Source organism: Delphinapterus leucas, chromosome 2 (assembly GCF_059928025.1).
Source record: "Delphinapterus leucas isolate spDelLeu-1000000601 "Yukka" chromosome 2, BTC_Dleu_Yukka2, whole genome shotgun sequence".
Classification (NCBI taxonomy): domain Eukaryota; kingdom Metazoa; phylum Chordata; class Mammalia; order Artiodactyla; family Monodontidae; genus Delphinapterus; species Delphinapterus leucas.
This window is the reverse complement of record NC_143130.1, coordinates 14,007,226-14,583,941: the sequence shown is the minus strand read 5'-3', so window position 1 is coordinate 14,583,941 and position 576,716 is coordinate 14,007,226. Positions and strand designations below refer to the sequence as shown.

Below are 576,716 nucleotides of genomic sequence, written 5' to 3'. Positions count from 1 at the left end.
TGCAGCTAAGGAATAATGTACCATGCCACGATGGCTCTCCTTTTCAAAAATCATTTCCTAATTTTTTTCCCTACAGTTTTCAATATGCAGCTTCTCTTTTCACCTATAGTGAATGGCATTAATGCCTCAAGTCTTCCAACTCCTCACATCCCCCTGTATCCATACATTTTACAGTTCCCTCTGGAAATCCCTCCTCGATTCTGGGTTGGGCTTGTGCCTTGCTTTGGTAAATAGGATGAGGAAGAAGGGACAGTGTGCCAGTTCCCAGACTAGAACTCAGGAGTCCTGGCATACTTCTGCTTACAGCATTGTGAGGAAGATAAGCCTGAGCTAGTCAGCCGGCCCCAGGAGAAGGATGAGAGACATGTGTGGCAGAGCTGCCTTAAATGAGCAGCTTGCCAACCTGGTCCAGAGCAGAGCTGTCAGCCAAACCACAGACCGGAAGGAGCTCAGCCACGATTAGCCACGCCCAGCTGAGAAGAGTCAAGCACCACTAGGTCAGCTGATCCCCAGTCAACCCCAAAATGGGTAAGTTCTACTAAAAAATGGTTATTTAAGCCATTGAGTTTTAGCTGATTTGTTTTGCAGTAATACTTAATACACGATCCCTAGACACTAAACACTCTGTTTTTCACCACTGGGCTGTAAGTGAACTGATCATATGATAAAAACGAGATTTCATTTTATCCTATCTTTGCTACCAGAATCTGCGGGAGAAAACGTTTCAATAATTTAATGTCATGCTTATTTTATCTCAGGTAACAGTAAATTTGTGATTGTGTAAAATGTTAGGAAATAAATTATTTGTGCAATTATTATTCCAAGATCTGAAATTCAGTCACATTGGCTTCTAGAATATGGAAATCCTCCAAATCATAGGCTTTGATAAGAATGGAAATAAATCCGTTAATACTTAGACATATTTTATAGCTTTGCTATTCTCTTTTAAACATTAAAGAGTTTCTTATTTTCGATAAAATAGCTACATTGTTCAGGATCCTGTAAGTTGAATACAGAAAGCTTAAAAAAAAATAAAACAGCTGAATGGCATACTTTTGATGGATGAGAGGATTATACTATTAATTTTGATAATGAAAATTTTAAGTAATGATTTCTCATGAGGCTACACAGCTAGTATTATCAATATTTTTCCTTCAACTATCTAATACACAGAAGCTCATTGTAGAATGACTTTTCATCAATAACTCACTGTAAATTTTTTAAAAATCAATTTTCTTTCCTCAAGACAAAAAATTTGTATGGTAAAAGAATTGAGGTAACCCATTTTCTCTCAATGTAATAAAGAGCTCAAAAGAAGCACATAAGAAATCAGAGAAAATCTCTTTGAAAAGTACCAGAGGGAAAATTTCTCTATATGTTGAGACTATTGATACCAATTGAAAACAACAGCTCTTTGTAAGAGACTAAAAATACCTACAATTTTAACGTACAATAAGATGTAAACCAGTCAAGTGATTTCTTTAAAATTCATTTCTGAAGAGTTGAATCAAACTAGTCTGCTTCATTCATTCTTCATTTACATTTGACTTTATAAAGCTTTCAATTCTCGGTTCTCAGCATCTAGGTATTGCTACTTCATAGAGGCCAAAATAACTGGTTGCTTATGCTATTTCTTAAGTTCTCCTGATAGGTTTTCAATGGACCTCTATTTTTCAGCAGCAAAAACAGATCACCGTAACCACTCCTCGTTTTTCCTGTTCCCTATCATATCCACCATGGTGAAGGCAACAGCATTTTCCTCGTATAATCTTGGCCAAGTCCTTTGAGGGGTAAGGGTCTGCCTTCACAAGGACATCGTGCAGATGGTGGTGTTTGCAATCAACATGCTTCATAGTTAATTTCATTTCTTTATCCACCCATTCATTTGGCAAATATTTAACTGAGGGCAATTACGTGTCAGATACTGTTTTAGGCTTTGAGATACAGTAGTGACTAAAACAAACTCCTTGCTCTCTCAGACAGACAAAAGTATGTATATAATATATCAGGAAGTGCTACAATAAAAAGGCAAATGAGGAAAATGGACAGTTACTTATTCCCTCTGAAGAACTCAAAAGGATTTCAGATATGTTTGCTAATTCTCTCAGTCATCATTTAAAATAGAATGCTGAAAACTTAGGATATACAAACAGAGCAGATTTTGTTAAATGAGTAAATGCCAAAAAGAAAAACTGTTCCCAGGAAACAAAAAATATACAAAACCCCTTCCACTGACATCTAGTTTTCTAGTGCCCCTGATTGTATCAACTGAAGTCAGAAGTGGATGTAGGCATTTTGGAAATGCAGTAAGAGTCACAATGTATGACCTCTCTTCAGGCACACATGTGAGACGATAGCATGAGAGTTTTTGAAAAAGAGAATTGTTTGGCTGTGTTTCATTATTCTTATCTTTTCCTTTGACATCTTTTTATATTAAAGTCTTCTGAACAAAAAGAAATAAAAGGAAAGAAAAAGAAAACGATTTTTCCAGTGACTCTTGCACTAAAGCAAAGATTCACTTTGTTATAAAGCAGAAACTAACACACCATTGTAAAGCAATTATACTCCAATACAGATGTTTTAAAAATAATAATAATAAAATTAAATTAAATTTAAAAAAAGGAGTTAAGATGAAATCAAGCCTTGTGGTGCCGGTCCTTGATTTAAAATAAAGCTTAAACACTTCAAAGTGAAGAACAAGATTAACACAGATTCCTCCCAGGAAGGAGTAGCCGTTCCTGCCTCAATATTCTTCAAAAAGCAACTCCAAAGTTCATTGATCTCAAGGAGGCCTGGACACCGGGCTGCAGTGCATGACTGCATCCCATGAAGCGGACACCAAAGAGTGGGAAGGTATAAGGAGCCTGCCCTCAGGCAGGCTGGCAACCTGTTCCGGGTTTCTACGTGATCCCCACGTGCAGGAGCTGCAACTGGTGTTCTGCCTCAACGTGAACACTCAAGCTCCAAGTTACAAGATCTCAAATCAATGAACTTGAGAAACCACTTTAAATTGTCAATATATTATTAGGATAGTAATAGTATTTACTTCATAGGGTTATTAAAAGCATATAAAATGAGCCAATATTTTTGTAACATGCTTAAAGTCTAAGTGCCTGGTACATAGTCAGTGCTAACATGCTTGCTAAATAATGTCAGTAAATACATGAAGTAAATCTGTAGTGATGTTCAGAGAGTGGGGTCTGGCTACTCACTGCTCAAAAGTCAATAAAGAGGTAAAGTTGGTGGAAAGGAAAGTTTGGATGCCAGCAGTGGCGGTGTGGGGAGACACTCCTGTCCAAAGGCCGACTCCCCCCAACACTGACAACCAGTGGATGGAGGGAGGGTGCTACACGCAGAAACAGCACAGTCAGCTCTGAGAGTCATCTTTTTTTTTTAACATCTTTATTGGAGTATAATGGTTTTACAATGTTGTGTTAGTTTCTGCTCTATAACATAGTGAATCAGCTATACGCATACACATGTCCCCATATCCCCTCCCTCTTGCGTCTCCCTCCCACCCTCCCTATCCCACCCCTCTAGGTGGTCACAAAGCACCGAGCTGATCTCCCTGTGCTATGCGGCTGCTTCCCACTAGCTATCTATTGTACATGTGGTAGTGTCTATATGTCAACGCTACTCTCTCATTTTGTCCCAGCTTACCCTTCCCCCTCCCTGTGTCCTCAAGTCCATTCTCTACATCTGCGTCTTTATTCCTGTCCAGTCCCTAGGTTCATCAGAACCATTTTTTTTTTTTTAGATTCTATATATATGTGTCCGCATACGGTATTTGTTTTTCTCTTTCTGACTTACTTCACTCTGTATGACAGACTCTAGGTCCATCCACCTCACTACATATAACCCAGCTTCATTCCTTTTTATGACTGAGTAATATTCCATTGTCTGTATGTGCCACATCTTCTTTATCCATTCATCTGTCGATGGACACTTAGGTTGCTTCCATGTCCTGGCTATTGTAAATAGAGCTGCAATGAACATTGTGGTACATGTGACAGTCATCTTGAAATTGGTCATCGGAGATCTGATCAGCATCTTCTTGATTGTTTTAAGTACAGTTAATATTCAGTTCCAGGATCGGTTTGTTCACATTTCCTTGAGGCCAGTTCTTGGAATTGTGGCAGCTTATGTCACGGCTACAGCCTGGTCATCATATAGTTAACTTCTCCCACCTGGTGGGGCTTTCAGTATCTACAAGACAGCTCACAGGATATGGCTCAGAATATTATCTGTAGCCCTTGAGAAGGAACTAAAGGTCCTTGACTTTGCTTAGTGACTAAACTATTATTGTTTTGTCCTGTTTGACTGCTTTTGTTTCTGCATTTCCTCACTTCTCTGATTAAACTTATTGTTTGGCTAAAGTTTTTCCACAGATAAAAGGCAGCCTGAGGACATTGAGGCAGGGAGGACAGGACCATAGGGTCCTGCTCCGTTTCAGTAACAGTCCACTTTCTCTGGAAAATAAATGAAACATTACCTATGATACTTTCACCCAGTTTCTCCTGGTGGACACTATAGGTACTTTGTTGGATATCCTCACATCACTACAGCTCTGTTTTATTAATGTACCTACATCTACTGGGCTCCCATTTTGACGTAACACTGTGGTCACCAAAATGGAATCCATGCACTTTAGGGGGAGCAGATGACAATCTACTAATCTCCGTGAAGAAAATATTAGAACTTCTCTTGATATTTGTTTTTATCTTAAAGTAAGATAGAAATTATGCTTTCCTAATATTTATTACACAAACTGACAGGGGTAGGAAATGAATTTTAAATAAATATGTATTTATTGGGGACTCTTGCACAAAAATGTTTTACTGATGAAACCTTCTGAGAGTACAGATCATCTGTATGTTCTTCCCCATTTCAGGTGCAACGACAGAATATATATGTACATTTTTACTTAAAAAGCACAAAATATAGTGCAGGCTTTCTTAATGTGGAGTTCATGGATCCTTGGAGGATCCACAAATGGAATTCAGGAGATGTATGAGCCCATTGGAATTGCATAAAACATTTTATATGGCTGCCTATTTATGCATTTCACTGGGCTTTAATACAATTTTCAAAAAGCCAATGACTTCCCCAAAATTAGAGAGAAGAGGGAAACTTTTCAAAGTCCCGAAAGTCTATTTTAAGGCACATATGTAAATACCACCTCTCAATAAACACAATTTAACTACAGAATTGTTTCTAAAGAACTAAATCACTCCAGAGAAGTGATGTCACCATCATGGTGGCATAAGACGTCTTTTTTTTTTTTTTGGCCGCACTGCACGGCATGCAGGACCTTAGTTCCCGGATCAGGGATCAAACCTATGTCCCCTACAGTGGAAACTCAGAGTCCTAACCACTGGATCACCAGATAATTCCCAAGACATCCTCTTTTTTTGTCTCCTTTTTGTAGCAACTAATTAGGCATCCACAAACAAACATGCCTCTGTGGGAGTTGTGGGATCCAGCACCATAGGCTAAAAAACCCAGGACAAGTCTCACCCACCTGAGCATCCAGTAATAGGCAGACGCAACTTGGCGTAGGATGCAGAACCAGTGGAGCCAGAGAACCAGCCCCAAACCCTCACAACCATGGTCAGGGGAAACCTGAAGAGAGCTGATTTGAGCAGATACTTATGGATGAGAGAGAATTTGTAGAAGTCCAGCCTCCCTTAGGGGAGATTCCAGCATGTCACTGGAGCAAATATAAATATATATATTTATTTATTTATATAAAACTCATATATATATGAGTTTTTATGTAGTGGAGAGGGGAAGAGGAACTTGGTCCCTGCCACCCCTCCCCCAACATGACTCAGAGGAGGGCTGAACATTGGGAGGTGACGCCTCTCCTGGGGAAAAAGGAGAGTGATGTGTGAGCATCTACCCCAATTCTCTCCAATAGTACCCAGAGTACTGAGGTGGGACCTCCATGATTAGGGGGAAGGAGGAGATCAGGAAAGAGCCAGATAAGAACATAAAAGGCATTAAAAGAGAAGTGGTTCATGCTGACTGTGATCAGGAAGTCAGCAGTAACTTCACCCATGAGCCTTTGGAGGAACCTCATCCAAGGACCTCCCCACCAGGTCCACAGCTACCCATAAAGCCCCAAGTGCTAAACACAGACCTCCCCCCAGTCTGCAGCCAGCTCCTTATGAACACTTGGGAGTACAGCAGTGAATGTCAGTCAGGTAAATGAAGTGCTATCAGAAATATTTGCGGACAAGGGAAAAACCACAAACTTGAGCTACAGAGCCACCTTCTGGAAAACAAAAGAGAGGTCTCCAGCAGCCAGCCTGCTGAGCTGTAAGAACCAAAGAAGACATAAAAGCTTAAGAATTCTTCCAAGAAATGTAGAGCAGGTGTATTATACATACAAGGTTGGAGAAAACCCCAGATATAGCAGAACCAACAAACAGTATACCCCAGCTGCAGGTAACTAGTGAAGATTTGAGAAGGTGTCTGCTATTCCAGTGTGAAAGCAGCAATGTAAAACTACAAGGAAAAGGAAGACTCAAGGAAACAAATCAACACCAAAAGATAACAATAATCCTCCAATAAATGAGTGCAAAGGCACAGAATTTTGTTATCTAGCTGATAAAAAATTCAAAATAGCTGTTTTGAAGAAATTCAATGAGCTACAGGAAAACTCAGAAAGATAATTTAATAAAATAGGGAAAAAAATTCATGAACCAAATGAGAAATTTAATAAAGAAGTAGAAGTCATAGAAAAGAACCAAACAGAAATGCTGGAGCTGAAAAATTCAATGAATGAAATAAAAATGCAGTAGAGAGCATCTACAGCAGAGTAAATCAAGTGGAAGACAGAATAAGTAATCTAGAGGACAGGACTTTGAAATAACCCAATCAGGGGAACACAAAGAAAAAGAATGGAAGAAAGCTGAGAAAGCCTACATGACCTATAGGATTTCAGCAAACTTACAAATATTAAAATAATCGGGATTCCAGAAGAAGAAGAGAAAAATGGGGGGGGGGGGCGGGGGAAGAAAGTTTATTTGAAGAAATAATAGTGGAGAACTTCCTAAACCTGGGGAGAGACTTGGACATCCAAGTTCAGGAAGTTAACAGATCATCTTATTATCTCAATGTAAAAAGACCTTCTCCAAGACACATTACAATGAAACTGTCAAAAATCACAGACAAAGAGAGAATCCTAAAAGCAGCCAGAGGAAAAAAGGTGGTAATTTACAATGGAATCCCTATTAAGCTATCAGTGGATTTCTCAGCAGAAACCCTACAGGTCAGGAGAGAAGGAAATGACATATTCAAAGTGTCGAAAGAAAAAAAATTGGTACCCAAGAATGCTCTATCTGGCAAAGTTATCCTTCTCATATGAAGGAGAAATAAAGATTTTCCTAGACAAAAATAAAAATAAAAAAATAAAGTTGTTGGAGTTCATCATCACTAGACCTTCCTGCAAGAAATGCTGAAAAAAGTTCTTCAAGCTAGAATGAAATGATGCTAATCAGTGACATGAAAACACGCAAAAGTATATAACACACTGGTACCGGTAAATATAGGGAGATTTAGAAAACGCTAATCCCATAATGGGATTCTGTGTTAACCACTTAACTATAGTATAAAGGTTAAAGGAAAAGAGTACTTAAAATAACTATAGCTACTATGATTTGTTAATTGAAAACACAATATGAAAAGAGGTAAATTGTGACATCACAAATATAAAAAGGAAGGAGAAAAACCATGGAGTTCTTGTGTGGGATAGAAGTTAAGCTGCTGTCAGCTTGAAATGGATTGTTTCACCTGCGAGATGTTTCATGTAAACCCCATGGTAACCACAAAGCAAAAACCTAGAGCAGATTCACAAAAGATACAGAAAGGGGAAAGGGAGCATACCACATGGAAAATCACCAATTTGCAAGGTAGGTAAAAACAGAGGGAAAAAGAAACAACGGAAATACAAAACCACCAGGAGGCAAACAGTAAGATGGCATTAGTAAGTCTTTACATATCAGTAGTCATTCTAACTGTAAATGGATTGAATTCACCAATGAAAAGGCACAGAGTGGCCGATGGATGAAAAAAACAAGACCCAACTATAAGCTGCCTACAAGAGCCTCACTTCAGTTTTAAGGACACACAAAATCTCAGAGTGAAGGGATAAAAGAGGATATCCTTGCCAACATTTAGGCTTCAGCAATTTGTCAAAATTAGCATTGAAACGTTCTTACCAGTTTATAGCTCTAGCAGCTTCTGTTGCAGTTAAACTAATCTCAGCTGTGATTCTCTATATTCTCACATTTCTTCAGATTTGGGGGTGGTAATTTGCCCTACAATCTCAGTTGTTTGATGGATTCAAGAAAAGTCATTTATTTTCAGATTTGTCCAGCTTACTTCTTGTTGTGAGGACGGGATTGAAGACTTCTAAGCTCTTTACTTGTCAAGCTGGAAGTGGAACAGATGCTTTGCAAACCCCTGCTGGCCTGGAATCCTGAGAACCGGCTCCACTCAGCCCAGGCTGCGGCGTGCTGGTTACTCTGACTGCCGTCTCCTCAGCCTTCCCAGTCACAGCTCGGTCCTGGAATCATGCTACTGCAGAATGGCAAATGGAGGTGCTCGGAAAGGCTGTGCATTCTGCTCACTCACCCTCACCCCCAATTAGCCCAAAGAGAATTCCTCTCTACGGGGTTAGAGTCTCCAGCCCCTAGTCAGTGGGCAGAGCTTGTCTTAGGTACAATAACGAGGACAAATGTGCATTTCTGCCCTTCAACTTTCTTTTCAGTGACAGCGCCCAAGATGCTCACTGCTGTCATACTATTCGGGGTTCCCTCACGTTAAACACCTACATGGGCCAGCAGGTCAAATAATATTTGGGGCTCAGACTTCTATTAACAGAGTTTTAAAAAACCTCTGAGATAGAACTCTCCCAGTAGAAAAAAGAGGAAATAACATCAAAGATGTTTAAACTGGGCTTCCCTGGTGGCGCAGTGGTTGAGAGTCCGCCTGCCGATGCAGGGGACACGGGTTCGTGCCCCGGTCAGGGAAGATCCCACATGCCGCGGAGTGGCTGGGCCTGTGAGCCATGGCTGCTGAGCCTGCGCGTCCGGAGCCTGTGCTCCGCAACGGGAGAGGCCACAACAGTGAGAGGCCCCCGTACCGAAAAAAAAAAAAAAAAAAAAAAAAGATGTTTAAATTCAAGGTCACAAGCAAGGGGCATTTTAGCAAGTGTAAGACTGAGATCTTGGGTGTCAAGCTAACAGCAATTTTGTCAGTCCCATGAAGTATAAACATAAAGAATCTTAAGTGGGCTTCCCTGGTGGCACAGTGGTTGAGAGTCCGCCTGCCAATGCAGGGGATGCGGGTTCATGCCCCGGTTTGGGAAGATCCCACATGCCGCAGAGCGGCTGGGCCCGTAAGCCATGGCCGCTGAGCCTGCGCGTCCGGAGCCTGTGCTCCGCAACTGGAGAGGCCACAACAGTGAGAGGCCCGCGTACCGTCACCCCCGCCCCCCCAAAAAAAGAATCTTAAGTAATAGAACCTAACTAAGAGTTAAAACAACTGAAAAAAAATATTGAAATGTACACATGATTGTGTTAACTAAATGAATCACCCAGTGAGTAATAGCTATAAGAATTTGGAGGAAAGGGTAATTCCTTCAATCTGGGGGTGGTCGGTACCACTAGATAATCTTCCAACATCTTGCCAAGTCTCACTGCTAGCTCCTAGAAGAATACCAAGAATGCAAGAGAATTCCAGTGGGTGAAGGTAAGTTTGTAGCCCAGTTTTTATTATTCTTAATGTTCTCAAACAATTTCAGACAAACTGGATATGTCAGCTCCATAACTGAGTCCAGGTCTATATACACTAGAAGCGTCAGATGTGTGATGGAAACATCCATTCCATTCAGGTCTAGGTGGCAAGTGACAGGAGCAGTATATTTTGTTTCTGACAGCTGACCAGCCACATAACGCATTACGGAATTCAGAAGTCTCATGGTTTTATCTATAAAGCTGTGCTTGTGTTGGAGGTGTTCACAGTTCTTATATACTCATTTTCATTTGTGAGCTAGGTAGATTGATTCAGGGAACTATTTGGCAGAATCTGTTATAGAAATCTTAGACTATTTTGCCACTGAAGAAATGTCACCACACTGAAGTCTTTGAAAGACCCAGAGCTTTTGTTTATTACTTATTTTTTTAATTATATGACTATAAATTTTTATTTCTATCATTACAAGGTTGTGTTTGGTCCTTTACAGATATATGAATGATTCTCGTTCTGACTTTGGGGGAGGATCTCATTATCTTTATTCCTATGTTAAAATTGAGATTTGAACTTCTGATAGACCAGGGGAAATTTTATAGCTTTGATCTCTCAAGATCTGGTCCAAATGTTGCTTCATCTATGAAATGTTCTGTCTTTTGACTCTGGTAGCATTTTGCAGAAGCACTCCGTCAACGGTGAATGGATACTCTTGAACGTGTCACTTCTGATAATTTGATTAAATAGGACACAAGTATTTAGTCCTCCCGCACCTTAACCACACCCGACTGCAGTTAGCACAGAAGTGGGAGAAGCAGGGCTTCCCTGGTGGCGCAGTGGTTGGGAGTCCGCCTGCCGATGCAGGGGACACGAGTTCGTGCCCCGGTCTGGGAGGATCCCACGTGCCATGGAGCGGCTGGGCCCGTGGGCCATGGCCGCTGAGCCTGCGCGTCTGGGAGCCTGTGCTCCGCAACGGGAGAGGCCACAACAGTGAGAGGCCCGCGTACCGCAAAAAAAAAAAAAAAAAAAAAAGAAGTGGGAGAAGCAGAACTGGGGATGGGCTGCTGAGGCCGGCCAGTCAGGGGAGGGGGGTAGTGTGGATGGCATCGACACCCACTCCATGAATTCACGCTGGGGTCAGTGTGATGCTTTCGAAGCAGTGCATCCACACTTGATTTTACAGTTCCCTTTCTAATCTTCAGATTTTCCAAATTTCCCTGAGGGACCATCCTTCACTTTTATAATTGAACAAGGACCAGAAACACACATACTTTCACATAAAACAAAATCAAATTGTTAAGGAACAAACCTTTTAATATGGCGACCACTGTAAAGTCCTACCTGCCTCTATCATATCTTTTCCACTCTCTTAAACTTTTGTAGGTGCCATAACCAAATTAAGGATGAATTTTGAATGGGCAACACTTATTTGTTATATGTTTCTATTAGAATAATTGTTATAATATTTTGTAATCATAGTCTTGAAAACTATGTTGGGAAACCACCAAACTAGTACAATTAGTACAATTGAAACAGTGGAAGAGCAGAGTCATGCAAAGCAATATTTAATAAAAGTGTTAAGTTGATGGGTGACGGCAGTTAAGATTTTAAGACAAATCGTAGAAAGATTTATGATTTCCTCCCCTGGGGTTTCTTGGCATTTCTGCAGGTGTCTGAATGGGAATCGGAGCCTCTAGAACAAGCTTCCTAGGGTTTGGAGCTGAGCAGAGAGGCATGCCAAAGGGTGTTCACATGCATTGTTTTTATCAGCATGTAGCTTTTAAACCTGTGATATTAAACAAGGGGGGTGGGGAGGAACTTACTTGTTACCCAAGAAGACCAACATTTTAGTTCCTTGCCAAAATCAGGGGTGACTCCCTTATCTGAGCTAGGTATGGTTTTAAGATGAACATTTCAGCTACAAGATACAGAAAGCCAAAGTGATCCACCACCCTTCCCTTTATTCTTTGCCCAGTCCATCCTATACAACACACAGGCCACAGCCAAAGGTGTCTTCATGCTAAAAGTCGTAGTGCTGGAACTTTTGAGCTGGCCCGGCTCACTTGTCTTGGGGAACAAACCCATTGGGGGTTTGCCAAAAGGAGGGGGAGCAACCAGGTAATTACCATACCAAAATAGAAGCCTCTTTTATTACTTCCCTGGGACAGAAATATTGGGTAAGGGTAATATTCAATCATAATTACATTATTTCAATGGCAGAACCCCTGTATTCACCAATAGCAACATAAACAATCCTGGACAGAAGGATTTTTCTGCCAGACTTTTCTGAGTATTACATGTTTCACTATTTGCAATACATATGTAACTGTATTCTAGGAACACTGCATCTTGGTGTAAGTGATAGGCAAGAGCCACAATTTGCTAATCCTATTTCCACTAAGAAGGGGAAAGAAATCATCTGAAGTGTTGGAGAGATTCAAACTTATTGAAGGCAATTTTACTAAGGGTTCTCTGAGCTCCTACTACATCCCCATGGAGACAGATTTCAAATGCATATAAGTAGCAATTTACATCAGGTTGTCATTATTTGTTCCTGCATTCTTAGCCTTTCTCAGAGTTCTGTGATTTTTGTGCTGTCCTCATCAACTTGGATGCATAAAGTTAGCTATTCCCACAAATACAGTATCATTTCCTTCAGGAAATAGAAGTTCACTAACCCACCGACTATTGTGTCATTCTTATCTACTTTAAGATCTTCACTTCCTGAAAATTGAGGAATAGTTCCCTTACATCTCTTTTTCAATGTTATGCCCTTAATAGGTGAAAACACATACCGATTCATAACAATCTAAACCTTATCATGAGGGCAAAGTATACTTTCAAAACTTTATCCCAAAGCGCCAATAGAATAAAGAAAGGGGTGGGGGGAGGAGAGAATACTGTGGACTGAGAAGGTGGAGAAAGATTTCATGAAAGCAGTCAATCCTGAGATAAGCCACTTATGAAGAATAAGTGGTTAAGAACAAAGTTATCGTTCAAATGTTTTTTTATAACAGGTTGAATTTCTATGCCAGAAACCAGCTACCCTATTATGAATTAGATCCAAATATATGTTTGCCATTCTACACTGGCCTTTGAAAAATAGCAATGAACCTAAATAATACTGACTTTCTGGGAGAAGGAAAGAGATGCTACACTTGTTAAATCTGCAATCTAAAGTTTATACACACACGACTACCAAAGGATTTTCATATCCCATACTAATCCGGTAAATATTAAATTACTATATACTTGCCATAGTATGACTTTATGATGTTATGAGCTGCTGATTCATTCAGTTGCTTAGAAACAACAGACTTGTTCTAGTTTACAATTTTAGCTTTAGCCATTTTGAGCATATTAATTTTAGAGCTGTGCGTACTCACCTATGAAAGAGTTATTGTCTACCGCCCAGTATATTTATAGAAAATTCTCTTACTGTAACTTCCCAGTTGCTGACCAGGGTCAGACTCTAAACATTATTCAGCTTTTGTACTTAACTTCTCAAGTCCCCAGGAACACAGTATTCCAGTAACTGGGCTCTCTCACAGGGCAATTTAATTCCATCTTCTATTTAAAATACTTTCTCTCTTGACGTTTGAGTCTGGTGGTGCTGATGCATTTAAATAAAGTCTTCCAAAGGTTAAAAAAAAAATCTATCATTTTATAATGACTGTCTGTGTTCTAATTCTTTTACAAAGAATGCTAAAAGTATTTAGATACTACCACCAATTTAAAAACAGACTTTTAAACTCATTGAACTATCCATGGAATATAAGTTGCAAGGACAGATTCACCAAAGCTCTATCAGCACAAACAAACTAAAGATAAAAAGTGATCAATTATCCACTGAAATCAATCAGTGTGGCTTGACTAAGAAAAATCTCCTTGGTATGTAATTTGTTATGGACTATTACACGCTGTCTTCAATTGTCACATGTGAACAAATCTTACCTCCCAACAAGTTCACATTTCATGAGTATCAGGGCTATGTCCCATACCTCTTATAAAGCCCTGTTTCTACTTAACACACTCCTAATGACAGGACAGGTACTTAATAAATATTTATTGAATTAAATGGAATTGATTAAACTCAATTTACTGATTGAGTTAATTTACTGTTATTTTATACTGATAAATAACAGCAGATTTCGGAAACTGTAATATTAGCTTAGAAGAAAATCCCACTGATTTCTCCTATCACTCCCCACCCTACCCCACAACCCACTCTCAGTGCCATGGTAGCAATTCTACTTCTAGAATTCATTGACTGAGAAAATTCTATGTGTATATTCAGAAATCTCTTGCTGAGACACCAAGGCCGCCACGTACCCCTCTTCTTCCTGCCCATGGTCTGGTGAGAAGCACACATACTGGGAACTGCTGGGTTAATCTTAGGAGCGTATTTTAAGGGCAGATCAATAGAAGACAATAAATGAAGATTTCCAAGGTATCTTTCAACTATGTTGGGGAAATGTTTGGAAACTTGTAGAAGCAGGTGAACAGATGAGGGGATAAATTATTACAGAAATAGAAAATTATAAAAGCGATAGAAGACATCAGCCTGGGCTTTGCCAACTGCTGATAACTCTTCACAACTACCGGGAGAACTTCCCTGACTTACCTGCTGTAAGGTCTGCCCGCATACTTTGTTGTGATTTTCTGTGTCTCCCGTGTACCCTTTCATATTTTTATCTCCTCAAAATATTTTTTCTTGCTCACAATAAAAATCGCTGTCTTTTTCTGTGACTATTTAAATATTGCACATTCATGCAAAACTTGAACCTTATGGATAAGTATTTGGAGAAAAACAAACTTGCCTGAATTTCTATCACCTTGATATAAATCGATACCATGGTGGCCATGTGTTCATTGACCATTTGGATTTTCTCTTCCGTGGATTATTTATTCACGATCTTTGACTATTTTTACTGTCTTTTTCTTATCAGGTTGTAAACACTATTTGTGCGGTATTAACACTAATCGTTTCCGTCAGCTGTTCTGCAAATATTTGAAGTCATTTTGCAATATTAAAGTTTTTATGGTTGGAGTATTTGTATTTATACATTTTGTGTTTGGTATTTTTGACCTATAAAAGCTTTTATACACAGAGAGTTTAATGCATCCGTTCTTTCTTTTGTAGCTTCTGGGTCTCCCGTCACAGAAAGACAGGTTTTCTGCCACACTGTTGAGCTGAAGGCACCTGAGCGCCATTACGTTTGCACAGGAAACAGGAGAACTCAAAATCCGTCATGTTTCCCGGATGTGTTAATGCCTGATGTTCCCAAATGGTGATGTAAACCTGTGTCTAAAGTGGCAGGAAAGCCACAAAACCGGAGCTATGTCTCTACTGGCAGGATCCCACCTCCACGGAACATGTCACCAGCAACTGCACAATCCAGACACTCCAGGGACCAGGGAAAAACAGCACAAAGACATGCGCGGCTGCGTTTGTTCCGTAATCTCACCTCACTTCCGCTTCTTTTTGTGTTTCTAACTAGACCAGAACCCACCTGTCTCTTCATCCCCCACCACCTGGACATCTCCTAGGCAACTCCAACTTAAAAGGCTCCCAAAGCAAACTCTTGATTTCCCCCTCATCCCCCTAAACTTGCTCCACCCTCCAGTCTTCTTTATCTTAATAACTAGCAATTTTATTCATGCCGTTCCTCAGATCAAAAACCTTGAAGCCATCCTTTATCTCAGACCTCACAGCCAAACCATTGGCAAACCTTGCTGGCCCTTCCATCAAAACCGATTTTTAAATTTCAACTCTTCCCACCTCACTGCTGCTACCAGTCTAGTGGTGGAATTGGTTATACTTCTTAGAGAACTATATCTCTTTGCTTTTAACCATCACAATATACCACCTTCACACACACACACACACACACACACACACACTATAATCACAGAGAGGGTCTTCTCAAAATTATATTCTTTTTCACAGCTATTAAATATTACTAAAAAAGTAGAGGATGAAATGCATACCCAAAAAGGAAATATCTTTTCACTTTCAACTGCTTTTAATTTCGGGGGTGTCCATGTAGAAACTATGTAAATAATAGTTTTCTATTTTGAAAAGCCTTTTCCCTAGAAATAATAAGAATATGCCACTCAATGTAAATGTATAGATCATTAATTTAGGTTTGTACCTCCTTTATTGATCCTTAGACTCATTTTGAGATGTTTAAGGTGGCACACTTAGAGGGCATTTCTCTTCTTCTATATATGTGATATATAATATGTGTGAAAATATATTATTCTTGCCTATCATTTTGGTTACATCTACTAGCTTTATCAATGACCATAAACAATATAACCATCTGAAATAACTGGATCTTATGAAGTATCTTTTACTTGTACCGTTTAACACAGTTATTGTTTCTATATATTACATTTTTTATATATTTTTTGTCAGCTGCTTTGCTGCCAAAACTAGTTTTCCTTTTTTATTTCTCTATGATGAAGTAGTATATCAAGAAAAGATATATTTGACTGATAACCAAGAAGTTACCTAACTTAAGAAAAACTATACCAGAGGCTCACTACAATGCTGTCACCAAGGTCTAATAATGAGGGCCCTGGCCCAGAAAACAATGACTCTGATGAGGAACCACTGAGAATGACTCTGAACTTCAGGGAGCATTCATTGTATGAAGGCGGCTCCAGTGATTTTGATTGACTAGGGAAATATCTTACAATAATGCACTCTGGGGCTTCCCTGGTGGCGCAGTGGTTGAGAGTCCGCCTGCCGATGCAGGAGACATGGGTTCGTGCCCCGGTCTGGGAAGATCCCACATGCCTTGGAGCGGCTGGGCCCGTGAGCCATGGCCGCTGAGCCTGGCGTCCGGAGCCTGTGCTCCGCAACGGGAGAGGCCACCACAGTGAGAGGCCCGCGTACCGCAAAAAAAAAAAAAAAAAAAAAAAAGCCGCAAATAATGCACTCTGTATCCAAGCACACAGCTTTCATTATTTTATGAAGTAAAAAAACGCTTTTCTAAATACTCCGAATGGAATATAATTCTTCTCTTTCATTTATTTGAGTGGTAAATGACCGTACCTAAAAATCATAAGATTAAAATAGCAGCCCCTTCCTTTTATGTGCATTTCTATCTGAATGAAATCTGCCATACCTCAGGGCCTGTGTTCAGTGTGATATTTTCGTTCGGCCTCAGGCTGTAGCTAACACTCTGTGCTTCAAGAGTAAGATTCTGAAAGCATTTATTTTATTGTTTTTCAATTTCAATTCTATTTTGTATTCTTAGAAATATTTTCTAGAAGGAAAGAGGAAGAACGTCAAAGATTTTTTTTACTTGTGCTTCTCACTTACTATTTGATTTTCATAAGTAAGCCTCAAATGAGTTTATTTTCCTATTGAAAATCTCCCACTTCTGTAAGTCTTCCCTGTAAACAGTAAACAGGGGTAGAATGTACCAAGTAACCTAGCAACCATCCAAATTCCATCCACATCCCTGGCCTGTGCTCTGGTTCTACAGGAAAGAACCATTCAATCCAGCAATAGACAAGAAAGAGAGCCGAAATCTTCGTAACAAAGCTGGAGAATTAGTAGTGAGCAAAGCATTATGCAACAAAATGGTCTGGCTTTCTACAAGCATGCTGGGTTTTTTAATTCAGTATAGAGGACCAAGATTTTGGTTCAAGTAACTAGAAAAAGAAAGTTGCCATGTACTGAAGACAGAGCAAGTTTAAGGAATAGAGGGAATTAAAAGTTCAGTTTCTGACATGTTGAGTTCAAAACACATTAATATGGGTTTCCTGCACAAGGAGGACTGCAGTGGGCAGATGGTCAGAAGAGGGGAGAGACAAGTGGGGAGGAGGTAAAGGGACTGAGCCTTAAGGAGCGAGCACCAGCCCGGAGAGAGCTAACAGGGATGGACCGGCTAAGAAGAGGTCATCAGTAGGCAGCGGCAAGATAAAAGCCAAGTGAATTGAGTGTAAAAAGGAGAGAGTGGTTAACTGGGACTTCCCTGGTGGTCCAGTGGCTAAGACTTCACCTTCCGATGCAGGAGGTGCGGGTTCGATCCCTGGTCAGGGAGCTAAGATCCCACGTGCCTCGTGGCCAAAAAACTAAAACATAAAACAGAAGCAATATTGTAAACAAATTCAATAAAGACTTTAAAGAAATCGTCCACATCCAAAAAAATAGAAATGTTTAAAATTTTAAAAATAAAATAGAAAAGGAGAAAGTGATTATCTATGCCAAGCTCTGCTAATAGGCAGGCATGATGACCACAAAACGATGATTGGCAGCAGGGGAATCCCTGGGGACACGGACAAGAGTTCCTTCAGAGCAGTGATGGGGACAAAAGCCTGAAGGGAGTGCCTTCAAGGGAGACCGGAAGGGGGAAGAGAGCCCTTGCCTGGTTTCCCGGAAACCAGGTGATAACAGAATGGGGAGTGTCAATCTTGCACTGCCTTTAACTTTGTCATTTGGGCAAAATATTTAAAATTAAAATGCTAAACTGTATGATACTTGCCTTCCATTAGAACATTTTTCTACTCTATAATCCCTCAGCTTAAATATGCTTTTCCAAATTTGACGTTACCTTATATTTAAATTTTCCTGTTTCATTCTCTTGCGCTCTCTCTCTCTCTCTTTCCCTCCCTCCTCCTTTCTCTCTTTTTCGTGTCTCTTTTTCAGTAGCCAAGTAGAAGAAAACTATCAGCAGTATTAGTAAGTCTATCAGGAAATACGAGCTAATATTATGAACCAAAAAGACACAGGCAAAATGGAAAATTTTTAACTTCTGAAATGGAAACAATCATGGAATTTCTATTCAGGCTATTTTCTATAATGTTGTGAAAATAAATAGCCCTCTTTGCATTCAACATTATTTAACATTGTTATCTTTATTGATTTACTTTTTATTTGGCAGGTATGGAGGCAGGTAATATTTTTAAAATCAAAGACATGCCTATTTTATAGGATGACTTGAATGTCATTCACTGAATAATTTTATATTCATGAAGTGCTTTGAGTTCTTCAGGAAATCTGTTAAAACATGAATAAACAAAGAACTAGCTATTTCTTTCATTTGTTCCAAAATTGAGTAATGAAACTTCTTATTATGACTGAGGAATAAGTATTAAACATATCTCAGATTAAGACATGCCATGGGGCTTCCCTGGTGGCGCAGTGGTTGAGAGTCCGCCTGCCGATGCAGGGGACACGGGTTCGTGCCCCGGTGCGGAAGGATCCCACATGCCGCGGAGCGGCTGGGCCCGTGAGCCATGGCCGCTGAGCCTGCGCGTCCGGAGCCTCTGCTCCGCAACGGGAGAGGCCTGCGTACCGAAAAAAAAAAAAAAAAAGACATGCCACGATGCTAGCTTTTATGTCCCCCTTTCAGTGAAAAAATCCATGGAAACCCTCTGTAGGACCTTCAAATTCTTAAAAGCCATGCAAAATATAGATCCAGGCTGGAATCTAAGTTGGGTTCCCAACGCGTCGCTTGCGAACAAGCCAGGAGGTTGAGGAGTCTGCCCCTGGCCTCTGTGACTCCTTCCTTATCATGGAGCAGCTGCCATCTGAGCCCGAAATGATGGGATCCCATCAGGCTCCAGCGAGAGGCGCCCTTCGGGAAGCCGAGCCAAGAGCAGGGATGATGGGGCAGAACTCGCTTCCCATCAGCCTCAGGGCTTAGGAAGCAGAGAGACCAATCACCTGATCACAGCATTCGGTGCCCCTTCGAACCAGTGCTCTTTAGGATGTATTCATCTTTCCTTCAGACAAGATACAGAACATCCTGTCTTCTTCACTACCCTAAACAATTAGCTCTGACCACAGACAACACCTCACCCTGCAAAATAGAAGCCCTGAAATTATGGTCCCACCCTCCTTGAGAAGGTACTTTAGGAATGCCTCCATAACTAAAGCATGCCCCTCCCACATCCTTTTTTTGTTTTGTTTTGTTAGTAGATTTTAGATTTTTTAGATCTTAGGTTTACCAGAAAATTGAGCAAAGGTACAGAGTTTCCATATATCCCCTCTCTGTCTCCCTCCTCCCACAGTTCCTCCTATTATTAACATATTGCATTGATGTGGCCTATCTGTTATGACTGATGGACCAATATTGATTGATACATGATTATTAACTAAGGTCCATAGGTTACATTAGGGTTTACTTTTTGTGGTGCACCGTTCAATGGGTTTTCACAAATGCATAATGTCATGTATCCATCACTACAGTATCATACAGGTTGATTTAACTATCCTAGAAAATGGCCCTTCCTGTTCCTTTTGAAGTAGTTTATCCAAGTATCCCTTACAAAAGCCATTCATCTCATCACATCTTCAGTGATGTTTCATCACCCGGGAGGTGTTTTAACATCCCTTATAGTGAGTCAACTGTCTGGCTGGTCCACAGTAATCAGACACTGGCATGTGGGTGGTAAAATTGTCAGTTTCCACTTCAATCTTACCGAGATAGAATTTCAAAAATTACAGCTAGCAAATGAGAAGGTGACTATATATATATCCAGGCTTCATGCCTAAGATCAAACAGGGGCAAGAATGATGAAGTACAATAGCCATGAAGAGTTCCCAGCACACTAAATTCACAGGAACACTGAACACAAGACAAGAAAAGAGGCAACGCCATCATTAAGGCAGGGTTACGTTACAAATCAAATTCTGATTCCTTTTTACTAAGTTCTCTAGAAGGAGAGTGGGTCTCTTCCTGAAGCAAGTTCACATTTCCTTTCTTTGGAGGGAGGCTTAAGTTCCAATCGTTTGCTACAATTGTATTCAGGACATGAGTTTTCTAGCTGTAAGATGTGTGGCTCTAAATATAATGGAAAGGCAGATAGATCAGTAGTTCAAAGGGCACGAAGAGTTCTCCCAAATTATCTGAGCCTGGGGTACTCTGTCTTGCATTTTGAGCACCATGCTTATAGGAAAACTTAAGAAGAAAGACTGAGTTGAAACATTTGGGTCGGGAAAGATCAATAAAACTTTTCAGATCGATGCAAAATTATCACCACGGAGGAGAGACAGGGCAGTGACGTGGAAAAAGATGCCATTTAGAATCAGAGCTACATTCAAATCCAACCCCAGCTACTTAGTATCTGTGTGACCTTGCCTAGCTTACTAAATCTTAGGACCTCCAAATTTCATCTGTAAAATGAAGAAAATAATTATTTTGGTAATTAAGTTAGATCGACATTATAGAGTCCTGGTGGGTTAGAACAAAACTTTGAACTACTCTGTCTTTTTGTGGCATGTAGCCTATTAAGTAAGTTTATATTTTTTAATTGAAGTCCTTTTCTTTCTATTGAAAAAACTTCATCACGGTATTATATGTTTCATAGCACTCTATGATTTGTGTTGGCTGATTGTTCACTGTGGCTTGATGAAAAATGTCTTCACATTTTTAATTTGATTGAATTATTCTATTACTATGTATAGACAGTCTGCAGAGAAATAACAATTTGTCTCCCATCAGCAGTAATGAGTTTCACATCACAAACTTAAATTATCTGTTGAACTTCAAGAATGGTCTTTAAAACAAATGAGGATTGCATGAGTACAGTAACTTTTTCTTAGCCAACAAGATGGACGATTTAGAATAGATGATTATCCTTTTAGAGAAAAAGCAAGCAGCAAATTCCCATTTTAGCCAGGTTGACTTTCTTTAGGAAAGCAGGCTAGGAGCTTAACCTCACACTGACGCAGCCCTGAAGAGAAATGTGCCACCTGGCAAAGAAGTCTCCCCAAGGTACAGGTTAAGAATGGACAGGATCTTCTTGGAGCCAGCTTTTAAAATTAGTTTTTAGCCCCTTTGTCCTCATGGGAATTGTGGCTGAACCTGAATTTCCCGCCTCTACAATGAAGTTTGGGAAAAGATTAGGAGAACAACCAAGAGAACCTTCAGAGAAGACAAAACTTTTTCCTCAAGTAGTAATGAATGTTTCACATAAAACAAAGATAGTTAAGAGGAACATATTTATTACGAGTCATTGAGATCAAAACCTGTAAAATTCACTTTTAACAATTTATTTGGCTTCAATCAAAACACGTTTCGATTATTATTTCAAACTCTCTGGTGTTCATTTAGCTATCGCAGTACCGTTTGCCATTGATGACCCTCTGTGTAGGAAAACCCTAGTCCTTTCTCCTTTATTCACACACCTGTTACCACACTCGCAGCACATCTGACAATTTAACTCAATTCTGACGCTACCTACCTGGAGAGCGCATCACATCCCACCAGTTAAGGGCTCAGTCCCATGAGACACCCTCAACTTCAGATGCCAATCACGAGTACTAGGACCCCAGGTTACCGCAACTTCTGTCTGACTTGACTACAGGTCAGAAGTTCCTATGACCTCCTCCACTTTGGATCTGATTATTTGCTACAAGAGTTCAGAGAACTCACAGAGAAGAAACATAAGAAAACGTACGTTTACCAGTTTATTAAAGGAGACGATAAAGGATAAACTGCCAGGTGAAGAGATCCACAGGGTGAGGTCTGAGAGGGTCCTGAGCACGAGTTGGTGTCCCCATGGAGTTGGGGTGCATCATCCTCCCTGTTAATAGAACCTGAAAGCTCTCTGAACCCCCTACTACTGAGATTTTGATGGAAGTCATCACATAAGCATGATCATCATCGATTATTAACTCCATTCCCAGCTCCTCTCCCCTCCATGGGGAATGGAGAGTGAGGGGGAAAATTCCAAGCTTCGAATCATGGTTTGGTCTTTCCAGTGACCAGCCCCCGTCCAGGAGCCCAGCCAGGGTCACCTCATTAGAACAAACGACACTCCTATCACCCAGGAAGTTCCAAGGGCTTTAGGCTCCCCGTGTCAGGAACCTGAGTCAAAGACCAAATACTAGAATGACAGATGTCCTCATCACTCAGGAGTTGACAAGGGCTTCGGGAGCTCTGTGCAGGACCCGGGAGCAGAGACGGATGTATGTATCTCCTATCACCTCACAACCCCAAATCAAACATTTTTCGGCACAGAGACAAATGCTATCTGCAAACTAGGACATCACCAGAGTCTGCCCACAGGTACAGCTAATCAATTAGTTATGATTTTTAAATGGTATTCTTGTTTTTCCTAATCAAAAATTGTTTAATCAAAAACAATAGTTTTATTCTCATATTTCTCTCATTATTCTCTATTACTAATAAGTAATAGAAATATGAGAACTTGAACCAAATGGCTTTCATACTCAGGATATACAGATTAGACACCTGGTTTGAATGAACCCAGGTGTGAATACTGCTCTTCAGGACTCTCAGAAACCAGGGAATGGATGTGCAGATAACAATTCCCCATAATGCATATTTTACATTAATTCATAAAATATAATATGGAGCAGGTGTCAATGTGATATATTCATATGCAAGTATAAATATTATTATATGGTTGTTAACTGAAGCAGAGATTAACCTCAACATGCATTATCTCTAATTTTACCTTTATTCTGAGAGACTGAGAATAATTTCTGTACCTGCTTATGCTCAGGGGAAATCAAATCTATGCATTGAGATGTAAACAATCCAAACTCAGTAAGAGGAGGTTGGGGAGGGATTACACAAAGTCTAGTTTAAATACTGAAAACTGAAATAAATTTTTAGAAACCATCATTTATGATCCTTAATTTTTCCTTTCTTGTTGAATTTCGCAAGAGTTTGACGCTAAATGAATGTAAATTGACTCTTTTTATGCATTTATTTTATTACAGTTTTAGAGTATCTGTCCTAGATGGTGCTCTTCATTTTACATTTCCGATCCCTGGAGGCCAGGAGTTATGTCTGTTTAATTTGAATCTGTAGTACCTGAAATAATGTCACTTGATTGCAATTATAAAGCTGTGACGATGATGAGGCTCTGATGATGCTTTTCAGGAAAGGCTCAAGAAAATCCATCCCTCAAGTTTAAAACACAGTTTTGCTCAGACAATATATTATTAGCTCATAGAAACTGCAGCCACTTTTCAGAAAGGCCTGAAATCACTGTAAAAGTACAGACAACAGGAAGAGATACTAATGTATTCACTCCAGGTGGCTTTTAGGCAACACATTAATTCTTGAACATGAATATAAATAAATAATAAATAAAATGGAATTCATCCCAATCTATCATAGAACTTTTCTGACAACATAAAAGTCAACCAAATAAATCAGAATAATAGGATTTTGACAAAACAAGAAATTTATCTATTACCAGAGAAACATATTGGTCGCACAACTTATAAATTGCCAATGGGGGTTTTCCATCCATCACCAAGATTCCCATCTAATGACAGGGAAGTAATTACCATACCTCTACCATGTCATGCAGTCTTTTGATGTGTTAGGAAGTGAAACAATGAGGAGATGCAGCTCTTGGTGTGTGGACAACACCTGTGGGGTGGGTAGATTTTTTTTTCACTAATGGCATCTAAATTCTCTCATGAATAAGCATGGGATGTTTGTCTGTACTTATTCTATGGCCTCAAAAAAGACAGCAGAGAGGCTTTCCTGGAAGAGGCAGAATGTTTAATCTTGGACCTTCCTACAGTCTATCACAGCCCCTTCTCCACTAATAATTCCAAAAAAATATGTTATTTTAAAATAACAATGAATTGGAAACTCCAGATTCACTTCCAACTCACTGGGTCCCTTCAACTTAAAAACAGAATTTTCTCTAACCTGAAACCTGTAGGCATCTATTAGCTTTGAATTTGAATATTTGAATACATGAATTGGCAGCCTGTTCCCAAATTTTACATATTTATTATATATATATACATACACACATATGTATACATATGTGTATATACAGATACATAGAATATGTATATACCTACATATTATACATATGTATACAAGATAAACCCTGCCCAGAGCTGAAAGAGTAAAAATCAATTCAGAATGAAAAAGAAACAAGGGACTTTGCTGTTAGTCAGTCAGGGAGGACAGACATCTAAAGGCAGCTGTGTAATCAACAGGAAACATTTTTCCCAAGGTCATGCAGCAGCTGCAAAATGCCATAACAACCCTCCTCTTGAGCTATTACTGCTTTGTCCCCAGTGATGCCCTCAGTCCCCCTTTGCTGTAACTCATCTACTACAGGGGATACCCAATCGCTAAGCTTCTCTTGCCTCATGACAACATGTCATAATACCTAGTTCACCTTCATTTAACCACAAAATCCAGAACTGATCCCCACTGGATTCCACCGGACCCTTCTCAGAACCCTTCAGTGAGAACCCAAACTTTGTAAAACACTTGTCCTCTTGTCAAGCAGCATGCCTGGCTCTTCTGAAGGGCCCTCCCTTGCTGCAAGTCAATAAATCTGATTTTGTCCCTAGAGACTCATAACTCATCAGGCTACTGCAAGTGGGAGGTTTTACTGAGAATTGGCTGGGTCTCTCAATGCCGTAGACCACGATCCTAACTCCATAATAATGTGCATGTTCAAGATGCCTTGAATCTCATTTACTCCAGGCTTCTCTGTCCCCAGCTGTACGAGCTTTGGCATTGAAACAGGGGTCTGATGACCTTTGGCTTTTTCATGTCAGGCTTATTGTTTATCTGCCAAGATTTGGGGGTTATGAACCTGACTTTATCAGACTACAAGTTTGTTCCTGGTGGTCTAGGAAAAGAGACAGATAGATAGATGGATACATATACACATACATAAATGATAGGATTGTTTCTTCAATTCAAGGACAAATTCTTTTTGAGATTAAGGCATATTTTTCAATCACAGATTTAGATATTTAACCTTCTACTTTAATTTTAAATATTCAATTGTTTTTATTAACTTTTAATATAATAGATATATTTATTATGATGATTTTTTACAGTGAACACTCAATAATCACAAATGAATTAGAAAGGAGAATACATGTGTATGTCAGAAGGGCTATAAACAGAAAGAAGAAATAAAGAATTCAGGTAGTGGGTGTGTGAATCCCTCTTGGAAAAAATGTTTTGGATACTGTATCTTCTTCTGAGAATTCTTGATCACCTCCATAAAAATAATTTCACTGCCCTTGTATGATCATTTGAGTGAGTGGTACATCTTGGCCTCTCTATTCTCTAGATAACTGGTAACTTCCTTTTTTAATAATCAGACAAGATCTTTTTTTTTAATGAAACAGAGAAGACTTGGGTTGATTAACAGATTTTTTTTTCCCTCTCAAACCACAATTACCTAAGATCAGAACCCTCTGATAATTTGCGCTGCAATTTTAGGATTCAGTTTCATTCTACAACTGACTAAAACATGAAATGAGCGAAAATAAACGGAACTGAATGGAACTGAACTGACCTGAAATGAGATGCTGTGATTTCCAGTACACTTTATGCCTTAAGGACAGAACAGGTGCCTCACCCATCTTCCTCCCAGAGGTGCCAGCACCGTGACCAACCCACACAAGGCTCTCAGCTGCGTGACTGCTGGATTTCACTAACAGCAATCCATTCCTCTCCACATAATCCACTCTGCTTTTACCAGGGCTGAAAATATGCCGAGTTACACGTAGAGAGATCTATAAGCTAATTGCCAAAGCATACAACTTCATTCAAATATATTTGTTATTGCACTCAGATGTGAGAAAACAGTTTAGAAGACAAGCCAGAAAGGAAATGAACTTGAATTCTCAACACCAATTTTCTCCTGATTTACCTGGTTCTCCTTCTCTTCATCCCATCAACCATTTTTTCTCTTTCCATCCCCATCATTTTTCTAGTATTTGTTGAACGTTTACTACATGCCAGTCAACGTGCTAAGCACTTTTCCTGCATTATCATGCTTGATCTCCACCACGTGCATTATTACTAACATCATTTTACAGAGGAAGAAACAGACTTGCCCAAGCCCGTTCCTGATCAGTTTGTTTTTGTTTTTGTTTTTTGCTGTACGCGGGCCTCTCACTGCTGCGGCCTCTCCCATTGCAGAGCACAGGCTCCGGATGCGCAGGCTCAGCGGCCATGGCTCACGGGCCCAGCCGCTCCGCGGCATGTGGGATCTTCCCGGACCGGGGCACGAACCCGTGTCCCCTGCATCGGCAGACGGACTCTCAACCACTGCGCCACCAGGGAAGCCCTCCTGATCAGTTTTGAACCACATCCTAGTAATCTTTGATTCTCTGAGTCCACCTCCTCACACACTGCCGTGATGAGATATGGAGTAGAGGTGATGCTGCTAGCCCACAAACTAACCACTCATTTACAGGCAACTAAGCAGGAACTCTCAAGGAATCCAACCCACCAGGTAGCATGATTTCTCCCCGCTCCTCCGTTTTTCCTCCGTTCTCTAGTTCACCGCCTAAAAGCTCCCCCAGCACCTGATGCCAACCCCTGCCTCACCCCACTCCAACCCACCCTCTCTTTTATCTTGCTCCACCTAGCTCAGGACTGATTTAAAATTATATGAGAAAATTTACTTCATAATTCCAAAGACAAGAGTTAGTGCACTTGATAGTCTATAACAAGATCTAAAATTTAGTAATATCCCAAATCAGAATTGGATAAGGGAGAGTTTCAGTGTGACTTGCAAAAGCATTTCTTCAAATATTTGCAAAGACAGGACAGATTTTTATCAGTAACTTCCCTCCAGGTGTCTTGACAAACTTAAGCATGATCTATACAAATAAGCTAATAAATGTATTAAGGGTTTTTTCTTAGCTGTATAAACAACCTACATATAAAGTTACATGTGAGTGTTATGACATTTAAGGTTTTTTTTTTTTCCTATCTTTGTTGCTATTAACTGAGCACATTTCTACTTGTAAATCATCAGATAATGAATTTATATTTAGGAACAGAAAGTCATTTCCCTTGATAAGTATGCAGGTGTCAGTGTTCCAGAGCACCAAGTACCAGATGTAGACGCTGAACTGAACTTTCAGCTTCATGGAAGGATTCACATTTGGAGATGCTCTGGGATCACAAGGCTTTCCAAAGACTCAGTTTTCAAGATAACCGTTACCATTTTCACGCAGCAGAGCAGCAAATCATTCTTTCATTATAAATCTTTTTTGTTGGAAAACAATTTATTCGCTTGAATTCTAGGTAGGATGTTCACTTTAATGTTCTTCCTTTCCACTGAAATCCATTAAAAATAAATCCACAATTTTGGCAGATTAGCTAAAAGATTAATGTCAGACTTCTTAAGAAAATGACTTGGGCAAAATTCTGACTTTTTTTTTTTTTTTTGCGGTACGCTGGCCTCTCACTGTTGTGGCCTCTCCCGTTGCGGAGCACAGGCTCCGGACGCGCAGGCCCAGCGGCCATGGCTCACGGGCCCAGCCGCTCCGCGGCACGTGGGATCTTCCCAGACCGGGGCACGAAACCGTGTCCCCTGCATCGGCAGGCGGACTCTCAACCACTGCGCCACCAGGGAAGCCCCTGGGTTTTTGTTTTCATCAAAGTTATAAATGCACGTATTTGAAAGAGTCAAATAGTTCTTTTAAACATGTTAGGAAGAACGACAGAGTCCTGAAACCAGTCCCACACATATGTGTGCTTCCCAGTCCCTAATGGCAACCATTTTCAATTTATAGCTTTTGTATTATTGCTGTTTATAGTTACTTCCATCACTCTAAATAGCATATATTGCTCCTTTTTGGCATTTCTGTTTTTAAAATAATTTATAGGTTTCCCTCCATGGAAGATGAAGATTCAGGTCTCTTTCACTTTCCCTCAACCCAAGTGACCTCCAGAATCATCTCATACTAAGTTTGATTAGATTACTATCCAATACTTACCTATTATATTTATGTGAATGCTGGGCCATACATTAAGAAATTTTCCTTACTTGTTGCATGATATTTTTGTTTTGCCTGGAGTTATTGCCATATCTTTGTTTGCTTAGTTTTGTACATACTTTGGCCAATTTACCTGCAAATTTTAACTCCAGTGTCTAAACCTCCTCTCAGAAATCTTTTTTAAAAAATAAATTTATTTATTTTATTTATTTTTGGCTGTGTTGGGTCTTCATTGCTGCATGAGGGCTTTCTCTAGCTGCGGCAGGGGCGCGGGTTTCTCATTGTGGTGGCTTCTCTTGTTGCAGAGCACAGGCTCTAGGCGCGCAGTCTTCAGTAGTTGTGGCACACGGGTTCAGGAGTTGTCGCTCGCAGGCTCTAGAGTGCAGGCTCAGTAGTTGTGGCTCATAGGCTTAGCTGCTCTGCGGCATGTGGGATCTTCCCAGACCAGGCTCGAACCCATGTCCCCTGCATTGGCAGGTGGATTCTTAAGCACTGCGCCACCAGGGAAGCCCTCCTCTCAGAAATTTCAAGCATCTGAGGTACTTTTATCAAGTTCATCCCCTGGAAGACATCTTCTGACCTCTTCTGGTCTGGACAGGGCCATCTCCCCAGTTGGCTCTTTCTTAACCACCAGCATAAGGTTGGAATCCTGTGCCTGGATCCTGTGTCACCCTCATTGTTAGTTTAGTTCACTTTTTGATGGAGCATATTCTCAATAGCATCTTATAAAATCATGTGCGTGGGAAGCAAATTTTACAAAGCCTTCGTCTGAAAATATCTTTATTCTAGTTTGAAATTCTTTTCCCTTAGGGTATTTAAGGTATTACCCCTGACTCCTTGCTTCCAATATTGTTTTTGAGAAGTCTAAAGCCATTCTGATTCCTGATCCTTTGTATGAAACCCCATCTGGAAGATTTGGGGTACTTCTCTTTGCCCCAGCATCTGAAATTCACAGTTAAGTTTTTGGTGTGTTTCTATTTTCATAGATTATGTTGTACTCTCAATGGGCCCTTTTCATCTGCAAACTCGTATTCCACAATCCTGGGTAATTTCTCGAAATTCTTGCTGTGGTAATTTCTTCTCCCCTTTCTTTTTCTCTCCATTATTTGGATGTTAGAATTTATAGACTAAGTGTGTTTTCTCTTTCTCTCTTTTTCTCCTGTATCTCCTGTTGAATATTTCATTCCTATCATAGTCTTATTTCCTGGAGCTTTCTCTTTTGTTGTTGTTGGCTGATTGTTCTGTTTATACAGAATCTGTTTTTATTGCATGATATCTGCTCTTATCTTTCAGTTGTGTTTTTTTTTCTCCCTGTAAAATCTTGGTTTCTCTCAAATTGCTTTTCTCTGTGTGTTTGTTTTGTTCACTTTCTTTCTTATTAGAAGTTTTTCTCAGATGACTAGTGATCTTGAAGAGTTTACATTTAAAAAACAAAAACTGATTGGAAAATCCATGCACGCTGATGAGGTTTATCAACTGTGAACTGTGACCCTCATTGCTTGGGGATCTGCTGGACTTTTTTATTTGGAAACCCTGATAACAGTACTTTTTTTTTCATTGGTCTAGTCAGATTGCCAAGAGAAGACTCTTCCAATATCCTGCCTTGAGGCTAAAACCTTGACCCTCTGTTTGGGGAACCAAGGTGTCTCAAAACTCAGTATGTAAACTTTCACTTAATCCTTTTGTTTATAGAATGGTATCTCCACCCTCAGTTCTTCTTAAAGGCTTCCAACCCCAAACCATCTGTTTCATCCAGGGTCCTAGCATAAAACTGGTAGTAATTCAAATTAGGATAACTTTAAAATGGTTTAATAGAGGGACCCTTTACAAAGGCATGGGCAGTGTGGAAGTTGTAAAGAAACTGCCTGGAGAGTGCTGAACCTCTTGTAACCACATGTTACCCAAGGGACAAGGGAAGGGGAAGTTTCTAGAACCCAGAAGGAGAAAGTCCTGTAAAGAAACCAACTTCTGAGGAACGTGACCTTCAGTGGAGAGAGGAAGTCATCCAAAGGTGACCTCACAGGGAGAGAAGTTGGAGGATAAATGCTGTTACTTTCTGACAACCTCTGATTTCCTGTCAGGGTTCCCCATTGACCAAACCCAATAGGAAGCCAAAGGACAAGGATGTCCATTATTTAACCCATATGGGTCAGACTCCTAGAGCAGAAGAAGGGTGGAAAGGGTGGAGAGTGCATCCAGAGGGGCACGTGAGAGATATCCAGCACATCTCTAGAGAAGGACCTCAATATCAGGCTGGGGTGAGGAATACCAGCCCTCAAGCTCACGGAGGAGGGGAGAAATTCTGAGGGTCTAATTGCTTCTTAAACTGACTTCCCACCAATCCTCCTATTTTGGGTCATATTTTTTCAGCTTTATTGAGGTACAATTGGTAAATAAAGATTGTATATATTTAAAGTATATGATCTAATGTTTTGATATATGTAGACATTGTGAAATGATTACCACAATCAAGTTAATCAATGCCTCCATTGCCTCATATAGTTAGTTTTTTTGCATGTAGTGAGAATTTCAAGTATACAGTACAGTACTAATAACTATAATCACTATGCTTTACATTACATCCTGAGAACTTATTCCTCTTATAACTGAAAATTGTACATTTTGACCAACATATACCCATTTCCCCCTACACCAAAGGCCCTAGCAACCACATTCTGCTCTCTGCTCCTGTGAATTTGATGCTTTTAGATTCCACACATGAATTAAATCATACAGTATTTGTCTTTCTCTGGCTTATTTCACTTAGCATATTGTCCTCCAGATTCATTCATGTTGCCACAAATGGCAGGAGTCCCTTAATTTTACGGTTGAATAATATTCCATTGTACATATGCACCACATTTTCTTTATTCTTCCGCTGATGGACATTAGTTTGCTTTAATATCTTGGTTATTGTGAAAAATGCTATCTCATAAGATGAAGGAGGCAAGAGTATGAAATCTAAAGCCATATGGCTGGGCTTAAGAAAGTGTGCTGTGTAAATGACAGGCCCTAAAATATTAGGCCCAGAGAGCCCTTTATTACTTTACCTTTGTAGTAAGGAATTTACAGCCTCAAGTTACCACCAAACATTTTCAAAAATTAAGTTCTTGCTTGTACAGATTTGTGTCTCAAATCTTCACCAGATCCTTAAAAACCAAGGAGATTTTTAGCTGCTTTGCAAGGATTTAAGAAATATGGGGCAGCTTCTAAGCTGGAAGAGAAAGCAAACTGGTGGAGCCAAGGAGATTTTCTGGAAGGAATGTTCTGTGATGTTCTTCATCTGAAGCACTAAATAAAAAGTATGCATTCGGAGGTTTCTTTCAAGAAACACCTACTTAGTCTGGTAACTAAGCTGCCGAATTCCCTATAGATCATAATATTTACTCAATCTCCTCTATTTGTTTTTGTGCGAAGTATTATCCCATTGAATAGAAAGATGATCAGAGTCTGTACATTTTTTAAATGAAAATAAGTTAGATTTTAAAACAGCAAATGGCCAATTTTCATATTATAATGCCTATATGAAATAATAAGACCACCTAATATGATGTCATACATTGGGAGAAGTTCATCAATAGAGATTCTGGAAAGATCAAAATCTATTGAAAAATTATTTCAAAGAAATTTGCAATGAAATCAGTAAAGTGGGAATCAAACTACATGCCAGTTATCATTTATCAATTGGAGACTCATGAGGGCCATTAAATGCCCTCATTTATTTATAAAAGAAATGATTAAATAAAACCATTTGCACTAAACTATAGATTCTAATTAGGATAAAAGAGATACACAAGGTACCATTTCCTGAAGGGTCACTTTGCTGGGATCAAAAGGCTTAATGGAGAGTAGAAAGTGCAAACAGGATGAAAGAGCCCCTAAAAATATTGATCTAGCTTCAGAAAGGACTAGCACCATGGAAGACTAAGCCACAAATTGGAAGACATTCTAGTTCTGTCCTGCCAGAAAGGCAGGTATCCTGTCCAGCTTTTAAGCAAGAGAGCATTAATTCAAGCATTCAACAGAAAGGACAGGTCTGTCTCCGTCCTGTGAGGAATATCCCTGGCTTATAGTCTCTGCCTTCCAAAAATTTACAATCTAAAAATTAAAAAAAAAAAAAGATCAATGCTACAAGAGTTGAATATAAAACAACAGTTCAAGAGATATCACAAAGCAATGTGTGGCCACGTACAAAGCGTTTGCATAATTGTAATCTTCGCCTTTCTTTTGGGAAGGTATACATAAAATCCAGTTCTTCTTACAGTTAACTCAATGCCAACCTTTGCATTATTGTGCTTGCACTGCAACAAATATTAACTTATTAAGATATGAGATTCAGAATAGAACCAGACTCGGTAACACATATAATTCAATAAAAAGAAAGAAATCCCTTTGTCTCTGAGTCATAAAAGCCCTACAAAGGATTCATATTTCTTTTGGCAAGATGAATTTTCAGAAGGTTTAACAGGGAAGTACGAAACTGATTTTGATTAAAAACAACAAACATTTTAATGAAGTGATTAAGTGCTAATCACTGAGGAAATCGATGATGCGGCATTCCTGCAGGTTTGCCTAAGCACTTGGCTGCCTGGAGCCAGCAAGGAAAATCAGTCTCAACAGAGCCAAGCATCTGGGTTGATCCCTTCACCCTCAGCCCCCATCCGCTTCACCCCCAGGATTCCTCACTTTAGTGAGTAGCCTTTCCTCCTTACAACACCCTCATTCTCTTCCACACTTTCTCTCCACACCTCCTCCAAAGCTTCTCTCAGAACGAAGATCTCCCTGTGGCTGCATCCAATGAGCAATTCTCCGTCATCACACTTGACCTCCCAGCAGCCTTTATCACAGTGGACCACTTCCTCCTCTTTAATATACTCCCTTCAACTGACAACACCTCCACTTGGTTCATCCCCTACTTCACTGGTTCCTTTGCTAGTTCCTCCTCTTTTCCCTACTTCTGAATGTTGGATTGGCTCAGCCGTTGACCTCCTTCCTATTTCCATTCACGCTCTACATGACCTCATCCAGTGCCCGTGGTTCTAAACACCGTGCTTATGCCTCTTTCTAAGACTGTGTATCTCCAGCTCAAAATTTTTTCCGGAGCTCTAGACTTGAATATCCAACTGTCAACTTGAATATTCAAAGTGATTCCCTCACTTTGAAACTGAACTCCTGGTCTTCCCCATCTCACACTCAAATCAGTCTTCATCATCTCAGTCAGTGTAACTCCATCTTTCTAGCTTTTCAGGTCGAAAACCACTGTTCCCTAATCTATCGGGAAATCAAGAGGACTGTACTTTTAAATGAATCCAGAATCTCGCCACTCATTTCCACTTTCACTGCTACCTCTCTCAACCAAGCCACCATCGGCTCTCATCCAGATTATTGCAATAACCCCCAAACAGGCCTCCCTGCTTTACCTTTGCTGCCCTGTAATATATTCTCAGAGGAGCAGTCAGTCAGACTTTTAAACATGAGTCAGATCATGTCACTTCTCTGCCCAAACGACCCTGAAATGACTCCACATTTCATGCAGAATAACAGCCCTCCGCAAGGTCTTCAAGGCCCAACACAATCAGGTCTCCTAGTTACCTGTCTCGTTTCATCACCCAGCATTCTCTCTCCACCTCACTGGGCTGCAGCCTCGTGGCTTCCTTGCCCTTGATCTGTTTTCACCGTCAATGAGACCGATGCTAGTACCTCATTTAATAAAGGAAACTTTTCTGCCACCCACCCCTTAACTTTCCCTGTGGTTTTCCTTTTTCCACATTTCTCATCTTCTAACATACTTTAAAATGTACTTATTTATGTTCATTTTTACTTTTCTTCCAGGGAATCTCTGTCTGTTTTGCTCAGTGGTGTACCTCAGCACCTAAGACAGTGCTTGAAACAAGTCTGCACTTAATTAATACTTGAAAAAGAAATGAATAATGGGCTCAACCACTTCCCAGTGTCTCAGACCAAGTACTTTGGAATCATCCTCAATTCTTCACTTTCCCTAACACCTATCCAATCCATCAGAAAAAGCTTGTCATTCGTGGCGTTGACATATATCTAGGATTAAACCACTTCTCAACTTTCCCGCCATTGCTGGGATACCAGCCACCATCGCCTGTGGTCTGTACTGACCCAGTGACCTTCCATTTGGCTCCCTCACTTCCATCCTTGTTCCCCATTACAGTCCATCTTCCACATCACAGCCAGAGAGACTGGTAAAAACCTTCATCATCTGACGTCACTTGTCTCAAAATCTTTGGGTGATTCCCAGCACACTTAGAACCCAAATCCTAACCTGACTTTACGAGGCTCCTCTTGATTTGCACCCTATGTTCTAAATTTCTTTCTTTCCTCTCTCCACATCCTCACTCCACTCCAGCAACACTGACTTTCTAGAGGATCCTCAAATATGGCAAATTTAGTCCCACCTTAAGAGCCTTTGTACTTGTCCTTCCTCTGACTCTTCTTCCAGATTCCAGATTTCTCGTGTTTCACTCCCTCCTTTCACTGAAGTCTCCCCTTAAATGTTAGAGCCTCATCCAAAGAGGACATACAGATGGCCAGCAGGCACGTGAGTAGATGCTCAACATCACTAATTATTACAGAAATGCAAATCAAAACTACAATGAGGAACCACCTCACTCCTCACAGAATGGCCATCGTTAAAAAGTCTACAAATAACAAATGCTGGAGAGGGTGTGGAGAAAAGGGAACCCTCCTACACTGTTGGTGGGAATGTAAGTTGGTGCAGCCACTGTGAAAAACAGTATGGAGGTTCCTCAGAAAACTAAAAATAGAATTACCACATGATCCAGCAATCCCACTCCTTGGCATATATTCAGACAAAACTATAATTCAAAAAGATACATGTACCCCTACATTCACAGCAGCACTGTTCACAATAGCCAAGACATGGAAACAACCTAAATGTCCATCGACAGATGAATGGATAAAGAAGATGTGGTACGGATATACAATGGAATACTACTCAGCCATCAAAAAGAATGAAATAATGCCATTTGCAGCAACATGGATGCAACCAGAGATTATCATACTAAGTGAAGTAAGTCAGAAGGAGAAAGACAAATACCATATGATATCACTTATATGTGGAATCTAAAATATGGCACAAATGAACCTATCTACAAAAAAGAAACAGAGTCAGAGACATAGAGAACAGACTTGTGGTTGCCAAGGGGGAGGGGGGAGGGAGAGGGATGGACTGGGAGTTTGGGATTGGTAGATGCAAACTATTACATTTATAATGGATAAACAAGGTCCTAATGTATAGCACAGAGAACTATATTCAATATCCTGTGGTAAACCATAATGGAAAAAATATTAAAAAATAACGTATGTATGTGTATAACTGAGTCACTTTGCTGTACAGCAGAGATTAGCACAACACTGTAAATCAACTATACTTCAATAAAAAAAAATGTTAGAGCCTCAGAGTGTGCCCTGACCATCCTACATAAAAGAGTCCCTCCACCTACTTTCAATATTTCCCTTCTACCTGCTTTATTTTCCTTCATAATGTGCATTATATCTGGTAACATTATAATTTATATATATACTATACATTTATTTATTGACTTCTTCCTCCAAAATGTAATCCCCGTAAAACCAGGGACTTCATTCTACCCACTGCTCCATCTCTGGTGTGTAGAACAGTCCTGAGACATGGCAGCCACTCAACAAATATTTACTGAGTGAATGAGTGAATGAATTATCCAGAGACTTACTCTAATCCTTGAGCTGGATAAAATAACAAATGGAAATATATTCCAACCCATTCGTTTTTAATGTTAGTAAGTAACAAAACTAAATTCCATTCAATAGATTGGGCTTTGGTGACCAGAACAAAACATGAGGTCACTCGAAGCAACCCAAACCATTACATGGCTCCAAATTGCAGACAGGCATAATTTAAGTTTTAGGCATAAAAATTGCTACATCTTTTTGTGAAGATCTGTGACTTCTTTCTAAATGGAATAACTCTGCTCTGCAAAATTGAAATGGGTTTTATTCTCTCCTATTCAGCTATTATTTCATGTAGAAATTCAACTATGTAAGTGAATTGCTGAAACAAGAATGAATAATCCCAGAGCACGGCTTTGCTTGAGATTAGAGTCACAAATCATAATCGCCTGGATACAGTCCCATCATCCAGATGCTCGAACCAAAAGAATTCTCTCTGAGGTTTCTCCCACTACAAATTTTTGCATCACAGGCAATGCTTTGCTGAATATTTATGGCTAAAGTAGACAGACCCACTCCTAAACACTTAGTGAAATTTTATCTATAAAACTTCAATGTGTTATTTCCTGTAACTTTATCATCCATTGACTTAGGTCATAACCAGAAAAAACAGCGAGAAGAAGAAAAAAGTACAAGAAAAAACGGATAGTGACATATCAGATGATTGCTACTGTTGGTTTTATCCTATTTTGGATTTGAGTTTTGACTGTGCCGTCATAAATGTTGATTTCTGATAAAGATTCATCAAATGTTGACTTTCTTCCCTCAGGTTCTGTCTAAGTGCTAACCATGTGGAAATAATTACAAAGTGCCATTATCCATACATGAATTGTTTTATTAGCAGAACATAGAAACATCTTTGAGAATTGGCTAAAACCTCAAGGATGGTGTATGCAGTAATCCCTGAGCTATTTGCTAAATATTTGAGCAAACAGAGCATTGTTTATTTAGTTCTTGTCAGCTCCCATGGGCATTCTTGGAATGAGGTTGTAGGTTTTCTGTTTGGTTTTAAGGGAGGCCGCAACCAGAAAAGCATTAGCCTGAACCGGAGAAGCTACACAATCATTCTGTGCACAAAACCTTTCTCTAATTCCTCACCTGTGTCTAATGACTTCCCCAGTTCCACTGCTGTCTCATCATGATCTTTGCTTTTGCCAGTTCACCCTTTATGTGTGGGCACTGAATGATTAATTCTACCATCATTTTTTTTAACTGCTGGAGGCATGGCCTGTGCTGGCCTGGGGATTTGAAAGACTCTAAGGTCATGTGTTCCAGAGTAAAACGATCTTCGCACAGCTGGGCCCAAGAGGTCTCAGGCTTGTTTCTGATTTCTCCCTCCTACGTTTTCATCTGTAAACACCCACCTCCCAGTTCAAAATGTCAGAGGGAAATTTTTTTCTCCTATAGTTTCTCTTTCGGTCTTCCTTAACTCTACCCAAGACAATCAGAGCTTTCAGTGGCATGAACATTAAGGGTGGATGAACCTAAGAGGTTTTTTAATCCATCTCGCTTTCTAAAGCAGGATCACACCTTAATGATCTCTAGAGAATGACAGTTGGGTACCAAAAGCAATAGCAATAGCAATTTAAGACAGTCTCATCCTGAGCTATCCAACCTAATTTTTTTACAGTCTGGACCCGGCCTCTCTCAAGTCATGCTCATCAGGAAAAAAAGGCACAATGTTTTTTGTGAAAAAAATCCTTGAACAATATATTAAACAGCAATATTCCGTTGTATTGTCTTAACTCGTTATCATTTAAAATTTAAAGTATTCACTAAAAAAGAGTGGATATATGTACATATATATATAACTGATTCACTTTGCTATACACCTGAAACTAACACAACATTGTAAATCAACTATACTCCAATAAAAATTTTTAAAAAGACCTAAAAAAATTTTACTTTATTAAGAAAATTATTAAATAAAAAGTATTCACAAAAACACTAATTCAAAAAGATATATGCACCCCATGTTCATTGCAGCATTATTTACAATAGCCAAGATACGGAAACAACATAAGTACCCATCAATGGAAGAATGGATAAAGAAGATGTGATAGGGGCTTCCGGAAAGATGGTGGAAGGTGGACGAGTAAGACGCGGAGATCACCTTCCTCCCCACAGATACACCAGAAATACATCTACACGTGGAACAACTCCTACAGAACACCTACTGAACGCTGGCAGAAGACCTCAGACCTCCCAAAAGGCAAGAAACCCCCCACGTACCTGGGTAGGGCAAAAGAAAAAACAGAGACAAAAGAATAGAGACAGGACCTGCACCAGTGGGAGGGAGCTGTGAAGGACGAAAGGTTTCCACACAATAGGAAGCCCCTTCGCGGGCGGAGACTGCGGGTGGCGGAGGGGGGGAGCTACGGGGCCGCGGAGTAGAGCGCAGCAACAGGGGTGCGGAGGGCAAGGCGGGGAGATTCCCGCACAGAGGATCAGGGCCGACCGGCACTCACCAGCCCGAGAGGCTTGTCTGCTCCCCCGCCGGGGCGGGCGGGGCTGCGAGCTGAGGCTCGGGCTTCGGTCGGAGCGCAGGGAGAGGACTAGCGTTGGCGGCGTGAACACAGCCTGAAGGGGCTAGTGCGCCACGGCTGGCCGGGAGGGAGTCCGGGGAAAAGTCTGGAGCTGCCGAAGAGGCAAGAGACTTTTTCTTCCCTCTTTGTTTCCTGGTGCGTGAGGAGAGGGGATTCAGAGCGCTGCTTAAAGGAGCTCCAGAGACGGGCGCGAGCCGCGGCTAAAAGCGCGAACCCCACAGACGGGCATGAGATGCTAAGGCTGCTGCTGCCGCCCCCAAGAAGCCTGTGTACGAGCACAGGTCACTATCCACACCCCCCTTCCAGGAAGCCTGTGCAGCCTGCCACTGCCAGGGTCCCGGGATCCAGGGACAACTCACCCAGAAGAACGCAAGGCTTGCCTCAGGCTGGTGCCGGCCTCTGCTGCCACAGGCCCGCCCCGCCTCCGTGCCCCTCCCTCCCCCCCCGCTCCGCCTCCGTGCCCCTCCCTCCCCCCACCCCGCCTCCGTGCCCCTCCCTCCCCCCCACCCCGCCTCCGTGCCCCTCCCTCCCCCCCACCCTGAGTGAGCCAGAGCCCCCGAATCAGCTGCTCCTTTAACCCCGTCCTGTCTGAGCGAAGAACAGACGCCGTCTGGCAACCTACACGCAGAGGCGGGGCCAAATCCAAAGCTGAGACCCGGGAGCTGTGAGAACAAAGAAGAGAAAGGGAAATCTCTCCCAGTAGCCTCAGAAACAGCGCATTAAAACTCCACAATCAACTTGATGTACCTGCATCTGTGGAATACATGAATAGACAAGGAATGATCCCAAATTGAGGAGGTGGACTTTGAGAGCAAGATTTATGATTTTTTCCCCTTTTCCTCTTTTTGTGAGTGTGTATGTGTATGCTTCTGTGTGAGATTTTGTCTGTATAGCTTTGCTTCCACCATTTGTCCTAGGGTTCTATCTGTCCGTTTTGTTTGTTTGTTTTAAATTTTTTTTCTTTTTTTTCCTCTTAATAATTATTTTTTATTTTAATAACTTTATTATATTTTATCTTACTCTTTTTATTTTATCTTCTTTCTTTTTTTCCTTCCTTCCCTCCTTCCTTCCTTCCTTCCTCCCTCCCTCCCTCCTTTCTTTCTTTCTACTTCTACTAATTCTTAATTTCTACTTTTTCTCCCTTTTATTCTGAGCCGTGTGGATGAAAGGATCTTGGTGCTCCAGGCAGGAGTCAGTGCTGTGCCTCTGAGGTGGGAGAGCCAACTTCAAGACACTGGTCCACAAGAGACCTCCCAGCTCCACATAATATCAAATGGCAAAAATCTCCCAGAGATCACCATCTCAACACCAGCACCCAGCTTCACTCACTGACCAGCAAGGTACATTGCCGGACATCCTAGGCCAAACAACTAGCAAGATAGGAACACAACCCCACCCATTAGCAGAGAGGCTGCCTAAAATCATAATAAGTCCACAGACACCCGAAAACACACCACCAGGCATGGACCTGCCCACCAGAAAGACAAGATCCAGCCTCATCCACCAGAACACAGGCACTAGTCCCCTCCACCAGGAAGCCTACACAACCCACTGAACCAACCTTAGCCACTGGGGACAGACACCAAAAACAATGGGAACTACGAACCTGCAGCCTGCAAAAAGGAGACCCCAAACACAGTAAGATAAGCAAAATGAGAAGACAGAAAAACACACAGCAGATGAAGGAGCAAGATAAAAACCCACCAGACTTAACAAATGAAGAGGAAATAGGCAGTCTACATGAAAAAGAATTCAGAATAATGATAGTAAAGATGATCCAAAATCTTGGAAATACAACAGACAAAATGCAAGAAACATTTAACAAGGACCTATAAGAACCAAAGATGAAACAAACAACAATGAACAGCACAATAAATGAAATTAAAAATACTCTAGATGGGATCAATAGCAGAATAACTGAGGCAGAAGAACGAATAAGTGACCTGGAAGACAAAATAGTGGAATGAACTACTGCAGAGCAGAATAAAGAAAAAAGAATGAAAAGAACTGAGGACAGTCTCAGAGACCTCTGGGACAACATTAAATGCACCAACATTCGAATTATAGGGGTTCCAGAAGAAGGAGAGAAAAAGAAAGGGACTGAGAAAATATTTGAAGAGATTATAGTTGAAAACTTCCCTAATATGGGAAAGGAAATAGTTAATCAAGTCCAGGAAGCACAGAGAGTCCCATACAGGATAAATCCAAGGAGAAATACGCCAAGACACATATTAATCAAACTGTCAAAAATTAAATACAAAGAAAACATATTAAAGGCAGCAAGGGAAAAACAACAAATAACACACAAGGGAATCCCCATAAGGTTAACAGCTGATCTTTCAGCAGAAACTCTGCAAGCCAGAAGGGACTGGCAGGACATATTGAAAGTGATGAAGGAGAAAAACCTGCAACCAAGATTACTCTACCCAGCAAGGATCTCATTCAGATTTGATGGAGAAATTAAAACCTTTACAGACAAGCAAAAGCTGAGAGAGTTCAGCACCACCAAACCAGCTTTACAACAACTGCTAAAGGAACTTCTCTAGGCAAGAAACACAAGAGCAGGAAAAGACCTACAATAACAAATCCAAAACAATTAAGAAAATGGTAATAGGAACATACATATCGATAATTACCTTAAATGTAAATGGACTAAATGCTCCCACCAAAAGACACAGATTGGCTGAATGAATACAAAAACAAGACCCATATATTTGCTGTCTACAAGAGACCCACTTCAGACCTAGAGACACATACAGACTGCAAGTAAGGGGATGGAAAAAGATATTTCATGCAAATGGAAACCAAAAGAAAGCTGGAGTAGCAATTCTCATATCAGACAAAATAGACTTTAAAACAAAGACTATTAGAAGAGACAAAGAAGGACACTACATAATGATCAAGGGATCGATCCAAGAAGAAGATATAACAATTGTAAATATTTATGCACCCAACACAGGAGCACCTCAATACATAAGGCAAATACTAACAGCCATAAAAGGGAAATCGACAGTAACACATTAATAGTAGGGGACTTTAACACCCCACTTTCACCAATGGACAGAACATCTAAAATGAAAATAAATAAGGAAATACAAGCTTTAAATGATACATTAAACAAGATGGACTTAATTGATATTTATAGGACATCCCATCCAAAAACAACAGAATATACATTTTTCTCAACTGCTCATGGAACATTCTCCAGGATAGATCATATCTTGGGTCACAAATCAAGCCTTGGTAAATTTAAGAAAATTGAAATTGTATCAAGCATCTTTTCCGACAACAATGCTATGAGACTAGATATCAGTCACAGGAAAAGATCTGTAAAAAATACAAAAACATGGAGGCTAAACAATACACTACTTAATAACGAAGTGATCACTGAAGAAATCAAAGAGGAAATTAAAAAATACCTAGAAACAAATGACAATGGAGACACGACGACCCAAAACCTATGGGATGCAGCAAAAGCAGTTCTAAAAGGGAAGTTTATAGCAATACAATCCTACCTTAAAAAACAGGAAACATCTCGAATAAACAACCTAACCTTGCACCTAAAGCAATTAGAGAAAGAAGAACAAAAAACCCCCAAGTTAGCAGAAGGAAAGAAATCATAAAAATCAGATCAGAAATAAATGAAAAACAAATGAAGGAAACGATAGCAAAGATCAATAAAACTAAAAGCTGGTTCTTTGAGAAGATAAACAAAATTGATAAACCATTAGCCAGACTCATCAAGAAAAAAAGGGAGAAGACTCAAGTCAATAGAATTAGAAATGAAAAAGGAGAAGTAACAACTGACACTGCAGAAATACAAAAGATCATGAGAGATTACTACAAGCAACTCTACGCCAATAAAATGGACAACCTGGAAGAAATGGACAAATTCTTAGAAATGCACAACCTGCCAAGACTGAAGCAGGAAGAAATAGAAAATATGAACAGACCAATCACAAGCACTGAAATTGAAACTGTGATTAAAAATCTTCCAACGAACAAAAGCCCAGGACCAGATGGCTTCACAGGCAAATTCTATCAAACATTTAGAGAAGAGCTAACACCTATCCTTCTCCAACTCTTCCAAAATATAGCAGAGGGAGGAACACTCCCAAACTCATTCTACGAGGCCACCATCACCCTGATACCAAAACCAGACAAGGATGTCACAAAGAAAGAAAACTACAGGCCAATATCACTGATGAACATAGATGCAAAAATCCTCAACTAAATACTAGCAAACAGAATCCAACAGCACATTAAACGGATCACACACCATGATCAAGTGGGGTTTATTCCAGGAATGCAAGGATTCTTTAACATACGCAAATCAATCAACGTGATACACCATATTAACAAATTGAAGGAGAAAAACCATATGATCATCTGAGTAGATCAGAGAAAGCTTTTGACAAAATTCAACACCCATTTATGATAAAATCCCTGCAGAAAGTAGGCATAGAGGGAACTTTCATCAATGTAATAAAGGCCATATATGACAAACCCACAGCCAACATCATCCTCAATGGTGAAAAACTGAAAGCATTTCCACTAAGATCAGGAACAAGACAAGCTTGCTGACTCTCACCACTCTTATTCAATATAGTTTTGGAAGTTTTAGCCACAGCAATCAGAGAAGAAAAGGAAATAAAAGGAATCCAAATCGGAAAAAGGAAGTAAAGCTGTCACTGTTTGCAGATGACATGATACTATACATAGAGAATCCTAAAGATGCTACCAGAAAACTAGTAAGCTAATCAATGAATTTGATAAAGTAGCAGGATACAAAATTAATGCACAGAAGTCTCTGGCATTCCTATACACTAATGATGAAATATCTGAAAGTGAAATCAAGAAAACACTCCCATTTACCATTGCAACAAAAAGAATAAAATATCTAGGAATAAACCTACCTAAGGAGACAAAAGACCTGTATGCAGAAAACTATAAGACACTGATGAAAGAAATTAAAGATGATACAAATAGATGGAGAGATATACCATGTTCTTGGATTGGAAGAATCAACATTGTGAAAATGACTGTACTACCCAAAGCAATCTACAGATTCAATGCAATCCCTATCAAACTACCACTGGCATTTTTCACAGAACTAGAACAAAAAATTTCACAATTTGTATGGAAACACAAAAGATCCCGAATAGCCAAAGCAATCTTGAGAACGAAAAATGGAGCTGGAGGCATCAGGCTCCCTGACTTCAGACTATACTACAAAGCTACAGTAATCAAGACAGTATGGTACTGGCACAAAAACAGAAAGATAGATCAATGGAACAGGATAGAAAGCCCAGAGATAAACCCATGCACATATGGTCACCTTATCTTTAATAAGGGAGGCAGGAATGTACAGTGGAGAAAGGACAGCCTCTTCAACAAGTGGTACTGGGAAAACTGGACAGGTACATGTAAAAGTATGAGATTAGATCACTCCCTAACACCATACACAAAAATAAGCTCAAAATCGATTAAAGACCTAAATGTAAGGCCAGAAACTATCAAACTCTTAGAGGAAAACATAGGCAGAACACTCTATGACATAAATCACAGCAAGATCCTTTCTGACCCACCTCCTAGAGAAATGGAAATAAAAACAAAAATAAACAAATGGGGCCTAATGAGACTTCAAAGCTTTTGCACAGCAAAGGAAACCATAAACAAGACCAAAAGACAACCCTCAGAATGGGAGAAAATATTTGCAAATGAAGCAACTGACAAAGGATTAATCTCCAAAATTTACAAGCAGCTCATGCAGCTCAATAACAAAAAAACAAACAACCCAATCCAAAAATGGGCAGAAGACCTAAATAGACATTTCTCCAAAGAAGATATACAGACTTCCAACAAACACATGAAAGAATGCTCAACATCATTAATCATTAGAGAAATGCAAATCAAAACTACAATGAGATATCATCTCACACTAGTCAGAATGGCCATCATCAAAAAATCTAGAAACAATAAATGCTGGAGAGGGTGTGGAGAAAAGGGAACCCTCTTGCACTGTTGGTGGGAATGTAAATTGATACAGCCACTGTGGAGAACAGTATGGAGGTTCCTTAAAAAAGTACATATAGAACTACCATATGACCCAGCAATCCCACTACTGGGCATATACCCTGAGAAAACCATAATTCAAAAAGAGTCCTGTACCAAAATGTTCATTGCAGCTCTATTTACAATAGCCCGGAGATGGAAACAACCTAAGTGTCCATCATCAGATGAATGGATAAAGAGGATGTGGCACATATATACAACAGAATATTACTCAGCCATAAAAAGAAACGAAATTGAGCTATTTGTAATGAGGTGGATAGACCTAGAGTCTGTCATACAGAGTGAAGTAAGTCAGAAAGAGAAAGACAAATACCGTATGTTAACACATATATATGGAATTTAAGAAAAAAAAATGTAATGAAGAACCTAGGGGTAAGACAGGAATAAAGACACAGACCTACTGGAGAATGGGCCTGAGGATATGGGGAGGGGGAAGGGTAAGCTGTGACAAAGCGAGAGAGAGGCATGGACATATATACACTACCAAACGTAAGGTAGATAGCTAGTGGGAAGCAGCCTCATAGCACAGGGAGATCAGCTCGGTGCTTTGTGACCGCCTGGAGGGGTGGGATAGGGAGGGCGGGAGGGAGGGAGACGCAAGAGGGAAGAGATATGGGAACATATGTATATGTATAACTGATTCACTTTGTTATAAAGCAGAAACTAACACACCATTGTAAAGCAATTATACTCCAATAAAGATGTTAAAAAAAAAGGTGTGATATATATATATATAACCGAATACTCCTCAGCCATTAAAAAATAATAATAAATGAAGTCTTGCCATTTACAACAACATGGATAGACCTTGATAGTATTACACTAAGTGAAATAAGTCAGAGAAAAACAAATACCATATTATTTCACTCAACTGTGGAAGATAAAAAACAAACAAAACAAACACATAAATACAGAGAACAGAGTAGTGGGGGAGGGTGAAATGGGTAAAGAGGATCAACTGTGTGGTGATGGGTAGAAACTAAATTTTGGGTGGTGAGCAAGTGTAGTGTATAAAGAAGTAGAAATATAATGTTATACACATGAGACTTACGTAATGTTATAAACCAATGTTACCTGAATAAAGCATATTTTAAAATTAAATTAAGAGTATTCAGCATGAAAACTGTGTTTGTAAAACAGACTCATGTTTTCAGTGTTTGGAGCAAGGATCTTTTATTACGTAGTGACAACTCAAAACTTTTGTAATCCAGTGTCCTTGAGCAGTTTTTAGTGAAACTGCAAATAAAAGAGGTCTTTGGAGGAGAAGCATCAAGGAGATTACGGGATGGTTTATGGATCAGGACCTCTGCTACTGTGATTCCTAATTTCTCAAAAAACAGAAAGAAAGAATGAAATTTATATCACTATTTCTAACACTAGTGGGTTATTTTCAGCTATTTTATTTTTAATAATTTAATGCTTTATAAGTAAATATAGACATACATTAATAAATGGAAAAAATTCTTTTAAATACCAAATAACTTTTTAATTTTAGAGCTGTCATTTGAATGGGGACCAGTTAACATGTGGAAAATGAAATATGGGGACAAAAAGCTAATTAAGTTATTTGATTAAAACCAAAGGATACTTCAAATGATAATATATGATAAATGCCTTCCAGGGTTTTAGAAATCACAATACATTTGATTTTAATTTATTTAAATTTCACTTTTCCTTCTTTCTCTGACTCTAATATTCAGAACTATATTAACTTACCAAGATTTATTCTTTTCCTTCTAGTTTCACTTCTATATAAAAAAATTAGCTACTTCTGTTAATAAAACTCTGGAAGGGTTAAAATTAAGAAAAAGAGCTTTGTAACCCTCTTGTTAATTGGGAACACCATACGACTTAAATCCTAAATAAAATGTGCTTAAAGTGGATTTTCTTCCACTTCTGAAAGACTTGGTCCTTTTGCCTGGCTACTCTATAAGCCCATTGGGTTTAATGTCTAATAATTTTATTAGATATATTACAGTGTTGGTTCCACTGGATCAGTTTTTTCTGAAAAAAAATGGTATACCTTTTAAAATATGAAGATTCAAGTTTTCTTTAATTTACAGAAAGTTTTCTTAAATTACAGTTTAAAATATGTAATTCAAAAGCCCTCTTTTCATGCTATTCTGCTATACTGTATTTTACACTTACATTATAACTCATTGGCAGAATTTAATATTTGGGAATGTCTGTTTTGTATGAGGCTTTGTCTGAGCTGTTTTACATGTTATTATATGAACATACACGTTACCTATTTACAAGCCCAGTAGATAGGCATTAATATTCTCATTTTTATAGCTGATGACTAAGGTTCAGAGCTAGTAAGTACGAGAACTGGGACTTGAACCATGCCTTTTCCCTCTGCAAACCATATATTTTCCAGTACATCATCATCATGAAGAAAACTTGGACGTACACAAATTATATAATCACATCGAAGGGAATACATATATATCCATTTTTAGATGTTCAATTATCTGAATTCGAAGCAATGTGAAAAAATTTAAAATGGCCAGTCTAAACAGTTTTTTTTTCTTAATAGTAATGTACAAAGTCCTCCTAGGTGACCTATTTGCTGACCTTTAGTAATAACTTAATTTAAAAAAGAAAGATGCAACAAGATGAAGTTCTAGATATATCTGAGTCAGAAAAAAACATTTACACTTAGCTAGTTCTGTCTCCTGATTCCATAGATGAGAAAACCCAAAACCCAGAGAATTGAAGGCAAGTGTCCAAGATGATGTAACAGTCTTTTAAATTCAGAGCTGGAGCTTCTTCGTGCATTTGAAACAGTCTTTAATAGGAGGAGAGAGAGGTACTGAGAGGAGTTCAGTATAATTTAGAACTATCTGTACAAGAGGATTTGCCTTCTTCAATTAATTTTGACCTTCAAGAACTGGATAGAATAGAGGAACAATGACTCAGTGTAGCACCTGCCAAACTTTACATGTTTATTGTTTTAATGACAAATTTTTAGTGCTTGAAAGGCTCTTACTTTGACCTTTTATAGAGAGGCAAGCAACGGATATCTGGCGAAGCCACCCTGCGTAGTTCACTAATGGGTGTCTTGGTGGTTTGTTCCGACCGTTACACTATCCCTTGATTAGTGGGAGGGGCAACTGTAACATAATACACATCCAGACAGAACAAACCATATTATGGAAGCAGGCACTGCGGCATTGGAAAACCTGAACACTCATTATAGAATGAGATGCAGTTTACAGATCTAATATTAACAAACAAATGTTATACCGTGTGCTTCTCTTAGGACGTCTCATGTCTTCTCATAGGGGATGGTTCTTCTTCAGTCTGATACATATCTTATCCTTTCTGCTTTTGAAGCGCTGGTTTGCTAGCCCTCTTCCTTATAGTATATAGTCTTCTCAATCCAGTCTAATATGAAACGAAATTGCTGCTTCCATGTTTGGGGCATATAATATAGGCCACAGACATTTTTCAGTCTCTCTGTATATGACTCAGACTGTTAGTACTTACCTGTACTTATCTGTTTTGGACTCGGGTAATGGTAAAGTAGAGAAATGAAAAATCACCAATTTTTTTAAATGAGGTTACTGTAGAACTCATCGATGCAATGGTGAAGCAGAGAAAATAAAGGATAATACCTAGCCTTCCAGCTTGAGCAGTTAGATGGTAGGTGGTAATGCATTTTACTATTGACTGATAGGACTAGAATAAAAGTAGGTTTGGTACAAGGGAAGAATCAAAGATTTCATTTTGGGCTCATTAAGTTTAAAAACCCTATTAGACACCTACATGAAGATATCAGGGAGGCAGTGGCAACAGAAGAGAAGTTTCAATCGGGAGTGAATTGGGGAGTTTTCAGCATATAAATGATATCTGAAGCCAAGGAGAATGGCTGTAATGAACAAGAGAAATATAATGAACTTGGTCTAAATTTTACATGCCACCTGGTGCCAAGGTCCTTGTCCTTTATAATGTTGATGTATTTTCAAATGTCTTCCTTGGTGGCAACTAACGGGATTTACCATTTTTTCATTTCACTTCTGCTATATACATTAGGCAACAAATCTTCTAATAAATGGGTTATTCTTCATTTTTCTAAAGCCAGTGGCTTGTTGTTTTCTTTTCTCTTTAGTGAAGAATATGTGGTTTATTTTATATTGTATTAAATAACAATCTTAATATTAATTAAGTCCCTATTGCAGCATTGTCCAAAGAGCTTTACATATATTTATTCTTTACATTATTAAATTCTCACAGCAATACTAAAAGGTAGGAACAATTATCATTCCCATTTTATAGATGAAGAAACTGAGGTTTAAAAGGGTCGCATAACCTGCCCACGATCAAATTGTTTATAAGTGGTAAAGCCAGAACGCACTTGTAGAGCCAGTAGCTTTTACACATTTTTTTAAACAGGGGCATTATTTTTAATACTGTATCAGGTAGCACCCCACAGTGACAAAAGAAGGAAGAAGGGGCTGAGGACAGAGACTCCCTGACTCAGCACCTTCCTTCTCCTACATACTTCCCCTCTCTCTCCCTCCCTCCCTCCTCCGAGGCAGCCTCTGATGAGCTTCCATGGAAACCTAGAGTCCATTGACCTCACATCTGAATTTCACTCCCCTCGCTCTGTTCATGTAATCACATTTAATATTTTGATTTCTGTTTCACAATCATATCATATCCAATTTAGCACGAATTCTTTCTAATTCAAATGTCTTCTATTTGTATTTGTAATTGTCTTTGGCCATCTCTGTACAAAGTTAGAAACTTTTCTAAATGTCTGCATTCTGATTTTTTTGGAGATGAAATGAATTTGAAAGTAAATGGCTCAGAATTAGTTATTTGCTTTTCTAGTAAGCAGTATTTACCAAAGCTTGTAGATTTCTCTTCCAAGCTAGGCATATTCACCTCTCTCTCTCTCTCATTTTATAATTATCATATTGTCATCATAATATATAATAGCAAAACCTATTTCAGAATTACAATATTCTTTATAAAGATTTTATTAATTATATTTTGCTGTTGTTAGTAAGGGGAGTGTTGAAAACTTTTACTGGGAAATTATTTTTCAATAAAATGAATTATTGATACTATCACTGTAAGAAGAGAAAAGCATATTAATTCAAACATGTAGCAATTCAACAGAGGAGAATAATACTGTTTAAAACTAGAGGATATGTTAAAATATCTATATCCTTAATTTCCTATCCTCGTAGATAACCAGTAAATGGATGGAGTCATCTACTTAACTCTTACTCTTACTGCTTCTCAGACCAGCAGCATGGACAGTGAACTTAGACATTAGAAATTTACTGGGCATAAGTTCACACAAACAGATTGAAGTGGGGAAGAGAATCAGTCAGCCAAATAATTGCAAAAATTGCACCACTGCCTTAAATATCTTGACTGATTCAACAAATGTTGAACTTTCGACAAAAGGATTCCAATAATAATTACAAGCCTCCCTTTTATTTGAATATTACATACAAGGTTGTATGTACTATAACTAGCTATAAAAGAACCTCTCTGAATTTTGTTTTTCCCCTCCTGGGTAAGTAAGTCCAAAGATGCATTTTAGATATTTAAAGAAAGAATTTTCCATTCAACTTGTGTCTCAGTAAAAAGGTATGTCTCTAACACAATGCTACAAATCAACTATACTTAAATTTTAAAAAAAGAAGAAAAGAGGTTGTGTCTCTATTGTCAAAGTGCTTTTAAGTGTATTTATGAGCCTGTGAGCTGGGAGATGTCCCATGGGACAATATGTACCAGTGCCTCTTTCTCTTCCACCACAAGAAAAATACCCAGAAGGACCCCTTCATGGCTTCTGGCCAGCACACGAGATCCACGGCTGCCCATTAGAGAACTCAAAGACATTAGAAACAGGTATCATCCTTCTAAAATGAGGGTATATGAACTGCCCCAAAGGGAGAGCCAAGTGCTCTGTTGGTAGCGCTGCAGGGTAGGTTGTGGGAGTGATACTGTCAACCCTGAAAAGGTAAGGAATGTCCCCCAAATAACACCATCGTGCATTTAACTAGATATCTTTAGCTAAGTAGGAACTCAACTTAGACTGTGATTTTGGAACTGACTGAAATATCCTCCTACTCTTTCTCATGTTATCGTATGTAATTGCAATATACAATTTTCCAATAATGAAATGATTTTTCTGTGACTTTGATGTTCATGTATCATCATGAATTTTATATTCCACTTCAAAAAGTTCCTTTAAGTCACCTATATAGGAGGTCGGCAAATTCAGAAAAGGTCTTAAAAAATAAGTCCCAGGGCTTCCCTGGTGGCGCAGCGGTTGAGAGTCCGTCTGCCGATGCAGGGGATACGGGTTCGTGCCCCGGTCTGGGAAGATCCCACATGCCGCGGAGCGGCTGGGCCCATGAGCCATGGCCGCTGAGCCTGCGCGTCCGGAGCCTGTGCTCCGCAACGGGAGAGGCCGCAACAGTGAGAGGCCCACGTACCGCAAAAAAATAAATAAATCATAAACAAGTCCTAGATGATGTGTGAAAGTTTCTCCCCGACCCCCTTAAGACTTCTCTGGATTCACGTCTGTCCCTTCGACTTCTCTCCTGTGACTGTGGAATCCTTATGCCACTTTCATGTTCCTGCTTAAGGGATTTCTGAAGAAACGTCTCTAACTATGAAAATCAACCGCTGCTTCTTGAAAATGTTCTCCAGATGCATCACTCCAGGGCAGCTAGTGAGACTCCTTACTCCTGTTCCAAGTCACCTTGGGGCCAAAAGAAACCTTGATTTGAGGACAAACACCAGAGTCGGCTAGATCTCACCCACAGATTCAAGGCAAGCAGCCTCGCTCAGCCTCTTTCATCTTCCTTCTCCTGCCCAAGGGAGTGTTTGCTTTCCCCAGAGAGCGAAGTTTGCTCCGATCAGGAAATGTGAATGCAGACGTTAGCACTTGAATTTTCCTTTAGCCATCATAACAAATAACCAGGAATTAGTAAAATGCACCATTTAAATGGAAAAAGTAGGTTTTGCAAGCAAAACCAAAAATATGATTCTCTTTGCTGGTGTCTTATTTTGGTTATTGAAATTCTGCCCCTCACTTCCGCAAACCCTCTCCAGTGTAAGGCGCCTGCCGCGCAAGGATAAATGTTAGACTAACACATCTGACTGCAAATTCTTCCAGAAGATAACGGGTATGTGTGTCATCAGAACAAAGTAAGAAGGGAAAAGAAAGTTAGAGTCACCCTGAACACCAGCAAACAAGTCGTCGTAGCCTGTGGCTCTTACTCTTTCCCCGTGCCTCCGCAAGGGTGTTGGTGGGACCAGGCAGTGGAGTTACTAGGTGTCTGGTATTGGGAATGAAAACAAATTAAGAGGAAGGCACATGCTCACATTTTCAAAGCTCCTGGCAAAAGTATAATTTTTTAAATTATTAGGAGATATGAAAGTATATAGGCCAATACATCATTAATCTTGAGCATTGAATTGTCACAGTATAACAGCACATAATATGTCTGTCATTCTAGCGACATGTTAAAAAGAAACTTTCAAAATGCCATTTGAATTCGCACAATTGACAAAAAGAGTGACTTCTGCAAGCAAACTCTGCTCCCCCATTTAATAAATATTTGACTTTGAACCAGTTAAATAACATTCTAAGTCTCAATGTCCTCATTTGTGAAAAGGAAATAATAGTGCCCATATCAGAGCACTGATTTGTGTGTTATACGTACTAATCTGAAAAAAAGATCCTTAGCAGAATGCCTAACAAAATAAGTCCTCAAAAATATTAGCACTACCTGAGAAAAGCATTAGTGACCAAACAAAATAGCCTGGAGGAGGGAAGAATTAGAAAAGAGGTCCTGCTTTATAAAGATGAACATCAAATATTTAAAATCTGGATCAAAATAAGCTAAGAAGGGACATAATACAATTCTTAAAAGCACACCCCAAAGTATAGACTGAAAATATGTTGGCAAAATGTGTTCAAAATGACAAATATATGCACTAGAAATATATAAGAGGCTATTAAAGAAAAACTGGGATGCTTTGAGGCGTTTTCATATTTATTTTGAGAGACTGTTAATGGAAAAAAAAAATGACCCCCTCTCGAACTCTTTTCTAGCATTACTGTTGGGAGTTGAGAGCTCACTGAATGCACAAGAACAACACTATTTTGTCCACTGATGAGAATATACATGAGGCAGAGTTTCAACAGAGAAAAGTTACTATTTCAAGACAGTGCTGAGCCCAGTCATCTAATCATTAGGTCAACAACTATTTACTGACTGCGATCTGTGCTTGGACACAGTGAAACGCAGAGGACTGAAAAACAAACAGACAAAACCCAGAAAGCCGTGAACATAAGCAAACGTGGCCCAGTTATTTCCACATGTTGCCTCTTATCAATAACGATTCAATGAACATGGGTGTGCAGATATCACTTCTGTAACTTATGGTCACCAAAGGGGAAAAGTGGGGGGAGGGAGGGATAAATTAGGAGGTTGGGATTAACATAGACACGCTACTATGTATAAAATAGATAACCAACAAGGACCTACTGTAGAGCACAGGGAACTCTACTCAATACTCTGTAATAACCTATATGGGAAAAGAATCTGAAAAAGGATAGATACATGTATATGTATAACTAAATAACTTTGCTGTACACCTGAAACCAACACAACATTGTAAATCAACTCTACTCCAATATAAAATTTTAAACAAGAAAGAAAGACGTTAAGAAAGAAAAAGAGAAAAACAAAAACCAAAAAACAGTGAACATAAGCAAATGTGGCCCAGTTGTTTACATATGTTGGCTTTCATCAATAATGATTCAATGAACCTGGGAGTGTAGATAGCACTTCAAGATCCTGATTTCAATTCTTTTGGATATATACCCAGGAGTGGGATTACTGGATCATACGGTAGTGCTATTTTTAATTTTATTAATTGTGGCTTGCAGGTTTCTCTCTAGTTGCAGCATGCAGGCTTAGTTGCACTGTGGCATGTGGGATCTTAGTTCCCCGACTGGGGATCAAACCCATGTCCCCGGCATTGGAAGGCGGATTCTTAACCACAGGACCGCCAGGGAAGTCCCTATTTTTAATTTTTTGAGGAACCTCCGTACTGTTCTCCATTGGGCGGCACCAGTTTACATTCCCAACAACAGTGTGAAAGAGTTCCAGTTTCTCCACATCCTGGCCAACACGAATTTTCTTTTCTTTTTTGATAACAGCCATCCTAACAGGTGTGAAGTGATATCTCATTGTGGTTTGATTTGCATTTCCCTGATGATCAGTGATGGAGAGTATCTTTGTGTATACCTGTTGGCCATTTGCCTGTCTTCACTGAAAAAAATGTCTATTCAACATAGAGAAACAGAGAATAGAATGGTGGTTGCCAAGCAACTGGGGGAGGGGGAAATGGGCAGTTGCTGTTCAATAGGAATAAAATTCCAGTTACGCAAGATGAGTGAGCTCCAGAGATCTCCCTCACAACCTTGTGCCTGTAGTTAATGATACTGTATCGTGCACTTAAAAGTTTGTTAAGGGGGGCTTCCCTGGTGGCGCAGTGGTTGAGAGTCCGCCTGCCGATGCAGGGGACACGGGTTCGTGCCCCGGTCCGGGAAGATCCCACACGCCGCAGAGCGGCTGGGCCCGTGAGCCATGGCCGCTGAGCCTGCGCGTCCGGAGCCTGTGCTCCGCAACGGGAGAGGCCACAACAGTGAGGGGCCGCGTACCGCAAAAAAAAAAAAAAAAGTTTGTTAAGGAGATAAATCTCAAGTTAAGTGAAAAAATAAATAAAAATAAATAAAATTGATTGTGGTGACAGTTAAATTTTAAAAAAAGCAAACATGGCCCACACTTTCATGGTACCCACACTCCACTGTCTGGGGAGAGGCTGGACATTAACCAAATAGCTATCCCAATGGTTGTTTATTATAAACTGGGCAAAGAGCAAAGTAAAGGAAAGAAATGTGGCCCTAAGAGATCAAAGAAAATAGGAATTACTGAGAGTGGGGTGTGTGTAGTATCTGGAGAAGAAAGCTTTGTGCTGAAATCTGAAGAATGAATAGTAATTAACTAGGTATGGCAGTTGAGTAGAGGATTAGAAGTGGTGTTTCTGGTCTTAGGGAATAGACCAGAGTCCTGTGGTGGGAAAGAGTAGGTTAAGCTGAAAGACACATGGGATTAAAACAAGCTGGAGAGCAGGAAGCCGGGGGCGGGGGGGGGAGAAAAAATGCATAATCAGTGACAGCCACTATTGCCTTAAATCCACATGAAGTGAACAGCATTTCCAGCTGAAAACTCAATTATGACTCTTTGTCTCAGCATCTGATAAAATTATGGAAACCTCCTTTTGTGGGGCAAGCCAGTACTTAGATTCCTTTGATAATCATGGAACAGAAATATTGGTAAAATAAGAGGCAGAAAATTGTCAGAGTTTCACTGCATTCTCCCTTTATTCCTCACCAATGTCAGTGCTGAGGAATGCCCCAGGAACATGCTCGCGGCTCCTGCACTCTGTCTAAAGATGGGATTCGTCAGTTTTCCAAAGGGCCTCAGGGCCCCAGAGCAGGTGCAGTTCACTCAGAGGGCAACCTCTGCAAGCAGGTTTAGGGCGGAGCGAATGTCCTCATTTTCACTTTGGGCAGAAATCAAGGGTAAGTGATGTTGACATGCAACCACAGTCTTCTTTTATTTTACTTGAGACACTGTTAGACCAGCCGCCTCCTATTCTTTTGTAAAAACATAAAAGTAAGCAGCATAATTTCTAGAAGAGGGACATTTAAAAGGGATCTTTTAGACCTTATGTTTCTCCTTATGCATTATGAATGGCAGAGTCCAGCAAGTGTCTTAAGGACAATACAGACGAGACTCACACCATTAATCTTAACCACGTCCAACGAGAAATCATTATATGGTGCACTGGGATGACTCGAGGTCCTCTAAGGGGACTTTCCTGAGGGAACCTGTCAAACAGCCTGTTAGAACAATCCAGGTGAGAAATGATAAGGAAAAGCAATAGTAAGAGGGATGAAGGAGATTCACTGGGGTGACTTAGGGATTAGTTGGAGAAATAAAATGAGACTATTCGGGGATATTTTGAATTTGAGTACCTCAAGAACATATCGTCCGGTTGTCCAAAAGCAACTGGATTTTAAAGCCTGAGACTCAGAAAATTCTGGTCTGCAGATTTCAGATCTCTCAGATTAAAAATAGTGGATTTTAGCATCTGAGGTGACAGAGGCATCCACAAAAAGTGTGCAGAGTGAGAAGGAGAGAAGGGGCGCCAGACATGGTAAGACAGAGGAAAGTGAGCTCTCTCGGGGACCACGGAGTTGGGTGAAGATGGAAATAACCAATGATGTTAAAGGCTCTGAAGAATTTCAGTGAGATGAGACCTGAATGGTTCTCCATTGTGTTTGACAATTAGTAAGTCTTGGTGGCCTTCGCAAGAGTGATTTCAGGGACTTCCCTGGTGGTCCAGTGGTAAAGAATCCGCCTTAGAATGCAGGGGACGTGGGTTCCATCCCTGGTTAGGGAACTAAGATCCCACATGTCTCGGGGCAACTAAGCCCGTGCGCCACAGCTACTGAGCCCACGCACCCTGGAGCCTGTGCGCCAAAACTAGAGAGAGAAAATGCGCACACCACCGCTAGAGAGAAAACCACGCACCACAACGAAAGATCCCGAATGTCGCAACTAAGACTCAACACGGTCAAAAAAAAAAAAATTAAATAAATTAAAATAAATAAATAAAAGGAGTGATTTCAGTAGAGGCAGGGAGCAGAAATTAGATTTCAAGGGGCTGAGGGATGAATGGCAGGTAAGAAGGTGGAGTGGGGGGGTGCAGCCTAAGGTTCTGAGAGGCTTTGATGAAAAGAGAGAATAGGTATCAGAGGATGGGGGGTTGGGGAGAAGTGGTTACAGATCAAGGAGTTGGCGGTGGTTGTTACTTTCAGGTGTTTCAAGTAAAAGGTTAAAATGGAGAAAGTGAACAGGAGTCAGGATTCAAGTTCAATTCAGTTACTCTATAAACTGGGTAAATTCATTCAATTCCTTAAGAACGGATTCACTTTTTAAATTTCTGTAATTAAATCTATGTCTTTATAGTCTTCTCTTAGAAAGGGTCGTTGTTCATTTCAGGGGAAACTGGGCTAGCCATTTGGTACCTTGACAAGGAAAACCCTTTTTCGATGCTGTAAAAATAAATATTTCCATCCAGGCCCAGCAAGGAGAGTGAACACAGCTCAGGGTTAACTCTGTGAGGCCGAGCTAAGTAAAGCTTTTGCCTAAGTCTCCAAAAGACCCATTTCTGGAGGATAATAATGTCCAAATAACTGTTTCTCGGGGGGGGGAGAAAAACCCCGCAATTTCTACTCTTGGGAGTAGGCAGTTTTGCCTATTCGTTCTTTTTTCTAATTATGGGTTTCATTACATTTCATCAATTCGTAGGCTTATCTCTGGTTGAAATAGGTCTGTTTGTCAAGGCTCCAATTTACTGCGTCTGGGATTTATCCTGGGTTTGCTGACCTCTGGCAAAGCTCTGCCAGGACTGGGTGCCCTCCTTTTCACTAAGACTGTCTTGACAGATTGCCTTAACTAAGGGATCTCATAGGCATGGAGGACGTCCTTGCTCTGGGAGGTTTCTATTTACTTTTGGTCTTAGCGGCATTTGTCTAAGGCTGGGCCGCATTCTCTCAGAATCCCTGCCCCTTCGTCTCTTTATGCTCTCAGGGCTACACCTTGGTTACGAGCCGACCCTTTGTCCCAGCTGCTGTTTACTTGGAGAGCTTAAGGATTTATCAAATGACCTAGATAAAGGCACTCGAAGCATGTCCTCTGTGTGTTGTCCAAAGAAAAGTACGACTTGTTTCAGACCTAACATGACTACAGATCACAGTTATGAATGTATCATCTTGGAAGTGTTTGAAGATGACTTTAAAAAGAAAGAAATTTAGAGGTCAGTAAAGAACAGACTATTGTTGACAGAGAAGCTAGGTAATTGGTATGTTATGGAAGGTTCAAATCACCAAAAATGAGCTTTGACTTCAAAAAGACAAAATAAAGATGAGTATGCTCTCAGCCACGTGTTCTGTATTTAACCCTGCACCACTGCTAATGGAGATAAAGGACAACCGTGGTCACATCATTTTCAAATAATTAGCAACTTTTGGTTAAAAGGCCATAGACATTATATTTGTTTTTCTGTTTGTTTTTATAATTTTTTTAAATTTATTTTATTTATTTATTTTTGACTGCATTGGGTCTTCGTTGCTGCACTCGGGCTTTCTCTAGTTGTGGCGAGAGGGGGCTTCTCCTCGTCGTGGTGCGCGGGCTTCTCATTGCGGTGGCTTCTCTTGTTGCGGAGCACGGGCTCTAGGCGCACAGGCGTCAGTAGTTGTGGCTCGCGGGCTTCTGAGCGCAGGCTCAGTAGTTGCTCCGCGGCATGTGGGATCCTCGTGGACCAGGGCTCAAACCCGTATCCCCTGCAATGGTAGGCGGATTCTTAACCACTGAGCCACCAGGGAAGCCCCACATTTATTTGTTATTCAACAAGTGTTTATTGAATTACTTACCAGGCATTGTTCTAGGTTCTAGAGCCAACGTAGTAAAGAAAAGAGACAAAGTTCCAGGCTCATGAAGCTTACATTCTAGTAGGGAAAGACTGGCAGCAAAATAAGCAAGGGAATGTGTACTGTGTCAAGCGGTGATGCAAATAAAAGTCGCGGGAGGGCTTCCCTGGTGGCGCAGTGGTTGAGAGTCCGCCTGCCGATGCAGGGGACATGGCTTCGTGCCCCGGTCCGGGAAGATCCCACATGCCGCGGAGCGGCTGGGCCCGTGAGCCATGGCCGCTGGGCCTGCGCGTCCGGAGCCTGTGCTCCGCAACGGGAGAGGCCACAACAGTGAGAGGCCCGCATACCGAAAAAAAAAAAAAAAAAAAAAAAGTCGAGGGAGGGAGGTTGGTAGAAAGGGAAGTTTGGTAGGGGAACGCCTCAATGAGAGAACCTTCTGGCAGAGGTGTGAGAGAGGTAAGGGAGCAGCCATGCTCGTATCTGGGGTGAGGACATTCTGGCGGAAGGACCAGCACAGGCAATGAGTGCCTGGTGTGTTTGAGGGACAGAATGAGCGATAGGAGGTAGGAAATGGGTTGACAAGTAAGAGATTGTCAGGTCATGCAGGGCCTTCCAGCACATGGCAAGGATTTGGGCTTTTATTCTGAGTGAGATAGGAAGGCATTGGAGGGTCTCAGCAGACGGTGTCATAGTCTGAATTAGGTAGATTTGGAGCCCATTCTGTTTACTCTGTTGAAAATGTAACCATAGGGGCACATGGGTGGAAGCTGAAAGAACAATTCAGGAGCTATTGAAATAATCCAGAGACGGCAGAAGACTGTACCAGGGCAGTGACAGCAGAGGTGACGGGACACAGTCGGATCTCTTTTAATGGTAGAGAAAACGTGTTAGTTAATTGGATGTAAGATGTGAGAAAAAAAGAGACGAGTCCAGGATAAATCTAAATTTGTGACCAGAGCAACTAAAAGGATGGTAAGAAGATATTAGGAGCAATAGTTTCGGGGGTAAAGGGAGTATCAAGAGTTTGATTTTGAATATGTTCATTTGAAGATCTTTATTAGACTTCTATATAGAGGCAGTTCCATATACAAGTCTGGAGCCCAGGGTAGACATCCAGGCTGGAGCTAATGAATCTGAGATCTTACAAGATGAAACTGGGGTGAGACAGATGAGATGAGATAGGAGGTGAGACAAAGAGACAAGGTCCATGGACTACGTCCCGGGACTCTTAGACTGAGAAGGGCAAGGAGAAGCAACCAGTAAAGGAGCAGCCAGTGTGGGAGCAGGAAAATCAGGAGTGTGTGGAGTCCACGCCAGGAAAGGAAAACTCTCAGGATGGTGGTGGTGGGTCTTTGGGTTAGTCTGTGTTATTAGCAGACTAAGAAAAATTCTAAGGACGAAGAACAGACCTTCAGGGTTAGCCCTATGGAGGTCATTGGAGACCTCGTCAAGAGCAGTTTTGCTGCAGTGATGAGGGTCAAAAGTGACCGAAGTAGTGACATTGGGAGGGGAAAATACAGAAATAATGAGTATGGACAGCATATGAGTTGTTCTCCAGTGAAACAGAACCAATAAGATGTATATATACAGAGAGAGAGAGAGATTTATTTTAAGAAATTGGTTCACGTGATATGGAGACTGGCAAGCCAGGAGGCTGGAGACCCAGGGGAGAGCTGCTATTGTAGTGCAAGGCTGAAGGTGGTCTGCTGGAAGAATCCCCTCTTCTTCCTGTCTTTTTCTATTAAGATCTTCGGCTGATAAATGAGAAATGAGGCCCACCCACATTACGGCAGGTCTCAAAGTCTACTGATGTAAATGTTAATCTCATCTTTTAAAAAATACCTTGCAGAAACATCTAGAATGATGTCTGATCAAGTATCTAGGTACCATGGCCCAGCCAAGTTAATTCATAAAATGAACATTGAGACAACTCCAGGAGTACTGTTGTGAAGAGAAGGAGAAACATAGGCAGTAGGTGGAGGGGGATATAGAGTCTAGAGGGTTTTTTTTTTAGGATAAGAGGAAAAATAGCATGATTTTGAGACTGATGGAAATGAAAGTGTGGAGAGGGGAAAATGGACAATGCAGGAGAGAGAGGGGAGAACTGCAGGAACACTGTCCTTGAGTGCGTGAGACGAAAGGTTCCCGTGCACGAATGGAAGGGTTAGCCTTTGATGGGAACCAGGAAAGTCACCCCTGTTCCAGGAAAAGTTCTGAGGATAAGACCCAGGTGTGGGGAGGAGAGTCAATGAGGAGATAGGAGCTTATCCAAGTTGTCTTCTGAATTCTTCCATTTTCTTTGTGAAGTAAGAAGCAAGGCCACCAGTGAAAGGTGAGAACAGAGGAGGTATCAGAGGCCTGAAGATCCAAGGAAAGGGATAAAACACTGGGCAAGAAGAATATGAGCTTGAACCGCTAAGGAAACTGAATAGGATTTTCAGATCACATACAGGGCTCATTTAAAGTTGTCATGAACTGAAGGCGTGATCAGTCTGCACAGTTGTGTTTTTCTGCAACCATGCTCAGCAGAACCGCTGCAGGCGCTGGGCAGGCTAAGAGTTTGGATCCATCAGACCGCGGGCATTTGCCAGGCAAATGCAACGCAAGGAGAAAGGGGCAAGGGAGTGGAGAGTTCATGTGAGGGAGTGATTATGACGATAAACCATGAAGTCGAAGCTGCATAAGAAAGGAAGTACGAATGTGAGCGTGATGAAGGACAGAAAAAAGCTGGTAGGATCAATGGATGTCTTCTTGGGGGTCAAGGAATTGCTGAAATTGGGATCCTAGAGGGAGTGAGCTGGAAAATAGGCGGAGGGGGTTGGGAGAATAAAATACTGAAATTATGGAGATTACAGAGGGCTGTCAGCCCTTGATAATGGCAACTGCTATGGTATGTGTGGCTGAGGACAGTACCATCAGAGTAGAGGAGACAAAAAAATTCAAAGGCCAAGGCAGTTCAGAGCTGCTCTCTATGGATATTGAAATCACCACCACAGAGAGCTGCTCTCTATGGATATTGAAATCACCACCACAGAGAGCTGCTCTCTATGGATATTGAAATCACCACCACAGAGAGCTGCTCTCTATGGATATTGAAATCACCACCACAGAGAGCTGCTCTCTATGGATATTGAAATCACCACCACAGAGAGCTGCTCTCTATGGATATTGAAATCACCACCACAGAGAGCTGCTCTCTATGGATATTGAAATCACCACCACAGAGAGCTGCTCTCTATGGATATTGAAATCACCACCACAGAGAGCTGCTCTCTATGGATATTGAAATCACCACCACAGAGAGCTGCTCTCTATGGATATTGAAATCACCACCACAGAGAGCTGCTCTCTATGGATATTGAAATCACCACCACAGAGAGCTGCTCTCTATGGATATTGAAATCACCACCACAGAGAGCTGCTCTCTATGGATATTGAAATCACCACCACAGAGAGCTGCTCTCTATGGATATTGAAATCACCACCACAGAGAGCTGCTCTCTATGGATATTGAAATCACCACCACAGAGAGCTGCTCTCTATGGATATTGAAATCACCACCACAGAGAGCTGCTCTCTATGGATATTGAAATCACCACCACAGAGAGCTGCTCTCTATGGATATTGAAATCACCACCACAGAGAGCTGCTCTCTATGGATATTGAAATCACCACCACAGAGAGCTGCTCTCTATGGATATTGAAATCACCACCACAGAGAGCTGCTCTCTATGGATATTGAAATCACCACCACAGAGAGCTGCTCTCTATGGATATTGAAATCACCACCACAGAGAGCTGCTCTCTATGGATATTGAAATCACCACCACAGAGAGCTGCTCTCTATGGATATTGAAATCACCACCACAGAGAGCTGCTCTCTATGGATATTGAAATCACCACCACAGAGAGCTGCTCTCTATGGATATTGAAATCACCACCACAGAGAGCTGCTCTCTATGGATATTGAAATCACCACCACAGAGAGCTGCTCTCTATGGATATTGAAATCACCACCACAGAGAGCTGCTCTCTATGGATATTGAAATCACCACCACAGAGAGCTGCTCTCTATGGATATTGAAATCACCACCACAGAGAGCTGCTCTCTATGGATATTGAAATCACCACCACAGAGAGCTGCTCTCTATGGATATTGAAATCACCACCACAGAGAGCTGCTCTCTATGGATATTGAAATCACCACCACAGAGAGCTGCTCTCTATGGATATTGAAATCACCACCACAGAGAGCTGCTCTCTATGGATATTGAAATCACCACCACAGAGAGCTGCTCTCTATGGATATTGAAATCACCACCACAGAGAGCTGCTCTCTATGGATATTGAAATCACCACCACAGAGAGCTGCTCTCTATGGATATTGAAATCACCACCACAGAGAGCTGCTCTCTATGGATATTGAAATCACCACCACAGAGAGCTGCTCTCTATGGATATTGAAATCACCACCACAGAGAGCTGCTCTCTATGGATATTGAAATCACCACCACAGAGAGCTGCTCTCTATGGATATTGAAATCACCACCACAGAGAGCTGCTCTCTATGGATATTGAAATCACCACCACAGAGAGCTGCTCTCTATGGATATTGAAATCACCACCACAGAGAGCTGCTCTCTATGGATATTGAAATCACCACCACAGAGAGCTGCTCTCTATGGATATTGAAATCACCACCACAGAGAGCTGCTCTCTATGGATATTGAAATCACCACCACAGAGAGCTGCTCTCTATGGATATTGAAATCACCACCACAGAGAGCTGCTCTCTATGGATATTGAAATCACCACCACAGAGAGCTGCTCTCTATGGATATTGAAATCACCACCACAGAGAGCTGCTCTCTATGGATATTGAAATCACCACCACAGAGAGCTGCTCTCTATGGATATTGAAATCACCACCACAGAGAGTGACAGTGAGGCAGGAGCTGAAATCGAGGAAGGAGGGAGGTGGCTTGGGGGTCTGTGAGGACTGGTATGGAGGGACAGTGGGCTGAACAGTGTGACGACGTGGAGGCCACGCTGGGTGAGGTGCCCCCCCCCACCTCCCCGTCACCGTCACCGCAGGCAGGAGCGGAGATGGGCCTGAGAGCTCTGCTGAGGGGTTTTAGGAGGAGAGATAATCGGCAAGTGACAAAGAAGCAAGGAGTAAAGTTCTCCCATTTCCAGACACCCTGGGGCGAGGGTCGTGGGAAAGGAAATGGCCATGACCTGAGGGGGGCTGCAGGGGAGGACACGGTGGTCTCGGGGCTGGGCCCAGTTTCAAGTAGAGTGAGCAGGTACTGGTGGATGTCAGCAAAAAGGCTGAGGATGGAGGGGAGGCCGCACATCACCCACTGGGAGATGCAGGCGATGTCAGGAGGGGGAGGGGCGGGCAGGTGAAGTGAAGAGGAAGAAAGACGGGTGATGATTAGAGTCTGGGGGTGAGAATTCCTTGCTTCCTGTGGGGACTGATAGGAGTAAAGATAAACAGCGCAAAGAGAAGAGTCTTGATGTTCTCAAGGCAGACAGTTCATATTGCTCATTTACATTGTTAGGAAAGAGTGGCTACTACCGTTAGTTGGCGTGACTTATATTGTGGGGTGGGGAAGAAGAATCTCGGGCACTGTTTCCACTCCCTTCTCTGGAGATACGATGGCAGGAGCGTGTCTCATCTAACCTGAGCATCGTGAATTCCTGGTCCCTCCTGGCTCACACTCGACTCCAGGAGCATCTAGAGCTCTCGGGGCCACGTTTGCCTTGCAGATTAGGTTTTCTTTCTCAGCCCAGGGGCTGGATCTCTTAACCCAGTTTGACTTGGACTCAGTGCCAAAGACTTCCATGAACAGTCCAGCTAACAGTCAAGGTCCTTAACTTTGTCAGAACAAATCTGTCTCTCTCAGCAGAGCTTTTTTCCAAGGCTCAGCTCCTGCTGTGTCTTCATTCGTGCTGAGTTAAAATGCCAGAGTGGGCTGGTGGCGCAGTGGTTGAGAGTCCGCCTGCCGATGCAGGGGACACGGGTTCGTGCCCCGGTCCGGGAAGATCTCACATGCCGCGGAGCGGCTAGGCCCGTGAGCCATGGCCGCTGAGCCTGCGCGTCCGGAGCCTGTGCTCCACAACGGGAGAGGACACATCAGTGAGAGGCCCGTGTACCGCAAAAAAAAAATGCCAGAGTCAGGACAGCCTGGAGCCATAGCGCTGGCCTGGGTGGGAGGAAACTTGGGTTCCAATCCTGCCTTTGCCTCTAGGGGGAGCCCCACACCTCTCTCAGCTTGATTCCTCGGCTGTTGAAGGAAAGTGTGGAGCTGTGAGAATAGATTCAGCTCAAATTCTCCAACGGTCCCTGTGCTCAATGTGGTGGGCACACCAAATGATTCTCAAAATCACTATTCAAGAATGAAGGAAGCTAGAGGAGTGAAGGTAATTTTTTTCAGTGATGTGCTCTACATCAAAAGAAGAATGTCAGATACGTTTGAGATCACCCCCATGGACAGGGCAAGTCAGAGGGACAGAATGCAAATCTCCTGCAGCCCAGGATCATTAGGAATGATCTGGAGACAGACAGAAACACTTGTGGACCCAATAACTGAGAAACAGGTCACAAATTTGAATGCCTACAGAGGCCTAGAAGGAAGTAGAAGGAAGTAACATGGGCCAGCTGTAATATAATAGGGCATAGTGGGGACTGTGGCGCACTAGAACGGGTCCTAGTTTTACGAGCAGCCATTAATTTGCTCCAGCTGATTGTTTTCTTCCAGGAGCACAGGACTTGTGTTGCCAGATCTTCTCTTTTGAAAAGCAGCCAGAATCTTGATTTTATGTGAAATCCACTTACTTTCAAAATTTGCAACTAAATCAAAATATTAAAACGACTTCATGGGTGTTTAAAACAAACAAACAAAAAACACTTACAGGCAGATTTGACCTTCAGGCTTCCAACATACAAAGAGTAGTCTAAGGTTACACATGGGAGAAATGCAAGTTTAATCAAGGCATGCAGAAGACTGTGAAGTCTCCAGTCACAGGTTAGCGAATCATACGATCCTTGGCCCAGAGAAGGTTCTCCTTCAATATTTCTTGAATGAATGAACATTACAGAATCAAAGAACTACAGCAACTATATAGTCCAGTCGTTTTCACATGTCATTTGGCTTCTTTTCTCTGGTCAGGTTTCCTGGGAAACAGACTCTCAGCTGGAGACTTGGGTACAGCTGCTTTACTAGGAAGATGCTCTCGAGAGCAACACCTTCTTGGGACTAAGAGAAGCGGGGCTGGTCAGGGAAGGAGGTGAGCTGGGATGCAGTTGTGACACAGACCCAGCCAGTCCCTGGGGAGCTCTGAAGCTGGGCTGGTGCTTCAGGGAGCCCCGGAATGAGGCTGGGGGCTGGGTCTTTGTCATCAGACATGCCCTGCCCCTATGTATGGGAAGGAGAGGGGCTCAGCTCTGAGCTGTCATCAGACAACACCCTGGCGGCTGGAGCAATGACTGCCCGGCCCTAAAGGGGGCATGTGGGCAGTGCACCATGGCATCCACTCTACTTCTCAACCCTTTGGTATGTGAAACTGCACAGAGAAATTTAATGGAAAGCAGAGGCAACCAGAGTTGTTCTGGTTATAAATGGGATGCAGAATCCTACCTCACCCTTGCCTTTCCTCTCCTTACTTGCTTCCTCCAGGGTGGCTCTAAGAACGCATCTTCACCTTTGACTGTGAAAACAGCCCTCAGAAGTTACTCGCTTATTACTCAAGAATCCCCTCATCTGAGACCCTAGAAAGCCCCTTCAGGGAGACCTCACCCCACCTCCCAACTAGAGAGCAGTCCTGCCCCTCTTTCATGTCCCACCTGGGCTCTCAGCACCTCAGTGCCACAGCTCACCTCCTTGGCAGGGGGCTTGGGGGAGCTACACCACCTCAGGGGAGCCACTTAAATGGCACACATCGCCTTTTTAGGGAATATTCTCTGATAGGAGTGAGATGATCTGAAAATCAGGATCAAGGGTTCTTTCACTGTAAGTGATTCATCTCTGCAGAGATTGCTGAGGTTTTCTTTCTCAGAGAAATCTCCCCAGCATACTTGGCTTCCTCTTTGAAGAACAATATAATTATGGAAAAGAACAGAGAACGCCATGCAGATTAAAATGAAAGCTTCTTCGTCCTTACAGGCACCCCAGTGCTAAACAGAACAGCACTCAGATGTCCCTGAGCTCACCTTCCAGTGCGCACTTTTTCAGAACTGGAAACTTTTTCAAATGAGGCATGCTCGCTGACTGAACTCTCTTTTCTTTCACGTAACCACTTACCCTCCTTGCCTCATGTTAAGGAGCTCATTAAATTGCCTCAGACCTGTTTATTTTCCCCAGAAATTGCCTCTCTCTTAGTCTCTCCACTGAGTTTCTTTGATATCTTTGTTCGAATGATACATCTGAGTTGCTGCTGTGACATTAAAAAAAGTGCTCCTGGCTGCTCAAAATGGCCTATCCACTGCATCCATCATTTTTACAAGCTCTTTCCACAAAGCGAGGTCTAGTTTGTATTCATGATGCTTCTCTTTTCTCCTTCCCTGGTCGTCCTTTCACCTCTCCTCACCCTTCTCCCTCACCCACTCAACCCCACACACTCAGCTCACTAAGGGCGATCTCGGAGCAGAATGCACGCCTCCTTGTCCCAGCAATGGTCCATCTTTTTGCTCATTATCTGTAGCAGGGCATTTGGCTGGATGCCTATTTACTTCCTCTGCTTACTCAGCTAAAGCATGTCATCTGGGAAGATTTCAACCATCAAATTCAAGAAAGCGATCTGAGGACAGTGTTTGAAAATGGAGACATGTTATTGACACATGCTACAAATCCACGGTTTATGTCATGTCCATGAATCTTGTGCCAGCTTCTCTTTCATCAGACACCAAAATAAGAAAAGATGACACACAACAGCACAAGGGCAGCCCATCAAACAACCAAGAAGCTGACATGCTCTGCAGGACTATAGGAAAGTTGCCATCTCGCCTGTCAGATATAACCTTTTCTTCCAGTTCTGTGCTCTCCCAAAAAGGTAGGGAATGATTGCTTACATTTCTGAGGTTGGCACATTAAAAATTCCAGGAAATAGCACGCAAAGCATTTGATTGTTTAAGTGGGACATTTTTTTATCTCAATAACACAGGCTCCCTTTCCCCTACAGAATACGGCTCCCTACCGGGACTATCTTCAGTTTCTGCAGAAGCCCCAAACTCCACCACCTCTTCAAATGGTCACTGGAGGGGGAGCTTCTACACCTGCTCTTTAAGATAAACTCAGCAGACTCTATAGCTGACAGCCTTTCCCTCCACCTGCCTGGGCTGAAACTTGTGAAGTTATTGTGCTAAGAATCATCCAATGAAAAACCCAAGTGGCAGGCTTCCCTGGTGGCGCAGTGGTTGAGAGTCCGCCTGCCGATGCAGGGGACACAGGTTCGTGCCCCGGTCCGGGAAGATCCCACATGCCGCGGAGCGGCTGGGCCCGTGAGCCATGGCCGCTGAGCCTGCGCGTCCGGAGCCTGTGCTCCGCAACGGGAGAGGCCACAACAGTGAGAGGCCCGCGTACTGCAAAAAAAAAAACCAAACAAACAAAACACCCAAGTGGCAACACCACGCCACACCAGAAGTAAACATTTTTCCGGGTACACAGAGTAGATCCCTTTCCCACAAAGGCCAACACTTTTGATTTCATCAATAAATCATTTGTAATCAAGATATTCAAGCTCAGGTTCAAATAGACTGGAAGCTGAACTCCTGGAATTGACAGGGATAAATATGTCAGATGTAGACTTACATGGATAAACAGTAGAAAAGAAGGATCTATTACCTCAGGAATTTTTTTAAAACCGGAAATTTGACTCAGACTTGAAATTAAAATTGAGAGCTTATTAAGGATTTGCTCTTCTCTTTCTCAGCTCCCATATTTTCGATTGCTATTTCTACCATAATCTGAAATATACATTCTTGAAGGCGATAGCTCTGTCTAGTCCAATTTGTGTAGCTTAACTGGAAGAAGAGAAACCTCTCTTTATATTCCATCAATCACATAATCAAATTAACTTTAGAAATTTCATGTAGAAAAGAGTGGTTATTTACATCTGAGTTCGTAGACACATGTCACCTAGAAGCACTTGCAGAGATACAGGCACTCTGACAGTCACCAGGTTCAACTAAAGGAAACACAGAGAGGTGCTTTTTTGTGTTTTCAAAAACAACAGCTGATGCTTTTACCTACACTGAAAATCACGAAATAAGATGGCCTCTCTCTAAAGTGCATTATGCATAAGCTCAGATTGAGTGGTGTTTATAAACCAACCCATTTTGGAAAGACCAAAAATGAAAGACTTTTGGAACTAGAAGGGATTATATAGCTGCATCCCTTTTATTTTATGAATGAAGCTACTGAGGGAACATCTACCCCTACTTCCTAGGATAAAAGTCACAGACCCCACAGTCAACAGTCCCTCCCTCTACCTACTTCATCTGAAATTTGTGAAGCAGTTATGACCAGAATCATCCAGTGAAAAACCAGAGGAGCAGTGCCACACCAGGATGAAAAATTTCCTCTGCTCTCTTCACTCAACATCCAGTGAGTTTCTGTAGCATGCTGCTCCCTTAAGAAGAAAAAGCATTTGTTTTTCATAAAATAATATGAAGTATTCTGCTTTGTAAGTGAGCAATAACATGACAGATAGACATTATTAAATTACCAACGAGAGGTTGCTTACTTGGAGACCTGAGCTAGTCAGAGAATTCTCATATCCTGTGGTCTGATGGTAATCACTTCTCTTAACAGCAGGGATTGGATGTCAGTTTGCAAGGAAGAATCAGAAAGCCAGATCCACGCTGGTTTTTTTTAAAAAACAGAAACAATGGTAAAGTGCGCTCTTATTTTTAAGACACATCAACTGAATCTATAGCTTATATTTATTATATAGTTAAATAGCCACTACAATTTTCATGTCTTCTGGCAATTTTCTGTGGCTTTATAGGTTAGGTTTAACAAGGCCACCTAAGTGAGTATCTTGTGATTTTCCCATTTAAGGGTTTGCAAGATCTAAGTTATTTAGAAATATGAGGTTTCCTAATAAGGGAGAGAGACTGAAATCAGTTCTTCAATCCAGTAAGTTCGCTTTAACGTGAATGGAATCTTGAAATCAGTACTCTAGGTGGGGAAATACTTTCTTGCTGGCATGACCCCCTAGTCACAATTATTGAAGGATGCATGCTTCTGATTTTCATTTAAATGACTTTTCTAGGTTATAGAAAAGTAAAAAGTGAATTTCAGCTTGTCTCATGCAAAAAGTGAATATAAAAATACAATATGCATTCAGGGATCCAATGACCACTGGCATCTGAAATTATGTCAGTGAAATGAAGAAAATGTTGTGAGTCTCTCAAATTGTCAAGACCAAGCTGGAAATGCAATTGTTCAAAAACCAAGAGTAGGATGGAAGGTGCCAGGTCGATTACATTTCTGACAGGCAGGGTTAGGAGTTGATGGCCACTTCTGGCTGCTATCTCTTTTGGTTTTTACCACATTATTTTGCAAAGTTTAAGACAAGGCTATTGATACAAGGGCAAAGGGAAACTATAAGAGAAACCATAAAAACTGAAATTTATAAAAACTGAATTTATAGCCTATAAAAGACAGTTCAGGAGAACTTTAATTTTTGTATATAAAGTCTTAACCAGCCTAGTTAATGCCAAACTCAGTTACTATTTCTTCAAAAGACAGATAAGAAAGCTCCAAGCGTAACTGCAAACAAAGAAAAATAAATTTGAAACAGATGTCATAAAATCACCCCCAACTCTTACTTTTCTAAATTATTGAAAAATCATGAGCTTGTGTATACAAAAGCTTACTGGAAAAAAATAGCAAAACATAAACACTGGGAGATCTTTCAAGAAATAATTACTGTAACTAGAGTCCTGAGGGAATTGGAATACTAAGAGAAGATAAATCTTAACAGAATGAATAGGCTTCAATTATTCCCTTAGATTTTTTATTTTCTTAAACCTTAAAGGAAGTACAGTAGAAAAGGATAAATTAGAAGCGCCCAGGCAAATTTTTCCCCCCTATAAACTTGATTCCTGCTGAAGAACCAATGTTCAAATCTATATATTTTTTAAATGTTTGAAAGGATCAGACTTTCTTTTCTTCAGGAAAATCCAATGGCCCCAGCCCTTGCCTAAATTTCGTTCAGCTGCTCCTAATAGCTTTTTTTTTTTTTTTAATTTATTTTTAGCTGTGTTGGGTCTTCGTTTCTGTGCAAGGACCTTCTCTAGTTGTGGCAAGCAGGGGCCACTCTTCATTGCAGTGCGCGGGCCTCTCACTATCGCGGCCTCTCTTTTTGCGGAGCACAGGCCCCAGACGCGCAGGCTCAGTAGTTGTGGCTCACAGGCCCAGTTGCTCCGCGGCATGTGGGATCTTCCCAGACCAGGGCTCGAACCCGTGTTCCCTGAATTGGCAGGCAGATTCTCAACCACTGAGCCACCAGGGAAGCCCCATAGCTTTTTAATATTGGTTCCATAGCTTAAGATATCTGGAAAGTTTCCAGGAAAAAAACCAGTAAATGTGCAAATCCTCTCTATGAACCAAGAAAAGAAAGTGTTTATGACAAAATGTACCATCTTTGCACTAAATTTCCAAATAGTGGGTTTTGACATCAATATTTTGCTTCTGAAGGTTTAAGTGATTTAGGCAAAAACTTACTAAGTTAAATTTTATTTCCCATGTGGAAACCCTTTAATTAATAAGATTTTCCTGTTCATTTTGGTAGAGTTGTTTGGTGAAGTTTAAATCAAAAATTACATTTAATGACTGAATAGAGGGTTGGATAGATGGATAGATGAGCAACAAATCAAACAGGATAATGGTAGAATCCAGGCTATAGAAAAATGGGTGTTCACTATACACTTTATTTCAAGTTTACTATGTATTTGAAAAATGTTATCATTAAATGCTGGGAGAAAAAAGAAATCACAGTTAAGAAGGAATGACCTGGGCTTCCCTGGTGGCGCAGTGGTTGGAAGTCCGCCTGCCGATACAGGGGACACGGGTTCGTGCCCCAGTCCGGGAAGATCCCACATGCCGCGGAGCAGCTGGGCCCGTGAGACATAGCCACTGAGCCTGCACATCCAGAGCCTGTGTTCCGCAACGGGAGAGGCTGCAACAGTGAGAGGCCCACGTACCACAAAAAAAAAAAAAAAAAAGAATGACCTTTCTGAACTCCGCCAACAGCAAAAAAAAAAAAAAAGGCTTATTTCAGCAGCTGCAAGTCAAACCAAACAGCAATGAACTTTCAAGTGAGTCCGCGACGGGTGACTAGCTCATATCGTGTAGCGGTATTAGACCCAGAGGGTTGAGTCCAAATTGAAGAAGCATTTGGCAGATATTCCAGGCATTCTAGATATTTCTAGCCTATCTGCAAAGCCCATACCCTAGAGATTAGGCACTCAGAGGACCTCACGGTGCCTAAGGCAGACAGAGAACAGACAGGTCTAGACAAAGTAGGACCACAGGAGTCCAGAACTTCCCTCATTTCCCCAAGTATCTCTGTCCCCAAACCTGGTTCTCTTCTCTCTTTACCCATGATTAGCAAAGTCTCTATCAGTTGAGAGTGCCCAGCAAGCACCACAGGCTTCAGCAGCCACAGGGAAAGGCCTAAGGCTGCTGGGAGCCCAGGTTGGGGGACAGACACATCTGCAGGTTGGGAGCAGTGGGTTCAGATACACAGACAACCTGCAGCCCGGGTGGCCAGGAGAAGTCCATGCAAACAGCCTTGTGCCTTCCGATTCTAGGGCTGGCTTTTGGTCTCAGATTTTGTCATTTAGTCATCTGGGGGAGACAAGAGCTTTTAGGTATGTTTTTTTTCAGGTAGAGAAAGGCCAAGTCCCATAGTTGTCAATGATTCTAGGTTGCCATGGAGCAGCAGTTCTCAATGTTTTTGACCTCAGGAACCCTTTAAACTTTTAAAAATTATGAGAGCCTCCAAAGTGCTTTTGTTTATGAGGGTCATCTATCAATATTTATAACACTCAAAATTAAAAGGGAGAATTTTTTTTAATATTCATTTATTTTTAAAATGGCAATAATGAATTGATTACATATTAATGTAAATAATCTTTTTAATGTGACATGTAGCCTGTGGATAACTTTACTGCTATTCACTCTTGAAAGAAAGAAAGAGAGTGAAAAAAAGGGGGAACGTCTTAGTACAGTTATGAGAATAGTTTTGACCTCATGGTTCCCCTGAGAGGGTCTTGGCACTCCCGCCTCCAAGTAGTCCTGGAACACACTGTGAGAACCACAGACACAGAGGCAATGGCTAAAACTTTGAGGGTTCTTGACCATATCTGCCATTGTAAAAGTAGCCTCCAGGTTGGTAATTGTAGTACACACACACACACACACACACACACACACCCCTACCTTTGTAGTAGTAATGAGCTTCAAGGAGAGGTGAGTGACCTACTTACTTTTTATAGACTACCAGATTGGCTCAGATAACTTTGACAATGTAGGCAGTTTATCCTCCAGATTTGAATTCTTCAAGGGGTTTTGCTTTCTTCCCCTTCTGAGCCTTTAAAGCTGATTTTTAATAATTTAGCTGCTTGGAAACACAGTTACAAATGATTTCCTCATATTCACATTCTTATGATGTAGATAAATAAATTGATTAAACCCAACACAGGTCATCAGCGGCCAGAAGACTGGTCTTTAGCCTCTGATGGGCACCTAGGTATGTCCTGCCTCTTCACACAGGTCTCACTGAGCCCACACGAGCTCCCCGGGTGCATCAGGGACCAGGCTACTGTCCCTTTGCTCATGCCCTTTGTACAGCAAACTCCAACTTGTTCTGAAGGCCAACCAAAATTGTATTTGGCAATCTATGAGTCCTTCTCCTCTAATGACTCAGAAATTCTAAGCCCTGTTTTTAAGAAAGAACAAACGGAGCCACAGGGAGGAAGTAAATCTCCCCAGATCCCGTACAATTAATTGGCCTAGACAAGAGTAACACAAAGATCATCTCTGATCACCATCATCCACAATCCAATTAACTGTCTCCTCCGCCTCTTTGCAAAGCAGACTACGCTCCCGACTCAGTAAGTCACATGTGTTTGTCTTTCGTGTTAAAACTGGAAGGGCATTTATTTATGTTACACCTCTTTTTTGTACTGCACTAAAACAATGCCGAGCTCTGCAACGATGAACGCGATTTGTGTTGAAATCTGAACTGCCAAGTTGTTCAAGAGCAAAGGCTGCCCTACATTCCTTCAGCGTCTCCTCTGGGGGTTCACACAGCACTCTCTCTCCTCAGTGGCTCCTCAAGAGGTAAAGGGTCACTCTGTGCTTCTTCTCCTCTCCAGAATTCACTAATTTCAGCACTATTTGTCTCATCCATTCATCAGCCAACAAATATCTATTAGGCATCAATCCCATGTGTGAGATGCTGGAGATACATGGCCTCCATGTGTCTTTCTTACAAGGTTATTCACATCTGCGGAGAGTTCCCGAAACCCGTGTGATCTTGGTAACACTGCTGTACCTCCTAAACCCAAATCCTAAGAGCCTTGCCACCGCATCTCCCAAAAGACCAACAGGAAGAGCCCCACTTGGTTGACTTCACTCACACAGATGCTGGCTTCCTTCTGTACAGCTATCCTCCACTAGCTGCCACCTCTTCCACCTTCCGAAACCTTTCCAAATCCAAATCCAAAATCCAAATCCAGCAACGCCAGTACAAAGTCTCCTTGTTTTTTCCTGATCTGAGTAAAGGCTGTCCTTTCCCAGCAGGTTCTCTGCTCTGAGCAACCTTATCCAAACTCAGAAACCGGTTGCATATGTGAAAGTGTCTTCTGTCTCTTGCTCACCTAAGAAGGTCTCATCTTTTGGGAACTGAATTCTTTTAGATGTTTTTGAGTCTATCGCTACTCCATGACTTTAAAGAAAAGTATGACTGGGGGTGGGGGGTTTCACTTAAAAATTTCTTGTTGTTTCAGCAAAAATAAAAGTACTCCTACATTTTAACCAGAAGTGAAAACGAATACTTCTTAATGATTTAAAATGCAGTGTAAGGAAGACAATGTACAATTTACTCCTGGTAGCCTCATAAAATGACCAAGTGTGCTTCAGTAACATCAGCCATTTCCCCAAAGGGAGAAAAATGACATATGGTACTCTTTGAAGAAAAATGAAAAGGAATAAATGTTGCCTTGCATTCTAGTAATTGAAAAATAGCTTCATTGCTGCTGCTAACACTGGAAATCTCACACCATCTGTCTAAAGTAGAGACCTCTATTGTTAGGTATTAAAATAGCATTTACTGTAAATGGAGTTCGTTATAGGCAGTAACTGTTTGTAATCAAACTTCCGTAAAGATTTTTGGTCAGTGAATGGAAAATAACCACAGATATACAATGAATGGGACAGGATCTAAAGCTTTATGATCCATCTTGGTCAAAGCTCTCCTTCCTCAACTGGCATTAGCATCATGGATCCTAATATAAATTCAATATTGTTATCAGTCTATCAATATGTTTTACAAAGAGTTCTGAGTACTTTATGGTTTAGAAATAATCTTCCAAGAAAGTATCATCTGTAGTAATTTACCGCTGCTACAACAAATACTCCTTCCCCTAAGCTGGATAGAGCTACGCAGAACTGGCTTTCTCCGTGAATCAGAACATAGATTAAAACATATAAACATTTTAAAGCACTGTGAGTCTGAGAGTCTGCTTTCTTGCACTGGAGTGTCCAGAGCCAATCAATCATGTAGTCTTACTCAGCAAGGAAAAATGGAATTTTTTAATCATTGTTATAGATGAAGACTTCTTTCTATGACACCTGTGTATATTTTAAGAATTATTCTTATAATTATTTTCATGAATTTGTTCAAGGAAAGTTCTAATTTTACAAGGGTATTGATCTAGGAATAAGTGGCAGGCAGAGCTATCCCTCCCAAGAGGTCATCATTTTTTTTTAACATCTTTATTAGAGTATAATTGCTTTACAATGGTGTGTTAGTTTCTGCTGCATAACAAAATGAATCAGTTATACATACACATATGTCCCCGTATCTCTTCCCTCTTGCATCTCCCTCAGTCCCACCCTCCCTATCCCTCCCCTCTACATGGTCACAAAGCACTGAGCTGATCTCCCTGTGCTATGCGGCTGCTTCCCACTAGCTATCTATTTTACCTTTGGTAGTGTATATATGTCCATGCCACTCTCTCACTTCGTCCCAGCTTACCCTTCCCCCTCCCCGTATCCTCAAGTCCATTCCCTGGTAGGTCTGCATCTTTATTCCCATCTTGCCCCTAGGTTCTTCTGACCATATTTTTTTTCTTTTTTTAGATTCCATATATATGTGTTAGCATACGGTATTTGTTTTTCTCTTTCTGACTACTTCACTCTGAATGACAGTCTCTAGGTCCATCCACCTCACTACAAATAACTCAGTTTCGTTCCTTTTTATGTCTGAGTAATATTACATTGTATATATGTGCCACATCTTCTTTATCCATTCATCTGTTGATGGACACTTAAGTTGCTTCCATGACCTGGCAATTGTAAACAGAGCTGCAATGAACATTTTGGTACATGACTCTTATTGAATTATGGTTTTCTCAGGGTATATGCCCAGTAGTGGGATTGCTGGGTCATTCTATTTGTAGTTTTTAAGGAACCTCCATACTGTTCTCCATAGTGGCTGTATCAATTTACATTCCCACCAACAGTGCAAGAGGGTTCCCTTTTCTCCACACCCTCTCCAGCATTTATTGTTTCTAGATTTTTTGATGATGGCCATTCTGACTAGTGTGAGATGATACCTCATTGTAGTTTTGATTTGCATTTCTCTAATGATTAATGATGTTGAGCATTCTTTCATGTGTCTGTTGGCAATGTGTATATCTTCTTTGGAGAAATGTCTATTTAGGTCTTCTGCCCATTTTTGGACTGGGTTGTTGTTTTTTTGATATTGAGCTCCATGAGCTGGTTGTAAATTTTGGAGATTAATCCTTTGTCCGTTGCTTCATTTGCAAATATTTTCTCCCATTCTGAGAGTTGTCTTTTGGTCTTGTTTATGGTTTCCTTTGCTGTGCAAAAGCTTTGAAGTTTCATTAGGTCCCATTTGTTTACTTTTGTTTTTATTTCCATTTCTCTAGGAGGTGGGTCAAAAAGGATCTTGATGTGATTTATGTCATAGAGTGTTCTGCCTATGTTTTCCTCTAAGAGTTTGATGGTGTCTGGCCTTACATTTAGGTCTTTAATCCACTTTTAGTTTATTTTTGTGTATGGTGTTAGAGAGTGTTCTAATTTCATTCTTTTACATGTACCTGTCCAGTTTTCCCAGCACCACTTATTGAAGAGACTGTCTTTTCTCCATTGTATATTTTTGCCTCCTTTATCAAAGATAAGGTGACCATATGTGCATGGGTTTATCTCCGGGCTTTATATCCTGTTCCACTGATCTATATTTCTGTTTCTGTGCCAGTACCATACTGTCTTGATTACTGTAACTTTGTAGTATAGTCTGAAGTTAGGGAGCCTGATTCCTCCAGCTCCATTTTTTGTTCTCAAGATTGCTTTGGCTATTTGGGGTCTTTTGTGTTTCCATACAAATTGTGAAATTTTTCGTTCTAGTTCTGTGAGAAATGCCAGTGGTAGTTTGATAGGGATTGCATTGAATCTGTAGATTGCTTTGGGTAGTACAGTCATTTTCACAGTGTTGATTCTTCCAATCCAAGAACATGGTATAACTCCCCAACTATTTATATCATCTTTAATTTCTTTCATCAGTGTCATAATTTTCTGCATACAGGTCTTTTGTCTCCTTAGGTAGGTTTATTCCTAGATATTTTATTCTTTTTGTTGCAATGGTAAATGGGAGTGTTTTCTTAATTTCACTTTCAGATTTTTCATCCTTAGTGTATAGGAATGCCAGAGACTTCTGTGCATTAATTTTGTATCCTGCTACTTTACCAAATTCATTGATTAGCTCTACTGGTTTTCTGGTAGCATGTTTAGGATTCTCTACGTATAGTATCATGTTATCTGCAGTGACAGCTTTACTTCTTTTCCAGTTTGGATTCCTTTTATTTATTTTTCTTCTCTGATTGCTGTGGCTAAGACTTCCAAAACTATGTTGAATAATAGTGGTGAGAGTGGGCAACCTTGTCTTGTTCATGATCTTAGTGGAAATGGTTTCAGTTTTTCACCATTGAGGACAATGTTGGCTGTGGGTTTGTCATATATGGCCTTTATTATGTTGAGGAAAGTTCCCTCTATGTCTACTTTCTGCAGGAATTTTATCATAAATGGGTGTTGAATTTTGTTGAAAGCTTTCTCTGCATCAATTGAGATGATCATATGGTTTTTCTCCTTCAATTTGTTAATATGGTGTATCACATTGATTGATTGGCGTATATTGAAGAATCCTTGCATTCCTGGAATAAACCCCATTTGATCATGGTGTATGATCCTTTTAATGTGCTGTTGGATTCTGTTTGCTAGTATTTTGTTGAGGATTTTTGCATCTATGTTCATCAGTGATATTGGCCTGTAGTTTTCTTTCTTTGTGACATCTTTGTCATGTTTTGTTATCAGGGTGATGGTGGCCTCATAGAATGAGTTTGAGAGTGTTCCTCCCTCTGCTATATTTTGGGAGAGTTTGAGAAAGATAGGTGTTAGCTCTTCTCTAAATGTTTGATAGAATTTGCCTGTGAAGCCATCTGGTCCTGGGCTTTTGTTTGTTGTAAGATTTTGTTTTTTTTTTTTTTTTTTGCGGCCTCTCACTGTTGTGGCCTCTCCCATTGCAGAGCACAGGCTCCAGACACGCAGGCTCAGCGGCCATGGCTCATGGGCCCAGCCGCTCCGCAGCATGTGGGATCTTCCCGGACCGGGGCACAAACCCACATCCCCCGCATCGGCAGGCGGACTCCCAACCACTGCGCCACCAGGGAAGCCCTTGTTGGAAGATTTTTAATCACAGTTTCAATTTCAGTGCTTGTGATCGGTCTGTTCATATTTTCTATTTCTTCCTGGTTCAGTCTCGGAAGGTCGTGCATTTCTAAGAATTTGTCCATTTCTTCCAGGTTGTCCATTTTATTGGCATATAGTTGCTTGTAGTAATCTCTCATGATCCTTTGTATTTCTGCAGTGTCAGTTGTTACTTCTAATTCTATTGATTTGAGTCTTCTCCCTTTTCTTCTTGATAAGTCTGGCTAATGGTTTATCAATTTTATTTATCTTCTCAAAGAACCAGGTTTTAGTTTTATTAAGAGGTCATCATTTTAAATGGAAATTCTTGCTCTATGATCCAAAAAGAAAAAAAAAACAAAAATTTTTAAAAATTCTCTTATTTCTTAACTTCGGTTGCTTATCAAACTGGAGTCCTTTACCCTAATTACTCATCAACCACTTTGCTGCCCCAATGTCAGCATACACACACTTGACCTCAGCACCCTGTCCTGGCAGGTCCCGGTAGGGCAATACTGACACCAATACCCTAAATGAGGAACCCCTCAACTTGGAAAGTCAGATCGTTCCCCTGTTTCCTTGATCACATTCTTCACTCCCTCTTTACAGTATTTCGTAACAGAGAAGTAGCATGAGTATTGATGAATCAGCTTGGATTTTTTCCTAAATAAAGGTCGACATACATCTAAATAAAGGTTGTTGCCCAGAAAGGTGTCATCACAGGAGGCTTTGCTCCTGCTATGCAAAGATTTTTTGAAACTTCTCATTGGGAACAGCTTTTAAAGCCCGTGGTGCCACAGCAGCAATGGTGGAGCACAGATTTCCATGAATAGTAGATTTGATTTTTGAAAACCTATATAACAGGACAATGTCATCTGTTTAGGAAAATACCACGCTAGAACACTTGTGGGTGGAAAGAAGTTTCATACTGCATGGCCTACAGCAGTGGCATAAAACACGCTTCACAACAGGATGGAATCTACTGAAAAATTCCACTTTACCATGAGCAATGCACTTGGGTATTTTCTAGTTGATTCTATTTTCTTAAAATGCTAGTTTCAACTTATGGAATAAATTTCTCAGCCCACTACTTGATCACAACCTGCAACTGTACGAGCACTAGTCTAAAAGGAATCATTAAAACATAGAGAAAGCTAATCTACTTTGAATGAAAACTTAACAGGAATTTGGAGGTGAAAGGGAGGAGTGGGGAAAATGAGGAAAAGGGAAGTAAAGACTGTGGGACACGGCAAGAGGTTGGAAGCCAGAGAAACTGACCAGGGAGAAACCCTCAGTGACAAAATGCATGAAGACTTCTAAGTTGAAGATTAATAATCTGTCTTAAAGTGTCTAGGGACAGCAAGGTAATTAACGACCCCTATTGCTACAAAACAACATTAAAATTGTGCTGCATTTTACAGTTTTGTCTTTGTTGCATTTCAGAGAGACAAATAATAATGATGGGGCTTCCCTGGTGGCGCAGTGGTTGAGAGTCCGCCTGCCGATGCAGGGGACGCGGGTTCGTGCCCCAGTCTGGGAGGATCCCAAGTGCCGCGGAGCGGCTGGGCCCGTGAGCCATGGCCGCTGGGCCTGTGCGTCCGGAGCCTGTGCTCCGCAACGGGAGAGGCCACAACAGTCAGAGGCCCGCGTACAGCAAAAAAATAAAAATAAGAATGATGTGTGCATAAGGCAGAACAAAAAGAGCTTGGAAAACACGGCAAGATCATTCAGAGACTGACATAGTTCAATGAAGTTAAGCTCAGAGCCAGTCGAGACCACATAAAGTAACTCCCTCCCTCCCCTAACCCTCCCTTGCAAAAATAAAATAAAATCTTTTAATTCTATACATTATAGTAAAAAATAATAAATAAATAAAATAAAATCAACAACAATCAAACACTCAGAGATATTTCAAGGACACTGGATGTCTTAGGACTTGTAGAGTGGAGACAAGTCTATTTTATTTGAGTCTCAAAGGCTAGGATGATTGCAGATGGGATCAAGGTTGCACACCCACAATTTTATTCATAGTCAAGTCAGGTGAGTAAGGAAAGTTGCCTAGCTGGGTATTTCTGTTTGAAGGAAAGAGTTTCACAGGAAGCAGGCTATCTGTTGAGCTCTGTTCCAGTGAAAACATCAAATGTGGGGACTTCGGTCACTCTCTGCTTTGCATAGATCTTCTTAAATACTTCAGAACCCGATGCCTGGTCTGCCCTTGTGAAGACAAACGCTGCAGAGCAAATTCTTTGAGCTCGAAGAAACAAACCAACTCTGTCTTCCCTTGTTTCAACATATGGACTTTCTGAGATGTCAGATGTTTGGCTTTGATATTTGCTTTCTTGATCAGAGCGAAAAGAATCTGTTTTATTCAATATTTATTCTTGCCTTCCCTGGCCCCTGTGCTAGTTTAACCCATCCAGACGGCAAGTTCCTAAATCAATCTTGACCGAAGTGGGCCAGAGATCAGTAAGCTTTCATCGACCAGCGGTGCCACCTGAACCTGCTTTCATTGCTAATAAATCAATACCCAGGGAGGCTGGGGAGAGCCCAGGTCAGCTGCCTGCTCACTGCACGTGGGCCATCAGGTGACCTTCGCTGTTAGTCCAAGTCCATCCAACAAGGCTTCTGCCTAAATTCTTAGGGGACCTTATCCCAAACTCCAGTCAGCTTGACTTTGACCCTATGCCCCCCTCTAACCACTGAATCGTCTCACTTGTACTCCCTGTGCTGTAGGCAGGAACCCTAATAAATTGTGTGGATATATACACACCCAACTGACATTGACTGACTCTCTTCCCAAGACCCTGGAGCTCCAGCTGCCACGTCCCATGTCAGGAGCAGAGCTTCTTAAAGACCAGCATTGATCCAGATCGGATCTAGATGTAATTCTTCTGCCCACTCCCCCCCATTCCTAACTGCCCCTGGGCTGGCTCAGGACCCCTCAGTGTGTCTCACTTCACCCCACCTTCCTCCTCTCACTCTCCTGAGCAAGGGCATCATGACACGCATCCTGTGTCTGCACTCACCCAGCAGAGACGGTCAACGTCAGGCCATGTCAACCTACTTTTCGAAAAGAACAAATATCTTTAGACCCTTTCTGTTTCTCTCCCAAGATACGGCAGTATCTTCATAGAAATGTTTGTCATATTCATAATTTTCTGTCGGACCAAGTCTATCTGCTTACCTGAATCTTCAACAGTTTGAAGACCGTCTATTCGAGAAATCCAAATCTCTGAATTCTGGAAAACCACCTCATGCCTCACCATAGACGCCTGCCCTTCCCCTGTGAAACCCCTTCACTCATCAGAAGCTCTCGCTCTTGGCTTAACAGATGTTCCCTCTACCTGGTCACGGTACTACTCAGAAACATTTTGTGCACTTTAGTGTATACTCTTTGCTCTAAAGAATGGTGATTTATTTTTATTTTTATGCTGACATGAAATAACATATATAAACAAACACAGCATAAGATGGCCAGCACTGCAAATCAAAGCCTGCATTGCCCACCTCTGATATGATTTATATACTCCTCTGGGGGTAGGAGTTACATCTTTCTCTAATCACACCCTGTATATCTTTTTAAATTCCAGTGTACTTACATTAATTTTGATCTAAGAAATTTAGTATCCTCTAATACCCTTGGAGATTACTGGTAATGCCTTAGAGCAATACTATACAGTAGGACACGACAACTGTCTCTCAAACATGTTAGCAACTCACAGAGACCCAAGTCCGCATGTAAACAGATCAAATGCTTCAGAATCACAGATCTTTCTGTATTTCAGATGCCACAGACAAGACGACATTCAAGGTACCCTTTTTCTTCACAGAAGTTCCTCACCAATTATTTAAAGAGGCAACAATTCTATTTTTGTTTGAAGGCAGGGTGGCGAATTCTAATATTTTTAAATTCCTTAAGGAAAAGAATGATCACTGATATTTTAAAAATTTCTTCTCTAAGTGGAGAAGAAAGTTAAATAGCATATGTGATGGTAAAACAGACGTTTCTCTCAAAATTTCCTTACAAAATTCAAGAGGCACTTTACTGTCTACCTCATTTTAGTTTTCTTCCACGACAGCAAAAAAGTTCTCAAATATGTTTTTGTAGGAGCCCCTGCTGTTTGCTGAGCCTCCTCACTGCACCGGGTTCATCTGGGTGATGGCAACAGAATTAAGCTCAAAGAATCACTGGAAAAACAAGCAGCAGAATCTGTTTTACTCATGTTGACTGCAACTCATCTATCAAACTCACTGTACTTTCCTGATCTGTGTGCTACTGACTTTGTCATAGGAAAATTAGTCTAAGAAACTTTAAAAATTATTTCTGGATTTCAAGAACAGGTAACAGAATTTTATATGAATGTAAGATGACTTTGGGGAATTCTACAGAATTCCAAGTGCATCACGAGTTGAGAGTTCATCTCCCCTCATTTCCCTCTTGAAGGAAATTCTACAGCTCAGGAAATCCTCACCTAAAAGCAATAGAGCAGGAAACAGTAGCACAAGTAGGAGAACATGCCTCGCACCCCGCCCTCTCTCCCCCTGTAAAGGAGTCTGGTTGAGAATTTCTTCCTAACTGCTGCAGGGAAGCGTAGGTGGTGCAAAGGAGTGAATGTTCCTCCCTTCTGTTCCAATAAACTACAGCAAGATGCAGGTTGAAATTACTATCCAGAGAGGTTTTAACAAGTTTCAAATGTTATCGCTGGCTGCTCAGAGACTTCCCACACGGTTACATTTACCTTGATAAATTCACTACAGCCCAAGGTCTGGTCTCAGGCTAGCAGGTTAAGAAACCTGATTTTACTGAGCCCTTTGGAAGTAGCTCTGCCACCCTTCAGAGGCAAACTTGCCTTCGTCAATTCATGGAGCCCAAATGCCTGTTTACGGTCATCTAATGAGAAGCAGGCATATGGGAGACCAAGTTATTAGAGGGTTTCATGGCGAGCACAGAGGCAGAACTCAGGAGCAAGGTGATCTTAAAATGAATCTCCCAGCAAACGGTGCATCAGACAGTCACGAGCCACAGGAATAGCTCCGCCAGTGAATCCATAATGTCGATGGACCAAACTCTCCTCCTCCCTGGATGGTGTGTGGACATAACAGCATTGATTTGGGGGGAAATTTCTTTTGTCTCAGCTATCAGACTGACCAACTCTTTTGGCTCAAATGTGTATAGATAATACCTTGGCATCCACTCATTCACAACCACAGCAAGTAAGCCCACCCACTGTGCTCAACTCTCAAGCCCTCGAGAGGGTGGGATAGATGCCCTCAGTGTGCATAAGGCTTACCTTACCTGCTGTGGTTCCCATGTGCTCACAGCAGCGATTAGGTCAATTAACAAATCCACTGATAATTAATGAGCACCTACTCTGCTCCTGGAATTCTACTAGGCAGGATGATATACACAAGACAAGTAAATGTCTCCAGTGCCCAAATGCTTTTGTCTGTCTCTGGAGGGCAAACTACTGCATGTAAAAATAATTTAAACCACAAATGGCTGGAAAAGACCATAAATGCAACAAGAGTTTTAAACATGGAAGAATTATCATTGAGTTAAAATAGGAGTGGCTTCCTAGAGAAAGCAGGACAGAGCTAGAATCTGAAAGGTGAGTAGAAAAAATAATAAAAAGTGATTTTCCTGTCTGGAAAAGCAGCATTAACAAAGGAAATAATATGGAAATTAGTACAAAAGTCTGGAAAGTGTTGGAACATAGTAGGCACTCAAAAATATATACTGAATAAGTGAATGTAGTTAAGGGTGCAGAGTTGAAACGTCATAAGAAATAAGATTCATTTAGTAATATGAGAAAAAGTAGACTAAGTTTGGAAATCCAGGAAGAGTAATATACATAGACTTGATATCTTATTATATACCAAGAAAATACTGGAGATTCACCTACAATAATTACTTTCCAAGTTCTTTTTCTTCTTTCCCAATTAAGAGGCCAGCATTTTTATCATGGTATAATTCCATCCGCAGAAGTGCTACTCAAAATACACTGTGCTTAGTATGAAATTTCCGGGCAAATTACGGCTAATGACCCAAGTAGATAGTTTATATAATAACCGTTCACCTATAGCATTCTCTACAATTCTTTTTAAATTCAAAAGCTATTTCCAACTTTAAAATTATGAGGGTGGGGAAGACCCATTTATCCTCATTTATTTTTCCCTTTTCCCTTCCCCTCTCTTTCTACATTTCTCATTCATTTATCCATTCAACAAATATGTAGTGCTTATTACTTTTCAGGCCCGTGCTAAGAACACAGTATGTGCTGAAAAAGAAAACTGACAAGACGCTCACCTAGTGGAGAAAATGGACAAGGAGAGGAAAGGAAATAAGGAATGCTCCACAGCAAAACTGTGACAGATCACTACTATATATAAAATAGGTAACTAATGAGAACTAACTGTGCAGCACAGGGAACTCTACTCAGGGCTCTGTGGTGACCCAAATGGAAAGGAAATCCAAAAAAGAGGGGATATACATGTAGCTGATTCACTTTGCTGTACAGCAGAAATTGACACAACATTGTAAAGCAACTATACTCCAATCAAAATTAATCAAAAAAAAACACCTGCGACACATGCAAAACCCAGAATTAAGAGGAAGTGGCAGAGAATGAGAGGAGGGAAAACACTCAGACACAGGGCATCAGGAGGCTTCTTTGAAGGGGAGACTTGGAGTCAAGACCTGCCTGGGAGGAGCCTGCTGTGTGCATGCGTGCGTGCGTGTGTGTGTGTGTGTGTGAACGTCTGTGCACAGGGCGTGGTGGTGAGAGCCTAGTGTTCCCGGCAGAAGGGCCTGAGACAGAAGACCTCGGTCTGCTTGAAGACCCAGTGAAGAGAGCAGTTTGCCTGGCGTGTGCTGGGTTGGAGGACGGGGATGGGTGGGACCCCAGGCACAGCCCAGGAAGCACCTCACAGACTGAGTTTGGAGTTTATTCGAAGGGTGAGTAGGACCAGGACAGACTTCTGCTTTCACGGATGACCCTGGTATCTCGGTGGAGAGTAGGTCTGAAGGACAGAGAACAGCGGCAGGTGGGGCTGAGGCAGGAGCCCTGGTGAGGGTAGGGGTGGCGCAGTTAGAGAGGAGTGGATGCATTTCAGACATAGTTGGAGGTGAAAAGATGAGACTTGGTGATGGACTGGAGTTCAGGAGGGAGGAAAAGGCAAAGCAAGAATGTGTGCTTCTCTCTCCCCACCTCCTTCTGGTATAAATCCCACAGTCTGGTCACGAATGTTTTTATAGTATATATTTCATGGTGCCACCCTCCTTCTTAGGTCAAAGGAGGGTTCAACAGCAGTGAACCCCAAACAAATAAGCATTCTTATTTTAGACAGCGCTAGAAATAAGTAGAAATACCTGAAATATAACTCTCAAATGACACTTCTAATTGTATAAGAAAGAAAAGCAGGAGATAATGGCATGCCATGCATTTGTCATCAAACGAGAAACCATTATCGTTCATTGGGAATCAGCTAGAGAGACCACAGTTAAAGTTACCACCTCTTCTGCGGATTTAACTAACGTGAGAGGGATTTAATCATACATCGAGGAAAGTCCGCACACACACCTCCTAGGAAGTGGAGGCTTAGCCCCTATAACCCATGATGGCAGACGCTTAACAAATGAAGCCAAGGAAATAGGGGGAAAGAGGGTGCGTGTCACTGAGCACAGCCCCCGAATCACGGCACGGGAGGTCCTGGCCCAGCCTCTCTCCCGCACCAAGTGAAGCCTCCTCCATCTCCCAGCTGCAGGGGACGGTACAAAGTGATTATAAGGAAGTCCCACCTTTGAATACACACACTGGTTTATGAGTAGAAATAGAACAGGATTTTTTAAGTGTTTTCTCAAAACCACCTTTAGAAGTGGGCTTTCCCCCACCCCCATCAATTGCAGCAAGTTGAAAACTTAAAGTCTGCAAGTTCCTTCGTCACCTGAGTCCTTTTGCCTTAACACAGTCAGTCCCAGACAGGCTTGTTCAATTTCAAGTCTGATCATTAAGTTAGCAGTGACTTAAAACAAATAATTGTGCGTGGGATGTTTGTTCCTTTCATGCAGTAGAACACAGAGCTCCCTAACATCCTGTTAGGATTCTAACTCATAACTGTGGCCAAAATAGGTGCTGATCCAAGCACAAAAATCCTTCTCATATCTGCAGTTCTGAATTAGAAGTGTCTGAGTGCTATTTGGTTCACGAATGTTCGTAATGCAAGTAAAAGTTCCTTTTTTAAAAAATTGTTCCTGGGTTATTTTTCTCTCATTTTTAGCTACCACTATGAGGTTACCTTCAGACGGCTCCTTAGTTGCACAACAAATATATCTTAAAGATTTATTTTTTGTTCAGGAACCAGATTTGTCTGGGGGAAAAATGTCAGAAAGTCAGAATATCTGAAGAGCACATCTAGGTCGTGTCTACATAAAGCAGAGATGATGGTACTTTGGTCCCAGCAATGGTAGGAGCCGTATCTCAGTCTGACTTCCAGTTTAAAATGGCTCCACATCCAGGCATAGAGAAGAAAGAAGACTTGAATTATGTCCCCACCAAATGCTTATGTTGAAGTCCTAACCTCCAATACTTTAGATGTGACCTTATTTGGAAATAGAGTCACTACAGATGTAATTGGTTAAGATGAGGTCATAATAGAGTAGGATGGGGCCCTAATCCAATGTAACTTGTGTCCTTATAAAAGTCATGTGCACAGGGTGAACACTGTGTGAAGGTGAGAGGTATGCTGATGTAAGCCAAGGAACTCCCAGAAGCTGGGGGTGGGGGGTGCCTAGAACAGAACCTTCCTTAGCATCTTCAGAGGGACCATGTGGTACTTTGCTACAGCAGCCCTAGAAATCTAATACAAGGACCTCACAAGTATCCCACAGCACTTACCTTCCTTATGAAGGAAGGGCTTCTTTCTCCTGAGCACATATTAGAAACTCCCAGGTGATTCCCAGGTTCAGCCTGGGTAGAAATCACTGTATATCTTCCCATAAGCCTGAAGAGCCAACTGTGTGACCAGGCAGGCAGGGTTCAGGTAGGAGACCACTTGGGCAAAGCCACTGATACGAGGTGGACCTCAGGCTTCCAGGAGAGAAAGAGGAGTGGAACTCATGGGGTAATTTGGGTGGAGCTTCCCTAGAAGGATTTCTAGATTAACCTAAGTTATGTTCACTTTAGGATTCGGGAATGACCAGAGAATGGGTGGGATGGAATCTTCAGAAGATTGTTTATAAGATGAACCCAAAAATTTCCTGAGGTTAGTGGGGAGAAGGGAGAATCATATAGGAGAGAGTTGTTATATACATGTTCTGTATCAGAAGAGTAGTGTCACCTTGAAAAGGACCATCCCAAGTACCGTAGAAGTTCCGCTATGTAGTGAGCCTTCTAGCCCCTCACCTATGGTTTCATGGGTGAAAGTATAAAAGACGGGAATAAAAATCAAAGTGTCTGTGGCGCTGAGGGTTCAAATCCCAACAGAATCAGTACCAGCATTCAGGAATGAGAGCCCTCACTCCCTGGAGAAGACAGCAACCTGACAGGGGACACGGTGAGCCTCCCCAAAGGCTTCTGGGAGCTGTGTCTGCCGCATCCAGTCAGCTACACCCCCAGGAATAACCGGCAAACCCCACAATGGGGGGCAGACCACTATGCCACATGGCACAAAGAATCGTGTTCAGAACACATATGAAGCATCTTCTAGGAACTAACTCAACTTCTCTGGAGGATTGTAAGGAGGGGCTATGGGCAGGGCAGGGCTATAGGGGAGGAACCAGAAAAATATATGCATTTGTGATTCTTCCTGTCCTCCAATCACTCCCAGGAAAGGGATACAGATTTCTTCTTCACCATAGCTGACATGAATGGAGAGGCAGATCTGAGCACGTCAGTCATGATAAACCCAAATCGAATTGGGAGGACTCGTGAGGGCTCTGATTATCTGGGACACTTTACCTAGTAAGTTCACACCATTATTATTTAAAAATCAATTTCATGAATGAGTGCCTATTTGTTAACACTCTCCCCTTATCAAGGGAAGAAAAGATATGAATATATGATTGATATGCTTCAACGGTCCTTAAAACTTGGTTCAAATTACTGCAGAAAAGACTGACACAGAAGAGGAGAGATGTAAATGGAAAGAAAGATACGGGCAGCTCTGAGAGGAAAGGTGGTATGATGCCATCAAGACCAATAGACCCAACCAGTAAAACCAGTTAAAAAAAAAAAAAAAAAAGACCTTTAAAAATGTCTAAAAGCCACATGATATACTTCCGACTTCTCTAACAAAGAAAGCAATTTGCCTTTTTATTAAGCGATGCCCCAGTTATGATTCTGGGAAAACTGAATCGCACAGGAAGTTGCTCAAGATCAAATAAGTTATTTTAAAAACTATGAAAAGACACAGAAACTCTGGAATTCCATCCGGTCCCTTGCTCTTGTCAGAACGCTAACCTTGTGACTCTGTTTGCAACACCCCCCAACCATAAAAAGAGCTCTAAAAGCATGACAAGGGCAGCAAACAGCTCTCCCTCCTGTGTAAAGGAATCTCCTTTCCTGAGCCCCAAGGACTCTGAATTTTCCCTCATATTACCCATCGTAAATTCTGTCGCCATCTGTCACAGACGCCCTACTTACGAAGCTAAACGCTGAACTATTGGCTTAAGGTCTTCTGACTAAAAAATGGGTGTTTCTCATTTCTGATCCACTGTGTTTGGACACTGCTTCCCTCTGAGGAAACGCCGGCCTCCAGGTCTGACCGGGCTTTCTCAGCTGCCTAAGGGTGTGGAACCCAGGCTGGCCACGGGGAGAAGGGGTCAGGAGAGGGAATGCCTCTCCATTGCGCGTCCAGAGCAAGTATTGGGATGCTCCCAGCTGCATTTGTGGTGTGGGTGAAGGGGAAAATACTGATCAGGAACGCATAGGCACACTTGATGTACCGCCACATAGAGGGTGAGCGGAACACTGAGGGTTACGTTAGGGTCAAAACTATACCAACCAATCAGAATATTGGTCCACGAGATTGAGATGGGATACAGAGAAGGAATGTGTGACAAACTAACCATTCAGTCTTCCTTAAACAAGAAAGAAAGAGAGAGAGAGAGAGAAAGGAAGGAAGGAAGGAAGGAAGGAAGGAAGGAAGGAAGGGAGGGAGGGAAAGAGAGGGAGGGAGGGAGGGAGAGAGAGGGAGGGAGGGAGGGATGGAGGGAGGGAGGGAGGGAGGAAGGAAGGAAGGAAGGAAGGAAGGAAGGAAGGAAGGAAAGAGGGAGGGAGGGAGGAAGAAGAAAGGAAAGAAAAGAAAAGATAAAGAAAAAAGCCCTTACTATATATCTTCTTTTCTCTACCAGCCTAGAAGCTTTGTGTCACATTTTACTTTCTGTAGTTGGTATTATTAAAACATAGGTATAAAAAAATCATCTACCAACACCACCTTCTCCTCCATGCCAGCATATTCTTCTCTGTTGGGATTCTCACTCAGGTATTTATACAAGAAAACAGTAGCCATTTCTGGGGTGTGATGTTGCTTACTTAGGTATGAAATGAGGGAAAGGAGGATGTGTCCTCACCTAGCGAGGATGGTGTCATGTTACATTGCGGGGGGGGGGGGGGGCGGGGGGGTGGGGAGGGGGCAGGGGTTGTCATAAAATGACTTCCCGCACCACAGGGACTGTTTTCAGCCTGGTCCCAAAGTTCAAGTTACTCTTCCCAACAAAAGAAAAAAACTTAAGGACACAGTTCCCATCTCTGCTAAGTGAGTTGGTCAAAGATGCCATTGAGCAAGAGACCCAGATACCAGCACATCAGGGACCACACCATTGCTGGGGTGATAAATAACAGCAGTGGGTATTTTTACAGAATGCTGAATGGAGAATAAACCACTTGGAAAGCAATTGACAAAAACTCTCTGTTTAGGGTAAACTTCGAGATTTTTAGCATAAGGTCCGACTAAAACTTCTGAATTTTCTAAAGCTTAAATATAGTTCTTTATATGTCTCTGCATATGTACATTCGTCAGTGTCAATACAGAATGACATAAGGTGAGTCTGGTGCAGGACTTACCAAACAGAATCAGTAGAAAATGAATCATATAAGATGAAATAAGAGAAGTCCCCAGCCCTACTTGGCTAAGGATGCAAGCAATTTCTATTGAGGAAGAATTGAAAGTTTAGAAGTTTATATCAGAACTTCATTGTGTATTACATCTGGTTCACAGCATAACTGGACTTCAGTTAACTGAAGTGAACTATTCACTTCATTCACTTCATAACTGGTGAACTATTATTCTCATTCCATAAGTTGAGTCTGTTTCAAGTAAGCTTATTGGAAACCTTCTATGGACAATTAAGTGTGCTAGGTAGGCCCTGGAGATACGAAAAGTCTGAGTTCAATCATTTTCAAAATCCTTTTGTCTTTTTGCAATTTCTAGTTAAATCCTCCTCGAAATATTGCCGTAACAAGCCAGGTAGAGCCCAAAGGGCCAGTCATAACCCCAGTGGTCGGAGAGGGTGTACAAAACAGGTCATCATCCCAACTGAAGTCTTCTGCCTTAAAGATTTATCCAACTGGGGCTGCTACCTGTCAAAAATGCATTTGCTTTTTTCCTGACTGAATATTTCCATGAACTACTTTTCTGGCTGTTTTTGGCAACCATACAATCCACTAAAATGGAATTTTAAAAGTTCAAGGAACTTTTGAAATCAGATACCTAAAGTGCAGTTTGGACCTTCTGAAATTCTAAGGTGGATACTTTTGAATTGTACTCATTAATGCATGCTCCTCTACTAAAAGTGGAGCAGCCGTGGTTGAACTAATGTTTAAGTGATCTAACGACCCAGAAATCTGGGATTTCTAACACCTTGCTTTCATCTCTGGGCAAAACGATGAGCATTCATTAAAATAAAAATCAAACTTAAATAGCTTGGACTATTCCAAGCTGTGAACGTCAACCATATGTGCAAACCCTGGGCAAGTTCTGCCTCTGTGGAATTTTGCGAGTGGGGGGAGGAAATAGATGCTGAGATGACTGGACAGATGTTCAAAAAGATCCTGGTGTGGCAAGACAACCTGCATCCATTTCAGCTTCCTTAGAGGCAAACGGAAAGAACGAACAAAAGCCTGGAGGTAAGGCAAAGAAAGCAAATTGCAGCTGGATGATAAAGCAACTTAAAGAGAAGATTCTATTAATAGTAAAACACATTTTTTTCTTAGGAACAAAAACACTCACTAAAATTATGGTGTTGGTACCTAGTAAATGTGTAACCACCACAAAGGGTTTGAACCCAGGACAGTTTCTCAAATCAATGCACTGCGATTGACATAAAAACAAAAGGCTAAGACTCAATCTACATGGATCAGAAGTAACTTTTCCTCCATCTTTGGCCTCCAAGGAAATGTTCTGGATATGTTTCCTTCTGCTTTCAAGTTGACTCACAAGTGCCTACATAGGAATTGATCTATGAAAAGAAGCTGAGGAAGGCTGCATGGAAACCTGAGAAGAAAGTGACAGAAAGTCTTAGAGTCTCTGTTATATGTTACTCTGTAGGGGATCTTGTTCACTGGGTTTTCTTACTCTGGGCATCAGAATCATGACTGTCCAAAACCAGTAGGGTTCACAGTGGGTTCAATACGTTAGAAAAGTGGCTGCCATGACATTTTTTGTAACATCATTAAACAACTCATCTGGGTACCAACTGGATAGAACCATTTCCACTTGTCTTCTTAGAGTCCACACTTCTAGCTCTTCAAAACCAATCAGTGTCTAACTTTTCTGAGTTACATAGTGATAGATATTGACAGATGAGAAGCTGAAGCTGATTTGACTAATCTTCATCACTGCCTGATGAGAACCAGTTAAAAAAAAAAAAAGATGTATTTTACCAAACCTTGTGGTTGTCTCCTTTACACAAGATATTGTGTTCTAGGACCTCCTTTCACTTGACCAAATACCTCTCTTTGCTTTGACTTGATTCTACTTCCAAATATATGTTTTGCCAAAATAAATGCTTGTATTTAGTTATCAACTAAGAAATACAGGCTGGGGCTTCCCTGGTGGCACAGTGGTTGAGAGTCCGCCTGCCGATGCAGGGGACACGGCTTCGTGCTCCGGTCCGGGAAGATCCCACATGCCGCGAAGCGGCTGGGCCCGTGAGCCATGGCCGCTGGGCCTGCGCGTCCGGAGCCTGTGCTCCGGAACAGGAGAGGCCACAACAGTGAGAGGCCCGCGTACCGCAAAAAAAAAAAAAAAAAAGAAATTCAGGCTGAATTCATGAGGTTTTCCTGTTTTCCTGCTTCCCCAGATGGGTGCTTATCTGTTTCTCAATTTCCTAAAGAAGCCATTATAGATTCTTCAATAAGTTAGAGATTCTCTGCTGCTTTTAATTGACCTAAGTGCATTTCACATTAAAAATAAGTAAATAACATGAATACTTATGTTCACACAAAAATCTGCACATGAATATTTATAGACGTTTCATTCATAATTGCCAAAAAACTAGGACTATCCCAAAGGTCCTTCACTTGCTGAGTGGATAAATACTTATATACAATGGGATACTACTCAGCAGGAACTTTTTATCACTAATGAAACTTGTGAAAACATGAATAAGCCTACAATGTACCATGCTTAGTGAAACAAGTCAGACTCAAAAGGCTATGTGCTCCATGATTCAATTTCCATGATATCTGGCAAAATGATCATAGGGACAGAAAACAAATCAATACAAAAGAACACAGGAGAATCTGAAGGATAATAGAACTGTTCTTTGATTGTGCTGATTATACAATTGCATGCAATTGTCAAAGGGTGAGATTTTACCGTATGTAAATTATATGCCTCCCTCAATGTTTGCTGCCCATCAGTGCCTGCTCATAACTTGTCCTCTTAAGATAGAACTTGTATAAGGGCAGGTAGATCTAAACTTAAGAATTGCTCCAGAGACCCCTTCCAAAAGCTGGGGTAAATGGAAGGTATGGTGCCATAAAAAATGTTACAACTGGCGGGGGGGGGGGGTTCTAGGCAGGCCTTCAAACTCTGCCTGCCTACAAAGCACGTCAATAATGGAACTCTTTGCTTCTAGCCAGAGTATGGAAATAAGTGGCCAAGAGGCATATGCACAAGGAAGACGGTCGGTCTGCATCAACTCACTCCTTTCTTGTTGCAGGGCCAGTCCTAGACCAACTTTAGAAATAGATGACATGAGCCTTTGGCCTTCTGCTTTTTCCATAATTCTTTTCCCAATCTCCTTGCTCCTTGTCTTAGGTGACTATTGTCTTCAACAGATAGAAGGACCATGCTCAGTTCTGCCCCTCCCGACCAGCTCCACCCGCTGGGCTTTAGGAGAGAAAACAGTCAAATAAAACTGCTTCACATTAAAGTATAAAGAACCAAAAGAATCTTTTGCTTCTTCCATGGGATTTATAATTAAAAAGAAATGCAGCACTGAGTCAGAAGGCAAACTGGTAAGTTATCTAGTTTAACACAACTTATTTTACATAAATAAATTTTGGCCTAAGATAAAGTTTCTCACCCAAGACAAGAAGCTTTTTAGCCCAAATAAATCACAAATCTATAACACAGTAAAAAAAGAGAAAGCTAGTAAAAGGAGCAAGGTTTTTATGTTCTACGTATGGGAACAAAGTTAATGATTTGAACTTACTTAATTCCTGACGTCGCAAGTTGAATCACCTGTAATTTTTCTATTCTTGTTCTCCATCTTACAATCCCTACATTAACCAGTGGAAAGGTTTACATATGTAAATTCTCAGCACTTACAAATGCATCCATGAGACAAAAATCCAGCTTCTTTCTCTATCTCAAATCAGTAGGAACTTGTAGTAATCTTGTTGCACAATTTTCCCAAACTTCAATCATTAAGGCACTACCTTCACAATTTTTGCCATACCTGAGATCACAGTACTCACATGCCCTTAATATTCTTCTTTAGCTGAAACTGCATTAAAAAGGAAGACTTATATTACTAGTTAAAATGGGGGCTTAGTAATTAATTAAAATAAATATATCATTCTTAAGAAAAATCTCAGAAAGTGAAAAATCAGCCCTGCTTGTAATCAGACAGGGATGTTCCTAATAGCGCAGCGACAATGTTTCTAACAGAACCTATGCAAAGCCACATGGCTGCTGCAAAATGAACAGTTCTTTCTTTTAAATGATCAGGACTTTCTTACAATTAATATTCCCAGTGCCCTCTCATTCCTTCTATCCTCTGGGCAAGTATCACTGAGAATACCGTTTGCCAAACTGAGGGAAGCAGCAATCCAGAGCAAAGTTAACTCCCTCAACCCCTGTATCAGTTTCCTAGAGCTGCTGTAACAAAGTACCACAAACTGGGTAGCTTCAAACAACAGAAATGTATCCTCTCACAGTTCTGGAGGCCACATGGTATCCCTGAGGCCATGCTCTTCCTTGCCTCTTCTAGGTCGGGGTGTCTGCCTGCAATCCTTGGCACTCCTTGCCTTACAGATGCTTCACGCCATTTATATGGCCATCCTCCCCTGAGTGTTTTCACATCATCTTCCCTCTGTGCATGTCTGTCTCTGCACCCAAATTTCTCCTTTTTACAAGGACACCAGTCATACTGGATTGGGATTCACCCTACTGACCTAATTTTAACTTGATTATTTCTGTAAAGACCCTATTTCCAAATAAGGTGACATTCTGAGATACTAGTGGTTAGGATTTCAACATATCTTTTTGGGGGGAAACAATTCAACTCGTAACAACCCCTTCTTAGAACCTTCAGCACGAGCCCAAACTCTATACTAGGTGGGCCCCAACTCTATTACTGGGACAGTCCACGGTTCCTCTGTATCCTCTCCCTTCTGCAGTGAGTTGAATAATTTTTTCCCCCAGAAACAAAGGACTTTATTATTCAGGGTACAGCAAGTAGCATGAGCATCATGTTGGTTCGTGTCATTTCCCCATGTCACCAAAGTCTCTTGGGGGTGACAGAAGAGGGGCTAGTGGATGCCACATACACAGTAGGTTGCAGCGTCTGAGCCTGGGGTACCACAGCTGTAACCTGTAATTCAGCCTGCTTTTCTTACTGGGCGGGGGGGTGGGGTGGGCAGCTCTATATCATCTGTCAAGGCTGCTCGCTGCCAACACAACCTTGAGAAACAGCCCAGGGAAGGATGGATCAGGACCCTCAGTTCTTGGCATACTCAGCAAGACATCACAGGAGCTTAAAGAGACCCTTGAAAATCTGTCTCTGAATAATCTTAACATTGACTTCAGATGTCTTCCTGGTGGTCTTTGACAGCTGGACTTCAAAAGTTCTAATATCACTTTAGATTGTTTTACACACCACCAGGGTATACACACCATGCTTTACTAAGCTCTGCTTTAACAAGCCCAGTCTAAGCGCAGAACTAACCAAATGCCTATGCTAGTGGCATAACACAATGGTTAGAGTGTACAACCAAACCAGAAAGCCACATAACCAGCATTCAGCTGGGAGCACCTCCATCTATTAGCTGTAAGTTACAGATTCTTTCTAAACCCCAGTCATCTTATCTATAAATAAGGGTATTATAATTGCACTTGCCTCATTTGTAATAAAGATTATATGAAGTCATAATGCATACAGGGTGCTCACTCTGCCCAGCCTGGGCACATTCTAATTATTCAATTAACGTTGGCAATAACCATGATGATTGATAGTGGTGTCAGTTACCACACTAAAACTGTCTGGAGAGTAACAGAAATACTAATTTCTGGAACTCCCCAGGATCCATACAATTTCAGAATGATGGTGCTAGATCGGCGCTGAGACACCCTGGTCCAACTTCCTCGTCGGCTGGAGGAAGAAGCTGAGCACTTGATGGACTGGGTATCATAGGAAACCACCTTGAAGTGTCTGCGGTTCTCACTGTCATTAGCACACAAAATCGAAAAGCTTTGCTGAACTCTTAGACACAACCTTATAGAAGTCCCCTTTCCCGAAAACAAAGCACAGGCTATTGAATTCTTTCCTATCTGATTCTAGGTTTCCATCAATCCCTTCAAATGTCAATGTTAAATCCTCAGTAGGAGGATTTAATCACACTGAGGGTGGAAACAAAATGTGGCGACAATCCTAATAAAGTCATTTTTAGAAGTGAATTATATTGAAATGCCACTTATTTTCAATCCCCCACCTGGCCAAGTAAATAAACAAAACTGAGTTTTATAACTAACTTTCTGAATCCTAGAACACAGAATTTTTTCCGGTTGTCTAAATTTAAACACATTCCAAAAATCCAAAGGAAATGGTAGGAATGAACAGCCTTAAAGAAAAGGAGAAAATTAAAAATTATAAAATGCATCTATCTCTTTAAATTGTATTAACTCTATTCTTAAAATAATCTTTTATAAAGCGTAAGGTAATTCTTAGTGTTTTCCTTTATTCCCCTGGCCTCAGGAAGTCAGAATGGAGCCCAGTACTAATTGCAACATGAAGGTTTAGCAACATGATAACCCTGGGTTTCTGGTCTGATTGGTTACACATACCTTTCTTCTCTTCTTTTTACCCTCCTTCTTTCTGATCGCCTTCTTCTCTATGACCTTTGATCTTACACTCTTTCACTTATTCTCACATTAATTGAGAGTCTGCTTAAGGACCAGGTGTTGGCAAAGCGAAATGGAAAGCTGTTATCGCCTGAATTGTGTCTCCCCAGAAATCACACATGGAAGTCCTAAGCCCCAGTGTCTCAGAATGTGACCCGATTTGGAGACAGAGACTCTAAAGTGGCCGTTAAGGTAAAGTAGGGTCATTCAGCTGGGCCTGATCCAATATGACTGGCGTCCTTATAAGAAGAGATTAGGACACAGAGAAGATGGCTACCGACAAGCCAAGGAGAGAGACCTCAGAAGAAACCAAACCTGCCAACACCTTGATCTCAAACTCCTAGCCACCAGGACTGTGAGGAAAATAAATTTCTGTGTTTCAGCCACCCAGTCTGTGGTATTTCGTTATGGCAGTTGTAACAGACTAATACAAAGGCACAATTCCTACATCAGAGAGCTTGCAATTTACAGGCAGGGGTAGGTAAGAAACAGAAAACTACAGTGTGGTAATTGCTGTGACACAAGGAAGCATGAGAAAAAGAACTGATGCCCATATTGAAGGTGGAAGACATCAGAGAAGCCTTCCTGGAGGAGGAGGAAAGGAGCTACCAGGCATTCTAGAACAAAAGAACAGCATGGGCTAAGACAAGGACAGAGTTATAACACACAGAGAGTTTGAGAAAGTGAACACTTCATTATAGCTAATATGTGGGTAGAAGGTGGGAGGGGAAAGTAATGGAAGAGATTGGAGAAGTAGGAAAGGGTCAGATCAGAAGAGGCCTGATTTGCCTTGCTGAGGCCGTTAGCCTGGCTCGAGAGGGCAAAGGAGAACAATGGAGGAATTGAAGCAGGTGAGAGAGTGACAGTCAAAGATCACTACAGAAGGATTGTAGAGAACGGACTGAGGTGATCTGGAAGACAAAACAACCTGCTAAGGGGCTGTTAAACCAATCTAGGGTTTAACATTTACTTCTCATAGTTCTGGGAAGTCCAAGATCAAGGCGCCGGCAGATTCAGTGTGTGGCAAGACACTTCCTAGACGGCAGTCTTCTGGTTGTACACTCACGTGGCAGCAGGAATGTGCTCGTTCTGTGGGATTTCTGAGGACCCCACTCTCATGACCTAATCACCTCCCAAAGGCTCCACCTCCAAATAACATCACTTTGAGGATTAGAATTTCAACATACGAATTCTGAGGGCACACAAACATTCAGACCATAGCAGCCACGTTGTATGATTACAGTTTTATGAACTTTCCAAAACAGGCAGAGACAGAAAGTAGATTAGTGGTTGACAAGGATCTGGAGAGAAGGGGTTGAGGAATGATTGTTAATGGGTCTAGGGTTTATTTTGGGGGTGATGAAAATGTTCTGAAATTAGTGGTAATGGTTATACAATCTTGTAAATCTACTAAAAACCACTGAATTATATACTTTTAAAGTGTACCATTTGTGTTTGTGAATTTATATACAATTTATAATGTGTGAATTACACTTCAATTAAAAAATAAAAACTTTGGACACAGAAAAAAAATTATCCATCATAACATATAAGTGATTGTTGAAGTCGTAGGCGTGAATGAGTTTTCCCAGGAGGAGCAGGGGAAGAAAAAGTCATAAATCGTGCTGTTACTGTAAAACCTGTAAGTCCTTTTTGAAAATGGCCCAACAAACAAATAAATAAGCATGAGGCTTTCCTTATCTTTTGGAGAAGCTGAAAAATATCTGTGAATCCTTCATAATTTATTATAACAACTTAGGATAAAATGTGACAGCAGCACACAAAGCCAAGGCTTGTGGTGTCCACCCCCTGCCTGGCCATGAGCTTTGCCCCGATACTCACTGATATATGCTGTCCAAGTCATGGCAAATGTCCATCGCTCAATGACCAATTTGAAATGAGGCTATATTCTAACTTTAATATAATAGTTTATTCATTTAGCTATTGGTCAGTATCCCCACTAGGGGCTGTTAGCCCTTCAAAACAGTGCTTGTTGAGTATTCTTTGTTGCTTCGAGTTAGCTTCTAGATAAATGTTAGCTGTGTAAGGAAAGATGGTGGATGAAGGTTAATTGCACAAATGTGTAACCTGTGGAGGTAAATTTCTTAATGTCTTTAAGGCTGTAATCCTATTTAGTGAATGCTTGTTAAGTGCAATATGTTTTAAAGCCATGGATTTTGCTTACCTTCCACCCATGATATTTGGCAGTGTCTGGAGACACTTTGGATTGTCAAGTCTTGGAGAGAGGTGAAGGTGGGAGTTCCTATTCCATTTAGTGCTACAGGCTAGAGATGCTGCTGACTATCCCATAATGCACAGGACAGCCCTGACAACAAAAATTATCCAGCCCAATATGTCAGTAATGCCCAGGTTCAGACACTCTGCCTTAAAGTAACGTTGATATATAACGGCCATGATGTTAACAGCAGACCACCCATGTTCCAGGATCATATATATGAGTCAATCTGGCGTAATGATTTGTTGCAACGAGGTCAGATTGGGGCAGGACTTACACAAACTCTTACCAATTTTTTTGCAACTTCTGCATTAAAAAGCCATGGCATTCGTTTTAAATAGCCCACCTGGCATTCCGTAACACATGCAGTACATCGTTTGTGTTTTTTTCTCTTTGCTCTTGTCCTCACATTATCTCCACCCATATCACAGACGGCAAACCAGTGGGGAACTATAACAAACAAGACAGCATTACCTTCTCACAGATCTACAGAGATCCTCAAGTTGGGCAGACCAATTTGCACTGAGCAAACAGAAAGAAGGTTGATTTTTTTTCTCTATTCATCTAAACTAGCGAATGAAGAAGCTGGTAAAACAGATTTATGGCCTGGTCAAAGTCTGGCACCTCAAAGTTTCACCTCATTATGTGGGCTTAATATAAACATGAAATCAATTTAATTAATCTTGACCATGAGAGCTATAAAATTTCTTCCCAGCAGGATTTCCCATAAACCCTGGGGGATATGCAAGACTAATTTAACCACTTACCTACCTTCCTCCTGGACGAGAACCCTGTGACTTTCTAGCCATTTCCTCCTTTCTAATAACTAAGAGGAGAATGAGAACTGCAGGTAATGAGTGAGTATAAAGGGACAGACAACAGAAGGGTGCCCTGTTTTATGTCTGACAAAGATAATATCATTCAAAGTTTCAGCTCCTTGGGAATGGAGAGGTCTGTCTGCTTTCCAGCCTCGGGGCCCAGGAGGACTCGAAAATATCTCTCCTCCAATTTTCTGTCAACTGAAATAAGCCCAAGTGTGAATGTTGACAGTTTGGAGAATGAAGACAGCCTTTTTCCGTGAAGGAACCCCTTTCCTGAGCCTCCCTTCCCCTCTGGAAGCCATTTGGCTGGAGTCTGCTAGCCTTCAGGAGAGAGAGATAGGATTATCTGGGTTTCAGATTATTTCCAAAGAAGAAAGAAGGGTTTAATGGGTTTTAGGCCCAAATTTTTAATCAGTTTTTTATTTCTGATTTATCATTGCCCAGGTGACCACTGACAACTGGACGCATTGTTTTATGAATATGAACATGAATAATAGAACAAAGAATTGATGACTCAACTCACAAGTGACCATCACAACTGCCCAAAACTGGAAGCCAACTGTTCACACACAGAGAAAAAAGTTACTTGATAAGTGAGCTTAAAGGTAAATCCAAAATGCCCACATCAGTCTATTAAAATGAAACAAATGGATAAGCATTCTTTAGGTGAGAAAAAATTATAAAATTTCATTCATTAATCTTTAATTAATCAAAAACAATCCTAGAAAATCTGCTGTCTGCAAAATATTCTGGTAAACTTTCTGGTGAACACAAAGATGAAACAAAGGTAGGCTCTGTCCATGAGGAAGATATGGTCTAGTTTGGAAACTATACTTATAAATATGTAATTATAATGTAAGGTAGAGAAAGGTAATAAGTGAAATAAAATCCTTCAACTACTCTCATAACTTGCAGAACGAAGAACAAACGCCACAGCTCATCAAACAAAACCCTTTATGATTTCACTTCTGGCTACACTTCCTGCTTCGTTTCCTGACATTTCTCTATATGCTCTGGTTACTTCCACCAAAATGAACTGCTAGCACCAGGCCTTCGCACATGCCTTTTCCCTTTAGCTGGAATATACTTCCCACCTCCCTTTTCATCTAATCAACACTTTGCCTTCAAAATTCAACTCAAGCATCAGTCTTGTAGAAAATCTTTCATGAAGACTCTTCTACGCTACCCTTAAGGTCTAGGCTTCCCTCACTGTACTGGTCCCTGCTACTGTACCTGTCATGCCACACAGTAAACACTATTTTATTTCTCTTTCCAGCTAAGTCCTGAAGAGCCTAATACAGACCCTGAGCAGTAAAAGAACTTAGAAGATAAGGAGGTTAAGAGAGATTTCATATATCACATAAGTTGTACCTAAAAGAAAGTAGGGTTCGGATAGTCACAGGTCAGAAAAGGGTATTACACCCAGAATGATGGAATGTGGATAACAGCAAACTTGTGTACGAGACACATGCAAGTGTAGAGGCCATCCTGCCTTTACAGGACCTTTATTAGGTGCAAAGAGTATACAAGTTGCTTTATTAATTTATCTTGCTTAATCTTTACAGTAGCAAATAGCATACACTATGTCTAGGGCATAACACTCACCCATTGGAATAATGGGAATATAGGTGGGAAAGGTAAATCAGGGCCATACTCTGAAAGAGGGGCTCGGACTAGGGACATTACCAACTCCTGGGGAGCAGGTGGACCTGTCTGTTTGTCAGAGTAACAGGAAGACCATGCATGCTGGACATCCTGCGATATATAGGGCAACCCCTCACAACGAAGGATTGTCTTGTTGAAATGTCATTATGGACCAACGGAACATGCTCAGAGATCTTAAAAGCCAGGCTAAGGAGTTGGAACATTATTTAGTAGCAAATGGGGAGTGGTTGAAGGCCTTATAGTGTCACAGGAATTGTGAGAATAAGACTTTTACCACTTGTATTTCCCCATGAAGCTCTGGTCACATCCCAGGGGGAATCCAAGGAGGAATGGCCGTGAAACCAGAACTACACACTTCTTCTTCTCAAGTGTAGGTGGAGATCAAAGCATCCTAGCCAAGAATTCATTTGGAAATTTGCACCATGCTATTCATCCTGCCCCAGACGTGCTGTATGAACAAACTGAAGCCCCACAGGAATAGTTCTTGAGCCTCCTCTAGCCTTTTCAGAAAGGTTAAGCTTGGTGTTGAAAAAAAAGTTTTTCTTTCACTCTGAGTTGAGATTGAACTGGAAAGATTTTTACTGCTTTTGGAAAAGACTTCAAATGAGCAACTTTTCAAAAACAATGCATCATTAAACAGATGTTAGAAGTCAAACCCTGATCCAGAGGTGTCACAACAATGATGGTTTAATTTTATCATTGGTCTCGAGTGGCCCTGCTGGGAGGTATAGTCATTAGCCTTTAAGTACAAAACAAAAGAACATCCCAGGCCTCTCATATAAGAAAAGCACGGCCTGAGTGGTGTTTCTGAAGTAATTATAGACTGCATTTTGGTAGGAGGTGTAGTCCTGAATGCTTCAGGTCTGGACACTTAAGAGTGGAAACTTCAAAAGTAATGGCTGCGCTCTTCTAACTTATGACTCAGAAAATGCGGCAGAACGTGGGGATCAGGAGGATAATTTAGTAATTTGACCATTTTGGTGGACAAATTCATACCTCTGTGTGGCCCTGATGGCCCATTTACAAAGATGCTGTCAGCTAGTATAAACCTCACACATCTGCACTCTAAAGATACAAAATATCCCACCTGGGGGAAAGCAAATTGATGCACTACATTCCAGAACTTCACACCACAGACTAGATTTTGCATTTTACGTTTGCCTAAATGATGAGGTTCTGTCTGTTTTCATCTCTTTTCCTTGGTTCTTTGCATCACCTGCTGCTACATATTTATTTATCTGGGTTTACAGAAGCACTCTGATATAAAAATTGTAAATGTCCTTCTATCCCCACCTGAATCCGGGTAACAACAGCTGGCTCAACCAGCTGCAAAATATCATGTGCTAATGACTGGAGTGAGGGTGCGCAGGGAAAGGATTACAGATGTGAATTGCTGTAGTTAAGAAGTCAGAGCTCCTGTTTTATGCATTTTTTTAAAGGCCTCTATCTCTTATGTGCAGATGCTAATGAGGCCGAATTTGTGGGATTCTCAGCATGATGCTCTAAGGAGTCCTTTCTTCATTCAGAAGTCCAGAATCAGAGAGTGGCGAGGAGAAGAGAGAAGGGAGATTGAGTTTGATTGGATTACTTAGTTACTGATACATTAAGGTTGCCAGAAAAATACATTCACATTTGAATTTCAGATACACAAAGAATACTGTTTTAGTATAAAGTATAATCCATGCAATATTTGTCCAAGTATTGCATGGAACGTACTTACACTCAAAAACTACCCTTGGGGCTTCCCTGGTGGCACAGTGGTTGAGAATCTGCCTGCTAATGCAGCGGACACAGGTTCGAGCCCTGGTCTGGGAGGATCCCACATGCCGCGGAGCAACTAGGCCCGTGAGCCACAACTACTGAGCCTGCGCATCTGGAGCCTGTGCTCCGCAACAAGAGAGGCCGTGATGGTGAGAGGCCCGCGCACCGCAATGAAGAGTGGCCCCTGCTTGCCACAACTACAGAAAGTCCTCGCATAGAAACGAAGACCCAACACAGCAAAAATAAATAAATTAATTAATAAACTCCTACCCCCAACATCTTCTTAAAAAAACAAAAAACTACCGTTGTATATCTGAAATTCAAGTTTAACTGGGTGCCCTGTGTCTTGGTGAAATCTGGCAACCCTAATTAAGATGGAAAATTGATGAGCAGAGACGTCCATTCACTTCCCAAATTTCAATGTGTTGAAAGGTAGCAGTGATGCCATTCTTAACGACCACAAAGGCATAATGTTTTAAAATTTGTGTTTAGCTTTGAGGTAAGCTGGAGTGTTATATGTAAATATGGGTCCACTCTGATGTTCTAAACGTTACCAGTACTTCTGCAGCCTCTGTTCCCTCCCCCGGCCAAATCATCCCAGCAACACATACAGGCTTCTTCTCAAACTAACGGAAAGCAGAAATCAAAGCAGGAAGGTACATGTTTGCCAGTCTTGCCAGAATTTACAACTGAGTTAAGTTTTTATGTTTCAAATAGGAGTTTTTCCTTATTAAAGTCTGTACTCAAGGTCTTAGAAAAGTAGATAGTCGATAGTTTGCCTTCAACCAGGACACAGTGCAAAAATCATTGGTATAAATTTGGAAGAAAAAAATAAAAAATGATATGCTATGGGTACATCAAAATGTCAATATATTGTGAAAATGAAGTGTTAGCTTTGGTCTCCAGTGGTAAACCAAGTAGCTGTGTGCTGCTCAAAAGTTTATAGGTAAAAATTCCATCACCTACCAGAAACCCGATGTGTCTCCTATCTCATCATGTACTAGCTGGGTCACGAAGAGAAGCACAAGACGGTATGTGGGAAAATCAGGAAGTGTAGGGAAGCAAGATTTGCCACCCCAAAATGTCTCTTTGGCATGTGGGTTATTTCAAGCTGAAAATAATCAAGGCCCAAAAGACTCAGGAAGAAACTCTGACCTTCCTCATAACTGCCTAAAAGAATTTAGATAGACAGCCTGTACCAAGAATGGAGCTATCACCAGATATATCTGCAAAGAATATGGTACTTGGTGAGGTAGGGGAAACTTGGCAGGGCCTAGAGGTCAGGGTCCTCTCTGTGTCCCCTTGTCACTACAGGACCCAGCAAACATTTGTTTACCAAACATTTGCTTTTCCATCTCCATTTCCTTCCTCTCCCTTGAAGTCTCAAACCATACCCCCGACATTCTCTTTTGTCTTTAATTGAAGATGTTATTTAAGGTGAGGGCTTCAGCCATTTTGGCGAGTTACTCAGTCTTCCTGGATCTCTCCCATGTGTACATGTCATTCTGCTTTTGTTTGATTTTCTCCTTTTCATCTGTCTCATGTCAATTTAATTCTTAGACCACTCAGAAGAACCTAGAAGGGTAGAGGAACATTTCTTCCTCCCCAACACAAGCACTGTTGTTAAAGCTCCCCTGAAAATCCTAAAGATGGACCGGAAATATCGAGACAACACTATCTTCCCGAAACAAAGGTCAGTGACACAAAGGGAAACTGTACTGTAACAAATTCTGCCTCTCAAGGTGGAGAAAACTTAAGCATGTGAAATGCAAAATGACATAAATTGTTGACATTTCTGTGGTGCTGCCTGACGTACAGCCCAGCCAAGTAAACACAAGGCAGTGTAAACAGTGTTTACCAACCATGTCTCCTCAAGATGCTGTGGAAACAAGTTACAGCTGTGGCTTTGGAGGGACCCAGACTGCAGCCTGGAGATTTCAAAGCCAAGTTATTTGATGTACAAATCTGGATTCAAAGAGCTTTTGCGAAGTGGGAGAAGGTGCCAGGGAAGCACCTTCTGGAAACAACTGAAGACCAGACATGAACTTATAGATTGAGAGATATGACCTGAGGAGACTAATAAACTAAAAAGATTTAGGAACAAGAACATGATCCCAGAACCTTGACTGTCACATTATTTGGCAGAGATGTGACTGCAAAAACACTATCATTTCAAAACGCACAAAAACAGAGTGGGTGTGAAAGTCATATTATAATTTCGCAAATACAGACCTTAGTTCAATCCAATTTAATCTAGCAAGCATTAGTAAGGCCCAGATGAGTGAGTTAGTATAGCAATTACCACAGATTCTTAGCTGAGCTGTAGCACAAAATACGAGGGATTCCTCCCCTTTTTACCTCTTTCCTTCTGAAAAAAAAGGATTGCCATCTTTGGGCTTTAAACATAAATTTGAAATGGATTGAAGAAGAATCCAGTCAGAAAGGGTCAACTTATGAATTAGATTTAGAAAAGTTTGCTAATCTTAGCTTTGATCTGGGAAAGTAAGGATAAATCCACCCTCAAGATTAAACCTCAGGATTTATCAGCAGGAGAATTTTGCTGACCTTCAATGCCCTCCTGGTATAGGAGGCTAAATGAAAAGTCTAAGTGATCTAAAACTGTGACTCTCGTAATTTAAAAAAAAAATTCTTTAAGTAGAATCCACAAATATATAAGAAATTATTGCAACTTATAAATATTGGTATATTGAGACTGTGATAAGGTTCTGCTACCAAGAATAGCTCCCAAGTAGTCTAACGTAAGACAGCATATAGAATATATAGGCTCCTTTGTATCCAAACAGTAAGATTTCCTGGTTAAAGGTAAGACTTTTATCTGGGAGAATCATTCATTAATTTATGTGCACGAACACCGCAGTGCCTGATTGACAAGTAATGAAATAAGGTTTTCAGAGGGAAATAAACACCAAGCAGGGTGGATGGACCAGATGAGGCATTGAGGCAGCAAGAAAAGCAAGAAGAGAGAGCTTGGAGGTAAGAGGAAAGATGTTTAACAGCAGAATGGAAAAGCCTCAAAGAGCTAACTTTCTGCCAAATGGATCCTAGGCACATCAGAGACCAGAGGCATGCTTCTCAAAGCTCAGCTAGCGTACGATGATATATCCCCACCTGCGAGTCTAGGAAACAAAACTGAGCGACTCCACACGCAACGAAAGTAAGAGGCGGCAACCAAACGAGAATAGAGCGGGTAGTAAAATATAATGGTGATTTGGGGGAGAAAAGCTACAATTCGGTATGGCTGTGCCATTTGTGAGTAATGTGATTCTCTGACACATGAGGCAATAAGACCTTCACAATTTCCAGCATTTTCCTTCTCCCAGGATGTTGCTGCATTGGATATAGAGACCCTTCAAGCCATCCTTATTTACCACTTTAATAAATATTCATGAAGCCCTTTACTGTAATCCTTTCAGGCTCCCACACTGCAGGGGTGCTACCATTAAGCTATCCCACAAACCCCCTTCCAAATAAAATGCTGTAATGTACATCCGTTTATACCCCGTATGTTTTGCAGTTGAATTTTCATACCTGGAATGTTTACAGCTTGGCTCTAAAAGGAAATGCCACCTGCACTTGAGATCAGGATTCAGTACTGAATGCTAAATCAGAAAACTTATCTGAGGCACTAAGCCTCAGAGAATCTACTACTGTTCATTCTTCCTTCTGTAGCCTGTTGTCTAGAACAGAGAACTGCCTTACCGATTTTTCTCCTGGTAGCTACAAAAATGAACTTTTAATCAAACACAGGTTTTCATAGTCATTTAAATTAAATTTACCAAGCCACGGAATGATAGACTTATGTCTGTAAGGGGTAACATGTTTGCAGGAACTTGATACCCTAAGGAATTTTGCCTCCGTCAACAAGATTTTCGACAGCAAGTTGTGTGCGACTGCCAAGTGCTCTAAATCGACAGTTCAGCTGCTTGCCTTTCTCTTTTTGCTGCTTTCTGAATCACTGTTCCCAGCCCTGGGTACTTTTTCTGATGTCTAGTTTTTCATTCACATTAGAATGGTTTTGTTTTGTTGATTTGTTTGTGGTAGGGAGCCTCTCTCCCTCTCTTTCTTTTTAGAATTGCTCTCAGGCACTACATTGACTCTTCTCCGAGTTTATTGATTTGGGTGTGTATTCACGATTTCCCGTTGTATCTGGCACCTTAGGACATAAATAGAATTTTCTCTCTCTTGCAGTTTACATTTTGCCTGCCCTTGCTTCAGCTAACACCAGGTCAGCTTCAGGACTACAGAGAGTGAAGGACAAGTAAATGATTTCCACTCAAACTGCGTGACTTTAATGTGGGACCCTTTACTTCATTTTTATTCCATTTTTCTGCTTCAGTTGTCAAAGCTTTCTGGGTAGTTCAGCAAAGATGCACTAGTTGCCATTGTTACTTAACTTAATTCTTACCTTGTGAAGACTTCCCCCACCCCCCCCAAAAGCAAAATCAGCCAATCAAAATAAAATTCTTACTTCTCAGCAAGGACATGAGTGAAATCAGACAAGGATGGCTTCCCTTCCTGTTGCTTCCTTTTGATTTTTTTTTGCAGCATCTTTTCACTTTCCACCATGTAGTGGCTTCTTGTTCTCCCTATTCTCTCTCCAATTCCAGCCACCTCAACCTCCAGCTGTCCACTTGGAAAGGTTCAGATAGATGACTATCTCATTACTCTGAGGATTTAATAGAAAATAACTCATAATCCAAAAGAATGAGTCTCTAATGGAAGAATTTCATTCCTGACAAATAGAAAGAAAAGAGATTTGAGGACAGAGGGAAGTTTTCTGATGGTTTTCAAATTGTGCCAGATTTAATACTTCCTTGATCTGTACTCTCTTTTGAAAAATGGATTTGAGGTAACTTATAGGAATACACCAAAAATTAACATGATAAAATTAGGGGTGAGTGTACAAAAAATAAAAGAGGGTAAGATAAGTCGGGGTTAATGTTACCACACAAAATACACATGCAACAACAACATGAACGATTGCTAGAACTGGCCTATTGCTAGAAAGCTTATCAATGGTTACATGAGAACAGGGGTTGGGGGTGTGGGAAGGACTCTGAAGGAGCATGAGAAAACTTGGGGGGATTATGGGTATGTTCCTTATCTTGATTGTGGTGATGGCTTCACGGGTATATGCCAAAATGTGCCAAATCATCCACTTTAAATATATGTATCTCACTGTATGTCAGTTATACTTCAATAAAGCTGTTTAAAAATAAACACAGAACAAAACCTGTCAAATGCCTCTCTTCTGTGCACATTTCTCTCTCTGGCTCCACCACTGGCCCTAAGCTCTAGCAGGGAAGGAGGACGTGGGTTTAGCTCTGCCCCTCGCAGGGCATGGTCTGGTCCACTGATGCCGCTCGGTAAGTGTCTGGTGAATCGTATTGTGATGTCTGATAGTAACGGCTACCATTTCTGGTGTCTATTATCTGCCAGCAGTTTTCACTGGTTAACTCTTTAATCCTCCCCCAAAGTTCTCTAAGTTGAGTCCTGTTATTACTCCACTTTGCTCTTGAAGAAACCCAGACACCCACTCCAGGGGCCTTGCTCTCTTTAATATGAACCAGAGACTGCCTTTATGCATTACACTCAAAATAAATGAGAATCTTCAGAAAACTTAAGCCAAGACCTTAGCGCCTGTGGTGTGGGGATGCCAGAGAGTTTAGGAACTAAGATAACGAACCCAAAAGACCAAAGGAATAGGACTAAACTTGGCATCAGAAAATTTGGTGTTGAGCCCCAACAGGGCCACCTCAGAGTTACTGCAAGGATCACATGAGAAAATGACTAGAGAATTATCATGTCAATTGAACAGCATCATGATCAAACTCCAGGATACATCCATTTGGATGATAAGAATTCTAATTAGGTGAGAAGGTTCATGTAATACCTAGTTCTCCCTGCAGTGCACTTCCCCTCCATTACAAAGATAAATTTAGATCTCACATGCCAAGCAGCTGGCAGAGCAAAACAAGAGCCGCCTTTTGTCACTGTCACAGTCATACTGTTGCCACATGTAGCATATGGTTCTTTCAGGATCCTCATGGTTTGCTCATTCTATAGTCCTGAGGATCTCATGGAATGAATATTTTGCTTTCATCGATCTCTTTGGTCTCTACTATTCTGTTTGGTTCTTTTATTAAATGCTTAATTACAAAGACATTGCGTATCATGTTTGTACATTTCGTGAGCTTTGTCCTAAGCAGCCTAATTGCTACATACCATTTATTACATAAGTCACCTACACAAGAGCTAGCCCAGAAGATGCCATAGTACAGAATTATCACAGGAAGTTCATTGCCTGCTATGCCACAATTGCTAATGTTAACTGTTCATATTATCGGGTCTGTTTAATAGAATTCAGTGTTGTGTTAGCATAAATGGGTATTAAGTTGGAGGTCCAAGAATGCTTTAGAAGTTTTTCCATTGAAATTAATCATAATTATATACTTGACTTAGAGAATTTACTTTTAGAGGGGTTTTGGGGGGAACAAATTAACCCTTGAATAGTGAGGGAAAGGCTATAAATAATATAAGGAATTAATATAATGGCCTTTATATTTTAAGCCCACAACATCCCATTTTTGGGCACTGTTTCCCAAATTGAATTCAAAGAAACAATATGGGGCCATTGTTCGGATGGAAAACACTGGTTGAAATTAAGTCAAGTAAGGCTATTTTGTAGGATTGCTCAAAAGATATAATACCCAAGAAGAGAACATAGAACAGAGTATTTCCCCAAAATATATATATCTTACACTAATGTTTCCTGGTTAGAAATGAATGTTCAAGTAATTTGAAATTTAGTTGGTTGAAAGCGGGAGACATTTAAGGATATAATCAGTATGCAGTGAAAAAAATATTCTTTTGAATCAGAAGACCTGAGTTCAAATGCTGACTCAAAAGCTTTTTAGGCAAGTGATCTAACATCTCTAATTCTTAGTCTCTTCATCGGTAAATCAACGCAATAAAAATATCTATTCCACTGGTGTGTGTAATTGAAAGCAAAATGCTATGCAAATGAGAGTTAGTTTGGGGAAGCATTCAGATTTTTCTAGTTCTCCTTCAACTACTCAATTCAGGGTGAGTAAACGATTCACTAAATTCCGCAATGTATTTTAGACTTCTAAGTCCTTGGACTAATTTAAAAGGTATTTGCCATAGGTAAAATAAAAAGGAAGAAGGGGAAATATCCTCACCTTGGGAGGTCTCTACTCAAAGATAGGGTTGACTTAGGCAAAAGTTCCAGGAACCTCAGGCATCACTCCATAAATTGCCCTTCGCTTTAACTTTCATTCTCTTAGAAATCTTCTCTTTCTTTAAAGAGTTTTATACTCCCGTATAATTCATACTACAGTGTTAGTGACAGATATAGGCATATTTGATTTTTAAATGGTTTAAGGAAAGACACATAGGGAATGCTGGAAATATTTTTTATTCCAATATTTCTTCTTCTTTAAGGCTGAATAGTATTCTGTTGTAGGTATATACCACGTATTAATATCTATTCATCTGGCAGTGGACATTTAGACTGTTTCCACATCTCAGCTACTGTAAAAATTGAGATTTCAATTCTTTGGGATATATACCAAGAAGGTGGGATCATATGGTGTTCTATTTGCTGGACATGGTATCCATTTCTTCTAGGTTATTTAGTTTGTTGGCATATAATCGTTCATAGTAGTCTATTTTAATCCTTTCCTTTTCTGTGTTATTAGTTGTAATTTCTCCTCTTTCATTTGATTTTATTTATTTGAGTCTTCTTTTTCTCTTAGTCTAGCTAAGGGTTTGTCAATTTTTTTATTTCAAAAAAACAAGTCTTAGTTTTGTTAATTTTTTTCTATTTTCTATCTCCTTTATTGTTGCTTTAATCTTTGCAATTTCCTTTCTTCTGCTAACTTTGGCCTTGGTTTATTCCTCTTTTTCTAGCTCCTTAAGGTGTAATATTAGATTATTTATTTGAGATCTTTCTTCTTCTTTTATGTATGTGTTTATTGCTAGGAACTTCCCTCTTACAACTGCTTTTGCTGCACCTCATAGTTTTGGTATGTTGTATTTTTGGTTTTGTTTGTCTTGTGGTGTTTTTCTAACTTCCTTTTTCACTTCTTCTTTGACCCAATGGAAGCTAAAGAGTATGCTGCTTAATTTCCACATTTTTGTGAAATTTCCAGTTTTTCTTTTGCTCTTGATCTTTAGTTTCATCTCACCGTGGTCAGAAAAGATACTTGGAATAATTTCAGTCTTCTTAAATTTGCTGAGACTTGATTTATGACCTAATATGTGATTTATCCTTGAGAAAGATCTATGTGGCTTGAGAAGAATTTGCATTTTCCTGTCCTTGGGTTCAATGTTTTGTATATGTCTGTTAGGTCCATTTGATGACAGTGTTTTTCGAGTCTTATGTTTCCTTATTGATCATCTGTGTGAATGTTCTCTGTTGTTGAAAGTGGAGTGCTGAAATCTCCTACAATTATCTACTTCTCCCTTCAGTTCTGTCAATGCTTTTTTATTCAGGTGCTCTGATGTTGTGTGCATATATATTTGTAATTGTCACATCTTCCTGGTAGATTGACCCTATTTATCATTATGTAATATCCTTTTCTGTCTCTTGTGATAGTTTTGGAAAGTCTATGTTGTGTAAATATAGCCATCCTGCTCTCTTTGGTTGCCGTTTGCGTGGGATATCTTTTTCTATCCCTTCACTTTTAATCTATGTATGTTCTTAAATCTGAAGTGAGTTTCTTATAGGCAGTATATAGATGGATCTTTTTTTAAAATCCATTCAGCCACTCGTGTCTTTTGATTGGGGAATTTAATCCACTTATATTTAAACTAATTATTTGTAGAGAAGGATTTACTGTTGCCATTTTCTTGTTTTCTGTTAGTTTCTGTTTGTCTGTCTTTCCTGCTCTTACTATCTACCTTTGTATTTTATTGATTTTTTTGGTATTGGTATGATTTGATTCCTTTCTGCTTTTCTCTTGCGTGCATTCTATAGGTGTTTTGATCTAATCTGCTATTGAATCCCTCTAGTGAATTTTTCAGTACAGTCATTGCATTCTTCAGCTTCCTAATTTGTCTGATATATTTTAAAAATATTTTCTATCTTTGTTGAAATTCTTTTTTCACGAGTTGTTCTCTTGACTTCACTAAGCATCTTTATGACAGCTATTTTGAATTCTTTTTCAAGTAAATCATATAACTATGCTTCATTTGGGTCAGCCTGGAAACTCATCTTGTTCCTTTGGAACATCTTCCCCTAATGCTACATTGTTGTTGACTCTTTGTGTTTGTGTTTTCACACATTAGATAAAGCAGGCACCTCTGCTTGTCCTCACTGACTGGCCTCACACAGGAGATGCCCCCACCAACGTGGGGACCTCTACCAACTCTTTCCGTCCCCAGGGAGAAGCCAGCAGCTGTGGTCTCTGTCAGATGGCTTTGTGGTAAAACTAAAGGTGAAGCTGAAGAATGCAATAACTGTACTGAAAAATTCACTAGAGGGATTCAGTAGCAGATTAGATCAAAATACCTGTATAGGATGGGGAACTATACCATCTGCTATTCCAAGCTGCCATCTCCAGTCTCCCCCAGGCTGCTAGACTACAGGGGACCCAACCTAGTTCCTACTCTGTAAGGACAGAATTCAGTCCTATAGGGAGCCCTCTCAGAAAAGTTGCGTGCTGGATGTGTGAACCAACCCATTCCCGCCACTAGGAGAAGCTGAGAGCTAGGGAGGCTCTTTCTGATCCTATGGTGCTGCAGTAGGGGAGGGGACTCTGGTATGCTAATTACAATATCTAGGTCATCTCAGAATCTATTCAATTTGCTACTTTTCTTCGGATTACAAGTCATATGTTCCTGCTTTCGGATTACTTCACGATGTGCGAATATGCTAGACCTTGTGGAGGATACATGGTAGAGAGTGGATTACGTTGCCTTTCTTTAAGTGATATTGCCTTTTATTCTGGCGGGCAGTTAATTACTGGCTGATCTTTTCAATCCTGTCAAGTTTCATTTTCTTCCTTATTAGGACAGGTCTATTTCCGTCTTGTCCTTCATCCTAAGGAATGGCCCCTAGTCCAGACGGTGATCCTTACTCCAAAGGCATGAGCAAAACAGCCACTTGATTTAAATGAAAAGTTGTGCTTCTCCAAGAGACATATAAACAGATCTTCTGCAGTGCCTGTGATAACTTGTTAGTTTAAAATTACTAATTTTTAAAAAGGTGGTGATGTGTCCTTAGAAGACTTGTGTCTCCTGGTCTTCATATGGTCACTGATACCACCACCATCTGCTTCATAGATCAGAAATGTAAGTTACACATCCATCATCAACCTGTCTGAGAAAATTAAATATCAGTATTTAATTTTTCAGTAAACATTTCTTTCTCTCTTTTTTTTTTTTGCGGTACGCGGGCCTCTCACTGTTGCGGCCTCTCCCGTTGCGGAGCACAGGCTCTGGACGCGCAGACCCAGAGGCCATGGCTCACGAGCCCAGCCGCTCCGCGGCATGTGGGATCTTCCCGGACCGGGGCACGAACCCGCGTCCCCTGCATCGGCAGGCGGACTCCCAACCACTGCGCCACCAGGGAAGCCCTATTTCTCTTTTTTAAGTCATTGCTCTGGATAGTTTGTTATAAAAAAACTTTTTAACTGCCAAAAAATAAAAGAAATAAATAGTTGTAGATTAATACTATAAAATGAATGAGTTAATGGAGCAAGAGCATTCAGACCACTCTCTAAATCCTCCGTGGTAGGAATGTTTAGCCTCTAGCTCTCACACAAATTTCATATATATATATATATATATATATATATATATATATATATATATAATTTCCCATTTTCCACTGACTTCACTGACCAGCAGCCTGATGATCTTGTGCATCTTGAAGGTTATGGCAAAGCTATAGGACAACTAGCTGATATACCAAGTGGCAACAGGTAACAGGCATCAGATACTTCCCCTAGCATAATCTGAAACAGGAAGGAGTTGAGTTAGTTACCCTTTGCTATTTGTGTCCAGGAGCACTTGGTTGTATCACTGGATGCCCTAAAAAAATAATGTCCTTTAAAGGATATCATTAGTTATCTTGAGTCTGGAAAGATTCATATTAAAAGAGAGATAGGTCATTGTTAGTGGTCTTTCATATTTAACCATGCTTTAAGGTTTTTAAAGGGAGAACCCTTTACCCATGCCTTTAATATAATGTGGGATGAGACCATAGCAGAAGATAAAAGGATAAAATGAAGGTCTATCAACCTCCACCGTTACTGTAAATGCAACGATTCACAGTAAGATTAATCATAATTAAAAACCATATCAATGCAACTAAATAATTTTTTAAACTGTATTTAAAAGAATTTGGACAAAACTTGGATGGATCCCGGGGCAACTGCTATAATTCAGGATTGATTGTGCCTGGCAAACTAGAATGTGTGATCACCCTGCTAGATAAGCTACTTAAAGAATAGTGAAATTCTTAAAAATGAAGAGGAAGGAGGAGGAGGGTGCAGAGGAGGGGAGACTATGACTATATGAGAAAGAAATTATATATCCAAGGCAACTTGGAAAAATAAGACTGTTTTTTGACACTAAAAGATGCTGTTTCTGTTCTAGTTTAGCCTGAAACCATGTGTTGTTGTTTCTTCCTACCGCTTTCCAAAAATGATTTGTGCTTACTTAACTGCCAAAAGGGATGAACTAAATATTGTATAAAATCCCTCTAGCTTTCACATATTGTGGTCTCTTTCCAGCCTTTTTAAGCCTAACACATTAAAAAATCAGAAACTTGGGCTTTCCTGGTGGCGCAGTGGTTGAGAGTCCGCCTGCCGATGCAGGGGACACGGGTTCGTGCCTCGGTCCGGGAAGATCCCACTCGTGAGCCATGGCCGCTGAGCCTGCGCGTCTGGAGCCTGTGCTCCGCGACGGGAGAGGCCACAACAGTAAGAGGCCCGCGTACCGCAAAAAAAAAAAAAAAAAAATCATAAACTTTTCTGTGTTTTACAACAGGTTCAAAGCTAACTTAATTTTTTCATCATCACTCTATTTTTATGTTAATGGTGCATCTATACAGAAATATTGTATAATTCCAGTGTCATGTAACAATCTTCATTAAGTGACTTAGGTTTTATTTTCAACTGTGAATTTTAAACATCATTACTCCATGTGTGAAGAGAAGTAATATTCCTTTTTTCTTTGCATAATACTTGTCATTCCCAAAGCTATTTCTAATGAAAGCAACTCTCCTGATCCTGAAAAGAAAAACACAGTAGTCACCCTCTTCACCTCTTCCTCTTTTACTTTCAGCTTACTCAGCGTTTACAACTTACACTAATTAATTTGTGTGTCCCTCATTAAACGTGCACTGATTGGAGGCGGCAGTTATGGGCTGAAAAGCTCATCAAGCAATTTCATCTTCTTTCAGTATAGTGAATCCACCAGGAGCATCAGCCATTTCCTGATCTGTGGACTTCCAAGTTGACAACTACCACCCTTGGTTCTACATTGGGGACTGGTCATTGAACTTGATCAGGTGGGAACTCTGACCCTCGGGCTGGCTCCTAACCCAAGGGCAGTGCTTACACCCTTGGAACTGGAAATGTGGGAATGATCCTCATGAGAAGAGGGGATGTGTCAGTTCTTAAACTGTGGGTTTCCATGACTATAACTAGCACCCTTGAGGACAAGTTCAAAAGTATGAGCTCTCATTCTGTTTCCGGGAAGCCTCTGCTTGACCTGACCCAGCCCTTGGTATTCATACGCTTTCATATGGACCCATGCTCAGAAAGGTTTTTAAGATACCAGTAAAATATAAAATATACAAACAGCTCATACAACTTGACAACGAAAAAACAAACAACCCAATCAAAAAAATGGGCAGAAGAGCTAAAGAGACATTTCTCCAAAGAAAAAATACAGATGGCCAATAGGCGTATGGAAAGATGCTCAACATCACTAATTATTACAGAAATGCAAATCAAAACTACAATGAGGAACCACCTCATGCAGGTCAGAAAGGTCATCATTAAAAAGTCTATAAATAACAAATGCTGGAGAGGGTGCGGAGAAAAGGGAACCCTCCTACACTGTTGGTGGGAATGTAAGTTGGTGCAGCCACTATGGAAAACAGTATGGAGGTTCCTCAGAAAACTAAAAATAGAATTAACATATGATCCAGCAATCCCGCTCCTGGGCATATATCCAGACAAAACTATAATTCAAAAAGACACATGCACCCCTATGTTCATAGCAGCACTATTCACAGTAGCCAAGACATGGAAACAACCTAAACGTCCATCAACAGATGAATGGATAAAGAAGATGTGGTACATATATACAATGGAATACTACTCAGCCATAAAAAAGAATGAAACCATGCCATTTGCAGCAACATGGTTGTAACTAGAGATTATCATACTAAGTGAAGCAAGTTAGAAGGAGAAAGACAAATACCTGATGATATCACTTATATGTGGAATCTAAAACATGACACAAATGAACCTATCTATGAAACAGAAACAAAATCAGGGACATAGAGAACAGACTGATGGTTGCCAAGGGGGAGGGATGGAGTGGGAGTTTGGGATTAGCAGATGCAAACTTGTATATATGGAATGGATAAACAACAAGGTCCTACTGTATAGCACAGGGAACTGTATTCAATATCCTGTGATAAAACATAATGGAAAAGAATATGAAAAATAATGTATATATATACATACAACTGAGTCACTTTGCTGTACAGCAATAATTAACACAACATTGTAATTCAACTATACTTCAATAAAAAATAAATGAAAAAAAGATACCAGTAAGATATAAATAAACTGATCTCCCTTCTGCAAATTTAAAAGCACACTGGAAATGGGTCACAGATTTCACCTTCAAGGTTCGAAAGTCTTAGGGTTTCATCTCCAGGTTCTGGCTACAGTTGTGTCCCAGCCATGAGAATAAAACAGGATCCCCGAGAGCAGCGCCTCTCTAACTGAGCACTGTGACTTATTGCTGGGTCCCAAGTAATCCAATGGATCTTTTTTTTTTTTTTTTTGGCGGTACTTGGGCCTCTCACTGTCGTGGTCTCTCCCGTTGCGGAGCACAGGCTCCGGACGTGCAGGCTCAGCGGCCACGGCTCACGGGCCCAGCCGCTCCACGGCATGTGGGATCCTCCTGGACCGGGGCACGAACCCACGTCCCCTGCATCGGCAGGTGGACCCTCAACCACTGTGCCACCAGGGAAGCCCAATCCAATGGATCTTGATCAGCAATTTTTTTTAATGAAACAGAAGAGAACTGAAAACACCAGAAGAATGTGCCTGTACTAAGCATGAGAATTGTTTTCTGAAACATTCATTTAAGCTTTGTGTGTGTACGATGGGTTGTGATGTAAAATATAATTTTTTTTCCTCAGTATGAATCAAAACAAGTTGGAGGAACACCACTGCCTTAAGTAACTCAGTATATTTACTAAGAAAGTACTTATTTGAAGGCACAGGTGGGAAAAAGAATGAGGACTTACACTATAGTGAGGATTAGAACTAAGGGCAGAAAGTATACATTGTAAGGGACAAATTTCAACTTAGCCAATGGAAGCACAATTCCTTTCCGGTAATGAAACATCCAACCTCTCCAACCTCCTGGGGAAATGGATTGCTATTTAAGAATAGCTAGTTGGTCACCTGCATGAGCTATGGAAACAGTGTTTCCTGCATTTAGTGAGTAGTAGCTCTGGATGATTTTTATCCACTCCTTTGGATGTCTTTATTTTTCTACAATGATCACAAATTCCCAAGGTGCTGATTTCTGCTATTGAACTCTAAGTTTTTAAGCTATTAAGGATGTTTTTAAAAAACTTTTTTCTGTAACTTGGCCCTTTTTCTGCCTTTTAATATATGCCCTAATTTTAAAATAGCACTTTTAGGGTTTGGGACTGAGAAATTTCAAAATGGTAAAAAGCAAATGCTGTAGTTGAGAAAATAGTCCAAGTTATGTTCCATTTTATTTCTTTTTCCTTTATGTTAACAAAAAGAACAATGTATTTACAAAATAGGCAAAAGAACAAATAAAATAACACCAGTTGCAGTGGGGACACTTTGAAATTAGTAGTTATAAAAATAGCCTTATTTTCCACTGAAGGCTACACATACCTTAAAATGAGGAACTCTATAAAATGGTATTAGTATGCTTGTGTTTCTCAATGAGGAAGGCATATAAATTCAAGACAGGATGTTATGTTGGACAAAGATGCCATAAAATAAAATAAAATGAGTACTTGTGTGGGTTTTGATTTCTAATTTCAAAATTCAGCATGCTGAATTTATGGCTTCTCAGATACAGGGCTGGACCCTAGTATCTGGTCATAAAAGGTTTAAGCATTTTGGGTAGGGATAATCTCCAATAAATAGGATGAAATGCCAGCCTGGGTTTTACAAAGATCATTTTGGTAAAGAAAATTTACGAGTTCACTTAAACTACATGTGGTTCCACAGTGGAGGAGGGTTCCCGGGGAGTGGTGTGACTTGCTTGCCAGAGAGAATGTAGACTTGGAACACCAGTCTTCTGCTCTATCTTCCATTCTCTTTCTTCCATTCTATTATATTGAAGCTCATGGTTCCTAACTGTCAAAAGGAATCAACTAATTCAAAATCCACAAAGCGCTATACCCTACATTGGCCTTCAGGGTCCCCCATGGGTGAATGTAAAGCCGGTGGAAACAAGAAGTGACTTCCTGAGACAAACTGGCAATTCACCCCAACATAACGAGCTTTGGAAGACATGTAGGGTCACAAGCTTTAAAAGGTCAAAATTCATTTTACATTCAATCCACTCAGAAATTCAAGTGCACTTAAGTAAGCTGTGCTGACTAATTCAATTTCTTTAAGCATGCAAAACCGACGTTCTTCTATATGGTTAATCACAGGGGTTGCAGTATCTACTAAATTACTTCACAAACTTAGAAATCATATATATTCCTAGTATGGAAGCCCAACTTGTTCACCCAGTCCAGCTTTCCATCAGCAATAAAATTTCCACTATAGCTTAAAAAAATTAGTTGGCATAATGAATAATACACAGGAGACCTAGAACATTCTCAATTTCTTTTTACTTCTTCAGTAATGTAGCTGCCTGTACTCCTGTTACGTAGAAGAACGAGACAGAGTTGGTACAGTGGCCAGTGGTCTAGGATGACGATTTTAAAAGCCCTAGGAATTAATTTAGGCTATTTATACCCTGGGAATGTGGTGTCAACCACTTGTCATTGGCCAACAAGTTCAAGAGCTCTCACCCTCACAGACGACTGGTCCTTCTTGTCATAATATAATTAGTAATCTCATTATACTAATGATTTTATAAAACATATCCCCATCTACGACCTTAGCCTTTGCCATTGGTAGGAAAGATATCATGTTAGTTAAACAGGATTTTCTTTTCATATGTTCCACATTTTTCTCACTCATTAAAATCCATGCTAATATAGCAGCATATATTTTTCTCTCATGTCTGTCTCTCTGCAGTCATCGTTCCTTTGACAGCACTTCTCATTTGCAGCTTCTTTATCATATTCCTTAAACTTTCTAGTATCATTTCATAAAATTCCTTTTTATTTCCTTTCAATCTCACTGTCTGCTTTTCAGTTCATGGGCACTTTTTATTCCCTTTGCTCCCTAACTAATGAATCTTTTCAGTCCTTCTACTATCTAATCTCTTAGGCCTCAACAAGATTTTCAGAAGTTCAGACTTCAACGTTGTAGGCCATTCCAACTTACTTTTCTGTGTAGAGCAAGGAAGTCTGCTGTGTTTAATTATGCTGTCTCTTAGGATGCTCCCAAGTGCACTCGTGAGTTTTAACTCTTCTTTCTAGTGCACCAAAATGACTCAGTTTCTAAATTCACTTCCAAAAGAACCTACTAAGTGTAACATCCCTATTCTGCTGCCATCTATAAAAATATGTCTATGGAGCAGCTTATGGACTCTTGGGTTGTGGGGTTTTCTTTTCTATTTCTCAGCCTTAATTAAGCTTTTTTGATTTTATATCTCAAATCTACCCTTTTATTAAATTGAATTGTAGTTGATATACAATATTATATTAGTTTCAGGTGTACAGCATAGTGATTCAGTATTTTTAATAGATTGTACTTCATTTAAAGTTATCATAAAATATTGGCTATATTTCCTCTGCTGTACAATGCTTATTTATTTTGTACATAGTAGTTTGTGCTTCTTAATCCCACACCCTTATCTTTGCCCTTCCCCCCTTTCCTCTCCCCACTGGTAACCACTAGTTTGTTCTCTATAACTGTAAGCCTGTTTCTGTTTTGTCATATTCACTAGTTTGTTTTATTTTTAAGGTTCCACATACAAGTGATAACATACAGCATTTCTCTTTCTCTGTCTGACTTATTTCACTAAGCATGATACCCTCTTGGTCCATCCATGTTGTTGCAAATGGCAGAATTTCATTCTTTTGTATGGCTAAGTAATATTCCATTGTGGAGATATCTATCCTCACAGTGGCATATATATACATATATCTCACATCTTCTTTGTTCTTTATTCATTCATTATTCTTTATTCATTCATCTCTTGATGGACCCTTAGGTTGCTTCCATATCTTGGCTATTATAAAAATTCTGCTACAAACACTGAGGTGCATGTATTTTTTCAAATTAGTGTTCTGTTTTCTTCGGATATATGCCCAGCAGTGGAATTGCTGGATCATATGGTAGTTCTATTTTTAGTTTTTTGAGGAACCTCCATAATGGTTTCCATAGTGCTACACCAATTTATAATCCCACCAACAATGTACTAGGGTTCCCTTTTCTCCACACCCTCACCAACATTTGTTATTTGCAGACTTTTTGGTGATGACCATTCTGACAGGTGTCAGGCGATGTCTCACTGTGGTTTTGACTTGCTTTTCTCTGATGATTAGTGATGCTGAGCATCTTTTCATGTGCTTGTTGGCCATCTGTTTATCTTCTTTGGAAAGATGTCTATTCAGGTCTTCTGACCATTTTTTAATTGTTTTTTTTAAAATATTGAGTTGTATGAGCTATTTTTATATTTTGGATATTAACCCCCTTCGATCATATCCTTCAAATCTATTCTTGACCTGAGATGACAAGTTGCCATTCTGTAACTGACCCAATTAATCCTAACCAGTTCCTTTCCACTTAGAACAGGATGCATTCTATATCAGCAGGAGAGGAATGGGGCCAAATCTTAGTTCACCTGTGCCTCTGACCTCCTGCTGGAAAGAACCAGCCACACGCAGTAGTCCTCTGTCCGATGAGATTTCTGAGGACTGGCTCCAATTCCAGGATTTTCCAGACAGTACATGTAGTAGGTAGACCGCAGATTCTGGCTTTGGGTGTTTGTAGATTTGCATCCCAGCTCTACCTCTTACTAACTGTGGGACCTTAGGCAAATTATTTAACCTCTCAGATCCTTGACTGCCTCCCAGGGCTGCAGTGAGGAAGAAAAGACATGCATATAACACAGTAAGGGTTAGCTATTATTATCTTTATCAATAGGACTTCAACAAAGTGTTAATTGCTTCTCTTTCATTTATTTAAAGATGTTGGCGTTTCCCAGCATGTTGGGGTTAGAATAACTTCCATGAGTTTTCCTACTTTTGTTTTTCTTTGGCTACACTGCGCGGCATGTGGGATCTCAGTTCCCTGACCAGGGATTGAACCCGCACCCCCTGCATTGGAAGCACAGAGTCTTAACCACTGGACCGCCAGGGAAGTCCATGAGTTTTCCTACAGCTCAATCTCTATAGAACCTTTATATTTTAGATACTATTATGAAAAGGACCACGTGGAAGAAAGGAAAACAATTCAAGACTAACAGGTGAAAAAATAATCCTTGCTACCCAGACAGTATGTTTCTACAGGATGGAGATTTTCTTTCATTTTTCTTTTCCATCAATTCAATCACTAGTTATTGTGGGCAGTACCATGCTACACTCTTTGGAAAAATCTAGAGAAGCGATAACCCGTCTCTGACTTACAGATGTCACAAGGTGATTCAGGAAACCAGACTCATACACATGAGTGGTTGTCTATACAGGATGGAATATAATTAAATACCAGCAGATATGAGCTGGAAATTACGAGGGGCTAGTTTGGTGCTCTAAACACAGCTGATCTTCAGGCGAAGCTCCTTAACTAATACCAGTAATAGTTTATAACCAATCCCATCAGAAAGTATATGCCTGGCATTCCCAGATAATAATTTTCAGAACATAAAAATGTGTTGTCCTTGCCACTAATACCAGTAGGGTCTGTAAAAGTTGGCTTCCTGTTTTTATCTTAATTAACAAATAAAACAAAATAAAGGGACAAAAACTTGACACACCGCATCACAGGAGAACTGCGTAGAGAGCTAGAGCAAGATGAGTGGAGTGAGGGTCATTTTACCCCCAGGCCCTCGCAATTGCTATAATTCATACATATTTGAGATTCTGTGATACTCTGACTTTATGTTCCCGTGAAACAATCTTATCAGCGAGCTTCCCTCCAGTGTTCACCTCTACAAAGGCACTTTCTTTCTCTAGATTCTTGTCATTGTTCCCGTCAACTGCTGATGAGAGATCAACGGCCCAAACATACCCTGCAGCCTATCTACCTGGAGCACAGGACCCACTGGAAGCTAAGAGAACACAATTTTTTCTTCTCGGATAAGTGTCTCTCCTTTATTACTTTATCCTCAGGTCTATGAACCCCTCTGGCTTGAAAAAGAAACACTCCTAAGAATCTTAATATGAAAAGAGGCCAAGAAAATATTACCATTCCTGAAGCAATATCCAGTTATTATAGTAAAAAGACAGAGAAAATCTGTGTTGGGTAGAAATTTCATTATCCTGCAGGATATTAAAATCTTGATATCAAGGTTGTCAACAATGTGATAATAAATGCAGCCCTAAGAGTGATTGCTTCTTGAAATATATCTCTAAAGATCATTTATAATTCAATAATATCTCTACTACCCTGACTGCTAATATTAATTAGCAGTCAACTGCATTTATCAACTGCATACAATGAGAAACTCGGGGAGTAAGAAAAACAAAAATGAAGAGAAACCAGAAGGAACTTCTGCAGGACAGTTTTTATAAAGGGAAAAATCACCTTGCTTTTCTTTGAATTCTGGCTTCTCTGTAATAATAATAACCAAAAGGAAGCTACAATTTCAATAGAGAAGTAGAAAAGATACAAAGAATACACTAGAAACTTACTATAATACTGAACTTGACTTCTATATTCTAAGTTTAAAAATAAAATAAAACCAAAGGTTATAAGGAGATCTTCTGGCACCTTTAGTAAGATAGCCCTTAGGGTAAGATTCAAAGTTGTTAGGCAGAGCTTTCTTAGAAGATTCCTGTAGACATTTGCCATGCTCTAAGAGCTGAAAGCCAGTATTATCGAAGCCTGTAGGACAAGATTCACAATGGTATGTAAGGCTCCCAAAGTTCCCCAAGTCTGGGAGATGGACCAGTGTATGCAACATTCAAGCAAATAACTCAAGAGAAAGACCTAAAAATGCTCTATACTATTTATTCAAAAGCACAAGGTATGTCCCCCAGAATGTCTGTTTCTAGAATGGTTTCTACTCCATCTTACTTTGGACACACTGGTTGCCAAATAGTACTTTAGCAAATCCCAGGATATGGATATGTGGAATATTTAGGAGATTATATTGACAAGGTCACCCAATCAACAAGAGCCCCAGCTTGGGACCCCATGGCAGCTCCATACCAAGAATGGGTCCTTTCAAGTTACTATAGCAATAACAATTGACTCACCTAAACTTAAGGATGGTTAGTGTTTGAGCATCCCTTGCCTAAGTATTCCTATCACCAGGCCCCGTCTTTTATATTCCTGTCCAGAAACAATTCTTGGGGTTTCCAGATGACCCTTTGTGTCTACCTGGGTCATGGGAATGCTACTTAGAAATGAACACTTGACAAAGAGGACAGCTGTATCACTATAGCCAATTTGGGCTCCTTGTGCCTCTGAGTCCATAAGCAAAGAAAAGAGTTACTACACTCATTGGGGTGACTGATCCTGACTACCCAGGGGAAACTGGAGTACTCCTCCACAACAGAGGCAAGGGAGACTATGTCTGTAATACAGGAGATTCCTTAGAGTGTCTCTTAATATTACTGTGACCTGTGTTTAAAGGCAATGGAAAACTACAAGACCCAATCCAGGCAGGACTAATAATGGCCCAGACCCTTCAGGAATGAAGATTTGGGTCACCCCACCAGGTAAATAACCACGACCAGCTGAGGTGCTTGCTGAAGGCAAAAATAATGTGGAATGAATAGTAGAAGAAGGTTGCTGTAAGGAACAGCTACGACTATGTGAAAAAAAAAAAAAGAGCAATCGAGTAGGAGGGCCTAATTGAGAAGACCTTACGGAACGCTCTAAGAAGGCATATCATTAACCTTTAGTTTAAGGGTAGCCACATGTGCCCATACAATCGTTCCAGCCTGCCATGGTGTGGGAGCAAAAGAGTAGAATATTGGCCATTTCTCCTCTTGCTTGTTCATAATCTTTACTCTCAGGGATTCCTCTCATCTTTTCTGACCTCCAGGTCCCAGTGACTATTTGGAGATTTTCTAATCCTTTAGTCCAATTATCTCTCAAGACCCTAAGCTCAGCAATTTGGACAGGCTGTTTCTCCTTTCTCTGTGTTTTGAAAGTGAAGTTAATAGCTTCTGTGAAAAAGGTTTAAAGGAAGATTCTTCCCTTGGCAATAACATATTACTTGTTTACATTCATTTCCTTTTTTTAAAATAACACTTCCACACCCCCCCACACATACATGCCACAAATGATGCAAGGGAAAGATGAACATTTATAAACTAAAAAAAGGAAGACTCGAGCAAGGTGTTAAGTGAGAAGCTTTGTCTTGTCATCACAGAATTTTGGCTGAAGCCTAAGAACTGAGAATACAAAAAATATTTGGTGTTTACATATTCTAAGGAAAGGGGATGATCAATATAAAACATGCTAAGAGGTGATTTATTAAAAAACCCAGACAGGTGACTTCAGCTCCCTCACCCCCACCTCACGCCAAGTAAGGAAGGCTTCCAGAGAACCACTCGCAGATGGTGGGAATGCTTTCTAGGACAGAAACATCCTCTGATTGGATGCTTACCAAGCTATATAAAGACATGGGTCCTTCTCTACTAAGGGTCCTAGAAGAGTGTGGAAACAGATATCTTGAAAAACCTGATATGTGTCCCCTTGAGTTTAAGCAACACAGAGACTGCAGCCTGACACTTACTTGGAGAAATTCCGAAGATAAGAGACTAGCTGGAGTTGTCCTTCTAGCAGAGTAAGTAGAGAGCCTGTAGGGAAAGCAAAATGCCTTTCCAGTGATGCATTTACCTGTGGAAAAGAGCAGACCTCACAGAAGTTAGCTGGGCTTGCTTGATCTTGAAAGATACACTATCCAAGATGTGTGCCAAGGAGTTGGGTGATGCCAGCAGAAACAGGGTGTGAGAGATGAGCCTCAGAAGGCTAAGTAATAAGACATTAGTCAGAGTATGACAGGAAATTTCAAGGGCGAGGATTTCTGAAGAAATCTGTATTAGTTATTAGTTACCTATCACTGTGAAAAAATAGAAATATAAACTGTGGAAACAATTCACAGTTTCCGTGGATCACAAGTCCAGGCATGGCTGAACTGTGTGCTCTGCAAGGCTGCAATTGAGGAGCTGGTTGGGACTGTGGTCTCATCTGGGGCTCGACTGGGCAAGGATCCACTTCCAACCTCACATGGTGGCGGGCAGCTTCAAGTTCCTCATGAGTGTCATGTTGAGGGCTTCAGTTTCTTCTGTTAGCCGGGGGCTGCTTTCAGCCCTTTGCCACATGGCCCTTTCCACAGGCAGCTCACAACATAGCAACCAGTTTCAAAGCCAGTAGGGGAGATAGAGTCCTCTCACAAGAAAAAGAAATGCTTGTTACGAGAGGAAGAGCCAGCCTTGGATGTTTACCATGACCAAGGGCATCTGGGAACCAAGGGAGAGATGCAGACAACACCAGCCATCTGAGATTTAGCTCTCCCATCTTTCTTCCCTTTCATCCAGTCCTGGAGGAGGCAGGACCAGCAGCACAAAGGACAGGAAATGAAAGAACCAGGAGTAGGAGCTGAAATGTCAAGCCATAGTCCCTTCCCTACCGTAGGCTTCTATTTCTATGTCAGACTGGGAGCTGAGAGGGTAGGGAAAAGCTTCAAGATAAATGAGGTTACATTTTTTTCTATTATAGCTAAATAAACTTTAAAAATCTGGACCCAAGACTCTACATGAACACATGGAAGTGACTGAAAAATCTATAAGATCATCAAAGATACCATCTTAGGAATATCATTGAGGAAAAAGTCAACGTGTTCTATGGTTTCACTTCTATTAAGTCCAGGTTGATCATTAAACTATTTTTCATGAGCTTATACAGGAGTTTTCAAGAATCAATGAGAAATACTAATGTGCACAGGACTCATTTAACAAAGAAAAGGGAAAAGGAAGAGAAGAGGTAGTAGTAGAAGAATGAGGAGGGAAAATAGGAAGAGGAAGAGGTTGAGGAGGAGAGAAGAAAGGAAAGAAGGGAGGGAGGATGGGAAAGAAAGAAAAGGGAAGAGATTGACTCAGCGGAAACTTGTTTGTAGGAGACATCTAGCTCAGACATCACAGGGGAAGGGCAAAGACCAGTGAAAGATAGGTCGTTTACTGATTTGTACCCAAACAAGTCTAGTTTGTTCATAAAACAGATCGCCACCACCTTCAAAGAGTTGATATTTCAGTAAAAAGTGAAACTAATTACTATTAAATCACTGAATTATTCCCTGCTCTCTCTTTTGGATTATATTTACACCTAATTTAAATTGCTCTTCAAAAGCCAATCAGATAATGCCTCTAAGTAGAGTTGTTCATCTGAAAGATAGACTATCATTCTTTTTCAGTTTACATAAATAAATTTATTTTAAATTTACATAATTTGGTTTCTTTAATCAAAGGGGAAAAAAATCAAAAGTATCAGAAGTCTCAGAATGACTTCTGTGTGTCTCTCATCACCTCTAGGCCTGGTTTCCAGTCATGATTTTTTTTACTCCCTAGGGCTCTGTCTTCTATTGGTCTCTTCTAATTTTCTAAATATCATGCTTTATTTTTGCATCTTAATTTTTTAAATGTTAGACATTATTAATTTGCCATTGTGATAAATGTTTATCTTTCTTATACTACTAACACACCATCTCTCACTCACCTTTCCATTGTACCACTATTTTAAGTTAAATAAATCATTATTTGCTATTGACTTATGTGGGAAAAATGCGTATGTAATATTTTTTCCTGCAACACTAAGTTTAAATCCATGATTACAATTTTTTTCTTTTTCCTAGTTTATAGTTGCCTTAAAAAAAAAAAACAGGCTTGGTCTAATTGCTCTTCATGTTTTTTTATAACACAGTGGACCCTTGAACAACACAAGTCTGAACTGCACGAGTCCATTTACATGTGGGTTTTTTTTTTCACTAAATACGACAGTACCACACGATCATGGTTGGTTGAATGTACAGATGCAGAACCACAGATACAGAGGGCCAGCTGTAAAGTTACATGGGGATTTTCAACTACACGGAGGTTTGATGTCCCTAACCCCCTCGTTGTTCGAGGGTCAACTCTCATAAACAACACACCTTTCCTCAACATCTGCCTTCCCTTTGGAGAGCCACTCTCTGGAGTTGTTCATTCTCCGGCTCCAAATCACACCGGTTCTTTCGTGGGCTTTCTTCTCCCTATCATTTTGGGACTTCTTGCTGATTCCCTGGGTTGGATCTCCTGTTTTCATAAGCCCATGTCTTCTATTTTGGTTTACTCTCCTGTTTTCCTGAAGTACATCTTCAGCTTCCTTTAAAAGGTGCATGGCAAAAAGAAATTTCTAACTTCCTCCTCTATCATTTGCAGATGGAAATTAACTTTACAAAACAGGGTAACAAAGACTGTTAAATATGTTTAAAGTACTAAAGAGATAGATAAAGTTTCTTGATGATGACTGACTTATTGAACAAACCTTAGGAACCCTATGAATTTTTTTATGTGATAATAAATGTCCTCATTTATTGAGTCAGTTTTTTTTTTACTTATAACTGAAAAGCTTCCTAACTTCTACACAACTCACAAAGTGTCAAGATGATCCAGGTAAACAAGGCTAGAGAGAAACCAACTTGTAGCCCAGTAGTTATAAACTTTGCTCTAAGTAATAAATTATACCATAGAGACTACACTGTCATAAAATAAAATTAATTTAGAAATAAAAGCAAAAGATATCTATAATCAAAACAAAAAGTAGGCATTCAAAAGTACATTTATAAAAGAGTTATTCTTGGGCTTCCCTGGTGGCGCAGTGGTTGGGAGTCTTCCTACCGATGCGGGAGACGTGGGTTCATGCCCCGGTCCGGGAGGATCCCACATGCCGTGGAGCAGCTGGGCCCGTGGGTCATGGCTGCTGGGCCTGCGCATCTGGAGCCTGTGCTCCACGGCTGGAGGGGCCACGGCAGTGAGAGGCCCGCATGCCGCAAAAAAAAAAAAAAAATCCAAAAAAAAAAAAAAAAAGAGTTATTCTTAAAGATGAACTCATGGTAGAAACTGCCAAGTACTTAGGAGTGAGTGACAATTAAATTCCACACAGTGAAACTGGGGGTGATTCAGCTAAAATGGTACATACTGATGTTTATAGTACTAAGTTCTAAGCTATTAAAAAAATAAGAGACTCTTGACTTCAGGAAGCTAGAAAACTAACAAACAAGGGAGTAGAAGGAAACAAATATTAAAGACAGGAATATATGTTAATGAAATGAAAAACAAAGATAGAGCATCAAAATAATTAAAATCTAATTCTTAAAAAAACTAATAAAAAATACCTCCTGCAAGACAGAGGAAAAAAAGAGAAAGGGAAGAAATAAACATTATTAGCAACAAAAATGGGCATCACATTAAGAGCTAAAAATCAAAAGAGGACACAGAAAATATGCAAATTAATTCTAAAACTTTAATGAGAATAATAACTTTTTAGAATTCTATATACCTTCCAATTCTCAAGAAGAAATAAAAAACCTCAATACAGTGACAATAACCACTAAAGAAATTTAATTGTTAAAAAGCACAACTGAAAAAAAAAATCATAACCAGTAAAACAGTTAAACTCCTCTGTATGTGTCAGAAACAGATCATTCCTATCTTACACAAGCTATGTCAGAAAATAAACAGAAGCTCTTGCCTGGCATTAATCTTTACTAATAGTTTCAAAGATATAAGAAATCAAGAGGCACTGGAAAAGCAAAGAGACGTCCTGTACCTCCCACATCTCACCCCAGAGCCGTACTCCTCAGAACCACAAAAATAAATTCAAAATGGATTAAAGACCTAAATTAAGACCAGACACTATAAAACTCTTAGAGGAAAACAGAGGAAGAACACTCTGACATAAATCACAGCAAGATTTTTTTGACTCACCTCCTAGAGGATGGAAATAAAAACAAAAATAAACAAATGGACCTAATGAAACTTAAAAGCTTTTGCACAGCAAAGGAAACCATAAACAAGATGAAAAGACAACCCTCAGAATGGGAGAAAATATTTGCAAAGGAATCAACGGACAAAGGATTAATCTCCAAAATATATAAACAGCTCATGCAGCTCAATACTAAAAAAACAAACAACCCAATCAAAAAATGGGCAGAAGACCTAAATAGACACTTCTCCAAAAAAGATATACAGATTGCCAACAAACACATGAAAGAATGCTCAACATCACTAATTATTAGGGAAATGCAAGTCAAAACTACAATGAGGTATCATTTCATACCGGTCAGAATGGCAATCATCAAAAAATCTACAAACAGTAAATGTTGGAAAGGGTGTGGAGAAGAGAGAACCCTTCTGCACTGTTGGTGGGAATGTAAATTGATACAGTCACTGTGGAGAACAGCATGGAGGTTCCTTACAAAACTAAATAGAATTACCATATGATCCAGCAATCCCACTCCTGGGCATATACCCACAGAAAACCATAATTCACAACGACACATGCACCCCAATGTTCATTGCAGCACTATTTACAATAGCCAGGTCATGGAAGCAACCTAAATGCCCATCAACAGATGAATGGATAAAGAAGATGTGGTACTGGACTTCCCTGGTGGCGCAGTGGTTGAGAGTCCGCCTGCCGATGCAGGGGACATGGGTTAGTGCCCCGGTTCGGGAAGATCCCACATGCCGTGAAGTGGCTAGGCCCGTGAGCCATGGCCACTGAGCCTGTGCGTCCGGAGCCTGTGCTCCACAATGGGAGAGGCCACAACAGTGAGAGGCCCGCATACCACAAAAAAAAAAAAAAAAGAAGATGTGGTACATATATACAATGGAATATTACTCAGCCATAAAAAGGAATGAAATTTGGTCATTTGTAGAGACGTGGATGGACCTAGAGACTGTCATACAGAATGAAGTAAGTCAGAAGGAGAAAAACAAATATATATAAACGCATATATGTGGAATCTAGAAAAATGTTACAGATGAACCAGTTTGCAAGGCAGAAATAGAGACACAGATGTAGAGAACAAATGTATGGACACCAAGGTGGGAAAGCAGGGGTGGGAGGTGGTTTGGGATGAACTGGGAGATTGGGATTGACATGTATCCACTAATATGTATAAAATAGATAACTAATAAGAACCTGCTGTAGGACTTCCCTGGTGGCACAGTGGTTAAGAATCCGTGTGCCAATGCAGGGGACACAGGTTTGAGCCCTGGTCCGGGAAGATCCCACATGCCACGGAGCAACTAAGCTGGTGCGCCACAACTACTGAGCCTGCACTCTAGAGCCCGTGAGCCACAACTACTGAAGCCCATGTGCCACAACTACTGAAGCCCGCAGTGCCCAGGGCCCGTGCTCTACAACCAGAGAAGCCACTGCAATGAGAAGCCAGCGCACTGCAATGAATAGCCCCTGCTCGCCGCAACTAGAGAAAGCCCTCATGCAGCAATGAAGATCCAACACAGCCAAAAATAAATAAATAAAATAAATAAATTTTTTAAAAATTGTTTAAAAAAAGAACCTCCTGTATAAAAAATAAAATTAAATTAAATAAAACAAAAAAAACATGAAAATGAGCACTGAAAAATAAATAAATAAAATTTAAAGGGGAAAACATGTTCTCTCAGATTCAGAAATAGTATTTAATAAAAGTCAGTACATAAGCATGTAACCAATAAACAATTAGTGACAAAATATATTTTTAGAATTCCTATACATGTTCCTTACATGTTATAAATATTTTAAATTACTCAATATTTATTAAAATAATTTTTAAAACTCCTAAATCCTATAAGCAAGGAAAAACAAATTGATAAGTTTGCAAAAGACATGAAGTCAATTTACAGAAGAAATCTGAATACAAAAAGAAATTAAAATGCTCAATCTCACTAATAATAAGGGAAATGCAAATTAAAACAACAATGAAATACTTATGATTGTCAAATATAAAAAAGCAATCCAATCAGCTGGGCCATATTCAGTAGCATTGAAGAGGTGCATACCTTTGAACCAGCAATTCTCCCTTCTAAATGCTACTTTAAGCAAATGTTTTTACATCTTCACAGAGACCTGTACAAGAATATTCACTGCAGCACTGGTGGTAATATTTAAAAACTGGGAAAAGTAGGAGAAAATAAATAGTTTTTGGCATATCCAAAATGAACCAATTACATCTACTTTGTCTCAATGGATTAAAAAATATATACTGAATGAAAAAAGTAAGTAGCAGAAAGATAGTGGTCCTATAATACTGTTTATACAAAATGTGAAATTGTGCAAAACAATATTTTTATTGTTTATGGATAGATGCATATTTATTAATGGCATAAAAAGATGTATAGTAATGATCAACACAAAATTAAGGAGAGCAGTTACTTCCAGGAGAGAGAAAGGAATAAAAATGAGATCAGAGGTGGCTTCTATGCTCCTCTTGTATACTCCCTAAAAATCCTAAACAAATATGACAAAGGTTTATAGTTGATAAAGCTCATTTGTGTTATGCTGGTGGTCATTTTCTTACTCACTATTCTTTCTATTGATTTTAAGGAAATATTAAAAGACTGATTGGCAGCTCTGTGTCTGAATACGGGGTCTGCTGATGGCTGGGATTCATTGAAGGGCAAGGGAACCAGGAGTTCCCAGTACTCTGGGATCCCCAGATACCAAAATGTCGAGGGCTTTTCTCTGGCAACTTTCAGTCTCTCCTCCAACCTAGGAGTAAATGCCTGCTTGCTGAGAAGCTACCGGTGAACGGGGAAGGGAATGGGGATTCTACTCTCCCAGCACCATGTCTGGTCTCTCTGATGCTCTGAGGTGCTGTGGGACACGCTGGAATCTAGTCTTCCTCATAGCACCCATGCCCTGGGGCAGTGGCTTTGAATTCTGCTCTACCAGTCACCCTCCCCCCACCTGCTTTCCATCGAAATCACTCAGATTCAGACTCTCCACTTCACTTTGTCCCTGTAGGCTTATCCCCCTTTTGTCCCTTTACTATTATTTTAAGGGGGTCTTTGCAGACCGAAAAGATAATGTGTGTGATAATCCGACATCCTGAGACCAAATGGATAATGAATCTGTATGAAGAGAAAAGTGAAAAACAGAGGGTCTTGCTGTGGACTGAATGTTTTTGCCCACACCACACCCCATTTACATGTCAATGTGATGGGAAATGGACCCAGGGCCTTTGGGAGATAACTAGGGCATAAGGGTGCCCTTATCAGAAGAGATTAGAAAGAACTTGCTTCCCCTCTCTGCTCTCCACCACGTGAGGATATGAGGAGAAGGTGGCCACGGACAAACCAGGAAGCTGTTCTTCACCAGACACCAGATCTGCCGGCACCTTGATCCTGGACTTCCCAGCCTCTAGTACTGTGAGAAGTCAATGTTTGTTGTTTAAGCCAGCCGGGCTATGGTATTTTGTATCAGCAGCCCAAGTAAACTAAGATGGGGTAGTAGAAATGTCCTGGGTGACTTGGGTATATTTTCATGTTTCTGCATGCAAAAACTAGCAGATATGACCCAATAACACAAAACCAATATGGAAAAGAGGAATGAGAAATTTCCTTGGAACTGTGTGCAAGTAATTTCCTGGACAATTCCTGCCCCTAGTCCAATAAGCCCCAGTGCTTTTGATCTCATGTTCCATAGACAAATACCCTGCTTAGGAGCAAAATAACCCATGTCACATCTGCCTTAGTTAGTTAACTTTCCAATCAATGAAGAGCTCTTCATGAACCATACCACGTACCACAGATGGAGACCTAATGATTGGTGTATATTGTATACCTAAAATGTTTTTAATGCCAAAGGAGTATTTTGGCAGCAAAAGTAATACCAAAGAGAGAGTTTCTAATTACAAAATTCACTCTAGAAATTATTCAAATAAATTAATAATCCAATAAGACTTTTGAAAATAAATTCATTTATCCTTGAGTTTCTAATCTAATGTATAAAAGTGCCTGCTAGAAGTGAAACATTTAAGAAAAATATCAAAGGATAAAAGGATGACCCTAAGCAGTAGCTTAGGCATGATAAATAACCTGAGAATATTTTCTGAATTTTGTGAAATATTGATAGCTTGGGGAAGAATTTTCAATGCACTGCTCTAAGGATAGAAAGTCAAGTTCTCTTGGCCCCATGCGACCTTCAGAGAGCTTCTTCACACTGTTTGGACCCCTGGACTGGAAAACTGAGTTCATCCAGAATCAGCTGTTTCATTGCTCACTGAGAAAACAGCGTGGTTTTCAGCAGATTTGGCATTCAAAATATGAAGTGGTTTGTTTTCAGTGATGTCGTTCTCCCTGCCTACCTCTCCCATACACACAAATAAACAGGTATTCATCATAGAAAGAGCTCGTGTGTGTGTGTGTTTTCAGCACACGAGGCAGAGTGAACCAAACCTTTCAAATGCTGCACTTGTTCAATCATCTGGAAAAAACAAAAGAAGTAATTTACATTTTCAGCTTAAATAATGCAAACCCTCTCATCAGAAGATGACAAATGGTTTACGAACACTGTCTCTGACGAACACTACAAAATCACTCTGGTTCTGAGAATAAAAATACATGCTGCACACAGGTCAACAGTCTTTCCAGCATCACCAAGGAATGAGCTGAGCTAATTTCAACACCACAGTTTGTGTCTCTCCCAACAGAAACTGGGTAACAGCCACGTGCTGACTGTGTGTATTTTGCTGCTAGTTGTACCCCACAAATGGCAAAGCATCCCACTGCCAGAGACAGATTTGATTTCACATAATTTATGCTCAGCCTGATTTCCCTTTCATTCTTTGTTTAGATGCCTTCATTTTAATCTTATGGATTCTTTATGATCTTTCAGCATACACCTGTCCATCACTACAGCCTCTCAAATATCACAGGACCTCTGCTGAAGGGGATGCTTTTGAAGAATTAACTCATTCAATCTTTCAACATTTTCCAAGCCAGTTATCGTGCATCCTAATGCCAATGAACATATGGCACATCCAGACTGATGTGAGGTGTGCTTTCATTATCAGGTACATTCACGTCCCCCAATACCCCTTATACCACTACTTCTCCTGTCACTCATCATCACAGCGACAGGTTGAGCTGACAATCTCTCGTTGCCTGTTATCCTCACCCTCAGCAGCCCACATTCTTCCACATCATTCTCCACACTCAGGATCAAGGCAGAAAACTGAGAGGCTAGGAGAATAACTCCTCATTACTTTGGAGGACCTGAAATCCATCCTGGGTGGTAGCTTAGTGTTGGAGCTGGCAAGAACCTAGACCCTAAATCCTTGTGTATGAGTCAGGGTTCTCCATAGAACCAACAGGATGCATAGATAGATACATACATACATAGATACATAGATAATAAGGAATTTACTCATGCAATTATGGAGGCTGAGAAATTCCAAGATCAGGGGTTAGGAAGCTGAAGACCCAGGAGAACCAATGGTGTAAATTCCAGTTCGATAGCCAGCAGCCTCAAGACTCAAGAAGAGCTGAAGTTTCCACTCAAATCTGAAGGCAGCAAAAATACTGATGTCCCAGCTAAAGCATTCAAGCAAGAGTTCCCTTTTTTTTTTGAGGGAAGGTGTCAGGCTTTTTGTTCTATTCAGGCCTTCAAATGAATGGATGAGGGCCACCCACAATAGGGAGAGCAATCTGCTTTACTCAGTCTACCCCATTCAAACATTAATCTCATCTGAAAACCACTCACAGACAAACCCAGAATAACGTCTGGCCAAATATCTGGATACCCCACGGTCCAGTCAAGCTGACACACAAAATTAACCATCACACCTTGGTTTACAATCTTAGCTGTAAACTAGAATCAATTGAGAGCTTTTAAAAACCTTGATGTCAAATCTGTACCCCAGATCAATTAATTCAGAATCTCTCGAATGTGAACTCATTTTTAATGAGTATCCAGGCAATTGCAATATAAGTCCAAAGTTGAGAACTACTGCCCAAGAGCTCACCCTAAATAGAATTATCCTTTTTGCTATGTAATATATCATTTGCACCTGAGCAGGAAAAAGCAATTCGTTGACTATGCACACCACGTGTTGGGCAGGGTGTAGAGGAAGTGAAACTCTTGTACAGTGCTGATGGGAATGTAAATTGGTACAACCAATTTCGAAAACAATCAGGCAGTTTCTTAAAAGTTAAACATACACCTACCACATGCTACAGTCATTCCACTGTTATTGATGCAAAAGAAATGAATACCTTTGTCCATACAAAGATGTGCACACCAATGTTCACAGAAGCTTTGTTTGTCATAGCCCCAAACTGGAAACCCCTCTAATAACCATCAAGAGGCAAATGAACACATCAAAACACACTGCATGGGGGCTTCCGGGAAGATGGCGGAGAGTAAGACACGGAGATCACCTTCCTCCCCACAGATACACCAGAAATACATCTACACGTGGAAAAACTCCTACAGAACACCTACTGAACGCTGGCAGAAGACCTCAGACCTCCCAAAAGGCCAGAAACTCCCCACGTACCTGGGTAGGGCAAAAGAAAAAAGAATAAACAGAGACAAACGGATAGGGACGGTACCTGCACCGGTGAGAGGGAGATGTGAAGGAGGAAAGCTTTCCTTTCCACACACTAGGAGCCCCTTCGCGGGCGGAGACTGCAGGGCAGAGGCGGGAAGCTTCGGAGCCGCGGAGGAGAGCGCAGCAACAGGGGTGCGGAGGGCAAAGCGGAGAGAATCCTGCACAGAGGATCAGGGCCGACCGGCACTCACCAGCCCGAGAGGCTTGTCTGCTCCCCCGCCGGGGCGGGCGGGGCTGCGAGCTGAGGCTCGGGCTTCGGTCGGAGCGCAGGGAGAGGACTGGCGTTGACGGCGTGAACAGCCTGCAGGGAGTTAGTGCGCCACGGCTGGCCGGGAGGGAGTCAGGGGAAAAGTCTGGAGCTGCCGAAGAGGCAAGAGACTTTTTTTTCCCTCTTTGTTTCCTGGTGTGCGAGGAGAGGGGATTAAGAGCGCTGCTTAAAGGAGCTCCAGAGACTGGCGCGAGCCGCGGCTAAAAGCACGGACCCCACAGACGGGCATGAGACGCTAAGGCTGCTGCTGCTGCCACCAAGAAGCCAGTGTGCGAGCACAGGTCACTCACCACACCTCCCTTCCGGGAAGGCTGTGCAGCCCGCCACGGCCAGGGTCCCGGGATCCAGGGACAACTTCCCAGGAGAACGCTCAGCGCGCCTCAGGCTGGTGCAACGTCATGCCGGCCGCTGCCGCTGCAGGCCCGCCCCGCCTCCGTGCTCCTCCCAACCCCCCGGCCTGAGTGAGCCAGAGCCCCCAAAGCAGCAGCTCCTTTAACCCCGTCCTGTCTGAGTGAAGAACAGACACCCTCCAGCGACCTACACACATAGGCGGGGCCAAATCCAAAGCTGAGCCCCTGGGAGCTGTGAGAACAAAGAGAAAGGGAAATCTCTCCCAGCAGCCTCAGAAGCAGCGGATTAAAGCTCCACAATCAACTTGATGTACCGGGCATCTGTGGAATACATGACTAGACAACGAATCATCCCGAATTAAGGAGGTGGACTTTGAGAGCAAGGTTTATGATGTTTTTTCCCCTTTTCCTCTTTTTGTGAGTGTGTATTGTATGCTTCTGTGTGATATTTTGTCTGTATAGCTTTTCTTCCACCATTTGTCCTAGGGTTCTATCCGTCCTTTTTTTAAAAATTTTTTTCTTTTTTTCTCTTAATAATTATTTTTTATTTTAATAACTTTATTATATTTTATCTTACTTTATTTTATTTTACTTTATCTTCTTTCTTTTTTCCCTTCCTTCCCTCCTTCCTCCCTCCCTCCTTTCTTTCTTTCTTCTTCTACTAATCCTTTCTTTCTACTTTTTCTCCCTTTTATTCTGAGCCGTGTGGATGAAAGGCTCTTGGTGTTGCAGCCAGGAGTCAGTGCTGTGCCTCTCAGGTGGGAGAGCCAACTTCAGGAGAGTGGTCCACAAGAGACCTCCCAGTTCCACATAATATCAAACAGCGAAAATCTCCCAGAGATCTCCATCTTAACACCAGCACCCAGCTTCACTCAACGACCAGCAAGCTACAGTGTGGGACACCCTATGCCAAACAACTAGCAAGACAGGAACACAACCCCACCTATTAGCAGAGAGGCTGCCTAAAATCATAATAAGTCCAGACACCCGAAAACACACCACCAGACGTAGACCTGCCCACCAGAAAGACAAGATCCAGCCTCATCCACCAGAACACAGGCACTACTCCCTCCACCAGGAAGCCTACACAACCCACTGAACAAACAGCCACTAGGGACAGACACCAAAAACAACGGGAACTACGAACCTGCTGCCTGCAAAAAGGAGACCCCAAACACAGTAAGATAAGCAAAATGAGAAGACAGAAAAACACACAGCAGATGAAGGAGCAAGATAAAAACCCACTAGACCTAACAAATGAAGAGGAAATAGGCAGTCTACATGAAAAAGAATTCAGAATAATGATAGTAAAGATGATCCAAAATCTTGGAAATACAACAGACAAAATACAAGAAACATTTAACAAGGACCAAGAAGAACCAAAGTTGAAACAAACAATGATGAACAACACAATAAATGAAATGAAAAATACTCTAGATGGGATCAATAGCAGACTAACTGAGGCAGAAGAACGGATAAGTGACCTGGAAGATAAAATAGTGGAAATAACTACTGCAGAGCAGAATAAAGAAAAAAGAATGAAAAGAACTGAGGACAGTCTCAGAGACCTCTGGGACAACATTAAACACACCAACATTTGAATTATAGGGGTTCCAGAAGAAGAAGAGAAAAAGAAAGGGACTGAGAAAATATTTGAAGAGATTATAGTTGAAAACTTCCCTAATATGGGAAAGGAAATAGTTAATCAAGTCCAGGAAGCACAGAGAGTCCCATACAGGATAAATCCAAGGAGAAATATGCCAAGGCACATATTAATCAAACTATCAAAAATTAAATACAAAGAAAACATATTAAAAGCAGCAAGGGATAAACAACAAATAACACACAAGGGAATCCCCATAAGGTTAACAGCTGATCTTTCAGCAGAAACTCTGCAAGCCAGAAGGGACTGGCAGGACATATTGAAAGTGATGAAGGAGAAAAACCTGCAACCAAGATTACTCTACCCAGCAAGGATCTCATTCAGATTTGATGGAGAAATTAAAACCTTTACAGACAAGCAAAAGCTGAGAGAGTTCAGCACCACCAAACCAGCTTTACAACAACTGCTAAAGGAACTTCTCTAGGCAAGAAACACAAGAGGAGGAAAAGACTTACAATAACGAACCCAAAACAATTAAGAAAATGGTAATAGGAACATACATATCGATAATTACCTTAAATGTAAATGGACTAAATGCTCCCACCAAAAGACACAGATTGACTGAGTGGATACAAAAACAAGACCCATATATATGCTGTCCACTTCAGACCTAGAGACACATACAAACTGAAAGAAAGGGGATGGAAAAAGATATTCCATGCAAATGGAAACCAAAAGAAAGCTGGAGTAGCAATTCTCATATCAGACAAAATAGACTTTAAAATAAAGACTATTAGAAGAGACAAAGAAGGACACTACATAATGATCAAGGGATCGATCCAAGAAGAAGATATAACAATTGTAAATACTTATGCACCCAACATAGGAGCACCTCAATACATAAGGCAAAAAATAAATAAGGAAACACAAGCTTTAAATGATACATTAAACAAGATGGATTTAATTGATATTTATAGGACATTCCATCCAAAAACAACAGAATACACATTTTTCTCAAGTGCTCATGGAACATTCTCCAGGATAGATCATATCTTGGGTCAAAAATCAAGCCTTGGTAAATTTAAGAAAATTGAAATTGTATCAAGTATCTTTTCCGACCACAATGCTATGAGACTAGATATCAATGACAGGAAAAGATCTGTAAAAAATACAAACACATGGAGGTTAAACAATACACTACTTAATAACAAAGTGATCACTGAAGAAATCAAAGAGGAAATTAAAAAATACCTAGAAACAAATGACAATGGAGACACGACGACCCAAAATCTATGGGATGCAGCAAAAGCAGTTCTAAGAGGGAAGTTTATAGCAATACAATCCTACCTTAAAAAACAGGAAACATCTCGAATAAACAACCTAACCTTGCACCTAAAGCAATTAGAGAAAGAAGAACAAAAAACCCCCAAAGTTAGCAGAAGGAAAGAAATCATAAAAATCAGATCAGAAATAAATGAAAAACAAATGAAGGAAACGATAGCAAAGATCAATAAAACTAAAACCTGGTTCTTTGAGAAGATAAACAAAATTGATAAACCATTAGCCAGACTCATCAAGAAAAAAAGGGAGAAGACTCAAGTCAATAGAATTAGAAATGAAGAAGGAGAAGTAACAACTGACACTGCAGAAATACAAAAGATCATGAGAGATTACTACAAGCAACCCTATGCCAATAAAATGGACAACCTGGAAGAAATGGACAAATTCTTAGAAATGCACAACTGCCAAGACTGAAGCAGGAAGAAATAGAAAATATGAACAGACCAATCACAAGCACTGAAATTGAAACTGTGATTAAAAATCTTCCAACGAACAAAAGCCCAGGACCAGATGGCTTCACAGGCAAATTCTATCAAACATTTAGAGAAGAGCTAACACCTATCCTTCTCAAACTCTTCCAAAATATAGCAGAGGGAGGAACACCCCCAAACTCATTCTACGAGGCCACCATCACCCTGATACCAAAACCAGACAAACATGTCACAAAGAAAGAAAACTACAGGCCAATATCACTGATGAACATACATGCAAAAATCTTCAACAAAATACTAACAAACAGAATCCAACAGCACATTAAACGGATCATATACCACGATCAAGTGGGGTTGATTCCAAGAATGCAAGGATTCTTTAATATACGCAAATCAGTCAACGTGATACACCATATTAACAAATTGAAGGAGAAAAACCATATGATCGTCTCAATTGATGCAGAGAAAGCTTTCAACAAAATTCAACACCCATTTATGATAAAAACCCTGCAGAAAGTAGGCATAGAGGGAACTTTCCTCAACATGATAAAGGCCATATATGACAAACCCACAGCCAACATCATTCTCAATGGTGAAAAACTGAAACCATTTCCACTAAGATCAGGAACAAGACAAGGTTGCCCACTCTCACCACTCTTATTCAACATAGTTTTGGAAGTTTTAGCCACAGCAATCAGAGAAGAAAAGGAAATAAAAGGAATCCAAATCGGAAAAGAAGAAGTAAAGCTGTCAGTGTTTGCAGATGACATGATACTATATAGAGAGAATCCTAAAGATGCTACCAGAAAACTGCTAGAGCTAATCAATGAATTTGGTAAAGTAGCAGGATACAAAATTAATGCACAGAAATCTCTGGCATTCCTATACACTAATGATGCAAAATCTGAAAGTGAAATCAGGAAAACACTCCCATTTACCATTGCAACAAAAAGAATAAAATATCTAGGAGTAAACCTACCTAAGCAGACAAAAGATCTGTATGCAGAAAACTATAAGACACTGATGAAAGAAATTAAAGATCATACAAATAGATGGAAAGATATACCATGTTCTTGGATTGGAGGAATCAACACTGTGAAAATGACTCTACTACCCAAAGCAATCTGCAGATTCAATGCAATCCCTAACAAACTACCACTGGCATTTTTCACAGAACTGGAACAAAAAATTTCACAATTTGTATGGAAACAAAAAAGACCCCGAATAGCCAAAGCAATCTTGAGAATGAAAAACGGAGCTGGAGGAATCAGGCTCCCTGACTTCAGACTATACTACAAAGCTACAGTAATCAAGATAGTATGGTACTGGCACAAAAACAGAAAGATAGGTCAATGGAACAAAATAGAAAGCCCAGAGATAAACCCATGCACATATGGTCACCTTATCTTTGATAAAGGAAGCAGGAATGTACAGTGGAGAAAGGACAGCTTCTTCAATAAGTGGTGCTGGGAAAACTGGACAGGTACATGTAAAAGTATGAGATTAGATCACTCCCTAACACCATACACAAAAATAAGCTCAAAATGGATTAAAGACCTAAATGTAAGGCCAGAAACTATCAAACTCTTAGAGGAAAACATAGGCAGAACACTCTATGACATAAATCACATCAAGATCCTTTTTGACCCACCTCCTAGAGAAATGGAAATAAAAACAAAAATAAACAAATGGGGCCTAATGAGACTTCAAAGCTTTTGCACAGCAAAGGAAACCATAAACAAGACCAAAAGACAACCCTCAGAATGGGAGAAAATATTTGCAAATGAAGCAACGGACAAAGGATTAATCTCCAAAATTTATAAGCAGCTCATGCAGCTCAATAACAAAAAAACAAATAACCCAATCCAAAAATGGGCAGAAGACCTAAATAGACATTTCTCCAAAGAAGATATACAGACTTCCAACAAACACATGAAAGAATGCTCAACATCATTAATCATTAGAGAAATGCAAATCAAAACTACAATGAGATATCATCTCACACCAGTCAGAATTGCCATCATCAAAAAATCTAGAAACAATAAATGCTGGAGAGGGTGTGGAGAAAAGGGAACCCTCTTGCACTGTTGGTGGGAATGTAAATTGATAGAGCCACTGTGGAGAACAGTATGGAGGTTCCTTAAAAAACTACAAATAGAACTACCATATGACCCAGCAATCCCACTACTGGGCATATACCCTGAGAAAACCATAATTCAAAAAGAGTCCTGTACCAAAATGTTCATTGCAGCTCTATTTACAATAGCCCGGAGATGGAAACAACCTAAGTGTCCATCATCGGATGAATGGATAAAGAAGATGTGGCACATATATACAATGGGATATTACTCAGCTATAAAAAGAAATGAAATTGAGCTATTTGTAATGAGGTGGATAGACCTAGAGTCTGTCATACAGAGTGAAGTAAGTCAGAAAGAGTAAGACAGATACCGTATACTACCACATATATATGGAATTTAAGGGGAAAAAAATGTCATGAAGAACCTAGGGGTAAGACAGGAATAAAGACACAGACCTTCTAGAGAATGGACTTGAGAATATGGGGAGGGGGAAGGGTGAGCTGTGACAGGGCGAGAGAGTGGCATGGACATATATACACTACCAAACGTAAGGTAGATAGCTAGTGGGAAGCAGCCGCATAGCACAGGGAGATCAGCTCGGTGCTTTGTGACCGCCTGGAGGGTTGGGATAGGGAGGGTGGGAGGGAGGGAGACGCAAGAGGGAAGAGATATGGGAACATATGTATATGTATAACTGATTCACTTTATTATGAAGCAGAAACTAACACACCATTGTAAAGCAATTATACTCCAATAAAGATGTAAAAAAAAAAAAACCAACACACTGCATGATTCCACTGACATAAGTTTCTAGAAAATGCAAATTAATCCACAAATACAAACAGCGTATCAGTTGTTTCTTAGGGGACAAGGAGTGGAGGAAGGAAGGACGTGTGGAAATCTTGGGGGGTGATGAATATTCTCATTATCTTGACTGAGGTGCTGGTTTCACATGTTTATATATTTGCTAAAAGAACAAATTATACACTTTAAATATGGGCAATTCATTGTATTTCAATTACTTCAATAAACCCTCAAAAATATTTAGGCCCTGACATGTGGCTGTTTACTAATCTTGAGTCTATAATCATTTTCCTCATGGATTAATTCTCAGAATCCCTCTGTCCCATTTGTCCCTCCTTCCGAGAACCATTCTTATTTTCTTTCATCCCAGAAATGCATGTCTAATAGTTCCTTACTTTGTCTTCAAGGCAAAGTAGATATCCACAAGGCATATAAAATTTCTCATGCAATCCTCAGGGAAGGGATTAGAGAAAAGAAAAATCAGAGGTGTGGGGTCCCTAGCTAATCATACACTCTGTAAAATACAGGGAAGCAGCCAAACCACAGCACGAGGCCATGGGAAAAGCATGGAACACAGGGTCATGGCATGCATCCCTCCTTCCCATGGAGTAGAGACGTAGCAGTTTGCGTTTTCCAAAGATGCCCACATTATCTCCCACACATGTGGCCCTCTGTCAATGGATTTGACACCTTTTCCATTGAGAGGTGGGTCTATATTGTCTCCACTTGAATATGTGCAGGCTGGTGACAAGGGCTGAATTGACCCAATGTGACCTCTGAGGCCAATCATAAAAGGTGATACAGCTTCTGCCTGGTTCCCGTGGGGCACTCGCTGTTAGAATCCAGTCTCTATGCTGTGAGGAATCTCAGACAGCCATGGGGAGAATTAATGTCTAGGCGTTCTGGCCACTGGCTCCATCTGAGATCCCAGCTGAAAGCAATGTCAGCTGTCAGTCACGTTAGCAAATGAGCTTTCAGATAATTGCAGTTCGGCAGCCATGGAATCTTCCCAACTGAAGTCCCAGATATTGTACAACAGAGACAAACTTTCCCCATAGGCTCTTTCCAAATACCAAACCAACAATATATTAGCTTAATAAAAGGGTTGCCTCTGTCTTTAAGTTTCAGGTAATTTGTCACAGTACTGTAGTAACTAGAACAGGAGGCCAGGCCATCGTTTTTTTCATTAATTTCTATCTGTAGGAATCTGTCATTATTGCTGTTATTCTCAAAATTACTGTGAAGATACTTTAATTGGGAGGAAAACTCAAAACAACATTCTCTACAGCATGTTTCTGAAGAGGTCATGACCATGAAATACATTGACAAGAGTGTGACTTCAATATATTGATGCTATGGCAACGAATAACAAAAAAACAAACAGGATGCTTTCCGTTACAAATTCGAAACCACATACGCTTTTAATGAGGGATCCTTAAAATGAAGTAATTAATTAATTTAAATGAAGCTAATGTCTATTGACCCACAGGAACATTTTTTATCAGAGCCCTTATTTTATTAATTACCATAGAATGTGAAACGGAGAAAACAGGCAAAAAAAGAAAAAAAAGCAACATCCTTAGTTTTGGTGAAGTATAACATTTTATAACATTTTATAGTAAAGTTATTTTGCTGGAAAATATTTTCTCTTTTATATTTCATTCCACCTTCAAACTAATAATACCTTCACCAGCAGAGGCACAGCTTGGTTGAAAGTACATGGATGTCGCTTTGGTTTTCCAGCTCAGTGAGAAAAATCACATATTCAGAAAGTGAAGCCACAATTCTCCAGCTTAGTTCAAAATAAATTTATTAAGCACCTACTAGAAGACATCAGTGGGATGGCTCCATTTCCTCTGGCCAAGTTCACTTGTCCACAGACATCTTAATACAGTCAATTTTCTGATGGAAATAGGATATGAAAGGGAGGTCCGCTGAAATGAATGGAATGACAGTTATTGGCAAATCCCAAGGCACATTCTCTGAGCTGGATGCCATCCACTCAGGACAAATGATGCAGTGTTTCAGAATAAACTGGCTCTCTTAGTTAAATAAACTTTGGGACTAACGGCTTCTCTTAGACTCCTAATTGTTTCCCTGCACTGAGGGATCTGACCGGCTCTTTTGGAATTACACAGATCCATTACTCCCCATACCTATCATGCCATAAGATGGATACTTTCATTTTCATTTATACAGCTTTCCTGAGCTAACAAAAAGAAGGGCATCACAGTTCCTAAAACTGTCTATGCCAAGAAGCATAAATGAATTTTTCAATATCATTTTTTCCTGCCAAAAAAATAACCATGTGCTAAAAAGAGCTCTTATTTGAGAGGTGACATCTGGTTGAGTCATGTCATTGTCACCAACTAGCTCTACGACCTAAGCGAGGTCCTTCTCTTCCTCATTTTTGTTGTGAATCCATGATTCTAATATAGTTAACAGTGCCACTCTGGCTCAATAAATGCGCTATTGCCTAAGGTTGAACAAATATTAGAAATATCAAGTTACAGTTGAGATTTTTGTTGTGAGAATCCAAGTCACAGGACTTTTAATTCCTGATCCAAGTAATAGAATGGGCCAAACAAATGTCCTTTTAGACTTTCCGGCTCCCAGAGAAGCTGCTTACCTTTGGCAAATCACAGGATGCTACATTAGAGAGAGAATTCAAAACCCAGAGCTAGTTTCGGCTTTACTGCTATGACTACTGACACCCTGGCTTTTTAGTTTCTGCGGTTCTTCATCGCTTGATCACATTTCTTGGCCTTTATGATTTGGTTTGAAAGAATAGAAGAAGAAATAAGCTAACATTTACCAAATGAATAACCTCTGTTGAGTACCTAATCTGTTTCTGGAGAGAAAAGAAGTTATGGTAAGTTTTCAAAATAATTCTATGGGACAGAGATCACTTTCCCAATGTCATCCCAGTCATAACTGGTAGAACTGGGACCTGAACATAGGTCTCTCTGGCCACAGAATTCATTTTCCACCTTCAGTGCAAAATGACATTGGCAAAATACTGGAACAAATATTGACTTCAATGTCATTTCCTCTCTTCAAAATATCTCACCAACAAACTTATTTCTGGAGCCCTAAATTCCACGATGCATTGATCATATCAACTCACTGATATGATACACGGATGTCCATTAAAATAATAATTGCTATAGGATAATATAGTAAGCATCTAATTATTCCCATTTTGCTTTATTTTTGTGTGCATTTTATCAAGGCTTTACCAATGTACCTTTCAATAAATATATATATTGGAAAAAAATGTATACTGGGAAAAGTCTGATAAAGGCTCCTTACCAAATGATAGGGCACATAGATGTTCCTGGACTGGAAGAACTCATGGTCTAGGGAGTGTTAACAGACATATAAACCTCTGCTCTGCAGCTGTTCACAATCAAAGATCTCTAATAGAAGAATACAGAAAGTGATATAGGGAAACAGAAGAGTCAAAGAAGGTTTCGACTAAATGATGACAGGTCACTGGAAGCTTGGAATGGATGCTGTCAGTTTCCTCCGGAAGAGAAGAAATGTCAAAAGGAGAATGTATTAGTCAAGGTCCCAGTAGAAAAAGAAATGGCTCTCTCAAACTGTGTATTTTGAAGAGGATATAACCAAGAGATGACTTACAAAGTATTGAGACAGGCTGGGACCTGGGACCCTGAGCTGCCGTGCTGCAGTGCTTGCACCTGCACACACCTCTCCTCAAACAACAAAATACAAGGAAACTATAAGGGACTAAAATTAACTGTGTGCGTGGCCAGTTGAGGCAAATTCTGGACGAAAGATACAAAAAGACCAAAAAACACCTGCTGCCACTTTTGAAGAACCCGCAGCAAAAACAGGGTGTTGGGAACAAAAGCAGGGTACCTAGCATGCCCCCTGCACTCAACACCACCAGAGGGGTGGGCAAACCAACTAAGCTACCCTTCCGGCCCGACCCCTGGACCCACCCCTACCCTCACCCCATATAAGGAACAAGCTCGCCCCGCTCAGGAAACGAGCGAGCAAGGGAACCTTTTGCTTGTTCTCACTCCCCGCTGCTGCAGCAGGGGCCCCAGTAAAGCCCTGCCTGAATTTCTCGTCTGGCCTCTAGTCAATTTCCATTGATTGCGGAAGGCCAAGAACCCTGGTTGGTATCAGTATGGGCAGGTGTAGGGACTCACGGGGACAACGTAGTGTCCCAGGACTAGTTACCACCCAAGGTGTGAAAGAGCGAAAGGAGAGAGTGACATTGAACACACAGACAGGGCCACCTGACAAGGGGTACGACCTTGGTCTAGAGACAGAGCCCACTGTTGGTGACTGCACTTAGAGGGAGACATGAAAATAAGTACCTCAGCCTCACTCTCCTCCTGCCCTCCGATCTCCTGTGGGTGCTCTCCATGGGCCAGACCCAACCAGAAGTCAGAGGTCAAAGGAACAGTTTATGTAGTTTGAACAATCTCACCTCCTAGGATAGAAAGGAGAGTAGAAAATGAATCTGGGTAGACAAAAAGAAAGTATTCAGGCAGGGAAACAGGAACATAATTTGTCAACATCCTGCATAGGGAGGAAATAGGACAGAGCCTTAGGTAACAAAGCTTGACCCTAAACCCTGGTTGGACAACTGTTTAGAGCCACGTGTTGATTTAAAACACAGTGAGCAAAGATATGGCACTTTTGAATGTATGCTTGAAGTTGATAGTCTTATCTCATGGAAAAGACTTCATCTTTTTGAGGAAACAATGTAGTGGAAATAATGAGCCACTTGCATTTGGAGACAGAACAATAATATATTTTAAAGCCCTTTATCAAATGGAAGAAAGAACAATTCATCAGAAAGCTATGTTCCCACAATCTACATACACATAGATAGAATGAGTGCCAACCAAATTACCAGGGCTGAAAAGAATTTGTGCAATCATTACGTTTTTTGAAAGCTAAAAATACACTTTTCCCAGAAACAAAAATAATAATTGAGTAAAAACTTGAAAGCAAAGGATCAGACTTAGGAGATTGTACCAGTTTCAGATGATGTCAGATTTAAAGGTTTTATGGTTTCAGGGAATTCACTAGAATCAATCAGTTTTATACACAGTCTGAACCTCTTACATAATGTTTCACTTCTTGAAGGGTCTTCTCGTTTGTTATTTTAAAATCTTTTCCATATTATGCCCTTGTAGAAACTTTGATGATTTAAGAAACTACTAGAATTCTGAGTTTACAGAATTTGAGAAGTGTAATTCCAAGACAACGGACAGGCAGCGTCTCTCCGTATTTAGGGCCACACCTCCTAATCAATGACCAATACTATTCTGGGAGCTCAATTGCCTAGGAAGCTCGACTTAACATATTTCAGAAGATAGAGTCAGAAATTCGTTTTCTTTCATAGAAGCCTGATTGGTCAAGTTGCAACAAGCGTAGCCCCATGTCATCTCCAAGAAGATACATTAGACTATCCCCCCAACCCCAAACTCACCTGAATCAAGAGGTCCCCCTCCCAGTCAAGTGTGAGTCAGATAAGACTGTATAGATGCTTCAAAAGCATGAAAATACCCAGAAGAGTTTAACCAGTGTCTTGGACTAGCTGGGCTCACTTTACTCACAAACAGGAAACAGCTTGATTTCTCTCCCTCGCTCTCTTTAAGATGCTCTGGTGGCTCTCCCTTCCCCACCCTGAAATGGGAAGAAACTATCATTTTTTCTAGGTACCCTGGGTACTAATAAATAAATAAATATTAATAAATAGTCCATAACCAGGTAGTAAAATTTTCCATTTGTCATCCCACCTATAGCTTCTCCCCTTCCCCATAGCTCAGAGCTTAACCACATTCAAAGACCTCGAGTAGGAATTTTTTTTCTCCTGTCTCAGGGTTCCCCCCACCCCCCCCACCCCCACGCAGAAGCTGCTAGTGGTTCCTCAAGGGTTGGGGCCGGAGGAGTCAAAAACAGTTAAAGGGACAAAAGGTCTTTGTGGGCTGGTGCTCGGGTGGCAGGTGTTGGTACCCTCCATGCGGAAGATGCTCAAGTGGTAGCTCTTCAGCCACATGGCTGCAGGTGGCTGTGGGGCTGTGACTACCTCTTAGGTACCTATGAGCAAACCCTGCCCATGGAGGAGCCAGCACTGGTCTTTAGAATGTGTTCTTCTCAGCTAAAAATCCAAGACCGGAAAACTCACGTTTAACATTCTTTTATATCTTTAAAACTGCCTGTACGCTGCGGGAAAAAAATCGAAGTCGTAAGGTGACAGGATCTAATGATAGCAGCCTTGCCCTCAGCATCAGAACAGCTGGATGCCTTCTATGGAATAATTACTGGCTGCATTAGCCTGACCAATTCAACTAACTTTTCTTGGCCTTCGTTGCTTCATCTATATTCTGTACTTGGTTAGATAAGGATATCTCAAAGTCTTTTTCCATATCTAGTATACTATTTTCCTATGAAACTGCTACTGCAAATATTATATAGTCCCAAAGTATTAGAAATGTTCCAACACATACAAGAGATTTCCACAAAGTATCTCTGTGGCATGTCAGAACCCATGTCCAGGGGAATGTAGGACATGAACCCATCAAGCCCCGGAATCTGGAATTCTTGTTGTTTTCTAAAACCTGTCTGCCTACCCCATTCTGCCCTGCCTTCACAAACATCACACACATCTTTGTATTTTCTTTGCATATGCTCTGCCATATTTACATGGATTTCGACCTGAAAACGTTTTTAAAAGTATTTTCAAAAACTATCCAAACCAAATTCAGAAAATAAAAATCTCTGAATTTTCAGGCTGTCAGAAAACATAAAACTTTGCAATGCTCAGACACAGGGTTTTCTGACCTGAAACTGTCAGTTCTTTTCCATCTGCCTTTATCCACCTCTACCTTTAACCAATTGTAATTAATTATCAAAACAGGAGAAACTGACAAACATTCTTTTTAATTGCTAATTTGAGGAGCTTCATATAAGAAGCAAAGAACTCAAAAAGAGAAAAGGAAAACAGACACTCATTAATGGCATTAAGATAGTGCTGGGTAAAGAAAACTCTTGAGAGAAGATTCCCAGTGTTAGGACTTTTGATTAAATCAGACTATAGGTCACGTGGCCAGCTAGGTGTGCACCATTCTGTTAAATCTCAGTACTCTTTTGTAATGAAATAGATACCCGAAAACATACTGGAGACATTACCTAGCCACATAAATTCAGGCTACATTATATATAAACAAATGTACCAAACTATTAATATTTTCAAAGGATCTATTGTGGACAATAGAAACCACTCCAAGCCACCAAATTAGGAGTCATGACTCAGATCTGTGTCACTTTGAGTAATTTATTTGAGTTCTCTAGGCTACAATTGCCACCTTTTTTCAATTTTCTCATCAATTTATCCAGTTGGTCCAGCACCAGTCCTTGTTGAAGTGTTTTGGCATGTTTGTCAAAATCAATTGGCCACATAAGTGCAGGGCTCTTTCTAGCCTATATTCTATTCCATTATCTGCATGATGCCATTATTATGTGTTTGTTGACATAATTTTAAAGTCTTGAAATCAAGTAGTGTAGGTCCTTCAACTTTATTATTTTGCAAGACTGTTTTGACTATTCTAGATCCTTTGCATTTCCATATAAATTTAAAATCGGCTTGTATATTTTGCCTCCCAAATGCTGCATTTTTAATGTGTGTCGTCTATAGATGAAACTGGGGAGAATTGATGCTCAACAAATGATGAGTTTTCCGATCCATGAACAGCAATATTTCATAGTTTTCAGTAAAGCAATCTTGTACATCTTTTGTTAAATTTATCCCTAAGAATTTTAAGATTCATGCTATTGCAAATGATTTTTTAACTTTTGTTTTCCATGATTTGTTACTATTTATAGAAATATATTTGATTTTTGTACATTGACCTTGTATCCTGAGAATTTGTTCATTCTAGTTGTTATTTTGCATCTTCCAGAGGGTTTTTGACATATGTAAATGTCATCTGCAAATAAAGGTAGTTTCATTTCTTCCTTTCTAATATTTATGCCTTTTATTTCTTTTTCTTACTTTATTGGACTATAATCTTCAATACAACATAGAATAGAAGTGGGGACAGCAGGCATCCCTGTCCTATTCCAGGTTTTAGAAGAAAGTATTCAAGTTTCCCTTTTAAGTTCTTGGTAGGTGCCCTTTTCCAGATTGAGAACATTTCCTTCTATTTCTACTTTGCTGAAAGTTTTTAAATTATATATCGGTTTTGAATTTTTCAAATGCCTTTTCTAGATCTGTTTGAAACCATCATATGATTTTTTTCTTTATCCTGTTCATTTTCGGTTATTATGCATATTGGTTTTCTAGGGCTGCCATAACAAAGTGCCATAGACTGGGTGGCTTAAGCAACAGAAATTTATCTCCTCACAGTTCTGGAGACTCGAAGGCCCAGATCAAGGTGTCAGTAGGTGTGGTTTCCTCTGAGGGCCATGAGGGAAGGATCTGCTCCAGGCCTCTCTCCTTGGTTTGTAGAATGTCACCTTCTCCCTGTGTCATGACAAGGTCTTCCCTCTGTGCCTGTCTGTGTCTGAATTTTATCTTCTTACCAGGACCCCAGTCATACTGGATTAGGGCCTCCCTTAATGACCTCAGTGTAACTTAATCATCTCTTCAAAGACCCGACCTCCAAATAGAGTCACATTCTGAGGTGTTAGGACTACAACATATGAATTTGGAAGGGAGACACAACTCAGCTCCTAGACATGATGCATTTTCCTTCTGTATGTTGCTGAGTTCCATTTGCTAACATTTTGTTAAGGATTTTTGTATTTGTATTCATAAGAAATAGTGATCTAGAATTTTAATTTCTTGAGGTCCTCATTAGATGATCAGTCTCCTTTCAACTCTAACAGTCAATGATAGTGCAGTCCTGAGAAGAACAGTGCTATGGAAGGCTTGCTTTCTATAAGCTAAGTGCCAAGAGATGTTTCATACGCAAAATGGCGTGACTGGGTCAGCTGCACTACTGCACATGGAACTGTCATGTTTTGCTCAGTAAACTGTCATTAATAACGACTGTGTGGCAGATCTGAGGTTCAAAAGCAAATAAGACAGATCCTTCGTCCTCAACGTGTTCACAACCAAACACAGAGAAAACTGCAGACTCAAGACAGCATCCAATCAAAATCGTGAAGTAGAACACACAATGGAGAACCAGTTCAGGCTCCAGAAATGTGAGGATAAAGATACTAATATGATTCTCACTAAGAAAAGAGAAACGGAGGAGAAATCCCTAGACTCCAAAAGTAAAACCCAAATGAATGGGGCAGACACAATGATAACACACACATAGAAACTTTGCAGCCTTGCATGTCTATGATTACACACCTCACGTCCAAGCATTTCCCCATCTCAATGTCTCCCCACCTCCACATCCAAATTCATCCATTCTCCAGGCTATCCCTCCTTCTTTACAAAGACTCCCCCTACATTCCCCAAGAAGAAGTAATTCTCACACTTCTCACTCCCTACCTTTTATCATGTGCATGTGGTCTCACTGTGACTAGAAATACTAAATTCTCTGAAGGGAAAAATAATGTCTGTCCAGTTTATCTGTGTGTGTCTCTCAGAATCTAGGACACAGTGGAAGCATAACAAATTTTAGTAAAGGTAAATTTCTCACCTCCTTACCTGCAGTGCATATACACATCTGTCCTGCACCTGGGCACGATTCACCCACTCCTGTGTTCTGTCAAGTCACTACAAGTGACAGTTTTCATGTCACTACAAGCCCCATAGTCTCAGTATGAGACAACCTAAACTTGACAGCAAAAATACATGAATCACTTCTCTTCAAATTTCAAAATCTCCTTTTGACTAGACTACAGAGCCTACTTCAAAGACATTTAACTAAATTGCCAGTTGTGGCAAAAACACATCTGCAAAACTACATTTTTCATAATTTTTAATCTACCCTAATGTTTGCTTGTGATATCTATCTATCTATCTATCTATCTATCTATATGCCCATATTTTATTACGGTCATAAGCACCTACTTTTTTTTTTTTTTTTTTTTTTTGCGGTCCTTGGGCCCTTCACTGCTGTGTTCTCTCCCGTTGCGGAGCACAGGCTCCGGACGCGCAGGCTCAGCGGCCATGGCTCACGGGCCCAGCCGCTCCGCGGCATGTGGGATCTTCCTAGACCGGGGCACGAACCCGTGTGCCCTGCATCGGCAGGCGGACTCTCAACCACTGCGCCACCAGGGAAGCCCAGCACCTACTTTTTGATTTATGATCTTCCTGTACTAGAAAATCAAATTGGCGGGCGTTAACAGTGCTTCCAAGTCCTGTACAGTCCTGAAACTCGGTAAGGCAGCAGGACGACGGGTAACGCAAACCATCCTCCAGGAAATAGCTGCTTAATGCATGGCATCTGCCTGCCAAGTGTGAAATGGCGGGAATGGGTTACGGGGAATAGAAATAGATTCTCAAATCTCAACGTGCCATCCTATGGGATGAGCGCCTGGCTTATTTTGTCTTCTTTTAAATGTGATTACTTGGAGAACACAGCTGAAGGAAACTCAAAGTAATTCCGTTTTGAGATGCAGTCTTAGCCAGGGAACTTGATTTGGTATCAAGAGCCATTATCCAGAGACTGGGCTCCCAAATGATCTTTCTCTGTTCACTAGATTATGATGTTTTAAGTAACTGGCTTAGTATGCCACAGTGTCTGTCTTGCCTGCCCTAGACTCCTGTGGTCTGGAAGGGTGACCGCATCTTCCAAATGTCTGTCATCTCTAGCCAGGAAGATTTGGGGCTACGGTGCCCTGATCTGTATAAACAGCTGTAGTAATAGTTACAGAACATCTGGTTCTCTTATCGGCCTCCCCACTAACGAGCTATCTCATCTTGGGACAAACAGTTAAACTCCCTATTAAACTGGTTTCCAATCTAGAGGAATTCTTGTATTATAAACACCTTCTACAGAGGTATAGAGGTATGTACCGTGTACCATTCTTGCTGGATATGTTTGAACAGAGATGTTTTTTCATGAAATTTTGCTTGAGATGATAACAATTCCTTAGGATACTGGTTTGGGAAACACTAACCTAGCCAGATGCCACAAACAATAGGCCTGACTCATCGGTTACATGTATAAGACATACTATTAGCATTTGCTAAGCAAGATTGGGTCATGAAGGGCCCAGGCATCACAACTTCAAGGGCCAGGCTACTGATTCTTTGGTTTGTAGAGTAAATGGGGGAGTCCGTGAATGTCAACAGAAACAGGGGTTACCATGAGTAAGAGTAAACAGATGAAAGAATAGGATTGTTTTAAATCCCATTTTCATGGCCATTGATGTAGACGGCAATAAAAGAGAAGAAAGTCCCTGCCAGGATTGAGAGAAGCAAAATTTTTCTGTCCTCCTTGGGCAATCTCCATAGAGGACAAAGCCCAAGGCTTGACTTTTTTGGAGAGGCGGAAAGACACGGTGGATGAAACAAGGGCTCCAGGTTCAGACAGAGCTGGGTGGAGGTGGGCTTTGCCACATGGTCCAGCTGCATGGCAGCAGGATGCTTGTGTGTAGGGCAAGCCTCGAGGGGAAAGTGTCACCTAAAAAGCAAGGCCTATAGGATTTGTACACGCACGGCAGGAGGAGAGAGCTGAAGGAGGAGAGGTCGTCAGATCATGAGAGGGCCCATGAAGACGGCTTCATCCAAAAGGCAGTAGGTTTCCTCAGAGAGAAATGACATAAGTAGGACGTGATTAGGGAAAGAAAGAACTAGCTTCTCCATGTGAACTATTAGATGCGGGGATAAAGGAGCCACAAGTCCAGAACAGTGTCCAGTTTTCTGGATTAGGCAATTGGGTGAATGAAGCAAAGATCAGAAGAAAAAAAAAAAATTAGTCCAAGAGGCAAAGTTGTGATCAAAGTCCAACATGGCTCTCAGATTCCAAAGTGACAGCTGCTCATGGCAGTGGCAGCGGAAAGGGTGACAAAGAAGCAAACCCGGCTTTTGCATCCTCATGAACATATCAGCAGCTTATCAATGACTTTAAAAAAGAAGAAAAATGCTCGCCACAGCGCTGTATTGAGCGTCATTCAAATTAAATAATTTGGATAATGGGGTGAGGTTGGAATCCTTCTAAAGGACTCCAGGCCAGGGCCGGCACCTAGAAAATATTTGAGACGTTATGGGATATTTTAGAAGCCAGCTGTCTGCTTTGCCTTCTTCACACAAGAAATTCAGTGAGCCTGGAAAAGTTCAGCTTCACCAGCCAGAGTGTTTCAAGGCCCACAAGGTAGAAGTCACTGAAGGTAAAAGAAAATTTCAGGCACTGATGGTTAGGTTTCGTAATAAATTGTCCAGCAAAGGACACTGAGACCTTCAAAATAGCACATGGTAGAGGAAATGGCAATGACTACAATTTCTGCAGGGTGTTGTTGCTTCTAATAATAGAGTTTCTTTAATAAAAAATAGAGTTTGTTTAATTTTTTTAAAGTGGCTATTTAAACAGTGTTGAGCTTAAGAGCTTAGAAGGCCCTTGCCCCTCCTATGCAGAAATCCTGGGTTGTGTGTTTCAGGGAGGGAGCCCCACCCATGGAAAGTTAGAAAGAAGTAAAGCTGACTCACTTCCTACCACTTTGCCTGACTGTTTGGGGACAAAATGGAATCAGGCTAGATACACGTGTTGTAGCCTTATTCAAACTCCCTAAACAGTTTCTCAAATGTATATTCTTTCTTTTCCTTTGCCCATAATTCTACTGTATGCTTTGGCTTGCAATGTCCTTGAGCTTCTGTTATGTTTCTTATTTCTCTCACTCGGGGACCTAAGATGCCACCAGGATTTTTTAAACATGGGCTCCTTATATCACCGTCCCTTTTATCATCATCAAGCCGCCTGGGGCACCACCCTGAGCGGGTTCTGTGCGCTTTCCTCCTCTCTACAGCCGCCAATCAAATGGCCTCCAGCTACAGTCACATCAAATCACCCAAGTTAACAGAATGAAGACAAGTCAGTCCGAGGTCAGAACATCTTCAGTGGAGACGCATGGCTGTATTTACTAGGTATTTACTAGGCATCACGTCGCATTGAAGGAAACATTCCTTCTGTATCATGTTTAGCAAAGTTATGGGAAAATGTACTTATATATTACATTGCTTTCTGGAAGACTAAGTGTGACAGTCTAATTGAAATGCAGTATTTAATAGCAATAATATTTAGAGCTTCGTACGGGAACTTTTATCCAATGATCTTAGAGATTTCTCTCCCTCATCACCCACCGCCATGGGAGTTATCTCTAAGGCATCTGATAATCAGACTCACACACACACACAATTCTAACTGCAGGACATGAGGACATAGAGTTATTTCTAATACCTCAGCAGTAAACCTCAATGAAACAATCAACCCTTTAATAATTCTTGTTCGGGTTTCCCTGGTGGCGCAGTGGATGAGAGTCCTCCTGCCAATGCAGGGGACACGGGTTCGTGCCCCGGTCTGGGAGGATCCCACATGCCGTGGAGCGGCTGGGCCCGTGAGCCATGGCCGCTGAGCCTGCGCGTCCGGAGCCTGTGCTCCGCAACAGGAGAGGCCACAGCAGTAAGAGGCCCGTACCGCAAAAAAATAAAAAATAAAAATAAAAAAAATAATTCTTGTTCCCTGAAAAACATGAAGCTGGCAATAAATCTATAAGGCCAGATCTACATTAGCAAAATGAAGCAGAGAAAGCAATTATCTAAATAATTTATCATGAGCCTGGGGTAGGTAGTTGGATTACCTAAATGAATATTTCAGGGGGAAAATGCATTTTGGGTTAAAAAAAAATATTTTTGAAGACTCTCTCTTGGCTCATTGCACATAGAACAGGAAAATCATTATAATGATGAAGTCTATGTGTACATGGAAGGTATCCCTGCTGGAGCTTTGCTTTGAAAATGTTCAAAAATGTTACTGTGGTTTAGAATTTTTGGCATTTGGCTAAAAAAATAAATAAATAAATAAAAACCTAGGAAGACCAAACAATGATTCACTCACTTGGGATTCGGTTCTCTCCTCCATTCTTTCCTGGGTCCCACAATGTAAAGGCTCCAAGAACCTTCCAGGTGTAATTTCCTTCCCTGCACTTATCTCTAGGTGAGTCCAAGGTCAACACCTACCTCAACTGCAGAAGACAAAGGCAAATTTGAAAGTTTCTCATGATGAGATATTTCTTCACTTCCTTCAGTGCTCAGCCCGTCTCAGGAGGAAGGTTTCTGTTGCTCTGACTTGGTCTCACTCTGTTCCTATATTCCTGCCACACAAGAGCCTTGGGTCACACCCTCTGAACTGGCCAGGAGGATGCAGGGCAGGGTACCAGGCTCTCCTTCCAAGCAGGGGGATTTTAGATCCTTGCAACTAAAAGTGTAGCTCATAGACCACCAGCAGCGGCAGCAACACCTGGGAGCTTGTTAGGAATGCAGAGTCTCAGGCCCCGCCCAGACCTGCTTATTCAGAATCTGAACCAGCTCCCCAGGAAATCACCATTTGTGAAGCACTGATCACGAGGGCACTGTGGGACTAAGAGAGGAAGGGGGAAATGTTGAGCAAACTGGCCAAGGTGGAAGAAAAAGGAGAGAAGGATCACAGAGGGCTGCAAGAGTCCAGAGATCTGAGAAAAAGCAAAAGGACGGTGAACAAAGTGTGTTGTTGAATCACGAGCCCAGGGCCTGTTGTCTGTTGCTCCCAGCTGAGTGTCAGTGCCTCAGGGTCACAGGGGTTAATTATGGCCACAAAGCGCTCAGAGGCCCGGCTGTGAATCATCCCTGTAAACGGTGTCCTTCCCTGGAGGCAGGTGATGTATATAGAAGACGTCCAGTCCCTCAGTCGTCACTACGAGCTGGGGGAGGTGGGCTGAGAGCAAACCGGGTATAGATGAGAATGCCCATTTTAACATCTTTCCTCACCTGAGTTGAGCGCTGTTTCCACAGTACACACTGTGTTAGCTTCTATTTGAACATATTATTGCTGCCATTAATTTGATTATTTTATTGACTGATTTTGCAGAGCTTGCATCCTGAGGCCTTTTTTTTTTTTCTAAGGAGAAAGCTCATTTCAGGATGAATGTACAGATTCCACATGTGGCTGAAACCAATTTCCTCTTGATTTGTTCTCAGAAAAGATGGAAAGCAGCTGGCTGGCTTCTTCCACGTGTCCTTAAAGAGCACAACTGAGTCCTAAGAATGCCCTAATTTCTGAAACCCAGCAGGACCCTGTGGGGCTCCTGGGCACGGAAGCCTTTCTGTGTCCCCCGTTTCTTGTTTGTAGGGAATAGGCTTCAGCCTCCATGACCTTCCCTGAGTTCCAAAGGACAGGTTCAAACAGCTGCTAATCAGGGAAGGGAGGGGATGCAGAGACAAGGGAGGAGCCGCCAAGAAACAGTAGCGCAGCCTTGGGACAGGATCCTGGTTCTGCCTCAAGGGGGATACATGACAATATCTTTGAGCTCTTCTACAGAACTAAAACCCCCAACAAATGGAAGACGTTGACTACCTGATGAAGCATTCTTCATTCCAGAGAGAAGGTCACAGTTTGATAACCTGGAGAACCACAGAAGCTCCTCCAGAGACCACCAGATGAAAGGCCAGATTGAAGGAGTGCAGGCCCTGCACACACCCTGATACTTCTCAGCAACCCCACCCTTGAACCACTGTTACAAAACTCCTCACCAAATCCCTCCGGATTGGGACACACAGTTTTGAGGGCGTTAGGTCCCTGTGTCCCCCTTTGCCTGGCAAAGCAATAAAGCTCTTCTTTTCTACTTCACTCAAAACTCGGTCTCCAGGACTCCATTTGGCACTGGTGCACAGGGGCCGAGTTTCAGCATCATTTCCAGGCTGAAGAACCCCAGGCCCAATCCCCTCTGTCACCAGTATCAATAAGACCATTACTGTTGCCAGCTATGTGTGCAGTACGATGCTGTTGTCTCTTAATTTCATAATAGACCCAAGTTCCCACTGGGTTCTAATCTCAGCTTCAAAAACTCCACCATTTAACTTCTCTTTTCCTGACCAGACTACCTGCCCTGGCTGCACACCAGGGTTGTTTTAAACATCACATGAGAACAGCCGGTGGGAGGGAGCAGTTCACCATGTAAAGGCTCACTGCTCCCCTGGAGCTTGTGTTTTCACCTGGAACATCTTCCGCAGAGATTCCCAAGTGGGACACGGAGGAAGCCTGTTACCTGCGCTGACTGCCACAGGCCCCGCTGAGCTGCCACGGTCAGTAGTCACCTCTCTGTGCAAATAAGCCAGCCCTCCTACATCAGACAATGGGGCTCTGGCTTTCCCTCCCAAAACAAGTTACACTTTATTGCTCGTTATTAAACTCGTCCAACTTTATATTTAATTCCAACGCTGTCCTTCACACTATTAGCCCCATTTGCAGCCATCAGTGGGTCCTCCCCAGAGCCCCACTGGGTCACAATCACCCAAACACTATCAGTTACTCCTTCACCCAGCAACGGCGAGGGAGTTTAACTCATTTCAACGTCGAATGTCTTGGCGAAGTCTGACTGCACTTTAACATATGCAATCAATACTTCAAATGCTCTAGGATGACATGCGGGATTCCAGATAACCAATCTAGTGACGTAAGACTCAGATTCAACATAATGTTCATTCAATAGCGTCTCCCTCTCCATTGAGCCCTGGCCAGGTATTTCAGATTCTCAGTCCTTACGATCGCCTTATGAGATAAACAGTATGATCCCAATTCTACAGTTAAGGAGACGGAGGCTCAGAGATCCTAAATGCCTTCTCCAGAGTCATGCTGCTACTCGGAAAAACTGAAGTTCAAGTCCAGGACTCCCAGTTCCCAGTCCAGATGGCTGCTCACTATGCCACAGTTACCATCAAGAGCCATGTGGAAGAAACATTTACGGCACTCTTCATGGAAAGCCTTCCCTTTATTACATCTGGGAGCTTTGTAAAAGTGTCTTGAGGTGCTTAAAGAGGAATGTCACTTGCTTGATTTAGCTGAATATCTATTTTCCTGTCACTACTTACTTCATAAGGGTGCAAAACACATGAAGTACTGACTGCGATGCTTTATAGTGCTCATCGAAAATGACTCAGTGTTATTTCATATTTGGCAGGGACGAGTACGTTTTGTCAGCCTGAAAGAATTTTTGGCCAACAGGTTTTCTTTGGCTCCACAGTTGTTAACTATTAGAGATGTCTGCAAAAACATTCGCGTTGGGCTGATTGAAATAGTTAACTAACAGCCAGAGTCAACTGAAACTGAGAATCTCTGGTTCTATAAGGAATTAAACCTTAAATTCTATAAGGAATTAAACCTTTCTGTTCTAAGACGAGCTATGTGGACGATACGGTTCTGCAGGTTTAGACTCTCCATCCTGTTGAACTGAGTTGTCATTTATGAGAGGAAGCCCAATGAGTTGTATTCGTTAGAAATTTCATTCAATTACTGGCAACAAAGACCAGAAAGACAGTGACTTCTTTGTTCATTTTCGTAAAGAAATCTAGAGGTAGGCACTTTAGGGCTTGTGTGACAGTTCTATCGTGTCATCAACAGCCCAGGATCCTTCCATCTTTCTACCGACCATTGCATTGGCTTCCACTGTGAATACGGTTTCTTGGTCCTTGCTGGCTGCTGGGGTTCCAGCTAGTATTTCCACATTCCAAGGAAGCAGGAGGAAGGAAGGAAGATGGGCAAAAGAAGACCTAAGAGCTGTCTGTTGCCTCCTTAAGAAGCCTTCTCAGACCTTCTACACAAAGTTTCCTAGCTTCAAGAGAAGGCAAGCTTCTATCTTTTCATTCCCAGCCAATAAAAACTGGGCTTTCTTACTAAAGAAAAAAGAGTGAATGGACACTGAATAGTTGACTAAGAGTCTCTGTCAGTTACGAAGAGATAAAAGACTCCCTGTCCATTTGGAACATTCTTTGGGTGGATTCCAACCATGGATTCATAAGCTTTTAGAAAGACCTAGTCCAACACCTGCATTTTAAAGTTGAAAAATGGAGGGCCAGAAAAGCCACTGGACCTGGCAAGGACAGCAAAGGCAGTGAGCATTAGAGCTTGGACTAGAAACAGGGGCCTGAGGTCAGGGTCTGAGAACAGGGTGTCAGCAGGTCAGGTACTCGGTGAGGGCTCTCTTCCCAGTTTCCTCCTTTATGGTCATTCCTTGGTGTGTGTGCATGCAGACAGAGAAATCTTCCTCTTTTTATAAAGGCATGAATCCCATCTTAGGGCCTCCACCCTCATGACCTAATTTAACCCTAATCACCTCCCAAAGGTCCCACCTCCAAATTCCATCACATTGGGGATTAGGGTTTCAACATATGAATTGGGGGGAGGGGGAGTGGACACAAATATTCAGTCCTTAGCACCCACCTAACCGCTAACTGCCCCAAGCCCCTACCTCAGGGGGCCGGCAGACTGGTGTGGAGGGACACACCAGAAGCCACACCCCCTGCAGGAACCCTGGCTCAGAAGAGAAGGGGCGGGGCTGAGCATGCTCTGCACCTTCTCCCAGGAAGAGGAATCTTTCCAACGCCCCGGCAGGGCACAAGAGGAAAGCAAGGAAAGACCAGACGTGGTTCTCTAACGGGTTCCTCCAAATGGAACTTCCTCCACATGAGACCAGAGAAGAAGAGTGCCCCTCCACACCTATGTTTATTTGTACCCTTCATGCTTCCTTCATAATATTCTACATAGCTAGACTGCTGTACGCCCTCCCTGACTTATTATGAGACTTACTATGCGGTTGGCTATGAAAGGGTCTGGAAAGTAAGGCACCAAAAGGTTAGGAGACTTGCTCCAAGTCACACAGCAAGTTGGGGACCAGCTGAAAGTGCCCCACTTCCTGGGAGTTTTCTACACTTGGCTGCCTGTCTGACAAACCAACTGTATACTAAGCAGCTGGGGGGCAGCTGGAGCACTGCAGTAGCTCCCGAGGCTTTTGCTGGATTTATATGGCTGCCCCTCGCAGTGAGCAGAAGCCTCTGAGGGTACAGGATACTCAGGCTTCATGACAATGGCTGATGGGCGGAGAATTAACTCAGCTTGTCAAGAAACATTTTTACGCACCTTCTGGGTGCCAGGCTATTAGTGGGATAAAGTGGTTAAATTAAAAAAAAAAAAAAAAGTAGCTGAAAGCTGTCTGAGCCTAGTGGGGAAGACAGAGAAGAAGACAGACTTTACAGTGACAAGTACGATAACAGACGAGTGCTAAGTGGGGGGGGGGGGGGCAGGGGCGGGGTGGACAGGATTTGAGAGCAGAAAGCAAGCAGGGGTGGGAGACCATGTCTCCCTCTGATCGTTGCACGTCACTTCGAACGGCTGAATCACACGATGTAAGGGAAGAACGGAAGGGAAAGAAATTTCCTAGGGACACACGCAGGTTGATGTTCCAGCTACTCAGGCAAACTGTGAAGGGCCCATCAAAGTGCGAGGTCATCACAGGGGCATCTGTCACTTGAATAAGAATAAACCTAGAAGACACTCACTTGCAAATTATTCATTTGAACCTCCTTTCAACTGTTCCAGCCCCTGTGGTGAAGTATTACCGCTGACATCAACACAGAGCCATAGCTATGCTTGATTCCCTACCAGTTTCCTTTTATGCGGACCCAGATGTGCACTTAGCAACGTAGCTTATGTGTTTCCTTAGATGGACTCTTCTATTTATGCTCAGCATTTTCACTTAAACTTTGTTTGTAGCTCTGGCTCCTTTCTGAAGGAGGCCGGCTGTACGTTGGAAGTGACTTCAGATCGACTTGGCACGTTGGAGAACAGATGACAGAACAGGTTGAATGGGAATCACTGAGGCTTCATTCTTAGTCTCCACTTCAGGTTTCAAGTCCTCAGAATGACTTTCTACATGTAGATTTCCAAAACCTCTAAGCCACTAATCCTGCCTCACCTCCGTGGCAGCCCCTGAGATACATTCACAGACCCCTGTCCCCCTGGGAGACACGGAGAAAACCGCCGGTCTGATCAGGGTAGGGATTGGCGGGCAGGGGCCCTCTACATAACGATCCTCCCGGGGCCTCACCCTTCACCCGGGCTGTGGGTATGCAGACGATTGCAGACCACCTCAGCACCCTTCCAAACCTCCCCGCCCCCCACCCCGTTCCCTCATAAGAGCTCCAGCTCTGACCTCCAGCCATGTCGTGGACAAGCCAGTTCCAGTCCCGTGGGAACAGATGAAACTACAGGATCCCACTCACCTGAGATTCCCAAGCTCCAGTCAAAGGCACACTTCCTTTAAAAATAGCAAATGCAAAACAAGTCCTGTAATTAACTGTTCCCTGTGTCATGTGGTTTCCAGGCCTGCTCACTACCTTGAGAAGTTTCTCCTGGATAGATTCCAGTTTGCCAGAGTCTAAGGAAAAAAAAAATTTAAGAATACAATTAAATTCTCCAGAACGGAAGGGCAGAATTATAAAGGATTTTTTTTTTTTTTTTTTTTTTTTTTTTGGTGGGAGACAAAAATATTAGTGATGGCTTACAATGTCTGGGCATTTCACATATGTTACATCTTCTAATCTTTAGGTAACAGGTATGACAAAGCTAGATCACCAGTAAGACAGAAAGTCTTTCTCTGGTAGCAAAACCAACAAACAGCAACAAAACAGGAAAACAAGATTCAGGCCTGTGGGTCTTCTTGGATTCTTCAGGGATCAAGCGTCTTCTTGCTCACAATTCCATGATCCTTAAGGGGTTGCCCTTGCCCTCATGGTCCAAGGACGTATTTCCTTCCAGATGGAAGGAGAGAAGGAAAGAAGAGAGAAGGGCAAAGAGCAGGTGCCACGTCTCTCTTCAGGAAGGTTTGTGGACACCAGCACCCAGCTCTCCTCTTGGGTCCTGTTGGTCAGAACTTTGTCACACGGCCATATCTAAGTGCAAAGAGCCCAGGAAATTTATTCTTTTTTTGATGGCCATTGGCTCAGCCAAAATCTATTTTACTCTGAAGGAAGAGGAAATAGATATTTGGGGACGATCAGCAGTGCCTACTACACCTTCCAACAGCTCCGTGAACAGGTATTAGTAAACTCATGGAACACATGGGGAAACTGGGGTTCACAATGTTTAAATAACTTGCCTGCGGTCATACATCTAGAATGTGCTATAGCCACTACCTAAATTAGACATTTTTATACCAAGACTGTTTTATTTCCCCTGTATGCTGCCATAATAAGTGTGGAATGACATTTATATAGAAAATTGTCCAATTTTCCTGCAGTGGTATCACAGCATTGGTTTCCGGGACGCTCTGGTGAACTAAAGCAAGTTGCCTTTCTCTTCTGTTTCATTTGCCACTGCTACCAGCCTAGTGCAAGCACATTGCCTGACTATTGCCACTGCCTACTAATCAGATTCTCTTCCCTTCTCTCCTCTTCTCCCCCTGATTTATTCTCCACACGGCAGAAAGGTGGGCTTTTAAAATCTCAACTTTAATCATTGTATTTCGCTGCTTAAAAACCTTTAACTTCTCATTGCTCTTTGGATAAAGACCAACACTGTCGGTGAGGTTCCCAGGCCTTGTGTGCTCTCTCCCTGCCTACCTCCCCAGCTGCCTCACTCGTGACTCTCCTCCTTCCCTCTCCGGGCTACTCTGGACTTCTGTGGACACTCCATCGATCCTCCTACCTTGGGGCCTTATCCATGCCATTCCCTCCGTCCTCAGTCTCTTCCCCCTATATCTTTGTCAAGTCCAAAAAAAGAAATTCTTCATGATTTTGTTAGGATCTATTAAACTTGTAATTAATTATGGGAGAATTAACGTATTTATGATGTTTAATCTTCTCATTGAGGAATGGGCCTCTCCATTTATTCATACTTTTATATCACTTGGCAGAGTTCTATCATTTTCTTCTTACAGGTCCATTCATTTCTTATAGAATTATTCTTCGGTTTTGTTCTGCCTTGTGACTGGAGTCTTTCTTCCCATGCAGAAGGGGGAGATGTCCAGTTTCCTAATTTTATGGAATCTATGTTTCTAATGCAGAGACTAAGCAGAGGAGGAGAAAAGAGCAGGTCTTTCTACCTACATATAGGCAGTTATTTATAGATTACTGATTGTCATCTTCTTCAGCCTTGAATTTAGTAAAATTAGTGCTTGATCCTGGCACTAATGTGGTAGGCAGTCCTGATTTCAGTTTTCTTCTTTCCTGGGTGTTCACAGGTTCTCTAGTAAGAATTTGCAAGTCAACGGGGGAACTCACCGAATGTCACTGGGTAGAAAATTTTCTGTTCATTCTGAGCACAGAGTTTTCAAACAGGTCTCAGCCGTCTGAGAGTACTTTCATTACTATGTGTATTTTGCCATATTATCCACAGTGATATCTTGACTGATTTTGCCAAACGTTTTCCTAAAACTAAGAAACATTAGATCTATGTTACTCCCCCAATCTCCCACGTCAGTAAAAAATGCTTTCATAAAAGATGAGGTCAGTTTGGCGTGACTTGTTCCTGGTGATTCCATGTCTTCTAGCAGTCAACACATTCCTTTCAAAGTGTTCATAAGACATCTGCTTTAAATTCATTCTATAATTTGACCAAACGTTGACCAAAGTTAATAGTCTGTAGTTTCTGGGGTCCACCCCTTTTCATAACTTGTGACACTTACTTGTCATTAACTTTCTGATTCTTCACTTGTTGTACATGATTTTTTAAAGATTACCAGTGGTGACTCCCTGATTACATATTTGAATTCTTCCAGCACTCTGGGAGGAAACTTGGCTATACCTGAAAACATGAGCTTATGACATGAATTAAGGCTCGCTCTCCATTTCCAGTCATTTGGGGCTGCGATTCCTTTATTATATAGATTGTTCCACTCGGCTAGAATTCTCTGGGACTCTCCAGAGAACCAGCAGCTGTGGGGATGTTCTTGTCCTTACCAGGAAAAGTGTCTTAAACCAACAGAGAAAGCAAAGTGTTTCCTGACCTGCGATCAGTGACATCCAGATTTGTGGTGGCGTTGTTTACTCTCTGATCTGGTTGCTCTTCCTGGCTTCTCAATTTCTGACCTTTGCTCTGTTTCCTCTCATTGAAAACCTGCATGCACCACGCCCATTTTGAATATCCAGCTCAAACCTCTGGATTTATATTTTGTCCCTAATTGTTGAATTGGGCCTGGCGTGAGGACCTTTCCACACACAGCCTTGCCCCTGTTGTTTCTGGATGAACAGTCCCATAGCCAGTTCCTGGGTCTCTATGCCACTCCCCCTCTGGCCTGCCCTGCCCTCGCGGCCAGTATTGGTTCCACTGTGCGTTCTCCCCGGGAAGTCACACACACTGTGCACCAGGGTCATGGGTGTGTTCCCTCAGGCTCCAGTAATATCATTATGAATTTGTCAAACCAGCATGGACTGCACAAACTATTGTCCCCATGGCCCTACTGCGTCCCATCACCCCTCCCCCCCACCTCCTCCCTGATCAGTTCAGGTCAGAAGACCCTGTGTTGCTTCTCTGCACCCATATGAACTGGATCTGGCCACATGTAGAAAATTAATAAATGCTTATTGGAGTGATTTAAGTAACAATGATCTACCTACGTTCACTTTGGGAAAAACTCTGTTATAAGTTTTGCAACTGCCCATTTTCACAAACCAGATTTGTCCTTCCAGAACGACATCTGAAGCACAGAAGGATCCATTACAGCTCTATCTCTGATCTATGCTGAGACACAGCCCTCTCTCCGGCTGTCCTCATGTAACTGCCCAAGCCCCTGAAACTGGATGTAATTCAGACCTGGAACGTTCTAGGCATCCTCAGGATCCTTCGGCTCGGGTTCATTATCCTAGCACCCAGGACCTCTCTGACCCCCAGGATGGGACAAACTGACAGAGTCACACCACAGCTCTGGCAAGGAGGCTCTAGGTATCATGCGGTATATTTACCCACTGTGGGTTCAAAGGATGACAACCAAAGGTATCAGAAGTAAGCCAACCTCCAAGATCTGTGTGAAAACACAGAGGCTGAGACATTCTTGTCCAGCCCCACAGGACTGCTAAACTCTGCTGCACCGGACACACATTTCATTCCAACATAGAGGCTTCCCGTGGGGACCAGGCTGTGCCTTAATTTATGAGTCCCTCTACGCCTTCTCCCACCGTACCCTCAGATCAGTCAAATGATCTTTAAGCACCACCAGGAAGTTCTACGTCAACGTAGTAACTATGGATAATCAGTAGGATATTAATTGTATCATTACTTGCCAGCCTTTATTTGCCAATACGGATGTGAGTGGTATACAGAATTAAGTTATTTCTAAATAAAATAATTTTATTTCATCTATGTAATAACAAGTTTATGAAAGATAATTTCCTATCATACTGATTATTCACATATTCAATTTTAGCCTAATCTACTGTAGCAAAAGGTATTCAGAAACAGTACACAGCTGCCCTCTTGTGTCACTTTCATATAATTAAATCTATTAGTGTTTAAATACCAGGATTCAATCAGCTATGCATTTTTAAAGGTCACCACATAGCACTACTTTTCTACTTTTGAAATTAATATCCTAAATGGTAATTTACAAACCACAATATATAAAAATATGCCAGATATCTCTATCAATTAAACAGAACTTATTGGCATAAACATCTAAATATTTAAAAAGTAATGTAGTTACTCTGTCGAGGTCCTCTCAACCCAATACCCAGAAGTCTTTACATGCATTTGCATTATCTCATTATACTTAATTAGTGCTCAATTAATATATCATCTGCTCTTATTAAGTGCATGGATTTGCACTAATCTTTCGCTGCTGGCCACTCAGTGGCCCTGGAGAAGGTGAAATGGAAGCGAGTTCTCTTTTGTAACAGTTGACAAGGGCATGCCCCAGAGACGGCCACTATGGTCTCTGATGCCATTTACTAAGCGCCTAGTATGAGCTAAATCCTGTGCTAGGTTCTTTACAAGCAGAATATGCAGAACATACGTGAAAGAGAAACCTCATCTCCGTTGGACAGATAAAGAAATTCAGGCGCAGGAGTTAGGTAGCGCCTTCCAAGAAGCTAAAGGTGGTGTCATTCTTCAGACTATAGCCCTGCCAACCCAGACGACTGCTCTTTTCTTTGGCATCCCTCCACCATGATAAGCCATCTCCATGAGCGCACGGTCTGCCAGCCATTCAGCATCCTGAAAACAATCTGATTAAAGTGAGAGGAAGCTTAGACAATGAAGATAGGTTTATCATCAGTGTTGACACAAATGGATGTTCTGTTTGTTTATTAAGTTGTTGTGTTTCCTTACTAAGTACTATATGCTTCTAGCTCTGTATAATGTTTTCCATATTAGGAAAGAGTGGATATAAAAACTGAAAACAAGCCATATTGTTTCAGGGAAATTAGGAACTGTGCTTTTGCACAGGTCAACACTGATTTGGTGGCTACATACAATAACCAGGTAGACAGAGGATCCAGCAGTGGTACAAGAGGACAAACCGGCTGTGCAGTCTCAGTCGCTCACCTCCTGGGAGATGGAGCTTCTATAAGAACTTACAACAAAGAGACAGAAATAAGATGTAGTGAAGAAAGTATAAACTGAGGTCCAACATTCTGTGACCAGGTATGCAAGGAGGTGGAAAGGGTAGGTTCTGGGGAGGCCTGGGAGGTGGAGAAAGGGGGAGGGATGTGGGATACAGGGCAAGGAGGAGACTGCCCCCCATGTTGTATCAATATAGAAACCAGCTCCTCCAGCAGAGCCCGAGGCGGGCTCCCTCCAGACAGGGCATCAAGTGAAATTGATCCCGCTACACTGACTCCAACCTGAGGGAGAGAGGAGAGGCGGGAAATCATCCTTCCACAGAGCGTAATGTAGCAACAGTGATTTGGGGCCTGTAGCAGTGACTTGCTTAGCTCAAGATCACTGCCAGGAGTTGGAGTCAGAGCAGGAGAGACACAGGGCACAGCCTCACTGAAGAGCTGAGCTTCCTGAGGCAGTGCAATGCAACAGGAAAACCAGGAGAGTTGAAACGCTGAGTCCTGGGCTCCTGTCCTAGCTCTATAACTAACTTGCTGTGACTTTGGGCCACCTGGCTCACCTTTCTGGCTCCTAGTTCCTTCATCTTTCAAATGCCTTCCCCGGGCACTCAGACTGTCCCTCTAAAATTCTCTAAATTCAATCCTTTCCAAGCTACACCTGTTTGTGCCTGGCTGCCCACAAGTACTGATTTTTTTCATTCCTCTTATGGGCTGAACTTTGTTCCCCCCAAATTTATATGTTGAAGCCCTAACACCCAGTACCTCAAAATGTGACTATATTTAGATAGAAGGTCTTTAAAGAGGTAATTAAGTTAAAATGAGGTAATGAGGATGGGCTCTGATCCAGTATTGACTGGTGTCCTTATAAGAGGAAATTTGGACACAGACAGGTACAGAGGGGAGCACCTGAAGACACAGGGGGAAGACGGCCATGTGCAGGCCAAGGAGAGAAGCCTCTGAAGAGACCAATTCCGCTCAGGTCTGGACCTTGGACTTCCAGTCTCCAGAACAGTGAGAAAATACCAATAAACTCCTGTTTAAGCGACCCCGTCTGCAGTACTTTGTTATGGCAGTCCTAGCAGACTAATTCGACTCCATACTCTTTTTCCTAGTCAGCCCTTCTCCTTCACACCTGACTCCTTCTCTGCATTGTCTATTTATACTTCCTCTCCTGCAAAATTCTGTCCGTCTGTCTGTCTCTCTCTCTGTACTGTCTCTGAGGTTTTAACACACAGCAATTGCATATGTAAAAATGATGGCATTAACAGTTTCTGTAACTAAAAGGGGTACTCACAAAAATTAAAACAAACAGTAGCATTCAGTGTCAGAAAGGGCTTGACGGAACAAACAAACTGTTGATGGCAGTATAAATTAGAGGAAACTTTCTGGAGGGTAATTCGGCCATACATACCAAATTGAAAACAAACAAACAAACATTCAGACACCAGTGCTGAATATCCCAAGCAACAGAATGGAAGACCAGGAAGTTGGGGGCAGGGAGAATGAACTGCAAACAGCCAATAGCATGTGAAGAAAACGTTCAACCTCAGTAGCAATCACAGAAATAAACGATGTAAAAGAGGAACGAGCTACCGACAGTAGGTACCTACATTGTAAATTTTGCTGAGTGACAAGTTAATAACAGTATTTATTAAAAGCCTTGAAATTATATGATCCTTTTATCCCAGCAATTCCCTTTTGATGGAATTTACCCTAAGGAAATAATAATGGAAATAATAATATGAAAATATTCACTGCATTATTTTAAAAGGAAAACAATCTAAGTGTCCGGTAAGGTTAAATAATTCATACATATGATGGAATATTTTCCAAAAATTACTTAATGATAAAAGAAATTTTCATTATGCAACGTCAAATGGGAGAAAGGTCCATAAAATTGTCTATAAGACAATTATTGTTAAAAATTTACACATATGTATCAATAAATACTCTGCAAGAATACACAGCAACACCCATAGTTTCTGATAGTGGGCTTAGAAGTCATTTTTTCCTTCTCTTTACTCTTTTGAATGTTTTACAGTGAGGATGGATTACTTTTTTAAGTAGAGAACCAATACATTCTTTTAAAAACAGGAAACAGAAGGGATGGAATAAAAGGAAAGAAAAGGAAGGGGAAAACAGGATGGCACACAATTGGGAGGGGGTGATTTGTCACGAGCCCCAAATCTATCTTAGGCGTCCAAATCCAAACCCTGCTGGCATCACAAGTGGGACAAATGTTTAAGTGTTTAAAAAGCGCTTGTGGAAATGACATTTAAAAACCAAGCTGGTTAGAAGTCCTGAGGCATTCTAACTACCCGAACGACAAGAGGTTTGAGTTTGGACCAGATGGTAGCTTCACTCATCCTATTAAAGTCCCCCCGGGAGAAGAAAGGGCTGGACATGGAACAGAACGCTTTCTGACTTCAAATCAGTGCTCTAAAGACCCTGTTCTCCTTTTATCTTAATTTGCAGTTGCAGAGTCTTAAAGGAAATGAGATACTGCCTTCCCGACCTGTGATATGAGAGTCTGGACACCATCACTTCTTCTGCTACTCCAAAGTGTCCTTGCCATGGTTTGGGTGATCAAAGCAGGGCACCGCCTGGGATCACTTTCCTCAGTGCTCACAGCTGTGCAGCAGAGCCAGTATTGGGACATTAAAGGAACAAGAAGGGCAGCTCCAGATAAGCGCTCACTCTTCTCCTCGCCATCTGAACCAGATAGAGCAGACGTCAAGAGCAACACTGTGTGAGGGGAGAGGCACCGTGACCGAAGACAGAGGAGCTAGGTTTTTATCCACCCTTCAAAGTCCAGCCATTAGATTATGATAGAGTCACCAACTTTCTCAGGCCCTGGTCTTCCAATCAATACAACGAGACAATCATGCCATGTCTTCCTGACGGTAGGGGTTTGACTGAAGGTCTCTGCTCCCCTGAAAATCTGTGAGTCCAAAGGCAACAAGTGTGGAAGGGCACGCATGTTGCTGGTTGAAACTTGTCCCTCTCAGAGATGTGAGACACCCAAATTCTACCTAACGCGGGACCTACTCAGCTCCGCTCCGCTCCGATTAACATGGCTTTCTCAGGCTTTAAAGGAAAAAAAGTCCATGTAAAGGCTGGGGCATCACACAATACTAAATTCAAAGACTACATCCCAACTTGTACTCACACAAAGTGAACTTTCAGCATTTTCCAGATGCTTTCTAAATCCATCGTTCCCCCAGAAAAGCTCAGCAACACAACTGAGTGCGGCATTATTTTGTGGACATGACAAAACTGCAAAGACATGGGAAGATAACCAAGGCCAACACAAAGAAACTCTACCTCCTGAGACTGGAATAATTTTGAAAGACCCAATTCCAGTTGAAGCAAAAACTTTGACCTTTCATCCAAGTGAGGCCTTGGGCTCTTCAGATCTGCCCTTGCCCCAGCTACGTCTTTCCTTCTCTTTCCTGCAATGCTACCGTTCCACAGGTATTCACTCACTCACCTGACGTGGTCATCTTTGGTACAGGACTTCTTTTGGCTGATAACTCCCCTCCACCCCAATCAATCATAATGTAGATCTTGGATCTCTGCTGAAATATAACTAAATTAACTCTGTCAAATTCTTAAGGATTCTACATTATGAAACTACCATTTTAGGGTCTCCGTCATGATCAAGTAGCATATCATTTGAAGTTCTGAAAATGTTTCAATACCCTTCAGGCATGAAATCTTTCGATAATACTAAAAGCTGACATACTATAATAATGTTCTCATACCATAAACATTTTTATTTGCCTGCTTCAAAAAATAAATCATCATAGGAGCCATCCTCTCCCCCACTCTCACACCTTTCTAGGACTTAAATCATGGAAGATAGAAAAATCTCCCCGTGCCGGTCCCTTGTTTTTCTGGGTGGAGGATGGCTGCAGGCAGATGCCTTCCACATTCACCTGGACCACTGGGTGGGTCACACAAAACAAGTTTGTCCCCCGGGTTTTCAGGCACCTCTTCTCCCGACCCCACTAAAATGAATGTAAAACAGTGGGCATATGGTTGTAAACAAAAGAAACTGTGTTACAATACAAATATGATGGCTGTAGTTGGATCATCAGAGCTACGCTTTTTGGAAGAAAAGCAACATAACAAAAAGATGTAGAAGTTCAGAAATCGCTTTATGCGGCACCATTTTGAAAGTCAAAACACTCCTTTCTAAAAGAAAGATGTACATGCAGCCAGGAAGTATTTATAAATATCAAGAAGTGTTCCCACACAAGCATTATGAGAGCCAAATACATCCAAAATATTATCGATCATGAATTTAACTGGGGCAAGGGTACCGCAGATAAAATGTGCAAACATACTGTCAGATTTTTAAAGGAGACGGATGTTCAACAATCTTGCCAGAATTCTATAAACAAAGCTATGATTTACCTCCAAGCAAGGACTTATTGTAAATAATTACCAACAACTATCTTGCTTTGTGAGTGATTTTTCCCTGTGTTGTCCAGTTAATGTTGAAAATCTAACTCATATCACATATTAGATGGAAGGACAATTCCCAAACCTGTGGAATCTAAAACAGGAGAGAACAGCATTTTTAATCAGTGGTTCTGCTGCAGACTGTATGACCGTAAACTCCAGTAAGCACATGCTTTCCAAAAATACTCAAGGAGGAAGTAAGGACACAGGAAAGTCTGCATAATAACCAATTATCCAAAAAAGGAAGTGAAGTATTCCACATCTGTCCAACTTTGTGTGTATAATTAACTCTTTGCAACCTGCTGACTTTCTAAGTGGAATAAGTCATAATTAGAATAACCAAAGGGTAGGGCATGCACACATATTCATGCACGTGCATACCCCAACTTTTGTTCATGAAAATTTAATTGTATGAAAATTACGAAAACCTGCCATTGCTATTTAAATTAAAATCTGGCACAAGGCTAGAGTACTTCTATCATTAGCTGCCAGTGACTAAATTTTCCCACGCATCTAAGGCTTAGATGGACTGAGCTCTCAGTGCAGCTTTCAGCTCAGTTCAAATAGCAGATCCTCAGAGAAGTCTTCCACACCTTCCCCTGCGCCGAGTCCACAGGTCACCCCGGCCCAGCTCTAAGAACTCAGGGAGCACTAGGCTTTCCTTTCACAACATCTCTCAAACTGCAATGAAACAATTAACTGTATTAAGTACACACAACTGTATACAAGTGGATAAATGCATATCATTGGTTGTTTAATGTAAGTCTCCCCTCTACGAATATAATACGAAAGTTCCTGTGTTCTGTTCCTTGAATCACGTAAGCATTGAATAAATCCATGCTGAGTGAGTAAGTTACAGTTACTGCTTCATCCACCTTAATCAAGAACTGTCACCGAGGAAACCCGGAAGAATTAGATATTTCTGAAAGCTCTGCAAAAACACTTCAGTTTTTGTCACTGGGACACCAGTGCCTGAGTCACTCTCTAAGGTGGCCCAGTCGTTCCCATGTTCTTTTCCAAACACTTAGAAGTTGATGAGAACATTCCTCTCCCTATCCTTTCTTTGTACAAACCCACTGGTTGAAGTTAAATTCATCTGTTATTAATCATTGATACCCTTCATAGAGCCTAGGGAAACAACTTCTAACTAAAGTGGTTTTCAGTAGCACGTATACGGTGTAATATGTCGCATCATAAAAGAAAACAAGAGAAAATTATTTAAGACAACCTTGGAACATTTCAACTGCAAAAATGTAATTGGCATTTCAATCACGTTGGCCACTTGGTGTTTCGTTTGGGGGACACCCTGCAAGTGTTTCCAACATTCATGAAATTTGTTCCTTATCGAGACAGGGGGAGGTGGCCTCACATTGGCAGCAGGACCAGGATGGAACCTTGAGCATCTGACATGGAGTGTGGCCGCTTCCTCAGCAGCAGGGGCTGGGGCTCCCTACTCTCAAGGGCTGCTGTTAGCAAGAATCAGTGTCTTCCCATCTCCAGGGCTCGTGCCACCACCAACCATCCACTTTATTTTTTGCTCCATCTGTCCTAAATATCTTTTCCCCATCTCATGATCTTTCCCCATCTCATGCTTTCTGCTTACTCACAGCTCTGCTTACTCTCGACTTCCTCCTCCTTTCTCTATGTCTTTTAGCTTTTAATAATCAGACCAGTTAACCAACCTGCTCTATACTGTGAACTTGGGCTCCTCAGGGAGACGTGGACAGGTTCAGTGACCATCATTCCTGTTGGGCAAAGTTCTTGTGAGGCTCCTATCAAGGGCTCCTGGGCATGCTATAGATGGGTCACCTCCATCCAGCCGCCTGTCATGAGTGGCGAGATAACAGAAGTTAATAAGGGCCACATGGCCTTGGGAAGAAACCCTCTGGAAAAAGTGGGCTGGCTCAAGAACCAGAAACGAGTCCATTTTAAAAGCAATCGAGTAACTAAATTTGGAATGCAGAAAAGTTCCTTATTTTCTCCAGTGAAATAACAGCCATTCAGATTTTGCTAATTTCTCTATTTTAGTCTATTATTCTCTTTCATGTTTGCTACTTTTTTTAAAAAGTGAAAGCAAAGATCAAAATGCCACAGTATAAATACAAAATCAGTAACCGGGTCCTTTGTTCTAATACTGACTTTTCACCCTTTAAACCCATTTTCTCATTCTATTTTTCATCAGAACTCTGCTGCTCCCAAGTACAAATATAAATGGACAAAGGCCTGAGAATTTTGCTTAGACTGCAGAAAGGAGTTGAAGTTCGCACTTGGACCATATCCAGTTCTCTGCCATCACAAAACTCTATTCAATCCCCCTGCTTAGGAGAAGCAAATTACATAAAGAAAGGAACAAAACTTTCCTTTTATCTACTTTTCAATTTATTATGTGTAAGTATTTTTGTAAAAAGTTACTTTGGTAGACTTCTAGTGTCACGTATGTCTCAACTACCTGTACAACTAACTTCACAAATTTTTAAGTTAATAAAAATATAAGCACAGTTTATCCTAAACCTAAATTATTTTAATTCAGAAAAAAAAAAATCACTAAGTTACTCATTTCTCTGTGGGTTGGGTTCCAAAGAGTAAAATCTGTGAGCATGGTGGGGGAAAAAAAACTTTGAGAGAGAGAAAAAAAAGTAAATTCTTCAAATAAATAAATGAGCAAGCTGTTTTGTCATTTGAAATATTATCAGTATGTTTGCTGATTAATATCATACAAATATTCATTTCATACTTTTGGAATATGAGAAACACAAAATTCAAGATTATGAAGCGTGTTTACTCTATAAGCAAGAGCACTAAATGCGTCATCAGCAGAGTCTATCAGTTTACAATTAGGAGGGTTTAGGCACCATCAAAGAGGAACTTCTACAAGGTAACACAATAAAGCTAAGATCCTAGTCTCAGCAGATTTATATGAGGGCAAAAAAAGGAAGTAACTCACTTTTTCCAACTATGGGAAACAGGAAGAAAGCAATTCTCCTCTATGATAAATGAGCCATTCTGAGCTGGGAAATCAGAGCATCTCCCTGTTTCATGCACTCCGTTTGTGCATTTCCTATTCTTTGCTGCAAGCTGCTTCTTTCATCTTACAAATACAAGAAAATTAAAACTGTACTATTGAGGACATATGAGGAATTTAGTCTTGAAAGAGGTGAACTACGATGATGTATTACTATAGTACTTTGATATAAAATCAGAAGGAGACTGAGTTTGCTAAAGCATAATATTGTTATCATTTAAAGCTAAGTTTATCTGGGGGAAGAAGACGCATTCTGAATGACTCACCAAGGTTAGTGCACTGAGGCCACCACAGACCTTCGAGGCCATTTGACGTGAGCTGTCTCGATAAACCCATACCCAGGGTGTTATCAATGACCCCTGCTCCAAGAAACCAAGGTGAGAACCAACAAGTGGAACCATTTTGTTATATCCTGCATTTATTTAAGCAAACCGAATGTGTAGAGATAGGAAATTAAAGCGTTATAATGTTTTACAAATACAGAAAGAAGACACAGAATAATAATACCCTGGAGAGAGCGCATCTGAGAACGCGGTTCTATCACAGGAGGACACTTGCAGGGACCACTTGGAAGCCAAGGCCGATGCATCCATCTGTCATTCTTGTTCTGACATCGTTGACGTCGTTTTAACAGATAAATCAGCGATCTGCTCTTAAACGAATGGTAATACTAACGATTATGGCAGCCGTGAAGGGTTTGTAAGTAACTATCTATACATACATGATGCTAGGCTTAATGTGTTATTTCAATGCCGCTGTACATTACGCAGGGGGAAATAACGTCTTGTTACACAATTCCTGTGACATCCACTAAAATGTGAACTAGTTTGCATAGGTTAGTCCTTTGGGCAGCACGATGTTGCTCTAGTCCACCAAGGCTTAAAGATTCACAGTGTAGAGGAAAAAAACATGAATTAAAGCATTTCTACTAAAATATATTTTAATAGCTGGTGTTAACAATTTGCATAACAAAAGCCAGATTATATTAATAACATTGTATTGTTCTGTAAGCCCCCTCATTTTAAAAACATGAAGCGTTTCCTGTAAAACTGTATGCTCTCGAAGTTAGTACAATCTTGCAAATTAATCACCAACCACAATCCTACATATTTTTGAGGCAAAGAGAAGCCAATCTGCACAATGATTCAATTTTGGGTTTTACAACGGTTCCACACCCCTCCTGTAACACACTCGGTGCTGCTTCTAAATGCTCAGCAGTTCATTGTCTGAACACCGAACTATGATGCAGCTTTCTCTTTTCCTTTAAAATAAATCATTCTTAACAGCAACTGGATTACAAAGAAGTATATACTATGCAAATTGAATACCACATATCAAACACAAAAAGCCTATGGAATTCCCATGAAGATACTGAAGTAACATGGACAACTGGGGAGGAGGTCCGCCTTAGGGATCCTTCCAGGCTTGCGGATCAGGGAATGATGGCCACAGAAGCATCGTACAGCGTCTTGATTTTTTTGGATCAGCACTGGTTGGCAGTGCCTGGAAAGAACCCTAATGGGCACGGAATACTTCAGAAAGAGACCTTCGTTTTAGCATTCTTAACTTGGTTTACGCAGCTTCTTATTAACTAAAGCTTTCTCACCTCCATGTCGAGTTACCCCAAACAACTGTACTCTAGCCACTTTCAGATTATCAGAAGCAAATAGCTAAGGTATAATGAATTTATGAAGTGAATTTCATCTTATGTAATGAATTCAGCCTCATAACATAACTCTTCTATCTTACAATAGGTATTTTAAATCTCAAACCTAAAGTTAATGTTTATGCATCTCAACTATATATAAATCCGCAAAGAACCTTTCAGAAACAGATGGAAGAAGTCAGTATTTTCTAAACCTCTAGAGGTAAAATACAATCATCTATCACCTTTCGTATCTGTCAGGAGCATCTCACTTCCCCACCATAAAAAATACCAATCATATAATAAAATATTACTATAGAATAGGCAGAAGCTTGCTTGCTTGGTTTTCTTTCCAAGACCATAGTGAATAAACAAGTGTAATCATAAAGGCACCTATATATTTTTTATATCTCTGTATTATAATTTTGATATAAACTATTAATATATCCACTTTATATAGGGAGGTGTTATTAAAGGATCACACACATTTTCTTTATCTTTTCATTAAAAACATTCTACTGGAGATGGACAAACCTGAAAAAGAGATGCACCTTGAGCTTCCACTGTGTGTTTAGAAAAGTCTGCTTCCCAAATCCCAGAGTGTTGTCTAGCTCAACATGGAGGATAAGGAAAGAAAAGGCTGTGGCGAGACTGGCAAAAATGTATCTTCGTCATCCTCATGCAATGAACCTGGTGGCAAGAGAGGGGCTGGTCTAATCGCATCCATATTCGTACAAGGTGCTCCTGGGAATTGTGCTTGCAAATTCCTGTGTGGTGTCTGAGGTGGGGGAGGCCTGAGAAGATGCAGGGACAGCGCGGAGATCTGACAACCAGATAAATATTTCAAAGTGGGCTACACTGCGGATGTGTAAACAATAACAAGAAGACATGAAGACTTTGTCTTGCCACAGGTTAGAAATAGAAAGCTCTCCCAGAGAACGAGAATTAGTAAAAACGCCTACTACAAAAACTTACACCAAAAGCAATATATTCTGTTGCCATGCTCTTCTCAAGAGAGAGATGATCCACGTACAGTTCTGTTTTCGGAACTTTGAAAAGCGTATCAAACTGCCCGTGTGCTTTTATCAGGTTTAAGAACACATTTAGAAAATCAGGTGCATGCTCTCTGTGCTCGGGCATATACACAGTCTTCTTTAACTTGATTTTTAAAAGGATTGTTTTTGAAACCATTCTTGAGCTGTCAGCGTTATATGTAGCATCTGCCCGCTGCCAAATCGAAGGTGAGAGGGGGAGTGTGGAAAGGGGACAAGTTGTCCGAGAATACAGTTTTGAAAATGATGCTGTAAAAATAGCGCTTTGGTTTTATACATCTATTGTTTCCTATATTTCTGCTGAGATGCTTAATATCCTGACAGGCTTTAGTAATGGTGACAACACTATCAAATCATAGCATCAGGAACATGTGCAACTGGTTCTCCCTCAGTCTTTATTGTAAAATAACTGCCCTCTAGTTAAATTCTGATCCGATCTTAATTCCTGAAGGCTGGAAAGCAGAAACATTTTACCATGCAAACATTATGTGAAGCTTAAAATTTTAGGAGAATTATTCCCCAAATAAGTATTGACGTTTACATTCAGTGAATCTGATTTTGAAATCAGTGGATGAGAAAAACAATGAAACATCAAGCTGTTACTTTATGGTTACTTCCCCGATTATAATCATCATTTCAAATCGGTTTCCTTTGAGCTTCCTATAAATGTGCTATTTATCAAAAATTGTACCCGTCTTACATTTCCTCTGCAAATTTAATCAACAACTACTCTTTTATAATCACAAAAAAGTAGTCTGTCTGGGTGAATCTTAAATATTTACTTAATGGTATAATAAAACTAATAAACAAGCTTATTGCCCTCAGTTTTAATGCACAGAATTTTTGCAAGAATATTGCAAGTTCCGCTTGTCTTTGCAGGCTTTTGTATAAGACACCAAGATCTATATGGGGTTTAATCAGATGAATCACAACTGGTCATTTCAATGACAGAAAATCAGCTAAGCTGGCTACGTGGTAATATGTAAAACCCCCTCAAAAAATCTCTAGTTATTTGCCTGAATTTTTCTCTTTTCAATTTTACATCAGTGTCATGTAGATGCAGCTTGAATGTAATACAGCTTATTTAATTACTCTTTTAGCCCGATAAAAATCAGACTAAAGATTTTCAAAATGATGTGCTTACTTTTCAAAGGTGTAAATGAATTAACATTTGCCTTTGAACCAATAAACATTTCAGTGAAAGATGTTTTACAGCATATTTTGTTAATTTCTTTGAATATATTATTAAGGCAGAAAGCCCCAAGGCCCATACATTTGATGACATTTTTGTAACTTTACTTTTTCAGTTTCATTACAGCTATAGAGTCAGGCCCTACATGGCTGCTACCCTGTTGCAAGTCTCACTAAGGGCATATGGTCAGAAAAACACAGAGCTGCTGATGGACCTCAGTCTCTCCAGTGACCTTGACTGTGGACTCCAGGTTAAACTTCACGACATGACGGTCACGGCTGTGAACCCAGCAAGAGCCTGCAGAGTCACTCATTTGGAAATGAAAATGTGACAACGACCTCTTTTTAAATGAACAACCTGTTGGGCCTGTACCTCAAATCTCTGGTGACATCCCAATCTCACCCCTGAATGTGATTTACAAAATAAAAACCAGAAAGTGGAAAGGAAGTCTTTTCATTAAGCGGTTTTAGTGGCTAGATTCCCATTCCAGAATCTGAATACCATTTTCCCAAATAAGAAACCAGATCACCTGTCTCTGTGTGCGGAGCTGGTAATCTTTTGTTCGCTGGCTTCCCCCAGCACACTTCGTATTCCGACTTTGTAACTGGCTTTTATGAAGTTTTCTTTGCTTTTAAATCAATAGCGGCATTAAGTTAATGAAAGCTGTTCAATAAACACCTAAATCACTTATTTGCTAGAGTATACATCTATTTCCTAAGGTGTAAATCCTTCAAAACTAGAGTGCAATGCGGCAAGAGAATCTCAAGCAACTTTTCAAGTTATGTTTTTCTGATGAGCTGGCAACTAGAGCAAAGGGCTTTTAGATATCGGCCACACTTTTTGTTTTAACAACAGGAACAGGCAGTGCAGCTGCCTATGTTACAGAAGCTTGAACCTACATGACATGCAACAGGGTAAAGGCTATTAGTATCAGGGAAATAATATAGATGACCTTAAAATTTGCCCTTTGTAGAGTAGCTGTGAAGTAATTTGGTCCTGACATTCTAGGCAGTCAAGCATATACTTAGGTCCATAGAATGTAAATGGAGAGTAGGATACACCTCGGTACAAATGAGAAATAAATAGACCCAAGTTGGCCCAGGGAACAAGGAAATTTCTTTGTTCGGTAGAAGTTTCTAGATCCCTAAGGCCACCAGTCAATATAATTTTAACCAAACTGTCATTCTGCCACTGCTTACATTTAATATATTTAGGCAATTTTCACTTGAATTGGAAATTGCCTCGTGACTCAAAAGCTAAATGGTTTTTAAATTATCGGCTGTGTTACTGAATTAAGAGGACTGGCTTCTGGTGACTCCAAAGGGACAGCTAAGAAATTTCATATACTTGTGACATTTAAGGGACAATCAACGTCTCTATTAAAGTCTACAAAAATACATTTCCCCAGAAGGGTTCACGATAGCCGATCAAAGGAAAACATTAACACAATTAGCAGCACCAGGTCTCCAGACCTAATTATTTTGTTTATACGAATTACCGAAAATGCTGCTGTTTTCAGCCCAGAAGTCATTCCTTCTTCCTGGTACCTGCGTGTCTAATTGTCAAAGGAAGGATAGATTACCGTAAAATAACTGCCAAGTTGTCTTAAAAGTATCTTCTACCTTTTAAAAAGATTACGTTTAGTGTACATTAGAACAAAGCTCAAAGGGCAAGGAAAAATGATTAATTAACAAACTCAATGTAATTCGCCGGAAGCATCCCGGTTTTCCCAGTTCTCTGCACCGTGCCGTACATCCAGCCGTCGTCGATGGGCTGCACGTTGACGATGTAGTCGCCATCCCTGAAGGAGACTTCATCTTCATCCTGGGCACTGTAATCGTACATGGCTCGGTAGGTCCTCTGAGGAGGGAAAGACGGGGTCACACGGTGGACACCAAGATAGTCACAGCCGCAAGTGCGGATCGCAACAACCAACCCACGCGTAAAGTAACTATCAGGAATCTTCCCAAGCACATCTATTTCTGGAGTCCTGCAAACCAGAGCGTACTGTCTGTCCTGACTGTGTTCATCTCAAGGTTACTAGTCTGGCAAAAGACGTAATACTGGGGGTCAGAGCAAGCCGCTAAATACAATAGCTAGCCCGTCAAAAAGTAAGCTCTGAAGCAGTAAAGCCACTCCCCCAGCTTCAGATAAACCCAGAGACCTTAGATTATGTAGATTCTCCCCCAGTCCACATTCTTCAGAGAACAAAACCCACCATAGTGGCAGACAGGTCCAAGTCACTGCCAAATCACTACCGTCAGGTCCCCTGGCAGAGGTAATGAACTTGACTAAAAATTTTTGTTTCCTCTTAAAAAGATTTAAAACAAATAAAAGAAAAAATCCATAATATACTCAACAGGTTTTTGTATCACAGTGATAGAAATCTAGCATATAAATGTCCTGAATATTTAAGTACATATAATTAAATCCTTGTTATAATGAGGAAATTTTTTAAATGAGTTTTACTATATTTGTTTTCATTTGAGGCCAAGAGTTTAGCTAATAATATCAGACAATCTCAAAATCAAGTGTATTCACAGACTGAGGAAACTGGCTGAGATGCAAAGAACTTTAGAGTGAATAAAGATACCTTACTACCAGTTATAAAAAATAAGTAGGTCACAGACGTGTGACGTGTAGCCCAGAAAAACAGTCAGTAATATTATAATAACTTTAATGGTGCATAATCCATAAAAACACCAAATCACTATGCTGTACACCTGAAACTAATATAATATTGTAAGTCAACTATACTTCAACAAAAATACATTTTAAAAAAGGTATTTTACGAGCTTAGAAGGGCCACCTCTTTCTAAGTGCACAGGCAAAGGCCAAGGGACTGTGTCGGGAGCCTGGAGAAGCAATTTCAGCATAAGATGCCACATTTGACTAAATGACCCGGAACACTGCTTCCAAGCCTTACATTCAGTGAATGAATCAGCACCCCAAGATTTCCAGAGGAGGACTCAAAGACATGCTGGCTGTGTCATTTAGCTCTCAGTGGCCATTTTGATTCACTAGTTAACGTGACCAGATATTTGTGCTTTTTTTACTGAATGAAGACCACAGTTGACGACTTCCAATCATGAGATAACAATGAGGTTATAGTACTGGTACAGTCTTTGTATGTTTTACTGTTTGCATGTTTTCTCATCGTGCCTCCCCTTCTCAACGGTTTACCCCTATATGTCTTCCACTTCCTTAGGGAAGCTTGTAAAAATGCAACACGTCATCATTTACCCTTTATATTAAAAATGTACCCTATTCAATTCAACTGTACTCTATGTGCATTTACATTCTGGAGATAAACTATGAAGACCAGGGAAGGAGGAACGCTTCAAATGGGCACTTACTAGATTTGGTGAATGCTGCATTGACCTCATGGATGACAAGCTGGTCTGATGCATGTACCCATACCCTTGAGAATGGCTTTGCTGGTAGGCTCCAGGAAGAACAGGTGCTGGACGTTAAACAGACACACACACACAAAGAATCCTTAAACCGAGTCTCGAAGTACCCCTCCCAAGCCCTCAGGTGACCCCATGCTCTGCTAGACATTTCTGAAACCAAATGCCATTTTCAGTGTCATGTGAAATTTGAAGAGTGATATTGTAAGTGATCTCTAGAGCAGTATAAATGTCAGTAATTAAGGACGTATATAGGTAACCAGTTTAACATGCAGTTAAATATGTTAGAAATGTTTGTATTACTCTATTGCCGATGCTATGTTAAAACAACACAAATACAAAACAGAAATTTCCCGCAATCCCTTAACAAAATCCTGTTTTCATTTGGCCATGGGATCCTTGTAGGTGTTTTCCAAAATAAAAATAAGAAATTTAAAGGAATTTACAACAAGGACCTATTGTATAGCACAGGGAATTATACTCAATATTTTATAATAACCTATAAGGGAAACTAATCTGAAAAAGAACAGATTTACATATATATGCATAACTGAATCACTGTGCTGTACACCTGAAACTAACACAGCATTGTAAATCAACTATACTTCAATTAAAAGAAAAGAAATTTAAAGGAATTTAATTGGATTGTCAATGACAGGGTATAAGTGTTTTCACAGGATATTTAATAATGGGTGCTTTCAATATTTTGAGACATACTGTTGAATATTACCTTTACAAAGATGGTAAACATAGCATAGGTTTAGCAACAAATGTTTGTTAAGCCTTAAAAGAAAATTTTACTTAGAATATTATGAATTATCCATTTTATTTTTGGCTATAAGTTAGCTGGATAGTGTTATGAAAGCCTGAGGAACGAAACCACTTAAAGAATTTCGTAAACATTATCCTTCTATAATACATAAAAAAAGATAGTATTCACTTAGCTTGTGTTGTTCTCACCACTAATTAATGACATTCAAAAGACATAGTTCCTGTTTTGAAGAAAACTGAATTCTAGAGAAACCAATACAGAAGCTAGATAAAACCCTACAAAATCAGTAGTGTGTGTTTAAGTATTTGTAACCAGAATCATGGGCTATAAATGAAGGTATTTTAGTAGGCATGCCCTTCGTTGTGGTTTGAATAATTATATGATGCACTAGTAAAACTTTTATGATATACGTGCTATAAAAACCCACAATAGGTTGCCATCTTTGTTCAATCAGGTTGAGTATATAAAGTAATTATCATGGGTTGATTTATTCAGGACAGTTATAATAAAAGAATAAAGCAGATGTAATTCTTGGGTATTATGAATAATTAATATTTTATAAGTGGCACACTCATTCTAATGATATATGAGAACATCAAACTTTAAAGAAGTTTAATCATCAGAAAATTACAAATCATTAATCTGTTCTCCAGATAATAATGATATTAGGTTAAATGGGGATTTTTTAAATAGTTCTTGAATTAATTCACATTACAATGTTGTTACAACTGTGTTTATTTAATGTCTTTTTCGAGAAAGATCTTTACTTGGATTGTAGTATATTATAAAGTGATTAAACATCAAATATGTCAGAAAACAGCACTTTTTAACATTATCAACTCGATTTGAATATTAACATCAATAGATGTCAAGGATGTTGTCATAATTCAGTCATGAAGAAAAAATACTGGAATTCCCATAAATACCTAGACCTACTTAACTAGCTGAGTAAAAGAGCTTTTTCTTGTGTTGGAAGCTGGAAGCAATGACCATTCATTTATTTACTCCCTTGACTATCAGCAAGCATTTAAGAGACTTCATGCATGCACAGGGCTTACTACCTTTCCTGTCACTTAGTAAGCTTGCATGGATGTTAACAATAATCACTGCCCACTACGCTCAAAGCATGCAGGTGTAAGAGGAGTGACAAAACTAACTGCCCTCCTAGAGCAGTGATGGCCTTGGACATCTGTCCTTTGCCCAATTAAGGAAATGGCTCGGGATACTTAGGGCATTTCCTTAAATACATTATTAGTCAATGACTCCAACTGCATCCCCAGGCTAGCAGTCTTGAGCTGGGTTTTATCCATTTAAAGAAGACATTTCTTCATTATTATTTTGATCTATTTGTAAATACTTAAGATTAAATAAGTAACCCTTGACAATTAATAAAAATAAAGAATTAAACACTTAATCCTTTGTTACACTACTTAACTATGACCTTTAAATTTTGATGTATAGAATCATGCACAACCATCTTAAAATGTTTTGGGAAAAAAATGATCAGGAAAGGATAATGATGAAAAAACTCTTAAATATGCTATCTCATCAGCTGTAATGCGTTTATGTTTACACAGGTTGTGCATGATAATCCCAGTTTAGCACCCATCAGTACTGACAACTCAAGAATGTCGTTTAACAGTGTTCTCTAGATACAGAACCATAATTCAAAAAGACACATGCACCCCAATGTTCATTGCAGCACTATTTACAATAGCCAAGAAATGGAAGCAGCCTAAATGCTCATCAACCAATGAATGGATAAAGAAGATGTGGTACATATATACAATGGAATATTACTCAGCCATAAACAAAGAAATAATGCCATTTGCAGCAACATGGGTGGACCTAGAGATTACCATACTAAGTCAAGTAAGTCAGACAGAGAAAGACAAATATCATATGATATCACTGATATGTGGAATCTAAAAAAATGGTACAAATGAACTTATTTACAAAACAGAAATAGGATCACAGATGTAGAAAACAAACTTATGGTACCAAAGGGGAAATGGGGGGGGCGATAAATTGGGAGATTGGGATTGACATATACACACTACTATATATAAATAGATAACTAATGAGGACCTACTGTATAGCAGAGGGAACTCTAGTCAATATTCTGTAATAACCTATATGGGAAGAGAATCTAAAAAAGAATGGATATATGTATATGTATAACTGATTCACTTTGTTGTGTACCTGAAACTAACACAACATTGTAAATCAACTATACTCCAATAAAAATTTTTTAAAAAAGAAGAAAAGTGTTCTCTAACTTTGGCTTTTAAAAATGAAAATTCATGCCTACTCAATTGTTCAAATCTGACCTTCAAAAGGAATCTGTAGCTACTGTCAAATACAGAAGGAGAAGAAGGTATTTATCCTAAACACGTGTGAGCTGGAGACAGCAGGAGAGTTTAGAATGAGAAACCTTGTCCTTACGGTCTCTCCTCATGCCTTGATTATTTCCATCTCCCTCTCTGTTTACATTATTTAATGCAAGTCTCTTTGCGGTTATCAAACTTGTTATCTACAATAGATAGATATTTTAGGAAGCTCCTATTAGGACTATGAAAAATATAACTGAGAGCTCAGAGGAATCAACTTACTAAAAGCAAATCCCTATTTAAAAAGAGGCACAGACATTGCTTTTTTATTGTTGTGCTACATGAATGTTTTTTATGAAACATAGGTGAAACAAGCAAAAGAAAATTTCAGGTAATGGCTTTGGAAATTGGGTTTATTATGGATTTGGGTAAAAGATAGCTATTCCACGTGAGTATGAGACATTGTCCACAAAAATATGGAATTCAATGGGTTTTGCAAAAGCAAGATGTTAGGCTAATTTTGCAACAAACAAGTACTTCTTATGAAAGAGAAAAACACACAGTGCCCTCCTTATTAAACTAGTGGTCAGACAGCATGAGCATTTTTTTTTTCTTTTGGCCGCACAGAGCGGCATACGGTATCTTAGTTCCCCCTGACCAGGGAATTGAACCCGCATCCCTTGCTGTGGAAGCACGGAGTCTTAACCCATGGGCATTAGTACAGATGGTGGTAGAGGTATGATGGTCTTCCAGCTCAAGAGTCTTGAGGTTGAGCAGTTTCTATTTCAATAGCATAAAAGCCACAAAACAGTAGCTTTCATTATACTAAGGCAACAACAAAACACAAAAGTGTGACTCAACTTTCATTTCACATTGGTAAGATTTATTGACCAGAGGTCTGGAAGATGACTAAAGCTCTGAGGGTTTCAGGCTCTATTTGAAATGTCCTATAGTATTTATAAAACTGAAATCTCTCTTCTAGTACACAAAAAATTCTTACATAAACAGCCAACACTAATATTTTCTAATTAAGGCCTATTCTTATGATTGAAGGAGGTAAAATCAAGATAAAGAAAGAAGTAAGTAGACAGGAAGATCATAAAACAGAAGGTAAAAATGGAGGAAGAAAAATTTTTAGGAGCCTTCAGAAATCTGAAACTGGAAAAATAAGGAAATACATGTAAACATACAAAGACTGGAGTAAATGAACCACAGAAATTCACCCAAATTAAAAGTAGAAAAAGCACCCCCAAAAATGTCCACTCTGGGGAAGGTACCCAGAGTAGATGGGAGAAGAGAAAGAGAATTATGGAAGTGTCCTCCGTGTGCCTGGTGCTTTATGTATTGCCCCTTAATTAACAGACTAACTCTCTAATACAAGTGTCATTCCCACTTTATAGAATACAAATACAGAGGCTGGGAGATTAAGCAGGAAGGCATCAGAACGATCATCTCTGCACAGTGACACCACAATAAAAGTCTCAGGTCATTACAGAAGGAGTGGAAGTTTTGACAGCCTCACAATGACCATAGAGTAATAGTATATGGCCAAACTCCAAATGCAGAACATAAAAATAAAAATGGTGCTTTACTGATGTCTTAGGTAATCCGGGGTGGGCATAAAAAAATACCACAGACTGCGGGGCTTAAACAACTAACATTTATTTCTCACAGTTCTGGAGACTGGGAAGTCCAAGAGTAAAGCTTCAGCAGATTCGGTGTCTGGTGAGAATCTGCTTCCTGATTCACAGAAGGCCATCTTTTTGCTGCGTCCTTACATGGCAGAAGGTGAGGGAGCTCTGTGGGGTCTCTTTCATAATGGCACTAAATCCCATTCATGAGGACTCCACCCTCATGACCTAATCACCTGCCAAATGCTACATCTCCTAGTACTATCATATTGGGGGTTAGGATTTCAACAAATGAATTTGGGCGGGGGAACACAAGCATTAAGTCTATAGCAATTAGCTAACTATAGACAAGCATTAGTGAAAATAATTTTGGGGTTTTTCTCATAGGCTTACTTTTTTAAAAATCTAGAATAAGGAGAAAATCAGCCCTCGGGAATTTTCCAATGAAGAACACAAGATGCAATGAAATCAGAAATATTTTAGATATTTAGAAATTCTAAAATATTTAGAAATATTTTCTAACACTTGACTATGGTTTTATCAGCTAATGCATGTCAAAGAACTTAATAAGGTTTTTTTTTTTCTAGGACAGAAAAATCTCTATTTAGGCAATCACAGGAAAATTGCTAAACTGAACGAAGACATAAACATAAAAAAGAAAGTATGAAGATGCTGTTAGTTTTGAAGTAAATATTAAATAATGAGCTAGATCCTAACTAGATCTCATGTAGGCCACGAACAAGGTGGTTGAGCTAACTGGTAATAAAATAGGCCCATGATGTGAACCTTTTTGCTCAAATGGCTTTTGCACATGCCATCAAGAGTTCCATGCCAGGGCCTCAAGTCCTCGTGGCCTCTGATTCTCTCCACAAGCTACAGTGGGTACTAAATCCACAACAATTATGCCTAATCCAGCAGCAACAAGATGCTATTTTTCAATCTGAGAGAATTCCTAGCACTATAGAAAATGCTTTTCCGTCCCTGCAGTAAACAGAAACAAGCCAGACTGCCTCTAGGTTTTAGTTGTTGGTTTTAACGATAAGCTGTGAATAGACAACTGCCTGAGAAACAGCCTTGCTACATAATAAACTATGAATAAACAGACTTTAACATAAAAGTGAAACCATCTACCACTGAGTTAAAACCACCAAGTTTTAGAGACAGGCATAGTCAACACTGTGATATACAACATTGCTCAAACTTTGGAAGCCATATGTAAAAATAAAAGCAATCATTACTATATCATATTTTACATTTTCAGCTCCAGTGTGGGCCATGAACTGTGGGAAGGAAAGGAGGAGAGAGGAGGATTCAGGTACTTGCAGTGAGTTTCAACCCTGGCTGCATATTAAATTCACCTGGGATGTTTTAAAACCATGCTATGTCCAGGTCCCCCAGATTAAATCAGAGTCTCTGGGGTGGGAGTGGGAGGGAGTGGACACTGGTGTTTTATTTTTTAAATCTTCCAAGTGATTCAAATGGGCAGCCACGATGAGGAACAACTAAGCTACTGTTGGTGTCCTTCTTCTCCACCTGACACAAATTTAGAGGCACATGTGACCCTATTTATGCTACTCCCAAACTCCCTCTCTCCCCCTGCAATGGACTAAATGTCTGTATCCTCACAAATTCATATGTTGAAATCCTAACCGCCCCCCCCTACAATGTGATGGTCTTTGGAGGTGGGGCCTTTGGGTGATTAGGTCATGAGGGTGGAGCCCTCATGAATGGGATAAGTGTCCTTATGAGAAGAGGCCAGAGAGTTAGCTAGCTCTCCTTCCATCATGTGAGGACACAAGGAGAAGATAGCAGTCTGCAACCAAGAAGAGGGCCCTCAGCCCTCAGCAGACCTGACCATGCTACCACCCTCATCTCTGCCTTCCAGCCTCCAGGACTGTGCGAAATAAATATGCGTTGTTTCTAATCCACCCAGTCTATGGTATTCTGTTATAGCAGCTGAACAGGCTAAAGCACACACACACACCATGACTTTTTTCTACTTGTGGAGGAAAATATTTAACCCAGGGCTCAAGAAGTAACCGGGGATTGTGGGAAGAAAGCTGACCCACGAGGAAGCTCACCACAGGATAACTGGGCAGGGTGGGGGGGGGGGGCTAACATTTGACACTCCTGGTGAGGCAAGAGCCACGTGGCACCAGCAACGGGGCGGGGGGGGGGGGACTAATAAAGTCCCCACTTCCAGGTCACCATCTGAGAGGAAAGGGAGACTGGGCAGCCAAGAACCATCTTTGCAATAATAAAGTCTCCCTTTCCTCCCCAGAGAAGACTTGCTTCCTAACCAGGTTGATACAGATAATGTCTCCCTGTTGGGCAGGTTTGCTAGTGGTCCCCTCACGCGATTGCGGGTTTCCTAAGCTTAGCACTTCTCAGCTGTGACAAAGATCCACTGTGTGCTCAGCATCCACCTGCACTTGCTCCCATGACCCTCCGGCCACGCTCTCCCTTGGAACCCGGGGTGGAGGGGCAAGGGGAGCTGTGGCCACATGAAGCCCATGCTGCCTGCTGTGTCGTGGGTATAAAGCTTTCTTTGTTTTCTTACCAGCTGGGTTTCTGAAGTGTGGTGAGACAGCCCTGCAGCTACACCGCACTTAGGGATTGCTTGATCACTTGATTTAACAGTAGCAATCTGTGATTGTATTTTCTTTTGTGTGTCATGTTTTCCTGGAGGTAATCGTTAACCTCTTTTATTATTTGCAGTGTTCTAGGCATTTGGGATACATTTTAAAAAATATCTTTGCAAAATCAAAAATTATCTCTCAAGCCAATACTATATTCCTAACGATTTCTCCTTCTAGACTCCCATGTCATCTTTGTTTTAATTTTCCAGTCTTTTATGAATTTTATTACTATAAAGTACGGCAAACCTCCTTTAAGAAAATGCAGTACACATGAAGATGTTTAAGCACCTAGGTATGCGCTTCTGTGAACCTTAATGGGGGAAAGATGTAACATAGGATTCCCAAGGAATACAAAATATGAACACGATAACACTTGAATAATATAAATGAAATGCTTACAACTAGGAGGACTAACTCAGTTTGCTTGGAACTTTCTCGGGTTTCACACTGAAGGTTCTGCTTCCCAGGAACCTCCTTAGTCTCGGGCAAATTGGCACGGTCGGTCCCTCTCCTTATGCCGTGCAGGGCCCTGTGCCTAGAGTGTCACATGTGTGAGCTGGTGGAATTGTCACCCTTTGACAGATGGTAAATGCCCATTACACAGACAGAGAGTCTGAAGGTTAGCAAGATTCATAACTTGGTCAAAAATATCAGAGCTATGAGGAGCTAGTATTTAAATGCCAACAGTCTGACTCCAGAAACCAAACTCTGGGCTGTAGCACACCAAAATGATCATGGAAGAAATGACAAGATAGCATGAGGTTAATTTACAAACAAGCATTGTGAATTCAGAAATGTGGAAGAGCGCTGTGGTCTGGAGAGGAGCTTCTAGGAGTGGGGAGGACCCGACCTGAAGTCGGAAGAGTCAGCATCAACCATGCACTCCTGCCAGTGGGGCAGAAAGGAGTTAGAGGGAGGGAAAGAAGAAAGAAAGAGGTTTAATGGGGAGATATGCAAAGCAGGCTTCTTATGCTCACAGGGGCAACTCTAGTTGTCACTGACTTTTCCGTGGTAAGCTCTGGGGTACAAACCCCACAAAAAGTTTCTGTGTCTTTGGTTGATGAGGTGTGCCAGGACATCCCGGGAAGGAATTATAGCGAGAACAATTCATTCACTTTTGGAAAAGCAAGCTCAAATCACAGACAGTAGCATCACTTCTGAAGCAACGGCTTTTAGATTTCTTCCAAGGGTCATTTTGGCATCTGATAAGTCTCTGGAGTGTGTGTGTGTGTGTCCGCACACGTGTTTAACCTTTGCTTCTTCTTCCCATTGCCAATACTATCCTACGTTACCTAGGGCGCTTGTCATTCAGTCACCTCATCCTGTATGAATAATTTCAGGTCTGTGTTCAAATCACGTCTCCTAGTATGAATCAACCACTTTCCCCCTGAGCAGCAAAGACCCCCATCATGACGCCACCGAACAATTTTCAAGGTCATTCTGTAGAAACTGCCTGAAAAATGTCACTCTCTTGAGTCATCACCAGCATAGTGACAAGCTCTACTCCCACAGACAGTCCAAGAATCTAGCTGAAAATACAATTAAGTCCAGGAGACTATTTAACTATTTTCTTCCCTAAACTTAAATGACAGACTTATAATGTTGCTTCAATCAAATATAAGTTGGCTATTTAAAGATTCCTAATTACCTGTTAACCGCAAAAGGAAACATATATAGGTTATGTACTTTTTAGAACCATGCATACATACATTACATTTCACCATTTCATTTATATATTTGGCTTAGTTGTCTCAAGCAAGAACTTCTAAAATATTGTTTTGGGACTCTGCAATTCCTAAATGTTGAAAAAGACACAAAGTTAGTTATATTTTAAATTATCTTCCAGTTACACTTAATTACTCTTGAAAGCCCGGAAAAGCAGTACGTTTTGATTTCAAAGCTGTTTTTTCTCTAGAAAACGTAAGTCTGTGGATGTTCTCTGATAGAACCGAGCTAAGACGTAATGTGGTTTGAATAGAAATAGAGCACTTTGGATTGAAGAATGCCTGCTACTTTGCTTCAGAATAATCTAGCCAATTTACTCCTACATTTAGATTTGAATTTCAACTTGTGTAGTTTTTTTCTCAGATTTATTTCTAATTTTTAGCTATCAAAGCCAGAATAAACTCCCCAACTTGTAACCGTAACCCAACCGTAAATACGAGCAGGTCTGTCACTGATGGAGAAGGAAATAATTTCTGCCCCAGATTAGAGAGTCTTTAATAATATTCTCATGGCACAAAATCCATATGGCATGTATCTGTGTCTACAGGCATACGTACACGATCCCTCAGAACAAGTCAGAAGGGCTTCCCTGGTGGCGCAGTGGTTGAGAGTCCGCCTGCCGATGCAGGGGACACGGGTTCGTGCCCCGGCCCGGGAAGATCCCACATGCCGCGGAGCGGCTGGGCCCGTGAGCCATGGCCGCTGAGCCTGCGCTCCGCAACGGGAGATGCCACAGCAGTGAGAGGCCCGCGTACCGCAAAAAAAAAAAAAAAAAACAAGTCAAAAAAGAAAATAATGTACAGTGTGGATATGTATGTGGTTTCCTGACAAGAACTATATAATTTGGGGCAGTTCTTTGATAAGATGAAAGCAATAGGATAGCAGGTAGATGGGGACGCTGTTTCCATTTAGGTAAGCCATACCACCGAGACTAGCTTTTACACACAAATTATGCCATGACTGAAAAGTCAGCTCATAGCAAATCCCAATTTTCCCCAGTGACCACTACTGCTGGTATTGTGTAAATCAATCTTATACAGCAAGATTCATCATCATTCAAGTACAGTGAGAGAAAATCTCATTACACTCTTGAAGAGGCAACTCTGTAACTACTTGTTGGATCGATATACATAATATATTCTCAAAGACTTAAAACTGGACTATGCATTTAGTTTATTCTCGCACTAATCAATTCAGATACTGACCCTTAAGGAATACCATCAATCCACAAGGAGTTCTTGAATAGTTTTACATTAGACTCCCCTGGCGATAACCCACACCAAATATCACATCTAGGCATGTCTCAGTATTGATTACGTTTGTGAATGAGCAGGTATGTTTTCTTCAACCAATGAACATTTATGAAACTGACTCAATGTGTTCCTGACATGATTTGAAGATAGGGAAATGTGGGGAAATGAGTGTTAAAGGATTGTCTGGCTTTCCCAGAGCCCAAGCTCTAAGTTCAAGGTGAGTGGCAGGGACTGGTGAAATAGGCAGGTATGAAGAGTCACAGTCTGGTAGGGAGGTGAGCAACGGGGTCATTGTGATCAAAGGCACACAAGTGTAAGGACGTTGAAACAGGGTCTAGGAAAGAGCTTGACAGAGAGACTAGTAAACAATAAGTTCGGTACACATGGGCCAGGTATATGGCATAAGATAAAGATCAAGAACCAGAATGTCTGAGAAATGCAGCATGGACAGATCAGGAAGATTTGGGGGGAGGGAGATCAGACAATAAGAAATAGGAAGTCTGGTCACAAGAGAAACAGCACATGACAACGAGCCCAGGCAACAGGAGCTAATGAGCAAAGGAAAGGCAGAAACTCGATACATCGCCCAGCTGTATCAGCCTGTGGACATCTTAAGTAGTTCCTGTAAAGTCAGGATCCAACCCTCATGACCTGCTAGCCTGGGGCTTGGGGCGGGAGGATGTGGGCACCTAGATGAAATAGGAAGTTGGGGGAGAACAGGGAAATTCGTGACTACAAAGATAACATTAAGACTTGACTGTTTTATGTGTAAGACAGAAATGTAAATATACGTACACTCAGTCTAGTATCCAACTTGGACATCAATTTTGATCCATAAAAAACAAAAACTACCATTTCCATTTTCATTGCCAATGTTTAACAGTACCTAATAATAAATAATAAACAAAATAAGAAATAAAAATCCAAGAATACCTATTCGCTCCTTTACATGTACGCCACTTAACGATTTATAAAGCTCTTCCAAAGTTTACTCATTTGACACATATGCTATAGCCACATTTATATCCTTCCCTTCTCTTTTTCCCAATCAGCTCAGCTTCACAGGAAATATATTTTTAAAGTTTTATTGTTTGCTACTTTAAGTGTCAGATGGTTCTCCTTCAGACACATATGGAACCCTTTGATTTAATTTTGGCAAATCAATGAAAGACACATGTGCATCTTGGAACAAGTGCTATTCATTAGTATTTGATCCTTTCCCCAACTTCACACTCAGAAAAGGAAACTTATGATGTTTCTTTCATTCCAAGTCTATTGATACTAGGAATATGAGCTTCTCTAAGGACTTCAAATTCAGTCAGTCCTGAAGCTTTTTCTTGGGGGAGTAACAGAACTAACTAAAAGTTTCTAACAATTTACACTGTGTGCTTTTTTTCTAGGCTAGATGTACTGCCTAGATGGCTAAATATAATTGTCATATTCTACTAATTGGATTTCATATTATAAAGGAATCATTTGTTTTCCTATAGATTAGTTTTAATCACAGCAATTTTGTATTTCAATCATCAACTCCTTAAATCTTCCTAAACTTAAATGAAGATACTAAACCATCACTTTTTTGACAGATGCTAGCAAACGTCTCAAACTTCGATCGGAAATAACAGTCAAATATAGAAGGGAAATAATACAACTGGGATTCTCGTACTGAATGTATTTTATTTACAGAAGTCAGGCTGGGAAGGAGTTGGATTTTTTTCAAGGGATTGGGGGTGGTCAATCAGTAATCAGAAAATGGAATTAGTGGCGAATATAGAATTACTGGATAGTTTATTTCAAATGATGGCAAAGAGTTTAAAATTTGGAGTGTATTTTCTTGTAGGTTGTTCTGGTTATCTAATTTTAAAATTGAAAATCACTGAAAGCCAATAACATGAACTTGGGACAGAATGGCGTCTATAAATCATAAGACATAGATTTTCAATGGCAAAAGAGAATCAACAGAAAAATTAATGTGAATACTGGGCAAAGGATTATGACTTTATGGACACTTGTCATATTAAAAGAGATTTGGAAACAGTGCTGGTTGGATACAATCCATCCCTTTCAAAATATATTAGTAGTTTATTATTGTGCCTGCGTTTAACATTTCTGTTCCCAGTTTCATTGCAAATTCAGCTTTTAATGACAGCTATTGCCCTTAGGAGCTTAAGGCAGATCCTAGCGGTCTTCGCTGAGCCTAGGAAAGCGATGGCTTGCTTTTGCTCTTCACTGAGCACCCGCAGTCCTGTGCCAGGCTCTGGAAGGAAAGCCACATGGCACATTCTATTCTCTATCTCCATGGAGTTCATGATTGAACAATAAACTAGAGTACACTGAGACAGAAGCCATGAAAGGTATGAATTTCAGAATTCTGATGGGCACTTCTACTCTATTGAGTCCCTACTGAGGACAGATGTCCTCAATAAACAAACAAAACACTCAGATAGAAGTATTTATATGAGAACGGAAGTGTTAACGTAGGAATAATTTACTGATTTCTTGGTTATGAAAGGTAATTAGCTGACTCAGGTTTTGTAATAAACACAGGTCACAATGTTACATTCTGGCGATAGTCCACCATGACTGCTTTTTAAAAAGTTATAATAAGGATTATTATTGCACTGTTACTCTCAGGTCAAAGTAACTTTAATTAGACACTAATAAATTAAAGACTAATGCCAAGTTTTAGTGAGTTAACACATGCAACAAAGCTGTTTCTTTATATTTCAGATCAGATTTAATTTGAATATATTTATATATTTAACAATATTTACTGAGTGTCTAATACAAGTACTGTTCTAGGTGCTAGATATAGAATAGAGAACCAAGCATGCGGAAGGAGTCTGTTCTAACAGAGTTGATATTCTGGGGGAAACATAGACACTACACAAACTAATTAATACATAATGAAATGTCAGGTAGTAAAAAAGAGTTATGAATCCTACTCAGAAGTAGGATTGCTGGAACATATCTGGAACATTTTGGAGAACCTCCATACTGTTTTCCATAGTGGCTGCACCATTCTACATCCCCACCAACAGTGCGTGAGAGTTCCAATTTCTCCACTTCGTCACCAACTCTTATCTTTTTTTGGTTTTGGTTTTGTTTTGGTAATAGCCATCCTAACAGATGAGGTGATATCTCATTTGATCTTGAAGAGATCTGCATTTCGCTGATCTCTAAGAGACATCTGTAGTCCCTTGTTCACTGCTGCCAGACGTGCATGCAACCCAAATGACTACTGGCAGGTGAATGGAAAAAGAAAATGTGGTATACACACACAATGGATTATTATCCAGCCTTAAAAAAGAAGGAAATCGTGCCATTTGCAACAACATGCATGAACCTACAGGACATTATACTAAGCAAATAGAAGGGCAAATACTGCATGATTCTACTTATATGAGGTACCTAAAACAGTCAAACTCATAGAGCAAAGAATAGAATGGCAGTTGCTAAGGGCTGGGGGTTTAAAATGCTCTTTCCTTATTTTTACTGTTAGGTATTTTCTATTTTCTTTCCACTCTTGAAGAGGCAACTTTCTTTCTCTTTCACCAAACCTGTACCTCACCTACTTTCCAACACCTCTTTCAATACTTACTTCCCAGGCTTCCCTGGTGGTGCAGGGGCTCAAGATATGCCAAAACACACCAGGTTTCCAATGTGCTGTGTTCTCTCTCATATGCTACCTCTCTTCCTAAAACACTTCTTTCCCATTTCTCTGCCTGGCTAATTCTAACTCTTTATATTACTCTATCATAATGCCTTCCTGAGCACAATGGATTTATGTATCTGGTTCACCCACTAGAATGCAAGTTCTCTGAAAACAATAAGTATATTTTTTGTTGTCGTTGTTTCCAGCATCTCACACATATGGGAAATACTGGATAAATGTTTGGTGAATAAGCAGATGGAGTTATGGGTGTTTACCAGGGCTACTGGCTACCTAATTGGTGCACTGCCCTCTTGTCATGCCTACGGACAACAACTGAGAGTTCCAGGATGTACTGAAGCATCTCTTGCAATCTAACCTCTTTTGAGGACATATTACATGGGATGGGGTGCTATAAGCACAGCACAGCTGGGGCTGTCCTAGAACTCAGAAACTTGTTTTCCACCAGTTAAGGCAGGACTAGGTCATACCAATAAGATTCTTTCACAGCAAAATGGAAAAGTTCACAAGGTTGGAACACTGACAATGTCTGCTTTGAAAAGTGCATCTGGTTTTCCTCCCCATCACACCCCCAGCCACTTTACGCTCCAGAGGAAAACAGAAACACATCAAATACCTGAAGCAAAACTGAACCCAAGTTCAAACTGAGAAGGGTAAATATTGGGTGAGATGGCAAACACATGAGAATACCAGCGATACAAAACACTGTGAATTAAGGAGAACCAAAGGAATACAAAGCAGTACCAGAAGGCAAATACATGTTGCTGGTAAGTGACCTAAAGACAAACACAGAGATCAAAGAAAACCTCACAGTGAAATAAGCAGAAACCATCAGGATTGTTTCCACTCAAGGAACTGTGTGTCAAGTGAAAATAAGTTAACCTAATCTAATACCAAAAGTCAATAAAGGTAATTTCAAATAATACTATGCAAGAATCAAAACAAAATTAGATGAAATTGAAATAAAAGCCTCCTTTATTGAATCGAAGTAACACAGTAGATATGGAAAATGCAAACCCTTTGGTAATGTAATACCTCAGATAGTAGACCCAAAACTAAAGAAAGCCCAAAATAATCACGTAAGACAATGAAAATATTCAGCAATCAAAGCAAGATGGGAAAACATCATGAGAAATGCATAACTAAAACAATGATAAAAATGTAAAGGAGAAGGCTTTTATGTTAATGCTCATGAAAACCAAATGTGAATGATGAAAACTTTGTACTTCTGCCTCAAGGAAATGAGCTGATTGTTTAACCCTTCATCCTAACAAGCTAAATTTCCTGTAACTCAGAAAAAAGGACCCTGAAACTATGACTCTCATAACTGCCCAGCCATTTAATTCAAAAAGTAAAACAGGTCACCTTCAGGACATAAACACATTCTCATACATAGAAAGAAGAGAAAGAAAAAGGAGTTTATTTAATTTATGGCACTTAGCTTAGGAAATGTAAAGTATCTTAGAATAGAAAAGCTACTTGTTCTACATCCTTCTTGTTACAGATGTGGAATCCGAGCTTGATAAGGTTAGGTGACCGCCTGAGAACCCAGACCAAGCAGTGGGAGAGCAGGATGGTCTCTTGCCCCCACACAGTGTTCTGTCCACCACGGGACCGCGCTGCCACACACGTCACCTCAAAGGCAGGAAGACAGCCCAACATTAAAGGACACCTTTCTAGGACATAACACATTTTATCATATAAAATTCCAATCTAAATTTAAAGAAATCAATAAAATCTGGAAAAAAGGGCTTCCCTGGTGGCACAGTGGTTAAGAATCCGCCTGCCAATGCAGGCGACAGGGGTTCAAGCCCTGGTCCAGGAAGATCCCACATGCCGCGAAGCAATGAAGCCCGTGCGCCACAACTGCTGAGCCTGTGCTCTAGAGTCTGCGAGCCACAACTACTGAACCCACGCACCTAGAGCCCGTGCTCCGCAACAAGAGAAGCCACCGCAATGAGAAGCCCATGCACCGCAACAAAGAGTGGCCCCTGCTCGCCGCAACTAGAGAAAGCCTGCGCGCAGCAAAGAAGACCCAATGCAGCCAAAAATAAATAAATAAAGTAAATAAATTTTTAAAAATCATATTGAAAAGCTATTAATGAGATTTTAAAAAATTGTAAGAAAAAAACATGGCATCTCTCAATACGAACATTACCTGTTTTTCTTCATCTTACCACTAACAAGTATTGTTCTAAAATTCTTTCCAATTTCTAGAATAGTATTTAAATAAATGCATATGATTAACTAAGGACAGTAAAGGTTTTCATCAAACAGCTGTCATCACCATAAAAGTTTCCTCCTTCTATGGAGTCACTCAGCACCTCATTACCAGGGCCCAGTGTAATACACATTTCAAAGGGGACCCCAAATTTCAAAGCAACCAAGACATCATGGATACTACTTCTTTGCCTCTCGACCAGAAAAGAAAATACACTGGGAATGTTTCCACTTTAGGGGTTTTTTGTTCAGCTATGCTTTAATGTCATTGAAACATATCAAAACATCATCAAAACAAAAATGGAAGAATTTTCTTGAAAGGCTTCCACAATAGAATTTTAATTTTTAAAAAAACTCACATGTATTTGTATATTAAGTTCTAATTTTTAAGATATTAATTTTTGTACACCTACAATTATTACAATGTATTACAATAATACAGTGTTGTATGTCAATTATATTTCAATTTGTTTAAAAAGTGAAGTGGCACGAGTGGAAAAAAATATTACTTTGACCATTTCATTCATTCACCAAATATTTGCTGAGTGCTTATTCTAAGAGCTGGAGATAGAGTAGTATACAAAATAGTCAATATCCCAGCCATTGTGGGGCGTCTATCCCAGTGAGGCAGAGGCAGACAAGCAGATAAACAAATAAATACATATTTCAGGTGTCAAGTGCTATGAAGAAAGAGTAAAGGGCCAGACAGAATGGGAAGGGGTGCTGTCTTATCTCTGGTAGTTAGAGAGGGTCTCTCTGATAAAGTGACATCTGAGCAGAAACATGAAGCAAAACGGATCCAGGCAAGCACATGCCTTGGGTGTGGCAGGAGGGCGAGTGTTCCAAGCAGGGGGAACAGCAGATGTGAAGGCCCGGGGTGGGTGCTTTCTTGGAAGACGCGAGTAAAGCAGGGAGACCAGGATGGCGGGAGTGGACGAGTCTACCGAAAAAGGAAGCAAATGGTTCAGCGCGGCAGTCAGGGCTTATATCAGGTGCAGGCCCTGTAGGGCAACGGTAAGGATTTGGGATATACTCCGAATGAAATGGTAGCAAAAGAATGACATGATCTAACTTGTGTTTCAAAGAGATGCTCTGGTTGCCACGTGGAGAACAGACCAGGGCAGAGGGTTGGTGGCTCAGGGTGGCAAGAGCAGAAGCAGAAAACTAGTCTGGAAGCTTCTGTGATGACCCGAGGGAGAGAGGGCAGTAGCTGAAAACAAGCGGCGAGGGCAGAGGTGGGCACAAGGGGTCAGATTCTGGATATATTTTTCCCGGGAGAGCTGACAAGATTTGCTAATGGTTTGGATGTGGATGGGAGTAAAAGACAAGTGTGGAGGATGATTCCTAAGAGTCTGAAGTCCGTATCTGGAAAGCCGCAGGTGCTACTTAGCAAGCTGGGAAGCCTGGAAAAGCAGCACATGTTGCGGGGAAGGTGGGAAGGTGGTTTGGGACTTACTAGGTTAGATGCGTCACTGATCATTTGAATACAGACAGACATAAAGTACTGATCAGTAGAATGTGATGTGCTTTACTTAAGATAAATAGAATTTGGAGCATATTCCCAGGTATTCTAAAATCTTTTTGAATTAACTCAGATACCCTGTGGGTATGCCACCACTTGTGTTAATGTTATAAAACTTATTGGTGCATCTTTACTTTTGCTTCATACCTCAATATCTAGTTTGCAAAATTGGAAATGTCACCGAACACAGGCCTTTTAACAGGTAACTGAGAAACGACAGGTTATAAATGCCTCCGAGGAGTCAGCTTTTCTTACAAGGCATTATTTAAGCTACTGAGACACTCCTTCCTGTCAAAAAATCTCCCCCTACCACCTTCATGGAGTCTGAAATTCCTCCACTTCAAAAAATGTAATCATTCCCTCTTAACCATGCGTTACTCTTCCCCAAATTCTTGTATAAGTGCAAGAATATTTATGTGTACTTTCTTTTAATGGAGACTTTTCTTATGCAGTTTGGCATAGCGTAGGGTCCTCTTGCTAGAAATACTTAGGAAGAAAAGGAGTGGTGGCTTGAGAGGAGAAAGGGGAGATAAACCAACAGCAGTAGGTTTTTAGAATGCAGCCTTAGAGGAGCCAGTGGAATTGGAGATGCGCGAACCTGGCGTGAAAGGAGCTGGGGAACCTGCCAGAGGGGTCTCAAATTCTCCTTCTCTGCATAGATTCATCCAAGACCTGATCACGGACACAGGTGATGACTTCTGCATTTATCTGCAGTGCAGCCTCCTCCTGTGGACTCTGACCGCCTGCTCGATGCCTCCATTTGAATGTCTCTTTGATGCACCACTTCTGTGCTCTGTTCTCTCAAGGAGAAACATTATTTTCCCGAAGCCCCCTTGGCCTAGTTAACTTCCATTTAGCATTCACATCTCAGCTCAAATCTTCCTTTGCTGGGGAAGGCTTCCTTGACATTGAAGCCAGATGGAGTCCCCCCCCCCTTTGTGGCCCCCATGGCCTCCCCTCAGAGCACTTACTCAGTCCATAATTATATATTACTTGGGTAAGTATCTGCTCAATGTCAGGGTCCCCCGCCCCAGACTCCAAGCGCCTTAGAGCAGATGCATATCTCTGCTGCTCAATGCTGTATGCATTGCCAGATCTGAGCTCTTGGCTGGTGTACAGAGAGCACTCAAACATTTGGTGAATAAATGAATGAATGCCTTGTTCGTGTGTACAGACGTGAAGTAAAAGGGTCCCTGACGAAGCAAACACTAAGGTGCGTCGCATTTGCCAGAGACATCAGCTCCAGTACACTGAACTGAGTAAAGTTAAATAAGGTTGATCGAAATTTGTTCTCGTATTTGCTTTGCGTTTTATTTATCTCATCAGGCATCAACATTATTCTGTACCTCTAGAGCCACTGAAGGGAGAAATCAACAACCCTAAGTCCAAAAAAAAAAAAGTTACTGAATCCTTTGTTAGATAAGCGGACACATGTCTGTAGTAGTTGCCAGAGGTTGGGGGGTGCGGGAGGTAGGGAGAGATTGGTAAAAGGGTACAAATTTTCGGCTATACAGTGAATAAGGTCCAAGGATCTAAAGAATAACACAGTGACTATAGTTGATAACACTGTATTGTATAGATGAAATTTGCTGACAGAGTAGAACTTAAGTGTTCTTGCCAAAAAAAAAAGAAAAAAAAGAAGAAAAAAGATAAATCCGTGAGGTAATGGATGTGTTAATTAACTAGGTGGGGGGACATCTTTTCACAACATACACATATATCAGACCACCACGATGTACACTTTAAATATCTTACAATTTTATATGTCAATTATACCTCAACAAATCTGAAATTTAAGAAAAGAAAGACTTTTCTACCAAGGTAGGGCCAGTCTGAATGTATAATTTAAGACGTTTTGACTATAACTGATTTTATTCTCATAGGTGCTTTCCTATGAATGCAAAAACCAATTACTCAATTACAAGAGATTTCATAGTTTCATCAGGTCCTCAGTCCCATTACATTTTCCCCCAAGATGTTAAACTGCTCAACTTCAAAATCTCCTGCCTCAGGGATTTCAGCCCTATGGACTTTGGCTGAAAAGGAAATTCCATTTTCCTTTTGTTCTTCTGTGCTCGCTACTCTCTCCCTCCCCACGTCACTAAACTGTAGCTATACCTCAGTCTCAACCTTTAACAACAGCTTTATCAGAAGGAGTAGTTAACATCCAAAACAATTCCAACTACCAATTTCTAGACCTAACCCACCAGCTTGGATGCAGAAAACAGGAGAAGGTAGAGGAAAAGTATGGTTATATAAAATACAGAGAAGATTATTAACAATCAACAGTATTTTCCATTGAAAAAAATCTCATATCCCAAGTACATACCCCATTTCTTTTTGGCAAGATCTAACTCTGTCTGCAGCTATATATCAATATTTAAACACACAAATTCATAGCAACCTCTTAGCCACTCAAATATAACCGTAAGATTGATTTTCCTTAATGGAAATCAGATACAAACTCCGTAGAACTCAAGTTTCCACTCTGGCTGTGTATATCCATCACATACAACTCCTGTGAAACAAACTCATGTAGCAGATCCCAAGACGCTGTTGTCATTAAAGATCCATTTGTAGCAAAAACAGTGAAGTAAGACAGGAAAAACAAGCATGCAAAAATGCAAATTAGTAGTTAAAAAAAAAAAAAGACTCAACTTTCTAAACATAATTTAAAATGTTCAGATACACCCAGGCCAAACGCTTGCGCAAAAGTGACAAATTTGTTAGAGACACGCTTGTGGCACATTAAAAAAAATTTCTGAGAGTGGTTAACGTCTGATACCTCCTTCATCAGACGGTCTTGTTACCTCACTGCAGCACGAAAAGCTAGGGTAGATCTCGGATATTTCTGATTTGTCATCTCCCAGACCTGTACCAAAAGTACTGCTCGAATGAGATCGAGACCGTTGTCTCCTATAATGATTCGCCTTTTCTATATTGGAGGGAAAATATTCATACTTGTGATTAAGTGACTTGAAGAACAGAGGAAACAAAAAAATTACTTAAAACTTTAACAAGGAAGAAAAATAATCCCTTATTAAATTACAATCCAAAAGCTCAGGTATTAGAAATTCTAGTCACCTATTCCCAAACTTCAGCACACATTGCATCAACTATATAAATGACTTAATGATCATTTATACTCATTTTTTGTCTAAATTTTAAAGGAGAGATGAGGGATGGGAAATTGACAAGAACTAAGAAAACACTGGCAAACTAGTAAACTTCTATCAAACAAAAGGTTTGGTTATAAATAATTCTTTTCAAATATCACCAAGGATACAGCATTTGTTGCCTTTATTTTTAGAAAATTAAATACAATTTGGCTGATTATGTGGATCAAATTAACTACACAAATATTAGAATCGCTACTTTGCCTTGGGCTTTCAATTTTGTTAATATCAGCAATTAAACGTGGAGTTAGAAATCAGGGGGCAGAGCAAGACCTAAATGATATATCTATTTATATTTTTAAAATACTTGCATAACTGTCAAATCTTCGGTTTGCTAAATGTGGTCTGAAAGTCTGAAAAGTCAACCCATGCTATCACTATACCCAAACATCCAAACCATGTGGGTTTTGCTTTTAATTGTAAACATGCAGTCTAAGTTAAAAGTCAAATAAACTTCCTAGGTAAACTACAGATTTTGCATTTTCTAAAAACCCAGAGATAAATTTTAAGGATACTTGAAAATCTATTTTAAGACATTTATGATACTATATAGAAAATCTCCTCACTGTTTTATATAGAATTCTTTAAATTAAAGAAGTCTTTAAATTAAAGAACTATACCTTTAAAATGTTGTGTTTTTCATGAAACAAATCTCCTGTATGTCTTAGCAGTTTAGTGCAGTCCAAATGGCTGCATTTGAAAGCCCAGAAAACCTCTAAAATCATATTCACTAATAAAAAGGAGATGTAAGTAAGCTCTAGACACCTTTCAAATAAATCTACAACAAACTAATCTAGGATATATTAAAAAGCCCTTTGGCAAGTTCTGTTTTCATAAATGATTAATGGTATATTAAATAGCACAGCAACTTGTTCAGTTTTTCAAATCCCAAACTTAAAAATTTACACTACACAAACGGCACAATGAACCTCCACAGCTCACAGTAGCTTCACTTTGAAGACAAAACCACGTAAATGGGGAGGAACTCGAAATGTAAGCAGTACCAGAGAGCATATGTAGACTTCTAGACTGAATATTGTCTTCCAGGGGATCAATGTCGAAGATGGAGCCAGGATCTGTGCGCCAAACTTTGAGGTCTTTTACCAAAGGAAGAAATCAACAAATCAAGAATGAATAAAAAAAAAGTCAGCACCCAAGAGAGTCAAGCAAAAGTCTGAAAAGGGGCATATGCAAAAAGCAAGCATGTAATAGGCAAACCCACTGTACAGCCTACTTCAGAGAACAAAGGGATATTCACACTCACTGGATTTGCTAAGAAAACTTTGTGATCAAATTTAAGTTGCCTGGTTCATTGACCTTCCATGGGGAGCCTGTGAATCATCACCCAACACACGTGCACGCCAGACAACTCCCTGCATCCCTGAACCCTCACCACTCGTGCTCTCCACACACTGAAACAGGTAAAATGTTGGGTTAAAACTCCTGATTAAGGACATGTGAGTAACTCATAAGAAGTAACTAAAAAGTTTTTGTCTAAGAAAACAAAATAAAAATCAAAAACTTCTCCCCCTACAACAGAAACAAATGTTGAACAAATTGAAAAATTAGTAACTTTCCTTTCTAGCCCTGCCTTAGATTTTAGTATAAGCCTTGCTCTGTCACCATTCAACACTACGTTCCTAAGATTTTCCCAGGCTGACAAGAAGGAACAGCAGGACGAGAGGTTCCTTCCTCTCTGATTTGTGAGACTTTCAGACAGCTCTCGATTCTCCCAGTTCAGAGATAATATTAAAAAATATATAAGCTATTCATATCGCGGAAATCATCAGAATCTCTCTGGCATGTCTATTTGCGGTAAAAGGACGTAAATGGGATTACTTCTGTTATGTCACTCATGCAGACAATGTCTGCAGTACAATTATACAGTACATAAGCTAAAGGGAAACAAAAAAATTGCTCATCCTTCATTATCACCCATGTCTGATATCTGGGCTTCTTTGCATAACAAGTAGGAACACTCTTAAGACCAGAAGGTTATTAAAGACAGAGGACGTCCAACAACAGAATGGATTTGCAATGATACCTGGCAAAGGCCATGAATCCCATCCAACATGGTACAAACAATATTACCTGTGGTCCACTTTCACCTGGGCACCACCTCAAGTATTTGAGGAGGAGTCCGATGAATAAGGAAGCGAATTTTAAAGCCAGGGCAAGCACGATCTTTTTGACTGTGCAGACTTGCCAAGCAGGCCCGTCAGCTTACCAACGATGATTCCAGGTCTCCTGTCCATCTCCACGATGTGAGGATGGACACCTTTATAGGCGGCATCGCTGACGACCTGGGTGTTCTTCCTCACTCGCTCTGTCACGGGGTCATCCACAACAGGAGTAAAGCCCCTTCCCTTTGTCTTCTCAAAATCTTCATGATATTTCACCTGAAAAAGGGAAAAACCATATTAACTCAAACTGAAATTTCCTGATTGTTACACAACTCACAAAATTTTGATATAACGACAGTTGTCACTGTACCAGCTGCATCTAGATTATTTTCTACATAGATGTATCTTTTCCAATTATTCCAAAAATAATGTCTGAAACTTCAGTTTCCTAGCATCAGAAATCAATTTTCACAATGTTTTTCATCATTACGGTTAGCAGCTCTTTTAATATACAAACCTGTATATCAGTAAGAAGTGTTAAAAAGATATATTTTTAAAATCCTGGTTACTTCCTAAAACAAACTCACTTAGGTATAAGTTAATATCCTATCTCTTAAACTTTAGTATGCAATAAAATGATAAGGTATTTCTACACAATTATTCAAGAAAACCATATTATTTAAAATTAGATTGAGAGTTACAATTATATATACATCTTTTTGTATATAATTACAAAAACATATATATATTTCAAAACATGTTTTTTATGTTCTGAAATTGGATTAGGGTGACGGTTGTTCAACTCTGTAAATTATACTAGAAACCATTGAATTGTATACTTTAAATGGGTGAACTTTATGGTATATAAAATACATCTCATGAAACTGTTGTTAAAAAATACATATTTTTATATTCTTTAAACATGTAAACACACCAAACTCAACCTTAAAATGAATTGAAGAGAAGTCCAGCCAAATATCTTTCATAAAGTACATTTACAGTAGTCACGTTAGAAATAAAAAACACACCCAAAAAGTCACTGAGAAAAATTATTTTATTAGACTAAATATTTTCATTACATTTCAGTGTGATTAGAAAGCTCCCCCCAAAGGATGGGCCCATCGGCCTTTCCATGCTTTGTTAGTTATCCAGATTAATGGTGAACAACGCCATCAGTGCATTGGGTGGTGCCATTCCTTAGTATGTTTTAGTCACAGATGGAGGACCTGGTTGGACCCTACCATTGAAATATGATTTTGAGCTTCTTTGACATGTCTGAGACCAGGTGTATCTAAAATCAGACTTGGTCTACCTTTCATCTGTCTCTGGTCCTGGGTATATTTTACCTGCAAAGTAAATAGTAGAACATACTTAAAAATATGACAATTATAATTGAAAAAAATTACATAACTTTTTCAAGCTTCCCAAGTGAGTGAAACATATACAACGTATCGTGAATTACTTCCCAGGTAACTTGTTTGGTGAATTACATTTCGTTCTAGAATAACAATCTAAAATTTTACTCTCGATGGTCTCCTTTAAAGGCTGCAGCCAAGATGACCTAAATCTCTCTACCAACTGAAAACAAACGTGTGAGTGACCAACATCCACTAACAATGTGTCAGTAAAAGTGGTTATCACACTTAAACAGGGAAAATCCAAAGCTAAATGGAACCTAAATTTATTTTTCCATTTCTCTATTTCCCCATTTCCCACCATAACACTGAAAGAATGCATACGGAACATCCCTCTATTTCCTTTTATTTGCCCACTGCAGACGACAAGAATCAATAAGTAACAAATTTAGGTTCCCTCTAAGCAGCCACCACTTAAAGGTAGTTTATGTTGAATACAATCAGCATCTCTGGACAGAAATACCACTAGAGAGCTGTGCATTGTAAAACCTAAATGCTGATTCCTAGGCATAAAGCTCTTTTTGACATCTGACCATCAGCACACTGCTATTTGTGAAGCTGATTATGTATAAGATTAGGATACCAATTATTGCAGACCCGAGGGCATATGTGCATTCAGAACGGAAGCCCTGGTATTTCCTAAGAGAAAGCACACTCCCCGAATAAGACACCGATGTGCATCAAGGGAGTTTAATGAGTAACTGAATTCTGTGTTAAATATATTTAAAGATTTTTTTCCCCTCTAAATCCTTACTTTGGAGTAATGAGTCATTTCTTATTTTGTTTTGCAGAGAGGATTTAACAATCCACATTCAATGGAATACATCTGTAAAATAACAATTGTTTAACTTATACACCAAAGACTTTACTACTTTCAAAGACACTGGCTAAAATAACATGAATCATTGTTTAAATGAACATAATACAGTTTAAAACAAGACTTTAAATGTAAGTGTTGGTCACATCTGGAAATATCAACAAAGAGTTGCAGGATAATATAAAGTTAGACAGTGGCAGCTTTTGGAAGTCATCTGAAATAATACATGGACTTATTGCATATATTACAAAGGTTTCTTGGAAATCAATTTTATTTTCACAAGGAGGAAACAGGTTTGCAAGTAAATAATATAAAGGACATGTCCTTTGCGATAGCCCCAAGTGAATAAAACAACTTGCCGAACTAATATTTTCTTGATTCTTCTTTACTCTTTCCATTTCAGGAGTTATACTTAAAGCCGTAGCTCTTCCCGGCTGACCTTTATAATAAACCTGTCATTTCAGAAAACAAAAAGCAGAGCACTGTGAATCAATTCACCTAAATCAGAGTCTCATTGTACTTATTTTAAAGAGCTAGCCAAGGAAAGGAAGCTATGAAAAAAAAAAGGATGCTATCAGAGGTTTAGTCATATTTAAAATGCTTGCATCTTAAATCATTCTATATTAATTCATCCCATAGCACTGAATGACTGTCAATGAAATCACTATTAATGTACTCATTATATGGGCATACCGTCGGTAAAGCTGTAATAAGCACTTTATCACAAAGGAGTATGATATGAAATGTCTTCATGGATATTACTTTAAGGTACTCTTACCTATATAGAATGCTGCTATACTGTTATGGCTTTAGTAATTAACTGTGGCAGAACTTCTGCCTGGATGCCTAAGTAGTAACCAGAGTCATCCATGAGGCCAGCATTCTTCCCACTGCTCCATCCCTCCTTCTCCAGAATCATGTTCCCTTTTGAGAGTAACAGAGTTACATCAACTGTGACTCTGAATGTATTGGGAAAAAGTGAGCATCTGCTTCTCCAAAATATAGTTGTCAGGGAAAGTGCTAAACAGGAAACTGCCTTGCCTTTGTAATCTGGTCAAAAGGACTTTAAAGGCTTGAAGAATAAAAGATTTCTTTGAATCTAATAGATCTCCAAATTTCCTCTTCCAAAGAACCCAATTTATATGTTAATGACTGCGAAAAAGGACTGTCTCAGTGAACTGCATCCACGGATTACGTAACAGAAAGGAGTCAGAGCAGGACAGGAGTTGGTGTCTGAGTAAACACTGACAGCCCCTCAACAAGTGCCCCCCGAATGGACCTGTCCCATGTGACCTATTCAGCCAGGCACACTTTATAATTTTCCCCCAGCATCATCCAAAAATAAAGTGACAACAGCTGGGAGTGGGAGTCAGGGCCGGAAAGGCTACAGAACGAGAATATGTATATATATATGTAGGAAAGGGACTGGGAAAGCGTATTTGTAGGGCCAAGATGCCCGAAGCTGCCACTGTAAGCCTTTGGGGCACCACAGAAACCACAAGCATGAAGGAAGACCAGAAAGGAGGGATGCACAGTAACCTGCAAACAAAAATCACACTGTAGTCCCTGGGAACTCTAGCAGGGAATGCCTGGCTGGACCCACAATACCTAAGACCTTGAAACCTTTCCAATAAATTGGCAGTCAATTGAGAGCAGAGTATCAACTCCAGGTCATGAAAACTTTGTAAACACGACCCCTTCACTGACATGTTGACAATATGTTTGCTCTTGTAAGAAAAAAGTTACTAAGATCACACATTGCTGAGGTTCTTCTGGTTTTCTTTAACCCTCTTCAGCTCTGGTGGATCAGAAATTGCCGTTGCCTGTTTAATCTCTCCTCTGTATTTTACCTATGGAGGAGAAATAAGACTTTTAACAAACAGTAGAATGGTCTCCACCCAAATAGCAACAGAGGATGAGCCTCAAGATTAACCCTAATTTTTAAACATTTTTTTCCACAGTAGACGCGTGTCAACCTTTCAGTTCAAGTGCACCTGGATTCTGATTCTTCTAACTTAGCAAGCACGAAGTGTTGTTGTGCTTCTTAAAAATGATTTTTTTAAATAAATATATTGCTGTTCAATACCAAAACTAATTGCAAATGCCACAACTAAATGTAATGGAAATATAAGGGGAAAACATTGTAATGAAATCATTACAGGAGAACTATAGTGAAGTAGCCATGGCAGCCTGGGAAGCTGGCTTTACTCCCATTCTGACCCTGGAGCCTCCACCTTCAAAAGGAGCTGCAGATTCCTCACTCCTACCATCATCAGGGATCTTGTAAGGATGAAGCAGTCATCAGCCTGAACTCACTCTTAAATTTTAAAGTCTCTCAAAATTACCCATTTTAGAAGAAGGTTACTGTTTATAATGGTAAAAGTTCCATAAAAGGGTGAAAGAATGGGAAAAATAACTATTGGGGGACACATCTGAAAGAGATTTCTGAATTCAGGGAGGCCTGGGTTCAAATCCCAGCCCTGCTATCACAAACCGTGGGTTCCCAGCATGTTCTCTAACTCTTCAAGCCTTAGTTTCCCACACCTACAAACCAGAAGAGTAAATCATGCCAACCTCATGGATTTATATAAAGCATTTAGCACAGGGTCCACATTAGAGGAACCTCATGATTGTTAACTACCATTCTTTTATTAGCAATAGATTGCTGACTGATTGGATAATGTTTTCTGTTTTATTTATAAGGTTCCCTGCCCTGACATTATGTCTTAGAACCCCAGTCAAGCCAGGTCTTCTTTTGCCTTATGCCAATAGACAATCTGTTTTCTCAGACTGACAACAGACCCACGATACTATTGTTTAAATCTGCATGTAGTTTTAGAGATTTACCAACTATGAGGTCTTATCCATCTTTGTGTACCAGTGACCAGGATAATGCCTGGCACGTTGCCTAATGAAGATTTCTTGAATAAACAAGCAGGACTGAAGGACAGCAAGACAGTCCCCGATTTTCTGGACTCACACGAGAGGTCTACTGTCCCAGCCCCTCAATACGTGACTGTGGAGAAGAAGCGGCCAAGATGTAGAGGGTCTAATGCTTTTCAGAAGGCGTTGTAAAGAATAAAAATATATACTGTTCGGTAAAATATAAGAAGAAACAGAAACAACTTGCCGTGCTCAGCTGCTCCTGGTTTTTCCTCACTCTCTCTATCTCTGGCGTCGTGCTCACTGGAGTTGCTGTGTAACATTGCTCTTTGTACTGGAGCTGAGAGACAAGCGCAAAACAGTGTGGGATTATGGGAAGCAAGTGTGAGCTAGCACACTGCAACTGACTAAAAGAAACGTTACACAGTGACAGAGCATTCATTAGCTAAAATCTTCATTAGGATTTTAGAGTGAAATATGCTTTGCTAAAAGACTTCGTCATCACAGTGATCCCAGATCTAAGCTTTTTCTTGCCCAAATGTTTTGAATTCTACCTTGGGTTGTTATTCTGCAAACCGCATAATTTAGTGGTGGCCTCTCTGAGTTCAATCTTATCAGCAATGATAAATGATCCCTTCTGTGAGCTCACAGCACTAAAGCACCATTACCAAATGACCGTTTTATATTTAAAAATTAAAATTCTGCACTCTTATCATTAGAAACGAGGGTTATGCCAGTCCTATGCCTGCACCTCACTGAGTGGCTGTCACTATGTAAAGAAACCCTGAACCTCAAAGTTTCCTCCTCTACCAAGTTCCAACATTAGAAGCCCATGCTCTGGCTAGCATTACGGAGATATTTCTGACTGACTGCATAGAGGTGCTCTTTCTTAGCTGAGGGATCAGACCCAACGTTTGTGGTCAGCTTTCTTGGCAATTCCACAACACCCCAGGAAATAAATGAGGATCCAACACAGACAGATAGAATGACATGTCCATCAAATGAATTTTTGACAGGTAAAAGGAAAACTAGAGGTTAAAAAATCCCATTATAAGGAACTCCACGGGGACAGTCTTAATGATTTTTTGGAGTTTAAATTTAACGTTAGAGAATTTTTTTTTTTTTGGTAAGACATCACAAGGCCTACAGGGCCTGCAGATAAAATAGACTTGAGATGTACACCCTCAGCAGTGCATGTGCAAGTGACCAGATATTTGATAAGCCTGGAAAATAAAAGAAAAAGCGTCAGGTCCCTGCCAGTGTGATCTCTTTCTCTGTGCCGTGGTATGCAGTTTGAGAGTTTAGGCAGATTCTGTGTCGGATAACTGCCTGAAGTGAGGAAAGGTCCAGTGTAATCTCTATCGATGGCAGGATACAAAGAAAGATTACTCTGGGCTGAGGTCAGAGGAGAAAAAATTGTTGAACAGCATTACTGATGTTGAGAAACTGTTGTAGCCAATTTCTAGTGGATATAAGTTTGGAGACATAAATTTGATGTGGAGACTCTTTATGTATTGCATTCATCCACTCACAAACATGCTGAGTGCTTTACAGGCAATATCTCACTTAATATTCTAGTCTCTGTTTTACAGATGAGGAAACTGAGGCTTGGAGAGGGGTTGGTAGCTTATGAAGGTTATACAGCAGGTAGGGTCTGAAGCTGGGATCAAACCAACAGTCCAGGGCCCACATTCTTCTCCACTACTCCAGTGTTATCCAAACTTCCACCATGTACACAGCACTTCCCATATGACATGCCAGATATCACCTGTGCTGTGATTTATAGTATTTTCTTATTAAATTAACTCATTATTATTTTCAAATAGTTATTTTAAGGGAGTGTTATGTTTCTATGATAAATTGAAAACTAGTAACCCTTCTTTTAGAAAAAGGGACACATTATGACAATCTCTAGGCCATACTGAGTGAAGTAAGTCAGACAGAGAAAGACAAATATCATATGATATCGCTTATATGTGGAATCTAAAAAAATGGTACAAATGAACCTATTTACAAAACAGAAATAGAGTCACAGATGTAGAAAACAAACTCATGGTTACCAAAGGGGAAATGGGGGGAGGGATAAATCGGGAGATTGGGATTGACATATACACACTACTATATATAGAATAGATACCTAATAAGAACCTACTGTATAGCACAGGGAACTCTACTCAGTACTCTGTAATGACCTATATGGGAACAGAATCTAAAAAAGAATCTTTTTAGATATGCATATCTATACATATGCATGCATATCTATACATGCATATATAGATATGCATATATGTATATGTATATACATATCTATACATAGATATGCATATATGCATATGCATATATGCATATGTATAACTGATTCACTTTGCTGTACAGCAGAAACTAACACAACATTGTAAATCAACTATACTTCAATATAAAATAATTTTTTAAAAAAGGACACATTAAAACAATTTAATCCCTAAGTCAAGGCCAGAGCGGCAGCAGCCACCATGTGCATCTGAATCACCATGTCGGGGCACTGGCACTGCCAACAGCCTCCTCATGGCCTGAATTATGATTTCTCTCTCCACCACCTTTCTCCTGCCATCTTCCACCCCAAGTACCCATCACAAACCTTCCCCTCTTTGAACAGATCTTGGATCCTGAACACATTCAGTTTGCACTGCCAGGAGGGCCCTTTCTCACGAAATCCACCCCAAACTTTTATCAATTCCTCAAGATCTAACTCAAATGTTACTCTTTCTCCAAGGGTTCTCCTCTCTCTCACTGACATAGCCTTCCTCCTCTGCATTTCCCCAGCACTTTGAAAACAGTATTATTACTTAATATTAAATGAGATATTGCATGTAAAGAACTCAAAAAGCGTAGTAAACACTCAGTAAATATTAATTATTGTTATAGCACTTAATGCACAATCTTTATTTATTGCCACAGCTGTTTCTCCTAGAGACCCTGAGAATACACACAGCCCCTAAGACCTCATCTCTGAATGCGCCCAAGAACAAGAACAGAGTAGGCATTCAATACCACGTTCTTTAATAAGCAAATACACATGCTTGGTGTAATGCTACCCCAACATAAATATGTGTGAAATCTTATCTCCACCTTTCAGGAACTGGCCCTCCTACAATGGTATTCATCGTAGTGGGACTTCACCCGGACAAGTGTCATGCGCACAGAAAACAATACTTAAAGGAATATGATCACACATTGCTGATGTTCTTCTGGTTTTCTTTAACTCTCTTGAGCTCTGGTGGATCAGAAATGGCTGTTCCATGGTTCATCTCTTCCTTGTATTTTACCTGCATGATTTATTTTTTAAAATGTAAGTTTTATTCAACACAAGGCTTAAAAAATAGTTAAGAATTCTTCATTTGTAACTACTGCATAGTTGAATTTTTAATTCCAATATTAATTTTCCTTCAGTGGGAACACAAATTTTTATTTCATCTTGTGCTTTCAGGATTCCTTTATCCTGAAGTACAAAGAAACCCATATCCATTCACCTATCCATCACTGAAGAGGTTTTTTTTGGTTTGTTTTTTTTGTTTTGTTTTGTTTTGCAGTACGCGGGCCTCTCACTGTTGTGGCCTCTCCCGTTCCGGAGCACAGGCTCCGGACGTGCAGGCCCAGCGGCCATGGCTCACGGGTCCAGCCACTCCGCGGCATGTGGGATCTTCCCAGACTGGGGCACGAACCCGTGTCCCCCGCATCGGCAGGCGGACTCTCAACCACTGCGCCACCAGGGAAGCCCTGAAGAGGTTTTTTAATTAAAATAAGCATACATTGCTTGTGAAAATAAATTTTATCATCAGGCAGATGCACCAAAAACCTTGGAAATTATCTTAATATAATAACTTATTATTTTCTATTTGAAAAGCAGTTTCTATCTATTAACATGTTAATTGAAATTCACCATGTATTTAAAGGCAAAAGTCAAACTGAGTTAGATACAAAGTCTTGGAAACACTGTGTATCTGACCGAGAGTACCCAAGTGATCCAGAATAAGAAAAAAATAAAAGAGAAAGGGGAAGGTGGAGGGAAATGTACTACAAGCAGAGGCCACTGAGTGCTGATCGCTATAGATGGGCCAGTGGCAGAAAGTCAGGAAGTGTCTTATACCCACACAATCATGTTATGTAAAGCCCGCCTATATCCCGGCATTTGCCTCAATCAAAAGCTCCTCGTTCAAGTCTATTTAGAGGAAGATCAACCAGACAAATGATAATGCCAACACACAGTTATGCCTGGGACAAGCTCTTTAAATTTACGAAATGATTAGTGATGCTATCATATCAGGTGGTATTTTAATATGTGTAAAATTCATGGAAGATTGGATTCGAGAGAAAGGACACACACATATATGTACGGAAACATGGGCTAGACTTAAGAGGCATATGTTGACATTTAGCCAAGACTTAAATCTACATAAAACATCTTTTAGAAATCATTTGGTAATGTTTAAAATGATTAAAGCTGAAATCCACACTGACAGTCATAAAGAAACGATACCTAAATATTTTTGCGATCATCTATATCTTAGCATCTGTACATTTAATATGAGATATGAGTAACAACGTCAATATTAGGCCAGATCCAGAACAGTTAAATGGAGAGTACATTGAGACAGACTAGCTCTAACTAAGATTCAAAAGTAGTTCTTAACAGAGAAAGCTAATAGCCCAAAGACTTTTACTCTGGAGGTGGAAAATGTCGAGATCTTTAAATGTTAAAGAGTCCTACCTTGGTCTGACAGATCTAGCTAATCTTGAAAGGGCAACTTTCCATTTGAATACTAAGCAGGAGTTTAGGGCCCAACCTCATAGAGATACAGAACTACTATTGTTTGCTAGAAGGGGCAGCGGGATGCTGGGAGACGAAATGATAGACTGTACTACTTTCTGTGATTTTCCTCGGGTGAGAAGCTAAACATGATTAAAGATGAACATTTTTGTTTTTCATACGGCTCCAGCCAGTCATTTCACTGGAGGCAACAGAACTGCACATTACAGAACGTTTATAACATTATATACACCAGTACACTGATGGGTACATTTCAAATATTATCATTTGGAAGTGAAGGAAACAACCGTTTTACATTCCTCAGCCGAACGAATTTCTCCACCAGACTCTAGCGTTGCCTGACACAGGCTCTCGCCGTGGCGGATCGGAATCCTCACCGTCAGGTCCTCCTCCTTATGCTTTCCTCAGGAGATAGCTTCATTCATGCTACAGGGATTTTAGTGCACAGCTTCATTCATGCTACAGGGATTTTCGTGCACAGCTTCATTCATGCTACAGGGATTTTCGTGCACAGCTTCATCCATGCTACAGGGATTTTCGTGCACAGCTTCATCCATGCTACAGGGATTTTAGCACATAGCTTCATCCATGCTACAGGGATTTTAGTGCACAGCTTCATCCATGCTACAGGGATTTTAGTGCACAGCTTCATTCATGCTACAGGGATTTTAGTGCACAGCTTCATTCATGCTACAGGGATTTTCGTGCACAGCTTCATTCATGCTACAGGGATTTTCGTGCACAGCTTCATTCATGCTACAGGTATTTTTGTGCACAGCTTCATTCATGCTACAGGGATTTTCGTGCACAGCTTCATTCATGCTACAGGGATTTTAGTGCACAGTTTCATCCATGCTACAGGGATTTTAGTGCACTAGGATTCTGCAGATTTTTTGTAAGTTCATTTTGAAGTCTGTTTACCACAGCATTACCTTGCCTCTCCTACTCTGTCTCCACAAATGCCAGTGCACACATATTCTAAGATGCCAGGTAACCGTCAGAGTTCCTGACAGAGGAGTTTAATCAAGGCAGTTCTACTTGGATGACTTCAAGGAAACTCTGCCTCTAAGGGTGAAGGTGAAGAGAAAGGTCAGGCAAGGGCAAGCGAGGAAATAACCCTACTGAGTTCCTCAGCAAGAAGCTAAATACAGTAGGCCCTTCGCTTGCTCAGTGTGAAACCGTGGATATGGAGGGCCAACAGTAAGGCAGTTGAGCATCTGCAGATTTTGGTATGAATGTGTATGAGTGTGTGTGAGTGTGGGTTGGTGGGGCTCCTGGAACCAACGCCCATGGATACCAAGGAATGACTGTATAACAACTATTACCAAATATGCCTATTGGTAAGGATAGCAATTATCCATTGTAAATGTCAAGCACTGAATGAAGAAGTTTTTAATCCATAACATTAAACACCTCCTCTACCCTTCCCCCAAGCTCAAAGGGAACTGGGGGTGGGGAAGCAGGTAATTTATTTTACAAAATTATAGTGAAGGTGTGTGCTTTCCTTTACTAGAAATTGGAAGAAGCAGAAGGCGAATCGGGCCTCTTTAAAACCTTCTCTTAAGCCACCAAATGAATGTTCTAGGGCCTTTAATCATTCTGTCAGGGTAAAATTTCTTTCCTCCAAGTTGTGGAAAGGTATTGAAATTTATCCTTTCTCTGAAAAATTTAATACACTTAAAATTCTGTTCAAAAGGGTGAAATCTAATCCTAGATTTCATTGCTGTACTATTAAAGTGATCTATCTCTTATGCCCTATGATATATCAAGATGAAATACTGCTTTAGGTTCAAGGGGAACAAGGCTACAGTTTCCTTCTGAAAGTTAGACCTTTGATATTTGATGAAACAGTGCTTCAACAAAGTGAAGAAAAAAAGGCAGCCAGTTTAGTAAAGAACCAAAAACATTTATCTAGCTTATGTTTGCTTTTGGAAAGGATGATTAATGCTATAGAGAACTGGGGGCTTCCATGGTGGCACAGTGGTTAAGAATCTGCCTGCCAATGCAAGGGACACGGGTTCGAGCCCTGGTCCGGGAAGCCCACATGCCGCGGAGCAACTAAGCCCGTGCGCCACAACTACTGAAGCCTGCACTCAAGAGCCCGCAAGCACAACTACTGAGCTCACATGCCACAACTACTGAAGCCTGCGCACCTAGAGCCCATGCTCCGCAACAAGAGAAGCCACCACAACGAGAAACCCGTGCACCGCACTGAAGAGTAGCCCCTGCTCACCGCAACGTAGAAAAAGCCAGCGCACAGCAACAATAACCCAATACAGCCAAAAGTAAAAACAAATAAATAAATTTATATTTTACAAAATGCTATAGAGAACTTACTGAACTAATATTCTGCTGATTTTTCTTCACTCGTTCAATCTCTGGAGTATCTTTTACTGCTGTGCCAGCTCCTACTTCTTTCTTATAAATTACCTTTATTATAAGAGAAGGAAAAGAATAACTATAAGGTTATTAGAATTCAAGTCCTAGAGATCTGATTCTTGAAAAAGAAAATTTCTCAGATTTTAAAGTAACGTGGATACAGCTTCTATTTATGAGAACCAATGTCACGTTAATCAATTAAATAATCCATTATGAGAATAAATGCAAAACTTTGGTTTTGTATTCCACAATATTACAGTAAACCTCTACTACCTGTTCTAGGGTATGCTTGGTAACTTACAAGGCTTGCTCTAAGAATATAAGTCAGCAAACTAGAGTTTCCTTCTCAAATACAAATACATATCACATGTGTATTTGAGAAAAATCAAAGGACATATTAAAAAAGCTCACTAAGCAGTTATCATTTAATTCAAAACCAGCATGAAGTTTTAAGCAACTGCTATTCTCCAAACGAGAGCAAAGATGCTCTCGTTCTCTTCAAAGAAAACATTAGCTCTATCTTCAACATCAATACTAAGTCAGCCTATTTTCCTTATCTTTCCACTTATTCCTTAGACCTTCCCATGTCTCTCCATCCCTACCAATACCCACCCCTTTCAAACACAAAGCAAAAGAAAAAACAAAGTGTCCTACAGAAAAATAGAATAATTATAAGGAAGTCATACGAGGACAGAACTACTCCCTCTCTTGATATTTGTTAACCCGCAGGTCCCGTGAGTGTGTGTGAGTCGGGGTGGGGAGAGGGGGGCCCTGGAACCACCAGGACCAGTGGGGGTCAGGGGAGCAGGACATGAGAGATGTTCCCCTGCAAAAGCTAGAAATCTGGGAGACCGTGGAATCACAGGAGATAAGAGCCACACTGCCCTTCTCCCTCATCGACTCCTCCAGCAAGATTTCTCCATTTCTCAGCACCGCCTGCATGTGAAGACCCTAAAGGTACCTGAGCAGCATACCTGGAGGGTTAGAGCTTGCCAATTTACTAGAAGTAGAAAATAGTCCAGAAATCTTCAAAAATAATAGAATTTATATTTTTAATAACACATTTGCCTAACTACTAAATGAGTTCATTCTACATTAAAATATTAGCTGTACCATCAATTTTTATTTTAGAATTCAAGTTTATATATCCCTTAAACATAAGCCCAATATCTTAATGAATGGTGCTGACAAAATTCCTATGCCTCAGAACAAAAATATGAAAGTTTAGGAACTGGTTACAAACTGGTAAACCTCTAAGTATATTATCAATGTAAATAATCCATGACCAGGAAGGAAATCCCTTCATATGACTATTTTCATCTTCAAAGTAAAATCTGTGTGGAAGATTAAGATCTCTTTCTTGAGTGAAATTTTAAAATTCAGTTAAAAATAGCAGTTGCTTGTACCAAAGAAGGAGATGTGAATTTGTAATTCTACAACAATCACGATAAATTATAAGTTATAAGAACATTTGGTATTCTTATTATTTTAAAGAAGGAAAGATATACATTTGACAGAAAATTCTAGCAATGCAGCCAAAAATCAGACAATGAGGGAAAAAGGCCCTCCTTACAAAACATAATTTCAAGGTGGCAACTGAAAAGAAGTAATGACTACTCACCGCACTAATGTTCTGTTGAGTTGTCTTAATTCTCTGGATTTCAGGAGTATCTGCCACAGTAGAATAGCTAGAAAGCATCTTCTCTGCCTCATCTTTATACTTTTTCTAAAATTATAAAGAGTGAATGCGAATCTGAAACTCTGTGTGCGCATGTACAAGGGAGACAGAGACAAAGGAAATGGTACTACTTTTTCCAACTCTATTATATACCACCTGGCTCTAAATTATATCTTAGGATTCCAAGCAGTTGTTGATGTGCTTATGCAATAGTAAAAATAAAAGCATATGCAAACAGAGTAGGCAAACAGTCTAGGAAAGCACATTCACCTCCACTCAGGCAATGGCTCCCAACCCAGACTATTCAAACGCCCTGGGAGGGCTTGACCTTAATAGCATTCCTAAGCCTAGAACCTACTCTCTCAGGAGCAGTCCCAGTTCCTGTTCAAAGTAGCCCTTATAACTCCTACCAGTAACCTGACTCTCTTTGCTTACTTGTTTTCATGCTTCTGGATTTATGCTTTGCTTCCTACCTCAGATAAAGACCTTTGATTAAGGGAAAGGTACTAGTATTTTGTAGTGGAGACTGAAATCTCAATTTTCTTTCTACTAAATGTACTCTGAGGGCTTCCCTGGTGGCGCAGTGGTGGAGAATCTGCCTGCTGATGCAGGGGACATGGGTTCATGCCCTGGTCTGGGAGGATCCCACATGCCACGGAGCAACTAGGCCCGTGAGCCACAACTACTGAGCCTGCGCGTCTGGAGCCTGTGCTCTGCAGCAAGAGAGGCCGCGATAGTGAGAGGCCCGTGCACTGCGATGAAGAGTGGACCCTGCTTGCCACAACTAGAGAAGGTCCTCGCACAGAAACGAAGACCCAACACAGCAACAATAATTTAATTAATTAATAAACTCCTACCCCCAACATCTTAAAAAAAAAAAAAAAATGTACTCTGAGCTCTGATACATCCTGGGCAATACCTTCTACTAGTGCCAGCATTTACATAGTATTAGGTATCGTCCTAAATACTTAACACACATTAACTCATTTAATTAACCCCACAAGCAGATACTATTATTATCCACTCTTACAGATGGGGAAATTTAGGGATTAGCTAAGAAGTGTCAGAACCAGGATTTAAACCCAGGCACTCTAGCTCCAAAGTCAGGGAAGGTAACTGCATGGCATACGGATGCTTGCTAGGAGAGGTAATTCCTGTTCATGTTGAAATGCACCACAGCATCATTACACCGTTTTAAGTATTCCATTGTATCCCAAATAACTAAAATTCCTTAAATCAGATGTACCCTCATCATACTCAAAAAATCAACATTGTTAAGTTAAAGCAGGAATTCCAACAGCTCAGGCATCACTTCCTATGGGAAGCTTTTACTCTTTTTTTTTTTTTTTTTTTTTTTGCGGTACGCGGGCCTCTCACTGTTGTGGCCCCTCCCGCTGTGGAGCACAGGCTCCGGACGCGCAGGCTCAGCGGCCATGGCTCACGGGCCCAGCCGCTCCGCGGCATGTGGGATCTTCCCGGACCGGGGCACGAACCCGCGTCCCCTGCATCGGCAGGCGGACTCTCAACCACTGCGCCACCAGGGAAGCCCAGTACTGGATTCTTGAGTGACAAGCCGCCGAAGCTGAGTTCTGTAACACTCTCATTTTGAACCAGTGAATGTTTAGACTCTTTGCTCATGTCAACCAGAATTTTGACAAATTTGGTCAAATTCGGTTAAAAATTATTTCAACACAAACCCCATTAACCAAATCCAATTCCTTCATCATTTTTCTTTAACCGTTTTATTTTTTTCATTCCCTTTACTATTTTTCCATTAGGATTCATTCTTTTTGTAACAAATTTTATAACAAAGAAATTATTCACTAATGAATATTTTTGCCCAAATCAGATTTTATCTGACTAACTTTCTTCTTCCAATAAACTTTCTTTTGTGGTCATTATTTCTCTCACATCCAGTTTTCTAGAGGATATGTTACGTGTATACCTGGCAAATTAAATTTTATCAAGAAAACTTAGTTCTTCCATTAAATTTTACTTAATATTCAATTTCACCTAGTACAGTTTTATTCACTCAGTTTCAGTTGAAGTTGATTATTTTAATTAAAACATTCATGATGAAATGGATAAAAGACAAATTGTTTGTAATTTTTTTCTGTAGTATAAGCATTAGAGCCAAGTTCACAATAGAGTCAAAAAATGGACATTAAAAAGGTCAAAATGCCCTTGGACCCAAAACAGAGGGCCCCAACACGGGCGCTCTGACACTCAATAATGTCTGTTGAACTGAATCTACAGCAGTTGTCCCTTTCATTAATGAGGTAATCAGGTTTGGTCAATGGTTCCTTTATAATAGAGTGCATTGACTTTGAATAGAAAGCCCTCAAAAAGACACCAATCACAGAGACACACACAGCACAAGGTGACTGGATATTAGAATACATCTTCATTCTCTACCAACCTGGCTATAGATTTCAGATGCCCTCTTGGCTCGAAGCATATCCGGGATATCCATGCTCACTTGCATTCCTTTCCCTTTAATTTCATTTTCTAAGTCTTTCTTATATTCTTTCTAAAAGAACAGAAAACAATCTTCAGAGGTTTGCATGGCCTTCCATAGCAATGTAGATATTTATGTGTTTGAATCTCAATGCCACACATCTGGAAACACCACTTATACTTTCCCTGTATACAATTCGATATGTTTGTTTTAAACTTCGTGTGCCATTAGTTTCTTACCTGGCTGGCCATTTCAGATGCTTTCTTAGCTCTCTGGATATCGAGGGTACCTGTGCTCACCTGCATGCCTTTCCCTCTAATTTCAGTCTCCAGATCTCTTTTATAATCTTTCTGCAGAAAATAAAACCTGCAATTAGGGCTTTACAATAATTTGAAAATCTGTGTTGAAAAACTCGATGTCATTTTTGACATCAAGATCATGGCTTTTAGAAATAAGTCGGACCTTTATGTCTTTTATTTCTAGGAAACAACAAAGATTTTTAATTTGTGGCAAGAACACAACTTGGAGTGATGTATTCACAAGGAATCAGGAGGTTTTCTCTACTAACCTGACTTGAAAAAGAAAACAGAGTGAGCTGAAGGAAAATGTTTTATATTTTAATATGGTAAAAGTGATAAATTATTGGTTAATATATAATTCAGTTGATGAATATCAATAAAATGTGAGTATAAAATTGTCAGGTCTTGTTCTGTAGTGAATAATTGCTGGTTGCTTCCCTGGAATCCCACTCCTCTTTTTCCTTCGTTAGCTCCTTGATTTGCCACTGGGCAACTCACTGCTTCCTGTTCTAAACCCCCAGCTTGGCTGAGACTGGCCGCCCTCCAAGGGCCCCATTGGGCTTAAGTAAATCGTTATAGCCCAGCCCTGGCCCTTCATGATCAGTTCAAGGATAGGTACATTTCTTTTTCCACACAAGGTATCAAGAGACTTTCTCTTTCCTTCTGGACATGAATGGAGAAGTCTGTAGCCCTAGGATCTGCCAGATGTCTCTTTGCAAACAGGAGAAAAAAGCCTGCCTGAGAACAGAAAGATAGAAAATGAAACGGAATCACACTGTTTGAGTCCTAGATCAAGCCACTCCCAAGAACTTCTCTACTGTTTGGTTACAAGAACAATAAGTTATCTGCTTTTTAGAGCCAGCTTGAGTTGGATTACCTGTTACTTATAATAAAATGTCATAATTACACAGACACAGAGACTCTTGTCACATTCTAAAACTGATTATAAAATTCAGCAAGCTGTACTCTTATAATTGTACATTTTTCTGTATGTATGTTTTTCGTCAATGAAAATTATATTAAAAGAAAAAAAACTATTGATTATCTCCTATTAAATTCTTTCAAAAACAGTTATTTTCTATTATGTTGACATACTCTAGATTTGTGATTCCCTGCTCTAAAGTAAATTTTGCTTTGCTTATTTGTGGTGTTCTAAAATTAGAGAAGTCGTAAACAAAAATCTCAATCTCAGAGAAATACTACATTTTTCCCCATCTACTACCGATAAATCTGCCTATTTTCACTGACTTACAGTCTCAGTTTCACTTTTCGAATGAAAGTTCAAGTACTAATGTTTAACTTTCAAACTAATAATATTCAATTATTACTATGTCTGTAAAAAGCTCTGTTTTTAGCAAGCCTCTTTAGGCCCAAAAGCAAAACACCTCATTTGAAGGGCAATATATGTAGAAACTAAGGTACTGATCATAGATTTTGCCACCAAAGTCTCATGGTAGAAGTATGTCATCTAATTTTCCGATATGAACTTTCAAATCTAAAAGCATTCAAAAGCACATAAATAGACTACATAGGACGCTAATCACATCAGTTAATATTGATGCATAATAAAATACCCGAAAACTTAGAAAACTTAAAAGAAAAACATGATGACATCTAGGTTCCAAGCAAGTCCCAATGCACACATGCTTTTAGAGCCTGAGTCAAATGTGTTAATGACCCAGTGGCTAAAGAAAGTCACATGGTCAAGCCCACAGGTACAGGAAGGTTTGAATATTAGACATCATTTGTGTAATAATATAGCACATTGACTTTACCTGAAAAAACAAACATTGAGCTATAGCAAAGTCCCTAAGTCTGGTTGAAAAGGATCTGAGAGTCTGTCATTTGGGCAAACTGGGACATGGTTATAATTACATGCAAATGAGACCTCCGGATTACAAAGATAATAGCCTCACCAAAACTGGTTTAAGCTGCCTGTAACCACAGTACAGCTGACTCCCCTAGGCCTGTTTTCCCATAGGCTCTCAATAACAAAAATGCACCATTTTCCTAGTAAGTCTGAGCCTTGAACAACATGGGTTTGAACTGCACGGGTTCACTTATACGTGGAGAGTTTTCAATAGTAAATACCACAGTACTACCTGGTCTGTGGTTGGATCAATCAGTGGGTGCAGAGGAACCACAGATACATAGGGGAGACCATAAATTACATGTGGGTTAACCCCCCGTGTGGTTAAAGTGTCAACTGTGTACAGTCCCAAGATACTCAGAGAAATCTAAACCAGCATATGGCTGAATAAAGTAATGTATCACCGTATACTAAGGAAAGATGCAACATTCCAACTTCTCATAAAAGGAATACGTCACAGAAGGTTCTTAGGTAAAAGTGTGAAATGCAAAATTTCTATTCTTCCCACATTCTTTTCTCCAGAGGAAGCATGCTTTATTTTGGCTTCAAGTCTCAGCCCCATGAGGGTGATTTGGAAAAACTCTTCTACAGCTCCAAATTCCCCACCCCACTCCCACACTCCAATCCAGGACCTTAACTAATACTGGATGTCACACTCTCCTCATAATAACAAAAATAGCAGAAAATTGTTAAGTAGTGATTTGATAGTTACTGGGTAGTTAGCTACTCAGAAGCTCAAGGAGGCCACCACAAGAAAGTACTAATAAATCCAAGAAATGAATGACAAGAGAGAGCACGAGAAAGAACCAACCATGCAAAAACCAGGGGAAGGAGTATGGCGCCCATGCTGCCCATGACTGGAAGCCACTGGAGAGTTTTCAGTGGGAGGAATCACATAACTTAATTCTTCCAGGATTGTTCTGGCTACTGGGTAGAGAATGGGTACTGAGAGGTCAGTGATGGAAGCAAAATTCTGGTTAGGAAGCTACTGTAATGATCCAGGTGATAGAGATGGTAGCTTGGATGAGGGTGGGGGAGAGTAGATGGGTCTAGGAAGTCATTATGGGGCTGGAGTCAATGAAACTTGCTGACAAGAGAAATCAAAGTGACTTCTGGGATTTCACTGACACCATTTGCTAAGAAGAGGGTGGAAGAGGGAAGCAGACCCAGGGAAAAATTAAGGGTTTTCGGCGTGTAATGTTGAGTCCCTGTTACAATGTATTTAAACGTCATTTACATGTGGTAATGCCTATGGGACATTAGATGTAAATGGTTGCATATTCACATCCACGTTATAGAACACAATTTTTCTATAAGAATGAAGTAGAACTATGTGAAGTAACATGGAAAAGGGTCCATAATATTTAGTGAGAAAAGCAAGCACAAAGTACATGGTATTTATTTAAGGTTTTTTTAAGTCTCTGTGTGCACAAGTGTATAGTTACCTATATACAAATAAAAATGGACCTGGAAGGCTCTACAGCAAATTTGTAACAACGGCTGTCTCTCAGGGGGATGACAGAATTAAGGGCAGAGTCAAAGAAGGTTTTCAAGTGCCTGTTCAGCATGCATCCTCCCACCCACCCCCACCATTTCTAAATGGAATCCCTATTGGTCAAGAATTCTCTGGCATCCCTAGTTTCTTTGACTAAGTCAGTTATGGCTATTCCATTCCCCTGGCCAGTACCTAACCCTGGGGATGGAAGCAGATCCCAACACGGCAGTAACTCCCCCAGCAGTTAATCAGCTACCTCTCAACCTCCAGATTTCCTGGGTGGGACTCAGTCCTAAGCCAGCTCTTCCTAACTGCACTTGTCACATCGTAGCTCTCCCAGTAACCCCACTGAAGCCTCACCCTAGCCAGCCTTGAGGTAAGTGAGCTGCACCCCTTAACCTGTACCCCAACTTTCTCTTTATGTATTCTTCTTCTAAGTCATCTCTTCCCAAATACTCTCTGCTCCAGTGGCCCTGTTACATTTTCCAAATTTCTGGGGGAATTCAAGAGATGTGGAACTGATTCTGGGGTGTTTCCTTCGAAAAATACACATTTCCTTCTGACTGCTACAACTTTCTTATCTTGTATCTATCATGTCATAGCATCTAAGACAAAACTTCTAAATTAATATCCTGTTGTTCATGTGTTACATGAAGAAGAAAACGGCATTAGATGAATGAACCTCAACCCAAAATTGCTGACCCTACAGAAATTTCAGATGTGTTGATGAGGTCAACGGAGGATATTTTGAGAACATGCAACCAAATCACACAGAAATGGCATGATTGCCATGTTATAGTCTCGATGTGTGATTTTCAAGTTCTGCTCACCAAGTTGGAAACGCAGATATGCCAAGTAGCACACGATCCATCCTTCAAGAAAAAACGGTATGAAAATATTTATCATAGTTTAAAATTAACATGAAATTTGTATTACGGAATAAAGTGAGCAGGTGTGTGTGTGTCTGTGTGGTGTGTGTCTGTGTGCGTGTTCTATTAAAATGCCTTTCCCCAAGTTTTCTTTGATATACTTGAAGTTAATGAGCAAAGCAGAAACTGTACATTTTCCCAGTAAGCATGATGACTGCAGATGGTTTCCATTCCAAACTGTTAAACGAGTCACAGAAAGCTTTGGAAAACGTCATGTACTAATCAGTTTGTTATCATGATCTGTACGAGTCTCAAGGGCTGCACCGCTCACTGTACTAACCTCGCTAGCTAGCTCAGAAGCTCTTCTGGCATGCTGAATTCCAAGGGTGTCAGTGCCAACTTGCATTCCCTTCCCTTTAATTTTTGATTCCAGATCTTTCTTGTATTCTTTCTGTAAAAAAGCAACATTTTACAACACTCAGGCACTCAGGGGACAAACATACATCTGTATTCAATGATACCAAAAATGGCTAAACGTATGTTTTTAAAAAAGAAAACATAGTTTACTTTGAACTATGAATGACCGCCTAGAACTAAATTTTCTGAACTGCTTAGAACTATATTCACTATTCTCACTGAAGAAGAGTATATATACACTCTGAAGATTTGTATTATAAAAAGGCTATTGCCAGGTGAGAATCTTCACTGACAATTGTCTTGAGCCCTGAAGGACAGAGGCGAGTTTAAATGAGTTGATATTTTAGAAAGAAGACTGATTTTGAGGTCAGAGCACTCTTGGCTGTGTGTGTGATGTTGGAAATCTTTCTTCACATTTCTTGTTTACTCACCTGCAGTTGGGGATAATAATTCCTCCATGCAGGATCACTGGGAGGGTCAGTGAGACAGCATGTAGCCTAGTGCCCAGCACAGAGCGGGCGCTCAGTAACCGACAGCTTCTTCTGGTCTTTTACTCCTATACCCACATGCGAAGACCTGGGTTTTTGCTGCTCCTGCTACCGTGTTGCCATTCAACTTTCACTGGCTGAACTCTGCCATTGAGAGTTTAAAACAACTTTTCCAAGTATTACTGACAAGTGATTTACAAGATCTGACTCTGAATGTCACTGGATATGTCACCACCACAGAAGAATTTGTAGAAAATTACTAACGCGGGTAAGTGTAATGACAATATTAGCCAAAGACATCGTGACAGACAGCTGCTGTTTCTGCCCGAACAGCATCTATTCCTCCCTCTTCTGGCAAAAAGTTCTACAATTTTCTCTTGAGGAATTACCTCTAACCCCTCTCAATCGATAAACTTTGGGTGAGCTGATTTCCTACTACCCACATATACTTTTAATTCCAGTAAAATGCTTTTAATGTTTCTTTTAATTTATGTAAAGAACACTAGCCAAAGACAAACATAAATCTTTAAAAACACATACCAATTTAGAATATTTTATATTTAAAACATCATTAAACTACCTAGAAAGTTAACTGACTCCAGACTTGATTGCGTCAAGTGTGGGCACAGGACAGAAGGTGACCCAATGAGATTCAATCCTTAGACCTTAATCCTATTTTAAAGAAACAGATGCTCACTTCCTACTGGGATTAGTGGCCACAGACATGAGTTATCCTGTCGTGAAGGGGGGCCATCACATAGAAGCAGCCTCTCACAAATGAAGCAACTGTGAAGATAACAGAACTGAGGGATGAAGGAAGAGAGACATCATTCGAATTCCAACCTGAAGGAAACCTGATCTTCGGATTTCTCTGTTCTTCAACCAAAACAAAGTTTCTTTGTTGCTTAACCCAGTTTGAGTTGGGTTTCTATCATTTGCAACCTAATAGGGTCATCACCATCATCACCACCACCATCATCGCCACTGTTTATTAACATACGGGGATAAAGCTTTAAATTTTTTCACTGCTAAAGTCAGCCAGATTCTCCTCAAAGCCCAGTGCCATTATTTACTATTAAAGTAATGACATAATACAAGGATTAAAGGATTTAAAGCACTTCAGAGGCACTTCATTCTTATAAATTTCATGTAAAGTAAGTAATGGCCACTATCATTTTATACAGAGGTTTAAGTGGACTCACTTAGTAGCTAGGCAAGGACTAGGACAGTCATTTTGTTTATGGGCAGGACAGCATGGGAACTTTTTTTTTTTTTTTTTTTTTGCGGTACGTGGGCCTCTCACTGTTGCGGCCTCTCCCGTTGCGGAGCACAGGCTCCGGACGCGTAGGCCCAGCGGCCATGGCTCACGGGCCCAGCCGCTCCGCGGCATGTGGGATCTTCCCAGACCGGGGCACGAACCCGTGTCCCCTGCATCGGCAGGCGGACTCCCAACCACTGCGCCACCAGTGAAGCCCCAGCATGGGAACTTTTAAACTACAGTTATTGACAGACCATGATAACACACCTTCCTAATATGCCTTTCACTTGTTTAAAAGATGAAGTTAAACCTTATTAAATTATTTTGGTTAATTATATAGAACTTTCTCTAAAATGAGGAAATGGTCATTTGTCTCACACCACATAGGAGATGGTGAGCATCATTTTTTTTAATTCATTGATTGGGAAAGGACTATTAGGTCACAGCTGCTTATAATCATCTTACACATAAAAGCTGTGGAACATTATACTGTATACAGTTAACCCTTAAACAACAAGAGGATTAATCCACCTATTACTTATCACCGGCTCTCCACATCCAAGGTTCCTCAGCATCCACAGATGCAACCAACCACGGACCGTGGAGTACTGTAGAATTTACAATTGAAAACTACATATAAGGGGACCTGCACCGTTCAAACCCATGTTGTTCAAGGGTCAACTGTAAAATCTCTGAGAAAGATTTACAGACAACGAGATCAGCTGAAAATTCATACATTCTCAATTGTTAAATAAATGTACTCACCTCACTAGCCATTTCAGATGCACGTTTTGCTCTCTGAATATCAAGTACTTCTGAATTAAGTTCCATTCCTTTCCCTTTTATTTCATTTTCCAAATCTTTTTTATATTCCTTCTATGAGACAAGAATATTACTGCTTGAAATTTACTAGGAAACTCTAATTTATATATTGGTTTTTTTTTAACATCTTTATTGGGGTATAATTGCTTTACAATGGTGTGTTAGTTTCTGCTTTAACAACAAAGTGAATCAGTTATACATATACATATGTTCCTATATCTCTTCCCTCTTGCGTCTCCCTCCCTCCCACCCCTCCAGGCGGTCACAAAGCACCGAGCCGATATCCCTGTGCCATGCGGCTGCTTCCCACTAGCTATCTGCCTTACTATATATTGTTTTACATGTTTTCCAGAGACCACAGAAAGAAAATATTTCTAGAAAGGAATGAACCAGATTTCGGAGCATTCATGCTCTATATTTCCTACAGATACTTCATTTTCTTTTTTAATCATGCTTGAGTGGCTTCCAATATTATCAGTCTTTTTTCTTTCATCCTTTCCTCTCATATATTTTGGTACCATATTGGTGCCATATTTTAAAAAGACATCTTCCCTTTAAATGGTGAGGAAGATCTTAGGAATGCATGTTTCTTACTAATTATTTGAAGTATTTCTTTGAAAGCTGTCTATAAAATATGAATCATCAGAAGAACATAATTGGAAAAGAATGAAAAACTACAAAATCAAAAGGACTGATATGGCCAAAATTTTTTTTAAGTTTCCGTTTTATTCAAAGATTTGTAAAACCAAATAATTTCCTACAGATTGATAATATATAGTCTGAATTTTGCCCATTTAAATATATGTTAAGTAGATCCAAATGCCTTTACTAATCCTTACATATAACATGGGTTTTTTTGTGTGTGCTAATGAATTTCTTGTCTTCTTACTAATTGAATTATGAAAACAATATATATCTTAATCCAATTCAACTAAGCTGCCTTTATGACTAACTTGTCAGATGAAAGATGAGACTTCCTTTAATGATAAGAAATCATGTTCTAGTTAATTCTAGGATTCATTTGATGTTATTTTCTCTTTGTCCAGTTTAATTAAATTAGCCAGTACTCTGCTTAACTAATAGCCTACAAGACATTGTAATGACCTGCATGTAATTTTGGAAAGAGCTCTGGAGTCAAATGGCCTGGATGAAAGTCAGAGTTCTTTCGCTTATTAGGTCATGTGAACTTCAAGAGAACTTTAAGTAACTGAACCTTGATTTCCACAGAACAAAATGAAAATAAAAGTACTTGTCCTACCAGTGTCAAGGACAATTGAGGAAATCAAATGAAATGAAGTATAAAATGATACTTTGAATACTTTAAATGGCAACAGAAATGCAAAGACCATAAAGTAAAGAATGAGAAGACAATTTAAAGCTAAATGCACACACTTTCAAAGGGAAGTCACAATTTCATTAAGTTACTGAGTCTCTTTCTAAAATTAGACATCACTATAACTTAATCAAAAGATTTTTAATCATTGTCTCTAGGCTTTTTTCCTACACGGATGCATACATTCTAGATCAGTAAGTCTAAAATAAGATTCACTCAAAAAGATAAATAAAAGAGACTGGCGATGGCGTGTATATTAAAGTCATTTTTTTTGTTTGGCCACACCATGAGGGATCTTAGCTCCCTGACTAGGGATAGAACCCAGGCCGCCTGCAATGGAAGCACGGAGTCCTAACCATTGGACCACCAGGGAATTCTTAAGTTATTTATGATTCTCAAAATAGATCTCACATTGTCATTTGTATGTAAATAAGAAAAAGATTCCCCTTTAAAAACTTCATATAAATAGTGCATATTTTTTAACTGGAAGACAATAATAGCAGGGAGCTGCCACATGATCACCCTTCAACTTCAAAAGCTTTTATAGGATCTAGAAGTGAGAAGAGGTAGGGTAGCAAGGACTCTCTTCCATAAATTATATGCCTATTTCAGCCCGGCATATATACAACAGTGAATCACATTAAATTTCTAAAAGCAGTTAAATGGTAAAGGCCAGTTGGCATTTGCTTATTAAAAAAGTTCATGATGATTCATGTCTGTGTAGGTAATTATACTCCAATTTATTTCACTGGTTTAAGACATTTCTTTCAGGAATAGTTTCTTCAGTTCAAACTTCCAGATGACATGGAGTTCTCTAACGCTTTCTCTTAATGTAAAGAGAATCTGTTTAAACAGGGAATTGAAAGAGCTCCAGGTTACTTAGCAACCATTTAAAAAAAAAAAACAAAGCAAAACTTTTAAACTGTGAACATGATATTTTTAATTGTTAGATTTGAGGGCCTTAATATTCAACAAATTTAATACACTGTGAGCCAAAATGTACCACTAAGTTTGGGGTTTGGGAGGAAGTCCTGCTGAGTATAAAATGAAAAATGGACAAGAATTCCTATGTTCTATGTGCTAAACATATTATTTCTCCCTACTTAGAACAAAAACCACTTATAAATGTACCATTTATCCAGACTGTCACAATAAGCACCTCATTTCTGATATCAAATGTCATGAGAATGCTGCAGTGCTGGGAAGTCACAGGAAAAAATGGTTCTAATACATGTTTTTGCAATAACTAAATTTGAGAGAATCAAGCTAGCCTCATCCATATTGAAAATATTTTTTTGAAAAACTAACTGCTATAAAGCTGTGAAACTACTTATAGAGCTTCTAAGCTACAACCCAAACACAAAATCAAACTATTTTTCAAGTTTTTCCAGGAAATCTGGGTAATTTCTTCCCTCATCTTTAAATGGAAATGTTAACACCTGTTTTTAATGAAAATGGAAAACTCTATTAGTAAAGCTCAAAGTGAGGGAAAGAGTAATGGATGAATAACTCAAACACTGAATTAGAGAATTAGTAGAGAATTGTTTAGTACCTATTTCCTGGGTTATTTCTTTAAATGTCTTTTGTAGAATTGTATAGCAATAGTAGGATCATACCTCCTTCAGAAGGCTGGTGATGTACTTTACATGTAAAAACTCTGGAGTCTTGTCTAAATCCATCGATGACCTTCCTTTAATCTCCTTCTCAAACTCCTCTCTGTAAACTTTCTGTTAGATAAGACCATACAATTTTAAATTTAGAAAATATTAGTGACTGTTGAAAAGATAATAGAACAAGGGTTCCCGGAACAAAACTGATGTTTTTCATATATAATTCTACCACCTCTGAGTATTTTATTTACAGGAAAATAACTCCAACTTTATCATAAATTTTAGAATTCTACCAAACAAAAGCAGGCCCTTCAAGTACACCGTCTCCCTCTAGGAAAGCATTCTGAGAGGGGCTACTTAACATCTCAGACTCTGTTACTGTTTGACATCAGCCCGTTTCAGGAGGAGAACCAATACCACTGGCTATTTGACTGGATCACCTGACTGGTTCACCCAAAAGACAGTGGATCCACCCACTGGAAGAAAATCTAGAGGCATGGAAATCCACTCAAACCAAGGGAGAATGAACATTTATGTCCTCATCGTCCCTCTTAAATGTTAGTCTTATGTGAATTCAAGGAAGACCATTTCTGGAAATTCCCTGGCGGTTCAATGGTTAACACTTGGCACTTTCATTGCCGAGGGCTGGGGCGGGGGAGGGGGACGGTTGGTGGCGGGGGGGTCAATCCTTGATCCGGGAACTAAGACCCAGCAAGCAAGCCACGTGGCGCAGCCAAGGAAAAAAAAAGACCATTTCTAAAATGTAATGGAGGCTGGAGGGGATTTTCCTTTAATAATTTTGGCATTGAGAATATTTCTCTACCATCTATGGAGTTGATATGAATCAAGTTACACTGTGAGAAGAATCTTATCTGGAACCTGATAAACTGTTCTTTGGGTAACAGTTCACGACAAGAAATGAAAGGAGATTGCAGAGGGCCTAAATCCATATCCCCATCTGCCTTTTTGACATTGCCACCCTTTGGTTATTAGGCTCTAAATTCTACATTTGAGCTAGGCGTTTGAAAATCAATGGAAACCCAGGATTCATGACTATAAAAACAGTCTCCCTAAATAACAAAAATATCCATCCATGTGAAATATTTATCAGACAAACAAGGGTCCAGATTTTACCAGCTCAATATTTTATTCAAATTGCAACACAAAGATCATACAAATAAATAAATTCTGCATGAATTTATTCCTATTGATACAAAATGAAAAGCTATTTCCAGGATCATTATGTACTTATTACAGGGATAGGTAACTGTGCACAGAAATTCTCCAAACTGTGAGGGAGGATAAGAGAATACACTGTCCCCTCCCCTACATTTGAGTTACACATGGCCATTTACCATTTAACAAACAATTCAGGAATAGCCATGAGAAATAGATGTTCTATAAAAACTAACAGAGCTAATTAAGAAGAAAACACACTGAATTAAAGGAACTACAGACACACCAAAGAACAATGATGAGAAGTGGTCCTCTTTATGTGGAACTAACTGAGATCATAATTATAAAGCTGAATCTAGGGCATTTTGAGGCCAAAAATGACTCTAAAAAATGAAATACAAATATATGTACATTTATCTATTTCTTATTTTTCACTTCAAAAGGCCCTTCTCTCAAAAAAAAATTATTTGACAGAAGTAACTCACTAAGGAAGATTGACGATGACTTGAACTCGCCAGTATATGACTAGAAAATAGAAAAAAACACTGAAGTATGCTTTTTGTAGGAGAGCTCTATTTGTGGAACAGAAGACAAAGAACTTTTCAAAGCCAGATTTAGAGATTTCTTCTAGAAAACACACTGGCTAAACGTACATCTGGCATTAGAAGAAAGTGAGAGAAGCTTAGTTATAGGCTATAACAAAAACATTAGTGGCTTTTCCTGAGTTCATACTTAGCTTTACCTGTAGGAGGCTCTTAAAGAAGCACATGGTCAAGCTTATCCTTTAGGAATAAGAACCATCTCTTGTATCTACTTCACTGGTCCTGCATTTAAAGACATCTTTCACATCAAACTTTGTCTAAGATTTTTAGGTATATTATTTTTCTAGTATAAAATATATCTGCCAATTTATACAGAATAAATTATAGAGTATAAATCTTTATAGTATAAATGTGGTTCAAAGATATTTTCCATTGGAAGATTTCTTTCTCCTCAAGCCCTGATGAGCAGAAACATAATTGCTGAGCCTAAAACTCTAATAGCCAATGGCTATAATTTAAGGGAAAACATGTCTCAGCCTCTGCAAAGGATAATTCTCCCCTAGTGACAATACCAGAAATCAGAATAGCAAAAATTGAAAGCCAATATTAATGAAAGACCCACACAGTCCATAACGTAAGTTAATTCCACAGCATATAATAAATGTATAACTACAGTTAAACATTAAAGCTGATTTACACCTAATGTCAGAAACAGCCAACCACTGCAGTGTACTTTCTTCTGGACCCACTAAACATTCTGAACCACTCTACTGGTTCCTTTCAATGATAAAACATCAAATTTGCATTAAACAGTTGATGACAAAACAAAGGGACCCACCTCACTCTGCATCTTCTGAGCCTCCTTTGAAGCTTGATATGATGGTGTCTCAACAAATTCAAGCATCGATTTCCCCTTATTTTTCTCATACTCTTCTTTGTACTTAACCTTCATTGAAAAACAGTATAAAAGGCACATAAAGCTCACAAGCCCTTACACAAATAGAGCAAAGTCAAATAAATATATGTGCAAAACCAATCACCCTATCTTCTAAAATCACACTCTTCTGGCCACTTAGGTTGATGACTGGGTTCTCTGTGGTTAATGATATACAATGAAAGTAAACAGGTAATATATTAAAAACCTTAAGGGGTAAAAATGATTTAGAACTAAATAATGTAGTTCTAGGACTTGTATAAGTATTTAGACAGCTGGGATATATAGATATGTATCATATACATGGGGTTACATATGTATACACACATGTTATACACACAGGTATAGGTACATATATAGAAAGAAAGACAAAGAGACAGAGAGGCTGAGACAGAGAAAAAAGGAGAGAGAAAAAAGAGAGAGAGAGAGAGAGAGCGAGAGATCCCTGTGATAACTTTGAATGCCTAGCAGTAAATCATGAACAAGAAGAAAAACATAGCTGTGATTCTCTCTTTCTGACAAAGGAAAGACAGTGTTCTTTGGGACTGTTGAATTTTTCCGTAGACACTGAGTGAAACACAGACACAGAGCTTTTATGTGACTTCTTTCAGTTTCACTAAGCATAATACTATCATAACATGAATTATTTATTTCAGTTACAACCAATTTCAGTTACAAACCAATAAATTTCGGTTTATAAAACGATCGATATTTTCTATCTCCTGAAAACAAAAACTAGAATTATATTCTGTAAGCTGTCAGAGTGGTCGGCTTTTTTAGCAATATAAATTAAATTCACAGAATTAAATTAAGTTAAATTAAATTCACAGAATTTAAATTTTTTTAATTCTTTTTTAATTAAATTAAAATTAAATTCACAGAAATTTTTTAAATTAAATTCACAGAAAAGTTTTGATCATGATTCATTTCATTCAGAAATGTATTTTCATTAAATCCCTTAGGTATAATAATTACTTATGAAATTGGTTCTTAAGTTGTATTATAATAATAATTTTAATGGTAATTAAATCCAAAAGAACCTTTTCAAAACTTAGAACTTTGTGGTGGCAGGAAATATAACAAATTTTTAAATTCCTATTTTTAGGAATACTTTTGTTTTAGAGAAAATATAATAGAATGATCGATGAGAGTGTGTGAAGTATAATAACACATTATGTTAGGATAAAATTTTGTGGGGAAAACGAAATAAAAGTAAGAACACAAGAGAAAAACACATACATTTCCAAACCTTAAAGGAGAGCTGGTTTGTATATTTTTTAAATAAATGAAGGTGGATATCACATCATTATGGAATTTATGTTCCATGGGATACATTTAAAAGCGTGATGTAAAATTTTATCTTAATAGACGCTGGAAATAACATCTTTTGCAACCATTGAAATTCAGAACCAAAGAAAAGCTATCAACTTTAAAGTGTTCAAGAAAAAAGATATTTTTAAAGATTTCTTTCAGAGAGTACATAGAATTTCATAGTCGAAAGAAACATTAATGTAGAATACACTGGTAAGATAGTTTTTCCTTTTTAATACACTTATAATTGAACTGAGAAATTATAATGAACTTTGTGCCTGGAAAATTACTTCTGCAGCTCAAAATGACAAATCAGTACACTATAAAATTGAAATTATGAGATATAATCATTTAATTAATTAACTCATAAATTGTAAGTTTTAGCTTGTGTATAGTAACTATAATATTATGAAATGCCTGCATATGAAACGTGGTTCAAGCTTCCCCAGCCCAATAAATATAGAGAGCGTACTGTCTGAGATTTTTTTCACGACGCACATTCCTTCCAGCAGCTGCACATTCTCGGTCCAGGTGCCCGGCAGTGAGTGTTACAGGGTCTGGGTTGGGGAGGTCTCATACCTGACTCTGGAGCATGGCATTGCCTTTATGGTGCAGATGTTCCACAGCGTCCGTGTCAAAATGATACATGCCTTTGTTTTCCTCAAAAAGCTTTCTATACTCTCGCTAAAATAGAGAACATGAAAATAAAGTCAGAATAAAAGAGGCTGATGAGAGCAACTAATACTTAGGAATGCAAACTGAAAAACGCAAGCCAACAAGAACTGCAAAGCTACCACCAGGCTCCCATGGCTGGTTGTACAGATTTCTGACCCTGTGCTAAACCGACAACACAAGATAGACCAGCTCTAGGTGGTCAATGTGAACAGCATCTAAAACACTGAAGAGAAGTAGAGAACAACTGGCTGTAAACACAATGTAAAAGAGATTTGCGACACTGAGGAGTGACAACAGAAAACCCGTGACATGTGTGAACAGGCAAAGTGGGCAAAATAAAGGCAACTTGTCCTGCCCTTATTCTAGAACAGAAATGTATTTAATTTCATCTACAAGAAGAGAAGGAAAGGAAAGAAGAAAGAACATAGGAACGGAAAGCTGGAGTCAGGAAAGAAAAATAAGTTGTATACAACGGTTCAGCCCTGAGAAAGATTGGGGTTCATAAGGAAAATTAGAGGGTGAGAAATAATTCAACTAATTTTCCTAAAAGGTGAGGGTAGGAAGTGCCTGGAAGAGAAACTGAGGAATCTGGGTATGGTTGGTTGCATTTTTAAGGTGAAGAAGCTGGATTAAGACATTATTCAGACATACAGACAAAAAGGTAAATTTGGGGCTTCCCTGGTGGCGCAGTGGTTAAGAATCCGCCTGCCAATGCAGGGAACACGGGTTTGAGCCCTGGTCTGGGAAGATAACACATGCGGCGGAGCAACTAAGCCCATGCACCACAACTACTGAGCCTGCACTCTGGAGCCCATGAGCCACAACTACTGAAACCGGCGCACCTAGAGCCCGTGCTCCGCAACGGGAGAAGCCACCGCAATGAGAAGCCTGTGCATCGCAGTGAAGAGTGACCCCCGCTCGCCGCAACTAGAGAAAGCCTGTGCACAACAACGAAGACCCAACGCAGCCAAAAATAAATAAATAAAATAAATATATTTATTTTTTAAAAAAAGGTGAATTTGGAAGAGACCAGAATGGATAAGGATGCCACATTTGTCAAGTGTAGGACTCTAAATACAACAGGCAGCAATAAGACAAAAATTGCTTCCTGATTTTTATCACTGGAGATTGGACACTTAGTTATTTTGCCTATTTGGAAGAGACTTTTAGAGGTAAATAGTAACTCTCAAAGACTTTTAGAGGTAAATGGCAACTCTCAAAGACTCACGTCTACAGAGACTTAAGCTAAAGTTTGTTGCTCCTAATGAGGATTTCAGTGAAAGTGGCAGAGTGGAGGGCGAGGTAAGCAGCATTTGAAAGGGAGCAGGAAAGAGCTAGGACATTTGGGTCTTAGGAGATGCTCCGTGATCTGAGAGTGAAGCAGGAAGAAGGCCCAGTGCCAGGGATGGGAAGGATGGAAGGTCCAAGTGGCCTACACATGAAAACTGCTTTCCCTGGGGACGCAGCAATGGTCCCCAGAGGCATTTTCAGCCAATTAGGGAACTAAGACACGTGTCTCCCAAAACTCTAACCAGAATACATTAGGGAGGATAGCACCCCCAGGAAGCTCATGAAAATGTTCACATAGTACATCTTGACACAAGAGAACAATTTCTAAATAAATTTTGGCTTCTCTACTAATTTTTTTAAAAAAGATAATTTCAAAGAATAACAGTATACTTAGAGATGTTATAATTTGATTACAAGTTATTTTATAATATATATTTATAAAATAGTTATGAACTGAATGTAACAAGCTAGGATACATTCCATTACTAAGTTAAAATCCAGAACTAATAAAGTCTGGGATAACGGGTATATACTGAGAAAAGGTCAAAAACTACTGTCCCTAACTCAATGATCTATTGTAGTTACAGAGAATTTCAGAAACTCCTATTTTAAAACCAAAACAAAACCACCCTATTTGAACTAAGATCTGTAAAAGATTACCAATACTTGCTTTTTCTTATATAATAGTCTCTGTTGCCTCCTAGTGGGAATTATACAGAGTAACACAATATATATTTTTTTAATTTATGCAGTTATAAAAGAAACTGAAAGCTAATAGAGCTCTATTTTCCAAAGGAAAATGTTCTCTCAAAAATTTAATCAGTTATGGATGTAAAAACTCATAAGGCACTAATTTTACTCTACACACTACAATTTTTAAAATTATGATTTATATCAAAGACATTCAGAGGTCTTTAAAAAAACAGCCATTTATAACAAACTGACAACTAATTCTGGCAGAATGTCTGTTTAAGCATGCCCTTACTCAATCTTTTATTAAAATTAAGTTGCCTTTATAAATCAACAAAATCCCAATTCTCTTTACATTAAAATTTAAAAGAAGGCAATTCTGATGTACAATAAATTCGAGCCAGAGTAACATCGTGCAACTTTAATAAGTAGAAACTTCAGAGTAACACTTTTTTTGGCTCAAACTTTCTCTTCCATGAAGTAACTGTTCAGTCACAATTCTATGACTGAACGGGAAAAAAATCTATAATCCAGGCAAAAGCAACCTGAATGAAGGTTTAAACTTTATAAGTGGTATATAAAACAAGTGGAATATACAAATTTGGTGGGTTTTCTCTGTTGAAGAGAAAATAGAAACAATTACTATTATTGCTTTTCACCACTATTATAAAATAAAGGTCAATTTTTTTTTTTTTTTGCGGTACACGGGCCTCTCACTGTTGTGGCCTCTCCCGTTGCGGAGCACAGTCTCCAGACGCGCAGGCTCAGCGGCCATGGCTCACGGGCCCAGCTGCTCCGTGGCATGTGGGATCTTCCCGGACTGGGGCACGAACCCGTGTCCCCTGCATCGGCAGGTGGACTCTCAACCACTGCACCACCATGGAAGCCCAAGGTCAATATTTTTAAAAAGAAATATTGCCTATGAGTGGCATGCCTTTTTTCTAGCTACCAAATTTTTGAATTACCACCATGATATTTTTGTTGGCTTATTTACACATGAAACCTTGTGTCCTAAGGAAATTTAACCCAAATAGGGATGAGAAAGAGTCCCAGGTCAAATGCTACTGCAATGATCAAACTGGATGAGCAAAGACTAAACATGAAGAAAGCAGAGGCTCAGAGCACAAAAACATATTGATTTTTAGAAGCATACCTATGAGGCGTGGCAGAAAATGTATAACTGAAACAGAGCCACTCAAGGAACAGAGGCATGTGTGCAGAGGAGCAAGGGATAAGCATTGAAATGGCAGGACAGCATGAATTAAGCATCCAGGGACTGAGTCTAATTCTGTGCCTGACAGTCTCCCAACCTTCATCCCTGTTCAACAGACAGGAAAGAATAATGGACTGCTTTTCCTCCAGAGGCCAGTGATAATTAATTAATTAATTAATCTCCGTGAATACAAATTATTTACACGGAGATTACATTTCAAGCAGAAAAGAGGATTACAAAGTAATGAACAGAGGTTTCAATATATCAAAGCCAAGTGTAGACATTTTTAACCTGAACTGAAGCTTTTCTCTCATTATTTAATGGTTTGGGAACCAGGTTTTGACTACAGATTTTTCTCATGCATGACTGTGGGTACATCTCTTGAAGATGACTGTTTTCGCTTTTTCACATTCTTTGCCAACATATCAATACTTTGCCATCAAATCTGTGCCTGATCCGAAGCAGATATATGATAAATTTGGATAACTTTTGAGTAATTATTAAAATAGGCATAGAAATAACTTGAGGTCAAATTAGAGTTCATCATCACCGTGGGCCATTCTGAGATGTAGGAAATACAGGCACAGGTGAGCCAGGGTCATCAGGAATGAGAGCCAGTGAAGTCAGGGTTCAGATGCACTGCGTGCTGGAAACAGCATGTAAGAGCTGAGCTCTGAGGGAGTGGACCACTTGGCAGTGGACACAGATATTTTCATCAGGACATGAGGAAATCACCCTCTCCTCCTACTTGCGCTGAAGAAAACATCGAAACCTTCATAAGAGTAAAAGTATAGCATCAACACGAACACCCTTGAAATTTATTTTTAGAGAAGATATAATTTAGACTAAGATAACTTTTATGCTACCTACTGAATACCAGACACTCTGCTCTGGCCTGTACAAAATAAAAGATCCCTGACTTCCAAGTGGCTTCAATCTACTACAGAGAAAGAAAGGGGAAGGAGAAAGACAGAAAGGACGCTCATACAAACACTTGGAAGGGTAGCTGTTCAACAAGAAAGTTTGTATTCAAGAAATATTAAAGAGCTAGCTTTGTAAAGCGACAGCCTGGGTGGGAATTTAAGCAAGACACTACTTTTCATTAAGTGAGTTACTGAGGGAGGAGTGAAGGCCGGGCTCGCCTAAGGAAGCAGGTGTGCTCATGAGCACTGCAGACACATCGGCTCCAGAGACACACACCTACAGTTGTCAACAAACGACCACTTACTCCGCTGAGCATTTTGCTGGTTTTCAAAGCGTGGTTTAAAAACAAGTTTGGGAGATCTGAAACTGGATCATGCATATTTTGAATGTCTTTCTTGTACTTCACCTATGAAAATAACATGGAACAAAATACCATCTAGGAGAAGAAAATATTACGCTTTTGCATTATGGCCGTTATTATTTTAAACACAACAAAGTATTATTTAACGGGAAATTGACAAATGAATTTACAAGGAGCCACTAGATGGTGCTCATTTACTACGGAATGAATAAAAGAAAACTACAGGGGCTTGAAAATATTTTGGTAACTCCTTTTGTTTACTTGGTCAGCAAGGGTGATGTTAACAGAATCAAGTAACTTTAACAGAAATTCTGCTTGCAAAAAATGAAGAAAATAGAAACTTTACTCTTTAGAAATTACCACCATCGTTCTATTATATTTTGTGTCTATTTTAGAGCTTCTGGTGGTTTTCATCCTATTACTATATAGAATGCTTCTTTTCTCTTTAATCAGTTGCTTTGGAAACATAGTAGTATTAGTAATAATAATAATAAAATGTTAATAATAGAAAACATCAAGCACTTACTGTGTAAGTAAGTAAACAAGTAAAAACTTTTCTGTTTAAACACTTTATATGTATTAAGTAATCTCCACAATCCTAGTAGGTAAATACTTTAAATATCCCCATTTTACAGATGAGGAAACTGAGGCAAAAAGATGAAAGCATAATATTAAGTGGTGGAGCAAGATTCAAATCCAGGCAATTGATTCTAAACCTTGAGCTTTCAGTACTGTGCTCTAGGTTCCTTTAAGTATATCCCAACTCTATTTGCTTTACGTTTGTACACACACAAAAATAATCAAATAAGAAAAATAAATCATTATGATATTCCCAAAGGTCCTAAAAGACAGAAACACCTAATTCAATTGCTGGTAACAAAAGCTGGGTAATGAACACAAATTATAATACCTTCTAAACATTAATGAAAATAAAATATACCAAGTCCCAAGGATATGACAGGAGTTGAAAGGTTTAAATGCTCTAACAAAGCAACAGTTCAACAATAGTCAAACTTAACATTTAAAAAGGTACTCTATACATCATTCAATTATAGCAAAGTAATTGATTTTTTTCCATGTTTCTTTTTTTATATTCTTCCTAATTCTCATAAAAAATTAAGACATCTTTTCTTATAAATTGAGACTTTATTTTTAAAGACATGAAATGAAAACAAAACTTACGAAGAGGTATTTCACAGAATTTACATAAGGGATAAGAAAGATATTGTAAGCCATCTCAAGTACAATTTCTGGAAATTGCCTTACGATAAACTACTATGCACCAGGTATACTTTACAATATGCACAATTTCATGGATAATTACATGAGTGAACTATTGTCATAATCACCAATTTATGATACTACACACTACTTTTCTGTAAAACTATATAATCTATTTCTATTCTTGATCGGCTATAATAGTTTTATTAGCAATATTGTTCCTACTTATTAATTAATTAGTAATCAGTAACCATTAATAGTAAATTACAATATGAAATTTTTCTCAGAAAAGCTTCAAGAAAATATGCTTCAGCTTTTTCTAAAATTATTTGGAAATGACATGATCCTGATTAAGTGTCACAAGTACCACACAGCCAAGTCCGACAAAACAAGAATCAAAATATACTGAAAATAATCTTCTGTGAATTACGAGTCAGGAAGCAGAAAGTAACTTACATTACTCGCCAGGGCAGTGGCCAGCTGACTTTGCCTAAAAGAAGCACTTTCAAGAGGATTGTAATGATGTTTCTTATCCTTCATTTCATTATCAAATTTTTCTTTGTATTTAACCTTCCATAAAAGAAACAAAAAGGATAAATTAAATAGCACATTTACCTTTAAGCTTTCAAAGTAACATGTTTGATTCTTAATTACATCAGATAAAAGCTACCTTAAAAATGTATGATAGCAAAAGTTTAAATTCCTGGTATTTCCCCCCACACTCCCCCACCCCCGTATAAAGCTTAATTAGGCATAAAGGGTTTTTTTTTTAATTAAAAAACACCTCTACTTGAACATGGATCATAAATGCAATTAGGCATGAACTCAAATCCTATTAACAAGAATTATACACTAAAATCTGGGGATTTTTAAATGTCAGTTTCCACTTCTGCATTCCTAACATTTATGATCAGTTAGAAATCAAGACCACAAATGTCTTAACATCTACCACGTTTAGAAAATGGGTCCTAAATCTCAGAATTTGAATATTAATTTTCCTAAGAGAATTATTCCAAATGCAGGACATAGCTCATACCATGGTTTTTCTCATCATTTCCCATTTGTTCAAAACCTCATTGTTAGGGATTACATTTTCTGAAACATCCTGGGTCTATTTAATGTCATTTTTCATTTCTCTGTTTTAACTCCACAATTGTATTCAGTGGCAGAACCATCTCCAATCTTCACTGTGGATTTTTTTTTTTTAAGTAGTCTTAAGGCAACCAAAAGAAGGATTATCAACTTATCGTGTAGAACTATATTCTTCTCCATGAATAGAGAAATATGTGAATGTATGTTATGATAATTAATTAGAATATATATACAAATTCTTTACAAAAATAAAACAAAAATAGCTAGTCTCATTTCACATCCGCTTTTATTCCTGTAGGCAGGAAAGGATGCACAAATCTTAAAAGCAAAAGTAAGCTCTTTTGTCTTCTTGTAATATTTTTTATTATATAATGATTCTTACACTATTTTGTTTTCTTACAACATTCAGAATGCACCTTTATTCTACATCCTAAGCTCTGCCTTGCAGAAACCTTTACAAAAAAGCAGTTTGGAAATGGCTCATGTTACCTCTTTTAATCTAGTGTGTATTGGGGGACGGTCTCCCTCAGGGACACATGCCGCGTACCTACGAGTGGGAGCTTGTGAAAACCCTGGTGGGAACACATTTGGAAAATATGTCAAGATGGTTCACAGGGAACATTTTCTGTTGCAGTTCCATTTGCTAATAATAACTTTTGATACTCAGTTTACCTTATAAATTCAAGCAAAATCTCGTTCATTCTAATTAACAGGCAAGGTCTCCCTAAAACAAGAAAAACTTTGATTTTTGAAAATTATTTTATCTTGAAATCAGGGCCAACATCACCAATGGAATAAATTTAGACCTCCTTTACTACTTTCCACAGTAGCTGGCACCAAAGCCAAGATTCTCCCTACCTGGTCCTCCCCTAAACACACAATGCCACTCCTCTGCTGTGGCATTTTTCACAGTATTCTTATCTGTGTTTTTGTCTCTTCTAGGTTTTAGTGCCTGAAAGGTATTCACTTAATGATGATAGTAGATTCTCTGAACTGACTTCCCCTAGAATGGCACTCCCGATTCAGCCAGATTCACCAACACTTTCGACCTACTGAGGAAAACATGCTGCCTGATGCCACAGTGCCGTAAACACTGTCAGCCCGTAGCTGTTCCCATCTAATCAACTGATCCTGCTATGTAACACGGGCTTGCATCATTTCCTGTCAGTTATTCACAGTTCCCAACCTCAGGCACCATGAGTATCTTAGTTATGTATTAGCTAAAAGGCAAAACTTGAGCACAGAGAGCCCACCATACTGTCTTTGTACCCACCCCTGGGGTTCCCAGCACAATTACACTAAGCCCAGAGGCAACATGGAAGGAAGTGTTACTTGGAAATTAACCTGACACATTCTCATCTGTTAGATAACCTGGCAGCATTTACTCTTTCCAAGTAAATGCCTAATTTCTGAAAAACAATAATCAATCTACACTGTAATGATTCCTTCCTTCCTCTATTCATTAAACATTGAGCCTGCACTGGGTTCCTACTATGAGTTAGGATGAGTTCCTACCTGAGGTTGGGAATGCTGATATGACCCTGACACACTCCATCAGGCTTGGAGCCAGTAATCTCTTCCAAAAGCAAACCTGATCAAGTCACATACATGCTTAAACTCACTTCTTATTGGGCTTAGCATGAAGACCAGGATCCCAGACATGGTTACAAGGTTCAGTGGGACCTGGCATTCCCAGCTCTCCAATCTCCCCTTTAATTTCTGTCCTCTGGCCATCCTCGTGTTCTGAAGTTCCTTGAACATGCAGCATGTGCCCCTCTCTGGCCTTCCGTATGCTGTCCCCTCTGCGTCAGATTAATTTCCAAGTAACACCCCCCCTCCGTGTTGTGTCTGCTCCTAGTGTAACTGTGCTGAGAACTACAGGGGGTTCAAAGGCAGTCTGATGGGCTCTCCGTGCTCAAGGATGATATGACCTATTTTTGCCATTTAGCTAATACATAACTAAGACACTCACGATGTCTGAGGTTGAAGAATATGAATAATTGAAAGAAAACTTGATGGAAGCCAGCACTGCTCAGGTGGATTAACTGATTAGATTTAAATACTTCAATACAAACAGAACCCTGCATTTTTTCACCTGACGTTTTACAAGACACACTTTTAGTAATACTAACCTATTATTAAAGGTGAGTTTTCCCTGGAAATATAAGGTTAGACTATTTTCTAAGTTTTGGACATATTTGAATTATCTGTGTATGTCTGCTCTCCCATTAGACAGTGAGCAAGAAATAGATTTTTATTTATTTTTGTATCCCTAGTGCCTGACACACTAGTGCTTTGAATGGATTTGGCGCTTAATATATGTTTATTAAAGAAACATATAAATTAAAGAGAAAATGATAAGCAATCAACTCTCTATTAGGACTCAGAATGAGTCATACCCTGAGGGAGGTGTTGGAACTATATATAATACTTCTCTAATTTCCCAAGTCTGTTCCCCCAACACACAACCTCCACAGTCATTGATAAATTGGTTTGAACAACATCCTATTAGGAAGAAAAAAATGCAAAAGGAAATGAAAAACAATAGATATAAAAATAACATATTACATCTGTATCATACTTTATAGTTCCTGCCAGACTTTTACTCATTCATTCAAGAATTATTTATCTAACGCATACTCTACACCACTTATTATGCTGAAGAGTTCTATACTGAAGGGATTTGGGAATCGGGCGGTAACTGTCTTCAAACATTTGCAAAAACAGAAAAATAGCATTTGTTCTAGTACAAAAGGTAAAGCTAGTATTGATAGGTAGGAGTTGTAGCCAACGAGATTTCTGCTGGTTATAAGGAAAATGTTCCATCAGCTGAGCTGTCCACCAGTGGAACAGCTTTCCAGTTCTGTTTTCCCCTTCTGCTTTCCTGCTTCAAATCACTGCTTCCTACCTCCTCCCAATGTTCACCTGAAAAATTTCTACACATCTTGCATCTGCCCAAATGTAACTTCTTTCTGAAAGCCCTCTCTGACCCTCTAAACTATAATATTTACTGCTGATATATTTTTGAAGCACCCCAAATTTACCTGGTCACTCAACACACATTGCTGCAATTACCTGCAAAACTGTCTCTGGTGTTGGTCTTCCCCATTAGACTCTGAGCTTGGTGAAGGCATGGGCTATATCTGTTCTGTTCACCCTTGAAAATCTAACCCCAAGCATAGTGTCTGGCATGTAATATCTGGTTCAGTAACTGTTTTGTTTGAATGAATAAGTGGATGGATTACACTGAGAAGGGATTCTTTCATTGAAAAGCAGGACCAGGTAACTTTCATGGTGTCTCCAAATTTTGCAATAGCCTTGTAATAGATCTTTATGAGAATTTTATTCTTAAAGATTTCTACCACCGTTATGCATTGGGTTACACACCCTAAAATCTGAATTTTAAAATGCTGTCTAACCTTTCCAGGTTATTTCTGTAGCATGAGATTAATTATTTAAAGTATATCTGTCATTCATGTACTTCTAATGAGTTTAATAATAAGCGAAGTGTTGTGAAATGTATCTTATTTTAACCTTCAGAACTCCGTGTGATCTGACTTAAAAGATACCTAAAGAACAAAAATGCAAGCATTTCCCTCATTAATTAACCAGAAAGTAAAATAACTGAATTACATAAAAAATATATTTACCAGACACTGATACCAACTGTTTCTTATCTTGCTGTAAGGTTTGCACATAAATGAACTAAGAAAATAGCCAAATAGTTTGGTTCACTCACTGGTTCACTCACTAACTTCACATACACACCGAACATTCTATCCTACTTTCAACCCACAGTTCACACATCTGCGTGTCCACCTGCTCACGCACACTCGCTTCTGCTAAGGGATCAGGGTAATGCTTTCCTTTCATTATAATGGGTGACTCAACCATGGAACAAAGTATCTTCCTTCCAGTTTTAAGACCATTTGAGACAAGAGGAAATAGGTGTTGGGTGACTTTGCTATGGTTTTAAGGCACAATGTTACCCCTTATACCTAAATCAATCACTGGAAACAAATGAAAAGTTATACCTATGACTGATTTTATTCACATTATGAATATCATATCTAAAAGTTAATGACTACCAACTTTTTTAAAAATATAGGTTAGGTATATGGGCTGAAACTCCTAAAAGTTTTATAAAGAATTTTAACAGACTTAGCAGAACTTTCAGAGGTACACACTACAGAAAAACACTAGAACTGTTCAACCGCAATGATAGAACTTAACCTAGTTCCTCATAACCGCCTCTGAACAGGGCTGTGTTTCAACAGTCAAAGCCTGACTTCCGATCTCGGTAGTTCAAGCTTTCAGCACAAGGAGTGCTGGGCTTGGTGACACCACCTGTGGCTCGGTTTCACAAAGTGCCAGAAAAGCAGGCAAAAAGCAGACCCTGAACGAAAGCTTTTCATCATAGTCACAGAAACACATGCCAGGAAAGAAGTGGAAACGTGGATAAGTGCACTTGATTATCAGGGAAAGTGAAAAGTAAACAACAACACAATGCCGCACATCCATGGGCATCAATGCCTCCAATTTTGGATGAAACTGAACTAAAAGCTGTTGAGGAAGAGAGTAAGAACGGATTTTTATGTAGAATTCATCATAAAATCCATGTGTTTAAGTCTGAATTTTACCCAAAATATACTCTGCCCTTATTTTCATAATAAAATAATACCTTACTGACTTTGAACCAAATGTGAATGATCTAGAGAAATTTGTTTAATCAGTCTCTATGTCATTCTTGAAAGCCTAATCTGTGCCATGAACGCCATTAAACCCTGTCCCCACAGAGCCTGCTGAGTGGTAGTGAATAGATGTTCAAAACACACACATATACATTTACATGACTAATATACATTGTGTTAAGGACTATAAAGAAAAACAGAATAAAGGGGAACAGAGCAATATGATTTAAATCAGCAAGTCAAAGACGTGACATTTAAGCCAAAAGGTGGGTGGAAGGAGGTTGGAAGGGAGAGTGCTTGCCCAGAAGGGAGAATGGGAGATTCTCCAAACCAGTTAATACCCCTTTACAAGTTAAGGACAATACTTACTATTAAATTTTAACATCAATCTGATTAGTAATTTTAGGTTTAAAACCCTCTCTTACCAATACATCAAATGCAATTTTAGAAGAAACACTAATTACTATAAATACAAAATTTTCTTTGATATTATAAAACTAAAGGAATTCCATTCATCACATAGACAAATTCCAATTCATAAATTAAGATGATCTGTGAATATGAAAACAAAATAACCACTCTTAGAAGAACTTTTTTAAGATGATGACTTCGATAATTACTGCCCTAATATCTGAGATACTTATAAATACACCCATCTCTTTATCTTAGCACATGAGATTTCACTTCCACTTTTCACTGATTTTCTTTTAATTACTTGACCATAATTTTATGTGCCTCCTAGACTTTACAACTATGGGAGCAAAGCTATTGTACAAGTTAACATAGGAAGAGTTTTGTTTCCATAGCTTTTTCCAGGTTCAATCCCACAGAGCTCAATTTCCAGGTAAAATGGGAGAATTGTGCCCTCTCGCTTTCTCTTTCTGTCTATTCATCAGGGGTGTCTTATCTCTCCACACCACGGGCACTGCCCCGTCATCGCCTTCCCTCTCACAATCCGGGTGCTCTCTTACTCTTTCTGTTCCGCATCTTGCATCCTGCCCCTAGCTTCCCAGCTTACTGCATTCCTAAATTATTTCCCTTCTACGTATCTACTTGCCTTCGTGGGCTCCTATATTCACAATCTCATTAGCTTAGGAGCAAGAGAATACATGATCTCCAAAGTCGTCAATAAAAATAAGAAACTACACTTTCTGCCTTTATTTCTAGTCAATGCACCTGAAAATACAAATGAACATACCAAGTTCATTCCAGAAGTCCTATATATTCATCTGCCCAGTTTTTCCCTTTTCTAATGGGTTTGTACACTGTGAGATCAGCAAAAATGTCAGAAAAAAACAAAGATGACAGAAATAATGTAACTTGCAAATTACAATCTGCTTAGGCATCTGATAATTCAGTTATTAAATGATTTGAGATTTTTTTTTTTTTAAGTCTGCCTAAGAACCCAGGTAGGATCAAATGGTAGGATTTTTGGTGACTGCATTTGAAATGTGAAACTAAAAACTCAAGTACTAAAACTTTCTTCTAAGGACTCTCAAATAAGATTGTGAAGGAATGAATTTAAGACCAGAATCTAAGGGCCAGTCAACTATTTCTGCTTCATTTTGTGCATGAATTCATGTAAAAAATGCAGAGTAGAAAACTATTCTGAATAGCTACAGTAAAGTTATTCCTGGGAAATGATGCAGTGTTTCTACGGGCCAGGCAGCGTTTTAAGCTGCTCCCGGTAATTCATTTAATGCCCACAACAACCCTAAGAAGGAGTATTGCTGCCATGCCATTTTACGGGCCAGGAAACTGCAGATGGAGAAATTAAGCCATCTGTCCAAAGTCACTCAGTGAGCCAGCGGCAGGACCAGGAGCTCAGGGTCCAGGTCCACAGCCCATTTTCTTAATTACTCAGCCAAACTGTACTGCTTTTCTAGAACCTGCCGCTTCTCCTACACAGCCGATAGGAACTCTTTGCCCCCAGAAAAGGCTGAAATTGTAAGAAGTCAGAAAATCTAAAACGATACCGGAAGAGTTGCCAGGTCTGTGCCAATATTCCCTGCTCTTCAATGAGTGTTATTTGGGCTGAGAAGAGCTTGGAGTCACGGCCCTTCTCAGGCCCTCCAAAGCTAAGAACATAGTAGGTCTTCTCATTTTTTCAGATAGTATTTTATGTTCTTCAGTTAGATTTTACAGTTTTCCTCTTTTACATCTCTCTATTTTGAAGTATAATCGAATTAAGACTTTTGCAACTTGAGGAATGGACATTTTCAAAGTTGAAAACACTACACATGCATAAAAATTACTGTTTGTCATCACTGACTTTGCACATGTTACCTTTTTCCATTACAAGAGTTGTTAATTTTTATATAGTCAAGCATGTCTAACTATTATTTTATAGCTTCTGGTTCTCCAGTTTTAAGAACTCTGTTATCCCTATGTGGTATATATAGTCTCTTGGATTTTCTTTTAAGGTTTAAAATATTTTTTTGGTTTACATTCACATCTTTAATCCATCTGGAATTCATTTTGTAGATGGTTTAAGATTCAGGTCCAATTTTATTTTTACCCAGATGGATGGCCAGTTATGTCAGCACCGTTTATTAACTAATACAACTTTTTCCCACTGACTTGAACCAACACTTTTATCATATATTAAATTCTTATACCTATTTCAGGATTCCCTAGTCTATCCTACTGATTATTTTATCTCTTACTATATCAATCCCATATTGATTTAATTTCAGTGGTTTTATACTATGTTATGGTAACTCACAACTTAAGTTCTCCTTCACTGGTCTTCACTTTCATACTTATAAAGGCTATTCTCAGGCATTTCCTTTCCATTCAAACTCTAAGATCATTTACCCATACTTCAAAAAAACTGTTGGATTCTAATTGAAATTGCATGACATTTATATATTAATTTTGGGAAAACTGAAATTTTTATCTATTGAGATGTTCAGCCAAAGATATGGCATGTCTTTACACTTTTTCAGATCCTTTTTATGATTTCAATGTTCTCTTCATTTACATTACCTCTTTTTTACTTTGTGATTAAAACATTTAAAAATTGAGAAAATTGCTATTTTTCTTACTAAGTTAAAAGTTCTGTGTATGCGTGTAGAGATAGAAATTTAATTATTCTTCTAATCTAATTGATATGACTATTGCTAAATTCTAGAAATCCTAGGAAATGTGACAACATGGCTGAACTCATAGAAAAAGGTTAGAATTTGAGCCAGGAGAAAAGAAAACTTAGTTTTATGCTTAAAATTGGACTTATTTTATCCCTTACTGAAATTTACAATTATTGTAATCCTATCTGACATGGTTACAGAAACATTATCTTTACGTATTCTTGCAATTAAAGACATTACCTAAAGTAAAATATCTTCCAGTGCTGCTAGAAACAAAATCTCTGAATAAAATCATTGTGGAATCATCACTAGACTCTTACTTGACTAGAAAGTTTAGAAGCTTCCACAGCATGTTCAAAATCTGGTCTTCCAATTACAGCGGGCTCTTTATTCATTACGCCTTGCCCTTTCTTGTATTCAGCCTAAAATGAATAAATAAGAGAATGTTGAATATTTCTACTTTCCAATGAAAAATTACATTGATAATAGCCAAAATAAAATTGACCCTCAGTCCATAAAAAAATGATCCTTACAACTCACCAAATACTAAAATGCTGACTGCTAAGAAGAAACTGATTTTATAAAAACAACTTTTTTGTAGTAAAATAATTACTAAGTTTGAGTCCATGAATCCAGTCATCACCATCATTGTGTTTATTTTATCCAGGAGAAATTTCTAGATAATTGAGACCCTGCATTCTGCATACAGATGTCTTCCGGCTCTGTTTAGTCTTAGGAACTGACCTAACCCTGTTTGGTAAACATGCAGTTGAATTTAGTAAATAAGTATTGATTTTTTAAGGTGAGTATAGCCTATGTTACTCAAATATTTGGTTCAAGTTAAGTAATCATTTTTAATCAGGATGTAAGGTATGTTTAAGTAAAATGGTATTAACCAAGAAGGATGTCTTAGGGAAGATAAAAACAGCCATGATGGGCTTCCCTGATGGCGCAGTGGTTGAGAGTCCGCCTGCCGATGCGGGGGACACGGGTTCGTGCCCTGGTCCGGGAAGATCCCACATGCCGCAGAGCAGCTGAGCCCATGAGCCATGGCCGCTGAGCCTGTGCATCCGGAGCCTGTGCTCCGCAGCGGGAGAGGCCACAACAGTGAGAGGCCCAAGTACAGCAAAAAAAAAAAAAGAAAAGAAAAATGAAAAAAACAGCCATGATGTATAGGAAATGTGCATTGGTAAATGCTGACCAAAGAGAACCTGCACAATTAACAGCAACAAGATGGAAACAAGGCCAAGTGAAGTTCTTTGGGACAAGGTGAGAGATAATATGGGACCAGACGAATGACAAACTTGATTCTCAGGCTCAGACGTTTGAATGTTATCTTATGCCTGAATAGTACTTATTTTTTTAAAAGCATAACAACAGAGCCATGGTCAAGTCAAGTCTGATCAGTTTCTGCACATATCCAAATAATTTACATAGTGAAATGGATAATTCAGATGAAAAAATTGAGATGTCATTAATTCAGATTGATTAATTTCACTAACTAAATTAACCATCCAACAACCAAAGCCACTTTGTCTCCTGCAAAAATGAGAAATCAATTCTGCTCAAGATAAGAAAGAGAGATTACATTGCTTATGATCTTGGAGATCTGTGTCGCCATCTTGATGTCTGGTCTGTCAAGCTCCGCATTATACATGTGGGTGTCCTGCACATCTTTTCTATAAAAAAGCTGATCAAAGAGACAGTTTTGATTGACAAAGGGAAAACAGAAATGAGTAGTTTCATATAGCTGCTAGCCTTAATGTCCATAACATAATTTATCCTTGCCATAATCTTCTAAGAAAGCCACTGACCCTAAGTTTTTTTTTTTTAATTTTTATGTGCAACATTTATTTGGATAACTATATTCTCTTTTTACTATGCCAATGCCTCACTAACATTATTGCATATGAACTGAACTTATACGACATAAAAAATATAATCCCAAGACCTTGGCACAGAATCAATCTTATAAGATTTTACATATACCATCCTTATAAGCATGTCATTCTGTGTAAGTGTATATGTGCATATTCACATACAGAATATCCTCACCAAGGGCGTTAACTTGTCTACCACACAGTCTTGACCCCCAGGGGATACAGGATAAGCTCCAGCACACGAATATGGAAAATCATTTCCTGGGGTGAGGGTATGTGAAACTCTGGAACTCTCCAGCTTTTTCACCCTCCCAACCACACCTTTATCTTCCTTTTCTGATTGGACTCTTCAAATGCCCCTTATCTGGGAGGCCTAGTGATGGGTACTGATAGTTTTATTCTAGTAAATATCACTGCAATGACTTGATCCTCCAACAATAAAAGGATCCACATTAAGGAATATTCATCCTCTGAATACACATTAGATACAATCAAACCAAAGTGTGGAAAATAGAGATTTAAAGAGAAAAATATATATAAGTTTTGCCAAACATACTTTAGATGACAGTGGTCATTTACATTAACTTGACTGACAAATGAGAGGAGAGACCAGAAGCCAACTCATATAATCCCTGATGGGCAAACATCTCACTGTCTATCTGCTTCTGTATTTCCTGAGATCGGTCATGAGCTGAAGAAATATTTATCTATTTGCCAGATGGAGTTCTATGTGGCAAATTCACCAGTGGATGGCTAGTCAACTTGTCCATTACATTAGATTCTATTAAATGTATAATGCAAAGCGTGTAGTAACAGTCACTTTTAAAACCCATCTTCACTTTTTCAAGATGTAAAAGGTAGAACACAGAAATGTACAACTGAACATCTATACAAAATGCACAATTAATTGCATTTGTACAAAACGAGTATTTCTAACGTTGCCTGCAAGCTTTCTGCAATAGCATCACCTGGGGTACTTATTAAAATTTTTAGATTCCTGAGATCCATCCTCAAACCTCTGTAACAGAATTTTGGTAAATGGGGCCCAAGAATCTGGATTTTAATGAATTCCCCAGTTGACCACTATCAATCAGTGCTCTGGATAATATCAGTGTATCTTGTTATTCTCCTTTCAACCTTGCAGCGTTCAAAAAAATTGGTACATTTTTATTTCTTTCAAAAATAATATCAGTTGTAAGAAACGATAATGCATTAAAATTTTCATAGGATCCCTAATGCACTGTATGATTTTATTCCAATGAAGCATATGTATATATACTTCTATTTAAGAGCTTGCACTGGGACTTCCCTGGTGGTCCAGTGGCTAAGGCTCCGCGCTCCCAATGCAGAGGGCCTGGGTTCAATCCCTGGTTAGGGAACCTAGGTCCCGCGTGCCACAACTAAGACCTGACGCAGCCAAATAAATAAATTAATTTTTTTTTAAAAAAAGAGCTTGCATTGGCCTCACCACCCACTACTTTTTAAACTATGTTTATAATCATGAACCTGTCTGACAAGTGAACACAGCTTAAATATAAGTAGTGTAATTTTGGCAAGAACATGTTTCCTTCGCTACTTGCATTTTCACAGGCTTTACGTTAAGCAATTTTAAGTAGGTTTTGTGCACACCGGTAGCAAAAGAAACAAAAAAAATCTGAAAACTGCGTTATTTTGTTGGGTGAGTTTAAAATCTTCAAGGATTTAAAATAAGCCAATTTTGGCTGGTTTCAAAAAGCAACACACTCATCTACAAATCATGGCCAATCAACCTCAGCCTGCACCAAGTTAAACGCAAACTGTGTAAACAAAAACAGACTCTCAGGTGAAAACAAACCAAAATTATTACCCACCTACAAGACTAACTGTTTCTAAGTTACTACATTCAGATGAAAGCCGTAGGGGGGGATGTCTTTTTGTTTAGAAAAGAATGAGGGTAAAAATGTAAACCCTTACTTTTTGAAAAGAGCTGCAACCTTTCAGAAATCTATGCTTTACATGGGTTACCTAATTATATGCTGTTCAGCCTAATGGCTGCGTGAAGAGAGGTGAACAGCACAAAGGCGGCGGGAGCGGAACAATGAATAGGGCCCCATCACCCATGTAAATTGCAAATTAGAGGCCAGCATATGTGACTCAAAACAAATATTAAGATTGACATGAGCTGCACATTCAAACAAGCGGACACCACAGAGCCACACAGGAGAAAAGCCCAGGAGCCTGTCTCTACCGATCTCCCAGAATATCAAGGCTTGAGGTCATCCCACAGGAACGGGGGCTTACGCTGAGGGACATGGAGAGCGGCAAGCTCCTGATTTTCGCTAGCTGCAAGGATGTCCGAACATCGGAAACAAGGTTACCCGAGCAGATTAGGCATCTTCCTCCACCTAACCTGTTACTTAGGGCCAAGGGAAGCTCATCTGACATTTCTCAAATGTCTGCAACATGTGTTTTGCTCCCTTCCTCAGGCCGTCACAACTGAGGAAGAATAAAAGTGTTACAGTGGAAGAGAGGTTTGTCAGAGGAAGGGCAAACACACATACACTCTTTTTTTTCTGAATAATCCAAACCCTAAATGCTCGCTGTGTTGAGACAACGACGACAGATGGGACCCCATTCTCCAGGCAGTCTTCTCAAGATGAGATGGTGTTCTATAAAAAACTGTTTTGAATAAGAAGAAAGACAGAGATTCCTGAAAATCTCTGAAAATTCCTGAAAATCAACCCAGGAAAGGTGCAGGCCTGAGGGTCAATGACTGATTTTGCCTCGTTTTATTTAATGTTTTCTTCCCTATCGTGTCCTCAGAGTAAGAGAATGAAAAAGAAGGCGGAGGGAGGAGAAGTGAAAGGGGGAGGGAAGAAAGAGGAGAAATAATAGTAATAACAGTAATAATAATTGTCATTTTAGGCCATTTATTATGTACCAGCTACCATATTAAGGACTTAACATTCACTGTCTCACTCACACATTTCTTAAATGTATGACTATAACGATTTATATCCATTAAACCAAGTTCCCTTTATGACTCTTCTATTTCAAACTTTTTCTTAATTTTAAACTAGTTATTCTCACTCATGAACATTAGAATAATCCTAGTAAGTTCCACATAGGAAACAAATGGAATTTTAATGGGCATTGCACTAAACCTACCAAACAACGTAGGGAAAAATGATATCTCAACAAGATTTCAGTCTGTTCACAGGAGAAGGTATATTTCTACATTTATTTAAATCTCTTATTTTAGCTTTCAGTGAAGTTTCATCCTTATCTACTATAGGTCCTATACAGGAAAATACAATCATTATCATTTTTATACATTTATTTTGCACTCAAGATAAACTGCTTTATCTTTTTAGTAGTATATAATATTTTCACAAAGACTAGTTATGGTTTCTTCCTCAGGAGCACCTAGAATTATTACTGTACATGCTTGATCTCTTCCTTCCGCCTTTTTTTTCCCCACTGAATTTATTTCCTTGCCCTTTTCCACATATCTGGATCATTTTCCTAAATTATTCCTTTGTAGTGGACATGTGTTAATTTTTTAAAAATCTGCCTAGCAGCATTATTTATTTGGAAACTGCCTCTCCCTCACTCCACGTGATCTAGCGGGGCCATCAAAAGCAGCCTTCCTGCCTAGTGACAGGAGTGGCCATGTGACAGGTTGTCCAATCAGATACCCCAACCCTTGGGAAACCATGATTAAATCGAGGGCAGACACATAACCAAGCAAGGCCAGAGTCATTGATGGATCTGAGGCTGGGGGAAAAAAGAACTGCTGTCCTTTCCTCTGGGATCAGTTGCTGTGAGGATGATTTAATTTTGGAAACACCAGCCTTGAGACCACCTAGACAGAGTTTGTCTGCAAGTGAAGTCATACAGAAGCAAGCAGAGCCAATAGATGGGAAGAGAAGGAGAGTCCTCGTGACACTGGGGAGCCTTTGGAGCCAGTTATGCCTGAAGGTAGCTTGAATTTCCCAGTTAGCCAAACCAATAAATTCTCGTTTTTCACTTGAGCTAACATGAGATGGATTTGTTACCGAACCTAGAAACTCCAAATGCAGCCTCCATTTCATATGTTTTTCTGCAGTATCAACTCTGTTCTTTTTTGCCTCCAATAAAGATTTTAATTTTATCACCTGAAACTAACACAATATTGCAAATCAACTATAGTTAAACTTTTTTTTAAAGACTTTAATTCTATCGTGGGAGGGAGGGAGACGCAAGAGGGAAGAGGTATGGGAACATATGTATATGTATAACTGATTCACTTTGTTATGAAGCAGAAACTAACACACCATTGTAAAGCAATTATACTCCAATAAAGATGTAAAAAAAAAGATTTTAATTCTATCAAAATCTGTCATTGAATTTCTTCCTTATCTCACCATGTTCACTTTCTCCCTCAGGTTGTATTTTCACCTCATTTCATTGTCTTTTAATCTCAGCTTATTCTCCCTTTATAATCTTTCTACTCCTGTTTCATAAGGCCACATCTTTTGCATGTATCCTACAGTCACGCCGAGTGTCCCACGTGCCAGGCATTGTTCTAAACACTTTAAACACATTAATTTCTTAAATCCTTACCCCTCCCTTGCTGTGCTCGATTGTCTGTACTCAACTGGGCTCCATCAACACTCCCTCCCAAGGCTAGAACTAGTTATCCAGAATCCCCTTCCTTGTATCGTTCTCGGTTGGACTTGGCCAATAAGAGGAACTTCCAATTAGATATTGAAAATGGAAGTGAAATGGCTGCGTTTATTCTTCACGTACAGCCAGACACATTGAGCAAAGGATTCCCAGTGACACTGCAGCAAAGCTCTTCGTGTTTAGACAACAGTGATTTGAGATTCTTCAATAGGTGAGTTAATAAACTAGAGAAAAGCAAAACCTCCACCATGATGGTCCATACAGTGAAATTCAAGCACTTGGAGATGCAAAGATTGAGAGCTGAGGGATGGCAGGCAGGATGGAAGCCACAGACAGACACACCTGTGAGGCTAGGGGCAATGTGAGCAGACAGACTAAAAGAAATCAAATCCAACTGGCCCCGAACTCATTCATTCCCTTTGCTACTCTGGTGAAGGTTAAAATGATTCTTGGTGAGAAGAAACTAGACAGGATAGGTATGTAGGACAGAAGTAAGTAGTGTAAACTATATTCAGTCATAATCTCAAAACATCAGTTCAGTCAGCCTCAAGAAATTCTTTTGTCATAAACTCTTACATTAGAGAAGCCCTCCAAGTGTCATCAAGTAGTCACATCGACTGGAAATTCTATCTTAATAAGACTTATTTCTGTTTGGGTTTGCTGCATGTAAGAAACAACTAAATCATAAATACTATTTTTAAAGGAAAATATAAACCTTTGAAATAAAAGTAAATGCAGGACCTGATATTCATCAGAAAACAAAACTGTTTTTCAATTTTCTGAACAGTGGAGTAAAATATAGAGCTGTATCTAACAGTTTATCATTATTAGCAGTATTATCATTGTTTATAAAAGCATTTTAGAGTTGACAGAAGTTTTCTTATACATGATTTAATTTTATCACCACCACAGTCTTGTGAAGAAAGCAGGATAGGTATTACTAACTATTCTGCCTTAGAGATGAACAAAATACTAATATACCCATTTTAATACTAAATTCTAAAAGCGCTGTTATTTTAAGTCACATCACGGAATCACAGAGTCACAAATGTTTTTCCAGTATCATTTAACTGATGTATCCTTAAGATTTCTCTCTGTCTGATGGAATAGAAATTGTCTGCTTATTAGGTTTTTTTTTTTAATATTTACTGGAGTATAATTGCTTTACAATGTTGTGTTAGTTTCTGTTGCACAACAAAGTGAATCAGCTGTAAGTATATATATGTCCCCACATCTCCTCCCTCTTGAGCCTCCCTCCCACCCTCCCTAACCCACCCCTCTAGGTGGTCACAAAGCACTGAGCTGAGCTCCCTGTGCTATGCGGCTGCTTCCCACTAGCTATCTATTTTACATTTGGTAGTGTATATATGTCAGTGCTACTCTCTCACTTCGTCCCAGCTTACCCTTTACCCCGTGTCCTCAAGGCCATTCCCTACATCTGTGTCTTTATTCCTGCCCTGCCACTAGGCTCATCGGTACCATTTTTCTAGATTCCATATATATGTGTGTCAGCATACGGTATTTGTTTTTCTCTTTCTGAGTTACTTCACTCTGTATGACAGACTATAGGTCCATCCACCTCACTACAAATAACTCAGTTTCGTTCCTTTTTAAGGCTGAGTAATATTCCATTGTATCTATGTGCCACGTCTTCTTTATCCATTCGTCTGTCGATGGGCATTTAGGTTGCTTCCATGTCCTGGCTATTGTAAATAGTGCTGCAAGAATATTGGGGTGCATGTGTCTTTTTGAATTGTGGTTTTCTCAGGGTATATGCCCAGTAGTGGGATTGCTGGGTCGTATGGTACTTCTATTTGTAGTTTTTTAAGGAACCTGCATACTGTTCTCCATAGTGGCTGTATCAATTTACATTCCCACCAACAGTGCAGGAGGTTTCCCTTTTCTCCACACCCTCTCCAGCTTTTATTGTTTGTAGATTTTTTGATGATGGCCATTCTGACCGAGGTGAGGTGATACCTCTTTGTGGTTTTGATTTGCATTTCTCTAATGATTAGTGATGTTGAGCATCTTTTCATGTGTTTGTTGGCAATCTGTATGTCTTCTTTGGAGAAATGTCTATTTAGGTCTTCTGCCCATTTCTGGATTGGGCTGTTTGTTTTTTCTGATATTGAGCTGCATGAGCTGCTTGTATATTTTGGAGATTAATCCTTCGTCAGCTGCTTCGTTTGCAAATATTTTCTCCCATTTGAAGGTTGTCTTTTCGTCGTTTATGGTTTCCTTTGCTATGCAAAAGCTTTTAAGTTTCATTAGGTCCCATTTGTTTATTTTTTATTTTATTTCCATTACTCTAGGAGGTGGGTCAAAAAAGATCTTGCTGTGATTTATGTCAAAGAGTGTTCTGCCTATGTTTTCCTCTAAGAGAAAACTTTTTATTAATGTTAAGAAAGTACATATATCATTCTTGAAAAGAACATTATGTCTCTGGTTTCCCCTGCTGGATACTTCTTTCTAATACACATTGAACTGATTACCAATATGGCATTTTGGGAAAGTTTACCACTCTAATTTCATCACAAGTCTATACAGACCACATTATTTATAAAACTTAAAATGGCAGTTTAAAATTTGTTTGACTTACTTTAGGAGTACTGGACTTCATGTCTCTGATAAGATTCATGAAAACTATTAATGTTACTGGGGTTTTCAATTTCAAGCCCATCTTTAGGGGAAAGTAAAAGGATAGAATATCTCCAGTTCCTCTAATTACATTAGAAAAAATTTGGCAGGGGTACATCCCTGAAGATACAAAAAAATTTAGATTGGCTCTTTTAAATCATTTTTTGACTGCAGTATCAACAAGATAGGTAGTTAACTGGGTTCAGGAACCTTCTGAATATGCCCTTCTAACCTAAATGCTTCTTAATATAAATTTCATATTGATTTGGCCTTTTTAGAAATCTCACCTAGTTTCATTGTTTTGAATTAACTATGATATCACCCTAAACTTTTTTTTTTAGTATCTTTATTGGAGTATAATTGCTTTACAATGTTGTGTTAGTTTCTGCTGTACAACAAAGTGAATCATCTATATGTATCACCCTAAACTCTTAAATCACCCTTTAAAACTGAAGGAGGACCAAACAGAACTAATATTTTATGGACTGGCTCTTCTACAGAGCCCTTTACATATCATATCTCATTTATCACTTGCAAGAGCCCTGTGAGATGGGTATCATTGCCCCAACTTTACAGATGAAAAAAAAAAAAACAAAAACAGATTTGGAGACATTTGTAACGTGTCCAAGGTCATCCAGGCAACATGTGGCAAAGGAAGCATTTTAACCCTGGCCCGACTCCCAACTCCTTTTCTATCATATGTGACAGTGGAGGATATTAGGAGAAATAATTTTTTCCTGTTCCATGATCATTGAATTTGGGATGAAAGAAGAGACTACTGCCCCCAGAATACTCTTCCCCTTGGAACGCTCAGTTATTCAGAGGTGGAAATTCAGTTGGCCAGTCAGAAAGAATCCTCTCCCCCACCCTGCTTATTCACATCTCCAAAGGCATAAGGGACAGTAAGGTTCTGAAAGAAAAATGATTCCATTTGGCCCATTGATGATTGACTCCATTTGGCCCATTGAAAAGTCTGACCAAAAAGGAGGTAGAAATTAAAAGCTATTAACTGTAATCATCCCAGTTTCTTGGTTCTCTAACAGATACCAGAAAGCTGACTCGATTTTGGTGGAAACATAAAAAGATACGCAAAGATGCTGACATGCACTGTTTCTAGGTAAATCAGATGCACATGTGACAACGTATTTTATTTTAAATTAAATTAAGTCATTAATAGGCACAGTGCAAAGTGACATTCCGCATCATGAAAAGGTAACCCTATTAGTTAAATTCTCTGCAAATGAATTTCATTTTACTGAAGTCTTCTGGGAGACACGGTTTTGTCTTTCACGGAGATGCTGCAGCCTCACCTACTGAACCAAGAGACGTACTTGCTTTCCTGTGGTTTTCAAGACCCACGTTTAAATTTCATATCTTTGGGAAAACAGATGTATTATTCTAAGTGACTTGACTCTAGGGGAATATCAACTACTTCACAGGTAGAATACAAATATCATTCTCCCCTTAAATCTGAGTAAATAGTCTTAAACACTTTCTAAATCCTATTATATGTACAAACTTTGCATGTAAAGGTTGAGCCAAGTAGGCACAGGACTGTAAGTAAATACATCCTTCTCCCATAAGTACACAGTATTGAATGGAGGAGAAAAGGGCTTTATACTCTATTCGTTCAATCCCTCAATCAAAGACTTTTTAAAAGAAAAGGCAGAGTTAAAATAATAACCTCAGGTCTATGATAAGGAACTTCCGTATTTGAATTTCATTGAATTTTAGAGTTAGAAAGGGTCTCCCCAGGAGCTGTGTAATGCCAGCCATCTCCCCAGACCACCTTCGAAGCCACGCCATCTATGGGAGTTCAAAGTTTCTTCCGCTCCAAACAGTGGAAGCTCAGGGTCCAGTTTTTCTTTCTTGCAGATGCACTGGATCCATTGATCTGAATTCTAATGATAACCTATTTTGCCCTACATTTTAAAATTTTCATTTAAAATCTTGACCAATAACCAGCGACCTTCAAGAGGGAGGCAGCAGGGTGTAACGGAAAGAGTGGACTAGAGAGTTTGATTCTTTAGTCTCATTTTCTTCATCTGCAAAATGGGAATCAGTACACGGATTTTGCAAGAACTGGAAATGATCAAAGTCTCGGCACAGTCTCTTGTGCGCGGCAGTGCTCGCTAAGTGGTAGTTACTATGATAGTCAAGTTCTCATAAAGCCTCCTGGTGAAATGGCCTTGCTGGTAATTACAGCCATGTAGCTTCTTCATCTCTTATCAATCTTAACCCATTTTAGAAAAGCACTTTTGGTATCGGCATGTGTTTATACATTTGGATTAAAATGTAAAAGCTCACTCAGCTTTTACTCAAGCATTGACCTATTGCAATTTAATATCAGATAACTGTTGCCATCCTACAAAGAGACACTGCACAGCTGGGGCTCTGGAGGCCCTGAGGCAGCAAAGCACCATTCAGTAAGAGAACTAAGTGGTGGGGCAGAGCCTGTGTGAGATGACAGAGATGTTTCAGGTACTTTTCAAAGAAAGGGAGCTTTTTAACCCAACAAAGGCAAACACTTTATCTTAACTGATTCTAACCCATAAAGAACCTGACAAACAGTTCCTACATTCCTTCTAGAAAGCAAAGAATTCATGATAAGGAGACAAATAATCTTCCACTGAAATTTCAGGAAGAAATATTCTTCTAGGCCCCCAAGATAGTAGTGGTAATTGAGCAAACACATGAAGGTTTTGATGTACTTGTTACCTTATAGCCAAAGAATAAATGTGTTTTCTATGGGCTTGTTTCCTCTCTCTTGGCTTCTGCTTCTAAGCCGGCCGTTACACATCTATTGCTTTCCTACTCCTCTTGGGTCTTAAGTGTGACAATCTGCCCCTCACATGAATTCCAAAAGAAACCCCAGTGGGGTACAATCTCACTAGCATCCCAGTTCTTCTGCAATTCTGCACTGTAAACCATGGGAGTAACGCCATCAAGTCACAGAAGTTCTAGGAATTGCTGTTAAAAACCCAATTTCCCAGGTCTGCAAGTGCCTGACATTTTGAAGGCACTCTACAAGGTTCTAATAACAATTGACAGAATAATTCAGATGTGCTTCTGACTGAACACTGGGACATAAAAATAAAAGAAACTTTGAAGTTCTTTTTGAACAGGAATGTTGTAACATTTAAACTTCAACAACATACCCATCAGCCCTGATGTCAGTTAACTACAATTTTCCAGAAAATCATGAGGAATGGCTTGCTTACGTGACTCTGGTGCTTATTCACCTCCATGGCATGTTTGATCTCAGGCGGTTCCTTCATGTGGGCATAATCTGAGAATCCTTTGGCAGCATCGTGCTTCTGCTTGTAAGCAATCTTAAGAAAAACACAAATAATTGTTACTTTCATTTACAGGTGTATGAAATTTCTTACCTTTTAAATTTCAGTGTTCCGTTAGGATTTCATATAGTTGAATACCACCATTAATGGTCAAATTTGCCTAAGCTTCTATAACAAAATAATATACATAATACTTCAATCTTTGTGCTTCTGTTTAGACTCATTCTAACTCTTTGTCATTTATTTCAAACGTCTTTGTCCACACGCTGAAATCCCCACTCGCATTCATCTAGCTTCAATCTCAGCTACGGTTTTGGGAAATCTTCCACATCCAAGAGGTTTTAGGGTCATAAATGTTCAAGGTTTGAAGCTTGGGAAAGCAAATGACAAAACTGGGGAAGTGACTGGATATTTAAAAGTGACTTGTTCATTTTTTAATTGATTGTTATGATTTTATGGAGGCACAGCTATAATAGAATAGAAACCTTATTAAAAGCCCTACACTTTGGGAGAAGATATAACAAAATTCTCACATATGTCAAGCCTTGTTCTCTGTTAGGGAAATAAGTATCATAGCAATGCCACCCATCACCACCATATTAAATCTGTCCCACACAGGGTTGGAGAGAAGACATGAGAATAATCAGAAGTACTTCAGAAGTAGAACTAACCAACCTCAACAGAGTTAGAAATTGAAGAAGATCCATAAGACAGCAAATTATCCCCTTACTCTCAGTCTAATGCCATATTATCCTATTTATTCCCTTCACAAGTGTAAATTACTCAGTTTAATTTTTGTAAAATTACTTATTTTCTGTCTTCTCGTACTAGAATATAACTGTCTAGTTCAACACCTGCTCAGAACCCAGAATAGTGCCTGACATAAACTGCAATAAATATTTGCTCACTGAGTGAAGAAATAGGACCCCAGAAAATATCTGAAGAGATTATGGTCGAAAACTTCCCTAACATGGGAAAGGAAATAGCCACCCAAGTCCAGGAAGCGCAGCAAGTCCCATACAGGATAAACCCAAGGAGAAACACGCCGAGACACATAGTAATCAAATTGGAAAAAATTAAAGACAAAGAAAAATTATTGAAAGGGAAAAATGACAAATAACATACAAGGGAACTCCCATCAGGTTAACAGCTGATTTCTCAGCAGAAACTCTACAAGCCAGAAGGGAGTGGCATGATATACTTAGAGTGATGAAGGGGAAGAAACTACAACCAAGATCACTCTACCTGGCAAGGATCTCATTCAGATTCGATGGATAAATCAAAAGCTTTACAGACAAGCAAAAGCTAAGACAATTCAGCACCACCAAACCAGCTCTACAACGAATGCTAAAGGAACTTCTCTAAGTGGGAAACACAAGGGAAGAACAGGACCTACAAAAACAAACCCAAAACAATTAAGAAAATGGTCATAGGAACATATATATCCATAATTACCTTAAACGTGAATGGACTAAATGCTCCAACCAAAAGACACAAGTTTGTTGAATGGATACAAAAACAAGACCCATATATATGCTGTCTACGAGAGACCCACTTCAGACCTAGGGACACATACAGACTGAAAGTGAGGCGATGGAAAAAGATATTCCATGCAAATGGAAATCAAAAGAAAGCTGGAGTAGCTATACTCATATCAGATAAAATGGACTTTAAAATAAAGAATGTTACAAGAGACAAGGAAGGACACAACATAATGATCAAGGGATCAAACCAAGAATAAGATATAACAATTATAAATGTATATGCACCAAACATAGGATCACCTCAATACATAAGGCAACTGCTAACAGCTATAAAAGAGGAAATCAACAGTAATACAATAAGAGTGGGGGACTTTAACACCTCACTTACACCAATGGACAGATCATCCAAAATGAAAATAAATAAGGAAACAGAAGCTTTAAATGATACAATAGACCAGATAGATTTAATTGATATTTATAGGACATTCCATCCAAAAACTGCAGATTACACTTTCTTCTCAAGTGCGCATGGAACATTCTCCAGGATAGATCACATCTTGGGTCACAAATCAAGCCTCAGTAAATTTAAGAAAATTGAAATCATATCAAGCATCTTTTCTGACCACAATGCTATGAGATTAGAAATGAATTACAGGGAAAAAAACATAAAAAACACAAACACATGGAGGCTAAACAATACATTACTAAATAACCAAGAGATCACTGAAGAAATCAAAGAGGAAATCAAAAAATACCTAGAGACAAATGACAACGAAAACACGATGATCCAAAACCTATGGGATGCAGCAAAAGCAGTTCTAAGAGGGAAGTTTATAGCTATAAAGGCTACCTCAAGAAACAAGAAAAATATCAAATAAACAATCTAACCTTATACCTAAAGGAACGAGAGAAAGAAGAACAAACAAAACCCAAAGTTACCAGGAGGAAAGAAATCATAAAGATCAGAGCAGAAATAAATGAAATAGAAACAAAGAAAACAATAGCAAAGATCAATAAAACCAAAAGCTGGTTCTTTGAGAAGATAACCAAAATTGATAAACCATTAGCCAGACTCATCAAGAAAAAGAGGGAGAGGACTCAAATCAATAAAATTAGAAATGAAAAAGGAGAAGTTACAACAGACACCGCAGAAATACAAAGCATCCTAAGAGACTACTACAAGCAACTCTATGGCAATAAAATGGACAACCTGGAAGAAATGGACAAATTCTTAGAAAGGTACAACCTTCCAAGACTGATCCAGGAAGAAACAGAAAATATGAACAGACCAATCATAAGTAATGAAATTGAAACTGTGATTAAAAATCTTCCAACAAACAAAAGTCCAGGACCAGATGGCTTCACAGGTGAATTCTATCAAACATTTAGAAAAGAGCTAATACCCATCCTTCTCAAACTCTTCCAAAAAACTGCAGAGGAAGGAATACTCCCAAACTCATTCTATGAGGCCACCATCACCCTGATACCAAAACCAGACAAAGATACTACAAAAAAAGAAAATTATAGACTAATATCACTGATGAATATAGATGCAAAAATCCTCAACAAAATACTGGCAAACAGAATCCAACAACACATTAAAAGGATCATACACATGATCACGTGGGACTTACCCCAGGGATGCAAGGATTCTTCAATATACGCAAATCAATCAATGTCATACACCATACTGACAAACTGAAGAATAAAAACCATACGATCATCTCAATAGACCCAGAAAAAGCTTTTGACAAAATTCAACACCAATTTATGATAAAAACTCTCCAGAAAGTGGGCATAGAGGGAACCTACCTCAACATAATAAAGGCCACATACGACAAACCCACAGCAAACATCATTCTCAATGGTGAAAAACTGAAAGCATTTCCTCTAAGATCAGGAACAAGACAAGGATGTCCACTCTCACCACTATTATTCAACATAGTTTTGGAAGTCCTAGCCAGGGCAATCAGAGAAGAAAAAGAAATGAAAAGAATCCAAACTGGAAAAGACGAAGTAAAACTGTCACTGTTTGCAGATGACATGATACTATACATAGAGAATCCTAAAAATGCCACCAGAAAACTACTAGAGCTAATCAATGAATTTGGTAAAGTTGCAGGATACAAAATTAATTCACAGAAATCTCTTGCATTCCTATACACTAATGATGAAAAATCTGAAAGAGAAATTAAGGAAACACTCCCATTTACCATTGCAACAAAAAGAATAAAACACCTAGGAATAAACCTACCTAGGGAGACAAAAGACCTGTATGCAGAAAACTGTAAGACACTGATGAAAGAAATTAAAGATGATACCAACAGATGGAGAGATATACCATGTTCTTGGATTGGAAGAATCAATACTGTGAAAATGACTATACTACCCAAAGCAATCTACAGATTCAATGCAATCCCTATCAAATTACCAATGGCATTTTTTACAGAACTAGAACAAATCATCTTAAAATTTGTATGGAGACACAAAAGGCCCCGAATAGCCAAAGCAGTCTTGAGGGAAAAAAAAACGGAGCTGGAGGAATCAGACTCCCTGACTTCAGACTACACTACAAAGCTACAGTAATCAAGACAATATGGTACTGGCATAAAGACAGAAACATAGATCAATGGAACAAGATAGAAAGCCCAGAGATAAACCCACGCACCTATGGTCAACTAATCTATGACAAAGGAGGCGAGGATATACAATGGAGAAAAGACAGTCTCTTCAATAAGTGGTGCTGGGAAAACTGGACAGCTACATGTAAAAGAATGAAATTAGGACACTCCCTAACACCAAACACAAAAATAAATTCGAAATGGATTAGAGACCTAAATGTAAGACTGGACACTATAAAACTCTTAGAGGAAAACAGAGGAAGAACACTCTTTGACATAAATCACAGCAAGATCTTTTTTGATCCACCTCCTAGAGTCATGGAAATAAAAACAAAAATAAACAAATGGGACCTAATGAAACTTCAAAGCTTTTGCACAGCAAAGGAAACCACAGACAAGATGAAAAGACAACCCTCAGAATGGGAGAAAACATTTGCAAACAAATCAACGGACAAAGGATTAATCTCCAAAATATATAAACAGCTCATGCAGCTCAATATTAAAGAAACAAACAACCCAATCCAAAAATGGGCAGAAGACCTAAATAGACATTTTTCCAAAGAAGACATACAGATGGCCAAGAATCACATGAAAAGCTGCTCAACATCACTAATTATTAGAGAAATGCAAATCAAAACCTCAATGAGGTACCACCTCACACCAGTTAGAATGGGCATCATCAGAAAATCTACAAACAACAAATGCTGGAGAGGGTGTGGAGAAAAGGGAACCCTCTTGCACTGTTGGTGGGAATGTAAATTGATACAGCCACTATGGAGAACAGTATGGAGGTTCCTTAAAAAACTAAAAATAGAATTACCGTATGACCCAGCAGTCCCACTACTGGGCATATACCCAGAGAAAACCGTAATTCAAAAAGACACATGCACCCCAATGTTCATTGCAGCACTATTTACAATAGCCAGGTCATGGAAGCAACTAAATGCCCATCAACAGATGAATGGATGAAGAAGAAGTGGTACATATATACAATGGAATATTACTCAGCCATAAAAAGGAACGATATTGGGTCATTTGTTGAGACGTGGATGGATCTAGAGACTGTCATACAGAGTGAAGTAAGTCAGAAAGAGAAAAACAAATATCGTATATTAACGCATGTATGTGGAACCTAGAAAAATAGTACAGATAAACCTCTTTGCAGGGTAGAAGTTGAGGCACAGATGTAGAGAACAAACGTATGGACATCAAGGGGGGAAAGCCGCGGGGGGGCAGGGGGGAAGGTGGTGTGACGAATTGGGCGATTGGGATTGACATGTATACACTGATGTGTATAAAATCGATGACTAATAAGAACATACTGTATAAAAAAGTAAATAAAAAAACAAGAATAACTAAACGGATGAGAATAAAACAAGAGTAAATTAATGAATTATTTTAAAATTAATTTAAAATATATATATTAAAAGTTTAATAATAAGATATTAAATGGAATTGGAATTACTTGGCACAGAATAAAGGTAACTTAAAAAAGAAAAACTAGAACAGTGGTCACCAAGAACAAAACAAGATCTAATTTTTATTGAAAGAATACAGTTGCACTTAAGGGAAAACTTTTTACCAACATGAGCTCCTTGAGAGCTGTGTCCGTATCTTACATATCTTTTAATATCCTGTGCCAGTCGTACTGAATGACACAGAGCAGAAATGCAATAAATGTTTAGTGAATGAATGAATAAATGAGTTTATTAAACGTTCTCACGAGCTTAAACTCCTCGTAGGCTTTAATAAGTTGAATTAACCACCTACTTAACTTAGATAATATACTTGTCTAAAGGATTAAAGTGATAATTACAAAAATAATTTTTTTAAGTAAAAGCATCCAATCCTACCAAGAAAAAGGGAACGTCATCTAGCACAAATATCAATGCTCAAATCCCTTCTCTGGCTTCCCCCACCGAGCTTTTCTTGAAAACTTCCAGTGAAAGAGAACTCAACCTGGGTATCACAGTCTCTAAATTTTGAAGATGCTGACACAAAGTTCCTCCTTTAATGAAACTCAAGTCTATCTCCCAGGAGCTGCATCCATTTGGCCATAAGGGAAGAATCTGGTTCACAGGACAGAACTCCAAACGTGGGAACACAGCTGTCAGTGGCTTCCCTTCCCCGGACCTGTCTGCATAGATTAAGGTACTGAACCCCTGTACACTCTAAATGCTCTCTGAAGTACAATTCCAACTTTTCCACCTCTTTCTTAAGGTGTCCACAATATCCCAGATATGGCCTGACCTATCCTAATTAGAATTGTTCAGTTTAATCTAGGTTATCATCTCAAATGTGCTATATGCTATTAACACATCCATGGATCACACCATTTTCCTTTTGATTACTGTGTTGAGATTTCTGTCAGCTAATGCCCCTAAGTCTTGTTCACTCCTGCTCAGCCCTGTTCCCACATCTGGCTGATTATTAGGCCTCGCATACAGCACCTCACATTATTCCAGGGATAATTCATCTTGCTAGAGTCTGTCCGTTGATTTAATCCATCAGGATATCTAATTCTGATGAACATATCGTTTACATTTTCACCAATTAATTATGTTAAACAGGATACCCATTAAGAAGCTCCATTCAGACTGAGAAAGTCCATTATCTCAGTTTCATTACATTATATATTATAACTCGTGGGAAGGAAGGAGGAGTTTAGTGAGTGGCCAAGTCTCTTAAGCCAAGAAGCAACTTCTATGAGATCTGTTATAAGGAAAAAAAAAACTAGCATATGCCTGTCTCCTTTTTGCTGGATGCCTGGTTGATTTTGCGTTTTTGACTATGGTACTTGTGAACTTATAACCAATGCAGCTGATCATTTCGTGGGTTATCATAGAAGTGGTGAGTCATCAAGCACAATTTTAAAAAGCACTCTTTCTTAAAAAGGCTATGTAATTTTCTACTTGCAGCATTAAAATAGTCATTTCATTTATAGCTGCTGCTAAGCACCACTTTAGAATTAAGATTACATCAAATTGGAGGCAGCTGAACTTTATCATATTAATTTTCATCCTTAAAATAGCTAATGGAAAATTATGTCACACTAATAAATTTTCTGATAAATTTGATTTCTTAGGATTTGTCATTCATGTGTGGCATTTCCCTAGATTAATACTGTTTTCTTCCAGCCTTGTGAATTAAGGTTGCTATGGCACTAGATGCTTGCAGTAGTCTTATGGAAGATAAGTCTTATGGAAGATAAGATAAGTCTTATGGAAGATACTTGCAGTAGTCTTATATAAATTATACGTAAATATGTTTACGCAAATAATATACACATTTATGTTATATATTTCATCTTATATGTTTATATCTCATATATACATATATTTCTGATTTACAGTATATTTCATAACTACTATATAGGTAAATGTACTTTTAATCCCATAACACAGGCAACCCTGAAGCTCCTGAAACAGGACCTTGTGGCCACTGTAGATAAAAACATAAGCTCTCATAAATCTCCTCAGTTCGGATGCCTGAGTAGCCTATATCACCTCTGTGATAAGGGATTATTTAGTCTCTGATTGAGACAGCTCTGGTGAGAAGGGTCACAGCACTTCATGGCACAGCCCATCCATTTCCAGAAGATTTCTTTGTGATCTTTGCCTGTAAAATTTTTAATGAGAGTTATCTAACAAAATGGCTTCCTAAAATCTCCACATCTGTCTCTCTCTCTTTTTTGTAAGGCGTTTCTTCCTATCAGCCATTTTCTACAAGGAGTATTAACCTAGCTAACTTCACCTCATCACTCTAGTTTGGATGTAAGCATCTGAGAATGTTTGCAAATTGATTTTAAGATAATATTTTGTTCCAATGTCAAAAGTTTAGGATACTTTTCAATAGAAGTTGGAACACAGTTAAATTTTAGTATTTGCCTAATACTAATACTCTAATTCAGGTTGGCACAAATCTGATACTATTTGGACACAGTAAAAGGTTAGTTCTATAATTATCACAGACACTATCAAATAGTTCTACTTTCTTGCCTGCCTTATTAGGCAATTGAGAATTGAAATTTTAACAATAATAAAATAGATTTATGTAAATCTTAAGAAATGTTATTACAATTACATAAATCTTTGAAATAGATACCTTCTTTGGAACCCAGGTTTTTCCTTTCTAACAAGTTCAGTGACTATAACACTGGGCAGTGATGTCCCTTGAGAGCACACATAAGGGTGCATATTCTAATGTAAGTGATAACCTATTCTGGAAAAAAAGAGATAGATTCCAAAATGTACAGTATGGATTATTTTGTATGTTAAGTTCTACGTGCACATATTTGTGTACTATAGATGCGTTTATGCCATAAAAATTTGAGAAAAGTCGTGCCCTTCCAAAGCAATTAGGATGTAAATATCTGAAAATCTTACCTTCCCAAGTATAAAAATAAGAAAAGATTGTTTCTTTTCTTTATCGTGTAACTGTTGCTTATTATTATTATTATTGCATAAATGTCAAATATCAAGTGTTGTAATTTCTTGCTTTATAAAGTAGTCCGTGTGATCAGCAAGTGGCTGGGTTACCAGGTGTTGGCAGGAAAAAAAGGGTGCATATTAGTCATGGTCAGCCATGCAGAACCCTGGCATATATTTTTAGCTTCATGTGAAGAGCTGAGATTAGCTTACTGCCAAGCTGGGTACATAGTGGACATTTAAGTTTGTGATAATGAAGTACTTAAAGATATTCTGCAAAGGATAACAATACTTGGTATTGTTCAAGAGTAATCTATTTTCAGACTATTTTAAAATTATCTAGGTATCCTCTGCTTAAAAGTAAAAAGATTCTGAAAAAAGAAGTAACTTGTTTAATAAGAAAAAGAGGGATAGAAATAGTAAAAAGCGGTGGTAAGGGGTATAGTTAAGAACCCAGATTCTGGAGCCAATCTATCCATGTTCATGTGCTGGCTCTGCCATGTATTAGCTGTGCAACCTTGGGCAAGTTACCTAACCTCTCTGTGCTTCAGTTTCTACATCTCCAAAATGAGGATATCTCATGCAGTTGTGAGGATTAAATGATATAAATATACGTGAAATGCATAGAACACTACCTGACACATAGTAAGCATTTCTTTGTATTTATTATTATTAACCAAAAATGTAGCATGAAAAACATAAACTATGGAAAAGGAAACATCCCCTTAGAAAGGAAATCAATAAATTGAACAAAAATCCATTTTACAAGTGTTTACTGAATCCTCCCTGTGTTCCAGGGACTGTTCTAAGCACAGAGGTGGAGCAAGGAACAAGACAGATAAGGTCCCTGCTCTCTTAGGGATTAATAAAGTAACCAAAAAAAAAAAAACAAAAAATCAGCTCGTGCTATGAAGAAAACAAAGCAATAATAGGAGTGAGAAAGAGGCGAAATATTCTGCTTTGAAATTCTGTTTTAAGAAACACAATAGCTTAAATGCATTAAGGATTCCTTCTGTGTTGATGTACTATAAAAAGAAAATTATGTGGATTCAAAATGGGTTTACATGATGACAGTTCTTAAGTTCATCTGCAACTTGCAATCACTAAAATGGCCATTTCCGCCTGGTGGAGGCTCTTTGTTGGTAGCCTGAGATATGCTACCAAGTGAAAAACACCAACCACGGTAAAGAAATTCAGGAACCACTTGTCTAATCGATGGAGCACAGATCTGTGGATCCTGAATTTAACCATTAATTCTTTATGCAACTTTTAATAAGCTACTGGGATGTTCTCCCCTTAAAGATCATAGTTAAATTAAAGACTAGTTTAATATTTGCTATAAGATTGTAATCTAAGTAAACTGTCTAAATAAGATTCGAATTTGCTCTATTAGTAGTGGTGAATGGAACTAGGAAAAACAGCGTCATGTAACTGACATACTGGCAGGTCCTTGTCATTATCTGATTCCACCGGCGACAGCTGACAGCACATGGGTCAGTCGCTTCCAACTTTTCAATCCGTATTTAATATCTAAGACAAACAACTCTTTTTAAAATGCTAAACAATTTGTACTAGGTATATGTTTGGTCTACACAATTATATAATAATTCAGGAGAACCACACCTCACTCTGTAGCTGTGTAACTTCTCTTGCAAAGACACTGTCAATTGTGGCTGGCATCTGCTTATAAAGAGAATTGGAAAGGTCCGCCTTAATGGTGCCTTTGTATTTTGCCTGGGCGGGGAGAAAGAAAAGGGAAAAAATATTTCTTAGCTTTTTTTATTGTGAATATTGAAAAAGAATAAAAAAGTACTTTCTTCAGAAACAGAATCAGTTAAAAAATATAAAGTCCATTTTAATCGTAGATACTGAACCTGATGAACATATGTGAAGAAAGAAAAGGAAATCCAGTTTATCATGGTAAAACCTTTAAATGAAACATGCAAGAAAATAACGACTGGGAGAGGTAGGTTGAGCGATGGGGGAAATGGGTGAAAGGAGTTAAGAGATACAAAGTTCCAGTCATAAAATAAATACATGGGGACATAAGGTCCAGCATGGTGACTATAGTTAATAACACTGTACTTGCACATTTGAAAGTTGCTAGGAGAGTAGATCTTAAAAGTTCTCATCACAAGGGAAAAAAAAGAAATAAGATGTGTGACTCTGTGTGGTGACAGGTGGTAACCAGACAATCGTGGTTATCCTTTCAGAAGGCATACAAGTATCAAATCATGTACACTGTGCACCTGAAACTAATAAAATGTTAAATGTCAATTATACCTCAAATTAAAAACCTTAAATCAATTTGGTAAAAAGTAATAATGACTATTTTTCTGTTTAAACCCATGCACATTTCTCAAAGTAAATCTATTTGTGTGTATTGACAATTTCATGTTTGATCAGCAAAGAAACATGAGAACAATGAGACATTTAAATTGTTCCAGAAAACACAAGTCATTAGAATTTACAGTCTAGAACCTGAATGCAAAGGACAACATTCCTTTATTCAAGTCCTCTTAACTCCTTCCACCACAATGGCGGGGTGCAGGGGGTGCTTTTTTGCTGTTTGTGCACCTTCCCACATGCAATCTGCACTGTCTCTAAGTGATCTCAATCGTTACTCATAAAGAGAGACACTCATTCACTATTTACTCTTGGGAACATTAAGTTCAAAGGAACATAACAGATTGCCCTCTTCCTTTTCTCTGTGCAGGGGAACTAATAGCTGACACAAATAAACAAAACCGTGGTTTTCCCCGCTCTGTCCACAGGTCCCTGCTGTTACCCCCACTTGGAGCTAGATTTGAGTGCTGATTTATTGAGCATATAGCCTGCGTAAGCCTTGCGTTCCCATAACTCTTTGGATTTGGGTACTTAAAATTTACCAATTTTCTTCAAAATGTTTTCACGTTGACAGAAATCGTCCCGAGAATATCATATTGATCTTTTTCCAACATAACTTACGAAACACTAGAGGTCAGTCATTTACAACACTATCTAATCATCTTCCTTTCAAGTTTATCTCTTTGAAATGATATATTCACAGAAACCAGCAGTGCCTCATCACAGAAATTACTGTTGACATTGTGCTTTATAAGACAACGTAAGCTGCAGTTCTAAATGCTCTCAGGAAAAGACTATGATGTTTCAGCTGGAAAATGAATGTAGCGTATTTCTCACTCTATGGTTTCATAACAGGTATCTCTGTTGAACTGATCCTACTCAAAAATAGTTCAAACGGATTTAAAGTTACTTACCAAAGATACCACATTTTATGGAATCTGCTGGTTTCACTTATTTTCAAAATTATATTGAATCATTTATATCTTATAAGTCTGTTAAGAAATGAAATAATGGAACTTGCCAATACTTTCTATTGAATAAAAATATCCCTTTTTAAGAGTAATTTTATATAAATAAGAAAGGGTTAGAGTCAAAATAGACATATAATAAAATACATCAACCATAAATAATAAAACTTATCAGTTTACATGAGTTAACTGACATAGTGCACAGAATTATGTAATATACAGATATTACCAACATTCAGTGGTGTTATCAAAAATATTATTGTCTAACTTTCATGCACAGACTTTTACTTACATAAATAGAAAAAGAAAATGAAAGCCATTTTGCACGTTTTGATACCTTACCTCAGAAATAAAAGCGCCAATATGTTTTACATGTTTTAGCATAGGCGTGTCAGTCACAAATGTACACTTGTCTTTAGACTTTTTATACTCTTCTTTATAATGGATCTAAAAGAATATTTTACATAAGAAGAGAAAGAAAAACAATTTTAATGCTCCTTTTTTGAACAGAAGAATTAACTTAAGAAAAGCTGTTTTCTGAAGTAAATACTCCAATGTGGAAGGATGTTCAAAACAAGCCAAATCAAATAAACTGATATCCAGCCCAGAAGAGCAAAGGTGATGAGGCAAAGGCGGGAAAAGGCTGCTCTTTACATAAGCCAGGGTCTAGTTATCATCAAGGATCATTTGTGTTGGCTAATGAGAACCTACTGTATAGCACAGGGAACTCTACTCAATGCTGTGGTGACCTAAATGGGAAGGAAATCCAAGAAAGAGGGGATATATGTATATGTACAACTGAGTCACTTTGCTGTACAGCAGAAACTAACACAACATTGTAAAGCAGCTATACTCCAATAAAAATTAATAAAAAAATAAAGTTAAAAAGTAACAACCAGGGGCTTCCCTGGTGGCGCAGTGGTTGGGAGTCCGCCTGCCGATGCAGGGGACGCGGGTTCGTGCCCCGGTCCGGGAAGATCCCACATGCCGCGGAGCGGCTGGGCCCGTGAGCCATGGCCGCTGAGCCTGCGCGTCCGGAGTCTGTGCTCCGCAGAAGGAGAGGCCACAGCAGTGAGAGGCCCGCGTACCGCAAAAAACAAACAAAAAACAAACAAACAAACCAAAACAAGGATCATGTGTGTTGGACCCACAGTAACTGTGGGTCCTGTTTGCCCAGCTTGTTCAGCATGATTATTAAACGTTCTCCATTTCACTCATACAACTGTCCTAGTTTATTGTTACTTTTAAGCCACAGACCCTAACAGGTAAGCCTACGGTCAAACAGAAACATAGCTGCCTACCTCTAGGTTTAAAACAAGGCGTCACCAGGACAGATGTAACCAATTGAGAAGAGGCAGAAATTAAACAAATGGAGAATACTTCTAGCATCATTAGCTAGACATGCTGGCTTAGAGGAAGAGGCCTAAATTGTGGCCACAATGGGCTTCCTGTTACTAATTACTTATGCTCAAATCAAACTTACCCAATTTATGAGCACCCACAGGCCTCCCCACCCCCAAGCATAGAACCCACCCAGAAAGCCTGCCACCTGGTGGAGATCACTGCAGAATGCCCCCTGTGGCAGGCAGAGGAGCAGGACAAAGCCCAGAGAGGCTTAGCTGGGCAACGCTCATTTCTTCTCTCCAACTCGCTAGTGAAAGGAGTCACTCCTTTGCCCCCGGGGAGAGGCCAGAATTAATCTGGGGGAAGATCCCACACGGACACATGAACCAAAAAGAGGGACCTAAGATAATCCCACTGTCACACTAACAGCCATCCAATCTAAAAACTGAGCAGGCAAAACTTACGACTAGTTGAGAGGATGAAGGTAAGTTGCTAAAACTTGTATCACCCTGTAATAAAGTCATGTTTGTCTACCCAAGACTATAAATACTTAGGCCAAAAAAAATGTCTTAGTTCAGATGATAAATTACATGGTCTCCCGGGACTTCCCTGGTGGTCCAGTGGTTAAGAACCTGCCTTCTAATGCAGGGGACGTGGGTTCGATCACTGGTAGGGAAACTAAGATCCCACATGCCTCAGGACAACTAAGCCCACAGGCTGCAACTACTGAGCCCGCAACGAAGAGTCCGTGTGCTGCGGTGAAGGCCCAGCGCAGCCAAAAAAATAAATAAATAAAAATAAATAAAATAAAAATTAAATTAAAAAATAAAATATAAAAATTTTTAAAAAAAATTACATGGTCTCCCTAATTACAGTCTAAAAGTGAAGTTTAATTGTATACACTACCTGGTTCTTAAAGATCATGACTAATATTGATGTTACACTTTAATATGACATAGAGATTTTACCATATTCAAACCTGATTTGAGGGGCATTATTTGACCTGAGGTATAACCAGACACGAACATACTAAGTAACATTCTTTTAAAATGCAGTATCTCATGGCTATGACTCAGATATTAGATGCTGACCACATTAAACATTTGCTTTATTCATGAAATCAACATTAGAACATATTTATCTTATCTGAGCACTAAATTGCTTTTTTTTTCTTCTCAGAGATTAGCCATAATTTTAGGTCTCTGCAAATCACCCTCCTCAGTCACTAGTAATTAAACCGTTAATGGCAGTATGATAAATAGTAGGCTATTTTGATCATAAGGAGAAAAAAAAAGGTATCTCCGTTATATAATTAAGTGTGAGAGAACATAAGCTGTCATTAGGCTTAAGTCTGGCTCATTATTTTTATCTTTCGCCACCATCTCTTCCCTCTCCCATGCACATGCTTCACCGCAGCGCAGAGGTATGTGCTATGCCTACAGGCCCCCTGATAAGCTCTGACCTGAGCAGAATGTTCAGGACAGGCGCTCGGGATAAGGGTGAAGTATTTACTTCCTTTACTATGCAGGCAAATAGTTCAGTCTTAAGTGTGCTCTCCATTCCTTTCTCTGGTCTTTATTTAAAAGATACACACACACACGTATTATATGCTTATTATCACTCGTATTTCTAATGAATTTTACAATATGAGTGACAACAAGCAAATGATCTTAAATTTTTATATAAAGAATACTACATATTAGTAGCCTTCCTATACCAGGAGAATAGGAAAAAATGGATGAAAGGGTACTGCATCGATGACTGATACTAAATCTTAGGGAAAATAAAAATCACTGAGTAGACAGTCAATTCCTAATACAACCATGGTCCCACCTATTGGATAGATTGCATATCCAATCCCTTTCTCTGCTAACAATAGAACTCAAATGTATTTATGAAAGTAGACATGCCCCTACCCCAGCCCCAGAGGACAAACTGCTCTGAACTAGGTATGGTTTTCTCATTCCCCTTGGCCAGCGATTGGCCGGGGAGGACAAGTGCCTAGCTCTGGCCATGAGACATTCTTGGCAGTCTTCCCAGCATCATTACTGGTGTAGCTGGTATGAAGGGAGAGACTTGCTGACATGGCCCTTTGACCCCTGGCTCTTCCGCCTTTTGTCTTCCCCAACCACAGGGAAACAGCCACAATGATGCCATCATAAGACAATAAGCCATCATACCAATGATGGCAGAGCAGAAGGAAAGGCACCTGAGAGACTGATAACATCCACTGCACCAAGACTGAAGCCCCTACCTCCAGGATTCATATGTGAAAAAAACAGACATCGGTTAAGCCTCTGTGCTAGGATTTTCCTGTTACATGCAGCCATCTGCACTCACAACCAACACACGATCCAGAGTTGATGACTTAATGATCAATAAGATGCCCTAAATATTTACTTTCTGCTTTAACCTCACCCATTAATCCCACCACGTCTCAACTACAGTTAGAGTTAAATTAGTTGAGTGAGCTTCCTCCTCCTGGCCTAGTTTCTTTTACTTACTATGAGATCAGCTAATGGCTGACAGTAGATGACAGATGTAGAAATGTTAGAGGACGTTTCCTTTTAGAAGCATTCTTAACCAAAAGGAGCTAGGAAGGCTTTTCGCAAACGGAGCCACGTTGGCTAAATGCAGTGAACCCCAGAAGACAGAACTGTGGCTACTGCCCTGTGTGTTAACTGGGGCACTCGGAGGCAAGGCTGCTCTCTCAGGTTTCCTAACACCGTCGGAGCTTTCTCTGGAGGGGTAACCACGGAATTCCATGTTTTCAGCACTGGAAGGGTTTACCCACAACAAACAATGTTCACTTGCCTGGAAAATGTTCTTTCTGCTGCCATGCAAACGAACACCCTAAAAAATGTCTGAATCAAAACACTGAATCAGAGACTTCATGCAGATGTGGACTGATTTTTTCTGCAGAGACTCTTTATCCTAATTTACAAGAAACATATAAAGGGTCCCTTTTAACCCGCTGTTTTTTATGACCACCCTACAAAAGGCTCCCAGATCCGTGATTCTGACTGTTTAATGTAGTCAGTAGGTTTGATGTATTCAAAGAATTGATTAGATAGCTGAGTAACAGGACAAAATAACAGAGAAAGGATATCTGGGGAAATAAAAAGCATTACACGGTTAACAGGAAAATAAAAAAGGCTGCCTCGGAGGACCAGGGGTCTTTCAAGACTGGGAAGTGAGTTATGCAGAGGGAACCCCACAACATGGGCAGAGCATGTGCAAAGCGGAAACTAGGTAAGGCCAAAAAAATTTGTTTTGAAAAATTCCTCATACTGATCCCCAAAATGAAGCCACCTGATCTGAAAAACAGACATTTCTTTCTATGGAGAATTCTAAACAGTGCAGCCCTCCCAGGACTTACCGCCAGGCCATTCTTATTTAACATTTTAATAAATTATCTGGCAGGGGCATGATACAGTGGAGTCTGCAGGTCTGCTGATGACCCCACGCTCTCATGGAGAGGGAAATGGTAAACTGAAAGAGATGAACTGCAGAAGCTCTCAAAGGGCCCTGCGAGAGGGCGGAAAACTACAGATTACATCACTAGCAAGGGACAAATCATTCAAACTATTAAAAGAGGATGGGCCCTACGTGATCAGCTACAAGTCAAAAGCTAGGACTGAAAATGGCTGAGGGTGATGCCCTTACTGAGGTTGATCTGACAGCTTCCTGCAGCCCTAAGTCCAAGAAACAGTAAATATCATCACACAGGGGGCAGAAACATCATCCTTCCCCACTCATAATCACAGCCACCCACATCTGGACTTCTGTGCCCAGTTCTGGTTATTATATCCCGATAAAGACACATGAAAGCTAAAAGAGGTCCAAAGAGGGATGATTAGGATGATAATGAAGGGGATGTAGAGAGACTGCTCCATGAAGAGAAACCCATAAAACTACCCTCCTCATTTGAAAAATGGAGCAGAGTAGCGGGTGGCTACCAGCCAGGCCAGACCTAAACCTGAATCTTGTCCCCACCCGAGTAGGCAGGTGGCCGCAGACAAGCTACTCAATGCTGGGTTTCACCACCTCTGAACTGAGGCTCATAGGACCTATGGCACTAGCTTGCTGTGGCCTGAAATACAATATTGCATGTGGAGTGCCTGGCACACAGCAGCAGAGAAAGGACATCGTGGTGGCCAAGGCTTGGGAATCAGACAGACCTTGTTCCAAATTCCAGGTCAGTGGCTCACTAGCTGTGTGATTTGATCAAGAAAATGTGAGTCTGCTTCTTAAAGCGTCAAGATGTAGGACTCTACAAAGCAGGCCAACAAAACACCAAATTCACTCGGTGACAGGCTGGGAACAGATTGCCTACAAACAAACAAACAGGCCCAGGTAAACACATGGATTCCCCCCTGGGATATAAAGGATTATAAAACAAAACTAAAGTCCTCGAAGCTTTGTCTTTAAGATTGAGACCTGGGCAAAGACTGGTGGACTAAATTAAATGTGAGCACGAACAGATGGGCACTATCAGAGACGTAATAAAGTCTTGACTGGAACTCCAATCTAACTCAATTCGTCCTTTTTTATATTTGTTTTCAGCTCCGTATTGATGCAATTTCAAACATACATTTTAGACAACCATCTAGACATGCAGACAACACAACAGAGAAAAGAACTTCAAATTTAAGTTCATCGGCTCCGTATAAAAACACTGATGACACCAAGAGTGAATGAGCGAGTTATTACTTGATAATATTATTTAACCACACTTCTAAAAAACCAGAAATTTGATTTAGTCCAATACCTGAAGCCCTTCCAGAAAGGGTAAATTAAAATCTAATTTTCAAATGACTGTACAAACTCTTCATTTTTTTAGAAACAAAGTCATTGTTCAGACTGTTCATTGGGAGATATAAAAATTCCAAAAATTAAACCAGTATCTTAATAAGTATGGAATTCTCTTTGGATATAAAATGTAAACATGTACACAGGTATAAACGAGACCACAGCAATATGATCTAAATATTTAAGTAGTACAGGCATTCTGCCTTGCAATATAAACCTATACTAAACAGAAATTACTCCCACGCATTTGATGTCACCTGCATGAGAGTGGAATAACGTGGCTTTCCCTTTGGCAAAACGGTAAAGGCCATCGCCCCTCCCCACAAGACTGAAGTCACTGAGAGATGCTCTTATCCAAAACAACTCCAACAAAATCACCTACTAACTAAAGTTGCCACTTTAGTTTAATGGTTCATATAATATAATTTAGCTCAGCCACAAATACACTTCAAACAAAACATAACAACACCAGAAGAGGTACTATCTCCAGAGTTATGGAACTTAAGGTTTTAAATGGTCGCATTACTATCACTAATATTTGTGTAATACATAATGATAAAGCTAAGGTAAACTGCATGAAAGCTACAGTGAGAGATAACATGGCAAGCTGGCTAAGAGAGAGGGCTTTGTGTTCAGGTCCTACTCCCCACTGCTTAACTGTGTGACCCAAGGAGGTTACTTAACCTCTCTGAGCCTTCTCTTCTTCACCTCTAAAATGGGAAAACAAGAGAACCTATCTCACAAGTTGCAATGCCTGGCACATAGTACTCAATAAATCTTAACTGTTGCTAATATTATTATCGTTGTTGTCATTATCATGTCATTATTATTAGAGTTTACAAAGAACTTTTACATACATTAGCTTGTGACTATTATTAAGCAATGGCACAAAGAAATACTCAATTTAAAATTTGGTTACATTGCATGTCAAGTGTACAGGAAGGGGTCTGATTCCCACCATCCTCTAGCTCTTTCTGACTAACCAGAAGGGAATACAGAATCATATATAAAATGTGATTGGACAGACACAAAATTAATTTACAGAGGCAGTAGTTAATAACAGCTAGCATCTCTTGAGTACTCACAATGTTCCAGACAATTTACTAAACACTTCAGATGTGTTACGATTTCTTAATTTTACTATTAGAAACGCTGCCCTTGAGGAACTGAGGCCAGCCAGCCTGCCCAGGGTTACTGTGAAACTGACTCAGGCAGGTAGACTTCAGAGAACAGACCGGCACATGACCGTAAGGCCCAGGATTGACTTCCTCCACAAACAAACGTTTGTAAAATATTCTGATCACTTTGCTTAACAACAACAGAAACAACCAGTTCTCCGCTCCCCTCTCTAAATAAGACAGGCACCCGTTCACGCTTCACGAGCCATCTTTCCTGTGTACCAGCGACTTTCCTACAACTGTTCCAATGAGGATCATCTAAGCTCTCATCCCGAGTGAAGAACACATTTCCCTGTGCTTCTGTAATTCTAGTTTACATATTTACTATAGATAGACAGGTAGACAGATAAATATAGAGATATATACATATGAATTAATTCCATAATTCTAGGATTCCCTTGAAATATAACAAAAACCGATCCCAGTTAACGAAAAAAGTCACAACAAAAATGCTCCTTTCACTAATATCCATCATCATCATATAGTTCAGGGCTCTCAACACACAGTTCAGTAATCCGTGAATCCTAAATTGTCAGTAAGTGTTATATGCAGGTATATGCATGATTCTGGTTTGGAAAACTACTGAATTCATCAGATTCCAAAAAAGTTCCCCCAAATGCTAAAAATCATTCAGATAGAGATCCTCTCAAAACAAATTACATCATTATACAAATTGTAAAAAAGCTTTGGGTTCTCAATGGAGTATGTTCTGAAATTCGATGCTTTATGATTTCATGACAGAGTGACACTGAAATTCAAGAAGGGACAAGATTCTGGCTTAACAACACAGAGACCTGTCCCCACAGAAATTCTCTGTCTGGGAGACCTTGGGAAAATCACCTAAAATATCTGGACTTATTTCCATGATCTGGAAAATCACAGTGTTTTAAATAAATAATTTCAAGGTTTTCCCCTCAGCTCTCTGATTCTATGACATAATAGTGCCACACGTGCAATGCAAAATCAGACAAAAATTACTTAAGCCACTTACATCACTAATGAGTTCGGTGCATTTTCTGGCCAATTCCATGCTCAGGTCTTCAATAACAGGCTTAAAGAACACCTGTCCGGGAAAAAAAAAGGAAAAGAAAAGGAAACATTTTTCTAATCATCGACCTCGAGGAACAAATACCGTTCTTCAGCAATGCCTTCTCACCCACCTTGTCTTCTTCATTTTCTTCTTCCCCTGTTTTTTCTTCTTCAGTTTCATCTTTTACATCCTCAAATACAGGGACCCTCATTTCTACTCTTTATGTGTGTGTGTGTGTGTGTGTGTGTGTGTGTGTGTATATAATATATATATATATATTTATACTTATATTTTTTTTAATTCACTAGTGCAGCACCTTTTTCTATACTACAGCATCTTGAGGTCTTGGCGTCTCTGTGTTCTGGCAAAAATGACCGTGCCCAGGCCTCCTCCCTATTTAGCTCACACTTCATCCTCCTTATCACAGCGGGGTGTGAGTGGATGGAACAGCATCACTGAGGTCGGCCAGAGCTAGCCTCATAAGCGGAAATAATATTTTAACAGACAAAATTCAATTTTGAGAACGTTTAAAGTCAACATTCTCTAAAGTGGTTAAGAAATCCAAAAGAGACAACTTATTAATATTTCATGAATTCAATTCATTCATAAAATCGTTTGAAAAAGACTTAAAGGTTCTGGGTGAACCACTCAGCTGTAACACTCAAGATAGCAGAGCGCAAAGCCTATTATCTCAAAGATTCCTCAACTCCATCTAAATAAAGCTTTCACTGGAATGTCAGACATATCCCGGATTTGGTATGGTGAATCTGGATCATTCAAACTCATTTCATTAACCTAAATTAAATTTTTTATGAGACATACATGTACTTCTCCAGTCTAAAAAAAAATACTTTATATTAACTGATTAAAGGCTAGTAATTTATTATGAAAAACCCTTTGAACCACTTCAAAGAATCTAATCTGAGTTAATTATGACTGTTAATCTTATATTGCTATTGTATTATTTTAATTGTAAACATCATTAAACATGAGAAGCTGCAGTTAACATAAGCTGATATATCATTTAAGAATTCTAGATACATTGTTTCAAAAAATAATAATTACCCTTTTTCAATTCTGCCCACTATGTCAATTTTTACAAATCCACTAGTTACTTGTATATTTCACAATGTGTAATACATGCTTGGAAATGTTTGGAAAAATAAACTATAACAATATTTATAATGTGGTATATGTTATATAATTTAAAATATATTTCTCAAAACTAATCCTTTAATGTCAATTGAGGTAATTCTAAGACTATACAACTCAATTTATCAAATTTGGTTATTTAAATCCTAGGATAAATTAATATTTATAAAGCTATAGCATATCAATGTGGGACATAATAAAAAAATACCCTAAGGTGAATAATGAAACTAATGATATAAAATATAACTTTAATCAAAAAATACATCATTCTAGGTAGACAATGAAACTAATGATATAAAATATAACTTTAATCAAAAAATACATCATTCTATAGTGAGAGGCCCACACACCACAATGAAGGGTGGCCCCCGCTTGCCGCAACTAGAGAAAGCCCTCGCACAGAAACGAAGACCCAACACAGCCAAAACTTAATTAATTAAAAAGCAAGTTTTTTTTAAAATAAAAACATCATTCTAGGTAGACAAGTAATACTGTTTTCTCTTAATATCATATTTAGTTTTAAATTTTTAAAATTACCTTGGCCTTGCCTAAAAATTCCAAAAAGAAAAAAATTCTATACAGTCATCATGTATAGATTATTTCTCAAATTGTGTTGTATGAAGCTAAAGTTCCGCAGAATACTCGGAGGGGAAAAGGCGGTTTCTTCAACAAACATGTTTGGGGAAACCCATATACTAATCTCTCCCCCTGCCACTTAGAGATCCACATGGCACAATGACACATTAGAAGCTCTAAGAAGACCCACAACCAAGAAAACTATTAAGTTTGCTTAACCCAGCATTTCCCAAATATGAAACCTATTCATCTCATCTAATCTAACCTATCTACCTACCTACTTACCTATTTTTTTATTGACATCTGATACTCTAGAAAACTAACATTCTTCTGTGAAATATTACTTGGGCAAACATTGTTTTATTCTGAAACAACGTTGTATTCTATAAGAGTAGTTGATTATTTCATGAAATGACTTTTTTTTTTTGCGGTACGCGGGCCTCTCACTGTTGCGGCCTCTCCCCGTTGCGGAGCACAGGCTCCGGACGCACAGGCTCAGCGGCCATGGCTCACGGGTCCAGCCACTCCGCGGCATGTGGGATCCTCCCGGACCGGGGCATGAACCCGCGTTCTCTGCATCGGCAGGCGGACTCTCAACCTCTGCGCCACCAGGGAAGCCCGAAATGACTTTTAATACAGGCTCACTTAATGGCATCACATATCCTGCTTACCGGCAAAATGCCAAAAAGAAATGCCCCGAGGGTGCTGAAATTGGAAACCTTAACTTTAAAATCATAGTCCTGTCATGCCTATGTAGAGAATTCTACAAGGAAATTCTCTGTACATGATATTCGTTCCATAAAGGAGCAGAATGTGTAGACTCTGCTTGTTTCCCTCAAGTCCTCTGCCAAAAGACTCTTTTAATATTCCATAGAAGCTCTATTACATTATCTTTATTGGGAAATGGGGAAAAGAGCACTTTCTATAAGCTTTTCTTGCAAACTTCTAAAAGCGTAGGGAGAAAATCTTGGCAGAGCTGCCTAAGATGCACTGCCTGGCTAGTGTCTGAGGTGACAATACCTGCGATGCCCATGGTGACATCTATTCCCCACGGTGAAGTATACCTGCGTCAGACTTCAGTGGCTGCTATTTTTCTCATTTCCCATCATACAATAAATTCTTATTGTCTCTCCACTGTGCTGGAAGAAAGTGATCTGTTGAGATTATGCACACAAGTTTGGAAAGCAAAAACAAACACCATATACAATATGAACACGCATTTTCCATTTGAGATTTTAGAATCAGAATTTTAAAGCTACAAGGGTCCTTAAGAAATCAATCCTACTAAAGCCCTCTCTTTCACAGAGGACAAAATTGAGGTCAAGAGAAATTAATTATTTGTCTTATTCACAAAGTTACTCAGGAGAGCACTAGGACCAGAATTTAACTAGAGCTCTACGTTCATTCATTCAAAGAAACGTGGGTAGTTATGCCAGGCACTGTGCTGGGTGTTAGAGATGCAATGGTGAGTAAAATATACTTTGCGCTAAAATGAGATAGGAATTGTTTTAAAAAACCATCACTCAAGATTTGCTGGAGGAACTCCTTAATGGAGTGTTTGGCAAGCTAGATACATTATTACTTTTGATTGAATACATCTTTTTTCTTTTCACCTGTAGGTATAATATAAAATTCACGTAAAGTTTTCTCTAAAATATTTTAAGCCCTGAACTTAATTACAGCAACACTCTCTTGTCAATAGCTCCAAAATGTAACTTGGGGAATATGAAGAAAGTGTTCATGGATAGCTATCATGTTTCAAAATTCCCCCATTATCCTCTTTTTTTTTTTAACCATGTTAAATGTTGTACTTTAAAACATATTTGCATCTTGGGGCGCCCCAAAAGGGAATATCTGTGTAGTTGCTAATCCCTTTCACTTACTGAGCATTTCATTTATGTTGTCTATTTTTTACTTTTGCAGTCTACCCATGCCCTGGTTGAGAATGAGACCAAGGTGGGAATCACATTATCTACAGCTAGACCCCCTACTTCCAGGTCTGGCTCACCCACATTCTCTAGGGGAAATTATTTAATTCCTCTATGCCTCTAATTCTCCATCGTTAAGCAGAAAAACTGAATTGCCAGAAGTTAATACAAGGAAAGCACCTAAAAAATAGGAAAGCCCCTTACAAACAAGAGTTTTCAACTATCAAATAAAGGTACACAGTTCCAGGGAAAGTACTTGGTATGAAAGGATCTTCTCATTTGAAAGGGTAAATTCTATACCATCAATATGTTTTTAAAGGCCAGTAGGGGGACTTCCCTTCCTGCCCAGTGATTAAGACTTCGCCTTCCAATGCAGGGGGTGGGGGTTTGATCCCTGGTGGGGGAGCTAAGATCCCACATGCCTCGGGGCCAAAAAACCAAAACATAAAACGAAGCAATATTGTAACAAATTCAATAAAGGCTTTAAAAATGGTCCACATCAGGGCTTCCCTGGTGGCGCAGTGGTTGAGAGTCCGCCTGCCGATGCAGGGGACTACGGGTTCATGCCCCGGTCCGGGAAGATTCCATATGCCGTGGAGCAGCTGGGCCCGTGAGCCATGGCCGCTGAGCCTGCGCGTCCGGAGCCTGTGCTCTGCAACGGGAGAGGCCACAACAATGAGAGGCCCGAGTACCGCAAAAAAAAAAAAAAAAAAAATATATATATATATATAGCCCAGGAGGGCCTCATGCAGCATAGAAGCCCAAAGATAAGAGCTAACTTGTGTATTTGTAATAGAGAAGCCTTCCATCTTTTTATAGTTTGATGTTTATGTGTAACCAAATATATTTCTGTAACAACTGCCAGGTCCTAGGGGTAATTCAGGTCTCTGGGGACACAGCCCCTGGCCAAAGAAACAAGTCTATACCACCATCACAAGCCATGCAGTGCTCGACTGTCTTCATGTTCTTAAGGTCACATACAAGAAGAATCTCTTGGATTTTGAGAAATGTTTCATACTTATTTCACTTCTTTCTCCTTTCTTTTCTCTACAGTGATAGAAAATGTGTTCTTCCCCAACATGGTGATGAAGTGACTTGCAAATGAAAATCCATATTAAACAGCTGAAATAGATTGAGATACAGCTCTGTGTGAAGGAACATTTACAGAGATAAACTGAATATTTCCACTTTGAAAATTAATTCAACATTTCCTATTAAAAAATATTCCCCCTAGGGCTTCCCTGGTGGCACAGTGGTTAAGAATCTGCCTGCCAATGCAGGGGACACAAGTTCGAGCCCTGGTCTGGGAAGATCCCACATGCCGCGAAGCAACTAAGCCCATGAGCCACAACTACTGAGCCTGCACGTCTGGAGCTTGTGCCCCACAACGGGAGAGGCCGTGACAGCGAGAGGCCCGCACACCTCGATGAAGAGTGGCCCCCGCTTGCCTCAACTGGAGAAAGCCCTCGCACAGAAACGGAAGACCCAACACAGCCAAAAATAAATAAATAAATTTATAAATATATATATATACGTATATATATATATTCCTCCTAAATGGTAGATGAGAGAGAAATTAGTTCATCTGACTTGTCTGCCTGCCTTGGCAGTCTTTTCATGTACTCATTTTTGGTTGCCTGGGTTTCTTTTATGACTATCCCCAAAAGGTTCCTGCTTCTCAGTTAAATCCCTGGTTATTTTACTTTTGCCTCATGTATTTCTTCATCGTTTGGCATCTATCCAAAAGAGAACTTTACTCATAGATGAGGGAGAGAAAATTTTTTTAAAACAAGACATGTAAGCTCTCTAGGGCATTTTGTCTTCTTTATAAAAGAGAAGAGTTCTGCTTATTATTAGCCCAATCTATTTTTATAATTAACATTCATTTAGCCTATCTTCTCCTTCCTAATGGCTATTCCATTACTGTTTGTTAATTAGAAATCAAAAGAATACAAAACAACCTGAATAACTGTCACCATAATCAATTTTGCCATTAAAATAAGATTTATTAGTGTTTTTCTATATTCATACTCCTATTTTCACAAATACAGATCCTACTGGCAAATGAAAGCCACACATCTAGGCTGGTGTTGGAGAAGAACAAGAAACCAAAAATAATTTTTGGCTCAACAATTTTCAGGTTGGGATGCCAAAATGTAAAATACCTATTCTTCTAAGCATATTGACAGGAAAAAATAAGGCCTCTTATTCAGAGTCTACATTAACATAACCACCAAGTGAACTGAAAGACTTTGATTTAATTTGCTGCTTACTTGAGATATTTGTTCCAATTTAATAACCACAAAACTAAAACCATAAACACTTCCGCAATCCTTCCCACTGAGAGAAGCCCAAGGTTTGAATGGCCTCTGAATGGCTTGCAATCAGAACCAAAGGGTCAAGCATGAAAAAACAGCTTGGCTATCCCAAAAAGTATCCCTTTCCTGAAGTTTTGTGTGAGATGTGTCAGGAAAAATTGTGAAAGACTTTGAAACTGACACACACAAAAAATTACACCATGTCTTAACTAGTGTTACCCTCTGGCTAATTTGGCCTTTCACTGTCTTTGAACTACTTTACCACACCTCAAATTGTTGAAAACTGATAAGAATGCTAATGATGCTTTAGCCATACAAATGCAAATTAATTGTGTCCTGGGGAAAAGCAATTGATTATTGGCTTGTTGATAGACCCTTTTGTATCTATCTGTAAATTCAATTCCAAATTCCTTATTACTCATTTATGTTTGGTCCTTCAAATTCACCTTTGAACCAACTGTAACATCTTATTGGTGGCCTCTTTAATTAATGAGTTAAAATCTTTGAAATGTGCTCCTTTTATGCTTTACTAGTATCATGATTTCACCTTAAGAAAATCCTTTAACAGATGCAAATGATTTCATTTCTTCTCTTTAACATTCAGCAAAAGCAGAAATTGAGAAGGTATTACTGGATAAAGCCCTAGTCTCTAAATTGTGAGATATAGCTGTAAAAATTTTTGGTATTTATGAAAATTAGCTTTTTGTTTTGTTTTGTTGTTTTTTAAAGGTCTGATCTCATTTGACTATTGGCAAATGCCACGTGTGCTTGTATATATGTACATTCACACGCAAAACACACACACAACACACACATGCACTCAGGCAGAGTTAATTCATCACAGCTGCCAGTTCCCTCTTGAAAAGCGTACAAGGCTTCAATAAATGCAAAGACTTAATTACTTCTCACATCTGGAAAAACTTGAATATGAGAGTGGATTTATTGAAGAAGCTCATTGCTTGGCTGTCAACACCATATCAACAGCCAGAGAGAGCAGGCTTGATCAGTGTTGGCAATTCTTTAACCCTTCAGAGATAGATGTTCTACCAATTAATTCATAACATGTCCTGCTTACATGATTTATGAATTTTATGAAAACGCAGTAGATAATTTCCTAGTCATTTATGGAGAAAAGCTGTTTCTCTCATGTTTCCAGACGGGAAGAATCATATATTAAAATGTGGAAATAATGAGGAAGTTCTTATAGTCAAGGAAAAAGGGAAAGGCTTTGGAGTTGAAGAGCATATTGAAAACAGCCATTAGAACAATAACTTATGTAAACATATGTGAAACTCAACAAATTCAGCCCTTTTTGGAGAAAGTTTAACAATGTCTCTAAAATGCAAGTAGGGAGTTACATGAGCTCATAACAAGAAGATTTAGCAGAAACCAAGGAATGGGCAGATCTCCCTCTAGAGAGAATATTTAAGCTGGAATTAGGCAAAGAAACGGGGTGTAGGGAAGACATCCAAAGAACATTTGCAAAGACCCAGAGACAAGATTTGGAGGAACCAAGAGTTCAGTGTCACTGGAGCATACAGTGGGGAGAGATGAGGGCGGCAGGGAGAGCTCCCTGAAGTAAATGTATGGAAATCACTTTTCCTAACACAGTAAGCCTAAGCGGGTTTGAACCATGAACCTTTACGAACAACACAGTTCCTGGTCAATTAACTGCAAAAACATCTTTACACCTACTCTGTTCCCTTCATTTGCCTTGAATTTAATTTTTACCCCTTCATTTTATCATTAGCCAATTGAAATACCCCTCTTACCTGGACTTTATGAAAACTCACAGTGAAGAAATTATTCCCAATTTTATCAGTCTCATGAAGAAAAATATTCAAGGGAAATATATTTGTATTATATACCCCCCCAAATAAATGGAAATTATGTTAAATGTGTTTATGATATAAACTTCACACTTCTACGATGTTACAATTACAGTTTACTTATTAAAACGCCACCTATTGGGCTTCTCTGGTGGCGCAGTGGTTGAGAGTCCGCCTGCCGATGCAGGGGACTACGGGTTCGGGCCCCGGTCCGGGAAGATTCCACATGCCGTGGAGCGGCTGGGCCCATGAGCCATGGCCGCTGAGCCTGCGCGTCCGGAGCCTGTGCTCTGCAACGGGAGAGGCCACAACAGTGAGAGGCCCGCGTACCGCAAAACAAAAACAAAAACGCACCTATTTTTTTCTACTTTTTACTCAATAAGCATTATCGATATTTCTACTTGAACCTTAAGCATCCAATTACTAAATTCGCTAAGTATTTCTATCTTGAAGTCATGATTTCAATATCAGTTAAGCCAAGGAAAACAACACAACTGACCTTCGCAAGTTTGGAACTTTTGAAGCACTAATTCCTGAGTTTTGTTCCAATTGTTTCCATGGAGTTTCTTCATGTGTAACTCAAAATATAAGATACTATCAAAATAAGACCATTATTAAAGTAAATGTATCGTTAAAACAGCTAAAAATTTAGTGATGTTTTAAAATAATTGGTACCCTTTGAAGAGTGAGAACTAGTTTAACATATATTGGTGGTAATTTCTCTCTGAGGACTTTATCTTCTTTATGATTTAATGTGTGTGTGTGTCTAACTTCATTCATTCATTTCACAAATATTTCTTGTGTGCATTCTATGGGCTAGGCACTATTTTAATTTTAATCTCTTCAGATAATCAATGAATAACACCAACAAAAATCTCTACCCTCTCCTATTTCAATCACATATTCATTCATTAAATATTTATTGAGCATCTACTTTATATCATGTATTGTACTAGGCTTTGCATCTCCGGTATATTTCAGATACTAAATATACATGTGATAGTCAATGTTCACTAGTATAGTCAGTTAAAAATACATATTTTTTATACTATGATAAATTTGTTGGACTTATAAAACCTGCATTTTCTAACAACATTGTAAATCAGCTATACTTCAATTTTAAAAATTGAAAATAAATAAAAAACCAAAGCTGCAATTTTCAAAAATGTAGCAGCATGTTTTTAAAAGTTTTTATCACTGTTCAAATAATTTTGTAGATATCAATTTTCTGTTCTTTTGTACACTAGTTATATCTACAGGTGGTTTTCTCCATCCATCTTTTTTTCTTAAGTTGTATGTGCAAAGTTTTTCTTCATAACCCCAATATGCTTGGCCTATTTTTGATTTTCTCATAAAGTGACATCTCCCAGGCAAAGTCTATCTATGTTGTTTTAACTATTTCCAAAATCATTCTCTGGAGCAGCTCTGTCCAATAGAATTGTAATGTGAGCCACATATGTAATTTTAAATATTTGAGTTGCCACATTAAAAAAAGAAACAGATTAAATTGATTTTAATGATATGTTTTATATAACTCAATATATCCAGAATATTATCTTTCAACATATGTGATATTTTATCCTTTTTTTATACTAGGCCTTTGAAATCCCGTGTGTTTTAATTTTACACTTACAGCACATCTCAATTCAGGTGAGCCATATTGGATTGCGGCTCCATAGTGGACAGTGCAGCTCTATGGTAATGCTGTGAGACTGGAAATCATTAGCTATTTCTTCATTTTTGATCACATATAATTTAAATATGAAAAAATACATTTAAAATTAAATTTCTTGAGATGAGAATTTCAGAATCCTAATAATCAAGCAATAAAAACTGTAATCTATTTTAGTTTCCAAAACTATCTAAATCAGAGTCCTTTGTATGGGGATGTATTTTATTAAAGGGTTTAAATTGTTATTATAAATAATGAATTAACTCTTTAAATTATGTTTTAATTAACTTCACCAAAGGTGTATTTTCAAAATGCTATCTTGTTTCATTAATGAGAATGACATATTTAAAGTCCCAGCAGTTTTCAGGATAAATATTCACTCATTAATTATCTATCTAACAAATAGATAATTATATGAGTGAATAATAAATATTCACTCTTTTTCTCTCTAAATAACAAAAGCCCAAATAGTGAAATATCCTCCATCAATACTCCCATTTTTTTGAAACTCACACTTTTGACTCACATTGTGCAATTTAAAACACACCAGCAATTTCTTCATCAATATGGCCAGGTTAAGTCCTTTTTAAACCATGTTGAAAAGCAATGTCACAATGAAGTATGAGATTTTAATAAAGAAACTGATGGACCACTTAAAGAACCTAAGTGTTTTACTGAAATGAGACTTTTCTATTAAAAACTTGAAATCTTCAAATACTCAACAGAAAAGATCTTGAGGAATTAAGGGAAATGCAGCATGTCTTATTTTCGGTTCCACAGAGGACCCAGCTTCTTTCCTTGATGGAGCCAGCAAAATGGCTATTTTTAAACTGCTGGGATCTTTAATAATATCCAATTGCCATGAAGTGTTTGAATAAAAAATACTGTTACATAAAATGATATCCAAAGCCTTCAATTTCATTTGTGTTATCCCTCATACAAACTCTGCTGAAAATTTTGGAGAAAGATAACTCCATATAAAAATGGAGGGCAAGGCTTCCCTGGTGGCGCAGTGGTTGAGAGTCTGCCTGCCGATGCAGGGGACACGGGTTCGTGTCCCCGTCTGGGAAGATCCCACATGCCGCGGAGCGGCTGGGCCCGTGAGCCATGGCCGCTGAGCCTGCGCGTCCGGAGCCTGTGCTCCGCAACGGGAGAGGCCACAACAGCGAGAGGCCCGCGTACCGCAAAAAAAAAAAAAAAAAAAAATGGAGGGCGTCAGTCAAGAACTCTTAGAAGCCCCCTCTTCTGGCCCCTACCAGGTACTCTGAGAGGGCATGAAAGGGTAATTGCCACATGCCAAGCACTTGCCTTGGGCTTTACATACAAAATCCTACTTAATCCTCCCAACACCCATTTCACAGATGAGACGCAGAGTGAACTCGCCCAAGTTCTCACAGTAGGAGATTCAAACCCAGGTCCGTATTACTTCAGTGCGTGTAAAACCCACTAGACCATAGAGCAATAACTGAACGCTGACTCACTGACTGACTTCTGGTAGCAATATTATTATTTTCTATTATCTTTTTTGATTTCCAACTTCAAAGGAATTGTCGTTACTGATGGTTCTTGAAAGGAAGAGTACTTGAGGTATAGACACAATTTGGTTCCTGGGATGGGCAAAAGCAAGACTCCCCCAGAGTTAGAATCAAAGGCAAAAGCAGGTGACAGTGAAAGCATGATGAGCATCCTTGACCTGACACAACCTAATCTGAGAAGCTTTCCTGCTGTTCATTCATTGATGGTACATTTATAAGCAGTAGTGAGCCAGCAAATATTTAACAACCATCTTTCCCAGGGAAAGAAAGGAAGAAAGGAAGGAAGGGTGGGAGGGAGAGAGGGAGGGTGGAGGGTGGAGCACAATTGGCTGGGATGAGCTGTTAGGAGCTGGCACCTCGCATGAAGCACTGTGAGTAACAACAACAAAAGCCTATATCTCCTAGTAAATGGACCAAGTGTCACCAGGCAACCTAAGAAACTAATCTTCCAAAATTTTAAATACTCATTTCAAGATATACCATTATGCCATAGTGCTATTCTGTTCCTTACTTGCATGTTGAAATCATTCTAAATAATAAGATTTCAAATTTATTTAAGCAGTGCTTTTTCTCTTCTGATCATCATATACTGAGGTCATAAAGTCTGTGTTTGTGGTCCTCTTAATGATAATTCAGATGCATATAAGACATTGCACACGCAAATGAAGGAAGTGGAATGGAAAATAATTTAAGAGGCAGATTTCATTGTAACTAAATAGAGCCTGCTCTTTCTACATAGCTGCCTTGACACCCAAAAAGATCTGGTGTGTTTTCTTTTGTTGTTGCTGTTTTTTTTTTGTGGTACGCCGGCCTCTCACTGTTGTGGCCTCTCTCGTTGCGGAGCACAGGCTCCGAACCCTCAGGCTCAGCGGCCATGGCTCACGGGCCCAGCCGCTCCGCGGCATGTGGGATCTTCCCGGACCGGGGCACGAACCCGTGTCCCCGCATCGGCAGGCGGACTCTCAACCACTGCGCCACCAGGGAAGCCCTGGTGTGTTTTCTTTTAATGGGATTCAATACATAACAGTTCAGAATATGGTTAAGCATTCATTGAAAATGGTGTGATAGCAATGACTTTTATGGTAAGGTTTCTCTGATTGACACAAAACTGATGAAGATAACTTACCAAAAAAAACTGAAGAATTCTCTAGATTTAGACTAGAATACTAGGAAAAATTCACCGCCAAATTTAAGAGCAATTATAATTGTATAAAAGAAATACTGGCCTCATATGCGTTCCTGAGATGAAAATGAGAATTTCATTTAACAAAATGGATAATTTTTTAAATGAATGTTCTCTAGCCATTTCTTGTAAATCTACATTTTTAAAGCATCAAGTAGCTACTATTAAGGTTTTCTATTATAAACTGTCCAAAAAAGTGAAGTTTCCCAGTCTGAGGGTCTTTTTTTCCCCACTCTGAGGGTCTTTTTTATGTCAAAATTTTACTTAGGTATAAAGTTTGCTGATTTTTTCAAGATTTTTAATTAAGCTTTGATACTACACCACTATCATCATAGTCCTATGAAATATTTTTTTCTTACAGAAATATCACTATGTGTGCATTTGATCAAGGCTGTACTTGGTTTCTTATTTTAGGATTTAAAATCATTAGATATGTTATTTCCTTTGACAGTTCTTTGTGGTATTTACATTACTCTCTCGTACAAAACAGCCATGAGTAAGGAAATCTCAGATTTTCATTTAATCAGATTAAATAGCTAAATTGTATAATCCTATTTTAAAATATTCATCTGTATGGGTTTTTAAAAACTTATCATAATAGCTTTAGATTTTCTAAATAAACCTTACAAGATTCCTTTTAGAGACCACCTGTGGCCAACTCAAAATACAAACATTTCTATAAGGGGTAAATTATCTTTATTATAAAATCTAATCTTCTGGGATTGAGTTGCAGAAGACTTTGTTGTAAAGAAGACTGTGCTTTAACTAGTTCTTTATTTGTCTTTTTATTATATCTTAAGTTCACAGTATTTTATTAATTCTTTTTTTTTTTACTTTGCCAAACACAGCACTATCTTTGTTTAAATATTCAAAGGTTCGAATGTTTATAAGGACTAAATAGTTTTCAAAATATCATCAAGAATGTATCTTTTAAAGTATATTACAGGCTTTTATGTTTGTATCTCAGAAACAGGACTAGTGGTTGTATTTGGGCCATGATTTGACGAAGATCATAACTGACTCATGAAATATGTTATAATGGAGCTTCTGCTCAAGTTCTTTATGTTATACTAAAAAAACAGAACACATGCACGAGATCATATTCCACACCGAATTGATAGCAGAACTTTGCTTTTTAGCCTGGCAAAAACACTACGACTGACCAGGCAAGAATGACTACGGACGGAAGAGATACGAAGCCCCCTAGCTCCTCACTGAATGAACTGTAGTCACAGAACCATCACTTGGAAAGGGTGAGCTCTGGAAGCACCACTCTGGTGTGCAGAGAGGAGAAAGTGCCTCAGGAGGAGGAGTCCCAAGATCTGGGTTCAAAACCCCACTCTGCTACTGACCTGCTGTGTGGTGGCTGGTGGGTCACCTGAGGTCTTTGGTCCTTTATTTTCTCGAATGTAAAAAATTAGGCCAGCCTTTCCAGTTCTTAGATTGTATGATTACCTGATTACCAAGTTTATCTTATCTACTAATCACCATGGTACAAAGCATTCAAAGATGAAAACATTATCATCAACAAATTCTTTGATCAAATCACTTTTTTTTTTTTTTTGGTCAAAGAGTAATAGAAGTCAACTATGTTGAATAGTAGACACTGGGGTAAGTCCTTTACATATCTTATCTCCTGGCATCCTCATCAACCCTCTAGAAAGTAAATACTATCTGGACCCCCAAACTGAAGATCAAAAGGGTACAGCACTTGCTCAAAACTAACAGCAACAGGACTAGAACCAAGATCTTCTATATATTTTATGTATTGCCTCGCCATTTATAACCACCCTGTGCATTCAACACTGTGATGTCATACAGCTGGAATCTACTTCTAAAAACACCCTTTGTATTTTGACTACAGGTCAGAACCTAACCAGGTATGATTGAGTGGTTGATAAAGTACAGGATGTTTATAAAGCCCATTTCCATACACATCAAAATGTTTTTAACTACTAAAAAGACTTAGCCTTTAAACAACTACAAGAACATTTTCATAGTCTAGTCTAAAAACAGAGTATTTAATTCAAGGTACTTACATATAAGAAAATATAAGTGGATTCCATATGCACATAAAACGGTGATGTAGTCCCAAGGCATGGGAAATCATCAGTGATGTAGCTACGCTGAGTATATACATGGCCATGTGTTCCAAAATCGATATAACCATAATCAGTGGGAAATTAAATTCTGATAGAGCCAAGAGTATGGCTTTGAAAAGCTTTTAAGCATTTATCTCTCCAATGATCTCTTGAGGAGCTCAAGCTTGCTTTTCAAGCAATGACACTGTCCAAAGCTCTAAAAAGCAGATACTTATCATAGCACTCAGTCTGTTGCAAGAATTTCTTGGCAGTTTGACTCAATATAAGAAAATAAAGTTTTCATGTCATCACAAATGTGGAAAGAAGTTATCTTAAGCACTATCTTTCCTTAACCCTCAATTTAATTAACATACTCTCTCAAGGTTATAATAATAACTTTTATTATTCTTCACACTAATAATATTTTAGTTGTCCTGCAAATATGAACGTAAATGTGAAAAAAATAAAAATAACTTTTTTAAAATGACACTAGATGACCAACACAAAATAGAGGACCAACTTTATTTATATTAGTTCTGTTTTATATTTTCAGTTGTATTACCATCTCCCAAAGGAATACTTTGGAGACAATGGCACTGATATGTTTGAAATACAAATGTATATTGTTCATATTCATACATTACTTTCAAATAATTCAGTATTTGATTCAAAATATCAATGTTTGAACTATTATGTATAAATCACTATGTTAGGCATTATAAGAAATATAAAACAATAAAATCTAGCCCTTTATACTCAAGAAGCTTTTAATCCATGAGTAGAGATGAAACAATCAGAAAATACACTGAAGTCATCAGGGAATTACAGAGTGCTGTGACAGCTCGGAGAACGAAGGAAATCACAAATATCAGGGAGACTCTAAAGTTTCATGAACATTGCCTTGGATCTGCACATTATGAAGGTAAGTCAGTTTTTCGTAAGTGAGAAAAGGAAGGCTGGAAGACAAAGCATGAGAAAAGATAACAGAATGACCACACTATGGCCCCCATGAGAAATGAGTTCAGTGTGCATGGGGAAGGTCTAGGAGTAAGGAATACATGAAGGGCAAAATGAAGACAGCTTCAAATGCCAAGCCAACAATTTTAAATATAATTCAATCAGAAATGCTGCCTCACAAAGTTTTAAGCAGAGGAGTGACATATAAGTCAAATATAGAAAGATTACTCTAGTTGCAGTGCAGGTGAAATATGCTGAAATGGAAGGAAGAAGGATATCAGAAGACTTCTGCAAAATAGTCCAGGTAAGAAATAAAAACCTATACCCAGGATTATGAAAGCTGATAAAGGTAAAGTGTTGGGAGACACTAAAAATGTAGGCTGGGCAGCAGACAAGAAACAAAAATGAGAGGAGAGAGATCATTCTAGGGTATTTTGAGTTGTCGGGATAGAGAGGGAAATAGGCTCAGGCACAAGCATGTTGAATCTAAGATGGAATTGTTCAAGTGGAGTAACAGCTATCAGTTAGATATGCATAGCTGTCAGATTAGGGCACTGATTCAGCTCAGGAAAAGAGGTAAGAGTTCAGAGAAGCAAATCGCGGAGAAAAAGAGAACAATTTTCAAAGGTATCTTCTAAAAGAAAAGCAATTCACCCTCATGAACACTGATGATTGTTCATGTTGTACATAGGAAAAGGTACACTCCTGAAACAAGGTGTTCCAAGAGAAAAAGAAAAATTCTCTCTATGCTGTTTTCTTAACAGTTCTCAAAACCTACTTTGTTTTAATGGAATGCTTCATTTGAAATATTTATTGAGACACAATTACATGAATAAGGAACTTGGAATACAAAAAAAAAAATTAACTGCCCTGAGGGGCTTTTAAAATCTTTTACATATTTTTGTCTGATTATAAAAATGATAAATGTTCATAGTGTACTGGAAGTAGCAAAAAGCATGAAAGCCAAGTGTTTGAAATATTGTATCAGGAATTGTTGAATTGTATCAAATACTTTTCCAGCATCAGATCACTTTTCTTATTTGATATTTTGATCGGTATGGACAGCATATTGGTTTTATTACATTATTAATAGGTGCCCTAATATTGAACCATCCTTGCATTCTCAGATTAAATACTACTTTTTATAGATTATTCTTTGAATAAATACAATTTTATAGCATTTGTTTATATAATAGTATGTAGATGAAAATGCACAAATATGTTCATGACTAGAGCCATTTATGTTGATGAACTGGAGTTTTCTTCTGAGGCTGTCACCTTTTTGTGTGCTCTCTGCCAATTTATGTACTTTTGAAATGGTTGTTCCCTAAACAATAGGACAGACTCATCAATAAGCTGTAGCAGACACATCGATAAATTTGCCTGTGTGAACCATTCTCAGGTCCCAGGCTCTTATGAGACTATGACTCACACGACCTGACTATTCAGCGATAGCTCATTAGACCCAGAGCAAACACCTCACTCGAGGAGAAGTACATTGGCCATTCAGTGAGCAATAAGAAAGTGTTTATGTGTTTGAACCAAGAGACATTTAGCTGTAGATAATCAGACAGTGGTGAGTGCTAGAGCTATAAGACCAGGTGGGTGGCTATTTTTCAACCATATGCCAATAAGCAGGCTAAGAAATCCTGTATTCAGAGAAAAACAGAGACAAAGAACCGTATGTATGCTAAAACACATGATGAAAGAGGTTTGTTTTCTAAGAACTTCACAGTTCCCATGAAATTCAGCCTTACTTGTTAGAACTGCTTTCTATGAGATTACACTAGATCCTTCCTATAAATCCTTTTTTTCTTTAGCCATTTCTTAGAATTAAACATCCCTAAGACAAGAACAGGGACAGGAGCTTTTCATAATTAGTTCACAATATTTTTCAATGTTTTCTTTAGTTATTGCTTTGCTCAGCTATTCTAATTCCCTTAACATCAATTTCAGTAATCTACATAATTCTTTTAAAAATCTATTTTATTTGTATGTTCCAGACTTATTAATATAATGGCCTATTATGAGTAGTTAATTTATTGACAAGCTAATCAGACTCTGAACTAGAGGCAACAACACATCTAAACAGATGTTCAAAACTTAAAAGAAATGTATGAGAGTAAAAATAATGGAAATGATCTTAAATTATCAGGACAACTTTAATAACCAATTAGATATACATTGACTATACTATACTAGCTCTCAAGATTTATTTTTTATATATTAGTAAAAGTTCTTTATAATACAGAGCTGGGATCTATGAATGAAATATGAATGAAAATAAACAAACCTATCATTATAATAATATTTCACCAACAAATACCTTTTAGACATTTAGCTATATAAGACACTAGGCTTTGAAAATTTTAAGGTTGATGTTTTAAATTAGACCTGCAAGCTAACAGGACATATTTAGAACTAGAGAGTAAATGAACATTCTATTAAAAACATAATTGTTAAAACTCATTTCCAAATGTTATCGTAACCTTATCACTTAGTTATACAGCATAATAAGACATAAAAGATTATTTTTAAATTATAATCCTTATTAACTAGGTCATCCCTAATTTCAGAAATAACTAGCTTTTTATTTCCTAGGAAAGAAGTGAAACACAATGAATCATAAGATGATTAACCAGTCATCTAGTTTGACTAGATGTTTGATGAGTACAGATTGCTAAATGTCAGAATTCGAGAACTACAGGCCAGAATTGTTCTTTATGGAGTTCCCAACTTTTTTTGGAACAAATACAAAAGAAGGGAGGGTGGAAATAGCAGCAAATTATCAAATTTAAAATATTTAATGTAGGAATATCTATGGTCTTATTATGAAATCTTTCTTAGGCAACTCCGAAGAAAACAATTTAATTTTCAAATACTCCCCTGATTAAAAGCCTCTAACTTTATTTAGGGATAAAATGTGTCCCCAGCTGAAGCTCTTCAAGGCAAATAGACTGTTTTATACTCTACCACTAGAGTGACAGACCAGTGATATTTGAAACAGGATATACACATCCTGCACTGCATTGACATGTAGGGAAAATCACTGGAATGTCTATCCACAAATTTTTTTTACTCTGAAAATTTAAGATAGAAAACTTTAATAACTGATGGATCTACAGTAGCACATGTATGTAATTTATTAAGTAAATATAAAATATACTAGGAAATGAGCTCAGACTTTTATTTACTGATAGGGACTACACGGTAAAAAAGAAGAGTTCAGTGCAATAAATCATAAACCTCTTGATGACAGAAACTACCCTGGGTTAGCCTGATAGTCCATGTGTACCTAGAACAGAGTTTATGAGAGTATTAACTTTTTACAAAGTTAAAAAGCAGGCTGTGAATCCAGAATCTACCATTTTGTTCTCTCCTAGCACACAGACATACAAAATTGCACTTAAAATGCTGCCAGCAAATCACTGTCTTCTGTAATAGTCACTAATACTGTATTTTCACACTGGCCTGATACACTGAATTCATTTCTCTCTTCAAAACGTCTTTGCCATTTTTCATCTTTCTTGATGTGTCTATTGATGTCACAACTGAATGTACACTGCTGAGCTAGGATGCAATTTGAGGCAGGTTTAGAAAACGTCTATTTTATTTACTTTTGACTGCACATTATTCACTCTTCAGCCACGCATCACTATGTACCTCATCTTTTTTTTTTTTTTTTTTTTTTTTGCGGTACGCGGGCCTCTCACTGTTGCGTCCTCTCCCGTTGCGGAGAATAGGCTCCGGACGCGCAGGCCCAGTGGCCATGCCTCACAGGCCCAGCTGCTCCGCGGCACGTGGGATCTTCCCGGACCGGGGCACGAACCTTTGTCCCCTGCATCGTCAGGCGGACTCTCAACCACTGCGCCACCAGGGAAGCCCTGTACCTCATCTTTAACTCGAAATTTGGGACAATTTGGATCTGGAAAAAAATAAAGGTAGTTACGCAAATCTTAAATAAACAAACTTGCAGGGAGGCTGTTCAGTCAACATAGGAAAGTAAACTCCCTCTGAACATCATGTAAATCGTTGAGCAGCAACCATGTCTATAAAATCAATGTGCTTTTCTGTGTCACACTGGCCTCCACCAAAATCATTCTACTTAATTTTCAAGATACATCTTTGTGTACCTGCCAAGATCTTATGAATAACATCCGAAGGAAAAAAAATGAGAAAAAATATTTTTAACTCCCTCTTCTTACAATCTGATATAAGCAATTTAATTGTGTTAGAAGAAAGGTGATATTATAATCAAAATTTAATATGACCATTGAGGAAACAAGAATGAACATTTCCATTAAAATATTACTAAAATAGGGCTTCCCTGGTGGCGTAGTGGTTGAGAGTCTGCCTGCCAATGCAGGGGATACGGGTTCAAGCCCTGGTCTGGGAAGATCCCACATGCCGCGGAGCAACTGAGCCCGTGAGCCACAACTACTGAGCCTGCGCATCTGGAGCCTGTGCTCCGCAACAAGAGAAGGCAGCGACAGTGAGAGGCCCGTGCACCACGATGAAGAGTGGCCCCGGCTTGCCACAACTAGAGAAAGCCCTCGTGCAGAAACGAAGACCCAACACAGCCAAAAATAAATAAATTTATAAAGGAAAGAAAACCAGACCTATTCCAGAAGCTCACAAATGTTCAGCTTTAAAAAAAAAAAAAAAATTACTAAAATAATAGGGTCCAAAATGGTATACATGGGATTCAGTGGGCATAGCGGTTAAAACATAGGAGCTGGAGGAAACACATGAGTTAGGATACAAGCTCCATTATTTACCAGCTCCATTAGATTGGGCAAGTTATTTAACCTCTCAGAGCCAAGCATTACTCATAAGAAATATTGAAATAATAAAGGCTGCATCCCTAGATAGGTTTTGTGATAATTAAGTAAGAGAATGTACTTAGAGCACTTTAATCAGTGCACTTAGGTACGTGCTTAATAAATGCTTAATGTTACTGTCATCCTCTCAAAATTGTTTCCACTTAACATGATCATAATAAACAAAAGATTCTGGCATTTAAAAAATTCCAGAAATTGACCAAAATATTAATATATTTCCGGGAATCAGTAGCAGGGTTCTTTTGTAAATGTTCTAAAATGAATATACTATAATTAAAATAAACTAAATCATGAATTATTTTAAATATTCCAAGCTAAGAAAATATTTTGTGATAAGAGAAGGCATCCGAACTGGTTCTAGGTCCTTGCTAGGAGACTAGTCACCCATATTTACTGAGAAAATCATACCTTTATGAGAAAATCATGCAATGTAGTAGTTGAAAACATGGGTTCCAGTCCCACTGCTGACTATCTGGTAATCATCTTGGTGATTCTGGATGAGTTTGTACAAACTCTGGAAGCCCTACTTCCCGTCTTTGCAAAATGGAATAGTAAAAGTAGCTCATTTGCGTGGTATCTCTAAAAATGCTTCTGTTTCAAACTTCACGTTTTTATAAACACAGGAATCATGTCATCATTACTTTTGTTTAAAAACTATTTTTCACACATATTATAAAGCTCCTGTTATTAAAACTGTATGCTCCTGGAGCATTAATACATAGAATGAGATAAGTCAGGCAGAGACAGACCCAAGTACATATGATAAAGGGCATTCCAACCAACGGGAAAAAGGAAGATGCCTTAGTAAATAATGTTAGAACAACATGGGAAAATATTTAATTGGATCCACTCCTCATACCTCACACCAAGATAAATTCCAAATGAAATCTAATTGTACAAAATGAAACCATGGAAGAAAATAGCTGGGGCTTACTTTAGAACCTGGAAGTGGGAAACCACGCCCATCTCAAAATCCAGATCCAATGGGGAAATGAATGACCACATAAAGGTAAATATAACTACAAAAAAATAAGTAATAACTCAAATTTACATGTAAAAGTAAAACACTGTAAGCAAAATAAAGATAGTAAGGAAAAGAACTGCAATATATCATGAAGGAATAATAGCCCTAGTTTATAAGGAACTTCTGAAAACTGAGAAGGGAAAGATCAACAGCCCAATGTAGGCAAAAGATGTACATATAGTTCATAGAAAAAGAAATGCAAATGGTCCTCAGCATAAGAAAAGATGCTTAACTTCACTAATGATATGAGAAATACAAATTAAAACAACGTGAGATCCCATTTTTCACCTTTCCGATTAGCCAAAACTCCAAAAATTTACAAAAGTCCTCAGCATAAGAAAAGATGCTTAACTTCACTAATGATATGAGAAATAACAAATTAAAACAACATAAGATCCCATTTTTCACCTTTCAGATTAGCCAAAACTCCAAAAGCTTACAACATACTCTGTTGGTGAGACTGGGAAAATTGGCTCTCTTGTATATTACTGTTGGGAACACAAAACCTTTCAAACCCAATGGAGATGGATTTGGCAATTTCTACAAAAATACATATGACTCTTTGACCCATCAATTCCTCTTATAAAAATCAACCCCCAAAAGTACTAGTAAAAAATATGAGATAATGTATGTACAAGACTATTCATTACAAGACCAATAATAGCAAAGGACTGGAAATAACCCAAATGTCCATCAACAAGGGACTGGTTAAATAAACTACAGTACAGCACACAAGGGAGTGTCAGATACATAAGGCAGATCCCCATATACTGCTATGGACTGCTCTCCAGGATACATGAATAAAGAAAAAAGCAAAGTATAGAAGACTGTGTACTGAATGTTACAGTTTGGGTGAGAAAGGGAAGAACATATGCTATATAATAAACACAGCTACTTACATATCTGAGAAGAAATAAGGGAAAGATGAACCAAAATTAATCAGAAGAAAAACCAAAACAATTTTTATCAAGAAAGGGACAGACCAAAAAGGAAGAAATGGAGATAAAAGTGAGATCTCTCCCCACATACTTCATTTCATAGTTTTGATTTTGGAAAATCATGTAAACATGTTATATAACTGAAAAATATAAACAAAAAAAGACAAAAATAAAGCAACCTCCAAAATTTAAAATCAAACTGAAATAAGTGGACCTAAGTATATATCAAATTAACTAGCATAACCACACAGAAAACAATTCTTCCTAGTATTTTGACATGCTGCATTCAGTGTATTTGGTACCACTAAGGTTGTTATTTTGTCAATACTATATTTTCCTTTCTTAAAAACACGTGTTTATTAGCCCTGTCCACTGAAACTATTTAGAAGTAATGACAACCCAGTAAAAATGGGTAGTCAAAATATCAGAAAGACTATTTTCAATCTGTGTCACCAACAGTCTGAGATAGTCACCAAGAGAGTGAATTTATGCCTTTTTCTAATTAGGAAACAAACGTTGAGATTTTACCTAAACTGTTAAGAGAATCCAGAGTAGTGCTGGTACATGGCAAATTTTTCAGGTTTTCTTATTTCACATTAGAAAAATAAGAACAAATTCTTTCTCTCTCTCTCTCTCACACACACAGCTATACCTATATATCCACATCTAAACATACATACACATACTCTCCTATATTCCTATATATACACACAACCACATATATACATACATATATATGAACATATGTGTCTGTGTGTGAAGCTGGCAATAACCCTTACCACAATTTTATGTGAAAATGCACTTTTATGGAAGGAAAAATAGAGTAAGTATTGGTCCTAAGTAGGTTCCCCCCCATTTTTTTTTTAAATTCTTGGCTCCAAATCAAATGTCTGGACACTGTATGACAGAGCAAACCCCACAAACACAGAGAAGCACGAGGGTCAAGAGAAAAGAGAGTGAACCTGGAGAGCCGACAGCCAGGAATGGCATCTCCGCTCTGCATCAGCCAGGCTGTGACTCTGGACCAACAGCCCAACATCTGCATGCCTTGCTGACTCCTCTGTGACACAGGGACCCAAAGAAGGGCCCACCCACCTCACAGGGTTGCTTTGAGGCTCCAACTGCACCGAGTGCTTCAGAAACATTAAAAACATGAGAGGGATACAATTTATTCTATTTAACCAGTATATGTACAGTGATACACATCAATAATTCAGAGTGTCACTTTACATCCCTCCCTGCCCCCACCAAAAGGCAAAGTGATTCATTTAAGAGCGCTCGAGGCAGAAACGAACCTTGACGGGAAAATCTAGCCTATTCCTTCTAATCAGTAGGACTGCGTCAAAACCATTCTGGACAGATGGATATTTAGTTTGATTTTTAAAGACCTCCAGGGAAGGAGATTCTACAAACTGCCTTGACGGCTGATGTGCCAACGCATTGTAGGATAACTTATAAATATAAGGACAGTTGAGAAGGGTCTCCAGAATGCAGCCCAGAGTGTGTGTGCACTCACTGAGCACACACACAGCTAAGGAGGTTTCTGAAAATTGTAGCCATCCCTTTGATTGCTCTTCCTCTTCCTTTTAATTATAATTGGTCCTTCGAAAAGCAAGTAAATTAAGTGCAGGGGAAAAAAAGAGAAGACTTTGTGTTAATAAGAAAGGTTCTGAATAACATAAAATAAAATGATCATACCAAACACGCAGAAATAGAATACTTCATACAGAAATAAGGGTGGAGTGGAGGACAGCGTTTTCTCTCCTGGCACATGGTAGATGCTCAGTAAACATCTGTTAGGTGCATACATCTGAGAAGTATAATCTGCCTCTTATCCATATTAATGAGGAAGTGTCTTGATATGCTGTTTGGAAGTGACCACAACACAGCTGACTGAATGTCTGAAGAGTCAGTTAAATCTGTTGTTCCATCCTTCCACAGGGTTACTGGCTCTCAGAATCTGTTGTTTACCAACTCAGGTAGACTTCCAGACTTAGCTCCAGGCCACAAGAAGTCCTCGTAGCCAAAAACCCAGCAGGAATAACAGGAGGGACAAATGGAGGATCAAATCCAGCCTGCACTTCCTTCCCTGGTCCTCTTCTCATTCATCTGCCCAGAGGGGCACCTCTCCTAATTCTGCACAGAAGCACTTTGTACACTTTCAGAAAGCCTTGCTTTGCCCCACCTCTAGGTCTCCAAGATTTGAAGACTGCTCTTTCAGTAAAGAACAATCCTTAGAGACTGAAGAGCAAATCCAAAATCACTCCAAATCAGTGACTGTCAGCTAGGGCAATTTTGCCTGCAGGGGACATTTGGCAATGTCTATATTTTTTACTGTTCTGATTGGGGGATTCCTATTGGCATTTAATGGGTAGGGGCCAGGGATGCTGCTAAACCTCCTATGATGCACAGGATGGTGGAAAAAGGAATTATGTGGCTCAAAATGTCAACAGTGCCAATGTCAAGAAGCCCTGTGCTAGATTAGAGTCCTTTCTACGGTGCCTCCGAGGCCATGAAAGTTTTATCTATGACAGTTTACAGTGAGCAGTCTGCTTAGGCATCCACCGCTTAACTTACTGACCCAACAAATATTTGCTGAATGCCTATGGCTCTCTACCAGGCATGCAAACAAATAAAAGGCATTACCCTTCTTCAAGCTAGCTGGAAAAGAAAGTGCAAAACATACGGTATTTTGTTGGAAACAAACTAACGAACAAAAAACCCAGCAGGTATTCAAGTACATAACTGCACAGTGTTTTTGTCATTTCTGATGAGATAAGGGAGAATGTGGTCAGATAGGGCTTCCTGGAATAAGTCTAAAGTCCTCTTTTTTTTTTTTTTTAAGGAAGGTAATAGACATGAAATTGAGAGAAAGTGGGAGAGACAATTTAGTTTAGCATGTTCTCTGGAACACTGTAGAGTTTTCCCCATAGAAAGTGATTATAAATAGTAGTTCAGTTCCAGGTCAGCCCAGAAAAGCTTATTTAACCATAATCCAGCTGAGGTAATAAAACCAGAAGAGTCCTGGGGTGTAAGAGCCCTGAGCTTTGTGACTCAGAAGAAAGAAGGACAAAGAGATTATCTGTCCCCTCCCCACTTCCCTCTTTCTCCCTCCTCCCTTCCCCCACTCCCACCCCCACCAAATCTCCTAACGGTAAGAGAGTAATCCTAGAAATTTAACTAGTTCTCTTTTCTTAATTGAAAAGTAAAGAGCATAAAAATTCAAACTGTACCCAAAAACTTGCAAAAAAAACCCAAAAAATCCTCTCTCAGACCCAGGTCCCCAGGCTCCTTTCCCAGAGGCAGCCAAGTTACTGTTTCCTATATTTCCTCCGGAAATACTCTCTGCATATACTCATACAAACAAATAAACCATATATAACCTTGCAAATCTATATACAGAAATGGGAGCATACCATACAGTCTGTTTTGCACTTTCTTTTTAACCACAAATCTACCTTGTTTCTTTAATGGCTGCAGAATATTCCATCATGTAGATGTGTTGTTTGTATCAACATTAGGTTGGCTCCTGGGAACATTTTGGAAAAGCAAAAGTTTATCCTTCCCCTCTTACAGCCCAGGACCCCAAACCCCAAGGTTTCCCTGTTCTTAGTGAAGAGCTGCCCAACCCTTCACTTTCTCTCTGCTGACTGCTTCCGCTCTATCCCCTTTCCCAAAGCCTCCACACTCCCAAAGCACGTGCTTCTCTCCATCCAACACACTTATCTCCTTTCAGAGTGGCTGACCTCACTCACCAACCTTATTCTGAAGAAAGCAATCTGATTCATACTAATTATTATATGAATTACTGACAAGTCCTTAACCCTCACATTTATAAAAGGCCAACCCAATTACTGTAATTCCACGGAGAACAACAAAATTAAACAAAATTAAAAAAAAATAAAGCTAGAATAGAAGCTGTCAAGAATACACAACTTTGAGTTGGGGGTTACCATACTGACTGCTGACTTGTGTCAGAGAATCTAGGCAGAGAGAGTTTCCTCTAAATGATGATATTTTGGACAGTTTCTTTTTTCTCTGGCTAAACATCCAATCATTCTTCCAAAGTTCTAAGATTTTTTACAATACTCTTATTCAGTAGGTTGCCTGCAGGTATGATCATTCATAAACAAGTATTTGTAACATAGGGACCAACCATTCTGAGACCTGCCACCAGTAAACTGAGAGAGAGCAGAGAAGAACATTTTGTTTAACTAAACTCTCCATTATACTTCTTATGAAATCCCATAGGCCATATAAAAGTACCAGTATCTCTTCATCAGATGCACAGAAAACTGCTTGAGTAGCTACTGGCATCTTGTTGCTACATTATAGACAGAAATAACTGTTCCCTTTTCACCAGGGGCAGGAGGGATGCAGACTCATTTCTGAAATTATATCCGTTTTGGAGAGAGACCCAAAGTAGATGCTGAAGTAATACGGTAACATGTAACTCCAGACATTACTTATATTAATGGCATTCTTTTGCGATCCTTATGAAATCTGACTAATTTTTCGGAGAACTTAAAACGAACTTGTGATTTGATTATATGGAATTCTGCTTCTTTTACAGTCCCTTTTTTACTTTTTCTTTCTTTTTTTTTTTTCCTTAGTTTTCTATTGCAAGCTTTGGCTCATAAACAGTGAACCAAACGCTCTGCCTATACACCTATATGGAAACCATCCTCAGTTTGTCCCAAGGTTATTGAGTATTAGATATCACATTCTAGGGATTTCTATCCAGTTCTATTCCCCAGAGACATATTACTTAGGCTCCAAGAAAGAAATCTGTCCCTCATAAGCTGGAATAGCCAGGGAGAGATGTTCGCTGGATCCACATGAACCAAGTGGGAACATGGGTACAGCATGTGATCTTGCATTCACCAAGGGCTTGCAGCACTGCTGCTGACTGTGCATCCAGCTGGGGAGCTTTGCTGAGTAAGCTATGCTAACAGTATTCAGGAGGGAGGGAGAGAAGAATGCACATGTAGAGAGAAACATAACCTATGAACATTCCTGTCAACAGCACAAGCTCTCAGCTAAGACCTAAAAACCCAAAGATGATAGAGACAAAGGCCCCTCTCAGGAAACTGATGAGTGGGGAAAATAAATAAGTGAGCAATCACAAGTGAATGGGAGCAGAAAGAAAAGTTAGGGATGTTGAAGGTCTGAACTAGGCCGTGGCAGCAGGTAGAAAGAAGGGATGAGAGAGACCGGGAGGACGTGGAGAGTCACTTCACCGCGATTGATGGCGGCATCCTGGGGGCGATGCAAGAGAACCGGAGTTGAAGATGACACTAAAGGCAGGGAATGAAAAAGAGGAGGAATGGATAATGAGTTCAGTCTGAGACGCACTGACCTTCAGATGCCCATAGCAAATCGTGGTAGATCATAACCCTTTAAAATTTATATTAACTTGAAATTAGTCCTATGAAAAATAAATAAATGTTTTCTTCACGAGGATCCCTAATGAAAGCTTAACAATCACAAGACAAAAGGAGTGTATCATCAAGCATGGGATAATGGACTAAGTGCACACCAGCACCTGGTGATAGCAGATCCAGTGCACAGAGCAAACGGTGGTCATCATTAGTAGTAAATAAGAAACATGAAAGAGCCGACTGTTAGTCCTTGCGTTCAAGGCCAGGGAGAGGCCTCACTATAAACTGTGTATCCTCAATGAAATCAAAGCAAAGTCAGTAACAGTACATTAAAACCATACCCCGAGAACCATAATTTCAACTGCTTGAGTTAAAAACCAAATTCTGCCCTTTAAGTGTCCATGTAAATATCCTTTGCTAGTGTAAACACAGAATAACTCAAGAGAAAGAATGCACAAAATGACTTCCACGTGGTGCACGGTCCAGGGCACAGCCTGCAGGCAGCCAGAGAGCCAGGGTTCAGATCCCAGTTCTGCAGCCCTGAGACCTTAAGCAAGCAGCATCAACCTTCTGAGGTCACTGCTCCTTGTAGTGAGATATGGACTGCTCTTAGACAGGCGTGACCAAGCACACACCTAAAATATAAGCCTTTCTTACAGGCACAGCCCTAAAGCAGTGCCGCCCAACAGAAATACAATGTGAGCCATATTTTAATTTGAACTTTTCTAGTAGCTACTTCAAAAAAATGTTTGGAATCAACTGAAGTTGATTTAACAAGAGTTTACGTATCCAGATTATCATCGTTTCAACATGTAATCGATATAAAATTATCAACAAGATAATTTACTTATTTTTTTAGCTAAGTCTTTGAAATCAGGGTACAATTTGCACGCACAGCACATCGCAATCCAGACACAAAATTTTATTGGAGATCCCTGGTATCGCTGAAAAAGTAGATTCACATATCAACTTTGTCCCAAACATAGAAAAAGTTTTTCCAATAACTGAGTCGGGAATCAGTTTTTAAGTTGAAATGAAATAAAATTAAATGTTCAATTCGTTCGTCGCACCAACCACATTTCAAGCCCTCAACGGCCAGCCACGGCCACTGGCTACAATACGGGACAGCTCAGTGCTCAGGTGAAAGCAAAACTCTGAGAACCACCCTAAGGTTCTGGCCACGGCCTGGCTACGCCCTCACTTGTAGACACCCACATGAGAACTTGGACATACACAGGATATGTGACTGAGGTGAGACTGGAGTTGTGCAGAACCAATTCATAAGCACTGAGAAAAAGGGGATTTAGAGAAAGGCAAAGCCCAGAAACACAGATCCACAGAAAATGGAAGCAAACCCACTGCGACTACCTAGCCTTCCCACCACCAACCATAAACCCACCTGTAACTAAATGCATACTTTCTGCCTTCCCTTCTCATATAATGGAAGGAATATTCCTGGATCCTAGCAAAGCCAACCCTACACTTGTGCTTTGAATTCCATGCCCATCCTCCTCCTGCTGTTATCCTTCTCTCCCCTGCATCACCAGTTTCTCCTTCTCCAATGGATCAATTCCATCAATGTTCATTCAACTATGCTGTAGTAGTTCCCATAGGAAAAAAAAGAAACAACAACAACAAAAATGAGACATACAACAAAAATCTTTCCACCTTAAGTTTACCTCCACCTTCAGCCCATCCCAGCAACACTTCTTGAACAATTTACCTCTATTCACTATCTCCAGTTCATCACCTCCATTCCCCTGAACCCTTGCCAACATCAGCAACTCCCTTAAGGGTGCCAAATTTAATGAGCATTTCAACATCCTCCCTTTATTTGACCTCCTCAGCAGCATTTGACTTGTCCTTTTTAAAAACTGTGTCGGGCTTCCCCAGTGGCACAGTGGTTAAGAATCCGCCTGCCAATGCAGGGGACGTGGGTTCAAACCCTGGTCTGGGAAGAACCCACACGCCGCAAAGCAACTAAGCCCATGTGCCACAACTACTGAGCCTGCACCCTAGAGCCCGCGAGCCACAACTACTGAGCCTGCGCTCTAGAGCCCGTGAGCCACAACTACTGAGCCCACGTGCCACAACTACTGAAGGCCGTGCACCTAGAGCCCATGCTCCACAACAAGAGAAGCCACCACAACGAGAAGCCCACGCACTGCAACGAAGAGTAGCCCCCGCTCGCCGCAACTAGAGAAAGCCCACACGCAGCAACGAAGATCCAACACAGCCAAAAATAAATAAATAAAATAAATAAATTTATAAATAAATAAATAAAAACTGTGTCTTCTCCTGGCTTCTGTTTCGAATTTATCTAATTCTCTGTCATCTCACGAGACCCATCTTGTCTTGTTTGTCCTCTTCTACCAGACCCTAAAGGCTGGAGAGCTTGGGACTCGGTTCTGGCCCCTCTTCTCATCTCTACCCTTTTTTTCTAGGTGACCTCAGCAGTTTTCCAGGGTTTGAAATACCACATGTACCATATAAGGTCTGATGACTCTCTCCAATTTATACTTCCTTCCTGGCCTCTCCCCTGAGCTTCATGATATAGCGAGAAAAGCTTAATGGCTGCCCCCACATGGAAGCTCATATCCAACCGAACAGAATTTCTGTCTTCCACTTGTTCCTCATTTAAGTTAAATGGCCACACCATTCAATCATTTGTTAGAACCAAAATTCTGGGAGACGTCTTTGTATTCTCTGCTCCTTCATTCTCAACATCTGTTCTTCAGCATGAGGCTGAAGGAGCCCTACCTCCAAAGTAAAACTTGAAGTGGTCCTCTTTTCTTCATTTCCATTGCCACCAGATTAGTCCAAACCACCATTATCTTACCCATCCCCCATAATTATTCCCTGTGTTCATTCTTGGCCACATACAATCCATTTTTTCCACCTATCAGCCAAGGTTATCTTCTTGAAAACGTAAATCAAATTGGGTCACACCCCTACTTTAAAACTTTCAACGGCTTCCATTATAGTTACAGTAAAGTCCCCACTCTTTATTGTGGCCCTACCTAGTCTCTCTTCTTACATCCTATACCACTTCCCCCTTTGCTCTCTCCAGCCTTCTCTTCATGCCTACAACATACCAAACTCCTTCCTACTGCAAAATTTCTACACTATCTACTCCTTTGCCTTCAGCCTAAATAGATGGCCTCTCCTTAGAGGTGGACCAAGCAAATACTCACAAGGAAGACAAAATCCTCCTTGCAATCGTTCTGAGCCTCCATCAACGCAGAGAAGCATATGTGACCCAGGCTCCAAATGCTATACCATAGGGCTTGCCTAGAATGATTCAACTGGAAAACGTTCAAAGAGGCAATACTACATATCCATTAGAGATCTGGAACATTTTAACCCGCCATCTCTGCTACGTGAATAGTGATAGCTTTGCCTTCCACATATGAAACACAGAAACAAAAATCTGCACCTTCACCCCAGTTAATCATGGAAAATAAGTACTATTTAGGCTTTGAGAAAGGACAGTATAACTCTGAGCAAGTAATTCCTTTCAAATTCACACCTGAGTCGTTCATAATTCTCTCAACCCTCTCTTTCCCATAAGAAAAAAATTAATTCCCTGGCATTTCAGCTTAAAATCAGCTAAGCAAAATTTCACTGGGAAGATGTTGCTTAAGCATGACAAAGACACACCATAATTCTCAATCTCTTCCAAACAACTGGTAGATTTTAAATTCCTGGCCAATGGGATGCAAAAAAAGAAATCTTTCACACATCTTTAAACTACAAAACTGATATTTCAGAATCAACTCTGTTTATTCTTGTCCTTCCATGAACTGTTAACATCGGGAGCTGGACATTAACTAACAAATAAGTTTATAAATCAAGAAAAAAACTTTTTCAGTTGAACCTAATAACTAGACAATGCAGAATCAGAACTATAAAGAGATCAAAGAGAGATTTTCCTCCAGACTAACAAAGGTACAGGGTGGGGGTCAGTAGATCACCAAGCAGTGAGGATTGTCAACCCCTGTGCTTCACAGCAGTGTCCCGGAAATGTCCAGGCCTCCTCACGGAGGCTCCTTAGATTTCGCAGGGAGGCTGGACCCCAGATACCAGGTTTTCCAGCCTGAGAAAGATCCCAGAAGTCAGAATCTAATCTCCTGAGATGACACGGACAAGCATATCAACAGTGACCATGAAGGGCTGGAAATTGGAACCCTTCCCCTCTACTCAATCTCCCACCATTCTGTCATCCTTTACATTCTCACGTGCACCCTTAAAAAAGGCAAAAGAAGCCCTGTTCTAACCGAGCCAAGTATTTCTAGGGGTCAACTTCAAGCTAAAATAAAGAAATAAATAACAAAGAAATAGAATATTTCTTACAAAAATTATTTCATTACTAATAGCATGTTTTTTATACTGGCAATATATTAGAATAAATGCTCTTTGTGAAAACTGCTACATATTCTAAAATACATACTCTGTTTTCTAAAATATCACATTGCTAATTAAAGACTTGTAACTCACCTCTGTTAAATACTGTTAAATAAAACCATTTTATTTGTCAATATTAGCGCTTGTGCTATTTCTGTGCATGCCTTTTCTAGTCAAGAAAATTTTGTTAAAAGGACAAAAGTTGAAAACTGTAACCTCAGCAATCACTAACTTTGGGGACTTATCCCCTGGTACAAATGTTCATGCATATGCATATTTTTATCACATACTCAGACAGATGCCCTTGCATTGATTTGAATACTTGCATAAATATTAATGTGTACAAATGCCTGCATGCAGAAAACCCATTTAAGAAATATCCAATTGCATAGATTAGGAATATTAGATACTAACTGTATTAACACTTCATAAAATACACGCACAAGTTTGCATGACAGAAAAAAAAGGCACAATCCATTGGAAGAGGCCAGATTCTCTTAACATGTTTGCCATTTTGTAGGTGTCAACTGGGAATTTACACCAACTATTTGAAGCCTTTAGGTTACTTAAATAATTCACTATTTACATGCATCTCTCCTGGTTTGAAAACTAAACTTCCCTTTTACAGAATATTTATAAACTGTTAGCCATGACCCCAAAAGGACGTGTCAATTTTTCAAGTCACTAAATGGCCTCGGAGACTTTTTCAAAAAGAATATGACTCAAAAGTAATTTTCACAAAACATCACTCCCAAAACTTAGCTGTATACCATTACATTATACATCTGATTCATTCTTAGAGGTGGCAGGTAAATGTAAACTTTAAGAAGTACACACACACACACACACACACACACACACACACAAAAATACACTAAAGCCCCTGGTTTAGTCAATTCGGATACAGCACAACCGGCAGTTGGCTCTTCCTGTCCTCCACCCAGCTTCCGTTTTCCAATGCAGACAGGGCTAAACTTCTTATCTGAGGGAGATGGGTGATGAGGAAGTAACTTCCTTGTGGCCATTTGGGACTTCTCAGTTCAATATGTGGCCAGCGGGGTACGCTTTAAGTTTCACTTTATTTTTGTACTTTTGGACAGCACAGATTAACTTTAAAATATTTCTTCATTAACTCTGACCAAAAATCAAGTCTGCATTTTACACTTGGCCTTCTTGTATCCTCTTTATCGTATTATTGCAAGATCTCACTGCCCACTTTAGATTGGACATTAGTCTCACCTGTGACTGAGCCAGACCTAAGAGACAGGTCCACAGTCAAAACAAAGGACAGAGAAAGAGTTCTCAACCCAAAGTATTCCTTCTTCTCCCTGAAACCCAGATTCAGCTCTTATGAGAACAAGGCGCGCATCTTAGAGGCTAAAGGGACACACAAAGCATTTGGCACTTTTTCTGCCTCTCCTAGAAGGACAGACTTTTGATAAAAGGTTGTATGGCAGGAACTGACCATGGCCACTAATACCCATTTTTTGCCTTCCTCCTTGGCATACCACTACTCCGTATTTCCAGCCCCCAGCGGTCAAATGAGTTCACAGGACTGAATTCTGGCCTGTGAAACATAGATGGATGTGATGGACACAACTTCCAGACCAAGCCCCTAACACCTCTTATGACTCACCATGGTTCCTCTCTATGGCTGACTGCATGCCAGATGTAGCTCACCTCGTGGAGAATTCCAAGGTCCAGGCAATAGCAGAGACACTAGATAGAAGGGGCCTGGATCACTGAATGGCTCCATGGAGCAGAGCCCTTAAGCACCCCACCCCCACTACCACTGCATTGGCCTTGTATGCAAGAGAGGGATCAACTTTATTGTGCTCAGATCTGAGGATTGTTTACTTCAACAGCTAATCTATTCTGATTCATATAAGGTGTAACCACAGCACATACAACATCACTAACATTTCCTTAGTAGACAAATCTTTAAGACATTGCAACACATCTCTTCTAGGAGCCAAATGGGAGGAGAGGAGATCAAGGAGTGTGGCAGGACAGGTCAGGGCCTTGTGAAAGTCTGAGCGGAAATGAATCCGGAAAAAAACTTACACGCTGTGCATCAGTGAAGTAAAGGGCTACACAGTTCCACTTACTCATTGATTGGACGTTAACACATGCCAGGCACAATGTCTGGTGCTGAGGTTAAAAATATGACTGGCCACATGCCCTGAGCTCCAGGAACCACAGTCTAGCTGACTGCGGAGAAAGAAAATAAAATCAGCTCTTCGCCAAAGTGTGGCAAATGCTATAAAAGTCGCCCTGAGGAAGCAGCTACAATCCCCTCTCAGATGTGGATTTTGTGTAATACACAGCTTGGGTATCCGTAACAAAGGTCACAAAACAAATTCATCTCTGGATGAAAAATAACAGAAATTTTTGAATCTGCCAAGACTGTGCTAAATATGACAGACATCAACTGTGAGCATACCAGTAATTCTAATATTAACTAACGCTGCAGATGATCCTTGGCATCTCTTCATCAAAGTCGCTAAGCACCACACAGCAAGAACACACATAACGGAACTGCAGACGCCGCCCTCCCCTGCCCCCGCCCCCGCCAGGTGAGCAAGTCCACTGTAGCAACCTGCCTTAAAATACCCATATCACCTGGACATCGCACCATGGACACCGACGGACCTCCTCCTGCAGATCAAATACTGAATCTGGAATCTGTGCCTTCTGATGAAGCAGAAGCAGAATTTAAGCGTTAGTTTCAACCCTTTTAAGTTAAAATACAGAATTCCAGCAGAAACATGGGTTTTCCTCCATCCTCCATCCACCTCCTCCATCCTATTTAAAAGCTCGCACTTAAATAACCCTGATGTTTATCATAATGCTTGTGAGGAAGTAAAACACCATTAGGGATTTGTGTAAAAATCTTAGAGTTCTGAGCCTAAACTGGGAAACAATTCATTTGCGAACGTATGTGTTGTGCTGAGCTGCATTAATGAGATTTTTTTTTCTCCTTGAACACATGAGAATCATTAAATCAGTATGCATACTGTCATTGAAACGACCACCTTCTACACTTATCAATGAAAATTCTATAACAGACATTAGCTCCCAGGAATATTTTGCAACATTGTCTAATGAAGATGTTTTATACAAAACTATGAGTGACCATAACCAAAATAATCAAAATAATACTTCAAGGATATCCAAATAAAATAAACTGTTATAAACGGTAATAAATTTGAAGATTGGAAATACTGTTCCTATTTCCACAAAAACAAAATGAAGTGACTCTTTAAACATTTTCATGCCAAGATCTTTTCTCAATTTTCAGTTTATTTCACAATAACAACAAAACTATCTGTCACTGAGCACTATGCCAAGTGCTAATATTTAATTCTCATAATTATCCTACAAGTGAAAGTATTTTTTAAAATTAATTAATTTTATTTTTGGCTGCGTTGGGTCTTCGTTGCTGCATGCGGGCTTTCTCTAGTTGTGGCGAGCGGGGGCTACTCTTCGTTGCGGTGCGCGGGCTTCTCATTGCGGTGGCTTCTCTTGTGGCGGAGCACGGGCTCTAGGCGCGCGGGCTTCAGTAGTTGTGGCTCGCGGGCTCTAGAGCCCAGGCTCAGTAGTTGCGGCACAAGGGCTTAGTTGCTCCGCAGCATGTGGGATCTTCCCAGAAGAGGGATCCAATCCATGTCCCCTGCACTGGCAGGCGGATTCTTAACCACTATGCCACGGGGAAGTCCCAAGTTAAACTATTTTTTAATTTCCATTTTACAGATGTGGAAACTTAAGATACAGTGAAACAAATGAAGCAGAAACCCTTATGACTCTGTTTTCTAGAGAAATAGAGGTAATAAAAGAGGCTGTCATTTGAACCCCAGTCTTTTCTGCCTCTAAAAATCAGCTCTTAAGGCCCAAAGTGTTGCTGAGCACAGAAGCTAGGAAGCAGCACGTAGTGATGGTGAAACAGGTACAGGCAGCATCCAACCTCAGGTCGGCTTGTCTCTATGGTTCATGTCTTTCCTGTCCCGAGTCACATCGTTAACTGTGTCCATTCCCCACTTCACTTTACAGTTAGATCTGACCTAAAAGCAAGAATTAAGTGAGAGCTTAAATCTGATTGACAGCTTCTTCTCTAGTCTACAAACATTCCAAAAGCAGAAAGCCAGCTGCCTCTCCCTTGGCATGTTCCCACTGAATCCAAATAAATAATGCAGTGTTTTCTGTGTTTTAATTTTCTTCAGGATTACTGTTCATTATGGTTTAATTTCTGCCTGTTGTAATTATTGCCTATTCTGTCCTTCAAAATGACCTTGTCATCCAACATTGTTCAACAGACTTGAACATTCTCCCACCTTCTGAATAAGGTTAGGTCGCTTCTTTTTCAGGGCCATAAACATCAGCTCATCTCGAATATTCTTTTTAAAAGAACAAAACCATACAGAAGAAGAAAACTGGATCTTTCATAAATAACAGAGGGCTTTTTGCCTGGTATTAATCCCCATTTCAAAATATAACACTTTGGGATCCTCAGGAATAATTACCACCACTTGGCTTTCAATGTGTGATCTGGAGGGATTTCAGAGAGCATCTGGCAAGTACAGAGCAGCCCAGTGATGTACACCGGCATCTCCTCCTCTACACACGCATCTCCCTGACTCTCTCAAGCCAGACTACACTGCTTTCCCCGGGTTTCTATTACATTTTAATAAAATTATAAAAAGCCAAAAAGGAAAGCCAATCATCCCTCCATGTACCCATCTCCACAGACAGAGCCTGATTTCACATTGTTATTTAACAGTGCCTTTCTTGTGCATCACACAAAGGGCTTTTCCATCAGGCTTTCACTGATCCTCTCAGCTTAAGCATAAATATTATCATTCCCGTTTGAGATGTAAGAGAAAGAAGCATAATGATTGAGATATAAGGCTCTGCTGAAATAGGTCATTTTAAAAGTTGAAAGAGCCTTAAGACTTTATTCTATAATCCACATATCGTAGGAAGTTATTTCTTTTTTTTTTTATTATTTTTATTTATATATGTTTGGCTGCATTGGGTCTTCATTGCTGTGCCCGGGCTTTCTCTAGTTGCGGCGAGCAGGGGTTACTCTTTACTGCAGTGCACGGGCTTCTCATTGTGGTGGCCTCTCTTGTTGAGGAGCACAGGCCCTAGGCGCGTGGGCTTCAGTAGTTTCAGCACACGGCCTCAGTAGTTGTGGCTCAGTATTTGTGGTTCGCGGGCCCTAGAGCACAGGCTCAGTAGTTGTGGCGCATGGGGTTAGTTGCTCCGCGGCATGTGGGATCTTCCAGGACCAGGGCTCAAACCCATGTCCCCTGCATTGACAGGCGGATTCTTAACCACTGCATCACCAGGGAAGTCATGGAAGTTATTTCTTGCTTCTTACCCACTTATCTTGCTACAACTCAAAACTAACTTCCTTTGCTTTTAACTAGGATCAAGTCTTCAATTTCTTACACACATAAAAACTGTCATTCAAAACTATTCAACTGCAAGGATTTCATTCCTTTGCATTCTGACTTGAGGAGCCAATGGTAAATCATCTCAGACAGGTATCCTTATAAGCTGCCAGAAAAGATTATTTCCGGACAGTACCCTGAGGACAACAAGGACCCCAGGTCATCTCCTGGACCATCTATATGCACAACATAGTCATCTGTGCTGATTGATGTCTACGATCTCTGGCCTGTTGAATGAGCAAGAGGCAGTTACGTTTTCTGAGTTAAAGTTAGCTGCACTCTGGTTTGTCACCTAACTTTTAAAAACAAACAACAAAAGTTTAGGCTTAACCTTTATTAAAACATAGTTAAGTTTACCCCAATTGCCAACAGTTTAGAAATGGAGATTTTCCTCTCCATATTTGTATGGAACTAATGTAGCACCTGCATGCAATGCTAAAGGCATACGTACCTATATGGGTTTACACTCTCAGACCTGCCAACTGACATTGTGTCTGAGACTGGCCACACCCGGCTTGTATCACGGTTGGTGCGCGAACACACCTTTGCCCTATTTACATACCATACCGACACCTGTGCTCGACATTTGTCATTCAAGTCTAAATCCATGCAACAAAAGTGCTTAAGTGCTTTTATTTTTAATCGGCATAGCTTAAAAATACGGAGATACAAGAAGTCGTGATTTTGTTTTTGTTGTTCTGCAAAAGCAGAGCCCTACAAACATTAGTGTTACAATCACCACAGGACCAACAAGAGCCGGACGTAGGAGCTTCAAGATCCATGGTAAAAACTGCAGTGAAATACCACCCATACAAGGGCCAAGTTGACGACAGGACTAGATAAACCACTCCCAACATTTAGACAAACGATGACCCTAAAGTCTAGTGCCATTCCCTTACTAAAAAATACCTTTTAGTTACTCCCCCAATCTTCAGGATAAAATTAGTATTTGCAGTTCCTCACATGCAGTTTCATTCTTGACTCCTTGTATACTCAGTTCCCTATGTGGGAAGTTTTCACCACCCACCACTTGCCATCACCTCTTCCTCCCCTGTCTCTGTCCTTATTCATTCTTACAAACTCATTTCATGCCACCTTCTTCCGTAAGCCAACTGTGGCCATCACCACATCCCACCTAGGGCTGGGTTCCTGACTCTATGATACCCAAACCCCGAAACCTCATCTCTCTCCTAACAGGCTGTGCTGTGTGTTCTGGGCTGAGCGAGATCCATGCTTAGATCCTGTGTCCCCAGCTCCCAGCACAAAACCAAGCACAGAGCAGGCACCTTCAGAGGAAGGTAGAACAAGAAAGGTAAGTACATCCCGAAGTAGAATATGCATTAATCCTTAACCTCAAGTATCACATGAGTAAGTCCCACACTCACACTGTCTGGGGCAATGCAGTGCCTTCCTGCTTCCCAGCACATAAAGGAATGTTTGAATGGGAGATTCCACTCATCGGTGATAAAGCTCTGTTTCCGGTGGTAACAAATTTGAAACTTCTAAATTTGGTCCTAATATCACCATGTGGCCTCCAAAATGCCATTTAAGGATAAATGAACTGCTGCATCAACAAAAAGAAGTTCCTGGGAAGTCCCTGGCGGTCCAGTGGTTAGGACTTGGCACTTTCACTGTTGTGGCCCCAGTTCAATCCCCGGTAGGGGAACTAAGATCCTGAAAGCCGTGAGGCGCACCGAAAACAAAACAAAAAAAACCCAGAAGCTTACATCTTGGACATTTGCACTATGGCACAAGGGCTCCAGATATAACATATAAGCAACAATCCCGAAATTCTGGTGTAGAGGGAAAATTCTGCATTTTAAAGTCAGGAAAAAACCCTGGACTCAAACCTCCACTCTATTCTTCACTGGTTGTATGCATTTAGGAAATTTATTTATTTTCTCTGGGCTTGTTTCATCCATGACATGAGGAATGACAGCTATTTCTAGGAATTGTTGAGAAAAACAAATGAAATAACAAACGTGAAAGACTGTGCCCAGCACAGGGTGAGCCCTTCATGAACATTTGTCCCCAACCTCGTCCTCCATTCAGGGAGGAGGCGTCATCTAAGCATAAACAGTGGTGCACAGTGTCACAGTGACTGACATTCTCATGCTTGAGTCCTGAACAGCTGATTGAGGATAAACCTGCCGACCGTTGTGTGCTTTATGGTGCAAGAAGCCAATCAGGTTTTCTCCAAAACCTGTACATTGTTTCCATATATGGAAATTGTGTTTTCGTCTCATCTTTTCGTCATATGGATGTGAAAATCTGTGTTTTCAAGATGCAGTGGCCCTTGTGTTGCTGGTAGCTAGTCAGGGGGATGAGGTATAAACCTAAGAACGTCGGGGCCTTCAAATGTTTCCAAAACGCTCTATTCTGTAAGCTGGGTATTCTTTAAACTGTACATAAGTTTCCATAGACAGTTTTGTTTGTGTAATATATTTTACAATTTAAAAGGGGGGTGTAGTCTTAATACTGGGAGACTGAAATCAAGGTCACAGGCATGGAAATCCCGATGGCATTTACTATGGATAACTCACAAATATTTTGTGAAATGATGGATTTTTTTGAGCCTCTGATGATATTTTAGAGGATTTACAGTTTAATAATTAGGAGTCCTTTTTTAAATGCACCTCAAAAGTCTATTTCTGAATGACTGCAAATTTCAACAATGACCATCAATGTAATTCAAAGAGTCATGCATCCAAAGAGAAGGGCAAAACAGGCTAGAGGTCAAGAGACCTTGGTTCTAGCCCCAATTATATTCCTGACAGTGTGGCAGAGTTGCAAGTTAACCTGCAAAGTATTCAGTAAACACAGACTCAATGTCAGGTGGTACTTTGTCTAACACGCTCATCTGGGGTGACTGCAAAATATAGGCTATTTTATGAAGACAGGCTAAAAGCTGCCAAACTGATACTGCCCCCCTCTTCTCGTGCCTTCTCTCAGGACATTCTTTTTTCCTTTTGGTTGTGCCATGCGAGGCATGAGGGATCTTAGCTCCCCCACCAGGGATCGAACCCACGCCCCTGCAGTGGAGGCACAGAGTCTTAACCACTGGACCGCCAGGGAAGTCCCACTCAGGACATTTTTTACCCCCAGTTTTGGGTGCGCTTATGGTGGCAAATTAAAAAATAATTTAACTAATTATTTAATTTTAAAGATATTATTGTAATAATCGCAGTGATGATCTAAGGAGTAATCTGCAAAAGTAAACACAGCACTCACCAGTTTAAGAGCCTTCCAGTTGTGTCGTGCTTTGGCATTTACAAATCACAGTCACAGACATTTGTACTGAGAAATCACATACACACACACACACACACACACACAGAGGAGGTGTCAGGAGACAAATGGGTAAGAACGTAGGAAGCAGATGGAAGGACTGTCTCATAAACAGACTGAGCACAGGCTTCATAAACATGAGTGACGTGAGGCACCCCCAAAATAGCAAAGAGTTCGATGAAGTTATCCAGAAGCATGCAATCAGAAAATCTAACAAACTACTCATCATTTTCAGGGTATCTGTGTGTTCTGGGCTTTAGAGGTCTATTGTTGACTTCTTAATATATTTCGTTTAAGGGGAAGCACCATAATCTTTGTAGAATTTAGAACCCTCAAAGGTTATTTTAATATATTTCGTTTAAGGGGAAGCACCATAATCTTTGTAGAATTTAGAACCCTCAAAGGTTATTATAATCTAACCCTGGAAGCAGAAATAGTCATGGAATAGAAGAGGTTGGAAGCAACGCAAATAATTTTAGCCATCTGTCCTGCCTCGTGCTAAATATTTCACAATTTTTTGACCAATAACCTGAAGTCTGTGATCAGAAAGCAATGGGCTAGCCAGTTTACTCTAAATAACCCTGTGGTGTGGTTTATTTAATTATATAAGTGACACTAAATTATAAGTACAAAAACTGGCTTTCCTCCTTAAATAAATAAATAATGACCTACCCTTCACAGTACTTAGTAATTTAACATGCCAAATGCCTTATCGAGCGAAACATAAATGTGAAATAAAGTTACGAAAACATTTACAATAAACGCCCAGGGGTGGACTGGAGCAACTTTTGGAGGAAATGAGGGAAATAAATGGTTAACTGCCAGCATACGCATTCACGCTGGAGGACGCAGAAAGGTTCACAGCGGTTGTTAAATTCATTTAGAGAAACTCACTTTATTTTTCCAACAGAGCTCTCACCAGCTAATCTGTATTACAACCTCCAGGAGTCAATATTCTCAGCAGGATCGAGAATCGGGCCACACTGATTCAGCTATTTAATCTTGCAAGAGAACGATATTTGGCAGGAAAAGACCCCGCAGCACTGAGGGGACGTCCCAGAGGTTCGCTGTCAGCACAGACTGGGCCAAGAACACCGAAAGTGGAAACCAAATAGCACCAACCGATGTTTAGCAATTCATTTCAGTACCTCTCTACTCAAACACGTACGTACACTCTACATATGTGTGCTAACGGACACATCACACGTTCATATATGGCTCTTTCAGATCCATGTATTTTGGACCCAGTCATGAAAATTTTTTAACTCAGAACTATCGCTACAAAGGTTGGGAGTAGGGAGGAGATGAAGAAAAATGGCCATAGTTTTACTTTCAAAACCCTTCAACTTCTTAAGCACTGAAAACCAAGATAGAGAGAACATGTATTTGAACTTTTAAATGCATGCAAATATTTATATGTTGATCTTTTTAGCCATCCTGAAATTAATAAGCCAATCGATTACTCTTCTATAGATGAGCATTTTTTACATTTTATATATAATACTATGGTTTGATAAATTTTTAATGATAGCTTCCAGAAGCCCATACTGACAGGCAAACAGGGAATAGGGAAAACAAACACAGGACACAGGAAAACTGAAAAACAAAACTGATAGCACCTACTATACAAATGAACTGTATGAATCACTGTTCAAGAAAATGATTCAGTAAAATTCTCCAAAAACTATTTTAAAACAATGATGGCAAGGGTTCGATTTCTTTACCTCCCAAACCTGGTTATTTTATCCTTCTGATATTAACACAGTGTTTCCCTCTATCAAGCACTTATCACTGTGCTGCAATTATCTGCTCACCTTTTATAGGGTAACCTATAAGCTCCATGAGGTCAAGGGTCATATCTATTTTATTTCTCATTAAATCCCTACCTCCTAGCAAAGTGCCTGGCAAACAGAGCAAACACTCAAAATGTTTGTTAAATCAGCAATTGTTTTCAAAAGTGGTTTCTTTTGAAAAAGAAATGGGGGGGCGGGCACAGATTTACAGGTACACATTTGAAATCTGCACATTTGAAAATATGATACTAATCTTTCAATAATCTTGCCTCAATCTACATTTCAGTGATGGTGTCTCTCTCTGCACTCTCACAAGTAGATGCTGGGTGTTCCTAACCTTACATTCATTCCTTTCTTCCTTTGCTCATTTCAATGCCATGTCCCTCATTTGTGACTTTACGTTGCATTAAGCCTCTCCTTCTCCATGAAAGCCTTTCCCAAACACTTCACGCATTCTAGCTTGGGCATAAATGCATGCAAAAAGTGGTTTCTCATTTTTTTTCTGCAAGCTACAGGGGCTGGTGGAATGTGATGTCCACAGCAAATGTTTAATGTTTAACAAACATGCATATACACGTAAGGGAACAGTGAAGGCAACTTCTACTTCTATCATTATTTACAGTCAAAGCACTCTGTTCTGGAGGATTCAAACATGTACAAGAAATGCTGCTTGCCCTCAAAGACCTATAATAATTATACAACAAAAGTAAATATTTAAATCACTTTGTTTGGGGAAATCAATTCTGTCTATCAAAAATAAGAAGTGTTAGGAAGAACAGAATGATATTTTTAGGTTTCTTTCTTTTATTCTTTCTTCTAAATCTATACCCTTTTTCACAGTTTGCTAATAAACACAGGCAAATTCTCACACTTTCATAATTCTAAGGAGGCAATGATACAAAAGCTTAACTCAATTAAAAGTTGGCTTTGTTACAGTTAATACAGCCACAAGAGGAAAAATAAATCATAAATGTGAGCAAACAAAAAAATGATTGCTTCTTGTCCTTGGAAAAGTCTGGGGGTACTTTACAAAAGCAATAGTCCCTCAAACAGAAATTTGGAGCTATCCTTTTACAAGCATCATTGCACATGATTCTGTACAGAAAAGGAAAAGCCTACAAAGCAGCCTTGACAATGGGAAAGAAAAGAAAGCTAAAGTAGAAAGTATAAGCAAAAAATAAAGAAAAGCAATTTTCGTGACAATTCTTCTAGGAAAATGAAATGCAAATTAGAGAACATATCTGCATATGCTTGAAAAAGAAAAACATTCTTCTAACTTCCAGTCATGCAATTTTCTTTAATTGTCTAAACTTGGCTTGGGTTACCAATGGGTTTTAATTAAATCTCTGTATAATATCTCCCTTGACTCATGACCTCCTAATAAGTTAAAATGACGTTTGACTATGACACCTATTAACTGAAAAAACAACAGGTTTTAAACCTACCTCCAAAAATCCATTGAAATGATAATTGTGGCATAATTATTAATGATAGACACATGTGGGGACTCCACACATATATCTGTAAGATTCCTGTGTTTTCTTCAACATTTAGTATGTGCTCACCGTAGATACGTCCCAAGAGGTATAATAAAATCTGGAAGAAAATTCAGATACTTTTTAAGTTTTAAATCTGTATAATGTACTGGAAATTGAGACTTTTTTTTAAAAAAAAAAAGCTAGTCTTTATTAGACTTGCCCTGTGGCATGGGAATATTTCTTTTCTATTGTCACACCTCTGCCCTCTTTTTTCCTCATATCCACCCAGGTCAAGCTGCCAGCACAGGACACGTGAAGTCTATATTCTGAGCAACTGAGGCCTGGAGAACTTAAAAATATAATTACACCTGTGAGTTACCTTTGTTTCCATAAATGACCCTCGATGAAAACCACAAGTCAAAAGAGGCCTGAAAGGGCCAATTGGCCAATTGGCCCTAATCCTTAATTAAGGATTGGAAAGAGGAACCAGACATTTTTTTAAAGATTGTTCGGTTTGAAACTAGGAAAAAATTTAAAAACTGAATGTGCAAGTTTTCCTGGAATAGCAACAGGCGATATCATCTACCTCCACTAAAGACAATGGCTTATGATAGTAGCTTATGTGTCTAAGCATATCTAAAACATATGTTACTTATCTCAAAATTATCCTGTGATTTATGTAGATCATTTCTCATAATGCCCTGTTATGGACTGAATTGTGCCCCACCCCCAAATTCATATCTTAAAAGCCCTAATCCCCAATGTGACTGTATTTGAGATGGGGACCTTTAAGAAAGTAATTAAGGTTAAATGAGGTCATATGGGTGGCGTCCTGATCCAATTCAACTTATGTCCTTACAAGAAGAGGAAGAGACACCAGAAGTCTCCTTCTCTCATGCACAGGCACTGAGGAAAGGAAAGCAGCCATCAGCAAATGAGGAAGAGAGCTCTCACCAGAACCCAACCCAGATGGACCTTGACCTGGAACTTCCAGCCTCTAGAACTGTGAGTAAATAAATGTCTGCTGTTTAAGCCACACAGCCCATGATATTTTTTGTTATGTCTGCCCAAACAGACTACTGTTAAGCCCTATTTTTTTCAGGTACTTACTCATCAAAAAGAATTCCCTGGCTACGACATTTTAAAATAGGGGCAGTCCTTGCATTTCTAATATGATGAAATTCTTCAATGCCATGTTAGAAACCAAATGGTCCTGCTTTACTTAGAGAATACTACTATAATTTTGGATAAAACTACAGAAATCACTGAATATTTAAGTAAAAATAGGAGAAAGTGAAAAATAGGTGTTTATCAAGCAGCACAAAAGGAAAAAAAATAACCAAATCAAAGCAATCTTAAAAGCTAAGAATGCTCTTTCAAAGAGAAGTTTAAAGAGAAAGAATGTGCAAAATTAGTCAATATTTTAAATATTATTATATTCATTTATTCAACACACATTTATGGAGCACCTGCTACGTGTCAACCACTATTCTAGGCATTAGCAATTTTGTGTTGAAAGGATAGATTAGTTCCCTACCCGACTGTGGCACATATCCTAGGAAAAGTTTAATTTGCCTAGACTGAGAAGTAGATGTGAAACAGGAGGGAAGGGGGCAGGGCACAACCTTTAAAAGAATGATAGAGCCATTGGACAGGACAAAAACTGGTTAGAACCAACTAGGTCCAAGATGGTGGAAGATTCAACTTCCAGTGGACCTTGAGCCTCATTATACACTCATTGTAATACACTAGCATACGCTAAATGACACACCCACCAGCACCATGACGGTTCTGAGGCTGACCATAAAAGGCCAAAAAGTAGGCAGTGAACCAATTCCCGGAAATCTCTGCCCATTCCCCCAAACAGTTGGAATAATCCTCCCACCTGTTAGCCTATGAAATTACCCAGCCCATAAAAACTAACCACCCCATATTTCAGGGCCTCTTGGCTTCTGAGATGGCCCACACTGTCTGTGGAGTGTGTTTCTCCCAAGGTCACTCTAGCCTTTTGAGACGGACCACATTCTGTCTATGGAATGTATATCTCTCTAAATAAATCCACTTCTTACCTATCACTCTGCCTCTCACTGAATTCTTTCTGCAATGAGACATAAAGAATCTGAGCTTCATTACGTCCTGAGACCAGGTGTGTGATCTCAATTAAAAGACAGTGGGTTCAAGTCCCAATCTGGGTTTTGGCTGAGTTCAAGTCCTGGCCTGTCAGTGCAAGTCCCAATCTGTCTGAGTTGTGTGGTTTCAGATGGAAAGGCAGACTCTTTAGTAAAAGAAAAAAAAAAAAAAATGAAGAAATGGAGAAAATGACACCCTTAAAGGAATTCAGTCCTTTACTGAACAAGTATATTTAGGTAACTACTTTGTGCTAGAAAATAATGGAATGGAGGAAAGATCTGGGAGTCTTAAGGAAGAACATCCATGTGATATCTACACAGATCTTAAAAGAGATGTTTGATTAAAATCAATATAGAAAGGTTAGAACTCCTGTAATAATCTCTATTATAAGATGAAACTCACACAATGCTAGAAGGAGTCACTCCCCAAAGTCTCAAAATGGGTATGTTAATCAGTGGTAGTCCTGGGTAAGCCATCCCAGAGCCCCGCAGCCTTGGGCAGAGTGAGAAGCCACGAAGATCTGTTGGCACAAGAAGTCAATTCATTTGTTTATCAAACTTGGCTCCACGCTAGGCCCTGGGGCTAAAGAGAAAAAGACACAGCCCAGTCTTCATAGAGTTCAGTCCAGGAGGAAGATAGTTCATAATGCAACTCTAGAACCACAATGCCAGGGAGGCGAGAGGCAGAGCGAGGTCATGGGAGAAAAGACAACCGCTGAGCGGGTACAATCAGCCTTCCAGACAGACGTTTGAAGTGGATCGGGCTCAGGGTCCAAGAGGGAGCCCAGGCTGGAGATCTCAGCTGGCACTAAACCAGGGACAGCCTCATTCCACGCTAAAGGTTTTACACTTTAACCCAAAGGTCATGGGGAGACACTGATAGATTTTAAGGAAGAGAGTGACAAGATCAGATGTGCACTTTAAGAACCTTGAAAGAAACCACAAGAGAACAGCTTACGAGGGAGCAGAGGCAGTAGAATGACAGGTGAGAACAGTCAGAAGACCATTCCCACAACCCAAGCAAGGGATAGGGAGGGCTAAATTAAGGATGTGACAAGAAAGGTAAAGTGCAAAGCATCATTCTTGGCGATACAAAACATAAATTGAAGAAGACATGGATAATCTTCATCTTCACAAAGTTAGAGAGGTAAAACACATACCACATGAAATGTTAATTAAAACCAAAACGTGGAATGCAATGTGTGAAGTCGGTGCTACAGGTAACAGTGCTATCGTCAAAGTACTGTCATGATCCAGAGATCAGAAAGATCGCTACTCCTGGGGTCTGAATGTGTGCCTGGGATAAGGGGGTGGGAATGTAATTAACAGACAGTGTGAAATTGTTCCAAACCAGAAGAAAGACTCATGAAAAGCCCAGAACAGAGTAAATAGCCAGGCCTAAAAGAAATGGAAGAATAGTGTTGAAGGACAGTGAAAGATAAGGTGAAAAATAATTTAGGAGCAGATTGTAGAGGGTCCTTAGAGTCAGAAATTAAGGAGTTTAGGAGATTAGACTTTATCCTACTCAAAGGGGAGGTCCAAGGGAAGTTTTTTAGTGGGTTATAATTAGGGTCATGATGAAAAAGATATTTTGAGTCCTCTGGTGACAGTGTTTAAGATACAATGGAAGGAGCTGAGAGAGCTTGAAAGGAGATAGGGCCAATTAGGAGACCCCTGTAATAACTTAGGCAGGATAAGGGCCTGAACACAGCAGGACTGAAAAGAAAGGAATGGGCGGGGGACAAGGGATTTCACAAAAGAAGGACCTTCAGAAATTGCTTGCTGAATCCTTAATCTCTGTTTCCAAAAAGAAGTCATATGTGTTAATTCTTTTATTATGGGGGCCCTTCCCAAACCTCCTCTTTAGACAATGCCATTTTACAATGAAAACTCTTGTACTTGCCATGCACAAGTAATTACTGGTCTGGGATGTATTTGTTTCTTTAAGTGACTGGGGCTAAAAAATTGAGGATAAAAAGAAGAGATCAACCTTTGATGTTCTGCCCTAGGTGGAAAAATAAAGCAAAACCAGGTGTAAGGGAAACCACGGATTTAGATGAGAAAGGACGAAGAGGTAATTTTCCGTACATTTTTCTCATGAATACTTTTATAAGTATTCCTCATAGAAATACCTTCCCTAAGGAGAGGTTGTTCAGAGGATCTGGGTATTTAGACTGGGTATGTCAAAGTGTTTTGAAACGAATAAACCATTCATACATGTGGTAGGTATTATAAGGAAAATACATGTTATTGCCCTATCACTTTCTTTGACATATTCGATCTCTGCTCTAAAGATAATGCTGTAGACCCACTATTGCTCAGCAGTGCATTGGAGTCACTGGCTGAGATAAGATGGGGATAAAGCTTGGGTCATTAAGGTAACACATAAATTCACTCTGTGAAAATACTAGATTTCAAGGGCTTAAACCGAAGCCACTGACCTCATCACTAATCACCTATGTTAACCAGCCCAGTTATGAGTTATAACAAACTGTCTGTTATAACAGAAATAACCATTCTCCTTTCAAACTACTTGGTGCACTAGATTTCCCTACTCAAAATCAGAAGATTCCATATCAGTTTTTCATTAGTTATAAAACAGTTAACGCTTCTCGTATGAGGAACAAAATTAACAGTCTATTTCAATATGGAATGTTGTTTACCTTTCCCACCTTTAAAAAAAAATCTTATGTTTGCTCAATATAAAAATAAAAAGAAAAACTCTATGTCAGTTGTTCGGGTTCATATAAGCCCTAATTGCCTCATACACTATAATTTTGCTACCAGTTTACAATTAGCATGCATTTTTCATGCATGAGTTGACCCAATTACATAACAAATTTTGCCTTTGGGGATTTCTCCTGACTGCTTGTCTTCTGTCCACCATACAACTCAATTTCACACCATCAGCAGCCTGAACATGGCCACAGTCAGTCTCTGTCAAAATGATTTATTTAAATTACAAACAGAGACCAGATCCCCAGATAATCAACCCTACCCTCATGCTCACCCTTACACTCAACATAACTTTGAATCAAATCTTTTAATAGTCCATAGACACTGCTATTCAGTTATTAGGCCATGTTTACCTCCAATAATCTAATATTTTTGAAGCTAACTCACAAAATCTCAGGGAACTAAATCAGCAGTATCCATGTGAGCTTATCAATGGGCACATAATTTATTTTGCATTCTAAGAAGTCAATGAAAAATTATGTAGCTGTCTCAAAAAAGCTAAAAATAATTACATTTCAATATCAAATTACAGAGAGACTCTTTTCTATAATGTTAAAAAAAAAAAAAAGAAAGAAAAAAGGCTTCAACCTGAACTTTTCCTGTAAAGCAAGCAAGCATTTCTGGGTATGCTAACTGTGAAAATGGCAGTGAAAAGAGGTATTTGGGAAACAGGATAGATAACCATACGGATAGATACTTACAGGGTAAGGGACAGAATACAGAGCAGATGAAAACACTATGGTCTGTATTGTCTGTGGGCCAGTGATCTAAGGAAAGGGAGTTCTAGAGATTCCCACTGAAGCCAACACACACAGGCACACATGCATGCATACATATACATACGCAGAAGTATTTCCTCTGTGAGTCAAGGCACAAATCTTAACAAATCACATAACGGTACACTTACCATTTCAGTCACTCTGTAAAATACAAGATTTTGTCATCTGGGTTTTTTTTTTTTTTCCCCCTTCCCCTTCACACAATATTTCTCCACCACCTGAAATAAATTAGAAAATAAACATCTAGATTTTATCTACAGCACAAAGATTGTCAAAGTCTCTCGGGGTTGAACTTCATCATTTTATTTCACAATTTATCCACAGACTGTCTCAGCTAATTGAAAATACAGCTTATATTAGTGTGTAAACAGGCAAACTGAAACACATCAGTAATCTTCTTCAGGCTGGACTGAGTCCCTTGGATGTCTGGTGGTGGTTCTGCCTTGATATCCTGCTGCAGGTTCCCTGAATGTACTGATTATAAACTTGAAGGTGGTAACCACATGAATTGGAAACAGCCTTTACAATTACCCACACAAGCTAGAGCTATAAGGACAACGGAGAAAAGGCTTTTTTTAATGTTCAAATGCACAGGAATTCCTCAATTCACATTTGTACGTTGTCCTTTAAGAACATTTTCCTAAAATATCACTAAGTAATGAGGGTGTACTAGGACATTTCTGCCATTTCTGAATTTATGACCTAGAATGTATGACCTAGGGAGGTGGGGTAAGCAATCAGACATCTTCTGGAATTTCATGGAAAATTTTTTTCTTTATTTTGGGAACCAGTTCTTTTTCTTTCCAACCGTTCTGTAAATTGTGAAATCCTGCCTCTTTTCTTATTCTTTCTGCAGCTATACTAAGAGAGTAATATAGCAGAAGAATTTTAAATTGTAGCATTTAATAAATCTCCAGGTTCAATATATTGGCATTATAGACACCAAAAGAAAGAAGTTAAGGCTAAACCTGCTCTCACTCTTTTCATTACACACAATTTCAAATTTACAGTTGTATTTCATCCCACACCTCAGTAACATAAACAGACTGAGTAGGCATTTCCAAATGATTTCAAATCTTTGACAAATGAATATGAGAGTGTCTGGAAAATTTTCATAACACTGACACAGACACAAGCAATCAAAAATGCCCATTCATCCGTAACATATTATCCAAAACACCTAGGAGTTGTCATTAAATCCACTGTTTTATGTCTTTATATTTTCCTTAGTCCTTAGGCAGCTTAGAAGGATCCAGACAATATTCAAAGATAAACTAAAAACAAGTACAAAAATGAAGCAAATGGAAAAATAAAGATCGCAAAGACCCTGACTTAGTGAACCCACCTACATCAACCCACATTAAACCTGGAGCTCAAATCTCATATCCCTTGTGATTTTCAGGATAAGCCCACTCCATCCCAGCATCTCCAGCAGGAAGATGCTGGTGTCTCTTCAGTCTGACCTTCTTCCTCCCAAAACAGACACAATCTAGGCCACTGTCAAAAATTATCTGTCTGGATCTGGCCAATAAATTTCAGTGTTTGGGTTTATCTGAAAGCAATGCAGAAAACTAGACTACCCAGAGTACCACTTTTCAGATTAACCCAAGTTTCTTATGGAAAAAAGATCCTTGAGTAATATGGAAAACCTGTGAGGTCACAGGAAAATTCATGAAGTTGTAGCCTTACAAATGAATAATAAACTCAACAGACCTCAGAATATTTAACAGCTTCCTTTCTTCAAGAGTAAATCCCTAACTCCTTGTGCACTGTTGGTAAAATCGTAAATTGGTGCAGCCACTATGAAAAACAGTATAAAGGTTCCTCAAAAAATTAAAAACAGAACTACCATATTATCCAACAATTCCACTTCTGGGAATATACCCAAAGGAAACAAAAATACTATCTCAAAAAGATATCCGCACTCCCATGCTCATTCACAATAGTGAAGACATGGAAACAACCTAAGTATCCATCAATGGATAAGTAGATAAAGAAGTTTTGAGATATATGTATGTATGTGTATACACACACACACACACACACACAGGAATATTATTCAACCATAAAAAACAAGAAAATCCTACCACTTTCAACTATACTGATGGACCTTGAAGGCATTATGCTAAGTGAAATAAGTCAGAGACTTATTGACAAATACTGTATGATCTCACTTATATGTGTAATCTAAAAAACAAAGAAACAAAACACACACCAAACTCATAGGAAAAAAGATCAGTTTTGTGGTTACCAGAGGGGTGGAGAGAGGGAGAACTGGAGGAAGGTGGTCAAAAGGTACAAACTTCCAGTTATAAGATAAATAAGTATTAGGAATGTAATGTACAACATGATGATTATACGTACAACTGCTCTATGATATACAGGAAACTTGTTAAGAGAGTAGGTCCTAAGAATTCTCATCACAAAAAGAATTTTTTTTTCTTTTCTTTTTATTGTATCTATTTGAGATGAGGATGTTAACTAAACCTACTGTGGTAATCACTTCACAATATATGTAAATCAAACCATCACGCTGCACACCTTAAATTTATACGGTAATGTATGTCAATTACTTCTCAGTAAAACTGTTAAGAATAAATCCCTAACAGTAATATTATGAAATCTATATTTTCTTACTGCTATCCAAATAGTAATACGCCTCATCACAGCTAAAAGAACTACTTATAAGACTGCTATCTACGGTTGCTAACATCAAGAAAGTGGCACAAATTTTTTTTTAAAGATGTTATCTAATTTAAATACTTCTAAAAACCAGCACTGTCTATATTACAGGCTTAATCTAAATAGTATTTTGCATATACTGCTATGTATATGATAAATATAGATTTATACGTACCTGGGTTATAATGGTTTTTTGCATAATTAAGAATGGATCTGCAAACAGCCTCTGGTATTGAATAAAATGTATATTCCTGCTAATGATAAAGGTTGGTGAAATGATCAGTTCTTTTCTTATTAAATATGAATAATAACTTAATTTGAATATAAAGTAAAAGGCTTACCTTTGAATCAACTGCAATCCTTACGTTAGCTGTCATGTAGATGTCTTAAGTAGAAATGTTTAGTTCTTTTTGAAATAAATTTGTGATAGTTGAAGATTTATGATGTAACTTTGTTTTATGCAGCATTATTTTTATTTTTTAAAAAAGCTTCTCCAAAAGTAATCCAAAAAAAGAAACATTACTGAATGTAACTGCCAGTGGGACATATCTCTAAGTTGTATTTTAAAAAACAAAAATAGGGTTTTGATTTAAGGAAAGAAATGAAGGGGAAGAAAGACGATGGACTCAATCTTCAGTATTAATGACTGGTGGGGTTGTTAGGATGGGGTAGAAAAACTAAGGGACAAAAGCCATGAATCCTTAAAATTCAACCCTTTCTCTTCAAACAAAAAAGTCCTTACTGAAATAAAATGTCCATTTAAAGAGCAAACAATGGATAAACCTTAGGGAATGCGGCAAAACAAAGTCTCTGCTCTGCCTCCTCTCACTCCCTAAATAAATTTTTAAAATACTGAATAATTCTGTTTTTGAACTTTTGACACATAAAATTCTTTCTCAGATTATAGCCTATGATTCTATCTGCAAATTGTTACTATATATATGTATATTATTATGATGGCCAAATACCAGTGAGTTTAAAACAATCTGCTAATTAAAAATTTCCTAGAAATTAATGCTACGTAACTTAAAACATCTCGACACACAAATTTTGGTGATTGTACAAGTGACACACAAAATAGACTTCTCGTGAAAAATGGTATGCCTCTTGCATATTTGCTCATACTTTTATATCACGTACACAGTTGTTGATTTTCATTCATATTTCCTCTTGAATACCTAACACTGAGTTAATTTTTTTCTGGAAAAAAATTCATTTTGACGCACTTCATATAATACTTTAGAAGAAACATAATTACCACTTTTAATAAGTACTCGGTTAACAATTTTGGTCCCTAATATGTTTTGAACTTCTGTTAGTCTCAATTTTCTTTTTCAAGAAAACACTATTACTGAACAAGACGCAGCTTTCAAATCCAAAGCAACTTCATAGGTAAATGTTTATTTCAAAAATTAGATGTAATATGCCATTTCAACAAATATCTGATTTAAAATATGAAATCTTAAATATACACAATTAGCAAATATGAGATTTCTCCAGATAGCTAACCTTATATGTATACATTGTATACTATCCCAGTGCAAAAAATTAACTGATGGCTTTAATATTTACCTATACAAGTCCTATTTTGGAAAAATTCAAAAGATGAGACTCATTCAAAAAGAAATAAGATGCTAAATTACAATAATGTCTTTTAATAGCAATATTATTATTTCTAAATACACAATTAATTTATTTAATTAAATTGATTTACTAAATAATTTACTAGATAAATCAGTTTAATAAATAAATTAAAAGTGTATTCAGAAATATACAGGCATACCTCAGAGATATTGCATGTTCGGTTCCAAAACAGCTCAATAAAGCAAGTATCACAATAAAGCAAGTCCCATGAATTTTTTGGTTTCCCAGTGCATATAAAAGTTATGTTTATACTATACTGTCGTCTATTAAGTGTGCGATAGCATTATGTTTAAAAAAATGTACCTACCTTAATTTAAAAATACGTTATTGCTAAAAAATGCTAACCATAATCTGACAATACGGGGTTGCCACAAACCTTCTGTTTGTAAAAAACACATTATCTGTGAAGTGTAATAAAGCAAAGCATGATAAAAGGTATGCCTGTAGTCACTGCTATTAAAGTGTTAGGTTCTTGATAACTGTGATGAAATCAAAGGGAAGGAGTTTAAAAGGTTAACTTGGCATATTTTCTGAGGATACTGAGTACTGCTTGCATCCCACAGCAATAAGAACACTTCCAAGTTGCCCAATTTCACTTTCTCACCAGAAATAAAAGTTAGGGTATTACATCACTGAACAAAAGGTCACCTACGTTACTGATTTGTTCCTGAGTCCTCTTCAGCCTCTGTAGTTCAGGAGTGTCTGTAACAATGCTGAAGCCCCTTCCTTTGCTTTCTTCAAAATCTCTTTTGTACTTGACCTAACAGAAATAGAAGTGAAAGAAAGAAAGGAAGAAAAAGAAAAGTAAGCAAAAGAATCACAAATCCCACTCAGGACAGACGGGGGCCATATAAGCTGCTAAAACTGGAAGCAGAGTCTCCAGGAACAGCTCTATTAGCAGGTGGCACAGTGCATAGCTAGACTGCTTGGTCTGTGTTCCAGCAACCACTGTGTGACCTTAGGCAAGTTACTCAACCACTCTGTGCCTCGGTGGTCTCATTTGTAAAATGGTGATGATAACAACAATAATAGTATTTAAATAATGCTATTTAGTAGGCTGAAAGATAAGATCAAATGTCTTAATTCACATACCTAGCCCACGAGAAGCAAGCAAGTACTCCATAATAGTTATTATTATCATCATGAATAGTTATACTAAAACTGACAAAAATGTGGAAAAAGAAAGTTAAATTTGCTCCCATGGCTTGTCTTGTCAGTGACAAAGCATCATTTTGAGCCTGGACAGCACTATGGAGGAGGGAGACATACAACATTATCAACAGCAGCCCTGTCCCAACAAAGTTTTCATTCTGTTTCATAAGGCAAAGCATGTGGATATGATTATACAATGTTGTACTGCCAAACGTTGACTATGTAAATGCTTATGAAAATATTTATAGAACAGGCCACACCTAGAGATTAAAAGGCTTCAAGCGCATGCCCTTGGCATACTGTGTGAGGTACCTAAGTTTTTTTCGGTATTTAAACATATTTCTTTTCTAATTACAACCCAGTGAGGCTGAATTTTACAGTTTCCTCAGGGGATTGGAATAGCTAGTGCTTAATTTTACTAGGGCCCCACCTCCTATTATTAGCATAATGACAATAACTGTCACACCAGTTAAATATCCTGCTTGTTAATGACTGAGATGGTTACATCACTTGGACTGGTCTTATTTCTTTAAAAGACTAGATACCAAGACATATGGAAACATATTTTTGATAACTCATATAATCCCCATTTTCACATTCATAATTATCAGCTTCAAATTAAAACTTAAATTAATAATTAACATTTAGGGTAGCTAATAAAAATGATTCTGTAAATGCTACTTTCTATATAAATTTGAAAAGTCTCCTTAACTGATCATGGAATGACTGTTTTTGTTGAGTCGTGTTTGTATTTAAATACTCAATTCTCTCAGGCATTACTGTCCGTGAGGCTACTGGAAGATTTCCTTTTACCTGAAGAGCTTAAAAAAAAAAAAAACCTCAGATGCCAATAAATAAAAAGAAACAGATACTCTCATCACTTTTAGCCTAAGAATATCTAATTTTCCCTCCACGTTTCGTTTAAATGTATAAAAGTACTAAAACCCTTACTTTATTTCCATGAGTAAAAGGTCAAATAAACCACATTATTTTTCTTCTACAGAAAATGCTGAATGAGATTAGCCTTCTAACTCTCAATCTCCCAGCATGTGTGAAGACACACACCAGTACCTTCTCAGTGTTTTATGCCTAACCAAGCAGGGAAGACATTTAGCTTTGCTGGAAGTAAGCACTAAGGTGCAGAGCAGTAGAATAATAAAAGTAAGAAAGATGGCACGGTTATAGTAGCAACAGGGATGAAGAAATAAGAAGAAAAATCTATAAGCCAAGTTCTAACATCCCTAACACCAATTTCAGAGAAGACACAATCACATATTCTTTTTGTGATTAGCCTGGGTTTTTTTTTTTTTAATGGCAATTTCCAAAGAAAGAACTGAAAAGAAAAAAACAGTAAATTTTGGAATCGTAACTTTTGAGTTAATTACCATATAAGTGTCCTTTCCACATTCACAAGACACATAAGAATCATCTGATTTGGGCTTGCCACATTAAGTGACTAGTTTTGAAGAGTATACAATCACTTCCACAACTGGATTGCCAAGTTTTAGAAGATGTTTAATCCTTTTTTAATGGGGTGATCCACAACCAAGCCTCCTATACTCTTAGCATCAACTCAAGCACCAATCCATCCAGTAAATCTTTACTGCACACAGGGAGCCTTGGAGCCCTCAGTCGGTCCCTCTCTTTTCTGTACTCCCAGCCACTTACATCCTATCTCTCTACTTGGGTCTAATTTTAAATGTTATATCTGATGGTTTGCCAGGTATGCATAGTCTGATTCTGAGAGACAAGTGGATATAAAAATAAAAAGAGCTCAAAGGTCAGAGGGAGGTAAGAGGATTCCTCTCTTCAGTCTCATGTGTTTCCTCTGCCCTCACAACATGACCCCATCCAGCCAGTGAGAGCACTGCACGCTGGGCCCTGGAATCGGCCCCCGCACTGAATCTGGTGTGTGTCCAAGAGCCCCAGATCTAGGACTTTGGTAGGAACTCTTGGGAAAGGGGTGCTCTTTCTCCACGGTCTGGCTAGTCTAGCAAGCTGTAAAACTGAAGCTGCTGGCCATAATTTGGCCACTACCCAATGAGGATGAAGCCAACACACAGGCAAGCACAGCAAGAGATCGTGAGAGACTCCTGACAACATCATTCGAGCACCTGGATCTAACTCTTCCTAAAGCCAGAACCACCAGGCTTACCAGTTAAGTGAGCCAATATCTCTCCTTTCAATAACCAAAAGAATTCTGATTAATACACCGCCCCTAACACGCCTACAACATACACACATGTACAGCGAGTTTCCCAGAATTATTAACGTGTGAATTTCTCCTCGTTTACTTCTACACTCTGGTTCTTTCTATTTGTGACACAAGATTTATGAGTTTATAAAAACAGGGGATTGTATCAGGGAAAAAGCGTTGCTTTAGTGGACAAGAGCCTAGATTTCACATCCCATCCCTGTCACTTACCAGTCACCTCACAGGTCTCCTAGCTTCTCTGAGCCAAAGTTTCCTCATTTCTAATTAGAGATTCTGATAAATTCTTAACTAATCAGCCTGTGAGATAAATCACAGGGAAGAACTTCAGAAGGTATAAGGTATGGTGCAAATGCCCAGCATTATCATCATCGTATTAGTCTTGCTTGACTTGAAAGGGTTACCCAGTGTCTGTCATAGAACATCAAAAAGAACAGTCCTAGGGCTTCCCTGGTGGCGCAGTGGTTGGGAGTCCGCCTGCCAATGCAGGGGACACGGGTTCGTGCCCCTGTCCGGGAAGATCCCACATGCCGCGGAGCGGCTAGGCCCATGAGCCATGGCCGCTGAGCCTGCGCGTCTGGAGCCTGTGCTCCGCAACGGGAGAGGCCACAGCACTGGGAGGCCCGCGTACCGCAAAAAAAAACAAAAAATAAGAAAGGGAAGAAGGGAGGGAGCAGGGGAGAGAGAAAGAAGGGGAGTAGAAGCAGACAACGGGAGTGTGGCCCAGACCCAGAGGTAAGAGAAGAACCCCATATTCAGGGACTGAAAATGGCTCCATTTGGCTGCAGAAGGAGGAAGAGCTGGGAGATTAAGCTAAGAAACACAGATCTAGATGAGATTTAGAAAGAAATTGCTAGCCATAGTGCTTATCTTAGTCCATTTGGGTTGATATAACAAAAAAGCCATTGACTGGGTGGCTTATAAACAACAAAAATTTATTTCTCACAGTTCTAGAGGCTGAAAAATCCAAGATCAAGGTGCAAGCAGATTCGGTGTCTGGTGAGAGCCTGCTTCCTGGTTCACAGATGGCCATCTTCTCACTGTAACCTCGCATGGAGCAAGGGATGAGGGAGCTCTCTGGGGTCTCTTCTATTAGGGCACGAATCCCATTTATGAGGGCTCCACCCTCATGACCAAATTACCTCCCAAAGGCCCCACCTCTTAATATCATCACATTGGGGATTAGGTTAAAACATATGAACTTTGGGAGGATACAAACATTCAGTCCATCGCAGTGCTCTTATATATTAACATTAACTCAAAAAGTATTCACTCAGCCTCATATAAGCTGCTCTTAGAAACTCCTGCTCTGTCCCCACTAAAAATGCCTTTTCTTCCCTATGCTTCAGCATTGGCTATAAAATTATCACCTCTGGTCTCTTGTCCTCTATCCTGTTAAAAAGTATTTTATGATGATTCTACAAATAACAATGGCAAATTATTCTAGGAATGTCATTCTTTGGAATCTCCTCAAATATTCACCTATTTAATTCTTTGCTCATTCAACAAATACTTATTGAGCACCTACTATGAGCAAAGTACTGTTCCAGAGGTGGGAACAATGCAGCAAAGAAAACAGTCAATGATCCCTGCCTCATGGAGTTTACATTACAGCGGGAGAGAAAGAAAAGATGTGAAATTTATATAAGTTGAATAAATGGTATGTCAGTGCGGGGGGCTAAGAGAAAAATAAAGCAAGAAGTGAGAGGAGAAGGGTCAGGAATGCTGCCCTTTTAAATAGGGTGGTCAGGGAAGGCCTCAGTGAGAAAGTGACCTTGAAGTAAGACCAGAAGGAGGTGAGGGCTATAAGCAGAGCAGCAACACACTGGACTTCTGGTTTAACAGGCTCTTTCTGGCCACTGTATTAACCCACTGGAGTGAGCAAAACAGAAGCAGACCAGTAAGAGGGCAGGCAACTTTGGTCCTCCCCCCTGCAGTCGTCCACTATTAGAGAACATCCCAGGACCACAGAAGACAGAGTGTTCTTGAGCCCAGCCTGAGACCCTGGCCTCCTCAGGAGACCCAGCCAGGTGATCTGCATCTCCTGTCAGAAAAAGGCAGGAAGGACACAGAAGGAGGGAGCAGAGAATCAAGACACAACTGTGAGTTCAGAAAGAGGACATGCTGTACCTGGAAGGTAATGCAGTCTCAGTTTCCTGTAGGCTTATCCCTTCAGAACTAAATCAAGGCATTTTGAAAATGCATTCTTAAACTCAAATGCAAGAAATATATACAATGGGCAATTTGACGCCATATTTTTCTTCAGAAGTAACTGAATATATTTCAAATACTGAATGCTACCTAATATTGATATGCTACATACACATGTAAATGCATGTGTACACACACATACACACACATATTCATCTTCCTGTATTATAGATTAGAACCCTAAATCAAGAATCAAAAGACCTGAATTTAAACCCTAATTCTGTCCTGTGATCTTAATTTGTTCAATTTCTCTAACACTCCTGATCCTCTGTTATAAAATGGAAAAAGGAAAAAAAAAGCAATATGCTACACAATGTTTGGAGGGTTAACATATATAACATGGGAACATCAAGCAGCAACATGCCCTTACTAGGTCATTAGCAAATGTTAGTTTCCTCCTTCTTATTAAATTTCAAAAATGACCTTTATTGCTTAAGTATGATTTTTGTCAATGTGTGCATGCTCAGTGCTATTTCGTGTTTGGAGTCACCAGCAAGTAACACTCACAAGTTCAGACAGAGAAAGAGCCTGAAAACCAAGGGTGGTTCTGGCCAAGCTTAAGAAAAAGGCTCACAATGACTGAAAAGGAAAACTTAAAAACCAAAGCAGTGAACGGAACTGCCTATTGAATTATTTGCTAATTCTGAAATACAAGTCCTCTCCCCCAATGCTACAAGTACCATAATTATTAATAGTACAACAATGTACATAAATGAAGAAACTGAAAACGACTAATGAGAAAGGCCATTCTTAGGCAGAAAGCCATTTCTGATTAAAAAAAGCCAAGTGAACCAGAGACTGGTAAATTGTTGAATGATAAATGAAAAGGAGATTAAAAGAGATCAAAGATGGGCACGTCCTACAGCTCAGCAGCTCCATACCCAAGTATGCTTCTCTCTAAAGGAACCCTTGCCCATGAGCATCCGGGGACATAGGCCAACATGTTCATAATAACATTTGTATTATCCAAAAAATTGCAAACAACTTAAGCAACCACAGGAGATGAATAAACTATTGTATATTCATAAAACATAATATTATCCAGGAGTAAAAAATAAATGAACTACAGCTACATGGATCCATATGGCTGAATCTCAGAAACATTTTGTTGAAGGAGAAAAAAGCAAGGAATACATACATATGGTGGTAAACAAGTGGGGGGAAAGGGACTTGATCCGCATAACAGGAGAGTTGTGAGCACATCTGCTCAGAGAAGGATGCGGGGGAAGCTTCACTGATCATGGTGACGTTCAAGTTCTTTAGTTGGAAGGTAGATCCACATGCGATCCTTTTATCATCAAGCTGTAAAACTTACATGTATGCGCCATATATTCTTTTGCATTGATCAAACATTTTACAATAAAACGTTTTCAAAGAAAGCAGGGACATATTGAAATGAGAACCCTGTTTACTACACATGCATCTCACATATAGCTAGGAAAGAGCACGGGAGAAGTGAAAGTAACAGTGAGAAGGCAGCAGTCTGTGAACCAGGAAGTTGGTCCTCATCAGACACTGAATCTGCAAGCGCCTTGATCTTGGACTTGCCATCCTCCAAAATTGTGAGAACTCAATGCTCATAGTTCAAGCTAAAAAAAAAACAGAAAGAAAGCAGGGACAGGGACTTCCCTGGTGGTCCAGTGGCTAAGGCTCTGCACTCCCAATGTAGGGGGCCCGGGTTTGATCCCTGGTCAGGGAACTAGATCCCACATGCTACAACTAAAAGAACTAAAAGATCCCGCATGCCACAACTAAAGACCTGGTGCAACCAAATAAATAAAAAATTTTTTTAAAAAAAAAAGGAAAGCAGAGACAGAGTTTTAAAACCCCAGATGGGGAAGCTGAGGTACCAGAGGTTAAAGAAAAATCATGACCAAGTAATAGGAAAAGAATCTCAAGGCCAGGAATTCAGTGGATATTTTCAGTCAGCTTAAAGACAAAACTTGGGTCTTCCATTAAGTGGCAAGTGACTTAGTCAGTGGCCATCATAGGCAGAAAGTTAAATTAGTCCCTCTAAGTGTCTTCATCTTAATGAAGCTGTTTCACTATGTTGGCAAATAATGAAATGAGGCAAAAAAGGCAAGAAAGGAGAAATCGAGAAGAGGATGAAAGGGATTCCAAACGTGGATTAACGAGCAATAGTAGCAGTACAAGAGAATTCTTGGCGAATCACAATAGACCAGAGGGCTAAGAATAATCCAGGGGCAGAAGAGGAAGCAAAAAGAGAACATTATTTAGCCTGAAAGCAGCTTACCTTGTCCGATTATGTTTAACGGAAGCCTAAAATCTACAGGCATGTTTATTACTGATTGATGTTATTCTGCTCTTTATGTCACACATTTTAAAGTCTCCATCTGATACAATAAAATCAGGGACCAATTTTATGATCTTTCATGACATGATGGATACTTTACTTTTCTTCCACGGGAGTTGTGAGGGTCGTGTCATTTTTAAACTACATGCAGAATTCTTAGTTTGATCTGCAAAATTCAGCACTCAATTATGTACCATCTTGTATAGTTCAGTAGATTTCAAAGTGCTGGAGAATGTGTACCATATGCTTCCTTCTATCTCATTGCATTTTGCTTGGTGCTAAGCACGTATTAAAAGCTTAATAACTATTTCATGATTGATTACTATCAAGTTTTATACCTTTAATGTCTAAAATGCAGAAAATTGGCTAATCTTACAATGCTAGATGGGAATTAAACAACTACAAAGGAAAATCTGATTAAGGGATATTTTTTAAGGTGAAGTTAATTTTAACAAATGTTAAGTCAAATGAGCTCAAAAGTGAATTTGTTTCTTATAAATTAATCTCATAATTTGTAAATTTATGGTTAATTAAGTAAAATTAAAATTTTAATTACCTTTTTAAACATAATTAAAAGGCATTAAAAATAATTTTTATAGATTTCTAAGCCTTCAATCAGCCTTCCACTGTATTTGCAGAGGTACTTACTGAATATTTACAGATTTGTCAGTATTCTAGGTATATTCACAATCCAACTTCATCAGTTTTGGAGTTCCTTCACTTTAAAAACATTTACATCTACATTTTATTCTAAACAAGTACTCCGAATACATAATAAAAAGCATATCTTAATTAATTTCTCAATAAGCTAAGAAAATTAAAAATCACTCCTAAGACACTAAAGTGTAGCTTAGACATTAACGGCTCAGGTTTAGGATTTTGAGAAACTCATCCTGGGCCCCGGCTCCACCTCCTAATAGCTGTGTGACCTTAAGCAGGTTACTTAATCTCCCTGCGCCTCAGTTTCCCTGTGTACAAAATAAGCATAATTGTAGTACAGCACTGACAGTACGTTTGTGAGAATTAAATACGATGATGATAATAATGCCTACCATCTATTAACTCTCTATTACATCCCAGGCACTGCACCGAGTGGTTTATATATCATGCAAGCAGAGCCAGGGTGGGAAGGCTGGCAGCTAATGTGTAAGGAGGGCTGAGCACTCAACTCCTGTAAGCATGTGTTAACTTACAGTACCTAAACACCTAGAGAACGCTTCCTACCACATGGCCCAGGCACTGTGCCACCTGTACCTGGAAGCTCCTTCAGTCTTTTTAAGATCAAAAGAGAATATGAATAAATAAAAGAAAAAGAAATTAAAATACGCTTCACCTATATTATCTTCAGATAAATCCTAGCGGGTACACAATTTAGTACTCATTTTTATCGATGAAGGGCAGGAGTTTGAGGTGACAGAGCTCACAGGAGGCAGAAGTCTCTCTCTGGCATCTCCCCAGATATTATCTTTCAATTCATCGGACAATGAAAAAAAATGCCAAAATGAAAAAATCAAACTGAACACATATAAGATATAAACAATGTCCTGGAAATAATTAAAGAGGAAAGTGGAAGCAATTGAATATTTTTAAAAACTAATTTTAAAATTTTAAAAACTAAAACTTTAGCTAGTTCATTATCTGTAATGGAATCTGTGGTGCCATAAAAGGGACAAAAATTATCACCCAAAGTAAAGTTTATCACAGCCCATACTTTTCACCCGAAATGTGTTTTCAGGTCTTTCTTTTGAAGGAAACACTTGTTTAAATTTTCTATTAGTAAGAATCAGGCCAGGGGGAAGAAGGTCATTGCCAAAACTCTGGTACAGGTATACCTTGGAGATACTGTGGTTTCTGTTCCAGATCACCGCTATAAAGCAAGTATCGCAGTAAAGCAAGTCCCATGAATTTTTTGGTTTCCCGGTGCATACAAATTTATGTTTACACTACACTGTAGTCTATTAAATATGCAATAGCATTATGTCTAAAAAAACAATGTACATATTTTAATTAAAAAATAATTTATTGCTAAAAAATGCTAACCATCCTCTGAGCCTTCAGTGAGTCTTAATAGTAACATCAAAGATCACTAATCACAGACCATCACGACAAATACAATAATGAAAATGTCTGAAATATTGTGAGAGTTACCAAAACGTGACACAGAGACATGAAGTGAGCAAATGCTGTCAGAAAAATGGTGCCAACACACTTGCTTGACGTGGGGTCGCCACAAACCTTCAATTTGTAAAAAACGCAGTATCTGCAAAGTGCAGTAAAGCAAAGCACAATAAAACGACGTATGGCTGTACTGATGGAACTATTGATTCCAACCAAAAAATCATATCTACGCTGATGAAGAGAACTGGTGCCTAAAATATACACATATAATGCATATTTCACCAAGAATCTCACAACAGAAAAATGTAACTGATCCACCAAATTCTACCTATGAGCTATAAATTACTCTGGGGAGAACATTAAGTATTTGGAGATGTTGATTAACTTTTCCAGGAAACTAAAGTACCATCCAGTTAACTATTCAGGTACTAAAGAAACAAAAAACAATTAATATTCTAATACCTTATTTAGTCCTGAAGAGTAATTGACTCACAGAGCCTGACTCGATGATTTATGTTGCCATGTTACTTTTTAAATAACATATAATAATTCAGACAGTTTATGAATTTTGATTTCTGGACACGTGTTCTCTTAACTATTAATCCTTTAGAGAGAGCCAGTCTCATCCCATTACATGATTATGTTTTTGAAATACAAACGGCCTAATTCACACACAGAGTAGAATATTATTCAAATTATTTTGAACCAGAAGATATCATGCAACTTTAAATTAAGGAGAGGATGGATAAGAAGTTACAACGGGGAACATTCCTGTGTGCATATTCTGAATTATAAAGTATTAGAAAATGGGTAATTTCCAGTGAGGATAAAGCTAATTAGCAAATCAGTCATTCAGAAAAGAAAGCTACATTCAAACTACAGTAAAGAGATAAGGATAAAATCAAGAATCAAGCAAATGTAAACAAACAGAGCTGAACTAACACAAAACAGTCCTGAAAGTGAAAGTAACCTGTTCTTAATCTCAGAGTCACAGCTGATGAAAGTGACAGATGACCCCCCACCCCCAAGCTTTTCTTACATACGCCTGCTTCCTAACATGATCGATATTGTCGTTAAAATTGGCCCTAACAACCCTCCCACACCTGCAATAGCATTATCCATCAGGCAACATCGACTGTTTTTCTGTAAGAAAACATGCTTCTTCCACTTCTACAAAACTCGGGGGGAAGGAGAATAAAAACTATAACAGCAAAAACAAAGGAAAAAAGAGTGCAGAAGAAGAAAAAATCTAAATACATTATACACTTAATATGCACACAAATGACACTGAGAATAGCTCCCACGATAGATAGTTTTCGCCACCCAGAAAAAACCATGGATCTCAGCAAGGCTTTTGTTTTGTTTTGTTTGTTTTGTTTTGTTTTGTTTTGTTTGCGGTACGCGGGCCTGTCACTGTTGTGGCCTCTCCCGTTTCGGAGCACAGGCTCCGGACGCGCAGGCTCAGCGGCCGTGGCTCACGGGCCCAGCCGCTCCGCGGCATGTGGGATCTTCCCGGACCGGGGCAGGAACCCGTGTCCCCTGCATCGGCAGGCGGACTCTCAACCACTGCGCCACCAGGGAAGCCCCTCAGCAAGGCTTTTTAATCAAAAGAAAATATTTTAGATTCAATCCTTAATATGGAATTTTATTTAAAACATAAATTTCCCAGGAATGTTTACAGGTTATTAACATACCTAAACTACAACTAGAAACGTAGTCCTAATTCAGGTCTTCCACAGGGAAGAGACTATGAGAAATAAATACATGACCAGTGCTAAAGAATGAAGTGAAGAATTATGGCTACTTATGCTTCTTAGTTAAGAGTGAGAGCGTCACACTGGTTACAGGTGTCAGTTTTGAGAAATGCTGGCTAGTTGCCTCCCTGCTATGTTATAGCAGCTACGATTTATTAAAGAGCTACAAGGTAGCAGACATTATACTAGGCATTTGACAGACTATCCTGCTCAGTCTTCAAAATCACTGTAAAAGAGATGTTTATTTACCACTTTCTACACATGAGAAATGTAATGGAGACGACTATTGTTTGGTCCGCCCCCAACCTTCTGGTAACGGTCCCAGGCCCCATTCACCCATGTAGGTCTTCTCAAGAGCTGTCGTTTCCCTACAGGACACACTTCCTTAACCGCCAAGGATCGTTCCAAAGGCAGTCAGTCATCTAGCCCAAGCTAGTCCAAGTCCAGATGTTGAGGGGGTTTGGGAATTGAGATCCAAAGTGCAGAATGAGTCTCTCCCTCTGGCAAGTAAAACTCTAAGGCGTGGGCTTCCCTGGTGGCGCAGTGGTTGAGAGTCCGCCTGCCAATGCAGGGGACACGGGTTTGTGCCCCGGTCCGGGAGGATCCCACATGCCGCGGAGCGGCTGGGCCCATGAGCCATGGTCGCTGAGCCTGCGCGTCCGGAGCCTGTGCCCCGCAACGGGAGAGGCCACAACAGTGAGAGGCCCGTGTACAGCAAAAAAAAAAAAAAAAAAAAAAAAAGCCTCTAAGACATAAAACTTTGGAACTGTCGACAGCCAGGCTTGCCGCCACCAGAACCCAAAGGGGCAGATGCAGCCCATCTGCCAAAAAGAGTCCTGGCCTGCTAACTGTTGAGTCCTGATTCACACTGTTCCTGAAGCTGAAACAGGCACATTCCTGTCCATAGATTTGTGTACCTTAATATTCTCAAATTATCATTTTGTCCAAGTGAATGAGGGTTGGGTTTTCCATCTCTTACAGCCCAGAATCCCAGCCAATACAGGAAACTGTGACTTGGTGATTAAGACACAAGTCTAACATCACCGCCTGGTGAGCAGTAGAGTCAGGATTCAAAGCCAGATCTGCCGTCTTGAAAGCCTTGGCTCTTTCTAGCCTATCATGCCACGAGACGGTAATTCAAACGCTTGGTAAACTTCGAAGACCTTCACTTGGAATGAAATGTAATTCTGATGAAAATAATCAGTATTTCTTTAAAAAGACTAGATTTTAAACAACAGCGTAAATACCTTAATGTTTAAATTTTCTCACGTTACATACATTATCCTGTACTGGATCTCTAATGGTTACAAACACTGCCAGTTAGGTGCTCAGTTAGGCGTTCATCAAATGAGTAAGAAGCTAAGGTAACCACTTCAAAATGAAACTTTAACATGATTGCCTTCTTAAGCATCAACTTAGAAAGGTCTGTAGATGATTCAATATTTTCACTCTTAAATTCACTCTGATTTCCAACATGAAAAATTAGATACTAAGTAATTCAAGAAAATCCCAAAGTTTAACATTATAATTAGAAAAAATTACTGCATGTCTGCACATCGATTAATATATTATCTTGGTTATATTCCTATGAAGTTTCATGATTTGGTGTAATTTCATGGTGCTATAGGTACAATTCTATTCTTCCCTTGCTGACCTAGAAGTCTCCTGTTTGGTCTGAAAACATGAATGGAGTTTTGGTGAGTCCATTTCCCAAAAGGACAAAGGATCTTTCTTTTCCCTCCAGAATAAACATCTCAAGAAGAAATAGTTTTGTTTTGTTTTTTCCTCTCTGCAATGTGGAAATAAAAAAGAACTGGGTTTTATAGTTACAAAGAGAAAGAAGAAAAAAATGTAAAAGGAAGAGAGTGGCCAGTTTGAGTTGACATGGATAAGTGTTTTAATGTCTCTTAATAATTCTAATTTTGGAATGTTATTCTGCCTGAGCCCATGAACATCTCACTTATACATTTCACAGTCCGTGAGAGTACAGCTATTTGAGAAACAGGAATAAGTTGGCATTGCCAGGGAGCCAGGTGGTTCCACTGTTTGGAAACCATCTGGTCTGAGTTTTCTCTTTGTCAGCACCATCAATACTTCTGTAGCAAGAGCTATTATAGGGATTGTGTGTTTCATTTCTTTAAATAAACTCAAACAAGACTACCCTGAATATAAATTCATTATTTCTTTGAATTGTGCTTGCAGAGTATAATGAAACCCTTGTCAAGATGAGTTACACTTGAATGCCTACATTCATTCCATAACTTCACAAACCCAAGTGGCAAAATACTGGAAGTATCCCTATAACTCCAGCAGCATCTCTTGGACACATTGACCTTTAAGGGGGTAACTACTGTCCAACATACCACTGGTAAAATGGGGGATTTTCTGCTGAGGTAGATGCCAAGGCAAAGCTACATATTCAATGTGGGCAGTAAAGAGATTTAGATATTGGGATAGCTCAGAGGTACAAGTTACTTAATCAATCAAGGAAAAAAACAGAAAGGCTCTAAGAAACTTAAACCTATTAATCCTAGGCCCGACCCGACTCATCCAACAGAGGATATGACAAATCAGTGAGCAATACCCATCAAATCATTGCCTGGGCTGCAGAACACAGGACGACAAATGTACTGCAAGCACTGGGCCTTTACCTCCCCCTAAAAGAAAGGGGCACTGCTTACTAAAAATACCAGGCTCTCTGTAACACACATATGTGAACAGACACTGGCATTAATAAACCTTGTCTTCTAAGACCTTAATCTCAGCTTCAGTCAAAGATAAAGTTCCCAGACCCAGATGTTTTTATCAGAATACCCAAAGTCAAATCTCCCTAAATGCCAGCATCTACCTTCCAACGGCAGGCCTCCGTTTCACTGCCCTTTAGATAGAAGCTGGATGTCACCGTGTCACATTCACTTAAGAAGGGACAAATTAAAGAGGTTAAAGTACTGACCTAGAGTTAAAAGAGAAAGAAAGTGAGGCCATAAGAGATTTTACTTTCTTCTATCAGCAGGTCACCCTCATCCCCCTTCTTTGCACCAATGTTTGACTTGTCAAAATTGCTTTGTTGCATCTACACCTGACATCTAAATCATTTGACAGGCACATAACCTTATCAAATTTCTAGTTATAGTACAAATAGAGGTAACAAAGCGTAGCCACTGAAATTGATAACAGCTCACACAAAGAACCACAAAGCTGTGACTGCAGAAGGGGAGAGAGCCCCTGCAGGCACCCTGGCCTGGGAGCCCACAGGAAGAGGAGGTGGGGCTGCAGCCAGAAAAAGGCCAGTTCCACCAAATCCAACTGCTGCTCCCATTCTTCTGCTGAGATTGAAGCAACCAAAAGGCCCCTCACCGGGGGTGAAAGACATTGTGCAATGAGTGGTATCTGTCCACTCCAACTAGCATTTTAACTTAAAAGGCACATGGAACAAAAGCATCAGAACGGTACCTTTGAAAGGCGCCTGCCAACCACCATTTGCCCTAATACACTGTCAGGTTGTTAGGTACCATTTCTTAATTCGGGAGTGCGAGGCAAGGAATAACCAATACATCCCTGGTTTTATCTGTAACTCAAGCCAAATGCTCATCTCTAGTCTTTGCCCAGGAACAAATAGGGAAAACAGTGTTACCAAAAGAGAAAAGATTTTGAGGTAATGTATCACATGAAAAAAATCAATCTTAAAATCATGATATGAAACCAAAACACCTTTGAAAATCTGTTTTCTTCACGTAAATGTTCTGGGCTCCCAATAATTATGGAAAACACTACAGAAAAAATAAGGAAATAAATATGAAAAATATATGTAATCAGCGAGACAATTCCCAGTTAAACAGGACAGACACTGAAATTAGATTTAAATTCACCCACCCATAAATATCCCAGCTTCCTAAACACCCACCCTGGTCTGAAACCTTTTAACCCCAGGCCCAGGAAAGACTCATCCAGGATTAAATACTCTAATCTGAACACCAAATCCTTTTACTTTTCTAAATGAGGAATATACAGCTTACCAGTATCAGATTACTTGATCTGTGAGTCTATCCTATTCACCACATTTCTGGGTGAAATTAACAAGTAGCTTTCCAAGTCTCCAGTTTCCTCTCATTTCTTTTTCTTCACCTCATCCCACCCAATTCCCAGCCTCAAGTGCTAATGATCGTCTCTCCTCAGTATCTCAAATGCAACCTACTTTTCTCCATCCTCTTCACCACTACCATTCCCAAGCCACCACCATCACTCACTTAAGTGACTGTGATCCCTTCCTACTAATCCTTCTGCGGGTTGTCCTGTCTCTGCAATCTGCATCCAAAATGAGTTTTCAAAACTGCAAACCTGGGAGCCCCCATGTCTCCCCTCATCGGTTCCACTTCTTGCCACAAAAGTTGGTTCCCCAACCACCTAATATAGCTAAATTATGGTTAGAGAATTATTCAATATAATTATATATATTTGTATGTGTGTGTGTGTGTGTGTGTATATATATATATATATATATAAGTTAAATGGTATTTTTGGGTAGGATACCTACCCAAAAGGTATGTAGGATACCTACATCTTTTAAAAAAGAAATGGGGAAGATGAGCATGAAAACAATAAAAATGCATAAAATAATTAGATAATTTCTGAACAAATGAAATTTCTACAGATCTGGCATTGTCCACTGAGTGTCACAGATGAACTTGACAAAAATATGACATATATGTGAATATTCAGTAGGCAGTAACAATAAATCCAAAATATACAGGATGTACTTGGATGTTTATTTAATATATGATTTTTTCCCTTTTTAATGGAGGTACAAATGACGAAATCTTGGTATTTCTTATATGAGAAAACCCAGAGTCAAGGTATGAAACCATCATTCTTTTAGTGACATTTGAAAACCAAATGCTGAAGGAAAATCAACAGAATTATTTTTTACCTGAAGAGAGAAAGATTTTGCCTGGGAGCAATAAGATAAAAACAACAAATTCAAGTAAGTAAATACAAAACTGCTAGAACATTCATTCTAGTTCATTTCAAACCGTCAATAAAAGGCAAAGCAAATTTTTTTTAAATCTATGCTTTAGATATTATGTCAATTTCTTTCTTAATATAGAAAATAATAGAGAAATACCTTCAAAACTCTTAATGAAAATGATTTCACCAAAAAAATATATAAACTCACCAGAATTATCTTTCACCTAAAGAGAGAAAGGTTTTGAAGTAGTCTCAGCCAAAACTATTGACCAAGTGTGAAGGGTAGGATGATTCTAGACAAGTAAGGACTCAAGATTTACCAACCACATACCTTTTCTCAGAAAGCTACTGGAGGATGTGTTCCACCAAAAAGAGGGAGTAAACCAAGAAAGAAGACATGGTATCCAAGAGTAAAAAAAAAAAAAGAGCAAAGGGAAAGCCCAGTGTAATGGTGAAGGGAATCCCAGGACAAGGCTATTCAACAAACTCAGAGAAAAAGCAGTCCAGATTAGAGTAGGAGACAAAAAGCTCTGGGAGGAACATCTCAAGAAAAAAATTATAGAATTGATAGATTACCTAATGCATGTAGATCAAGTGAAAGGACTTTTAAGACTATCAGAGTGCGGAGATAAAGTAGGTACAAAAGAAATTAGCAACTCTAGGAAAAAAGAAAAAAGGTTTTCAAGAAAGAAAGTATAATCACAGTACATTCATTGGCTCAGCCACAAACAATATTTAATAGTCCAAATACAGGCATACCTCATTTTATTGCCCTTTGCTTTACTGCACTTCATGGATATCACACTTTTTTTACAAACTGGAGGTTTGTGGCAACCCTGCTTCAAGCAAGTCTATCTGCACCATTTTTCCAACAGTATCTGTTCACTTTATATCTCTGTGTCACATTTTGGTAATTCTTGTAATGTTTCAAACTTTTTCATAATTTTCATATTTATTATGGTGATCTGTGATCAGTGATCTCTGATGTTACTATTATGACTCACTGAAGGCTCAGTGATGGTTAGCACTTTTTATCAAAAAAGTTATTTCTTAATTAAGGTATCTATATTTCTTTAGCCATAATGCTATTATTACACACCTCAGCATAGTGTAAACATAACTTTTACATGCACTAGGAAACCAAAAATTCGTGTGACTCGCTTTATTGCAATATTCATTTTATTATGGCACCCAACCCACCATATCTCTGGGGTCTGCCTGTAAACAAAGGATACTGAATAACCAACAAAATGTGACATAACTATATTGGGTGGATCGGGAGGGGCGGTTTAACAAAGAATAGATCTTCTTCTTCCATATCAAAAAGTCAGTAGATAACATCTAAAAAAATTTTAAGCTTACAAATAGCAATATATAGAATAGACAGGTGCCAGAAAGAAAATCAAAGGCTTACAAGTGGCTGTCTCTGGAGAGAAGGAATTAGAGGTTGGAAGAAGTACAGAGGGGACTGCTGCATCTTATTAAAATCATAAGTTATGTACTTTGAAACTCTGACAAAAATTTAAAATGAATAAAATACACATGCCATTCAAAAAAATTTTTAAGGAGAAAGAAGCAACTTTCTTTACCACACTGCTTGTGCTAACTAGCTTTTCAAACCCAGTCTTGTAGTAGTTTCCCTTTTATTGAGAAATAAATTCATCATGGCAAAGATAAAGGTAGATATGATGTCACTATTTCCATTATTGATAAGAATGGCCCATACTTTGCATATTTATCCCATATTGTATCACCAATAAATAATCAATTACTGTAACAAAAACTCAGGCTTGATTTCACATAGCAAATCCCTGCGATAAAAGGGGTGTTGGAGATGTGTACGTAGTGTTATGATTATGAACCGAGATAGACCTGTTTTGTCTACATGTGATGAAACCTACTGCATTAACAGCAAATACAGTCATATACAGTGCTGGGGTTGGTCACGGCCCAAAGATCCAAAGGTCACCTGTGAACAGGCTAAGTGATACCTCTGTCCAGCTTTAGTGATCACTGAGCTCAGAAAAGAGAGAACCGGGAAGAAGAAGGAAAAAATTCAGTGCTTGAAATAGTGGAAAAGAAATTGAAAGAAAAGTAGCTGGAGAAGAAAAGAAGAAATGGAAACGGGCAGATGCACCAACATCTACAGCGCATCTACAGTATATTCATTGAGGTTCTGTACATACAGTGTAGACAGCAGGGCTATTGTGGGCAGCAGTGGAGATGACCACCATTCACCAGTACCCTCACTGGTGAACTCAGCAAACTGTCAGTGGGGGCCACTAACACAGAGACAGCCCCTCCCATCTCAGCGCCAGGGTGAAGACAAGGATCTATGCACTGCCGACACCACCCTGAAAGCTAGAAATGGCTTTGGTTAGAGGCTTAGCAGGTCCTGCCCCAGGACCCAGCTCTTCTTGCTGCTTTTGTTAGCAAGAGTTAGAGTTATTTTCTATTTAGGTATCAATTACTTTTTGAATCGTCTTATAGACGGAGCATATTTTAAATTTATTATTTCTCCCTTCTAAGAGGCAAGACTTTCACATTTTCCCAAGTCTGATCAGAACGGTTCAGACATTCCATCGAAGCCTCTTACCACACTGACATCCTGTGGGTCGCCCTAACTTTAACACACAGGTGATTTCATTGACTGTCTTACTACATGGGAACAAGCTCAAACCTCATGTGCGGGAAGGAGCAAGGGCTACAGGACACATTAACATTCAAAAAGAGTCTTATTGGTTCAGGGACAAGTCCTACTGGAGAGACAGTCTGCCGAAAGTGGCTTCAAACACTAATACCAGCCCTCCACCAAAAGGCATTTTAATGTTAGTTTTACAGAAAGAGAAAAATAGTTTAACTCACTCCCTTCCTAGTATTATGAAGTGAAAGATTCTATGACATTTCACAGTAAGTGCAAAATCACATAATGATTACTTTATGAGGTGGAAAGCACAAATTATCACCTATATTGTGGTTGCTATTTGTTATTCTCTGACCACCCAGCATCCATCACCCCTTCTTTTGGTATAACACCCTTACTTTCTTTTGAGAACTCAAGCTCTCCCCAGCTCTCTACAAGGGTGGATTGTGTGACTTGGAAGTGGCCAGACAGTGTACTGCAGTCCCCTTGATTTGTTCAACCATTGACACAATAACCAATCAGGACCAGAGAGAAACAGTGAGATCACGGGTGGGGGCCTCTTCTTCACTGAACTGGCACCTACAGAGATGTAGGCTGAATGTATGGCAGCTGTCTTTCAGCCACATAGGTAAGCCAGCCTGAAAACTGAGTTGTCACAGAAGACACAGGATTAAGAGATGGAGAGAAACTGGGCCTCAACGAAACCCTTTAAGCCCCTATAGGCAGCCCTGCCCTAAAACCAGTTTCACCCTTGGGCTCTTCAGGCACCTGAGCCAACAATTCTGAAGCCAGGTGTGGTTGAGTTTTCTGGCACTTGCAACAAAAAAAAAGTCCTAATTAATATACATTTTGTTAGCAGATAAAATTTCAAAATGGGTTTTAGAGCCTTCCAGATTACTTTCCTCTCAGTATCATACCTGTCATCTGTTGGGCTAAGACTTAACACAGCTGTTTGTGATCAAAGCTCAACTATACACACCAACAGAAAAGTGGTTCCAATAATCCCCAACAGCAGACACCTGCCAATCATCTGCATGTGGCTTGGCAATCCATCGTGTAGTTAAAGAAACAAACAAAAAAAATCATAAAACTCTGGTTAATATTTTTTTTAATTAATTCATTTATTTTTGGTTGCACTGGGTCTTCGTTGCTGCCCACGGGTTTTTCCCCAGTTGCTGCGAGCTGAGGGCTACTCTTTGTTGCGGTGCACAGGCTTCTCATTGCGGTGGCTTCTCTTGTGGTGCACGGGCTCTAGGCGTGCCAGCTTCAGTAGTTGTGGCACGCGGGCTCAGGAGTTGTGGTTCACGGGCTCTACAGCGCAGGCTCGGTAGTTGTGGTGCACGGGCTTAGTTGCTCCGCGGCATATAGGATCTTCCCAGGCCAGGGCTCTAACCCGTGTCCCCTGCACTAGCAGGCAGATTCTTAACCACTGTGCCGCCAGGGAAGTCCCTAAATATATTTTTTAACAACTCATCAAATGGGAGTCCCCTTCCCCAACTGACTGCAGATAAGTAAAGAACAGTTAAACTTGAGCAAGAATTCTGTATTCCAGAATTTGCTGGGATGTCACTGTTTGAGATACTAGTGAAAACCACACTTAAGCAAAGCAAACAATAATATAACAAAAATATTATTTAAAACTATTTTCTGAAGAGGAGATAATTCCACAAAATGATTGAAAACAAGATAACTGTGATTTAGCTGTGTATGCCCAGTATTTCTGTTGAAAGGTGTTTTTTCCACTAGGCAGAATTCCTAAAAACCTAAGAACAGGAACTGGCAGGCATCCCATTTATACCCTTTTGAATTATTTAGCACATAGTAAGTATTCAAAAGTTCTTACTATCTCCTCCCCCCTCCAAAATCTTTCCTACCTTTTGTTTTTTCTAGTCATTTTGATATTTTCTTTTTCAATAAAAGTTTTGTTTAGAAATGCCCACATAAAGAAATAATAAATTCTCATATGAGGACAGTTATGTCTTAAGTAAGAAAGAATGCCAAGTTTTACGTAGATCTGAGCAGATCGACAATAAACTTAAAATGCTTCACGGTAAGATCTCACAATACTCACTAGAATGGTTTAACTCTAAAGTCATACCTGGGTATCTGAGGGGGATTGGTTCTAGGACCCCTCATGGATACCAAAATCCAAAGATCCTCAAGTCCCTTACAGTCAGCCCTCCATATCCACGGATGCAAACCCACTGATACGGAGGGCCAACCATAATCTGATTTAAGTAAAGAATAAGGAAAATGCTAAGGCTGGAAGCTGATATTCCAGGTGGGTAGAAGCCCCACTCCCTGGAAACAGCGTTGCAGAGAGTAGGGCAAGCTGGTGAAGGAACTTGCATTCTAAACTTGGAGCTGGGCCCAACAAGCTATGTGACCTTAGCAGGTTCCCTGAGGATCCTATCTCTTCAGTTGGTAAGGTGAGAAAATTAAACTAGATGATCCCAGTAGGTCTTGTAGAATGCTAAATAGCTGAGCTTCCTTTTATAAAATCATCTAGAGAATTAGCCATGAAGGATGGTGAGAACAATTATCCTGAGACAGCTTATAATAAGAACCAAATAAAAATATGACTGTGCTTCTATTCTAAGGCAAAAATGTACACTAAACTTCAACCATGGCTAAATTTCAATATATTTTAGAATTCTTTTCAAAACTCATCAGTGAAATAAAGGGAGTTTTCTGATTAACCTCTGGCTAACCATAACACCGAACTTGGGAAAAAACCTCTTTCCTTAATCACTCCAGTTCTCTATAGCAATAAACATAACAGTTGGTCTCAAATTGCAAAGACTTGTGCCCAAAATATCTGTTCCTAAGGATTCACAGGCATCCAGTGATAACTAGTGCAGTCTAAGGTGTACAGGGTAGAGAGAAATTACAGTAACTGGCTTGTCCAGGGACAGAGCCCAAACCTTGGCCTCATTAATAAACTGAGTGGGCCAACTGGGCAGCGCCGTCACAAACTAATGAGACATATGCACTTACCCCTGCTAAGAGAGGCTCCAGAAAAATGCTACACATGATACACACAGCCAAGAAAAAAAATGCCTGAACATATCAGATGCTACGAAATACTGGTTTTTTACAGTTAACTGTAAGTTATACTTTAGTTAACCAAGTCCTACTTTAAATGCCTCAGAGAATTGGTCTCTAAAAATCTTTTAGAGCAATTACTTTCTTAAAGAGAAAGTAATTTACCTTAATTTATCTATTCTGTAAATCCATGTCATCTATCAAAAGGTAAAAATATTAAACAGCTCACCCAATTAATTTTTAGTCCAAACTTATAAAGAGGGAAAAGAGCACTTTCTATCAACGCTTTCCAGGCAAACATTTAAAAATCCAACAGAAAGTTTAATTAAAACAACAACAATTCTACAAACTTCTTTTTAAAAAATGTCAAGATTATATTAAAAACAGGTACACAAAGAACACACAGTAAAAATCTAATATCAAACTTGTGAAAGCTACACTGACTTCCACCATCATTTTAAATCAAATTATCATGATGTTATCATGATGTTACTTCAACTTAATAACAAAATTATTTGTTTCCAAGCTACCCGAACAATGTAGTTGTCAGTTTATTTGACAGGGTCCAGAGGACAAAACTAAATAATCTAGTGGAATGGAATGTTATTTGTGTTTTTCATATAGAACAAAATAAAATTTTGAACTAAAACTATTACTTCTAGAGAGGTGACAAACTGCTAAAAGTTTTCAACTTGACCAAGAAGGACATCTTTGTTTCATCAGGTTTTGACAATGAGAAATTTTTACCCTACCAAACTTTAAATGCAACTTTTTTTTAAGAAGAAAAGAGAAGAAATGAGGGCACTCTATTAGCCAGGGTCATTCCTTTCATCAGAGGTTTACAAGGAGCCCTGGGAAATCTCCTCCCACACAAGATGAGCTCTTGTCCAATGCAGCCGTTTCTTACCCTGGTTTTATGCACTAAAGAAAATGCCACCCATTTCTATAATGCCCTCAGTCTCCCCTGGATCCTGGCAACTCCATCCCCACGGGCAAGGTGATCAAGGAAGGAAGGTGCCTTCACCCGCTGAAAATTGTGTTCAAAAAATATTTTTTTTAAAATCAGACTCTGTGACGTTCAAATAAGATTATCCCCACAAAAAATACCAGAACATGGATCAACTTTATTACCATGAAATCTCAAACTAAAGTGCTAATTAAATATCAGACGAACTTTAGCAAAATTTCTCGAGTCTCGCTACTCATTTTGGTCAGTCAGAAACACCCCAAGTATTGAAAAAACTCTTCTATTTGACAAAAAAAACAAACCAAAACAAAACAAAAAACCATGTTCCATAATTACAAGTATTCATCTCCACTAAACATACAATATTCAGGGTGAAGAGCTGCCCTGAATAAAGAGATATATGTAAGCTATGACTAAATCCTGTTTTTTAAAAAGCATGCATCCATATATAAAAAGAGTGGGGGCTTCCCTGGTGGCGCAGTGATTGAGAGTCCGCCTGCCGATGCAGGGGACACGGGTTCGTGCCCCGGTCCGGGAGGATCCCACATGCCACGGAGCGGCTGGGCCCGTGAGCCATGGCCGCTGAGCCTGCACGTCCGGAGCCTGTGCTCCGCAACGGGAGAGGCCACAACAGTGAGAGGTCCGCGTACCGCAAAAAAAAAAAAAAAAGACTGGAAGGAAAATAAAAATACTGATGCACTGGATCACCTCTACATGATTTCAGAATTTTATTTCCATTATTGCTGTTATAAAATTATTTGTGCAATAAATTAAACGTGTAAACGCACATCCCTTCAGGTTAAGGGTAACGGTATATTCTTGACCCAGTGGCATTACAAGCATGGAGAATGGATCTTGCTCTACAAAGCAGGTGAAGTGCTAAGTGAGGGATCAGAGACAATCATACATCGAAATTCATTGTCCTCCTGCAAAGTTCTAATATATAAGTAGTTGTGTATATGTGCTTTCTCCAAATAAGTAAAATATAGCCATATAATATATACCATATATATTATTCATACAAAACAATCCACATATATAATTATCTATATAATCCATATAACAAAAATATGTGTAATATATCTGCTAATTCACAAATAATATACATAACTAATGCAGCAACCAAACAGGTCAAAGGTTGATTCAGTTGCTATAAAAACCAGACCAGCCTACTCAGAAACAAATACACACTTTAAAATAGGGCTAACTGTAATGGAAATGTCACGTATTTCACTGACCTAAGCAAAATAATTAAGCTGAACATAATTCAATAACTATTCTCTTCTTTTCAAAATTTCCGAAGTACTTTCAGGTTGGATCCTAACAGAGGTAACTTAATATGAGGATTACAAGCAGTCCAGCACCAGTCATCTTTCAAGTGTGCTGGCATTGCAATGGTTTAATTAGCCTAAACGATGGCTTAAGGAAGATTAAATTAAATGATATCTAAAGTCACTTTCAAAAATAAATTCTGTGGTTCTCTACTTATCTTAATATACCAAAACACACACAAATACACGACTTATAGGTTCTTGAAGTAAACTAGCATTGAATTACAATGAACAAGTCCAAGTTTCATAATTTCGTTACATATGTTTACATAAATGACCTAGAACCTTGTTTTCTCTTGAGTATTAATTTCTATCGTATATCTTAGCCAAAACATACTTGAAAATTTAAAATGTAACAAATAAGAATGAAAAAGTGAAATCATACTTTTTCCAAACACTAAAATGAAGAAGCAGGATAATAAATCCAAGCATCTGCTTTAGATTTAAAAGAACTTTTTTATCTCATTCAATTATGGGGAGTTATTAACACCCCCCCCAAAAAAAGATGCTATTGACTTACTATCTTGGAGTCCTGTATTAGCCAGCCCAAAGCAACATTATTAATTTTTAATTTAAAAATTCATTCCTGATACTACATTTTTAAGGTACTGGTTGGACTAAATGCTGATTAAATGGATAAAAATCAGTCTACTTTTCCTAAGTGCTATACCATGCTGCTGCAATTGTATATACACTATCTAGAGGATCGTCATTGGCGTAGCTACAAAGAAGATCACTGCTTCCTCACGCTAGCTTCCACTAGCATACATAGGATTCATTCTCACCAAACCCTGGCTATGTCTTACGGACACTGTTTTCCATGAAGCTCCTCAAGTGATGGCAATATTTTCTCCCAGGCCCCACAAAGCTGGGTTGAGTGGCCCCATTACTGCCCACTGCTGCTTCCAGGCCTTTATTCTTCTCTCCCTCCCAGCTCTTTTGGGGTACATGCTGCTGGATGACACCCCCACTGCACCCTTTCTACAGCTAACACACCAACATGCCGCCTCATTTAACCACTGGCTCACTACGCCACCCTCTACTTCCACTCTGCCAACATTATCAGGGACCTCAACGTCACTCATACAGTGCATTCAACATTCAACATCCTGGCTCCTAACTCCCTGACCAGCTCTTCTCTGTCCTCCACTCATCTCATCCTCCCACTACCAGAGCCAGAGCCTGGAGCCCGATGACAACAGCTGTGCTACCTCCAAAGTCTGTTTCAACCCTCTCCATCAATCACCAGCACCATTTACTTTTCATCTACTCTTTTCAATACTTTAACTCCAACAATTCTCTGACCTCACCAGGACTTCCAATCCACTGACCTACTGCTTACCGTCCACCACTCTCCATGTCTTCACGCCCTCTACATGTATCTTAGATTCTATGGCCCATTGTTACAATCTCTTCCCAGCAATTACCCTCCAATACTTTTCCCCTCTCTTCCTCTGATGTACTCTCCGAGCAAAACCCAGCCCTCATAAAAACCCAACTCTTTGCCTACTCTGCATTGCACCCAAAAGGCCCAATGTGGTAGAGACAAACATACAACTACGCTCTCTGATCTCAGTTTAATATATGATCATTTCAACTGGGCCCTCGCTGTGCCTGGCAACCTTATAACTTGTCCCAAGTTCATCTCTTTCTCACTAGTCAGGAAAACTATTTCCACACTCTTCTGTCTCCCCAACATCCTACAGCCATTCCCCCAACTGGGAGCCTTCTGTTTTGTTCTATTGACAATTTCTCTGTCCCTGGGCCAGTTATTCTCAGTGATAACTTTTTCACTTCACTGTGGAAGTGGAACTACTCAGAAGAAAACTTCATTTTCTCCATTTTCCCACCAAAAAACTTACCAACCTTTCTGTATCTGTGCCCACAGTTCTCAACGAGGAATTGAGTCGCTGACTTAATGAACAGTTTATATAGTAGATTTTTAAAGGTAGATTTATAACTGCCAAGCCCTAAAGGAAATCAAACAATGCTACCAGCTTGATGAAAAAGAAAAATGTTAAATTAAGTATATAGAATGGTACATAAATAGATGATTCTGAAGTTTGAGAATTTTTTAACTTAGTGTTATAAACACTGCCATATTGTGAAACTAATAAACCAATTTAGTCAAATTAATTATCACAAATTTTGAGTAAGTGGAATCTAAATCAATGAGATTTTGATGTAAAAATTTTTCTACTTGATATATTTGTTTTTATGGGATATTTTAAAGAAAGTGCCTAGTTGAGAAATACATGCCTATAAGGCCAGAGGTACTTTTGCAATTTTGTTTTATACTAGTGCTCTTTTTTTTTTTTAATTGGATATGGGACTTCCCTGGTGGCCCAGTGGTTAAGACTCCACACTTCCACTGCATGGGGTGCAGGTTCAAACCCTGGCCGAGGAAGTAAGATTCTGCATGCCCCATGGCATGGCCAAAAAATTTTTTTAAATTTTTAATTGGATACACTACCTTTATTTTCACTTTTTTAAAGTTACTATACTAATTAACAGTAACTAAAGGTTGGTTTTAAAATAGATATTATGGATTTATATGGACATTTTTCAAGCTTTATGACTACCTGGTATCTTTTGAACAACCTACCTAAGTTTCAGTAATTTTCCACATTTTAAGTCTTGCTTTCCTAAGGTAGAAGCTATAAACTCACTTCCTCAGGCTCCCTTGCAGCTAGGATACAGGCATGTGATCTAGGCACCACCAATGAGCTGTACTCATAAAAGCCTTTCATTCAGAAGAGAACTTGAGGAAGCAGAATCTTTTCTAATAAGGGTGATGACACAGGTTCCCAGACTCAGGGCAGCAGGGACATGAGTGGCAGAGGTTCTAGGGTCCAGTAGCCCATTAAGGCAGCAGAAGCTGTGAGGTCCCATCAGCAGATATAAAAATAAAAGGGTCCTTGCTGACACAGTCATGGTTTACTCTGAGAGCACTGCCCCTATCAGCTTAGCCTCCAGACCTGTGTCTCCTGCCCTCACCTTCTTTGAGCTACCTAATATGGTCTATTAAACTTATTTTCTCCCAAACTATAGTGAAATTAATTACATGCAACTAAAAACTCTTTTACAGAATTTTTCAGTCATTCAAATTTCCTTTTTAAAGCAATCAAAAAGCCTACATAAAGTTGTAAAATATGTAAGTTCCCCCAATACATAATTAAGTAGGGGTGTCTAATTATATTAACATATAAGAGGATATATTCATGCAACCTCTGGTCATGAAATCTCACCAGCAAAAGACGTCACTGCGTTGCAGCCAAAGGATACCACTAAGTTATGAGTGATACAACCCACTCCCTACGAAGGGTGTGGAAATGACGATCTGAATGTAAAAGGAGCTTGTTAACCCAAATGAAATTCTTACAAAGGCAGGGTTTTTTTTTTTTCAGTATGTACATCTATTAGCTATTTCCACAATTATGCTTCATAACAAACTCGCCCAAAAGTCAGTGACTCACGATCCTAAGCATTTATTTTTCTTGCTCACAGGTCTGCAAGTCACAGTCTGCTTGGCTTCAGGTTTCAGGTGGGGTTCACTTCTGTTCCACACGCCTCCTCGTCCTCCTAAGGCCAGCAGCCAACCAGAATGCATTCTTCCCATAGTGGATGCAGGAGCACCAGAGGCCACGCCAACCACAGAAGCACATCTAAGGTCTCTGCGGGCACCATGTCTGCTTAAGTCCACCGACTGACATGAGTCACATGGTCATGCCCAACATCGATGGGGCAGTAGTACCTCCTATAATGGAAGCTCCTACAAAATCACATGGAAAGATGTGGGCGTACAATTCTAAAAGGGAGAGGTGAAGAATGGAGGAAAACACTGCAATTAACCACAGAAGTCGCCCACTCCCTACTCTAGGGCACTGCCACCCTAATGAACTCTCAAGCAAAATATATTCGCTTATCATGGTTTAACAGGCTTCAGCCTCATATCACTCACCCACCTGCCCTCACCTTGGCCAAAAGCAATACCCATTCTGCATAAAGACTGGACCAGCACATTGTCATATTAAACAATACCCACAGAAACAACTGCACCCATCTCACAACAGAATCATATCACAGCAAACACAATCAATATTACATATCTCCAATTACCTAACCTCAGAAGGCAAACCTCAGATTCTTCTTGTCCAGTAATTTAAACTGTCTTTCAGTCCAGCCAGCTAAATCATGTTTTGTCGCATTTCGAACTGTGCTGACCTAAATGGAATATACATTGTCACTGAGTCATTTATTTCATGTCATACCTAATTGCTCTCTTTAGTTCCTCCATGTGCAGTCAATCTATCAAACAAAATGTATTTGAACTTGAAACTGACTCCATGTAAGAGGAGCTAGAGGCAAAGTATGGCTAACACATCTCCAGAGGGATGTGTTTCGCTGAATCTAATCTATCGGATCCAAAAAGAGTAACTGCATCTACAATATACATTAATCCAAGCCCCCAAAATCACTGCAGTCATCGATAGATAGGAAGATGATTCAAATGTAACTAATTCAGTGTCCTTTTGCCTTCAAAATTCACAATACAAGATAACTGGTTTCACTGGCCATAATCTAAGAAGCCAAACTCCATAAAAGCAAGGAGCAAGTGGTGCTTCACTTACAAACACCTCTCCTGATAGCCAACCACACACACTCATCTCGGGTTGGAGAAACCTGAGGGCACCGGGAAGCCCTCACCTTTGAAACAAAGGCCAAAAGTCAGGACGGGGAAACGCAAAAGGAAAATGTTCTTGAAAGGGAATGGTTATTCCCTCTCTGAAAAATGCCCAGCACCTCCTGGTAACCGCAGGGGATCACTGGGCTGACAGAGCCTGCAGCACAGATATCAGGAAAAAAATATTTATAGTCCCCAGGGCTGGGGACCACGAGTACTGCCTTCCTGGGAAGGAAACGGATTAGTAATTGCATCAGATGTGAAGGCGGCTGCTTGACCATCCTGCCAGCGAGACAAAAGGGGCAGGACAGGAGCTGTCATTCCGGTGCAAGATTAAAGCTGCCACACAGAAGAAAAACGGACCCTGCGCTTGAGCAAGGCCTGAAAAGTAAAGATTCTCTAGCTCAGTGCAATTACGAAGGGATTCGCAGCAGCACTGCACGCTAAGGAATACCAATGAGCAGTGCTATGGTAACCGAGGAGACAAATCTATCAGGAAGATAAACAGGAAGACGCTGCGGAAATGAAATGAATTCCCAACTTTCCATCTATATTTTTGTAAACTGTTGCTAATAACCCTTACATATCAAAACATCCTTGAGCTGTTTTTTTTTTTAATTTCCACAACGTACTTTTACGGTTTATTCTTGAGCAGTTTTCACACATTCTAAAGCTGACACAGCTGTTTGGGAGCTATCTCTGCAAATGCTGCTCGGTTTGAAAATAATTACCTCTGAGTGGATAAGGCTAGCTATGGGCTAGATGCTGTGAGCAGCAATTCTTACTGCTGTCTCAACCCACTTACTCTTTGTGGTACTAATTCTTTTTCCTTCACAGTATATTTAAAAAACAAAACAAAAACGCGCTTCCATTTTTAATCTTAAGAAGGGAGCACTCCCCCCTCCAAGGCCAGCTTCCTTTACACAACTAATCCCTGCTTGGACAACAGCGCCCTCTGGCTCATAACTCGGCCAAGCCTAACGGCATCCGTGGGCCATTCACACTCAGCATGAACCTTGGGAGTTTAAGTCTTCTAGGCGAACCTTCCCTGGAACAATGCAAAATCAGTTCATGTATCACTGTCTTGCACCATCATGGCCCAGAGCTTTAGAATTAGTAGGGAACACCCAGGCCATTAAAGGTACTTCCTTCCCATAGTAGTCTACTTTACATCAAATACACCGAAACTGCTATATCTTCACACAAAACTGAGACCTGCTGTTCAGAATGCCTTTCAGCATGAATATACTTTTGTTTGATTTGCTCAAAAAAATAGTCTGATTTTAAACCTTGCTCTTGGTTTAAGCCATTCAATACACAAGAAGAAGCCGATGTGCCTTAATCGTATTTAAAATAACTTACGATCTGTCAAAGGTTTCTATGGATTAAAAAAATAACTTTACTTATTTTTATTTTATTTCTTTTACTACCTCCTTAAAATTCCACTAATTCAACAACTCACCAAAAAGTAGGTAGACACTCCTTTACTGAAAGGAATAAGCCAGGTCATGAGAAGTAACTGATTTGATTTACCTTTTCTCTAATAATCTCTCCTGAGACTATTATCATTCTCTAAACTCTCAAATTACCGCTGCTCCTCAGATATTTTCCATAAGCTAATAGATTATTTAAGCATCCATGATAAATTATCTAATAAGTAATTTCACTATTTTTTTATAAATCAGGATTTCATTAAGCTTTAAAACGATGAGCAAGTAATACCTTTTCCCCCTTTTTGCTTTTTTAGCTTTGCAAGTAATAGCACCAGGAACACCTAAATATGCCCTAGACTGCTCCCATAATCTGGTGCTCTTGCTTCGTTTTAACACCCTTTCCCCTCAAGCCTACTGCCCAGCCCCACTGGACTTCCTGTGCTTCAGACTCACGTCATCCTGTGTGATTCTCTCAACATCCATGCGTGTGGTTATCGTAACCACACTTTGCAGAAACAAACTCAAAAATTACTTCCCAAAGCCACATAACTAGCAACTGACAGCCAGTATTTTCACCTAGATCTGAATCCATGCTTTTTACTCTACCTTACAGGTTCCCCATACCAAGTTTCAGGAGGGAGCTTTCTCCAGGAGATGAGGCCACCTAAAAAGGTTTAGGGATGTTATTTCCAGAATGCTTTCTTGCTCACAAGCCCCATCCCACTTCCACAATTAAGCAAAGCAGCTGTCATTTTCAAAAGTGATAGGTATCACCCCACGGACAGCGAAATGAAAATATATAGTATCCTAGACAAAGTGACTATAGTTAACATTTGCTGGGTGCCTGCTTTGTGCCAAGACCCATACTGGGCCTGCTGGCTCGATATATCATCACTAACCTCATGGTAACCTTTGAAGAGAGAGAGGAAAATCACCATTTTAAAATGAAGAAAATGAGAGTGTAAGAAACTTGTCCAAGACCACACAGTGTTACGTGGTAGAGACAAGTTGAAACCCAAGTTTAACTCACTCCAAAACCCCTACTCTTTCCTTCGCATTCCACTGGCTCTCTGGGGGACAGACTGTCTAAGGGTCAGCTTTCTAGCCAAGCCATTAACTGCATAAGGTGCCTTCTAAAAAGTGTCATAGTGATCACCTAAAATCACCCAAAGTTTCACAGGGATATTTTTTTTATATCACTCAATATCAAGACTAATGGCAAAGCTAAAGAAATTTAAAGAGCAGTCATCCCCAATACTAATTCAATACTCAGATTCTTCTCGGCTCTCTTTCTCTCTCTGTAAACCCCAGAACAAATTTTGAAATGTGTGTGCAATCAATCATCGCCTTGGACACTTTGCAAAACAAATGTTCAAACTGGTTAACAATTCATTATGTATAACTCTAATAACACTTATGTAACTTATCCATGCGTCATAAGTGTTTTCTTTTCAAAACTCAGTCCTTTTATATTGCATCTGAACGTGGTTTTAGAAAGCTTTAGTCACCAATAATTGGCTTTCTCCCGAATGTCACTGTTCATCCATCTGTATGGAAGTCAGTTCCCCCTAAATAATCGCCGAACTCTTCAAGTCAATGCTAATCCTGAACTCACTCATTCTCAATCCTTTATTCATTCAAACATTACAGTTGTGGGATTTACAGAGGCAACGGGCCTCTGAATTATCTACCCCTGACCACAGGCATGACAACAGTCCCAGCTACTCAGGCCTAAGAGTCACAAAGGCCTCGGTCACACTGGACTCCATCTCTCCCAGTGGCACCACCAAGGGGATACGGGGTAGGGAGGGGAGTGGCCACAATCTCCATTAGACAACCCCCTACTTCTGCAAACCACACCAAATCAACACTCAATCTCAGTAAAAACAGCAACTTGCTATGTGAGCACAGCATCCAGCCATGCTGCCTAAGGGCCTCTTCCCACTTCCAACTGGTTTGCCAACTGGAAGCTCCTCCCACAGGAACTCTAGAGCCCGACACCTCTTCCCTCACATACAATCATTCTTCAGAGTTCTCTCTCCTCTCCTTTCCTTTCCCTTGATGATCTGCTTGATTATCACGCACTTTCATTACAGCAGACGTTTCCTAACTTGGCTACCTACTTCAAATCTCTCCCCATCCAATCCATTGTGCTGCCGGATTAATCTTGCTCCACCATCATGTTCAGCAAATCACTCCCCTGCCCAAGAACTGACAGCCCCCCATGCCTAACGATAAAGCCCAACCTCCTCAGCATGCTCTTCAGGTGCTTTGCACCCAGACTTAACCTCTCCTGGATTTTCTGTAGGGTCACTGGTCCACTGATGATCAATCAACACATCTATCACACTCCCAGCCCCACCCACAATTTCCTGGGCCCTGCCCGTCTCCCTCCCGTTAAGATGCTTCCTCCTCTAAAAGGCCTTGCTTCCTTTCTTATTATACTCGTAAATATCCTCTAAGTGTTTTCCATTGAGAGTGATGTTAAATCCTCTCTGGCACCAGCAGAGCCAGGACAAAGCTCACAGGCATGCAGGCATGCACACAATGGATATGCCCAGTGAACCCTGCCCAGCCCACAGCAGTGATCTTGCCCCTCTCGGAGCATCTCTAGTGCTCCCCTGTGGACCCCACTCAGCAGGCACTAACGAGGGGTGCTTCTCTCCTTAGTGCTGAGCAAAGTCAGAAACCACAACTCGAGCTGCTCTGATGCTTCGGAGCCCCTGGAAGCAGCACCACAGCAGCCATTGAGTAAATGAGTGCTCTGGGTTCCTGAGTTGTCTCAGAAGAGAAAGACAAAGGATGTGATGAAATGGAAAACATCCCTGCCAATAAAAATTAGCTCCCGAAGAATTTATGAGTAGCGACCAAGTCTCCAACATACTACGCATTAACGTGTTTAACCAGTTCCTCGCCATTATTTGGCGAAATAGAGCTACACCAAAAATCAGATTTCTAATATAACTCGGCATTTTCTATGATCAGACCTACTTTAAAAACTGTTTTTGAAATGTGAATAATTTACCCTTTTTTCATTGGTTTTATAATAAATTAAATGGCAAGACTCTGATCAGTAGAAGTATAGAAATAAAAGTTTAAAAATTAGATGCATGGGGCTTCCCTGGTGGCGCAGTGGTTGAGAGTCCGCCTGCCGATGCAGGGGACACGGGTTCGTGCCCCGGTCCGGGAGGATCCCACATGCCGCGGAGCAGCTGGGCCCGTGAGCCATGGCCACTGAGCCTGCGCATCCAGAGCCTGTGCTCCACAACGGGAGAGGCCACAACAGTGAGAGGCCCGCGTACCGCATAGAAAAAAAAAATTAGATGCATGAGGTAGGAGCCTATATAGAATTAGAATTTAAAAATCAGTAAGCTTAAAAAACATGAGGACATTTATTCAACACAAATTAAAATGGATAAAGCAAACAAAACAGCAGAGCTGTTAATAACTAAACTGGCTAAAATCGCTAACATGCAAACAAAAAGTTATTGCATAATTTAAACAAAGGTATTTAATGGCTCCAGGAATGATATAAACCACACTGAGTGTCAAAATAACCACAAAAGTAAATAAAATAATAAGACATTTACCAGAAATTACAATTTTAAAAGTCCAAATATAAAAATTTTAACCTCATGAAGAGAACTTGGAGAATTTTAAACCTAAAATGTCATTGCACTGCTATGATATGGTATTGAAATCACAAAAATGTCATTTATAACAACGGCTACACTGAGATAGCCTGGCCTGGTAAGGAACAGCTCAGGCTTTGGAGTCAGAAGGACCTGAGGCCAACGGCTGGCAAGGGCCCCAACTAGCTATGTGACCCCAGGTGGTTGACTCAACCTCTCTGAGCCACAGCTTCCTCATCTACAAAATGAGAATAAGCATGCCTACCTAAGGAAGTTATCAAGATTTGCTGAGACACTCTACAAAAAGCCCTGAGCACAATGCCTGGCTCATTATAAACCCTCACTAAATAATGTCTCATGTTGTCTCCAATCATTCGCTCAATTCATTCATCTGTAATCTACGGGGAAAACAAACACAGGATCTCTATCCTGGCTGGGGCTCTTGCAACACGGGCATTTGGCAACCACAGGCTCTGACTGCTACAAGAATTGTGCAGCTGAAAGAGGGCAGGAGGAATGGTAGAATAATAAAAATGCTATATCTAGGTCTCATACTTGACATCAGAATAACCAAATATATAGCATAGCAGATGGCTGTGAGGAAAAATAGAAATTATAATAAAGCACACAGCAATGATACTATCTCTCTGCACATTATATTCCAAATCCAACTGGCTTTGCTTCTAGCACTCTGCAACATGTCGACTCGGATACCCTGTAAAAGTCACAATCTGATTCCGTAACTAGCCCCAATTAAGTTACTTAATGCATCACTTTATTTTCCACTAAGTGACTCCTATCTGTCCAGTATATAGTTAAGGAGAACAGCGGCAAAGGTGAGATGGCAGGATGACAAGGATGGACCCAGGAGTCGATCACACTCATGACAGGGTCTGGAAGCCGAGAGCAAGGCGAGGTTGGCTATCTGGAAACCAGGGATCATGCTGGATATGCAGGTCAGGTAAGGCCCGGGGTCAGAGCCAAATAAATAAGCCCAAGCAAGCAATAATTCTCTTTCCCAGGCTCTTGTTTTAACTGCTTATTCCCTTCTGCAGCGCCAAAATGTTCCCAATCCTAGGACTGCGTTAACCATACAAAAGCCATGGAGAAGCCCAGACGTGTGGGGGCAAGAAATGGGGGAGGCGGACCCTCTCTGAGTAAAGACTTTTCCACTTTATTTCAATAATCATTGATTGATTGCCTAATGCGTGTTAGAGCCCGGAGATCAAAATAAGAACTAACAGTGATGCTGTGTTCTCCTACCCGCACGAGAAATACACACCAAATGATTGCATGTCCAGGATTTATACACCCGGGACTGGAAAGTGAAAGTGCTTTGCCTGCACTCATTCAGAGATACATCTAAAGCAATGAGGTACCACGGTTCCGTGTTCTCTTACAACCTCTGCTTTAACTGCCTCTGAGGCCGTTAAGCTTTCACATTTATTCAAACATAAACATGAACGTTTCCCCTTCAATGTCTTTTTTCTGCCATAATAATCTGTACTCTAATTCAAAGAAATGCAATTTCATTGTTGGTTCACCTGATGTTTGAGAAAAGATCATGTGATGCAAGCCATAATGACTAAGGAATATAATGAAGGCTCCGCGGGCAGATGATTTCAAGCAATACAGTCATTTACTATAAAGTGCTTCCTTCCCTGATGAAAGGTTTAAGGAAATTAAGCTCTAACTGTGACCATGAATTGTTATATTTTGGAAGCCAGCCGTCACCATCCTCGTCATTGGTGAATCTCTTAACTCAGAAAGGACTCTGGCCACTAGGCACAGGGGCCGAAGAGGACTGTGGCCACCACGACAGATTTATTATCGTTCTGCTGTCAAGTGTTGGTTTCGCCCTAGCGTGACGCACGTGAAGGGCCACACAGGGGGCTCTACGCTACAGCTGAAGCAGGTGGTTTAACTTAGCGGCTGGATGTTGCACTACAGAAGATTTTCATTTTACTTATGTCCTCAGTCAAAAGTGACTTTTCCTGGCCAAAGCCTATCACTCTCCCTGTCTGCAAAGGGTTGCAAGATGCTGATCCCTTGCAAACGACAGAGGTCTCTGAAGAGGGAGAAGCCATTCCTAGGTAACCTGCAGATCAGCATTTGCAAAGGAGGGAGTGAAATAGCTGTAGAAAAAAAGTCAAGTGGATTTAGAATCTGTTTAAATCTAAACTCCAGACATTTGGAGATGGAAGGGTCAAATACTTACTGCTAACAGAAAAACGGCCCTTGAAACAAGAAAGTCATATCCCCCAAAATGTATCTAAGTAAGCAAAAGCTTCACATGGACACCAGAAAACGTATCTCCAGTCTTTCTGGATGCTCTGCCGTTTGGAAGACGGACAAAGATTTGGAAGGAAGCTGACGCACTGAAGGGAAAGCCAAGTGCAAGGAAGAAGAGGAAAGCAGTGGTCAGACGGGCATGGGTGTCTGTGTTGAGAGCGAAGGGCAGAGGACAAGCTCGGGAAAGCACAGGGGAGAGGTGGAGAGCCCGCAAAGGATCCCCCTATTAGCTTCTATGTATCCCACTTTCTCTCCAGAAAGTCACGGGCAAGATATCATACAGAGGAAGGCTGTCAGGAAAAAGCAAGTGTGGAGTCAGACCTGGACACCAGGTTCTACCCCACCAGGGCCAGCCAGCTGACCGAAAGCTGACACCGCCTGGCCACCACATTCCATGGGGAGAAGGGCGACTTGGTACAAGAGGACGACTGGCGCATAGGAAGTGGAACAGGCACCCGTGTCATACACACGTTCCACGGAACAGGCTCAGAGCCCGTGCAGCAAGTGAGAGCCGAAGAAGCTGCAAAGTGAAACACAGCCAGAAGACTCTTCCTACCCAAAGTTTCCCAAGTTGTAAGGTGGACATAATTTCAAGGTCTACCAAAATAAATGACTTGCAGCATAACATACAGCATTATCACAGGTACTCCAGGGAAATAAAAACCCGGGAAAATAGGGCCACTATTGGTAAAGCCCTCTGGTCAGCAACTAGGAGATAGATGACTAACGGCACTGCACACGTGAACAGACTGTAGAAGCTTAGCGGTCCCTGGCAACTCAACACACTCTTTCAACACTGTCTTTTTTTTTTTTCTTTTTAATAGTCATACGCTTTGTTTCCCAGTAGACAATATGAACTCGTTTCCTTGCTCTGTTAGGTAGCAATTTGATGTACCCATTCTCTACACCCACTACACCAAATATCCAAACAGTTTCTAACATAACTATTTCTCATATATGGATTGATCTAAAAATATGCACAAGAGAAAAAATAAAGCCAGCTCTTTTTCTCTGTAGGTAGTAATCAAGGTGATTTGTTTGGTTACTTGGGTTTTTCTAAGTGTTTTTTTTTTTTTCCTTTCTAGAGAAGAAAAGTACCAGCTCAGTGTAAATGCAGACTTCTAAAAAGAAGTATGTATTTTTTAGACAAGAGGAAAATACCCCTGATGTAGGAAGGAGGGAGGTTTTTTTATGTTGATGAAACATTGTTCTTTTAAATGGCAATTTACAATAGTCTTAGAACATGAGTTATAAAAAGTTATTCACAAATAATTGTAGCAGAGCTTTGTGTCCCAGGCAGGAAAACAGTGTCTCATAGAATTGCAGATTACCTTGCAAGATAAATACCAGAATTTGTCATCCAGCACTTATTTACCACCTACTGAATGAAAGCCTACGAAGTTATTCTAAACCATAGAATATTTACCATGTCAAAGGTCTATTCAATGATAGTTTATGACACAAATGAATTTCTGAAGACCAAAAATCCACAATTTAAAATTTTAAAGTCAATTAATCAGGTTTATTCCCCACCACTAGTCACTGTTTCCCCTCTAATTTAAAGTTTCTCAGGGGGCTTCCCTGGTGGCGCAGTGGTTGAGAATCTGCCTGCTAATGCAGGGGACACGGGTTCGAGCCCTGGTCTGGGAGGATCCCACATGCCGCGGAGCAACTAGGCCCGTGAGCCACAAGTACTGAGCCTGCGCATCTGGAGCCTGTGCTCCGCAACAAGAGAGGCCGCGATAGTGAGAGGCCCGCGCACCACGATGAAGAGTGGCCCCTGCTTGCCACAACTAGAGAAAGCCCTCGCACAGAAACGAAGACCCAACACAGCAAAAATAAATTAATTAATTAATAAAGTGTCTCAGATTGATGTGTTTAATACCTTCACAAATATTTTCATTATATGACTTTATTTTTTTTCCCCAACTTACCCCTAATATCCAATTTTCTCCAAAAGTAACACTAAGTTTTGCTTCCCTATTTTCACAGCCACGATCCTGATTCAGCCTCCTCACTTCCTCACACTGGAGTTCTTTCATTTCTCCAAGCTTTGCATTTCATAAAATCCCTAGACCATGATTCTTCAACAGCTTTTTCACTACCCTGATTGAGGACCTCATCATTTCGTTCCAAAGCCTCTCCACCCTCCAGAGCACAGACTCCCCTGACCGACTGCCCACACCCTCCAGCTGATGACTTTCGGATGGAGACAGCTTCATGGGTTACGCTCATGGCTTCCTCGCGTCTTGCTCCTGTTCAGCTGTCTCTCTACAGTGCCATGTGCCTGCTCTCCAACACCTCCCCTGTTCCACCATCACTTCTTTATGTTGTCTTCCCTAGTATTTGTTGAAAGAACCTGTTGTTACGGAACCATGTCAGCACGTGCACATGTGAACTACCTTCTGAATTAGATTGTTCTTCAGAGGCAGAAACTATGACTCTTCTTCTGTGTGCCTCGTGGTATCTAATACATAGCCCCGAAACCAACTCTGCTCAATCGATGATTATTGATTGAGGGGTGAAGTTGTGGGTTTCTAGCATCGACTCGGATTGTATATATCCTGCTGTGGAGATAAAAGGTTCTCAGACAAGGCCTTTCTAATCAGAACAGTACTAAGGTTGTTGTCTATACAGGTACAATCACATGAGGAATGTAGGAAAACAGTCACTCAGTTCTGCTTTTCATATGAACTAGCCTTTGCTTCAGTTATTTTGACATTTTAGATAAAAGGACTGGGGAAGAAACCCTAAGTAAAGGGATAAATCTTAGATATCTGAAAAACACTTTCAGTTCTTGATTCTATTACAAATATTTATAAATAAACCAGAAGTAGCCCAAAGAATCAAGAATTCCAAAACATTTACATCACGTGTGCAAATCGTGGTTTTACTCCTGTCATTACAAACAACAAAATGCATTGTAACCTGAAATTCTCTCTTGTGTGTATGTATATACTGACTCTGTTACATTAAAGACATTTGAATTTGACCATCAGATTGTTGATTTTTCAAACCATTCTAGTCTTTTTCTGATCTACATTGATTTCTTTACATTCAGAATGAAATTGTGTGTGTTCGGTAGTGACACTGTGGTCTGAAAATTTCTCTTCATAAAATCTCCTCTAAAATGCAGACCTCACTAATGAACAAAAAGAGGAAAATAAAAAGCCATTTTGATATTAGAAAAATGTCTGTAAGAGTATCTGCTGAGTCAAACACCTAAATGTCGTAAAACTGAATTAAAGCATCCCTTCTCCTGTCTATGTTCCCTGGACTTGCATCCTAAACAGTGGCATAAGCTTTCAGAAGCCTGGCAGTAGCACACGACTCCAAGTATCCTGCCTGACAGACGGAGGTCAGTCCTTCTGAATGAGAAACCAGTGAATGGGGACCAATTTCCACATGGCACAATATCTAAGCTTTCCACAACCACGTGGGAAAGAAGTCCAAGGATATGGAAAAGTCTTGGTAAAATTCTGGGGAAAGACGCCAGGAGGGCTCATTATTTGAAGCAAAATTTGATGGAACTGGCTCTCAAACATTAACGTGTGTGAGACTTACATGGGGCACTTAATAACGCTGTGGATTTCTAGGCCTCCCTCTTAGTGAGTCTGGGGCCAGCTCCACAAATAAGCATTTTCCACATGCACACCAGGTAACTATGATGTGGGAAACCACAATTTTGAGAGACAATGATCTACAGGAAGCACCTCATACATCTTTTTCCTTTAAAGTCCTTTCAGTACTATCCTCTCTAGAGGTCTTCAGGCATCTCTGAGGAAAAGTTGGAGAATTAGGCAGTAGGTCATTTAATGGAACAAAAAGAAGGAACGTCAAGATCCTACTCCAAATTCTTAGGTTCTTCCTGACATGAGAGCAGCACCTATGCTCTCGACCCTACACACCCACAAGCAGATAAATGACAGATTGGGGGGAGGAAGTTCAAATGCAGCTGCAAACAGTCCCTGAGCTATGTACACACACACACACACACACACACACACACACACACACACACACACCCCTTAGTTCTTTGAGTCTTCCCAGCACAAAGCCTAGTACATGACATAAAATAGACATCCAACGAACATTTGCTAAAGACTAAATAACTTTAGAGCAGTGAGTCACAGGAAATCCACCTAATAAGTCAGCAGGGAGATTGCAGCCTGGCCATATTGGCCTAGTTAGCCCCACAAGACTGAACTGAGAAGCCCCAGTGTTACTGGCTGTGAAAGAAGTAAAAGAATGGAATGCTAAATACATACAAGCAATTATGTCTCTAAGTCATTGTTTTCTTTCTTCTCACATATACCCACCAATACATAGATAATAAATAGAGATAGACAGATATAGACAGATAAATAGATAATTGCATAAAAATGCATTCATCCCATCATAGACATCTTTTAAATTATTTTAACCATTTTTCCCCTTTGTTTGGCTCACCATGGATAAGCCCCCAGAACAAATAAATGCTAACACCCTAGTGCATACTACTTCATATTTTTCTCCCCACACATATAATCTTAATCAGACATATGCAAATACATAGATATGCACACACATGCACAGAGGGAGAGTTTTGTAATTTATACACTTTTCTGTGTCTAAATTTCTCACTGAGTAATACCACATGGACATCCCAAAGGCATCTGGTTTACCTCTATCTCATTCTTTTTAATGGCTGCATAATATTCTGTGGTCTGGGTTATCATAATTTATTCTACTATTTGTTGATGGGCTTTCATTCAGTTTCCAGCTTTTGCTGCTACAAACAATGCTGACCTAGAGATCCTCGCCCATGTGCCTTATATGCTGATATTTCTGTTTCTACAGGAGAAATCTCCAGGAGTGGAACTGCTGGATCAAAGAGGACGTGTATTTTTAAGGTTTAACAGTTGTCACTAGATTGCCTTCTTTAAGGCAGTAACATTTCATCACGTTTCCAAGACAGTTAATATTTTAATCAAGATGAATTTGTGCTTAAAAGGCAGGGAATCCATAACCTCTGTGCCAATCCTCTAGCCTCTGCTAAACCTCTAAGTTCAGCCTATTTTTCTCTGCTCCTCCCACTGGCTGACCTGACCACACCTTCTAAAACCTGGGACTCTGATGACCTTTGCTGACCCATGAACTCCCTGCAATTATATTCTAAAGTTGGCATATTTTTGCTTTTGTACCTTTTCCAAAGGAGAAGTTCAATGGCTTTCATCAAACTTCCAAAGGGGTCCATGACCCAAAAAGGGTGAGGAGTCTGCAGGATAACAAGAGGATTGGGACATTGCTGATGACGTGATTTAATTCTCCTGATGATAACCCCCCCCCAAAAAGTGGATTTTATTGGAGAAGGTTTCCTGTGTCCATGAAACAATCAAAAACATTTTATCCACATTATCTTAAGAAGGAGCAAACTCTACAAAAAGTTTACAAAAGGGCACGGGTGCTGGGGAGTTATTTCCAAAACCAGTTAAAAGATCATTTCTTCCCCAATACATAGTTTCTCAGAGCAGCTGGTATTTGATCTATGTAAAGGGAAAGAGAGTCATTCTGGGCTTCCATTCGCAGAACGGGTAAACATTTCAGCGGGGAATGAGAGGGGAAAGCTACATAGAGCACAGACAAAAATAACTGTTTGCAGAATTGGGGAGAATATCTTTTGAGGAAACTCAATAAACACCTCTAAGTCAGAGGTCGTGTTCCTCCCCAACGCTGCTGGCTTCTGTCCACACACACCTTCACCCCAAGAGCAGGCAGTATCTGGCCAAAGGAGGTATTCAGTAAATGTAGATTAAACCAATAAATAATTGAAGCAGCGTTATACAGAATTAAATTACAAGAAGTACATGTGGGTCCTTAAATGAGATTTCTTTGCTAGTAAAGGTCTGAAATCAAAAACACCTTGATTTTTCTTGATTTGTAATTAATGTCAAGAAAAACTTCGAAAAGCATCTGTCTGCTTTGCAATAAAGTATCTAATTCTTCATTCCCATAAGACTCCTGGTTTTCATGAAATTATTTTCTTTGTTTCTACTTCATTTCATACATTATCACCCTTATCATCAAATGGTACAAATATAGTCCTGACAATTGCTTAGCCTGGTTATTAAGTAATAACTGTTACATTAATCAGATCTCTAGCTTCTAGTTTAAAATTTAAAACAAAGGATAAAGAAAACAGCTATTTAAAAAACATTAAATTAATTAAGAAACTACAGAGAGAGTAAGGCCCATCAAAACAGGTAAAGTTTTAACGACGTCTCTGCTCGTTATATTGTGAAATGAGTAATCTGCCCTCTGGAATAGGTGATATTTTGAAAAAGACCTCATTACCTCACTTCCAGAAATAATACCATCTCTGTTACACTTTTTCACCTTAGCTATTTCCTAAAACATATGGAATGACTAAAAGACACAGGAACTGCAGAGCTAATTTACATGATGGGAACTAAGATTGCAAATGGTCCAGCTGTTTCAGTGTCCGGCAGTGAATTAAATCATACTTAGCCATCGATAACAAAAGAGAAAAGATACTTCACGTTTTCTCAGTCTTTCAGATTTTCAAGGAGACTATTTTCTGAACATTGTCTCTCCAAGTTAGCTTTATTATATTATTATATGTATGTATATATATAAATATATGTATGTGTGTATCTGGATATTATACACAGATGTATATACATGTGTAAACATATACGTACAATGTGCGTTACATGCATATACACACATACAAACATTTTATATGTATTATATGTAAATATATATATAGTATATATACATACCTAAGACTTTAAGCGATATTCCTGTAGAGAATAAAATCTTCTAGAATGAAAAGTTCTCTCAGAGCCTTGGAGATTATCCAATTCTAAGGAAATCTTGCAAAGTACATAGAAGAAACACAGTTAAGATGTACTTTCATTTTAATTTTTATAATTTATAAGCATTATAGCCATTCTAGAGATAAAGAAAAAAATCTGTATAAGGGCTCTAAGATTGTTTGTTTAATTAAAAATAGGATAGGAACCTTGGTTTCGCTATTCTTCACATCTTTAGTTTAAGTAATGTGAAATTTGGTATATTTAGTTGCTTGGGCTCTAAAAGTACCGCACGCTTAGGAAGCTAAATCTGTAGCTTGTTCAACCTCCCTTAGAAGATATCTGCAGATTATAGATTCCCTTGAAATAAAGCCAATTTCATATAAACGGGAACTCAGAGTGTCAGTCAAACGGAGCTTTGACTTCCCTACTAGTTAGGATAAAGTTTGTGTCACCTTAATTTCTGATTTACTATCATCCTCATCCTTGACTTCACCAGAAATCAAGAGAGCTGAGGAGGGATGAAGGGAGGGAGGGAAATTCTAATTGCTCTCCTCACCCTTTAAAAAGTACAACCAATATTTTCAGAAGCTTAAGTAGAGATCTCATTTCAGAACACAACACAGGGCTTCCCTGGTGGCGCAGTGGTTGAAAGTCCGCCTGCCGATGCTGGGGACACGGGTTCGTGCCCCGGTCCGGGAAGATCCCACATGCCGCGGGGCAGCTGGGCCCGTGAGCCACGGCCGCTGGGCCTGCGCGTCCGGAGCCTGTGCTCCGCAATGGGAGAGGCCACAACAGTGAGAGGCCCGCGTACCGCGAAAAATCAAAACAAAACAAAACAAAAAAGAACACAACACAATGACTGTTGCAAATGGAAGCTTTTTTAAAGAATGAAGCCATCATAGTCATCTTTCTGCACAGAATTTCTCGAGCCAGTTTCCACCTGTACAGGCCCATGGAGAACTCCGGCGGGAGGTCCTCCTGAAGACAGCGGACGCTATAAGCAAAGTTCTGAGATAACACGAAATGATAATTAGACCAAATAATTTCTGGCAAAAGAAAACACAGGTACTTGACAGGAGTTGAAAGATTCAGCGCACTAATCAGACCTACTGTGTGCTGCTGGCTACTACCAAGAGGACTTTTCTGAATCCGATATTGTACTATAAATTTGGTTTCGTTGCCTGATTCCACGCTAAGGCAGTGACCTCGGAGGGAAGCAAGGGTGAAGCGCTGGACCCAGGCCCACGTTCCCTCATTCTCTCCTCCAGCTCGTCTGACCTCGGTGGCCTCTCCCTGTCCTCGCGCTCGCTGGGCCCCTGCTGGAATCCCTGACGAAGCCTCTGGCTGGTGCCCTCACAGTGCCTTCTCCCCTGGCTCAGAAGGGCACCTCTCGCCGAGGTCCCACCGCTCCTCCCTGCCGCTCACCACCTCTGGCTCCCGGGGCCCATTATTCCTCGGTGGCACTGCCCCAGCCAGCTCCTCAGCGAGCACCCTCAGCATCGCTCTACTGCCTCTGCGCCGGAATGTCTGACCCCTTCTGCGCCACATGAGGGACTAAACTCCGGTTCTCTCCCTGCCCGCAGGCACACCGTGGAGCTGGCAGGGGCCGGCAGGATGCCTCGTGCGGTGGTCGTCTCTGCTTCTCGCTGCTCTCCACCGACCTGCCATGCCTCCCCCATCTTCCCAATGAGAGACTCCCACCGGAAGAGACGGGGCAGGGGCACGTTTCAGTCTCTGATTTTTTCCTGCCTTTTTTCTACAAGTTACCATAGCCAGAAGGAAGGATAGGCGTCCCCTTCACCTGGGACCATATTCCCTCCTTCTCAAAGTGGGGTTCACTCTTCTCCCTCCTCTGGAGCCATAAGTGTGAGGTGGTAAAGCAGAACATGATTTATAGACGAGAAAGATGAAAAACACATTAATTTCGTATTTTTAAAATAGTCTCTTCATCACAGCTGTTGTATCCATGACCCCAGAGCCACAAAGAACTGACAGGCTACATATTCGAGTGCCTGATTAAAAGGACGAGTAATCTGGCTGTGGCCCACAGAATAATAACAAGTAGCCCATGGCCTGCCCACCCAGACTACAGCACCTCCACCCTCTACCACCGGCTGTGGGCACGATGGGCAGGGAGGCAGGATGAGCTGGGAGGGCACCAAAGAACCACTCTGCTGGGACTCCGAGAACAGATGGAAAGAATATGGGTCATTTCAGAAGGGTTAGGAGTAGAAAACCAGGCCCCTGTGATGAAAGGCTCTAAAACTCCATCATGACACAGCAAATCAAAACATCTTGGTTATTTTGCTGTCTGTCACTCCTGACATTTTTGCCTCTTACATCATTTTATCCAGAAGTAAAACAGAAAAACAACCTGACTTGTGGGAGATGGTGGGGGTTAGAGTTAACATCTGCACAGCATGTTCTGTTCCCTGGAAGAAATGTGCCACATCAAGTGAATTAATATTTCTCCTTTGAAGTACTTATTCACATTCAGCCCTTCCTATACGTGAAACATAATCTCTCATCACTTTCACTGCCTCAAAACCTTGAAAAGAAACATGCTGAAGCTTCTCCCTGTGAACTTTTACCTTTACATACATGAGAAAGCGCTTATTGTGAGAAATAAGAAGCATCACCCTCGGATCAAAATACGGCATCAAATGGTGAAAAATCAAAAGATGGGAACTATAAAGCTGCCAAAATTAGGTTCAAAGAAGATGGAAAATTAAAAAGCAAATATGAAAGCCTTCTTGTCCGAGATCAGTGGAATATAAGAATGACCAACGAAAAACTATCTGGAGAGACAGTCTTCCTGTTTAGAAGTATGAGGTTGTCGCATGAGATAAGGGATGGTAAGAGGACCCAGCAAGGAGCAAAGAATCGTCAGCTAAGATCAGGAAATCGGAAAAAAAAAGATATGCATTTAGAAATGGGATCCACAGCTAGGCAGGATGCAGCAGGCCACTCTGAGATCCCATTATGTACCTGTCTGCAGAAAAGCACTCAGGCCTCCAACTCCCTGAAAATGTTTTTAAACATAATTAAGATACACACAGCTCTCTCTCTATAGCTCTTGTCACAGTTGCAATTTTGCCTATGTTCCTTAATTTTTTATTATCGCCCTCTCCCCCACTAGACCATAAATCCCCTGAGAGTGAAGGTTTATATGATTTTGCTCACTACAGCATCCCCAATATCTAGCACAGAATTTGGCATATCATTGGCTCTGGGTGGCAAATGAAATTCAGGTCAAATTTATGATCGGGTTGGGGCCTCTGGGATGAGATTTGACACATACACAGAGGATGCTCTCCAAAGGAGCTCTCCAGTCATCTTTAGACAATTACTGATGTTCCCTCGTCGTGGATCTGTTGCTTTGAAGGAAGTCAGTCCTCAGTGATACCTTATTCAAAAGCAACTGCCACCTGAGAGGAGTCCTGCTTTAGGTAATAACTGAACACCATACTGGCTGGTTAGATGACAGAGAACAGAGAGAAAAAAACCCTGAAAATGGAAGACAGAATGAGGAGGTACAGAAAGGTACCTAGGGCAAGCCAGGAAGGGAATGCTGGTCACAGCCCTACCTCCGTGACCTTCCAGAGGTTTATATTAGACATGTGTCTTCATTCCTCCCGCAGATATGTGTAACTATTACGTTTCCCTATAAAAAAACCATGTCAACTTCTCACCTTACTACTGTCATATATCCTGTTCCCTGTGCGCCATGTTTTTTATGCCCCCAGAGAAACGTGGAAGATTAAAAAAGAATTAACATAGGGCTTCTCTGGTGGCGTAATGGTTGAGAGTCCGCCTGCCGATGCAGGGCACACGGGTTCATGCCCCGGTCCGGGAGGATCCCACATGCCGCGGAGCGGCTGGGCCCGTGAGCCATGGCCGCTGAGCCTGCGCGACCGGAGCCTGTGCTCCGCAACGGGAGAGGCCACAACAGTGAGAGGCCCGCGTACCGCAAAAAAAAGAGAAAGAATTAACATAGATTACCAAATGAAAACTCAAGATTCCAGAATAATCTGTATTCGATCCATCACAATTTTCAATTTCATCTTATCAGCACTCATAAATCATACACACTCCATTTAAGAACCCAGGGAGCCCCAATTCTCCATTATTTTCAGCAGGATTGCAAACAGCTAAGCCAATCACATAAACAACCAAGTGGGAAAGCTAGCTAATGTTTTGTCTTTCAGCAGTGCTTTTCAGAACTCTGGCCTACAGAGGCCCAAGGCTTCCTAAGACATTCATCCCAAGGCCCTAGAGGGGGAGGATGGGGAGAAGCAGGGGAAACACCCCCTCCCCTTGCTAAAGCTACAATGGCCCTGTTTTGCTCTCTTTTCTATGAAGGCTTCCCCTCAAAATTCCATTTGAAGAACAATTTCCCCAGCTTTATGAAGTCCATAGACTCCTGATGGAAAGTACTCAAAGCATGTGCGCCGTTTCTGCCACAGCCTGAAAACAAGAAACACTTTCTACAACATCATGTGAAAATAATAAGTTTAAAAACTTTCTCTCCTAAGGGGGTTTTCACCTCACTTAAGCTTTTAAAGTTTAGGGGCTGCCCAACTTACAAAGAGTTTGTGTTCCAGCAGTTTAGTTTACCAGGCAAGGCTTTGGAACTCAAGGCTCACCTCCCCACAAAAACAAGGACATCACACTGGTCCCGAGGCACGCAGTGAAAGGCCGATGCCCCACGGATGAAGTACAATGTTACTAATACCACTAGAAGGAAAAGTCTCCACTTTTGCGCCTTACGGTATGGGCCACTGTGGGCCAGTGGAGGCACCTAACCTCCAGTTATGCTATTTCTTTGAAGCAGTTCATCCTGTGAGATGCGATGGAAAGGGAGCTAGTGAAGAAGGAATGCTTCCCCCCCCCCGCCCCCGCTTGTCCGCAGCGTTCCAGAGCCATCCACAGCCAGCACGGTCAGTGGCTGCCCAAGTGGACAGGCACCAGTTATGTGCAAGCTGGATAATGCCTGTAAGCCACCGCCTATCACCAGTTCTGAAAAGCTAACTCATGGTTTCCTTGTTTATTCTCCGGTATTTCGTATCATTTTATTATGACAATCGGCACCTAATATAGATCCCAAAAAAGCTTGAGAGGATCTAACACTCAGGCAAAAAAAAAAAAAAAAAATGCTGGCTATGTTCATAACCCTCTGAAAAAGAAAGAGACCGAGACAGAGAAGAGAAAAAAGGAAAAGATAACAATATGTTAACCATAAATAACTTCCTAGGTTGGACTGAAATTTTATTTTTGTTTTCCCTTCATTTTGGCTCATTTGGTAAGCTAATGAACTAAAAGAAAAAATAGGAGTTTTAACCAAACAATTCTAAAGGATTTCAGAATTTCAAAACTCGGAGTAATGAAGAGATTTGGCTCATTTAGCATCACAGGTTATCAAAACAAGTAAATAAAATGTTAATAGTCAATCTTCCACCAAAACTGTTGAGCTGTTCAGAATTCTTGGTATCAAAACTCAAAGGGAATGCTCTACCACAGAATCAAATCATTTAATATGCTAACATTAAATGATTTGCCAGTAATGAATACTACCATTAGGGTAGATATCTTTCCATGTCTTTGCAAAGGTAGAAACACTCTAGAAGTATTTTAATCGCTCATGGAGAAGGAGAAGGAGAAGAAGGAGGAGGAGGGGAAAGAGAAGAAGAAGGGGGAGGGGAGGAAGGGGAGAGAGAGGACTTCTGCCCCTGAGAGGAGTCCTTCTACCTTTACATACACTGCCCTATTGGCTTGTACTGAAAGTATCTGTTTACACATCTCCTTTTCTAGGTGCTCTCTGAGTAATGTGACCAGAGTACTGGTTGAGATTGTGGACACTTGGGGCTCACAGATCTAGGTTCTATTCCAAGTTCAATTCCTTGCTAAGTTTGAAAGGGTGAGTTCTCTAAACTCTCTAAAGGTTGAATGCTTCATCTAAATAGGGATAATAATAAATACCTGTCTCATAGGGCTGTTTGAGAGGAAATGAAATAGTACATGTAAAATTATGTGCCCTGAATACAGCAAGATTGACGATAACGATGACGATAATGATGATGATGGTGATGCTTTTCCCTCCCCTGACACCTAGCACAATTCCTTGTACATAGTAAGTAGTCAACACGTGTTTCTTGAATTGAGTTGAATCTCCCCATGCCATCTGTCTGATGAAGTCCTACATTTTCTTTCTGAAGGAGATGATTTTTGAGCAAAATTTTACAGAAAATCTGATGCCTTCACCTGACCACTGCTTGGAGACCCCATAGCGCGTTGTGCCCCTCTATGAACTCCTGTCCCACGAGCCCAGAACCATGTGTGTGCTCTGTCTTCTGAAGTTCACAGCTTGCTACCTACCTGAGAGAGACTAAAATCAGCCTTTCATGAAACAGTGACTCCTTTTTTTCTTTGCCTTTCCAGAGGTCAGGTGTGTGGTGGGAAAACAATAAATGCTTGTTCCTGGACCAAGGAGACGACACCTATAACCACTAACTGAACCCAAAGGGAGCGGTGTGCTCTCTAAAGGAAGGAGATAAGGATTCATATCAGATCCTCTGTCAACCTTCAAGGCTCCACTCAGACCCCCCCGCCCCAGCCGCCAGCATGAAGCATAACCAGGCCAACCCATACTTGCCCCCCCCATTTCTGAGTCCTTATTTTAAATTAAACATATTTTAATTTAATGGGGGGGTGGTATGTTAGTCCTGTTTCCTCAGACACCCCGTGAACTCTGTGAAGAGAGGATTAACTAATTATAAATTCTATTGCACAGAACAAGGACATGTAACAGGCAGGAAACAGATATTAGATTGCTTGATTTAGTTCTGTTTTCCAATGTGCTCGAAGTACTTCTCCAGAATTACCTAATTAATCCTAACTTGATGAGAAGAAAGGCATATTGGAGCTGCACAGACAGGAGCCAAGTCCTGGCACCCTCCGCGGTGTGAATGAGCAAGGGGTGTTCTTGCTGGCTCTGCAATAGTGCCTCTCTTTGGCCGGCACTCAATTTTTTGAACTAATAGCTTAGCACACGGAAAATTAGCATTTTACATAAACCGAAAACTAACTGCCAACCAAGTCTTCATGGCGTTGTTAACCAACAGTAAACCCTACTCGGAGTTTTTTTCCTCTAATTAAGTGGACTGGGAAGTGGTCCCAAGTCCTCCAGAAAGAGGATGGAGGGAACTACCATCTCCCCTGTGATCAGATAAACCCGCGTGGAAATAATTAGATCCGTTGCAACTGAAAGCTGACTACTCTCATTACGAACAGCTACAACTGACATTTTCAAAGAGTGTTAGCTAGACACCTCCCTCCTTCAGAAAGTCTACTCTTCTCCTTTTTCACATCAAGGATTCTCAGGGACCACGGTACTCATAATCAGCCTCCACAGTCATACAATCTTTTTTTTAACTTTTCAAAATGCTTTCACGCCTAACTACCTATTTGACACCTGCAGCCACCCTCAAGACAGGTAGACAAGATCAGATAGACTGTCTCACTTTACACCAGCACAAAGAATCCCAGTGGCTGGCCCAAGGCCACAACCAATGAACAGTGGAAGGGGGACCTCAACGCAGCCTTCCCTCCCCGCTACTCAGCGTTACTTTACCCCCCCGCTGACCAGTGGGCTGCCACGCGGCTGCTCGGCACACACGCTGAGGACTGCTCGGCAGTCCTACACCGTGGCCGGCAAGATAACTTCTCCGAGAGAGAGCACCCTAGGTTTCTCAAGAAGAGACGGGGTGTCCCTGAAGAAAACAGTGTCATTCAAATCCCTAGTCTTAACCGATGTGTTTCGCCATACTGAAGGCACGTTTCCATCCAAAATGGTTGACTGGGAGCCAATCATGGTGTTCTAATCTTTGTTCATGCTGTCAGTGTGACATATGAAAGAAATATGAATAAAGTGACAGGATGAAAACAAAGCTAGTGGCTGGTGTGAGATACACAGACAGGGTGTTAGCCCCACACTCACTGCAATTGGGTCAAGTTAACACCTCTTTTTTCCCCTACATATGCAGTGTGGAAAAGCTATTTATAAAATGTTTTTAAATATTTAGGACCAAATAAATCAATATTGTTGGGAAACACTTACTCTGACCAGAACTCATTTACTCGCCCTAGTCCCATGTGGATAACAGAACCGAGAATATCAGGGTGATCCAAGACCGGGAATAAAACAGACATTCAGCACTTCTGCCCGGACTGCCCACCCAGGCCCGCTTTCAGTCTGCACACCGGCTGGTGACCTGGCATGAGCAGTACGATGACTGAAGAGCGGCCTTGTGAATAATATTTAGAACGAATGTAACAAAAATAGGCCTTTCAGAAATTACCTGACTCTGCAATTCACTTTGCTGTTTCAGGCGAAGATTTTCGGGTGTATCTGCCACCGTGGTGAAGGACTGCTTCGGGTAGTGTCTGTGGAGAAAATTTTTTTAAGAACATAATTAAAATACTGTGACACAAAACAATACTTTAACACCAGTTGTTTTATTCTTCCCTTCTGTCCCAGTGGAAGAGGTGTCTCTCCTCTTAGCCAAGGTCACCTCTCTGTCATTATTCTGGGTCCCAAGCCCTCCTCCGTTCTCATGACCCTCTATGACCCACTTATCCCCACTGTCTCCCAAAATTTCACCCTACGCTTCTCTATTCTATGAGCTACATCCCGTCAGCATCCAAGCGCACTCAAGGCTCCCCTGGCTTCTATCCCCCCCTCCACCCACACTACTCTAGCATGAGGTCCTAGAGTCTGTTCTCTCCTTCAGCCAAACTTCCTTACAAAGAGGACTAAGCTCTCTGTCTCTGCTCATCTCTTCCAGCTCTCTCCTCAATGCTATGCATTCTAGCTCCTGTTTCCAGACGTTTCTCTGGTTAAAGCTGTAATGGCTTCCTGCAGCACAGAGGAGCCAACAGACATCTTTTGGGCTTCCTCTTGCTTAGCCTCTCCTCCGTCCTCTTCCTCGGTGTCTTTGTCCCCACACACTCCTGGCCAGCTTCCCCCCTTCTAGCTGTTCCTCCTCTGTCTCCTGGGGGCTCCTCTCTGCCTATCCTCCTTCAGGGTTCTAACAGGCTTTCTTCTCTTCTCAGCGTACGCCTGGGTGATCGCCGGGGTGATCTCACTCATTCCCACAGCTCTGGGTACCCGCTCTATGCATGCTGATCACTTCCAAATCTACATCTCTAGCCCAGCTTTCCCTCCTGAATTTCAGAGCCACTGGCACTTCCACTTGTGCATACCCCATATTCACCACACATTCAGTCTGAAATCCAACAGTCCATCATCCCACCACAATCCCACAATGATTTTTTCCCCGTGTATTCTCTTTCATTAATTACTGCCCAGTTGCCCACACCAGAAACCTGGGAGTAATCTTGACTCCGCACACATCTAATCAGTCCATCACCAAGTCTATTGATTTTATCTCCTAAACATGTCATGATTATATTTACTTCTCTCCGTCTCCACTGCATTTTTTCATTTTAGGCCACGTTTATCTTTTAGATAACTACAACACTTGCCAGTCTGGCCCTTCTAATCCGACTTGGCAAAGCAAAGTTTCCACAATGCCAACCTGATCACCTGACTCCGCTGAGTAAAACCTTTCCATGGCTTCCCATTGATCCAAGAGAAAAGTCCAGCCTCCTGTCCCCCAATGCCCCCTCGATGAGCCTTCTGCAGACTTCTCGCTCACATCCACACTCTGGCTGAGAAGTTCACCCCTCTCCTTCCCACCTCTTCCCCTGCATGCTTTTCCCTGGCCTGGAACACCCCACTTCTCTGGCTAACTCCTCTTTATCTCTTAGGTCTCACCTTCGATTACACTTTCTCCAGGAAGCCTTTCTGGTCTCGCAAACGTGTCCTAGAATGTACTTTCTGTCCCATTATAATTTTTTTCGTATTCATTTGTATGTTCCTATTGACATGTCTCTGTCTCACAGTACAAGGAAAGTTCCACGGCCGCAAGAACAGGCTATCTTGTCCCTTGTCAGAGCACATTCAGCACCTACCAGCATCTGGCTCATATGACTTCAATAAATATTTGTGGAAAGAAGAATAGAAGGGAGGGAAGGAGGGAGGGAGGGAGCAGGGTAGGAGAAAGAGGGGAGAGAAGAAGCCATATGACCACAGTGCATGTCAGGCTACAGAAAGCTTCACCGCATTACATCATACATAATGACATATATGCAAACACACAAACCCTCCTGGTGGTGAAGTGATGGCGTCTACTCCCATGTGTGGTTAAGAACACCAGCGACTGCCTCTGCTCCCCATGCCCAGCCAGCACGGAGGGTACATCTCTGGCTGCTGTGACTCTATCACCACAAAAGCTGTGGAGCTCAGAGCCGTCCCTCAAAGAGCCCCCACTCCCTGTTTCCTTCTCCCTGGCCCCTCTCCTTGGTGATGTCCACCCTCCAAATCTTCCTGTGGTTTCTCAACAGTCCTCTAAGCCTCACTATTTCACCATAATTTTCTTGCCTTCTTAGAGCAGATACAAACCTGATTTAAATTTTTTCATGATAACTCAGGGTCATCTAAATAGACATTATCAGATCATGAAACAAAGCAGTAGTGCTTTCAACATTTACAAAGTTTGGGATGGCCTAAATCCCATGAGATCGTTGCGCTTTTATGTCTGTTGGACTGGCAAAGAGATCATTTCTCACACACAGCAGTTGGTCTTGCACAGCCTTCTTCCCTTCTGGTTTCCTTCTTCTATCCCAGGGTAAGCAACTAGAGAGTAGTCAAGTTTAGTGAAATGTTGGTAAAACTAGAGTTACTGGGTCAAGTGAGGAAGTTGTAATAGGCAAGGTATCTCCCTCTCCGTATCCTGAAGTCATAGACTTCGTGTCAGCCGCACACTATGGGGGCTACTTCTTTTTCTTTTTAATTTATTGAAGTATAGTGGACTTACAACATTATATTACTTTCAAGTGTACAACACAGTGATTCGATATTTTTATAGATTACTTGGGGGCTACTTCTGAACTGTGCTCCAGACAGGTGAAGCTGGACAGACAACTTCAGTGTGTTTCAGAATGTTTGAAACTCAATCTTGGAAAGCTGAACTTCACTGGACTTTAAAATGTAGGCATTATGTATGTATTGGTATACTTTAAAGCTAAAATAACAAATTAGCACTTTTTTCTTTCAAAATACATTCTGTGGAATAAAGTTTCACAGAGATTTTCAGGATTTCCACAATGTTTAATTCAAAAATGTTATGTATGTATTTTAACTACTTTTGAAACTGTAATTAAAATCTACTCTCAAACATGTTACAGAAAGTTTAACCCGTTGAGACTGTACTATACTAACTTGCAGGTTAACTCAGTTTAGGGGCATGCTTTGAGGGGACAACCTTCTCCTGCCATTTACGTTTAATTAAAAATTATGTTTAAAAGCTAAAAATTACATTTTAAATTAAACATAAATTAAATATTAAACAGAATTTTTAAGTAAACAAAATTTAAAAATTAAACAGAATTTTTAATTAAACAGCATTCTAAGATGGAAAATTGAACTGTTGTGGGGGGGCAGGACATTCAATTTGCAATTGCTTCTCTGTATGTACATGAACTTGGCCCACACCAGGCAAAAATAATGTCTACTTGGATACTAACAAAACCTCACTTGCCACTCATATCTCCCATTCTAAAGTTATCATTTCATGAAAATAATCTATTCCCACCATTTGATTTTATAATGAGAAAAGGTGATAGATTTGAACTTACAAAATACATGCATATAAATAAAACACCACTTTAACACGTTTGATATTGGGAGCCCATACTAAGTTCTATTTGGAACAAAGTTTTACACTGAAAAGAAAAACAAACTGAAAAGCTTCTGCTTTTTTCTTTCTTTCTTCCTTTTTAGAGGACATACTCTGCTCACGTGACGGCCAAAGCAACAAACTTACTTACATGCTGAGCAATTATACTGAGGACTATAAACAGATTGTAATACTTTGCACTTTTTCCAATATCCTTCCCAATCCTAAAATTTAATGATTTTGTAATAATGGGTAACATAACTTTCTCTGAAGATGCATAACAAGAAGGAACTATCCAGATTTTTGATCCAGAAGAAAAATTCAACTTAGTATTAATAACCACAATAAAAAATGCCGAGGAAAGGAAGAATTCATATCTGAAACTACTAGGAGTCATGAGCACTACAATGGATTAAAACCTAAGGCTTTGGGGACCAAAGTTATCTTCAGAGCTAGCAAAATTCAAGTGAAGGACTTCCCTGGTGGCGCAGTGGTTAAGAATCCGCCTGCCAATGCAGGGGACATAGGTTCGAGCCCTGGTCCGGAAAGATCCCACATGTTGCCCAACAACTAAGCCCGCGCGCCACAACTACTGAAGCCCACACGCCTAGAGTCCGCGAGCCACAACTACTGAAGCCTGCACGCCTACAGCCCGTGCTCCGCAACAAGAGAAGCCATCGCAGTGAGAAGCCCACGCACCACAACAGTAGCCCCCGCTCACTGCAACTAGAGAAAGCCCACGTGCAGCAACAAAGACCCAACGCAGCCAAAATTAAATAAATAAATAAATTTATTTTAAAAAAAAATTCAAGGGAATAGGGTCTTGGGAAAAAGTGCCTAACAATCAAAAGAGAGTGGAATCGTCTCATGAGTTGGAACCATGAGACACAGAAGTAGTAAATGTAATTACAGTCATGGCAGCACACACTATTTACATAAAAAATAATAATTACAACATCTGGAGAAACCTAATGAATTTTGCCAAACTGGACACATCTGAAAATCCTGGATCTCTCAACATCATGTCCACGTAGCAATGTCCATCTAAACTAATCTGACGATATTCTGCTCTGAAGTCATAGTCTCAACTCCCACCCACTCACTGCCCCACCCATAAAAGAAAAACAGACCCAGAAATAAACTGAGGGCTCAGTGGTCCCTCATGGGATCATAGGCACAGAGAAGCAAATCATTTTAAAACTAATTGACGGTACCATACAGTTAATTCTAGCTCTACACAAATACTGCATTTAAATGATTGTAGAAGTGTAGACACTTCCTAAAATAAGTGTCTTGAAAAGAAAGCTCCAGGAAAGATGATTTCTTCACTAGGCTTAGAGGAAGAAGGACATTTTCTCCTTGTCCATATTAGGGGACAGAACTTGGGGCATAAGGCACGGGGGCATGAAAAAACACATGTTGAAAAGGAATCAGGAAAAAAGTAAAAAGAAAAAAACCCAAAAGATGGGGTGGATAAATTGGTACATTAAAATATTTCCTGGATAATAAAATATAATCATGGAACTATGACAAATAACACATTGGGAGGTGGTGGAAAGATCTGAAGAATATCGTGAAATGTTTAAGCATCAGAAACAGAAGCCTCTTAGCTGAAATATGCAGGAATTGGACGAAGCGTATGTGTCAAGATTAGGCTGACAGCTGCAACAAATCCAGATTTCGATGAAATGCTACATTAAAGATAAATAAAAAGAGAAAGAATCAAGATAATCACAGAAGACTACAACTGAAACAGCAAAGTTAGGTCACAAGAAGAGGGCTTCCCAATTTTTTCATCCCTGTGAGATTCAGTTGACAAGAATACAGGAAAAGTTGTATGTAAACCAGGAGACCAGAGCTGGGCGGAGCGAGGAAAGCAGTGTAATAAGCAAATGGCAACCTCCACAGAGATAGTAATGAGACAGAACACTATCAGAGAAGAGCAAGAATCCAGAACCTCTCACTTTTTATCCAGAGCCCAGGGGTCACGAGAGCACTGGAGCCAAATGGCCTGGGTCTGGACCTGGCTTTTCCACCTACTGTGTGTCTTTGGCAGGTTTCTTAATCTCTCTGGCCTCAATTTCCTCATCCGTAAAATCAACACAATGATAGCACTTGTTACGCTTGTTGCAAAATGAACACCTGTAAAGCATTTCAGTGTCTGGCTCATCAGGCACTCAATGAAATATCTATTATTAATAACAAAAAATGTTATCATTACTATTATTTCTACTATTACTTTCTCTTTGCTTTACTGCAAAGTGACTTACCCTCTGTGTCTCATTGCCTTCATCTATATAGCCTCTTGCTAGAAACACATGAAAGAGCTTTATAAATGGAAAACTACTCTAAGTGTGAGATATGAGCAAACCACTTAGCTATATAAAGCTAAGATCGTTATGAATTTATTTATTGTAAACCCTGTAGTAATACAATGGTTCTCAACCACTGTCCCTGGAGGATAGCTAGCAACAGGCGATGTCAGGAGACATTTTTGGTTGTCACAACCGGGCGAGGTGGTGAGGAGACAGATGCTATTGGCATCTAGTGAGCAGAGGCCAGGGATGCTGCTTAACATCCTGCAGTGCACAGGACGGCCCCCACTCCAAAATATCTGCAGTGCTGAGGCTGGGGACCCTACACAATAGATCTCTAACATTATAAGAGGCCACCAAGTTTAAGACTGCTAGCTGTTTCCAACCGCTAGCTGTTTCAAGATTTTCCAAGAGATCTTCCAGAAAAAGACCAGAGATCTTTTTTTTTCATTCTCCCCTGCCTGGCAAAGTCAAATGGCCTGCCGTCTCCCTCTAATCCTGAGCCACAGTGTGGGTCAATGACGCCTGTCTGAGTCTCCTCCTCTCCAGCACTTAAGTCTACCCACCCTCTCCAGTTTTCTGTTTCTCTGACCACTGTTACAGTTCTACTCAAACTAGAACATCTGAGAACAGAACTCAGGTGTCAAAAGCATTTATTATTATAGCATTATTTACTGATGGGCCCTGTGCAGAAAAGAGTAAATAGAGCAGGCCCAAATGCTATCTATGAAAAGCCAGCTTTCCAGGTTGGCCCTTGGCTAGTGTCTAAGAAATTGGATTCTGGGAGGGTTCCCAGCATCCCTAGTTGATAAGGGTGGAGCACTGTGCCTAAGCTGTTTGTACAATCAATAAGGTTGATGCAGAACACTCGCTCTCCTTCCGGGAGTCTGGAATTTGGGTACATGCCAGGCAGAAGAGCCCCCCGGTAAGAACCCTGGGAGCTGAGTCTCTAACGAGCTTGAGTGGTTGGCAACATCTGACACGTGTTGTCACAGCTCATTGCTGGGGGAGCTAAGTGTGTCCCACGTGACTTTCTGGGAGAGAACTCTGGAAGCCCATGCCTAGTTTCTTCTGGATTTTGCCCCATGCGCCTTTTCCCTTTGCTGGTTTTGCTTTGTATCTTTTTGCCATAATAAATCATAGTCACAAGTATGACTCTAGGCTGAGTCCTGGGAGGCCTCCTAGAGAATCATCAAACCTGGGGGCAGTCTTGGGAACCTTAGGCCCTCTCCTGCCTACCAACTTATCATTCATGAAAGAGGAACTGTATTAACATTTTTAGTATATTATCTCCTTTAAGAAAATGCAACTTTATCTCTTAAGAACATTGAAAAGGCAAAAGTTCTGACCTCGCGTTATTAAATTGACTCTTCAGTTCTGCCTTTCTGAGTCAGGTGAGGGCCTGATGACTTTTCTTTGGACCATCGTTTTATGCTCTGATTTTACCCAAGGAAGTAATTTTACCCAAGGGTCAAGATCATAACTATATTGGATAGTGGGGAGATGATAGAAGGTTTGAACACAATTTTAAGTATCTCCCAAATTAGAACAACTCCATTTTGTAGCAATAATGATTGTTTCACATCATTCAAAATTATCTTTAAAAAGTGAAAAATAAAACATTTTAAAATAACCAGGCCCTGAGAGAGATTACCACCACCAGGGTCGTCTATGAAGCTGCTTATAAAGGATGCAATGCAGCAAAAAAGAAAATCATTCCAGAAGGACAAGCTGAAATGCAAAAAGGAATGGTAAGCAAATAAAATGCTAAATGCAATGCACCACACACATGCATACGCATACACACACCCACATACACACAACATTGTATGGAAAAAGACAGATCTAAAACATCTGATAGTAAAATGAGAAGGTAGCATGAAAATAAAGCATTCTAAGGTCCTTCTGTTCTTCATGAGAAAGGTTAAGACATTACTGAATTTTAAACTGTGCTTAAATAAATGTGATAAAATTCTAAGGGTAACCACAAAGAATGGAAATATAACACATAAATTCAAATCCTATAAAAGGGAAAAATCAATTTTTTTAAAAGTGCCAAAACTCTAACTCAATAAAATTTTAAAAAAGAAAGAGAATAGAAACAAAAAGCAGCGTAGAATAATGAGACAAATAGAAATTTAACAGCTGGGAGAAACAATTCAATAATCACAAAAATGTAAATGGGTTACATCTGCTAGCTAGAAGATCAATATATAGTCATATTTTTTAACTCCACTATAAAATAGCTATATTAAAATGAGACAAAATATACTTTTAAAGTAAAGGCATTATTAAGAATAGAGACACTATAGGGGCTTCCAAGGTGGCGCAGTGGTTGAGAGTCCGCCTGCCGATGCAGGGGACGCGGGTTCGTGCCCCGGTCCAGGAGGAGCCCACATGCCGCGGAGCGGCTGGGCCCGTGAGCCATGGCCGCTGAGCCTACGCGTCCAGAGCCTGTGCTCCGCAACGGGAGAGCCCACCACAGTGAGAGGCCCACGTACCGCAAAAAAAAAAAAAAAAAAAAAAAAGAATAGAGACACTATGTAGTGATGAAGGCTCAAGTCACCAAAAAAGCATCATCTTAAATGTAGATTTTAAAAAATATGTGTGTGTGTATATATGTATACACATATATATAAGGAGAGAGGGAGAAAGACAGAGAGAGAGAGATTGTGTGCACATGCATGCAACACTGATGACAGGGAAAACTGGCATATTCACCAATATGGTGAGAGATTTCAACACCCCTCTCCCATGTATCGCTAGGTCAAGCAAACAGACACAAAATGAATAAATATATCAAATATGTGAAATACGGAATTTGTGACAATAACACTAGTAATGTCTCTCCACAGGGCAGTATTCAACCTATTTAATAACCAGCACATCATGGACACCCACCAATCAAAAGGGGTCTCAGAGCCGGCCCAGCCATGAACCACTGGCAGGACTCACCAGTGTGGACTGAGGACCACCAGTCTGCCTCCAAGGCAGGAAAAAGCAGGATGCCAACGTGAGCCATTATGGAATGACAGCAGAATCGTGAAAAGAAATGAAAACTGTCTCAGTTGTAATATCAACTCTTCATACGTGTATCCTGCCCCATCGTTTAGAGCTTCCCTGAGGTTGGCTGCTTTGGAGCCCAAATGTAGTAAGAAAAGGAAACAGCATGAAACTGGGGTGGGGACAGAGACAGGATGAGAAGGGAGGGGAAGAGAGAAAGAAAGACTTCAACCCAGGCTGGGATCTGCCAACACACACTAAACATGAGAAACAACTGCTAGACCTCCATGAAGAAGACGCATCCAGCAGGAGGGGCCCAAGGAGCCCCGTGCTCTGCACAGAAAAGTTTCTAAAGGCAAAGGAGCAACAGGGACAAACGCAGCACAAGGACACACAGGCCAGGCACAGCTCTGAAGACTAGATCAAATCAGACCTACTCATGAAGGGATGGGGTCTCAGGGACGGTGAGATGGAGCTGCTTCAGACAGAAATAGGAACTGGTACATTTACATCTACAATGTGCTGTGCTCCCTCCAAAACTAAAATGTTAACAGATTTGTTTAAGGAAGACCTCCTCCATGGCCGAAAAAATCTGAACTGAAGCCAGCTCCAAACTGCCACGGGCCTTCCTTTGTAAATGCTTTTGCTGCCTAAGCACACTTTGCCAGACACATCAGGGAGTTTCTCCTACCATTTTCTTTCCCACCTGGAAATCTCACGGGGCCTGAACACCCAAAGCCACGCACTGGGCTTCTTTACCTGGTTCTTCAAGGGCAAAGCATGTAGGCGCTCACATTCCTAGTCTCCATTTATACTTCTTTCTCCAAAAGAATATCCTAAAACTCACGTTCATTGTATTGGAAGGTTTTTGTTTGTTAAAGAGCAATAATGGGAAATGGCATATGAGGTAAGAGAAGGAGAAAACCTGGAAGTTTTTTTCCTTTGAATAAAAGTTCCTGGGAAATTCCATACCTATTAATAATTTGCAAAAACCATCCTACTTTGGTTATCCTTTCAGACGTGTAAAATTGTATAAATTAGGAAATTCTCATAGCAAATGTTTTAAGACCTAGATGATAACACTGAGTAAAAACAATTCCACATTATTTCTACTAATATTCCAGTGTGAGCGCTGTCAGGGAAATTAACATCTAATGGGTAGAAGCGTTTTAAGATAATATCTTTTTTACACATTGGGGTCAATCTGGGCATTTTCTACCTAATATAACTCCTTAAGTAAAAATTTGTTAGTGTATGATTAACACTATTCAACATCAGCAAAAGACATAATTTTACTCATGATATTCTTCCAGTATCTTCGAGTTTAACATGCTTCTTTCACTCTCTTGCTATGTCATTGATGTGATGTCTCTTCATAGATTTCTCTCCCCAGCTGTCATCTCGTTCTTAATTCTACCACTAATCTTCCCTGCAGCACCTCCATAAACAACTCCCATATAATGCCACTGGTTGCAAAACATCAATTTTTATGATTTAAAAGAAGACGGTGAATTAGAGCAAGTAAATGGGGAGTGCTCTTCAGAAAGGAGGTTTACGAGAGCCGCTGGTAGATCACATAAAAGCGAAAAATGGATTATGATAATGTAGGCCTCCCGTACATGAAATACAAGCCCAGCTGAAAGGAGGTACAGAAAGCAAACCCCCGGCTCTCTAAAGGGCAGTCAATAACCTAACGATTTACCAAATTCTCTTTCTGTCTGTAAGGGTCAAAAACTTGCCACCCTCTGAATTACTTCCTCGGCGGGACTCCATCGTAACCTCTATCGTGTGTTTACAAAAGAGGCCATGATCAAAGGGATTACACAGAAAACCGACCACACTATGAAATGCTTATCAGCTATTGGAACATGTCACCTAGATTTTGAATTACTCTGTAAAAGGTATTTAATACACACACACACACACACACACACACACACACACCAGATGCTGTTTAAGAAAAATATGAGCTGGTAGAGGAGAGTCGTCTGTGCCCGATGCTGTTGCCGACATTGACCGTGGGAATGTATAAACAGGGGCACACGTGCAGCTGGGCAGCTCTGTGATTCGGGCCCAGGAACCACCAAAAGGTGCTGGTGACCAGAGCCAAGAGAACGCACGCAGATCTGGGACTCAAGCATCTGAGGCATTACCACAGTCTGAAAAATATTAAAAGCAAAGTTCCTAGGAAAACAGAACATTAGAAACACAAGAAAGATCACATTATCTTCCTTTACTAAAAATAATAATAAACATAGTACCTACAGCAAATACTCAGTATCCGTAAAAATAATTATTTAAAGCCTAAAGAAAGAGGGGGAAGCATAATTCTGTTTTTTAGAAAGACCTACGCAAACCTAAAAATGTGATATTATACCCAGCTGTGCATTTTGGGTAAAAATGTTATAGCCTCACAGAAAAATGTGTGGCCAAAAATCAAATCAAATCAAATAAATTGTGGGAAACTAAGAAGAAGAGCCACTACCACTGGCATACTGGTCTATACTTCTTCGCCCATGTGTTACCGCCCACGTTCAGGGCAGACATCACTAATTCACACCACTCCTCCTGAAGGGTCCAGGAAAGACCCAACGTTCTTCTCAACACAGCACTCCAGGCAACCACCGCCAAACATCCTGGGCCACAGGCTAAAATCTCCTTGCCCTCCACAGACTCTACTTATTTGACAATTTGCAGATCAGTTGTTTCCTAACTTTACAGGCTATGAAAGTAATATCAAGAATCTAAAAGCTATTTAGCCATCGGCCTCCACTATGCAATTAGCGATATATTCTGGTGGAGCAGAGGAAGACTTCAACATACGTCAATTTGTTCAGTGCCAAACTGTGTACAATAATTCATTTGATATGGTTTCAGAACAGGCAGACTGGGGGAAAACAAAGGAAACTGTACCAAAATTAGCATCTTTTAGACCAGTGTGGGTCAGAGAAAAGGAACCCATAGTAGACAACATCACCAACTACTTACGGTGGCCCTGCCTGTCCCCCTCTAAGCAAGTCACATTCCTTTCCTGGGTACCTCAGGCAGAGTCTAACCACAAAACAGATCAACTCTTCTTTAAATGTACTTTTTTCTGGCTACTGATTATACAGTAAACGAAAACCCAATAGGCCTATACTGCTGCTGTGTTCAGTGCCTTGGATGAAGAGAAGGATGTGCAGCTTGAACCCTTTTCCATCACAGGTTAATGACACAGGGAGAAAAGAGGGACTTTGTGGAAGGTCTGAATGAAATGCTCTATTTTAAAAGGAATACAGCTATTACCTTCAAAATTGTACATATTTGCTTCAATATGTTTGACTCAAGTGGCAAACCAAGCACCTCCCACCCAAAGTCCAATGGAAATACTTTTTAAATGTACATAAACACATATATAATAAATACATATATAAACATACAGAGAGAGAGAGAGACAATGTTAGTTGTTTAAAAGCACTGACTGTAGAGAGGAAAAATTAAAGACACCTTAGCTGATAGCTAATGGATAGAGTCAAAACTGTTGACCAGATATAAGGGGGCTCTGGAAATGTCAGCAGGGTCACCAGGCTATCTGAAAACCAGCCGGCTCCTTGGGCCCTTTCCCTTCTCCATTTACTCCCCATTCAGAGCATATTCCACTGGCAGGAGAGGTGGTCACCCAGGCAGGTATCATCAGTCTTATGGGCAAAAGTATGGCTTTGAAATTTTGAAGGAAAATAGTTTTATACTGTATCAAACTATGAGGACAAAAATATGACATTTTCAGTCAAGCCAACTCAAGTTTGCAACCTATGCACTCTATATTTTTTAAATATTAAAATAGGACATTTTCCATAGTAACAAAAATTTTAAGATACACCAAATTCAGCGGCAGCTGAGAATGTGCTTTTAAAGCTCTGACTAGAGCCCACGGTAAGAAATGCATCTTACCCCACAGCCCAGTACACAAAGTGTATATAAAATGGAAGTTTCCAAACAATATAGACATCTGTTCTGCCTGATGATCTCTAACATTTTTCTACTTTGTTCTAGTAGCTTCCTTTTTTTTTCTTTAATGCTGGTCTCAGCCCACTAAATCAACGTCCTAATCCAGGAATGGGTCCAATTCGCAGTTTGAAAAACACTGAACTCACAGAAGCAAAGCAAGAAAAAAAACATTAAAAAAATCCGAGGACCCACTGGGCCTCCAAGTGTGCTATACTCTGTTGGCTGGCGGGGTTTAAAGGCATAGGCTGATGTGGCCAGGGAGGATTTTTGAAATGCCAACTGATTTTTTTCCTCCCAGTATTTCCCCTTCCATCTGCACAACCTCTCACTCACTCTGACTCCTTCCAGAGTTCACAGTCCCGTTGGGGGATGACAAGGAAGAAAGCAGAAAGGGCCGGCTAGTCCTTGCTTTTGTATCTCCTGATGCCTGAGACCATTAAGGAGACTATGCTGATTGGCCCTTGAGAGGAAAAAAAATCACAGAGAAAGTGCCCTTAAGAGAGTATCACTCAGATGAAGAGGGGAGGGGAATAAAGAGAATAGAGAGAGGGGACTGCAGGCCTAGGCCTGGCTCAGAGCCCCAAGTCCAGGCAGAAAGGGCCATTGGCAGTCCCGAGAGTCAGTGGCCTATGGAGTCCGGGGACCACAGTGCCCTAGTATGTACTTCCACGCAGGACACAGAACCACTAGAACCAAGAAGGCTGTGGACAAAGGAACAAGAGACATCTCAGGGGTGACCTGTGTGAGCCTGGCCTTGAGAACCAGGTGATAAGGTCAAGATAAGGCCTCCTCCAAGGTCCTGGCAGCAAATTCCCAGTAATTTAGCCACAATCTTGGGGAAAGGGGGATGAAATCCTACATCTACTTACATTGGGTTTTCATCACCCCACCAGAATGAGGACTTGAAGAGAAATTAAGTCGTTATAGGAAATTAAAGTTACATTTCTGGTACACTTTACTTCAGGACTGGGACTTATATCTCCTTCTTACTGAACCAAACCACATATATATCTATTCTCCCAGGTAGATTATTTATACAACCTAACTTTCAATGCTGTTCTTATAAGATTTAATTTTGTAGGATCAATCTATAAACAAAGCACAGAAAACTTTAGTTAAGGCATAAATGTAAATATTATAAAGCTTTTAATTGCTAAAATGGTAAATATCAATCAATAAACACAAAAACTTTTCCTCAATAATCTTAAAGAGTTTAAAGGGATCCTGAGAACCGCTGGTTCAAACTACTATTAGTGAAATTTTGTCACTTTAAATCATAAATATGCCAATCAAAAAAATAATCTACTGGACTGAAGTAAAAGTTACACATTAAAGAATTCTGGTTTTAGACTAGATTTTGCCTACCCATGAGATCCAGAAATTTCAGACAGGGAAAATAATTTGAATGTTTTGCTCAATAAAAAAAAAAACTTTAATGACTTTTCATCTGAATTTTCAGATTCTAAATTAGTGATGTTCAACTAATATGATGGTGCTTATTAATTATTTGAAAATATTTCAATGGTTAATATTAAATGATTTAGGCTTAATTATCTTATTGATCATTTATTTTTAAAATAACTGATTTTTCGGGCTTCCCTGGTGGCGCAGTGGTTGAGAGTCCGCCTGCCGATGCAGGGGACACAGGTTCGTCCCCCGGTCTGGGAAGATCCCACATGCCGCGGAGCGGCTGGGTCCGTGAGCCATGGCCGCTGAGCCTGCGCATCCGGAGCCTGTGCTCCGCAACGGGAGAGGCCACAACAGTGAGAGGCCCGTGTACCGCAAAAAACTAAATAAATAAAATAACTGATTTTTCCTCTTACCCCAAACCCCAAAACCCCCACTGCAGCCTCTATGTTCACTTGTCTTTTCTGGACTCTGAATAATTTGCCAGTTTCATTCTAAAGCTACAGATGCTTCCTGTATCAAAAGATACTCTGGCATCAATACCACAATAGCATTGTGCAGACAGAATAAAGACAATGCTATCCTTTCCAATAAAACTGAGGGAAGATCCAGACTACATGGAAAAAGCCATGGAGAAAAAGGAGAAACTTCTTTTACTAAAAACAAAAAATGCAATTTTAAAAGGTTATACTAATTGAGGTTATGGCCCCTTATTACCAACCTTCAGCTTATACAGAAAATCATTTAGTTGACTCTTGAACAACACAAGTTTGAACAGCGTAGGTTCACTTATACACATATTTTTTTCAATAAATATATTGGAAAATTTTTGGAGATTTGCAACAACTTGAAAAAACTCATAGACTAACCACATTGCCTAAGAATATCAAAAAAATTAAAAGGTATGTCATGAATGCATAAAATATATGTAGATAATATTCTATCCTTATATATGCATATGGTAAGTGATATTTAATATAAAATTAATAATGTGTGCCTTTTCTTACTGTTTTATCACTTTGCTTTCAAAGAATTACAGTACCATACAGTATGCCTCTCTCTCTAAGTGGAGAAACTGCTTATCAGCTTATCATCTCAGGTAAGTGAGTTTTTTGTTTTTTTTTTTAATGTAACGATGTTTCCAATACTGTGTTACGGATATGACTGTAACACTGTGTGCCATAAAGATTTTATAATGGTTCATTCATTAGTGTATAGGCTAGGCTACTGTGAGCAATCCTATCAATGACACTGGGAGACCATAAAGCAATCATATTGCTGCTTCTTCATGAGCAATGCATGGATCAATGCTGTAAATAAATATGAATTTCTTTTTCACATAATCTTTTCACTTTTGATGTCTAGTGTTGTAATACATACAACATCTACAGTGTTTTACATCATATAAGACCATATTGATGTAGGTACTGATAGACGATTCATCTTGTAAACAGATGACATAAGCTTACTGCATCAATAATACAGTACAGTACTATGAATGTATTTTCTCTTCCTTATGATTTTCTTAATAAAATTTTCTTTTCTCTAGCTTACTTTATTGTAAGAATACAGTATATAATACATATAACATACAAAATACATATACAAAATAACTATGTTATCATAGTTAACAGTAGGCTGTTAAGTTTCTGGGGAGTCAAAGTCATTCGCAGATTTTTCAACTGCACAGAGTACAGTGCCCCTAACTCTCGCATTGTTCAAGGGTCAACTTTAGTTTAAAATAACTAGGAGGATACCTATAGGGAGAGCCATCCTGCATTCCCTTTACTATAAAAGATCAAACACTAATAACTACTTACATTAGCACTTACTATAGTGTCAGGCATTACTCTAAGGACTTCTATTCAATATCTCATTTAATCATCCCAACAACCCTATCAGATAAGTACTCTTATCAAACAGCTAGTCAGTGTTGGACAAAGAAATCTAACATAGGTCTGCCCCCACCAGTGGTCTGTGAACTGGAGCCATCTCATGCTAGCTTATCAGAGTCAATTATTAAATTTTCAGGAATGTTGTGGGCAAGCTGCTAAATACAGCCATTTTTAAAAATTAAATTATAGGGCTTCCCTGGTGGTGCAGTGGTTGAGAGTCCGCCTGCCGATGCAGGGGACACGGGTTCGTGCCCTGGTCCGGGAAGATCCCACATGCCGCGGAGCGGCTGGGCCCGTGAGCCATGGCCCCTGAGCCTGCGCATCCGGAGCCTGTGCTCCGCAACAGGAGAGGCCACGACAGTGAGAAGCCCGCATACCGCAAAAAAAAAAAAATTATATAAACTTAAATAAATTATTATAATACAAGCAAAAGTAATACTCAAATCTCATCACTTCTTAATTATTTTACCACACTGTGTATTATTATCAATGTTCTTGGCATTATTTACATCTACTGTATTGTAAAGGAAAGCACTGTACAATGTATGCTATTGTGTATCTCTTCCGGACTCCATCTTCTGTGATGTCTGGTCCGTGGCTTGAAATTAACCATGGTGGGAGTCTTTTCACCACGGAAAATGGCAAATACTGCAAATCAGACTTTTTGTTCCCAGAGAGCCGGTTGTTAAACATTTACCAGCACACCCTGGATTCTTCCTCCAGACCACAAGCTCTTAACTCTCTAATTTTCTTTTCCACCTGATAAGCATTATACATTAATTTTTGTTTAACGAAAACAAATGGCTTTCAGACACGTTTTGCTTTTACTCAGAAAATTAAACCACATGAAAAGTAAAAGTAGTTCACTCCATTGAAGCATTTAATTAAGTTCTCAGAGGAAGACTTTGCCTTTCTGGTTCAAAAATAACATTTCCCAGGAAATAAAGGGGCGGGGGAGGGGGAGAGACTGCTCTGTAAACAAACAAGAAAGAAATGTTTTCACCAATATCTTCCTACAACCTACTTATACCACTTCCGCTAAAGATTTAAATCTGACATAAGTAGTTATCTTTCCCGAATGTAGTACAATTTGTATCTTAGAAAGAGTCTGAGATTATAGCTCAGCGGTCCCCTTTCCTCACCACATACTACATCACCCTTCTGTCTGATGCTTCACATCCAACAGATGGTGGAGCCATTTTTTATGCTTTTCTCCTTTCAATAAAATGAAGCAACACCAACCAGTTGTCAATCTACAAAAAGACAGCACTTGACATTGACTAATTTAGAAGCAGCCCTGTCAGAATTTTGAAAGCCCGCAATCATAAAAATCCAAGATCTCCAAGTGTGCTTTCTATGCACAATGAACAAGATAATTATCTCCTTTCCTTGAATACTTAACTTTCCCATTTAGGAGGGACAATTGCTAGATATCATTCTCCAAAATTTAATTTTCTCTTTAACAAAATAACGTGCATGTGACTCATATCTGTGCATATAGACACACATACATGATTGAACGAATTATGAATTTATTTATAAACTAGATTTTCTTTTTACTCAAAAAGAATTGTAGATGGGAATACTATAGATGGAAATATTTTAATATCATCGCTTTTCCTACGAAGAGGGTTGCAAGTATTGTAACTGTCACTCCTCAGTAAAATATCTGCCAAGCCAGAACACTGAGGTCTCTCAAACCTTCATTCTTTCAACAAGTAATGATTAGGTATCTAATAACAATGTTGTTATATTTATTCAACACAGATGCATCAGGCTACGTAACCATATATATATATATATATATATATATATATATATATATATATATATGATGTATTTGCTTTCTATTATCACCTATCAAATATCATAAAATAAAAATAGTTGTCAAAGTTCAAGGTGGGAGGAAAGAATTGTAAAGTGAGTTATACGCACTCAACCCACTAGTCTATATCCACAACGTAAGTACCACTACCTGAAGCTCCTTTCTACAGAACTGCTTTAAAACAAAGTAGGAAATGTCTTTAAACAGAAAGCTAAGGTTGGATAATATGATTGCTGACCAATGTTCCCTAAATAATGCTGCATGGAATATAGATTCCATGGGGTGTTAAAAAATTGTTGTTCAATATAAAGGGCGGGGGGGGGAGGGTACTCTGTCATCAAATACATTTGGATGACAAAGTTAAACAGGATATTTACTGTAGGACTGCTCAGATTTGGCCCTTGCTGGCCAGGAACATCTCACATAGTTGGTGTTCCTCAGATCAAATCCTGAGAAATGCTCATTTACGCAGCACTGTAGCCTAAGTATGTAGATTGGAAAGGATAGTTTAAAAGAATAGAAAATAAATTCACATAACTGTCCACAGATTCTTTCCTCAGCACTGAGATTTCCAGCTGGATACATTTGCTTTTGATTTTCTTTGAACGTGTTCTGCCTGATGGCTGGTTGGCCAACACCAAACCACCCTTTCAGGCCCTGTTCAAATGCCCCTGTTCCATAAACCCTTCTCTGATCTCCCAGCCGCACACTCAAAGCAGCTCTTGTGCAACTCACTTATGACACCCATTGTATTGGCATTTGTGTACATCCCATCATCCCTAACTGCCTGTATGCTTCCTGGGGGGAGGAGAGGAACTTGCAAAAACTATTGAATGATAAAATGACTGACTAAAAGACTGATTAACTGAAAGAATGATACAGTAAACAGCTCACTGGAAATGGTAGAAATAAAAAGGTATGACTGACCCAAAATAGACATCCTCAGAAGAATGTTAATTATAGAATACTTTGCTAAAATGGAAATTAAGGTTTTCTCTTCCAATATATCTGGATTCCTAAAGGCTTCGATAAATTGTTAAAATTAAAACTGTATCTTTAAAATTCTTTAAAATTATTACTTTTACTCTGCACCACTTGTTTAAAGTCAGTAACCTTCTTTATGGTTTCTGAATTGTAGGCAATACTACAGTAAATTAACAGAATCCAAAAATTTACACTCAGAGATTAAGTCTGACCGCTCAAGTATTGAACAAATCATAATTCGTAGGAAAATTCAATTTACACATTTAAAGAAACGTGCTTGTCTTCTTTCAGGTGTCAAATCCCAGTCTTGCAGCACTGACTGCTGAAAACTGAAAACCCACCCCAAAATGCTATTAACGTCGGTCCTCACAAACCCAGAAGACACCAAAAAACACTGTGAATGTCCAACTTCTTACAAAAATAAATCCTCTTTGGCCAAGAAATAAAGGTAGACATGTGATTTCTCATTTGCTTCCTGCTTTTAAAATTTTGGGATTCTTTAGTGCCAGGTTATAACCTAATTTTAAGATTTTTATCATTTGCTACTTTATTTTAATAATTAAAGAGGAAATGTCCAACTTGGATGGGAAAAAAGTATACATACAGTTTTAATACATCTTTTATAGTTTTATATTTTCAAGGAAGCATGATTTACAGAATAAACATTTTATGCATATGTCTGTCAAGTGGCCTTTTCAGCCACATTAGAAGTTAATCACTAATGACATCCCAATAGTGAAAAAGCCGCAAATCTAAACTGTGGGGGAAAGGAGATCATAAATCTAGTCACTTTTACTCAGTACTGTCAGTTAAATATACATATACACATATACACACACACACACACACACACACACACACTTACGCCTTGCTGATTTACTCAGGAACAAAACTAAAAGATTGTTGCAAGTTACACACATTGACTATGGTCATGAACGAAGTGATGACTGAGACATCCCTTGTCAAAATGTCTGTCAATACTTGAACGAATCATGTCATTATCTGGGAGCTCTATGCCCAAAGACGGTGTCCAGTCAGGCACTTGATAAGAAGAATAGGACAGAAAGCAATAAAAATATCTATCGGACTTTGCAATGTTCTAGTTATTTCAAAAGAAGGCTCTATCAATAATAAACTCACATTTCTCCTAAGCTCATTCAATAACAGATCCCTTTGTATTTAATACCTTCCCAAATGAAGTTATAAAAAGAACTGTTTTTTTAATATAATCTTCTTTGTCCCCAAAATAAATTAAGATTCAGATAAAGTAAATATTGGCTAAATACATAGTGGGACCAAACAATCTACTGGACTTCTATGGAAATCTGGTCCCTAAAATAATATAAGCAACTATTGTATGAATCAGAAGAGATGAGTCTTAATTCTCTGTGACCTTGACCAAGTCACTTCATCTCAAGAGGCTCCTTTCCTCATATTGTAAAGAGAGATTGTAATACCTTTCCCACATGCTTGAGTGATGTTGTCAAAGGCCATCAACTGAAATAAATCATGAAAGGATATATAAATTTCAAGGATTATTTACTTTGCCAAGAGGGCCGCTTTTATCCCACAATGATGCTGCCATATAGCTTATAAGCTTCCTTTCTTTGTGGAGCATGCAAGCACCACAGAATATTTATGCAACTGATACATCCAGAATCTCCTCAACAAAAGACTTCTGTATGTCACAATATCAACACATTTCAATGCAAAGTGAGCAGCTTTCCAAGATAAAAATTTCCACCGTGGCAACTCCACCAAGAGGAACAACCTACACTGAATTCTTACAGCATTCCTTGTCATTTGCACGGGCTCTTTCAATCTGTTGTCTTTCCCTCACACACTGTTCTGAAAGAGTTGGTATCCCATCAGTCACTGTGACAGTCCCACATTACAGATCAATGTAATTTGTTTATTGACTTCTGAATACCAAATTCCTCCGAGGAAAGTCACAGATCCACAACATGCTGGGAAAATATGGCTGGAAAACATGTAAATACAGACGTGCCCTGACAGCTCCTGATGGCTGCCACTCAGAATATCTCCCAGAGTACACTTCTTCCTTTAGGGGCCACTGTACTCTTAAACATGATAAATGTCTTCCTGCAGGGAAGGGGAGTGGGGAAGGGAACAGACAACCAAAGTCGAACAACAGATTTAGTGGCACGTGAGTTCTAAAAACACCACAGTGGTAAAGATGTAAATGGCTGCTGTGTTAGTCAGGTCTCCAGAACAAAAGACCCAATAGGATGTATATACATATAAACAGAAACAGAGAAGGATTTTAAGGAACTGGCTCACGTGATTGTAGGGGCAGGCAAATCCGAAATCTAAGGCCAATCCACCAGAAAGTACTGAATATTGCAGCCGGAGTCTGAAGGCAGTGTGGAGGCAGAATTCCTCCTTCTCTGGGAGATTCCTTACGTGCGGAACTCAGTCACCAACTGATTGTCACCAATTAGGCACCTGCACACAGAAGCTCTTGGTACCTAGGGCTAAGTCTGTAGAGATGCTTGAACCAAGATCAAACGGCATTGTCTTGACAGAGTACGGATAATCCAGTGAAACCACCAACAGGCAGGAACAGCAGTTTCATTCCAGACCTGGGACTGGGGGTTTACAGAATGGGTCCTCTCTAGCCCACTGTCTGTGGAAATGCCACCTCCTTGCATCCGATGAGGGCTGGAGCCACAGCTAAATGTGGCGGCACGGGCATTAAGTGTAGAGAGGAAAGGCCCAACACCCATCTGCTCTGGCCTAGCCCTCTGATGACCAAAGTCAAGGACCTGGGGTCACCACAAAGAATTCACTGACAACGTTCTTCACCCCCCACCATCCTGACCATGTACAAGATTTGTAGTTTGGAGACTCCAGAGAAGGGAAAAAAGAGTATCAAGTGTTATGCTAACTTCTTGGTTATAATCCCATCTCCCACTTTTTTTAAACAGTGGCCATCCTTCTAGGTGTTTTCTACATGTCCATGAGCACTCACATACACTCACGAAAGTCTTAAAGGAAATACGCAAAAATATTAGCAATGATTGTTTCTGGATGATGGGAATTTCAGGTCGTTTTTTCTTCTTTATTTGTTTAAATGCTTAAAACATTTATAATGAGCATTAATAGTTGGGGGAAAGACAGTAGAGATGTTTTCGCTTTTCAGTTATAAAAATAAGCTAATCCCTTGGAATCTCTGTAAACCTCATCCAATGGTCTCTTACTATAACAATTTCCGAGGAAGTATGCGCATTTATTTAGCAGTTCATTTTTAAAGGTGTCCCTGAGACTTGAGCGAAACCAATATGAGGAGTTGTGTTGTAAGTATGACAAAGTAAAAATCAACAAATATGCCTAAACACTCAGGATATCAGGGCAAAATGAGCAAAACAGGAAAAAAAATTTTTTTTCTAAAATACTTTTTTCAAAAGAGTTTCTAACAAACTTGTGATAAGATAATGCTGTGGCTAATGAGCTAGAAACAGTACAAAGGTGGTTTTGGACCCACTGATATTTTCTCTTTTTTATGCTGATTTTGGTTTTCTGTTTGTTTTTATTGTTATTACTATTAACAAGAAAAACAGAAAGTTCCTGTTAAGGTTGAGTCAGGTCGGATATGTTTAGTGACTATATTTCCTGAAAAACTATTTACAATTTTGAGGACTGGTAAGAACTCTCTGAGACCTCAAGAGACATTATAAAAAGGGCGATGTTCAGCTAGCAACAATTTTTAAAATCTGCTAATTCACATACCGAAAGGAAGCAGGGCTACGATGGGGATGGGGTCTGGTGTTAAAGTGACAACTCTTTTAACTTTGGTGTCAATGCTGTATTTACACACAAAGGTTAGGGCACACAATGGTCCTGTGACATATATAAAAAGCCACTCCCCTGCTTCAGTAGCTTAAGGTAACCATCATTCATCTAACTGCATCCTGGCTTTCCCATCCTCCAAGCTCTATCACTTGGGCGTGTTATTTAACGTCTCTGTGTCTCAGTTTCCTTCAGTAAGCACCTCACAGAGTTGTTATAAGGATGACGTGAATTAATATTTATAAAGTGCTTCAAACGGGTCTGGCACACGGTAAGTGGTTTGTGTTCGATAAACTGACATTTACACAACTGCTTGCACCACCCAACTCTATGACAAGCCCATAGCCCAAGTGATCCACCCAAATTAGCCCCAAAAGTAGCCACAATTCCTACAAGAGAATTCAGGGGGCTCCCGTATGAAAATGAAAAGAAACTACCCAAAAGGCCTCGAAGTAGATGCATCATGGTGACACACACATTAGAATCAGCCAGAGTAGCTTGGCTACAGGCTGCCCTGCGGCTACACAGACAAATGCTTTGTTTGTCCTGAGGCTTAGTTGTCTCTGGGTGATTCATCACAATGCAGACCAATGAACCATGTTCAAAATGTCCTGCATTAGCACTGGAGCTGAGTTAGGTGGGAAGCAGAGAGAAAGTTGTATTCACTGAGCTTTGACATCGGCTAGACAGTGTGTAAGACATCTCCACATCATGATGTAAGGATGACTATCTGTTCCTCACAGTAGAGAACATTCTGCCATCATGAAGCTAGTGAGCGGTGGGGCCAGCTCGCTCCAGGATGCCTGACTGCAGTCTGGACTTTCTCCTACACAGTGCTCCTCCCTCTTGTTCATAAAAACTAGCATAGAATACTTCAGAGAGGAGGGGGAAATTTACTCCATTCCTGAATCCAGTATTTCCCAAATTTGTGAAAGTTTCAATGTTAAAAACTAGATATGCAAACAGGCCTATGGTGACTGTCCTCTGGCACTTTAAAAGCAGTAGGGAAAACATCTGGAGCAACAGGAACGTGTATATGCTGCCGGTGGAGGAATAACTTAGTACAACCACTTTGCAGAACAAAGTGGCATCACACTCAGAAATGCTGGAAATGCACATAGACCCAGCAATTCCATTCCTAGGTACATCCTCTAGACTCAGAACTCTTTCACATTTACACCCACACTGTCTATCAAAAAACTGGAGACACTGTACACTGAAATACTACACAAGAGTGAAAATCACAGCAGCAGGATCCAATCCCGCAAGCATAATATTGAGTGAAATACAGCAAGTCAGGAGAGTACACAGTTTTATTCTAGTAGTATATAGTTCAAAAAGATATAAAATCAAGAAATATATTGTTTATGGAATCATTCACATGCAGATTAACTACAAAAGAAAGCAAGGAAATTACAAACACAAAAATTTAGGACTGCAGTTACTTGAGTGGGAGAGGAATGTGGTCAAGGAGGGTGTTATGGACTGAATGTTTAGGTCACCCCAAAATTCACATCCTGAAATCCTAATCTCCAAAGTGACAGCAATAGGAGGTGGGGGACGTTGGAAGGTGCTTAGGTCAGGAGCCCTCGTGAACGGGATTAGCGTCCTTATAAAAGAGGCCCCAGAGAGATCCCTCATCCCTTCTGCCATGTGAGGACACAGGGAGAAGGCAGCCATGAACCAGGAAGTGGGTCTCACCAGACACTGAACCTGCCAGTTCCTTGCTCTTGGACTTCCCAGACTCCAAACTGTGAGAAATAAATGTTTGTTGTTTAAGCCCCCCAGGATATATTTTTGTGATAGCAGCCAAATGGACTAAGACAGAGGGCTCCATGCAGTACTGGCCACCTCTTTCTTAAGCTCGGGAATTTGTATGCAGATGCTATTTTTATAATTCTTTAAAATGTGCATTTAATTTATAGTCTTTTGCATGTATAATGTATTTTCTAAAACAAAGCGTTGTTAAAATAAGCAGAAAAGATCAACTTTATTAACCGCTAAAAGCAAAACAGTCATACACACAACTAGCCACAAAATAAGGCAAAATAAAACAGAGAGATGGAGAGCTGACATTCCCTCAGTGTCTCTGTGCCAGGACCATGGCGGGGATTTTCACATAAAGGAATTCCATTTTAAAAAGCACAAAGGTAATATGAGGTCTCAAAGAAAAGAGAGACGACACCTAGGTGGGAGAACAATTTCCTGAAGAGCGTTGCTTTTTGACTCTTGCTGTAAGACTGGGTAATGCTTTTGAGCAAGTAGCGACAGGGTGACTGGATCCCTAGGGTAGAGAAAACAACACTTCGAAAGAGGGCAGCAGAGGGACACTGGGCATGTCCAAGAAATGTCAAATAGTCCAATTTGGATCCTTGCCTTAGCTTATACATATAGCCAGAGACACAGTTTACTATGAACTGGTTCCCAAATCTGAGCTCTGTTAAGAGTCTGGATGATCCCAATAGCCTATTAACTCCCCAAGTCTGAGTTCCCAGTAAGACTCTATTAGAAATGCCTGTACTGTTAATTTATTCACAGTGTAATACGACACGAAAAGAATTTTAAAACTAGACTTGTTTCTCCAAATTTCTTCAGTAAATCAGATAGTCTTGAACATCAGTTTACTCCACTACCAAAGGGGAAATTTCTAACTTTAAATCTATGTCTACGGGAAGATACATCAACTAACTAAAAACAGGACAAACATTTTTATAGCCACATATATATATATATATGACTATAAAAGTAAAAGTTAGTTATAGTCATATATATACAACTAAAAACATTTTTAGGGCTTCCCTGGTGGCGCAGTGCTTGAGAGTCCACCTGCCGACGCAGGGGACACGGATTCGTGCCCCAGTCTGGGAAGATCCCACATCCCGCGGAGCGGCTGGGCCCGTGAGCCATGGCCGCTGAGCCTGCACATCCGGAGCCTGTGCTCCGCAACGGGAGAGGCCACAGCGGCAAGAGGCCCGCGTACTGCAAAAAAAAAACATTTTTATAGTCAACTGCAATCAGTTTTGTGTGTTTTCTCAGAAATATGACTAAGAACAGCTATTATCAAAATGAATAACATTCATTCTAGAGGCTGTGGGACCAGGCTACCAGTGCCACAGCCCATCAGCTCCTCCTATTCTGGTCAAGAGCCAGGGTTGGTCAAATATGTTACACTCATATCCTTTCATTCTGCCTGTGATCCTGACAGCAGCACACTCTCTCTGCTCCAGAAGAAACACATACGATCCATTACTGCTCTTCTAGATTTTTGGAAGATGCTTTAGCTAAGCATGGCATTCAACCAGTCTATCAGATAAAGTTTCACTGCAAGTTTTAAAGTAATCAAAAATAATTTCAAACACACACAAAATGGCTTCAATCACTTATAAAGATGTGGGTTTAAAATATGGATAAAGGGAAGGGGGAAAAGCTATCTACCATAACACTTCATATTTGAGAATCTACAAGCCAAAAACTTCTACTTTGGAAACAACAAAGCATGCATTAAGTTTTGGGGTTTTTTTTTCGTAAGTTTTTAATTTTTTTTATTTATTTTTTTTTTTTGCAGTACGCGGACCTCTGCCTGCGTTAAGTTTTATAATGCTTTTTTTTTTTTTTTTTTTTTTTAGTATTTCAGAATTTTCAGGCCATTCAGTCTCTATTTCTTTTGGCTGCATTGGGCCCTCGTTGCCGCGCACAGGCTTTCTCTAGTTGTGGTGAGCGGGGGCTACTCTTTCGTTGCGGTGCGCGGGCTTCTCATTGCAGTGGCTTCTCCTGTTGCGGAGCACCGGCTCTAGAGCGCAGGCTCAGTAGTTGTGGCGCACGGGCTTAGTTGCTCCGCGGCATGTGGGATCTTCCTGGACCAGGGCTCGAACCCGTGTCCCCTGCATTGGCAGGCAGATTCTTAACCACTGGGCCACCAGGGAACCCCTATAATGCATCTTAAAGTAACCTCTTCTAAAAGAACCAACATTATTTTACGGCATGCTTATCAAATGCTACATTAAATACAAAATTATCTCAGTCCAAAACCTCAAACTAAACTTTCTTAAAACTTCACAAAGCTATTATAGTATCAGAGTTTCAGCTAAAGATTTACAATTTCGAGGAAACTTAACAACAGTTCAAACATCCTTTAAGTGATTGCCGAACTGTCAGTTGTTCTAGACCTGATTTGGTTCACTTCAGAACCAAGGATTTCCTTACCTATGTGTGTAAAACATTTGGACCAGGACTCAGATGCCCTGGGTTTTAGGCTTAGCTCCTATACTTGTACTTACAATTGGTAAGTATAGGAGATGAGCCTTAAACCCAGGACATCTGAACTTGGGCAGGTCAAAGGCACTAAGCCTTGATTTTCTCTCCCAGTCTGCCTATATGTAGAGTGTTTATGAGGATAAAATAAAAGGATATAAAAGTAATTAAATATAAAATTGTGAAATATTATTATTGATATAAGTTATTATAAAGTATTTAAAAGATCACATATTGGAAAAGCTCCACTATCACGTCCCCCCATTCGCCATGCTTACCAGTGACCACCGCGCCCAGCAGTCACGGCTACGCCGCCGCATCAGGCAGCCGGAGCACCTGTGCCCGCATCTATTGTTGCTGGATGTGTTACACGCTGGATGTTTTACAAACGCTGTTTGCTGGACTGTCAGCCCCACGAGACCCTGCACTCCTCAAATTCTGCATCTCCCGTGGTGGGCACAGACAGACACTCATCTGTGGGATGTTGACAAATGCCCCAACGGGAAAAAGTTAACGTTTGACACTAGCATAAGCCGGATACAAAATCCCAGGGTACTAAAAGGTAAGTCTCATTCCAAATTCCCTTAGACACATTCAGAGGAACTAGGGAAATACTTTCTAGTACTGAAAGGTAACTCAAATCCTTTCTGACTCCTTCAAACGGGAAAGGGGGATAAACATCCTCTTGATAAATGTAAACCTCAGAGAGTATGGGATATATAACCTTGCTAGTCTCATAGTTTCCACCAAATAATGTGCAGTCAATATTCTCAAATTAATTTCAACAGGTAGTAAAGCATAATTCCCTGTGCTGGCCAAACATCTGTTCACACAAAGTTATTTTACTAAAACGGAAGTCAATTGCTGTCTGCTTTGATTAAAACTCTCTGTTGTCTCAACTTTCTTCAGTCCTCTAACATCAGGAAAATGAAAGTGAACTTGCCTTGATTCAAGAAAGAAAGTAGGGCTCTCTTATCGGAAACTGTGTATTTTGGAATAAAAGTGACTCAAAGAGCCATCACATTAAGGCGATAATACCAACCTTTAGCTACAATTTTGAGTGAACAAAATAAAACTGAACACTCCTCAGACAAGCCAAACTGGGGTTTTCTTTGGAAAGTTTTAATGGAAGTCCTAGGTCATATTTTATGTTAACTCAATATACAAAAATTTGATATAATAGCATTTGGGTATTAGGACATTAATCTGTCGTACAGCATTTGAGTCCTGACAAATACAAATATTTCAAGTCTCCATGACATGCTCTTCACTCTACTGGGGTCTGATGCAGGGTCATCTAAAAATAGCAGTTGGAGACACAGCCAGATCTCCCAGGCAATGCTGAAGAGGCACCTCTAAATGGCAGAAATGGTAGTTTAAAGAGAGAGTACAGCTTATTAAGGCCCTGAGAGTAAAGCACAGTGGGAGAGCTACCATCCCCTATGGCTCAACTCCTTGTACATACTCTGTGGTCATATCCATCTGAACTCATTCTTCGCGCACATCAGGCAGTAATCATTATTCTAAACAAAAGGGGGATTTCATACTCAACTAATGGGGTAAAATACATCACAAGACATAGAATTTTATTTTATTTATTTTTGTGTGTGTGTGTGGTACGCGGGCCTCTCACTGTTGTGGCCTCTCCCGTTGCGGAGCACAGGCTCCGGATGCGCAGGCTCAGCGGCCATGGCTCACGGGCCCAGCTGCTCCGCGGTACGTGGGATCTTCCCAGACCGGGGCACGAACCCGCATCCCCTGCATCAGCAAGCGGACTCTCAACCACTGCGCCACCAAGGAAGCCCAAGACATAAAATTTTAAAAGGTCCTAGAGATCAACTGGAACAGCAGGTCTCCAACTTGGACGTGCATAAGAATCACCTGGCAGGCTTGTCGACACAGACTTCCTCTGCGTGGCTATTACATTCCACATCCTCTTGCCACCTCAAAGACATGGTTCTAGAAATTGTCCCCTTTTCTCTGTAATACTCCTCCTCTCTATTGTGTCATTCCACACTGGTATATAAGCATACTGCTACCTCTCCCACTGTTTTAAAATTTTTCCTTTGAACTCTTGGTTTCTCCACTGCCACCACCCCATTCTTCTCATGTCTTATATGCAAAATGCCTCAAAAAGCTGTCTACACTTGCTTTCTCTAACTCCTCTGTTTCCATTCTCTCTTGAACTTCAATCCAATTCTCGCCCTCACCACTTCACTGAAACCACTCATGGCAAGGACACCAATGACCCCCACATGATCAAGCCAACCGTCAGTCCTCAGTCCCCATCTTGTTTGTTCCATCACCAGCATCTGACTCAGTTTATCCATCCTTCCTGTCGGAAGCACATTCTTCACCTGGCTTCCAGAATACCACACTCTCCTGGTTCTCTTACCACCTCGCTGGCTGTTATGAATTGAATTGTGCCCCCCAAAAAAGATACGTTGAAGTCTTAACCCCCAGTACCTGAGAATGTAACCGTGCTTGGAAATAGGGTCTTTGCAGATTTCCCATATATAACCAGGTTAAGGTGAGGTCATTAGGGTGGGCCTTAATCCAACACGACTGGTGTCCTTATGAAATGGGGAAATCTGGACGCACAGAGGCACAGAGGGAAGATGAAGTGAAGATACACAGGGAGAAGATAACCATGTGACTGGAGTGACGCATCTACAAGCCACTGAATACCACATGTTGCCAGTAAACGCCAGAAGCTAGAAGAGGCAAGGAGGAACTCCCCCGCTAGAGCCATCAGAGGTAGCATGGTCCTGCTAACACCTTGAATCAGACTTCTAGCCTCCAGAACTGTGAGACAATAAACTTCTGTTGTTTGAAGCCACTCAGGTTTTGGAGCTCTGTTCTGGCAGCTGTATGAAACTAAGACACTGGCTAACCCTCCTTAGCATGTACGGCTGGTTCTCAACTGCCTAACCTTGGGGTGGCTTAGGGCTCAGTCACTGTACTTCTTTACTTTCCTGTATATACCCACACCGACTAGATCCCAACCAGTCTCACGGCTTTAAATACCTTCTCTATGCTGACTCCAGCCCAGACTTGTCTCCTGATCTCCAGGCTCATGGATCCACCTACCTTCTTCACATATCTTGGATGTCGGGTAGACATCTCAAAGCTAACCAGTCCCACACCAAACTCCTGATTCTCCCCAGAACACCCGTGCCTCCTTGGGCCTCTCCCGTTTCCATAAATTACTACTCACTGACCAATTTCTCAGACAAAAAAAAAAAAAAAAAAGGATATTTATCTCCTTGTATTTTCTTTTTTTTTTATTTATTTATTTTTATCGTTGGCTGCATTGGGTCTTTGTTGCTGCGCACGGGCTTTTCTCTTGTTGAGGCAAGCGGGGGCTACTCTTCATTGCGGTATGCGGGCTTCTCATTGCAGTGGCTTCTCTTGTTGCAGAGCACAGGCTCTAGGCATGCAGGCTTCAGTAGTTGTGGCACGTGGGCTCAGTAGTTGTGGCACGTGCGCTCAGTAGTTGTGGCGCATGGGCTTCGTTGCTCCACGGCACGTGGGATCTTCCCGGACCAGGGCTCGAACCCGTGTCCCCTGCATTGGTAGGCAGATTCTTAACCACTGCGCCACCAGGGAAGCCCTATCTCCTTGTATTTTCTATAACCCACACCCCAAAGGTAAATCCTGGTGGCTCCACCTCCAAAATATATTCTGAACGTGACCTCTTCCGATCTCTTCCACTATCACTACCATGGCACAAACCCCATCGTTTCCCACCTGGATAACTGCCCCTGACACCTGATGGGGCTCCCTGCATCCACCCCTGCCTCCTACAGTCTATTCTCAACAGAGCGACCAGACAGGACTTGTAAAACATAAATCAGACACCATCACTCTTTTCTTCTCGGTTAGTGGAAGTCAAAATTCTTAAAATCTTCTAAAAGAATTTTCTGTTTCCTGCTTCTTGCAAGCCCCACCTCCTTTGCCCTGTACTCTCTCCATTCATTGTTCTTACTTTTTCCAACACACCACCGTGCTTCCACCTCCTATCTTTATACTTGCTCTTTCCCCAAACATCACAGCTCACCCTCTCACTTCCATCAGGTCTGCTCAAATGTTCCCTCATTGGAGACCATCTCTGATTATCCAGCATAAAATAGGAACCCACCCCTCAACCCAGCATTCTCTTTCCCTGCATTACTGTTTCCATAGCATCAAGCACCAAGTGATTTGTGAGCTATTAACCATTTTTTTAAATCTGTGTCCTTTCACTAGAATGAAGTTCCATGAGAGCAAGGGAACTGCTATATCCCCAGCTCCTAAACTGGGCCTTGTACTTGGTAGGCACTTAATACACGTGTTTTGAGTGAATGAAGAAATTTAAAAAGGAGGTAGAAACCCCTAACATGAGGTGACATTTGTTTTTACGTAAATAGCTTTTTCACAAGTTCATCTACCTACATTTCTCCAAAGTTGGCACAAGCACAGCTCAGTCTCAGCCTTGCAAACATTGTGGCCATAAAAAAATAAAATAATCAGAGATCCTAGGAAGAAGTAAAACTCTTCAGATTTACCCCCCAGAAAGTATGCTAATATCATTCTTCCTTTAAATGATGTTTTTGCCCCTAAAGATGGGTGCGTCCTCCTCGGCCTCACAGTCCCTCGGGATTGAGCCACCTACATAAGGTGACTCTTTGGCATCAGTTTCTCCTCTGCAGAAGTTGTACCTGGGTCGGCTCTACAGATAATAATCTGTAAATTATCACACTTTACGTGAACCTAAGTTACAGACGCAATCACATAGCCATATGAATCAAGTGTCTGCTTCTGCAGGATGAAATGACCATCCCAAAATGTACTTTCCCAACATGCAAAATGCAAGCGCAATGAAAAGAGCCAAGACGTAAAATGAGAATACTGAAGTAGTCAGTGATGCAGATGCGGATCGCGTTCTCTATGTACACAGCAGCTGCATCATTCGTGAGGTTTAATTTCATCAGACTGACTTCTATTTCATGTGCCAAGTTTTTTTCCGTTAGGATTTCAGCAGGTGCGATGTGACAAATCAATACAGCTAAATTCTTAGCCTCTGAACTAAGAAAACGCTCTATCACAACGTGTTAGGGTGAAAGACAGAAAAGGTTGGGGGAGGGGAAGCAAGAAAAGGCAATAAAGAGAAAGAAATGAGATTTTGAAAGGAATCTGGCTTTTTCTCAACGGGCTTGCCGCCAGGACACAGGTGTCAGGAAAACCACTGCTGAACCTAAGCAAAAATGGGAAAGGAGACATCAACATCGTTGTCATCGGACACGTAGATTCGGGGAAGTCTACCACTCCTGGCCATCTGATCTACAAATGTGGTGGGATTGATAAGAGAACCATTGAAAAGTTATAGAAGGAGGCTACCGAGATGGGAAAGGGCTCCTTCAAGTATGCCTGGGTCTTGGACAAACTGAAAGCTGAACTCGAGCGTGGTATCACCACTGATATCTGCCTATGGAAATTCGAGACCAGCAAGGACTATGTGACCACCACTGATGCCCCAGGACACAGAGGCTTCATCAAAAACATGATGACAGGCACATCCTGGGCTGACCGTGCTGTCCTGATGGTTGCTGCTGGCGTTGGTGAATTTGAAGCAGGTATTTCCGAGAATGGGCAGACTCTTCTGGCCTACACTCTGGGTGTGAAACAACTAATTGTTGGAGTCAACAAAATGGATTCCACCGAGCCACCCTACAGCCGGAAGAGACACGAGGAAACTGTTAAGGAAGTCAGCACCTCCATTCAGAAAACTGGCTACGACCCCGACACAGCAGCTTTTGTGCCTGTTTCTGGCTGGAATGGTGAAAACATGCTGGAGCCAAGAGCTAACATGCCGTGGTTCAAGGGATGGAGAGTCACCCGTAAGGATGGCAGTGCCAGTGGAACCACACTGCCTGAAGCTCTGGATTGCGTCCTGCCACCAACTCGCTCAACTGACAAGCCCTTGCCTTTGCCCCTCCAGGACGTCTACAAAATTGGTGGTATTGGTACTGTCCCTGTGGGTCGAGTGGAGACTGGTGTTCTCAAACCTGGCCTGGTGGTCACCTTTGCTCCAGTCAACTGAAGTCTGTTGAAACGCACCAGGAAGCTTTGAGTGAAGCCCTTCCTGGGGACAACGTGGGCTTCCATGTCAAGAACGTGTCTGTCAAAGATGTTCGTCGTGGCAATGTGGCTGGTGAGAGCAAAAATGACCCACCGATGGAAGCAGCTGGCTTCACAGCTCAGGTGGTGATCTTGAACCATCCAGGCCAAAGCAGTGCTGGCTGTGCACCTGTGCCGGATTGTCACACAGCTCACGCTGCTTGCAAGTTTGCTAAGCTGAAGAGGATTGATCATTGTTCTGGGAAAAAGCTGGAAGATGGGCCCAAATTCTTGAAATCTGGTGATGCTGCCATCGTTGATACGGTTCCTGGCAAACCCATGTGTGCTGAGAGCTTCTCTGACTATCCTCCTCTGGGCCGCTTTGCTGTTCGTGACATGAGACACACGGTTGCTGTGAGTGTCATCAAAGCAGTGGACAAGGCAGCTGGAGCTGGCAAGGTCACCAAGTCTGCCCAGAAAGCTCAGAAGGCTAAATGAATATTATCCCCAACACCTGTCACCTCAGTCTTAATCAGTGGTGGAAGATCGGTCTCAGAACTGTTTGTCTCAATTGGCCATTTAAGTTTAATAGCAAAAGACTGGTTAATGATAACAATGCCTCGTAAAACCTTCAGAAGGAAAGGAGAATGTTTTGTGGACCATTTGTTTTGTGTGTGGCAGTTTTAAGTTATTAGTTTTTAAACTCAGTACTTTGCAATAGAAACAACTTGACCAAAAATCTGTCACAGAATTTGAGACTCATTAAAAAAGTTTAATGAGGGGGAAAAAAAAAAGAAAAGGAATCTGTTATGTATGCCCAGGAGTGCTGTTAGAAATTTTGTTCCTTTGTTTCCATATCTGAAGGATTTAGATATGTGTCTTATCCGGCCAACCCCTAAATCCCCCACTGGTCTATTTATTACTGCTACACACAACAGAATTAGGACTTGAAATGGGATCTCTGGAAGGTAACAGTGCTGTGGCATCAATTTTTTTTAACGTATTGAGTATTTGAGAAGAGTGTACACCTAAAGAGCACAAAGAAGGGAGGGGTGGCCAAGCTGTGGTCAAGAAGATGAACCTACAAGAATGATTTTGCTGTAAAGGAGAACCAAAAGTGGAAGTTGAGTATATAAAAGATAAAGCATTAGAAATAAAGGTTGCACGAAAGGCCACAGGTATATGAAAGCCAGAGTGATTTCAGCTTGGGGACACTTGGGACATTACAATATATGCCCAATTGCTCCAGGGACTGAAGGACATAGCAAAAGCCCTGGTGTTTAAAAGAGACGCTCAACCACACACGCAGTTACGATCTTCTTGTTCCCTTATACCTTCCACCTTATTTCTAACCTCCTCGGGTGTCCACCCTTGCACACGTCACATGCACGGCCCTGCTCCTACATCGCTCCCCATGTGCTATCAAGGACACAGGCTGTGGCTTCTGTCCTGCATGGTACCTAATGCTCTAAGTTCGCAATTAATACCAAACCACTAATAGTTATTAGAGACCTAATATTTTAGACTAACATTAGAATTACATTTAATTAAATTTAATAAATAAATTATAATGAGTAACGTGGAGCTGGAATGTCTCTTTAATGAAATCCATGGAAACATGACTGAGATTATCAAGGTTTTCTATTCAAACTTTTAGAATCAATGTTGTTTATATTTTCCTTCTGATTCCCACTGTAGAACAGAAATGTTTTTTTGATTTTAATTTTTATTGGAGTATAGTTGCTTTACAATATTGTGTTAGTTTATACTGTACAGCAAAGTGAATCAGCTATGTGTATACACATATCCCCTTTTCTGGATTTCCTTCTCATTTAGGTCACCACAGAGCACTGAGTAGAGTTCCCTGTGCTATACAGTAGGTTCTCATTAGTTATCTATTTTATACATAGTATCAATAGTGTATAGATGTTAATCCCAATCTCCCAATTCATCCCACCACCTCCCTTTCCTCCTTGGTATCCATATGTTTGTTCTCTGTCTGTTCTCTACGTCTGTGTCTCTACAGAAATGCTTTTAAATATCTCTGGAGTTACAGTTAAGTTTTTTTTTTTTTTTCACTTGGGATTTTTGTTTTATTTTGTTTTGCTTTGTTGTTTAAAAACCACAGCAATGATGGAGGCTTAAAATAGAAAACTAGTACCTATTTAAATATATAGTAGAGGTCAAAAAACAATCTGAATTCAAATGAGATTTCTAAAAACACATACATATTTCCTTTCTGATTTCTACAGATTTGTTCACTCCTTAAAAACTTTTATGCTATTTTGGGATTTTTACTGCAAAGCCAAGATAAGCGCTGATTTTTATCTGTTGAGGGTGTTTCCTACTCAGAAAAACAATCCAGGTCAACCACCACAATAATCATAAACACAATGGCCAAGGATACAGAAAAAGAAAATTCATGAGTTCACATCCAGCACATAGGGATCTGACTCAACTTTTTTTTTTTTTTTTTTTTTTTGATCTGACTCAACTTTAAGAAAAAATTAATAATACACACAATCCCCTTCAGTTTTACTGACCATTTAAGGCAACTGAAAGTTTTTATTAACTTTTACTAATTAAATTATTCTGCTTCTTTATTTAAGTGTTAATGAAGTTTTTAAAGTAATGATTTTAGGAGGTGCATTTCTAATTACTATTTCTAAAAATATGGCAAACCATGTTCTTACCACATCAAAATTAAGCAATTACCTATAAATGCCCATAATTAGAAATGCAGTATAAATTCTGTTCTAACAAACCAAGCCACTGTGTCTTAAAGATAGGATAATTAGCACAGATACTATTAAATGGGTGCTATGGTGATAGGTGCCGTAGAGATGTACAGACAGACGGGGTGAGGGAAAAAAGCAGCCCGAAAAAGGAAACTGATTTGTGCAAGCAGAAGAAAAAAAATCTTGAGAATGAGACAGGCAACTGGAGGGAAGAAACAAATCAGCAGAGGGGCTTTTTAACTGATATTAGCAAGGTGTGTTGTAACAAATATTTAGTACAGGTAGTTCTCCCTATATATCTGAGTCTGCCCAATAATGAGTCACTGAAAGGGTTTATTCCTGGATGGCACTGAACTATACATGGGAGCGCCTTTAAGGAACAGGGAGAAACCTCACTTTGAGTGAAGAGAAAAATCTGACCCACAGCATACACTTTCGTTTCAGAGGAACACAGAATCCTTTCCAGTCTGTTTTATATTTACATCGTGAAATTGATCGCAATTTTCTGCTTAACACACTCTAACATACAAATGAATAAAAGTGCTGTTTTGTTTTCTTCAAACTTGGCAATAATTCGGGAGGATTTGAGATGATTTTTTTAAAGCTTGTGTTAGAGGACAAAAAATTAGGTACACAGCCTCAACCTCATAAAGAGCTGGGATTATATGACTGTTTTTCCACACACAGTACCTAAAAGGAGTTAAGTATTTAGCAGGTGTTCAGAAAGTATTTGTTTAAGAAGAAAGAAAGATGGGAAGGACTGAAGTGTTTCCTTGTGAATTGTAGGCAGAAACTGTTCTAAAACATGTTCATGTCTTAACTCATGTTTCTTATTGCAAAGGCAGCCCCATCAATCACTAGTGTCTTCACTCAAATCCAATGGCATTTACTGAGCACCTACTATGTATGAGGATTGCCCCTTTTGCGTCTGTCACTCAGGATTAGTCTTTAATCCTGCAGCTGCAAAGCCCCAGGGGCTGTGAGCATATGGGACTAGTAATAGGATTTCATTCGACCCAGTAACACTTTCACTCCATCTGGCACGTTATTCCTGGAACAGTCACTGGAAAAGAAATTGCACTAGGTAAAAACATTAACAAAGCCGGGGTGATGGGTTTCAGTCGAAGCTGCATGTGACAAGTTGCTCTTCTGGTCTTAACCATAGGCAGCTGCACACCTTTCTTCCACCCGGTTCCGTGTTAGCCTTCCTCTCTGTCCTTCCACACCTGCATCCTCAATTCATCCTCCTCTTAGACTAATAGTTCTGCCAACTCAGGATCCATCAGTCTCTCCACATCAGCATTAAGCTGTATGGAAAATGAGAGAGTGAAGAACAATGTCCCTAAGACTTGGGCCACTTCCCTCCATTCTCATAGGCTTGGATAACTCTATTTAAAGTCCACTCGGCTTCTCCTCCCTGCCTTGTAAGAAGTGTACACTTCTTAAAGATGCCAAATTTCTTTTTCTCCAGACTTTTACCCACCAGACATATATGTTGCAGTTGCTGGAAAAATATTATTAAATGAGAACTTTTTCATGAAAACAGTAATCATCACCTAGATAAATGAATAAATTTGCTACTACTGCTTTTCTTATAAAGATGATAGCAACTCAATGTTGATCAAACTTATTCTTGCTAATGCTTATACACAAAAATAAAGGTTAAGAACTAACAAAATTTAGTGATTAAAAGAGATCGATTTAAAGTAGAAAAAACAGGAAATAGAACAATATACACTTTTTCTAAGACAAATCTGTTTAAGATATTTAGCTAAAGGAAAATGACACTGATCCAGAAACGTAAATGGCTAGTAGAGAATCACTAATAAAGAAGTTTTATTTTAAGCCTCTGAATTTCCTCTAAAAAGCCAAGATTTTAATATTCTTGGCTTGGACTTACTGTACTAAAAACACAGTAACACAAGGGAGAACAATGAGACATTCCTTAAGAGTTCATTTACTAGGTCAAGTGTGCATTAGAATCTTAATTCTGATCTACAAAATCATTATTCTCTTACAATTTAACTGAATATTTATATCCATGGACTATTTTAGGACACTTCAGAATTATTGTCATCATGCCCCATTTGCTCCATCTTTAGAATACTTAGAACACACATCAAAAAAGTTTAAAGGCTTATGTTTCTGAAATAATTTCACTTTACTTTTAAAATTGAATACATAAATGTCTGAGAGTGCTATTTTTAAAATTCACTTTCATGACAAACTCTTTATATTGAGCCTCAAACTGTAATTCATGAGAAACTTGAGAAACTTCTAAAGATGAATTACATGTCCAACAATTGCCATGAAATTGGAGACACAGAGTTTCCTCCAATAATGAGCACCTATAAGGTTTCTTTATATTATAAAAAAGAAGGAACAGGAGGAAGCGGGGAGAGAAGTGTACAATGAAGAGAAATAGGTGTGTGTAGCCAAGAGACAAGATGGAATTTGAAAGAGCCACGAGACCGTGGCTTAGAAAGATTAAATTTACTCCACATGACTCCAAAAGGCAGAAAAGGGACCATTAGCACGAAGTCAAGAGAGGAGAGGGGAAACTCTCAACTTACTGTGGTAAAGAAGAACTTCCTATTAAAATGGTATATATGCACTTACGGAGTAACAAACTTAAGATCTTCAAAGGAATTCAAGTAGAAGCTGAAAGACTACTTAGCATGGACACTGAAATTGTGAATTTCTCTACTGGGTGGGAAACAAGGCTAGGAGGCCAGCTCTGTGATTCTCCGCTTTACGTGTGTATAGTCACATGTGTTGAACCCTTCTATAAGGTCAAAAAAGTGTAGGTGAGCACTTTTAAATAAATGCATTATAATTTACATGTCCGGGATGGACGTCTGCATTTTGGTGTTCAGCATCCATGTTCCTCCTCTGGTAGCATCAACTTGCTCTTCCCTTTGGAATGACCCAGTCCCTCTGGTCTGAGTGTGGCTGGTCGAAGCCCCACCTCTTCAGTTTGTCTCGTCCTCCTGGCCATAGACATGGGCATGTGACTAAAATCAGACCCAGGCAAATAATCTTGAAGTTTTCATTCAAACTAATGGGGAAGGAAAACTCTTTCTGCGGAGCTGGCTAGGATATAAGGCTGAAGCTTGCTTAAAAGCTATCTTGCCATCATCATAAGGAAAGAGGCTACCCAGAAAAGAGTTAGGAGAGAGAAGAGCTGAAACCTGATGATAACCCCAGGACCCAGTGACACCTGGGCTTTTCAGCCATCAGCTAGCAAAGCAGTACATCCTCTCTTCTTCTTTAGGCTAGTTTGCGTTGCCCTTCTGTCACTTGCAACCAAGAAGTCCTAACCAATGTAAAAGGAGGAAATAATGAGAAAGGGAGCTTGAACGTCTAAATACTGGCTAATAATCTAATTCTGTAAGTTTCGACCTTTACAACCTAAAATATTTAGGGTACCTCCTGGTACCGTTGGAACTTTCTCATCTTCTTCATCATGACTATTTTCCAATTCATATGGAACCAGCTTTTCTCTCAGCTTTCTGCCTTGGTTTCCCTTAACCTCTCAAGAGGTTCTGTATTGGTTTCTCAATCTCCCAAGAAAGAAATGACATGGGGCACTTCCGAGAGTCATCAGCTGTCCTGTTCACACAAAACAGCCAACTCTCCCCTGTGGCATCAGGCTCACGCAAACCAACTGGAAATTTTCCCTCTAAGTGAACAGACTGTTTCAAAAAACACAGGACTCCAGAAATAGTTTGTCAAGCTGTCCAGGTTTGCTGTTATGAAACCAGTGCCCAGGCCAAAAGAATTAATCTCTTTTCTCCCTGAATCAGAATTTTCTCAATGAGCCTTAGGCCAATTAACCAGGGAGGGCATCGAGAATCTCATCACTCCACACTTACGTCTTCTGCTTTTTTGAGCATTTCTAATCTTTCTTTACATTTTCTAAACAAACTAAGAAATGCTTGATTTTACACATTTTAATACAACCTGGCATGGGTCACTGGTCATCATAATTGTTTCTACCCCTCTATAGAACAAAATAAGGTACAAAGAGATTAAAATGCACATACATGTATCCATGTCTGATGATTATCTAATAATATTAATCACACCATCATTTTTTACAAAAGACATAAACAAGTTTTCTGAAGGAATACGTCTTAACGCCATTTTCCCCTGTTAGTGCAAGTCACGTAAATATCCCCTACCACGTACTTGTGGCAGCTTAGCCGAAACGCAGGCCCTCATAATAGAAATGAAGCATCGGATTTGCTGCACACAGTGCCACGTCCACACAAAGCCTCACACTTCGGACAGGAAGGGAAGAATAATACTGTATCCACTGGTAGCTGCAGGGGGACCTTTCGGGAGACAAAATGGCATTACTTGAGTTGGAATTTGGCCAGGACACTGGGGCTAAATACCCGGACTCTTGTGAAAAGTGCCCTGGGATTGTTAATGCCCTCCAGTCATCAGGACCTCAGTTTTGTGTCTTCTATGAAAAGAAAAGCTGATTAGATCATTTAAGTAAATCTCTCCGTGGGCTTCTTTAGCTTCTGATTATCTAGGTATGCTTTAATCACCGTCAAGACTGCCCTGGTGAAAATTAATCACAGATTAATGTGAGACACTCCAAAAGGTATCAAACCACCAAACTATATACCTCGACAGTATATCACATATATAGTTTTCATTTGTTCCCCAGGGGATTAATTGAGAGACCCAGCGATTCCTACTTGGACTAAATCATGTTGTTTTAAAGAGTACATAATATCCCAATTATCCTGTTACCCTTATCTTTATGAGTCTCCAAAGGAGGGATAGCCTAAGTGGGGTGATTGGATTTAATACCACAGCCCTGATCCAAGGTCCTGTTTCAACAGACACTCTTTTTTTTTCCCTAACAATTACTCTGAACATTAAATCTTCTATGTTATTTACTAAAACACCATAATAAGACTTTAAACACGATTATTCATTTCCTTTGCCATAGAGAAATCTAGGCTCTATTCAAATTCCTTAAGGGAATAAGAGGAAACTGAAAATCTCATTTTAGGTGGTAATAATATTCATAAACATTTTATACTGGCATGCATGTATAAGAAGGGAAACATTTCTTGTATTACGTGAACAAATTCTCTTTAAATACAGGACTGGGGGGAGGACCCTTGAAAATACTAGCAAATGACTTCTTCCTCCCCCTCTTCATCACTAGTGTCTACTAAAACCCCAAAATGAAATGAATTCATGAATTTCTTCCCCTTTTTTCCCTAAATCTTTATTTTTACCAACACACTCATTCGTCTGCCTTGAATCAGTTGTTTTTGTCCTTCCCAGCCTTCACAGAAGGATGTTTTAAGGTTTTCTTTGGCCCACAGGGCAGCTTTGCTGACTCTTGGTTTCCTCATCTGTAAAAATGGGACAGCTCGAAGAGATCAGTGGTTCTGAACCCAGGCTGTGCATTCAAATCACCTAGGATGCTTTCAAAATTTAAAAAAAAAAAAAAATTTTTTTAATCCCTTAACCCAGCCCCCTGAGATTCTGATTTGGTTGTTTTAGGTTTAGGGATCCAGCATCTTATCCTTTTTAAAAGCTCTCCAGATGATTCTAATGTGCAGCCAGAGCTAAAAAAAAAAAAATGACTGAATTAGTGTCTCCAGGTTTCTTTCAGTCCTAAAGCTCTCCGTGTCCATCTATTCATAAAAGGACCACTTAGCTAACATGTCCAACACACGGAATGGGTTGGTTTCCTAGGGCTGCCACAACAAATTACCACAAACCTGGAGGCTTAAAACAACAGACATATATTCTCCCACAGTTCTGGAGGCCTGAAGTCTGAAATCAAGATTTTGGCAGGGTTGGTTCTTCCAGGAGGCTCTGAGGGAGAATCCGTTCCATGACTCTCCCCGCATCTGGTGACTGCCAGGCCATCCTTGGCGTTCCTTGTCTTCTGGAGGCATCACTCCACTCTCAGCCTCCATCTTCACATGGCCCTCCCCTCTTAGGCCCTGTGTGTCTTCTCCTTTTCTGTCTCTTACAAGGACACTTGTCATTGGATTTAGGGCCGACCCTAATCCAGGATGATCTCATCTAGAGAGCTGCACCTTCATTACATCTGCAAAGACCACTATTCCAAAGAGGATCACATTCCGAGATTCTGGGCGGACGTACCTTTCGGGGCCACCATTCAACCCACTCCCCTGGAGGTGCCACTTTCATCAGAAGCCAATAACAGAATCCTCTGAAACAGGTGCTAGGACAACTGAAAGGCACACTGCACAGAGGAGACGAGCCACGGGGCTTTTGGCTGCCATCGCAAGGAGAACAAGGGACAGAAGGAGGAGAACACGAAGGGTGCACCAAGGTGGCTCTGGGCCAACTCCCACCAGCAGCTCAGGACTCAGCTGTCAGGTCAATTCTACTCTAGTTAGAGACAAAATGAGCCGGCACCTCCGCTATGCTGGGACAAAGAAGTGCGTGCTGTGTGGCCTCCATAAAGAGGGACTGCAGAGTTGGAAAGGCCTTCCGTGAGCGCTCAAGAGGCTATGCATTCCTCAACCCTGGAAAAGGGCCCTCGTTTATTATTATGTTCAATAATCTCACTACTTTCTTTCTCCTACTATCCCCCCCAAACAAATCCTCAGACCTAATGGATTTCCATGAATCCTGTTATACATAACAAGGAGGAAAAGAGACGATGATGCTATAAAATGCCTACTACAACTATAATCTCGTTTTTATGCCAATTCATGTTATTGCCGTCTTTCAAAGCTATGCTCAAAAATCCTTGCCCCGGGGGCTTCTCTGGTGGCACAGTGGTTGAGAGTCCGCCTGCCGATGCAGGGGACACGGGTTCGTGCCCCGGTCTGGGAGGATCCCACATGCCGTGGAGCGGCTGGGCCCGTGAGCCATGGCCGCTGAGCCTGCAGGTCCGGAGCCTGTGCTCCGCAACGGGAGAGGCCACAACAATGAGAGGCCAACATACTGCAAAAAGAAAAAAAAAAATCCTCGCCTTTTCATGGTTTCTCCCCACCCCCAGGCCTATGGACCATCCCAGTTCATCCTTTAGCATAAACATGCATCATTTTAAGTGTGTCTGCTTGTACTTATAAATATGTTTACTCCACATCTCCTATGCCTGTTTAGACCCAGGCCCAGTGAGGTTGATGGCTCATCACAAGCAGAGATCCTGCCATCGGCTTCTGTGGGATTCCTTTAGGACTATCACCCAAAAAAGAAGAAGAAAAAAGAAAATAAGATAAAAGAAATGTTTCTCTGTTCTGAAATAAGAGTGGCATACCCACTCTCGAAATACAATGATAACATTTTGAATTACAAACCCATGAAGGGATCTAGCAACGAATACTTACATAAATAAATGCTAAGGGGAAAACACCTCTGGAACACCCACCCATTTCTTCATTTCTTTAAAATGGTTGGAGACTAACTGGGCTGTGTCACTGGCTGATAACAGGTGAGCTGTAAACGGAGAGCTTGTTTTTCTTCTTCAATCCCCTGAAGTAACAAGACCTAAGAACAGCTCCGTCGTTAACTTGATTACCTGGGTCTCACACGGTTACATCAGTGATCTGTGATGTTACACCAAATGGCAATGAATTCACGGAACCAACCTATCACACTGAGGAGAAGAGGTGGCAGGAGCTGTTTTACACTTGCAAACCCAGCCCTTCCCGATGATGTGGCTGCCCCAGACGTGAAAGATTCTGCCCCCGCTCTCTAGCATGGACTGCCTGTCCAGAGGGTAACCTTCATTTTCTTCGAACCTTAGCTTTCAGCAGTTGTCTACTAAGTTACATCACTCGAATGGTAGATTTTCTCAGCCCAGGGTATCATCCACTTAAATCATCAATCCACTTAGATACAGCCACCCTAAGAAAATATCTGCAAATCCTTTATCTAAGGGATGGGTATCCAGAATACACAAAGAACTCCTACAACTCAGCAACAAAATAACAAACAACCCAATTTTAAAATAAGCCAAGGACTTGAACGGACGTTTCTCCAAAGGAAATCTACAAAGGGCCACTAGTCACATGAAAGGATGCTCAACATCACTAATCATTAGAGAAATGCAAACCAAAACCACAACGAGATACCACTTCACACACATTAAGGTGGCTATTATAAAAAAAGAATACTAACAAGTGTTGGCAAGGATGTGGAGAAACTGGAACCCTTGTTCATTGCAGGCGTGTAAAATGGTGTAGCCACTGCGGAAAACAGTACGGTAGTTTCTAAAAAAATTAAACATAGAATTACCATATGACCTAGCAACTCCACTTCCGGGTATATATCTAAAAGAACTGAAAGCAGGAACTCCAACAGGTATTTGTGCATCTATGTTCATAGCAGCATTATTCACCACAGCCAAAAAGAGGAAGTAACCCAAGTGCCCACTGATGGGTGAATAAATAAACCAAATGTGATATATACATACAGTGGAATACTATTCAGCCTTAAAGAGGAAGGAAGTTCTGACACATGCTAAAACACATGAATCTTGAAGACATTATGCTAAGCGATTTCAGCCAGTCACAAAAGGACAAATACTGTATGATCCCATGTATATGAGGTACCTACAGTGATCAGTTCATAAAGATAGAAAGTAGAATGGTGGGGCTTCCCTGGTGGCACAGTGCTTGGGAGTCCGCCTGCCGATGCAGGGGACACGGGTTCGTGGCCCGGTCCGGGAAGATCCCACATGCCGCAGTGGCTGGGCCCGTGAGCCATGGCCGATGAGCCTGCGCTCCACAACGGGAGAGGCCACAACAGCGAGAGGCCCGCGTACTGCAAAAAAAAAAAAAAAAACAAAACAAAAAGAAAGTGGAATGGTGGTCGCCAGTGGCCAGGAGGAGAGGAGAATGGGGAGTTATTGTTTAATGGGTACAGAGTTTCAGTTTGGGAAGATTAAAAAGTTCTAGAGATGGATGGTGGTGATGACTGCACCACAATGTGTGTACTTAATGCCACTGAACTGAACACTTCAAGACGGTTTAAATAGTAAATTTAAATCATATTTTAATCATAATAAAAATAATAGCCATCCAAATCCAAAAATTATCTACATTATAATACTTATTTTTAAATTAAGGTTGTTAGAGTCTATCTTGCTTTTTGGTCTGAGCAGTACTGAAAAATCATGCTTCATCTACCTTTCTTTTTAAAAAAAAATAAGGAGGAAAAAGAAATAAAAGCTTCTTACCTCACTTATCCCCTTCATATTTGCTGCACAGTAAGGTAAGTTTTAAATTACTTTTGAGAGTAAAAATAAAACCACTGTCTTTTTCATAGTTAGAATTCATCCGATGTTCTGCTGGTTCCACTCACCCTCCAGGTGTCCTGTGCCCCACTTCCATCTCGTTCAGAAGTCCCCTAGCACCCGTCCGTCCCACCCACTACACCCAGAAGGTAGGAGGAAATCTCTCTCCTCTGGGGTTAATGCCCCTCAGGTACAACAGGATTGATAAAGCTTTTAGCAGCCCAACGCCATTCATGACCACAAGAAAGTGCTTTAGCGCTTAGGAAAGCAACACCACAAATAGCCAAACGATCGAGTAAAATGAATACTGCAGAGTCAGAGTCACAGCAGGGACGATGAGACACTGACTCTAGAATTCTGGCTCTCACCACAGTCACTATTCTGAAAATCAGGAATGGAGGGGAGGGTGGATATAGAAAATGTGTTCTATAGGTGAGAAAAAAGACAAGTAATGGGGAAAGCAACAATTGAGGCTGGAAGTTCATCTCACCTTTTGCATCTAAAAGTAGACCTAAAAATGAAAACAGCAGCATAAGTACAAATATATTCTTGTCTTAATGACAGAAGAATGGGCACGGATGAAGTAGACATCTGCATATCTTGAAAATCTTAACATCCTGTGTTACTTACAAAACGTTTGAACAAGTAAAGTGTATTTTTTAATAATAAATTTTCCAAATTACTATGGTGAGCACTTTTACAATCAGAAAAAGAAATCCTCAATATAAAAACTGAAAATATCACCGAGTATAATAAATGTTTTCCTTTCCTAAATATAGTCCTTTTTATTGTCTATACTATTTAGAATTGTCTATAGTATATATCATCCTGGACCTTCATTCCTGGTCGATGCACCTCGAAATACTTCTCAAATCCCAGCACACAGCCCCATGCTGCTGTTTTTACAAATGACCTGTATACACATACGCAGAGGTATCTACCCTCCATGACATGCTCAGTTGGGCAGGCCTTCAACAGTTTCGATTGCTTAATAAAGAAGAATCGTCTATCTATACTTTGCCACGTGCCAGAGGAAGGTTCATTTCCCAGATCATTCTCTCTCTATCCAGCCAAGGAAAATATCCTTGATTTTTAGAAAAAGAAAGAGACAGAGACAGACACTTGGGCAATGCCCTGGAAGAAGTTGCTGTCTTAGGGTTTCCACTTGCTGACTAGCCTGGTGCCACTTGGTGGCACTGTTGATTCCAGTTTGCTCCCTGATCCAAGGGACGGGTGTATCAATTGATCCAACCATAATAAGCACGTGTGACTCTGGCTGACAGCCTTAATAGAAACATCAGAATGTCTGTATTCCTATCTCCCAAATATAAATGGTAAATCTTATAGTAAATGCCCTTCTCTTAGAACCTTCCCTTGCTTTTCTATCTAGAAATCCAACCTTCCCATGAAGGTGCCTATCGGCCTGCCTCCATGAAACCTTCCCTATAAACTCTGGCCAGAGTCTCCCATAGGGCATGGCAATCTGGGAAAGTTATCTTGGGCACCGCCCTGGTAGAGAGACAAGTGGGCAGGGACTGGGAAAGAAAGTGAGTTGGTGAAAAGGAAGCAGTGCCACCATCTTGAGATTTTTTTTTTTTTTAATACAATATAAAACACAGGGAAAACAACACTTTGATAGACTTTCATTTATGTGATTTATTTGGTGGGTGTTTTCACTAAGCCTCCCAATACACCTGTGTGACCATCCTATTCTAGAGACAGGAAAGGGAGATTCACAGGGGTTAAATAACCTGCTCGAGGGCAGGCACACAGAATTTGTGAGTTGAAGACTGGAACCTCATCCTTTTCTCCAAGCCCCAACCCCACATTGCCTTGACATAACAGAGGCTCTGAAAGAGCTCCTGGGGTAAATATACACAGAGGCCCAGCAACCTCTAACCCAAACCTAAAGACTGAAGTGGGGCAACTACCCCTCAAGAAGGTCTGTGGCTCCTATCTTCATTTACCCACTCCCCATGCGCCCCACAAACACATAATCACACATATTGAGCTGCATATTCCTCTATTTGTTCAACTTTGTTTTCTTCCTTCAAGATTGTCAAAGTTGTTAATTTTTTAAATATTTCAGTCATACAAACATTTGGAGGAACCAACATACACTGACATACATGATCACTGTTTTGTTCTCTGAACCCCTCGGGGAAGCTCTGCCTCTGTTCTACGTTGATCTTTCCTTTTTTGTATAATAAGGGGACGTGACAGAAGCCTTGGGCAATGACAAGATAGAACGCTCAGGGGAGGGGCAGAATATGGATATTTTATATCAATAATTATTATATTATTGCTTTGAACAACACGTATTATGTTCTTTGGTGGTGAGAATAGCATTATATGATGTTGCAGCTAGTAGCTCTGATCACAAATCACCATCAGTGAAGGAAAAAACACAGGGAGATATTTCTGGTGGCTGTGATCTTACTATCAGCATTTAGTTTATGATGCATATAAAATATGACTGACTATAAAAGAATGATGCTAATCTTTTAACAAACACCACAACTTATATGTACAATAAAAGAAAGTCATCACCTTCTAACTGGGTGCTTTGGAACATTATATACATATTCTTGTGGCTACTCAAAACTCTGTGAAAATTCCTCTTTTGATATTATATTCAGTGCCTGATACATATACTTTTGATTCTTCTCAACTGTGGTAAATATTCATACTTTGAGGGTGGATTTCATTTTCGGAAACAGCTGAGTCATCTGGAACTAAATCTGATACATAAGCTGGAGAAAACTGAACCAAAAATAAGATTCATTCATTGAATTATTCAACGATTATTGCGTTGGACACTATGCCACATGAAGATAGCCTCAGCTCTTAAGGGGCTCACAGTGGAAATAATACCACTTTCCCAAAGATGTTTAAGTAGCTCTGGTTGCTTTTAAGTAGGACTATGACAGGAGAGTAACAAGGCTGGGTTTCTGAACTGGCTCGTAAAGCAGTTATAAAAGCAGTCCCAGAAGGAGGTGTTCCAAACCTGTTTGAGCAACAGAACTTCAGTGGCATCAATGGCATGAGCATGTGACCTCCCAACAGGGCTATTCCAACAAAGGATGCTCGCCCAGAGAGTAACATTCTGGTATGTGTTACTTTACAGTTTGATCCAGTATTTACTTTACCATCACATCTACTAAGCCCAGCAAAACTGCAGTTATGGGTTATGATACTGAATGATAAGAAATCTTTCCATTTGCTTCCTAAGCTGGCCTAAAAATCAATGTGGCCACCATTAAAGGTAGGGGAGAGCTATAGTGCCTTACAGGATGGCACAGCCTCCCATGGGTGTGAGGTGGGAAAGACAGCCAGCACAGTGCCATGCAATTGAGTACATACTGGCGGGGGGTGGGGGGTGGGGGCGGGGGGTCAAGTAAGTAAATATATAGAAGATGACAGGAGCCAGGCTTCTCACTGTCAAAGAAGCGAGTTACAAATATGGAAAAGGAGAAAACTGGAAATGAAGATACTTGTATGAACTCACAGATACAGAAATTAATGATATTTAACACACACATAAATATAAATATAAATATAAATATATATTTCCTAGTTCTGACAATTAAGAGGACTCGGAAGCAGCAACACCCCAATAGCGATAAGCATACCTAACGCCCTAATGCTTGGTTTCTAAAACCATTCTTCACTAAAAGAAACCAGGGATCCTTGGAGAAATAGATGATTCCAAAGATGGACAGGGAGAATATCAGATGAGCCTAGAATACCTTAATGTGTCAGAAACTAAGGAGGTGCCTAAAGAATAACAGAATTGTGTCAAAAAGACACAGAAACTTGCTTATATGGGGTCACACTAGCCAGGTGTGGGACCATTTTAGGACCAAAATAAGTAATGATAGTGATGGATTATAATCCACTGAATGAAATAGGAAATCATAAGTCTGTACTGATAAAAATACACAAATGGGGCTTCCCTGGTGGCGCAGTGGTTGAGAGTCTTCCTGCCCATGCAGGGGACACGGGTTCGTGCCCCGGTCCGGGAAGATCCCACATGCCGCGGAGCGGTTGGGCCCGTGAGCCATGGCCGCTGAGCCTGTGCGTCCGGAGCCTGTGCTCTGCAATGGGAGAGGCCACAACAGTTAGAGGCCCACGTACCGTTAAAAAAAAAAAAAAAAAAAAAAACATGAATGAACAAATTAAAAGTCTGGTGAGAGGACCGGGATGCATATCTAGTCTCAAAGGACTCTCAACAAAGTTAGTATTAATTACAAAGGGAAAAGAAGTAATTTTACAGAGGAGAAGGCTGGCAGACATGACCTTAATCAAGTGATTAAGTGAACATCACCAGTAATGGATCAAATCAAAAATGTGTGTCACCTGGTAGGAGGCAATGAAAAGAATACAGCACCATGTCCATGGAATCCCTGCCTGCGAAGCCTAACCTCAATACAGTCATGAAGACACATCAGCCAAACTCAAGTTGAGAAACATCAACTGACCTTCAAAATCATCATGAAAGTCACTGAATGACTAAGGAATCGTTGCCGGTTGAAGGAAGCTAAAGAAACAAGACAAGGAAATGCAGCACATGACTCTAGACTGGATGCTTCTGCTCTAAAGGGTATTATTAGGACAACTGGCAAAACGGGAATGGGGTCTGAGGATTAGATGACAGCAACAAATCAGTAGTAGTCTCCTGATTTTGATGGCTGTACTGTGACTATGTAGGAGAATGCCCTGGCTTATAAGAAAGCCACACTAAAATATCCGGTGGTGATGCGGCACCGTGCTGGCATCTTACTCTCGAATGGTTCAGGGGCAAAAGAAATGTTTTTTATAGTGTACTTTAAAACCTTTGTAAGTTTGAGATTTTTCCCCAAAAAAAGTTTTAAAAAAAGAATGTGTCAAGAGAGTAGAATAAATAGTCTGATGCTGCAACTGGCCATCCCCTCATCCCACTCCATTGCCCAGCTTGGTCCTATACCAGCGAACTAGCACAGGAGGGAAGAATACTGTCCCTATCCTTAAGGACTTGAAAATACGCTTATCTTAAAAGGGAAAATTACAGGAAATGCAGGAGGGATGTGCCCTCTTCCTGCTGACTGCTTCATAGACCAAGGACCACAGCGATAAGTAGAAACATTAATGCTTACCAGAGGCCAGCAGAGCCCCGTTGGGTATAAAAGCTTTAAAGATTCTTAGGGTATACGAATATAAAGTAAGTTAGGAGGGCAGCATGGAGTGACCCCAGGGCGAGCAAGAGTCTATTTAAATTGGTTGAATTGTGTAGCTGTTGTACCTGTCCAGGAAGCTTCCCTGTCCCTCTTCTGGGGACAGAGCCCACCCCTCCCCACCACCACAACAGTCATCTGTCTAAGGGGTACATATGACCCACAATCCGAGTTCTTCCTGAAGTATGTATACAACGCTAGAAGAAAGACGCTCTCTCTTTGCGCTGTGGTCCCTCAGCTCTCCCTACAACTCTAACAGATCTGGTACCCTTCCAGAGCCAGTGTTCCCTTTCCTACTGAAGCCACTGTAGACTGGGTTTCTCTCACTTGTCCCCACAGAGTCATGACTAATACAGCTGCCATCTCAGAAAAAGACAGTCTCTGGTGTAAAGCTGTAACCTGAATTTCCAGCACCAGGTCCCACATACCTGGGTACCATATGCTGGTTTCCGGGCCCTAACCAACTGCTGGATGCATAAACCAGCCACTGAGGTCTCAGACTGATGGAACTGAGATTAAATCCTAGAGTCCAGAGAATGGGAGTGGCCTTGAGTCGTCCTCAAATTTCTCTGCCCCTTTAATTCAACCACAAATGTCTGGTTCTGCTCAGTACCTCTGTTTATGGTCTGGGTGTTGGATGCAGTTGTATACATTGTTGCCTTGTTCCCCAACTGCCTTGTATATACTGTTCCTCTCCTCGGTGACACTTTTAATTGTTTTATGGGCAAGATCCTAGACTCCCTTTCTCTCTGCCTGCTGAATGGACACTCAATAAACACAACTGAATGGTTGCCCAAGTATAAAAAGATCAGATTAAAGCTCAAGGCTCTGAGTGAAAAAATGAGACTAACAATAGCTGAAGAGTCTCACTACAAACTCACAGTGCCTTATTCGGGATAGACTTCCAAGAAACACTGAATGAATGAAGTAACCTTGCCGTCTTCCTCCTGTTAAATCCCCAGCAACACTCGCCAGAGCACCGGGGTCACACACTCCTGCCTGGGGCGTGCCTGCTTGCTGCCAAACCTTGACGTGAATTTAACCACCTGGTCTGGTCATGGTTCTTGGTCAACTCATTAGGAAGCCTGGCGGGGAGTTTATGCATGGCTAGCCCTGTCGCACATGAATGCTTTTTAGAGAAGAGACCAGTGGGTTAGTGCAGAAAAATGTGAAAGGGTTATGCCCATCTGATCTCCTCTCTGCTTAAGGCAGCGTCACCGTGCTTGTCACCCTCGCTGTGCCTAAACAGCTTCCTCCCAGCTGTGAACCGATACCGTGAACTCTTAGAAGACAAACGACCGCAGATTTGGAAAGAATCACCCTCTAAAGCTGCTCAGCTTCCATGTGAGGACCCCTTTTCTTTCTTATGCTCCATCGCATTCTATTCTTGAAATCTCTGTATTTTTTCCGAAAGTATAATATACTTCAGAGACTTTAAGTTCCACCAGCTTTCTTTTCATTGTTTTAAAAACACTGCATTTTTTACAACAGAGTATTTTAAACAGCGTTTTTAAAACACCAAACACGTAAATGCTCATTTAATTAAGACATTAAAACCATTTTTTCTCCATAAAGATTAAAAAGTTTACTTCTGTTAAAGTAAAATTTTATTCTAATATACATACACGAATATGAAAATATATATATATATATATATATATATATATACAAATGAACCCCATGACAGCCAGACAACAGGATATTTCTTCCTCATTGGCATCATGCTCTGCAGGGCAGACAAGTCACTCGGACATCATGAATAAACATAAAAATATTTTAGCTACATTGGGGAGAGGTGGAAATAGAAATATGCACTTTTTCATTTAGGACTTTCTTAAAATAGGCTACATCTGTACTTTGCCTTATCTTCAAAATACTCCTTTGATAAAATGTATTTTGAAAAAAAAAATCCATAAATATGTGTTCACTGGTCAGGATTTAGTATTCTACTGGTGCAGTGATACAGGAAAGAAACTAAAGAGACAGGAGCAGTACCGTTGATTGTGCTTCACCATAATTTTCACAGGAATTTAAAGGTTCAATTCTATGCTGTTTATTATTAGGGCCAATATAAAATAGAGCTCATTTGTATTTAGTGTTTTGTGTTTAGAAATACCCCATAGTCAATATTAGCTTATGCAAAGCTGCACAGTTTGTGTAAGGAGAAATCAATGACTCGTAGATTTCTAACTTTGTAGCAATTGCGTTAAGACCCCATAACTCAAACAGCATGATGCTATTTCTACAAGGTTATCAATGCTCTTTATCTGTTTCCCTGAAAAAATTTTTCTTTAAAACACTGAAACCAAAGAATGGCCTGGAGATTGTGTTTCTGGAGGTGCAAATTAGAAATCAGACTTCTGGTGAAACTAAAAATCAAGAATAGTTACCAGTAATAAGGAATCTAGTCACAGCTCGTATAACTGCCAACCCTAGGGAAAACGGAAAGCCAACCTCATCTCCCTCTAGAACCACAGGCCCCGCCCTCACCACAAATACATCACACACTTTCATGCCTGGGCAACTTGGTGCTCACCATCTGTTCCCCCACCCCCAGGGTCAATCCTAACCAACTTGCTTGTCTGCTAAACTATCCATCTAGACTCCCAACTACTTCTTTTGCAAGGGATCTTTCTTAATCCACCATCTACTCTCCCTCACCAAGAATCTGCCTGCCTCTCTCCTCTGAGCTTCTATCACATCTGCGTACACCTACAGGAAAACACAAGACACAGTGTTCGCATTCATTTATTTTTCTACCTCTGTGTACTCCTGGAGGACAGAGACGGTTAACATCTCCTTGTGCCCCCAATGACTAGCAATGTCTAATGTTGTCAACAATAAGTCTGTTGAATGACTGGGGTTTCTGAAAACTAACACTGTTTTTTACCTCACTTTTACTTTTTTTTTTCTATATATATATTTATTTTTGGCTGCGTTGGGTCTTCCTTCCTGTGCACGGGCTTCTCATTGCAGTGGCTTCTCTTGTTGCGGAGCACGGGCTCTAGGCACGTGGGCTCAGTAGTTGTGGCTCGCGGGCTCTAGAGTGCAGGCTCAGTAGTTGTGGCGCACGGGCTTAGTTGCTCCGCGGCATGTGGGATCTTCCCGGACCAGGGCTCGAACCCGTGTCCCCTGCATTGGCAGGTGGGTTCTTAAGTACTGCGTCACCAGGGAAGTCCCTCACTTTTACTTTTTATGGTTAAGTTTCATAAGACAACCCTGCCCTGTTGGGGTATAATACATAATTAAACTTTTCTTCTTGGTGACTCAAGTTCATCCTCATTCGATACATTATCACTGAGGCCCTCTGGCTACTGATTCATACAGGACTGCGTGCTGCAATCCTAAAAGCCTCCCTATGGCAGGGATTTATGAACTCTTGGGTCACTTCTTAAGTTTTCTGTCTCCTTCTTTTTCAGACTTTCTCTTCAGCCTGTTTTCAGTAGAACTGCCTCTAGTAGTGTTCACAATCCACCTCTCTTAATTAGTAGCCTGTAATCCGCTAAAGCAGAGGAATTTGATAACCAAGCTTGTTAAACCTGTGCAACTAAAACTAAAGCCTTTGAAGTGGTGCCTATAAAGCAATAAGGTCTTGGGGCTCCGGTATTTGGAATGTGTGACAGCTACTTCAGATGTTTGAGATCTTGGAAATTACATGACGCTTTCTCCACCCTGGTTTGCAGTCCTGACCTCCACATAATTGAGATTTTATAACAATTAAGCACCTGAGATGTGATTTTCCATAATCCATCATTAGAAGAAAAAAAATTCACATGGAAATCACTCAGAAACTGAAAGCTTAAAACGAATTAAATGGCTCTTGATACATTCTGAAGTCAGCTAATCGATTTCTGTTCTGAATCTGACCGTTTGTAAAACAGAAAACACCACACTAGATATTGTCTATCAATCAGGATAGGCTTGATTTCTTTCTTGGGACAAACAACCCAAAATTATCAGTGTCTCCCACTGACAGCAGTTGTTTTTCTCACTCATGCTACATGTCTACCACGAATCATCTAAGGGTCCACATTCTCACCCTGGGACCCAAATAGCTATCTCCATGTCGTCACTCCTAGTGTACAGGAAGAGATGCAGAGCACCACATACTGGTTCATAAAACTTCTGCCCAGAAGTGACACCATCACCTCTGCCTTCATTTCATCGGCCAAGGTAAGTCAATGGCCATTCCTGAGTCTAGCCAGGCCAGAAGGAACAATCCTCCTGCAGGGAACAGAAGCATGGGAAAGGAAACTGGAATATTCGGTCGACAGAAACACAGTTGACTACAGTGACTATAAAAGAAGGGAGGCAGATATCAGTCACAGGTGCTGCCAGCAAAGAATAATGACAGCACCCCTTCCCACAGAGGATGGACTTGACCTCAGAATCTCGCTGACCCCAACATTCCTGAAAACTGACTGAGGCTGGCAAGTGAAATAAAAAGTATTTGCCAACCCTTCTCCAGAGTCGAATAATCCAATGTCCGGGGTTAAAGGAAGGCTTCCCAGAAGTAACATCTGAAATGAGCACAGGCGACGTCCTAAGCGGGTAACGAAGACGAAAAGGCTGTTTGAGGCAGAAGCAGCAGCACATGCAAAGCTCTGGGGGTGGGACGTTGTGGTTCAAAATGAGGGTTACACAGCACTCCCCGTGAAGAAGGACGGAGCTGGAACTCATGTGGTGACAGAGGAGCGTGAAAAAGTGAGACACAACAAGGAGATCTAGTTGATCTGACAGGATCTTATAGGGGATGAAGGAGAAGAAATCAAAGCTGACATTGGTTTTTCTGTCCTGAGCAGAGTCTGGAGGACACTGACATTCAGGAACGAGGCACAAGGAAGGAGGAACAGGCCTGTGGGGGAAATTCGAGGCCATTCCTAGGCACAAGAAGTCTGAGTTGCTCAAGGGACCCGCATTTACACATGTAAGTGGGGGCGTGTCCAGGGCACAGCTGGAGAACTCAAGGTGAGAGCTGAACGCCAAAAACGGACCATCGGCTTAGAGATGGTAACTGAAGTCCGGGATCCAATGAGCCTGCTCAGGGAGCAATCAGAGTGGGAAGCACAGAAGCCAGAGCTTCCGGGGAAGCTTCAAGGTCAGAGCTCAGGGGAAACAGCACTGGAGAAAGGAGAGAGATGAGCGCGGGAGAGAAAGCCGGAGGCACAGAGACCCAGAAAGATGGACTGAAGAGGAGCCTCCGAGTTTACCCCAAAAGTGGGGTACTAGCGACCTCTGAAGAGTAGGGGAGAGTCGGGGTCTTAAGGACAGGCGTGGGGCTGCCAGAAGTGGCTAGAAGGGCGAACGGGAGGTGGGAGGGCAAGGACCGCCCTTCAACTCACCACCACGCCCCAAGCACAGCTCCGCCTTCCTCCCGTACCCCGCCTCCTCCCAGACACAATCAATCGCTCCTCTGAATGAAAGTCCCCGTGACAGTTAAAAGAAGAAAATGAAAACAGACGTGCCTTTCTAAGAAAAATAATTTCATGGTTCTAATATTTAAGTTAACCTTTTGTAGCACTGTGACTTCTTTTAAACTTAAAAATGATTGCACGTCATGTTTTACTGCGTGGTGAAGATACAAAGCACACGCACTGCCTCTAGATCGATGACTCCCAAGCTCATACTCCCAGCCCGGATCTCTGGCCCCCACGTTCCGGCTGTCCATGGGTGTCCCGCTCGCCACTCACACCTAACCTGGCCAAGGCTGACCGCTGCATCTCCCCCAGGGGCACTGTGAGCCCCGGGAAAATGGAATTCATGCCCAGTCAGACAAATATGGCGCTTAAGCTGTTCAAACAACATTTTAAATCAACTATACTTCAATAAAGTAAGTTTAGGTTGTTCAAGAGCCTCTATCTCCGCAGTGAACTGCTTACAAAACAGTATCGCCCCAAGAATCTCTGCCTGATAAAACTGCAAACATAGATTCTTGCTATAAACAAAGATAATGTCTATCTTCTCAAGCACAAGTACCTGGGCATTCCCTCCTCTGTTTTTTCCCCTTAATTATAAGAATATCTTTTTAGAATGAACAAATCAGTCACACTTAACATTTTTCTTTTAGTCCTTATCCACCTCGCTGACCTGTGTTACACCAAGACACCTGAGGCCAAGGGCCAGCGGTTAGGAATCAGAAAGCTGAGCAGCCTCGCTGCCCCCATCCAGTTTTGTTATTAGCCATTTCTCACCTGGCTCAGAACTCAGCTTTCATGCTTACTGGTCCCTGCTGTTCACCTCCTGCTCTTCAGCCTAAATACATATCCCTACTGAGCTTTAGATATACATATCCAACTGGCTAGCAGACACTTCAGACTCAACATGACCGAAGTCAAGTTCATCTCACACACACGCGGTGCCCCACCGCCATCTCATCAATCATCCCAACTAGACTTCTCCCTCTCCTCTACAACCCAAGGTCAATTCCACCCCCTGAATCGCTCAGATCTGTCTGTATATTTCCCTTCCTACCACCGCTGTCTGGGTCCAAGCCTCCATCCTCTCTCTGTGCCGGCTTACTGAAATAGCCCCTGACCACAAGGAAGCAAGGAAACAAGGCAGTACTGCACAATTAGCTAAGAAGACTTCATGAGTCTACAAGTGGAATTCTGGTGTTGTGGGGCTGGGTGGCAGGGGGGAGGTTGCCCCTCGTAGTGTCTCAGTCATAACATTTATCCTGTTGGAACATTTGAACTTAGATCCTTATTTTCCTCAAAAAGGAGAAAAAAATCTTGGGAGTGTTTAATGTAGCTGTGACATTTCAATAAATGGAAGAACAAATAAAGGATCAAGAATCAGAGCTAGATTTTGTTTCTTCTACTACACAGAAATGGAGTATGAGACTAATCAGTAGCCTTCGAAATCCAGTGTCAATACAAAACACAAACACATCCTCATCCAATCAGCTCTCGGGCACCTTCAAGTTTCTTCTAAAATTTTCCCCAAATTCAATCATGTAGTCTCCATCTCTCCAACTGAGATTCTTCGTATCTTACGCTTGGATTGCTACCATAGGACAGTTAGTTTTTCTTCATCTTGTATGTGCTACTGATACTTAACCCATAATTAATATAATCTTACAGCATATAATTTTTTTAATCTGTTATGGTCGACTTGAATTTTTTCATATTTTACAAAGTATCAGCAACTCCATGAAATCTGCAAATCTGACGTCATATTCTCTAATTCTTAATCAAATTACCCACAGAAATATGAAGCAGAACTGGGCCTTATGTTCTATCACTCCTCATATCATTTCATTGCTTGTGCAAACAAATATAAATGTTCTACGGATGTGACACTCATTCATTCATTTATAAACCATTACTAGAGTCAAGAGGAAGTATCAGCTTGCTGAAGTTAAGATGAACACGGCTATTACTGTCCCGTGGCTTATCTGTCCTGTACACAGAAGGCACTTAGATTAGTCTACTGCTATTTAGTTTATACAAAACTCAGTTGGTAACTAGGTTCCTCCAGAAATGATAGTAAAATTATTTGACAATTTGATCCGATATGTCTTTTATTTATCATCTATGTATTCAATGTTAGTCTGAGTTATCTATAATTTCCATGGTCAATCTATTTTGGCTGTGTCTTTTTAAGCTAGTCACAACACTTAACATATTTTAATTCTCACGGACTTTTATCTACACAATTTAAAAAATAATAATGGCACCTGCCAGTTCCTTCAGTACCCAGCGTGCCTGACTAATACAAATAGTTCCAGTTCTTCAAAGCACTTTTTAACTCTTTTTCTATTTTGACTCTTTGCTTTCATCAAAACTGGGAACTGCTCCAGGCCCCTTCACATCTGATATCTCTTATGAAGGGTGAATTGAATAAGACATTAAAAGCCTCTGCCTTTCCACCAGCTTCTGTTATCAGTTTTCTCATCCTGTCCATCAGGGACCCATGCCAAGCAACTGGTGAAATTATATTACAACAAAGTCTTTCTGAAACTTGCAGTAACTAGCCCATATGGACAGGGTCCAAAGTGGACTCACAGGAGATTCTCCCTGAGCTGGGAAAAGTTTATAACAGGAGAATAGGAGGGAATATAGATTGCTTTTTTTCAATTCATTGTATTTTATTTTTTCTTGGCTTCTTGTGCACCTTCCAAGAGGAAGAAAAAGGAGGGAAAAAATTTTAAGCCCATCTCTAGTAATTTAAAATCAGGTCAGTCCCTTTTTTTTCCATTTTAACACAAACAAATGAAGATTCTTCAAGATTTGGTCTCCTTTCACCTGGCTGTGTCTATCTTGGTGACTCAGAGGAGAAGCATTTGGCAAAGAAATGCATGGTGGTGCCAGAGTGTTTGAGGCATTTTATTAGAGGACCATGAGTTTTAAGGGTAGAAAGGAGAGAAGTCAGCAGGAGAAGGTGGTTTCTGGTCTCCCTTGGTTTGCTTCCGTCTCCTTCTCCCATCACACAGCACTTTGAAAGAACTAGGTACCCAGCGCCAAGCTCATCAGCCCTCCACCAGCAGTGAAAAAACTCCATCAGTGTTTTTTCAGTCTGCTAAGCCCGTGAAAACTGAATAACATTTCCAAAATGTCACTCTTGCCAACAAGCTGAAATAGGAGAAAGAATGTGCAACTATATGTGGTCAAAACTTTTTAAGTGCTTTCTTCAAGATTAAAGAGTTGATAGAATCAAGAAAAGGGAAAAGATACGTAGGCCCTCTTTGGCTCCCGTATGCACAAATCTCTATCTTGATCAAATACATGTAAGTTCACCCACTAGAAGAGGAAAAAAGTACTTCTTCCTGAAATATCTACTGCTTCATACACAAATCAATACACGTCTTGTGAAAATCTTTTTTTAAAATGTCCTAGACCAGTTTACTAAGCCTCTACTGCAGGTGTTTTTCATACTCCATGAATCACAACAAAGTTCTCGCTGACCTTCTTTTGTACAGAGATAAATTTTTTTCCTCAGAATCAGGAAACATTGTGTCATTTTTATGAAAGACTATTTTCCATTCCAAGCTTTCCACAGAAAATTCTATTTATCTGTGGTCTGACACCTTAAGAATCATTACTCAACTTCATTTGCTCTTATGAGTTCTTAAGAGTCTAAATAAGGCCAGGAGTCAGCTATTGCTTAAAACCTGTTTCTTCTAAAATGTCATTCCTTGGTGGTAGCATGTGCTTTCAAGTCCCTTTTAACATCAGATAACACAGTATGGTCACCTCTTGGCTTCCAAGCCTCACAGTATTGAAAGTGAAATTCACTGAACCAGATTCATCAACTGGAAGAATGACAATACTGTATGAGAGACTAGAATTCTTCCCCATCAACTATTCTTAAGTGTTAGTGAGGAAAAGACTAGGGCCAACAGACAGAACCAGTGGCTGGAATAGCACAGAAAAAGCTCCTTATAATTAGGTAAAGGGATCCAAAGTGTAACTGTCCCTGTGATTTATATTAGTGCTTCCAAAATTTGACATCGTTAAGCATTGTGGTTCATGGACCACCTGCACCAAAGTCAATGCTAGTGCTTGTTTAAAATACAGGTTCCAAGGCCTCATCTCAGACCAACTGTATCGAGATCTAAGAGGTGGGGGTCCAAGACTCAGCTCCTGGGACTCTTCTTAGGTCCACTAAAGTTTCAGAACTCTTGCCCTGAAAGACAAGTCTCACAAATGTCCTAACCAGTAGACAGTTATCCAGTGGGTGGTAAAATGTGAAGACATCTGGCCAAGGTATGGACTGAGTTGGGGAAAATCCAGCCTAAGAAAAGCAGGTGGAGGGAGTGATAAGGGGATCAAGGTCAGAGTGAGGGAAACTGATGAGGAAAGATGGCCAAAACCAAGTACACGTTCCCGTAGATGTAGCATTTCTTTTAAATTCTAAATCAGTAAACTTCTGGAAAACACTGAGTTAAGGATGTCAAACTAGGATATTCACAATTCTACCTCTTAAAATCAAACCACTAAACTGCTAGGCCAATTGTTGAGCTTAAGGAATTTGAAGCAAATCAGACTTAGAGCATAACTCGAGAATGTAACGTAAGTATGATAAAGTAAGGGAAGTACGGCTCAAGTCATACTGGGATCTCGGACATTTTCTATATTAATTTACCTTGAATTGAATTTAGAGCACCTTATGCTCAAAGACAGAAGGACACCCCAGTGGTGTTCACCTCCTGGCCACCGGTTAGCTTTGTTCGGTGTCAGTCAGGGGTAGTCTACGGACATCAGCTTTTGGAGAAAGTGGCCGGGCAGACTTGGGTTTGGCTTTCTCATGCCTCCTTCCCCCGCCAGTCCTCAGAGTACTATGCAAACGAGGCCAGAACTGGGATGTAAGAGAACCTGGGTACCTGGGTTCTGATCTCTACTAATCCGCTAACTAGACTGAAAAAGTCATTTAACCTTGTAGGTTGCAGCTTCCTCATCAGTGCAATGAAGAGGTCAGACTAGATTACCTTCCAGCTCTAAACCTCTAAATGGAACATTATCCACAACAGTGATGCAGTGCTTTTTGCTTTAAAGAGGACAGAACTCATAGGCATCTCAATTTATTTTCCCCCATCGAAAAATGTAATATGTCAAAATGATCCCGTTGTATTGTGACTTTGGGAAAACAAAATAGATTCTGACTAAAAGAAAAATAAAATCTATTTGGGCTTCGGATACTAGTGAAATTCTAAGTCCCTCTTCCTTATCTTCCCACCACCTTCCTTGCTTTAGCTCTCTCCTCTCTGTCCTCACCCTCAATCAGCTCATTGCTTTAGCTGCATAACATGATTTCCATAGAACACTCAGTCCTCAAAAAGTTTTGCTGAGGGTAGTATCTTAGATTAGCCTCAAGAAGTCGTTTAGACGTTCCTAAAGGGTCTGTAAGGGACAGAATATTTACACAATTTTTTAGAGCTACTCAGTTTTGACTGTATATTTTTAACAGAGCTTTAAACTGGATTCATCACATCAATCTATCTTTCCTTAACTTGTCTCTACTCTTCACCTCACTCTGGGCCCATCTCTTTCACCCTAGCACCCGCATCGTTTCCTCTGCCCTTCTTAATCACAGTATCCATAACCAGCAAACTGTTATACCTCTCAGCTTGTATTTCATTTAACTACACTTGTAGGAGTTTTCACTTCTCAGCTACCACTACGTCGGGAATTTTTGCCCACACACTGTCAATTCTTTACTGTTTCCAAATAAAATTCACCATAACTATTTGTTTACTCTTAGCAAATAAAATGAACTCAATAATAGAGTGCATCTTTTCTGTTCCCTATAGCAATAGGCTTGCCTCCATTTCCGCTAAACTAGTCATTTTTTGTATTGTCAGGCGCTGGGGTCTCTGCCTGTACTATGCTGGTTACAGCATTACCAACAAAAGATTTACAAACAGGTTTCCATGGCAAGCAACAAGAACAAATGAAAAAGTCCAAGAGAAATGTAAACTGAAAAGATAAGGCTGAATCCATGTCTGGTGACACTGGAATGCAACCCTCCCAAAAGCAACCACTTTCATCAGGACAACTGAAATTATTGGCATTTCCCTGAATCATGACAGGAGCCATGCAATAAATGAAGACATTAGACTTTTTTATTGACATAATAGTCACAGCTCCATGCAAAAGACTCTAATGACACAAGGGCAGTCACCTTCTGCATACAAATTCTCTTCCTTGTTTAATGGACGAGACAAGGGTTGCCATTTTAATTCATGGCCCTCCATAAAATGAACACTTAAAATAATCTCCTTTTGAATCTTTATGTTTTCTGTAACCCTGATAGCAAAGTGCTGCTACCAACAATTATCTAAGCGTAAACAGTTGTTAGAAAAGGCAGAATCAGTAACGATGGGTCAGCTAAAAAGAGGCAAAAGAGTGGAGTGGGTGTAGATTTATGACAGTGTTAGGACTCAAGCTGTAGGCCCCTCTCAGGTGATAATACAGCAGCACACACAGAGTACAGATATTGAAAGGAGACATTTGCATTCACTCACACAAAAGACAAAGGCAGAACTATGACTTTTTCCTCTTTGTAGCCCTAGAATGCTTTCTCACACACAGTAGGCAGTCGATGCTCACTGAATGAAATCATAATGCCAAACTCAGAGTCAGGAAACCCAGTGATGTTAAAAAAAAACTATTACGCAAGTAAAACCACATCATTTCACATGAAGAGAACGTGGATGGATTTCTCTCTCTCTCTTAGTAATGAGAAGCTAGTCTGAATATCTTATGCTAGAATTGGAATAATTTCTTGTTTCTCGAGTTCCTCTCTCCCAGTAATTCTTCCCCCACTCCAATCAACCCATAAAGATCAGGTCATTTAGGACTCTACAAGGCTGTTACAAGAAAGCATAAATATTCTTCAATATGTATCCCTATAATCTGAATGTATAGAGAAAAACAAATTTGATAGCATCTTCCTCTGGCCCACTTCCTCCATGGCCTCTCACTGGTGTTGATTTAAATATCGTTTTGCCTATAACCAGAGACTTATTTAGCAAAGGAGTCAAAGTGAAGTCTGCCTTTTTCACAAACGTAATAAAGGTCTATTACAAGACGTGAACTTACTGAGTAAATGATTTCACTGAAAGTGTTGGGTATGGATTCAATAATTCTAATTTCTTTCTACATAACCTCAAAGGCTCTCGGTGCCCTGCCCACCGGCACGGCAGCCTCCCTCAGCCTCCCCGGCAACCTTTTCCTCCCTCTCCCCTCGCTTCCTCCCCCGTCTGGTGCCAGCCTGCGCTCTGTCCCTTCACACCAGCTTGCCATTGCTATTCCCACCATCTGGAGTCAGTCTTCAGTATCTCTGTCTCATCAACTCTCCATCTATTTTAAAATATCATCTGAAAACATATGTTTCCCCCACACACACCCCTTTCAATTTCCTCTCTGCTTTTATTTATTTCATCCTCTGACTTCCTTCAGCTCTGAAAAACCCATCTGATTCCCTTCAGAAAACTGCTCTACAAAGGGCTGTGACTGCATTTGATATGAAAGACTGTAATCTCTCAGGTCTGAAATATCTCATGTGAGTGGTCAGCACATGCTCTTCCATTTTATCTCCATGAAATGACGGAAAGAGTGAGAAAGACTATGAACCAGGAAATGAGGGCATTTCTAACATTAAAATTACCTTGAAGGCTGTGGAGCATTTCCAAGTGTCCAGCGCTGCTCGGCTTCTAGCGCACGAGCCACAAAGAGGCCAACCCGAGATCACCACTGAAAGTCGCTGTCCTGAACTTTGCTAAACACTTAGAATTCAAGAAGAATCTGCTTAACCCACTTCTAGGGTTGCCAATAAGTGAACTGGAGAAAAACTTAAAAAGTTTCCCTCCATCCTTTCTATATCCCTTCAAACTTCCCAAGAACCTGGACCAAAAGAAAAAAAAAAAAGGAACAAAACCCCCCAAAACAGGGGATAAAAGTGCTCTAGACACCCAGTTGGTCAGAAACTTCCGGGCTGCCCGGCCACCTCATTGTACTGTCTCTTTATTTTCTCTATTAACCTCTGCCGCTGTGATTATTCCCTTTTAATTCTCCCGGCCAGCATTTATTAATCATTTGTACGACGCATGGCGCTCAACCGTTCTCCACCATCAGCCAAAGCCTTTCTGCACCGTGCTGTTGATTGTGATTCTTTCATCTTATTTGCCTTTTCTTTCTTTATTCCCCCTCACCACAATGAAGAAGCTGAAAAATGAGAATCTCGCTCTCAAACTCCACTCTATTGTCAGTTCCTCGGGCTGCAGCAGTTGTGAGAGCTGGAAGAATCACTGTTGCTAAGCAACACTTTTGCACCCTGTGTAAAAGATAAAGAGCACCATGCGTGGCTCTGAGGGCCAGGCAGTCCAGTTCCCCACGAACTCTAGGGGGCCGACCTCAGGACAATCAACAGAGAAATGTCGACTCTATTAATACAGGGCTTGGGGAGGAAAGTTCTTAAATTTTCTTTCTTTTTCTTTAGATCATTTCTCATTTTCTCCAAAAGAAAGATGACCTAATGAGCAAAGAAATGGATGGCAAACCCATAATTTGAGTTGCCAGGGTTGATCTGTGCCACAAATTCACTCGTTGAACAGAGCTGCTTCATTATGCAGCCTTCCATGACTCGGTTTCTTCCCCTTGAAAAAGTGAAAATTAAAATCAGCTGCTTCACAAAATTGTAGGCAATTGATTTTTTTCAAAAGTATTACAAAGTCCTCAGCAATGACTAAACTACCATCTGTTATTAAATGGTAATAACACATTTCCTGCCAGTCTTCCTCAGATGTCCCTTGTAGCAGTTTTTCTTATCGGAGATTCCATTCCCACCTATTGACCTCCCGTGAGAACATTTTGTGGCTTTTTAGCAGAAATATTAACCATCAGAACGTAACTTCAGAGAAAGGAGAGTCACCTCAATCATTCACAGCCTGAAACAGAAATGGATGTGTCAGCGATGGGGTAAAGACTGAGCACAGCCATCAGGCTCCTCCTTCTTTGTCACTTCTGAACTGAAGCAAAAAGGGAAGAAGTGGGTGACGTTAACAATATCATGACCGTCTTGAACTCCAGTTATCTGTCAGTCTAAAACTCCTGTGATACTCAGATCCCTCCCTGTGGCTCAGACTGCTAGTCAGCCCCACAGTATCTGTTCTCTGTTCTTCCAAGATCAGACTCCATGCCCAGCTCACTTGCAGCTAGGTGTGGCCTAGTAGCAGCTCTGGCCAAAACAATCTGCACAGAGGTGCTGGGTGAAACTTTCTGGTCGTAGCTTCCATTTCCCACGGCCCCTACAGCTTCTTGTTGGAGGGAAAGTGGACATGGTGAGAGTCATCATGAAACATCTGGACAAGGGCAAGATGAAGGGAGAATGGAAAAACAAGAATGAGCCTGGGTCTCTGATGGCTTCACAGACTTAGGTGATGGAGAAACACACTTTCATCTTGTTTAAGCTGCTGTTATCTGGTTTCTCTGTCACCTGCAGATCCTACGTAACATGTTGGACCTGTTCCAACTCAGAGGCTTTCCTAGACCCAAGCAGTGCCAAGCATGCCAATAAAACAACTTTGTGCCCAAAGGAAACTCCCAGAAGTTTAATAAGTGGAAATTGTAATAAGATATACCACTTACTGAGTGCATCTTTCCACTATACCAAGAAAGTGAAGCAGTTCTCATCTATAATTCAGCTTAGGAAACATCATGCTTTCAACTAACCAGCATATATTTACTAAGCACCACTGTGTACAAAATACTGTCTAAAATAGATAAAAGCCACAAAGATGGACAGGACATGCCAGTCTTCCTGGAACTAACATCCTTGGGGGAGTGTCATGAGATGTAGCATTTAAATAAGGCTTAAATGAATGATGTGTGACTAGCCTGGACAAATCATTTACTTCTCAGTGATGATAAAGATCACCTCTAAGGCCTCATCTGCTGTAAATGTCTAGGCTTCTACCAGAACTGTTAACATGCTACCTCAGCATCTCACCAGTGGTATAAGTTAGGATTCTTTTTACGGCTTTAATGAGGTATATAATTGGTGCACAATGCAACGCACATATTTAAAATGTACAATGTAAAGGGTTTTGTATGCCCTGAAACCACCACAATCAAGATAATGAACATTTCCATCATAACAATTTCCTCATATCCCTTTGTAATCCATCTCCTCTTGCTTCCCACTAACCCACACTCAGGGAACCATCAATATGCTTTCTGTTGCTATAGATCAGTTTTCATTTTCTAAAATTTTATTTTAAATGAATCATACAGTATGTTCATGTTACTACCTGATTCCTTTCATTCAGTATAATTATTTTGAGATTCACCCATGTTGTTGAGTGCATTGATATTTTGTTCCTTTTAATAGCTAAATAGTATCAAATTGTAGGAATACACCAAAATTTATCCATTCACCTGTTGATGGACATTTGGGTTGCTTCCACTTTGGGGCTATTAGAAATAAAGATATAGGTCATGAACATTTGTGTACAAGTCTTTATACGCATATGTTGTACACATATGTTTTACTTCTCTTGGATAACTATCTTAGAGTGGAATGGCTTTGGAGTATGGTATCCAACTTTTTAGGAAACTACCAAATTGTTTTATAAAATACTTCACCATTTTATAATATATACCCACCAGCAACATTTGAAAGTTCCAGTTTCTCCACATCCTTTTTAACTCTTGATATGGTCAATCTTTTTAATGTAAGCCATTCCAACAGGAGTGCAGTGGTATCTCATCGTGGTTTTATTTTATATCTACCTAATGACTAAACATATCGAAAAAAGATACTTCTCCAACACTTCCATCCATGTTTAACTTAGGTTTTTGTCTTCTTTCTGTTAAATTCTAAGAGTTCTTTACATATTGTGGATACAAGTCCCTTGTGTGATACATACTTTGCAAATATTTTCTCCCAGTCTCTATCTTCCTGTTTCATTTTCTTATTTAGTATCTTTTGGAGAAAAAAAGTTTTAATTTTCATGAAGTACAACTTATCTATTTTTTTTCTTCTGTAGTTTGTGCATTGGGTGTCATATTTTTTAAGTATTTGCCCAATTCATGGTCATTAAAATTTTTTCCTACATTTTCTTCTAGAAATTTAATTGTCTTAACTCTTACATTTAAGCTTACGATCCACTGCAAGTTAATTTTTGTATGTGATGTGAGGTAAGGGTTGAGGTCCACTTTCAGTTAATTTTTGTATATGGTGTAAGATAAGGGTTATAGCCCTTTTTTTTTTAATGTATATGGCTATAACAATTGTTCCAGCACCATTTGTTGTAAGAATTTTCCTTACCCAATTGAACTAACTTGCTGTCTTTATGGAAAATCATTGCTCTCCATTGCTCTATATATCTCCTACCTTTATGCTACTACCACACTGTCTTGACTACTGTAGCTTTCTAATAAGCCTTGAAATCAGGTAGTTATATGTTCCAATTTAGTTCTTCTTTTTCAAAATTATGTTCTTAAATCAGCAAGTCGAATTCTACAAAATAAAAGGCCTGCCGGAATTTCAACTGGGATAATATTGAATAAATAGATCAATTTGGGGAGAACTGAAAAATAATATTGAGTCGTCCAATCCATGAGCATGGTATATCTACCCATTTGTTTAAACCTTAATGAATTTTTCTCAGCAACATTTTCTAGGTTTCATTGTAGAGGTCTTATTTTTACACATCTTTGTCAAATTTATCCCAAAGTACTTCACATTTTTCCCCATTTTTTCATATTTTTTGATGCTATTGTAAATGGTACTGTTTTTTGATTTCAAGTTCCAATTGCTCATTTCTGGTATAGAGAAACATAAATAATTTTTGTATATTGATCTTATATCCTTCAATCTTATTAAACTCCCTTATTAGCTCCAGTAGCTTTTTTCTTCTTTTTTTTTTTTTAGATTCCTTTGTATATCTACATAGTCATATTGTCTGTAAATAAAGGCAGTTGATCCGTCTTTTCCAATCTATGTGCTTTTAATTTCTTTCTCTTGCCTTATTGCATTGACAAGAACCTCCAGTACTATTTTGAATAGAAGTTGTGAAAAGAGATATCTTTGCCTTGCTCCTCATCTCAGGGGAAAGCTTTCAGTCTTTCACCATTAAGTAAGGTGTTAGCTATACATCTGCTCTATATCTAATAATAGAACTTCTAATAATAGAAGTTCCCTTCTATTCCTAGTTCGCTGAGTTTTTATCAGGAAGGGATGTTGGAATGGTTAAATGCTTTTTCTACATCTATTAAGATACACGTATGGTTTTCCTTTTTTATTCTGCTGGTATGAGAACATTTATTGATTTTTTTTTAATTTAAAAACAACCCAGCATTCCTGGGATAAACCCTACATGGCCATAATATATCATCCTTTTCATATATTGTTCAACTTGGTTTGTTAAGAACTTTTATATCTGTGTTCATGAAAGACATCAGTCTGTAATTCTCATTTCTTATAATTTCTCTGTCTAGTTTTAGAACTAGGATAATGCTGGCCTCATGGCCTCTACTATTCTCTGAAAGAGTTTGTGTAGAATTGATTTTTTTTTCCTCAATTGTTTGGTAGAATTCATCAGTGAAAGCAACCAGGCCTGCAGCTTTCTTTGTGGGAATGTTTTTAGATAAAAATGTCTTTTTTTAATAGTAATGTGGTTATTCAATTTGCTTTTCTTCTTGAGATTTTGTAGTATGTAAGGCTTTCAAGAAATTTTTCCATTTCATCTAAAAGTTGTCAAATTTATTGACATAGAGCTGTTCATAATATTCCCTTACTATCCTTTCAATATCTGTAGAATCTGTGGTTATGTCACATCTATCATTCCTGGTATTATTTATGCCTACTCTTTTTTACTTAATCATTCTAGCTAGAGATTCATCAATTTTCTTTTCAAAAAGTTAGCTTTTGCTTTCATTGTTTTTCTCTATTATTTTTCTAGTTTATATTTCATTTATTTCTACTCTTACATTTTATTTATTTTCTTCTGCTTACTTCAGCTTTAATTTGCTCTTTTTTTCTAGTTTCTTATGGTCTAAGCTTAGGTCATTGATTTTAGAACTTTCTACTTTCCTAATATATATATGCATTTAATGCTATAAATTTCCCTTTAAGCACTGCTTTATTTTTTACTCACAAATTGTAACACATTGTTTTAATTTTCATTCAGTTAAAAATATTTTCTAATTTCACTTGTGATCTCTTCTTGACCAGTAGTTATTTGTAAGTATGTTATGTAGTTTCCAAGTATTTGGAGATTTTCCAGATGTCTTTCTGTTATTGATTTCTAATTTAATCCCACTACGGTCTGAAAACATACTTTATATGACTTAAATCCTTTCAAATTGATTGAGATTTGTTTTATGGCCCAAAATATGGTCTATCTTGGTATGTGCACTTGAAATGAATGTACCTTTTGCTGTTGTTGAGTGTAATTTCTGGGCCTTTTTCTACAGATTGTTTTTCTCCTCATTATGGGTCATATTTTCCTGTTTCTTTGAACGCTGGTAATTTCTGATTGGTTGCCAGACAAGGTGAATTTTACATTGTTGAAACTGGAGTTTTTTATATTCCTTTAAATATTTTGGGGCTTTGTGCTGGATGCAATAAAGTTACTTGGAAACAACTTAATCCGTCCATGGCTTGCTTTTAAGCTTTGTTAAGCAAGACCAGAAGAGTCTAGACTAAGGGCTAATTTTGCCACACAACTGAAGCAATGGTCTTCTGAGAACTCCAATTGATACCATGCATGTTAGGAGGTCTTTCCACTCTGTGTGGTGGAAAATATTAACTGCTGAGCTCCAAGAATGATTCCACCTGATTCTTTCCATGTCTTTCCCTGGCCCGAAGCAGTTTTTTATTCACTGAAAACTCTGCAGATCTCTGGAGCTGGCTCTCTGTGTAGTTCTCTCCCATCCAGGACCTTACCCTGTGAATTCTAGTGGCTGTAGCCTCTTCAAACGCTGAAGTGCATCTTCTCAACTGAGGGTGATAGCTGGGCTCTGTTACGTACCTGAAAATATAATATACTCTCCAGGCAGGAAGTTACAGGAAACTTCTTTGTTTCCCTTCTCTGAAGGATTAGTGTTTTGTGCTACTTGTCTAATATCTGAAAACTGTTGTGTCATATATTTTCCCTAGTTATTTTTAGTTTTTTAAGTTTTGAGAGTTATTCCAGTCCCTTTTACTCTGTCGTCACTAAAAACGTGTCTTATCTCTAAAAAGTCTCCACATCTTCTTAATCCGTTCTCTCCAATATCACCTTTAGAGAGTCAGTTAAGTATAGTATTGTGGTTAAAAAATGGGCTGGAGTCAGACAACCTGGGTTCAAGTGGCAACTTTGCCACTACTCTCTGTGCGACCTTACACAAGTTATTTAACCTCTCTGAGTGCACCATGCTTATCTGTAAAATAAGAATATTAGAAGTATATATCTATCTTACTGAGATGTGAGATTTAAGGGGGAAACACAAATAAAGCATTTAACATTGCTACAAGTATACATTAATTACTCAATGACTGCTGTCATTTAAAATATTTATCATCATAATCACCTCATGTGCCAAATGACAAAGAAAGCAACCTAGTGTCACTCTGGCTAATTACCAGTGAAACCCATACCCATCACAGGCTACACCTGAACTGTCTATACTAGCTGAAGAATCTTGTCAACAAGTTCAGTAACAGACAGGAACGTCTCCTCTAACTAAGGGATTATATTTGTTCCCCCTAATTCTTTCCTTGTCATCATTCTTTCTATATAGTTTTCTTTCAGTCAGCGTCAAAATACCATTTTATAAATACCCTGGCCTGTCTCCCTCTGAAGGGGCAAAATATTCATTTTCCATATTCATTCCAAGTACTCCATATACAGTGACTCAGTTTTATATTTAGTGTAGCAATAAAATAAAAACCTAAATTGAAATTATCACAAGATAATAGCACAGCAAGCAAATCTGAGCTTTTCTCTATTTAATGTTCTATTAACTTATGTTAAAACTCTTGTTTGCTCTTTTTCCAACCTCTGGGGAAAGGTTTTTCCATAAGTACAACAGGTTAAATGAGCATAAAAAGCAAGTGAAGTTTTGTTTCATTATTGAAAAAGCTAATATTTGTTATATGTAGACACTGTTCTAGACATGCCATAAGGCAGAACTATGCTAATCTCATCAACATGGAGGCAGCTTTATTCTTCTAAATTACGTATGTTTTGGAATGGGTCTTAATAAAGTCACTGACCCAGTTTGTCTTCCTATGAATGCATACTCTCTATAATGATAAAATACAGCACTGGGTGTTATAATTCAGCACAAGTTATAATACCCCAAACACAAAGACACTTGGAGACATTATTTTCGCAGCTTACAAAGCACTTTCACATACGTTATCTCATTAATTCTTACAATAATCCTGTGAGCTAAGGACCCCCCCAACAAGAGAAAGCCAATATTGTGAAAACAAAAGAGACTAAGACGTCCAACCACAATGCTTTCTCTACAATAAAAATAGTTAATTCCAGACTATCTGAGTCAAGTTCACTCAACAGTTTTTGTTTGTGAATACTTATTTTCAGTGGACTGTATCATCTAACCTTGCTTTATTCAACAGTAATAAAATGCCATTTTCTCATAACATGAGTTTAATAGCTCAACATTTATCTCCATTACCTCATCCCTAAACAAAAGTTCTTTTCTTCCCCAACTTTTTAGTTTGAAAAATTTCAAACCTCAGGAAGATTTCAAAAATAGTGCAGTGAATATGCTTTCTATCTCGATTCACCAATTATCAACATTTTGCCATATGTGCTTTAAACATGCATGTAAATGTGTATATGTGTTTAAAGCAAATATGTATAATATATTTAATATAATGTATTATATTTGAATGATTGTATATTTATATTTGTTATTATATATAATAAAAATCATATATAATATATTTTTATCGTGACAGTTAAGTAGTAAACACTTCAATATGAATCTCCTAAGAACAAAGACGTTCTCTTACAAGAAATTACTGCACTCAGGAAATTTAACATTGATACAATGTTATTATCAAATATATAGTCCATTTTTAAATTTCCCCAAATGACCCAATAACTGTCCTTTACAGCTCTTTCCCTGATCTAGGATGCAATCTGAGATCATACACTGCATTTAGATGTCATATCTCTTTAGCCTCCTTTCATCAAAAAATAGCTTCCCCTGCTTTTTTGGTCTGTAACGACTGGCATTTCTTAAGAAAACAAGCCCTCACTTTTGGACTTGTCTGATTGTTTCTTCATGATTAGATTCAGGTTAAACATTTGAGGCAAGAATGCTGCCTAAGTGACAGGCAGGACTATCAAATCAGTGGATACATGACATCAATTTGTTCCTCTTTTGGTTATGTTAGAGTCCTTAAATTTGATCACGTGTTGAGTATTTTCCCTCCTAAAGGTGCCTTCTTCCCTTTGTAATCAAGTAGTCCAAAGGGTGACACTTGGAGAATATTCTGCTCCCCAACAATCTTTCACTTGCTGACTTTATCATCCACTGATCATTCTTGCCTGAATCACTTATTAATTACCAAGGTTGTTAAAATAGGGATTTTCTCTTCCATCATTCCTTCTACATTTATTAACTGGCACTCTTCGAAAATACTTTGTGATGGCCAAAACATCGAGGACCACCTATATGAGAGGGTTAGAAGAAGAATGAATGTGCTCGCTGGAGAGACCAAAGCCCTCCAGAGGAAGGGCACACACCTGAGTGAAGTCTGGGGCTGGTGCTAGATACACACCGCTCTGCATCTGCTGCTACGGAGATGCTTTCTCTATGGTCAACCTGGTTCAAAGGAATTGTTCCATTGTGGAAGCTGTGGATGTTTACCACGTTCTTTGTTTCAAGAGGATGATGCAATACTGGCAAAGGAGCTAAAGGAACCACATCTTTTCAAGCTTCATACAATAACCTCTAGCTTCCTCCCTGAAGCAGGGGGAGAACCTCTGAAAGTATCAGACTAAGAAAACTGGACACGGCTGAGAAACCCAGGAGATCATTCCTAAAGTGTGCTTGGCTCTGAAACTTTTTTTTTACAGTAGAGATCAAGCACCCCAAAGTCACACGCTTTCATCCCTTGTCTTGCATGGCTTCTGTTCAAAGAAGGAAAAGGTATTTCTTTCTATCCCCTTCTACCTTTCTTATGGCGAGATACCCTGAGCCTTTATAACTATATATCTTTATAAACTTGGTCAGGCTAATTGTCTGCAGACCACCTTAATGCCACAAAAATGCTAAACTCGGTGCTTCCAAGGTTCAGCACCTACCACCGAGTTCCACGTCAACAAAGTCAAAAGAGTATTTTTGTTTAATTCAACATTTACAGTGTAATCCATGAACACTCTGCCAATGGTGCCACTCTTGGACGTCATTGGTAGGTGTTTAACCTTATACTTTCCCAGGTGCTATAGAGAAAGCCAAAACCAATGCATGTTTATTGCCAATATATTATATAACAGAAATAAATTACCAAATAATTCTCTTATGAATCACTGTAAAAGGATAAAATCTTTTTCTTTTTTTTTTTTTTTTTTTTTTTTGTGGTACACGGGCCTCTCCCTGTTGTGGCCTCTCCCGTTGCGGAGCACAGGCTATGGACGCGCAGGCTCAGCGGCCATGGCTCACGGGCCCAGCCGCTCCGCGGCATGTGGGATCTTCCCGGACAGGGGCACGAACCCGTGTCCCCTGCATCGGCAGGCAGACTCTCAACCACTGCGCCATCAGGGAAGCCCAAGGATAAAATCTTAATCTTAGAAGGGGGTCACAGAGAGCTAGTCTAATCTCCTACCCAATGCCAGGCTCATGTCTTCAGTATCTGAAACAGCAATGCCGTCTCTGTTTAAATACCACCAGCAAGAGACAGCCTAGGACACATGACAGTTCATGCCACCAATCATCAGCTACACATAAGACGGCCCAGAAACCATGGAGCGAAGAATCAATGTGTGTTGCATGTAAGGCTACCAGTACGCCAGAAAAACACAGTAGCAGAAAAATGCAAATTTAATAATAGACTTCCTTTCAATACTAAGATTTTCTAAAATATTTAAAGCAAAATTCTACTAATCAAAATTTGATATACCAATATTAAGCAAGTTAACAGGTAACATGTTTCAGGCCAAAGAATGTGAGGATTTCTCCCACTGTTTCTCTTGCCCTGAAACAGACATTTCTCAGTACCATTAAGTCAAAGCTCCACCGTCTATGTCTTCCATTAGAGTCCCAAGAACATTATTTCCTTCTGTCCACCACACTTGCCCTGCATATATGGGCTCACTTGATTAAAAATCTCTTCTTTTCTCTTGATCTACTCACAATCCAGAATAGAGTGGCAATGGCAACTGCTAAGCATAAGGAAATATGTAGACACAGAAATAATCAATGACTTTGAGCCTGGGTGATTAGAACAGTGCTATTATAGAAAAAGGAAAAGGAACTTAATCTGGTTAGGTTTAGAGATATGAGGTCTGAGATGATGGAAAAATTCTCAGTGTCCAGGTATGAAATCCAGAACATATCAAACTGAGTCATCGATAGAGGTATCAGTTGAAAATATGACATAGATCAATTTCCTAAGGAAATGAGAAAAGAAGAGCAGCAGTGAAGATATCCACCTATACTCCCCTCCAGTATTTCTGCCTTGTATACCGTCTTCTGAGTTTCTAATTTTTCCCCAATGAATATTCTTAGTCATAATTTCTGTAATGTCAAGAATCAAGTCTCACATACGTTCTGTTACTGGAGTCATAGAAGATACTCAATAAAATCATTTTGGCTGGTTTTAATAACCACCCCAAGATATTTATGAAAAACTTAGTAGCAGTGGGACTTTACCGACACGTATTTCCTGGACAATGAAGTCTACCTTCTAAGGGTGCTCTGGAGTGTCATTTATAATGCCTTTTTGAGGCCAACACCAAAGAATGTCTTTATATTAATGCATTCATTCAATGAAAACTACTAAACATTCACCCTGTGCAAGGTAGTGTGCTAAGATGCACCTCTTGCGAGACACAAAGCTCAATCAGACAAGGTCCTCACTCTTGTAGACCTTACAGTATTGTAACCATCTTGTGCAAGGTCAAAGATAAACCTGTGGGGCTTCCCTGGCGGTGCAGTGGTTGAGAGTCCGCCTGCCGATGCAGGGGACACGGGGTCGTGCCCTGGTCCGGGAAGATCCCACATGCCGCGGAGCGGCTGGGCCCGTGAGCCATGGCCGCTGAGCCTGCGCGTCCGGAGCCTGTGCTCCGCAACGGGAGAGGCCACGACACTGAGAGGCCCGCCTACCGGAAAAAAAAAAAAAAAAGATAAACCTGTGTCTTGAGTCATTTTAGGGTGTTCCACTGTAGTTGCTAATACAAGTACTTATAATTTGATAGTTTTCTTTTGACTTTGGGAAACAGTCTAAACTACTTAAACGAGTAGTAAAATGCTTGAGTATAATTGCTACTTACTTCATATCTATAGATAAAACTTCGTATTTGTAAAGTTCACTATCATCAACTTCATTCATACACTGAAACTACTGGTAAAAAGTTCACTGAATCTCTTATGTACACAAGCTCTCAGTCCAAGTTATCCTGGCCTTCCCAGTGGCCCATAAATCCTCACCACTTGCCTACATTTCTCCCTCACCCCCACTGTACGAATTATCCAAATTCTTCTCTTCCACGTGGCATGTCGAACTTATATACACAACAGTCTCCCTTCTATGAATTCTGATAATTTTATATATATCCAACCTCCATCAACTGAACATTTAGGTTTAAGTTTCCTTGTGTTATTCAATAAATGTTTCATGTAGGTTATTTTTCCTCTTTACTGGAATATACCAATAAACTCTTTGAGGGAAATCTCCACGTTTATGTATGTGTGTGTGTGTGTTCACTGGTACCATTTTATGCAATTTTTTACACAGAGAAGGTAGACAATATATGCAAATGACAAATGCTTCTTGGTATTTATAGAATTTCATAAAATACCTTCTATAGTTGGTCCTTTGACAAATGCTTTTAGATCATAATATTGCTTATTAGACCAACATACATTCATTCTACCCATAACCTAACTCTTCAGAGAAGGTTCTATTTCAATGGAGGATGAAGAGGGATGAGGGTAAGTCTTTTAGCATATTGATATGACTATTATCATTACTGTAGTACTGGTCTTTATAATTTAAGGCAACATCACTAACAATGATTAGAAAAAAGAACAATGAGTTATTAATATAGGGATTTAAAAAAAGTATAATACCAAAGCTATCGGACCTAATAATACCTTGCCCTTCATTTGCTGACCTGTAATAATCAGACCAGGGCCACAGAGAGGCAGTTTCTTCCTGAGAAGTCACAAGACCCTCATGGCACCTAAAAACAACCACTTTAGGCTCATTAGGGTCACTCTTTAAGTCAAGCAGAACCACCGCCCAACTATATCAGGATCCAAAGTTTCAAACAGAACAGTAAAGGAGTAATAAAAACTGATCAGAAATAAATAGGCCAAAAGAAATTAAAAACAGCAGAGCCTGAATCAGTCTGCACTGAAGCCGCGCTGTGGAGGAGTAGCTGGGGGGAAGGCAGGGCAAAGAGGCCACAAAGAAAACTCGCCCCAAAAACATGCCTGAAAGAACCATCTTGTGTTGGTAAGGGAGAGACGGAGTCGTCGGAAAAAACCTTGATGCCTCTAATTTCTGGAATTAATGGAATCTCTGGGTCTCAAGAAGCTTACACATACACACACACATCACACACATGCATTAGGTTGAAGCTATATTCGCTCATCAATAAGGTGTCCCATCAGACTGAAATGAAACCAGGACTTCTTTTCACAACCTAAGACTCCTATTAAAAGGGTGTTTCATTAGTTTTAAACAGTCTTATAAACCACTGTTTTAAATTCTGAAGACACATTATGGCGGGAAGAAAGAACTCCAGGAGGGGGGTGACTGACGAACCAGGCTGTCCCAGGCTTCACTTGAAATCATCTAGTGTCACCCTTGCCTTTTTCCTATAAAATAAAGCCTCAAAGTAGGGAGAATGCACAGGTTAAAGAAGTAGAAACTGTCACTGTAGGAAAACTAAGGTGGTCCTGCTAAATGCAAGTGAATCTAGAGGGAATATAAGTTTTGTTTCCTAGCCATCAAAAATAGTTTGGGGGATCTGTGCCAAAATTAGAAATAAAAGCATGCTCTTTTCTCCCTGCACCCTGCAGAGTTGCTTTGAAGTCACACGTGCTCCACAGGGCACAGACAGAAACAAAAATCAGGTACTTCTTAAGTTTTATTATAGGCGGTTCAGTATGAGACAGTGTCCTTCCAGCATTTATTTAAAAAAGTCATTTTCAGTTCCTTCTCCTCAGATATGATGAGCTGTTGTCTTATGCCCTGGAATTTAAATCCATGCTTCCCTCTAGTTATACCTTCTGGTCCCAGGGACAGCCTCGGGGACTTGGCCCAGCTGCCTGGATCTGGTTCAGGCTCTGCCTGGATGGACGGGCTCCAGCTCCCAGCTTGTAGGGACTGGGACTGACTGCAGCCACCTGGCAAGATCTGGCTGGCTTTGCAGCCTTCTGGACTTCCCTTAACAGCTCATTGGGGTGCTTCAAGCCCCCCTTATCTCCCCATTCTGCCTTACCAGGGCTATGGGATAAAATGCAGCTATCCATTCTTCCTGCCTGGTGCCTCAGCTAGAAGGTGAGAAAGATACCACGTTTGGAATAACAACAACTATAACACTGGTATATTTCGAAAACAATCCGCCTTCAAAATCAGGCACTTCCTTGGTAAGCCTCACTACAGCCTTAGGTAGAGAAATGTTTATATCGTTTGTTCTGTTTTGTTTTCTGCCTAGTACTGGCCTCAGAGTGTGGAAGTGTCCTGAGCCAGTGTCACCTAAGTGGGAGCTAAAAGATCTGAGGGGAGAAACAAAAATATTTCATATTTTCCGATGCATTAATTCACCCACTGTGTGAACTCAAAAGGGAAAAAAAATCAGAATAGCATATTTCCAGCATAAAAGAGTTTATTGTAGGCTATTAAAATTGGCTTTTCTGGAAGGGAAGCTAGAACTAAAGGAAATCTTAAAGACCAACTAATCCAATTACTTAACGAGGTGCAAAGTGCTGCCTAGAAGTCAGTGGCTCAGACTGACAGGGTAGTGTCAAGAAGACACACAAGCATTTCGAAGAAGCCTCCACTGGCCAAAGTTGGAACAATTTGCATATCAAAAGGAATGACTGCAACTGATTCAAACACATCAAATCTATAAAGTCCATGAGTTTATAATAAGTTGATAAGATGTCCTCCCACCTCCTCCCCCAAAACAGTAGAGAACAGTTCACTGGTGACCACCAGTCAAAGATGCTAGGGCCCCAATTCATCATTCTGACAATTGATAAATAAAAGGCAAGGCTGAATAATGTATCCTGTTTTTTTCTTTTCAAACTATTCAGGATAAACAAACAATTGACGATGAAAAATTCAAAAATGCAGAAATAACAATGGAACTAGAAAATTTCCATTTTGACTTTATGAGGTGAAATTTAGTCTTTAAACCGGGTCCTAAGAGATGGAACACAGGACAGCTAAGAATCAAGGAAAGTAGAGGGGGGTAAAATTCTACCGTCAGGGTAATTAATTAGTAAAAATGTAAAATGAATGATTATCTGGAAAAGAAATTTCAGGATGGAAATGGGGCAGCAAAAGCAGGGTCCAGGGAGACAAACAACACTATCAACACCTTTTCCAAGCTTCAATTTAGCCCAGGATTGTTTAAAAAGAAGAAAAAAGCATGACAAAAGTGAAAATGTAAATGAAGGATGGAAACATAATACTGGGGGGAAAAGCGGGAAAAAGAGAAGCTGGTCCTGTTCATTGCATCATTTTTCACAACAGTCAAAACATGGAAGCAACCTCAGTTCTACTGACAGATGAATGGATAAAGAAAATGTGATGTATATATACAATGGAATATTATTCGGCCATGAAAAATAAAATCCTGCCGTTTGCAATATGGATGGAACTTGTGGGCGTTATGCTAAGTGAAATAAGTCAGACAGGCAAAAACAAATACCATATGATCTCACTTATATGTGGAATCTAAAAAAAACTGAACCCATAGATACAGAGAACAGATTGGTGGTTGCTAGAAGTGGGGGTAAGGAGTGGGTGAAATGGGTGAAGAAGGTCCAAAGGTGCGAACTTCCAGTTTAAGACAAATAGGTTCTGGGGATGTAATGAACAGCATGTTGGCTACAGTTAATAACACTGCAGTGTATAATTGAAAGGTGCTAACAGAATTAATCTTAAAAGTTCTCATCACAGGGCTTCCCTGGTGGCGCAGTGGTTGAGAGTCCGCCTGCCAATGCAGGGGATACGGGTTCGTGTCCCGGTCCGGGAGGATCCCGCATGCCGCGGAGCGGCTGGGCCTGTGAGCCGTGGCCGCTGGGCCTGCGCGTCCGGAGCCTGTGCTCTGCAGCGGGAGAGGCCACAACAGTGAGAGGCCCGTGTACCGCAAAAAAAAAAAAAAAAAAAAAAGTTCTCATCACAAGAAAAAAAATGTGTAATATATGTGGTGACAGATGTTAACCTAAACTTATTATGGTGATCATTTCACAATATATACAAATATCAAGTCATTATGTTGCTCACTGAAGCTAAATACAATGTTACATGTCAATTACATCTCAATTTTTTTAAAAAACCTGGTGCTCAAAGTCCCACTTGATCCCCATCTCTAAGGAACAGCGTGAAAGAAGGACATGCTGGGATTAAGGCTGACAGTGGGCTAAGAGCCCATATCAGATGAGCCCCATGCATATTAACCAGAAACAACAAAGTTTCTGAAACAATGACCCCGTGTATCCTCCACAGTTAGGTCTCAGTGGGCTGTACTTGGCTCACTGTGAGGATTCTCTCTGTCAAAATAAATAAGCAAAAGTAACAAAATCAAACAAACAACAAAACCCAACGCAGCCAGAGAAAAGCACAGCACAGCACAAGACTAATAAAGGCAGTGAGGAGAGCGTCAACACTGTAAACTGTTGTTGTTTTGTAATACATTTTGGAACCTCTGGAGTGTTTGACAGGTCATGACATGGAACACTGATCTTGAGACTGAAACAGAAGCATCATCTTTTTTTCTCCCCACTGAACTAGTCACTTCTTCCAACTGCTAAGTTTGAGAGAGGGAGAGAGGAGAAGAAAAAGAGAAGAGAAGGAAACTCATTTGGGGAGGAGCTGGATCCCAGTTTCCCTTGGTTCCTATTTTCCAAATGAAGCTGGTAAAATTTCCTGATGTGCTTTTTGAATGGTCAATAGAGACTTTGTTTCCAGCTTTTTCCAGAAGGGCAGATATAGCTTTCTTTTTTGTCTGTTTCTTCAGTATATATATATCAATATATGTATATACATTGAGATATAATTCTCATGCCATAAAATTCACCTTTTTAGAGGGCACAATCCAGTGGTTTTGAGTACCTTCTCAAAAAGCCACCTGTATATAATTCCAGAACTTTCTCATCACCCCTAAAAGAAACGCTGTACCCATCAGCAGTCATTCCCCGTTCTCCCCTTTTCCCAAGAGTCAATACCAAGGACGAATCTGTCTCTATGGATTTGCCTGTCCTGGACATTTCCATTGTATGGCATCATACAATACATGGCCTTTGGTGTCTGGCTTCTTTCATTTAGCTTAATGTTTTCAAGGCTCATCCTGTGACACCATGTATCAGTACTTCATTCCTTTTTAGTGCTGAATAATGTTCCACTGTATATACTGTATTCTGTTTATCCATTCATCATTTGACGGACATTTCCACTTTTTGATGAATTCACCTTTTTTTGATAGACTGTTTCCACTTTTTGGCTATTATGAATAATGCTGCTATGAACATTCATGGACAAGTTTTTGTGTGAATGTTATGTTTTTGATTCTCTTGGGTATATGACAAGGGGTAGAACTATTGGATCATATGGTAACTCTATGTTTAACTTTTTGAGGAACTGCCAGACCGTTTTCCAAAGTAGCTGCACTGTTTTTACATTCCTACTAGTATTCTGTGTGAGTTCTAATTTCTTCATATCTTCACCAACACTTATTACTGTCCATCTTTTTGACTATGCATATTCCAGCAGGTGTGAAGTGGTATCACCTTGTGGTTTTGATGTGCATTTCCCTAAAAACTAAGCCTCTTTTCTTACGCTTATTGGCCCTTTGTATATCTTCTGTGGAGAAATGTCTATTCAAATCTTTTGCCCAATTTTAACTGGGTTATTTGTCTTTTAATGACTGAGCTGTGACAGTTCTTCATATATCCTGGATACAAATCATTTGTCAGATATATAATTTGCAAATATTTTCTCACATATTGTGAGTTGTCTTTTCACTTTCTTGAGAATGCCCTCTGAAGCACAAGAGTTTTTATATTTTGATGGAGTCCAATTTACTTTTTCCTCTGTTGCTTGTGCTCTTGGTTGTCATATATAAAGCCACCACCTAATCCAAGGTCACAAAGATTTATGCCTGTTTTCTTCTAAGAGTTTTATAACTTTAGCTCTTACATTTAAGTTTTGAGTTAATATTTTTAAATGATTTGAGGTACGAGTCCCACTTCATTCTTTTGGTAGCCTTCTTTTTGTGACACTTTCAGTCTGTTTGTAAGGCTGCAGCCCTCACATCATTTCTCAGCGCAAGTCGCTGCTTCAAGGTAAGAGAAGGAGGTACTATTTTTAACAAAATGAAATGACTGGGGAGGCGTACATAGGGTGGTGGTTCAAATTCTGAAGCCAGACTCTATCTCAATTCTACTACTAACACGCTGTGTGACTCTGAGTTGAGTTACTCTCTTCTCTGTACCCAGATCCTCCCTATCTTAAAATTAAGAGAAAAAAATTAAAATTAAAAAATTAGGAGAGAAAAAATAGAGCATTTTCACAGAGTTGTAAGGATTATATGAGTTAATACAGGAAAAGCACTCAGAACAGTGCACAGCCCATTGTGAGCATCAAGTCCCTGCTAGCTACTGTTAGCAGTAAAGATCCAATTACATTAATCCTAGGGCTACCGTTTCCAAAGAAATATAGGTCTTAAAATAAGAGCAGAGTAGAGGCTGGATGGGTGATGTGGCTTCCATGACAACATCTCTTATTCACCCAGGTGACGTCCTTGCATCCCAGAGCCTCCCTGCTGGGGACCACTTGATGTTGACGGTCATCTCTGTCCTGAGTACAAGTCACTCTCTGTTTTCTTTTCCACAGACGTGCAAGTTTACCAGACGTGCAAGTTTACCTAACAGGTGCCAAATTTTTGATGCCACACACCAAAAAACTTACGTTTGAATTTACTGGAGTAATACTCTACTCTCTTAGACTCAAAGCGCTTTATAAGGGCAAAGTATTCTTTCTCTATAGCCTTTTTGTTTCCAGGTCATTTTAGCAGCAGTGTTAGAAATACTTGGTAACAGTAAAGTCAGAAGGCAGGATTGATTTGCTCATTCTCAACTGTTTTCAGGAATTTCCTACATGTTTCATAAATTTTAGGACACACCATTCAATCCATGTAAACCCACATCATAAACAACTATAAGTCTCTCTTCCCCAAAGGCTATCTTTTTTACTTTAATCCCTAATTATCTGGGTTTGAACAAGTTTCCATTCAAAGGTGGTTTCCCATCCATCTGAAAGCTTCTGGAACATCTTCCTTACTACCCTCACAAATATCCCATCAATTAGTGTGTATTCAGCAATTGCAAATTACTTTTAGTATTAGCAATTGCAAAATATAATTAGATGGAAAACCTTCTGGGATCAAGTTATGTCCTGGGTGATTACTGAGTTCTGCCACTGCTGTAACAAGCATCAGGATTTGTTACAGGAGAATGCTGTTCCTTTTCACCTGGGAGGTGTGCTACCCTGATTCTACAATGATGCTTTGGCTTAAAACAGAATTTCTCTTAAAAATCCCATTCAGACTCTGTTATCTATGTACACACACTTCAGTATTTTATACCTCTTTTAAAAACCAAAAATGAGGGTTTCCCTGGTGGCGCAGTGGTTGAGAGTCCGCCTGCCGATGCAGGGGACACGGGCTCGTGCCCCGGTCCGGGAAGATCCCACATGCCACGGAGCGGCTGGGCCCGTGAGCCGTGGACGCTGAGCCTGCGCGTCCGGAGCCTGTGCTCCGCAACAGGAGAGGCCACAACAGTGAGAGGCCCGCGTACCACAATAAAAAAAAAAAAAAAAAAAAAAAAAATGGGTTTATTCAGCTTGCTCATTCGCCCAGTCTACCCTCAACTGAGGACATCGCTTGTCCAGGTTCCAGCACGCTCATTCACTTCCCTCCCTGGACACCCACCGTGCATCATTTTAGTTCAAACAGAGCTGTGTGTATAGACTCTGTTTCATCCAGGAGCCCAAGCTGAGAACAAAGCAGCCTGAACTCCACCTGTGGGACATTCCACACTCAAGAAAACACATTTCCCTCTTCCAAACTGAATTCAGGAAGAATATACTAGAGTCTCTCTAAGCTAATAAAAGAGTAAGTCCACTGGGTGAGGTGAAGCCACAGGGCCTCTGCCACCAGGATAGTTCATCCTCCCTGAACCCCTTTCTCTGGTATTCCCCCATCCTTAGCCTCCCAAGGGGCTGTTTTAAGATCTAATTTCTCCAGTCTCAGGAAACCCACATCCTAGTTACAGCCTCAGTGGAGAATGAAAAAAAAAAAAAAAAAAAAAAAATTTAAGCTGGCAATGATTCTTGGCATAATAATATTTGACAAAAATGAGGCATTGATAAGCTACTTCTGGGACCAGGTAAGGTTACCTGCATTCAGCCTCCTGTAGCTGCAGGAAATAAGCCTGAAGAGCCAAAGAAAATAACCACAAAGGGCGTCTACACTAAAGAAAAGGAAGAGTTCCAACTGACACAAGGAATGTGCCTGTCGAGCTACTCATCTGGCCGAGATGCCATTCACTGCCCTTCTGTGTGCCGAGCAGAGGTATGATGGGACTACACAATGAGGGCTTCTGTGCAAGCAGGGTGGCCAACCATCCCAGATGTCTGCGACTGTCCCAGTTTCAACACTGAAAGATCTGTGATCTCAGTGGCTACCCTACCACCATCGGCTCTCTGCAGTTGGCCGCTCTTGGCCTAAACCGGGCCAGGACAAGAGAGGAGACTAGAAACTAGTAAGAGGTGAGGAAGAGTAGGACACCCTGTCCCTGAGGCAGAACTTTCTGGATCTTAAAGAGTTTTGACTGGTTAGGTCCAATGCAGTTCTCAAAGAGACAGAGAGCTCCTTCTTTTATTCAAGAACCTTCAGTTGTTCAGCTAGGGGGCCTACACCCTCATAGAAGCCACCAGATCAAAATCTGAGTTGGGTTGCAGGCTTTCTATTAGCTCAGTGGAAGAGACTCCAACCCAAAATTTCCAGAAGCTTGGTCTTCAGATCATCTGCATTAGAATCACCTAGTGTGGTTGATAAAACCTAGATCCCTGGGTCCATCCCACACCTGCTGGATCAGATTCTCTAGCAGTAGAGTTCAGAAATCTCCATTTCTTAAGAAAGCCCCAAATGTGTGGTGAATATTGAAGTCTGAGAACTACTCTCCTGACTGTTTCCTCTTTCATATCTTCTCCCTCGCCTGCATCCTCAGTTACACTCCAGGGCTCAACCAGGACTCCAGAATCAGGAATCCTCAGGTTAAGCAAAATCAGAAGAGAAGTGAACTTGATTTGAGGCCTCCCCCACTTCTCCTCTGTATCCCGGCCCTTTTCCAGCTTCTAAATCCTTTCTCTCCTCCCTCTGCAGCCCATTACCTTTGGCTGCCCTTTTGCTAGACAAGGCTCTCGAAGACCTGCTCTATTCTGAGCAGTCTCTGTGTCCCAAAATTACTTCCAATCTCTCCTCCCTAACCATCTAAACTTTTGTTCAATAGTACATTGCAGTTTGTTGTAGGAAGGCAATCTGGATACGTTAATTCATAGTTAGGGCAAAAGGACTGATATGAAGTCTCACTCTTTGTGGGAAGGAAGAGCTGCTTATTACCCCAATAAGTCATCGATTGGTGGAATTAATAGACATCTAGGGAAAGTACTGGGGGGGTTTATAGGGTTCTTCCTTAAATCAGTGCTTTCTGCTGACTTCCCTGACTGGCACAAAATCTTGATTTAGCAAGGAAAAATCCTTCTAAGATAGGCATTACATAACGCCTTATAACATACGCCTACAGGGAAGTGATTAAAGCACGGTCTTTAGTCCCAGGCAGACAGGCCTGAGTCCTGACTCTACCACTTACTGGTCACGTCTGAGCAACATATTTAACCTCTTACTCATAAACCCAGAGATTATTACAACACTTATCTCAGAAGGTTGTTAAATTCAACAAAAACTTTTTCAAAGCATCTGGCATCTGGTACTTAACAAATAGGTATTATTATTAGCATTATAAGAGTAAGTATATAATGAGTATTTATCCAAACTCAACATATTCGCAATGGATACTCAATGAGTATTCATCCAAACATCCAAACTCTGTCGTATTCAACTACACAAAACTATTCTTGTGTGCTTAGTCTTCATGGTTAATTGTTCATGTAGCATTGGTGTTCGTTTACAACTGTAAAACGTAGGGGAAATGTTGGTCATCACCGACCTGGCTCAGCCTTGGACAAGTAGAGCTTTGTAGAATTAGTCCAGTTTACCAAGTAATCCTGCTCAGTGGCCAAGGGTACCATGGCTACTGCTGCTAATTTCCTCCTGGGTTTTCCGCCTTTAAAAATCCATCGAAGGTCAAGGTCACTGAGGCTATTGCCACGGCCACTTCCTATTAGTGGCACCACATAAGCAAAAGCGAAACAGAGCATGTGGAGAAGAGATGAACAAGGCGGGGGCCATGGGCACTGGGATTTCTAACAGTCAGTGGTCAGCTCCTCTTTGCCAGGTCCCTCTTCTACAGGCTAATGATGACTAAAACCACGAAGGACAAGGAAGGAAGGAGCATAAAACTGGCTTCTTCAAACAACAGAAACCAAGAGAGTCTTGCATTATTGGCACAACTGATGGCACTGTCCCAACCCACACTAAATACTTAGAAAACGTGTCCGTTTTCTGCTGGGAACTTCCAAGACCGAGAAGACATGGACACATTCAAGAAGCAGCCCTCTGAGGGAGAGAGTTGGTAGGCTTTGGGCTCCTCTTCCTCTGGGCTCAACATGCAGTGACTCAGAAGGTAAAACTGAGGGGTTTCCCCAGGAGACACAGAGAAGAAATCTTTCAAATAAATGGGCCTTCAACTACACCTCTACCATAACTACAAGGTAAAAAATACAGAGCAAATACAAGCAGTGCTTGGCTTCTAGAAAAACCAAAAGAGGGGTCAGAGTTCACCAAGATGAGATGTCAGAGGAGGAAGTGAGGCAGACCAGAGGCAATGGATGATAAAAACACAACAGAGATGGCAACTCAGAATTAGAAAAGAGGACAATGGAACAGGATACCTACCAAGAAAAGAGAAAATGACTACTATTACCGCAGACACTGTAAGTAAGCAAAGTGAAATTAAATTTTAAAAAGTAAATGGCACATCATAATAAACAGTAGCCACTATCCATAACTTCGATATTCTTATACAGTACCTACTTGATCCTATCTGTTCAATTGTGATTAAACCTTCAAATCTGCTCAAAAGCAATTCAATAACAAAATTCGAAGACAACACACTTTGTCATCTCTAGTTACAATATATACACAGAGCTCTCAGATGTTAAGAGCAGTGGCTGGCCTAGGAATTTTCATAATCAAATTACATAGCACTAGTGGAACTCTTTCTGGGAATCTAGGCCAATCTCTAAAGGCTATAATTCAAAGTAACATGGAGAAATTAGAGAAACACATCTTCATTAGCGTGAAGCTTTAGACTTGTGGCCAAAAAGTTGAAAGGAAATGCAAAATCCAATCAGATAGAATAAAATGACTATATAATGCTGCCAAAAACTAAAGAAATGCAGAATGTAATCAAGCAGTAGAGGAAATTAGTTGCAGCCTGGATAAGGATGCAGACGTATGTCTACTCAAATCAGATGAAAGGACATAAGGCTATCAACCCAGGAAACCAAGGTTGAAAAATCTATCTTATCGGAGGTGTGTGGACTGCCATCTGTTGTCATAGCAACTGTATAGGGTTTAGCCCCCTGCTGTCATAGTGATTATAAAATGAACTTACTGGCAGTTCTAAAAGAACTGGACATATGCCTCCTCAACTCCAACTCTCTGTCAGATAAGCAAATGCACGGTGGCCCACTCACCCCAACTATTAGCATGGCAACCTTAGCCAACCTCACATAATATATCTTCTTCCCTTAGTGAGTATGTGTCTTGATAACCCTGGGAGGATTTGGAACTAAATATAGAGATACTGAAGTAAATAAAGGCAACAGTATTAATAATTTGTATTAAGTTCAGGATAATCTTGGCACATTAGGTATTAAATCGCATGGAATGCTTGAGAACCTGCCATCTTTGGGAATGTGCTGGATTGTAACAGACTTGTGACTAAGTATAAGTGAAATTGTAAGTCTTTTCCAACGGTACTAGAATGTTTAGAAGAATGTGAAGGCCTTTCAGTTTGCTTTAGTAGGCATTTAAAGCAATTAAAAAGAAGACTGGATATATTCATTACAAATGAAACTTTAAATGCTTAAGAAATGTGATTAACTTTTAAACTAAATGGATTAATGGGAATTTAGTCTGTCCAACTTGAATTTATTGGCCATTATTTAAACCAAACATCTGAAAACTGTTTGTTCTTATTGTATACATTACTTACTAGATTTATATAAAGAATAACAAGTATTTTAGATAAAATTAAAATAAATCTAGGGCTTCCCTAGTGGTGCAGTGGTTGAGAATCTGCCTGCCAATGCTGGGGCCACGGGTTCGAGCCCTGGTCCAGAAAGATCCCACATGCTGCGGAGCGACTGAGCCTGTGTGCCACAACTGGTGAGCATGCGCTCTGGAGTCCACGAGCCACAGTCACTGAAGCCTGCACGCCTAGAGCCCATGCTCCACAGCAAGAGAGGCCACCACGGTGGGAGGCCCGCACACCGCGGCGAGGAGTGGCCCCCACTCGCCGCAACTGGAGAGGGCCCGTGTGTAGTGGCGAAGACCCAATGCAGCCAAAAATAAAATAAATAAATTTATAGAAAAAAATAAAAAATCTAGTTTTCAACTTTAATAAACCAATATTCCTTATAAGTTAATATTCATTAAAAAAGAACAGTAATTTTAGACCTGCCAAAAATGAATACCCTGAATCTAATAATGAGGAAACAGCAAACAAATGTAAAGTAACGGTCATTCTAAGGAAGGAAAGGAGGGAGTGAGGAAGGGAGGGAGGAAGGACTGGTCGGTACTGCTCAAAAATGTCACTGTCATAAAAGAAATGAAAGAACTGTCCCAAATTAAAGAAGACCAAAGGGACATGACAATTCAATAAAATGCATGGTCTGGGATTTTCTTTTGCTAAGAATGACTTTTTTTCAATTAGTAAAATCCGAATGAGGTCTGTAGATTAGATAGTATTCGGTATCAATGTTAATTTCCCAATTTTGAAAGTCACGTGCTATTTAAATGAGAGTTCCATTTTTTCTAGGAAATACACAGTGAAGTATTTAGGGATGGAGACACCATGTCTGCACTTATCCCAGGGGTTCAGAAAAAAGAAAAAAGTAGAGAAAAAGAGAAAAGGATAAAACATCATTTGGAAAATCTAGATGAAAGGTTTACAGGAATTCTTTTTTTTTTTTTTTTTTTTTTTTTTTTTTTTAGGAATTCTTTTTAATATTCTTGCAACTTTTCTGTATGTCTGGTATTATGTTCTTTTTAAACTTCAAAGAAAGAAACACAAATATTAAAGTAACATTTTTTTTTAAAAAGCCACCCTTTGACATCAAAAATCACCCACTAACAGAGAAACACAAAAAGATGATTAAGAGCTGGAAAAGTAAATCTGAGAGAGTAGAATTGGATTGAATAAAATGGAGAAAAGGGAAATTAGAGAAAGGATTATTCAAAGTATGTTAAGCTTTCCTCTACTTTGAACCGAAAGTCAATTATATCCCCTGAGATGAGGGCTCTAATACCAAGAACGTGGGATGCCCACAGCAAATGCTTGCCCCAGAGTTTAATTTCAACAGGGTAGCTGAGGTTCAGGGTTATTTCCCCCACCCCAGCCCCTTCAGCAGAACTCTTCTTCTGGAAAATCTCCCTCCTGACCTAACACCAAATGCTTCTAGGTAGAAGGCAGGTACCACGCCTGGTATCCAGATATCTACCCAAGCCAGGCCAGGACTAAAGGGTTGTGAATCACTCTTTGTAACAGGACAAAAGACCTTATTCAGTGGGGAAACTTGTAGGAACAGTAATTCTCCTAGCATTCTCCTTGGTAATATAACCCCCCCATTCCTAAGCATTCCCTATTGGTGGTGTTCCCAGAACACAGATATCCGACTTCAAATGTGCCTGGCCCTTCTCTGAGCTCATGACCAGACAAACAAGAAAAATACAACTTCACCCTGGATTGTACCAACCCCATGTATTAGCACAACCTGAGGCACCCTGTGACCTGTAACCATGCACACTCCAGCTTGCTTTACCCTGAGGGTGCTCTGTGTGACAACACACTGGAGACAACAGCAGCCTAGAAGCAGAGACTAGAGCACACAAAGAAATTTCCTAACAAGATCAATTACGAAAAATCAAAATGAAGGCTGAAGGGGACATTTGGTGTCCCCTTCTGTAAATGCTTTAAAATCAGGGGAGAATTTTATTTACTCTGAGTATTTCAAATATTTCTATGTCTGAAACCAGGAGATAGACTATATAACCTTGAAAGGGTGAAACAGTGGTGAATTTGGAATTAAGAACGTGTGTGTGTCTCTGTGTGACTGTGTGTGTGTGTGTGTGTGTGTGTGTGTGAGACTGAAGCACAGAAATACAAAACAACTACCTAAACCTTTCATTAATTCGACAAGTGCTGACTAAGCTCATGTTATATGCATAACAGAAGCTGCAAAAATGGGCTTTCAAAAATATGCAGAGATCCACCACAGGACAGACAGAAGAAGCAAGAAGAACTACAATCCTGCAGCCTGTGGAATGAAAACCACATCCACAGAAAGACAGACAAAATGAAAAGGCAGAGGACCATGTACCAGATGAAGGAACAAGATAAAATCCCAGAAAAACAATTTAATGAAGTGGAGAGAGGCAACATTCCAGAAATAGAATTCAGAATAATGATAGTGAAGATGATCCAGGACCTCGGAAAAAGAATGGAGGCAAAGATCAAGAACATACAAGAAATGTTTAACAAAGACCCAGAAGAATTAAAGAACAAACAAACAGATGAACAATACAGTAACTGAAATGAAGAATACACTAGAAAGAATCAATAGCAGAATAACTGTGGCAAAAGAATTGATAAGTGACCTGGAAGACAAAATGGTGGAATTCACTGCCACAGAACAGAATACAGAAAAAAGAATGAAAAGAAATGAAGACAGCCTAAGAGACCTCTGGGACAACATTTAAATTCACCAACATTCTCATTATAGGGGTCCCAGAAGGAGAAGAGAGAGAGAAAGGACCCGAGAAAATATTTGAAGAAATTATAGTCAAAAACTTCCATAACATGGGAAAGGAAATAGCCACCCAAGTCCAGGAAACGCAGAGAGTCCCAGGAAGGATAAACCCACCAAGGAGAAACAAGGAGAAACATGCCAGACACACAGTAACAAAACTGACAAAAATTAAAGACAAAGAAAAATTATTAAAGCAACAAGGAGAAAATGACAAATAACATACAAAGGAATTTCCATAAGGTTAACAGCTGATTTCTAGCAGAAACACTACAAGCCAGAAGGGAGTGGCACGGTATATTTAAAGTGATGAAAGGGAAGAACCTACAACCAAGATTACTCTACCAGGCAAGGATCTCATTTGGAGAAATCAAAAGCTTTACAGACGTGCAAAAGCTAACAGAATTCAGCACCACCAAACCAGCTCTACAACAAATGCTAAAGGAACTTCTCTAAGTGGGAAACAGAAGAGAAGAAAAGGACCTACAAGAACAAACTCAAAACAATTAAAAAAATGGTAACAGGAACATACATATCAATAATTACCTTAAATGTGAATGGATTAAATGCTCCAACCAAAAGACATAGGCTTGTTGAATGGATACAAAAACAAGACCCATATATATGCTGTCTACAAGAGACCCACTTCAGACCTAGGGACACATACAGACTGAAGGTGAGAGGATGCAAAAAGATATTCCATGCAAATGGAAATTAAAAGAAAGCTAGAGTAGCAATACTCATATCAGACAAAGTAGACTTTAACATAAACAATGTTACAAGAGACAAGAAACAACACTACATAATGATCAAGGGATCAATCCAAGAAGAAGATATAACAATTATAAATATATATGCACCCAACACAGGAGCACCTCAGTACATAAGGCAAATGCTAACAGCTATAAAAGAGGAAACTGACAGTAACACAAAAACAGTGGGGGGCTTTAACACCTCATTTACGCCAATGGACAGATCATCCAGACAGAAAGTTAATAAGGAAACACTAGCTTTAAATGACACAACAGACCAGACAGATTTAAATGAGATTTATAGGACATTCCATCCAAAAATAGCAGATTACACTTTCTTCTCAAGTGCACATGGAACATTCTCCAGGATAGATCACATCTTAGGTCACAAATCAAGCCTCAGTAAATTTAAGAAAATTGAAATGATATCAAGCATCTTTTCAGACCACAACACTATGAGATTAGAAATCAATTACAGGGAAAAAACATAAAAAACACAAACACATGGAGGCTAAACAATACGTTACTAAATAACCAAGAGATCACTAAAGAAATCAAAGAGACAAAAAATACCTAGAGACAAATAACAATGAAAACACGACGATTCAAAACCTATGGGATGCAGCAAAAGCAGTTCTAAGAGTGAAGTTTACAGCAATACAATTCTGCCTCAAGAAACAAGAAAAATCTCAGATAAACAATCTAAGCTTACACGTAAAGCAACAAGAGAAAGGAGAGCAAACAAAACCCAAAGTTAGTAGAAGGAAAGAAATCATAAAGATCATAGCAGAAATAAATGAAATAGAAACAAAGAAAACAATAGCAAAGGTCAATAAAACTAAAAGCTGGTTCTTTGAGAAGACATACAAAATTGATAAACCATTAGCCAGACTCATCAAGAAAAAGAGGGAGAGGACTCAAATCAATAAAATTAGAAATGAAAAAGGAGAAGTTACAACAGACACTGCAAAAATACAAAGCATCATAAGAGACTACTACAAGCAACTCTATGCTAATAAAATGGAAAACCTGGAAGATATGGACAAATTCTTAGAAAGTTATAACCTTCCAAGACTGAACAGGAAGAAATAGAAAATATGAACAGACCAATCACAAGTAATGAAATTGAAACTGTGACTAAAAATCTTCCAACAAACAAAAGTCCAGGACCAGATGGCTTCACAGCTGAATTCTATCAAACATTTAGAGAACAGCTAACACCCATCCTTCTCAAACTCTTCCAAAAAATGGCAGAGGAAGGGACAGTCCCAAACTCATTCTATGAGGCCACCATCACCCTGATACCGAAACCAGACAAACATACCACAAAGAAGGAAAATTACAGACCAATATCACTGATGAATATAGACGCAAAAATCCCCAACAAAATACTAGCAAACAAAATGCAACAACACATTAAAAGGATCATACACCATGATCAAGTGGGATTTATCCCAGGGAGGCAAGGATTCTTCCATATACACAAATCAATCAATGTGATACACCATATTAACACACTGAAGAATAAAAACCATATGATCATCTCAATATATGCAGAAAAAGCTTTTGACAAAATTCAACACCCATTTATGATAAAAACTCTCCAGAAGGAACCAGGCATAGAGGGAACCTACCTCAACATAATAAAGACCATATACAACAAACCCACAGCAAACATCATTCTCAATGGTGAAAAACTGAAAGCATTTCCTCTAAAATCAGGAACCAGACAAGGATGTCCACTCTCACCACTATTATTCAACATAGTTTTGGAAATCCTAGCCACAGCAATCAGAGAAGAAAAGGAAATAAGAGGAATACAAATTGGAAAAGAAGAAGTAAAACTGTCACAGTTTGCAGATGACATGATACTCTACATAAATAATCTGAAAGATGCCACCAGAAAACTACTAGATCTAATTGATGAATTTGGTAAAGTTGCAGGATACAAAATGAATGCACAGAAATCTCTTGCACTCCTATACACTAACAACGAAAAATCGGAAAGAGAAGTTAAGGAAACAATCCCATTCACCACTGCAACAAAAAGAATGAAATACCTAGGAATAAACCTACCTAAGGAGGTCAAAGACCTGTACTCAGAAAACTATAAGACACTGATGAAAGAAATCAAAGATGACACAAACAGATTGAGAGGTATACCATGTTCTTGGACTGGAAGAATCAATATTGTGAAAATGACTATACCACCCAAAGCAATCTACAGATTCAATGCAACCCCTATCAAATTACCAATGGCATTTTTAACAGAACTAGAATTTAAAAATCTTAAAATTTGTATGGAGACACAAAAGACCCCAAATAGCCAAAGCAATCTTGAGGGGAAAAAACAGAGCTTGAGGAATCAGACTCCCTGACTTCGGACTATATTACAAAGCTACAGTAATCAAGACAATATGGTACTGGCACAAAAACAGAAATATAGATCAATGGAACAGGATAGAAAGCCCAGAGATAAACACACACACCTATGGTCAACTAATCTATGACAAAGGAGGCAAGGATATACAATGGAGAAAAGACAGTCTCTTCAATTAGTGGTGCTGGGAAAACTGGACAGCTACATGCAAAAGAATGAAATTAGAACACTCCCTAACACCATACACAAAGATAAACTCAAAATGGATTAAAGACCTAAATGTAAGACGGACACTATAACTCTTAGAGGAAAACACAGGAAGAACACTCTTTGACATAATTCACAGCAAGATCTTTTTTGACCCACCTCCTACAGAAATGCAAATAAAAACAAAAATAAACAAATAGGACCTAATGAAACTTAAAAGCTTTTGCATAGCAAAGGAAACTATAAATAAGATGAAAAGACAACCCTCAGAATGGGAGAAAATATTTGCAAAAGAATCAACAAAGGGTTAATCTCCAAAATATATAAACAACTCATGCAGCTCAATATTAAAAAAATAAACAACCCAATTAAAAAATGGGCAGAAGACCTAAATAGATATTTCTCCAAAGAAGACATACAGATGGCCAAGACGCACATGAAAAGCTGCTCAACATCACTAGTTTCATCACTAGTGAAATGTAAATCAAAACTTCAATGAGGTATCACCTCACACCAGTTAGAATGGGCATCATCAGAAAATCTACAGACAACAAATGCTGGAGACAGTGTTGAGAAAAGGGAATGCTCTTGCACTGTTGGTGGGAATGTAAACTGATACAGCCGCTATGGAGAACAGTATGGAAAGTCCTTCAAAAACTAAAAATAGAATTACCATATGACCCAGCAATCCCACTACTGGGCATATACCCAGAGAAAACCATAATTCAAAAAGACACATGCACCCCAATGTTCACTGAAGCACTATTTACGATAGCCAGGTCATGGAAGCAACCTAAATGCCCATCGACAGACAAATGAATAAAGAAGATGTGGCACACATATACAATGGAATATTACTCAGCTATAAAAAGGAACGAAATTGGGTCACTTGTAGAGACACGGATGGACCTAGAGACTATCATACAGAGTGAAGTAAAGTCAGAAGGAGAAAAACAAATATCGTATATTAACGCATATATGTGGAATCTAGAAAATGGTACAGATGAACCGGTTTGCAAGGCAGAAACAGAGACACACATGTAGAGAACAAACATATGGACACCAAGGGGGGAAAGCGGGGAGGGTGGTGGTGGTGGGATGAATTGGGAGATTAGGATTGACATACATACACTAATATGTATAAAACAGATAAGTAATAAGAACCTGTTGTATAAAATAAATAAATAAACTTCAAAAAAAAAACCTAAATGTGGATTTAACCCCCCACGTTTCCTATATATCACCTGGCGAAGATGCAAAGCAGAGAATCAGGGTACTTGATGATTTAGGGATGCTAAAAAAATCATCTGCCATAGTGGGAAGTTAATAGACAATGCCTAAAATTGATACTTAAAAAATTAGAAGTAAAATCATATGTAGAAATATGGACTTCAATGCCCAAAGAAGCTGCTAAAACATCAAAAGTGGTCCTCTGGGAAATAAGACTACAAACTGAGGAGAGCTCAGGTAGGGGAACTGCGTTTTTGTTTGTTTTCGTTATAAGCCTTTTTGTACTTATTTTGGTCAGGCTGTATTATGCTCCGCTGCAGTAACAAATAAATCCTGAAATGCTCAGTGGCTTAACAAAATAACAGGTTTTAAAAAAAAATGGAGAAATGGGGTTAAAATTCAAATGTGAAAATGCTTTTTAAATAACTACTTAGCACAGCAGTTGAATGAAATGAATACCACCAGCCTCACTTTCAAGATAAGAAATCTGGAAGAAAAAGGAGGGAAAAAATAGACAAATTTCAGAAAGATGTCAAATGGTACAACCAGAAGTCCTAATAGAGTTGAAGAGTCCCCAGTCCTAGTCTTTGACTTGGAATCATCGGGAAATCTTGGCAAACCACCATGCTTCCCAAGATCTTAGATTCGATAAGTGAATTGAACCAGATGGCCCCTAAGGTTGCTTCCAGCCTTAAAAAAAAAAGTCTAGAATCTGTACCCTAGGATGTGCCCCACTGAACATACATCACAAGCCAGATCAGGATAAGGAGAGAAAAAGCCTAAAATGAAGCCATTTCAGGAAAACTTTATTCCTAGTTTACACAGAAAAGGAAATGGTAATGATTCAATCAGAAAAAGAAGTTCTGATTATTCAAAAGAGGTGCTGCAGAAAATTCAAATAAGGAGAGGATCTTTGTTCTGTTTCTCTTGTGATTATCAAGAATAGTAACATTCTCCGGTGTCTGCAATGCAGAGGCAGCTGAAGCGTAGGGTACTTGTGCCCTTGCAAGGCGGAAAGGCAGCACCCTACAGGGGCTGTCACTCTTGTTCTCCTTTGCCTTTGTATCCACCTCCTAAGGAACAAAGACACAGTCATCAGCCCCCAATCTTCACTTTTTCCCAGGATTAGGTAACTCATGAAGGGCCACTGACACTTGGAAAAGCCTGTGTTCAGCCCCATTCCCCTTCTGTGACTCAAAGGCCTCCCTCATGCTGCTTCCAGCCATCCACCACGGAGGTAACCCACCCTCCCTGGCCTGCTGAGCTTCGCAAATAGCCTCTCTGCTCAAATAAAAGCAGACTGGACTAGAAGGAGCCTGGCTCTAAACCAAGTCCCACCATTAACTGGCTGTGTGACCTGTGATTAGCTATTTAACTTCATGCGCCTCTTATCTCCCCTGTAAAATAGCGACTAACACTGGACCTATCATCTCAAAAGTATGTCCAGTCAAACATGTTTTAAATGTATAAAACGCCCCTTCAAATTAATAAGACAAATATATATCTCCCAGTAGATAAAGAGATAGCTAAAAAGGCTAATCATAGAAGAAGTAATAATGGCCAATAAACAGTAAAAGATGCTCATTAATAAATCAGGAATTGAAAATAACACAACCATTAGATACTACTTTTCATCCAACACATTGGTAAAATTTAAAAGATCATGTTAGCAAGGGTATGGGAAGGTGAGTATTCTCATACGTGTTGGGTAGATAGTTTGTCATTGCCTTTTGGGAAGAATATGATAGTACCCATCAAGATATTAAATATGCATGCCTTTTGATCTTTTGCAATACTCTCCTAGAGAAATGTTCTCATACATGCCAAAAATATATGCATAAAGATGTTCAATGAAGCACTGTTTACTTAAATGTCCATTAACTGGGAGATGGTTAAATAAATTATGGAACATTTATACCATGGAATATTACACTGCCATGTGAAAGAATTAAATAGATCTAGTTATCTGTGCTGGCATGAAATATATTATGAAACTAGAACAGTGCCTGGCACGTAGGAGCCACTCAGTAAGTATTTGTTGAATAAATGAATACATATATACCTTTCCACAGCACTTTCACATATCCTATCTCATCTAATTCTTATGGCAATCCAATTACATGAGCCAAGCAGGGAATACTGTCCCCAGTGGAAGGGCAAGGAAATTAAAGTTCAAGGTGATTATGACATGCCCAAGATCCTAAGGTACTGGTCAGTGCTCTTCAGTGACTGACACCCACTCTGCCTGCAGTGAGGCCAACCTAGGAGAAACTCCGTGGGGAAGCGACAAGTTTATAAACAGGTGCAGGGTCACCCAGTAATTGCTTGGTGACTGGGACAGACTGACTCCTGTTATCAGCAAAGCCGTCCACGAGGTGAGGACCTCTACTCCAGCCCATTGGGCATCTAACAACAGGTCTGAAAGGAGGTCATTCAACACCAGGTCGTCATGGAAACCCTACCCCACACCCACACCCTTGCCCCTGGATCGGGAAGGGAAAGAGAAACATTTGTAAAGCGTCTGCCATGAGCCAGGCACAATGAGTAGGAAAAAATTCATCTGAGCCTTCCGTTACAAATCACCAAAAGAAAAAGACACTCTGTGCTGTTAAGCAAAGTACATAACATGCCTGCATCGCAGCCTAATCTAGGTCAGTCAATGGCTGCAAAGGAGGTTGAGCTCATGTGAAGCTCACTCGGGTCACCCCGCTTGCCAGAGCACACGTCAGACAGTGCGGGCCTGGGTACCACATGGCCAGTCGTGCCACAGCTGCACAGGGACCCTGCCTGAAGCAGGTGCTCACCGGTTCACGAGAGGAATATGTACGGCAGACACAAAAGAAAAAATCACTGGCTGATTTGTCAAACACAAACACTCTGTCCTGAGTGAGCTAGAGGACAGCCAATATAGTCAGAAATTTCAGACACTGGACTCTCACTAAAATAGAGTCTTCTTTCACTTGTATTCACCCTACTCTCAACATTATCAGAAAATGGTGAAAACGGTACTATGTTTGGGCATTGTTACCTTGCAAGTTTCATCTTAATTACAGAGGCTCTTGGTAACGGTTGCTTAGTAACAAACACATTTGAGATAGATTTGTTGACTTATCAGGAGATACTCTGAAAAGACCTTAGCCTGAAATTCACTGATGGAAAAACAGCAACAGCCTGGTAAAGCAAAAATATTTTTTAATGAAAAAGTACTCGTAAACTTAACGTTTCACCAGATTCCAAAGACACTACTGAATGTCTACAGTAGTTTCATAATATTGTACTATACTTCAGTACTGATCTATTAGTTTCTGCAGCACTTCAGATGCAGTTATCTGAATGAAGGGCTAACTGAAGCTCTGTGAGACAGGCCTTAGACTTGGACTTTGAGTCAAAGCAGGATCCTTCACAGAAAAGCAATGGCTTCTGGGTTTCCACAGGTCCAAAATATCCTTCATAGCATAGTTCTGAACTCACTTCTTTCAAGATTTCAGGAAGTGTTTAAGGCTTCTGCTGAGTTTTCAAGTCAGAAGGAAAAAGCAAAAGAAGCTTTCCCTCAATCTTTCCAAAGAATATTTCTTTAGCACCTGTCAATAAAATCTGTGATAAAAGTGGAAATGGAAATGCATTTCAGGACTCCGTCCTATACATATCTTCTCCAAAGCAAAGCCCCAACCCGACACACTCTCCTCACTGAGTGCATGACCTCCTCCTGCCTCCTGACAAGAACTTGCTGTCCGCTTGCCATTTCCACCTCAGGAACTGGGCATCAACACCCACTCTGCTCTGCTCTTACTACCTCAGAAAAAGGGATCCTCACTGGTGCTGTAAATCCCTCCTACCCCTTGTATCTTTCTGGTATTTTCCACTGCCCCTGCTTCTGCTCCGGTCTCTTTTCTTCCTTTTTTGAAAAACTTCTCAAAAGAGGAGTCTCCACTCACTGGCTTTCCTTTCTCACATCCCACTCGATCCTCAACCCACAGCAATCTGACTTTACCTCACGATTTCCTCTTCCAGTCACCATTTCTGTTGATTCCAGAAAGACTTCGATGAAGAGTAGTATACTTTTCAGAAATCTGTTTTTCTAATACATTTGTCTTTGCAAAAATAGTGCTAGATATTAAACTATTGGTTCTTCTCCCAGTGCCTGCTTCATTTAGCTCTGGCATGGACTATTACGTTAACCTCAAAACCTACTAGTCCTCTGTTCTACTTGAAGACATCTCAGTCTGCTAAAACTTTCTTCCTAAACACTCCCTCAACTGATGATTTCTCGCCTCTGCTCAAAAACCATCTTGACGCTGCAGGTCCTCCAGCAGACCTCCTTCCAGTTTTCTTTACTACTTAAGTCCACAACAACCTAACCCATATGCCTGGGGCAGTCCTTCAAATTTACCACAGTCGAAGCCTACACCCCTATGATGGGAAGAACTAGCCTCCACTGAAGGAGGGACAAGACCATCCACTAGGTGGGCACCTGTCCACGACATTCTATCTGGTTGCCCAGCACATGACAGGTCATTTCACTAGTCTCCTTCAATCATTTACTTGGGCTGCTGGCCCCATAGGCATTTGAACTGGAGGACATGAGCCTAAATCTTTCTATTGGCCTTTCTATAGCCACCCACATTCAATCATTCATGGATTTCTTCATCAAACAAATACCTATCAACTGCCAAAATTTATCCTGTGCCAAGCACTGTTTGTAGGCAGTGATGATGCAATAATAACAAAAAATAATGAAACTCTCCCTAATCTCATGGAGTTCCTAGAATGAGTATATTATTCAAATAAGTATAAAATAAAATTTTATACTTTATGAAGAATTATGTAAGGCTATAAAAGTGTACCGTAGAGAGACTAGCCAAATCAGAGAAGACATCCCCGTCAAGCGTTGAGAGCTAAAGGAGAAAAAGGCACCAATTAAGCAAGGTTATGTGGTGGCGCGTAGGGGTGAGGAAGGTGATATTCCAGGAAAAGGAACAACATGTGGTAAAGGTCCTGCTCTTTCTCAAATTCTTTACCCAGTAAACAGTCGTCCCACGGTATCCAAGGAGGTTCTAGCACCTGCTGTGAATACCAAAATCCATGGGTGCTCGCTTCCGCGGGTTCCACTTCCGCGGGTTCCGCTTCCACGGGGTTCAACATCGACGAGAGGTGGTTGATGGAATCCACCGAGTCGCAACCCACAGACATGCAAGGCTGACTGTACTCGCCGTTAGGGAGCCTCCCTACTAAGTTACGCTTCTTTTTCAGTGTGTCACATTGACCTCTAAACAAAGACTCCTATTGCAAAATCAGAGCCATCGTTGTTTTTGGAAGACAGGCTGAAACAACAGGGCCTAGGTTTTAAAACACATATTTACAAAAATATTTTTCTACATTTCAGTACCCTGGTTTATTCACAGCTTGCATCTTTCTTTAACTAAGGATTTAAATCACAGTGTTGTAAGCATTCCCTTCGCTTCAACTTCCTACAAACTCCACTCTGAACAGCTGCGGCCATAAAGTTTAATTTGCCACTTCCCAAAAAAAGTCACTTTGATGTAAAATAACTTTGCCTTCCTACTAATATTTTATAAGGAATTAAAACTGAAATGATGGACTAAGAATCCCCCCAGTTTGGCTCCATCCACAGACTTGTACAACTACAGTATGTGGGGGAAAAGTCAGTCATGACTGCTGGAGAACATGCAACGTGTCTCCAAACATTTGCACTGCCAAGAAACGAAACTGGTGGGGATGTGTTTGGCAAATATAAAAATGAGATGTGAAAACTTCAGAACAATTATCTGTGCAAATCCACTTCTGTGTTTCCAAGGTTCGAAAGACAGTCATGGTGTGCTCCCAATTAAACTCTTTGGTAACCACTGTTTGCATACCTTCTGTACAAGAATCACCACTGAAGCCAACAGACTGGCAAATCACTTTATGGTATTTATTATGAGCCCACAAAATGAAAACTTTCTTCAAATGCTTTCCTAGGTGCCTTAATTGTACAAGAAAATGAAAACGAAGTAGAACCCTGCCAACCTCTAGCTGCAGAACAAACGCATGCATGCCAAGGTGGAACTCTACATTCCAGAGAGGTGACAGGAATGATTTTTCAGCCAGTCCAAGGGAAAGTAATGACCACCACTCAGAAAAATACAGTCTGTTAGGGCAATGCCCTCAGCCCTCATCAACAAGGAAGGGCAGGAAAGGGGAGGATGGAATGAGGGGGGTCAAGGAAAGGAATGAGGTCGTCTGAAGGGAAATCAACAAGAATCAATCATTCTACAGGATTTTTCCAAGTTCCATCCAGATCAATCTAGGCCTACAGTACATTTGGGAAATAAAAGATCTATTTTTGCACATAAAACAATGCCCCCAAGTATCCACCCTGATTCAGTCAAAAGTAGTAATTAGTCACCGACGATGATGGAAACCCCTGCTCTGTCCCTTTCCTAGGACCTTCGTGTCCTGGCAACTTCCAGGGATAAAACTCCCTTAAGGACAGGAGCCTCATGAGAACTCTGGGTTCGTTTTTATGATAAAATACAATCTTGTTTACACTAAAGGTGACACCCAATGTGTGACTGTCCCTTTGGCATATACACACCGAAAAAAAAGCATTTGGGGGCCTATTAGTACATTATTTTCACAACAGCCAGAGCGATCCTGTTAAAAACCTCAGTCACACATCATGTTACTCTTCTGCTCACTCCCTGGCCTCCTCCAGGTTTTGCTCAAATGTAAGGACTAGATTTCCCTGACCAACTGATTCTAGATTGCAAGCTGCCCTCCCACCACTGTCGACGAACATCCAACATTAATCCAGAACAGAAAACTCCAAAAATAAAAAGAGAAGCGTATCATTTCATCCAAACACTTAACTGGTCTAGCCAAGTGTAGATCAGGTAACATATTTGGTTCCAGACGCAAACTCAACTCGGAACAGTAATTTAACTTCCTGTTTGGAGAGAATAAGGAGATAGATGCATCAAGTTCTAGTCCAGGAATCCAGTGACTACAAATCTTTTCCTATTTATTCTGCTAAAGTGAATTCAAAAAATAATAATAATAAACTCTGTATCCATTTCCTTGTTTGTAACGATGTGAATTATAGAATAATCCAACAGAAAAGTAACACTGCCTTTTGTTCTTAGAACCAAGGTCTTACTCTCCTTAGTCTCAACCCCCCTTTCCATCCTTTGTGGATTTTCTCTGGCCTAGAACCCCACATCTCCAATCTGCTAGTCCCAAATTGTTACCACACACCATGCACCTTCTATCTCATAAATGCACACTGGTAATGGTAATAGCTAACATATATGGGTCAGGCATTTTACATGCATTGTCTCATGTACATCTCCCAACAACTCCAGGTGGCAGCTGCTATTATTATCCTCATTTTACAGATAAGGACACTAAGGTTGGAGAGATGAAGTGATATTCGATTGAGTCCAGAGCTCAAACTGAAATGTCCGACTTCAAAACTTGGGCTCTTAATGACTACACCATACAGCAAGGTCACAAAGGCTAATAAATTACCAATTAACTTCTCAAAATAAAAGTACTGTAGTCTTCCCTTATCCGTGGTTTCACTTTCCACAGTTTCAGTGACCCCACGGTCAACCACAGTCCAAAAATATTAAACGGAAAATTCCAGAAGTAAACAGTTCATAAGTTTTAAATTTCGCGCCATTCTGAGTACTGTAATGAAATCTTGAGCCACCTGGTCTCACCCGCCAGGATGTGAATCATCCCTTTGTCTGGCGGATCCCACCCATTAGTCACTTAGTAGCCCTCTCGGGTATCAGATCGCCTGTCGTGGTGTCACAGTGCTTGTGTTCAAGTGACCCTTATTTCACTTAATAATGTCCCCAAAGTGCAAGAGTACTGATTCTGGTGATCTGAATATGCCAAAGAGAAGCCATAAAGTACTTTCTGTAAGTAAAAAGGTGAAAGTTCTTGACTAAAGAAAGGAAAAAATTGTAAGTTGAGGTGCTACAATCTACAATAAGAACAAACCATCTATCCCTGAAATCATGAAGAAGGAAAAAGAAATCTGCATGCTTTGCTGTCGCACCTCAAACTGCAAACGTTACAGCCACAGTGCGTGGTAGGTGCTTAGTTAAGATGAAAAAGGCATTAAATTTGTACAGTGAGATACTCTGAGACCACATTCACATAACTTTCATCACAGTGTATTGTTATAATTGTTCTACTTTATTATTAGTTATTATTGTTCATCTCTTACTGTGCCTAATTTATAAATTAAACTTTATCACAGATATGTATACATAGGGGGAAAAAAACATAGTATACATAGGATTCGGTACTCTTGGTGGTTTCAGGCATCCACTAGGGGTCTGGAACGTACGCCCCAAGATAAGGGCAGACTACTGTATATACAGAAATAAAATGCAAGTCTTCACAGTGTAAAAGTAAGATGCAGGGCTGCGTTTATAATATTTGTTAAATGGTGCACAGTGTAATAGGCCACATAGAATAGAACAGGCAAAACAGGAAAAAACAGTTCATGACATGTTTTTCAGAAATGTTTCACTGTTTTTAAGAAATGTTTGCTAAAAACTAACTTAATGGAGAGAACAATTCCCCAGTTCAGAAGAGAATACCTGATATTATTAATACCATACAGAAAAATAAATACTCTTTAAAGCAAACACTAAAGTCAAACTTAGAAAGGGAGTCACAATGTAAATGAGCTGAATGTTAACTTTTCCTCTCTGTCTGCTGCACTCCTGGGCCTGCACAGCACCTGTATGTTTAGAAACTCACAATATGAGGCAGAGTATGAAAAAAACCACCACAACTCTCAACACGATTCAGAATGTTAAAGAGACGATGTATGTGCATTTTCCTCAACAATATCATAAAATAAATCTTTAAGATTTTGACCATGAGGATTTTTTTTAATTTTATTTTTTATTTTAGTTACTTATTTTTTTATTATTTTTGGCTGCGTTGGGTCTTCGTTGATGTACACAGGCTCTTCTCTCTAGTTCCGGCGAGCGGGGGCTGCTCTTCGTTGCAGTGCACAGGCTTCTCGTTGCAGTGGCTTCTCTTGTTGCGGAGCACGGGCTCTAGACAAGAGGGCTTCAGTAGTTATGGTGCGCAGGCTCAGTAGTTGTGACTCACGAGCTCTAGAGCGCAGGCTCAGTAGTTGCGGCACACATGCTCCTCGGCAGATGGGATCTTCCTGGACCAGGGATCGAACCTGTGTCCCCTGCATTGTCAGGTGGATTCTTAACCACCGCGCCACCAGGGAAGTCCCACCATGAGGATTTTTTTAATTGAAGCTTAAAACTAACAGATAGAAAAATTAAAAAAAAAAAGTAATTTCCCTCTCAACCTCTCGTTCAAAATCTCAGTCCTACAGAAAATCTAAAATAATGTGAAAAGGCATTCCAATTTGAAAAATACACGTCTGGAAAAGAGTGCTTTTGAAACCATAAGTACTGTGCCCATAAAAACTGAACACTTCAGCTTTAAAATTCACACTCAAAACCCAGGTAATCTCTGCATTGCTAAGACTCAAACAATTGCTACACTTGAAAAGAAGACTAGAGCAGTGGAATGGATAGAGCATTTCCCAGTTCTAGAAAGAAGAGAGAGATTGGGCAAGAGACACTTGGAAAAGCAAGTCAGGTGGCCATTCATGCTCCCAGTGATGGAGAGCTGTGCCTTGATCTTTATAAACACTTTTTTTCTTCCTCTCACAATCAATCCCTCTGCACAGACTAACCCCACTACATGCAGACAGGGGTGGATGGGCCCCAGGCCACCTGTCTCTGCTGACTCTCAAAAACCAGATGGGTCACTGCACTATGGTCTCAGGCCAGGCCCAGAAATCCTCTTTGGGGTCAAAGGTTTTTAGAAAAATTAAAAAGGTCCGTCATACATCAAGGCTAAATTTCTGGCCAGTCAAGTGGTAAAAGCAGAAAGGACCAGTAGAAACTGTAAAGAAAAAAAAAAAAAATTAGAGGCATTCCTTTATTTAGGGGAGGAGAAATGACACTAGGACAACTGGAGAAAGGTGGCTTGGTCCTTTTTTTAAGGCCCTAAGAGCTTTCCGTTCGGCATCTTGTGGAGCAAAAAGCAGCCACGTATAAATAGACAAAGAGTTACGAAAAAATTAACTCAAGACAGAAACATCAACAGGACTTGGGAGGCATTGATAGTTAAGATCTGATTACGAGGAGGAAAAAGGAGTGTGTTTGGGGTTTGTTTTCAAAGTCAGGGGGCGAGGGTAGAGGAGCAGTGCTGTTTTTCAAAATACACATGAACTCACTGGGTGGATAAGATTTCTATCTGGTAATAAAGTTCACCTGGGAGAAGAGGTTAAGCAGAGAGCATGGCTACTGAAAACAAAGCAGGACCCACACAAGCCTTATCACGGGATCCACCTGCCCTGCAGGCCTGGACCTGTATTTTTCAGGAGCCCAGCACTTACACTTAAATGCCTACGTGACAAAAGTCAGTCTACTCCACTACCCCTTGAAACACAGATGAAATTCTTCATCACTTAATAAAATAATAAAGGAAGTTTTAAGAAAGAGAAGCCTTCTGAGAAACTTTCATAATCAAATTAATAATTAAATTCTGAAATGGAAATATAAATCCTAAAGTGTAGGAATATTACGATGATAAATCTCCAGACGAGAATCTTTCACACGAACTAAAACATGGAGTCACAGTCAGATTCCCCCCCCCCCCGCTTTCTCAAAATAAAATGATAAGGACAGTCATTTTCTATGAAATTTTAAACCATATTTCTTCTGGCCTTTTCCACTGGAAACTGAAATTCATTTCCCTATAAATATTTTAATGCCATTCTCCTGCGAGCAGGAACAATCCATCAGAGAACAATTTCATAATTGTTTCACAAGCTTACGAAGCACACAATGTCACAAAGTAAAGGTCCTGGGTGGACGAGAAGAAGGTGATTACACCTTGAAAATAAGAGTGAGGTCTTGAAAATATAGCATCAAATGAAGAAACAGGGCTTCCCTGGTGGCGCAGTGGTTGGGGGTCCGCCTGCCGATGCAGGGGACACGGGTTTGTGCACCAGTCTGGGAAGATCCCACATGCCGCGGAGTGGCTGGGCCCATGAGCCATGGCCACTGAGCCTGCGCGTCTGAAGCCTGTGCTCCGCAACGGGAGAGGCCGTGGCAGTGGGAGGCCCGCGTACCGCAAAAAACAAAAAACAAAAAAGAAAAACAAAAAAAAAATGAAGAAACAGATACTGTGGCCAATGCGTAGTAATTCAAATGCAGATTAAACCCTGTGCCTGCATGGGAGGAAGGGGGGAACACACTCACCATGGATATCATTTATGAAAATCAAGAGTATTGAATACACTTTTTTAAAAAACTCAAAGTTCACTGTGTATATATTTCCCTTCTTCTATACCATCAAAAAAATAAAATAAAATAAGGCTAATTTTGCTTTGCTTGACTTCTGTTAGTGAATCTGTTAAGAGCTGAATCCCCTTAAAAAAGACATGTTGAAGTCCTAACCCCCAGGATCTCAGAGTGTGGCCTATGTATAGACAGGGTCTTTACAGAGGGAATCAAGTTAAAGTGCGGTCATTTGGATGGGCCCTAATCCAATACGACCGTTGTCCTTGTAAAAAGGAGAAATTTCGACAGAGACACGTAGGGAAGGTGATGTGAAGAGACAGTGGGAGAAGATAGCCATCTACAAGCCATGGAGAGCGCCCCAGCACAGATCCTTCCCTCACGCCCCTCCACCCCCAAAAAACCAATCCTGTGGACACCTTGATCTCAGATTTCTAGTCTCCACAACTGTGACACAATAAATTCCTGTTATTTAAGCCACCCGTTTGTGGTACTCTGTCCAGCAGGCCTAGCAAACTAATACGGAATCCGTAAGGACTTTTTATGTTGATCCTCCCAAGCCATCTCTGTACTTGTCTGTATGAGGATTTTGCCAGGAATTAATGCCAAATTTATTAGGCTGTAATTTCTACAATCTGTCTCTTCTTCCCCTCTCTAAACTTGGGATATTTTTCCATCTCCAAAGCTCCCAAAGCTCTCTTTTGCAGATAATTTCTCATAGAGAATAGGCAATAATGAGTATAACTGATGCTTAGATGGTATCAACTCTGTCAACTGTTTACACAAATTATCTGATTTATTCCTCACAGTAACCAGAAGAGGTAGTAAGCATTATTATCATCAACTGAGGCACAGCCTCATTTGGCAGATGGGCTGACAAGACATCATCTTACAGATGAGGGACCAGAGGCAAAGCCAGGGGAAGTAACTAACGCAGCTGAATGCCCGAGTCCATCTCGTAATTCTCCCACCACATCTTCTCTTGTCATCAAGGGCCAGGGCACCATGATTTCAGTTCCAGGAGCTCGCCCACAGGGCCTTCTCAGGACCATACGATGCCATTCATCTGGGTCTAGAGATTCCAACTTCTTTTATTACCATGAAGAATGCCTTGATGTTTTCTTCCTAACCTTACCCTCCTGGCTTTTACTTTAATTTCTTAATGATGTTTATGGGTCTTTTCTACTTTTAAATATCTTCTTCTTCATTGAAAGGAGGAAAGCTAACTAGGAAGCGAATAATTCTACTTTTTTCTGTGTCATTTTTTTATTACCCCAGCATCTTCCCCAAGCCTCAGTTCACCTTTTTTTCTAGGAACATAAGTGCTTTCAAAAGTCTTTCGTCGTGAGAATTTTTCACAAGCCACGGCTCATGTCGGCCTTTAGCTTTCCTGACCCTAATCTTACTGTGTGTGCATTTTTGATTTCTCGGTTTCCCGTCCTTTAAACTGTGTGTCCTACTAATCGGAGCTCGGAAGGCTCCAGGGGGTGGTGCCCTAGGCTGTTTCTTTGTGTTTCGGTTTTTGTCTTAAGAGGTATTCCTCATTTTCTCCCTCACTGGAATAATTAACATGTTTTCTATCAGAACTTTACGTTTCAAAGTCTTCTACCTCATGGAGGCCCCTTTCTTTTTATTCCTTTTTTCGTTTATTCGGTAAATCTTTATGAAAGGCCGATTGTGCGCCAAGGACTGCTCCAGCCCCTGGACACACAGGTGGAACTGAACTCATACATGGCTCCTGCCTCACAGAGTTTCTCATAACCTGGGGCTCCCTGAACACACACGCCCCCTCTGCTTCTCACACACTGAACAGGTGTCCTGCAGTCTGGGATGTGGTGGGACCAGCCATCCCCCCTTTCACTCTGATGAACTTCAAGGTAGTGAGACTACTTGCTGTAAAATCCTCACAACCACTGCGTCTCCAACCCACGCTTCCTCATTTTCCATGTTCAGTCCGAAGCAGCTTGAAAACAATGGAACCGTATACAAAAGCAAAGCGAAAAATCAACTGACATTCTCTTTTAAACTTTCAGCCGCTGTCTCGGTAAAGCCTCCCTTTATACGGCATCCAGCCTCTGTGCCACAGTGTAAGTATGTGGAGAAACCACTAGTTATCTTTTCCATCCACGTATGTGGCCCCGGTCTGCCCTGAGTTGGTTTCTTCTTCATTTTCATCCTCTTCCAAATGTTCTCCATCACTTGTTCCCCTTCTGGTTTCTTTCCTTCTATACATGGACCCGCCTATGAGATCTGTTTCTTCTTTAGCACCGCAAAGCCTCTCCGCCAGCAGGGTTTACTGATCAGCCGGTCCTGTCCCCACCACACACCGGTCGTATCTCTGGACCCTATGAACCATCGTTTGTGTCTATGCTTCGGTACAGATGGGCGAGACCATCAATATTCCGCTGCTGGTATCTTCTGAGGATTACTTGATCCTTCCTCCATCCTCTACTCAGGTACTTCTTTTTTTTTTTTTCCTCTTTATCTTGTTCAACAGACTTTATTGTCAAGAGTGAAAACTGTTTCATAGTTGTCTTTACATCCCTCAGAATTTTGTATATGATTGCCTTGCATTTGATCTGAGTTCCACAAATATTTGTTTAGTTGAATTACCCAAGCTTACTGTGAGGCCCCATGTTTACATTCTTTAGATGAAGACCCCCCAGAAAACCTAAAGCAACAGTAATAAACACTGAACTGAATACAGATTCTTTACCCTCAAACAGAATACAAGGCAAGGGGGTGTCACCAAAGTGTAAATTTAACTTCTACAGAGTCTGCCCTCAGAGTGATTACCATACATAGCATCCCAGCACCATTTTCTCACTGGAGCTTTCCCCATCCCTCCCCTCTTGGTCAAAGTAGAAAGACATTTGGACATGGTGAGTGGGTAACGCAACACAGATCTGGATGTGTTTGATTCTAGAAATAAGTCACAAATGTAGGCGAAGTTTTATCTGAAGAGACATGGGAAGAAAAAAAACAATAGTTTCTACATATTGAGAACTTGTAGGTACAAGGTGCTGTGCTGAATTCTCTATAAATAATGAGCTCTACTATCACTGCCTCCGATTTACAGATAAGGACAGATGAGAAAACTGTGACAAAGAACTCTTGAGTAACTCTCCCCAGCTAGTGAATGGCAGGGTTGGGATCTGACGTTAGGCCATCTGGCTCCAGAGTCATTACTCTCTGTGCTGTGCTACCTCTTCAAAATGATTGCTAACCTTTCCTCTTCTTTTCAATTTTTTATTTGTATACAATTTGTAAAGGTTATTTTCCATTTACACTTACCACAAAATATTAGCTATATTCCTCATGTTGTACAGTACATCCTTGAGCCTATCTTACCCCCAAGAGTTTGTACACTCGGATCCCTCTTTTATGTTACCACCTGTTTTCTCTTAGGGAATTAATTTTTAAATCCTGAGTAGCACTCTCTCCTGACCCACCAGTCTGCACCAGAGAAAGATGCCAGCATTAGGAGGCTTACTCTCAAATAAAGGACGGCTGCATCCTGTTCAGCATAAATGTGCTTTTAAAGCCAGCCCACACATGTTTATTCAGTGGCTCTCACACACCCATCACTGCAGAAAGAGAAAACAAACTGCTTTTCTTTCAGCATCTATCAAACTGCCATTATACAGGACACTTCCTGGCCAGCAGCCCCCATGTACAAATTATAGGTACTTTCACTGACCACTCAGCCCCTCGGGTACATATGACACAAGAGGCACACAAATAAACCAGCTTCCTCACTCCTGGCCAATTAAACCTGACATTACGTAACTACCATATAAAAGATAAAGATCACAGAGGCAAACCCTCTAAATAGGATTTTCCTTGTTTAGCAGCCTCTGAGGAAGAACTGTTCTAATACGGTGTTTCTATTCCTGACAGGAATAACCCTTAATTATTATGTGCCTTAAGCGTCTAGACATTTTAAAATAGAATCTGACTTAATGTTAAGAAAATCAGGGACCTCCTTGGTGGCGCAGTGGTTAAGAATCCACCTGCCAATGCAGGGAACACAGGTTTGAGCCCTGGTCCAGGAGGATCCCATATGCCACAGAGCAACTAAGCCCATGCACCACAACTACTGAGCCTGCGCTCTAAAGCCCGCGAGCCACAACTGTTGAGCCCATGTGCCACAACTACGGGGGCCCGCGCGCCTAGAGCCTGTGCTCTGCAACGGGGGAAGCAACCACGATGAGAAGCCTGTGCACCGCAACGAAGAGTAGCCCCCGTTCACCGCCACTGGAGAAGGCCCGCGCACAGCAACGAAGACCCAACACAGCCAACGATAAATTAATTAATTAATTTTTAAAAAAAGAAAATCAGAAAACTACGTCAGTGACAACAGAGAAGACTTCAGTGCAGTGAGAGAGAGCGCGCACTCGCTCTGGCACGGGGGATGGGGAAGGTAGGAGGAGGAAGCACAGATCCTGCTGAGTTGGTTTTGAAGTTCTGGAAATCTGGGAGAAAAGACAGCATTGAAGGAAGTCACTAAAGAAAATTAAATTCTTCCGGAAGAGAATGTAAAGACTTTTCATTTCTCAGGGATTAATGCATTAATCCCTGATTACATTTGTTTCAGGAAATAAATAAATCATACTTATTTCTGGGAAAAAAATATATGGATAGGCAAGTGAATGGCTACATGGCCTGATGTCTAAAACACAGGAGTTTGTCCTGAGACTTTTGAAAAACACAGTTGTAACAAAGTGGTTTTACCTGCTCCCTCCGTAGACAACATTACTCTTGTCATCTTTTGTTTGGCTGCATGTCAGTGACCCATAATCTAGCTATAAATATCAATATTTCACTTATCAGAGGAAGTGGTAGCTATCGTTCATGCGTATTGTCAGCCCAAGCATGGCCAGCTCCACTGGGATCACCAGTGGAGGAACAGAAAGAAAGTCTGTCCCTTCCTGTTGAGTCTGCTCTCTCAGTGAGGGATGCCTGAGGCTGAGCTGTACAGCTCGGCCAGCCAAAGGTGCTCGCTGCACCCCCAAGAGAGCTGCTGGGCAGTGGGCTCTATGGGGGGACACTCACCAAGCACACGGTAGGTGCCAAGGTGTACAAAGGTGATTGGGACCGTTCCTGCCCTCAAGAACGGAATCTGCTGATAGGGGAGACTTGCTTATTTAAACAAAAAACAATCTAGAGAGTTATATCAAGGATCCTTCCATAAATAGGTCCTCCCACCCACCTCCTGTGTGCAGGCTGTCAACCATTTATATGTCTCACCCAACTTCTACTGATTGACAACATAGACATCGTGGGTTTAGGTGGTCATTCTTGTCATAATGGGATAGGAAGGTTCATGATACGAAAGGGAGGCGCTGTCTCGACGATGCAAACAAGACATCTGAAGAGGACGGTGAGAAGCTAGCCTGTTGTATAATCATGAATTTGACTAGCTTTAGTCCCTGGTTCCTGCAACGTACTCTAAATAGTTGGAATTTCCCTAGTAACTGGAAATATCTTTGATATTCATGAGCCCCAGGGTCCATACCTGAGTTGTGCTAACAAGATGCTCAGGGTGGGGCTGGCCACTCCAGAAATCATGGGATTAGAGGGTTGGAGCTTTGAGTCCGGTGAGATAAGTGGACCTCCTCTAGGGAGGGGAGAGGGGATGGAGTCTGAATAATCTCAGAGTCATCACACCTGCACAATGAAACCCCACTAAAGACTCTGGACACCAAAGCTCCAGATTTGGTGGAAATTCCTGGCTTGTGACTGCATGGACGTGTTGGGAGGGAGAGAGACAGACCCCTCCTGATTCCACAGGGTGAGGGCAGGGAAGCTCCATGTCCAGGACCCTCCCAGACCTGGTCCTACGTGTCTCCTCACTTGACTGGTCCTGCCTTATGTCCTGTATGATAAAACAATAATATTATGTATAGGACTTTCCTGAGTTCTGTGAGCCGTTCTAGGAAACTGTCAAATCTGAAGGGGTTGTGGGACCCCCTCCCCAAATCTGTAGCTAGTTGGTCAGAAGTGTGGTTGTCCTGGGGACACCTGAACTTGCAGTTGGATCTGAAGCAAGGGCTGTCTTGCTGGGGGCTGCACCCTTCACTCATGGAGTGGTTACTGTCAGAACTGCACTGTAGCACTGCAACCCCCATTCTCAATTCCTGAAACACAAGCCAGAAATAATCCCTTTAGAAGCAAAGCTCAGCTGACTTGACTTCCCCACCCTCAACCCAGCTCCAACCTCAGGCTAAGAACTTCCATGGTCCAATCTCAGCAGGAAACCACCTTGAATGGGAAGACAAACACAGTTCTAGTACAAGGCAGGCTTTTTGATTAAGTGATATAACTGAAATATAAAAACTACAATGGGCGCACAGAGAAAGAGTCCAGTAATTGACTGAGAGATTCAGAACGTCTTCACAAAGGTTGTCATGGCTCTGTGCCTTAAAGATGAAAGCAATTTTAAAACAAAGGAGGATAGGATGGCTTAAGAACAGTGTAAGGAAAGAGTGAAGTCACTGTGTCAAGTTTAATAACAATGAATATCCTATCTAACTTTTATTACCTCCTTACTGTGGCTAAAGTTATTATTTTGACATTCCAATGAATCCTTAATCCTATGAGGCAGAGTCTATTATGATACCCATTTTACAGGTGAGGCTACTGAGACTTCTGTTAGGAAACCTGATGAAGGCATCAGAGCTGGCAGTCCAGTGTGGCTGGAGAGGAGGGTGAAAGGAAGTGGATAAAGTATGAAAAGCCCTGAGTATCTATCAGAAACCCAATTTTTTTCTTCTGTAGGCAGTGGGGAGCCATCAGAGGTGTGTGCATAACGGAATAATATGACCAGAACTGTGGTTTCAAAAGATAAACTGCAGTGGCAGGAAAAGCATTCACAAAGACAAAGACTAGAAGAGGGAGACCAGGTAGGGGATGATGGTCAGATCACTGGGCAAACAGGATGAGAGCCGGAAGCAGGGTGAGGACAGAGGGAATGAACACGTGGGGATGGGGAAGGAGGACAAAGACGTCTAGAAGATGACAGAGATACACAGGGCTCTGGGTGGATGGTCGGAAGAGCAGCCAGGAGGAGATGGGGCAGGCATCCAAACAGACCATCAAAAATACATCTGGGGACCACACTGGTGGTCCAGTGATAAAGAATCCACCTTCCAATGCAGGGGACACGGGTTCGATCCCTGGTCGGGGAACTAAGATCCCACATGCTGCTGGGCAACTAAGCCCGAGTGCCACAACTACCGAGCTCACCCACCTCAACTAGAGCCCGCATGCCGCAAACTACAGAGCCCACGCGCCCTGGAGCCCGTGTGCCACACCTAGAGAGAGAAAACCTGCACGCCACAACTAGAGAGAATTCTGCACGCTGCAATGACGAGCCCACAATGCAATGAAAGATCCCACATGCTGCAACTAAGACCCGATGCAGCCAAAAAAATAAAGAAAATAAATGAATACACATACATCTGTTTATATGTCTTTCTGTACTGATGTGTGCGTTTACTGCACCGTTCCTTTTTTTTTAACACCTTTATTAGAGTATAATTGCTTTACAATGGTGTGTTAGTTTCTGCTTTACAACAAAGTGAATCAGCTCAACATACACATATATCCCCATATCTCCTCCCTCTTGCATCTCCTTCCCACCCTCCCTATCCCACCCCTCTAGGTGGTCACAAAGCACTGAGGTGAGCTCCCTGTGCTATGCAGCTGCTTCCCACTAGCTATCTATTTTACATTTGGTAGTGTATATAAGTCCCTGCCACTCTCACTTTGTCCCAGCTTACCCTTCCCCCTCCCCATATCCTCAAGTCCATTCTCTACATCTGCGTCTTTATTCCTGTCCTGCCCCAGGTTCTTCAGAACCTTTCCTTTTTTTTAGATTCCATATATATGTGTTAGCATATAGTATTTATTTTTCTCTTTCTGACTTACTTCACTCTATATGACAGTCTCTAGGTCCATCCACCTCACTACAAATAACTCAGTTTCATTTCTTTTTATTGGCTGAGTAATATTCCACTGTATATATGTGCCGCACTATTCTTGATGCTCCCGTGCGCCGCCTGAATTTGGTGGAGTTCACACTCTTGATGCAACAACAGATAATGAAGTCAGATTTCAAGACGGAATTCAATGTTGGCGGGCAACCATTTAACTCCACATCTCACATCTCTGGCCCTAGGCTGCACACAGCCATTCCACGCCTGCGTGCTCTCTGTGTGGTTGACCGGCGCCTGCTCTGGATTGATAACGAGCATCAGAGGAGCCCATCAAGGATTTTTGTCTAAGTGACTTTTTAGACTGCCGAGCTGAAGCAGAAGTATACCAGGCCACCACCGGTCTACAAATAGGTCTGAGGCTATTCAAAAGTACACACATCGAACTAAGTTTTCTTCTAGTTCCTCCTAGGATTTGACGGGAATGAGTCGACAGAGTGTAGAAAAGTAAACAGAAGCTGAACACAACGTGACTCCCTCAAGGACTCCACTGAGAAAAACACACAGCTGACCACAGATAAAATTAATGCTGGGCTTCCAGTGCTGGAATAAACAATCCTTGCCATTCAAACCTGGTCCTTCCCACAATTTCCTGTTTTCTGGTTATGTCCGTGCCCTACGTCTAGGTTTGACGAGAGAGGCTGTGGAACCGTTTGATTCATTAGCAGAACTTTAGAATCAATAATCATCCTTCTACCAAGTCCTCAAAATGTTCTGGGCACTTAGCTCATAAATATTATTCTAGCTCCCACTTCCCACACTGCAAAAAGCTAGCTCTTCCTAACAATGCTGACTAGAGGAGAACGAAACAGAAAGGAAAAGAAAAGAAATTCGACTTCCTGTTCCTCTGGAGACGGAGCTTTGAGGGGGCCCTGAAGCTCTGGAGGACAAGGGTGTCGTGTGTGGGTATGTCTGCTTCTCTCTCACTCCTGACATTCCCAGGAACCACTCATCCTTTAAAGCACGCATCTGAAAACGTTTAAAGAAGACATACCAAAATGCACTCTTACACACGCCCCTGACACATAATCAATACCCTTTTAATCACACACATCTGTATCTTGCATCAACCTTGCATCTCACCATAATTTAGGAGATATTGCTGTGCTTCATCTCCAAATGTTTTCTAATCTGACATCACTCTGTAACAGACAGATCATCATAAAGAGACGGAAACATTTTCAAATGTGGCAGAACTCAGGACATGATTTGTAAATACGGTCTTCTACAATTTCAAAGGGTACTAAAACTCATTCGATGTCATCAATGGTTCAATTAGGTAGCTGAGAATCAGATCATTTTGCATATACACTGGAACCTTTTTATTTGGTTCAAATAAAGTGTCTCCTTCCCTCACTTTCAATCATCCAGTTCCAAAAAAACAAAAAACAACTGTCATCCTCCCACATCAGATCTGTGTGCAAAAGGTCTAATTTTTTCTAGGCAGTACGTAAACCAAGAAGTCAGATAAGGCAGATTATAACTGACGCAAACTAGAAACCCTACGTATCACAGTATCATCCCATAGAAACGGTTGCCTGTAACATTTTCTCCTCTCTTTAAGGGGGAGATATGAGACAACAGCTTTCAATTTATTATAAATAAGGGAGGGGACTAACATTTGGGTACTAATAGGTGTCATTTGATGTGCTGAGGCTTATTAATATTTCCCCCTTTTCATTTCTATAAAGTTCCTCTTAGATAGAAATTATCCCATTTTACAGATTATAATTAAACTCAAAAGAAACTAAATGAGCATCCATAAAGAATCTTTTAGAAAGGTATCATATCTTGAAACCAAGCCTGTAAGCAGTGAAAGGAAATTCCACCACATTCACTTTGTTTGTATTTATTTATTGGCTGTGTTGGGTCTTTGTTGCTGCACACAGGCTTTCTCTAGTTGCGGCGAGCGGGGACTACTCTTCGTTGTGGTGCACAGGCTCCTCATTGTGGTGGCTTCTCTTGTTGTGGAGCACGGGTTCTAGGCGTGCGGGCTTCAGTAGCTGTGGCACACGGGCTCAGTGGCTGTGGCACACAGGCTCAGTAGTTGTGGTTTGCGGGCCCTAGAGTGCAGGTTCAGTAGTTGTGGCGCACGGGCTTTGTTGCTCCACAGCATGTGGGATCTTCCCGGACCAGGGCTCGAACCCGTGTCTCCTGCATTGGCAAGCGGATTCTTAAACACTGCACCACCAGGGAAGCCCACCACATTCACTCTGGATTGGCAAAGGCGAGCCTACTCCTTTGGTGGGAAGACTTTACCCCTTGGTATTCAGACCTGGTGAAGCTCGGCCCCCAGACCACCATTCAGGCTCCGCAAGGCCTATTCTCAAGCCAGCTCCTCTAGATGCCCAGTCTCAGAAGGAACTCAGCTGGACCACATCCTGAACTGGGGGGCAGGGGGCGGAGGCAGGGACCACACTCTGAGCTGCAGCATAACCATCACATTCCCTGACGCAGCTAATCTCTATTGAGCGCTGACTGCCAGGCTCTGCGGAGACGGGGTGAGCAAGACAGATGCCCTCAGAGCCACCCTACACTGGAAGAGGGTGCAGACAGGTAGGCTCGTGGTTCCTTCATAGGATGGTGAGGGCTCTGAGGGCTGAGCTGAGTCCTGAGGGACGGCTGGCGTGGGGTAGAGTGTGGCTGGCACAAACAGAGAGAGTGAAAGCAGTGGCTGTCTGAATTCATGGACTCTCAGCATAGCATTGTACACGCCGGCGGCTTCCAATGCTCTGTGATGTGTGGGGCGTTAAGAATACGGAACTGGGGCTTCCCTGGTGGCGCAGTGGTTGAGAGTCCGCCTGCCGACGCAGGGGACACGGGTTCGTGCCCCGGTCTGGGAGGATCCCCCATGCCGCAGAGCGGCTGGGCCTGTGAGCCATGGCCGCTGAGCCTGCGCGTCCGGAGCCTGTGCTCTGCCACGGGAGAGGCCACAACATTGACAGGCCCGCGTATCGCAAAAAAAAAAAAAAAAAAAAAAGAATACGGAACTAAGCTAGTGTTTCTCAAACTTTTTTTGACCATATCTTCCAGCAAAAATATGTTTTACATCATGATGCAGTACACACGTTACACATATAACTAGGAAAAGAACATTTGCCAAAACAATACTCTTCCCACTACTCAAACCCATTCTGATATTGTCTCTCTTCTTTCTGTCTCTCGTTTTCTTTAAGTTCTAGATAAAACCCTCGAATGGGTGGCAACCCATAGTGTGAAAAATACTGGTATAAACCTTTTAATAGGCATGACTGTCATTTCTTTGATATACAGTTGACCCTTGAACAACATGGGTTTGAACTGTGATGCACGGATTTTTTTCAATAAATACACTACAGTACAACCCGATGCCTGGTTGCTTGAATCCGAGGATGCGGAACCACAGATGCGGAGAGGGCCGACCGTGGACTTGAGCAGCCTCGGATTTTGGTATCCGAGGGACGGTCCTGAAACCAATCCTTCATGGATACTGAGGAACTTCTTCTTCTGCCTTCTACCCTCCTTTTCTTCCTTCACTCCTCAAAAAAGTACCGCCAAAGAAAAAAGAACACTACAGTTTCCTGAAGGTCTGTTATGTGCCAGAAACTGGGCTGGAACCTTGACATGCCCTGTCTCATTCATCCTCACACGGCCCTGCGGATTAAGCATTACTATTCCCATTTTACAGATGAAAAAGCCGAAGCTCAGTGATCAGGAGACTCGTTCAGTAGACCGTGACGGAGCCAGGATTCGAATCCAGTTCTGTCTTGCTTCAAATCTCCAATCACCCTACTGTGTCTTTCATGAAAAGTTCTTAAGTAATTAAAGCTAACGTAATAGCAAGAATTTCCTAAGTCCCCTTGAGATAACTCAAGTCCTTGGAGTGTTATGGAACCAGGTTTGGGAGGCCTCGGCAGAGATAAGGGAAATATGAGGTGGAAAATATCGCGGGTTTAAATTTCATTTCCTTCCATGTCCTCTGAGTACCCCTTAGTAAAGGCACTTGTGGCGAGTCATCAACAGAGAAATGGTAAGTGAGAGCTACTGGGGGGCTGGCCTAGACAATCCCCCTCAAGGCAGGCAGGCTGAACAGAGCTGCCCGTTCTGAGTGGCTCATACCAGGAGCACCTTGCCCGGCATCTTCCAGGCTGTAGATAGTCCATACATATTCACAAAACGGAACGCTAACACAGGCAGAGCGAAAGTAAACACGGAGCATGGCTCCTGCTGGCTTATTTTTAAATTGGTCCAAAATTACGTTAAGCGAAACTATCTGTTGAGAAGGAAGTGTCTTTGGAAGGATAACTAAACGTATTTACAGCACAGACACTTGTGTTCTTTCAGCCCCCTAACTGAAGATACATTTGACACAGATACAAGGGATATTTAACGTGAGCAGGTCAGGACAAATGTTCAGCCCCCCCAAAAAATCTCTGCAAAAGTGACGATTTGGGGAAATTACTGGCAAGGCTCCACGAAGCGACTACATCATAAACTGATCCTTCCCCTGACTTAAAATAACGTGATGTTTGGCGACAGTACGTTAACTGGCCAGTCACTGGCACTGCTATTTCTAAGTGATGATACTGCTCAGAATACTTTAAGAACTGATGTATTTTCTACAAACACATAATAAATGCAACTGTGACACCTACAATAAGTTAAATTATTTATTTGACAAATGGCCTTTAGGGTTTATATTCTTTGTGGGGCTTGCTGGGTAGCAATACATTTATCGTTTAACTTGGCATACCAACTCACATACAAATATATGAGCCGTTTTTTGTCTAATCAGCTAGTGTTATTTTCCCAGCACCTCTTAGCAATAAAAATATTGCCAAGTCCTCTTTTCTTTGCAAGTTCCACGATGGGAAAAAAATCCTGAACGTGCAAACGAATCCACTGCCTGCTGATGAAACGTAAAGGCTTATGAAAACATGGCATGTCCTCAAGTAGATCAGTTTGTTTTTAAATGTTTTAGTAGGGTACACTGATGCATTAGGAACTAAATGTGTATTACGCCTAATCTTACATCTAGCGTGTACTATATACTTTGATCATTCTATCAAAAGATCAAAATTTAAATATTAGGTAAATTATATTTTATACATGTTCTCCTTTGCATGAAGTCAAACAGGAAACTTGTTTCTTCTCTAAACACACAAGAATATAAACAAGCAACATATTTAGACCGAAGAAAATACTCACTACTTCATTCCATTAAAAAAAAATGCCCCTGGGTATCAATTAAAATAAAAAGCTTTTATGTTTTCTTAAAACAATCCTAAATGTCTGCTTGCGTTTTCAAATATTTTCATCGTATTTTAATATTTATTTTAAAGTTTCTTAAGTTAATTACATGTTATTTTTACAAGAAATGCTACTTAAATACTCTTCCTGAAAGCTCTAAGAGGTTATGTAAAACAACAGAAATGACAGCAGAAATTAAAGAACTGGTATTGAATCTCCAATAAGCAGAAGTTGCCATTTTCATAACAACTGAATGTAAAGTATGAACCTTAATTGGATCCTGGATTTTTTTTAAAAAGCTATAAAAGACATCCTTAGGACAATGAGGGAGACGTGAATATGGACCAGATTTTAGAAGTTATTATGAAATTTTTGTTAACTTTCTGAAGTGTGATATTGGCTCTGTGATTCTTTAAGAAAATTATTCTTAGTACGTGCATACGATCCTTTTTAAGAATGAAATATCTTGATGCGTGAAACCAGCTTGATGCCTGAAACTAACAAATGGTCCAAAAATAATAAATATATCTGTACATATACTAGATAAAAACATGAAGCAAATACTGCAAAATGTTAATAAGAGTTACATCTCAGTGGAGGATATACAGACGTTCATTGCATTATTCTTTTAACCATTTTGTATATGAAAATTTTCACAATAAAAAGTTGCAGTGGGGGAAGAATAGTCGTTTTCATTTAAGCACGTATGTGTATCCACTCCTGAGCCAAACTAGGGGCAGATAAAATATTACTTTATATGGACACAGGATGTTTCATTTTCCAGTAGCAGTATACTTCAGAGAATCAATTTTCCACCACTGACCCAGAGAAATTATGGCAGCCCTTCTGGCCAAGATCACAGGGAACAGCTGATTGACACACACCACCTGATTTAGAGCAGAGGCATCAGGATCCCCAAAGGGTAATCCATGCTGACCAGTGAATTTACATGCCAGCCTGTGCCCTTGGAAAACTAAGGGTGGAGAATAGGGGCCTTCCAGCATGGAACCTTTACAGCAGACAGAACCTGCAACTTTGCTAGGCTCGTTTTCTGGGAGACAGCGTTATCAAGCTGTGACATGAACGTAAAGCTAAATTAAACATTTAAACCATCGATCCTACTCATTCACCCACTAAAGATGGATTTCTGTCTTACCTTGTCTCTCTGCTCCATAAAGTGGACTACCAGGTTCAACATTCAGTAAAAAAAAACCTGAGATGCTACTCCCAAAACTCAACTTAAACCTAATAACAAAGCACTAGAATTATATAAGAAATTTTAGAGAGAAAACCTGTAAGCATTCCCTTTAGATATAATGAAAGTATTAAAAAATAAGACTCAGACCTATGAAACAACATAGCAGGATGTTTCTCATCTACAAACAGAGGTTTTTTTGTTTTGGGGTCCAAATCTCAACAGTTCTGGGCACTAGATCACTACGAAGTCAGAGGGCCAACCAGCCGGCCATGACTTGCCGCAGAATCTGATATTCTTTTTTAACTGGAGTGAACTGAAACTCAGCAGTAAGCATTGAACTTTCAAGTGGCCTGATGCAATCAAAGACTCCACTTCAGTTACACTTCTTTTTTCTGTCCTTTTATTTTTATCATCTCTTTTTCTCCCTCATTCAATGCTTTATCTATATGTGTGTGTCTTGTGTGCGTGTGTATATATATACATATATGTTTATGTGTGTGTGTAGATATACATACACATAAACACATTATGCATACATATACACATATACATATATATTTGTTGCTGTCTTCTCCTTTTCTTTTTCCTGTCTTTCCTCTTCCTGTCTTTCCTCTTCCCCTCCCAATTCCTCCAGAACCACCCAAAGGCATTGGTAAAACCCAGTTAAACTTCAGGCTGTGAAGCTATAAAGAATGCTGATGTGGCCCATGAAGCCTGATGGAATCAGGCCACAGGCTAGAAGAGTTACGGGAAGAATGGTTCACTTTCCTTTAACCGAAGAACAATCATCCTGTTTATGGGATGTCAGGGCCCTTTCCCTTCTAGGGACAGCTACCTACCTTTGATCTTTAACCAGCTCACTACACCTCTCTTTAAGAGAAGCAGGCGACCACGACACTGGGATCTCACTTATTGCTTCATGTTATTCTAGTAAGAGGCATGATACAGGAGAGCTGAAAACATCAATGGTTTGGGGCTACCTGTGGACTTCACTTATCCAAATCGTGAATTCTGTTCAGTGCCACCATTTTCTGATTTCTTGAAAAGTTTCTGGTGTATTTGTAAGCACTAAGTTAGGACCGAAGGAAATACAAAGAGATTTTTTTTTTTTTTAGGTTATTCATCAGAGAGGTATGAGCGCATTACGTTCGTTTACCAAAAATTCACCGTCTATGAAAACTCACTCCCATGAGTGAAGCATGAATTAACCATGGGCCCTCCATCTCCAGGAGACCTGAATAAACCTGTTTCCAAAACTCCAGGGAGAATGAATCTCTGGCAATGCTCCAGCCAGAAGGCGAGGGATCCTCTGCCACCTCCAGGCTGGAGAAGCCCCCACAAGGGAACCAGGAAGAAGGCGGCTCAGCAGTCAGTGCCAAGAGCCCACCGCTGAAAATAATCTGGGTGGAGGGAGGCTCAAAGAGTGGAGAAACACATGCCGAGGGCGGCAAGGTAGCCATTTGGAAGCACCGAACAATGTTTACAGTTTGCAGGCTCTAGGAGTGATCTGAGCCCCTTACCGAGGCTTATCCTCTCAATGCCTCAATTTCTTCATCTGACAAATGGGGAAAATAATAGTACTCCTCAAAGTCACAGGGTCTGTAATGATTAAATGAGTCAGTGATGCACACAGTGCTTAGAATAGGGCCTGGCACATGGTAAGCACTGCATAAATGCTACCTAATCACTAGTATTATAGGCTGGAAGCATGCCAATGGAAAAGCTTACTAAAGAAAACTTACCTTCTTTAATCCCCACCAAGAGATCTACTACTAACCAGCTGGAAATACCCAGGTCTCAATTCTTTGATTCCCTTTTTAAGCTCCAGCATCTCTGGAGTGGTCTCAGCTAAGGCCAAAGGAGCGAGACTCCTTTCTCTAAGCAACGAGGTTCGGCCAGAAAATGCAGTATGGCAACATATGATAAAAATGGAAACTGACATATGAATAACATGCCAATCTATCTGACATGCATTTCAGAGCCCAGGTGTTCTCAGTGTGTAAGTTCTGCAGCTTCTAACAAATGTCCCTAAGTCTGCAACACTGTGAACCTCAAGAACCAACCTTCTGGTTGACGACAGACACAAATCACCCTGCACATTAGAAAGACATAAATGCAATGAACTTCAACAAACTACATGGCCCCAAAGTATGTGGCATAAACAGGTAATTGGCCACTGCCACACCTGGGTGACACAGCAAGTCAATTCTTCAGAACAGGCAAATCCACTCACTTCCATATTCTGGGGCTGTGCCACACCTGGCACACTATGTTGACAATACTTACGCATTACAATAGGGCTTCTTTTCATAGCCTTTGTAGTTGTTCATGTTCAGAGCCATCTTGCAGACTTCACAGTGGAAACATCCTTTATGCCAATACTGAAAAAATAAATATTTAAAATTATAGTACAATGCCAGTTCTTTCCAGGATGGGTACAGAAAGGAGACATTTTTTTTTTAGTGCATCACAAGTCCCCGTATCTGAAAATACTACAACAAAATGACTGTAGGTACCAGTGGATGTTTGCTGACTTTCAGTTAAGTAAACAAAGAAGACAGTTATTAAAACGGAGTTTTAAATGACTCTCCACCATAACGTACAGACTCAGATGAAAGAAATGTCACAGCCTCTACCCGTATTACACTTCTATGAGCAGCCAAAGAGGAATTCTGCGCTTGGTTAATGGAGAAATGGAGCCTGTGAAGTGGCCTCAAAAGGAAACCGAATCCAGTTCAAAGTGCCTAAACAACACTGTTTGTAACATCTCGATAAACATGTGCTCACCGGAAGTCAGGCAACCCGAGGTGGCCGGAGGGGCACTATGTTAAGTACCCCCGGCCCCCCCATCCCTGTCCAGCTTCCACTCAATTGCGGGAAAGGCGGACTCTGTCTGGGATGGCTATTGGGATGGCTATAGGGATGACGGCGTGCTCTTATGAGGCATTTGTATGACCACACGCAAATTTCACAGGGACCGCCTCCGGCTGGGTTCAACTGTCAGTCGCTCAGGCTAGCGCCAGGGTCTGTCTCCCAGGCTGCTCAACTCCATCCACGCCCGGGAAGGGCAGGGAAGCAGGGCTGCAGGGGCCGGTCTAGAGCCACTTCCTCTAGAATTCCCCAAGCGGGTGGATTAGCCCCCAGTGGGTCTGGCTCGCCGCGCTCAGGCCGGGCTCTCCGGCGGGGCTTATTCTTAGCAATGCGGCAGCGGCCGCCCCACGACATGTTAATTACTATCTGCCTCTCCACCTCGCCGCCCTCACGCGAGGCGCTGGGGCGGGGGTGAAGTGGCGATCCGGGCGGATCCCTGAGGTGGGCGTGCGGGGCAGTGAGGGGTCGCAGCGGAGGTGGGAGGCGCGCGGTTGGCCGAACTGCCCCTGGGGGCCCAGCCCGGGCCGCGCACCTCCAGGCGCCCTCCGCAGCCGCTCTGCCGCCGCCCGCACCCCGACAAAAGCCTCTCCCGGTTCCAACATCACGATCGCCAAGCGTGCTCTCTGGCTCTCCTGCGGGCGTCTTGCTTCGCGTGCCCTCACCCGGGTCCAAGACACACAGACGCGCACACACACGCACAGACCCACTCTTCTCTTTCCATCCCAGATGCCAAAACTTCTCCGAGCAGGTGCAGCCCGGCGCCTCCTCGCTCACCTTATCCAGGCAGTTGACTTTCTCCGTGGGATACACGACTTTCCCGCAGCGGGCGCACTGGGGGTTCATTGTCGCGGTTCCCGGGGGCGGCGGCTGGGCGGAAGCGACGACGGCTGGGGGCTCCGAGGAGCCGCTGTGACATCCCCCAGCGAGCCCCGCACCGCCTCCGGGCAGGCGGGAGGGCGGCGCGGGCCAGGCGCCGGGGTCTGGCGTCGGCGCGGGGCCCGGGACGAGCGGGCTGCGCGGCGCGTGGGGGAGGCGGCGGGGGCGCGGGTGGGTTCGCGGCGGGGCCTGGCGCCGGGGGACGGCGGCGCTCTCGGGCTCGGCTCCGGCTCGGTCTCCGCGCCGCTCTCTCTGCGTCGCTCGCGCTCCAGGTACCGGTGACTCACACAGGCACTCGCTCCCGCCCCTCGCGCTCACTCGCTCCCCCGCCTCGCCGCCGCGGCGCAGGCCAAACCCACCGGCGCGCCCCGACCGAAGTGACAGGGAACGAGCACGTTGGGCCCCGGGGAGGGCGGGCGAAGCGGGGGAAGGGGGAGGGCAGACACAAGGAAAGCTCCGCAGACCGCGCGGGCTGCGACCCGGAGGCCTGTAAGCGAGCCTCGCGCCGCTGCCGCAGCAGGGGCGGCCAGGTGGGCGGCGGCGGCGGCGGCGGGGGGAGGGAGCGGTGGGGGTGAGAGGACGCGGGGCTGGAAGGGCTCAAACCCGCGCCCTCACTGCCGCCCTTCCTCCTGTCTCCTGCGCCGGCCGGTGCAGCCCCCCTCCCAGGCAGACTGACATTCTCGGTACCCAAAGGTTGCGCGGGGAGCGCGGGGCGGGGGTGCGCCCGCCCTCCTCCTCCCGGACCCGGCTCGCAGGCAGCGGCGCACCAACGCCTGCGCAGCGCCCCGTCCCCGGGCGGAGGCTGGTCCGGGCGCGCGCAGCGACGCGCTGGGGCCTGGGAGCCTGGAGACACGCGGGGAACCCGGAGACTCACGTACCCGCGGCGCCCCCGGCTGTGCCGCGCCGCTCCCACGGGCCTCCTCCCAGAGAAAGCGTTCCCCGTGTGCCTGCGCGAAGTCCTCGGACCCTGGATGGGAAGAGACGTTTCTCACTGGCTCCTCACCACTGCACTTTTTGTACCTGTTCTTGGAGAACGACTGGTCATTTTAGGCCCGAATCAAGCCCTTCCTGATTAACTAAACGGTCATCATTCGTTTTGCTGTGTGTGTGTGTATACACTGTAAATTTTTGCAATTGAACACAACAGGGTCTAGGATAAGTTCTTCACCTCCATGAAGGGAAGCAATTACAAACTCATGGTCCTAACCGGAAGGGCCAGAAAATCAAGCTGAAGGCTGAGGGGAGGATACCAAACGGAGTAGGAATCAGTTTTTGGTTTTAATAAGGTTACTGGACTTGCTTTGTAAAAGCAGCAAAATGGAGCTACGCGGCCTGGGTTCAAAGCCCAACCCTGCCCTTACTGTCATGTGACTTTGTGCACATGACATACTTCGTGCATAGCCTCTCTATGCCTCAATTTTCACATCTTCAAAATGGGGATAACATAGCGCTACAAAACAGCTCCTGCTCTCCTAGTGTGAGGATTATATGAGTCAGCAGTTCTGAAGTGTTTCAACCGGCCTGGCTCTTGGTAAACGCTGCGGAAGTGTCAGCGAGGATTATCATTGGCCGGTTGTAACAAATAAGCAAACACATTCTGTTGCTAGCACACAGATTAAGACTCAGTAATGCCACATAGCACTACTGTAACAAATATTAGTCGTTTTTTTAAAAAATCATAGCTGCAGCCTTTCATGAAAAAAGAAAACTACTGATTTCTGAGCTCCTCAGGCAGGCTGCACTGATGAAGTAACATTCATAATGAGGCTGTGCTGTTTGACTTTTCCAAAGAGATCATTTCTTAAAAGAGATCCATCCACCAATGCAGCAGCCTTTGAACCACTCTTTGCCTGGCTCACAAGCCCACCACAAAAGCAAATAAAACAATAATTTGCTGTCAGAGATGATCAGTTGTTTAAAAACACCCCAAGAGCTAATTAGAAATGCTTAAGACCATGGGTGAAAGTGGAGGATTTTATGCTAAGTGAAACAAGCCAGGCAAATACTGCATGATGTCACTTACACGTGGAATCCTAAAGGGAAAAAGTGGAACATAGAGCAAAAAGTGGTTGCCAGGGGCTGTGCAGTGAAATAGGGAGAGGTTGGTAAATGGGTACAAACATTCAGTTATAAGATGAATAAGGTCTGAGGATCTTATATATAACATGGTGACTATAGTTAACATGGTGTTGTATAACTGAAATTTGCTAAGAGAGAACTTACATGTTCTCATTCAAAAAAAGGGAAAATATGAGCAGTGGTGGATGTGTTAACTCCATAGGGGGGTTCCTTTCACAATATATATGTACATCAAGTCATTACATTGTACACTTTAAATAGCTTACAATTTTATTTGTCAATTATACCTCAGTAAAACTGGGGAAGGGGAAGGACCTACATTGAATATTTAAATAAATAAATAAATGGCTGAGGAAAAAGTATGTGATCACCTGGAAGACAGTCATTTTTTTTAGCACTTAGATCTTCATAAGTGTAGATCATAAAAGATAGTCTAAAACTCCTATTGTCCTTTTTAAATGGTAAGCAAAAAGTTCTAAGGAGGCATGATGGTGATATGTGACATTTATAGCTGGTTTATCAGATATTTTAACTAGGAATTATATAACTTCCTAGCCAACCAGCACCTATCACAATGCCCGACACATAGTACCTACTTATCAAATGTTTTTTTAAAGAAAGTATGAATAAGACAAATGTATTAAAATTGGAATTAACTATGGTGTTTTATTCTCTCAAAAGTAAACAGTGAATACTCAAGTTATAATTTCCTCTCATCTGTGTTTTTCTTGCTAATTTTATTTTCTGCATTAAGCCAGCTTCTAAGTTTCTTAGTGCCACTTTACTGATGTAAGAAGAGTTTTAATACCATCCGTCTTTAAAGGGCTTCTTTATTTCAAAATTCAAAGAACTATAAACAGAGAATTGGCAGAAACCTGTCATCTGGTCCAGCCTTCCTCTTTCAAGCAGATGAATGATTTAATTATCCACTGGGGAGACCTTTTGCCCCTTTCATGTCTTTTTCACGTGATTAGTCAAGAAATCGGTCCTTATGGTTACTATACCCCAATATCTCTAATTAAATCCTTTTCTGCTGGCTTGGACATCCACAGATATAAAGAAAAACTTACCATCATGACCCTTATGAAAACATTTATAATACTTAAAAAATTAAAATTTTTCTTTAGTTAAAATTCCAAAATCTATTTACTTTTACCTCTGAGACCTATTTACATAGAACCTATTGAAGTCCCTATAATTACCCTTATTATTTAAGCTACATAAAAGGAACTTCAAATTAAAATCCTTAAAGAGTAATTAATATTACAAAAGACCAAATAGTGGCTTTGACAAACAGAGGATGCAGAGTGTGGTGGATTGTATTATTGGTTCACAATTTTTTGTTCCTTTCCAGCCTGGCAACAATTCCTGTAAGCAGAGTATATTTCCCCACTGCGGTAACTCTGAGCTTGGTCATGTGACTTCCCTTAGCCAATGGAATTCCAGAGGTCATGACTTAGAGCAGAAGCTTTACAACATTTGCGTGGTTTGCCTCTGTTCTCCCACCTCTTTGAGCCTTGGCACCTGGCTGTAAGAAGAGCATATCCCAGGGAGTGGCTGCTTCTTTGACTTTTGTCCAGGAATTTAAAGACCTGTCTAGACAGTAGAGCCAAAATGAATTCAGTAAGCCCAGTCATGCCCAGCAGAGCCACAGCTCTGGGAGTAAGAAATAATTGTTTCTGTGAGCCACTGAAATTTGGGGGGGGTTGTTCATTACTGCAGCAAAAGCCGACTGATACACCAATAATAGGAACTGAAGAGAAATGCTTTCCACTTCATCACACCAAAAAGAAACTAATGGATTTCCATACAAGATTCAGTATGGGCTATTTTATTTTCTATAATACATGTTAGAAGTGTAGTAAAGCATCTGTCTCATTACTAATTAATAAATGATTCATTCTCTCATTACACAAAGTTTTATTATGTGCCCTGTATTTGTCAGACATTGTATAAAATTGTGTACATTTTTCCAGCTGGCTCAAATTCACCATGGAGGCAACTTTTCCAAGCCAACACTTTGGTAGGTGAAACTAAAAGAAAATGATAAATTTTAGCTCACAATTTCATTTGATAGCTGTATATGAGCCTTAGCCTAATGACACATCTTTCCAAAGATCTCATGCACTTTAGAGAAATTACCTCATTTACCCTTACAGAACCACCACAAGTCAATGAGAAATGTAAAATTAAAACATTAATGGAAATTTAAGATTCAGAAGCTGTTATAGAAACAATTACTAATTTTCATTCATCCATTCAATATAAAAGTATTGGTGGGCAAGATGTTAGGTACAAGGGGATGCAATGGAGAATAAGGCATGATCTCTGCTTATAATAAAATCTAGTGGGACAGATAAGGAAGCAATGAATTACAATACAATGTGATAAATGCTCTATAGTAAAACCCTGCCCCCAGACACTGTGGCAGAACAGAGGAGGAACTTGTAATTCAGCTGGGAAGTCAGAAAATGCTACCTGAAGGAAGTGCACACTACACTTCTTACCAGGAGTAGGAACCGGCTAGTGCCACTCCCCCAAGAATATGAGCACCCCTAAAACGAGGGGTTTAGGGTAATTAGCCTATTTGTTCCTGTTTCAGGGATGGTATTGTTATGCTTTTACACTCATGCTGAAATTTTTATATCACTTTAATATACCCTCCTAACATAGCATAGCAACAAACTTCAAATAATGATGATTTTTTTCTCTTTTTTTCCAGTATTATTGAGAGATAATAATTGACAGACAGTTTAGGGTGTACCACATAATGACTTGACTTACATATATTGTGGAATTATTTCTTGAGAGATGACACATCTCTTCAAGATAAGGCCCACCAAATCTCCAATTTAACAAAAACATTTGTAGATATCAACTCATAATTGTAAGTTTGCCACAAAACATTTTAAGATCTGGAAAGAGGGAAAAGAAAAGCTGGGGGAGCAGCAACATCTTGTTCTGGTCCTCACAGAACTGAGCCTCCCCCAGATGAAGGACAAGACAGACCCTCTGTGGTAGGCAAAACAAAGGCCCTCCGAAGACAACGACCACATCCTAGTACTCAGAACCTGTGAATACATCACCTTACATGGCAAAAGGAACTTTGCAGATGTGATTGAGGTAAGGATCTTAAGATGGAGAGATAATCCTAGATTATCCCAGTGGGCCAATGTAATCACAAGCATCTTTATAAGAGGGAGGCAGGTAGGTCTGAGTCAGAAAAGGAGATGTGACAATGGAAGTAGATGTCAGACAGAGAGAGATTTGAAGATCCTGCTGGCCTGGAAGACAGAGGAAGGGACCACAAGGCAAAGAATGTAGGTAGCCTATAGAAGCTGGAAAAGGCAAGGAAGCAGATTCTCTCCCCCAGAAGGAACACAGCCCTGTCGACGCATTGATTTTAGGACTTCTGACCTTCATAACCGTCAGACAGTAAATTTATGTTGTTTTTAGCCAATAAATTTATGTTGCTTTTAGCCAATAAATTTATGTTGTTACTGCAGCAATAAGAAACTAATATACCCTCTATGTGTGAATTCTGTTCTGTCTTTAGGACCACACTGATTTCCAGGACTGCTAAAAGAAGCAGTTGGAAGTCAAGATGGCTGTGATGCTTCATCATTGTTGTCTCCAATGGAAAGATCCTAAAGCAAAGTAGTTAAGAGCACAACATGCCTTCATTCTCTCTCCCCCATCCTAATTAAAAGACTTATTTTACTGGAAGTCTTCAGATAATTGCCTCACTTCTCCATTTAATTTCTCATATAGATAGAAATATTCTGGGTTTCTCAAAAAGTCAGCATATTTCTCTCCATCTTCCTCTCCTCCTCTTTAGAGTAACTCGATGAGTAACATCCTCATCTTCCCAGCCAGAACCCTAAAAATCAACCCAAATCCCTTCCTCTCTTCCTAAGCAACCCTGTTCAGGTACCCAATCCTGTCAACTTTATCTCCAAAAGAGTTTATCTTTTTAATCTGTTACCATCCTCACTGCCACTGCCTTAGCTTAGCAATTTATCATATCCACCTTGGACGGCTCTATAACAACCTTCTAAGAAGTCTTATCATCATACAAGTCATGGAAGGACTCCATGAACTGTGAGAAAATTAATTTCTATTGTGTAACCCACCCACTTATGGTGTATGGTATGGTATTTTGTTATACCTGTATGGTATTTTGTTATGGCAGCCCGAGATAACTAATATATTACCTCAGCATGACTTATAGTCAATTAAGAACTAGATCAAGTTCTCAGGAGATGGGCAAAATGGGTGAAGGTAGTCAGAAGGTACAAACTTCCAGTTAGAAAATAAATAAGTCATGAGGATGTAATGTACAGCATTTTGACTGTACTTAATAATGCTGTATTGCACATTTAAAAGTTTCTAAGAGAGTAAATCTTAATAGATCTCATCACAATAAAAAGAATTTTGTAACTATGTATGGTGCCAAATGTTAACTAGTCTTATTGTGTTGAACATTTCACAATATATACAAATGTCGAATCATTATGCTATACACCTGAAACTAATAGGTCAATTATAGCTCAATAAAATAAAATTAAAAGGTTGCTTTCTGCCAGTGAAATAATTAATTAATTAATTGCAAATTAGATCAACACAAATGTTCTTCTGGCCCAATAAAAATAGTGATAGAACAAAAAGTGGTTTTTTTAATTCCTTTGTCGACTGAAAAAAATGCACAATGTGAGAGTTGTGAGTTAAGTTTTATTTGGTGCAACAATGAGGACTATAGCCCAGGAAACAACCTCTAAGATAGCTCTGAAGAACTGCTCCGAAGAGGTCAGTATCGTATATGAGTTTAGTGATGGGGGTGTGTGCAGTCAAGCACGCATTTTGGCAGAGGCTAGCTGCTAGTCACAAGGAGCAGATGTCTCTGTTAATGATTTTAGTGTTTTTATAGCTATGAGAAGATGCAAGAATTGGGGCTCATAAAATCTTCTGAAAATATCTAACTATCTGAAGGCCTGTTCTGCCAGTTTTTCCCAGAGCACAGAGTGCCGCATTCCTGATCTCCGCCCTGAACTCCTTTCGGGGTGTGTTGAAGGTCAGCAACTGCAGTGGCTAGTGACCTAATCCTTGTAGAGGCAGATGGCAAGTAACAATTTTTATTTGGCAAGGCACCCTCATGGTCTTCAATTCGACCCTGGCTTGGAAGGCATTTCATGACCATTTCAGCCCATGGTGCTGGAATGCTCACTCCTAGGTCAGGCGAGGATTTCATCGATGGGCCACTCAATGTGCTATCACTGGACTAGGCCCTGTTAACAGCAGCCAAAAGTCTCTGGACCACCTGTCTTACTAGTCTGTTATGGTCCAGGAAAAAAAATTCCCTCTTGTTGCTTCTTCCGATATCTAAAGTTACACTATTACAGGCATTGATCTCATATAGAACTAAATATCTGGTCAACTGGCTCAAGTCGCCTGGTCATCATTTTATCAAAGGCTCAGTCACACATTTGGTAATGCAAAAAGCAACAATTTTGTAAAACAGACAAAATACAAACAGTATATCCAGCAGTGTTAGTAAGGTCATGAGTAAGAATTTAAGCCAAGAACTTCCATTAGGTGCAGCTCAGTGTATTCCTAGGTCATCTGACTTAGTCTGTTCTGTACCAGTCCTTATCTTTAAGGGAAATTATATATTGGCCTTGTTCATAAGGCACCCAGCCCAATTTCCTAGTGTTACTAGGCTGGTTATCCTTAGTATGGTTTAATCGTTCCCAACAGAATGAGCTTGAGTGACCCCAAAAGAAAGTTCATATTTATGGCCAGGGTCAGAGCAGGTATTATTAATTGACCAGGTGAGGGGATCCCACCTAGTAATACCAATAGTGGCCTGAACAGAACTATAATTTCTTTCTTCTAGAATAAATTTCCTAAGGGCCGTCCAATAAGAGCCTCGGGGTGAAGAAATCCACCAAGGTAACCCACAAGTACTGGATATAGATAACTGAACACAAACCCAACAACTGGATTAATTTTAAACTCTGCCTAAGATTGTGCCCAAGAAAGAAATATATTTGGTTCACAAGCAAAAGTGTGAGCAATTATCAAAGTAATGGGTATAAAGTCTTGGTCCAGCATCTTGGGTCAGCTGTCTACTTCAGATGTCATCTTCTCATCCTGGTCTGGTAGTTTCTCCTCTATTTGAGCGTTGTCTAATGGTGATTTTGAGGTCATCAGTCCTCTCTATAGCCCAGTCCAGAGCAGGGGCCCTTTGTAAATGGGAATTAATTCAAGAGTCAATTCCTTTAAGTTTCACTGGGTATGAGCTAGTTAAGAGTAACTGATAAGGGTCCCTCCATCTAGGCTGGAGATAGTCCTTTAAATGATGTCTTTTCCAGTATACATAATTACCTGGTTGCAGGTCATGGGGCATCTGATCTTCATCCAAAGAGATTACTGAGATAAGCTTCAGAAACAAACTTACAGTGTCCTTTTTTTGTTTATTAAAGTAGAGTTGATTTAAATGTTGTGTTCATTTCTGCTGTACAGTAGTCATTCACTTATATTCAATACATATACATTTTTTTAATATTCTTTCCCATTACGATTTATCACAGAATATAGTTCCATGTGCTATACAGTAGAACTTTGTTGTTTATCCATTCTATATATAATAGTTTGCATCTGCTATCCCTAAATTCCCACTCCATCCCTCTCCCACTTCCCCTCCCCCTTGGTAACCAGAAGTCTGTTTTCTGTGTCTGTGAGTCTGTTTGTTTCATAAAAGTTCATTTGTGTCAGATTTTAGATTCCACATATAAGTAATATCATATAGTATTTTTCTCCTTCTGACTTACTTCACTTAGTATGATAATCTCTAGTTTCATCCATATTGCTGCAAATTGCATTATTTTGTTCTTTTTTATGGCTGAGTAGTATTCCATTGTATATAAGCACCATATCTTCCATATCCATTCATCTGCTGATGTACATTTAGGTTGTTTCATGTCTTGGCTACTGTGAATTGTGCTGCTATGAACATAGGGGTGGCATGTATCTTTTTGAATTATAATTTTGTCAGGATATATGCCCATGAGTGAGATTGCTGGATCATATGGCAAATCTATTTTTAGTTTTTTGAGGAACCTCCATACTGTTTTCCACAGTGGCTGCACCAACATACATTCCCACCGACAAAGTAGCAGGGTTCCCTTTTCCCCACACCCTCTCCAGCATTTGTTATTTGTAGACTTCTTAATGATGGACATTCTGACTGGGGTGAGGTCATTGTAGTTTTGATTTACATTTCTCTCATAATTAGCTATGTTGAGCATCTTTTCATGTACCTGTTGGCCATGTGTATGTTAGAGTCTCCTTTTAATAATTCAACTGAACTTTACAATAATATAACATAACAGCAAGGAACTACATGTGAAGTGAGAATTCGTAAATACAGACCTCAATTAACAGAACTACAATTTAATATTCACTAAAACATAACCTTTTTCTCTTTACACTTACCCTCATTTCTACCAAATACAGCCAAATTAAGACTAATGTGTTTGCAAAATAAGTCTGGTTTCAATAAACCTGGCCTGATGATTTATATAAGTAAATTGATCATGTAGACTTTTTTTGTAATTTTATTTTATTTACTTACTTTTTATACAGCAGGTTCTTATTAGTTATCTATTTTATACATATTAGTGTATACATGTCAATCCCAATCTCCCAATTCATACCACCACCACCAACAACAACCCCTCCCTCGCTTTTCCCCCTTTGGTGTCCATACATTTGTTCTCTATATCTCTGTCTCTATTTCTGCCTTGCAAACCGGTTCATCTGTACCATTTTTCTAGATTCCACATATATGCGTTAATATACAATATTTGTTTTTCTCTTTCTGACTTACTTCACTCTGTATGACAGTCTTTAGGTCCATCCACATCTCTACAAATGACCCAATTTCGTTCCTTTTTATGGCTGAGTAATATTCCATTGTATACATGTGCCACATCTTCTTTATCCATTCATCTGTCAATGGGCATTTAGGTTGCTTTCATGACCTGGCTATTCAAACAGCGCTGCAGTGAACATTGGGATGCAGGGGTCTTTTTTTTTTTTTTTTGCGGTACACGGGCCTCCCACCGCTGCAGCCTCTCCCGCTGTGGAGCACAGGCTCCAGATGCGCAGGCCCGGCGGCCACGGCTCACAGGCCCAGCCGCTCCGCGGCACGCAGGGCCCTCCCAGAGCTGGGCACGAACCTGCGCCCCCTGCATCAGCAGGCGGACCCTCAACCACTGCACCACCAGGGAAGCCCCGCATGTGTCTTTCTGAATTATGGTTTTCTCAGGGTATATGCCCAGTAGTGGGATTGCTGGATCATATGGTAATTCTATTTTTCGTTTCTTAAGGAACCTCAATACTGTTCTCCATAGTGGCTGTATCAATTTACATCCCCACCAACAGTGCAAGAGGGTTCCCTTTTCTCCACACCCTCTCCAGCATTTGTTATTTGTAGATTTTCTGATGATGCCCATTCTAACTGGGGTGAGGTGATACCTCATTGTAGTTTTGATTTGCATTTCTCTAATAACTAGTGATGTTGAGCAGCTTTTCATGTGCCTCTTGGCCATCTGTATGTCTTCTTGGGAGAAATGTCTATTTAGGTCTTCTGCCCACTTTTTAATTGGGTTGTTTATTTTTTTATTTTTTTATTTTTTTTTAATATTGAGCTGCACGAGCAACTGTTTATATATTTTAGAGATTAACCCTTTGTCCGTTGATTCATTTGCAAATATTTTCTCCTTTTCTGGGGGTTGTCCTTTTGTCTTATTTATAGTTTATTTATTTATAGTTTATTTATAGTTTCCTTTGCTGTGCAAAAGCTTTTAAGTTTCATTAGGTCCCATTTGTTTGTTTTTGTTTTTATTTCCATTTCTCGAGGTGGGTGGGTAATTTATGTCAAAGAGTTTCTTCCTATGTTATCCTGTACAAGTTTCATAGTGTCTGGTCTCACACTTAGGTCTTTAATCCATTTTGAGTTCATTTTTGTGTATGGTGTTAGGAAGTGTTCTAATTTCATACTTTTACATGTAGCTGTCCAGTTTTCCCAGCACCACTAATTGAAGAGACTGTCTTTTCTCCATTGTATATCCTTGCCTCCTTTGTCATAGATTAGTTGACCATAGGTGCGTGGGTTTATCTTTGGGCTTTCTATCCTGTTCCACTGGTCTATACTTCTGTTTTTGTGCCAGTACCATATTGTCTTGATTACTGTAGCTTTGTAGTATAGTCTGAAGTCAGGGAGTCTGATACCTCCAGCTCCGTTTTTTTCCCTCAAGATTGCTTTGGCTATTTGCGGTCTTTTGTGTCTCCACACAAATTTTAAGAGTTTTTGTTCTAGTTCTGTAAAAAATGCCATTGGTAATTTGATAGGGATTGCATTGAATCTGTAGATTGCTTTGGGTAGTATAGTCATTTTCACAATATTGATTCTTCCAATCCAAGAACATGGTATATCTCTCCATCTGTTTGTGTCATCTTTGATTTCTTTCATCAGTGTCTTATAGATTTCTGAGTACACGTCTTTGACCTCCTTAGGTAAGTTTATTCCTAGGTATTTTATTCTTTTTGTTGCAATGGTGAATGGGGTTGTTTCCTTAATTTCTCTTTCTGATTTTTCGTTGTTAGTGTATAGGAGTGCAAGAGATTTCTGTGCATTCATTTTGTATCCTGCAACTTTACCAAATTCACTGATTAGCTCTAGTAGTTTTCTGGTGGCATCTTTAAGATTATCTATATAAAGTATCATGTCATCTGCAAACCGTGACAGTTTTACTTCTTCTTTTCCAGTTTGGATTCTTTTTATTTCTTTTTCTTCTCTGATTGCTGTGGCTAGGACTTCCAAAACTATGTTGAATAATAGTGGTGAGAGTGGACATCCTTGTCTTGTTCCTGATCTTAGAGGAAATGCTTTCAGTTTTTCACCACTGAGAATGATGTTTGCTGTGGGTTTGTTGCATATGGCCTCTATTTTGTTGAGGTAGGTTCCTTCTATGCCCACTTTCTGGAGAGTTTTTATCATAAATGGGTGTTGAATTTTGTCAAAAGCTTTTTCTGCATCTACTGAGATGATCATATGGTTTTTATTCTTCAATTTGTTAATCTGGTGTATCACATTGATTGATTTGCGTATACTGAAGAATCCTTGCATCCCTGGGATAAACCCCACTAGATCATAGTATATGACCCTTTTAATGTGCTGTTGCATTCTGTTTGCTAGTATTTTGTTGAGGATTTTTGCATCTATATTCATTCAGTGATACTGGTCTGTAATTTTCTTTCTTTGTAGTACTTTGTCTGGTTTTGGTATCAGGGTGATGGTGGTCTCATAGAATGAGTTTGAGAGTGTCCCTTCCTCTGCAATTTTTGGAAGAGTTTGAGAAGGCTGGATGTTAGCTGTTCTCTAAATGTTTGATAGAATTCATCTGTGAAGCCATCTGCTCCTGGACTTTTGTTTGTTGTAGATTTTTAGTCACAGTTTCAGTTTCATTACTTATGATTGGTCTGTTCATATTTTCCAGTTCTTCCTGTTCGGTCTTGGAAGGTTATACCTTTCTAAGAATTTGCCTATTTCTTCCAGGTTTTCCATTTTATTGGCACAGAGTTGCTTGTAGTAGTCTCCTGTGATGCTTTGTATTTCTGCAGTGTTTGTTGTAACTTCTCTTTTTTCATTTCTAATTTTATTGATTTGAGTCCCCTCATTTTCTTGATGAGTCTGGCTAACAGTTTATCAATTTCATTTACCTTCTCAAAGAACCAGCTTTTAGTTTTATTCATCTTTGCTACAGTTTTCTTTGTTTCTGTTTCATTTATTTCTGCTCTAAGCTTCATGATTTCTTTCCTTCTACTAACTTCTGATTTTGTTTGCTCTTCTTTCTCTAGTTGCTTTAGATGTAAGGTTTGATCGTTTATTTGAGATTTTTCTTGTTTCTTGAGGTAGGATTGTATTGCTATAAACTTCCCTCTTAGAACTGCTTTTGCTGCATCTCATAGGTTTTGGATTGTTTTGTTTTCATTGTCATTTATCTCTAGGTATTTGTTTATTTCCTCTTTGATTTCTTCAGTGATCTCTTGGTTATTTAGTAATGTATTGTTTAGCCTCCATGTGTTGGTGTTTTTTATGTTGTTTTCCCTGTAATTGATTTCTAATCTCATAGTGTTGTGGTCAGAAAAGGTACTTGATATGATTTCAATTTTCTTAAATTTACTGAGGCTTGATTTGTGACCTAAGATGTGCTCTATCCAGGAGAATGTTCTGTGAGCACTTGAGAAGAAAGTGTAATCTGCTATTTTTGGATGGAATGTACTATAAATCTCAATCAAATCTATCTGGTCTATTGTGTCATCTGACGCTTGTGTTTCCTTATTAATTTTCTATCTGGATGATCTGTCCATCAGTGTAAGTGAGGTGTTAAAGTCTCCCGCTATTATTGTGTTATTGTCAATTTCCTCTTTTATAGCTGTTGACATTTGCCTTATGTATTGAGGCGCTCCTATGTTGGGTGCATATATATTTATAATTGTTATATCTTCTTCTTGGATTGATCCCTTGATCATTATGTAGTGTTCTTCCTTGTCTCTTGTAACATTCTTTGTGTTAAAGTCTATTTTATCTGATATGAGTATTGCTACTCCAGCTTTCTTTTGATTTCCATTTGCATAGAATATCTTTTTCCATACCCTCACCTTCAGTCTGTATGTGTCCCTAGGTCTGAAGTGACTGTGTTGTAGACAGCATATATATGGGTCTTGTTTTTGTATCCATTCAGCGAGCCTGTGTCTTTTGGTTGGAGCATTTAATCCATTCACATTTAAGGTAATTATTGATATGTATGTTCCTGTTACCATTTTTTTAATTGTTTTGAGTTTGTTCTTGTAGGTCCTTTTCTTCTCTTCTGTTTCCCACTTAGAGAAGTTCCTTTAGCATTTGTTGTAGAGCTGGTTTGGTGGTGCTGAATTCTGTTAGCTTTTGCACGTCTGTAAAGCTTTTGATTTCTCCAAATGAGATCCTTGCCTGGTAGAGTAATCTTGGTTGTAGGTTCTTCCCTTTCATCACTTTAAATATACCGTGCCACTCCCTTCTGGCTTGTAGAGTTTCTGCTAGAAATCAGCTGTTAACCTTATGGAAATTCCTTTGTATGTTATTTGTCATTTTCTCCTTGTTGCTTTAATAATTTTTCTTTGTCTTTAATTTTTGTCAGTTTTGTTACTGTGTGTCTGGCATGTTTCTCCTTGTTTCTCCTTGGTGGGTTTATCCTTCCTGGGACTCTCTGCGTTTCCTGGACTTGGGTGGCTATTTCCTTTCCCATGTTATGGAAGTTTTTGACTATAATTTCTTCAAATATTTTCTCGGGTCCTTTCTCTCTCTCTTCTCCTTCTGGGACCCCTATAATGAGAATGTTGGTGAATTTAAATGTTGTCCCAGAGGTCTCTTAGGCTGTCTTCATTTCTTTTCATTCTTTTTTCTGTATTCTGTTCTGTGGCAGTGAATTCCACCATTTTGTCTTCCAGGTCACTTATCAATTCTTTTGCCACAGTTATTCTGCTATTGATTCTTTCTAGTGTATTCTTCATTTCAGTTACTGTATTGTTCATCTGTTTGTTTGTTCTTTAATTCTTCTAGGTGTTTGTTCTTTAATTCTTCTAGGTCTTTGTTAAACATTTCTTGCATCTTCTCGATCTTTGCCTCTATTCTTTTTCCAAGGTCCTGGATCATCTTCACTATCATTATTCTGAATTCTTTTTCTGGAAGGCTGACTATCTCCACTTCAGTTAATTGTTTTCCTGGGGTTTTAACTTGTTTCTTCATCTGGTACATAGTCCTCTGCCTTTTCATTTTGTTTGTCTTTCTGTGAATGTGGTTTTTATTCCACAGGCTGCAGGATTGTAGTTCTTGTTTCTGCTGTCTGCTCTCTCCATATAGGCTTTTTTAAAATTGGCTTTGCTGGAACTTTTTATAAGGAATCTCAGACTGAACTTTTAAGAGGGCCAGGAAAGCCATACCAAGAGCTTGTCACAGATTTAGGTGAATTCCTCCCCTTTCCAAGTCCCCCAAATTACTTGAGATTCCTGCACCTGTTAGGAGGTGGCCCTCCTAATTTATCTGATAAAGGTGTTGTGAACTTAAGAGTTTCCAATCTCTGGGGAAATCAGGTAGAGAGAAAAGATAAATGTTTCAACTCCTTTTACAAAGGTATAATTTACCAAATTGCTGTAAGTCACAATTACCTTGAGGGGAAGGGTTTCCTTATATCTGGAAAACACAGATTAAAAGCCAGTAATATTTCAGACAGAAACCATAAAAGTTATAACCATATTCACCAGTTCACTCAGTCCTATGTAACTAATCCTTTTTGTTTACAGTTTTATGAAGCCATCAGGTTTCCCATTAGAATTCTTCAATTCTGGGTAATTTCTTACCCAGTTCAGCAGTATGATCTGAAAGGTATCAGAAACCTGAACGTGTCAGAAAGTCCTTTCCATAAATCTTCTTGAATAGGAAGAACTTTTGCAAAGGCATCAGAGTAAAACCATAACTGTCTATGAATGACAAAAGACTTAAGGAGGCACGGTTAAAAATCTGATTACAATGCAATTGACAGACCAACATGGTCACTGCTGTGACAGACAACATTTCAAAATAATAACTAGAATTATGACTGATAACATTTCACCAGGATGTATCAGATTTTTTGGAATTCCATATAATTTCTAGACTATCTATATTAATAACATTTACCATACAATATAACCTAAGATTTATTACTCATTTGACAACACTTCCAATGTATTTAATGTACCAAATGAACACAATTAATTTAACATCTCTCTTTGGGATGTTTTGGGGGCCTTTTGAAGCATCCCAATGTTAGCTAGAGGTCAAAGGGACTTGATTAGAATTTGATTTGGGGCTTCCCTGGTGGTGCAGTGGTTGAGAATCCGCCTGTCAATGCAGGGGACATGGGTTCGATCACTGGCCCAGGAAGATCCCACATGCCACGGAGCAACGAAGCCCATGTGCCACAACCAGTGAGCCTGTGCTCTAGAGCCCATGAACCACAACTACTGAGCCCACGTGCCACAACTACTGAAGCCCGTGCGCCTAGAGCCTGTGCTCCACAATGAGAGAAGCCACAGCAACGAGAAGCCCGCACACTGCAATGAAGAGTAGCCCCCGCTCACCGCAACTAGAGGAAGCCTGCGCACAGCAACCAAGACCGAACACAGCCAAAAATAAATAAATTTTTAAAAATTTAAAATAAAAAAAAAAAAGAATTTGATTTGGGAAGTTTGTCAAAATATCAAAAAGGTTTAAAACACTTGGTCAAATAGGATCATAGGTCACTATGAAACAATACTTATTCCCTTAACCAAGGTGACAATAAAAGATTTCAAAGGCAAATATGGCAAGTTATAACAGATTACAATTTAAGGTAAAAGAAACTTTACAATCTGTTATCAAATGCAGATTCACAGCCTAAGAAAACTTCGTCCTCTTAACAGACAGAAAAACCAAATTCAGGTTTTGCACCAGCTTACTATAAAAATTCATTTACTCCATTAAATTTATTCTAAACTTAGCCAATCCTGATCATGCACAAAACTCTTTTCTAAGGGTTCCCTTTCCATAAACCTTCCATCACTTTCTGTATGCATGTTAATGTGTTCCTTATTTTTTTCCATCCAGAAACAACCAGGTCTAGGACAAAACTCTTTCTTTTCCCTTAACAAAATGCAATTAATTCCATTCCTCATACCTTCTTTAATTAAAAGCACACATCCTACTTTGCTACTGTATACCAAAATGTTTCCTTTATTATTTCTAGTAGCTTTAATTATGTATTTAAATTAGAATCTTCAACTCCTAAAAACCTTACTTTCTAGTGAAAACTAAGAAGTAAGCAATTACGAACTATGTCTTACATTAGCATTTTGTAGACTGGCAAACATAAATACCAATAATAATTTCTATAAACATGTGCTTTCTAATAGAAAATATCTCAGTGTGGCACCGAACATATTTATTAATATAATAATCCTAAATATCATTAGTTTCTCTGTAAAAGGAAGCGAATGTTCAGTAATTAATCTTTTAATATCTTATTTTATTTGAGAATGATCTAGCTATTCAATAAATTTCCATTTAACTTAATTTAGCAGAACTCTAAAATTTCAAGTTACCAAATATCTGGAGGGATTTTTTTTTGGCCATGACTCATGGCGTGCAGGATCCTAGTTCCCCAACCAGGGGTTGAACCCACGCCCCCTGCAGTGGAAGCATGAAGTCTTAACCACTGGACAACCAGGGAAGTCTGTGGAGGGAATATTTTTAAGTAGACATTCCTAAAATATAACTATTCCTAAAGAGTTCTTATCTCATTTACATTTAATTTACTTATAAAAAATTTCATTGTATCAAGTTATTTTTCTTGCTGACAAATTTGCAAGACATATAATAAGATCCCATTTGACTTCTATTAAACCTAGGTAAAATAAAGGTAGCATACTTAATGTTGATGATTTTAAAGACATGCCTATTAAATCAACAAACTTTAACTTTAATATCTGGTATTAATTTAATACTGAATATTTCCCTGTTCACGTGAACCTGAAATTCATTCTGGTCAGTTTCCTTTTATATTTCTGAGAATTTATATCAGCGCTTAATTTTCCTTAAGCCAATTAAGTAGAACTCAATTACAAATTAATTTTGATAATACCATCCAAAGGTAAAGACATATACATAATGCACACATATAGACAGATAGAACCAGAGATGTCATGGCTACATTTTCTAAACTTAGTCAAGGGTCAAGTAGTACAATATAAAACTCACTAGTTTATAACAGTTGGAATAAGTTAAATTTTAAAAGGCCTTTTCCCCCTTTTTCCCCCTCAGTCTCAGGAATTAGAGATGATCTAGATAAGATAAGTGGTCCTGAGAACCCTGGTCTCAAGGCGCAGGGAAAGAGAAGCAAGTTCTTCTAGAAGGATTTGTTCCCTCAAGGTCAGAATTCTGGAGAAAAAAAATTATTTTCAAGCCCGTTTTCTCTAACAACTGCAAATGCAATAAAATAGCCCATTTTGTCCATTTTCAGGGCAAAATTTTCCTTTAATTCCCAATTAAGTGAGTACTTGTAAGTATAAGTTTTATACATACATAAACCTGGCTGGGGTGTTAGTCAGAGGCTAGCTTTCTGACACCCCTCGCTTCCCTGTTTGAGATCTCTATTTCCCTTTTTAAAGCTGAATTTAAAGATGAAATTGTGTGGTGGGCCAGCGTGCTGCTTGTGAGCTTAACTCCTCTAAGCATCACTCTAGAGTCATTTCAGCCCTCTTTTGGGGCTCAGTTCTTCCTTCGGTGGTCTAAGACCACAGTGGGTGCTCAGATCACTGAATGGCCAGCTCTTATGCGTGACCTCTGGTTGAGCAAGTCTTTCAATTAATGAGCGGGTTTCCCTATGGGACCACTGCACAGAATGAGGACTCTGCCTTCACTGTTCCCATAAATTTCTCAGTTGCCTAAGAAAGCTGTAATTGGTAATTGACCAGGAAGAGTCTTGTCCCTCTTCTTCAGAGCAAAGGTTTCACGTAATACCTTCACTTTTATTCCAACGAATCTTGTTAAGGCAGCCAAACTGAGGAAAGGCATCAGAGCAGCCTCTTACCTAACCACTCAGCCCAGACCACTCAGTGTCTTTCAACTCAGCAAACCCCAGTGTCTTTCAAGCAGCCCCCGCCCCCAGAATCTTTCAACTGTGTGGGTATTTCCCCACTGTCTCAACCAGCACCCCCGTCAGGCATCTTTCAATTGGACGGACATTTGCTGGGTATCTTTCAAACCGCCCCCCACCCCCGTATCCTTCAACTGAGGGACCAGGTATTTATTATATACCACCAAATAAAACTCAGGATCAACAACCAATAAAGGAGATCTGAGAAACAGGAGAGACTCACCCAAATTCCTCTGGATTCTCTGCCGAGGTGGATGGGCCCAAGGGCTTCTGCTGGTGCCAAGGCTCTGGTTCTTCACAGAGTTCAGGCAAAGCAGAGAAGTCTGCTCTGGGTCCCTTTGTTGGTGTCAAAACCATCAACGGAAAAAAAATGGACAACGTGAGAGTTGTGAGTTAAGTTTTATTCAAGGCAAAATGAGGACTGTAGCCTGGGATACAGCCTCTCAGATAGCTCTGAGGAACTGCTCCGAAGAGGTAGGGGGAAAAGTCAGTATTATATATGACTTTAGTGATGGGGGTGTGTGCAGTCAAGCATGCATTTTGGCAGAGGCTAGCTGCTAGTCACAAGGAGCAAATGCCTCCATTAATGATTTTAGCACGTTTCTAGATAGGAGAAGATGCAAGAATGTGGGCTCATAAAATCTTCTCTTGAAAATATCTGTCTGAAGACCTGTTCTGGCAGTTATTCCCAGAGCACAGAGTGCCTCATTCCTGATCTCTGCCCTGAACTCCTTTCAGGGTGTGTTGAAAGTCAGCAAATGCAGTGGCTACTGACCTAATCCTTGTAGAGGTTGATGGCAAGAGACAATTTTTATTTGACACCTTATAGTAAGTTCTTATACTTTTTACACCAAGGCTCTGACTCACTAATTAGCACCAATTGTGAACTTCAAAGGAAAGCAGAATTCTAACCTGCTTGGCAAGAACTGCAAGTATGTTCAATGACAAAATTAAAAGATCCTCCTCCTCTTAATATACACAAAAGCAAATAAAATTTAACAATCTTAAAGTTATATCAAATTATTTGGTTTAGGGCAATTGATGAAGGGTCATTTTAAGTATTAAAAAAGACTAGGGTTAGAGTAGGTTGGTTAAAATTCTGTGTGGACTTAACAGAAAAGTGCGAGTGGGAAGGGGCTGGAAAGTATCTAAAGCTCAAAGCTATTTTAGTGGGGAAAGAAGACATTAACTCTAAAAATTATGAAAAATGAAGGTGGTGCTTCCTTTAGATTCTGGTTACATGAAAAAGAGAGCTACTCAAATAGTCTCAATGAGAGGAAACTCATAATGATGTTCTGTAAGCTATCCAGTCTGTGGTATTTCAGTTATAGCAGCCGGATCAGACTAAGACACCTGTCGTTGGGATAAATCAGCTGATCTCCACAGGTCTGCTTCTCCCTGTCATTACCAACTTGCTTATTGTCACTCTTATCTTGTCCATCTTACGTGCTTCTCCATAGATAGGTTTCCCTGCTCACAAATCCTTTTTACTCATACTGTTTTCCTTATAAATTTGGCTGGCCACAGCCACACATGGCCTCGATTGCTTCTCTTAGCATCTTTTCATCTTCATGTCCTACAAATAACAGCCTTATTCTTTCCTAATTCCAGATCAGAAAAACATGCTGATGGGCCCAGCTCATGGTTTCATATCTCTGGCTCATTGGTCTCCCTGTTGGCTGTCCCAGAGTCAGGTCCAAGCAGCTCTGGAGGAAGTGGGGAGGGGGCTTAGACAAGATCACGTGGGGCATGGGGACCTGGTAGTAGGCATTTGGTGGCCTGACCCATCAAGAATACTAAGGGAAGCTCAAGAACAAAAATGAGAGAATGGCTAGGCTCATTTTTTAAATCTGGACATCATTACAGACCAAAATCTATCCACGGATAAGATGTGGCTACAGGGGTTTTTCTCCCTTTTAAATTAAATTTAAAATAAATTAGCAGAAGCATATATATTTTTTTTTCTTGTCTTTAAGACATACTATTCCCGTTTCTAAGGGGCAAAAGTAAATAAGAACAAAGAAGTGATAATGGCGTCAAAAGAAAGCTCTGAGCCCTTAGCATTTGGAAAATGGCAAGTTCTGAGCAACCATTAAAAGAAAGACTTGTACATGTGCTGCCCAAGAGAAACAGAGCGAGAGCCACAGATGTGAGCCACATGTGCAATTTCAAGTTACCTAGTAGCTACATTTTAAAAAGTAATAAGGAACAAGTGGAAGATATTTTAGTAATTTATTTTATTTAACCTAATTTATCCAAAATATTATTATTTCAACACGTGATCGATATTTTTTTAATTAATGATATTTTAAAAAATTAATTCTTCCTTTTCACACGAAGACCTCGAAATCCAGTGTGTTTTACACCTACAGCACCTCTTGCTGTGGACCAGCCACATTTCATATGCTTAATAGCCACTGGTGGCCACTTGGAGAGCGTAATACTTGTTCAACCTAAGACAGAAAGCAGGTAGCACGAAAAGGGTCAGGTCAAAGAATGGGGCAGGGGTGAGTGCTTACTTGGTCTTAAGGGCTCCCCTCGGTAGTGATTAAACCCGGGATAGCACCACCCTCTGCTGACGTCAACCTGGGGACAAGCAGCCTGGAAAAGGCAGCGAGGGCAGGTGCAGGTGAGTGAGAGGAAGGTAAGAAGAGCACAGAAGATGGAGAAGGAAGAAATAAAGTGAAAGGGAAGAAAGGAAAGACGGGAAAGTAAACCGCGATGGAAGAGGCTCGTGTATCAACCACAGTGCACGAGGGAGCTTGAACAGCATCAGGAAGGGCACCGTGATGCGTGGGAGGGAGATTCTGAGCAGGAACTTCCGAGCGAGCCCAACCGGGATTACAGACGCAAACAAAGAAAAAAGGGCCCGCGAAACTCTGGGAGGCCGGGCGTGCTGCTCTGAACCACAATGGGGCTGAAGTCACCAGGCCCAGAAATGCAGTTCATAAAAATCAAATGCCTAAAAAAAAAAAAAAAAAAATCAAATGCCTGGAAAAATCAACAGAGAGGCATCAAGGGCAAATGCCATTTACGTAGTTGACAAAAGCAGAATATGTTTTGCTTTATATGAACAAATCAATTCCGTTGATTAATGTACTTGAGCTCCTGGTAATGAGCTCCATTGGAAGGCTTCGCATAAGGAGAAAATAATTGCTGGGCAGGATTTTCATGAGTGAAGAAATAAAGACCTCTTCTAATGGAAACTGAGCTAGCAGTTCAAGTAATCAACACTTTTTTCTTTCATTTTTACTTGGTCATCATTATGATTTTTCAGTGGACTACAGGTTCAAGCTCATCAGAATAGCTTTTCCTGTTGGAAACACTGCAGCAAAAGATGTGGCAAAACTACATCCGAAGCAACCCATGCTGATGCAAAGGTGCTGAGATCTCAGGGAAAGTTCGGGAAGGTGGTTTCCCTTTTCATTTACAATGACTCACCAAACAAATAAGTCTGCTCTTAACCATTTTTACAGACATGCGAGGTTCAGACCGTGACCATTAGCAGTAGGTACCAGAGCAAGTAAGTGCTCTTCAGCGTGAGTGATGTAAACGAAATGAAATGAATGGAACTGACCACATGGAGATGGCAGAAGGAAAGCACCTTCGTTATATAAAAAAGAAACCTGAGCCCCTCCTGCTGCTGCTACAGCAGCTTTGTCCAATAAAAACAGGTATTAAAGCTCAAACAAAACAAAACAGAGACTTAATGCTGTAACGGAGTACCTTGTAAAAATTAAAGTGAAAAGGTAAAACATAATGTTAAAGAGTGTTTAATGGCATGAAAAGATGTTTCTGATATTTTGTTAAGCAAAAAAAGCGGGTTATAAAAACATATGTTCACTATGATCTCATTTTTGTTAATTTTATATAGGTAAATGTGCACAGAAAATGCTGGACTGGTGTATACTAAAATGTCTGCCCGCAGCTGTGGGATTATAGCTGGTTTACATTTTCCTTTCCATCTATATTTTGCAAATATTGTACAAATTTTCTACAATAAATATTATTTTAACAAGAAAACTCTTCCATAAAGCATAAAGGTGCTTTGCTTTTGAGGCCGCTGCCTAACATTATTCCGGGTCCCCCGGCTCTACCCCACCAGTTCAAACTGGCAGCTCCACTTGTCCCTCAAATGGGCCCTCATTTGCTCCCTTAGAGAGAAAGGTGGAACCAAGAGGAAGTAATGATCAGTTTTCAGGACAGATTTTAGGGTGTGGGCTTTTGTTTCGTTCACATTTTAAAGAATGTGTCTAGTAACACCCAAGCTTCTCATCCCACAGCCCCTGTTAGAGCTGCTAACAAGAGCCCAAGGGTGTGGAGAGGTCACCAGCTCCCAGAGAGACTGCTAAAACCCTGGGGTCGAAAGCTGATGGGGGAGAAATACAGGTCCCTGAAACTCCCGGTGGTCAGGGAATGAAGGAGGGTGGGTCTCCTCAAAGTTCACCACCAACCTGAGCATACAGAATTTCAACTTCTCTTTCTGCTCCACTGTCCTCAGACCCTACAACACATAAATGGCTTTCATAAAAATTCCAGCAGTATATGCAATAGATTTTGCTATTTGGAAAATTCTCATGTCTGGCCTGTGTAGACCTTTCATTTTTTCTTTTTTTCTTTTTTTTACTTTTCAACATTTCAGCTGAAAATGGAAAATTCAATTATATTTCTGATGCTGCTTGAATTCCCAGGGAAACTCACTAGAGGCATCAGAGATTTGGTTTACGGTGGCTTCTGTTTCTGGTGAGTGAAACTGTTGTTTTGTAATTCCCATTTGCATCTCTCTAAATTCCCATTATTTAATAAAACAGTGAAGCAAAAGTGACTTTAAAATCTTAATACTTCTGATAAAATTAGTGCACACTTTTAAAACTTAAAAATGTGTCTTTATGCATAAAAAGACGTTAGAGATATATTGAATGTAAAATGTAAAAGCAGACGAAACAGAACATCCTTAATAATTCCCTTTAAAAATTGTTTATGTCTATATGCATTAAAAGAATCTGAAAGGGTGTTTATCAAGGTATTGACAATGGTTGTTGCTGAATGGTAGACTTTTTTCTTCCCTCTATCTCTCTCACACACACATTTTTGATGTATGTTCTAATTTTCTATATGCATACGTCATGTAGTATTTTTACTTAATGAAATAAACACAGTTCAAATTGTATCAGCTTATCACCTATATTATGTCTACACATAGTAGGTACTTAAAACATTTTTTTCTAATTCTGTCAGAAAATAATCATAGGTAGCATTAACTGAGTATTTATCATGTGCCAGGCACTGTACTAAAGGTTTTTTATATACTATCTCATTTAAACCCTACAACAACACTATGAGGTTGGTACTATTATTCTACCCTTTCAAATGATGATTAAGACAGAGAGAGTTTAAGAAATAGGAGAGGGACTTCCCTGGTGGCACAGTGGTTGAGAATCTGCCTGCCAATGCAGGGGACACAGGTTCAATCCCTGGTCCGGGAAGATCCCACATGCTGCAGAGCAACTAAGCCCACATACCTCAACTACTGAGCCTGTGTGAGGCAACTACTGAAGCCCGCGCACCTAGAGCCCGTGCTCCACAATGAGAGAAGCCACTGCAATGAGAAGCCACACACCACAACGAAGAGTAGCCCTCCGCTCACCGCAACTATAGAAAGCCTGCGCACAGCAACGAAGACCCAATGCAGCCAAAAAAAAAAGAAAGAAATAAGAGAAAGTCCCAGAACACTAGACAGTCTGGCTGCAGCCCTTGCTTTTAATCACCCCACTAGGGAGTGGCTTTGATTATAAAAATCAAGTATTTTTTATTATAAAAATCAAAAAAAGACTTTCAATACATTTGGGTTAATAACCACCATATCTGTAACTGCTTGCTATTCGTTGCCTTTGTTCTGAGTTCCTTTTTTTGTCTTTCACTCTTTTCTCTTTTGAGCATTTCATATGATTCCATTTTTTTCTCCTCTCCTAGCATATCAGTTATACTCTCTAAAAACTTTTTTTAGTGGTTGCCCTTGAGTTTCCATCATACATTTACAACTAACCCAGATCCTCTTTCAAATAACATTATACCGCTTCTCGGGTAGTGCCAACAACTTACAACAGAGAATTCCCAGTTCTTCCCCTCTACCCCTTATAACATTGCTGTCAGTCATTTTACTTATCCATAAATTAAACTCACTGAATACACTGTTGCTGTTATTATTTTGAACAAATTGTTATGTGTTAGATCAATTGAGAACAAGAAAAATAAATGTTTTATTTTAGTTTCCTTTATTCCTTCTCTAACACTTTTCCTTTTTTATTTAGACCTGAGTTTCTGACATATATATCGGTTTCCTTCTTTCTACAGAACTTCTTTTAATATTTTTTGCAAGGCAGGTCCACTGGCAACAAACTTCCTCAATCTCTGACTGTCCTTCTCCTTCGCTTTTGAAGGGTACTTTCACTGGATACAGAATCCTAGGTTGCTGAGGTTTTCTTCTGACAGTTTAAATGTTTCACTCCACTCTCTTTTCTGTTTGCATGGTTTCTGAAGAGATTTCCAATGGGACTCTTATTTTTGTTCCTCTATAGGTAAGGTGTTTTTCTCCTCTGGCTTCTTTCAGGATTTCTCTTTGTCTTCAACGTTCTGCAGTTTGAATATAATATGCCTAGATATGGGGTTTTTTGCCATTTACCCTGCTTGGTGTTCTCTGAGCTTCCTGGATCTGTGGTTTGCCATCTGACACTATTTGGGGAAATTCTCAGTCATCATTGCTTCAAATATTGCTTCTGTTTCATTCTTTTTCTTTTCCTGCTGGTACTCCCATTACACATATGTTATGTGTTTTGTAGTGGTCCCAGAGTTCTTGGATATTTTGTTTTGTCTATTTCATTTTTTTTCTCTTTGAACTTCTGTTTTAGAAGATTCTATCAACATGTCTTCAAACTCACTGATTCTTTCTTCAGCCATAGGTGTCAGAGGTTGAAACTTTCCCTGATGTCCTTGTTTTGTCTCCCCTGTTGTCTTTGGGTTTCCCTAGAGACTTCTTAAATAAGGTCTGAGGGGTATACTTCTTTCAGTAGCATTCCCCTGTTATTATGGAAGTCCTATTGATGTGATGGCAAGGTATGGGGGAGGGGAAGCATGCTCTAGTCCTATGATTAGGTCTCAGTCTTTTAGTGAGTTTCTGCCCTTTGGCTGTGACCATCCCAAGTATTTCTCATATTCCCCTACCTCCCCTTATATTACTTAGAACGTAATATAAGTCATCTAGAGTAAGCTGAAGTTGAGCTTTTCCCTTCCTCGGGGTAATTAGGCTCTGGTAAAGCAGAGCCAGGTCTTCAGGTCTTATTAAGAAGAACAGAATGCTCTGGCTTATTCCAAAATGGCCACCTTTCCCCTCCCCTACCAGAAGCAGAAGGAGATTTTTCTCTGATCTTCACTGTGAGAACCTGGTAGGGTTCCTGGAGGTAAAACTCACAGAAGTTTGGGGCCCTCCTAAGACAAGGTCCTCCTGAAGTTTTTAACTCTCAGCCAAGTCCCCACTGAGCCCCCAGCGATTCATCAATTACAGTTTCTGTTCAGGAGCATCTGCTCTGGTAAGTTGTAATTATCTGTATCTGCCTATTTGTCTCTCCAACTTCAGGAACAGTGGTTTGCCCTGTGACGTCAATTCTCTGATGAATCTAAGAAGAGCTGTCGATTTTAGTTTGTTCGGCTTTCTTCTTGTTGTGTGGACAGGAGTGATGACGTTCTAGCTCCTTACATGCCCAACTGGAAACTGGAAGTTGTCATGTAAGACTTTCCATGGCTTTCTCCTGTCCTTCTCCATGACCAGATAGCACATATGTGATCTGAAACTTTAAGAAAATCCCAGTGCCTCAGCATCATTGTCACAAGTGTGGTATAAAAATAGTTGTCATTTCTAGCTAAGACGTGTCACAGTTTGGGAATTTGTATTCCTTATATGATTTACAAATCTATTTCTTCTCCAAGTTTAATGTATGTTATAATAGCAATGCATGTAAAATGTAATAGCTGCAAAATATTTATGAAATTAAAACGTGTTTGGTGGGGGCTTCCCTGGTGGTGCAGTGGTTGAGAGTCCGCCTGCCGATGCAGGGGACACGGGTTCGTGCCCCGGTCCGCGAAGATCCCACATGCCGCGGAGCGGCTGGGCCCGTGAGCCATGGCCGCTGAGCCTGCGCGTCCGGAGCCTGTGCTCCGCAGCGGGAGAGACCACAACAGTGAGAGGCCCGCGTACCAAAAAAAAAATTTTTTTTAAAGTGTTTGGTGGATACGTAATGAATTTTTAATTATTCATACAAGTGGAGAAATAACAGAGAAGCTCAAAATTACTGTTTTAGAGGAGATATTCTGGCATCTGTATTTTAGCAGGGTACATGAGATTTTTCTGAAGATTTAGAACAGTCATAAAAATGTTGAAAATACACTGTAAAGACAACTGTAGTGGGTTGAATGGTGGCCCCCAAAAAAGATACATCCACATCCTAGTCCCTAATACCCGAAAATGTTACCATATTTTAGAAAAAGCATCTTTGCCAGTGTAATTAAAGATCATGAGATGAGGAAATCCTCCTGGGTTATCTGGGTGGGCCCTAAATCAAATGACAAGTATCCTAATAAGAGAAGGAGAAGACACAGAGAAGGAGACACAGGGAGGGAGAGATTGGCGTGATGCAGCCACAAGCCAAGGAATGCTGAGAGCCACCAGAAACTGGAGGAAGCAAAGAACGGATTCTCCCCCTGGAGCCTCCAGAACGAGTATGGCTCGCTTGACACCTTGATTTCAGATATCTGCCCTCCAAAACTGTGACAGAACGAATAACTGCTATTTCAAAGCAATCACTTTTGGGGTAATTTGTTTAGGCAGCCCTAGGAAACTAATCCAACAGTTTAGAAGGGTTTTCTAAATGGTCCGTTTTTCTCATTCTGCTCCTCTGCTCAGAATTCTTCCCTACATCACAGCTTCTCATCTGTGTCTGATGCAAAATAACAGCATAAATCAAGTTACCCTTTTGAAATTTTTCAAAATGCCAGACATCATCCCAGAATTGGGATGTTTTGGATTAAAAGGTCTTTCTGCTTCAGGGCTAAAATGAAGCAATGTCCTCTACCAAATTATAAACTCTTTGAGTGATGGGATAGTGTGGATAATTCATCTTACTACCCCAGCACAAGGCTTGGCCCATTATAGGCACTCAATATTTGGTGATTAATTGATTGAAAAGATAACAAAAGATCCTGGATCTGGTACCCTCTCAGATTAGTTGATAAGAATTTGCAAAGCAGAATTATTCAAGGCTAATTTAAACCACAAGTGATCCATCTGTTGATTATTAGAAGTGGATTGTACCATGTAATTAATCTCTTAATGCAATTTGAGTGTCATAATCTGCTTATACTAAACATTTAAAGGATAATTAGCAAGATATTCATGAAGAACAAAAAATCTAGGAGTCCAAACTGTTACTGATATAGAAATGTATTCATAGGACATACAATAACTATTATGATGCTTATAGAATGAAATAAAATGCTGATTTTATTAGCAAGTAAATAAAACTATAGAATAGATGTGTCCTTTCTACTAACCAGCTATATTTTAGTGTTTGAGGGATGTGATATCTGAATGCTTCCAAATTACTGTCTCAGAATTCAACTTTCCCCTCTTTCTGAGGACCGAGAATAGGTACATTTCCGGAAAGGAACTGGGCACTGCTCTCTAATAAGTTTCTTCCTTTGTAATTATTCCCCACCCCACCCCACCCCGCCTTATAACTAATAATGCCTTTTAAGTATCTTCTGTTGGCAGAGGAAACTTAAAAACTACTTACAATAGAGGGATGCAGTTTTGAAGATATCCAGTAATTGTTCAGGAGTATGCACGGGTGTTCTTACACAATTTACGGATTTCCCACCAGGGGCCCCACCCCAAGCATTCCTGAATCTGGCATAGCATTAGTTAACACTTCTAGAATGTTTATGATATGCCAGGCACTCATCTAACCATGTCACGTATATTGGTTAACTTACTCCTCTCCTGATAACTTGCTACACTAGCAGTATTATTAGACCCATTTTACAGAGGAGCAAAATGAGGTATGTGGATGGTAAGCAACTTGCCCAAAACTACACAACTGATCAATGTAAGAACCTGAACTTAAACTCAAGCCTTCTGATGTTGGAGTTTGAATTCTTACCCACTGTTCAATGTTGAAATGAGCTGAAATTTCTTTATAATACCTGGATACCAGGTTAGGAAGTCAGGCCCAAGATCTTCCCCATCCATGAAAGCTTTCATCTTTGGGATGTCCCATCCTATGACCAGGACAACACCTGAGTTTGCTGATAGGAACTTTTGTTGTTATTTTGGCATATGTAGAAGAGGCCTGTTCAGCAAGAAAAGTATGAACCCAGAGTCTGCTACTGGCTTTTGTAATCCCATTATGTAATTATTTGACCATACACCCAAAGCCTTGGACAATAGGTTATTATTATATTATTATTATTATATATTTTATTATTATTATATTATTGTTTTTAGCTGAAGGCATTCTTGACCCAGAGTTGAGTGTTCAAAGGATGAGAAGTTTGCTGGGCAGTCAAGAAGGGACAGGGCATTCCAGACAGAGGGAAGAATGTGTGCAAATACCCTGAGACGCCCATGCTCTCAGGAATCGGAGAGCCAGTCGCCCCAATGGGAGGGAAGAGTGAACGGGGAAAGAGGAGCCGGGCCAGAAATATGGGGGGATGGGGTGGATCAGCTCCTAGAGACCTGGAAGGGGCAACAGCCTAGGGATTCAAGGAAGTCATAGATCTGAGTAAACGGAACCAGTAGGTGGAAGTGAACAGAAAGCTGATTACTGATGACTGCAAACAATTCAGAAAGCCAGAGCCAGGAGCCCAAGATGAACTTAGACCAGCAGGGACATACCCAGTAATGTAGTGAGAAAACTTCAGTGCCCATTCCCACTGTCATCTCCTTTAGCCCTCCCCCCAACCCCGATACCCAAGCACGAAATCCCAGTGTGAAGAAGGGATGAGCTTCCTGTGCAAACACTGCTTCAAGCCAAGTCCTACAGAGCTCTTTCCAACCAGATTGCCTGTCCAAAGCTCTTCTCTATAGAATCCTAGAGCAACCACTGAGAACCAGAAGGACAAAAGGAGAAAAGGCTGTGGATTCCATGACCTAAGTCTGAGTAATGATTGATAGTAATTATAGCCAATATTGACTGAGGGCTTAGGCACAGTATCTACACTTTCTCTGCATTATGCCCTTAAATCTTTAAACGATCCTGTAAGGAATTCCACGTGGGCTGTCACTTACACCATAGCACTGTGTATTTGTTGTCGAAGAGATTTCTTCAGCACGAAAATTAACCACTGTTAAAATTTAGCAGCTTCGGGCTTCCCTGGTGGCGCAGTGGTTGAGAATCTGCCTGCCAATGCAGGGGACACGGGTTCGATACCTGGTCTGGGAGGATCCCACGTGCCGCGGAGCAACTGGGCCCGTGAGCCACAAGTACTGAGCCTGTACGTCTGGAGCCTGCGCTCCCCAGCAAGAGAGGCCGCGATAGTGAGAGGCCCGCGCACCGCGACGAAGAGTGGCCCCCGCTTGCCACAACTAGAGAAAGCCCTCACACAGAAACAAAGACCCAACACAGCAAAAATTAATTAATTTTTTAAAAAAATTAGCAGCTTTTTACATGCATGTTGCTTTTAAATGTTCCAGGTTCAAAGATGAATTGCCAAGATATTATATTTCTCCCCATTGAAGAATGTAGCTTCTCAACAGTAAACTATATTTTAAAATATTTAAATTCTACAAAGTTACAAGACATACTGTCAAATCTAGCAACCTTTTTTTAATAGAAAACAAGTTATTGAAGCAAATAAGCGTTCATACCGAAGGCAAGAAGTGTATCTATTTTACAACAAATTATCAAATTGTACAGACTTCAATTTTCTCATCATTAACTTGGAGCTAATTACTAATTTTTATGATTTCAGGTAGAATAATTTGTATAACTTTACAGAATAACTTTGTAATCATTGTTCTAATCAGAGAAATAAAGTGTAATAACTTAGATGCTTATTTCAGGGAAGAGCACCATTTCCAAAGTCTCATAAGGCCATTCTAGGAGGGCAGCAGCAACCTGGGAGAGAAGCCAGGAATGGAAACTATGTCCATTTTTTGAGGCCATGTCAAGCCTCTCCTGAGATCTACCCCTGCACAATTCAGTTATATGAGACAATAAATTCCTTTTTTTTTCCCATCAGCTACTTTGGTTTTCAATTTTCATTTTCAATCACTGGCTACCAAAAGGATCCTAACTGTTACAGAGCAACATGCTCAGACCCACAAGATCCACTTCAGGGAAATCAGATAGGAAGCTAATGGCATAGTTTAAGAAAAAGAATGGGGTCTTCCCTGGTGGCGCAGTGGTTGAGAGTCCGCCTGCCGATGCAGGGGACACGGGTTCGTGCCCCTGTCCAGGAAGATCCCACATGCCACGGAGCGGCTGGGCCCGTGAGCCATGGCCGCTGAGCCTGCGCGTCCGGAGCCTGTGCTCCGCAATGGGAGAGGCCACAACAGGGAGAGGCCCGCATACCGCAAAAAAAAAAAAAAAAGAATGGGGTTTGTCGCAGGAGGCCCCACAATTGGGATGCACTCAACAGGTGGTCAACAGCCAGACTGGATCGATGGGACCTGGGGGGACAAATGGGACGTACGAGAGGAGGGAGAAGATAATCTAAACTGACTCCCACTTCTAAGTGCCCCTTAGAATTTCGTAAATTATTAGCTGATAAAATTAGAAATGTCCCACCCCTGACTCACTCTCTTTTTTCCTCTTGGTGTTACTGTCAAATTACTCCACAAACAGTCAAGCGCAAAGTGTCAAGTAGCTACAGCCATCCTTATGATAGGGATATCCTCAAATTTTTTGGAGAGACATCACTCAGCAAGATTAAACCACAAGGAAGAAAAGCAGATGACAACAAATGAGGAAATACACCTGGCTCAACTTGAGTGACAGCCATAAAATTAACCCTACTCAGGAGGTTTTTTTAAAAAAACATAAATCTCCAAGTTGTCAGGGTGATGCTCAGCATAAAAATCACAACATATCCAAATATACAATGTATTCTAGTAATTAAATCAACTCTCTGTCACCAGAAAGGACTTTTGTTCTCTGAATCTGTTACACCCAGGAACCTGCCAGGGCACTTCAAACATGAGACAGGTGCTTTCAATGACTAGCTAAATACTGGATGTCAGCCATTTAATTGCATAACTCTAATTCCCAGAGTGGAAAAACAAACTCATCTTCACTGCTTTTATATCATGTAACCACACACCTCCCTCCCACTATCCCTAGAGTTTAAAATAAACACCTTATTATTCTATTAGCTCTAAGTAAATCAACGTTACCAAAATATGCTATAACCAAATGGAAATATTGGTGCTATTTGATAGCAATTATAAGGATTCTGGTAAGGATGTTAAAATTTATTTCACAAGGGCTATATCTTGTGCTATACAGCCAAATTTTATGCGATCAATTGAAATTATACCTATACAAACCCTCTAAAGAGTTTGTTTCATTAACTTTATTTTGACACTATTGGAGCTGGCGATAGCTCTTTAATTTCGGATCTCACTACTCCACTGGCTTCAAGGACTGTTCGGCTTCTGTCCTACACCAGGGCTCTTCTTAACAACTGATTTGAAAAATAAATTTTTTTTCAGACTACTCATTGGTGTCACTTGGACCCAGTCTCATAAGTGAGCATTCTATGAGTCACATAATTGAGCATTCTTTAAAAAACTCAGGATCTTATTCTAAGTTTTTTCTTTATAATCCTATCTTTTTTCTTTAATACATGCTTCAGCTCTGCTGCTAAGGAAATGCACAACAGCATTTTCCATAAAGTGCAATTTTCTAGGACGTTATTTCATTTTCTCACATTTTCAGTTAGCAGTTATGATGGATCTCATACTTACCAACTAAAAGCATGACGAGGCTACATTGGCATAGATTCCACTAAAAATAATGACATATTTAATTTTGATCTTCAACTTGTGAAAAATGATTATTTCTCTTCTGGTGAATTTTATCAAGTGGTTTTCTACAGTCGTGGCGCCCAGCCCTGGCTGTGCATCAGAATCCCTGTGAGGTTGTTTAAACATACAGATGCCCAAGGCCCTGCTGCCAGAAATTCTGAATCTGTAGCTAGCATGTGTATATTTAAAAGCTCCACAGGTAATTTTGATGGGCAGCCAGCGCTGAGAACTGCTGTTCTACAATATGACTAAAAGCTTTTCTTCTTAGGGAATGGAGTATAAAGATGAAGTAATTTCTAAGTTTTGAAAGCAGCAATTCAATATTGACTTATATTTTATGTAATGACTCAAATGGAGCAGGGGCTCTATAAGTAAAATACAGAAAACAAGGGGTACAGCCTTGGCCCACTGCAGAGTCTTACATCCTGGTTATCACACCCTTTGCTGACCTCCTCTGAACACAAGCTTCTCCCATGTTACACAGCTGTCTGCTGTCTGGATGTCCCCATGTCCTTCAGCCTGCTGGGATCCCCTCCTTCTCTGAGATCTTAATAAAACTGACTGAAAACCATTTCTTTAACAAGGAAAAACTCAGAGACCTTTCCCAGAGTTTGGGGATTTATTGGGATGGGGAACAGAAGTGGTAGAGCCTTGCATATTTCCTAGTCTCTATGTTCTTTACATCCATTCGGGCTGCTATCACAAAAATACCTTAGACTGGGTGGCTTAACAACAAACATTTATTTCTCAGTTCTGGAAGCTGAGAAGTCCAAGATCAAGGCACTGGTAGATTCAGTGTCTGGTGAGAACCCACTTCCTTGTTCACAGACAGCCATCTTCTCACTGTGTCCTCATATGGTGGAAGGGGTGAGGGATCTCTCTGGGGTCTCTTCTATAAAGGCACTAATTCCATTCATGAGGGCTCCACCCTCACAATCTAATCACCTCCCAAACCCCCGCCTCCAAACCCCATCACATTGGGGATTAAGCTTCAACCTATGAATTCAGGGGGGACTCAAATATTCAGTCCATAGCAGTCCCCAAGTCCCTACTTCCTCTGGATTCCCCCCTCTGCTTTCCTGGTTTTGCCTCTATGCATGCTGCCCCTTTTCTGTGCCACCCACCCCACTGGCTACAGCTTTGACACCGATGTTCTTCCCCACAGCACCACCAAAATTTGTGTTTTACTATTGATAGTTGAGAAGAGTCTCTTTCAACTTCATAAATTTCTATTGGTAATGTCAGGTAAAACTTTAGGACTGTTGTCAAGATGAGAAAATAAACTATCAGATTTTTTTTCATACAGATTTGAAAGAATATTCTACAGAGTAGGTTGTGGCTCCATGAATATCAAACTTGTTCCCCTATCTACATTTTTCTAGTACCTTACACTGTCCTCCAGTTTCCTCTCATGAATCAACACCTATTCCTGCATGTTTATTTCATGACACCAGGATAATAAACAATGTTGGCTGCCAGAGAAAGTCTGTGAAGTTCATAGAGAATAACACCTGCTCTGTGCACCTCACAAAGTCGTTTTGTTTTTTGTAACATAAGGACTAAATGTGAACACATGTGAGCAGCACGTTATAAATGGTAGCTAATTTTATTGTGTTCATAAAGTATCATACAACTGGTAGCTACTTTTAACACTGTTATTATTTTTGTGAGGTAAATAGGATGCGCTGGGAATTCCTGTCGCATGTTTTGTGATCTCTTATCCATCCACCCACATTCTAGAAACACATGTAACAAAACAACTGGCATTAAGCTTGGACAGAATAGTTGATTCACCTATTTTTTTCTTTCAGTTTGTAAAGTATATATTAAAACATTGAAAATGTTTTCTTTAATAAGTAATGGTATTGTTGGCAAATGTATATCTAGGGCAGTTTATCTTGATTCCAAAGAATTTCTGCTCAGAGCACAGAAAACTCCCTACAGACGAGGAACAGCGTATTAGGATTGGCAGGTTTAGTAATGCATTTATTGGGAGCATATTTGCATATTCATTTTAAACATGAACACTGCGAGATTGGGAGTAAGGTTCTTGGGAATCGAATTCCTATGCTCTTGGAGATTCCTGAATCAAGTCATTACTGTAGGTCTTTTGAAAAAAAATCTGCACTGATTAATATGCGGCTTGTTCTCTTGCAATAAGCATGCTCGATGCGGAAGAAGAATGCTACTGTGCTGTTTCCTCATTACCAACAAATTGTCTCTCTCTCCCAAGACGTTCTGTGTACAGTCATTAGCCAGGCCCAGATGGCCAAAAGCTCCCACATCAGAACTTCTCAGAAATCCTGAGCTAAGTATTTTCCCCAGAGGATCCACAGTCATCTATATAACTTAGTGTAAAAAGGACTGAGAAATTGCTTCTATAAAAAAGTTCTCCAACTTGTGGACTGAAATCCCATGGGTGTTTATCTGGGGAGAAGAATTTCTCACTTCATTTCTCTTTTAGCCTAGGAGTGGTCAGTAGATAATTTTCTATTTTTGCAGAACTGCAGCAAACGCCTTATTACTCCCTCGGTAATTCAAACAGAAGAGTGGGGCTGAATGATAAAGAATAAAGAATGAGAAAATAACATCAGTATTTTCTATACTAACAATGGCTTTCCAACAGGTCTGAACACAACCTGTTTCCGTATTGGAAAAAGAGAGTAACCCAGCAAAAATACGCAACGACCCCTCCAAAAGGACATTTATTGTTCTTTTGAACTGCCCAGTATTTGAACCTCCACCCTGAGTCTGACAGCCTGAAAACTCCACTGACTGCCAGATACTTGCATTTCCAGGCTCCCTTGCAGCCAGTATGCTGGCAGGTAAATTGGCTTCTCTCCCAGATGCTGACCCAGAGCACAAGAAGCAGGAAGAGTGCAGCATGCTCTTTCTGCAGTGTCAGCGGCAGCTTTGTTTCCGAAATAAGCCCATTGGCCCAAATAATCTATCAAGTCAGATTCCCCCAGATAAGGATCTGAAGGCAAGTAGGGGCCGTGATCTCTGGAAGCACTGGTCGGGAAGTTAGAGAACAGAAGAAAGCCAAACAGCAAGCGTACCTTGGTGAACAGGTTACTCTTGTGAACACTGAAGGTTCAGTCCTGCTGAGACCTGTAGGAGACAAAGCAGAACACATCTCAGCATTTCGCTACTGGAGTATTTATCCTCATTTATCGACTGAATGTATGTGCCTCTCAAAATTCATATGTTGGAGCCCTAAGCCCCAATGTGGCAGTATTTGGAATAAGGAAGTAATTAGGGATAAATGAGGTCATAAGGGTGGGGTTCTGAGCCAAGAGGATTAGAGTCCTTATAAGAAGAGACATCTGCAGTCCCATATGTTGAATTTTGCTTTTGTTTCCCTTGCCTGAGGAAACATATCCAGAAAGATATTGCTAAGACTGAGGTCAAACAGCAAACTGTCTACGTTTTCTTCTAGGAGTTTTATGGTTTCAGGTCTTACATTCGTCTTTAACCCATTATGAGTTAAGTTTTGTGTATGGTGTGTGATAGCGGTCCAGTTTCATTCTTTTGCATGTGGCTGTCCAGTTTTCCGAACACCATCTATTGAAGATATTGTCCTTTCTCCATGTATGTTCTTTGCTCCTTTGTTTTAAATTAATTGTCCATATATGCATGAGTTTACTTCTGGACTCTCAATTATGTTCCATTGATCTATGTGTTTTTCTGCCAATACCATGCTGTTTTGATCACTGTGGCTTTGTAATATAGTTTGAAATCAGGGTGTGTGATACCTCAGGCTTTGTTCTTTTTTCTCAGGATTGCTTTGGTTTGTGGAACGAACAAAACCAAACCAAAACAAACATGTAGATACAGAGAACAGAGCAGTGATTACCAGAGGGGAAGGTGGGGGGAGGGCAAAATGGATAAAAGTGATCAACTGTATGGCAAGGGATGGAAACTAAATTTTTGGTGATGAACATGCTGTAGGGTATATAGACATAGAAATAGAATGTACACATGAAACCTATATAGTGTTATAAACCAGTTATCGCAATAAAAAATAAATTTAAAATAGAAGAGACACCTGAGAGCTCTCTCTCTCTCCCTATGCACACTCAGAGGAAAGGCCATGTGAGTACCCACCAAGAAGGTGGTTGTCTTCAAGCCAGGAAGAGGACCTTCACCAAAAACAGAATCAGCCAAAACCTTGATCTTGGACTTCCCAGCCTCCAGAACTTTGAGAAAATTAATTTCTGTTATTTAAGCTATCCAGTCTGTGGCATTTTGTTATGGCAGCCCAGGCTGACTAATACATCCTTCGATTGTCACTTGTCCTGAGGTCATTAACACTCCAGTGACATCCAGCCCGCCCTCCTGGGATGGTCAGAGCACCACCAGAGGCAGCCTTCCCATGTAGAATCACAGGTACTTGCAGCAACCATGATCATGGAAGGAGCAGTGGAGCCCCAGGGGCTATGGACGGGGATTGACAGAGTCTGCTGCAGTGGCAGCCATGAAACTATGACATGTAGTGTTTTGCGGCAGCAGAAGGGGGTTTTTGGTTTTGTTTTGTTTTGTTTTTGGCCTTGTAGCATGTGGGAATCCCAGTTCCCCAACCAGGGGTCAAACCCACGCCCATGCAGTGGAAGCGCAGAGTCTTAACCACTGGACCACCAGGGAAGTCCCGGAAGTGGGTTTTGTTTTTTTTTTTAACCAGATCAGCTCTGCTCCATCGTTTTCAATCATTTTTCCTGGCTGCTTAGCTTTGCACCAGGGTCTCCTACTCTCCCAAGGATTCAGAGGGCTGCCTTTATTTAATAAACTACTTTTCTACTTAAATCAGCTAGTTCCATTTCTGCTGCTTGCAACTAAGAGCACTAGCTGTATGCTCCAAGTTAAATTTAGGCATGAAAACAAGAATTTATCAGTGTCATCTGCGTCTTACTATCCAAAATTACAAACGCAAAGCTATCAAATTCATGACTGAATTAAGGCAAATTAGTAGATGACCTGGAAGGATACTTCCTGCAAAATAAAATTATAATATTTGCCGCAAATATGTGTCAAAAGCCTTAACATTTTGTTTACCATGTGGCCCAACATATCTATTTCTAGCTAACTGTCCTAAGGGAATAATTGGACAAGAGCTCAAAGATGAATACATAATAATTTTTTTCAAGGCATTATATGTAATAGCAAAATATTAGAAACAAATCGAAATCAAGGTAGTATTTAAATAAATTATAATACATCTATAGTGGAGTACTTCACAGCTACTAAGAGTGATATTACAGAAGTATGTTTTTTAATATAAAAAAGGAAATTCATAATGTAAGTTAAAAAACAAGTTAGAGAACAGTATATTCAGTGATACCTCTTTTTTTATTGAAGTATAGTTTATTTACAATGTTGTGTTGGTTTCTAGTATACAGTAAAGTGATTTAGTTATACATATATATATTCTTTTCATATATATATAATATATTGACTATAGTTCAATATATATAATATATTGTTCAACAGTTCAATATACGTAATATATTGAATATAGTTCCCTATGCTATAGAGTAGGACTCTGTTGGTTATCTACTTTATATATAGTAGTTTGTATCTGTTAATCCCAAACTCCTAATTTATCCCTCCCCCACCCCTTTCCCCTTTGTTAACCATAGGTTTGCTTTCTATGTCTATGAGTCTGTTTCTGTTTTGGAAATAAGTTCATTTGTATCGTATTTTAGATTCCACATATAAATGATATCACATGATATTTGTCTTTCTCTGACTTATTTCCCTTAGTATGACAATCTCTAGGTTCATCCATGTTGCTGCAAATGACATTATTTCATTCTTTTTGACGGCTGAGTAATATTCCATTATATATCTATATCTATCTATCTATATATATATCACATCACATCTTCTTTATCCATTCATCTATTGATATCCATTCATCTGCTGGTATCCATTCATCTGTTGAACGTTTAGGTTGCTTCCAATTCTTGGCTATTGTAAATAGTGCTGTTGTGAACACTGGGGTGCATGTGTCTTTTCTAATTAAGAGTTTTCATTTTCTCCAGATATATGCCTAGGAGTGAGATTGGTGGATCATATGGTAACTCTATTTTTAATTTTTTAAGGAACCTCTATACTGTTTTCCATAGTGGCTGCACCAATTTACATTCCCACCAACAGTGTAGTAGGACTCCCTTTCAGTGAGATTTTTAAAAGAAGAAATATACATAAATCTCGGAGAAAATTCTGAAAAGATATATAGCAATATATTAATCAAAGTTATATTGAGGTGGTAGAAAAAAAGATGATTTTTACTTTCACCTTATAGTTAGATATATTTATGACTGTTCTGCACTAAGCATTAACTGCTTACCAAATTTTAATATAATAACAATACCTGCTCTAACTCACAAAAATATCACAGTATAAAAAAGCGTGATTGTCACTAAAAATTTCATAAACATGCAGTTAAGGAAAGCTTTCACAGCAGAAGATAAATGACAATCTTCAAAACAATTTAACATATAATTTAACAATGCATTACTAGGGCTGCTGTGATTAATAACAACAGGCACAAAAATAATGCTAAGATTATGCACAAACAATTAGCTGTCAAGTGTGAATCAATACAGGAATTCATTCAGTACTAAACGTACAAACCTAAGATTGTCTTCAGCATCAGTTGCAACAAGATGTCCTGGAATAAAACCAATTACAAGAGATCAAAAGGTACTGGCCGATAAAACAAGGCATTGGATTGTGTAAAAATATTAAAACAGTGGACATTACTGATACCATAATTACTCCTAGCAGGAACACTTGTAAAACCTAAGGAGACAGAATTAAACAAGGAGCTCTGGCAGAAGAATTAAAGCAAATGTGTAAATCGAACACTACTAAATTAAATTCTGTTGTCCTGGCAACTTTAATGCTTTAATAAATAAGTTATTCGACATCTTACAGAGCTTGGAATTTATCATGTGTTAGTGAAAATTCAGAAGCTATTCCTTCTATGTACTTGTAATATGGCCAAAAAATTTCTTTCTCAAAAGTAAGTTATGGAGTTAGCCCCTAGGGCCTGAGAGGTCACCAGCGAGGTGGAACTGTGGATTGCTCCCCACTATTCCTTATCCCCTCTGCCATCCTGACAGAAGCCAGATTTGGTTTGGGCAATGGATTTGCACACACAGCCTGTGCTGGATGTCCCCTCCAGATCTGCTCTCCTCCCTTCTCTAGCACTTTGACCTGAGAGACTGACCCGCATGGACTACATCATGGGTGCTCATGACCTTAGGCTTCCAGTTGGGTTTGGACAATGGGGAACCCCTGCAGGAGATGAAAGGGCAGGAGAAGAATAAGGCCAAGGTATTGTTCTCTCTGGCCCCCTCCGTGCAGACTGGCTGCTTCCCTCACCTAAGGTCATAGGACAGGCCCTCTCCCCACAGCCTCTCCCCACAGCCCTCTCCCCACAGCCTATCTGTTCCTGTGGTACATTTGTCTCTAGGTTCTGGAAACCTTTCACCAACACAACCCACCCTCCGGGCTAGGGGTGCCAAGGCTCTGCTCTTACTAACCACGGGGTACTGCCCTCATGTGGATTCCCTACACGCTTTCCCATCTTTGTAGGTAGTCACTTTATTAAACTCTCCTCAAATTACTCTTGTTTCCTGCTGGGGCCTTGACAGATCACGTGCCCCAGCCCCAGCCCCAGGAATGGTTTGTTTAAGCCATCAGCAAAGTCCATTCTATTGATTAAAGAGTGGACCCAAGATGTGTGATCCAATGAGAGTGAGTCTCAGGATTCTTGCTTGGAACTCTAGGCCTGAAGCAGCCTCTCTTACAACAGGCAATGTTGACTTAGTTGACCCCAAGGAACCCAACAGCTCAGTGGCTTAACTCAAGAGAAGTCTATTTCTTGTTCACATTATAGTATAATGAAGATCGGCGCAAGGTGGGGAGGGTCTACTTCACAAAGTCATTAAGGGCCCAGGTCGCTGTCATCTGATGTCTCCACTATCCCTTAGGGACCCTTGTTCTTGCTGCAGACATGGCAAGATCAGGAGCATGGACTCAGGCCTGAGAGTCACATACATGAGCCCCACTCACATTCCATTGGCCAGAACTCACTCATAGGGCTCCCACCGAACTGCAGGGGACTGGGAATTGTAGTCTAGCTGTGTGGCAAGGACGAAAACAAAAGTTTGGTGAAGCACTAGCCAGCCTCTCCTTCACCCTTGCAGCGAGGGGCAGCTATATCAGTTATGTTGGCATTTGGCAGCATGAGGCCAGAAACTGAACTACAACGACTTAACCAAATAAGGCCTTTGTTTGTTCTTATGTAACAAGGAATCTAGGGGTAGGCAATTCAGAGCTGCTCAAGGAACCAGGCTTCTCCTCCTTATTTCTCTGCAATCCTTAAAAGACATATTCTCCTGGTTGCAAGATGGCTTTAGATAATTCTGTCAGAAGTCCAGGCAGGAGGAAGGGGGAAGGACAAAGTGCAAAGGATGAAAGGAATGTGTCTGGCAAGTTTGGTCCCTTTCTTCAAAAGCTTTCCTGGAAGCCCCATTTAGCAGACTGTCTCTTTCATGGCCATGCTACCTTCAAGGAAGCCTGGGGTAATGTTACCAGGTAAAATATAAGACATTCAGTTAAACTCAAATTTCAGACAAACGACAAATCATGTTTTGTATAAGTATGGACGTCTCACGCTGGGCATCCTGTTTTTATTTGTTTTTGCTAGATCTAGCAAGTCTAGCCGGTGAAGATGTGTATTTTTTAAGGGCCATATTGCATCTTTGAAACAAGTCCAGGTCCTGCTGATAAGGAAGAGGAAGAAATGGACATTTGGTAGGCAACTGGAAATCCATGCCTCAGTAACCACGGGACCCACTACTTGCCAGTAACACAACAGTAGAGTCTATTGGGTGCAGCTCTCAGGAGAGTTTTGTCCTTCTCCTGATATAAGCGGGCAGACTTGACTTTTTCTGGAGCCATGGACGTGAGCCTTATAAGCCCAGCAGTCATGTTGAGACCATGAGGTAGCAAACATGAGGACAGAGGCCTATAAATTGAGGCTGGGGGAGTAAAAAGATGCAAAGAGCCTGGGTCCAGAAGGGATGGTTGCACTGCCCCAGACTTAAGACCAACGATATACTGCCATCTAAGCCGCTGCTACTATGTGGTTCATTCTTTGCTTCTTTCTCCCTCTCCCATCCCCTCCCTCTGTTTCTTTCCTTTTCTTCAGCAGAACACATTCCTGGCTGGTACATCTCTCTTTCCCGGATTATGGATGTGGAGCCAAGAATGCTGCTGTGCCTCTTTGTCAGAACAAGAGAAGCAGCCTGAGAATTACACAAAGACCCCAAAGACGGTCCAGCTGATGGAATTTGCCCCAAACAAAGCCAGACCCACCAGGCTGAGCTGACCCTAAAACCCACCATTCCTCTAGTTACATGAGCCAACAAATAAACGTCTTTATTGTTTAAGATCATCTGAGTTGGACTTTCTTTTCCTTGGAGGAAGAACATCCTGACTGATAAAACCAGATTCTTCAGCACAATACGTAGACTTCTAATGGATTTTACAACATTTATCTCATTACACCAAGACACAGAAATAAAATCAACATGAGGTCATATAACGTGGCACGCATTTGAAAGTAGGAATACACACATTTTTCAGAAGCTCAAATTGTACAATTAAATGTCTTTGTCAAGCATGTGTTTTCCTTATCACTCTATGTGTTTTGTAAGGCCTGTAAATAGATTAAAAATTTTAGTATTAATTATTCCCACTGGTTCTGTAGTCATGCACTGAAGGGCTGCATCTTTTAAGTTTCAGTAATTGGACTCTGGAGACTTACAGAGAGGAAGACCATACGTTGCCATGTCATACTCTATTCTCAACATGTGACTGTCATTATCTTCCAACTCAATAATGCTTATAAATGTACAAGCTATGTATGAGCTACTGAAAGTCTTTAAAATCCTGCAGCTTGACATTTAGAGCTATCATCGCCAGCAGGAGCTCATTTCAGCTGGGTTGCGCTTATTGTTTCAAGTATGCCCTCTAGGTTCTTTGGAAACAATGTAAAATATTGTGGCAAAAAAACCCAAAACCATGACCCACATCCTCCATCAGGTTTTCTGTGACTGGAGCTCTGTGTAACAGATTGAGTGGGAATAAAGGCCATGAGACGAAGTGGGTGATGAAGTAAGTCTCAAGTCTACCTCTGTACCAAGTGATTTGATCATTCTGGAAAATCCGGTAATGAAAAAACAATCAAAATATCAACAGTTATTTCACTGAGTTGACTGATGCATGCAGTCAAAACCCTTGACCCCATCTGACCTAGACTGGCTCCTTTAACAGTCTCGCATCCCTGATGAAGAAAACCAACTAGCTATGGTCTCCCCTCACACAGCGACGCCAAACCCAGTTACAGCAACTACAAAAACCTAACGTGTCAGAGTCCAGGTAAAATTGTGCCGTGTCAAAAGTTCCCTATGGGGCTTCCCCGGTGGCGCAGTGGTTGAGAGTCTGCCTGCCGATGCAGGGGACGCGGGTTCGTGCCCCGGTCCGGGAAGATCCCACGTGCCGCGGAGCGGCTAGGCCCATGAGCCATGGCCGCTGAGCCTGTGCTCCGCAACGGGAGAGGCCACAACAGTGAGAGGCCCGCGTACCGCAAAAAAAAAAAAAAAAAGTTCCCTATGTCAACTAAGTTGGCCATTGCCAAGGGACATCTTTTTGCAAGAGAGGGATCCTCCAGCTAGCAGTTATTGTGAGGATGGAAACTAATCTATAGGTGTGGCTTCATTCATCCCCACAAGGTAGTTGAGGAAACACAGAATTTCTCAATGACGCTTGAGACAGAAGCCTTTCAGAAATGACCCACCAAGTGACCACCAAGTGTACTTTCTCTTATGTAAGGTTATCCACGCTAGTAAATACATTTCAGGGCTAAAATTACTCAATTCTCTTTCCTTCTCTCTCCCTCCGCCAACCCTATATATTATGCTATACATTTATTGCTATTATTATTATACATATATTATTATTATACATTATATATAAATACATAGTATTATATATATAATACATATAATCTCGTATATCTGAAAGATAACACTGTATATTTACTGTCTGTACGATACTGCATATATTATAGGTATAATACAGAGAGAATACTGAATATATTATTTATTATATATTGTAGACAATATGCATATATAACAACTTATAGATTTACATATACCTGTAAAACAACATTTTGTAAAACAAAATTTTTTAATCTTTAAGAAAATTCATTGAATAAACTGAAGAACAAATATCTCGCAACTAGGGCAATCCTTGTCCCAGTGTTCCTTGCAAAGATTCCAACACCCAGCACATTTTTGGGCACCCGGCTCTGGACAGCCTTCTACCCACCCTCAGAGTCATCGAAGGAAGGCACTAAAGGCAGATGATGGCTGAAAGGACAGAATGAATGAACCCTCACCATCATTTCTCAAGATTCTGTGACACCTTCCATTTTCTACTTCTGTTCCTTTAGAGTAAATTAAAGAAGCTTTGGATAAGGGGGTGAAATTACATTGTCCTTCAGCTTGCTTTGCTTGTTGGGTGATCTGGGAACAATCTTCACATTTTCGTTTCTGTGTCTGCCTCCGTTTCCAAGGGCTTTCCAATGGCCCTGTGGCTACTGAACTTCCACTGGCTTCACACGTTTCTATTCTAGTTCTGAAATAGTCGCCGTTTTTATCGTACCGAATAGCTGGCTTGACTACATTTCTCACTCTTTTAGCTGCTGTGTCAATACTTCAAAACATTCAGTCAGTTAACTCAATTCAGTCAAAAATTGTCACAATGTTTACATTGTGTTGACACAGCCCATGGCATCGGAGGAAATACAGCTCATTAAGTTCTTAGTGATTCTTTACGGAGCAGAGCTACACACTATAACAGAGCTACAAATGTAACCACCGTGACAAAAGGAAGGAAATGAGTTACTATTGGGGTGCCAACTACGTGCCAGGCACCGTGTTAGAATTCATCCGCATTTTAGCTCATTTAATCACACAATAATCCACACCATTCATGCTATCACCCAGAGTTGGACTGAAAATGATAGTTTATTGTGGAGTTCCTCTTTACACACTAATACTCAAAGAATGCAGGAAGAAAAATAGGCTTCCCAGTCAAGGTTCACTTAATGGTTTAACTTTCTTGAACCTGTGTTTGGTTTTGTTGCAAACTGATATAGCTCCTTTTACAAACCAGGATGCAGAGCCCTCAGCCTCCAACCATCACGCACCCAGGGAGAGTGGACTTCAGAGGGGATTAGATACAGATGCAGAGGTGGCGCTGGCGGAGGGAAGGGAGAGGGGAGCATGGGGAGACTGGAGAGAGGCATGTGCTCAAACCCAAGGACAGTATCTGTGAAATACAGGCACAAAACAACCCGTCTGAATGCCTACTGTGTGCAGGTACAGGGCTAACCCAGGGAGTTTAAGGAAACAGGAGGAGACACTAACGAGTAGCCCAGGAGTGTTAACGAGCCATTTAGCAAAGGCTCTAAGGACCTCTCAATGAGAATGTCCTGAGGCACAGAGTCAGGGCAGAAGAAGGCCTGGGGCAGCCTGGAGAGCAGAGAGTAAATAAAGAAACCCCTAGAAACAGTCCTATAGCAGCTGTTACCTGTAATATAAATGGAGTTTACATTTTAAATGAATTATTCTATTTTTCCTCGAAAAATTTCTGTCTTTAAAAGAACTAGTGAAATATCTACACCTTATATCCCTGCTTGTCCTCGATGTTCCGTGCCCAGAGAAAGTCCAACCCCGGGCTGGCACCGGCCTGAGCCACCCTAATCATTTCTGAAGTAGAGGAAGCGCACATCCTTAAAAGCAACCAATCCACCTCCTGGACTTTCATAAAAATATTGATGCAGTAAGGGAACTGTCGCAGGTGGAATAGATTTTCCGCACAATTATAAAACTCGGCAGATTCATGTCTTGAATGACAATCATAGAGACAGATAATTAGGTCCTAATTTCTGCTCCAACGTTCTGCAGTTCTCAACAACTAATTGGTAATTTACTCATGAATCTCTGCTCTGCTTGTATCTCACAGTCACGCACCAAAAAGTCAGAGTCAAAGGAAATTGCTTCCTATCTTATGTTTTTCTCAAATTAAAAAATTTGTATCTCACACACAGTTTTAAAAGGTATGAAATAAAGCATTCTTTGAAGTTCCCAAAGAGTTATTAAGATGCTAGTAAGCCTTTATGGATTTATTCTAAGGAAAAAAGGGGAGAAAGGAACGAAGAAGGGAAGGAACGAAGGAGGGAAGGAGCGAAGGAGGGAAGGAAGGAAGGAAAATGACTCTGTAGTAAAATCACACACACGCACGCACACACACACAGCACTGTGGGTGCCATGGGGAAAGGAGTCTTCGAATGCTTCTTTTTCTTATTGCTAATACTTTCTAAATATTTACAGAAAGGGCAAAAACTATTCTAAAAAGGAAAAAAAAATAAAAATCACTTCTAATTCAATCTCCCAGCATTAACCACTGTTGATATTTTTAGGTTGACCCTTAGCATTAGATTCTTTGAAGAGAACATCCTGTGTTCTTTAAAAATCTAATAATAGGGCTTCCCTGGTGGCGCAGTGGTTGAGAATCCACCTGTCGATGCAGGGGACACGGGTTCGTGCCCCGGTCCAGGAAGATCCCACATGCTGCGGAGCGGCTGGGCCCGTGAACCATGGCCACTGAGCCTGCGCGTCCGGAGCCCGTGCTCCGCAACGGGAGAGGCCACAGCAGTGAGAGGCCCACGTACCGCAAAAAAAAAAAAAAAAAAAAAAAAAAAAACCTCATAATAAATTAAAGGAGGAATCCTACTGCCTCCCTGGCCCATCTCCTCAGAACTACTTCCCTTACCTGCCGGTGAGTGGCAGTATAGTGGGATACCCACACCCACCCCAGGCTGCCTCACCCCACCCCACCCAAAAACCTCTAACCCCATGAGCAGACATCAGCTGTCACTTGGCCAAAGTCCTAACGCCCAAAACGGGAAGAAGTTCAGATCTAAATAATTAAAATGACGTTTTGGTTTCTCTGTTCTTCCTTCACATAAAATTTGGTTAGATCTGTACAAATTAAGAATGTGTATATTATGCCATTTGCAGCAACATAGTTGGACCTAGAGAACATCAGTGTATAGATGGACTTCTCCCTGAAAACCAGGGAGCTGCACAAGCCACACGTTCTCCTTGCTTGGCCCTGTAATAAACCTTTCTCTGCTCCAAAAAAAAAGAAAAAAGAATGTATATATTAACTTATATAATATTGTACATTAAATAAATAAAAGTAAATTTTAAAAATGTATATATTGAATTGTCTTAATATAGGCATTTCATGGTGTTCGTGAAATTCACTTCGGGAGACTCTCTGGAGCAACTGCCTCTGGAAAAGAATTTCCACCCAGTTTAAGGGACAGAACTTAGTTTTTATGGGGCCTGAAGTCTAAACAATTTAGAGTGGTGATTTCTTTAAGAAAAATAATACAAAATCATGAATGCAAAATGTAGCATGAAAATAAATATTTATTTAGAATGAGAAAAGAATTCCCAGCTAATAACAGATCTTTAAAACCTGACAAATACCACAACTATAACAAAATCCAGAAAAACGATATAATCTGTTTATGAACTGGTTCATCCATCACTATGATATTTTTCCACAGACTAGCTTCTGGCTCTACTTGCTTCTCCTCCACTCCTTGCCTCCGTGAAGTGCCAGTACCAGAGGACAGGTACCTATCACAACTCGGCCTCTGATGCTACAGCTTCGTTTCACAATACCAGATGAGTTGGCACAGTGGGTGGGAGGGCATTTGGAAACCCATTCCTGCACTAGACAGCCAGCAACAGTCTATAGCCTAACTTTGAACCACACAAATATAACCTGCTAAACCCCTCTAAATGTATCCCCAACACAACTTCCATTAGCCAGATCCCAAAAAGGCCTGTGGCCACTTTCAAGGCCACCCAACTGGAGGGGAAGTATGACAAGAAGTCAGAAGAAAAAGACACAACCGTCCCAACCACCTGCAACGGAAATATCTTACTAGGAACACAGTGCCTCTGGGAAGGGTTCATGCCCTGGCGGGCCTGTTTAGCCCCATTAGCTTCCAGGTAAATCCACGTCTACCCCATGGTACTCACACTGCTGAGGACTACTTTGTCCAGCACCCCAGAAGCTGGCATCTCCAGAGAAGCTAAAACTGGTGAGGGGGTGGTCACCAAATTAGATATGTATACAAAATGAACTTGAGAGGTCCTGGAGAGGAGTTCTAGAAGGTTCTCCCAAACAGGGAGGTGAGAGGCCAGCCCTAGCTTGAGATGGAGAAAACAAACCAAACGTGAGCCCCAGAGAAAAGTCACAAGGGACACCCTCCTCATTATAGCATGGATTTGCAAGGGAACTGCTCTTCACAAGAGTAACTCTATACAGTTCGCTCCGATGAAGAGCAACAGCTGTTTATTTATTTAAGTGGGGTGAAGAGCTCTCCCGGATACTGCCAGGGAGGCCAGCAAGTTCTCAATACAAATCGTCTACCAATAATCTGAAACCCTTAATCTTGATAGAACCCTGCTGTTGGAAAAATGTAGCTTTGGGGCATCTCACAACTCCAGCCTCTGCGAGTTACTGGCTATATGACCCCAGATAAGGTACTTAGCTGCTCAAAACCTGCTTCCTAACGCATAAAATGGATGTAATAATACCTACTCTAGGTTTGTTGAGGCTTCATGATATTTGTGACAATTATCCCACAAATGAAATTTTCAGCCAATAGTTGCCATTATTAGAAAGCTGCCTTTCCCATTTACTTTGCCATGTTTGGTGACCTTGCCTGTTACACAAATAAATAAGTGCTTGCTTGTGAAATTGAGATTAAAATCCCAAATGAAAACTGAGAGTATGTGGTCAAGCTGCATACTGATCAGTCTAGTTTGTTAAAAATAAAACCTTTCTAAGGATGTGAGTTGGGGGTGTATATCTGGAGAAGGTGGGAGTGGAGTGAGAAGGGAAGGTATTAATTATAAGTAACAAAGTTTTATTTTTTATAACTGAAGGCTATACAAATTCCAAAGTAGTCAGGACTGATTTAAAGACTAAGCTTTTGGGGGGAGGGGTAAATTGGGAGATTGGGATTAACATATACATACTACTATATGTAAAACAGGTAACTAATAAGGACCTACTGTATAGCACAAGGAATTCTACTCAGTATTCTGTGATGGCCTGTATGGAAAAGAATCTGAAAGAGTGGATATACATATATGTATAACTGATTCACTTTGCTGTACATCTGAAACTAACACAACATTGTAAATCAACTATATTCCAATAAAAATTAAAAAAAATAAAGACTAGAACTTCTGCTACTAAAATATGCATCTTGGCGGTTAAAACCCTTGAGATTCAAGAGCATTAAAGTATGTAAGCTTATGTGAACTCCTAGACTCTAATATCGTTTTATTTTTCCCTCAAATATGCTCATTTTGGCATTTAAAAAATAACTGATACATATTCTAAATCAACTATACTTCAATAAAAAAATAAAAAATAATTTATATAAATGTGTTTGCCTACCCACCGGGAACTCAGCCCCACACAGCTACAGCACACCAAACCACTATTCAATGAAAGACGCCCAAGTCAGCCCTCATTTCTCTCTAACTTATCAGCGCTTTCCTTCAAGTCCTGACTAGTTCACAGGGAGAACAGATGTGCGATTTTTTTTTTACTTTTTCAAAAACTTTTCAGCAAGTGTTATTAGAGAATTGAGTGTTTACATTTCAAAACACTATGGATTTCCTGGGTTCTGTCCTCTCTTATTAAGACCCAGGAACTTATCGTGGTTGCAAACTCTTTGCGGTGAAGGGTGAGGCCCATGGAAGGAAGTAGGAAGCCTTTTCTTCACGCTGCCCCTGAGAACCGAATGGGGAGCCATTTGCGCTGCAATGAACACTGCCAGGGTCACTTCAGTGGGTTTTAGACTATTATCTTCTTTTGAAGTTTCTATCTTCAAGTTGTGGAATATCCACCATTACGAGAGACTTTTGAAAAGTTTAAATCCTAGAGAATAATTCATTCGAACTACAGATTTTGCATTGTTTCGTTCTGTTTTTTCAAGTCTCATTTTCTCCTAAAAAATCTACAGTTTAGTTGCTGCTATTACTGGTTGATAGCATTAATTTTTTTTTCTACTAATACCTTATTGCTGCTAAACCTAAAATTTCTAATCCTGCCAAATCACTACTATTTTATTCAAATATTACATCCCCCCCCACCCAGGATCTCACATATAAGATCTCACCCAGTTTAATTCTTGATACATTTCCCTGCCAAACAGCTGAAATCCCAAATAAGTGATAATTTTTTGCTGTCACCGGGTGGCTAGACTTTAAGCACAATTCTTTTTTTTTTTTTTCCAACTGGAAATTTTCTGATCTGTGAACTTAAAAACCCCGTTTACGAGACAGTTCCTTGATCTCACTGCAACCTCCCCTGCGGGAGACCTTTCAGGACCTCCTCCACTCAGCTATTTCCATATATTAGGGCTCTTGTTTGTCTACTGCAAGAACTCCCAAAACTTTCAGGAGTTTTAGCACTAGATCATTACTTATTTATAAACCTCCTCCTTTAAAAAAAGAAAGTCATACGGCACTTATCTAATTTAAAGAGGATGAATATTAATTTTGTATCCAAAATGTTGATTCTCCTGTGATCATCAGACGCGGTCTCCAAGCACAGAGGTATGTTTCCTTGCAGGTGTTTGACTTTCCAGCCCCTCTGGCTAGAAACCATGTCCCCCAGGTCAGAGAAAAGCTATCAGCTTTTCCAAATTGCATTTTACTTTGTCAAGAAACATGGCACTGTCCTCAAATATCTGTCAGGGTCATTCAAGAGCACTTGCTTTACCAGGACGCCTTGAGAGAGAGACAGAAGTATGGTAAAAATACAAATGTTAAGGTTCACAATCTTGGAATAAGCACTGACTTTTAAAATAATAGTTAAAATGTGTAAAGGTGGTTCTGAAATGCTCAGATTTTGAGAACTAGAATTAAGAAAGCAGAGGATGACAGCGCTCTCCCCTGCAGAGGGTATTTTGTTTCGCTCTCTGCTTGCTTGAAGTCACCGCTAATAATCCAGAGTTTTTGTTTGTTTGTTTGGTTGGGTTTTTTTTGCGGTACGCGGGCCTCTCACTGTTGTGGCCTCTCCCGTTGCGGAGCACAGGCTCCGGACGCGCAGGCTCAGCGGCCATGGCTCACGGGCCCAGCCGCTCCGCGGCATGTGGGATCTTCCCGGACCGGGGCACGAACCCGCGTCCCCTGCATCGGCAGGCGGACTCTCAACCACTGCGCCAACAGGGAAGTCCTAATCCAGAGTTTTTAATGGATGATTTGGCCAAAGACCATCAGGCCGTCTTGCCGATTTGCAGCCCTATTTTCCGTGTGCATTACTCTCCACAGACAAGTATAGCCCTTGGTACACTTTTTAAAATTAGAATTGAATGAAAAACAAAATGACTTTTAAAAATCACTTTTACCCCCAGCTCTCTGTCTCCCTCTCACAGCTGCACCACCTCCAGCTTCAGGAGCAGGTTGCGGGGACACAAACAAGCAGAAATTCCTTAACTTGCACTTACAATCTGAAAAATAGTCAACTAAGTATTGGGAGAAGCAGTAAACGGAAGACTCGGCCAAATTTGCCTTGGATGGACTGACCTTCCTAGGTGACTCCAGACAGAGGGATGCAGGGCCCTGACTGGGCTCCCGCGCTCACCGCACCACCACCCCCGCCCTCACCGTGGGCTCCGCAGGGTCAGGTACGCACACTCGCTGCAGGGGACGGGGGCAGGTCACGGCCTTCATGGATCTGGCCATTGGCAGCCTACTCGGGGCTTAGGCGCGGCCATGGCCGTAGGAAGGGCGGCTCCTCGGACAAGGCATCCAGGGTAGTGGGATGTGGACATCCGGGTCTCCACTGGAAGCGACCTCGGCTCTGGCCCCCCCCAGCATCCTGTTGTCTCGCTCAGGATCTGCGCAGGGTCCCACGTTTTCGGTTCCTCTTCACCTGCCTTTTGTGGCAGAAATCCCTTGACCCGGGGCCGTGGCCACTCTGGGGCCGAGCAGAGTGGTGGTCAGAGGACACGCTCTTCCGACCTTAATGTCCAGCACCCAAACACTGGAACGGCCCATCACTTGCCCCATAACGTGCCGGACGGACGAGGGTAGTGGGATTCCATCTTGTTGGCAACTGTCTTCCCCACGCCAGCCCCTGCAGACAGAGCGCCTGCCCAGCATCACCCGGAGGGGCTGAGGCCACCCTGTCCACCCGTCCATGGCCATCCAGATGACCATTTAAACAAAGGGCCTAGGGAAAGATTGTGGAAGCGCTCTGTCCTGACCAGGAAGCATCAGCAAGGTCTCTTTTGGGTAAAAGGAGAGAGGACGCCAGTGCAGCACCGTGCAGAGCCAGCCCTTCCTGCGGTGTGGGCGCGGGGTCCCTGTCCCGCCCTGCGAGCCCCAGGAGGGAAGCTGGTGCAGACCCAGAGCCAGAAGGGAGGCTCCATGGATCTCTGTGGTACTGTCTGAACCTTACCCTACAGGCATGAATCTCCCGTTTTACAGAACGGTTCCTTCACGGAATCGTAAAGCTGCATTTTGACCTGCTCTTTACGCTCCTAGAGCACGTGAAGAAACTGAAGCCCAGAGAGGCTAAGGACCTGGCGGGCGTCTTCCAGAAGGCCTGGGCGAGGGCACAGCGCACCCGGTATGCCGTGTACCCTCGCCGTCATCGCCGGCCCCGCCCGCTGCAGAGAGGGGAGCAGGGACCGTGCCCAGGGCCAGCTCTCGGCCGTCCGGCTCCACCAGTGTCACCCTAGCCCCACCCCGCCGAGCCCCACCGCTCTGCTGACTTCCACCCCCAGGCTCTTCTCCGGCCCTGCACCTTCCCCGCCAGCGCCTCCTGCCCGGAAGCCCCTTAAATCCCCTTCCCCTTCAAGACCGGCCGTCAGCACTAAACAAGCACTTACTGATCACCTGCCTGTCAGCCCCCAGCGAAGCACAAAATGCCTTGAGACTTGCACAGCAAACGGGCCTGGGCTTGCGTGTTGAATAAGCAGTGGCCCCTTCCAGAAGCTTCCTCTGGCTTCTGGCTCCGTCAGCATCTACTTAGCACCAACACGTGTCAGATGTTGCACCCGGTGTTTACAAATGTCACCCCAGTCTGTCCCCCAACACTCCCATAGGCCTATGTGCCCGTGACCTCATCTGACTGAGGAGAAGACAGAGGCCCAGAGAGTTAGTAATGGCCCATGGAGGGAAATGTGAGACCCTCTTTTTTCCCTCTGTCACAGCTGCATCCCTGAGTGAAGACAATGACAAAAGGAAGCAGAGCCACCCACCAACTCAACTTTTTCTCAAAGAGAAAAAAATAAAAATGCTTGTTGTTTTAGACCACTAAGATTTGGGACTGTTTGTTACTGCAAAGTAATCTAACCTATCCTGACCGCTACAAGTTCCATGTAACGAGATAATGTAATAATATTTCACCAATTTAAAATAATGTTAAAAAAAATAAACTGAAGTGAATTAGTAAATCCTCTGAATTACAGAAATTTTAAGAAAAGATGTTACTTCTGACAACAATCTACTGTGATATTCACCCACCCCGATTCCACCATTTACTCAACTCTCTCAGCTGTCCTATCAGTGGAGAGTAAGTGGTGTTATTTTAAATGGTTTTATTCCCAGTTGTTTCCTTTCTAGTCTGTGTCTATTAAGTAGGTAGGAGGGGATATAGCCAAATGGATAACAGTGTAGGCAAAGGCAGATGGACCTGGCTTTTGGTCACATCTCTATAACACACCAGCTGGTAACCCTGAGCATGTCACTCCCCTCCATGCATTAAAAAAAAAAAATGGGGATAATACCTGCCAGCACAGAACCTGGTGGGCGGTAAACCTGACTGGCACATAGTCAACCTCAGATAATGGCCTGACATTGTCAGAAATTGTCCAGAGCAAGAGCTATCCCTTTTACACTTAACTCACTTTGCATTGTTCTGCCCGGGGTGGCTAGTCTGCAAATGGAGTTGGCAGACAACGTGTTTCAAAATGAATCAACTCTTCTTCCTCCAGTTCATGGTTCATCAGCTAATTCCATCTCTTGGGTCGGAGATTCCTGCTGTGGCATTTTTAGATGCACACATTCAATTTCATTTTTAAATTGGAATTTCGATAACCCATAAAAATAATTCAGATATACCTATGAGAGTCTCACTCCAGTTTCCCCGGTGGGAAGCAGTGTTGGGAGATATTAAGAACATGGGTTTGGGAATGAGTCAGGGCAGGGGTTGAATCTCAGTTCTGCCTTTGACTACGACCTACGGCAAGCACATAATTCTCTAATTCTCCATTTCATTTTCTCTCTAAGGGGTAATAATACTCATCCTACAGCATGGTCATAAAAGTGAACTGAACATGCATGCTGAATAAAGCACACTACCTGGGATACAGTAACTGCTCACTTAAAAAAGACCAAAAAAAAAAAAAAAAAAAAAGTTCGTTTCCTTCCATGTTGTGTTTCTGAGTTTTTGACATGGTTTACTAAAATTTAAGCTCCTGTGAAGAGAGTGGTGATTTCAAGACTGAAGGTGTCAACAATCTCACTTTCTCAGAGCCCCTGCTATTCCCTTTTGTATTGAGAGAGGTCACGTCAACACCATTGGATTTTAAACTTAAGATCGTCCACAAACTGGAAACCAACAGTCGCTAGTGTTAAGAAAGGAAAGCAAACTCCAGGCAAGCTATTTCTTCTTAATCACTCAATTAAGCTGAAAACTATTACAATTGTGCTCTATTTCATGTTTTCAGTCCAAATGAAGCAGCATCCATTGAACAAAGGAAAATCAGTGGATTCACTATAACGCACTGCTGAAAACAAGAGTGAAACGGAGCAGGACCCTATGGTGCTTGCCCCTCCCCCCATGTCCTCCACCTGCCTTTCATCTGTGGAAAAACTTTAGCCAAAGAATAAGTTTAATCAGAGAAATGAGAAAATGCAGAAACAAAGGTAAACAGTCCAAGGAGACCAAATAATAGTAGTTTAGTCATTAAGCATAGTTAAAGACCTTTAGTTCCTTCTCAAGGGCTATAGATCATATTCTGAGCCATATCCCGTGAGCTGTCTTATAGAGACCGAAACCCTCACCAGGTGGAAGACGTTAACTACATGAGGACCAGGCTGTCGCCATGACATAAGCTGCCACAATTCCGAAAATTGACCCTGGAACTGAAGATTAACTGCGCCTAAAACAATCAAGATGACGCTGACCAGACCACCGATGACCAACGTCAAGATGACTGTCAGAGCTGACCGCGCTGTTTCTGCATGTAGCCCCCTCCCCGCATCTAGAAAAGCTCTTGCCCTCTGATTGTCAGCGGGGGGAGTCGGCCTTTGGACAGGCGTCCGCCCTGCACCCCCCAGTTGCCCTGCCGGCCTCCAAAATAAAGCAAACTGTCCTTTCCACCAACCTTGCCTCTTTATTGGCTTTTGAGCAGCCAGCAGCCAGACCCCACTTTCAGTAACAGTAGGACACAAGCTCATTTACTCATTTTTATTGAGAACTCACTCTGCGGCAGCACTTCTGGGTACATGCAGTGATGAGTAAGACAAAGCAGCTGCCTTCGTGGAACTCATATTCTAATGGAGGAGACGAGCAAATACATAGATAATAAACTGTATTATTTATTGTAGAGGTACCTGCTTTAAAGAAAAATAAGAGAGGATGAGAAGATAGAGTGATGTTGGGGGAACCAGCAGTTTCAGATGCAAGCGGGAGAGAACACGGGAGGAGGTGCAGTCAGCTCAGTGACGCAAACGAGCAAGCCAGTGATAGATGACCTGGAGAAAGAGCCTCCCTGGAAGAGACAGTAAAAAGCCTGGCAGCAGAACACACTTGCCAAGTCCAAGGAACAGAAAGCCAGCCAGTGTGACCAGCAGAAGCGGGTAAGGAGAAGAATGGTAGAAAACGAGGTTAGAAGACAAAGCAGCAACCAGATCGTGTAGGTCTCTGACCCAAGCTGCTCAACTTGGATTTGAGGTCAGGTGTTCTAGGAAGACTTCAGAGGGTTTTGAGCAGGAGAGTGACTTGGTCTGACTTAGAGTTTTAAACAATCACTTAAGTTTCTATGTGAAAGTGGACCACAAAAGAGCCAGGGGGGGAGGCGGGGGACCTATTAGGAAGTTGCAGCAGCTGAGGGGAGCGGTGATTACAGCTCAGATTGGAGTGGTAGAGGAAGTGAAAATTGGTCATATTGGGGGAATATTTCGAAGATGGAGCAAATAGTACTTGCTGAACAACTGAACACGGGATGTGAAGGAGAAACAGGAATGAAGAGCAACTCCTAGATTTTAGGCCTGAGCAACTGTGTGAAATGGGGTGCCATCTGCTGAGAGCTGGGACACTGGGGGGCAAGGAGGTTTAGGTGAGAAGTCAGTAATTCTATTTTAGATATTAAGTAGGAGATGCTGATTTGACATCCAAGAGGTGCTGAGTAGGCAGTGAGATATATAAATCTGAAGCTCAAGGAAGGAGCCTGGGTTGGAAGTAAAGTTGAGATTCACCAGCATTCCTGAGTCACTAAAACCACGGGACTGGAAAAGGCCAAATCAGCTTTAATAGATCCAGAGAAGCCAACTGAACTCACAGGAGCCCCCTCCAGTGACCTGTCACTCAGCAGGACTCTCCTTTAACGTTTCAGAAAGCTTGAGAGCCATCAATTTGTCAGGAGGGAAGAGACATGGAACAGCTTGCTTCCTCCAGAAGAGGCCAAAACAAGGCTTGGCTGTGAGGTATAACCAACACCCAAAGCCTCTTTCACAGAAAGAAAGGAGCAGACCTATAGAGATCAAAGAGCAAGGGCCTTGAGAAGGTCACACAAATACACCCAGAGGTCAGAAGAACTGGAAGCATGGATGTTTTTAGAACTCAACAATTGTTCTCCAAAAAGTGAGTGTAAGGTGGCATTCGTCTTTCAGGGCAGTAGATTAACTAGCCTCTCTGAACTGAAAACAGCAAATAAAAACATTTGGGGTCACTAAAATTCTTACAGATTGCAGCTGTTAAAAAAGATGTTTACCTTGTTCGCACACATAATTAGGGATCAAGGCTGCATCAAGGCAGAAAAGGCATTTTACTACATCATGTATTGATTTATGACACACTTACCTCATCTGAGATGTGGAGATCATTCATGCTTCCTGAAATATAGGTCATCAGTCAAATCTCCCAGAACATATTACAAAATGGAAAAAAAATGACTTTTTTTTTAAAATGATATATGGCACCGTCTTGTAGCCCTTTATGGTAGAGAAGAGTTCAAGGCCACTGGCTTTGACATTCATAGCCCCCATAGCTTTTATTTATATGATAAAGTAGAAGCTGTTCCTCTCCAAATCGATTTTCTCTTCACCTGTACAAGGTTAGCATTCAGTAATTCTTTCTACAGGTGTTTTGTATCAAATCAATTCCCAACGTCCCTCACGGTCTTCCCAACACCTCTCACGGTCTCAATCACCAAACGGAAAAGTTAGCATGGTTAGCAGTTTGGGGCAATGGCTGGAAATATAACCAAAAAAGACTACACCAAACGTTTAACAACTGAATTTTACACTGTTGTTGCTTCCAAATATTTTGTTGTTCTGGTGCTATTTACTTACCTACTTTAAAAGTTTTTTAATAAGAAGAAAAATAATTTTAAAACTCTAAAGATTTCCCCATTGCCTATCAAATTAAGTATAAACTTAAATCTGATATATTTTAGGCCACAAAATGAACCCAAAACTCTCTGCAGTCTCATAAGCACCACACCTCCTTCTAAACTTCACTAGCAACAATAACAGCAACAGCAATAATAATAGCTAACACCTTTCAAGCATTTACTATAAATCAGGAGCAGGTCCAAGAGTTTCACACGTCTTAAAGAATTTAATCCTCACAACTAGCTGGTGAGATACTATTATTATCCCACCTCTTTATAGATAGAGGACTGAGGCCCAAAGAGGTTTGAGACTTATCTAAGGTCAGAATGCAGTAGAGAATGCAGTAGAGCTGGGATCTAGAATGCAGTAGAGCTGGGATCTAAATCCAAGCAGCCTGGAGCCTGAGCCTAAACACTTCACCACTTACATCCTTGAACTTGATGATTTTGTGGGTCCTTCTCTACCTGCATCTTCAATACACTCCTTGAAAAAAAATCCATTCTGTCAAAGCCCATTTCACATGCCACGTCTTCCATGAGGACTTCTTGGCTACTCCCATCAAATTAACATCTAATCTTCGTTGGAGCTTATGCAGCATTTTCTTCATGTTTTCATATCTCCTTGATGACCCTAATTATATTCTACCTTTATGTATTGTTGGGTTTTTTGTCTTAGACCTTTCAGTAGCCTGTAAACCGTTGAGCACAGGGACTAAATCGTCTTCATCCCTGCATCCCAGGCAGCAGCTAGCAGAGTCCCTGGAACTCTGAAGGCTCTGGATAAATGTGTTCAGCTAATGAACTTTCTTCTTTGTTTCAGTCTAAATTTTCCCAGGGTGCAAAACAAAAACTAGTCTCAACTTACAGGTGTGGTATCATGTGTCCTGGCCTTGTGTTATGTCAACCTCAGCACTGTTGAGAGAAAGCCAAATAAGTATTCCCCCATTTTCCAGAAAGTCATTCCAGGGAAAAGGATAATTGTGTGGATTGGCACTTGCCATGTCAGCTACGCAAATGTCCTCAATAGTTGCACTTTTTCCTAAGAGCTTAAGACATAATCCAATTTTGCAATTTCATGAAAGTGAATATAGCTTTTCCTCTAAAATAAAGAAGAATGTGGGGAGGGGGGATTGGATGAAGGTAATGAAAAGGGACAAACTTTCAGTTATAAGATAAATAAGTACTAGGGATGTAACATACAACATGATAAATATAATTAACACTGCTGTAGGTTATATATGAAAAGTTATTAAGAGAGTAAAACCTGAGTTCTCATCACAAGGAAAAAATTTTTTCTATTTATTTAATTTTGTATCTATATGAGAAGATAGATATTCACTAAACTTATTGTGGTAACCATTTCATGATGTATCGATATGTAAGTCAGATCCCTATGTTGTACACCTTAAACTTATACAGTGCTGTATATGTCAATTAAATCTCAATAAAACTGAAAGATAAATAAATAAAATGAAGGATGGAGGGCGGGGGGAAAAGAGAAGAAACTGGACTTCCTCTTTTAGGAAACTCAGCCCCCATCCAAAAAAAAAACCGTGTAACTGAGTGGCAGGTGGCTGACTAGCTAAAGCACGAGGTGTCTCTGATGTTGGTTTGGCAGGTTCAGGTTACCAAGAAAACGAAGGCTCTGGTTACCTTGACAACACAGGAAACCCAGGGCTACAGCACGTTTGACTAAACTCCCTTTCAAAGCCTTCATGGATTCAAAACCATTTTATCAGAACTACACGCCCAAAACTCTTGTTTCTGTGATAGAGTAAAAGTGCATCAGAAATGTGTTTTCCAGTAAATACATGTTTTGTTTCATGGATAAAGTTACACAGCTTTAATAACTCTGAGACACCCACTCTCCTATCTTGAACTGCCTTGGTTGTTATCTCTACTGCCCGAAGTGTCTGATGAAGAGTCCCAATGCTGTTCCAATTTACCCAGTGAGATGGCATAGCACAATTTACTTTTTTTTTTTTTTACAAGCACATCACAAGGAGCTTTGGCCTAATGTTCGGATGCTAAGTATTTCACTCTTCATTAAAAAGAAAACTTCCTAGAAATTGTAATTTGATGACATCAAATTATTTCCTCGGGGAGCTAGTCAGTGGTTGCTGACACCAAGGGAAACAGACACCTTTAAAACTCCTGCCCCGAACTTGCAGCCCGAGTGTCAGCTACCCTCTCACTCCTGCCTCAGCCCTTTGCAGGCTCAGGAATGACCTATTTTCAAGACTTCCAAACCTAGGATCTCTGGAGTGCTACTCCTCTAGAAGCTCTGGGGTTCTGCTCTTTGGGACCCTACCCACCCATCACCCCCATCTGCCAGAGCCTGTGGGACTTCGACCCCTCTCCCTTGAATTGCTGGAGTATGATCTTGGCCAACCTGGTGAAAACTCAGGATAGACTTTCCCATTAAAAACTGTTGTGAGGGGCTTCCCTGGTGGCGCAGCGGTTGAGAGTCCACCTGCCGATGCAGGGGACACGGGTTCGTGCCCCGGTCCGGGAAGATCCCACATGCCGCGGAGTGGCTGGGCCCGTGAGCCATGGTCGCTGAGCCTGCGCATCCGGAGCCTGTGCTCCGCAACGGGAGAGGCCACAACAGTGAGAGGCCCGCGTACCACCAAAAAAAAAACCTGTTGTGAGTTGTATATATGTATATAATGGAATATTACTCAACCATAAAAAAAAGAATGAAATTTTGCCATTTGCAAAAACATGGATGGATGAACCTGGAGGGTATTATGTTTAGTGCAGTAAGTCAGGCAGAGAAAAACAGATATTGTATGTTTTCACTTATATGTGGAAACTAAAAAATAAAACAAATGAATATAACCAAACAGAAACAGACTCACAGATACAGAGAACAAGCTAGTGGTTACCAGTAGGGAGAGGGTTGGGGGAAGGGGCAAGATATGGAAAGGGGATTAAGAGGTACAAACTACTATGTATTAAATAAATAAGATACAAGGATGTAATGTACAGCACAGGGAATATAACCAATAGTTTATAATAACTTTAAGTGGAGTATAATCTACAAAAATGTCAAATCACTATGCTATACACGTGAAACGAACATAATATTACAAATCAACCATACTTCAGTTTTTTTTTAAAGTATTGTGAGAGTTAATACCTGTATTCCGTTGGTA

At 40.2% G+C, this 576,716-nt stretch overlaps 1 protein-coding gene, 2 long non-coding RNA genes and 1 pseudogene across 18 annotated transcripts; 1 reads left to right on the top strand and 3 right to left on the bottom strand.

Annotated features, from left to right (window-relative positions):
• Positions 1-143,371: 143,371 nt before the first annotated feature.
• Positions 143,372-147,572, bottom strand: LOC149749948 (uncharacterized). Its single transcript, XR_016391879.1, has 2 exons — positions 145,353-147,572; positions 143,372-143,691 (listed from the first exon to the last, which is right to left on the bottom strand). It is a non-coding gene; the product is annotated as an uncharacterized LOC149749948 (long non-coding RNA).
• A 498-nt stretch (positions 147,573-148,070) lies between these two features.
• NEBL (nebulette) lies at positions 148,071-516,390 on the bottom strand. 16 transcript variants are annotated; one of them, XM_089906447.1, is made up of 29 exons: positions 329,421-335,219; positions 285,753-289,930; positions 285,584-285,655; positions 277,601-277,705; positions 275,568-275,678; positions 265,338-265,448; positions 254,541-254,642; positions 253,273-253,374; positions 244,537-244,650; positions 242,803-242,904; positions 238,286-238,390; positions 236,300-236,407; positions 233,750-233,860; positions 230,744-230,854; positions 228,156-228,266; positions 223,522-223,632; positions 223,244-223,354; positions 220,768-220,872; positions 219,105-219,197; positions 215,173-215,265; positions 212,208-212,300; positions 210,835-210,927; positions 209,437-209,529; positions 208,087-208,191; positions 206,950-207,121; positions 205,727-205,819; positions 204,332-204,481; positions 183,728-183,834; positions 148,071-182,231 (listed from the first exon to the last, which is right to left on the bottom strand). In XM_089906447.1, the coding sequence occupies exons 2-29, from the start codon at positions 285,831-285,833 to the stop codon at positions 182,055-182,057; spliced, it is 3,042 nt and encodes a 1,013-aa protein (XP_089762573.1). In that variant the 5' UTR covers positions 285,834-289,930; positions 329,421-335,219; the 3' UTR covers positions 148,071-182,054. The 16 variants fall into 16 exon arrangements, with proteins under 16 accessions (XP_089762573.1, XP_089762574.1, XP_022436172.1 ...); XM_089906441.1 differs by lacking the exons at positions 148,071-182,231; positions 183,728-183,834; positions 204,332-204,481; ... (2 more) ...; positions 285,753-289,930; positions 329,421-335,219 and adding exons at positions 209,015-209,086; positions 340,076-340,183; positions 391,353-391,437; positions 514,353-514,447; positions 515,712-516,388 and having other exon boundaries at positions 208,102-208,191; XM_089906435.1 differs by lacking the exons at positions 148,071-182,231; positions 183,728-183,834; positions 204,332-204,481; ... (2 more) ...; positions 285,753-289,930; positions 329,421-335,219 and adding exons at positions 340,076-340,183; positions 391,353-391,437; positions 514,353-514,447; positions 515,712-516,389 and having other exon boundaries at positions 207,882-208,191.
• LOC111178043 (elongation factor 1-alpha 1 pseudogene) lies at positions 423,112-425,906 on the top strand (annotated as a pseudogene).
• Positions 516,391-522,554: 6,164 nt separating the features above from the next.
• LOC149749947 (uncharacterized) lies at positions 522,555-535,424 on the bottom strand. Its single transcript, XR_016391878.1, has 2 exons — positions 534,891-535,424; positions 522,555-524,134 (listed from the first exon to the last, which is right to left on the bottom strand). It is a non-coding gene; the product is annotated as an uncharacterized LOC149749947 (long non-coding RNA).
• Positions 535,425-576,716: the final 41,292 nt, after the last annotated feature.

What these genes read in the sequence shown, in the direction of transcription:
- NEBL (XM_089906447.1), bottom strand. Translation starts at nt 285,833, where the DNA reads ATGAGGGTCCCTGTATTTGAGGATGTAAAAGATGAAACTGAAGAAGAA. An exon ending in ATCAGCAGAATATTAGTTCA is followed by an intron (nt 215,266 to 219,104) that starts GTAAGTTCTCTA and finishes TAAATCATGCAG; the next exon opens with GTAAAATACAAGGAAGAGAT. An exon ending in AAGACCGTCTGATGAAGGAG is followed by an intron (nt 183,835 to 204,331) that starts GTATCAGACGTT and finishes TTTAACGTCCAG; the next exon opens with CACCTGTTCTTCCTGGAGCC.